General features: G+C 54.8%; 6 protein-coding genes, 2 long non-coding RNA genes and 1 other non-coding gene across 18 annotated transcripts; 2 read left to right on the forward strand and 7 right to left on the reverse strand.

The window, feature by feature from the left end:
- The first annotated feature begins 94,077 nt into the window (after positions 1 to 94,077).
- Positions 94,078 to 238,645, forward strand: CASZ1 (castor zinc finger 1). Of its 8 annotated transcripts, none has more exons than XM_053660495.1 (21): positions 94,078 to 94,162; positions 125,741 to 125,891; positions 172,691 to 172,745; positions 184,327 to 184,365; positions 211,353 to 211,841; positions 215,078 to 215,912; positions 217,193 to 217,261; positions 218,758 to 218,848; positions 219,605 to 219,769; positions 220,706 to 220,878; positions 221,121 to 221,962; positions 224,196 to 224,331; positions 224,568 to 224,631; positions 225,952 to 226,106; positions 226,233 to 226,355; positions 227,250 to 227,588; positions 229,107 to 229,305; positions 229,983 to 230,154; positions 231,861 to 232,012; positions 232,150 to 232,291; positions 235,071 to 238,645. In XM_053660495.1, the coding sequence occupies exons 4-21, from the start codon at positions 184,350 to 184,352 to the stop codon at positions 236,189 to 236,191; spliced, it is 5,283 nt and encodes a 1,760-aa protein (XP_053516470.1). In that variant the 5' UTR covers positions 94,078 to 94,162; positions 125,741 to 125,891; positions 172,691 to 172,745; positions 184,327 to 184,349; the 3' UTR covers positions 236,192 to 238,645. The 8 variants fall into 8 exon arrangements, with proteins under 8 accessions (XP_053516470.1, XP_053516472.1, XP_053516471.1 ...); XM_053660497.1 differs by lacking the exon at positions 94,078 to 94,162 and adding an exon at positions 96,752 to 96,770; XM_053660496.1 differs by lacking the exon at positions 94,078 to 94,162 and adding an exon at positions 108,377 to 108,451.
- On the reverse strand, positions 163,001 to 164,769 carry LOC119064160 (uncharacterized). Its single transcript, XR_005085326.2, has 4 exons — positions 164,227 to 164,769; positions 163,986 to 164,112; positions 163,661 to 163,753; positions 163,001 to 163,251 (listed from the first exon to the last, which is right to left on the reverse strand). It is a non-coding gene; the product is annotated as an uncharacterized LOC119064160 (long non-coding RNA).
- LOC128626664 (uncharacterized) lies at positions 165,539 to 168,330 on the reverse strand. Its single transcript, XR_008390684.1, has 3 exons — positions 167,291 to 168,330; positions 166,986 to 167,210; positions 165,539 to 166,630 (listed from the first exon to the last, which is right to left on the reverse strand). It is a non-coding gene; the product is annotated as an uncharacterized LOC128626664 (long non-coding RNA).
- Positions 238,646 to 243,759: 5,114 nt separating the features above from the next.
- Positions 243,760 to 374,174, reverse strand: PEX14 (peroxisomal biogenesis factor 14). Of its 3 annotated transcripts, none has more exons than XM_053660242.1 (9): positions 374,131 to 374,174; positions 353,517 to 353,564; positions 319,723 to 319,807; positions 267,446 to 267,574; positions 253,630 to 253,715; positions 250,901 to 251,003; positions 249,678 to 249,775; positions 246,412 to 246,503; positions 243,760 to 244,852 (listed from the first exon to the last, which is right to left on the reverse strand). In XM_053660242.1, exons 1-9 carry the CDS (start codon positions 374,164 to 374,166, stop codon positions 244,414 to 244,416), a joined length of 1,116 nt encoding a protein of 371 aa, XP_053516217.1. In that variant the 5' UTR covers positions 374,167 to 374,174; the 3' UTR covers positions 243,760 to 244,413. The 3 variants fall into 3 exon arrangements, with proteins under 3 accessions (XP_053516217.1, XP_053516218.1, XP_053516219.1); XM_053660243.1 differs by lacking the exon at positions 374,131 to 374,174 and adding an exon at positions 373,407 to 373,428; XM_053660244.1 differs by lacking the exon at positions 374,131 to 374,174 and adding an exon at positions 360,305 to 360,617.
- On the reverse strand, positions 291,083 to 291,186 carry LOC119064164 (small nucleolar RNA U13). The gene has a single exon (XR_005085329.1). It is a non-coding gene; the product is annotated as a small nucleolar RNA U13 (small nucleolar RNA).
- A 1,463-nt stretch (positions 374,175 to 375,637) lies between the features above and the next one.
- DFFA (DNA fragmentation factor subunit alpha) lies at positions 375,638 to 387,109 on the forward strand. The gene is made up of 6 exons (XM_037165712.2): positions 375,638 to 375,884; positions 377,498 to 377,659; positions 378,906 to 379,048; positions 382,443 to 382,632; positions 382,831 to 382,982; positions 383,716 to 387,109. The coding sequence occupies exons 1-6, from the start codon at positions 375,749 to 375,751 to the stop codon at positions 383,926 to 383,928; spliced, it is 996 nt and encodes a 331-aa protein (XP_037021607.2). The 5' UTR covers positions 375,638 to 375,748; the 3' UTR covers positions 383,929 to 387,109.
- Positions 387,110 to 390,018: 2,909 nt separating this feature from the next.
- CORT (cortistatin) lies at positions 390,019 to 391,678 on the reverse strand. The gene is made up of 2 exons (XM_037165658.2): positions 391,338 to 391,678; positions 390,019 to 390,299 (listed from the first exon to the last, which is right to left on the reverse strand). Exons 1-2 carry the CDS (start codon positions 391,488 to 391,490, stop codon positions 390,081 to 390,083), a joined length of 372 nt encoding a protein of 123 aa, XP_037021553.2. The 5' UTR covers positions 391,491 to 391,678; the 3' UTR covers positions 390,019 to 390,080.
- A 4,108-nt stretch (positions 391,679 to 395,786) lies between these two features.
- On the reverse strand, positions 395,787 to 406,232 carry CENPS (centromere protein S). The gene is made up of 5 exons (XM_037165657.2): positions 406,110 to 406,232; positions 403,098 to 403,221; positions 402,488 to 402,521; positions 398,021 to 398,087; positions 395,787 to 396,218 (listed from the first exon to the last, which is right to left on the reverse strand). Exons 1-5 carry the CDS (start codon positions 406,152 to 406,154, stop codon positions 396,078 to 396,080), a joined length of 411 nt encoding a protein of 136 aa, XP_037021552.2. The 5' UTR covers positions 406,155 to 406,232; the 3' UTR covers positions 395,787 to 396,077.
- A 7,341-nt stretch (positions 406,233 to 413,573) lies between these two features.
- PGD (phosphogluconate dehydrogenase) lies at positions 413,574 to 428,943 on the reverse strand. Its single transcript, XM_037165656.2, has 13 exons — positions 428,820 to 428,943; positions 428,106 to 428,181; positions 427,115 to 427,294; positions 424,345 to 424,410; positions 423,369 to 423,487; positions 421,516 to 421,585; positions 419,464 to 419,598; positions 417,901 to 418,090; positions 415,710 to 415,840; positions 415,335 to 415,468; positions 414,408 to 414,507; positions 414,162 to 414,284; positions 413,574 to 414,075 (listed from the first exon to the last, which is right to left on the reverse strand). The coding sequence occupies exons 1-13, from the start codon at positions 428,825 to 428,827 to the stop codon at positions 413,956 to 413,958; spliced, it is 1,452 nt and encodes a 483-aa protein (XP_037021551.1). The 5' UTR covers positions 428,828 to 428,943; the 3' UTR covers positions 413,574 to 413,955.
- Between the last annotated feature and the right edge of the window lie 9,371 nt (positions 428,944 to 438,314).

Raw genomic sequence — 438,314 nt, forward strand, 5'->3', positions numbered from 1 at the left:
TCCTAAGCCTCTCCTCATTTTTTTTGAATTTTTGTTTCTTCATTCTGTTCTGGTTGGATGTTTATTTCTTCCTTTTGTTCCAAACCATTGATTTCAGTCCCCATTTTCTTCCCTTTACTGTTGGTTTCTTGTATATATTTTTTTATTTCACTTTGCATAGCCTTCATTTCTTCCTCTATTTTGAGACCATACTCAATCATTTCTGTGAGCATCCCGATTACCTGTGTTTTAAACTCTGCCTCTGATAGGTTGTCTATCTCCTCATCTCTTAGTTTTTTTTTTTTCTGGAGTTTTGATCTATTCTTTTATTTGGGCCATATTTCTTTGTCTCGGTGCACTTGTTATGTAGTAAGGGGTGGAGCCTTAGGTATTCACCTGGGGGTGGGGCAACCCACGTGGCTGCCTTGTGGTGCTGTATGTGGGGGAGGGGTCAGAGAGGGAACAATGCTACTTGTTTCTCAGCTCTCAGCAGCTTTCAGTCATTTCCCCAGCTACCCATAAGCAAATTAAGAACTTCTGGTGCTGATTTGCAGGTAGGTTGGTTTGTGTATGTTCTAGGACCCTGTGGGTCCCTCCAACAAACTCTCCTGTGAGGCTGGGAGTTTCTCCTGCCACAACCCCCACAGGTGTTTTCAGTCAAAGGTTCTGAGGCTTTGTTTCCCTACGCTGGAACCCTGGGTTGTGAGGTCTGTCTCGTTCCCCAGTTGTTCCACCTGGTTTATCTGCACACAAATGTGGGACCGCCTGGTCCACCAGTCATAGCCTTGCCTTGCACCCTCTTCACCCAGCTGCCCATCTTCGCCCCTCCTGAGAGTCTAGATGAATGTTTCTTCTTTAACTCCTTGGTTGTTTGACTTCCATACAGTTTTATTTTCTCGCAATTTTGGTTGTTTTTTGTTTTTAAATGGGTTGTTGTCCTTCATTTGGTTGTATGAGGAAGCGAGGCATATCTACTTATACCTCCATCTTGGCCAGAAGTCTCTTCTTTTATTTTTGAGTTTTGAGAGTTCTCTGTATATCTAGTTACTGGTCCTTTATCAGATATGCATTTTGCAAATATGCTCTCCCTGCCTGTGTAGCTTGTCCTTTTGTTTTCTTGACAGTGTCTTCAAAGAGCAAACACTTTTGCAATTTCTTTTTTCTTTTTTGGTCTGTGCTTTTATTCCAAGAAATCTTTGCCTAACCCAAGGTATTAAATAATTTCTCATATGTTTGTTTTTTCTAGGAGTTCTATAATTTTAGATTGTATAGTTAGGTGTTTGCTTAGTACCTTTTCATGATATCTTTCTGCTGAAGTCAGAGTGGGTTCTGTTTTCTGCACCTGAGAACACAGGCTGATGTGGAAATGATGGTGTCGGTGGTTATGGTGACGATGTCAACAGTCTGGCTGTTGGGTTGTGGGTTGCCAGCAGCCGTGATTTGGTGATAGTATTGATGCTGGTGGTGATAATGGGAACAAGGGTGGGGTTGTTGACCATTTCCTAAGTGCAATGCTACTGTAGAGTAAAACCCATGGCAGCCCTGTCCACCCTGGACAGAGTTACTGTTTGTCAGCAACTTGTCCCTTCTCTTAATGATCCATGCATATTGCAGATTCCAGCTCATCAGTCTCTCAGGATGCCATTCCTGGGAAGGTCCTATGGACCTGCTTACGGAAGTATTCACAGGTACTCATGTAGTGCTGGCCATTGTACCATTGTCTATTGTAGGGAAAAATGGAAACAGCCTAAATGTCCATCAGTAAAATGGCTTAAAACTGGGCTACCCAGACTGTGGAATAGTATGCAGCCTTGACACAGAATAAGCTAGATCTTTACAGGCTTCTACGGAAGGCTGGCCGTGTAATACCGCTAAGTGCGAGAAGCAATCGCAGTAACATTCCAATTTTTAAACAGTGTATTCAGCTATGTGTTTGCACAGGCAAAGGCAATGCCTGGGAGCACACACGAGACACTGTTAACAGTGGTACCTCCAGAAGAGACTTTCCATTTAACGTGCTTCGGATCTGTTTGAATTCATTGCCTTGAGCAGTTACCACTTGAATCTAAAAAATAACACACACACACACTCACACACATAAGATGAGGTGGGGAGAGATTATTCTTTCTATTTTAGAAACACGGGCATGGAGGCTTAGGGTGGGGGTGGCAGTACTGCCCTGACTTGCTCGAGTGGGTGGCCTTGGGAGCCAGAGGGAGGAACTGGCTAGACGGGAGCCCTCCTGTCTGGCTTTCCAGCCTCCATCCCGCCCTGCCTTGCGTGGAAGCCACAGGTCCCACCTCCTGGCCTCCAGGTGAAGCTGCCCTCTGAGCACTGCTCAGCACAGAGATGGGGACAGAAGGCCATGGCCTTGACTCAGGTCTCCCTCATCTCCCCATGTGGGGGCCCTGGTGCTCTAGGGAACAGAGGGCAGGTTGGGGTCTGGGAGCAGGTCCAGCAGCCCCAAGAGTAGTCAGTCCCTGCTGGCTGGGGTGGGGGGTGTTGTTTAGAGAGGTCAACTGAGCAGGGGCTGGGGATGAGGAAGAGGGAGGCGGGTTTCTTGACATGTGGCCCGAGGGCCACCTGCGTCAGCAGCCCCGGTAAGTATTGCATTAAGAACACTGAACTGGGTCCCGGTTCCAGTCCAGAGCTGAGGAACCCGGGCCCCCAAGGAAGAATATCAAAGCCTGCATGTGATAGAGTTTGGCTACAGCAGATGCCACCAATGACGTCCGAGTCTCTGGGCTGGGACCTGGCTGTCAGAATCTGTCAGACTGCACGGAGGACTCCAAGGTGCAGACCAGGTCAGGAGCCGCCGGGCGGCAGGAGCCTCGCTGCTCCAAGCATGGTCCTTGGCTAAGCGGCCACAGCATCACCGAGAGCTTGATGGAAACATGGAGTCTCAGCTCCAATCCGCCGAGACCTGCCACATCAGACCCGCAATCTGTCGGGATCCTGGGTGATTCGTGTGCGTAGCACCGTTGGAGAAGCTTCAAGGCCATTGCTGAGCAGGGCAAGTGAAGGCAGTGGTCCCCAGTGTTAGGGTAATTGGGGACCCAAAACCAACTCCACTGTCCCAGCAGCACCCAGACCAGTGTACCGCTGGGCATGAGTGGTTTGAAGGGTCCCTGATGGGCCCAGTGGGCAGGCCTGAGAACACCGCGTGAAGGGTTGGCTGTGTTGGGGGCACAGGGGGAGGACAGTGTTGAGGAGGTGCCCCCCCCACAGTTAAGGGCTCCTCTGGGGTCAGCCTAGACTTCATTCCGCTTCCCTGTCCTGGCATCTGTGGCAAGGTACTTCCCTCTGAGCCACAGCTTCCTCCTCTGTCCAATGGGGACACACGCCTGTCCCCTGAACCTCTCAGGTATCTGAGCAGGGAAGGGGTCTTGCTCGGGCCCCACAGGGATAGACTGAGACGTAATTAGAGCTTGTTTCACACAGTGCAGGCGTTTGCAATGAATTATTAAGTGCCTACTATGTGCCAAAAGCCAGCGACATGTGGGTGAGCAAACAAGTATGACACGGTTGCTGTGGTCATAGAAAAAGTCCGTAAAATTGTCTGAAGAGAAGAGAAAGAGCCCCTTCCCCGACCAAGAGGGACCAGGCATTGTTTTCAGACCCTCGAAGCCTTTCTGGGGCTGCCTGGCCTGCAGCCAGGCCTCACACTTCCCCACAGTTGGCCCACGGAGTCCAGGGCAGTCAAGCCCCCTTCTCCCGCTGACCCTGGGCGCATCGGGGTTGGTCTCTGGTGACAGAGGAGCAGAGTGGGATCACCTCCCAGCAGGACCTTGGCCCACAGGTGAGCCCCAGTCCCAGCCCGAACCTCTGGCAAGTTCTCAGCCAGGATCTGGGTGCCCCCCTGAGACTACTCCCCTCCCTCTCCCCACTCTTCCCACCTCCCCTCTGCTCAAATGCTGGTAATTGGTAGACAAAGAAGTTTCAGACAGTTGGGGACCTGCGTCCTTTGAGTCCCTGAAAACATGCTATTATTAATTAAAGACTTTGGCTCTGGCGGGGCCCGGGCCTGCCTTCTTCTGGCTGGGCCTCAGACTTACGTCTCCCCAGTAGTCTCTTCTTGCTAAATTTTTCAGTGTTTTTAACATCAGACTGATGTTACGTATAATTACCAACTTTGCACCCAAATTATATTTGACATGGCTTGTGTGGGAAATTAGACCATTTCAGCGCCTACCAATTCACCTGGGGAAGCCAAGGCAGGCACGAGGGCGTGCTCAGGGGAAGTAATTTAAATATTACATGTGCCCTTGTGAAGATGCCAGAAGTCTTTAAACTGCCAAGAAGAATTCTGCATCCCCCTCCACTTGCCCCCCGCCCCCCAGCTCACTGAGAGCGAGAAGGGTCAGGAAGCAGGGCCCTGCGGGCAGGGAGCTGTCCCGGGGCCTTTTCTGTGAGGGGCACTGCCCTGATTGGTGGGGGGTGGGGCTGCCACCCTGTGGGGAGGGCCCATTGCAGTGGTGTCTGGCTATTTGTCTCCCTCTCCTCCTCCTGCCTCAGGCCCATCTGTTCCTGTTCCTGGAGGCACCTCTCCCTCACCCCCTGCTCCACATACAGTGTGGGATGGGGGTAAGAAGATGGTGGCCCCAGCCAGCACCCAGAACCTGGGACACTGGGGCTCCAAGGGCCAGGCTAAGCAATAGCCTAGTATGGAACTCCCCTTTGGACCAGACAGGCCCTCAAGCGCATTGGTTTGTCATTTCAAGTCAACAAGTCCTGCCCTGGATGGTGTGGCTCAGCAGACTGAGTGCTGGCCTGGGAACCAAAGGGTTGCCGGTTCAATTCCAGTCAGGGCACATGCCTGGGTTGCATGCCAGGTCCCCAGTAGGGGGCACATGAGAGGCAACCATATATTGATGTGCCTCTCCCTCTCTTTCTCCCTTCCTTCCCCCCACTAAAAAATAAATAAATAGCCCTGGCTGGTGTAGCTCAGTGGATTGAGTGTGGGTCTGCGAACCACATGATCGCGGTTCGATTCCCAGTCAGAGCACATGCCTGGGTTGCAGGCCAGTTCCTAGTAGGGGACTCATGAAAAGGCAACCACACATCGATGTTTCTCTCCCTCTCTCCTTCCCTTCCCCTCTAAAGATAAATAAATAAAATCTATAAAACAACAACAACAACAAAAGCAAAGCAAACCACTGTGGGGGGGGGGGGGGAGCCAACAAATGAGGGATCCAGAGAAGAATAAAACCCACCCATCCATTCATTCAACAAGTAGGTGCTTATACTTTCACTAGGGTACCAAGCACAGTGATTAAAAAGATGCATCCATTCATTCACTTGTCCATTCAGCACCTACTATAACTAAGCACCTCAGATGTGCCAGGCTCTGTGCTGGGTAAAGCAGGCTGTGCCAACCTTCAATTGCTCAGAGTGACACTGGGGAGACAGACTTCCGGTCAGACAATGAGGTTCTGGGTTTATCGGGCTGGAAGGCCAGCCCCGGCCCCAGTTGCTCCCTTGCTGATGGAGGCTGCCCAAATGGAGGGAGGGAGACCCTCCTGGCTCCTGATACTATCACCTGGACCTGTGAGTCTGACGCCCGGGTCTGGAGGCAGAAGACGCGAGGCCCAGCCTGGAAGGGTGGAGGAGAGAAGGCTCCCATCTCTCGCCTTCCCTGCCCTGATGCCTGTCTTAGACGACGGGGAGCACAGGTGGGGTCCAGCACCTGCTGGGAGGCATCCTGGCCCACTGCAGAGGCAGCAGTGTGGGAGCAAGGAAGGGGGGAGCTGCGATGCCTCCGCCGCTGCTGTCTTCTCGAACCTGTGCCCAGGAGGATGTAGCACCTGAGAGGAGGCAGCCAGGAGGACACCCTCCCAGACCTCAGGGGCACCCAAGGTTGTGGAGGGACCCTGGAATCCCAGTCTTGCATGGGCGCAAGGAGGAGGGCTGGGTAGCACCGTGGTAGGCCACCTGGGAATTCCCAGTCTGGGACGTCAGCTGCTGCCCCTCCCTGGCGGCGGGACCCCCACTGTTCTCTGTTTTCTCTCTATTCCCTGGCCTTCTTTTCTTCCTTCTTGTACTGGGGGTGGTCAGCCCCTTAGGCCCCGGGGGCTCTGGGGAGCAGAGCAATGGGCTCTGGGGAGCCTGGGGAGCAGGCTAGGCAATGGGCTGGATGTGCCCGGGGCTTAGATGCCCTCCAGCCTTGGCCCTTGATGACAGCCGAGGGGCTGTGCTGTCCGTCCATTGACAGGTGGTTTGTACCTGTGCCAGGTGCTGGGGACACCCCAGTGAACAAGACCAACAAGGTCCTTGCCTTCTTGGGCTTATGTTCTAGCTTGGGGGAGATAGGCAACAAGCAAGTCAATGAAAGCAGAGAAATAAGACAAAAAGTGAGGGAGGAGCTGGTATTTTTTAAATTTTACTTATTTATTTTTCGAGAGAGAAGACGGGAAGAAGAGAAAGAGAGAGACACATTGATGCGGGAGAGAAACACCAATAAGCCGCCGCTCACACGCCCCAGCTGGGGACCTGGCCCACTACCCAGGCATGCACCCTGACCGGGAATTGAACCAGTGACCTTTTGCTTTGCGGGACAACGCCCAACAGAGCCACACCGGCCAGGGCGAGGGAGGATCTAGTTTGGATTGGGTGACCCAAGAGAACGTCTCAGAGGTGGCGGTATGTAACATAAAGGGCCAGACACGGTTTTCCAGGCAGAGGAGACAGCAGGATCCACAGTGTGAGGCATCTAGTGGGCGGGCAGGATAAGGTGCCGGTCAGTGGGTCTGGGACAGGTGAGAAAGAGGCAGCAGGCAGAAGAGGGCAGGGCCAGGTGGAGGAGGCCCCTGCTGGGGTGCAGGCTGTCCCCTCGGTGGCAGGGACCCCGTCTGGAGGGTGTTAGCACAGGAGAGACAAGACTGGATTTGCACTTTGGAAGAGTCCCCTCGAGGCTGGAGAATGGATTACAGAGGCCAGGTCCATGAGAGGGAGACCACCCCAAGGGCCCACAGAAGCCCAGGGGCCCAGTCTGAAAACTGTTAGCACCTGGGCGTTGAACAGGGACTCTGGGACTCTGCCCTGGATTCTAGTTCTGACCACGTCGCTCACCGGTTGTGTGGCCTAGAGTCAAAAGCTGTCCCTCTCTGAGCCTCAATGTCTTTGTCTGTGAAAGAGGGGCCAGAACAGCTGCCCAGGGTCTGAACCTGGGGTGCAGAGCAGTCAAGGTTGGGGCAGCACAGAGGACCAGAGGCAGGGGCCGAAGGTGTGGCTGGAAGGTGGCAGGTCCCCGAGCCTGGGGCTACTTTGGGCGACAGATTTCTCCTGGGAGAAGCTGATAAGGAAGTGACACGGTGGTTGAAATCCTCACTGGGGTCAAGCCCCCACCCCTGCTCCAGGCTCCCCGAGTCTCCCCGGGGGCCTGGGGTCCCGGCTCAACTCTCTCATTCCCAGAGGCTGTCCGCACCCCTCCCCCACCTCTGTCCCTCGATCTTTTTTCCTTGTCTTTTCTTTTTAAAATAAAAATGCCGGCCGCTCACGGATTGCTGATGTTTATGCCTCAGTAATACATTATGTATTATTTTGTTTTAAGCACAGCTTTTGCATCCTGACAGTAACAATAAAATGTGGCTATGGGATTGCTAATACAGACAGACTAATGTTCCATCGCCCGCCTCTTTTTTTTGCGTCCTAAGCACTTTTGAAAAGGCTCCTTTTATATTCCTAATAAAATTATAGAAAAATACATCGATTTACTGGAAAAGAGTTTAGGGTCGGGGTGGAGTCTTTTCTCCCCCTCCCCCTGTGTGAGCTTCTTCCCTCCCCAAAGGCTGATGAATATTCCGAATCAAAGCTTCTAAGTGCTGTTTGACCCTTGACCCCAGGTTGCATCCCCACCCCCCCCCACCCCAGGTTGGCCTGGCTGTTCACCGGCTCCCAGCCAGCTTCCAGGTGGGGATGGGCATGTGCCCTGGACTTGGGTGTCGGTAATTGGGGTGTCTCCGTGTCAGGGCGTCTGTATGTGGGGGGCTGTGTCGTGGTGTACATGCTAGCGTGTGTGCGGGGAGCACCTGTCCACATGTTTGCATGCGTGTTGACTGTTTGCATGTGGGGGCTGGAGTGTCAGGATGAGTGTGCCTGTGTGTCCGGCCGGGGGTGCCAAGCCATGACGTGTTTGTGGGTATATGAATGTGGGGGGCGGGAGTCTATTTGGAGGACACCGAGGTCGTCGGCAGTCCGGGTCCGGTTTGTGGGACAGCGTGGGGCGGCTGTCAGCCTGAGTTGGAGACACCCCCTGTGTGTGGGTCTTTCCCTGTGGGGAATATGCATGTTGCCTGTTTCCAAAATGACTACATCTCCAGGGGTCACTTTTCATCTGAAAAGCGGGGTCCCACCCCAGGCGGCCTCTGACCCTGGGTCACGCTAGCTCCGTGTGTGTGCGCGTGTGTGCACGTGTACCCAGGGCTCTGTGAGGCCTGTACATGGATGAGACATGGCAAGCTGGTTCCGTGGGTAGGGGACCACAGCGCTAATGAAGCTGTTCTGGCCTGGGGAGGGGCTGAGCCGCCAGGCGGGCAGCAAGTCTCTGGAAGGGTTGGGAGGGACAGCCTTCCAGTCGCCCGTGGCCTCCTGGACAGGAGTGGCAGGGGGGCAGCAGGCAGGGAAGGGTCCGGGGCCACAGAAAGGAGAAGCCGTGGATGAAGAGAAGGAAAGGGGCCTAGGGAAGGTGAGGACCTGCCTGCACACTGGTCGCCTTTGCTGACATCCCCTGCCAAGGCCTAGGCCACTGGGTCTGGTGGGTGGAGCCGGGGAGGGGCCTAAACTTTTTGCCCTGGGTGCGAATCTGGTGGTAGGACCCAGAGTCTGGGGGGCAGGGGGCAAAGGTTCTCTTTCTAGCAACTTATGCCTTGGTTTCCTGGGGCCCGATTCCCAATTTTCACCCTCTCCCCCAATCAAAAATTTGGGAAATAGAGATCCTCAGTCAGAGCACCAGATCCCCTGGGACCACCCCCTAACCCCCCCCCCCCCCCCCCCCCCCCCCACAAACTTCCTGTCCTACACCCCAATCAGAGGGGCTGCTTCCCAGGTGTGGAGCTCAGGGGAGGGCCCCACAAAGAGCCCCGGATCCCCCGGCCTAGGCTGAGCTCAGGGCCCGCCACTCCAGCTGAGCCTGCCGCCCTCCCCCACCCTCCCCGCCCGCCCTCCCCGGGGTGTGTGAGGATTTGCACGCTTCAGAAATAGGGAAGGAAAAAAAAAAAAGGGATTGGGTTTTGTGTGCTAAGCACTTTTGAGGGCAACCTGGGGCCCCCTAATCCAGAGGTTTATAACCTCCCCAGCTAATGCTCCCTGTCACTGTGTTTTGATATCATTACTACATTATACTCACAATTTTTGAGTGAAAAAATACAGTACTTAGAAAGTCGAAATTCATAAATAAATTCATGTCAAACCGCACTTAATATTGATTTTGTTAGTGTTCAGATTCAATAATAAGGTACTGCGTGCATGAATATTTAAATATAATCATCATTTCTGCATCTCCTAATGGCCCCTGCTCCTCTACACTCAATTTAAACACAATTTAAAAACTATAATGTATTGAAAAATACTAGGATTTAGCAATAAATCATCATCGGGAGATTCCAGGCCTCTTATAGGGTGGCTCAATATGGGTTTCTCCGGGGACCGTACAATTAGATTCATGTTTTTAAACTTCTCAATTATCCATATACCATAATTTTATGTGAAAGTTTGTTTCGCTCCCCCCCAGCCCGCCGCCGCCCCCCACCCCTCACCGGCCCCCCCCCCACCCGGCCTCTCTCTGTAGGAAGCGGTAGAATATCGCTTAAGTGTTCTCTTAGCCAGAGTGGAGTGGGGTCAAAGGTGGCCGTCCTCAAACCGAATTAGAGGCCGGGACTGCCAGAGGCAGCCGGTGCTGAGTCACTTAATCATATTATTTGGGAAAAATATAGGGGGGAAAGAGATAAAATGACTTAAAATGAACTTGCCAAGGAGGAAGTGGAGTTTTTTAGATTTATTTAAAAAGCAATCCTTGGCCTGATGAAATAGACACAGGGCCGGGCAGGATGTGGTAAGAGCCCGGGGAGGCGGGGGGCCCTGCTGTGGGGGCAGAGGGGCTTCCAGCCCGGTTGCTAGGCCCCGGACCTTCGTGAGGAGCCCCTGGGGGGTGCAGAAGGCCCTGGGGTGAGGATAAAGGGGGTGCCCTTGGGACCTGGGGTTGGCTGTTCGAGTCCACTCATCTGGGAGCCTGCAGGCACGCTGGAGCATCTGCGGGGAGCACAGGGCGTGGCAGAGCCCCAGGAGGGGGGCGTGTGGGGCCTTGCAGGATGCCCTGATGGCGGCAGGCGGCAGCTGGTGCTGACAGATGGCCATGCAAGTGGCACAGCAGCACTGATTGATGACAGGAGGGGATAGGACCCAGGGACCTGGAGGGAAGGTGCCCACTGGCTCAGAGTGCGGAACCGCACACCCAGTCTATAGGATGGGTCATGTCATTCTTCCCACTTACCCAGCGCCCGCTGTGTGTCTGGGGCTTTACGTACAACTCATGTGAGTCCCAGCACCACTGCCCGACGCAAGGCATGGTTGTGTCCGTCTTATTGAGGAGGAAGCTGGAGTTCAGGGCCGTGAAGCAGTTTACCCAGGGTCCCACAGCTGGGACAGTGGCAGGATTTGAACCCAGAGCGCTTGCTCAGACTGGTGTCTTTTCTGACTCAGTGCTTCTCCTGGAAGGCGCGGCTGGCGGGTGGGGACAATGTGGGCCTGAGCTCCGGCCTCTGGCCCGCTCCAGAGGTGTGGTGAGCTGTTTACATCCCAGGGAGAGAGGACCAATGTCTGCTCATGTGGGGAAGAGGCGTATCTGGACTCTGGAAGCCTTTCTGGTTGCTGGACCAGGGGAGGATCGCTTGGGTGGATCCGGGGCTGGACACCTGGTAGTGCTGTCCAGGAAAACCGGAAGTAGTGGGATGACAGCGAGGGCACCCCAGGTCAGCGATGTCCTTGAGGCCACCCTGGCCCAGGCAGTTAGGCCACTGATGGGAATGGACACCTGGCATTCTAGGTGAGGCTTTCCACACTGGACACAAATGCCAGGACAGGAACTTGACCGGGGCGGGGGGCCATAACGGGGGGTGCACTGTGCTACTCCACGTGCCCCGGAAGAACGGACTGTCGCTAGGATCCAAGCCACCACCAGGGATATCGTCAGGTGCACAGGTTTCAGTCCCCACCCCCCACCCCCACCCCTGGGTCTTACTTCCTAGCTGTGGAAGTGGGTGGACTACCCCATGGGCTGGCACGGGGAGGCTGTGCCCACTTTGGCATGGCGCCCAGCCACAGAGCTGCAATTACACCTGCATATCTGGGGCCAGGCTCGGGCTCCGCCCCCTGAAGATGCTTTTCCCCTCTTCTGGTCCACACTGCCCCTGTCCCTTTCCATGGGTTTGGTTGCCAAGGGACGTGGCCTCTGATTGGCTAGGAGCCAGGCTCCCACCCCCACCAGCTGGCTTGGCCATGGGAACACCCATAAGGCCGTGTCAGACCTAGGACACAGGGGACAGAGGGAGGTCAGGAGAGGGGGTTAGCAGGGGCCTGAGTTCCTGGCCTTGTGACTCAGTCTCTCCAGCAACTCAAAGCTTCCAGGGTCTCCTGCTGAGGCCGCTGAATCATTCATTCACTCATTTATTCATTCAAGCTTTCAGTAAATGTCTGCTATAATCCAGACACTGGTCTAGGGACAAGGATACATCAGTGAACAAAGCAATTTTCAGAGCCCACTCTCCCTGCAAACCTCAGTTTGCTCATCTGGCAAGTGGGGCTGCTCAAGCAGAGCCCCTCTAGCAGGGTTGTGGGGAGAACCCTGAGGGACAGGGCACACCAAGGGCTTCGTGGCCCCCAAAGGGTGCGGGACCCCTGAGAGCCCTGAGGCTGCTGACAGACCACTGAGGAGGGACTCTGGCCTTGCTTTGGTCCTCAGGCCAGCAAAGGGCCGGGTGCCTCCCTCTGCCCTGTCACTCTGCATCCAAGACCTGTTTTTTTCTGGAAAACAAGCGACATTCATCATGAGTGACAGCCAGGCCCTAATGCAATCTCAGCTGGAGCCATGAATTGCAAATGCGCCACAGTGAGGAGGCTGCTCCATTAGGTCCCCAGGGAGGTCACATGCCAGGGCCCCAGGGGCGCTGGTCAGCGTGAGGACACCTCCGAAGACCCATAGACCCCACAGGGCCCAGAGCTCCCCATCATCACACTGGGCCAGGATCCAGCCACCTCAGGTCCTTGGGTCCTCAGGACAAGGTTCCCGTGTCCCTCTGTGCAATTCACAGGGCAAAATAAATCACCCAGGCAATTAACTGGAGCAAGTCAGGTGAGCAGGGCGGGGTAGGTGGGCGGGGCACCTGCCTGGCAATCCTGAGGACCTCGCCGGGGTTGCTCCTGGCAATCCAGGAGCACTCATGTGACTGGGGGCGTCCTAGTGGCTGCACCCCAGGGACCTGGGCTCCGCCCCTCACCTCAGATGACCCCTGCCTCCAACCCTTTCTCACCTGGTCTCCTTCCAGCTACCCACATGGGAACCCCCCGCCCTCTAGGAGTGAGCTGAGCCCCACTCCCTGCCAGGGGCTGCCACCCCCGCATGTGTGTGCCTGGCACTTCCGGCTTTGCACACCATCTGGTTGCAGCTCTCTACCAACATGCATGTACCCGGGCCACACGTGTGTGCCCAATTTGCTGCCAGCCGGGCACTGAGTCAGGGCGCCCTGGCCTGCCTCTGGCACCCGGCGTAGACAGGTGGGTTTTTTTTCCCTTGTGTGTTTTGGGTTCAGAAAAAAAAAATTCCCCAAATGAGCTCCCCTGGGGCACTTTTCCCTTCATTTTTTTCTGCCCAGGTGTCTCTAAAGGGAACTTCATTGTCTGTTTCAAATTCATTTGCGCTTAACTCATCTAGAAGTTTTGCAAGAGCTGTTTGATGTCCAAGAAGCCTCTGAGCACCCCCACCACTCCCCACCCCTGTAATGAGCCCTTTAACCCTTGGGGGCCCAGAGCTGCCTTGGGGCCTGAGTCAAAGGCTGGGACCTTTCCCACCCCCGGGTGTGCAGGGGGGAAAGATCTTGGGGCATAGATGTCTGAGAACATGGCATGGGTTGGGGGAGGCTCTGTCCAGCTTGCCCCCCACCCTTGCCCGGGCACCTCATAGCACCCTTATCCAATGGCCCCAGCTCCTGCTGGGTGCAGGGCCCAGCTGTTGGGGTTTTGAGACTCCCTCAGTAATTAATGGGTGCCTGTGAGGGCTGACCTAATCAGGCGCCCAAATTAATCTCAATTACAGCGATTTGGTAACTGCGGCCCTAGCCAGCCCGACTGAGCCGGCATTTCATCACCCGAGAATGGGGAGCAGGGATAGCTCAGCCCTGATGTTATCAGTGGGGGTGGAGTGGGGGGTTGCTGGGTGGGGCTCAGGGGCCTCAGGCAACCCAGCCTTTATCAGCACCATCAAATTAGTTCATACCAGCTAATATTCACATTGGCATCCTGGCCTGTCCCCCCCCCCCCATTCTCAGGACATGGAAGGGGCTCCTGGAGAATCTTGGGCTGCCCTCCTCTGTCCCCACTTAAGCCCCCCATGGTCCATCAGCTTGAATCCTGGAGGGTGGGCTGATGGGCCATGTGGGCCCAGACACGTGTGGCTCTGGAACTCCAAGCTGGGCAAAGTTCCAGGTTGGAGAACTCAGGGTCCAGCTGGGTTTCCTCCCTCTGGGCATGAAGGTGCTGGGAGGCAGACGTGGGCTGGCGACTCCTACATGCTGGCGGCTCCCTGAAGTTTCCAAAGCCCTTTCCCATCCGGTAGCGCTGGTTTGCTCCCTGCAGCTTCCCACTGGGCAGGGCAGGGCAGGGTAGGGATTATTCACCCCATTTTACAGAGGGGGAAATAGAGGCCTAGGGAGGAGACGCGGCTTGCTGAGTGAGCCAGGGCTCTACCCAGGCTGCAGGACTCCCGGGCCGGTGCTCTTCCCACCTCCTGTGAGATTGTCCTTCTGCCCCACAGCTCCAGCACCCGCCACCTCTCACCACACATCCAAACACCCAGGCCTCTTTCCCGAGCCCCCGGTTTACTCATTTAATCACTAGTTTTGAGCCTCAGTGTTCTCATCTGTAAAACAGGGGTGAAAAGAGCGGCGTGCGCTCCCCTGTCAACCTCACCTGCTAAAGTTCCATGAGCACGTGGTCTCCTCAGTAGGCACGGTGGGAGCCGCTCATCCCTTCCCCAACCATGGGACATTTCCCTGTGACCACGGAGCTGGGGAGGGCACCCTCCCCAGGGGTGGAAAAATGGCTCTCTATAGGGAATCCAGGCAGCAGAGGCCAACCCAGAAGGTGCCTGGGGCTTTTCATCATCACCCAGCCCACCCCATCCCCTCAGCCGAGACTCCTGTATCGTAACAGTGGGCTCCCCAAGGGTTGAGCTGGCTCCCGGGTCCCCTCCCTGTCTGCCGGGGTGGGGGAAGGCTCCTGAACCCGTGAGTGCATGGATCTGGCCTGACTTCCCGCTCCAGAGGCACTGAACACGGCGTAAATCAATTACGCTTACCCCTGCTCACCTCCCTCCACCCTGGCCTAGGGGATGGAGTGGGCCCCCCCGACTGTGTGCCCCCCTTGGCCGTACCCCTGGGGTGACTCCCACCCACTCCACCCACCTCAGCTCAGGGCCTGGTTTGGCCAGAAGGGAAGGGGCCCGGGGCTGAGGCTGGGGGTCTGAGTAGGAGCTGCAGCAGACCCATCACCGCTCGCATGCCCTGCTCCCCATCCCTGTGGGACCGTCACCCTGCAAGCCCTCGGGCCCACCCCCCACTTCCCGAAAACGCAGTGGCAGGATGATTGATTTTGCGGGAAGAGCGGCCACGAGGGGCGGGGGAAGCCAGGGCACCAGGGGGTCCTCGCTCCATTTGCTTGTGGCTGCAAGTCAAAGCTGGGTCCCTCCAGGCGGGGTGTGAGGTGTCCCCTGCTGCTCAGCCTGGCCCTGGGGGCCAGGGAGTGTCCTTTGGGGCCTCTGTAGCGAGTCCAGGGCCCTGTGGGGACACAGCAATATTGAGGGGGGGGCCTCTGACCCCTCGGGATCCTGGTCAGCCCCCTAGAGGATATAGCTGGCTTGGCCCAAGGACCCCTTAGCCCGAGGGGCATGAATGTGTAGGGAGGGGAGGCCTTCTCAGCCCTCCTTTGCTTGGTCTGAGTTTTGCAGTGTGTCCCCGGGCTGGGCATGGAGGAATGGGAGAGTGAGGTTGTGCCATGCTCTGGAGCAGACCCCGGCCTGGCTGGGACCCCAGCCTGCAGGGCCAGGCCTAGAAGCCCACAGAGCCACATGAGTGCCGGGGGTCCCTGTGCCCAAAGACACACACAAATCCGTGCACACCGACCGCCAAGGTTCACACTCGCCGGCATGAGGTGTGGGGGAACCGATGTTCACGAAGTCAGACGCTGGGCCCCTGCTATCATGCGTGTCCTTCTAACTGCATGTACACCCCCTCCTTGCGTTCTGGGGCACTTGCACGCATGTGCACCCACACCAGGATTCATGGGGCAGAGTCAGGTCCTGAAGGCATCACACCCACGGAAACAAGCGTTTCCCACGGTGCGTATTGTCGCAGGAACGCACCCAGACAGCCCAGGGCCCCCACGGAGACCCATGGCAGCAGTGAGGGCCCCGCTGTAGGCCGGTCCCGGGTTTCCGTGAACAGACCCCCAGGCAGGTCTCCCGTCATCAGAAACGGGGTTCCTCACTGTTTCCGCTGGGAAGATGGGCAAACCGAAACCTCGGAAAGGTGGTGACTCAGCCTCCAGTGAGTCAGCAGGTGGCAAACCCTAGGGAGCTACCTGGATCCGGGGTGCTCCAGAACATCAGGCCAGGCGTCTGCCTCTCCACGAGCCACCTCCGGATCTGCACCTCGGGGCCTGGTGTGGGTGTGGGTGTGTGTGGGGCAGAAGCAGCTCTCCTTGCTGGTGCCTGAGAAGGGGACAACCTCTGTCTGGACTGAGAATCATGGGGGGCTTCTTGGAGGAGGAGATCTCCTTCATAAAGGAGAGGAGCAGGAACTGGGGGGAGGGCCCTGTGAGAGTTTGGGCTAGCTGGGTGTCCTGGCGTGGGTGAGGGCAGCAGGGAGGGGCCTCGGAGCGGCTTCCCCACGGGGCATCGGCAGGGCTCACAGGGTGCCGAGTGAGGCTGGGGAGCCCTCGAAGCCAGACTCACTTGCAGAGACCTTGCGGGTCATCTGGGAGAACACATCACTTCTCTCATCCACACTTAATGTTGAAATCATGGGGGGCACCAATCCCCCCACAATCAGGCATCTCAGTCAGTGCCCCAGAAGCTCAGGGGAGTGGGGCAGCCTCGGGCTTCCATGGGGAGGACGGCCCCAGCGACCAGCTGGGTTGGGGGTCAGTGCAGAGGGAGGGCATCCCAGGTGGACAGAGGCCTGAGGATGGGACCCCCAAAGAGGCAGACCCCGGCCCAGGCTCCACATCCTGTCTAGGGAAGCCATGGCAGGTAAAGGTGGCACCAAGTGCCCCCAGCCCTACTTCATACCCAGGGACTCACGTGAGCTTCTGTGCAGCACGGGGCTCCCTCTAACTGGCGGAGAGCCGGCTGGTGCCCCAGCAAAGGCTCCGAGAAGCCCTGCAGGGCAGGATTGCTGTCCCCCTGCTCCCCCCTGCCCTGCCATTGACAAAATTGCATGGTTCCACGGACTCGCTGTTCTGGAGAGCACCTGTTACCACGTGGTGGAACTAGCTTTTTAGAAGCCGACTTAAATCTTTCGGATCCCCCTCTTCCCGATTACTCAAGCATTTCAGCTTCTATGTTCACTGTAAGAAGTCTGGTAAGTATAAGGAAGAGAAATGGTGGTTTAGATCTTTCAATACCGCATCACCTGGAAAGGACCACTGCTAACATTTTGGTTTATCTCTTTCCAATCATTTTGTTTTCCTATGAATGTGTTAGGGGTGTGGGGAGTGTGTAAAAAGCATGTACATCTAAATTGGGATCATTGAGTTTTGCATCTTGCTTTTTTTCCTGCATTTTTATAAATCACTTAATACACATAAAAGACTCTAAGTACAGCTTAAAGAACAATAATAAAACAGACCGCCACATATTCAGGGCTCAATTTAAGAATTACATTCTGCTTTTTCACCTTTCCCTGCCATTAAATATTTTTTGAGAACTTCAGTGTTAATGGCTGCCTGGTATTTCTTCCAGGAGCGTACCATATTTTATTTAACAAGTCTTATCGCCTTAGAAATTTAGATGGTTTCCAACTTTTTACTGTTAAAAGAACAGGGTGGCGAACACTTCCACATGTAAATCTTCACCCATAATCGGAACACTCATTGTTTAAGTGGATAGAAGTGGTATTATAGGATCAGTGTTTTAAAATAGTAATAGCCAATACATATCGAGCACTGCTTTGTCGAGAAAGCTTTGTATGCATGAATGAGCTCATTGAAATTCACAGCTCCACGTGGTAGGTACTATCCTCATTCCCATTGTACAGATGAGCAAACTGAGGGCGAGAGAAGCTAAGCAACTTGCCCCAAATCACGTGACTGTAAGTGGCCAAGCTGGTCTCTGAACACCAACAGCCTGGGTCCAGAGTCCGAGTGCTTAGCCACTCTGTCATACTTTGGTTGTTCCAAAGATTTACTGAGCCCCTCCTACAGACAAGGCACTATGACAGATGACAGGTGTATGACAGTTAACCAGACAAAAATCTCCACCCTGCGTTCCAGTTGAGGAGACAGATAGTAAACATATTAAATGAACTGTTCCATTGCTGGGGTGCAATTTAAAATTGGGAGGTCAGGCCAGGACTTCCTAAGGAGACAGTGGAGCAGTGTGTTAAGGGAGGTGAGCAAGGAAGCTTTGCTGAGAGCTGAGGAGAGACCACCCTGAACAGAGGGACCTGCAGATGTGAAGGCCCTGAGGCCAGCAGGAGCTGACTGTCGGAGGGACCACAAGGAGGCCGGCAGAGCTGAAGCGGGGCTGAGAATGGAAGTGACGGCAAGGAGGCCCCTGTGACCGTGAGGGCCGAAGCTGGTGGGGGCTCAGACCAGGCTGGTAGCGTGGGGCAGACAGCAGTGCCTTCCTTCTGGACATACGAGGTCTGTCCGGAAAAGGTTCAGCCATTGTGAATACAAGGAGAATGGTTTGCATGACATGGATGTAACCTGGCAGCCAAGGACAGTGGACTGGAATGCGCATGGGTGAACAATGGTGACTTCACTGTACTAGTCGGGGAGGGTGGTAGACATCCATTGAGTGAGCATGTGTATTGGGGGACTGTCACATTCAAAGTGACTGAGCAAGTAGAGCAATGAATCTGATCAGATTCTGCATTAGGCTTAAACATTCCTCCACGGAAACTATTTGGATGATTCAGAAGGCTGCAGCTGTGGGCAGCTGGTGATGGGCAGCTTCATCACGACAACATGTCTGCTCACCCATCATGTCTTGTGCGGAGCTTTTTGGCAAAACATCAAACCACCCAGGTGACTCAGCCCCCCTACAGCCCAGGTTTGATACCCTGCAACTTCTGGCTTTTCCCAAAACAAAAATCACCTTTGAAAGGGAAGAGATTTCAGACTGTCAACAAGATTCAGAAAATATGACAGGGCAGCTGATGGCAACTGGGAGAGCTGTGTGAGGTCCCAAGGTGCCTACTTTGAAGGGGACTGAGGTGTCCTTATCCTGTGTACAATGTTTCTTGTATCTTGTATCTTCTTCAATAAATGTCTCTACTGTTCATATTACCGTGGCTGGATACCTTCTGGACAGACCTTGTATTTTGAAAGTGGAGTTGACGGGATGTACAGATCACTTGGCTGTGGGACATTAAAGGGGAATCAGGATAGCTCTAAAGTTTAGAGCTTGAGCTCCGGAGAAGGGGAGACACATTCAGCACAGCTGAGAATACAGGGGGCGAAGGGGAGGTTGGGAGGGGTACGGTTTGGACGTGTTAGGGTTGGGGTGTTGAGCAGACATGGCTGCTAGCTGACACCCTGCTCTCTTCTGTTGGGGGTGCAGGAGCAGGGTACATGCTACCCCCTCAAAATTAGCGGTGGCCCTGGAAGAGCTGTGGGTGGAAGTGACAGGTGCACCTGCTGGGCTGGGGCATTTAATCACCTCCCGCTCCGTGCGTCCTCACGGACGCTCTCTCCGGGGCCATGCCGACGGGAGCCTCCACCAGCCGGGGCTCCACCAGCCGGGGCTCCGAGTGACACACACAGGAGAGCCCTTTGCCCACCTGCCCTAGACACACAACGTCAGAAACGTTTGTGGTTCGAAGATGCGGACATCTTGCTGTTGTTGGTTATCACAGCATATTTTATCCGGCCCCAAACAACCGGGACACCTGTTGCAGGACTGCCAGGTGTGGCTTCACGGGTCGGGTGCTGCCCAAAAGCGTCGCGCCCACAGCAGGTATCTCATTCCGACCACAGACTCGTCTGCCTCGGCGATTTTCAACCTTTTCACCTCACGCCACACATAAACTAACGACTACAGTTCGGCAAAACACCAAAAAAATACAGTTTTTCCCGTCTGACAAAAAATGCATGATTGTGATTGACTTTCAAACAATAGTAATAGTAATTACCTACCCTTTTTTCTCCAAAGTGACGTTCATTTATTTATTTGGCTATATTGGGGTGACACTGTTTAATAAAATTACATAGGTTTCAGGGGTACCATCTATAACACATCATCCATACGGTATGTTCACCGTTGAAGTCAAGTCTCCCCCCATCACCATTCACCCCCCCTTCTCCCCCCACCCCCTTTCTCTCTGGTCAGCACCGTACTGTTGTCTGTCTATGAGGGGTTTTGTTTTCATTTTTTGCTTAATCGCTTCACCTTTTTCACCCAGCCCCCAACCCCTCCCCTCTGACAGCTGTCAGTCTGATCGCGAGATCTACCAGTCTTTTTCCACTTCGTTAATTTATTTTGTTCCCCTCCAAGTGAAATCATATGGTACAATATTTGTCTTATTCTGTAAGGCCTATTTCCCTTAGCATAATACTCTCCAAGTCCATCCATGCTGTCAAAGCTAAGATCTCCTTTTTTTCTTTTTAACTGCTGAGTAGTATTCCATTGTGTACATATACCACAGCTTTTTTATCCACTCATCTACTGATGGGCACTTGGGCTGCTTCCAAATCTTGGCAATTGTAAATAACGCTGCACTGAACATGGGGGTGCATGTATTCTTTCAAATTAGTGTTTTGGGTGTCTTCAGATATATTCCCAGCCGTGAAAACGTTGGGTCACAAGGCAGATCCATTTTTAATTTATTGAGGAAATTCCGTGCTGCTTCCACAGTGGCCACGCCAGTCTGCACTCCCACCAACAGTGCACGAGGGTCCCCCTTTCTCCGCATCTGCACCAGCACATTTTCATTCATTTATTGACGACAGCCATTCTGACAAGAGTGAGGTGATACCTCATTGTGGTTTTCCAAAGAGAGTTTTTAAAAAAATCAGGTGCCTATATTTGTACATAAGGATTTCAGGTAGCAAGAATTAACCAATCCGATGCAAACTTATTATGAGATGTGACCGGTAAGATACAACTCCATTATATCACCTATATATTTATGGTTCAAGCCAGAGCATTCGCACTGGACGGCTATTGTTGTGTTGGCTGTTGTCATTTTTTTTTAATTTGACAATCTAAGGGGAAAGAGGTAAGGTGTTGCACATTTTAAACATTCTTGCAAAGCAGGGGCTGAATATCACTGGTTTAACTTGTAGCTTCTTCACACGTGTGACGTCAGGCTCACAGAGAGATGGTTCCTCTTGTTTCTCAGAGGCCTGATTCTCACTCCCCACCCCACGCCTGTCTCTAAACCTGCCAGAGTCTCCTGGCAGGGCGGGGTGGTGGGAGGAGTGTTCAGAGCGGGACTCTTGTCTTATCGCCTGGATAGAGTGAGCAAGGGCGGATCTGTGAGTGTGTGCCCAGCCAGGCTGCCAGCCCCGGGAAAGCACCGCCCTGGCCCATCCAGGCTGAGCTGAGGGGTGAGGGACGGGGCCCCTGGCCACAGCCCAGCAGCAGCACCCCTGACGCTTAACGGGCTGCTTATGCTCCGAATGCGGATCCATAGGAAGTCTGATTTATGGAACTGCCATTCAATGGATTTAAGCTGGATGCTACTGATTGAACCCCAGAGCCAGGACTCCCCTCCCCCCTCCTTTCCCCTCCCCCCATACTGCTTTACACACAGCCACTCTGGCATTGCCTGGCAAGGCCTGGAGCAGGCAGGTGTATTCTGCTTTTCCCTGGCCGGCCTGCCTACAGCAGGACAGAGTAATATGTAGTACGTAGTTTAAAAAAGTAGTTATATATATATTTTTTGCCTTAGTGTTTTTTTATTGATTATGCTGTTACAGTTGTTCTATTCCCCCTTTCATTCCCCTCCACCCTACCCCCCATCCCCACCATTACCCCCCCTTTAGTTTATGACCATGTGTCTCAATTCCTTTAGATTCTATATTTCCCATGCTATTCTTGCCCCCCCCATCTATTTTCTATCTACTGTCTGTGTTACTTATTTTCTGTCTCTTCCCCCCCTTCTCCTCCTCCCACTCCCCTGTTGCTAACCCTCCTTGAGATCTTCATTTCTATGTTTCCACTCCTGATCTAGCTGTCCTTTTAGTTTGCTTTCGTTTTAGGTGTGGTTGTTAATAACTGTGAGTTTGTTGTCCTTTCACTGTTCATGTTTCTTTAACTTCTTTTTCTTAGATAAGTCCCTTTAACATTTCATATAATAAGGGCTTGGTGATGATGAACTCCTTGAATTTAACCTTATCTGAGAAGCACTTTATCTGTCCTTCTATTCTAAATGAAAGTTTTGCTGGATAGAGCAATCTTGGTTGTAGGTCTTTGGATTTCATGACTTGGAATACCTCTTTCCAGTCCCTTCTTGCCTGGAAGGTCTCTTTTGAGAAATCCGCTGACAGTCTGATGGGGACTCCTTCGTAGGTGACTGTCCCCTTAGCTCTTGCTGCTTCTAGGATTCTCTCCTTCATTTTAATTTTGGCTAATGTAATTATGATGTGCCTTGGTGTGTTCCTTCTTGGGTCCAACTTCTTTGGGACTCTCTGAGCTTCCTGGATTTCCTGGAAGTCTATTTCCTTTGCCAGATTGGGGAAATTCTCCTTTATTATTTGTTCAAACAAGTGTTCCACTGGTGGCTGTGCCTTTCCCCCTTCTGTTACCCCTATAATTTGGATGTTGGAGCACTTAAAGATGTCCTGGAGGTTCCTAAGACTCTCCTCATTTCTTTGGATTCTTGCTTCTTGACTCTTTTCTGTTTGGCCATTATTTGCTTTCTTCTGGTCCACTCCATTAATTTGAGTCCCCGTTTCCTTTTCATTGCTATTGGAGTCCTGTGCAATTCCATTCATTTCAATTAGTTTCGCCTTCATATATTTGTCTAATTTGTGGGTATAATCAACCAGTTCTGTGAGGATCCTGATGACCAGTGTTTTAAACTGTACATCTGAGAGTTTTGCTATTTCTTCATCGCTTAGATCTATAGGTTCTGGGGCTTTGAGATCTTCCTGCGCCATTTTTGGTCTGTTCCTGCCCTTTAAGTCAAAAGTAGTTATATTTTTAAGGAGTGCACCCTCTTCTAACTTGCATGGGGCTGTCGGAGCGAGAGGCCCAGCCTGCTCTCCAGGTGAAGACATCAAGTAGGCAGATGTATAGACAAGCCTGGAGCTCTGGGGAGAGGTGAGCTGTAGAGATACAAATCGGGGAATTGTCAGCATGTATTGCTGTTGGAAGAGCCACGGCACTAGGGGGACCACGGAGGGAGGAGAGTCGGAATTCCGAGCCTCTGGTGCTGCAGAGGAGACTGGAAGTAGCAGCAGCCAGGGAGAAGGAAGAGGGGCGGCCGAGTAAGGAAAGACTCCGAGGAGCATGGAGACCACCTGCACCCCGTGTGCTGATGGGACTGGTAAACCGACCACTGGGCTTAACTATGTGGCGGCGTTGGTGTCCTGGACTAGAGCTGTTGTGTGCCGGGGGTTCAAGAGAGGATGGGGAGAGAGGCGCCCCTTCCAAGCAATTACTGGGCAAGAGAGCAGAGAAGATGGCAGGAAAGTGGGGTCAGGTGAGACGTGATGCGCAGGGCAAAGAGGAGGCTGGTGAGAAGGAGGGGGAAGAGAGGGCAAGTCCCTGTGTCCTGAAGTGGAGCTGGAATGCTGTCCAGGGGAAGGGGAGGGGCACAGCGTCTGGTTCCCGGGGGGCAGAGGGCAGGAGGAGGAGCCATGTTGCCAAACTGCCCATCAGAAAGCTCCTATCCCAGACTCCCACCAATAGTATTAGGAATTAGGATGCAGATCTTCCTGAAGCTGCAGATGGGGAAACAGGGGCCCAGAGAGGTTAAATAACTTGCCCAAGGTCACACAGCTAGTAAGCAGCAGAACTAGGGTTCGATCTTAGTCCTGCCCAACACTCTCCTCCAAACCCAAGGATAAGAAGCGAGGTCAAGAGGTCCTTGTCAAAAGATCCCTGTGGGCTTCGAGGGCTTTGCCTCCTGACTCACTTCGGTATTTATTCCTTCATCAGAGGTGTCTAGGTGCCCCCCAACTGCCCATACCAGGATCCCCCAAAAGATGTGATTCAGGGAGTAGACCGTTAAGGACTCGCACACCCCCTGGGGAGGTCAATCCATGGTGTCAGTTAGACCCAGTCGGCTTTCCTTGGAGCTGTTGGAGGGATCCGCCCAGGAAGTACAAATGTGGGCACCCAACTAGTTTGAGGGGTCAGGAACAAGGAATCCTCTTCTGAGCTGGGCTAAGCTTTGTGAGAAGTGATGGGGAGACAGATGTCCCTCCAGAGGGCACGGCGCACGCAAAGCTTAGAGGCCGGAGAAACTTCAAGAAATAGGGGAAACCAGCTGTTTGGAGTGGGCCTTCGGGTACAGGTGGGGCTTCCGAGGGGCTGCAGCCTGGCCCATGGGGTCGGATCCTGCATCCCTCTAGGCCCGCAGCCTGCCTTCCCACCACGGGGCCGCCTCGGCGGATCCAGCGTCTCCCCCCCACCCGCGCAGCGGTCGCAAGCCGGCGGGGCATCTAATGGGCTGCCCGGCCCAGTTCCGGGGAGTGGTCCCCGGCCGCGCTAATGTGCGGTCGCCCCGCCCGCCAGCATCTGGTGCCCCCGCGTCGACCCCGGTGACGATCGATACGCATCAGGCGGCGGGCGCCCGGGATCGCCCCCCGCCCCCGGGCGCCTCTGACGGTCGTTTCGGGGCCTCCCGCGCTGCACGAGTGGGGGCCGGCTGAATGCGGGAAGGGGCACCTGCAGGGGGATCTCCAGTCCCGAGCCCACAGGGCTCCTCTCCTACTCTCCATGCTCGCCCCTGGCTCGCTTCAATCTCTCTGCCCTTCCTCTGCCTGCGAGTCCCCCTCCATCCCACCTCTCCGTGGTCAGGGTCCAGACCTCGGTCTCTTTCTATGCGGGTCTTAGGGCGGACAGGTCGGACGCCCCAGGCGGGAGGCTGTTGGAAGGAGGCAGTGACCTTGCAGCTCCTCCAGCCCCCGGACTCCTCTTTCCTGCCCCTCCAGACTCTTGGAGCCTGGGGGTCCCAGGTGACTTTTGGGGGGACAAGACCAAGGTCAAGGGGACCAGTGTGGTGTGAATGAGGCACCTGGGTGCAAAACTAAAGGAGTGCTACCCGCAGTCCCTCAGAAATCAAGATAAATACTACTTCAATGCAATATTTATAAAAAAACAAACTTAAAACATCTGGAGTGAACAAAACATCAACATTTTAAAGATGAGATCAGTAACCGCCAAGCTGAGCCACACGGGAGCTTGCAGGAAAGGCAAAGTCAGGACCACGCATGACCTTGTTTTCTTTAAAACGGCAGTATCTTGTCTGTCGCAACTGTTCTCCGAGGTTTTAAACGCTGGTGCAGAGAGAGACCACCTGGACTGTGGGCGGGTTCCCCAGGCAGGACTGTGATTAGCGAGAAAGCGCCAAACGCAAGCATCTCAATTATCTTCCTTAAAAACAGCTTAATTGGGATATAATTTACACACGATACAATCCACCTGTTTAAAGTGCCCAACACAATGGTTTTTAGTATATTCAGAGTCGTGGAACCAACGCCCCCATCAATTTTGGAGCGTTTTCGTCACCTGTGAAAGGATCCCTGGGCCCACGCGGAGCGGCTCTCCACGCCCCCAATTTCCCCAGCCCTTGGCCCCTGCTAGTCCGTCTGTCCCTGTGGATTTGCCTCCCCTGGATATTTCATATGAATGGGTCCACACCACGTGGGGTCTCTATGTACGGCTCATTCACTCAAGTACAATCTATCCATTCTCGCTGTAGCATGTAGGAGAATTCTGTTCCTTTACGCTGCCGGACACTATTCCATTGCACAGACATCTCACATTTCACTTCTCTGTTCATCAGTTGATGGACAGGGTTGCTGCTGCATCTGGGCTATAAGGACTAATGCTTTTATAAATATTCACGTACAAGTTTTTGTGTGTGTGCATATTTTCATTTCCCCTGGGTATGTAGCTAGGGAAGACTTTCTGGGGCTTGTGGTGACTCCACGTTTCACCTTTTTTAAAAAAGATTTTTATTTATTTATTTATTTATCTTTAGTGGGGAAGGGAAGGAGAGAGGAAGAGAATATCAGTGATGGTTACCTCTCGTGGGTCCCCTGCTGGGAACTGGCCTGCAACCCAGGCATGTGCCCCGACTGGGAATCAAACTGCGATCCTTGGTTTCGCAGGCCAGGGCTCAATCACTGAGCTACTCCAGCCAGGGCCACATTTCATCTTTTGGAGAACTGCCCGCCTGGTTTCCCAAGGGGCTGTGCAAACCCCACCAGCAACGTGTGAAGTCTCCCCTTCCTTCACATCTTCTCCAGCACTTGCTACAACACTCCGTCTTTCTGATTAAAGCGTTCCTGGTGTGGGTGAAGGGCTGTCTCATTGTGGTTTTGATTCGTATTTTCCTGTTTTGATGGCTGATGAAGTTGAACATTTTTTTTCACGTGCTGTTTTGGGGGCATTTCTATACCTTCTCTGGAGAAATGGCTATTCAAACCCTTTGCCCATTTGACACATATCTTAATTATCTTTTAAATAAATGGCATTAGGCCACAGAGCATATTGTTCTGACTTGCTTCTCTACACTTTGTAGAGAGTATGCTTTGGCCATCTTCCCCTGATCTTTATAGATATACCTATTTTTCTGTTGGTACGTAGCTGTCCAGGTTTCATAGTGTGACTGTGCTCTAGCTGTTAATCCAATCTCTGATTGGTGGATGTTTCTGTTTTCTCCTACAAAACAAGGTAACGAACATCCTCACGAACATCCTCCCACACATCCTTGTACACTCAAGTCAGTCTTTTGGGGAAAGAAAGCCCCAGAAGTGGAATTGATGGGTTGGAAAATTTTAATTTCAATAGATATCGATAAGTTGTTCTATAACTCTTACCTTCACCAGCATTGTCGGAGAGTGCCTGTTGAATTGCATCTTTACCAACACCTGATATTATCCCCCGGCCCCGTCGCTCAGTTGGTTAGAGAGTCGTCCTAATAACACCAAGGCTTTGAATCCTGGGTTCAATTCCCAGTCAGGGCTCCCAAAGAAGCAACCAATAAAAGCTTAAATGAGTGGAGTGAAAAATCAATGTTTCTCTCTCTTTCTCTCTTCCTCCCCTTCTCTCCAATTAAAAATAAAAAAACCATTTGAATTACAACCTCCTTAATTTTTGTCAATTTGTCGGGAAAAAAAGTTATTCCAATGTTGTTTAAAGTTTTATTTGCCTAATTACTGCGTGTGAACTTACAAAAATATGCTAATTGGCCATTTTCATTTCATCTTTTGTGAAGTGTTCATTTGTTCATTTTTCTAATGGATTACGCACACATGTTCTGAATGGGGGTCATTTTTCTCCCGGCCTGTTGCTGCTGGCTTTTGGTCACAGAGAAATGTTAAATTTTCATAGTAAAAAGAGCACAACCCTCTTCCTTTTTGGCTGCTGTGGTTTGGGTCTTGTTTTTCCTACCCCACATTTGTGAAAATATTTTCCTATTACAAAATAAATGGTCGGAGAGATAGATCTCGGATGTGATGACAATATCAAAATAAAATAAATTCTTGTTTAATTAATCGATCAAATGCAGTCTCAGTGAAGTTCTCAATGTACCTTTTTATCAAACATAATCGTCTCCTTGTGGAGCTCATATAAAAAAGAAAATGAAAAATAATATTGAAACATTTTCCTCAAAGGTGACAGTCCCAACAGCTGGCAAATATACGGTGGGGTCATGTTCCTTAAAACAGTGTAGTATTGGAACGAGATTTGCTAGATCAATCAATGAAAAGGAACAGGTCCGTTTTTATATGAAAGTTTAGTTTATGATAAGGTGACATTTCAGGTAAACAGAATTTCAGGTAAACAGAATTTTGTTGAACAGAATTCAACAAAATGGTCTAGGCGCAAGTGGCTGTCCATTTGGTAGTGAATGTTTGTGCATTTACCCATCAAATATTCACGCAGGCCTAGTACATGCCAGGCACCATGCGTGCAGGCCCTGGGGTGCAGCAGAGAGCAGAACTGACAAACGGGTGGAAATTCCTGGCTGTGTGGAGCCGACACGCCGATGGCCGAGGTAGTCGATGAGCTGATAGGTAAATCATATGACGTATTAGAAATAAAGGAGGGTGGGGGAATGAGGAGAGAGAGGGCCATTGAAAACAGAAATCTCAGTGAAGATGTCATTAAGAAGGTGACATTTCAGCAAAAACTTGAAGGGGATGAGGACATTGGCCTTGTGATATGTATAGGAAGGGCCACCGGGGCAAGGGGACAAACTGTGCAAAGGCCCTGGGGCAGGAATACGTTGGTCTGTTTTGCTAGATGGACTTGAACTTCCACCCCGAGAGATTTGGGAGGGACTGAGGGATTGTGAACAGAGGTGTCACAGGTGCCAATTTAAGCTGGACCACTCTGAAACCGGGTGGACTCAGACAGTTGCGGTAAAGATAAGAGTGGACCCTGGAAGACCAGGAAGCAGGCGATGGCAGCTATGTAGGCGAGAGGCGTCGGTGGCTTGGACCAGGTGGCAGGCAGCAGGGGAAGAAGGGAGAGGTGGCCAGGTTCTGGATGTATTTTGAAGATAGACCAGATGGAATGTGCAGATGGATTCGACGGGGGTGGAGGTGGGGAGAGGATGTGAAGGGAGACGTTCAAGCTGAGCCCTGGGAGGCTGGAGCTGCCACAGGAAGTCTGCGGGCAGGACGGGTCTGTGGGGAAGGTCTGCAGCTCTGCTTTGGACGCTTGGAGTTTGTGATGCCCATTGGGTGTCCAAGTGGAGTCGCTGAGTGAGGAGGGGAGAGCTGGGTTTGGTGCATGAGTGGGAGGAGAGACCTGCGCTGCCTGACACTGTGGCCTGGAGCCGCTCATGGCTGCTGAGCATATGACAGGCAGCTGGCCTGACGGACATGGGCCCCCAGCGTGGAGGACACTCTAGCTCTCAAGGGCTTAGGATGAAAAAGTAAATAAGCTCATTAATGATTTTTTATATTGTTAAGTCGGAGTGATATTTTGGATATGATATTCAGATAGATAAAATACAGTATTTAAATTAATTTCACTTAAAAATGTGGCTACCAAGAAAAATGTGTGATTGTCTAAGAGGCTTGCATGATATTCGTACCGGACAGCGCCCATCTGGATGGTCACGGAGGATGCGAGATGGTGAGGTGGCCGTGTGGTTGAGGAGAGACCTGAGGCCAGGCTGTGGGTCCTCAAGGGGAGGAGGGTGAGGAGGAGTCAGAGCAGGGGGGAGGCTGCAGGAGAAGCAGGAGCCCAGTGGCTGCCAAGGCAACGGAGAGTGTGTTACAGGGGCAGGCGGTTGGGGGGGGTGTCCCGTGGCAAACATAGCTGATGGGCTGAGGAAAGGCTGAGAATTAACCACTGTAATTAGCATCGTGGCCACCGGATGCTGAGAGCACTTCATTCATACAAGTTGCTGGAGGTACTACAATGAGCAAAGAGGGCTGGTCCCTGCCGGCCTGGGGTTTACAGTGGTGGGGGGAGGGTCCCTGTCACCTGGAGGGAAGGTGAGGGAGAACCATGCAGGGAATAGGAAAGGTTTGGAGGCTGTGTCCTGAAGACCCTAGAGAAATTCCTGCCCACGATTTGGAAACCCCATTCCTGGGTCCAAAGTTCCCCACCTTGACCCCTAGCATAGGCCCTGGGCTATGGTAACATCCAGGGCTTTCTAGAGCCCTCACAACATTCCTATAAGGGGGTCGGGATTTGAACCCAGGGCTCTCTGGCTTTAAAGCCTGTGTCCTCGGTCACTCTGCTCACTGCCCTTGGGGACAAGGGCAGTTATAGTAGTCTCTTCTTTTTGACAGTGGGAAGCTCTTGGGCTGCAGAATCCCTGTCCTGGCTTCGCAGCCAGCGCCCAGCACTGTGCCAGTGCTATATCCGTGTGGTTACTTTAGGTGAGTCCCTTCAGCCTTAGTTTGCTCGTCTGTATAATGGAACCAATGAAATGGAGCAACAGCACATGCGCCACCAACCACACTCCCTGTTAGGGGTAGAGTTAGGCTGGGAGAGGCTGAAGCCAAGGCCACGCAACTGCCAAGTGCTTTGGGAACTGACACCCAGGGAGGGTGGACAGAGGGGCCAGCTGCAAGCTCACCCACAGGGACGGAGGGCACTGGGGCGGGCACAGCATCTGAGTCCTCCCTGGCCTGTGTCCTCCCTCGACAGCTCTGAGCCTTGTTCAGGTGCCCCTGAAGGTCAGGTCCCCACTCTGTCCCCCACGGCCCCCTCCCGCCTCCAACTGTCCCCTCCTCTCTGGATAAACAGCACCTCCGCCTGCCTGCCTCCTCAATCCCTCACGCTTCACCAGAATTAAATTCATCATTCATTTTTTATGGTTTATACATGGTGTAATTTATGTTTTCAAATATATTGAGGTCACACTTTAGCAGAAAAAAAGTATTTCACATTGAAATTGAAGGCATGTGTGTTCCATTAAATAGGGATGTTTGGGATAATTTTAAAAGACTAAAAGTAGTAGAAAGTAACATTAAAATAAAATTTGAGAGATGTAATTACCCCTAATCGCACTATAAAATAATCAATACTGCATTCCATTATTTCTGACTTTCCTAGTTATAGCTTTTTTTGTTAAGCTCTTGAATATTGATGAGGTGAAAGGGTCGTGTCTTCTGGCGGAGGTCTGATGGAGGTGGAATTAAGGTGGTGTCCTCTCCGATTATCCTGTGAAGGCTGTCGGTGTGGCTCCTTCTCCACTTGGACCCCCGAGGGGAGCACCGGGCTCCCAGCCCTTCCCACACAAGGCCCGGGGGCTGGGGGAGGCTGTGCGGGGAGGCCGTGTCCATTCCTTTGGGTTACATTTGTGCAGCACAGATGGTGTGCCAAGCTCTGTGCAAGCCACAGGGATCCAGCGACTCATTTAACTCTTAAGACAACCATCTGCAGCGGGTGTTGGTAAGACTTCCCACTTTACAGGTGGGCACACTGAGGCTCAATGGGGTAAAGTAAAGTAAGTGACCGCCAGTGGAGCCGGGATTTGCACTCACGTCTGCGCACTTGCCACAGTCTGTGCCACGTGCCCAGAAGCCCAGCCTCTGTCTGAGAGTTTGGCTAAGAGATGGAGACACCTGCAGGAGGAGGGTGCTGGGGTGCTGAACCCCGGGGTGAGGACAACTCAGTGTCAACTGAAGGACAACTGCCACTGGCTGCAGAGGCATGGGTTTAGCCAGAACACCTCTGGTTCCTTTTGGGGACACCTCTGTCCCTTTCCTACATTTAGGCCACAGGTTCACGTCTCTGAGGCTTCCTGTTCCCACCTGCAAATGGAAACCGCATTGGAACGCCCCTGGCAAGGCGTGTGCTGGGAGGCACCTCATGCTGGGCCTGTGGGAAGTGCTGGTCAGTGGTAGCTGCGAAAGCATTGGCCATGCCAGTGAAGAGGTCACATCTCTTCCCTGGCCTCAGTTTCCCCATCTCTAAAATCCCCTGGGTGGGGCACTTGAACTGGACCCTCTCTGACATTCTATGTTCTAGGGTCTATGTGCTGAGATTCTGCCCCCCTGGGAGAGAGACTTCTGCCTGCGTAATAGCCCACAAGGAGCCCTGTGAGGGTCATCTCTCTGGCCCCCAGCCTCCCACAGGGTCACGTGTCTGAGGACCGCTTCCCCAGCCCTTCTTCCCCCACTGCAAGGAACCCCCACCCTTTCAGGCTGCAGACAGTTCCCTGGGCTCAGGGCTGGGCCCTTTGGGACCCTGCCTACCTAATGAGAGCACTGGGGGCCCTCAGGTCCCCTGAGCGGGGGCGTGAAATCCGGACACCCTCATGTCCAGCATATGTGGATATCCTTATATCTGCTGTCAGGATGTCTGCTGACCAGACATCTCTCTACCCAGAATCCAGACAACAGCTCAAAATCTGGACACCTCCTAATGCACTGTTCTTAGTAGCTGAAAGGTGGCAACAACCCAGTGCTCATCAATGGGTGGATGGGTAAGCAAAATGTGGTATATCTAGGCAAGGAAATACTATTCTGCCCTAAAACGGAACATACCACACACGGATGGACCTTAAAAACAAGATGCCGAGTGAAAGAAGCCAGACGCAAAAGGCCAGGTGGCGCAAGATTCCGTCTCTGCGAGGTGCCAAGAATAGACAGACTCATTCACAGAGAGGTGGGATCGTGGTTCCCAGGGGCTGTGAGCAGCAGGAAATGGGACGTTAGCGTTGATCGGGCACAGCGGGCACACCTGAAACAGGCACATCTGCAGAGACTGAAGGCAGGTTAGCGGTTGGCAGAGGGACAGGAGAAGGGGGCGTGACCTCTGAATGGGTATGAGGTTTCTTTTCGGGGTGATGGAGAAGTTCTGAAACTCGTTAGCTGAATAATACTGGAAATGTACTCCTGGCCACCGACTTGCACGCTTTCAGACGCTAACGATAGCACATTTCACGTTGCGTGTGTTGTACCACAGTAAGAAGCGTTTGTGTGAGCTGGACACCCCAGGGCCCGGCCCGCGCCCCAAGCCCAGCTCACGCCCTGCGCGAGGCTGCGGGTCCCGGCTGCCCAGCCCCAGCACATTAGAAGCCCGGGACGGTAGGGAGTTGGTAAGCTCCCTCTGTCATTACCATTAATAATAAACAACAATAGAGTGTATTTTTAAAACTTTCCCTAATGGAGATTCCCAAGCAGCAACCAAAACACTCAAATTACCCACTGGTCCCCTAAAGATACCAACACACAAAAGCCGCGTGGGCTGAGGTAATGCTTCCTGACATCTGGGCAGAGCCCTCCCTCTGCCCCCCCCCCCAGCTTTTCCCAGAGGTGCCAAGGACAAAGGCAAGGGAGGGGCTCTTCTGCATCCTTGGCCCCTTGACTCGGTTTCCCCCACAGGGGCCCTTCCTCTACCTGTCTCTCTGGAGGCCATCCTTACCGGTGGAAGGGAGGGAAGTTGTCAGAGTGGCGTGGGCAGTGCTGACCACAGTGGGCACCCTGCTGTCTCAGAATGGCCTGCAGGGACCTTCTGACGCATTTCAGAGGGGACCCAAAGCATCGGTGGCACCATGGAGGAGACGCGCTCCAGTCTCCCAGCAAAGAAGTGGCAGAGCAGGAAGCTGAGCTCCAGGCAGAGGGTCTGCTGTTCGTTTTTTATATTTCACACTGCTCAGCACAGGCAGAGCAGTTACAGCTTAGACTCTGGGGGCAGGGGGGCCTCCCCACGGGAGCCCCAGGCCCGATGACTCACTGACTTTCCCAAGCACCCATTTCCCCATCTGTAAAGGGGGGGCAAGGCAGCACCCCCCTCATCAGCTGGGCAGAATTACAGAGATGATGGGTGCCATGTGGCAGCACTCCGCTCAGTAGCTGGTGACCACTGTCTCAAAGGTGAGGCCAAGCCCAGACCTGTGCGGCCTCACCCTCTCCCAACCTTACGGGGTCCGCCTGGTCACCCGGCCTAGGACCCACGGGGCTCTGATGGGATGAGGCCCACCCCGACGGCAGCCACACGTTACTGAGCACCCACTCACATGCTTTGCGTGGTCCTCCCAGCAGCTCTGGTTGAGAGATACCGCTGTTTCATTTTACAGATGGGAAGACTGAGGTCCAGAGAGACACAGAACCTGCTGGATGTGGGGTTAAAAAGTGGTACCTCCGATTCAAGGACTGTAGCTTTTAAACACTGTGCAGTGACTGACTTGGAGTGGGGGCCCTGGCACAGAGCAGGGACCCTGCAGTCCTGCAGCCTCTGTGCCCATGTTTCTGAAGTGAGGGCATGTGGCTGATCAGTTCTCAAGAGGTCAGAGGCAGCCCCTGGCCTTGGGCAGGTCACTTCCTCCCCTGTGCCTCGGTGTGCGCATTTCTCAAACAGGCTAGAAAGATCTCTAAGATTTCTCCAAGCACTGGCATTCTTGGAGCCTCCCACGGGATTCTGGCCTCTCTCCACCTCCCCCACCCCTCACTCCCCAGGCTAGTCCTGGCCCCTGACACAGCCTTGCAAAGAGCTACAGGCCCAGGCCAGCAACCACCTCATGGGCAAGAGGTGAGCCCCACCTGGACCGGGATACTCCAGGGCGAAGGCAGCGGACACCCCAGAGCTCAGGGCTGGGCCTGCTCTGCCCTCTGCCCCCCTAACATCCCCTCATCCCAGTCTCCTTTGTGGTCAAATAGGGCCCCAGGCAGACCCCATCCAGAGGTCCCAGAGCCCCTCAGTGACCCCCGAGCTGGCCACAGCCTACCCCCTGGTGAGATTTAATTGGTTTCTGTCGACAACCATAACAAGAAGGCTCTTTAAGGAAACTTCGGAAATGGAAGGGAGGCCATTAGGAAATTTACATTTGTGAATATGATGTTTAATTAGCAATACCAATAAATTAATAGGAGAATCTTGCGGCAGTTCTGGGTTCATAAAACACCAGCCTCAGTCGGCAGAAGGAGAATGTGGCAGTCTGAAGCCGCCGAGGGGGGAGCATGGGACCGCGGGCTCATCACCGGCGCCCTGTGCCCCCAGCCCATCCCTTGACAGAGCTGGGGGCACAGTGACGGCCGTGAGGACCATGGAGCCAGAGGCTCTGAGTTCCTATCCTGGCTCAGCCACTTGTTCCTCGGAGGAGTCCCTGCTTCTGAGACTCCGGGACCTCATCTGTCCAATGGGGATGATGACGATTCCTACCTCACGGGGCTGCTGCAAAGATGAAAGGGACTGACGTGGGTGAGAGTGCGTAGGACAGACAGAAGCTGGCGCAAAATAAGTGTTAGTTATTACTGCTGCTGCTCCTACTATTATTGTTATTAATGGGATAACGAATGGGAAGCACCTGGCGTGGAGGAAGGACTGGATAAATACTGGGTGTTATTGGCTTTTAACTTTTCTTTCCTGAGCCTAACCTGCTCTTCTGGGCTCCTGGGATGGTCCCCTGATGGCACTTTCAGCTCCTGATCTGGCCCCCGGACCACTGTCACTGCGGGGGCAGAGGCCGGGTCTTGTTCCTGCCGCGTCCCAGCCAACAGCTGACCTTCACACACGCTCAGGAACAAACGCAGGACAGGTGCCTCCCCAGCTTGCTGACCACCTACGTCTACAGCTCCTGATTGATTTCGGGATTCCGCTCTTGTTTCCCTTCAGTACCGCCCCCACGGCCCTGTGACCAGCCACCTGGCGGCGGCTCACCTCCAGGACCTAGGGCTCCAGGCCTCCCCCCTCCCCCGGTGTGCCAGTTCCTCCTGCCTGCCCTGGGCCCCGCACGTGCAGGGCTTATCTTGGGGAGCCCTTCTCTGCCGATAAACCTCTGCTCCTTCGCCAGGACCTGGCCTACTAAGCCCCCTCTGGCTCCCAGCGAGAACTAGAGTCAGCCTGGGGGGCTGGGAACGGAGGACTGAGTCACCAGACTTCCTCCTGGTCGCACCACAGTGCCCAGTACCTGGAACAAGGACTTGCCAGTCTGTCCCTTCAAAGAAGCTAATGCTCTGTCCTCCAGAGGCTCTGATTTTTTGCCTTCCCTGGGTCCTGGAAGACCTGTTCCATGCTCCGTCCCAAAGAACACCTCCCCACCCCTCCCGGTTCACACCTCCACCGCCATCGCCATCTTTCCACTGCCTCGTAACAGTTTGGCCACCAGCTGCCCCTCCCCCTAGGTCTTGGCTCAAAACTGGGCCTTTCATCTCATGCCTCCCCAGGAACAGAGCCTGCTCTGCTTGAATGCATGAATAAAGAAGTAAGTCAATCGGGGAGTGGGTGTAAGTGGTGCCTCCTCCAGGAAGTCCTCCCTGATCATCCTAGCTCTGTTTGTATTCATGGCATCTATTTGTTGTCTGCCTTCCCCACCAGATTGTCAGCTTTTCAAAGGCAAGGACCTTCTTGTTTTGCCTACTGTGGCCTTCCTGGCACCTTTCCTGGAGCCTACATGGCTACGCTAATAACTATTCACTGGATAAGTGAATGAACGAATGAATGAATGAATAGGTAAATGAATAGCTGAATGACTGAGTGAATGAATCACTGACCGGAGAATGAATGAACAAACGAGTGAAAGAATGAATGGATGTGATCGTGAATGACAGGTGGAAAGAGCGCTTCCCTGGCTGGGGGCAGAGCCCAGCTCCTCCCCAGCCTCGGCCTCCTCCACGATCTTGTTTCCCCAACTGTTTATTAAGTTATGTAAAGTGCATAGAAAACGTGACAATAATTAGAGCAGACACAACAACAAGTAATTGATTATGTTTCCAAAATTTGATCCGTGCATATGAATGAATGGGAGGTCACAGACTCAGGCACAGAGGAGCCCCCCCCGCCCACCCCCCCACGATCTCCAGGGAACAAGAGGTGGGGGAGGCCGTGGCAGGGCGGAGCTCTAAGAGGTCAGGCGGACATCCCTGAGGAGGCCGTCTCCTCTTCCTCAGTCCCTGGGCTTAGGCCTGGCTCCCCGGGTCTGAGCGGAGTGGGGAAGAACAGCCAGTGGAAGCCCACAGTGGGAGGAGGGAGGGCTCTGGTGGCCGATCCCCAAGGTGGGAGGTGACCACTAGCTCAGCAGGGGATGCGTGCCTGACCTTGTCTACTGGCCACATGAAGAGGTTCTGAGGGGCTTGTCCAAAAATGCAGAAGCTCACATCTTGACCTAAATATTGAGTCAAGAGGCCTGAATGGGACCCGCGTCCCTATTTAGAACAAGTACCCCGGGGCATTCTGGGAGGTCTGGGAGCTTCTCGCCCACTGACTGAACTAAGGCAGTCCCTCCGGTCTGAGGCCCAGGACAAGTCTGCGTGAGAGGACAGCTGTTCTGGGGGCGGGACGATGGAGGGGCAGGGGCCCAGCCCCGTGATTCTGCACTGGTCACCACAGCCAGAGGCAGCTCTGCGGAGCAGGGAAGAGCGGGGCTGCGGTCCCTAGCACAGAGAACCAGGCACGTGGCTCTTGCTTCTGCGAAGAAAATGTCCCCTCCTCCAGGAAGCCCTCTCAGCCTCTGGCTGAGTTGAATTCTCTGACTCTGCCCTCCTGAGAAGGCAAGGAGACTGCCTTCTCTCTTCGGGTCTCTGACCAGAGGAGCGAGCTTGGCCCCCGGTGACTCAGCCAATGACAGCTGGTAGACAACTACCCCAGCTCTGCCTCCCTCACCCCACCCACACACCTTGGGGCCGTCCTGCGGTGGGTGGCTCTAGTTTCTGCAGGACGCGTGTGTCCTGGCCGCCCCGAAACAAAAACCTTCACCTGTTCCCTTGCCAGTTCCTGTGGTTCTGCTTAGGGCCCTGTCTCCAACAACACATATCCGGGTCCTTGGTCTGCTTTGGGGGACTCAGCTTGCTAACAGGAACTATCCTGGGAGCCCTGGGTTGCCTACGGAGCCCTGGGTTGCCTACGCAGCCCTGCACACCCTCATTGCTCCTGGCCCATGCAGCCTAGTGACACCACTTCAGCTCTCCTCCCCGTTCATAGACGAGGAAACCGAGGCTCAGAGAGGCCAGGCTTCTCGGCTGAGGTAACAGAGGCAAACACATGTCCGCTGGGGGCTGGAGCCTGGGCCTCATTTGAAGGAGCAAGATCCCAGAGTGAGGGTTGCTAATAGGTTATCAGATACCATTGCCCTGAACTAGTATTTTCTTAAGACCAAGAATTACGGGAGGCCATATAGCTCCCATGTGCGGTGTTGCCAGTCCAGCCCCCAGGGCACTTGAGTTTGCAGACCTTTTGGGGGGACCCAGACCTAGTGCTGCCCCAATGGGAAGGGCCTGTGGTCCCAGTTCAAGGTTCAAGTCAGACCTCCTGGGCGTGGGGTCCCGGACACAAGAGGACCATCTAAGAGAAAGGATGGAGTTCCTGGTCCCGCTCCAAGGCCTCTCGGCTCATCCCAGCCCCAGGGCCCTGGAGACAGGGACACCGAGCTCACATCCAACCTGTGTGACTTTGGGCCATGACGGCCTCTCAGAGTCTCCGTTTCCTGTCTGAACTACAGGCCTCCCCGTCCTAGTTTGCAGGGCGTTGCTGGGACTAGAGATCCCGGCGCATGCCAGTCACTCAGCAGGTGCTCAACAGACGGGCTAGAGACGCTTCCCAGAGGCTCCAGGTCCCAGCCTCTGAGACAGTCGTCCTGTCCCTTCAGGCTTATTAAGAGGGACCGGTGGGTCAGGCGACAGCAGGAGTGACTGGAGGAGCAGGCTGGGGGTGGGGAGCTGTAATAGCTTCTCTTCTAGGTGAGGAGAAGCGGGGACGCAGGCCCAGCTCCCCAGGGACCTGCTCCCGCGGCCACTCCAGCGCAGCCAAGGCCTCTGCTTCCCATCCGTTACCTGCCTGTTAAGAAGAGGCGGTGGCCCGGAGAACAGGTGGTCATGGTGGTGGGCCCCCAGGGATCGCAGCCGTTTTGGGGACACTCCGGGCCTGGTGGGGGCTCGCTCTGCATTACCAGCCTCGACCTGTGTCCTCTGCCACTTGGCTTCTCCAGGGGGCGGGCAGCCAAGGAAGTCCATTCCTCCCAGAAAGGACCCTTACTCTGAAGTGACTGGTGTCCAAGCCAGTAAGCTTCCCTATATTTTACCTTTTTTTGAAAAAAAAAAAAAAAAAAAAAAAAAGCCTCGGTGTTCCACAGAAACTTGGAAACACTTGTGAAATTCTCTGTGTTAAGTTTTTCTAGCATTAACTCAATCAGGTAATTATGTATTTAGATATCTACCGTGAGCTGTAGAGACAAAAATGTCACCAAATAAGTGGCACTCATTTTTACAAATGAAATCAATGCCGTTCTCTGCTCTCCCCTGCCTTCCAGTTGGCCCTTCCCCTGAGGGCGAGGGGGGCGCACTGCTGGCCCAGCCCGGGTCCTGCTGCAGAAGCCCTGGGGTGAGAGGGAGCGGGCTTCCCCGTCCCACCCCCGGATCCCAAGAGGCCACGCAGGCCTGCTCGGCTCTGGGCAGCCTGAGCCACCTCCCCAAGTTTTGGGGTGGGTGGAGACCGCTCCCCAGAGGTGGTGGGAGGTAGGGTGGCCCAGGGAGGACAAGGACCGGGAGCCTGGGTCGGGAGGGAGGACAGGGTCTGGAAGTTTCCTCCTTCAGAGGCTTTGGGCGGGAAAGGACACCTGCCGCGTCCACCTGGTCTGGGCTGGGTCCGGGAGCAAGGCGGCCCGATCCCCGCGGAGCCCGAAGCTGCCGGTAGGGGGCGCCTTGGTCATGCATTATTCATCGCCGAGCAGCCCGCCCACCCGCCCGCGCCGCCGCCTCCCTCGCTTTCCCCGCTCGGGCTGCGGGCTGCGCCGCGGAGCGGGAGCGAGGAGCCTTCACAATATTGTGGCAGCTCCGCGAGTGATGGCTCAGGGGAGGCGGGGGTGCGCAGCCTTGGCGGCAGGCAGCGGGCGCTGCGGCTGGGAGGGGTCGGGGGTGGGGGGCGATGCTGGGTCGCACGGCCCAAAGCGGGCTCGGGCAGGGAGGGGCTGTGGTCTAGCTAAGGGCTTAGTCTTTAACATCCATCTGTCCATCCCTCCGTCCTTCTGCCTATCCATCCATCCATCCATCCATCCATCCATCCATCCATCCATCCATCCTTCCTTCCATCAGTCAGCCAACACCTAGGGATCATGTGCCTGGTGTGAGCTGTAGGGGGCTATAATGGCGAACAAGGTAGGCACAGTCCCTGTCCTTATAAAACTTAATCTCCAAGTGGGGGGAAGACAGATAAATGGCATGTAAACGCATAATTAAGATAATTCCAGATAGTGGCAAGTGTTCTGCATAAAACAGAACACGCGGGTATGATAGGGAGTGTGTACTGGGGGCGGTCTGGGTGGTCAGGAGAGCTTCGGCAACAAGGTAACATTTATGCAGAGACCTGGAGATTGGCAAGCATGAGCCTGACCTTGACTAGTCCCTGGGTGTCTGGGTGTGTTGTGAAGGTCAACTCCCCCAATGCACACCTCAAGAAGAAGCTGGGAGGAGGGTGAGGCCCTCATGTGGGCGGAGGGGATCCCCACCCAGCCCTCCTCCGGGCTGCAGGCCCCGCTGGAGGCCACGGCAGGAGGGCAGGCAGCCGTGCAGCCTGGAATGTGGGCATCCAGGTGCCCCCTCCCCACCCCTGCCCCAGCCCTGGGCTGGGGAGCTTGGGGTCCAGAGCCTCAGCTTCTCAGGCCTCCCTGGGGGCCTTGCCACTCCTCCGCCTCCGGTGGCTTCCCAGATCTTTGCTCTGGGCCGGCAGGGGGCACAGAGGGCGTGGGCTCGGGTCATCACCAGCATCGGATTTCCTTTCACTTGTGCGAAGACTCGTTGACGCCTGAGCACATCAATATCCTTAATGACGGGGAGAGGAGCTGGGACTCCAGACAGCCCGAGGCCCCCCTCCACCTCCCCACCTCCCCTCACCCCCTCTTCTCCTCCCTCACTCTCGCTTCTTGCTTTTCTCCCTCACTCCTTGTCTCCTCTCTCTGTCTTTCTCCTCTCACTCAGGCCTGTCGTGGTCACCTTTCTCCTTTCCTCTTTCTTCTTTTTCTGTCGTACTCTCTTTCCTTGCTTTTCCTTTCTCTCCATTTTCTCTCCCCTCTCCTCCTCTTTTCTTTCTCTCCTAGGACTCCGCAGCTCTTGTGCATTCACCAACTTCCACCCCCGAGGCTGGAGGGGGTGCGGCTGGGCCGATCCCTCTGTTCCTCTGTCTGTCTGTCCATCCCACACAGCGGGGCCCGGAGAGAGGCGGCCGAGCCTGCAGCCACCACCCAGAGGCACCCAATGCGAGCTTTGAGCTTTTGCCTTTTGCCCACACGCTCACGAGCATTTGCCTTCTCCTGCCTTGCACCACGCGGGGAAATTAAAAAGCCAAGTTCGGGTGTGGGGTGCCGCGGGAGAGGGGAGAGTTTTGGGGAGGATTTTCTGTTTTGTATTTTTTATGGCCATCTATAATTTCGCATTTCTCCCCTCAGCCCCTGCCTTCTTGGCTCCCAGATGTGCCCCACATTGAAGAATTATCTCTCCTCCCTAGAGTGAAATAAATGCAATCAATATGAGTATTGCTCTCAGGGCCTTGAAATATTACATTAATGTTCCATGTGGTGACATTTTAGCTGGAATTTTCAAATACATTATGATGGTTCAAATTAATATTTATCAGATCAGCTTTTATATTTTGCAAAAGAGAGAGGGAGAGAGGGAAAAGGAAAGACAGAGAGAGAGAAGCATTATTAAAATACAACATGCAGATCAAGTCTAAAATCGATGGTCCATTTTCCCAGCACTTTCCAAGGGCTGTCTTTTGCTTTCTGGGTTTGTTTTTGAATTTATTGGTGTTTCAGGCAAATCTATGGGGCTTCCCGGGCCCCCTGGCCGGCCTCCCCCCTCTCTCCCTCTCACAGGGTACGGGCCCTTCCTCTTCTGTCTTCTCTCTTTATTATCCTGAAATGTAAATTACGACATTAGCCTGGTCCTTATTTTTTTTTAAACTCTCTGATGATTAAATCTGCTACACGACATCCTTGTCCTTTCTATAAATTAAATCATCTTGGCTTTGCACCTCCAGCTCACAGCGGCCGTCGCCCGGGTGTGGAGGCATCAGGCAGCTGCGGCCGCCGGCTGGGGTCCTCGTCCCCCTCTGGAGCGGACACTGGGGGCCTTTGTGGGGGCAAGGAGGCCGCCTCTCTGGCTCCCGTTTTTCTGTAAATAAGAAACGTGGATTGGAGGGAGAGGGTAGCAGGCAATCATAGAATCCACTTTATTTCAGTCACTTTCAAACTGATTACTCTGTGAAGTGGAAAATCCAGGCAGATTAATGGTTTAATTCTCTTTCTCTTTTCTTTTGCTTTGTTTTTCCCTCTTCTTCTTTTCCCTTTTCAGAGTCGTGTTCATGAAAAGGCTCAGGCGCTGTGGCGAGGTGCCCGCGGAGCTGCAGTGTGGACGGTGAGCTGGAGGTGCCCCCCCAGCCCCCCCAGGCCCCCCCCACTCTGCCCAGGTGCCGCCAGGGTTAACAACTCCCATCAGCCCTGAACTTTTTCTCTTTGATGATTCTGTTTCCCCCTCCTCAAGTTCTGTGTGAGAGTCTGAACTAGAACGAGCGTTCATTGTCATGTGCACAAAGGTACACACACACACACACGTCTGCACCACACACAGCGACGCCCCCACCCAATCGCGGGTCGCACGCGTGCACACACAGACACGCTCGTCAACACAGCTATATGGACACTCTGAGGATCTGCATAAAGGGACCTGCCCGCCCGATTTCTCTCCGCTGCTGATCTGGCCAAAAGAACGACAGGAAACTTAAAAAAGAAAAGGAGGGAGGGATCGATTATTCGACCTGTACTTGAACCCGACTGAAAGAGATAAAGCGGAATTTTCAATAGGTCCCCTGCCCTTTTCACCAGGAGGGAAAGAGGAGAAGAAAAACAAGAGATATTTATATGACAGCAGCTGCTGAAAATAGCATTTCAGAGCCATAAAAAAAAAAAGGCAAAAAGAAATCCAATGGTAGAAAAGGCAAGAAACTCCTCGTCTGCTCCCCAAAAGGCAAAGCACGCAGCGAGCGCGTCGGCTGGAAATGCATGCCTGCCTGCTGTAGATCTGTTTGAAATTATACTTGTCATTGAGGGGGAATTTATGCTTCTATTGATCTGCAAAAGGAAAATATTAAATGGTTTGGTTTTGATCTTTCGGTGACCCCAAGGTCAAGGGTAGTAGCGGATTAGTATTCATAGAATTCATCACGGAATTGCAGCCTGCATCCACTTTATGCAAACACACTCAAAACACGCCTCGGGAAGCAGGCAGCAAATGGCCAATGACAGGGAAAAAGCCACCAGCACCCCCTCCTGTGTGCTGGGGCTTGCCCCCTTCCCACCCCTGGGGCAGAAGAAGGAAGAGCCCGGGAGGGAGGGACTGGATGGCCGCAGTACCCCCGGGCCCTTAGGGGCTGGCACAGAAAGCGGGGTTCACGGATTGGGGCAAGGGCACAAGTTCGGGTCACTGGAAACGGAGATTAAGTGTGGGGCTGAGGGACCCCGGAACACTGAGTTGTGGGGGGGCCCACATGGGAGGGGAGGGGCACCGTACTCAAAGCAGGATGTCCTCAGAAGGACAACCAGACGCACGCATACACATGCACACTCCGCCAGGGGAAACCTGGTCTTTCCTGAAGGGAGGGACGCGGAGCGCTGGCCAGCGGGCTCAGAGGGACACTCCCCTCTACAGGCTGACCCTGTTTCTGGTTCCGCCCTGAGGAGCGTCCTCAGTGTGAGAGGGGGTGAGGGGGTGGGGGTGGGGGAGGGTCCCAGCCGGGAAGGAGAAAGGCCAGGCACGAGTGCCAGCCTAACCCACCCAGTCCCTCCGCTCCCTCTCTGTCCAAATGTGTGTGCACAAGGTTACACGCGTGCAGCCCCTGGGGACAGGCTACGAACACCTCCCCCTACCCTGCCTTCAGCACACAAGTGCCCTCTTAGCAGAGCCTGTCCCCGGTGGTGGGAACATTTGGTCAGTAACAGTCACTTGCCAATGAACTAAAAATAGCCCACCCAGCATATCCCCGCAATGGTAGGAATTCTGGCTGGCTGGCTGAACAGGGGCCAGTGGGGGGCACAGCTCCCAATTCCCATTGAAGGGCCGACGGAGCAGACCTCCCAAGGTGACATAGCAACACTCCCTATCTTTATCGGGGTTCGGGCTGCTCTGTACTTGACCTGCATTATTATCTCACATAACACCTGCAACCAGACACGACTGGGGCCATTAGCATGCCATTGTACAGATGAGAAAACCGAGGCTCAGGGAGGCGAAGTCCCATGTTCTCCAGGTCCAGGTACTGTCCTGACATTCGAGTCCGCTCTCTGAACCGCTGCATTCTATGCCTGGCACAGTTTGGGCTAATTCCAGCATGGGCCCACAGTTCAGGTTTGGGATGAGGACAGGGCCTTGGGGGCCTTGGGGGCCTGGGGACTGTGGGGAAGGAGAGGCAGAGTGACCCCAGCCCTTCCTCCCGGTCCCTACGAAGGAGGACAGCATTCTGCCTATTAATCATGTTTCATTTATATTAGCTCGACTCGATCTACTGTATATTTGAAATGGATTTAATTTTAGATCGTGCACTATGGAAGGGGGCCAGTTTGGTGGAAGGAGCATTATGAATATTTTCCACAAGCTAGATATACATTATCCAGGGACAGATATATGAGCAGTGGCCCTGGGCTCTCTGCTGGGGGAAGGGGCTGCTCTCTCCTTCCTCCCCCTACCCCACCCCAGCCTCAGCCCCATGAAGCCCAGGGTCACAGGGTCTTTGGAGGACCCCTCTCTGCCCCTCTCGCCCTGTGGGCGGGGGTGGGGTGTTTTAGCCCCGTCTTTCCCCACTCCCCTGAACTCAACCCTCTGACCTTGAAGCTGCTGCTTTTCTCTGTGGCTCAGGCCGAGTGTAAGCCTTGGAGGTATGTGCAGAGAGGAAGGAAGTCTGGCGGGCATAGGACCCCAGAGCTACAAGAGGTGGGGTGCCCAGCCTGCGGGGCCCAGCCTGAGGCACAGGGGAGGGGTGGCAGTGGAAGGCAGAAGGTTTCGGGGCTTCTGCCCTCAGGCCGAAGCTCTGGAAGAGAAAACTCGCTTTGGGCCGGTCAGCGGGTGGGTGGTGCCTTCCTGCTCAGCCACATACTCCAACAAGTCAGATCCGACCGTCTCCAGAGCACCCTTGATCCTGGGTCGAGGCACCCCTTTCCTGAGGTTGCCCTCTCCAAGGTCATCAGAGCTCAAAGTCCCCGCTGGGGAGAACTAAAGCTCGTGGTGGTGAGGAACGCACCCCTGGACACGCTGCAGGGCGCCAGGCTGAGTCACAGCCTCTCGTGCTGCAGTTTTGTGTGCGCATGGCGTGGAAGGGGGGAGTCCTGCCCGTCCCCTGCCGGCTGCTTGGCTCCCTCCGTGAGCCCCGCCTGGACAAGTGGAATGAGAATGCCTTGCATCTTCGGGGTGAAGTCTGTCTTCCTTCTGCACCCCCCTCCCAGGACTCCTGCACCATTTGCTCAGCTCCAGCCTCCGCACACTGGGCCAGGCGTCGCTGAGTGTTGTACAGAGTGAGGAAACCGAGGCTAGGAAGGGCGTGACGTTTGTATCCAAACCCGAGCCTCTTCTCTCCCTCTGCCCGCATACCTGCCCCCACCTCGCTTCCCCATCTAGGCTCCCAAACCACATGTGCCCCAAGTCTCACCACCGCCCCTTCCCCTGTCTGCCCCTCCACTCTGTTCTCCCAAGGCGGCCCACCTCTCTGCACCGCTCCCATCCCTCCGGCTCAAGTTGCCACCATCTCGCCTGGAGCACAGCACGGGCCTCCTGGAGGGTCCCCCAGCCCCTGCCAGCTGCAGTCTGCTGTGGGCACTGTGGCTGGACAGCAGCACGGTATGTCGTACATACCCCCCCCCCCCGCCCCCGCCCCGGCATCAAGTCCCAAATCCAGATGCCAGCCAAGAAGGCTCATCAGAGCGGGCTCCTGCCGACGTCCCCAGGGTCGCCCCTTCTCCAGCTCCACCTCCTGCCTCCCCAGCCTTTCAGGCTCAGTCACCTGCCCTGTGCCGTTGTCCCTCCACCACAGGACCTTGGCACAGGCTGGTCCCTCTGCCTGGATCGCTCCCCACTTCACCTGCTAGCTCCTCTTCCACACTCAAGCTCTACTTGCATTCCCCAAAGAGTTCCCTGAGCACACCCTCCCCCCGTCCAGTCTAAATGAAGCCCCGCTTCTGCCTCTGGCAAACCCTCCAGACATCAGGGGATGTTTGGGGTGTGACTATCCACACCCAGCAGGGGAGAGACTGGACATCACCCAGCCCCAGGCAGGAACCCGACTAATCGTCCCCTCCACCATCCGCACATCCATCCTGTCCTCCACTGACACGGAACATAACACTGCCGTCACCCACCCCAGCCCGGCTGGCAGCCTTTCACAAGTGGCATGCCCTGCTTCCCTTATTCACTCTTAATTTAAGGCTTGGTGAATTGTAATAACTCCCCTATCCCCCAAATCACTGGGGATGGGACCTCCATGTCAGCCCGGGGGCCAGGAGAGCTGAAAGGTAATTGCACTGCACGTATGCTAATGGGCGTCTGGAGAAGACAATGGCAACCTGGAAACGGGGCGGGGCCTGCCTACCCAGCTTGCCTGTGGGGCAGAGGAGCCGAGTCTGGGCTGGGGTCTGGGAGCTGTCTGGGGGCATCTGGGGGGCTGTGGGGCCCACAGGCCACAGGGGAGGCATGAGGAGAAGGGCCAGGGGCCCAGTCTTCAGGGCTTGACTGAGGACAGATGCCCTGGAAAGGGGGGAGGGGGTGGAAGCCTCTTCTTCCTCCAACTCCTCCTGCTCCTTCAGGAAACAGGCTGCTCCACTCTTTCCTGGGACCAGGGAGGCGGAGGATCTGGGAGAAGATGGTGGGGGAGGCGGGGAATCTCACCGATCCTGCTCCTGCCCCCACAAACTGTGTGACGGTAAATAAGCCGCTTGACCTCTCTGAGCCTCAGTTTTCTTGTATTTAAAAGTCTGATTTTACTGGCCTTGACCTCTGGGTTGTTCTAGAGATTAGAAGAGATGACACATACAGGTAGATGGTAGGGCGCTGGGCCCCTGTAGGTCTTCAACTCATTAACTTATTTCTGAAGATTTTTAAAACTATCGATCTGCCGTGGGTGCGCTCACAATCTGTGACGAGGGCGAGTGTGGGACCTCGGGCTTCCGACCTGCAGGGGCGGTGCTTGCAGCGTGAAGGAGGGTCTTGAAGCTCCCGTGTCACCTCTCAGAGAGGCCTTCTGCCACCTCGCCTCCCAGCAGGCTCCCTGTTCATCTCCATGGCAGCATGCTCTCACCTTCTTCCCGGAGCATATCTCAGCGGGTAACTAAATATTTGTTTTCTGGTTTATTGTCTGTTCCTCTCCAGACTGGGTGTATCAGGGCACCTGGCACAGTGCCTGGCACATAATAGGTGCTCAGCGAATATTTGCTGAGTGATCTAATGTAACTCACACAGGACAGTGGGCGCTAAAGGGTCTGTGAGTGGTGGGGGATTCAGGCGGGATGGGGGGCAGGGTCCTGGGCCCATCTTCCCTTGGTCCCGAGCCGCAGGAACAGGTTCTGTCCTGCCCAGATTCGTCCCCTTCTGTCACTGGAATGGGTCTTCCCACCTCCATGAAGATTCTGGTAAGAGTGGCCGATACAGAACTGGGTGCCCTCTAAACTTGGGGGGTGTGGCGAAGGGCCCTTTCCAGGCTGGGTGTCCTCAGTGTCCCCTCCCAGATTCTTCTCTCTTGGCCTGCTCTGGGCCATGCAGGGTGTGTGGCATCCCTCACCGCCTGGCAGCTTTGTCCTCCTGTCCCCTGGGGTCGCAGCTTCCCCTGGGCAGCTCAGCTGTCCCCCTGCAGGATGGAGACAGAGGCCCAGCAGCCCTTCCCTGGGAGGCTGCAGCCTGAATGGAAAGCCAGGGCCAGTTTTTTCCAGTGGATTTGTCAGGGTGCTGGGCACTCCTGGGGACCCAGGAGGGTGGCCAAGGACAGCAGTGAAGAAACACTGGCTGCGCCTCTCTTGTGGCCGCAGCCCCACTGCCATGGTCAGCTGGGTGCAGCGTTACTCAACCTCCCCCCTGGGGCCGGCAGCCCACTTCTAGCTCAGGCCAACAGGTGTCTGAGCCAGACCAGCCTGTGCCTGGGGTGGGAGACGTGGGCGAGTCTTCCAAGGGCCCCAGGGACCCTACTGACTCTAGAGAGCTGCCTGCGGCCCACCACGGAGCCCCCAGCAAGGGCCGGGCTGAACTGCGGCTCCTCTGTGAAATTCTGTGACGTAGGGCAGAGGGGAAATAGCTCCGACAATGGCCGCCGCCACAGGAGGTCGGGGCCTCCCGTTTAGGGAGGCTGTGGTTCGGGTGGGCAAGGGTTGCAACCTGGTAACAGCAGGTTACTGTGACAGAGAGACAGCCTGAGGAATGGGGACAGACAGAGAGCCAGACACGGGGACAGACAGACAGAGGGAGAGACACAAAAGGAGACATTTATCTAGAGAAAGGGAGGGAGAGGGAGAGACACAGAGAGCAAGAGTGTGGCAAACGGAGGCAGAGTCTGAGAGATGGCAGAGGAAGGGGGGCAGAAGGAGAGAAGAGAGAGGTTGGGAGTCAACCGGAGACAGAGCCGCCTGTGCCGAGGGTCCTGAGGCAGACCGCCAGAGGGACAGGCGGGCAGCGAGCCCGTGCTGCGTGCGACCCACAGAGGGACGGCCGGTGTCGGGTCCAGCCCCTCAGGGCGCGTCAGCTCTAGCGTGGCCTGGGCACAGCACTTGGCACGACATGGCCACTTGCTGAATTCAGTGGAAAATTGGGAGGCGGTGGGGGCAGGTGTTTTGGGTCCAGGAGAAGGCATGTGCTCCCTGTGTCTGTGATCCTATGTGCCGTGTGTGTGTGAGTGTAAGCGTGTGACGGTGCCCAGGAGGGCAGGGCTCAGTTTGCCCTCAGCTGTCCTCTCGCCCCCTCAGCCAAGACTTAGTGTGCATGCAGATGGCCCCGGCTGGTGGGCTGCAGGGCCGGGGTGGGTGGGCAGCCTGAACCAGGCCCTCGCCCGGGGAGCTGGGGGGAGGCCAGGGAGCTGTCAGCAGCCAAGGGCCGGGCAGGCAGCGAAAGTGAGCCGTAAAAGGGCCACTTCTCCCAGTCGCTGATCACTTGACACTCTCTGCCCCAGAAGCCACCTGTTCAGTCATCAGTCACCCAAGGAAAACACAGCTTTCCTGAAACCGGGAATTGAACAGACAGTTCAGGGGGGTGGGGGTGAGCATGGGGGAAATGCCCGCCCTCTGCCCCCTGCCAGGGTCTGCCAGGCCCACCCCTGGGCAGGACGTGGACAAGTTAGAGGCTTGCATTCGGCCTCCAAGAACCACAAATCCCCCCAAAGCCCCCAAACACTCCCACTTTGGCACCAACACGGCACATTTGGGGGACTCAGGGAGGATGGGGGCCCAGAAGTGCCCACCTTGGGCTGGTGAAAGAACAGCCCGTTCCAGGGTGGCTGAGCAAGTGCGGTGCCCTGGAGCGGCCACGTGGGCCATGTCTCCCTCGGTGGGGATGGCACTAAAGCCAGCTGGGCCTTGGGGGGCGGGCAGGCTGGCTGGGGCGGGGGAGGGACACAGCCGGGAGGCAGGCTTGGGGCCGTGCCCAGCGGTGGCGCCCCGGCCAGCGGAGGCCCTGCGGTGCCCCGCCATGCCCCGCCTCGGGCCGCTTGTTAATTTCGTCGTTTAGCCCGTTTATGGTGTTCCCAGTTGCTGCTGCTTTTATAAACAAGCAGTTTGGTGACCTTCCCCTCCGGACATCAGCTCCGCAAGAATCCCGAGCCCTGAACATTTATAAATAAGCCTTCTCTCAAGTTCCACAACAGGTGTGACCTCCCCCCCGCCCCCCTCCTCTGTCCTGTCCGAAAACTGAACAGTTTCAACAAGCAAAGGGAAGCCGCCCAGGCTTTCTTAAAGGGGTCGAGTGGAGGCCATGGTACGCGTGGCTGCAAGGGGGCTGGCCCTCCTCCTCCTCCACCTCCCCCAGGGCTGCAGGCCCAAGGAGAGGGCCAGGCTGGTGGGCGGCTGGACCCCTGACCCCACTGCCCCAAACCCTGGGCCCGAGGCTCCGGTCTGAGAGGACTCCGCAGCTGACTGACAGAGTACGTCCGAGTCAGGCTCCCCATCTCCAGGGAAGTTTGGCCAACCCCCGCCCCCATTCTCCTCCGCAGCCCGCTCCCCATTCTCTCCCTTCTTTGGCCCCACCCTGAGGTGTATAGAACATTTCCCCCTCTCCTTTCCTGCCAGAAGCTCTCTGATTCATGATTTGCAACATTTCACACATTTATGTAACAAGCACTCATTTATTCAACAAATATTTCCTGAGCTCCTACCCTGAGCCTGGCTCCGGGCCCAGGATAGAAAACTGAAGGACTCAGCCCTGCCCTCGAGGAGCGCACCGTGGAGAGGGGCCCAAGGAAGAGCAGCAAGATGAGCGAGTTCGGAGCCAAGACTCTTCATCCGCGTGAGCGCTACAGGTTCTGGAAGCGAGGAGAGATCTCCCAACCCAAACGTGAGGGTGAAGCAGTTCCTGGAGGGGCTGGTTCGCAGGGGATCACCCTGGAGGCGTCCAGGGGAAAAACAGTCCAGGCAGAGGGAACAGACAGGGCAGGGCGCAGAGGCAAACGGGACCACAGCTCACAGAGCAGCTCCAAGAGTTCGGTCTGGCTGGAGCTCGGGGGTGTCGGCAGGAGCGCCAGGGCAGGCGGGACGACCACCGCACGGTTGTCCCCAACAGCCGGTGTCAGATCAGAAGCCCCAGCGAGCGGGGGTCAGGCCCGTGACCACGGGTCCCCAGGGGGAACAATGGGCTTTAAAAGGCTCCTTGTTTCGGTAACATAGGGTGACAAAGTGGTGGCAGTAATGTAGTCTAAGGATGACGAAGGCGGTGAGGATGACTAAGAAAGGTGAGGAAGAAGGGGAGGGTGATGATGATGATGAAATGAAGCTGGTGTGGTAGGTGGTGGTGTGGATGTTGATGAGGATAATAATGGTGGTGATGGTGACGGTGGTGGCGGTGGTCATGGTGGTCATGGTGATAACAGTGGGGGTTGTGGAGATGCTAATGCTGATGGTGATGGTGGCGGTGGCTGTGCTGGTGGGGACAGCGGTGATGAGTGCAGTGGGCCTGGTGGTGGTGATGGTGGGGGTGGTTGGTACCTGTGACACGGCCAGAGATGGTGGCAATGGTGATGGTGACAGTGGTGATCCCAGTGGGGACTGTCATGGTGCCGGCTGCGTCCCACCAGGAGGAGCATCTCCCGCAGTGTGGCCCAAGGCAGGAAGGCGGCAGATCCTGATCACGCCTGTGAAAAGCCACCAAGGTCACAGTCGGTTGTACAATATCGTGTGAGCATCAGGGTAAGGAGGGAAACAGGGTGGGAAATGATGACCTTGAACCAGGGGGACTGAGTGAAGGACAAAGGCCGGACCTGGTGGCACAGGGCTCTAATCCAAGCCCGTCAATGGGGCGCCTGGGTGAGCGTTTTCTTTCGCCCGTGACCAGCACGCGTCCAGGGTGGGTGGGCTCTGTGACCCGGGGGACTCCTGCAGGGCCTCGGCCCCCAGGGTGGACCCAGCAGGGGCAGTGTGCGCCCTGAGACTAGCCGAGGGACAGAGAAGGCCAGGGGTCTGACGAAGACACCTGGAAGCCTCGGCCCCTCTCTCTGATAAGCGCCTACATAGTACCTCCTCACACATGGCCTGTGATTGACAGTCAAAAAAGAAGAGTCCCCTCCCTTCCCTCTTGTAAGACGCATAGCAGCGCTTTGAGCTGGACCCTTCATTTGCTGTACAGGTGAGGGCAGTGCTTCGCCCGGGGCCCCCCTCTCTTCGCACCTTTGGTGGCTCTGCTTGTCCTCTGGCCAGCATAGCGGGTCACCCCCTCCGGAAGCGTCCCTGACCGGCCTCAGGTGGTCTCCGCACCTTCCCTGCGGCAGCCCAGTCATCCGTCTCCATGCACACGCCGGCCAACCGTGAGCCTGCCGAGGGCAGAGACCTGCTTCTCACCTGCAGCCCCAGGTCACCAAGCACAGGGCCTGGCTCGGAGGGTGCGAAGAAAATGCTGGATTTACTGACCTCAGTCCCAGGCTGACAAAGGCCCCTGTGGCCCCCAGAGCTCCCCAGAGTTGGCACCCCACTCCACTCTCACGTGGCCACTGCCCGAGCCTCAGGAGGGGAGACGGAACGTGGGCAGGCCTGGCCCAGCTGCCAGCCTGGGGCCCGCGAGGGCGGATTTGGGGCTGGGAATGTGACAGCCGCGCGGCTCCTGTGGGCTGAGCCCCTTTTAACGCTCAGCCTGTCTGTCCCGAGGGGCTGGCTAATGGCTGACTGGGCACCGTGACTTTAACAGCATCAGACCCAAACCAGCCGAGTCTGCCCTTGACTTGTCCCTTTCCCCGGGGCGGGGGGCTGTCCAGGGACTTGCCTTGGAAGAGTCCACCAAGCTCTGGGGGCCTCGGGCTGGGTTTTGGCCAGCAGACCCAGGAAGCAGGTGAGGGAGGGCTCCCTGGGCCCTGGGGGTGGCTGTGGCAGATACTGCTAGGCCTCTGGCCATGAGCCCCGGGGGGTGAGTCGCCCGACCTCTCCAGGTCCCGGAAGAACAGATTAGTGTCCTCCCTGCTTCCTAGCCCAGAACCCTTTGTTGGTGAGGATGGATTTTTTCTGTTCTCTTTATACCCTTCGAAAGGAAGTCTATGAAAATACAAGTCTGTAATACCGTTGTTATTGGTGGTAACGATAAAATCAGGCCCCTCACCTTTTGCACTGAGCTGTAGATTCACAGCGAACAAAGCAGTTTCACGCACATTGTCACAGCTGAGCCCCTGAGCAGTCACGAGAGTGGATGGGGCGGTGGTGACAGTGGTAGCACCAGCCCCTGGCTGCAGCCCTGCCCTGAGCCGGGCGCTGTGCCGGGTGCTTTGTCCCGACACATCTGGCCCAGACTCAGTCCCCTTCCCCTTGGCAGGCCACCTGCTCAGCGGCTCTGAGGAAGTCACCCCGCCACCTCCCAGCCTCAGCTCACTGGAGCTGGCTCCTGCGTCCTGGATGAGAACGGATGGAGGACCATCTGCTCCTCGTCCTGCTGTGGAAACTGAGGCTCAGAGGAGTAGTGAGCAGCAGGGGACCAGGACGGGGGTTTAAGCTCTGCTGTGCCTCAAAGTCCCTGTGAGACCCTCAGCAAGCCCCTCTCCTACTGTGGCCATAGGTCCCCCATGTGTTAATGGGGTGCCGGGTGGAGCGATTGTGTGCTCGGTGCTGGGGGCACCATGATGAACCGACCAGAGCAAGCACAGCCTTTGTGGGGGTCACGGTCTGGCAGGAAGGCCGGAGGCAGCGAGGACAGAGAAAGAGGTGGGGATAAGCCCTGTGAGGGGACAAGGAGCAGGAGCAGTAACAGGGACTGAGGAAGAGGACAGGCTGGGCAGAGAATGGGTGCAGAGATGTCATGAGAGATCCCCTCTCATACCAGCCAGAGGGGAAAGACTACCTGGGGCATCAGGCAGAACCCTGGGAAGGTCATTGCCTTAGTACTGGAGCCGACTGAGCCCAGGCTTAAGGCTGCTCTGAGCTAACACTAACAAAACCATGAGCAAGTCATCCCTGATGGTGTCAGAAGCAACTCCATGTCACCTAGCAGCATCTTAGAACAAAGCCAGCGATCTTTAAAGGAATACAACTGAATCCAGTCCTCAACAACGTAAACTTTAAAACGTTGGTTGAACAAGTTAGTACCTGGATGGTGGGTGGTGGGAGCCAGATGTCTTGTGGTTGGAAAGGGAGATTAAAGATCAGCGAGGAGGGGAAGTTGGAATGAACGCTGTGGGTTAGAGTTGGAAACACTCGTGTGAATTCACGCTGAGTGTAATGTGAACACGGGTGGATAGAGGCGGAGACCATTACAGATACGTGTGTGTACATGGTTTGTGTCTGCTGAGAGGGTCTAGAAGCAACAGGCAGATCTTTATTTTTAACACATTGTCCAGTAGAAGGAAAAATAGAAGGTTTTGTGACCAGAGTAGGGACAACATGAGATGAGCCAGACTCCTCTGCAGCACTGGAAAGTGAGGAAATGCTCCGAAAACAACAGTGTGGAGCGTGTCAAAGGGCACAGGAACCGACCTGGAAGAGCTCCCAATAGCCAAAGATGGAAAAATTTGTGCCATAAAATAGTGTAGTCTTGGATTATAATTCAAAGTATAAAATAAATATATGAGTCAATTCTGATAGACATATAAAATTGGATAAACATGTAAAGGGGGGAAGAACAGGTAAGTCTTCCTTATGGAGGAATTCCCAATATTGCACGTAGGTATTCCTATGGGAGGGAAAAGGTCATTCCCATCCCGCAGAGTGTTGACTAGGCTCAGTGACTTGCTTCCCAACGCTGGAGGAGGGAAAGGAAAAAATAGCGAACTTATAGTGGAGAAACCTGACCAACGCCTCCTAAACCGAGTGACAAAGGCTAACACCGCTGGTGATGCCATGCGGACGCGACCTAACCCCCAATACAATGTGATAAGAAGGGCCCTTCGCTGTGGTGGTACGTTTGCCCAAAACCCATAACTCTAATCTTAATGGGAATCTTCCTGGTGAATCACAAAGACAATAAGGAGTTTGGGTGGTAATAATGTACCAACGGCAGTTCCTTAGTTCTGATGCGTGTACACGGTAGTGTAAGATGTTGGTCACAGAGAAACTGAGCACGGAGCGTATGGGGCCCTCCCTACTATCTTTGCAACTCCTCTGTAAATCTAAAATTATTCCAAAATGAAAAGTTTGTTTAAAATGTACAGGGTCCAATAAGAATTACCAGGCAAGGAAAGATGGAGAAAAATAGGACCCGTACCAAGAGAAAAATCAATCAATAGTGATAGACCTAGAAATGTCACAGATGGTAGAGTGTGCAGACAAAGACATTTCTAACCACTGTCATTGATCCAGATGTTCACGTTCAAGAACATAGAGGAAAGCGTGAATAAGGTGAGATGAATTAAAAACTATAAGAAGGATTCGAACTTCTGGAGATGGAAAAGTGCAACATCTAAAATGAAAAATTCACAGCAGGCTAGACACTGTTGAAATAAATATCAGTGACCTTAAAGCCACAGCGATAGAAAATATCAAAAATGAAATAAGGTGAGGAAAAAAAAGGACTAGGGGCGAGAGGACCTAATAGAGTCTTAGTGACCAGTGGGCTCTCAAGGGGTCTAACATACGTATAATTGAGTTCTAGAAGGAGATGGTGGGAAAATATATTTGAAGAAATGTTGGGAAGACTTCCGCCAAGGTGGAAGCGTAGGTAGAAGGACTGCGTCTTCTCGCACAACTAAGTTTAAAAACAACAAAGTTTTAGCAACAAAAATGCAGCCAAACCACAGAAAATTGAACTACACGAAAGTCTGACAACAATGAACCCTTCAGCCAAACCGATAAACCGGTGAAGGAGCTAGCAGTGACATGGACCGCTCAGGCCCCAGTGGCAGGAAGTGGCAGAGGGAGCCGCCATTGTCCCTCTCTGACCCCGCCCCCACATATAGTGTCACAAACCAGCGACCTAGGTGGCCCCTCTCTGACCACGTCCCCACATACAGTATCACAAATCAGCGACCTGGGTGGCCCCGTCCTGGTGAACAACTAAGGCTCGCTCCTCATACTTAAAGGGCGCGAACAGACCAAACATGGCTCAAGAAGAACTCAAAGCCCCAGAGCCCATAACTCTAAGTGATGAAGAAATAGCCAAACTTTCAGATGCACAGTTCAAAACACTGGTGATCAGGATGTTCACAGAACTGGTGATTTGTGATTTTAGACTTCTAGGAAATCCAGGAAGCTCAGAGAGCCCCAAAGAAGTTGGACCCAAGAAGGAACACACCAAGGCACATCATCATTACATTAGCCAAGATTAAAATGAAGGAGAGAATCCTAGAAGCAGCAAGAGATAAGGGGACTGTCACCTACAAAGGAGTTCCTATCAGACTGTCAGCAGATTTCTCAAAAGAGACCTTCCAGGCAAGAAGGGGCTGGAAAGAGGTATTCCAAGTCACGAAATCCAAAGACCTACAACCAAGATTGCTCTATCCAGCAAAACTTTCATTTAGAATGGAAGGACAGATAAAGTGCTTCTCAGATAAGATCAAACTCAAGGAGTTCATCATCACCAAGCCCTTATTATATGAAATGTTAAAGGGACTTATATAAGAAAAAGAAGATAAAGAAACATGAACAGTGAAAGGACAGCAAACTCACAGTTATTAACAACCACACCTAAAACAAAAGCAAACTAAGAGGACAGCTAGATCAGGAGTGGAAACATAGAAATGAAGATCACATGGAGGGTTAGCAACAGGGGAGTGGGAGGAGGAGAAGGGGGGAGAAGGTACAGAAAATAAGTAGCATAGACAGTAGATAGAAAATAGACAGGGGGGCAAGAATAGTATGGGAAATGTAGAATCTAAAGAACTTGAGACACGTGGTCATAAACTAAAGGGGGGAATAGTGGGGGAGGGGTGTGCAGGGTCGGGGGGAAAGAAGGGGGGAAATGGGACAATTGTAAAGGCATAATTAATAAAATATATTTAAAAATAAAAAAAATGTTGGCTGAACATTTTCTAACTTTGTCAAAAACTTTATAGCCACAAATCCAAAAAGTTTCATGAACCCCAAACAGAAGAGACCTGAAGAAAAGCACACCTAGGAATATCACAGTCCAATTGCTGAACACCAGTTTGTGAAGAAGGCCCGTGGCTGGCCCAGAGAGTCTATCAATATTTGCCACGTTTTGAAATGAATGAAATGCACAAATATATGGAATGTCAAATTAAAGCTATGGAGAATAATAGAATAGGATAAGGGGGAAAGGCTGTGCCGGACCTGGAGGAAGGAAGTTTTCCATAGGGCCATTCTAACAGCATGACATGTGAGCAGAGCCCGAAGCAGGTGTCAGCGGAAAGAGAGTCCAGGAAGAGTCCAGGAGAGTCCTCCTGTTTAGAGGCCCTGGAAGGAGGCCACGCCTGGTGGGTTCAAGGGAGCCCAAGCCAGCCTGTGTAACTGCAGTGCGCGGAGAGAGAGTAGGAGGTGAGGGCAGCGAGGCTGGGTTCTGGGGACAAGGTAGAGACCTTGACCTTTACATGGGTGAGGTGGGAGTTACGGGGGGCCTTGAGAAGAGGAGTGGTGTGATCTGACTATGGCTTTAGAAGTCTCACTCTGACCCTCGAGGGGCGAGATTGGAAGTAGGACCACTGCTTAGGAACCCACTGCGATGGCCCGAGGGAGAAACGGCTCGGACTGGGCAGCGTCCATTGGAAGGGTGCGAAGTAGTTAGAGCCTGTGCACCTTCTGAAAGCAGACGTCAGGATTTGCCAAGAGCTTGGTACAGGGTAGAAAGAAAGGGATGCAAAGGAAGACTGGGAAGCGTTTAGCCTGGGTGGTTAGCGCAATTGAGTTACCGTTTATAAGAAGGGGAGGCTTCCTGAGGGGCAGGCTTGGGGTGGGGTGAGGATCAGAGAGAGCAAATATAGAGCCACACACCCTTGTCACAATGGCAGACACCGCTCATGGATGGCCCTGCTCTTTCTCATGGACCTTAGATGAGGCCTCAGAATTCTTCTCGACCTGGAGCTCACAGCAGGCCCCTAGCAGACCACCTAGGAGGGAGCAGACGCAGCGGTTAAGAGTGGGAGCTTGGGGGCCTGATTTTCCGGGTCAAATCCTGGCTCCTTCACTAAGTAGCTTATGACCTGGGCCCAGTTACTTTATCACTGTGAGCCCCAGTTTTCCTACTCGTTAAATGTTTCTGAATTCCCATTCCTGAGTATATACAATGGGTAGCCCTGGGCACTTACTGAGTTTTGCGGAAATTAGACGGAAGGGAACCTGTGAAAAGACCCTCACACGGTGCCTCCCACACAGGGAGGCCCCCACGGTCACCTCGGGGCTCACCAGTACTTTGCCTGAGGAGGGGCCCCAGGCGGAGGGGCGTGGGGGCTAGAGGAGCCCAGACACGAGTGCTCAGGGCTGATCTCTGCCCTGTGAGTCCCTGCTGGGCTTTCTGGAGAGCCCCACCGGGGCCCAGACGAAAACGCCCCCATTTTTGGACAGAGTGAGCAGTCGTTGAAATACAAGAAGTCCCTGTTGAAAAATGTCCCTGCTGTGAGCACTGCTGGGCGGATTAGCTGGCATTCCTTCTCCTCCATTGAGCGGAGCCGCAAGCTAATAAATATTTCAGAATTGGCTGTATTCAATCCAGCCCTTGTCCCGTTTGACGTCTGTTCTCTCAGCTTTCAGAAGGAGACAGGTGCAGAAGGATGAAAAGGGATTTAATTACTAAACATCCCCAACTCCCGATATGCAAACACATGCTGTACTCTACACACACCTACTGCACACGGTCACGCACACCCCGTGCACTCGCACACATGTCCCCACGGGGCCCCCGGCATGCCCAGGCCCTGCGGTCTGCCGGGGTGGTGCTGTGTTCACACATGCTCACCTGGACACCGCGCATGGGCAAACATACGTGTGAACAAGTGTGTGACCCAACATAGACCCGGCACCCATGGGTGTTGACATCCATGTGTATACTTGATATGAGCAGCTGTACGTGTACACACACATTTATAACCTGTGCCCACACATGTGCACACACGAATAATACAGCCATGCAAATGTACATGTTTGCGCACACATGTGTGCCATGCGTTTGTGAGAAAAAGAAACTTCCAAACAGAACTTCCATGATGAAAACTTCTATTTTCCTTGACAGGCGTACAACACACCTATGCACACCTGTGCCTACACACCTGCAGGCGTGCACATGTTCCACACCCAAGACGTGCCTCTTCTTCCCTGTACAGCCACTACCATGCACACCCAAAGTAGTGAGTGTGCCTTTGGCCAGGCATACCCATGGGTGTGCACACCGACACACATGCACACACACTCGCCCCTTTGCTGGGAGTCTGTCTGCTCCTCCTCTCCTCTTGCTGCCTGTCCTCTGAGCACTGGGAGACTCAGAAGCCTGGGTGAACAGAGGGCATCTCCAAACACGCGTGACCAGGTGTCTGGCCCTGAGGTGGAGGGAGGAGGTCGTGCCTCTGGATCCCGTCCTAGTGGTGAGGGCTGGGGGCAGGAAGGGAGGGATACTGGGGAGACAGGAGGCAAAGCTGGTGACAGGATCCTGACTAGCGGCCCTCAGGTTCCCTGACATCTACCCTCAGGGCTGGCCACCATGGCTGAGGGGGCCTGGCCCCACCTCAGACGTTCTGAGGACCCCATTGCTAAGACCCCACCTGAAGATTTGAGAAGTGTGGGGAGCTGGCCCCCACTTTGCCCCATTCACCACTTTGCTCGATTACTGATGGAATAGCCAGTGAGCACATCCTGGGTGTCAGGTCCAGAGGACTGTTATTGCTCCGTGCTGGGGAGCAGTCCCTAAGGGGCCTGTTTTCCAGCGAGCATGCAGTCCTGCCCAGCATGCAGCCTGGGGGCTCGCCTTGGCCCTCAACCAACCAGGACTTTTCCAGGCAGGGTCATTGCAAGCAGACAGGGGTTGGGAGGGATTGGGGGCTTTCAAAGAACCAATCAGTGGGCCTTATGGAAATATATGCAAATAAAAGATGCAAAGCAGCACTGAGTCTTTTTGCATCTGCAACCAGCCCAACTGCCCTAGGTGAGCACTTCCTTCCCCTTGACAGGAAGCTTGGGAGCTCCAGTCCCAGCAGGAAACAGGCCCCTGGCTAGAGGCTCACTCTCCCCGCCTGCTGGTCTGCGTGCTCCCTTCCCGTCCCCTCTCTGCTGCTAGGCCCAGGTTGCACCTCTGCTTGAGAATGGGGGTCCCCCTTCTGCCCCTGCCTCAGATGGCCCTGTCCACACTCAGGCACACTCTCTCACCCTCACTTTTGGCCCAACAGGAACTTACCCAGGTGCAAACACACACCAACGCACACATGTCTGCACTCATCTGTATAGTCGTTTATGCAATTGTTTGTGTCATGGACCTGCGTATATCAAACACACTCAACTTTGCACACTCTCACTCATATGGACATAGTCACATACATATATACCCATTTGTGTCTCTGTGTTTGCACATGCGTATGCACCTGCATTGTAGCACGCTCTTTCACACACCCATACACACCTGTCCCTGACCTTGTGGGAGCCTATGGACCTGGGTCCCCAGGCTCAGAGATCAGGGTCCTGGGGGAGGCAGGTTGGTGGAGCCATGGGGTGGCTGGGTACCCCCTGCAGGCTTCCCTGAGTAGGTGGGGACCCCTACCACAAACACCCCCACAGCCTCTGGGACAGGCAGCGGGGCAGGCGCCCCCAGGGTGACAGCACCTCCCTCAGGAAGCGGTAATTGAGGGGTAGAGAATTGGAAAATCAGCACTGCCAGGAAGTGGGGACGTGCCTGCATTTTCTTTGTTCCTAGAACGAGCAAGTGGGAGATGGGAGGGAAGGAACCGAGCCAAGCCGGGGGGCTCGGAGGTGGCTGGAAGGGGGACTGGGGTGCCCTTGTCCTGATGTGCTACCTGGGGGTGAGGCGGCACCATCGGGCCCTGAGCCCACCGGCAGAGCCTGCTGGGGAGCCAGCTGGGCCTTGCCGGGACCTGGGAGCATCTTACCGCACCCACTCCCCACCCCTGGTTTCCCCTGGGCCTTCCCCTCCTTCTCTGCGCACCAGAGGACCCGGGAACGAGGTGAATCTGCCTCATAATTATTAGCTCTGTAACCTTGGTGCGTCCTAACTCTTCAAGTCGCAGCTGCTTCCCATGACCTGTCCTGCAGGCGCGGGGCTCTTTTCCGGCTCATCGAGCACTAATGACAGTTCCCAGGCCAGGTGCGTGGTGGGGCCATGCGTACAGTCTCACCGAGGCCTCCGAGCAACTCCACGAGGCCAGTTCTTATTTTACAGATGAGGGTACGGAGCACGGGAGGCCAGACGGAGGTCTGGGGTTCTGCCCTAGCAAGCGGCAGAGCCTGGAACACAGCGCTCTCTATACGTGAGGGCCCACGGGTTCTACCTCCAACAGGCCGCTGCCCCTCATCTGCCTGTGGCCCCCTCCTGGTCCAGGGAAGAGGCCCACCGTCTTCTTGATGCCCCTCAGAGGAGACGGTGCTTGAAGAGGGTCACCCAAGGAAACGAGGCAGTCTCAGTGGGGTTCACACCTTTTCCAGCCTCTCCCTGACCCCCCTCTGCATCCCCGCCAGGTGCACCGCCATTGGCCTCCACACCTGCTGCACGCATCGCACACACCTGTGGCTCACCCACGTGTGAGAGGCACGCGTGGCTGGGCAGTCCCCTCGGGAGAGTTTTCCCACTTGATCTCTGAGGCTGCCCTGTCCTGACCTTGGATGAAGGTCACTCCACTCCCACAGTGGCTGCCACTTTATACTCCTTCCAGCCCCAGCCCCATTGCACAGATGCAATCATTGAGGTCAGGGATGGGAGGAGGCTTTTCCAAAGGCCCTCTCTGGGCCTCGGCTTCTCCTTCTGCAGGTGATGAAGGGGTTGGACCCTCTCCCACCCCTTTTCAGATCCTCCCATCTCTACCGCCATGGGTGCCTGGTGCCTCAAAGCCCAGCTGAGCCAGGAGGAAGGTTTTCCAAATTTTGCCTGTCTGGTACCACATGGACAGAGGACCAGAGTGGGCTCCCAGCCTGGCTGCCTTCTGCCTGCACCACTGCTCACCTCTGCCCGGGAGCAGGCAGGCTCTGTCTGTACCCGCACCCGGCACCTGGGACGTGCCTTATCTCCCGCCCTTGCCAAGCCTCAGTGTCCACACTCAAAAAGTGGGGGTGTCGTGGACGCCCTCCAGGAGCTCCGAGGCAACAGGAAGACAAACCCACCCACACCAAGTGCGGTAAGTGCCATCCTCAGCCCCTCCGCCCAGCGCCATTCACAGGACTGTGGGCCGCACCCTGCTCACGGCCCTTCGCCTGCGTTCCCTCCCCTGGCCCCACAGAAATCTCGCAGGCTGGTACCCTCCTCACGCCCCCGCCATGCCCTCTGCCTGGGACGCTTCTCCTCCAGGGCTGCCTGGCTGGTTCCAGGCCCTTTGAGGGGCTGACCTCTTGTCTCAAGTTGTGACCTTGACTCCTGGTCCTGCTAAGAGTTTAATTCCTCTATCCTCATGGCTGTCTGTCTCTCACACCAGGTCGTGGGTTCCAGGGAGCAGGGACTGCTTCTCTTTTGCTCACTGCTACTTCTCCTGTGCTGGCGGCAGTGCCCACAACAGAGCGATGTTCAGTGTGGATTTAGTGATCGGGTGTCCATTTTGTAGGTGAGGAAACTGAGGCCCAGAAGGGTCCTGTGAGCTGCTCCAATGGTGGTAAAGCTGGAGTCCAGCCTTCCCAGGATTCCCCAGCCTATGAGAAGCCCTCAGCAACACCCCCCAGCACCCCTCTCCTCCCCGGCCCCATCAGCTCAGTCTTGGCTTGGGGCCTGTCTCCCCTCCACCCTGCTCTAGGTGGCAGTGGTGGTGGGCAGACGTCCCCCCTCCAACTCTGTCCCTCTCACTGTCCTCAGGGACCAGAGGCTGGGAGGGGCTGCTGGGGGGGAGGAGCCTGACCCCCTCCCCTGGCCCCTCCTGGGCTGTCCCCCTCCCCATCCCAGGCTGGAAATCCGACACCCTCGGCCCATCTGCTGCCCTCCTGTCCTCCCGCCCCTGGGGCCGCTGGGCCTGCGGCTGCAGAGCTGTGATTGTTTGGGGCTGAATGGGCAGGCCTGGCGCCCATGCCAGGTGCACCATTGTGAGGGCCCTGACACCTGCCTGGCGGGGCACAGGCCATGCCTGCACGGACCCTCTTTGGGCTGAGAGGAGCCACCCACTGTCCTCTTGGGATGGGCTGGGGGTCAGGCTCCTGCAGCTCCCCCCAAGGTAGAGCACTTCCAAATACCCAAGTCCCTGCCAGCCCCTCCGTTCCCCCACCTCCCGGTTCCTCTCTTTGCCTCTCAGTCCTCAAGTGTGCACACCCTGGGGGTCAGGGATGCGGCCCCTCACTGGCTATAATGGGCAAGAGACACACGCTCTCTGAGCCTCAGTTTCTCATCTATAGAATGGGGGTAATCATAGCACCCGCCACGGAAGAGCAGTAGAAAGACCATCAGCGATAGTCTCCGTGCCATGCTTGACACAAAGTGGGTGACAGAGAAGAGCGATCATCATTATTAAGACCGAGCAGTGTGCCTACGGGAACCTGGGGGAGCCAGGCCCAGCCCCCAGCAGGCCCGGCCCTGGGAGCCCCCAGCCTGCCTCCCTGCCTGCCTCCCCTTGCCCGGCCTCCCGCCCGCTCTATGAAAATTTAATGCCGGGTAATGACAGTCTGGGCTAATGAAAGAGGCTTCTCTTCTGGCAAAAAGAGAAAAACAAACAAAAATCAACAACCTGCAAGGGGGCATTAAGTTTTCATGAGATGTTCTTCCCCACTGACACCCGCCCCCTGCCCTGGCTCACCCGGGCAGCGCCAGGCCCCTCCTTCCTTCCTTCCCTCCCGGAGCTGGGCTGGGCAGCGTGAGGTGGGGGTGGGGCAAGGTCGTGGGGGCCCGGCTCTTGGAGGAGCATCTTCCTGGGGCTCCCCCGCAAGGCGCCAGCCAGTCCTGGGGAGGGAGGAAAGCCCTTGGAGGGCTCTGGGGTGGGGCTCCAGCCCACAGAGTCACCTCTGGGCAGTGAATGGGGGTGGGGAGAGCAAACCCAGGGTGGGTGGGAGAGGGGAGGAAGGGCTCAGAGGCCCCTCCATCTGCCAGCAGCCTCCTGTGTGGCTCGGCTCGAGGCCTCACCAGCTTGGCTGTCTGCTGCCAGCCAGGCTGGACGCGGTTAGAGAAAAGGGCACAGAGTCTCTCCCGCTCTCTTTCCCTCTCTTTGTGGTATCCTGGAGAGCCATTGGCTGCTGCCTGTGATACCCTGAGAGATGCGACAATTAATTTTCTTTTAATCAAGGTCGGATGAAGTAAATTGGTGCGGTTCTGCAGCCCTTCATTTTCTGTTTTTGCAGTGATGCAAAACAAATATGATCAAATTATGCTCCTTCTCACCTTATTGAATTAGGAAGCATGACTGATCAGAGGGAGTGGAAACGTTCTAGACCACGTAGCACCCCCCCAGCTCCCTCCCTGGGTTCAGAGGAGGGTCCTCTCCCCCAGGGACCCCAGGGTGTTGGCGGACAATACCTGACGCGGTCGGTGCTCAGGAAATGAGGAACTGAATGAAGGAATGAATGAACGGACGAGTCACTGATGCAGCCAATCATCAGAGAGAGGCGGGTGGGGCTGAGAGAAGGACTCCTTTGGTAAAGACTGGAGGCTCACCTGCTCAGGCTCTTTCTAGAACAATCCTCTTGTTTATTTCTCCGTGGGACTTGTCGCCGTCTGAACCTCCCCTGTTCACGTGGCTCTCGGCACGTGCCGTGTCTGTCTGTTCCTCTCCACATGGGCTCTGTGAGCTCAGGGCTGTGTCTGCCTTGTTCACCACAAGTCCTGGCACATAGTAGGTGCTCATTAAATGTCAGTTCACTAGGTGGATGATTCTAATTCATCCCGATCACGTGGCTGGGCTCCTGGTTCAGCAAGGGTGACAGATGTCAACCATCCTATGGCCACGTCGTGAGTGTCCCACGGAGATCTGAACGCAGGGCGGCCAGCACCAACCCTGTGTGGTGGGGCGGGGGACGTGCCTGAGGAGGTTGGAGCCGGGTCTGACTCGGTAAGTAGGAGTCGGACCCAGGGACAAGCCGGGGGAGAGCCTTCAGTTGGAGGAACCACACACACAAAAGTTAGTGGTCAGCAAGGCCAGGGCGGGTGGGGACAGAGGGCGGCTAGCTTGGCTGGCAGGAGAGGCCACCACACGCAGGGCGGTATTGCCTAGGGGTCGGGGATGTGCCCTGGGCTCGGATCCCAGTGTCCTCCTGGGACATTTCAGATTTTTTCCTGCCGTCCTCTCTACAGTGAGGGTAACAATTGCCATCCCACCTCGCAGTCATCTGAGGAATGAATGAGGTGACAGCCACGTCAGGTGTCCTCACAGCAGGCACTCGATGAATGTCAACCACCAGCATCACCACTGGTTTTTATTTCTATTATGAAAGGCAGGTTGGGGCTAGATTGGGAAAGGCCTTGAATGCCACACAGCAGAGGTGGATGGGACAGACAGGTCCGTGGGCTCCTCAGCCCGCCAGGGGACGCAGCCCGCCATGCTCAGGGCAGGCCAGGCAAACAGGACCTCCATAAAGAGACCCGTTTTGCAGCTATGGGGACAGCCGGCTGGTTGAGGAATGGCCCCCAACATCCTTCTTGGAAGAAAGACTTTCTGAGAAGTGAATGCTCCCCACCTGGGCTTCGGGTTAGTAAGGCAACAGAGCAACTGTGGAGTGCAGTGGCTGGAACCCTCTGACCTGCCAACCCAGGAGTGGCTGGAACCCTCCAACCTGCCACGGTGGACAGACCTGTCCTAGGTAGCGGAGGTGGGGCTGTGGGGCAGTGAGGAGGGAGGCCATTGACGGTATGGTGACCGCCCTTGGAGCCCCGCTGGGCCACAAGATACGCATGCGTGGTGGTGAACGCCATCAATTCATAACCAACGGGAAACACACGTACCCACACACTCTGAGGAGAAAGAAAAGTCAGACCGGAGAAATCGCCTTGCTCCCAGCAGCCAGGATGCCGACTCTAGGGCATGAGGACAGAGAGGGCCAGGCGGCCCAGGGAGGCCCTGTGGAGCGGAGGGGCCACCTGGAGGGGGCCAGAGAGCTTTGAACAGGGGGAAATGGGAGCGTGCAGTCCGAGACCAGGCATTCCCAGAGGAAGGAGAGGTGTTTCGGGAGGCTCAGGGGTGGGACAAGTTCCCCCGGACATTCAGACAAGCGGGATTATCCATCTCTCACTCCTGAGGGTGAGGCTGCCGTGAAAACCTCCCACGCAGCTGGTCCTCAGGAGACTCAGGGACAGTCCCCTCTGAGCACCCAGGCCCCCAGAGCAGCTCCTTTAGAACATTGCACAATTTGGGGTTTTCAGGATTTGAAAGTTTGAGGCTCACGCCAGTGCTGTCTTCAGCCAGGCCCTGAGCAGTCTGCTGTTGTGGGCAGACTTTGGGCTTCCTGGCCGTATCATGGCTGAGCTGTGTGACCTTGGGCAAGTGACTTGACCTCTCTGGGTGTGAATGGGATGAACCTCACAGGGCTTGTTGTATAGACCCAGCAAACCCCTTGATCTCAAGGGAGTCCCCTAGCTGCTCTGGGTCCTCAGACTGAGTTGGGGTGTTGAGAGGCAGGGGGTGCCTGAGTCTTGGAGCAGATAGATGGTGGAACATTGAGGCACGGGCCGCCCCAGCGTGTGTCTGCCGTGCCCACGGGCCTGGGCCACAGCCTGTGGGACCAGTCTCTGGGTGGGGACTTCTCATCAGCTGAGTCATCACTCCTGGGGTGCAGCTGGTGACCCAGATAGGGCAAGATCATCACATATCTTTATCTCTGACATCTCTCCAGCGCCTCCCCTTCCCCTTCCTCTTCCTGTCCTCGTCCCCTCGTCCAGTCACTGGGTGGGCCACAGGGACTGTGTGACTCCTCCGGCCCAAACCTCACCTGCGCTAGATAAGGTGTGTGGTCCTCCTAGGCCTTCTGTCTCTTCTCTAAGTTCAACAACAATAACAACAACTGCCGTTCGCTGAGCACTTACCGATTATGCACTGCTTTGCATACACGACACCTAATCTCTCTGCCAGGTGAGGCTGTTACTATTACGATTCCCACTTTACAGATGATGAAAAGGAGGCGCCAAGAAGTTGCCCAAGGTCACAGAGCCGGGCGTGGCAGGGCCAGGAACTTAACTGGGTTGCTCTGGCGCTATAGCTCATGACCATCCCATGATGCTTTGTGCAGCTTGCCTTCCTGGTGCCCTCCTAACTCTCTAGTGGTCTTCCCTCCTGTCAGCGCCCACCCCCATCCCAGACACCTCCCAACGGGTTCCCATCACACGGACTTGTCCCTGGTCCCTGTCCGTCAGGCCACTCTTCCCCCTGCGGCTTATCCATTCATGTCACCCATCCGGTTTATTTGTTTTTTAAATGTTTATTGATTTCAGAGAAAGAGGAAGGGAATGAGAGAGAGAGAGAGAGAGAGAGACATTGATCGGTTGCCTCCCATACGCGCCCCAAGCAGGGATCTAACCCACAACCTTTTGGTGTACAGGATGATGTTCAACCAACTGAGCCACCCAGCCAGGGCTGCCCACCCAGTTCAGTGGGCCACCTCTCTCCAGGAACTTGCTCGCGCTGTCAGAGGAGGCGCCCAGGGATGCAGCCTGACTCCAAAGGCACGACACGAGGCCAGAACAGGTGGCGTCTCCGGCAGGCCCCTCAGTCCACTCTCGGGCAGTGAGTGGAGTGGGGGAGCCCTGGGGTCATGCCCCCACACAGAGCCTAGGATGCAGGTGGGGAGGTGATGAGAGGGAAGGGGCGGTGCCAGGGGTGGGGGGGCGCCCAGCTGGTGAGCGGTGATCCTCCCTTATCCCAGCATCAGCGCCTCGCTGCTTTTCCAGGCTGGAGTTTCAGATCTCGTTTTCACTTTGGCCTTTGATCACACCCAGAGGGGGTGGCGGGTGGGCCAGGGAGCCGGGGTGGGAGGCTTGAGGGGCGTGGGGGAGAGTGGATTGCAAGGAGACATCCCTCCCCCACCAGGTACAGCTATCTGCTGTCAGAAGCGATGCTGTGGGGACAAATGACAAGGGTGGCCTGGGGCCTGTGCTCCAAGGACAAGGCTCCCACCTGGGTGCCGCCTTCACCCGCTCTTTTTTCCCCCAAATGAAAATAGCTCTGCTGTCCTCCACCCCCACCCGATTATTAAAGTCATGTACGTTGGTTGTGCAAGAGTCAGACAGTGAAAAAGAGTCTGAAGCCCCCAGACCTCCCCTCCCGGCTGCTCAGGGGGGGCGGGATGGAGGCGGCTGGTCCTGCTCATTCGCCCACGGAGATCTCTCCCCACAGGGAGAGCAGAGCACTCGGCCTCCGGCTGCTCCGACACCTGATTTTTCACTCACGATGTGTTTTGAACATTCCTCCATGTCGGTACATTAACACTGCTTCCAGCGACCGCCTATGATCCCTAACTCCGCTGCGTTTAACGCATTCCCTCTTGCTGGACGTTGAAACCGTTTCCCGTTTTGGCCCTCCCTGGAAGGGCGGTCAGAGGCTGCCTCCTGCTTTTCTCTCCTGGCTGCTCCCACCGGGATGGCTCCGTGTCCGGCCTCCTGGTCTCCTCCAGCTTTGTCCACGGTCCCTGGGAAGGGTCTCAGCTCACAAGGACTTGAGCCGGTCCAGGGGCTGGGCAGTGCGAGGTCCAGGGCCATGAATTCAAGAGACCTGGACGCAAGCGTCACCTTGCCATATTCGAACCAAGAACACTCAAACACACTCTTCACTTCTAGGAACCTCCGCTCTCCAACCTAAAACTGGGGGAAGTAACCAACTCACTTCCAGGGGCACCTACAAGGCGATGGGGACTTGTGTGTGGGAAGGTGCTCAGCCCTGGGCTTGGCCGCCTCCCCTGGTGGGGGCTCAGGCCGGCTGAGATAAAGAGGCAGGGTGTGGGGGAGGGGATCTGTCCAGGTGAGTCAGGGCGGCCTGAAAAAAGGTGTGGAGGGACCTGACATCCTCCGTTCCCTCACTCTCACACCCACCTACCTTCCCACCGTCCCTTCTCACTGAGAGAAGTGACACGCAGGCTCACTGTGGAGAAGTCAGGAAACACACAGCATTCTAAAAAGCCAGTGTCATTCCCTGGCAAATGGACCCCTGCGAATTAACCCCTGTGTCCATTTGCTGGTCATGGATTTGCAAGGCAGAGCTTTCCATTCCCAGAGGGCCCTCCTCTATACAACCAGGAGGTCTGGACTTGGTCCGCAGTAAGTGGGATTCAGGGTAGATTTGAGAGAGACTGGCCCAGCTGAGAGGGTGGGCATCCCAGGGTCAGGGGCCGGAGGAGCACTGGTGCTTCCCGGCCGGATGCTGGGGAGGGGTCCTTGGCCGGGGTGCTCCAGAGGTGGCAGCCTCCGGGACGCTGAAATGAGAGGCTGGAAGAGTAAGACCAGGTGGCCATTTGGGAGGAGATGGCTCTTAGAGAGGGGGGACTGGGGAGGGGACAGGCAAGGGACAGGGAGGGACCGGACCGTTTGCAGCCAGAAGCCTGCATCTGTGAGGGGCTGGCGGGATGAAGGATGGTGGGCTGGGAAAATGTGTGTGTCAGCAGTGGGCGGGCCACGCCAACAGGCAGCGCTGCCAGGCTGGGAGGTACTTTCAGGGCCAGCGGAGAAAGGGCCAAAGAGCCGGGTCGAGCTATAAATCTCTGGCAGGACCGGCGACCACCCCAAGCACCCCACCTTCTCCGGCCACCTCCAGGGGGCCAGGTGTCTGGGGGGGGTCCCTCCATCATTCTTCGTCATCCCCTTGCCATCGCCATCTCCCCAGGAACGTCCTTCATCTGGCCCGCAGGGTTCATGTCACCCCATGGAGCGCGGGCTCGGTGCCACTGTACACTTCGGAGAATCATTAGCAGAAATCATTAGCTAGAATACAGCCTCCCCCATAAATCTCCCTTGCACCTGGATCGTTTGTCCGTGCCTAATTTCCATCTCCCGAACTTTATGATTTGTCCCTCGTTTGATGAGCGCTTCTCCCATCAATTGTGCCATAAGTGCTCGCAGAGAGAGACCCCCTGCACTGACCCCATCTCAGACGGACCGGCTTGGGCTCTTCGCCCTGCACGCTGGGCGGAGGCCCCCCTCCCCAGCCCCCTCCCCTGCTCGTCCCTCAAAGGGCAGCTTAAAGACGCTGTGCCCGCAGCCTGTCTCAGAGCTGAGCCCGGAGTGTGGCTGGGACAAGGAGGAGAAGCGAAGAGGGGAAGGGCCCAGGGCTGGCTGGGTGGCGTGGTGGGAGCAGGGGGCAGGGGCTTGGGGTTTTGTCTCCACCCTCAACTATCTCTGTGACCTCAGGCGTGTTGCTTTTCCTCTCTGAGCCTTGATTTCCTCCTCACCCGATGCCTCAGAGTAGTGCTGCCCATCCTTCATGGTTATAGTGAGGGTTGAGGTTCATTCATTTGCTGATTCATTCACCCATTAGTGCTCTCACACATTCAAAAACCACTCACTAGGTTCCTTCACTCTGTACCGATTCACTGGACACCTGCTTTCGACCAGGCTGTTGTGGGCTCAGACAGAGTCAGCCAGAGACTCGAATGCTGGCAGAGCTCGAAAGACCCTCAGTGGTCACGAGCCAGGGGACATGGCTCATGCCCAGGGGACATGGGCTTTGACTAGCTGTGTGACCTTGGGCAAGTCATCTAATCTCTCAGGTCTCAGTTCCCTCATCTGCAAAATGGGGGTGACATGAGTGACTATGGAGAGCACCCAACACAACACATGTGCTTGACGCCGAACACCCATTGACCTTGTAGTTTTGCCCCCAAGGGCACGCAGACAGACAGCTGCTTTCCTTAGGCACATAAGGGTTGGAAAATGTGAATGAGAGTATTTAGCAAAATATCAACAGGGGACAGAAAAAAGGGCTTCTGCCCAGGGAGGGAGGGTTTCAAACCTTGCCTCTCCCCAGCTGAAGCATCTGGAAATGTTGAAGAACCCCGGGAAGGTGCCTGAGAGGAAGTTAGGACAGAACTCCCATTTCCGTATTTCTACACCCTACAGAGGAAGGGTGTCCCCAGGGCCTGTCCTCAGGGGGCCTTGGGGCCCCAAGGAGGCGTCACTCCGCAGCTGGTGGGAAGCCCGCGGCAGGCCCTGGACCTCCCCAGAGGCAGACCTTCAGATCTAGAAAGCTCCCTGGCTGTGACCCAAGTACCGCTGGGTTTTGGGACACAGAGTTCAGGCCTATCTGTCCACGGGAAGGTGCTGGGAAGAGCCTGGGAGGAGCTGGGGGCTGGGGGCCGTGGCCGGGGAGGATGCTGTAAGTTCCCTCGGGACTCTGGCAGCCCCGGGGAGGAAGCTGGGGAGGGAACGCCAGGACCGGCCCTCCCCAGAGGGCAGGAGAGGGGCTCAGCCTGCACAGTAGTCATTGTGACCTGCTTTTGCAGAGAGGACATCAATTCCCACCGGGGGTGGCCAGGGAGCCTGGTAGTTGGCTGTATGAGCCTCGTGGCCTCAGGCCAGTTACTTAACCTCTCTGAGCCTCCATTTCCACTTTTTAAAAAGGGGATAATGATCCCACAGACTTCATAAGCTTGTTGGGAGAATTAACCATAAACCTCTTAGTTCGGTGCTGGGCACATAGTAGGCTCTCAATAAATCGGGGTAATTGTCATCGTCCTAAGAACTGGGTTTGCTAGGACGTGGTTTTTTTGCTGTAGTATGCCCATTTTAAAGGTAGAGGAACTGAGGCCTACGGTGGCTCAGAGTGTACACGGTTTTAAGTAGCCCGCTGGTGGTGAAGTAGGAGTTAGAACCCAGGCCTCCTGATTCCCATCTCTCCAGGGAGGCTGCCTCCAGTGTGTGAACTCCCAGGAGCTGAAAACAAAGAGCCGGGACTCAGATTCATCAACATACTCCCACGGGTGACTCACCTGCCAGAGCGAGAGCAGGGATCTGTCCCAGCACATTCCTGCCCCCTGGCCTGGCAGCAGCCGCCCTGCTGACCCGAGGGCCAGGAGAGGGGGGGCAGAGGAGGAGGGAAGGAAGGGGCTGTCTTCCAGGGTCCCTGGGACCGAGGGTCCCTGGTGCCGTAAGGGCCTGAGCCCCCAGGTTGCTCAGGGTAGTGTCCTTGGCCAGGGGGGCAGGAGAGTGAAGCCGGGGGTGGGAGTGGGGCGTGGGGCCCTGGCGGGCGCCACAGACTGGGAAGCAGCTTGCAGATTTTACAGGTCACATTATCTTTTATGGGCATCCTAAAAAGAATGTCAGGCACTAGAGGGTTTTTTTCCTCTTTTCTCTCTCCCTCCCTATCTCTGTCTTTTTTTTTTTTTTTTTTTTTTTAACTCTGATCACTGCAGTGACCACCGCCTGGTCCTGAGGAGCTGGGCGGCCCCTCTGGTACCAGCTGAGCACCAGATCCTGGGGACACTCAGCCATTTCTTCCTGGGGTGGGGTGGAGTGTCGTGGCTGGTGGTGACAGCATGCTCCCTCCCCCTTCAGACAGGAGAGGGCCTGTGTTGCTCCCGCCTGGCTAAGACGGTCTTCCCCCACCTGCCCCTCTGCACGTCTCTGCCCACAGAATTCTGTCCACAGGGGGGATTGATTCGCTCCCCGCTGTGCTCTCTGGCCCTGCTTGTCCCGGACTGGGGGGAGGCCCGTAGGCCCCATGAGGACCCTGACTATCCTCACTCTCCCCCTGGCAGCTCCATTTCCCCTGGGTCCCATCTTCAGCCGATCTCACTCCCAGAAAGAGGCCCGGACCTCGGGGTCCCCACAACCTGGCTTTTGGGTCCAGAAGTCCTGGCTGCGCAGCCTCACCTCTAACATGGGTCAGATCCTTCAGCTCACATCCCAAGGGCACTGTGTCTAGGGCTTCGTCTCCTTAACTTTTAGGAAAACACCATTCTGGAAGGTACAGGGAGAGACCTGGACCACAAGGGTGTGTGTGTGTGTGTGTGTGTGTGTGTGTGTGCACGTGACTATGTCCAAGGAAGGGTGCATTAGCCAGGTGGACACTCAAAGACTCTTTGAGTCCACATGGCACCGTGGTTGGTGGCATTGATTTTGGGTCCCAGCTCCACCACACACCACCTCTGGGCCTCAATTTTCTCGTCTGTAAAATGGGGGTGATGATAATGATCCTTATGTCACAAGGACGTTGGGGGAAGTCACTGAGTTCACAGGGCCTGGCACATAGTAAATGCTCAATAAATGCTAATGATCATAATCACTATAATTATTAATCAAGTCTGGGTATGTCTGAGCTGCTGCTCTCTGCCCCTGGAGACTCCAAGAGAAGGGGATGTGGGCTGACGTGGCAGCAAGAGCCACAGAGATGACACACCAGGAAGAACTCCAGGCCACGATACCAGTGACAAGGGGGACGGGAGTGTGACAGCTCTTTCCTCTGAAATGGTTAAGAAATAGGGGAGACCAGCCAAGAAAGCAAGTGCTGCCCAGGAAAATTAGGCAGCGGGCCTAATGAAAACTAGGCAGCGGGCCAAGTAAGAAATGTGACCTTCCTTCTGCCTCTCTCTTTTCTTCCTGTGAGCCTGAGATGGGTGGGGCAGGGTGTTTGCCTTCAGCGGGGTGTTGGGCAGGAGGTACCAGTAGGATGGAGGTTGGGGGTGGGGGCGGGGAAGGGGGAGAGGGAAGCCCGTGGGAGAGGGTCTGGGAGATGGCGAGGAAGAGGATGAAGCTGGTCAGCCCACTCTGGCCTTGGAGTTAGGCAGGTTTTGGGGGCCGATGGGATTCTAGAGAAGCTCTAATGCAAGCCCGTCATTTCACCGGCAAGATAACAAGGACCCAGAGATGCGAGGTGACTCACCTAGCAGGCAGGACCAGAGTCCCGACTGGATCCCGGGGTGCTGGCCGGGATGCCTCCTGAGCTCCCTGGCTCCGGGCTTAGCCCGAGGAACTTGGCCCCAGTCCTTTGGACACCTGACTTTCTCAGGCTGGGACGGCTCAATCTCTGGGGCCCAAGGTCTCAAACCTTCTCCCCGGAAGTGCCTCTGGGAGCGGCCCGACTGGGGTGCCCTTATGGTGGAGGCCTGAGGGGGCCCCGGCTCAGTCTGTGTTTCTCTTCGGTTTATACAGTGGGACGTGCCATCCCGTACTGGATCCGGGTCGCTCGAATGGAAAATAATGCTAACTGTACTCCTCCCCTGCCCGTTTTCTTCTCCCCAACAGGGTGGCAAGGTGCCGGCCAGGAGGAGAGCTCCGCCCACTAGAGAAGCTCAGGGTTCAAAGGTCCGCTCTGGATGTCAGCCTCCAGAGGACAGAGGCTTCCTCAGTCCGATTCACTGCTGTGTGGCCAGCTCCCAGAGCGGGGCTTGGCCCGAGGGAGGTTCTCGGGAAACGTGGGCTGGATGAATGAATGAATGAACGAATGAATGAACAAATGAATGATAAATAGCGGAAGGTGTCTGGGAAGGTCTGGCGGAGGAAGTGGCGCTCCAGCTGAAGTGTAAAGAATGGGGAGGTGGAGAGGGAAGAGACAAGCTCTCCAGCCGGAGGGACCAGAATGCCAAGGCCTTGGGACAACAGAGCTGAGGGTGTCAGCAGAGCAGAAATGAGGCAAACGTGGCTGCAGTGTTGAGGGGCACGCAGCGAGCTCGAGGCCATTAACCCCAGTTCCTTTCCTTTCTAGCTGTGTGACCTTGGCCAAGTTGTTGGTCCTTTCCGAGCCTCTGTTCCCTGGTCTGTCCAACGGACCAGTAAGAGGACCCACCTTTTTTTGGTGTATCAGGAGCTGGGGGGCACACAGAGCCAGCCCACGGCCAACCCTGAACACCCAGTGGCTCTAATAATAATGATAATAAAATAGTAATAATCGGTAACAATTATCGTCATTCCAACTACCACTTTTTTCACTTCACGCCACACCCTCAGGTCTCCGTGTCCCATTTCCAGTCCAGCCCACGTGCAGCCTCCGGGTGCCCCTTCCTGCCCTGCCCCTCCTGAAGGTCGGGCCTCCCCAAGGTTATCTCTGTTTTTCTCTGGATTCTGTGAAGTCGCACAGGTCACACTCTGGGGCTGAAAAGTGTTGCTTTTTATAGCCTTCCCTGATGGCAAGGAATGCCTGCGGGGCCCGTCCTGGGAATCGTGTCCCCTGGGCAGGGACACCGCAGGGGGCTGGGGGCCCCAAGGCCACGCCGGCCGGACACCCCAGCAGTCTGGGCCCTTCTAGGCCAGGCACCCCCCCCGCCCCCCACGCCAGGTGTCAAAGGGGCCGAGAGGCGGAAGCGCCCTGGACAGAGACCCACGACTCGCCGATTCCAGCTCTCGTTTTGAGTGAGCCACCGTCCCTCTCTAGGCTTCAGTTTTCCCATCTATAAAACGGGACTGTGGGCTCTTGCCTGCCTCCCAAGGGGGTGAAGGGTTGAAAGGCTTTGAGAGAACGAGGCAGAGGCCCAGGCCCCAAGATGGCAGGGAGGAAAGAGAAAGGGGTCCGGGAAAAGGCAGGCAAATGGTGTGGGGAGCCTCAGCTGCCGTGCGAAGGACTGGGCAGGAGGAGGGAGGCGTGAATCCGCGTGGCGGGCAGTCTGCCTCCTTCCCATCATTTAATCCTTGCCCTGAGCCTTAGGGTAGACGCAGTCAGGGCTCACAGATGGGAAAACCAAGCACAGCAGAACTGAAGTCGTTTGCCCAAGGTCACCTGGTCTGTAAGTGTCAGAGCTGGGATTCCGGGACCTCTTTTGGGTCACTTTAACAGGCAGGCTCCCTTCATGGCTGGCGGCAGAGAACATGACATGGGTGGCTGTGTCCCTGGGCAGAAGACCTCAGCCTGCAAAGCCCCTGCCCCACACAATACCCAGCAGGTGCCCGGTGGCTCACTGTCCAGTCTCTGTAGCCCCTGCCTCGCCCAGGGCCCCCCAGGGAAGGGGCTTGACTCCGGGGTCCTGGCGAGGCCTTAGCAGGGGCCTTAGCAGAGGCCTTGCTCAGCAAGACCAGCCCTGCACTTTGCTTCCCCCTCACCTGCTCACCCCAACTCTGCTTCCTCCTTTGAATCTGGTTCTTATCAAGGATGATAACATTCAGCACCAATAAAGCTCGAGTCCACTTTCTAGCAGCTGATTGCCCCCACGCCCTGATTCAGTGATACGGAAGCCTGGGTCCCATGCTGGCTCCAGGAGACCGCCAGGCAGCCACCCCGGGCCCGACCCCGGGGCGGTCATCACCCCCGTCCCTGGCAGATTCCCTGGGGAGCCTCTGGGGAGCAGATGCTCTGCAGGTGTCTGAAAGCTGTTTCCTTTTTGCCAAAGGACCAAGGGAGGGGCAAGGGACAGCGATCAAGACCAACCTGTGGTGTCCATCTGTCCATCCCTCTCTCCAAATAACAGCAAGCAGCAGCTGCCATTTAATGAGCATCTACTTTATGCATTTTTTTCTTAAAGAATCATCAATAACAGGTATTATTCTTAACCCCACTTCATTCAGAGATGAGGCAACTGAAGCCCAGAGAGATCTAGTGACTCACCCAAGGTCACACAGCTAGCTGGGTCAGGATTTGAACTCAAGACTCACGGAGTCCAGGCCCTGTCTCCTGCCTCCTGCCTCCTGCCTGTGTTCTGTCAGGTGGGAAGCACCTGCTCAGCAGCATCTGTCCTCACACCACTCGAGAGGCCCTGACACAAGACGGTCAGATCGGGAGCCCTGCTCCTCCCCTCCTGTGAGAGGTCTAAAGTGGCAGGGCCCAGTGGGGCGCCTACTGCTGTCCAAGCTGAGGCAGGCTGCCAGGGCTCAGCTGGGGTATCTGCACCCCATGAGGACCTTTGTCCCTTTAATAGGTCCTCCTTGGTACAGGATGTCCCAGGGCGGAGGGCACGGCCTGAGTGCCAGACCTGGGCAAGCCCTGCCCAGGGCACTCCCCTTGCTCTGGAGCTGGGGGAGGGGCACCCTGTCTTTGTCTTTGGCTTCCCTGCCAACAGCAACTGGGGCTCCCAGTCACCCCCAGCCAGAGCAGGACTTCAGGGGTCCTAAGATCTTTCCTAAATGTTATTTACCCCATCTGCCTCCGCCCAGTTTTCAACTTCACACTTCTTGCTCCTCCCACCACTGCCCTACCCACTCCCCCATTCCTGGAAAGTATCCACCCCTGTCCCTGCCAACTTTTGAGCCTCTCCAGTCTGCAAGACCCTGCCCCTGGCACCTGCCTTGGAAGCCCACCCTGGCAGCTGCAGCCCACCGCTGTCTTCCTTTCCTGCTGGGAACCCACAGTGCTCTACTGTAGAATACTGCCTCATCCTCCAGTCCAAACTCACTGAGCCCCTCCTGTGTGCCAAGCCCCGTGCTGTGCTCTATGGGGTAGGGAGCGAGGACAAACTACTGATGCGTGGTCCCTGCCTGCTGGGTGCTCTCAGGCCCAAGGGGAGGCATGTCACTTTTACTTTCCCATAGCACTTTTCTAAAGAGCATGAGCCCTTGACCAGCCATGCCCCTAAGGTATCCAGGACTCTAGTTCCCAGTGACACAGGCAACCCAGGCTCAGCGCTGGCAGCAGAGTTATAGTAAGTGCTCAGTAAACATTTGTTGAATGGAGAATGAATTGAACGAACAAATGAATGAATGAGCCAGTACCTGCGGGTGAACCTATGCATTCCTCCATTTCCTCTCCTGGACTCGAAGCTCCTTGGGGACAGGGACAAGGTGGGCTCAGGAAAAGCGGGAGTCTCTGGGAGCTTATAGGAGGGACCTGTAACCAAGAGGAAGGCGGGCGGCCGGGGAAGTGCTGTCTCACTTGAGACCTGGCAAAGGAGGGGCAGGAACAGGAAGCAGGTGGGTAAAGCATTCTGGGAATGCCATGCCATGAACAAAAGGCCGTGAGCACATGGCGCTTCTGGACAGAGAAGAAGGCCGGCGTGGGAGCAGGGAGGGTTGAAGACAGGAGGACAGGGTGGCAGGGCCACACCAGGTGGGACCTTGCGCGTCACGTGAAGGAGTCTGGACCAGATCCCACAGGCTCTGGGGACCCCGGACGGGCTTTGACGGGGGAGCGATGCTCAGACCCGCTGCCGGGGGCCCAGCGGGTGGGCAGAGCCAGCCTGGGGCCACTGCCTTGTTAAGAGGTGCCCGTGGAAATCTGGGGGAGCCTCAGGGTGGCCCGATTTACTGCTTCTTCTTCCTCGGCTCAGATATAGTCTGGGCTCCCAGGTCTTAGCCTCCGGGGGCCCTTGGGTTTATTCTGTCTCGTCCTCTCTTTCCAGATGGGAGCCCAGGGCCCAAAGTGGGGGAGGGCCTCACCCAACAAGCTGGGGTGAGAAGCCAGGCCCCAGGCCTGGAGCAGGGAATGGTGGTGGGCCCCGGTGAGGTCAGGGCTCTCCCAGGAGGCCCCTGTGCAGGCCGCAGGCGGACAGTCCTGCTGGTCCTGGCAAGGCCTGGGCATTTGGAATTCCAGACCTGGAGGCTGAGGACGAAACAGTCCTTCTGATGAGTAGAACCGCAGGGGGACCCGACTCAGGTGTGACAGGGGATCCCAAGCCCACTGCGCCCCCAGCCCTGGGAAACCCCTGCCAGCTGGTTTCTAAGAGGCAGCCTGAGTCATAAAGTGATAATGTTATTACTACAGGTAGTGATGGCAAAGGCCACCCTCTGTCAAGCACCTCCATGCGCCCGACGCCATGTTGCTGAGCCCACACGATGACCCCGCGAGGAGACTGGGTCATCACTGCCCTAGCTCACAGGTGAAGAAATAGAGGCACAGCCCAGTGACAGAATTTATGTCACAGCTGTGAGTGAGAGTCAGGGTTTGCATCCAAGAGGCCTGACCCCAGAGCTATCTCCTGGTGCTTTGGGCTGGCACGGGGGTACCACGTTAACAGTCAGGCAGGTCTGGGTCCCCTCTCTCCTGTGAACAGCCCAACCTGGTGCCTCCGCTCTCTGAGGCTCAGCTCGTTCCCTCCCTTCCCAGACAGGGGGTGAGGATGAATGAGTTGCTGTGAAGACGTGAGAGGGGCTGGTTTTAAAGTCCCTGGAGGGACGCAGAGGGGCCTGCGGGAGCACCCGCCCAGCAGCCCACTCGGCCTTCCCTGGCCTCTGTGCCCCGCTCACCCCCGGCACACTTGGTCTCTGCCCCACACCCCTTTGCATGCCAAGCTGTGGGCATTGGCAAGCGAACCGGCCGCCTCCCACCTTACCCCCTCCTGCCTGTGGTGGGGGAAAGGGCCGGAGCCCCCAGCACCATGGGCTGCCATCCTCTCTGAGGGCCCGAGAGTTCTGGAAAAAGGGGCAAAGCACTCCTCCTCTCATTCCTCCAGCCCACTTCCTCAGCCCTCGATTAAGGTATTTAATGAGCAAACACACGCTTGAAGAGAAGGCCCTGTTCTGGGGGCAACTCTGGCTCTCCTGGGGCGCCAAACAGTGGTTCCCACTCTCATGCCCCCAGTGGGCTTCAGTTTTGACGTTGGCCCCAGAGAGTGCTCTGAGCCTTAGCTTCCTCATCTGGGAAATGGGGGTGAGACTTCCTCCCAGGGCCGCTGGGCAGCTTCCAGGAGAGCGCACAGGGTGAGAGCTATTTGGACTCAACAAATGCTCTCCGGCCTTGCTCAGCTCTCGGTGTGACGCTTCCCCCCTTTGGAGCACCTGGGGAGACTGAGGACCTGCCCCCAAGCTCCTAGGGGTTCAGGTGGGGGACAGAACCTGGGTGTCCCAATCCCTGCCCCTGCCGTCTTTGAGGTGGCGGCGCCAAGATAGCATCGCCCCTCCCAAGAGCCCAGAGGAATTTGGACAGCAAAGAAAAACAAGCCCCAGCTTAGTGTTTCTCATTTTTGTCTTGAACGACGCCGTTTCTGGGCTGATTGTTAAGCAAATATTGCAGGAGGCTGTGACGCAGGCCGGGGATATTATCAGAGCAACAGCCCCGGGGCCTGGGGCTCTGCCACCTCCAGTTCTGCCCAGGACACCAGCTGCCACGCTTGGCCCTTCCCCAGTCTCACACCTTTGGGAAGGGGGGCTTTAGGACCTGGGTTCCAGGACTCCTGGCCTGGGAGAAGCAGTTGGGCCCAACCACAGTAAGCGTCCGCCCACCCCCCCATCCTCTTTGGGACAACAGGGGCTCTGAGGACTGTTCCAGTTTGCTCTGGACTGTGGGGTTTCCAGGGACAGTCTGAGTGACCCAGGATGACGGGTCGGTCACCCTGCAGATTCACAGACTTGAGAGTCCAGTGGGAAGATACTGTAGCCGCTCCTGTTCCTGCAAACAGGGAGCGACCCCGACGTGCTGGGCACCCCCTCTACACCTTGCTTTATGGGAATCACCTCACTTATCCCCCCAATGGGCCTGTGGAGAGACAGGGGTCCTATTTCACAGCTGAGAAGACTGAGGCTCAGACACTGATTTGTCCCAGGTCAGGCCACTGGCAGGTGGCAGAGCAGGGAGTCAGACAGTGGGATTTCAAAGCTCCCACTTTCTCTCATTCTGGGAGATTGACCTTGGCCAGGCACACGTAGTAAAACCAAGGTCAGGAGAGGTGGAGAGAGCTCAGCCCCAAGCTGGGGCTCCCTCAGTGCAGCGGGCTTCAGGTTGCCCCACCTGTCAGGGTTGGGAGGACTGGTTGCATCCCGGCCCAGGCCCTAAAAGACACATTCCAGCTTATTTGGGGGGAGATGCTTTCACATTGTCTCAGGGGCCCCAGGAACTGCCCCAAATATGGGGGGCCAGTATGGCCCCTGGATTCTCGCCTTCCCTGGAGAGCCTATTGCAAAGTCAGACACCCTCATCACCTGAGGGTCACATCCAGAGCCCTGGCTGGGGCAGGTCCTAGAACTCCAGCCCCCACAGGTTTCTGAGGACTGGACGGCAGGGTCAGAGCTGGTCTGGACTCCCCTTCTCACTCCCCTTCTCATGGGGCTGCCCATCCGGCCCCTCCTCACTGTCCCCGAGTGGCTGGTGCCTTGGCCTTCACGGCAGGGCAGGCGCTGGTGCCGGCTCTGGGGGTCTGTTCGAGGTTCCCTCCAGCAGCTGTGGCAGCGGGTACAGCTTACTAATTAATTAGCGCTTAAGTACTTAGCATCCTCCTGCATCGTGTCAAACGAGGATTTCAGTCTTAATTCCCTGTGTAGGTGGCAGTGGGAATGTGTCGGGGAGGACGGTCAGAGCTTGGAGGAGGCTTAGATGGAGGCTAAGGACCCAGGTGCAGCAGAGACCCTCAGGGACAGAGCTCCCGGACCCTCAGACCCTCCTCCATCCTCCTTCCAGTCGCTTCTCCACAGTGGCATATAGGAGGGCAAACGCGGGCTTTGCAGCCAGAGCGTCTGGGGTCAACTCCCAGCTGCACCGCCTGCCACCTCCCCGTGCACCCCCGAGGGAGTCACTTTGTCTCCTGAGTCTTGGTCTCGTGCGTGGAGGTGTTGATGGGGCCCGCCCTTAGCATTGCTGCAGAGATAAAGGCATGGCCGTTCTGTAGAACACACCTGGCAGGTGGCCGGCCCCCCGGTTCATAGGGGCTATCATCATCCATTTAGTCACTCTCTCAGCCATGGCTTTATTTATCCAAAAAACACTTCTCAAGCTTCTGCCATGTACCTGCTGGACACAGGCCCGGGTGCTGGGGCCGCGGAGGTGAGTGAGTCTTTGAACCTCACTAAGCCTCAGTCTGACCATCTGTGACACAAGGTGACAACAGGCTCTATCTGTGAGGCTCAGATGAGATGCCGGAGGTCAAAGCCTGTAGCCTCGGGCCTGCCACAGGCTGGGCCCCACTGAACGCTGGCTGTTGGTGGGAGAAGGAGGAACAGTGGCCCCAGCGGAACTGGGCCGGGGGCTGCAGGGCCAGCAGGATGGCCCTACCCCCATCGCTCCGCTCCCAGCATCGCTCAGGGCCCACCTGGAAAGGTGGCCAAATTCCTTGGTGGCTGGGGTGGAGCCAGGCTGTGGGCAGGGCTACAGGGGACCCCTGGGGAGGGTTCCCCCACTCAGTGCCAGGACTCAAGCACATTGGTAAGTGGTCAAGCCAGCGTTCAAACCCAGGTCAGCTGCACTTGACACTCAGTGCCGAGACTTAGGGCAGCGGGGTGGGGGGTGGGGGTGCTCAGGGCAGGTAAGGCCAAGTCTGACCTTCTTTTCCTAAGACTTTTGACTTGTTCATTCTCCCTCAGCATCCCCCGGAAATTCTGGGTCCCAAGGGTACACAGTTGCCAGCACTGTAACAGAAGTGGCATTGGCGGGGTCCCGAGCATAACCCCCTCCCCAAGGTGGGGGGTCTGCACAGCATCAGCTCAGTCCTGCAGAGAGCCAGCGGGCTGTTCAAGGTGCTTCGCAGGGTTGCAGGCCACACCCGCGCGGGTAAAAGGTACTGTCAAAGGTTGGGGAGTGGGAGTCAGGGCATAAGGCAGAGGAGGGAGGGGGTAGAGGAAGGTGCTAGAACTCGTGTCTGAGGTTCCTAGGTCGGCTCCATGGCCCTGCTCAGTGGCCTGTGGAAGAGTCACACAGCCTCTCTGAGCCTTGATTTCTGTCCTATGACATGAAGACAGCAAGTCTGCAGGAGACAGTGTCTCCCACTGAGTGCTCTGCAAACAGATAACATGTCGTAAAACTTCAGGGACTGTGTTACTCAGGAACCAAAACTGGCCGGTGGTCCGGCAGGGCCCTTAGCCACTACAGGCAGACACTCAAATTCAGCTGCTCCCCCAGGTTCCTAAGACTCAGTTTTGCCCGTAAAGAAAAAAAATATGTGCCACTTAGGCAGGGCCTGCTAAGGGCCGGGCACTATGCTAAGTGCTGGACATTCCTTCCCCGTGAAGCCCAGGGCCCGGCGCTCTCGCTCCCTCTCACGGAGGAGCCAGCCCAGGCTCGGCGTGGCGAAGTCTCTTGCCCAAGTTCTCCCAGCTGCTAAAGGATGGAGCCGAGATTCAAAGCCAGGTCAGCTGCTCTTGACCCTCAGTAAATGTCTGTGAGGGAGCGCACGAACACATGCGTGGGCGTTTACGGGAAAACCATTGGTTTGGGGAGGTGTAGGATCTTCCCTTCTCCGGAAGCTCTGGAGGGAGGGGCAGCAAGCACAGAATGGCCCCTGGCTCTTCTCAGTCTTGGACTATTCTTTATTACGATTTGGGTGTTCACTGGCATCTATGACGCTGCCGCTACCTCCCAGGCACTGGGATGGGAGCTAGGGATACAACCCTGGACAGAACGGACATCCTCCCACCTCGTGGCACCTATGGTGACTGGCAGTGGGTGGGGCTGACCTGGAGGCGGCGGAGGGGGGGGGCGTGTGGAAGGTAATGCATCGGGGGCAGCAGGCCAGGAGCTTGGAGCCACTGAGGTCTTGCCCCCTTTCCACACCTACCCTCCTCTGGGAAACAAAGAGCTCAAGAACTCGAGTGTCGTCTAATCCCATTGCCTTGCTGACGTAGTCAGACCCAGGCCCTGAAAAAGATTAGGTGGAGACAAAAAGGAAAGAAAAGGGCTTTGGAGGAATAAACGCTGTCATAAAGCCCACGGTCCACTCCTTGACTGTGACCACCCACTATGGGCCAGGCACTGAGCTAAGACCTTCAAGTAGTTTATCTCACTGAGCCCTGGCAGCAGTGCCACCTGACAGTTGAAAAATGAGGCTTCCAGAGGTCACCTTGGTCAAGGTCAAACTGCTGGTTATTGGTGGCAGAGCTGAGGTTCAGAGCCCAGGGTGTCTGACAGCAGAGCGGTCAGTGTGCCGTCTGCTGCTCTGGAATCTATTCTTTGGCTTGAAAAAGCTCCCTGCGGTCTCATGTCCCACCGAGCGGCAGCTCGGGGAGAGCGTGGGGACAGTGGGGGACGCCTCCCGGGCTGGTAGCTGGTGTTCTGTCTGCAAGGCTGCCTTCCCACGGGCCCTGGCCCAGCCTGCAGGCAAACAGAAAATCGGAGAACCCTGAAAATGAAAAAGAGCTCGGGAAACTCACCGGGCTCTGAGTTAAGGAGCAGCTTGGAAAACCTCCCTGAAGTTTCCTGGCAATGCCCCTGTGGGAGCCAGCTCATGTGTTTTAAGAAAAAAAAATCATTAAAGAAGTTAGGATTCAGGGGCCATAAATGTAAAATACCGATGGTTCGACGGTGTATCTCTAGCAGCCGCAAGCAGGGTTCATCTTGACAAGCCAGAATCCCGTCCAAGAAATCAATCATTTTGTTTTCCCCAGATGTCCCCCCTGAATCTTCCCAAAATTGCTGCTCCAAAGTTCTCACGTGCCCCGCTAGCCACAAAGACCACGGCTGCCTCTAGCTAGGAAAGGGCAAAGTGCCGGCAGAATTATGGAGGGAGCTGGGCCCTGGTTGGTAGCCACCGCCAGTTCCGGAGTGGGTGCCCATGAACTCCACTTTTCCAGACCATCTCCAAGTCCTCCCTCACGTTGGTCGCAGCAACCACAACCATAAGCGAAAAGCACTCAGCTTACTGGACGTCCCCAGGCTCCCCAGGGAGGGACGTCTGGGCCTCGAGGGTGCTTGTTGGTGGTGGGACCAAATAAAGGGTTTGGTCTATGGACACGGCACCCGCTTGTCCTCTCTGCCTGATGGGTGTCTTGTTCTCGTTCAGGTGTCACAGCAAAGAAGGTGGCAGAGCCCAGCCAGTCTTCCATTCTCCTCCCTCCTTCCTTTGGCAAGCTGCAGAGGGAATCAGGGGTGAGGGGACTGAAAGGTATTGGGGCCCCCCCCCCACCCTGCCAGCGCAGATGAGGTCAAAGTTGGCTGCAGCTCGGACCTGGACTGGGTGCTGAGACAGAGGATTGGAGGCTGGAAGGAGAATTTCCATGGTCCAGCCCTAGCTCCCAGCCCCCATGTCCAGGGTGACTTCCTACAAACTAGCTGGTCCCTCCCCGCCACAGCTGGGAGACAGGGAGGGTGACATTGAGCGCCTGCTCTGGGGCGTCCTAAGGGTTAACTAATTAATGGTCGAAAAGTGCTTTGAAAAAATAAAGTGCTGGATAATGGGAAGGGCAATTATGTTGGGAGAAACTCCTAATTTGGCTGGAATTGATGTTAATGATAAAGTATCTGAAACATGTAGCAAGCAAGCGTGATTGTATTTTATATGACAGAGAGAGAGACACTCACACGCAGGGGACAAGGAGAGCAGTTAATTTGGTTAAATAAAGTGAAAGATAAAAGGAACTCGGGACACCACGGCACTCGCTGTTTATCTGGACTCGGTGTAACACTTTGGAATTGGATCGGGCCTTTCGACTCTTATTTATTTGTCTGTGACTGAAATAAATGGGGAAGTGCTGGGGTTATGGCTCAGAAAGAGACCCAAGGAAGCCAGCTGTGATCAGGACCCCCGAGCAGGGACAGGCTGCGTTCTGGGGACGATGGCAAGATCTCGAGAGAGTCAAGGTGGAGGAGGCTATACCCACTGCACCCCACCCCGGAGGCTGAAGCCACACCTGCCAGACTGCAACTTCCATGGCAACCAGTACAGCTCTCTCACCTTCCAGGGGGAGAAACTGGGACCCAGAATAGGACTGGGGACAGAGGGTATTAGTCACTGTAGGAGCCAATGATTACGGCAAATTCCTGTTTGCCAGGCCCTGTGATAAGAGGTGGTCTTACTCCATCCTCACAGCGACCTTAGGTGGTGGGTAGCATTTTCACCTCCATTTTACAGAGAGGACCCACTGGAAGCTCAGAGAGGTAAAGTAACCTGCTCAAGGTCACACAGCCAGGAAGTAGTAGAGCAAGGAGTGGGGCTCAGGCAGCCTGACTCCAGATAGAAAATGACGATCGTGACTTTTGGACTAACCAAGTGTTCTTGACATTCACGGCTCTGTTCTCCTTGACTAGTTCTGCCAAAGTAGAAAACCAGGACGAGGAAATGGGGAGACTTCTGTCCCTGTCCAGTGACGACTGTCAGGACCCCCTGACCTGAGTCTCTCTCTTGGGAGGATTTGAGCCTTGGTTTGGGGACCAAGGAGACAGAATGAAATTGCCCCCCGGGAAGAACAGGAGCCCTGGTTTCTGGAAGGTCTGGGAGGTCCCCACAGGTCCAGATTAGTATTCAGTATTTATAATATTTCCATAATGGTAAAACAAAAGAAAACAAGCAGAGAGAATGCATTTTTAATCACCAATCATTTCTCTTTGTTTGTTGTGAATGAACAGCGAGGTGAAATAGTATTTCATAATCACCCCATTCGAATTTTCCTCCCCACAAAGCACTGAGAAATCTCTAAATAAAATAAATAAACAAGCCAAGACCTTAAAATAAATTCTGGAGGGCAGAGTGTTACGTGTGGGTTATCACAGCCACAGGAAGGCAGGGGCTGGGAGGTGGGGAACAGAGGACAAAGGGACAGGGGCCTTGCCAGTTAGGAGAATAACCCAGGCCTAGGGCCTCCCCGGGGCAGAAGAGGAAAAATAGAGCAATGGTTTGAAGATCCTGAAAGTAAGGCAGACTCCCTACCCTTCGTTTCCTCTTCTTTATTCTTCCAGAATCTCTGGTTTTCGCCCTTTCACTATAAACCAAGGGAACTCCTGTCCTCTGTCCCCATGGAGCTTCATGACCTCCTGCTCAGAAGGCTACCCATCCAGGGAGGGCTCTCTGTCTAGTGCTCCCTGCCCCCGACGCCGGTCCAACCTCTCAGCTGATGGAGGAAGAAAACACAGCAGAGAATGGAAGGGACATAGATCTAGGACCTTCCAGCAAGTGAGTGACAGAGCGGGACCTAGAACCCCAGGAGCTGGATGCCCTGCAGGGTCACCACCCCTCACCTACCTGCCCTTGTCCGTAGGTATCTTTGAGAAGCCGTCTGTGCCACTGAATTTTCTTCACTGGCTGTTCTTCATATTTTGTTCTGTGCATCTCAGCCCCTCCAGGCCCCTCGGGTGCCTGGTACATGGGGGCGTACACCGGATGTGTGTCCGATATGCGGACGGGTGCATGGGTGGGTAGATGGGTGGAATTTGGGGTGGGGGGTGAATGATTGGATGGATGAATGACTGGATGGGCGGGTGGAAGGAAGGGTGGGTGGATGGATGAGAGGCTACGGCTGATTTGGTTCCCTCGTTCTCATTAGCTCTGACCAGATAATGACAATCACGGTTGACATCTAGTTACCATCTGGGGTCCTGGTGCCTTGAAATGATGTCCCCGACAGTCCCCTGAAGCACTCTGGAAAAGATCACCATCTAGCAAATCAGACCCCTTCCAACTAGAAATTTGAGGCCAAAGCTCTCTGGCCAGGCAGCCCCCCACTTCCGCATGGGTCCCATGGTGGTGACCAGCACTGGCCTGGGGTCAGAGGGCCTGGGCCCCGCTCCCACTGGGCCACCAACGCTCTGGGTGGCCATAGGCGAGCAAGTGGCTTCCTCTCTCTGAGCCTCAGTTTCCCACTTTGAGTGTTCTCTGTTAAATGTCGTAGGCTCTGGGGCCGGCCCCTTCAGTATGAACAAGTCACATCGGAGAGGTGGAAGAACTCACCCCGTGCAGCTCCTGTTCTGCAGCCCCGGCGCGCCCTGCCCCTGCCACGTTCAGGGGCACCGCTCAGCCCTCCCAGCCTCCCCCTGGTTGCACACTTGCAATAGGGGGCGACCTGCAGCATGAGGGTATTATTCTCAGAGCCAGGCTGGACGTCCTGGCCATGGCCAGGGCCCCCACTCTCTCTGAATCCTATTGAAAAAATAATAAAAAGGTAATTACTTTGTCATTACTGAACACTGGTTTGTCTTTTTTTTTTTCTCCTCCTAAGCCATGACCATAAATAACCAGCCCATTACCCTTCAGAGTGGACACACACATCTATGCGGGACCTGCCTCCTCAGGTAGGCTGGCTCGCCCCTCAAGGGCCTGGTATATGCCACGTACCCACTGCCACGTGTACACCAGACACAGAGGCGCTGCCCGTTTATCTGGCCGTTTCTAAGCATTCTGCTGGGTGCTGGAAATAATAATAACAACAGCTATTATTTGTGATTCAGGCTAAGTGCTTTGCATGAATCACCTCAATTAATTCTTCTGACGAGGCTGTGAAGCAGACACTGACTTCGTTGCCATTTGGCCAATGGGAACATTGAGGCCGAGGGAGATCAGGAACTTGCTCAAGGTCATGCTGTGAGTAAGTGGCAGAGCTGGGGTTTGTACCCGTGTGACCCAGTTCAGAAATCCGTGTTCCAATATTCCAATTACATAAACCTAGATTTAAAAGTTGCACCCACGCATAGTCTACTGCGAGGAAATAATTCTAAGACAGCGTGGTAAGTGCTGTAGGAGGCCAGTGGAGGCATCTAAACCAGTTTCTGGCAGGGGGGCATCAGGGAAGTCTCCCTGGAGGAGGTGACACCTGCTTTGGTCTTAATGGGTGAGTGAGAGAAGCACAGGTAAAGAAGGGGAGGAGAGGCCTTCAGGGAAGAGGGCACTGCCTGCACAAAGGCCTGGGGTTGAGACCCCAGAGGATGCTTGGGGAGCTCTCAGCAGCGCCGAGTGGCTAGAGCAGAGGGTGTGTGACTGCATGACAGAGAGAGTGTTGAGAGGTGAGGCTGGAGAGGCTGGTTGTCGCTCACATCCGGGCCAGGCTGGCACAGCAGGACCGCCCTGCCCCACCCACATTCAGCTACCTGGCACTCCCGTCCGTGTGACACGAGGGCACCTCATCGGCGAAACAGCCCTTTCCTGCCTCCCTGGCCAGCCCCGCCCTCTGGGAGACACGGTGCCATGGGCGGCGTCTGGCACCTGCACAGGTGCCCGTCGGGAGGAAGCATGGCTACTTCCGGAGTCTCGCAGTGAGTGCCTCTGGCCCACGTCCCGGCCACGCCAACCCTCTGGCGGGATTGCACCCTTGCACAGAAAGCAGCATGGCCACGACTAGTCCGAATTGCTTCTGCTCTCAGAGGCCTATGCTGATTCCAGATCTGGGAGAGGTAGGGAGGAAGGAGGGCAGGCAGGGCTTGAGATAGGGCCCCACATGCCACGGGTCCTGGGAGTGTGGCCTTGCTCTGAGGACAGCTGGTCCCTTTGACTGCTCCCTCCCTCAGTTTCCCTCGTTCAACAGGATCCTGCTGCCAGGCCTGCCCCTCCCTGGCAGTTGTGGAGGGGGTAGGTGTCGCCCCTGGGTCTTTTCAAAATTGGGGATGTCAGCGGTCAGTCCCACCCCTTACCCGGCTGTAGCTCCCCGCATTCAGGTGTCTGTGGACAGCATGAGTGTAACCCTGTAGTGGACAAGCAGAGAACAGCCACTCCCTCACAGGCCCAAGCCCTCCTTTAAAGGGACACACGGTCTCGATCGTGTGTGCGCACACACTCTCCCACGCAGATAGAATCACACCCCTCACCACTCAGCGTGAAAGACACCCCTACCCACGCACATCCTCAAACTGCATAGGCAGACCGCTGGGCGGGCTCAAAAAGTTGTACCTGGTGGGTCTCACTTCAATTCATTCTTTTAATTTTTGAGTGCAATCCACCCCCATACATGACTCTTAGATTGTGGGTGTTTTTTATTTTTTGCATCATATTTACATTCGTATTTTTCTGTTACTCCCAAACTGTTAGTAGCGCATGTAAACTACCTTTTTTAACGCCCAGAAATTTAAAGCTATTTTTTAAAGAAAAGTTAGATGATGAAGAGGCTATCAAAGCTGGAAGAGGGTTAGAGGGACTCTGGACAAGGGAAGTTTTCTAAAAGGAAAAAATTAGTCACCTGTCATTATTCTCGTTACCAGGCAGGGGTAAACATAAATACCAAAAAAGTAAATTAATGAGGACAAACTAGAAAAGGAGAAGGCTGGGCCGGAGAGCAAAACAGCCCCTTGCCTGGAGCCGAGTGAGCCGAGCTGGGGAGCGTGAAAACAGATGCAAAGCATGGGTCCTGAGCTCAGAAAACAGGTAGTATTTATGGCATAGAAATCCCGAAGGCTTTTCTGTCTAGAGAGGTTTCTGGAAGGCGTGGGTGGAAGGGTAGGAGGAATCAGGAGCTCATCTCTGTTGAGGCTGAAAGACTGCGATAAACCCCACCCTCCGCCCCCAAGGACTGAGCAGCTGCCCGAGAAGCCTGGGCTTAGGTAGAGATTCTGGAAGCCCCGAGACCCTGTGACAGGGCTGTTCTCAGCACCGCTCCTGGCTCCTGGGCGTCTGCCCTGCTCTTCTCTGCCTGCGTCGAGAAGGCCGCTCAAACCTTGACACAGCCCCTGCTTGTGGCCAGCACGGTTCTAATAAGGATTCATTACTAGAATCACAGACTCTTTCACCCATTAAATTAACAGGGGTTAAAAGAGAGAGAGAGAGAACAAACACCAAAGGTTGCAGAGCTATGGAGAGACAGGGTCCAGGTGGGACGGCAAATTCACGAAGCCCTTCTGGGAGGAGCAGTTCGGCATCCGGAATAAAATGTGTGCACGCTCTTTAACTCCACAATTCCACTTTAAGGCACGTGCACGATTATTTGTGGACAAGGATATTCATCTGAGTTATTTATAATAATGAAAAGAATTGGAAACGAGTTCGACGTTCCAAAATTTTCAATAATGAGGACTGGTTAAGTAAATTATGATCCCACTCTACAACACAGCCATTAAAAATCATATTGCAGAAGACGCTTTAATGATGTGAGAAAATGTTCATGCTATGCACACAGGACAGAGGAGGAAGAAAGTTAGGTTCTGTGTGATTCTGATTTTATGAAACAAAACAAAGTGGGGGAAGAAAACAAACAAAAAAATCTAGACCAGCAGGAAATACATACACCAAGGTCAACAGTGATTCTTCATGGCTGGTGGTATTACAGATGATTTAAATTTTCTCCTTCCTGTTAATGTGTATTTTGTGAATTTCCTACAATAAACATGTGCTATGTATCTAGTCAAAAGCAAATAATCATGTATCTTGCAAAAAAGAACGAGGGCATTTGTGTGGCGGAAGGACTGTCCAGGTCGTTAGACTCGAATGGGGCTCGGGAGCCCAGCTTAGCCCTCCCTGGCTCTCGGTTCCCTGGACCCCAGAGAGGGGGACACTTTCGTAAAGGCAAGAAAAGCACTAGGCTTTTTAAAATTTTTAATTACAACTTGCCCAATAATCACCACAATCTCGTATCTCAAGCGTTTGCACGTTTAGGGTCACTAAGCACCTCCTGAGTACCTATCATGATGCTAGGTCCAGGGACCCCCCCCCAAAACACAGGCCTCGCCTGAGAACCTCAAAACCAGGGGTAGCTGAGGAAAGAGGCCAATGAGCGTGCAGTCTGTAATATTTTCATGGAAAGATCATGATTCTTGGTCACCGCTGATGGAATGCTTACTGGGTGCAAAGTCTGGTGGTGGGTCCTGCAATGCCTTTGGCTCCTTCAGTATTTTTAGATTAAAATAGGATTTCCAGGAAAAGGACCGATGTGTTCTGCCTGCTCCCTCCTCCACTCCCAACTCACTCACGGGTTGCATCTCTTTGTGAAACTCAGAGTAAAGGTAAAAAAAAAAAGTTTGTTGCACTGGAGTACAGTCGGGGAGGGAGGTTTTTGTCCCCTAACCCTGCCCTCCCCCCATCCCACCCCAGATCAAGTAGCTGGTTGGGGTGGGGGGGGCGTGAAAAGCATCGGGAACGTCACTTCTCCGTGCCTTGGTCTCCCCATCTGTAGGACAAGTACATTCTTTACAGCAACCACCTCGCGCAGTTGCCGTGAGGGTCTGATAAACAAAGTGCGGAGCAGGATGCCCTGCACAGGACCGCTCCGCCAATGCTGCTGTACGATTGGGTCTTGCTTTCCCTCACTGCAGCGAATTAAAATTCAAAAAACTGCCCTGGCTGGGGTGCTCGGAGTGGACCAAAAGTTCAAGGGCTTGATTCCTGGTCAGGGTAACGGGTCAGGGGAACTGATGTTTCTGTCTCTCTCTAAAAACAATGAAAAAGTATATTTGGGTCAGAATAAAAATTTTTTTTAAGAAAGAAAACTGACCAGGCAGCTGAAATGGGATTACTTTCAGAGCTTTCCCAAATACACAAACAGGGAGATGTAAATTTATCTGTTCAGCCATCGACCTCCGAGAGCCTCCCGGGCGCCCGGCGCTGGGCTTGGCTCCTTGGCCTCTGCCGTAAAGACGCAGGCCCTGCCCGCAGGAAGCTCGCCATCTGTGGAAGAGGGGGGTCCTCCTTGGACACTTAGAAAGAGGAAAGTGCTGGGTCACTTGTACCCACCTGGAGGCAGGGGACTAGATAGGTGACCTCGACAGAGTCCTCAGTGGCCCCCGCCTCCCCGGCTGCCTGTGCAGCCTCCTCTGTTGGGGGACAGCTCACCAGAACCAGGTATTTCCCCACTGTCCACTCTTAGAGGCCAAAGAGTAGAAAACTCGGCAACTCCTGGACTGGACCAGCTCTTCCTCCCTCCCCCAGACTTTGTCCTAGAAGCTTCTGGTTATTCTCCTACAGTACAGGCTCTGCCAGGGCCGGGACCCTGGAGGCTTATCTTGATTCAGTGCCTGACCCACAGATGGTGAGGGCCTACTGTGTGCCAGAAACTCTTTGAGGAGCTGAGGACATGAAGGGACACAGAACCAAGTCCCTGCCTCGGAGGAGCTCCCAACTAGCGGGGGCAGCAGGACAGGAAATGTGGGAACACATAAATAAGCACGGTCACTGTAGACACCCCGACACGGCAAAGCGATGGAGAAAGGCCGAGGGGCAACGTTACGGGGGCAGGACCTCAATGATGCTGAAATACAGGCAGCTGCAAAAAGGTGTGGCAAGCAGAAGGAGCGAGTGCAAAGGTCCAGAGGTAGGGACAAGCTCCATGTTTTCCAGGACAGCAAGAAGCTAGCACACAGGGGGTAAGGGGACCCAGGTGGAGGGAGGTGAGGTCCAGGAGTTCTCCTTATTTCAGGGAAAACTCAGGAAGTGCTAGAATGAAGCAACTGAGGAACAGAACATCTGATTTCAGTCCCTGCGAGGGGAGTGGGAGTGGGGCACAGGCACCAAGAGGCTTGAGAGACCTGCGGCTCCTGTTTGTGGGCGGTGCTCTCTCCTAGCCCCTCGCTCTGGTGTCATTATCATTGTTGGCAGATGGGAGAATTGCAAAGTATCTGAGAAAAATGGAGGGGAGAATAGATGTTTTCATCGAAGTTTGGTGGGTGAGATGTGGCCGTTGGGGAGGCTTGGAGAGGGAGTGTAGGGAGGGGGGTGACTAGCACCCTCCTCCGCCAGCTGCTCAAAGGCCTGGGCTCCCAGCCCTGGGAAGGGTCTGCTCCTCGCCGGGGCTCGGAAGACGCTTGCTGAATGAATGAATGATTGCAAGCTGTTGCTGGAAAGGAGGGGAAAAAAAAAGGACAGAGAAGAAGAAGGAAGGGAGAGAGGACAGGAAGCAATGAGGCGTAGAGGGAGCACTGGGTGTCCCAAGGAGCAATGACAATTACTGGCATTTATCGATCACCGTCTTGGCTCGGGCACTTTCCCTGCATTAACTCATTTTAGCCTCTCAACAATCCCAGGCAGTAAGTACTATTATTACCCCCATTTTACTGTTGAGGCAACTGAGGCACAGAGGGGTCAGATGCCTTTCTCAAGGTCTCTCTGATGGTGGGTCGCTGGGGTGTGACCCCCGAAAGCCCAAGCCGTTAACTCACTTCTTCCTACTGCCCCAGAGTGGAACGAGTCCCGAATCAAAACTTAGAAGACCTTCCTTGCCCCTACTCAACTCACCACCTCTCACTGTGCCTCAGTTTCTCCGTCTGCAGAATGTTAGGATTCGGCCTGAGATCTCAGGGGCTGTGTGTTCCGCTGAGTCACCAGGCACCAGGCACTTAGAGTCCAGCAGCCAACTCCGGGGAACTGAGGGTGCCTTTGACCAGGGTGGGGGTGGTGGTGATGGAGAGTAATGGGTCAGTGGTCAGTGGCGGCTCTTAATTATTAATGTGTTGCTGCTTCCTGTTAATTATGGGGCTAAAGTGGAGAAAGCTAAACGGACTTGAGAGGTGTGTCTCGCCCCCAAACCTGGCCTTCCTGTGCAGACAAACCCTGAACCGATCCTAGACCCCTGCCAGGCGGGGTAAGGAGGTGCACTCTGTTTTCGAGCTGGGTTCACCCCAGCCAGTCTAAAACGAGCCGAGGCCTCTCAGGATCTAAAGGGCACAGGATGGATGAGCCTCCTCCCTCAAATCTGGAGGCTTTTTAGGGGACAAGGCAAATCTTGGCCACCTCAGGGCCAGAGGGCCACAGACCCCCAGTCTCTATCCATTTACCAATTAACTCCCAGCTTAGGCAGGGCATGGAAGGAATCCCAGGAGATGTCTCTCTTGGACAATTACCATACAGGGCTTCTGGTCACTCCCACTCCTGAGAAGCTTGGCTGAAACCTTGCAGATGAGGCCCAAAGCCTAGCAGCAATGGTTATCGGCCTGTGGCATTTTGCTCATATTTAATGCACTCGGTTGAACACTTCTCAAACCTGTAGGTCCTACTTTGAATTTTTATTCATTTATTCTACAGATCGTTTAGCAATGTGGTTTACTATTGTGATCAGTTTCTCACTTATCTCTCCATCTGAGTGTTTCCCCCTTTCTTTCAGAGCTGATGTTATTTGCATCCTGTTCTTGTTCAGAAGGAAAAACGGGTACAGTGACTAGCTCAGTGCCGGGCTGGAGGTGGCCTGGCTAAGAAAGGCAGGACCAGCGCTATTGGGCAGAGGACTGCTGCTGACCTCCAGCCTCAGCCTGGTGTGGCCACCTCAAACCAACTAGAAGGTGACAGGATGGGCCAAGGGGGAGAACAGGTCATTTCTCCAACGCTATGTGAAGGTTCCCCCTCACAGAGGCCCTCCTCTTTCACCTGGAGACGGAGGAAGTTAGTTCTCCCAAGATACTCTTTATCCTATTGCCTTGTTTTATTTTCTTCACGGATCTTTTCACTCTCTGAAATAATATTATTAATGTACTTTAATGTTCATTGTCTGCGCGCGCGCTTACACCTCCCTCCTTCATTCTTCAGGGCCTATCTTCCTCACTTAAGGACTTATTTATTTCTTGCACAACGGAATGAATGAAAAAAACCCTTGCAAAGAATCGGTAAGTGCAAAGCAGATATGGAACAGTGAGAACATCACGTTCCTAACATCTTAACTTGCAGAAAAGAGCTAGTTCTTCAGGAAAAGTGGCAAGCCCACCGGCTCTCTGGGGTTCAGAACAGGTGAAGAGTAACCCGCTCTGATCCCTTCTCTCATCTACGCCAGCCTCAGGTCCACTTAGTTGGGGACTGTGGAAAGCTTCTCCAGGCGCAATAGGTTGCGGTGCGTTCAGATGCTCCTCCGTAGGCCGCGCCTCGAGGCGCGCACAAGACGAGCTCAGTCGGGGCGGTGGGTGGGAAGAAACCAGACGGGGAAGGTCTGGGGGTGCGAGGGCGGAGCGGAGCCCGGCCCCGCAATCCGTCCCGGGTTTTGCATGCCACCCAGTCGCCCGCTCGGCCGCGGAGAATTCCATAATCACAGCGGGCGAGAGCGGAGACTGGGAGCGAAAAATCCGGGATCCGGCAACTTTGGGTAGCGCATGCGCGCCCGCGGCGCTCCATCCCAAACACACACACACATTTTTCCCCCGGACTTGGAAAGTCACCCAAAGCCGCCCCAAGTGCAGGTAAGAGACTCGGCGCTCCCTCCGCCGCGGCCCCCCCCACACCCCTCAGCTTCGCGAGCCTTCCGAGGTGCTTCTGCGTCTCGCCCTCTGTCTGGGTGCAGCCCCCCACCCCCGGGGCTGCCGCTTGCTCGCTGGGAGCGGGCGACCGAGCGAGCGAGAGAGCCAGCCAGCCAGCCAGCGCGCGGCGGCTGCCACCCAACTCCGGCCGTGCGGGAGGCAGGGGGCACGGAGGGCTGGCACCCAGGCGCAGGGCGGCGCGTCGCCCGCCGTGGCCAGGGGAATGCCCAGCGCGCGGCTCCGAGGGAGGGGAGGGCTGCTCCTCCTGGGGGTCACTTACTCCAACTGAGGGGGCGGCGGGGTAGGGGAGAAGAGGAGGAGGTGCTAGGCGCGAGTGCAGGACTTTGCAAATAGGGTGGGGGCGCCCCCCGTGCTGCGGGCTCCGGGCGGGGGGGGGCAGGTGCTCGCCAATAACGTGTAATCATTCCTTTCCCCTATGCTCCCCCACCCCCAGTTGCAGGGGTTCACGCGCTCTCCAGGGCAGAGAAGGAGGCATGGGTGAGGGGCACCCGGGGTGACTTTGCAAGACTTTGCCCAGGGGAAAGGGTGGGTGGGGAAAGCCCTTCAGCCGACTCTTGTGCCCCACTACCAGGGTGTAGGTGCCACCGGCAGAGGTAGGCAGTGTTCACTTAGGTGCAGAGTGTGAAGGGGTGTCTCCGGGTGGGAAAACGCAGGCCATGGGTTGTTTCGATGCGGGGAGCGGCGTCCCCTTTTTCATTTGTGCCTGGGAAGTTTGTCTCAAGTGCGCTGCTTCGGGCGCGGCTAGTGGCTCTCCTAATCCCCCACCCCCACCCCAGTCTCCCCGGGCACAGAGCTGCCAGTGCTGGGCACAGGGAGCCGGGGCACCGGCTCAGAGCCGTGCGGCCGTCGGCCGGAGCTGGCCTGGGTCCGGGGAAAAGTTCGGGGGAGTTGCCGCAGTTGTGTGCGCTGGGAGAGAAGTTGCGCCCCGGGACGTGGGACGCTGGGCGGGCGAGCGGGCAGACGGGTGGAGCGGTGCGCTCCCAGGGGGCTCGGCCGCGGTGGAAGAGGGTCTGGCGAAGTCCGTGCCCGAGAGTGGGCTGAGGATAACCACGGGGCTTAGCATTTGGGGAAGAGGAGCCCGTAATCCAGGGGCCCGCGGCTGAAAGAGGCACCAGGTGGAGGACCAAGATAAGAGTGGCTTCTGGGGCACAGGGGAGCACCAAACGGAAGAGGTCCAGGCCACCTGGTCACTCGGGGTCGAGCTTCAGGGCAAAGGAGCGTGTGGTGGCTGGCAGGGGAGTGGGGCTCCAGGGGGCGCGCGGGAATGGGGGATAGGGCCCAACCAGCAGCCAGGGAGCTCCTGGGGCAGGGGGCCGAGTCTTGCGTCGGGGGTGAGCCGGCCGGGCGGAGCGGCGGCCGGTTTATTTTTACTCGGTGGCATTTGCAGAATGTGCAGCTGATGGCCGTCGGCCGCCAGGAAGTTTTGCTTTCTGTTCTTTCTCTCTTTCCGAAGCCAGCGCGGCCGGGAGCGGGCGGGCGGGGGAACAGGGCCTAGGAGGGGAGGGGGTGACTGCTGGTGTGGCAAGGTGTGGGGCAGGGGCGCACTGGGGTGGCGGGCAGGGGCTGGCGGGCCAAGGGCGGAGGGCTGGCGCTGGGCCGCTGCGGAGTATTTGGGCGAACGTCCGTCCCCAGCTTTGTAAGCTCCTCGGCGAGGGGAACAGGTGTATGCGCCGTCAATCACGGCGGGAGGGACACTGGGGGCGTAGATTAAAATAATAATAATAGATTTTTTTCTAGGGGGTGGGTGCAGATTCTTCTTCCAAATCATCCCCAACCCGGGTCCAGAGTTGGGGGAGGAGAAGAGTGCCGAGGGAGGCAAGGGGCCGCTTCTCCCTACACTCAAGTTCCTCCTGACCCAGCCTCAGCTTGGGAAGCCGGCCCAGGGTGCGGCGAGGACCTCCTTCCAGTCACGCTGGGGAGGATGCCGGTGCGGGTGCGGGTGTGTACGAGTATGATTTGTTCCACAGGGAATCAGCTAAACACCCCTCCAATGAGCCTGGAGCTCCCCCAAACCCGTCCGGATCAAGGAGTGATTGGAGGGATTGTGCGCCGCTGCCCCAGTGGAGTCTGGAGGCACGACCCTCTCAGAATGTGTGGTTGTCCTGCCAACACCCCGTACATTCATAGAGGTGGGGAGCAGCGAGGGGGCAAGGCCAGGGCAGTCGATTGGCAAAGTTGGTAAATTTAGGAGGTCACAAAGCTGGTACAGGCGCGGTGAGAGCTTGAGAAGGGACTGGAAAATAGATCGCTGGGTAAATTGGTGCGCCCACCCTCACCCCCTCCCACCCTTTGGCGCGCGCGCGGACACACACACACACACACACACACGCACACACACACACCACGCACATCGCCTTCCTAAAGGGAGCTGTCCGAGCTGAGCAGGAGCAGCTGCGCGAGGCGTGGTGAGGGGGGTAGCTGGTCCCCCGGGGCTGCGCCCGGGCTGCGCTCCACGTGCCCAGAGGGGGCGCTGGGCTGTTCGGCGCCCGAGCGCAAAGCTCCGGGTTTGCGCCGAGGTGGCGGTGAGGCGGTGAGTCCGGGGCGGGCGGCGCGTCCCGCGCCTTCTTCGGCGACTAGCGCTGCCTCCCCAAACGCCCAGCCGCTTTCCCACTTCCCAAACTTCGCTTTATGATTTGCGTTCCTTCGAGTTCTCAAACCCTTTAAAGCGCAGGGTGGGGAACCTCTCCTTTCGGGCAGCGGCCACCGTTTCTCTACCTCGAACCCGAACCCGGCGAACTGGAGAGATAGCACCCCCCCTTCCCATCTTGTTAGCCACCTTAGAGGCAGTTAACGAGAGTTTATGGGGAATATTGTTGAACTTCAGTAATCAGGTTTCCAGCGATCTTATGCCTCCTGTTTAATTTATTAGACTAGTTATTTATTCTGTTGATGATAATCTGTTGCTGGTTTCTATGGAGATGTTAAACTGATCTCTTTCAGAAATCAAACTCCATATGCACTAAAACGTTTAAAGGGGCAGTGCTTCTCTCTCTCTCTCTCTCTCTCTCTCTCTCTCTTTCTCTCTCTTTAGACTTTGCACCTTGCAGAGACTTCGCGTCTTGCTGAGTCTCAGTGCATTTTATTTCCTTCTTACCAAGCAGAGGAGCCGGGAGACTCACGCTTTGTGGCAAGTACAGCTTATTATGGCTGAAAGAAAGCGAAGGCTTTGATCCCTAAGTTGCATCATCATTTAAAACAGATCACTTCACCACCACCCCCTTCTCCCCCATCATATAAGAGCAAAATTCTTTCAAGATCAAAGAGTCCAATCTAAAAAAAAAAACCCAACTATTGTTTAAAAAAATAGGAAGTCAGTCAAATGTGAACCTCTCCTTTATATCTGCTCCCCTTGTGTTTAAAGAATTTTTGGAATAAGAAAAACAAAACTTGTAGCTCAGCTAATTTTTCATACTTATTAATAGTTTATCTTGCCCCCCCCCTTAATTTAAAAGGAAGTTCAAAGTTAGATTTCTCTGCCTGTGGGGGTTGAGGTATACTTGCTTCTCTTTTAGATCCTGACCATCTGTTTTTGGAAAATTAGCCTCTGGGAAGAGGGAAGAGTTTTTTACTCAAACTTAATAGAGTGCTTTAATTTTTTTTAAATACTCACCCAAGTATTTTAAACTCCCTTCTTCCCTCCTTTTTAGGAGAATATCCGTAAACTCTGGTGTGTGAGAACATACCAACTTTTTCTCCTTCTCTCCCCTCCTCTGTAGTCTTCTGTGGATTTGTGACTTTGCGGGGGTGGGTGGGTGCAGTGAATTAAGAAAGTAAGGAGAAAAAAATTATCTTGGTTTGTGACACTCTGAAAAATTGCAAACCTACTCTGAACGCCAGTGTTTATCAGGCTGCCAGATATGATACAAAGCGATTGCATTTCCTGACTATCCTTTGGGACTAAGTTGTAGGTAAAACCATTCAATACATTTTTAATATTAAAGTAAGCCCTGGGTTCCATTTTCTTTGGGGGGGGGAGTGGATGTTCATCTCTAGAGTGGATGCTTTCTGAGTACAGTTTCCTTTTCCAACTTGAGCCCCCCACCTCCACTCTTGCCCATGTCCATTCACTTTGGGGAGGGGTGAGCCACAGGGCATTTGGTGCTCATAAATAAATTTGTATCTGGCAGAAGGTCCAACGCTAAATAAGAGCACTTATTTAAAAAAAGAAAAGATACAAAACAAGCGTCAGACTCCACCCCTGATAATATAGGAAAGAAAAAAGAGGTAATTCTTGACTTTTTTTTTTTCTTCTGCCAATCTGCTTCTCTTTTATATTATTTTATTTTGGAAGGGGGTGAAATGGGTGTTGCTTCTCAGGTCAAAGGAGAGAGGAGCCATTCCTGTTATTTCCCCCCTTTGCTATATTTTAAAAAATTTGTTTGAATTGGAATTGCAAACAGAACAGAAGCTTATGCGTAGAAAAGAGCACTGTAGCTTTAAACTCAGGAGTTTGCATATTCTCCTTGTATCTTTCCCCTTTGCTAATTATTGTGTTGTTTTCAGAGCAAATATGTCATATCCATGGCGACCGGGCAGGTTTATTGTCTTTCTGAAGCAATAGCTCACATAAGTAATTAATGACTTTCTTTTTTTTCCCCTGGCTTAGGTTAAACAGATCATTCAAGGAAAGTCATCTCTCTCTCTCCCTTCTCTCTCTCTCTTTTTTAGCCCAGTGACATAAGAACATGAGTTAGAACAAGAAAATACTTTAACCAAGAAGTCAACAGCTTATTTTCCTCCATTTCTTTTAAAAGCTGAAGTGTCAGCTTTCAGACATATGAGGCCGTCATTCTTGCAGCTGGGAGCAGCGCGGCCCCTGCCTGGGTTGGAAATCCATTTGAAGGTTGTGCAGCCGGGTGCCGGCGTGGTGGGGGGGTGACCTGGAGGAATTTGCTTTTGAGGTGGGGGGAAGCACTCCAAAATGAGTATTTCTCCTGTATTTAGCAGCATTTAATTAAATCGTTTACAGGAAAGAATTAATGAGTTGGTAGTAAGACTCCCCCCACCCACCACACCCCTTTTCAGTCTAGTTAATTGGAAAGACAAAGTTTTTCTTTTTGATTCAGCTCAAGCTTCAACTTTCTCCAGCCTTTGCCTCAAGTGCTTTTTTTTTTTCCTGGAAAAATACCTTTTGGAATCCCCTCTGGTTAATATTTTCAGAACTACAGTGAGGTTTTGTCTTCGTGTTTTTCCCTCAGACCTACCACTCGAAGCAAATTTCTGCTTCTCAGGAATTAATTCTGCTCTGAGGACTTGGATGTTGTGAACTTCATTTTGGTGGTGGGGGGCAGCTTTCAAAGACATAAAATGATACAGATAGCCTGTCTCTTTTGTGGGTCTTGTGGATAGTCTTGGGGAAGGTCAAAGCAATATTTTCCTTTAAAAAAATCGCCACTTATGTTCCACCCTTTCCAAATGGATCTTCCGCTAATAAGAAGCCTTATGATCTCACCCCGTAACTTTAGCAATATACTCCAGAAATATGTTAGATCTCTAGCTGGTACTCTCCAGCAGCTCCTCTGCCCCCCCCCCCCGCCAACAAACACGCATTAACGAGGCACGTTTGTACTCTGCCCCCCTCTTTTTGAGATTGCACACTAGCCAGCGTTCTGTGTGTGTGTGTCCTTAAGAAGGGGAACGAGATGAAGAGAAAAGCATGTATGTTCTATTTATACTCTAACACAATTAAAAAGGGTATTCCCCCTCTACACCCCATGCGAAGTAAGTTTAAAAGGGCTGCGAGTCGACTGAATGAATCTTCCGGCTTTTGGCTTGAAAAATAAAAATATCAAGCAGAAGAGAGATTTATTCGGTATCTGGTTTCTGAAGAGGAGAAGGCCAGGCAAGTCTGATGCTCCGACTCCAGCGGAGTTGTAATTGAGCCTGTAACCTCTTGATGTCTATATCAGAAAAACAGACATGAGCAGAGGGAGCCGAGGGGAGGCAAACAAGCCTTGTAGAGCAGGGAGCTCAGGCGGAGATTCAGAGAGAGAGAGACAGAGACACAGAGAGAGAGAGAGGGCAAGAGATTTAATTTATAGACATTTTAAGAACCGTAATTTCATTAGGATCTGCTCTTCCCCTTCTCTGAAGGGCAGCGCGGCAGACCGATAAGGCCGGCCCCCCTGCCGGATGCATGGCGTGGCTTGGTGGGCGCGAACTTGGGCATCCTTGCCAGCTCTGAGGGTTTGTTTTCGCTCTGCTCACTTTCTGCTGGCTTCCTTATTTTGAAATTTAAAAGTCCCAAAGAGCTGAAAGTTAGCCGTGGCTTCTGGCTGCCTGACGACCTCCCCTGTGGGTACCACACAGCTCAGCGACCGGGTGTGTCTCCTTGCCTGTCCAGGGGCATCTGTGCATTCTGTCCGTCTGTACACAGGCCGCCGTGGTTCCAGCCACTGGAGGCCTCGGGCTGGGGGGAGGCCCCCTCAAGTTCACCAACTTAAGTGACTGCGGTTCTGAGGCCAGTGTTGGGGCAGGGGGAGCCAAAGTATGTCGTAAATTCTGCAAAAATTAATCAACTGTTTCAGAGCTGCCGCTAATAAGGTTGCGCAGAGAAGCCAGGCCTTTCTCCCGCTCCCCCTGTTCCAAGTCCAGTGGAGTGAGGGGTGGCCTGAGGGTGGGAAAGGGAGGGGGGAATTGTTTCTTTTTTTAAAATCTGAATAATTGAGAACAACTAAGGCGAGGGAAGAAGAGAGAAGGATTTATTGAATATAAATCCTCAAGTGCCCTTGTTCCATATTGTTGGAATTTCTTTTCCCTTCTGGTCTGGATTTGTCCTGTGTGTCTTTGGAGGAAAAGACACGTAGAAAGAGAGCAAAGGAAAGGGGTGGGGGAAAGGGAGGGAAGGATGGGGGGGGGAGAGAGAGAGAGACATGTGGCTCCTTCGGAACTCATTATCATTCTTAATAAGTCTTAAGGAATAAAGAAGAGCATTGAGTGTAAATGCTGGGTAATCCTAACACTTCTCAAGGTGAGAGGAGTCTTGAGGACACAGAGAAAAGAGAGAGCGGAGGAGGGGCTGGGAGGTGGGGGCCCAAGTGGCCCTGGAGGAGCGGCAGGCCTAGGGTTTGGGAGGCTCTGCGGGAGGCCTGGAGGCTGGGGTGGGGGGACCCAGAGGAGCCCAGAGCAAGCGGTTGTCTGAGATGACACTGAGCACCTCCGGGAGGGGGACTTGCTGATGCCGGGAGCAGGGGTGCTGGGAACGCGGGCCCTGGGGCGGCCCTGCCTTGGGTCTCTCCTCCCGGCTCCCCAGCCAGCTCAGCCGGTCCCCTGGCCTCCCGTTGGGTTCCTGTGGGGCTCCCCCGAATTGTCCTCTCCGGGAAGGCGGAGAGACAGGCCTGCGGCCAGAGCTCAGCTCCAGACACTAGGTGGCTTAGAGGGTCTGCGAGGTTTTCCAAGAGGAGCGCCGGTGGCCTCTCTCCTTCCCACTGGTGGGCTCCCCAGTGCCCGCCCTCTGCTGTCTTCAGCCCAGCCAGGGCCACCGGGGCCCAGGGGCATGGCTCAGCTCCCAGGCCTGGGCTCCCAGTGACCAGCTTCCAGGAAAAAAGTAGATGAACTGTATGCAGCTTCCTTGGTGGGCCGGGTCACTTGCAGGAGGGACACTTGTAGGAGGGACAGTTGGAGCCCAGCCCTGTGTTCTCTGACACCTCAGCTCAGGGCATGAGACATTGCCGAGCCCATGGGGGGGTGTCTTTGCTTCTTCCTCCTTTGAGTTCATGTGCCCCCTGTGAGAATCCTCGTAATAAAAAAAAAATATCTCATAAGTGTAAATACTGCTTATACTTTAAGGGGTTTCACATATCTTATAAATGCAGCCAAGGACCCTCTAGGGTCCCTTGCTCTGGTGGGCTTCTTTCCAATTCTCCAGGACCATTGGGGGTGAAGGGTGGAGTGCGAGGAGGCTTGTGGCTGCCACTCCCACCCCTGCCTGCCGCGGTACAGGGAAGGCTGTGTGGAACTGTGTGACAGAGGGCTCCCAGGGGGATCGGGGCCACCTGCGGGCTCCCCTCTGAGGGACTGTACCTGTTCAGGTAGATGCCCCACTCTGAGGCAAGGGCAGCCTCCCCCCCCTCCAGCTGGCATTCTCTAGGACTCCGAGGATGTTTGCGGAAGGGGCTTAGCCAAGGTCATGTCCAAACCACGGATCGTTTCCTCTGGGGACAGGGGGACATGATTCAGGTTCAACTTCCTGCAGTCATGTTCTGCATTTTTTTAACTGTATGTTTCTTTTGGAAAGCAACTTCGGGGAGCATGCAAAAGGGGGTGCGTGGGAGTTAGAGATGAAGGCTGGCGCCTGAGCTGGTGGGAAGCCCAGAGGGAGAGCAGGATGGGTTAATGGCGGGTGGATTGTGCTCTTCTGTTGTTTAAAAGCAGTAATAACCAAATTGCATGCCCTGCATGTGCCTTGCTGACGAGATTTACCGAAAGGAAGCCGTGCTCTCTCTCTGCTGCTGGTCTCTGGGTGGGTGAGCGTGTGTGTGCGCGTGTGTGTAAATGAGAAGAAGGGGTGGGGGATTAGCTCTGCCAGGCTGGCACCCTTCCCCAGCACTAATTGCTGGCAGAGTACCCACAGGGGCTGTGCCAGTGTCTTCAGCTCCGCCCGCACCCCTTGCCCGCGGGGAGCCCAGCTGTGCAGCTTGCTGTATGAGGGCCGTTTCTGGGCCCACTAGTCTCGGAGGCCCCTTGGGGAATTTCAGGGGAATCAGATCCTTCGGAGGAGCTGGTCTGGGAGGCTGAGATGGGGTCAGACTTGGGTGGTCCAGCGCCTCTCTGAGGTCTAGTCACAGGCATCAGGAGACCCCATTCCAGTTCTGGCTCTGCAGCAACTCACTGTGTGGCCTCGGGCAAGTCACTTGACCTCTCTGGGCCTCAGTTTCCTCTCTTATCAAATGGCCTCTGACCCCGCCTCCTTCACAGGGTTGCCCTAATGTCCAGCTGGCCTTGTAGCTTGAAAGGCCTTTGAAATAATGAACCATAATGAAGAATTTGTTGTGGCCACCTTGTGGGGGTGCCCTCAGTGTCAGATACACTGGTTTTATGTAAAACGGTCCCCGTCTCAGAGGGGGCCCCTGTGACCTTCACCCCAGAAAGCCGTGGGCCCGGACAGAGTGTGCGATTTGAGGAGTGCATTTCTGCATCAAGTTGCAGGTTAGTTCTCTTACCACCGGGAGCTTGGGCTAAGTTGGGGGGGCTGTATTTAGGCAATATGGGGGATCCCACTGGGGATGTGGGGTGTGCTGTGACGTTTTGAGCCATGGGTTCCCAAGGAGCTATATATATATATCTCAGATTGTGCATTCTGGAGCCAGTTAGCTGGAGATAAACTTGTGGCCATATGTCAGTTAGTTAATTAGCCTGTGTCTCGGTTTTCTCATCTGTAAGACGGGCAGAGCGGTGCCGACCTTTCGGGGTTAGACGGGCGAAGACATGTGAAGGGTACAGAACCGGCCCAGCACCTGTGTGGGGCTGAGTGTGGGTGCATTTGCTGCCCACCAGGGAGTCCTGTGGGAGGGAGAGTGGAGAGAACTCACCCTCTGTGTATGGGGGGGGCTGGACCCTACTGGGTGTGGGGTGCTGTGGGGTTGGTTAGAAATGGTAAGTTTTGTGTTTTTCTTCTCGGGGCTGCCTTGGGGTCCCCTGGTATTTTTGGTGATTATTCAGAAAAGGACAAGAAGCAAGACAGTACTCAGGTTTGGAGTCAGACCCCAAACGGGCAGGGCCTGTTGGTTTCTCTTCCCCACTGTGGGCGGACTGATGTTCCTGGAGCTTGGGGTGGGACGGAAGGCCAGAGGGTGGGGCGGGGCGGACCCTGGCCACGGGTGCCGCCTCGGCCTGGGCCTGGGTTTGCACTGCCTGAGAGTGTCACGTCACGCTGAGTGCCTTGAGTGCCGGGGCCCCTGAGGCCTGTGCGCCGGCTCCACTCCGACGAACCCCGTGTGGCTGGCAGGGGTCAGGAGCGAGCTTGCGGAGTTGGGCTGAACCCCACGAGAATCACGTTTCTCCCAGTTGGGCTGATGGATCCCTCTTGTCCTCGGTCTCCACATCTGTAAAATGGGGCTTGGAATTCCTGTCTTTCAAGAATTAAGTAGAGGACAGGCATCGCAGTGGAGTGTTATTTCATGGGACGCATTAAATGTGCCCAGTAGGGGCTGTGGGATGAGGGGAACAGGCCAGGCCTGGGCCCAACGCTGGGTCCCTAGGAGCTAATTGCGGAGGCTTATGTGGAGCTGGGGCTCCCCTTGGCCCCCATCTTTTAGTGATCCTGCCCCAGGGTGCACTCCCCAGGCTGGGCGGAGACTGGACAAGAGGGCCAGGAGAGCAGGTGGAGGTGGTCTGGAGGCAGCGACCCAAGGAGGCAAGGGCAGGGGGCCTGTGGAGTGGGGGGCACCGGAGGGGCAAGGGGCACTTATGGAAGATGAGGTGTATGAAACTCCATCGGCCTCTCCCATTTCACCGTGCTGCGCCCAAACACCCCGGTTCCTGTTTCACTATCTGAGATCTGGGAGCAGGTTAATTTCCATGACGAACTCCAGGCCACATGCTCAGAGGATTTATCTAATTAAACTGGTGCTTTTTTTTCTAAGAAAGAGGGGAGAGAAGGAGAGGAAAGGAAGGGAGGAAGGAGAGAGAGAGAAAGAGAGAAAAAGCAAGAGAAAGAGAGAGAGAAAGAAGGAGCAAGAGAAAGAAAGGGAGGAAGGAAGGAGCGAAGGAAGGAAGAGAGAAAGGAAGGAAGAAAGAAAAGGAAGGATGGAGGGAGGGAGATAGACAAGCCGGGAGCAGGCTGGAAGTTTGTGAAGGGCCCCGATGGAGCGGGCGGTGCTGGTGCCGAGGCAAAGGCTTTCCCGGTGGGCCATGCTTCTTCTATCGTCTGATGCCTTCAGTTTATTTCCAAAATACCACTTGGGCTGCGAGGCAAAGGAGGGGGTCCCGGGTGTGTGCAGTCAAATACAGGAGCCATTAGCCCACGTGGCAGTTTAAATGAAATGATATGAAAACTTCAGTTCTTCCACGAACCAGACACAGGTCGAGCGCCCTGTAGCCATGCGTGGCTGGTGTCTCCTGACCTGGGCAGCACAGGTGAGATTGGCAGGTGTCCATCATCACATGCAGTTCCCCTGGGCAGGACGGGTGTCCGAGGGGTGCTTCCGTCAGAGCCCGGGCTAAAGGGGTGGCCCCCCGGGACAGTGACAGAGGTGGGAGCTGGCCAGCAGCAACACACCCACATGTCCAAGAGGGTCCCTACCTGGTGCCAAGGCCTCTGCAGTGCTGGGGCTGCCTTCTCGTATTTATTTATTTGTTTGTTTGTTTGTTTATTTATTTATTTTAAATAGGTTTCCTTCCTTTCTTTTTTAAAAGGATTTTATCTATTTATCGTTAGAGGGGAAGGGAAGGAGAGAGGGAGAGAAATATCAATGTGTGGTTGCCTCTCGTGCATCCCCTGCTGGGAACTGGCCTGCAACCCAGGCATGTGCCCTGACTGGGAATCGAACCGCAATCTTTTGGTTTGCAGGCCTGCGCTCAATCCACTGAGCTACATCAGCCAGGGCTGCCTTCCCTTTAGATTCCACTGCTTCTCTCCTGGGGTAGGGTGATGTGGTATGTCTAGAGTTAAGGCAGAACAAGGTTCAAATCTTTTTCCCACTTATGGTCTTTGTGACCTTGGGCGGGGTTCTGAACTCTCGGGCTAACAGGGAATGGTACCTGCCTCGTTGGGTCCTCGAGGTCAGTGGGCCAGCTGATGAGCACAGACATTTAGTGCAGCGCCGGGCACATACTGAGCGCTCGAAAAGTGGGGGCCGCCGTGATTATAATAATTATTATAATTGTTGATATCATTTCCATAATGATTATTGAAGAGCCTTTGTGGCTGCCAAGTTCGTTAGGGACACTCTTGACCGAATTCTGATTTCTCCATCATCCACGCTTTCCCGAATGAGCTTAAATGAGCCTCCTCCTCCCCGATCCCTTTCTCCTGGGAACTTATTCTGGACCCCTTCTCCCCGTCCGCCCTTTCTTTGGACAAAAGGAAGAGCTGGAACCTCCCTGAAATGAACTCTTGCAGGTCCTTCTACTTGTGAGTTAGAGCCCCTACGGTGCCCACACGCATGTGCACACGCATGTGCACACACACTGGCCAAGCTACATTGGAAAATGCCCCGCCGTGTAGAGAAGGGGAGCCCAGATGTGGCGCTGGCAGGGCTGGCCCGGGTGTTTGGGGTGGGGGTGGAGCCGGGGCCTCTGGGAGGGGGGCGGTGTGCGTGTTCCCGGACATTGCCCAGTGCCCTGTGTGCTAATGTGGAGCTGAAAAGCCCCTTGCATTGTGCAGGCCCCTTTCCCCGTGAAAAGGCAATTGAGTCAGTGAGTTCCGAAGGGATTGGAGCTGACAGTGAATGAGGATTTGGCGGTGGGTAGAAAACAAGCTCCCCCTCCCGCCCCCCACCGAACACAGACTCACTCATCCCTCCCTAAACGGCGGATGGTTGGTTGGATTTTAGAGGGGTTTCCAAGAGAATGATGACTTCTTTTTCTAGGGGTCGACGTTACCAGCCTAGCCCCCCACCCCAGGTATGCCCTCCCCCCTCCCCCAGGTGGCTGCAAACCCCTCCCTGCCGCCTCCGTGGCTCCGCCAGCGATCCCGAACGAGTTAAGGGCTGAATCAACTCTAGACCCAGCTGTGCGTTTTGCTCTGGGTTCCTGAATGAAGCGATGTGCTGTGCTCAGCGAGATTGCAGACTGTCTGCCCCCGTGGCCCACCCAGCCCCCACCCTGCGGGGCTGCACCGGCTTTCTGGGACCTGCTGCTAGCAAACGGGGAGCTGGTGGCCCATGCCGTGGGGACCGTGCCGGGCATCCCCCCCCACCCCGATGACCAGCTTCCCACCAGAGACCTAGTTTAATATTAAAAGAAAGGGCGCACCGTTTCGAGCTGGCATCATCCCTGGTTTGCAAAGACTTGCAGTCCCGAGGGGTTTTGCAGGCAAAGGCCTTGCCCTGCTCCGTAGTTCTCCTCTCTCCCTGTCCAAACCAGTAAATCTGTCACTAGCTATCTACGTGTTCCTGGCCCTTGCCAGTGGCCCCATGGCCCCAGACTTCTCCACTGAAATGTTCCCAGGAGAGCCAGGGAGGGGGGCCCTGGCACCTGGGAGATGCTCCTTGGCCACCCCACACCCGTAAACTGGCATCTCTGCAGCCTGACCATCCGCTCTCTCTGTGGAGGTGTTGAGTCTGTCCTCTCTCTGGTGGCATCGGGGTGGGAGGAGGCAGTAAGAGGAGAGGAGAAGCACTCCCTTTGGCTGAATTACATACAGCTTCCCTTTTGGGGTTCCTGTGTCCCCCATGGCTGGGTGTCTGTCAGGAGCCCCCTCTGGAAAAGGCCTAGTGGAAGGTGGTGGCTTCCGGAGCGAAGCTGGGCGAGTGGCCCCATGTGGAGGCCACCTCGGTGAAGTGGTTCAGTGTGCGGGGCCAAATCCTTGCTTCCACATTTGTTAGTGCCGTGACCTTGGGCACCCTGACCCCTCCAGAGCCTCAGTTTCCTCATCGGTGAAAGGGGAATGACAATAGCATCTTTCACCTTCTGTGAAGATGAAGGGAAATGATGTCGCTAAGGGACCTGGCCCACGGTAGCAGGGGGTACCTATCATTGCTGTCACTGCTCCTCCCCCCCCATCTGCCATGGGGAAGGCTGGAGCGGGGGCGGCTCTGGCCTGTCCCTGTGTTCAGGCTGCAGGGAGGCTGGTCTGGAGCCCCTGCCCAGCGGCTGTGTCCACCAGAATTCCGTAAGCAGAACTGCTGACCCAGCAAAGCAAACATGTTGGTCCAGCGCAAAGCCCTGGAGGGAGCAGGGAGAAGGCTTGGTTGCCCAGGGCTGGGCTTGGGTCCCTGAGGTGGCAGCCCCGGGGCTGGCCCGGCCCGCCCGGCCCAGGGCGGAGTCGGCGCCCAGATGCTGGCGCCATCTTGGTTTTCCTTGGCTTTTCCTCCGCAGTCGGGAGTGGCCCTTAGCCCTCCCCCGGGAGCAGGTGGCCTTTGCAGCCTGGCACCTGTTCCTGAGGGCAGCTGCCAGGAAGGTGCCAACCTGGGGATCGCCCCGTGTGCCCTCCGAGTCTTCGCACAAGGCCTGTTTGCTGCCTGGAGGGGCTCGTCCGGGCCTGTCCTGGCGGAAAACGTCACAGAGGGGCCTGTTTCTCATCCCAGAGCCCCCCTTGTCACCCTCCAGGTGAGTCACAGGAGAGCCAGGACCAGCATCCTGAGGCCTGGGGGGGGATGAGGTGGGGGGTGCGCCTGGGGGTGGGGCAGGAGGAGATGGGGTAAACGGATGTGCATGAAACCAAAGAGGGCACAGGTGATACGTCTTACTTTTGTCCCCGAGGGGCAGCAAGCAAGCCAGCCCAGTTGGCTTCACATTCTCCTTCCAGTGAAAGAGAAAGGAAACAGACATTTACCGAGCACCAGCTACGGATCGGGGGCTGCGCCCTGACTTTCTGTGGGATTGGAGGGCACGAGGCAGGTGGAGGTCCAGTTCCCGCTGTTGCTGCCGGGAACGCGTGCTCAGAGAGGTTCAGTAATTCACCCGAGTTCCCGCGGTAGCAGCGCCGGGGTTTGGAGGCAGGTGGATCTGACCCTGCAACGCGTGCTTCTTTCCACGCACTGGGAAAACAGAGCCGTGTTTGAAAATAGAGATAAGGGGAAAAACCCACCAATAATTAAACCACCCGGTTGAGCATTTAGTATATTTATTTCCCCCTGGTGCCTGTTTCCTTTGGTGACTGGGCGTGTCTTCATATCTATGCGTTTTACACCATTATGATCATAGGAGAATATGGTTTTGGTGGAGGCCCAGGGCGAGGTGGGAGGGTCTCCTGAGTCGCGGCCCCCGGGGAGCGATTGATTCACAGCAAAGTGGGAACCTGGTCTTGGGCCCGAGCCATCTTTTCCGTAATGAGGTTCCTGAAGTTGCGTAGGAAAGAGCAAACTGGGCGAGTGGGGAGGCCGAAAAGACCCTTGCAGCCTCTCCCGGGTTGGTTTTGCGCCGTTAAGTGGTAGAATTTTCCTTTTAACTCACTTCCTTCTGGCTTTTGACAAATGGGAATATTTGTACCATTTTCCCAAATGGCCTCCTCTCCTTGGGGTAATGAGAAAATGAAAGTCTCTGCTAAGTGCTTTGAGATATTCAGATATAAAAAAGGAGAGCAGTGTGTCGTCCTGGGCCTGTGGCTGCCAGGGCGCCGTAGAAAGAGGAGGTGTGGCTGGCGGGGGTGAAGGTCGGCCCGAGGGTCGAGCCAACGTGGTCTTTGGGCACCAGGGCAGGGGCGTTCAGGGCCCACTGCGAGATGGGCAGGGCTGTGGTGGCACCTCCGCCTGTCCTCCAGGGACACACTCCAAGGCCAAGGTGATCCAAATCACTCAGGCAAAGTCCCCACCTTGGCCAGAGTCATGTGCATAATGATTCAGCCCCGGGCAGGGTCTCCCCCATCCCCCTTCTCCCACTCTTACTTCATAGCATCAGCCCCAAAACAGCCCAGCACAAGAAATACTGGGTGACCTCCACGAGTAATAATCCTGAAGATGGTTTCGAAACGTAGAAAAGTGTTTATTATGGGAGTGGAAAAAAAAAACACCCTGAAGGCCAAGTGTTGTGAACACCATGCTAGAAACTATCTGGAAATCACAACCGTGGGGACACAGCTTAAAAGGCAACCCTCCGAAACGAAAATTACAGCGTTCGAGTGATGGCACTGTGGCGATTTGTTTTTTATTTTGCAACGTTTTCTTTGAATTCTCCCCTGTGATTAAAAACCAGCAGTGCCCATGTGTCGGCCCAGTAGGGAGCCCTGAGGAGGGGGAGGTGACGGGGCAGCACCCGGCGAGAGGACGCCTTCGCCCACGGCCCCCGCAGGGCGCTGAGCTCACCGGCTGTGCCAGCCGCAGAGACCTATGAGGTCTCCAGAAGCCGAGGCGTATCGGTGACTCAGACCTCCGTGTTGTGCTGTTCAACAATAGCTTTTGTCCTTTGCCCAAAACCCTAGGCCAGCGTGGTAAAAAAAAATTATAAAATTAAGAGATAGTTTGTACTTTCCTTACCAGTCTGTGCCAGCTTCGGGTGCTTTATTTATTCAAGGTGGAGAGGCGGGGAAGGTGGGGTGGGGGTGAGGGGCAGACAGAAAGGAAAAGAAAAACAAGGTAGAACTCGGACAAGGCCCAAGAAACGTTTGAGTCTCAACAACAAACTTTCTTTTGTTTCTCTAGCGGGGAGGGGAAAATGAGGGGGAAAAATGCAGAGGACCAGCCTGAACCAAATAAAACACCTCGCGTTTGCATGTGGGGTTGCTTCTCGCAGTGGGTTTTGCCTTTTGCTCGTGGAATACGGAAGCTATTTCATGACGTTCGCCTCCGGGCCAGAATGTGATAAGGTGGCGTGGAAGGGCCCAAGGTGGAAGGGCTGGAGCAAGGACAGCCAGGTTGGGCTCCGGTGAACGTGGATGTTTTGAGAGGCGGTTCTGGCCAATGATGCGCAACTGCCTACAGCTTTTGCCCTGACTTCCAGTCGGGTTTAGAGAAGATCCCTGCCTCCCGGCGTCCCACAAGTGACTCCGTTCTTGTGGGAGTCGCAATTCCTTGTGATCAGGTGTGAGGATAACTTGGTCTTGTGCCGGTTTGGACTAGAACATTCCTTCTGGTGTCCACTGGACGACTGCTTCAGAATAAGATTCAGGAAGAAAGACCCTGGGAGAGGAGAGTTGGGGATGGGATGTGTGTGGGGGGGCTGGACATCTGTTTTTTCCTGTCCCGTCTTGTCCCCCTGCCCCAAAGCAGCTCTCCCAGTGAACCCATGAGGCAGCCTGGGCTCTGGCAGGTCCCTGACTCTTTCTTCAAAATTAGTTCAAAAGATTGGGCAGGACTAATTAACCCAGGATCTTGGCAGTGGGAGCTTGTGAGTTAGAGGCCAGGAGAGCCCCAGAGGCCCCAAGTGGCCTGGCCTGTGATTCAGACGCCCACGTCCAAGGCCGGATGAGGATCCCTGTTGCTGGTGCCACCCTGTCCCCGTGCAGAGGCCGTCTCGGTGACGGACCCACTGTCGAGCTGCAGAGCTCTGTGGGCCTTAAGGTGCCTTCTTGATCCTTCAGTCCCGTGACCCTTCCTTCCCAAGAAGGCAGCACAGGGGTTATCGTGCTTGTTTCACAGACAAAGCAACAGGCCCAGCGAGGGGAGGTCACCTGTCCAAGGTCACACAGCTACTCAGTGACAGATTGGGAACTGGGATGGAATCTGTGGGCCACTTGCAAACTGGGTCATCTCCCACTGATGGCTCAGGGTGGGGATGACCTGTCCCGGACAGGGAATTCTTCCCTCTGCTTCCAGGAGACAAAGGGACTCTCCTGGAGGATCAGGTATTTCGTGGCTGTGGCTGGGGGTGGCTGATCCTCGGGGTTTAGGGACACTCCCTGTTGAGGAACGAGCACCCACCTCTGTCACCCACCAACAGCTCCTTCCCGAGCCCTCAGCTTCGCTGTCTGCGGATTGAACAAGGGGCTGCCCCCGGTGGTTCCTTACCCCTCCCCACTTCAGGGTGGCTGAGCTTCCTGCCGTAATCCAGAGTCCCCTGCTGTGCCACACAACAAACCCTCTCCCACAACCTGTCAAACCAGAGATGCCAGTTTCTCAGGGCGCCAGGAGCTCCCTGCCAGGGAGAGCCTTTCCAGGCCGGCCCAGCAAGGCCCCCGGCCTGTGCCCCCTGCACCTGCCTGTTGGTAACTGCATGTCTGAATGAGCCTCACGTCAGAGCCCTTTGGCTTGAACTTGCCGAGCACGGAGAGGCTGAGATGTGGGGAAGTGACGAGCAGGGGAGAGCAGGGGCACCTATGACAAGAGGCAGCTGCAGAGAGAGGGGTAGGCGCCATGCCCGGGGTGCGTGCCGTCTGGGCAGGAGGTCTGGCTTCCAGCTGCGGGGGCTCCGGAAGGGCAGAGCCTGGCAGGAATGAAGCCACTACTATGGAGATTAAGGGGATGAGAATGTAAATCTCAAGTAAAAAGGTAATTGAATGTAATAGCAAACACTGCTCGCTCTATGTTAATTTTAGCTCTTCCCCTGGATACAAGGCGCTGTATTAGTGTTTTATTACCATTTTGTTTGCACTAATAAAATAGTAAAATTTATTTCAAGGAAGTTGAAGGATGGTTTTACAATGCAAATTTGAAGAAATTGGACTTTTCATTTATGCCTCTGCTATTTTAAACCCTGACGGGTGTAAATTAGCTACAGGGACCGAGCAGACCCCACTGATGGGGGCTTGAGAGGCGGGAGCCCTGGCAGAGGTTCCAGACTAGCTCAGGGCAGAAGGCAGAGAAGGCTTCATGGAGAGCTTGGGGTGGGGACACAGGGGGCCTGATCGGGCGGGATGGGGTGACAGGCGAGGACGAGTCAGACACGAGTGACTCTGGTTGCACATCACGCACCGAGCCTGCAGGGAAACATGTGGCCCCGGACCTCAGGGCTGTGCCTTTCCTCTCTGCCCTTTGGTCTCCTCCCTGCCTTGACACTGAGCTTCGATAAACCTGCTGAACCCCTAAGGGGAGCTGAGCAACCTTTCTCCTCTGCTCCTAGAAAGAAGGGGTCCACCAGATGTACTATTCACTCATCCCCTTGTAAAGGAGCTGTAGTAGTTTGAGGGTGGTGATGGGAGACTGGGGGAAAGGCCCTGGGCCCGCAGTGAGCCAGGGAAAGAGACCCAGGCCGGACCAGCCCGGTGGAGGTCCGCAGGCCTGTCCACATTCGCCTTCTCCGTTTTGCCCTCTGCCCAGGGTGTACTTGAGAAACTCGGAGTGGGATGTTTCCAGTGAGCCGCCTCCTCACCCATCACCTCTCCAAGTGGCCCGAATGGTCCCAGGTTTGGTAGTGTCCGTGAGCAAAAAGGCTAGAGGACTGAGTTTTGTAAACCCGGTTGTCGGAATTTAGGGCCCTGGCTGATGGCACAGGAAGGCGGAGGAGGGACCGAAAGGGGTGACTAGAGAGTTTCATTTTGAGTTTTGGGAGAAGATTTCAGGTTGGTTCTTGTTTTATCCAAACCGGTTTGTTTATCTCTGAAAAATTAGCAGCAGCAATGGCCCGAAGCGATGTACTGGGGGCCCAGCTTCCAAAGGTAGGGACCCGAACAAGTGTTCCAATGTCTGGCGAGACCGGTAGCATGTACTGCCCTGGGTTCTCTGGCCGCCTGCCTGGTGCGGGGGAAATGGTGAGCCGGTGACACCGGTTTCCAGCCCCAACCCCGGGTCTTTTGGGGTTTTTCTCAGTGCGTTGTCTCTCCCTGGTTCAGAAGGGGTGTGTGTGTGTGTAATGTAAAGATTCAAAGTGCTGATACTGGCAAGGCCAGAGGTGAGGAACTGGAGGAGAGATTCTGCGAGAGACACCGGCGTGGAAATGGTGGCAGCAGACACTCAGGATTCGGGTGACTGCGGCAGGTAGAGAAGCCCTGGGTATTAGCGCTCTGCTCAGAGGTGGGAGGGAACATGGCACCGAGGCAGAGGAGGGTGGGCACAGGCTCCCTGCCTCCCCCGGTGGCTCCTCGAGTGGCTGCAGGGTCACGGTGGGAGCAGACTTGGGTGGTGAGGAACAAACGAGGGTCAGGCCAGCCCCCAGCTGTAGGGCCAGTGCCCCGTGTGGTTATTGTTGGAGCCGGAAGTTTCTCCATCTGGGCTCCGGGCTTCCTTTTGGATCCAGGGGCTGCAGGTGAGACTTCCTAGGGAATGTGCAGAAGGCAAGGGACTCCAAGCCCAGGCCTGTCACGGGACAGGAACCTCCTTCCAACTGCTGGGAACCCAGGAGACCCTGGTGGCTCTGGGCCCCTAGCTGAGCGGGCAGAGGGGAGGACTTGAGCTGGTGGACGTGGTCAAGTCCAGAGGGCAGCTTTGCGAGGACTGCTGAAGGAATCCCGAGATGAGCCCATCTAAAAGCGGTAGGTCTCGCCTGAGAGGGTCCGCAACTCTCTGAGAGTTTGGATGTGTACTCTGGGCACCCACGGATTTAGAGAGTGCCCCAGACCTGGGGGCTACACTCCCTGAGTGTGTCAGCCCAAAACTGTAATTAGATCAGGGAGCAGATGCACGGAAGTGGGAAAAGAGGATTAGCAGTGTGGCCCGCTCGGGCCTAATGGTGGAGGGGCATCGGGCCTGCCTCTGGGGCTCGACCTCTGTGCTGGGATCACAGCTGAGGGGTCTGCCCCCAAACAACCAGGGCCCTGGGCGCCCCTCTTTCTACCTCTCTGCTCTTAACACCCCCCAAGTCACCTCTGGGGAGTTGCGGCCCCTCTGAGAAGCCGCTCCCCGCCCTGCCTGCTGCTTCTCCATGCTGCTTGTCACGTGTCGACTCCAACCTGGGGTAGAAGGATACTATCCCAGTGATGGATTTGACTTTCTGGCGTGGGGTCTCGGTATATATGGCTTGGGGAGAGGGTGACCCTAAAGGACAACAGCAGATAGCTCTCATAATTGGCCGCAGGAAGCCCTGGAAGCTGGCCACCACACTGCTGCTTTGTCCTGTTTGATTTTTTTTTTGGTGGTAGGGAGGCACATGGCCTAGTCTATAGTGCTTCCACATTTCCCCTTTTAATTAGGAGAAAACGCGTCCAGAACTCCTAGGGCTTTGGCCCATAAGCCTCTGACTCTTCATCCCATCCTACGTGGCCCCGTGGGGTGCGACGGGGCATCCCCAAATATCCAGAGCCCCCTGCTCAGCTTACCTGTCCCTTCCCCCTGCCCCCCTTCCCTGCACCTGTCAGCTGTTTCATTGACTGTCTGGCTCGGCTGCCACCCGCCCTATCCTCCCAGGCCGGCTCCTCCCCCACCCCTCCCCCCAGGCCCACACTCCCTCCCTTCCTGTCTCTGCCCACGTCTGTCTCCACGTCTGTCTCTACCTGCCCGTCGCCGGCACACCTGAGGATCCGAGGCTGCCTAACGGAGCGCAGGGATGGCTCAGGGTGTTTACCAGACAGCAGGATCAGGCATTAAATCCTGTTGCTGTCTTCCCAGGGCCAGCTTCCTCAGATGGTCTTCCAAATTCCTAATCTCAGTGCCCACATCCCTGCCCAGCCCATGCTTGATGGGAGCTTTCCTTTCCGATTGAAGCTGAAACCCAGCAGGATCTGTCGTGGGGCCGGGGCTGGGCTCCCACCGGCGCATGATGATGTGGAGGTCCGGCCCCTTCCTCCCCAGGTCTTCCTTCCTCTCCTCCTTCCTTTCCTGGGGAATCTTAGTGAGTGGGGGGCCAGGAGTCTGCCACCAAGTGTTCCAGAGCCTTCTTGAGTGCCCCCACCCCCTGCTGCCAGTGAGGTCACGAAGCTGCCTGCTGTAATGTAGGGGAGGGGGCCCGAGGTTGCCGTCGGTGTCAGAGGCCAAGGGGGCCCAGCTTGAAGATGGCCTGCGGTGGGAGTGAGCAAGGGAACGAGAGCCCCCCTCCCCCGAGCCCACCGTTATGGTCCTTCCCACTCAGAATAAAAATGGCCGCTGCCGGGTTTTGCTCGAGGTGCCAGATCCCCTGGCCTTGGCCCAGGGGAGCCCATAAAGCAAGCCTGTTCACCTGCAGTGTTCGGCATTGGTTTTAGAGATGACAGCACTCGGGAGGCATGTCCCCGTCCAGTGCCCTGGGTGGACAGCTGTCCTCTTTAAGATGGCCTAGTCTCTGGGGTGACAGGAGGGATTCGGGTGCTCCCCAGCGAACGGGGACATGGAGGTTCCCAGTGGTGTCCACTCTTGACGTGGGGCAGAGGCAGCTCCCGGGGATTTCTCTTTGGAAGGACGTCGGGCCTTGCCTGCCCGTCCTGGACGGCAGGACACAGAGCAGGGAACTCAGCCCCACCCTCAGCCTTCTCTCCCAGAAGCTAGGCTAAAGGAGGCAAATTAGCTTCCTTCCCTGCCCTCCGCCCCCCGAGCTGGGAACTTTCCACCAGGGAAGAACAGGACTCCACCCATGGTGGCAGCTTGGTCGGCCTCGGCACCCTGGACCCACCCCTTTGGGGTGCCTGGGACCGATGGTCGAGTCCTTTCTTGGAGCTGCTGTGTGATCTGGACCGACCCCTCTGATCTCAGCCTCTCTTCGCCTGGCTACAGGCTCCCTCTGCTTTCCTTCTCCAGCCTCTTCTCCTCCTTCCCCCAGGCAACCAGAGGTCTCTAGGGCCTCGCGTCGCCAGAGCTTCCGCCTCTCTCCAGGTCTCCAAACCTCGATCCTCCTGCTCCGGCTCTGGGTGTCCCATGTCTCCACCCTGTCACCGTTGCCTTGGCAGTCAGCGCTGCCCTGGGCTTTCCTCTCTCCCTTCCTGAGCTCAGGGCAACCACAGCGGCAGAGGCCTCTCCGGGACCTAGAGGAGCAGACATGGGCATAGGGCAAAAAGTGCAGCCGCTGGCTTCACGCTGAGCCCTCCGCCGACCCACCCCATCAAGGCTCCTGTAGTGACACACGCCTGTGCTCCTGCAGGAGTCCTGGGGGCCAGGGTTCCCGGTTTTACTTGGGGCGTCTGTTGCCATTGTGTGTTGGGCAAGGGCTACAAGGTGAGAGGGGAAAAGAGGGCATTGAAAATCTGGAAGACAGCAGTTGGGCCGGTGAGGAGGAGGAAGAGGGAAGAGGTGGCATTAATTCATTAGGAAAACTTGTTTACTGGCTTTGCCTAGGCGCCTCCATTTTAAAAGTCTACATTGACAATAAGTCGCTAATTAAAATACAAAATTAAGCAACAGCTATGTTTTTTTTTCCCTTACACTTTAATTGCATGATTTTTTGTGATGTAATTTCTGGAAACACCCAGCGTACCTCACAAGGCTGATTGTTTGATAAACCAGAAGCACCTGAAACCAACTCCAAAAATAAATAATATAAATCCAAGGGGAACTTAAGGTAGATTGGAAATGGCAGAGAACTACAGACAGCAGGGGACCGAAACCCATCATCACCACCACCACCATCAAAAATCTAAGTAAGGACGTTTGTGTGTCCTGCCGACCCCGAGACCAGAATAGTCTGTGCACCCCAAGGGGAAAAAAGCCGAAATGGAAACCAGCCCAAGCAGGGGCGCCGCCCCCTGTCCCTACATCCCAGCTGGCCCTGTGGGTAAAAAGCAGAAACTACTCGAATCTTCCCTGATTCCGCTGCTAGCTGAGCTCTGTATTTGCCAGGTCGTCTGCTCTCCTCACGGACCTTTGAAAAGGGTTCTCCCTGCTTCCTTGCTCTGAACCTCGATGCAGCCCCAAGGGAGAAGGGCAGTGAGCAAGGGGTAGCGACCGCTCTCCTGGGGAAAACCGGCCTCTCCGTGCCCACAGTAGGCAGGCAGCGAGTCCCAGGCTGGAGCAGCTGGCCCAGAGCCCCTGGCTGGCCCTACGAGAAGCTGGTGGGAAAGGGGAGTCGGGAAAGGGGAGTCCACGGTGGGAATGGTGTGTGCTGGCTTTGCCAGCAGCCCCGTGGCCTGCTGCCTTTTTAAAGGTACAGGCCTGGATGATTGCAAAACCGCTGAGAAACCTGTCAGGAACTGACTCCGGGGTGGGGCTGGGAGGCAGCTGGATCCCACTGGCAGCCTGGCTGCTGGGGCATCGTAGGCCCAGCATCGTCTGTGGGCCCGGGCCTTCTGTGTGCTGGGCAGGTGAGCAGGGGGATCTGTGACCACACCACTTTCCCCTCCAAAGGCTGGAGGCCCAGGTGGCCAGGAGCCCCATTAAACTCCCCATATACTCTTCTCCTGGGGGGGAAAAAGATTTGCCTCCTTTTAGATTCTTAAAAAAAAAAAATTTCTCTCTGATTGTAACTTAGGCTTATGGTTCATTGGAAAATACGAAGAAGTGTGAAGGAAATAATTTTAAAGTATGTAGTGTAGTTGTTAAAAGTAGATGTTAGGGGAAGAGAGAGCCCTGGGTGCGCGCCCCAACTTTGCCCACCCAGCGGTGTGACTTCGGGGAAATTACTTACTATTGCTTTATCTCAGTCTCCTCATCTGTAAAGTGGGGCCAGCGATCTTGGGGGGGGCGGGTGGGGATGCAGTGCGATGACCCGTAGAAAATCCCGATCACACGCTGAGCCTGGCACACGGTGCCCCTGCACTTTGGCTGAGTGTGATTCTAGTTAATACTGACCACTCCACTGCCTGGAGACAACAGGCTGGAAGACGTTTATTAAGAGATTTGTTTTATATCACTGAAATCCTCTCTCACCCTGAGCTGTCCAATATAGTAAGGCTTAAGTCACATGTGGCTATTTAAACTTAAAGTAACTAAAATTAAGTAAAATTAAAAATTCGCTTCCACAGTCATACCCGCCACATTTCAAGTGCTCAGTGGCCACATGTGGCCGGTGGCGGCCACACTGGACAACACTGAGAGGTCTGTGGGGTAGCATTCCAAACCGTGGAATCGTCTGGGTTTTTTCCCATCGGTTTCCTGCTTTCCGTAAATGTCTGTCTGTGGCTGCGTAGCAGTCCGTGCTGTGGCCGGACCACACTTCTTCTCATTGGTGTGGCTGGACGGTTGGAGCGTCCTGTGGGCTCTGATTGGACACCGGGGTTACCTGGCACCGAGGTAACCCTGCTTGGTGCCAGGCGGCAAGGGATTCTAAGAGGAGCTGATTGGCTTTGAGCGGCGGTGCTGGGGCAGGGGTGGGGCTCTGCTTCCCGCTACTTGGCCCTGACAGTGCACGACGGGGCTGTCCCCTCAGCCAGCCCCTGGGGCTGGCTCATCCACACGCTTCCCCTCACAGGGAGGAGACTAGGGAGAAGGTGGACAAGCTTAAGGTAGCAAAAAGGAGATACAGTGACCCACCCTCCACTGAGCGCCCCCAGGCGGCCTTTGTTGGGGGGGGTGAATGCCGTGGTGGGGTGCTGGCCGGACTCCCAAGGCCTGTGCAGGCCTCCAGCTCCCAAGGAGGGTCTCCAGGCTTCCAGAAGACCCCTGACCGAAGACAGTTCTGAGACTCCAGGGTGGAGGTGCTGGGGTCCCAAGTCGGGGGGCAGCTCCAGGAAGACTTTGCAACGGCAGGTGACCATCTTGTGACTGGAGTTGGTGGAGCGGAGCGTTCGGGTGCTGGGGCGACGACCGCATGGTGGCCCAAGCCTCCACCCCATCTGGGCAGTCCACACCCTCCTTGCACAGCGAAGGGCAGAGCTCTGGGAGGGGGGCTGTGGGCAGGACCAGCCAGGAGAGCAGTCCCCGGGGCAGTGGGCAAGACAGATCGGGAGAGCCGAAGCTGGCCCTGCTGATGTGGCCCTTTCTGCTTACAGCGGGTCATAAAATATGGCTCAGATTTTCATTACGGGCTCTATCGATTATCTTCTGGGATGGATGAATTATAGAGAACATTAAATTTTTTTTAAAAAGCAAGTGAGAGAGGAAATATCTGAATGAGTTGGGGTGGTCGATGGCAGAAAGGGCTGAGCCACCAGGCCCGCTTGGCCCCCATCTCCTAGCAGGGTGAGGACCAGACCGCCAGGGCAGGCAGCCTCTGGCCCCAGCTCCCAGCCTCGTGGGCCGCCCTGGGCCCCTCCGGGCCTGGCCTTGCGGTAGCAGAGGCCATAGTCCCCTTTGCTGCCCTTGCCCCATCCCCTCCACAGAACTGCCTAGGCTCTGGGGAGGCACACAGTAGGGCTATCTCTGAGCAGGGTTCTGAGCCAGAAGTAGGACCTTTCCAGGCGTCAGACCTCCGGGCCTGGAGGTGGGCCCCCAGCCCAGCCATCTCCTCTCCAGGGACCTCGCGATCCCGGAGATGCTCCCTGGGCAGGGGGAAGGGTCAGAGGGCGTCGTTGGTGTCCTGGGGTCAGGACTGGAACAGGAGCTCCTGAGGAATGGGGCCACCTGGGGCTGTTGGCTGCCTCAGCTTTTCCCGGTTCTGGTTGCTGCCACCCTTTGTCACCGGTGCGGGGATTTCCATTTTCTTTTGTAAGCTCGGGGAAAATGTGCTGGGATCCCACTGCTGGGCATCAAAGTCGGGAAAGAGAACCTCCCCAAAACCCACTTGTCCCTTGCTTTCTCCCCACCCCACCCCACTCACTCCCTCTCCTTGCTAAGCAGTATAAGTGCCCAATACTCACATAGGCCAGGGCTCAAATCACTTCTGAGGGTGTGACCTTGGGTGGGTCGTATCCCTCCCTGAGTCTCAACTGTCCAGCTGAGATGATAACCAACCTCACTGGATCCTTATGATGATTATATGTATTAATGTAATAAAATCCTCAGTACTGGATAAACATTGTTCCCCCCGTGGTCTGGCAGACTCTGGGAACCCTTCCCCCTTCTCTTCATTTAGCCTTCAGGATTGATTAGCATCTCCATTTTGCAGATGAGGAAACTGAGGCACGGAGAGGTGAAAGTCATTTGCCGAGGGTCACCTGGCGTGTGAATGGCAGAGCCAGGATTCAGAGCTGGCGGTCTGGCGACAAAGCTTGTGCCGGGACCCCCTAGGCTCTGCTGTCCCCGGGGTCCTGGTGGGGCGGCGTTTGGGAGTGCGCACCTGTGTGGGTGGTCCTGTGCGTGCTGACAGCCCCACCCTCCGTGAGTCTTTGGCTGACCCCACTTCTGACCCCCAGGGCTGTCTGTGGCTACCTGGGGTTCAGTGACCCCCAGCGTTTTCTGGGCCCCTGTTGTGGGTGGAGCAGACCTCCCACCCCCACGCCATCCCCCTCACCCAGGCTTCACCTAGGCTGCCGCGAAAAGGTGGTGGTTTCCATGGATATCCGGCTCCCTCTGACGACACGCCCTTTTTTGTATAACTCTGTTCCCTCGAGTTGATTGTTTTTGGCTCACAGCTCTGTAAACTCATCCAACAATTAAAAAGGGGGAGGGGTGGAACAAAAGGGAGGCAGATAGTAACTGCGGGGTGAGTGACCCGCAGGAGGGGCTCTGGGCTGTGGGTCCCCTCTCTGTCCCCGGCTGGCAGCAGGACAGCACCTTCTGTACAGAAAGGCCACCTAACCAGCCGGCCCGCAGTTGCACTTGCAGGGTTCTGAGAATTCAGAACTTCCATTTGAGCCGTGTTCTTGCCCTATTTATTTCCCCATCAAAAATCTAAAGGGGCCCATTCACCGAGCCAGCCGGGCCCTCTCCGGAGGCGGCCTGAAGCCAGGAGATGCCAGCGCGGGCCCATCTGCATATCTGCTGCCCTTGTTTTGGTTAATTGTGTGTGTTTGCTCTGTGTGTGTGTACCTACCATCCAACCCTGGCTGCGCTGGGCGTACCCGTCGTAGGCTGTGTGAGATCACAGATGAAAAATGCAGTGAAAAACACTTTCGTGCCACAACACATCATGGAGGATTTTTGTATTAAGATGTGGATTTTTTTATTGGGTTTTTTTTTTCTCCCCTTTTCCATACAGCCCTGGAGTTGGGCAATGCTCACGTCTGTGTTCTGTTTTCACTCCGGGCGGTTTGTGAAATCTGCTCATTAGGGCTCCGTCCTCTCCCCGCCCCCCTCATCCCCCCCCCTGCCCCCCACCGGCTCTCCCACCCCTTTGTCCTCCCCGTGTAGGTCTCTTCCCACCACCTCCTAGTGTCTTCTCTCCTTTGAGGAGGTGACAGGCACTCCCTCAACACACATTCTCACAGGTTCCCGCGGCCCCATTCTCCATCTCCTGTCTCCCAGGCGGATGCTCCTGGCAGCAGGAGGTCCTGCTAGGGGAGGGGGGAGGCGGGAGCATCTCTATCCCCGCCACCCCCACCGCAGGAAAAAACCCCTTAGCCTGCCCCAGGTCTGGAGAGGAGAAGTGGAAGTTGTCAGACCCGCCCCACGGAACCTCCTCCCTCAGGTGGCCCTCTCCCGAGATGGCCTTCTTGTCCCCATCATGTCAGACGACAGGTAGCAATGGGCGGCTCTGCCCTTTCCCCATCCAGAAGGCCGTCCCCACAGCTGGGACCCCGTTTGCCAGGCAGGATTGGGGGCGCTCCTCGCCAGGTGCGTCGCCGCAGGACCCGCCTTCCTGCGCCTGGAGCGCAGCCAGGAGGAAGTACCGAAGCGCAGCCTTTGCCCTCCCTCTGGTTGTGATCCAGGGGCTTTCTGGTGGCTCTGGGGTTTGTGGGGGCTCGTCTGGGGGGCAGAACTGAGATTCGGGAGGGGAAATAGCCTTAGGTGTGGTGGGTGCCGAGGTCCAGGAGGGGCTGAGGTCCAGGAGGGGTTGAAGAGGAGCTTTTAAGGGAGTTGGGCCTCGGAGCCCGCCCGCCCAGAGTCCACGCCTGGCTGCAACACTAGGGAGCGGTGACCTTTGGCAAGTGGCTTTGAATCTCTGTGCCTGCCCTTCCTAATCTGTCCACAGGGACCATGATCCTTGCTGCGTGTTGCTTCGGTGCGACCACTCAGCGTGGCACTTGACAAGTCCGAGGGGTCCAGTGAGTTCATGTGCACAGTTCTCACACAGGCCTGTCGGCCGAGGGCAGAAACCACACCTCCGAGTGGACCCTCCACTCCTGAGGTGCTCCCTGGCACATAGTAGGTGCCCAGTCAGTTCTTACCTGAGTCACATGGAGGAGGATCAAGTAACCAAGCAGTCCCCTTGACCCCGAAAGTTGTTAATCCTGATGCTAATGAAGGAGGGGCAGGGACCAAGGTGCAGGCCCGGACTTAGGCCACCGAAGAGGAAGGAGCGCGAAAATCAAGCCTTGATGACGTACTTGGTCGTCGGAGAGGGGCGGCGCTGAGCAGGCCCCTCCGATTCTGGCGTGAGCTCAGGAGTTCAGTTCCACGGATGCTCCTGCTGCCCACCATGGGGACACTCGGACAGTGGGCATCTGTCTTTGCCTGTGAGGACCTTAAAAACCCAGTGGTGGAGACGGACTCGTGAACAAAGGACTGTAGCTGAGTGTGGGTTTAAGTGCCACCAGGAAGGAGGCAGGAGAAGCAGCGTTGAGGGGCGTGTGGGCTTCGGGTGGACTCTGCAGGGGCACCGTGTAGAGACTTGGAAGAGAGGGCAGGACATTTCCGGAGCGCTGTTCACACCTGCGACCTCTCTCGTTGATCCGCACCCACTCCCCCGCCCCCAGCTTCGAGGTAGCAGGGTAGAAGGCACAGTCTCCCCTGAGCAGTCAGTCAGGAAACTGGGCCCTGGGGTGGGTGGGATGGCTTGTCCAAGAGCCCACAGCGACGTCAGTGGCACAGCTGGGACTCGGAGCCTTGGCTTTAGACTCTCAGCCCAGTGCCATCTCTGCCCCTGCATGTGGCGCCTCCCCCCAGAGCTCTGTCCTCTGGGCTCCGTGTCTCCTGACCGGGCACCCGCTGCTGCCACGGCCCCGGGGCCCGTGCCGTGGGAGGGCTCTGTCCGTGACGGGCCCCGGGGCCTGTGCCCTGGTTTGGTAAGTGGGTCAGGCCACTTGGTTGGGGACAGTCCCTGAGAGAGGCCGCACCCTGGCAGGGCTGGAGGATGGCAGGAATGGGGAAGACTGAGGAGGAGGAGGAGGAGGAGGAGGAGGAGGAGGCGGCCAGGCCACACCCTTTGTTCAGTTGCTCCTGCTGCCCTGGGCATGCCTGTCCCTTAGCTGGAGGAGGCTGGACAGGGGCCTCGCCAGGGCCCGAGAGACCCTTTTCTCTGTCCCTGGAGCCCCCTTCTGAGCCAGGACACAGGACCCTGGTGTCGCTCATGTTCACCGTTCATGTGTGATCGGACCCTGGTCTCTCGAGCCCCTTGCCTAAGGTCAGGGAGGTAGGAGGTAGGGTTTCCCTTGACCCTTTCTCTGGGGAAATGTGTGTGCTCTCCGGGGGTGTTGGCTGTCGGGGGGTGGGGCAGGGGTCATTCTGATGGGTGTTAGGGTAGAGCCCTGCCCCCAGCAGAAGAGCGTTCTGGGCAAGGGGCGCTGTAGGTGGGCTGAGACACCCCTTCCTTTGGCTCAGAGGTGTTTGGCTGGTGGGGGGGGGGCGCCCAGGACTTTGGGGAATCTGGACCAGCAAGCCAGGGAGTGTCACAGGCCAGAGGAATGAGTCTCCCAGTGGCCCTGAAGTTCCCATTAAAGTGTTTTTTCCTCTTTTTTAAAGAAAAAAATATTCCCAAACTGGAAAACAAAGGAAATCCACTTCCCCCAAATCACACGAAACTCACATTAGGGGCCTGGCGGGAATCCATGGAAACCAGGAAACCCGCCGTTAACCCTGTGCGCTGCCGCAGGGTGGGGTGGGAGCCGGCCGATCAGAGCCCCAGACCACTGCTGCCCTCCTCCCCTCGGCTCCCCCCGGGAGCTGGCGGCGCTGCCCTGCAGCAGAGGTGGGGTAGAGCTGGGAGCTCTTGCCTTCAAAGCACCAACTCCGCCTTCCACTTATGGCCCAACCTTGGGAGGCAGAAGAGGAGGGGTTCGTGTACTCCGGGGAGGCCCTGGGGCATCCAAGGGCTGGGCCAAGTTGGAGAACCTGCCGGGCAGCTGCCCACACCATGCCACACTGCGGAGTCAGGGCTGAGCCCACTCACACGCAGCAGGAACACACAGGCGCTATGGATGCTGCAATCCCCGGGCAGAAGGAGGGGGCAGGACCAGGATTTCAGCCCCCCCCCCGACTGCCTGATGCCAGCCCTGTAGGCAGGGTAGGTGTCAGAGTGGACAGAGGGCCCCCTGGGCTCCCACCCCCGGCTCTCGCATCCAGGCGGCCGAGCGCCGAGGTCGGTAGCACCCGTGTGTTTGCGCACACATGGGCTCGTTTTTCTGAAAAGGCTGACAATATTTACAGGTTTAAAGTTGAAACACAAACAGGAAAAGCCCTTAAAAAAGTGAGTGGAGTGGATATTCAAAACAGGAATCGCCATGGAAACACCACAATATTTTCTTACATCGATACAAAGGTTGCTGGGAGCTGGGCACCAAGTCTCCGGGCCACGTTTCTTTGGCCCCATCCCTACAACAAACGCACCTCCACAGGCCCCTTTCCGGTGTGCGCGCGCACCCCGTCTTCTTCCCTGTGAGGGAGAATGGCCCAGAAGAGAGGGGACAGCAACAGAGAAGATACCAAGTGCTCCCTCCGTCCCCGGAGCAGCAGAGACACCTGTCGATGCCATTTTTAGAAGCTCCCATAAGGCCACTGGGGGGTCATGGGAGCCGCAGGGCACTGGCCAGGGGAAGGTCTGGAGGCAGTGGGAGGTCGGGGAGCCCAAGGGTCGGGTCGGTTGCCTGGGTCCAGGTCTGACCTGCTTTCCAGTGTCCGCTGGCTCTACTGCCAGGCTGACCTTTCACCCCCGGTGCCAAGCTTTGGGTGTGGTCACTGTTGTTGCCTGGGGTGACACCTGACCAGTCTATTCTTACTTCTACCTATTTGATTTTTTGTTGTTGTTGTTAGGTGTGACAACTAGCAATCAGCTACTAACTGTGCAAAAGGCGCATTGGCCATGGGGTCAGGCGGGGCACTCACCACGGCTATGCCGTCTGCCGACTGTCCGGCAGATGTGCGAGGCTCCCTTGCCTCGCTGGCCTGTGGCTGCGCAAGGTGGCAGAACTGTACCCTCTGTTGCCCTTCTCTCTGGAGTAGCTTTGTGGGTCCCAACCGTAGCCTAATAGTCCATTTTCCTTTCTTATCTTGGTAGGTGAACGGATCTCCCTGAGTGAAGGGAAAGACCGTCTCCAGCCCACCTGCCTTTCCAGCCACCTCCGCTGTCCCCTCCTGCAGAAGGAGTCCTGCAGTTCGCTGGGGTGCTTTGGAATGGACTTCGGACCCCGGCGCCTTGGGACGCAAAGGTAGCTTCTTCTGACTCCCAACACGTCCCCAGGAACTATGGGCAGGGGCTGTGGCTGGCCAGTTTGGGGGACTTGGGGAGGGGTTGCCCAGGCCTTTCCCAGTGTGTTCTGACCTGGGTGGTGGCATCTCAGGCACCCGAGGTGAAAGCAAGGGAATTCGGGGTTGAGAACGGAGCCCAGGACACCTGTAAGCGGGCCCTGGCTTGGCTGCCCTTCACTGCTGTCCCCTCTCCGAAGCTTGGTCCCCAACCCGTAACATGAAGAGACCGGAAGAACTGACCCTTGAGAATCCTGCCAGTCCCGCCACCATGGGACACTGAGTGGTGCGGGCAGCGGGCAGGGATTCTGGGTGAGGCCGGCGCTCCAGCAGGCAGAGCCCACTCCCAGAGCTAAGCACCTGGCCATTTCTCAGTGTCACCTCTGGGAATGGTAGGTCCAGCCCGTCTGCGTGGCCAGAGGCTACTGCCCTGCTCTGAGCTCAGGTGTGGCTTGTCAGGGCACCATCAGGGGGGCCTCCAGCCCAGGCAGGACCCGCCTTATCGAAGCCACAGGTGTCTTTTTGTACAGGCTTGAAAATCACCCCTTGCCCGAGGAAGGTCATGGTTGCCAGGGATGGGAAGTCCCGGGGCTGACACTGTCAGATACTCACCTGCAGGTACCTGCAGGGCTCAGACCTGGTGTTTGGGACGGTGGGGGGGGGGGTGACACATATCCGTGGTTTATCACATATTGCTCATTGTTTGGTGTTCTCTTCAGATCCTGAGAGAACCAGCCTAGGGGGGCTCTGTGTTGGTAAAATCGAGGGGCACAGCCTTGGGGCGGGGGCTGGGGCAGAGCTCCTAGAGAATAGCTGGGAGGGCGAGGCTGGGGGCCTCCTCTGGTGGGTGCCAGACGGCAGCGGTCAGCAGCCCCGGGTCGCCCTCCCGCACTCACCCTCCCCACGGGCACCGCAGGCAGGCGTGTCCTGCCCCTCCCTCCGTGGCCGGGCTCTGCACCTCTGGACTTTGAAACTGCAAGGAGGAAGCACTCACAGAGATGGAGCCCTGGTGTCCACTGGGTTCCAGAGGTTCCCAAGGCTGTGGGCCAGCTTGATTTCACGCCGCGCCACCTCGGGGACTAACAGCAGCCTTAGCTACAGCCCAGGGATTTGCAAATCAGATGCAAATGCGGCCTTTGGGTACCTCGGTGGAGCAACCCTGTGGCTGATGTCCTGGTGTCCAGCATATGTTGGTCTGTCTGCACTTAGGCTGTGCCACTGCTGTGGTAGGGGGAGGAGGGGAGCTGTGGAGACTCTTGGTTGCCATCCTGCTGGGCGAACCCCAGAACTGCACGCCTCCACTTTCTAGGGCTCTTCTTTCCCGACTCCGCTTCCTCAACAAGCACAGGTCCCGGGACGGCAGTGACTTCAAGCCCCACCCCAGGTGGGCTCCCGACTTGTGCCCTGAATGTAAGCAGGCCACCTGAGTGCCCATGGCCGCCCTTCGAGGGGGCACATTCACCCCTGCTGTTCTCAGCGGCAGGCCTCTTGTTTTCTTTGTTCACTTGGCAAAACATGCCCATTCATTGTTTCCTCTCCAAAGTTTCCACTCCGTGCTGACTCCCGGGGCTGTGCCAGCTGGGATTTGCACCCGGCATAGGGCATGGGCTCCATGAGTCCTAAGGGACTCCCGCACGTTGGGAACTCCGAGGGCTCCAAAGGGACTGTGAGTGGCTCACCCAGCCCTTTCCAGGTACTGGGTTCTCTGTGGCAGGGGGACCGATCCGTGGTCTCAGAGGCATTCTGCCTCACAACACTGGAGTGTGACTGAGTCCGTGCCCGGGCCTGGCCCGTAGGTCTACTCCTCGGATTCTCCCACGTCACGCTGCACGATCGGGGTCTATTTAGTCGTCAGTTACCAAGGGCCTGGGGTCTGCCCATTACTGGGGACGGAGCGGACGAGGCTGCCCTGGCTCTCACGGAGCTCTGGTTGGGCATGTGGGCAATAACCCAGCCCGGAAGAGAAGAAGAAAACTACCAGTGCAGAGTGGGCGTGGGACGAGTGGTGGGAGGTGACTGGGCAGGTGACAGCTGAAATCGAAGGGGAGGAAGTAGACCACCACCTGAAGGGCGGGTGGGAGAATATCCACCAAGAAAGCATGACTAGTCTAGGGGTCCTGAGGTGGATGAGCTCAGTACATTCAGAGAGCAGGAAGGAGGCCCCGGTGCCTCCCCTCCCCAGGTGGTGTACAGGTGGGGGCCGGGGACATAGGGCTTAAGTGCACCAGGGAAATTTGGGGCTTTACTCTGGGTGACAGAAAGCTGCTGGAAGGTTTTTAAACAGGGGGGTAAAGTGATCTGATTTTTATCTTAAAAAGGTGGCTGGACCGGAAGTTGGCAAGGGGAGGAATGGGCGGCCAGAGGGGATGCTGCTGCGGCCACCGGTGTGAGAGACGGTGGCCGAGGCTGGAGGCGGACATGGAGAGAGGGGGCAGAGTCTGCGTGCTCAGAGGGAGCGCTAACAGGGCTTGCTGATGCACTGGGGAGACCCCAGGGCTTCTCCAGCGTCCCAGACGCCCCGGCGGGTGGCCCCTCGTTTCCTCCTCATGTCTGGCAGACACCTGTGGCTCTCAGAGGTTAATGTCCTGTGGATTTAGGGGGAGAAGCACCCTCCTGGGCACTAAGAAAGCTTGTTGCAGTGGGTGAGGCATCTCTGGGCAGCACCACGCGGCCGGAAGGCCAGGGGTCTGGTTGTCTCCAATGCTGTTTTCAGCAGGGTTCCCAAGCTCACTGTCCTTGAGGCCCTGAGACTCTGCACCGAAGCCTGTTTGTGCCTTCGCACCATGGGCTCTGTGCAGAGTCTGAGGCTGGGCCTGGAAGCTCATGTAGTTCCTCTTACCGTGGCTTTGGATGTGACCTTTGTTCTCGAGGGCCGCGGTTCTGCGCCATCTTCTCCCGTGCTCCGGGACACGCAGAACCGAGCAGTGGTTCTGTCTAAGCCCTCCTCGTTTCCACGGGCCCAGCGCAGCCTCCACCCTCAGCAGTCTCTCCACATGGCAGGTCTTTGCACAGTTCTCAGTATGACCATCTGAAATGACCTGGGCCACTATCCCTTCTCCCAGTGTCTCTGCTATGAGGCTCCACTCTCCTGGGTCCTGGTGTCCTCTGCCTGGGCCAGGATGTGGCAGGCAATCCCAGGAATGACGCTGTAGCAGCACAGTGATCCCTGAGCCCCTGGGCAGGCGCAGCGCAGCCCAAACAGCAGGCCAGACGCCCGACCTGGCTAGAGCGAGCATGAGGCTGTCACAGTCAGCTGCGGGGGCCCCCTGTGAGCACTTGCCTGTGCCAGCAACATATTCTCAGCCACATGGGCCAGGTCCGCCCTCCAGGAAAGCTCGGGAGGCCTGACCTCCAGGGGGAGTGACAGGAAGGAGCAGGCCAGTGACGTCTTGTGGGGGGGTGACAGGGATGTCCTACGCAGGTAGCTGGTGCCTCCGCCTGGCTCCAAGGGTGTGTCTGCTGGCATCAAAACAGTGGGCCGAGCCCCGGGGAGGGTGTGTCTGGGGTGGGCGGGCGTGTGCGTGTGTGTGTCTCTGCCTGCGTGGGAGGCTCCTCGTTCGCTGCCTTTGTGGCCTGCACTAGATCCATGCCCTTGACTCGTAACTCGACTGGACAGTTCTGACTCCATCCTCCAGGGCTTTGCTCTGATGTGGGGCTGGCCACTCCAGAGCATGCAGCCGGGCTGGGCGTGCGGAGGGCCGGGATCAGGAGAGGGAGGTGCTGGCTAAGGGGAATGGGAGCCCGGGTCCTCTGCCACCCCCGGGTGACGCTTCACTCGGGATGAGTGGGCCCCAAGCTTGTGGCCCCTTCGGGGTGGGTGGAGACGTGACGGGGGGGGGGGATGCTTTGGGAAGCATTACTGATGCTCCTCTTCTGATCTGTGAGAATTCTGCCTGATGCTTCTGCCACCCCCGCCCTGGGCCTCCCTTCTCAGCTCTCCCCCTGCCTTCTGCCTTCTTAGCAGAGTCAAGAAGCCCCTGGGTTCCACCAGGTACAGACCCAAAGGCACAGGAGCCGGGAGGGGCCAGCAGCCCCTGCCCTGCCTGAAACTACCCAGGGGCCTCTTCTCATTCCGTGACTTAATTGTTCCGAAGGAGACAACGGCCTATGGCTTTGGGAAGATTAACACCTTGTGGATGAGGGGAGAGGCATGTCTGCCCTGCTTCCACCCCCATGACCTTGGACCCTCCACAGGGAGAACTCGGCGGCATGGGCGAGGTCTTGCACACGGGGGCTGCGAATGCATCTTCTCTTGCAGATGTTCAGGCTACTCCTATCCTGTCTTCTTCCGGCTTTCTAGAATCTCCCCAGGTATAGACCACCTCGTCCAGGTGGAAGTCCTTCCTTCAGCCCAGAGGACACCACACTGAGGCATGAGGCCATCGGTGGGGGGGTTCCTTAGAGCCCTGCCTTCAACAGGACCCTGGGATGGCCCCCACCCAGGCCGCCCGACCTGCTCGCTGCCTGCGTGCACTCTGGTAAATCAACCCTGGCCAGGCTCCTCACCTCCCATTCCCCGCCCGGGTTCTCTGCCTGGTTCGGAGTCTTGGCCCTTCAGAATCAGGGCTCTTTCCGACCCAGGCCTCCTTTTGGTAGCCTGGGGTTGTTGGGGCCCCTGTGACCCGGGCAGGTGAGAGGAGGGAAGCTATAATTAATCACTAGTTTCTCCTCCAGAAATGCTAATCGGGAAAAGCAATTAAAAGCAACTTTTTTTCCCTTAGTAATCTGTGTAAAGAGCTGGTAATGAACTTTAGGGCCGTTGTGACTCAATATTTCAGCTTCACCGACTCAAGTCAAAACAATGGAAGCCCAGGAGTTTGCTGGCAGCTGAGCTGGGCCCGGTGGCGGCTGGGAGCCCCTGCGCTGCCTCCGCTTGTCACTGTCCCACCTCTTGCTGCTTCCGGAGAAAGCTGCAGCCCCAGCTGATGGGGGCGGGGGCCTAGGGGGCCCCGAGATGGGTCCCCCAGGACATCTCTCCGGAGACTCCGAGCCTGGAAATGCATCTTAGGGGTGTGCTGGGTAGGACCTGGTGTGGGGGCAGAAATGCACAGAGGTGAGATCTGTAGGGTTAGGGGAGGAGACAGGTTCCTGGGGAGCCCGCTGGGCCGGGCTGGGGTCCAGACCCCTGGGGCTCAGAGCCAGTAGAGGCGGTGGTCCCAGTCCTGACCTCTGACCTTAACCCTTCATGCTTTGTAGTCATTCACTCATGGAGCGTGACTGAGTGGCTCTGAGCACTGGGGCTGTGTGTAGCAGTGAGCAAACACGGCAAGAATTTGTGTCCTTGGGCAGCTCTCATTGGAGGGGGGGTGCTGGCAAAAGGAGAGGTGAGCGTCACGCTCACGTCAGGTGTGGGGGGTGGGGACATGCGCCCCGCAGGAAACTAAAGCAGGTTTTGAAGACTAGCCAAGGGGAGTTCGTGGGGGGGGGGAGGGCGGGCATTGGTGGGTGGCTTGTCATTTTAGGTGTGGCATCTGGGGAAGGCATCGCTGACGTGGTGACATTGGCTGAGGGAGGAGGGGGTGAGGGAGCGGGCCGCCCCGATTCGTATCTGGGAGAAGAGAGTTCCCGTCGGGGGGGGGGGGAGGACCGGCCCGTGTGAACTCCAGAGGCAGGAACCCCCCCCACCTCGCCGCGTGTTGGAAGGCAGCAGCGATGGGAGGGAAGCAATGGTGGGGGAGGGGATGCTGTATGAGGTCAGGGGGTCCAGGTGGCAGGCCCCCGGATCTGGATGGCCTCGGAGCCATTGTGAGAACTCCGGCTTTTACCCCGAGTGGAATAAGAGGCTTTTTGAGGAGTTCTGAGCAACGGCGTGATCTGATTACACACAAGCTCTTTATTAAAAAGCAAGACCCAACTGTCACCGGTTCCTCCTCTGACGGGTCCCAAATCTAGGCCCCTCTGCAGCCACCTCCGTGTCCCACGTGCTCCTGAGCGGGCAAGAGCAGTGCAGGGGGGCTCTGTTGGAAATCGCCCCGCCCAGCCTCTGCCCTCGCCCCCGTTGCCACCTCGGGGAGAGACTCAGAAGCAGGGTCTTGTCACTTTAAACAGCCCCCCGCCCAGCTTCCCTGGCCTGCTTTATCTGAAGTCCAAACGCCTGTTGTTCCAGGACCGATCCGCTTTAGCTAATTAATAATCTGACAGGAGCCACCCAGGGGATTAGCGTCTGAGCTGAGCTCCCCAAGCCCCAGCCAGTGAGCCCTGCACTCCTCAGGGACCTGGAGGTGACTTTGGGGGGTGTGGGGAGAGGGGATCCCCGTAGGTGAGCCATGGCGTTGGGCAGTACAGGAGCGACCGGTGCGGGGAGAGGGCAGGTGGGAAGGAGGCTGCGGTTCTGAGACGGGCGGGGACCCCGCTTTCCCTCACTGCCCGGCGCTGTCCTGCTCACCCACCAGACACCCTCCCCACCTGCCCCTGTTACCTGCCAAGGAGCAGGGTCGGGGTGCCAGGTCAGTAAATAGAAACACGGGACACATGGTAGAATTGGAATTCCAGGTAACCACACCCACAAAAAGATTTTAGTGTAACTATGTTCCACGGAGTACTTGGACATACTTAAATAAAAAAGTACCGGCAGTTCATCCAAAATTCATGTTTCACCAGTTGTCTTTCACTTTCTGACAACCCTGAGCTAGGAGGCCAGAGGCTGTGGGCTCCCTCCTGGAAACAGCATGGAGGCCCCCTTGAGGAGCTGCCTGGGGACTTGACAGGCAGGACAAGGTTGGGGCACTGGGACCTCCACCAGCACAGGACAGGGAGAGGGGGATGGAGCCAAGGTCAGCCACTTGCCAGGGTCTCCAACTTACACTTGGGCCCAGGTGGCCCTTGGATGAATAGAGTCCAAGTCTCCTTTGAAGGGTCTGTGGCTCCTGGGCTGGGAAACAAGCCTCAGGGCCACCACCCCCCCCACCAGGGGAGGCTGGGGTCCAGGAACAGTCGGGGGGCTCTCCCAAGGGTGGGGCTCGAGGTTCCTGGAGAAGTGTGGCTTAGGTGGCCATCCACTTAGACAACTGCTCTGAGCCCAGGCGAGGCGGGCAGGGGCGCCCACTGTGTGGGAGGGGCCGGCCAGGTCAAGCACAAGGTCTGAGGTGGCCTGCTGTACAGGGTCACCTTCCTATTGTAAGACCTCTGGGCTCCGAGCGGAAATACCTGTCTGTCGACCTCTCTGTGCCCATGCCCACGGTCTCCAAATAGTCCCGTGGCGGCTTCTCAGGAAGGGTGGGTCGTCCGGTGGGACAGGGCTGCCCGAAATGTCATTCCAGGGATCTTGAGGATGGTCTTTATTGGGAAACTTGAGGGGGCTCTTACGGCTCCCTCTCGGGACCCCTCTCACCTCAGCTCCATTCCCAGTGGTCAGAGAGCTCAGGGCATTGAGAGAGGGGCCTGCCGCCAGCTGGTGCCGGTCCAGCCTCCTGCAGCCAAGGGGCCCGATGCCAGACGGGCACTGCCCCCGAGCTCTGCTCCCCAGGAGTTAACAGCATCCCGGGCCCTGGCAGGCCTCCTCTCCCCCAACCCAGGCTGCCCTCCACCCAGCCCTTCCCGGCATGGCCAGCTGGGGCGTCTTGTGGTGGAGCAGGGGAGGCTGGGGGTGCCGAGCTGGTGGGAACCTCTTCCGCTTCCCGAGCTCTCAGCCTCTTCCCCAGCGTGCCCGGCGGTTTGGCCCTGTTTCGTGAGCCGTCTGCTGCCCGTACTGCCTCTGACCGACATCGTTAGCGTGGGTATTTATATTTCATTAACGACATTAAGCCCAAATGGCATTAAAAGCAAAGCTGGTGATAAATAGCTTATTAATAAACAGGGAGAGCTCCAGGCTGCCTGGCCTCTCCCAGCCCCGCATTAACCCTTGCTGCCCTGGATAAACATGCTTCACCCCGACTCAGCCCATCCCCCCAAGACGGGCCTGGAAGAGCCAGGCACGTGTCCTCAGTCTCCTGGCCTCTGAGGCCTGTGCCTTTTGGATGACCCAAGGGCCAGTTCTGGGTCACCCAGGCTCACAAAACCTGGCCAGACCCTGCGTAGCTTCTAATCAAGTCTTCACCACCCTCTCCTCACTATTTTTGATTCTGGGCATAAAGAATTTAAGAAATGTGGCTTTTTTTCCCCCAGGCTGGAAGCGCTCAGATCTTCCGCATTACTTTGTAGTTTTGTCTGAAAGGAGGCTCATAGAATGCTTGGAATCAAAAGGAGCGATGCTCCTGGAAATGACAGCAGCGGCTACCACGGCCGGCGCTCCCGGGGCGCTCACATCAGGGGCCTTCCGCGGAGCACTCCGGGCCTGGCCGCTCTGGAATGCTCCGGGCGACCCGCTGCCGGCCGGTGTTTTTAGTGGGAAAACCAATTCCTAGCAAAGGGAGGCAGATCTACCCATAACGCACAGGTGCTGGCCCCATGGCACCGTGCCGTCCCCCTCCACACAGGACCCAGAGCAGAGGGCGCCGTCTTCGGCTCCTGGGCCTCCGGCCTCCCCAGGCTTCTCAGCTGTGGTTCCAGTCCGGCTTGACCCATGCTCCTTGCCTTTGGGACCCTGCTGTTCTCTTACATGATGTCCCTGCCTGGCAACTTTGCCTATACAGGCTGGCCACTCGGAGAGCACAGCCAGGCACCGCGCCTAGGACCCGGAGAGCCACAGGGGTGTCCGTGGTGCTGCCAACGCCCCAGTAAGCTTCTGCTTCCAGTTGGAGCAGCATCTATGTGGTGTCCCTCTGGGACGGGGAAGACCAGCCAGGCCTTGGTTGCTTGCAGTGACAAGTTAGTGTTTTTCGAAGGTAGGGCCTTCTCTTAACACTTCCAAGAAATGGGGGTAGACTCAACCCCACCACTACCTCAACCCCTTCCCCAAATTATCCAAAAGCAAGGAGAGAAAGTGGAGCTTTGCCTAAGCTTTGAGCCTAGATGGAATTCTCCCACTGTCCATTTGGGGCTCGGGCCTGGCCGAGGGGGACAGGGGCTCCGGGGTTTTGTGACACAGAAGCAGAAGCTGGTGCGGCAGCGTTAGGTGACTGTCATGCGGTTCCAAATGGCAGGGAAGAGGGTGCGTCGCTGGGACTGTCTGGTCCTGTCTGGTGAGCACTTGGGGAAGACAGAGAGGTAATTAATTAGCAGGACTCCTGTTGCCTCTTCCAGGGGCTTGGACTCCCTCTCACAATCCATCCCCAAGCCGGGAAGGAAGCTGGGAGAGCGGCCGCAGGGCTCCCGGTGCAAGAGGAGCTCCATGTTCATCCTGCTGCACAGGAAGCCGGGCAGGAGGGGAGCCAGCAGGGCAGGAGGGGCCCCACCTGACCCGAGTGTGGCTGTGGGGATGGCCTTGTTGGTGGGATGCACGCCAGCCTGTCCTCCAGGGAAGCTTGCTGAGACCCTGCAGACCCTGGCCGTCACGGTGGGACATGGTGGGCGGCTGGGAATGGAGTCCTGCTCGTTAGCCGCATTACACTTTGGGTGCACAGGGCACAGGCGTGAAACTAGTGACGGTGACCGGAGAACCCAGTACAGGGGAAGGGCCAGCCAGGCCTGATCCTGCCGGGCTCAGGTGGTCGGAGGGGAGAACTCACTGGGAGAAAGGCCCAGTGGAGAGAGGCAGACTCCAGAGCCAGGCCAGCCTAGCTGCAGCCGGCCCACCCTTTTATGGAGGCGTGGCTGTCACTTGACCTGGCTGGGCCTCAGTGTCCTCATTCGTAAATGGGCACAGTCAGACCTCCCTCGCAGGGACATGGTCTCTGAGTGCCTATGACAGGGCGGGGGCCCTTAGGTTCTGTGTGCGGAGTGGCTGTTGCCCTTTGGATCTGCGCCCGTTCTGCTGGCGCGGGAAGGAAACGGGTGCAGCACGCAGTGTGGACTCAGTGTGCACTCAGTGTGCACGCAGGGTCCGGCCTTCGGCTCTGCGGGGAGAAGTTAGAGCAGCAGGCAAGACGGGCCGGCCATTCCATTGGACGTCAGGAGCACGTCCCCCTGTACTAGGCCCGGAAGAAGCTGGGAGCAGAGCCTTTGGAAGGGGGGCACGGCGCACCCCACTCCCAGCAAGTGCTCGTGCTGGAAGGGGAGCCAGGCGTGGGTGACAGCTCTGGTTGCCGGCGGCTGCAGTGGCCATGGGGAGCGGGACTGGGCTGCCTGTGATGTTGGCTGTGGCGAGGCAGGGTCTTCCTGTCCCTCGCTGGGTTGTAAGCCCACCTCATGTCCCCTCCGTCCCCACGGGCAGGGGTGGGCTGGCAGCCTCTGCTCACAGCTTGACCCGGGCTGGGATGTGTTCTGTCCCCGGGCTCCCCGGACCCCTCACCCCCGACCCGGACGTCTGGATGGATGCCTCTCTTCTGCTGTTGAACCTGGCCGTTGTATAACATTGATTGAGGCCATTGCTTCTGCCAGGGTCTGGCGCACGCTGGTCTTGGCACTTAACAAGACCCCCCGCTATGGGATTTGGTTGGCCAGCAGGGTTGTGTCTATTTATAGGAGAGTATGAAACCCCGCCCTCTCGTCCCCTCTTCTCTGCAGTCCCACCCTTAGTTAAAGTCATAGGTCCCCTGTGCTCTCAAGGACCAGAGGCCGGGCTTGGAAGGGGCTGTGGGGTGACCAGTGCCACCTGGGGTGAGGGGTCTGTGTGTGCTTCCCTTGCTGGGGGGGGAGGGGGCACAGACCGCTGGCAGGCTGCATCACATGCCACTGTCACCCTGGGGACTTTTGCATGTTCACTCCTACTTAAGAGAGACCACACAGGGAGAAGCCTTGGGGCACCTGCTTTGGTTGCAAGGCCTCAGAGCCCCCCAGCGCCATGAGGGTCCCGGAGAGGGGCCTGGAGACATCCCCAGGGAGTGGGAGCGGTGGTGCCCTGGGGGTAGACTGGTCAGTGGCCCAGGAGCAGGTTCACCTCCCTGGACGGGCAGATCTTCCAGCGGATCAGAGGCCACTCGGGACCCAGAGCTCTCGGCTTTCCTGGCTCCCTCGCCTCCAGGGCTAGGAGCAGGTGCCCCCTTCCCCTCGCCCCATGGTTCCCCTACGCCAGGGTGGTCTCCACAGGCCAGGAGGAGGGCCCAGACTAAGGCCCGCCCTCAGGTGAGCCAGCCGGGAAGGGTTGTCTTGGCTCCGCGCCTTCCCCAAGAGGGGCAGTGCCAGTCCGTCAGCAGGCACTCCCGGTACCTGCCAGAGGGAGGGGTCTCCTTCACTGGAAGCCCCCCGACTTGGGAAGGGGGAAGAGACCACATGCATCCTCCCTCCTCAGGGAGTCTTCCCCTGCTTTCATTTTCTTTTTGCCACTATTTTCTCTTGGGGTCTAATTAAAGACTTGGAGCCGTTTACAGCCTGTGGTTGGTTTTTTATTTGGGTCCTTGGCAATTACCTCCGGCCCTAAAATAAGTTTCGATGGAACAGGGTTGGATTTTTCTGTTTCTTTTCGGCCAAGTTCTCAGCCCCGGTTTCACCGTGTGTGTGTGTGTGTGTGTGTGTGTGTGTGTGTGTGTCTGTTCGTATCTTAGTGGGATGAGGCCTTGCCTGCCTCCCTTTTCCAAATCCTGCCTCCTACTCCTCCTCACCGTCCCCATTGCTAGTATCCTGTGGCCAGGGGGGAGCCTGGATAGCAGGAACAGAATGTCCTCAGCCTCACCCTGCCCGGAGGCAGCTCTGTGACAACAGGCAGGTCATTGGCTGACCTGGCCCCAATCTTCACCTGTGAATGAGGCCGGCGGGCTTGGCACGCCACCGCCCCGCCTCCCGCACTGCTTCGGAGCAGACCTCTGGCCACGGCGCAGCAGGGCATCGCTAGGGTGGAGGAAGCCTCCTGTAGCAAGAAGAGGCCCCACTTTTGCCCCTCGGCCAGCACACCTGTGTGTGAATAGCACATGTGATGGTGGTCCCTAAGCTCTTTGCTTCTTTACTCCTCCTCCTGCTTCTCCCGGCCACTCTGAGCTGAGCTGAGCGCAGGTGTGGTCACCCCACTTTACAGACACAGCTCCCTGCAGCCAGAGATCAGTAATGGCTTTTCTGATGCCACTTGGCTTATGGGGGACAGAGCCTTGGCCTTTGAACCCAGGTCCTCTGATCCTCCAAAGCCCACACCCGGGACCACCTACATGATCTGTGGGTCCAGTGCAGAATAAAGGCGTGGGACCCCTTGTTCAAAAAATTAAGAATTTCATACACGTGACGGCAGGCCACCGAACCAAGCGTGTGCCCTTCTGAGCATCCAGCTCTGTGTGACCGTGTGGGCTGCCCGCCCCACCCACACCTCCGTGGGTGCCCTTCTCCTGTTTGCCTCTGTCCCCACCTGCGGGTGAGGGGCAGGTAGGTTAGATAGGGCCACCTGTGCTCTGGGTGCCTGGCTGCTGTGGCCTTCTCCTATAGGTGGAGGGGACTGTGGGTTCTCCTGACTTTTCATCAGTCCTTCCCTACCCCACCTTATGAAGAAGTACACGGGCTTTCTGGTGTTCTCTGAGCCTCTTGGGGTCCTCAGGGCCTTTTGAAGGCCGCCTGGGACTTCAGAGGGGAGGCAGTGAAAAGAAAGGACAGTGAGAGTTTGGGAAGAATTTCATTTCCATGGGGCAGAGGGGGAAGGTTCTGGGGGTCTGGTCCTCCTGGGCCCATGCAGGAGCCCTCCCAGGTCTCTGTCAGGCCAAAGCACACGACGGCCTGCACAAGGACCTGGGTCCGGCTGAGCTCCGACGGCTGTGCTCAGGGCAACCAGTCAGGTGGCCGCTGCTTGGGCCAGTCTGGACACTTCCTGGCTGGTTGTTGGGGACTCAAAATAGCCATGGCAGCTCGTGGTTCTCACAGAGGGATTGATAGAGCACCTGGTCGGGAGTGTGTCCACGTGTCCACTGGTGTCTATCTGTGTCCCGGTGGGGACACAGCTCTCTCTGTGCCAAGGCAGCTACTTAAATAAAAGCCACTGGGATGAGTGGCTCTCGCTGGCCTCCCCCGACGGGTCAGCCTTCGCCTGCCCACCTGGGGCCACATTCCCTTGTCAGCACCTACCTGCCCTCGGAGCCCTTCCTCCCTCTCACTAATGCGCGCTCCCCAAGAAGTCTGGGGACCAAACCCAGGACCCAACCCCGGCTGTCTCTGTTGCACCCCCGGCTCCCTAGAAAACCCTCTACGTTCCTCCCGTGGACGATCTTCAGGTTGAAATGGGCCCTAAAAGCCCCAGCGGCTGTTTTTGTTTTAAATGAAATGGGAACAACTTTATCTCAAAGCGGTGGACAGGGCGAGGGTGGGACTCCCATAGACGTGAGGTCTGGAGCGGTTTGACTTTGGGGGGGAGAGTGCCCGAGTTTGCAAGGACTGATTAGACGGCGTGCCAAGTGTATTAAATTTTGCAGACATTTTAACAGCAATATGCTAGATAGTTGGGTGTCCCCTGAGGCAGCTGGATTTTTTATACCCTTCACAGAAGGTCGGAACCTGCCTCCCCCTCCAGCCCGTGCTGTTCTCTCCCTCTCTCTCTCTCAGGCAATTTTCCTTGCTTCTTGCTCTCTGCTCATAGAAAACCTAAATGACACCTCTGGTCTCTGCCTGGCAGAGGGCATTGTGTCTCTCTGGCCCCCTCATCAGGAGATTGGGGGTCTCCAGGGTGGGGGATGGGTACACATGGGGGGCTGGAGAGCTTTTTTTCCCTGCATTCCCTGCCCCCCCATTTTAGAAACTGTCATAGAACTACTGCTCCCTCCCTCCTTATTTTTGCAGGGGAAAAAAAAGGCAGGAAAAGAATCCATCTGGCACATGAATAATTGAAGCGGCTCAACTCTGTTCCTGTTGCCGCCGTTTGTTCTCGGCTCCCCCGGGCCCCGGCCCACCCCCCTGAGGACGGGTCTCTGTGTGGGCATTCTCAGAAGGCCCTCGGCAGAGGCCCGGGCCCTCCTTAGTCTTGGACCTGCTCTCCCTGTGAATCCGTAGGTCGCTGTGGGGGCCTTTGGGGACGTGGTTGGCCTCCTCTCTGCTGTCCACGCTGGCTAGAGTCTCCCCAAATATCACTCAGACTTGGATGGTTCCTTCGGCTCTTGGGCCTCAAGGGACAGCTTCCCCTGACCCTGATTTCCCCCAGGGTTACCTGGGGTTCTCTGGTTCACGCCCAGTCTCCTCTTTTCCCCAGCCTCTGCCCCTCTGTCCTCAGATTCCAGGGCTCAGGGACTCTCTGTTCGGGGAAGTTTGGCGTTTCCCGTCCTTGACCCTGTGCTTGTTCAGCACTGTCCCGGGGGCTGCTGCCAGCCCCCACCCCAGGGGCCGACCCAGGCCCCTTGCCCAGAGGTCTTCAGTCCTCGCCGCCCCAGCCCTCTTCCTCTCCTCCCCCCCCCCCCCCCACCAGCAGCCAAGGGTGTTCACGGTCTTCACTCCTGAATAGCACAGCCTTTTTGATGGGAGCTGCAGAAGGCAGAGATTTGAAACTTTCTTTCCACCTCTAGAAGTTGGAGGAAAAACGCAGTGGCAGGAGGCTGGGGCTGGGGCTGGGGGAGGGGCTGAGGCTGGGACTGAGGCTGGGGCTGGGGCTGGGGCAGGGGCAGGGGCTGGGGCTGGGGCAGGAACGGGGAGGATAATGGACTCAGGCCTGGCTGGAGTCGGCTGCCTGTTCACTTCCCGGAGCCCGGGCCAGCTGCACCCCGAGCCCTCACGTCCGGGCCGAGAATTCACTGCCTCTTTAAAACCATTTAGAGGAAAAACAAAAGAACTTTAGTGCATTAATTCTAGATGAAGATGGGTCTCCAGATGACAGGCTGATCCACATTATTCCCCACAAGACAACTTCCCCTCTCTCCTTCCCCGCCTTTCTTTCTGCCCCCTCTGCCCGGCAACACGGTTCGTGGAAAGCCGACACGGGGTTGCTATGAGCACAGTCGTGCGCTTTATGCTTGAAAAGTCAATACTTGTGTTTGTCTTTTGGGGACATCATGTTTGTGTCACACGTGAGGCGTTGGCTTGCAGCTGTGGGTCCTGTGGTTGGAAAGCGCTGTGGGCTAGTGTGTGTTTCAGAGCCACAGTGGGGTGGGGACACGTGTCCCTGGAAAAGGGGTCCCTTTACCCAGAGCTTTCTGGGTCAGGCACACGAGGTCCCAGAAAATGCCCCCACAGAAAGAGGGTGTGAGTAGCACCAGAAGAGTCTGTCTCTTTTCCGGGTTTGTCCAAACACTGCCCAGAGCGCTGGCTGAGGAGCTCAGCTGGTCAGAGCGTCGTCCCGATACGCCAGGGTCTCGGGCTCGATCCCCAGTCGGGGCTCGTGCAGGAATCAACCCATGCACGCATAACTTACTGTAGCAATAAATCAGTGTTTCTCTCTCTCTCTCTCTCTCTTCCCTCTCACCTCTCTCTCTCAAATCAGTAAAATAAATAAGTATTTTTGTAAAAACTGCCCGGTGAGCAAAAAAATAATTCAGATTAAATTCAGATCAGGCTTGTTAATATATGACTGTGTATCTGTCGTTTGTAAAGACTCCCACACACGCTGTGAAAGCTGTGAAGTGTCTGGCATCCTGGGGCCTGGTGTGAATAAGTAGATATTTACGTCCAATAAAACTGGTCGGATGGGGAAACCGTCTTTCTCCCCGAGCGCATAGATGCTTGGTGGAGGACGAGTTTCGGCGGTTGGGGCTGTATTTTAACCTGACAATAAAACCAGGGGTTGGCACCCACGGAGGTATTTTGCGTAAATACCTGCTCTCTTTTTTCCACTGTGGGCTCTGCCGGCTGGGCCGTCCTGCCAGCCCAGCGCTGCTCTCCTGTCCTGCCTTTTGGCTGTCTCTGGAGAAATGTATGTGGCAGCCCCTCCCTGCACCCCACTCCCGAGCTCCGGGCTCCAGGGCAGTGTGGGTGCTCCTGCACCCCGTGTCTGCGACAGGTCCCCACCCTCCAGCCTCACCCAGCCTCGGGACCGCTGCCCCTGGGTCGTCTCGTGGCTCTTTTTCGGTTGGACACGTCCCTGGAATGGAGTTTCCTCCCTCACGGTCCCCTAAAGCCCCGTCTAAGTATTTCTCTGATTTCCTTAAGCTCCTCCTACCACCAATTTTCTTTCTTTTTCCTAAATTTATTTTTCACTGCATTTTTTTTCCGTTACCATTTAGCCCCTCCTCCCCCCGCAAGCACCTGTGTCCATGGGTCCTTTTTCTTTTTTCCTTGATCCCTCCACCTCCTACTCCCGCAACTTTCAGTTTCTCTTCCTCTACCTCCCAAGCTCACCTTGACCTTCTGGCCCATAGCCCTCAAGGCCTCTGCCACAGTGGAGAGCGGCCCCGGGGAGCCAGGCTGCCTCCCTTCGCAGCTTGGGGAGACCCCCACCCCCACCCTCGCTTCTCTTCCATCTGTTACACTGTGGGAAACAGATGGAGCCAAGAAGGAGCCAGAGGTGACCGTGACCTCCCTCTCCCATTGTACAGATGGGGAGCTGAAGCCCTGAGTGGGCAGATGGGGTCCCTGACTGGGACGGGGAAGAGCGGTGCCGGAAGTGGGGCCCCTTGCCTTCCCTGGTCCCGGGAGTGTGGGAGATGCCCAGGCCTCACTCTGCCACTTGGCAACAGTTTCTGTGAGACTTGGACAGGTGGCATCACCTCCCTGAGCCTTGCTTTTCCCTGCTGCTGGTTTGCAATTGGTAATTCTTTTTATTTTATTTTATTTATTTATTTTAGAGAGGGGAAGGGAGGAAGAAAGAGAGAGAGAGAAACATCAGTGTGTGGCTGCCTCTCGCATACCCCCTACTGGGGACCTGGACTGGGAAATGAACCGGTGACCCTTTGGCTCACAGGCCAGCACTCAGGCCACTGAGCCACACCAGCCAAGGCTGCAGTTGGTCATTCTTATGCAGCGGGGTCTCTGAGAACAGCAGGAACCAACGCATGACGGTCTCCAGCCTGGGTGGGCGGTGGTCATCAGTGTTCACGCACTGTGACCCGGGACTGAGGCCTTGCCCACCACGAGTGCCAACCACCCAGCAGGACCGCTTCCACCCCTTTCTCCCTGATGGCTGAGAGTCACCCTTTCAGGAGGAACCCGCTAGGATCAGAGCCCCCGAAGCCTCCCAGAGGTCAGGCCCTGGCTCACTTCAGCCAGAAAGAGGAGCCGGGAACAGGAGAGGAGTCAGCTAAACGCATGTGCTGGCGGAATCCTCCGGGCCCGATCAGGGACTGGGCGCCCCAGGAGAGGGACCAGCGACACAGGGAGGCGAGCTGCAGCGGCCACTCAGGTGCTGGCAGCCCATGGTTTTTACACAGGCCTTTCAGGTCAGAGATCTGAAGTCTCCTGGAGGTTCTGTGGGACGATGAGGTGGCCAGAAAGACTGGGAGAAGGCGGAATAAGCCTGGTGGTGGTAAGGTGGGGGTCTGGAAAAGGTCTGTTGGCCCAACCCAGAGAGGCCAGGTTTAATTACAGAGCGGTGAATGGAGTGAAAATAGACAGCCCTTGATGTGTAGCTGGGGCTGTGAGCCATGCACACGCTACAACCCTGGGCCCTTGCCCTGCTCTGGCGCCCCTCCACCCTCACCAAGGGCCCTGCCCGCGCCTCCAGGCATCTGTGGTGGACGACGGCCGGCGGTTTGGGGGGCCTGGGCAGAAGCTCCTGCCCCAAGTGGCACACACTGAGCAGAGCTCCAAGCTCTGTCTGCACCCACCCTGTGGGCGGGGGGGGCAGGACTGGCCCGAAGGCACACAACCACAGCCCACCCGCGCCTTTGGGGGCTGTGGGTGTGATAATGCACTTCGTGCACGGGGTGCTGGGCCCTGGCCTGCAAATAGAAGCTGCCCTTCAAAAGACTCTTGGTTGTCTTGTTTTTAGTTGTTGTTGTTTTCCTTCCTTACTTTTCTCCCACCTCTCCGAATTTAAAAGAAGAAAAATGCAACAAGAAGCAGAGCCCAGTCTTTCTGTGACTGGCTCCCAGAGAAGCCAGTCAAAATCTCCGCTGGTTGAGAACATTTTGACAGCACAAAATTGCTGCCGGAATGTGACTTTAGCGAAAAGTAAAAAAAAAAAAAAAAAAAAAAAAAAAAACCTTCCTTCATGCATATGGAGTTTTTTGGAAAAAAAAATGGTATTTTAATGCTTTCTATTAAATTGGGACTAAAAGTGGTGTCTTAATTTGCATGCATTAGCATATTTGCATATAGATCACTGAAATGGTGGAAGAGAGAAGAGCCTTTAAATGAAAATTCTTTTAAAGACATAGGCCTGCCTCCCGTCTCTCACCCCTCCCACCCCACCCTTTGGTTCATCATTGTGAATGAGCAGGAGGGTCAGGGCTGTGCCGTCTAGGGGCTGGAGACAGCCCTGGCCCTTGGTCACCTCGTGGCCTTGCAGCCTGCTCAGGCCTGCTGGGCTTCCTTCTCTCCTGGTGCCGCCTCTGGAGGAGGGGCCTGTGTTCGCAGCCACCTAGCAGGTGGCCTCACACCCCTGGTCCTCTGCCAGCCACCGTCCTTCCTCTCTGCTCTGCAAGCCTCGGAGAGGCTCCCATCCTGCCAGCCACTAGCCTGAGCCTTCGGCCACCTGGCACCAAAGGAGGGGGTGGGTGAGGTACTTCTGTCACTTTCTGCCCTGGCAGCTCCTTGGGACCGAGTCCTTTCCCTCCCCCCTCACCTGGGAGGCCCAGGTTGCCTCCTGCCCTTTACCCTTTCAGGTCCCTGGTTCAAATGTCGCCTTCTCAGAGGTGGCTGGAGTGGCCCCACCTCTCTCCTCTGTCACTCTCTGTCATGTTCCTTGTTCTGTTGTCCTCTGGAACGCGTTGGCTGTGTGTTTGTGTGATTGTTTGCTTGTTCTCACTCCCCGCCAAGGCCAAGTCCTTTGAAGACAGGGATCTGGGTCTGTCTTGGGCACAGCTGGGACTCCTGGGACAAGGTCCAGCAGGTCCTGGGGTTTAGTAACTATTTATTGAGTGAACGAGAGGGTCCCAGCCCCTGTCCAGGATGAGACTGCCCCAGGAGCCTCAGTGCCCCCAGGAGCCGGGCCCCAGCCTGCCTGGGGTGCCCTCTGTGCCGACTGGCACCCCCACCTCCGCAGAGAGCTCAGTAGCTCACTCTGGTTCCTTGGTGCGGTAGGTTGGCACCAGGCCTGGCCCGGAGGCCAGGAGGCCAGGAGGCCAGGATGGCTGGTGTGCAATGTCCAGCTCAGGAGAATGGAGCCAGGGATCCCCTTGTGGCGGCCCAAGGAGCCCCGACCCCACAGGGACAGAACCCCACCCGGGGCTCCCTGTCTCCAGGAGTGGGCAGTGGAGGGCCTCAGAAGTTTCAGGGAGAGCAAGTGAGAGCCCGGCTTTGTGAACTAGATCATGCTTGCCTGGTGGCAGGGCCCAAGGGAACCCCGCCCCTCAGTGGAGCCCGGAGGCCGGCCAGGGAAGGCAGGTCTGCTGCTGAGCTCGGCACCTCCCAGCTTCATTGCCCTGGTGGGCTGGGCTCCCTGAAAGGCCCCTCCAGGTTGACAGCAGCCTCGGGCTCCACGCCCAGCCTGGGGGGCGGGGAGGGGGGCGGACAGGAGGGTGAGGGGGACGCCCAGGCTTGGAGCAGGCCTGTGCCTCCACCGCTAATGAAAATCGGAAACCAATTGAGCAGGACAAGGTGCCCAGCCAGCAGGTTGTGGGAACGAGGGGCCTAATGGATGTGGCTGGGGGGGAGCGGATGCCTCATCGATCGCCCAGGGGCTATATTTATCCACCTTGGGCCTGTGGCCCCAGCAGCTGGATGGCGCAGGGATAAATAAATGGCCACTGAAATATTCATGAGCTGCACATGCACATCCGTGGTCAGGGGGACCACCAACGGCCTCCTCTTCCTTCCTTCGCCCCATCTCTCTGCAGAAGCCTTTCAGGAAATCCCTCCCACCTGGGCCAGGTGAAGCGTGGCGCGGCCCCCCTGGGTGCTCAGCTCAGCGCAGGGACTGCCAGGGAGCCCCCCCTACCCTGGGCGGGCACCACCTTCCTGTTGCCCCCTCCATTGCCCCTGTGCCCCTGTGGTCCTGTCCTGTCATGAACATTTGGACACATTGGGCTGCGGCTGTTTGCCTGCTGCTCTGTAGCCCCACTAGACCTTGTCACCATCAGGGACAAGCTTGTGGCCCCTGGGTCCTTGTATTCCCATGAGGCCTGGCCTGCTGCCTGATGCAGCCTTGAGAGGGGGCATTACATGGGATGGGGTGGCCATGCATATCGACCCTGCCCTGTCTTCCAAGTCACTTAACCTTGCCAGGACTCAGTTTCCGAATCTGCAAAATGGGATCATTAACGGTGTTGCTGGTGCTTTCCAAGTGTGGGCCTGGGGCCACCTGTACCACAGTGCCTGCTGGAGCGGGTTAAAAACTCTCGGGAGCAAGGGCCTGAGGACTCTGCAGATTTAATGAGCTGCTCTGGTGATTCTCGGCTCATGAAAGTTTGGAACTCCCAGTTTATCGCCTCAAGATCCCTTTGCCCAGGTAGTAAATGAGACTTTCACCTGTGGGCAGAGTGCTGCTTTGTGTCCTCTAGACCCTGAGAAGAGGCGGGAAGGACTGTTCCGCAGCACCTATCAGCAGGGCCTTCTGGAGAGGCCGTCTGGTCAAAGGGTCCCCAGGGGCCAAGTTGAATGGGGTACAGGATTGTTCAGTGCTGCCCATCAGCAGCAGGTGGGCGGGACCCAGACGTGGGCACATGGGGGCACCGTCCACTTCCCAGCAGCACCTCCTTCTGTATTCCCAGGACTCGGATAGAGCATTGCTAGGCAGAGGCCCAGGAGAGATGGACACGGTAGTCTTTGGCGTCCCTTCTGCTTGGCGCTCTCTGCGGTTCTTTGCCCATTTCAGGAAGGCAGGGTCAAACCGGGCGGGGACAGAGGGATGTCATTAGTATAGTTGCCTGACCAGAGCCGGCTGGCAAAACATATTCTGCAGCAGATGCGCCTGCCAGTGCTCGTGGTCAGCAGCTGCAGCCTCTGGGTGCCCCGAGCACCCACGACACACGCTGCCCACTCGGCGTGGTCCCGGCCAAGTGCTCTTAGCCTGTCGGTGGCACAGGGCCTGCCTCCTGGTAGACAGATGCCTGTGATTTGGAAGCCATTTGACCCCATTTAGCTACAGAGAGCGAGGTTAAGCCCACCATCTGTGGCGGGTCCTCTGAGGGCTCAGGCACAGAAACCGGGAAAGCCATTTGGGATGGGCGAGAGGAGAATCTCTGTCCCTGGCGCTCAGCTGAGCGGCATCAGCATTTCTCCTTCTTGCCCGCCCACCCCCTCCCCCAGCCAAAGTTTGATCCAAACAGAAGCAAACTTCGGGGACAGCCCTGGCGCTGCCCGGAGCCGACGGAGCCTGCCTGCGAGTGGCAGCGGGAGCAGAGGGAGGCAGCCCCGGCAGCCCTGGCGCCTGACTCCGCAGGTCCCAGGTCCCCTCCAAGGGCTCCCCATCCGCGCCCGCGTTTGCAGGCGCCTCTCTCGTCAGCTCAGAATGCAGCTTGGGGCCCGTGGCGGCTCAACCTTTCCCTCTCCCAGAGCCCCGGTCTAATCAACCCCTATAATTTATGCAGAAAATATGATTTATATTTAATTTCACCACACTTGCATTGTTAATTTGAGATGTAATTAACCCGTCGCCATGACAACTAATTTTGTGATGCCGTAAATTACCGCCGTCTTTTCATCAAAATTCAGTTACTTTGGCTCCTGTGTGCAATGTACTGATGCAATTAGGTTGCTAAGGGCAACTCAAAAGTGTTCAATTTCTTTTGTGCAACTGCAGTGGGGTAGAAGCTCCCTTGCGTCCTCCCAGGGTTCCGCTGGCCATGGGGCAGGGAGCTGGGGGCCTGTGGCCCGCCCTAGAGGAATGCCGTTGGAAAGCCGGATGGCACCTGCTGCCCCCACTTCTCCTCCTCCCGCCCCCTTCTCTCCGCTAGTTATTTTTAACCAGTGGCCCCCCAGACGCTTCACCCCCTGCCCCTCACAGGAGCCCAGAACAGGCGCAGGGACCCTCTCCCTCCCGCATTCCTGTGCATTTGGGTGCTCCAGTTAGAGAAAGAGGAAAACACCTCGTCTTTCTTTTTTCCTGGTGTCTAACTTGTTTATATAGATCCTCCCTTCTCCCTCTGTCTCTCTCTCTCTCCCTTTTTTTCTTTATTTAAAACAAAAACCCTCTGTGTTGCTTTTGTCACGTTAATTCCCATTTTGCCAACACCAGGGGCCCAGGCAGACGAGTTACCAAGGAACACAAAATTTTAATTAGTGTATTTTAATCATTCAGGCTTTCCGAGCTAATCCACATGCCCTAGAGAATTCCCCGAGATGCGGCTCTGCCCTGCTTTACCATTTATTGTTGAGTCTATTATAATTACTGTTAGCAGGTGGGGACTGGGAGATGTTTATTATGAGTTTTTCATCTTTAGTATAATTACCGAAAAAAAACAAAATAAAAAGATGTCGTTGTATTTTGTTTGCTAGAATTTTTTTTCCAGGGGAGGGCCTGGCCGTGGGAGTCTTCCCCCTGCTCCTTCCTGGCCAGGTGACGTGGAGTTTCCATGCAGGCAGCTGCTCCCCGTCAGGTCCTCCCCGAGTCACACTGAACGCTGCTCAGACCCAGGAGAGGCGGAGAACCGCCACCGCTACCTGTCATCTGCTAGACAGGCCTCGGGACCGTCCCTTCCCACCCCGATGTGCCCGAAGTGTGGAGAGGGTCGGGTCGTCTCCTGATTGGGTCTGGCAGCTCTGCCTGGTGTGGGCCAAGACTGGGGGTCTGGCCAGGCCGCACCGGTCAGAGGTGAGAACAGGACCTTGCATGGTTGTAAATACAGCCGTTGACATTTATTGAGTGCCTAGTGTATGCTGAGCCCTGTGTGGTGCTCTTTACCTGAATATTTCACTGAATCCCTCAGCCACCCTGTGAGGCAGGTGCTAATGTCATCTGTGGTTTATGGGGAGGGGGGTACTGAGGCTTGAGATCACAGAGCTGAACAGTGGGATCCCCACCCAAGCCTGTCCCGGAGCCCACGTGCCTACTGCCTGCACTGTACTGGGTCTTCTCAGCGTGTCCCCCGCCAGACTGTCCGGATCACCTGATGCGGACTTAGGGTTCTAGCTCCGTGTTCCCACGGCACTGCCATCTGAGTGGCAGTGGCCCCACTACTTGTCCGAGAACAGAGACCTGGGAGGGTGCAAGGCTTTCTGCCTTCGTCCCTGGTCGACCCCAGTGCGGGAGAGGCAGCCTGTGGGCTGGATGAGCCCACAGGTGTGTCTGAAAGGGGCTGCCCCCGGAGCCTCTGCCCAGGTATCAGGGGTTCGGGGCGCTGGACATAGACTTTGGCTGGTTGGACGTCCGGAGTCACCACTCAGCTGCTGCTCTTAGCAGAGGCCACAGGGCCTGGGGATTCCTGAACTTCAAATCGCAGGACGCGGTTTGACCTGACGCCCTAGGTCAAGTTTGGGTGCTATCCTGGCGACTTCAGGTGTGAGATGAACACTGGTAGCCTGGGCTTGGACACCCCGGACCCCTGCGTTCCAGGCATCCTGGGAAACCCAGCCTGCCTCTTCTTTTCTTTCTTCTCATCAAGATCAGTTTTCAAATGTCTTCCCCTTTCAGTGGCGATTTTGAAGTTTTCCTGGGAAATTCCGCATCTGTGCGCTAGAGCCGAGCTTGGAGCTGAGAACTGCTGGTTCTCGCAGGCAGAACAGAGCCCGGTGAGCTGGAGCCGGCCTTTGCTCACTTCCAGCCTGGTTGCCCAGGGGGACCCGAGGGGGAAGGCAATTAACTCGTCCCTGCGAAGGGGCCCAGGGCATCTGTGAATTGCACACTGGTACGAGAATCCCTGTTCTGCTCCACATTTCTTGGGCACCCCCTCCACCAGCTCTACCTTCTGGTGGCGCAGTGTTAACTGACACTGCAACCTCGGCGGCCACCCTACCGGGCCAGACCCTGCGCCAGCCACGGGCAGAAGTGACCGCCTCCTCTCCCTCTCCCTCTGCTCACTCAGGGTCCCTGGGGTGGTCCTTTGAATACTTGCCAGCACTGTCTCACCTGTGCCCCACCAGGCCACCATGCTGCCGGGGGTTGCATCTCTCACCACAGATGTGATGTGTGATTTTCCTCAAATGTCCTGGCAGTGCTGGGGGAGGCAGCCCCTTGCCAAGTCCAAGGCCAGCTGTGGAGGTGGAGAATCATCTCTGCCAAGCCTCACTCCACTAACTCCAACAGTAGGTACCCTCTTGCTGGCATAGCCCGGTCGGTTGGAGTACCCTCCCGTAGCCTAAAGGTCATGGGTTCCATCCCCGGTCCCGGCAGTGCACGATTCCCAGCCTGATTGTGTATGGGAGGCAGCCAACTGATGCGTCTCTCTGGCATCAATGTTTCTCTTTCTTCCTCTCTCTCTTAAGAGCAATGAAAAAATGTCCGTGGGTGAGGTTTAAAAAAAAAAAATGTATCCTCTTTCTCTCTGGTCCAGCTGTCCTAAGCCAGTGGTTCTCAAACAGGCTGGTCTCAGCACCCCTCCACCCTCTGAAAGAATATCCGGGACCCCAGAGTGACTTAAGCTTATGTGGTTACATCTCCCAATATGCACCGTATTAGAAATTAAAACAGAATTTTTAAATAAAATGTATGTATTAACGTCTTTAAAAACCAGGATGAACCCATTACATGTGAGCATGAAGAACATATTTTTATGAAACTGCATGTTCCAAAACAAAATTTCAAACAGGGGCACCGCTTTGCATTTTTTGCAAGTTTCTGTAACATCTGCCTGAACCGCCCGGAGTCCCCCGCCCGCCTCTGAGTCCGGAGCTCTCTGGTGGGTTTGCCATGGTTGGTCTCCGGGGGAAACGCTCTGGACGAAACGCCGTGGCCTCCGCGGCCTCCCCCAGACGAGGATCTGGAGAGGGATGGCTTTTTCTAGCCCCGGTGGGTACCTGCCGCCACTGCTCTTTGATACTAGACTAAAACTCAGCAGGTGGAAGTTTCTCCCAGGTCCCCTGGGATGGGGAACCGGAGACCACATCGGCGAGCTCTGCGCACCCTGTCTCACGAAAACCCCTGGGTCTGCCTTGCGCTCTGAGCGAATCACTCCCCAGCGCATAAGTGTGTGACCTCACTCGTGCGTCCCCTGGTTCATGTGGGAAATACTGGTTCACGGAGGAATGCGGGTCTTTCTGACGCTGACACGTTTCACTACGTACGTGGTGTTTGTAAAAACGACATTCATGAGCATCACCGCGGGCCTCGTCAGAAAAGCCGTTAAGTTTCAGGACTCTGCCTAACTCACGGTGGCAGATATTTTTCCAAAAGTCTGATTTTCACTTGAAAGCTCAGATTTTATCACTCGCGACAAATAGCATCAGTTTCTCTTTCCCCCTTGGAGCGACAGTTTTTGTTCGCTTTTGAGTAAATGTCTGCCAAACACTCAAATCTGAAAAAAAAAAAATATCACAGTATGTCTGTCGGTTGCTCTTTCAAGTAAAAATGGCTGGTTTTTCCGTGAAAAGAAAAAAGGGGCTGGTTCGGTCTCGGCTCAGTCCCAAGAGTGCCTTCCCTCGCCACGGGCGCTGGGCTGCGGCCCGCGGCTCAAGTGCTTTTTCCACGTACTTCCTTTTCCATCCCTCAGAATATTAAAGAGATGTGTATTCAAGGGTCAAGATTTCATAAAAACGAACCATTTTTATAGCTTCATCAAGGACGTCCGTAGGCGAACATGGCTTTCTCTAGACTGAAAGCACATGGCAAGGAGGAGGTAGAGGCTACCGGGCAGGGCTGGGGTTCATGCTGGGGCCTGTCCATCCAGGCCTTTGCGCCGTCAATGCCAAGATCACCGCCGCGAAAAGGCAAATGGCATCTTAGTGTTATTTTGAAAGGGCCTCGGTGTCCCCCAACCCCCGAGGCCTGCAGAGCACGCTTGGAGAACCGCTCCCCACCTTCTCTGCCTCCGCGTGCCTGTCCCTTGTCCCTCTCTCTGGTCAGGCCTGGAGAGGGGTGTTAAGCCGTGGCCCTTGCCTTCCGCCCTCTGAAAGGGCTGGGTTCTCAGCCTCATCCAGCGCCTGCCCCTGGCTCCCCTGCCCTCTGCGAGGGGGCGAGGCCAGCTGGGGTGCCCGTGGGGAGAGACAGCAGAGGGTCCCCGTGAGCAGCCTGCGGGGAGGGACGGGAGCACCTGTGGAGGCCTGGCACTTCCTGCAGTCTTGTCCTCCCCCAGGAAACCCACCACAGCGCTCTGGCTGCCTCTCAGGGCGCAGGCCTATCCTGAGCCTGGGCTCTTAGTGTCTGTCCCCCGCCCGAGGTGGCCCAGTTTCCCATCCGCCACCTGCCTTCATGCTGAGGGCCGTGGTGGGGGCAGGAGCCAGAGGCGCCCCTTCTCCCAGCTGCCTCCCAGGCCATGGCAGCCTGTCTGAGACACTGGGTTTTGTCCCCTCCGTGGGGGCGTCCTGAGAGGGAGGGAAAGTAGCTGTCGGTGAGCGGTGGGGGCTGGCCTCCTGTTTTCACCCCTCGGCGGCGGCTGGCTTTCCCAACTTTCCCATCCCAGCTCCCCGGGAACAAAGGGCCAGCGGCCCCGTGTGCCGGCCGGGCCCAGCGAGGGGACTTCCCAGCAAGCCTTTATTGAGTCTTCAGGCGCTGGCCAGGCACTCCATTAAAAAGCCATTCCCCTTTGTGCTGCCCGGCCCCCAGCTGTCCCCCCTCTCATGTGACGGTCGGTCACAGTTGTAAAACAACAACACACAGAGTTGGCAACTAAGGAGGCTTTTTTTCAAGCCAGGGTCTCCATGGCAACCCCCGTCAATCACCCCTCAGGAGCGCTTTAACCTGACCAAGAGGGGGAAATAAAAAATAAAATAATAATAATAATAATAATAAAAAAGAAAGACCAGGAAAGAAAGACTTGGAGAGAGAGTGAGAGGCCAGTAGACAACCGGGGAGGGAAACCATTCAGAAAGTTTCTGGGGTTTGCTCCCTCAGTTGGAACACAAATGAAAATTTAATCAGTTGGATGGGATTGTCCCGGCGATCGTAGGGGAAGAACGCTCGTTTTCCATTTTCACATAGAGTGCGTGTGTCGCAACTCATTTTGCAGAGGCTTCTGGCATTTTCCCGTGTCTGTAAAAACGGTGGGACACGGTCAGAGTGGGAGGGAGGGCAGCCCTGGGTCACCGCAGTGGATGGATGGGAGCATGGGCCCAAACCCAGAGATGCCCAGCGGATGGCCTCCAGCCAGGGGCGAGCGCCATTCGGAGGCTGGCTGGAGTCCAGCCGAGTCGGAGTCCTCCCGTGTGCGGCCTGGTGCCAGTGGGGATGGCCCACGGTGTGTGGTGGGCACAGCGCCAAGGGGACAGTTGAGGTCCCCCATACTCGGTGCCATTTGAGGAAGGAGCAGACCTACCCTGCAACATGCCAGGGGAAGCCCACAGTGACAAGCGGTGGTAGGACCCCTCACTGGTCACACGGTGCGGTGCCAACAGATCCCACTCCCTGGGCACGTGGCCTCCCGCCAGGGGTGAGTTCAGCCTTCCCCGGGTTGGCATGGTGCCGGGGGCACGGAACGCCCAGATCCTCCCCCACCTTGCCCCTGACACTAATACGTGCTGTCTGGCCGCCGGCCAGGGTCTCAATGGCTCCAAGGCCCACACAGCCTGGGCACGGCCTGGGCCTGGGCAGCAGGCAGCCCTGGCAGCGGCCCCCTGGCCCTTCTGAGAACTCTGATCAGCAAGGAGGCAAAGGCCGGCTTCCCGTCCAAGCCTTCACCTCTCGGGGCCTCGGGCACTCTGTCACCGAGAATTCAGGCCGCTGTTCACCGTGGAAGTGGACAGAAGACAGAAGCTCTGTCCCGGTTCCTGGCACACTGTGGGGGGAGTCTCTCACTTGTGGAGTCTAGGAATCTGACGTGGGGCCTGAGGGGAAGCGAGGAAGGAGGCCCTGGAGGACGGAACCTTCCAGAGGGTGGGCCTCGGCTTGGTGTCCCCTTGGACACTGTAGGGTCACAACGAATCCCCAGGCCCCTGGGGACACTGGGGCTGGGATTCTTGAGCGTGAGTGAGTGAGGCTGATCCGTTCTGGAATTCCAAGGCCCTGCACGAACCAGGAACAGTTGTGAATGTGCGGAGGGACGGATGACCTGGGCAGAGTGCGGGGTCCCAGGACCACTTCCTGTACTGAGGGCCTCGTAGCTCTGCCATCGCTACTCCTGACACCCTAGTCGCCAGCCTCACCCAGGCCCGGAACTGCCCGGGGCCCTTCTTACCTGGTGCTCATCGCCGTCTCGCTTCCCCTGTCCACGCTGCCCTTCCTGACCGGCCGTGGGCTTGACCTTGGCTTCCAGGCTCCCTTCTCTGCCTTCACTTCAGTCCTTGGTCCCTCTCACTCACCTGCTCTGGGACTCCACTCACTTCCGATGTGAGCGCACTAAAGCCTTTCTGGGTGCCCTCCCTGCCTGCTCCTGGCCATCAGCTCTCTCTGTGGCCTTAGCTTGGGCGGTGGGAAGCAGGCCCAGGGCCTCATACTATTTACATGACGCCCTGGTGCATCTGGCAGGGGCTGACTCACCCCCGAAACACTTTCAAGTTGAGGGGAAGACGGCCTGGTTTGGGGGCAGCTGCTGTCCGGCCTCTCTCTGGCGTCCCTTCAGAGCCCGGGAAGGGGGTCCCTGCTGGTGTGAGGACCTTCCAGGGACTGGAGCGGCCTTGGCTGGGGCCCCGTCTTTGCATCTCCTTTCTTGGGAGCCCTGGAAGCGCCTACAGGAAAGGAATGCCAACAATCTGCTGGTGTAGTAAGCTGGCACCGCACCCAGGCAGGGGCCATTCAGTGCCAGAGCCTAGTAAAGACGCTGGCGAGGGCTGCGCTCCCGGTGCCCGGAGTTTCCTCTGTCCGGATTGGCGTGCGGCCTTCCGCCGAGCCCCAGGCAGCGCCGGGAAGAAACGCGTCCCAGGCAGGCCCCAGCCTGAGGGCCACACCTGCCCGCCGCCTCTCTCCAGCAGAAGGGCCGGTGATAAAGACCGTGTAGCATTTTGTGCAAGGAGAAACGAGGCGTGGGGTGAGCGAGAGAAAGGTGGGGAGCCAGCCCCCCGTCAGTTGCCACCCAACCGGGGAGACCTGACTTCACCTCTTGGAGCCTCGTTCCTGCCTCGGTAAAATGTGGATGTGACTAGTGTATCTCCCTTTGAGGGTTTCTGTGGCCATTGAGTGAGGCGGTGGGTGCAGGTAAGGGGCTTCGCCCTGTCCAGGAGGACTGGGGACGCCCTCCGTAAATGCCACTAATTAGTAGTAGCGGTGGTGGTGGTGGTGGTGGTAATAGTGACAGTAGCTACCCCATCGGTGGTTGTGAGGAGTCCGGGAGATGACGTATGCAAAGCCTTGAAGACATCGTCTGACACGCAGTCGGCACTCAGCAAATGTTAGCTGTCGTCGTTATTATTACTGTCATCATTATTGTTTCCTGGTGCACCGAGGTGGAGCCTCTGCCGCCCAGGGGCCCTGGGCGTGCTGCCCCCTGCCGAGTCTGGGGGGGTCCTTCTAAAACGTTCCGAGTGCCCCCACATTTACTCTGACACCTGCCTTGCTATAGTACTGGCTCCCTGCCATCCCCTCCTGGCCCGTTGTCACTCTGTCACTCACCGGTCCAGGATTCCCAGGGCAGCACCCCTCTGGGGTTCCCTGACAGAAAGGGCTCCCCAGCACCCTGCTTCTGCCTCCCACCCCAGCTGGGCCTCTCCCGGGCCTGGGATCTGACTGGGTATTGTAACATAGTAGCTGAATGAACTCCGGTTTCAAAGGTTAATATCAAAATCTGGAGTGGATTACCTAAAAATTACTTACAACACCATTAAAATTCTGAACTCTTTTTGTTGTGGCTGTAAATTAATTTAAAATGTCAGGTTTTTTGAGAAATCCAATAAGAAATTGAGCCAACAGAGCAATCTGCAAACTGTCTGGCAAAGAGGAAAGTGTGTCTCTTCAATCGACAAGGAAAAATATGGAGCTTAACTGGAACCATATGGCTTAGTACTTGAGAGAAATCTGCTGGAGAGGGAGGGCGGGAGGGGGAAGGAGGGGGGTGGCGCTCAGCTGACAGCCACACACATGCAGCGGGAGGCCGGAGGGGCGTGGGGCCAGCGCAGTGGTGTGGGCGCGGCCGAGGGGCCTGGCAGGCGCCTGGCACCCAGCCTGCTCGGCTGCCCCGTGTCCACGGTCACCAGGCCGCCCCGGGCGGCGGCTCGGTCAGTCCAAGGTCTTAATATGTTCCCTCGGTGTCCATCCAGGGCTCCCTGGCCAGCGCAGGAGTCCTCCCCTACCCCCAGAGGGGGGCCCGGGCTCCCTCCTTCCAGGGAGTGTGGGCAACCAGAGTGCCCGTCCGGGGCAGCCACCTGCGTGTTTGTGCAGCCTCCGCTCAGCCTCTGTGGGCTTCCTCCCAGCCGACATGTGGTCCCCATTACTCCTGAATTCCCCCAGATTTACAACACATTAAGTAATTTGTAGGTTATTTCAACTTCAATCTGCTAAAGTTGAGAAAATCAAAATTAAATTCAAACCACAAGGGAACTTCAAAGGAAGAGGAAGAAGAAGAAACTTGAGTGTGTTTTCTCCCTCAGGTCCCCGTATGTCCCCCTTATGTCAGCCTCTGGGCCCCCCCCCACCCCACCACTCGCCTTCCTCTGTGCCTCCCCTCTCCCGACCAGGGCCCCCCCGGGGAAAGACACCGTGTGCCCTCCCCACCCCTCCTGTGAGCAAGGAGGCGGAAGCCCAGGGCCGCGTGGGGGCTTGGGCCGTGCACACCCAGTGGTTCGGGCCAGGGGAGAAGTGCCTCTAACTTGGAACGCTCTTTGCCCCCCACTGCCCAGGCCCCCCGCTGCTGGCCGGGCTACCCCAGAGCTCCCAGGCCTGTCTGCCCGCTTTTCCGACCCATTCTGCAGAGTCTTCCCCAGGGTCCTTCCAGAGCCCAGTGTGCCTGCGACAGCTGACAGCTGGGCGGTGCCACCTGGCCCCGTGGTTCTGTAGCTCAGGTTACCTTATTTTGCTTTCTACCCTTTAAAACAGCCTCGTAAATAAGCAAACACTTGGTGCCAAGCACCTTCGGCACTTCGCCAGGCTGGTAAATATTTTAGTAGTGACTTGGTAACAGTTGTGTTCACTTTGATTTCCTCAGAAAGGTTCTTGGTGCCGGGGAGGGGGCCGTGGCTGTGGGAAACGGTCTGCTGGTTACCGACAGTCCGGCCGTGGCCACGTGGCCTGGGCTGTGCCCCGGCGGATTGTACGCCGGGGCATTTTAAAAGTGGGTGCGCTGTTAGCCCTGCACCCCTTTCAGCAAAGACGGCAGGGGACTCTTCCTGCTCTCTGAAAGTGCCCTGGGCTCCGAGGCCTGCATTGGGGGAACTTTCTGGCTTGTCCCCACCAAGAATCTGAATGACCCGGGGGACGTGGGCAGAAGCTGCAGGTTGCGGTGGGTTTGGGGTTGACCTGTGCTGACTCGGCTTGGACTTGGGAAGAACCCTCAGGCCCAGGGCAGGGAGGGCTTTGGGGTTGGGGCCCACACAGCTCTGAGGTGGCGTGGAGTTGGGGCGGCCACCTCCACACCAGAGGGGGCCAGAGGAAGCTGACTACCAGAGTGGCCGGGTTGCAGGCGGCGGGAATAAGGGGGAAACCAACACCTGGACAAGTTGTCTAGACCTCTGCGTCTGGGGAGCAGGCGGCACAGGGAAAAGCAAGGGGGAGACGGGGCCCAGGAAGGCCGAGGGAGAGAGGGGCTGGTAGTTCGGTGCCCAGGGACCTGGCCTTCCCTCTGAGCCATGACACCGGCACCTGCAAGGCGCAGGGCCTCTCCGCCCAGTGCCCAGAGCTGGTCTAGCCTGACCTGACCTTGCTCATCACGTCTTCCACGCCAAGGGCTGCCATATCCGGCAGGGCATGTTCTGCCCCCAGGCTGGACACCGGAGGAAGGGTGGGGTGAGGGGTGGGGGATAGGCATCCCACTTTAATAGACCACTCAGAACCATGGCCACTTACTCCTCTATTTTATGGGAGGTTTTAACCCACAGATGGGTTGGTTTTAAAGGGGCTCAAAGTCACGGCACAGAGGGACTGCACGGACATCCCCTGAACCCCAGCACCCCATGGGCTGTGCCGGGAGCACCTGAGGGTGGGCATAAGCTAAGAGGAGCAAGGCCTCTCCTTCGGCCAGGAATGGCGGGCAGGGCCAGAGGAAAGTGGGTGCTTCGGGGCTAAGACAGGCCCAGTGCTGGATGAGGACGCTTCATCTCATCCCACACAGGTGGGTGGGGCCTCCAGACCTCAGTTTACAGCCGGAGCCCCATTCAGCTGACCAGCCAACCGCTGCCACGCCCCAGCCGCCCACCTTCCCCTTTTGGCTCCTGGCGCCGCGATGCGCCTCCCGTCTGCGCCCACGCTCACCCCATTGGTGCTGGGCCGCCGTGGGCGCGCGTCAGGTGAGCGGCAGACAGAGTGGCAGGCCCAGCTCACCTCCTTCCCGGCGGGACGGGTGCCAGGGCTGCGCTCTTCCCGGAAGGCGTCCAAGCTCCCCCGCATGGCATCCCGTTGAGCCTGTTCCTGGGGTGCGGGGGCAGGCCTCTGGGGGGAGAGTGTCTGCCCCTCGCTCTGTCCCGGCGCCAGCGCTTCCTGAGGCCCCTGGCGGAGTTGCCGGAGGGAGGCAGGCTGCACCAGGGCCGGGGACGGGGATGGCTGAGGTGGGAGTTGTCTGGGATGCGCCCCACTAGGGGCAGCCCCGCAGCCCTGGGCCGACTTAGGTCGGTGCCGCTGACCCTCGGTGTCTGGGGCTCCCCTGGAGGGTGCGGAGCCCTCCCTGTGCCCTGGGCTGGGCCCCGCACCCACAGAGGGGCGTAGGGGCTGAGGCGGCCCTTTGGCATTGCCCACTCTGGCTTGCCAACCCCCAATTTTCAATGTCCTTAGAAACCGGGGGAGTTCTGGGGAGGAGACGGAAAGGTAGAAGAAGCTCTCCTTGAGCAACCTGAATGTTTGCACCCCAGTGGTAAGAGATGAGCCTTCCAGGCTACTGGGGCCCCAGGTCTGTGCCCTGGAGCCTCATCTGCCGACCCCCTGGTGGGAAGGAAGTCTGCTTTAGAACACCTTCTTCCGATCCTTGGCCTTGAAAAGGGGACTGCGTGGCACCCAGCACCCTCTTCTCCTTCACCTCGTGTCTTGAGCAGAACATGTCTCTTGGCCTTTGGGAAGCAGTGTGCCCGTCAGCCCTCAGTTCCCCAGGGAAGCCTTGCGGGCCCCCTGAGGGGCCTGAGTGGCTCAGAGGAGGTGCAACAGCCGACCTGCCCACTTCAGTCTGGTGACTCGGGTGGTGGGTGGACATGCAGGTGTCTGCCTAGACTCCCTGTGTCATCTTAAGGAGAGAACGTCAGGCCGTGCCTCAGTTTCCCCGGGGGGGCTTCTCTCACAGTGCCGGGAGGACCTCACGGTGTAAGATACAGTGTGAAAGGGGAGAGCAGAGAACAGAGTGAAGCGTGGTGAGCGAGCGGACCCAGGGAGGCCCTCCGGCCCCCGAACAGGGACAGGCCTCTGCTTCCTGGGAGGCAGGGACCGGTGACCACAAATCAGTTGTGCTGCTTCGAGGCGCGAGGGTGTGCAGCCCGTCACATCCGAGGAGGCTGAGCCCCCCTCCTCCGGTCTGTGGGCCAGCGCCTGCGTGGTGAACTGCGGCATGGGCAGGCACACGGGCTGGCAAACTTCTGTTGGAGGTCGGTGGCGAACCCCATGGGACTGGGACCAGTGGGACCCTCCAGCCTCCTTGACCCCGACGCCGGTCTGGCGGGGAGGGACCGACAGGTAGCCGGGTGCCCTGTTTCTCCTTGATGCCTACGTGGATGTGTCCTGGTTTGAGCTCCCTGAGAGCCGGGAATGGAGGAGACCCTATGAAAATGATGATATGTGACAATCAGTCACAGCAATTAGTGTTTTGGTTAACAGGCCTTTTTTGTTTTCTCTCACCCAGACAGAATGTCACAAATAAATCCTCTCCTGCATTTGCATATTAATTGGATCGGAGACGTCAAGCATCTTTCATTAAAGAAAATGATCTGCATATTTGGAGACATAAAATAGTTATTTTGATGGGTTTTTTTCCTAAGATCAGGGGGTGGGGGAGGTAGGTGATAGGAGCAAGCAGAAATTGAGGTAGGAGTGAAGGCAGAGCCAGCCCGTCCCTCCCGTCTGGAGTTAACCCTGTGCCGTCTGGCGTTGATGGGCCAAGTCTGGGCAGAAGCTCATTAACACGGAAATAAGTCCAGGAGTCCAGGGGCCCTGGGCAATGAGCAGTTGCCCGAGTCCCAGGAGCCCAGCTTGGCCCTGCGCAAGAGGGATCCCCACCGGAGTATCTGTGGGGGGGGGGGCGGGCTATCCCGCTGGGAGCATTTCCCCAGGGCAGCGGGCAGTGGGCAGCTGGAGCCCTGGCTTGCTCTGTCCTCCCCCCCTCACCTTGGCCCCTGAGTCAGCCCGCCCATCCAGCCTCCCGCCCTTCCCTTCCCCTGGGCCTACCCAGCTGTGCCCACTTACTGCATACTTTCTGACCTTGGGCCTCTCTGTGCCCTTCCCATTCCTTGCCAGTCATCCTCCCCCTCCCCAGATGGAAAGTTTTCTGGAGGCAGCAGAAGCAAAGCCTGGAGTCATTATCACACACACTCGAAATAACCCAGAAAGCTGCTGGGCCCATATTAGGGCATGAGTCCCGGTGCAAAGCCGAGCGAATGTACAGTTTTTGATAGGCGAGTCACCCCGGTTTCCCCTGCTGCCTTACATCCGAGGTCCTGGTTGGCTCTGTCGGCCAGTTCAGTTCCCTGGGCAGGCACCAGGGACCGCCTCCTCCAGACATTTCTGAGCTCCCCCAGCCTCCTGCGGGAGCCTAGGAGGGAGGCTGGTCAGTGACATCCCACTTGGCTTCCCAGTCTCTGTGCCGTCGCCTGCCCCAAAGTCACGATCCCTCTTGCTGTATCCTGGTGAGAGAGGTGCTTAGGTGATGGTGATGGTAGTGGTGATGATTGTGACGAGGACTGCCACCGTGTTTTGCACATGGAAAATGTGTAGTAGACACTTTGCTAAGAGCTGCGCACTCACCGTCTCCCCGAATCCTGACCACAGGCCTCTGAGACAGGCCCTATCACTGCACAGGTTTGGTTGATAAGGAAATGCAACCTCCGAGAGGCCAGATAAGATGCCCAGTGGTGCCCGTTAGGGTCAGAGCTTGCAGCCAGAGCCCAGCTCCTCACGCCGGGCTGCAGGGCCTCCCGGCAGGGTGGTGGGGACCGGGGCGGGGGGGAGTCCAGCTCCCGCTGCTGCAGTGGCCGCTGGCAGTGGTTCTTGTGCAGGAAGTCAGAGGACTGACGTTGGGACTCTGCCTCCCTGTGTCTCTGCATCCTCCGTCCCCAAGAAACCCTGCCCATGTTCACAAGATTTGCCCCCCCGAGGGCTGAAGAGCTGCCCTCACAGGGTAGGGGGCCTTGAACCCTGGGGGTACCCCTTTGGTCCCTACAGGGACCCCCTGTGCTCTTCGTGTGTGGTTTCACTTCGAATTTTGAAGTGCCCAGTACCTCTCTGCCCTGCCGGCTCTGGCCTCACTGTGCCACAGGCTCCTGGACTCCTGGGAACCGGCCGAACGCTAGGGCTGGGCCTGGCAGCCCCGCACACTGCGTCCTTCTGGTGGGGCAGCCTCTCCTCGCACCCTGAGCACCTGTAGAAACCCGTCGGTTTGGTGCTGCCTGCGCCGCCGTGCTGTCTCCCAAGGACCCCTTCTTCCCCGCACCCAGATTCCAGATGTTTGGCATCTGCAGCCTCTGCCCATCACCTCGAACGTCAGACCTCGCTCTTCTCCGCCGTCTCCCGCAGGCGCACTGCTCCTGCCTCGGAGCGGAAGGCAGTGAAGTGTACGCCTCCCTTCTCTGAGTCGCGTTTGCTCCCTGGCCAAAAGGGGGCAGCGGTCCCTCCTCTGGGCAGGGGTCTGAGCGGTAGCTTGGCTCACCTACGTTGAGTGCCCAGTCGCAGGCCTGGGATGGTGTGGGCCCCGAAAATGCCAGCTGGGAGGCAGTGCTGGGGTCAGCTCTCCTCCCCGGGGGTCAGGACTCTGGGCGGGGGGTCTCCCAGGCTGGGGGCCGTGGTGTTGCCTAAGGTGCCTGGCGGTTCCGCCCCAGCTCGTCCCTTTCCCACCGGCTGCCCCTCAGTGACTTCGGCTGTGTGTGCCCCTGGCGGGGCAGGTGGGGCCTGGTGGCCCACAGGTTTGGGGTCCTGGGAGAAAGGGCCTTGGGAGCTCCCCTTGGGGAGCAGGTGGACTGGCCGGGTGTTTTATGGAGTCTGGGGGCGTCCTGCGGCAGCTGTATCTGTTAAATGCCAAGGAACCAAGTGGGTTTAATATGATTGTAGCTGCTGCTTTGATAAATCAAAATAATTAAAAATAATAAATTTGATTCCTCAACCAACAGGCTGTGTGTGGGCACAGGGCCTGGGCTGCCGAGCCAGGCGCTGGGGGGTGGGAGACACCCCGAGACACGGGAAGGCCTGTCTGTGTGGGGTCGTGACCCGGGAGGCGGACGCGCGCTCGGCCCGGGGAGGAGGGTCTTTCTCTCGGCAGGGCACTGGGTCGAACTCAGTTTCCTCATCTGTCAAGTGGGGTGGTAGTTCCGTCCCCTCATAGCCCTGTGTGAGGCACCAAGGCCGTGCTGAGCCCAAGGTCGAGGCTGATGTGAGCCCCAGTCAACCTCTCGGTCCTGCCCTATTACCCCAGCCTGGCCGGCCCCATAGCCGACTGGGGCTCTTCCTCCAGCTGCCGGCTGCCGTCCTAACACAGGATCGTCCTGTGTATGAGGACGTCCCCTGCTGCAGGATGAGTCTACTCATAGCTGTTTTTGGCTCCGGGGAAGTGGGGGCAGGAAGCACTCGGTACTCCCTGCGGACCCCAGTCCCCGGTCAGGGTGCCAGAAGCATGGGTGGGTGGGAGTCGGAGCAGACCGCCAGGCCGAGTCCCTCTCCCCTTGCCCCCTTCCCACTGAGGCGGCCGTATTTGGTGTCAGATCCAGAAGCGCCTGAGTAGCTGGAAATCTGAACTGAGTGGAGGGAGCGGGGCTGGTGGGGAGGGAGGGACAGGGTGTCTGTCTCTTTAAATGCACTTTGTGTCAGTGTGATAAGGAATTTGATGGCTTTATCAGAAATACCAAAGCTTTATTTAGCAGGGTGAGGCTCACACCACTCAGCTCCACACAATCTGCTGATAAATTGCAAAAACGAAAAAAACCAACAACTCACCAACACCCAGCGCAGCAAGGGAGGAAAGGTGAGGTAGACGGAAGGGCAGAGGCGCCAAGTTGGAGGTTTCAGGACCGTGGCGCTGCAGGGAGCGGGAGTGGAGGGTGGGCACGGTGGGAACTGCAGGGGTTTGCTCCAAAAACACTGACACGCAGGCGATTCTTCCTTTCTCCGGGAGGCCTCTGTAGGATTTTCTGGTATTAAGTAAAAAATACTATAATTATTTTTATTCTCCCAGAGAAAGGGCTGGTTGAAGAGCCGTGAAGCCCTCCTCACTGGCTTTTCTCTCCTCTCATGCCTGTCCCTCCCCCAGCCCCCCAAGTCTCCAGGTGAACCCTTCCGGCCACCTGGGCTGTGCGCGCAGGTGCAGGCAGGGCCGGCGGTGGGTGGGGGATGTCAGAAGAATGTAGGGGAGACTATCGGGGAGTGGGGCGTTGCCCATCACAGCAACTCTGAGAAAGGGTGTCCCCACTCCTCACATGTGGCCAAGGGGCCTGGGAAGGGGAGGGCTTGTGCCGACGTGGGATGGGACTTCGTGCCCACAGTGCGGTCTCTGCCCAGGCCACGGGGGGAGCCTGGGAGCGGTGGCATGGCCCTGCCTACCTGTGGCCTTCCAGGACTCGCCAGCTCCCTGCCAGTAAGGCGTCTCTTGGGGACCCCCTGCCGGCCCTGGCCACTCTGAATTTCTCGTGCCTCCTGGAAGGTCAGCAGAAGGACAGAGGGATGTTTCCATCTGTTTCTTCCTCCTGGAGCCTCTTCTTTGCCCCGTATGTGCCTTCCCGCCCCAGTTGCTCAGAAGAGCCCCGGCTCCTCCTCCAGTCTCCTGGTCAGCGCCCCGGCTCTCACAGGTCAGCACCTGATACCCTCTTGACCGTCCCCCCTCCCCCTTGGCCTTCTGCTCCCCGTGAATCTTTCCATGTGAGCAAACCAGATTTAGGCCGTGGTCCCCAGCCACGCCTCTTTGAGCGGTGAAGGTTTGGCCTCTTCCAACCGGCTTGTGCACCCGACTTCCTCTGGAGACCAAGGCAGGTGCCAGTGCTCTGGGTCCTTACTCCCTGTGTAGGTGGGGGTGGGGTGGGTGTTAGGGGTCGTGGAGAAAGAGGTACCCCTGCTCCTCCAGTGTCCTGGGGGGCTGCCCGCCGTCTGGCTACGCAGGGCACTCCTCCTACCCAAGCTGTCCAGCTCCTGGCTCCTCAGCCCTTTGTAGTGGCCACAGTCTGGCAGAGCCAAGGGCTTGGGGCTTGGGGTCCTCACTGTGGGCTCTGCCTGTCCCAGCCAGGTTCAGGGCTGCTTCTGCTGTCCTCCACCCGTGTTCTGCTCGCTGCCTTGAAGGGTTGGCTGAGCAGGGGAGGTCTCTGCCCACAGGTGTGTCCTGAAACATGCCCACGAGCTGACCCCTCGAAGAGGAGGGAGGCTGGACAAGGCTAAAGGGTGCTTCAGGGGCAGTTACGGGGAGCGCAGAGTCAGACCGACCGAAGGCGGGGAGAAGCTCAGTTTGAGAACAACTCCCGCACAGAGCGCCCTCCCCCTGGGACGAGGGAGGGGCTGAGCCTGTGCGCTCGCTCCCTCCCTCGGGGCCGTGAACCAGAGGGAGCCCCGGCCGAGGGGAGGCCCGCAGGCCCAGGGCTGGCCGCAGGTCTGTCTCAGGAATTCGGCCGCTGTAGATAGTGGGGCAACAGGATTAGCACAGCCGTGGAGAGAGGGGAAAGGCTGGGCGGAGAAACAGGGGAGATTGGAGGAGCGGGAGGGCCGGGCTGGCCAGAGGAGGGCAGAGGGGGGAGGAAGCTGCAGAGAGGCTGCCGCCGGGAGACAGACAGGAGGAGTAAGTGGAAGTGACGGGGTCAGGCCAGACCTTTGTCCCGCAGCCTGATTAGAGAGTCTGCCCTGGATTTCTGAAACTTTGGGATGTTGTCGGACAAACTGGAGCTTAATTCTGTCAGAGCGCTGGGGAGATTAGAATTGACATCCTGGGAGCACATTCCTGGCTGGGCAGAGATCCAGACCCTGCTGGGAAAAACCTGTGAGAGCGGGCGGCTCAGCGGCGGTGGCAGGGGGTGGCTGTCCGCCCCAGTGGCCACTTGGGCCTGCAGGTTGGAGCCAGGAGCTTCCGGAAGGCCAGGCTGCATCACCGCGAGGCTCGGGCCTGGCAGAAGGACTGGGGGCACAGCCGAGCCCCTCCGAATGTAAATCCTGGCTCTGTCCCTTTCCCTGGCTGTGTGGCCTCGTGGAGAGACCTTACGTGTGTTGGGCCTCAGTTCTGTCATCTACAAACAGGGGCAGGCCTGCCTTTTGGACCAGCCGGACCCCTTTTCTTTGAAGGCAGAGGCATAGCCCCGGGGAAGCAGAGAGGACCGGGTCAGGCTCTTCTCCACGCTCAGCCGCAACAGGGCCAAAGTTGTCCTTCACTGGGCTCCCAGCGCTGGGCCTCCCTGAGGGAATGCCCCAGCTCAGAGGCACGGAGGGCTCCTGCCCCTGCACCAACTGGGTCCTTTCCAGCAGCCACGAGGAGCTCGCAGTCATCCCTAGAGATGCTCAAACTAAGTGAGCCCTGAGGAGCAAGGTGGGCCTGCCCTCCAGGAGCTCCCGGTCCAGACGGCTCCCCACGGACTGAGAGGCGCGGTGGGAGGACTGGAGTGAAGGCCAGCGCCGTAGCCCCCCCACGCGGGCGTTTCTACAAGAACTGAGTACCCCCGCCCCACTTCGCTCCTGATTCTAATGACTTTTAAATATTGGTAAATATTTTGGCGAACGCAGGCTCTTGTGGCGGAGAGCAAAGCCGTCTGCAGTGCGGGGCCTGCAGATTATTTATTAAAGATCCGAGCTGCGGTGCAATTACGTGGCAAGAACCCCAAAAATGAAATAAATAAGTAACAAAATAAATAAATAACCGCCACACTGGCCCCTGGAAGGCTTGGGGAGCTGCAGAGATGATTGCCGTCTTGATGAAATCCCCCCAGATGTAATGAGCTGATTTTCTGCTGTTAATATTGCATCTGCTGATGAAGGATTCGTTAGGATAATGGAACGAAGCTAAAATATAAATGACTCCCTGTCAAGAAGCAGCTTTTGTTTGTCGATCTCCTGACAGTTCCCGGGCCAAGGCAAGGGTTTCCGTGTGCACAGCATTCAGGAGCAGGCGGGGGTGGGGGCACACTGAGGGGTGGGGCGCTGCCCCCAAGGCCTGGCTCTGGTTATCCTGGGCTTTCCCAGCAAGGTGGGGAGCCCTAGGGTCCTGGGTGTGGAGAGTCACTGGCTCAGACCCTCCTCTTCCATCCGGAGGTCGGCTCATCGCCCAAGCTGCTGGGCTGCTGCAGAAGTTCCCTGGGAGCCTGGCAGAGACACGGATGGGCTGGGCAGCACCTGTTAGGACCCACTCATGGGAGGAGACCTGGTGTGTGCATGTGCAGGGGACCAGCAGCACCGGGGATGGGGAATCGTGGGCATTTGAGTGACGCATGTCCTGGGGGAGGCCCATCACGGGGGCAGCCTCGCCTTCCTCTGCTGCTGTCTTTTCCCTCAAAGGTCTGGCGCGGGCTCAGGCGCACCAGTCGGGCAGTCGTGGTCCACGCCATCCTGGGGAACAAGGGGGCGAGTGGACCCACCTGAGACGGCAGATTCACCCTGCCGCCACCTCGCGTGACTTTTCTAACACTCGCGAGCTGGGCAGCTGCATGGGAGTGCCCTTCTCTCCTCCCGCCACTGCCTCTGCTTCTTCGTTTTACTTACTGTGGTAAAACACACACGACAAAGTGTGCAACTGAGACCATGTGAAAGCGTGCGATTTACTAGCATTAAGTGTGGTTACAGTGCTGTGCAGCCACCGCCGACGCCCCGCTGCAGAACTTTCCTGTCGCCCCCCGGACGGAAACTCGAGGCCCAGCGGCAGTGCCCCCCGAGCCCACTCCCCCAGCCCCTGACAGCCACTCACCTGGCTTCTGCTCGTTCTGGACGTTTCATAGAAATGAAACCACATGGCACGTGGTCTTCCGTGTCTGGCTTCTCTCCCTGAGCGGACATGTTTTCAAGGTCCATCCTTGGCGCAATGTAGAGGAGAGTTTCATTCTTTTCACGGCTGAATCAGAGTCCACTGTGCGGTTGGGCCACGTGTTGTTTATCCACGTGGCTGGGCGGTTGGTGCGTGTCCACCTTTCGGCTAGCGTGAATAGAGCTGCTATAAACAGTAATGCACAGTTTTGGTTTGAGTCCCTCTTCCCCGCTCTCCTGGGTACCTACCTAGGAGCAGAATCGCTGGATCTCTCCTTGGCTTCTTCAGGGCAGGGCCCTGGATGCTAACGACAGGTCATATTTATCGGGCACTTCCTGTGTGCCAGACCGCAGGGCTCCACGGGGACTCTCTCTGCCCGTGGCAGGCTCCATTCTCTGTGTCTAGGACAGTATCCGGCATAAAGTAGGTGCTCGAGGAATAGGCACCGAATGAACTACCTTTGAGGTGGGGACTCTTTATCCCGACTTTTCAGCGGAGAGAAGCGAAGCAGCCTGCCGGCCTCAGGTCGCGTGGCAGTGAGGGGCAGAGGCGGGCGTCCAGCCCGGGGCTCACCGACTCTGCCCTTCCTCTCGCATGCCGTGCGTCCTGCCTTGCTCCCGCCTCGCCTGGTGTCCTGTGCTCAACCGGTTCCCGATGATCCCGGTGGAACAGGGATGGGGAGAGACCTCGAGTCAGTCTACCTGGCAGAGGGCTGGGTGGGGCCCGGAGATGTGTTGTCTGTCTGTGCCTCTGTCTGCAGCGCACGCCTGTCCATCCAGGGAGGCACTGCCTCACCTGAACGGGGCTGACAAAGGCAGACTGGACACTGCTGGGTACCCCTCTCAGCGCCCTGGGGAAACCTTGCTGGCGCCCTTGGCCAGAACCACCGCTAACCTTGATTTTCAAGGCCCTTAGACAGAGGGAGAAGAAACCCGGCCACAGACCTGGACCCTCTTCCTGGGGAGCCGGTCGGAGGCACCGCTCCCTTCTGGGACATGGGGGCGTTTCTTCCCCTTGTGGGGGTCTCAGGAGGGGTGAGGAGGCTGGCTCCTCTCCTGGAGGGAGCCCTGAGAGAGGAAGGCAGGGTCGCCCATCCCAAGTCAGGCCAGGTCTGTCTCAGTTTCTGAGATGGGAGAAGAAAGGAGGCAAGCTGGCGTGGGGACCACGCAGGGCAGCCCCGGGCCGATGAGCTGAGGGCCCCCGGCAGCCAGGTCTGCGATGGGAAGGGAGGAGAGAACGAGGCCCCAGGCTGGTGTGAAACCAGCAGAGGCTCCCTCTGCGGGGTGGGGGCTGGGGGGGGCCCACTGGGCACCTCCCAGCTCACTCACTTACTCATTTGAAATTCTCCCTGAGCCAGGGCCAGAGAGAACATGGTGGGAAAGCCCCGTCCCTGTCCCGAAACAGCCAGGGCCTCCCTCTTGACCCTGGACAGATTTTTTCAGGACTCTGGCCAAATTCTAGCCAGGACTGTGTTTGGAAACTCCCAGAGCTGACCCAGAGACCTGCTCGACTCCGGGGGCTGGCAGCCACCGCCACCTGCCTGCCTGGGGAGGCCCACTGCCTTTCCCCAAGCTGGGGCGGGTGACCCACCCCGGCTGCCGCCCCGTCCAGCTCCGGGAGCGCCTGCTGGGTTGTGCTGGGCCCTCGGCTCCCCACTGCCCCGCTAACCACTGTGTAAAAGTTCCGGGCCCCCTTTGACCTTTCTGTTTTGCCCGGTTATGCCGCGGCCGTCCCACTGACAGGCATCCCCTGGCATCAGTGCCGGGTTAGCTGCTCAGCCCCTGCCGTGGCCCTTCTCCCCTGGTTCCATTCCTATTCTCTCCTTCTTTCCCCCTTTCTTGCTCCCTCCCTCTCTTTCTCTCCCTCTTGTCTTTTTTCACTCTTTTAACATGGTTTTCCTAAAAAGTTTTTTAATCAATCAAATTTGAGGCAGAAAATAGGTTTTGTCACGCCTGGTCCCGGGGTGGTGTGGCTCTCACTCAGACTCCTGACAGCTCCTCAATGCAGGAAGGAGGCCAAACAGAATATTTCTTGGGGAAAGTGCCCGTTTCCATGACACTGCCCCTTGTTGTCTGCGCTGCCCCCCTCCTCAAGCTGCCGGCTGACATGGCCCAGCCCCTGTGAAAGGGCCCGGCCAGGGGGAGGGTGTGTGTGAGGATGGGGGGAGGGGGCAGGGGACAGCGTTGGGGGGTAGATGGGCGGCCGGCAGCTGCCCTGAGCCTCCGTGGCCTGAGGAGCAGGTAGGGGCACGGCAGGGACGAGGGGCCTGGCCTGGTGCTGCATAATCATCTGGGCCTCATAAATATGGAGCCCGGAGCCAGGGGTGAGACTCTCGGAAGCCAAGTCCTGGAGAGTTGGTGGCTGCAGCCAGAGGGGACCGCGGATGGGTGAGACCTCTTCAGGTCCCAGCATGCTGGTCCCAGCAGCTTCTTCACCCTTCCCTCAGGCCCCTTTCCCTTCTCTCCTGGGTTTCCCCTCTCCACCCTCCTTGCCTTCCCTCCTGCCCTCCCTCCTCTCCAGCACCTCTCGTGCAGGGGGAGCCTCTGGCCCCTCCCAGTTCCCAGGCCCACGACCCCCCAGTCCAGCACCCAGCAAGTTCCCTGTGTCTACCCCACTTTCCCTCTTTCTCCTTCCCATCTCCATCTTTAGCCCTCTTCTCTCTCTTCTTGCTCTCTCTTTTATAATTAATGATTAGTTTTAATTGGTTTGCTTAGGCAGCCTAATAGCGAATTAACAGAAGCCAGCCCAGGGCTTCCAGATTCGGGCAAGAGAGAGACCACGGTGCCTCAGGCCTGGCCAGGGGAAGTCTGCCTTGGCCCGTGGGCTGCCTGGGCCGGCTCTCAGTGGGAGGGCCCGGCCACACCTGGGCGGCACAGCAGCCAATGGGAAGAAGGCAACAGGATCTCCACCGGGCTCCTGTTGGTCAGCTCTCTCTGTGCTCCTATTCTCCCCCTTTCCGTGTTCTCGTCCACATGCAGGACGCTTCAGACGAGGGCCAGGCACAAGGAGGGTGGGCGGGGTCCGGCCTTACCCTCAGACAGGGCTGGATTTCCATCCCACCCTGTTCCCTCCCGCCCTGAGCCGAGGGGGTTCGAAGCCTGACACCTGGGGGTGGACATCCTGCTTCTTCTCTTGTTCAGGAGGGAGCGGTCACGGGCTGTTGTTAGCCCAGCTGCCTGCCCACGGTCAGCCGTACAGCCTGGAAGTGCCGGGTACCTCTACAAAGAACTCAACCTCTTGGTTCTCGGTTTTCTGGTCAGAGTACTTAGGATAAAGCAGGTTGGGTGGATGGGCAGTTGGCAGAGAGTGGATACGGCAGTCATGGTTTCTGAGCATGTCACTTCTCTGTCTCAGCCAGTAAGGACAGGCTTAGCCTTCCTGCGTGTAGGGCCTCTGCTGTCCTCTGGTTTCCTGCTCTGTACCTCCCCCTGGCTTCACAGAATCCTTCCTGAACTAGAGCAGCTTTCGGATTCTCCGCTGGGCCCTGGGTACACCCGGTCCCTCACTCACACGGGCCAGAACCAGACGCCAGGGACGGTGAGAGGCAAAGACAGACAGGAGAAGATGCCCGGACAAGAACGCAGAGATGAAGTTGAACTTCCCAGGTCCCCGCTGGGGTTCCGGAACCCACCCAGTGTCCCACGTTCCACCCACCTACAGCCCCTCTGCTCCTACCAGCCAGGCGACCCGCCCCCGGGGGGCAGGTGAGGGGCAGAACCCCAGGTCCGCTCCGGTCCCCACGAGGCGCGCGCGTCTCCGCCCCTCCCTCCCCTCCTCCACCCCGACCAACTCCAGGAAAGTTTCCTCCCCGGTCGTTCTGTGTGATCAGATCTGCAAGTTGCTCTCTAAGCTCCTTGTCACATTTTGACTTAATGAAGTGCAACTGCTGAGGGATTTGGGTTCAGCGCTCCGGTCTCCGCGCTCCCTTGTTGTCAGAAAACAGGGCTGGTTGGGGACGGCAACACTGCACAGCGAGTCGTTATCATTCCGGTCAGTCTGTTTAACACAAAATTAAACAAAGAACTAATTAGTGCCTCATGAATTAATAAATGCACAGTTGCCGGGGAGGATGGAAGGGGAGGAAAAAGGTGGTGGAAGGGAGATACTGGGGTTGTGGAGTTGGGGGCTTTGGGGGTCCAGGGGAGGCTGGCCAGGGTGCCTGGAGAGAGCTCAGGCGGGCCGGTGTGGGATGGACAGGGCCCGGGCGGGTCCCTGGGCCAGCGGACCGGCTGGGACATGAGCTGGGACGTGAGCTGGGACAGTGCAGCCTGCCCAGTGCCTCTCGGCCGAGCCCCAGGGTCTCCATCCCTTGCCCCAAGGCCCAGCCCTGCTTGGCCTCCACGTCCTCCGCTCTCCTCTCCCACCTCTTCCCTTTCCCACTCCTCCAACCTCTGCCCCCGCTTCTGCATGGCTCCCCTTCCTCTCTGCTGCCCCCTGTCTCAGTCCGCCCAGCTCTCTGCCAACTCCCCGCTTCTCACCGCCTGGACCAGATGGGCGGGTGCCAGAGGCCCACGGGGCAGCCCTCCCCAACTACTCAGTGCCCACCAGAGCCCCGTGTCCAGCAAGGTGGGCTCTGCCCGGGTGGGCACCCCTGCTGAGGCAGCCGGGCAAAGGCAGCAAAGGCTGGCGGAGGACCCAGCCCCCCCTGAGGAAGAGGTGTCAAGCACAATTAATACCGTCTGTCTAAATACGTCCTAAGAAGGGCGGGTGGGCGGCAGGATTGGGTGGCATTCTGGGAGCCCCGTACAAGGTCACCTCACCTCTCGCAATCCCTCAATCTGATTTGGGGATTACACAGCCTAAGGAAACTGGTGTTATTCCTCTTGCATTGTTGATAAGCCACAGACGAGGAGTAGGGAAGAAAACACACAATAAAGAGAAACCCTTTTCCCACTGTGGGTAGAGTGCGGAGGCCCGGGGGTGGGGGTGGGGCTGGGAGAGGCGGGGCCTGGCTCGGGCGAGGGCTGGGGGGGCCCAGGTCAACAGGCAGAGGGCTCCTTGGGTTTTTCATCCAAGGGAGTCTGTCCATTTGACCTTGGCTCCCCAAACTCGCTCTGAGCAGGATGGCCGGCCAGTGAGGTGATCAAAGACCTCCACCGTTCACGCTCTCCTTACGTGGGCCCCACCCAGCGTTGAGTGACTTACGGGCAGGGCCCTGGGGTGGAAGGCACCCTCAGCAGCCTGTTCCTGGGAGTTGAGGCCCCTCAGCGCCGTGGCCCTGGTCTGCCCCTGACCCTCAGTCACCCACTTGCTATATAGTGAACAGTTTGGTATCTGGGGTTTTATTTCCAGGGGCTGGGGAAGAGGCTGAAGGAGCCCGGCCCTGATGCTTGGCTTGCAGCTCATGGGGAACCCCCCCCCCCCCGCACAGTCCCACCTGTTGCCTCTGATCTCTGGTTGGGGCGCCCTGAGGGCGGTGTCTCCGTGTGATCAGCCCCTGCTACTTTCTGAATGTTTTCACATTTTGGTCGGCATAGACTTAAATGTTAAGAATCAGTGTCCTTTCAGTGCGTCTAAATTTTTGACCCCCTTGTCTGGCCCTGGAGCATCAGCCTCTGGGCCCAGCGGTGGCAGGGAGCCCCCAGGGACCCCGCAGGGTGGTGGGCGTCCTGGTCCGAAAAACTAACGGGGCCCCTCTCTCTCTTCAGGATGAAGTGACGCCCCCCCCACTGCAAAAGAGGAACCTCTAGGACCTGCTGCAAGGTAAGGCCCGAGCCCCTGCCTGACCCAGTGTCCCCTCCCCCACTGCCGAACCCTGGCCTACTTACTGCAGGTGCCCCCTGGTCCCGCTGAGCATCCAGGAAGGATAGGAAAGCGAGAATGGGGACCACCTTGCCCATCTGAACCCAGTGGGAAAGAGGCCTCAGCAGGAATGTCTCAGATTGGCTCTTAAGCTGGAAACGGCCTGGGGACACCTGGACTGCAGTCTTTGGGCACAGAACGTGTTCGAGGTGGCTCAGGGCAGAGGGGCACTTGTGGTGCCAGGGCTGCCCGCCCACTCGGTGGCAGGACGCACAGCCCTTGACAGCCCCGTGTGCCTGCTGTGGGGGCTGCCTGCTGTAGCTCGCCGGGAACCTCGATGACTTGGGAAGAAGCTGCTGGTCCCCCAGTGGCCTCCCCCTCCCTCCACGTGAGGCTGGCAGGGAGGAGGCCTCAGGCCCAGAGCCCAGAGCAGGCTGCTGTCTTGCCCTTCCCCAGGCCTAGGGCTCCCCAGGCATGGCCTTCACAGGCGCTGTCAGACCCTGAGTGGCTCCAGGAACCTGGGGGCCACCGGGCCTAGGCCCCAGGCAGCTCCGTGTCAGAGGTGACCGGTGGAACGCCAGTGTTATGTAAATAGCGGGGCCTGCCCGGCGGGCGAGCTGACTGGCTGCGGCCATCCATCATCCCTGCTCCGCGGGGCGGGGGACAGACAGGGCACCGTGCGCCTGGCTCCAAACCTGTTTGTTTTCCCTTTGTCTCACGCGTTTTGGGCCGGCTGCGACCGGCTCCGGGTTTTGTCCCGATGGCCCCCTCCTGCCGCAGGACGGGGCGGAGGGAGGAGATTTGAGAGGCTCCCACCGCGGCATCTCTTTCGGACTTCAAAGGCTCCCCCAGCATTGTCTGTGCCGGCGGGCAGTGGCCCTGAAAAACGTGATCAGAGGCGGCCGGTGTAGGGCAGGCCCGGCCCGCGCCCTGCGCTCTCGCTGGGGCCCGTGGATTCCTCCCTTTGCCACCAGCACCACCCTGGTTACAGCTCTGCTCCCCGGGCCTCTCCCCGCGCCTCCCTCTCCCCTGGTGTCCCTGCCGGCCAGCCCAGCCGGCTGCCCCACTCCGGGCCTCCTGTCTCACTTTGCCACGACCTCACATCCCTCTCTGGGCGTGGAGACTGTTGGGAGCTACAAAGGCTCCACCCTTTCACCTCCTCCGAACAGTGAAGGGCGTCTTAGGATGGTGGGATCGGGACAGACGGGTGCTGGACATCTGCTTCCCATGCCAGCCCTGTGCTCCTTCCCTTCTTTTTCTCCATCCTCTGCCCATCCCCGTCCTCTGCTTCTTGGCAAGGTCCAGGCTGAATACTTCCGTCCCCCAGACACTGGGACGGAGCCTGGCGTCCCTGGTCCTGAAAGTCAGCCCTAGACACTTCCATTCTCTGCAGCAAGACTTGGCAAAGTACAGCCAGGGGGCCAAATGTGGCCCACTGCCTGCGTTGTAAATAAAGTTTTATTGGAACACAGCCACGCCCACCCATTTTCGTGTTGGCTATGGCTGCTTTCACCCTACAGTGGCGGAGTCTGGGTAGCTACAGCAGAGGATGTTTGCCTGCAAAGCCTAAAATATTTGCCATCTGGGTCTTGACAGAAAAAAATTTGCTGGCTCCTGCCTTCTGCTTTCTCCCTCTCTTTTTTAAGTGGTAATATACAAAACATGAAATTTAACATTGTAACTGTTTTTGAGAGGACAGCTTCCTCATTCCACCCCGTGCTAATTGCTCTGAGGGGTCCAGGCATCAGGCGCAGAGCCCTGTCCTGGGCTGCTTGCATCCTTGTCTGCGGGGACTGCTTTCTCTCCCTCCTCCCTGTGGGGCCTCAGCCTCTGCTCAGTCCCACGTCCCTAGAAGTCCCTGCGAGAGCCCCTGCTTCCTCAGGCCTCTTGCTCCCGGCATCCCCATCCGTCTTTAGCAAATTCTTAGACCCACCATTTCCTCTTCTGTAAAGTGAACAGTATACATACTTTGCAGGATTCTTAGGACAAGTGAGCGAGTTAATGTAGTCTCAGGTGTCTAGCCTGGGGCCTAACTGGTGCCCCTGTTCCCCCCTTCTCTCCAGCCTCTCCTCTTCCCCCTGGGCAGGTTCCACGGAGTTCCCCACCCCCGTCCCAAAACCTCTGAGTCTGAGTTCTCAAAGAAGGTGAGGCTCGCACCTCCTCCTGGGTAGCGGGCTAGGAGCTGTTGGAGATCTCAGGTCGGTCCTGGGTTCTCCACATCCGCTGCTGGGGCCTGGGACGCTTCGTAACCAGTTTCTCCATGTATGAGACTGTCCTGACCACGACGCGCCCCACGTCACAGGCTTGTTGCAAGTAGGGGGCTAGGGTGCCCGGGGTGTGTGTGGGGGGAAGCTGTGCAGGTTGCACTGGGGCGCTGCCGCCAACAGGGAGGCTGGATGCCTCGTGGTGGGCGTTTGCTGTGCCTGCGCAGGGGCAGGGACCATGGCCACTCTGACCCATTACTGCGCTGTGAGCTAATGTGGGAGCCGGGCTCCAAGCCCCAGAGGAAGGGCTGGCGAGGGGCGGGGGAGGAAATGAAGCTGTACAGCAGTCAGAGGTCTGCGACCGGAGCGGTGTCCTGGCACCGGCCACCGGCCGCCCGCTCCTGCTGCGGCTGCCGCTGGCACCCTCCCTGCCCTCTTTGCATGGGCTCCAGGCCTCGTGGACACCTCTCCTTCCCACGCCCCGCAGGTTTCTCTCTGCGCCCCACCAGTTTCTCCCCTTCCTCTCTTCCCCACCACCCACACTGCTACACCCCAACTCCACACTGGCTCTCTCTCTCTCTCTCCTTTTCATCTACTCCGAAGGCTTTACTTTACTTCCTTGTCACCCTAATTGATTGCATTAACCTTTCAGCGTATTGGATTTCCTCGGCATCGTGCAGAGAGCCCTGCGCAATATGCTTATAATCTGAGCCATAATGGACAGTTTGCAGTCAACAAGCCCCTTCTCCCATCTCTGCCACCAGTCTGTTGACATCTCTTTTGCCCGGGCCATTGTGGCTACTTCCCCCCACTGGCAGGGACAGGGGCTAGGGCTGGAAGGAGGCAGATACAGCTCGACCCATCCTGGATTTCCCTGACTCTCCCCTCCCGGCTTCCCACCTCCTCCTCCTCCTCCTCCTCCCCGCACCCTGCTTCTTCAAACTCCCCCGCCCAGGTCCTCGCCAGGCCTCTGGTCTTCGAGAGTCCTCTGAGCTCAGCACTCTGCTTCTGCCTAATGAGTGGCTGATGGGCCCAACTTGGATTTGGGGAATAAGAGCCCCTAGGGTTTCACCGAATGGCCCTCAGAGCAAACCCTCTCTCCCTCTCGTGCCTGGGAGGCTCTGGGGGGGAACGAGAGGCGGAGGGGGGTGGAGGAGAGGTGTCTGAGCTCCCTGGGCTCGCCCGGCCCCTGAGCCAATGGGAGGCCTCTGTGCCTTCCATTCTGGAAGCCGGACCCGCTCCTGGAAAGGGTGTGAGAGCACAGGGAGGAGAGAGACACTCCGTGGGGGCTGCCCAAGGGCACAGGCTGCCGCTGCCTCTCCAGGGGACAAGAGGGAGGCACTCGGAGGCCCTGCTGGGGCGCCGTGCCCCACACTGGTCCTGGGATTGTGACTGGGGTGTGCAGTGGGGTGTCTCCGGGTCTCTGTTTCCCATCTGACTTGGGAGCAATTTGTTCACACCCACCTGCCTTCATCAAGTGAAGAGAGGCGTGACATCAGCCGCAGAGCCATCGGCTGGAGAGAATTCTTTGCAGGGCGGGATGCTCGGCCTGACAGGAGACTGGCAGGGGGGAGGCAGGGAAGAATGAGAGCTGGCTTCTCGCCTTGGTAGGAAGGAGCCCCCTCCGCTCGGTTCCCTGATGGGCACCCGCCCGTCTAGCAGAAGGCGAAGGAGCCAGCCCAGGCCAGCTGCGTGGTCCTGGGAGTTCGGTGGGTCCTGGCCCGTAGGTCCTGGCTGGGTTGCTGGCCCTGAGACGTGCAGCCCGGCCTGCTGAGTCTTCATTCACAACAGGATAGATGCTGGGTTGAATACATTAGTGTCAGGCCGGAGGAGCAGGACGGAAGGTCCCCTAGCCCCAGCACTTCCTCTCTCCCACACTGGTCTCTACACCCCCACGCCCCTGCCCATCATCTGCTCCTTCTGACCAACCCTCCCACCCTGCCATCAGTCCATCAGTCCAAAGGGCAAGCTTTGGCGAGAGGAGGCCTGACGAGGCCCTTCCTATCCTCTCCCCGGGATTTTGGGGGTGGGCAGAGGGCGCAGCAGGGAGAAGACAGGCGGCGAATTAAAGTTTGGTGATTGTCAGCGTCAGGAGAAGCTAAATAACCCTGTAACTAGTATGAAGGTGAATTCACGGTCTGCTGCACACGGAAAATATGAGCACTCCGTGAGATGGAGGGAGTGAGCGGCCATCCGCCCGCCACGCCGGGCAGCCTCCTCCCCAGGGACCCGGGCAGGGAGGCGGCAGGAGGGCCACGCACTCTCCCATCGCCGCCAGGGAGCGGCTGCCCGGGGCCCCCGAACAAGTGTGGGGGCAGCTCAGCTGCTTGGCAACCTACGGGCTGGGCACCAGGAACCCAGGGAGGCATTTGTAAGCCCGCGGCAATGTGCCAGCATGGACACCAGCCCAGGCCCTCGGCCAGACCGTCCGTCTCCATCCACCTTCGTCACGACCCCTCGTGGAGCACTCACACTCTGTGCCCCGCTCTGTACTGTGCCCTCACGCAACTCTGTGCCATCCGTGCTGCTGCCGTTCCCCCTTTTGTCCTCACTTTGTTGAGATACAATTTACATGCAAGCGTACAATTCACAAGGTCGTGCAACCGTCACCACTGTCCAATTTTAGAACAGTCTCTTCGCTTGCAGAGAAACCCTGGGCTCATTAGCAGTCACTCCCGGTTCCTCTAGACCCCGGTCTTGGGCAGGCACTGATCACCATTCCCTCCAACACTGAGGCTCAGAGAGGGTCAGTGACTTGATTAAGGTTGCACAGCCAGTGAGCAATGGAGCTGGGACTTGAACCAAGGTAGTGGGTCTTCAGGGCCACAGCTCTGCAAGGGACTGCCGATGTCTTGGCTGCTCCCTCCCCTACCCAAGGCACAAGCCATGACACATGTTTCCGACAGCATGGGCTCAGGCGTGTATGAGCACCATCCAAACACGCAGGCCCAGGTGGCAACATGTATCTCTCTCCCCAGGTGCACTTGCGATTCCACACAAAAAACTCTCACAGTCCTCAGAAGGATGGCCAGGCTCCCCTCCTCTTGAGCCTCCTCTTCTGCAGTAGAGCTTCTGGAAGGAAAGGTGGCCACAGGAACCTGTAGCAACAGGGGAGCTAAAGGAGCTGGCGAGACCTGGGTGGTTTCGGAATTTTAAAATGAGAAATCCCCGTATCTGCTGATAGCCGATAATTGTAACTGAAACAAAATGCCAACACGACATTCCAGAACAGGTCCCTGCCCAGGCTGGGGCCACAGGCTGCGCTGTGCCTACAGGGGCGACAGGCTAGTTCAGGCCCCTGCGTCACCGTCTCTCTGTCTTCCCTTCGTCTCCCACTCTCTCCTTCCCTCTGCCTTGCTCCTTCTCGCCCTTTCCTCCCCCGCCCCCGCCTCTTTCTCCCTCACACTCTCCTGTTCCCACCCCAAAACTTTAAGAAAAAAAAAAGGAAGAAAGAAAAGAAAAGAGGCTTCTGACTATACTCTTGCCCTTGCAAAATTTGGGAATTAATGTGAAACTTCCTGCCTCCGATAAGAGAGCAATACAAGGGCGAGAGACAAAGGGAAAGGCAGAGAAGAGCGTCTGTTGGATCTGGTGTGGAGTGTTTTTCCTTCTTCTCTCTCCCTCCAAAGCGGAGGATCCGGCCGGGCCAGTTTGGATATTTATTAAGAAAAAGCCAAAGATAATTAACTTTTTTGTTTTTGTTTTGTTTGTGGTGCCTCCCCTGCTGGCGCTCCTGACTGCCTGGCAAATTAAACCTGCTCTCTGGGTGCCGGGCTGCCGCAGCTCTACTCACTGCTGGCTGCCCCGAGACTGCCGGGCCGGTCAGCTGCCCACCCAGCCACCCAGCTTGGGTTTCAGACCTGGGGGTCACTTTATGCCACCACCGATGTCACCGCCCCAGGCTCTTCTGACTTGTAGAGCAGCCTTTAGAGCAGGGTAAGTGGTCTGGGTGGGGGAGGGGTGAGAGAGGAGGGGCTCTCCTGTGGGGCAGGGGCACATCTTCTGGCCAGTTCAGGGCCACCGGCTTCCCAGAGAGAGTGAGCTGGAAGGGCAGGGAGAGGCCAGTTTGGGACCGTATTGACCTTGAGCCCTTCTCCCGGGAGCTGGGTGCTCTGCCAGGACCCATGCCCTCGGGAATGCTCTGGAGGAGACTTGATGGGGTGGAACCACCTCATGATATCTGTCCACCCTTGACCCCAGGCTCCGTTCCCTCCCACCTCTGACCCAGCCCAGGCCACCTGGGGGCCCGGCAGGATGGTTAGAGAGCTGGCACTTGGGTAGGAAGCTAGCAGCCTCTGGTCTGCTGCCCTAGAATCCTGCGGAACCCCGAGGCCAAGCTGTGACCTGAGCCTGAGCCCTGTGCCAGGGCCAAGAAGGTAGCAGTTATAGACTTCTTGGTCGGGGACAGAGGTGAGAGCTTCTCAGGAGTCAGGACAGCCAGGAAGGAAGGCAGGTTCTCTCCAGGGGCCAGCCCAGCCCCACCCAGAAAGGGTTTGGTGTGGTTTGCCCCCCTGCTAAATTAATAGGCTCCGGCCCCTCCCCTGAACGGCCCGATCCTCTGTCCCACTGGCTCTGTCCCCAGTTGGGCAAGCAGGCAGCCATGTGAGGTCCCTGCAGGTGGGGAACCTGCTTTGGAGCCGGGCACAGAGAGGAGGACATTTTTCAAGGATTTTGCTGGCCCTCTTTTTTTTTCCTATGAAATATAAGGATGTGCAATTTTTTTGGTTTCAATTTAGCATTGGAGAATTTTATAATTTAGTAATTAAAATCTCTGATAGGCTTTAGAAATTGCGGCTAATTGAATTTAATGGGAAGATGATTTTCAATTTTATTTGATTACCGGGACCCCTGGCATCGGTATTTATGGGAAAAAAATGGGGAATGTGCTGTGTGGGCTAAGACGGCATAATTGAATTAGGGATAATCGGATTTCTCCGTCATGAATTTCACTATAATTTTCCTATAATTTTCCATTAGATATCTAGTTTACAAATATTCACAAAGAAATGAAGCTCTTTCGGAATGGAGATTGCTGGCTAACAGGATTATGGGGCCGAGCGTGCGGCCCTGCCAGCCCCTGCACGGCCATAATGCAGTCCCTGTATCTGCCTTGCACCGGGCTCCAGCCCGGCCTCAGCCCCTCGCCCCGCCACCCACTTCGCCAACTCCTCTCCGCCCTTTGTTTCCTCTGCGCCTGCGTACCCACCGCCCGGACACCCACCCTTCTGTGGCCGCCACCTCCTGAGCCCCTGCAGACTGTCCTGTCCCTGGGCCATGGTGTCTGGGCGCCGCCCTATGGCCCCACCACCTTCCCGTCCACAGTCTGCTCGCTCCCTCGCTCGCTCTTTGCTCTCCCTGACACCCTCCCTCCCTCCGCCAGCCTGGGGAGTGCGCTCACACGCAAACACATGGACTCCCTCGCAGGTGCGAACACGCTTGTTCACATGCGCACACAGTCCTTTGGCCAAGGCTTCTGTGCCCTGGCCCAGTCGCCTCGGAGGGAACCAGTTTATTGGGATCCTGGGGTGGGGTGCAGGAACAAAAGGAGCTTTGTTCAAGTTTATGTGAAAGTTACAAATTCAAAATGAGAGCAGATAAAGCATGAGATACCTGGTGTGTAAACATACTGGTGAGTGAGAAGGCCCCAGGCTCGGGAGGGAGAGAAAATGAGTGGGCAAACTGGGGGTGCAGGGGACTGGGAGCCAGCGACTGAAGCTCGCCTGGGGAGAGCAGCCGGTTTCCCCCGGACTCGTGTGGGGGGCCCGGGGGTGGGATTGCTGTGCAGGTCTCCGCTGTTTCTCTTGGAGGTGAGGCCTGTAAGGAGCTGGTTGCTCCAGGCCCAGGGCCCCAAGACCAGGAGGAATTGCGGCATTGGGCTTTCTGTCCCCCAAGTCCCAGGCACAGATGTCCTCACTGTGGCCTTGGCCTCAGGGTCTAAGGAGGTGTCACCACATTAGGATTCTCAAGTCAGAAATGGGTCACAGATGCCAGAGTTCTGGGCCTCTCCCCTTCCTACCAGCACACACCCGAAGAGAGACAGAAAAATGTGGGATCCCTCCATTATATGGTCTCTGACCCACATCCAGGCCCCCAGTGCCTCAGCCTTTTTCTCAGACCCTCTCAAATCAAAACACACCAAGAGGGCCTCACCTTCTGTGCCCCTGGGGCGTGTCCTCCATGGAGGCCCCTCACTCTTGGGCAGAGAAGCTCTTAATCCTATAGCGGCTGATGGTGGCCATCATCTCAGCAGAGCAGAGGCCCAGGGGGGCCCACCTCCCTCCACCAATGCTAGCTGCGCTTGGCAGCTCCCTCTGTCTGGCTCTGCCTTCCTTCCAGCTCACTTAGTTCTGTCCCTTCAGCCATTCCTCTCCAGTCTTCAGCCACCAGAGGCCTCAAAGTTATCATGCAGCCCATCTCATTGGCCTTGCCTCAGTAACTGGAAGGCATGTCCTTCCATGCCCTGACCACCAGCAGCAGCTGCCCACAAGGACTGGCGGGTCACATGTGCAGGGAGCTCCCTGTCCGTGCAGACACCTTCAGATGCACCGGAAAATTGCCCTTCTGCCCCTGTGTCGTCAGGCTTCCTTCTGCATTCCAGATGCCCTGACTGGGCAACAGACACTCGGGAGGCGGGTTTGGGATTGTTACAACCCAAAGCCCCAGACCTTGCTTCGGGGAGTCATGGGTGGTAGGACGAGTGTACCCCAGAGCAGCCCTGGATGCAGAGATGCCCAGTCTGAGATCCTGCATGGGGAACAGGAGCTCATAACCCATCTGCCTGGCTGCCCTGTGCCCGCAGTTGTACCAACCTCTGGGTAGCACGTGGCCTGGTTTGGTTAGGGAGCCTTGCTCCCTTATTCATAGTTTTAGGACCAGGAGACACTCAGTAAGCTTCTGGGTCTCCACCTACTCTTCCCACATCGGGATGGGGCAAGCCTAAAGGGCAGAGGGCTGTGACCACCAAGAACGCCAAGAAGGCATCGGGGAAAGCAGTGAAGTAGGTGAGGGATGCCAACCTCCTGTGAGGCCATTTGAAACTAAAGAGCAATCCAAGAAGAAAGAACAGGAAAGTGGGAGAAAGAGTAGATTGTTAACTCCCTGACTTCTTTGGCCCAAGGCCTCCTTGGGCCCCTCTTTTTGCAAAATAGAAATATTGCAAAAATAGGCCAGTGCCATTTTGCTGAATGCGGCCCAAAGACCAGAGAAAGACCTCCTCCTATTGAAGGCAGTGCGGCATCCCCTGAAACAGGAGAGGGAAGGAAGGCAGCAGGCTAGATCCAGAAGGGGCAGAGAGAGATAGTGAAAGCGAGATCCTGGTACTTCACTCGCACAACTGCCCACATTCCTGCTTGCCTGGCTGCCTCCTTCTTGAAGACCCCGCCAGGCCCAATGAGGAACTTGGGACGCTAAAATTTAAGGAATCTCAACTCATCTGGGCCACAGCAGGGATGTTTGGTGGCCATAGAAGGGTGGCCCACCAAAGTGACTTCTCTGAGAGGAAAGGAGAAGGGGCACCGGGTAGACGGAGGGGCAGGTGGCAGGACACTGGCTCCTGGTTGGGGTGGGGGGGAAGGGTGCCTGTGCCCTGTCTGCCAGGGCCTTTCAAGGGGCACAGCGCCAGAGGCAAGAGGGTGGGAAGGAAGCCCAAGTGATCGAGTTCCGAGAAGAGATAAAAGTTTCTGTCCTGGCAGGGTGAGAGAAGAAGGAGGTGCTGCCCACCTCCCCCCCCCCCCCCCCCCCCCCATTCCTAGCTGCGGAGCTGGATACTCCACTGCGGGGCAGGGGGAGATGGCCGAAGAGCAGGGCCGTGCGGCGGCCCGGGGTTGGCCCGGGTTGAGAGGCAGCCAGGAAACCGAAGCGGCAGAAACCCGGGTTTCCCCGCGCTCCTAGAGCTTGCGAGCTGTGCGAGGCGGACGCGCGTGTTTCCGAACACACCCAGCCCTGCCGCCCCGGAGTCTTCTCTTCTTCGAACTAAAAAAGCAACTCCACCAACAACATGCTGTTCGAGTACCAGGGGTAAACAAAACCCCTGTCACCCTGGCACCCGGAGTCGTGGGAGTGCGCAAAGAGGAGCGCGAGAGCGCGCGGCTCCGCGGCGCGACCCCACGGCGCTCACACCTGCGCACGCCCGCGCGGAAAAGTTTGCGCGGCCGCGCACGCCGCGAGCTCCGGGCCGACCAGCGCCTGCGAGTGAGTCCGCACGCCGCCGCTGCCGCTGCCGCCGTCAGGTCGCGCCTGTGAGGGCAGGAGCGCAGAGGGGGGCGTGCGAGCGCGTGCCCGCCCGCCGGCCCGCGTCCGGCCAGAGTTGGTGCGGGTGCACGAGCCTCCGCCAACGAGCGCCCGCCCCGCTCCTGCCGAGTCCCGCCTCCCTCCCCGCGAAGTCTGAGGTTTAGGGAATCAACTGAGCCAATAAGGCCATAAGGCCGGCCGCCCGAGCCGGTGCGCTGAGGCCTCGCGCGCACGCGAGGGAGTCGGCGCGTGTGAGGGAGGGAGCGAGCGCTGGGCGCGGGTGCGCGTGAGGAAGCGGGCGCGGCGCGGGCGAGCGCGAGCCCATTCACTCCGGCCTCCGGCGGGCGGGTGCGCGCGCGGGCGGGCCGAGCTCTGCTCTTTCACCTGCCGGGGCGGCGCGGGCCGGGCCCAGAGGAGGCGGCGCCCGGTCCTCCCTGCCAATCACCTCGGCGCCTGGCAGCGCCCCCGGCCGCTCCCGCCCACCCGCTCCCTCCTGCCAAACTGTTACCCTGAGTGTTACCGTCAGGAGCAATGACATCAGGGTTTTAAAACAACTTGTTATTCGGGGAGTAATCAGTTGCAATTAGGCATTAATTAAGTATTATGAAAGTTGATTATTTAAGTGAATTCGGCTTTCGACTCTCCGACTATGGTGAGTACCCGAGTGGGGCGGGGGAGGGCCGGGGGCGCGCCGCGGGGCTCCGACCCCCGCGCGGGGTGGGGGGCGCGGGTGGGGCGAGGCGGGGGCGGCGGGAGCCCTGTTGGACAGGCGGGCGGGGGCGCCCCTCGGCCTCGGGGGCCGGCCGGGCCCCCAGACCCGGGCCACGTCTATAAATAGTTTCTCTTTTAGTTTAATAAACTCGAGAGCAGAGCAGAGCTGCTCTGCGTGTGCAATGCGAGAGCGTGAGAGCGAGAGGAGAGGGAGGGAAAGTTTCGCTCTCCCTCCCCAGGCCCCCTTCGCATTTCTCCCCCAGTCCCGGGGACTTGTCGGCCCCTCGATGGGGGGCGCGGCGAGCGGAGGGGGCGGAGGGGGTGTGGAGCGGGGAACACTGCGAGAGACTAAACAGATTTTTTTTCCTTCCCTCTTATTTTTGCGGCGATCTTCGAAGAGTTTGGGACCAAGGAGAGGAGAATGGATCTTGGTACAGGTACCGGCCGGTGGGAACCGGGGGGTGGCTCTTTCACTTTTCTTTCGGTTCTTTTACGGAAGTTATTATTTTTAGCCCAATGAGGTAGCAGCTGGGCGGGGGGCGGGGGCTGGCCAGAAGAGGGTCCGATGCCGCCGCGCTTCTCGCCCTGGTTTCTGGATTGCGAGGCTCCGGATGATATTATTGTTATTATTTGTTACTTGCTTGGTGACTATGACTAATTTAATGCTTGTCATTATGAAAGAACGGAGGGCAGACCGAGCTGGGGGGCACCCAGAGAGAGGATTTAGGGGGTTTTTGTGGGGGTTTTTGTTCTCCATGTTTTTTGAATGGCTCCGTGTGTTTTCTGTGTTTTTTAATCCCTGCAAAGATCTCTGTGTGTCTGGCTGTGGGGTGTGTGTTTTTATTTTTTTAGTGGGGGGTGGTTTAGTTTTTGAAAGCAGCGTCCTGTTGGGAAAGGTGGTTAGTCTGGTTTCGGGGCGACTGTCTCAAGGTAAAGGAATTTAATTTATTTGGGACAAGGCTGTGTCGGATGATCAAACTGCTTATTATGGCTAATGAGTATTTTTCACCTGAGAATCCGTGGGATGAGGCGGCTGTTATCAGTTCAAAGTGCTGGGCCCAGGACTCTCCCCCATCCCCCTTTCTGGCCCCCACCCTTGGACTGTGTACACCAAACAAACTACCACATTTGGTCGTCTGGATTTTGTGGGGGGCTAATATGGCGCCTGGGCCAGGGTTCCAGAGAGCATGGTGCTGGCCTGGGGCAGAGTGTGTCCAGAGATTTGGGTGTTTTACTGGCTTTAATCTAATTTTGCTCCATATTTCTGTTTTCTTACCATCTGGGGTTCCGACCTGAGCCCAGAGTGAGGTTCACTGCAGCTCCTCGGGCTGCTGCACCCCGTTGAAACCAGGTTTGGAGCAGGACCCTTAGACCCTCAGCTGAGAAAAGCAGCTGGCTTCTTCCTAAACGTTTTTAAGAGAAGGTGGCCATAAACAGGCTGATCTCTGAACCCTCCTGTGACACCGATAGGGGGACAAGTGCGATCGGTGGCTGTTCGAGTTGTTGTTTATAATGGGCCCAAGTTCATAGCATTGTCTCTGGGGACCCATGAGCTGACATTCGACCTTCTGAGGTCAAAGGGGATTGGGCAGAGAAGACAGAAAGACAGCACCAAGGGCCCGGGGAGGGCAGCCTGGTGGTTGGCTTTGGGAAGGCTGTGGTGGGAGTGAAGGGGTTGTTTGAGAAGTGTTAAGACTCCACCCAGCCAGATATAGTCCCGGTGTACCTGAAGTGGAGGTCCTAAGGACCTTTGTGCCTAGGAAGGGTGTGACACCCCCTGCTGGGCAAAGTGGTGAAGGTGTCTAAGGCCTCTGCTACCACCCTGCCCCTCCCTGCCCCTCCCTGCCCTCCACTCCCACAGGGGAGCAGCCCGCCCCCACCTCTAATCAGGTGTCTCATCACCTCCCTCTCAGGCCCCACCCCCTTTCTTCGGAAATGGGGCCCCCACCCATCTCTACAAGAAGCACACCTTACAGATGGGCCAGGTAATGCGCCACCCACTACCTGGGGCAGGCCACACCTCTGCTTGTGGGCCGGCACATGGGACCCTGCCATTACTCAGCTGGGAGGCGGGGCCTTCTTTGTGTTCCGCCTTCTAACGTGGGTGCCAACTGGAGCTGGCGTCCATCCTGCCCTGCACCAACCAGTCCCTCCCAGCAGACTCCAGAGCCCTTCTGTAGGGTGTCCCAACTAGGGAGTAGGCCTCCTGGGCTTGCAAGGGGCAGAACCTCTAGTAGCGTCTCTCCCGGGCTGTACGGAGACTCGGTTCTCCCGGTGCGACAGGCACAGCGTTTGGAAGCGGCGGCGTTTGGAAACTTTTCCTAGAAGCTAGAAGGGCCCCTGAGGTCAGCTGGTCCCTCTCGTAGCCGGAGCAGGGCACTCCCAGCACAACCCAGGCCTGGACTCTGGCCACCAGTGAGGGGAGGTCCAGGGTGTCAAAGTTCTGACTGTTTCTGGGAGGAGTCATCTGGTGATACCATCTCAGCCTTTTCTTTGAACTTGAAAGTTTCACTTAATCTCAGAACTTCAGAAGAAAAGCACTTTTTCCCCTCTTCACTAAAAAAGGGAAGCAGGTGGGAACTCTGAGATCCCCTCCGAGCCATCTCTGGCTAACTCTGCGGTCATCTTTCCTCCCCCTCGGGGACATACCCCTGGACACAGCCAGGGCCAGGGGCCTCATTTGTGGGCTGGGCTCATTGCTGGTGTGGTGAGGGGTCGTCTTCTTTTGGGGGACTCTGGGCAGCTGCCACCCAGGGCCTGTCTAGCGCAGCAGGAGGCCGGAGGCACAGGCCCCAGAGGCTGCGAGCCCCAGGGACCCAATAAGCCTTGGATCAGGGCTTAACATCGCCTCCAGCCCGGGACAGCTCTCAGCCCTGCAGCGCTACAGCTACAAGTGATTCAGTGGTCGGAGAACCACGGCTTCTCAGGAGGGGACAGCAGGATCTCAAGACCCTCAGGGGCCATGTGGATCCCTTTTCCCCCACCATAGTTCAGCCAAGGGCTGGATCAATCTGGACGTCTTTAGCAATAAAAAATGCCGATGTCGTCCTAATTCACCAGGCCCCGAGATGACAGCAAATTTACATTTTTTAATTAAACTAGCAGCCAGTTTTTATGAGAGGGGGTTGGGTTATGCAAATCAAATGGTTGTGTACGGAAGATTAGGAGAGTTTGGGAATAAATTCCACAAATGCTAATAAAAAAAAAAGGAAAGAGAAAGAGAGGGAGGGAGGGAAGAGAGAGAGGAAGAGAGGAGGACATGGTTCCATTAGGCCCTTTTAGAGTGATTTCCCGGGGGAGGGAGGCGGGAGGAAGCTTTCAGACGCAGGTAGGTCCGTCCTGCAGTTGGGAAGCTCCTCAGGGGTAGGCCCCACTGGGCCAGTTCCTGGGCAGAACTGGAGGCCAGGCGACAGTGGCTGTGAAGGGGCAGTAAAGCTTTGAAAGGGAACTTTCCCTTGATTTCCTGGGATCTGGTTACAGTTGCTCCACTCTCTCTAAGGGGAACTCGAGAAAAAGGGGAAGGGCTGTTCAGAGTTAGAGCTGCCCATCAGAGGGTTCAAGGCAGGCTCTGCCAGGCAAAGGACCGAACAGGCACGTTCACAGGGATGGCCAGGGACCACTTGGCACCAAGTCTGCAGCAGCCATGTCGCAGAGGCCAGTGGGTGGGACGAAGCAGGGCCGGGACTCCAGGCGGAGTCCCCCTTGCATGCACGCAGACCCCCCAGGGCATCCTGGCCCAGGCCCTGGCTGTGCAGGAGGCCGGGAAGGACAGGGTCCAGGGAGCTGAGCCAGGCTGGCAGGGCAGCCTGGTTCTCGGAGCGGAATTTCCTAGTAGCCACGTGCTTCCAGGGCACAGTCTTGAGGTAGGAGAAGAAAGGCTGCAGGCTTCTTCCAGGTGGTGTCTGATCCCAGGGGGTGAGGAAGTTGGCGTTCGCAGGCCAGCCTCTGTGTGTGCTGCTTAGGCCCCTGCCGCCCAGAGTGTCAGCCCACCTCCAGGCTCATAGGACCTTCTGTGAGCCTCCCATTCAAGGCCGGCACCTGCCAGGAGTGGAGGCTTCTAGGAACCTTGCTGGATCCGATTACACCTTGGACCCGTGTGTGCTGGGGATTGGGAAGGTTCCTGTGCTGATTCTGCAGGAAGAGAGTCCGCGCCGGGCTTGGGGCAGAGCAGGTCGCCCTCGGTCTGCCTTCCTCAGGCCTTTGCTTGGCCAGATACACCCACTCGACCAGTCTAAGCCAGGGCCGATCCCTGCGGTAAGGTTGGGCACCGGTTTTGCCAGTCTGCTGTGGGGGGTAGTGCCATCTTGGCAAGAAGGAGCAGGCAGAGCCAAGGACAGAAGAGGCCCTGTCGGAAGTGGCGAGCTTCCTGGTGCCGTTCAGACGGAGGCTGGCTGTGGTGTTTGGAGGGACTGGAGCATCAGGTGACATGCAGGGTCTCTGGCCCCCCGACTCCCAGCTGGATCTCACTGGGAGGAGTCAACGGGCCCATCTTGTGGGGGGACAGGGTGAGGAGGGTATCGTTTGGACCTTTTCTCTCGAAGGAAGCGCTTGGGACAGGCAGTCGTGGGCCGTGAAGCGGCTTCTTCCCAGCGCTGCCTGTGTCGTATGTGGGACATCAGAGCAAACCCAAGATGAAAGACCCAATGGAGCCATTTCCTTCCAACGGGGGGCGGAAGCCGCGAGGGTGGGTCTGGAAGGATCCCTACCAGACACCCTGCCAGGCGCTTTCCCCCGGTAGGGACCAGCCAGGGAACCCCATCGCCTCTCCTCTCCCAGAAGGGCCCTGGGGCCAGTGTTAGACCTCTCTGCAGGCCTTGCTGTCAACCCTGGGTCCCCTCGCCCGCCATGGCCAGGGAGTCCGGCTGGGTAACAGCTTGGGTTTTTATGATGGAAAAATAAAATAAATGGAGGCACCTTTGGAAGGCTGAGTCACGGCAGCAACATCTCCTCATTAAAGCTGCTGCCCTGGCTCAAGTCCCCTGGCAGGGGATTGGGTGGAGCCCGGGGAGGCTCCAGGCCCTGACTCCTCCCCTTCCTAGACCTTGCCAGGTTCGGGATGCTCCTGCCCCTTCGGTCGGCCTCCTCCGCAGGCTGGCCCACCATTCTTAGAAGGATCGGGCTGTGTCTCCCACCCCACCCTCCACCCTCCACCCCCCACCCCAGGGCACGCCGCCCTCCCTGCCACTAGTTTTAACCCTTGACCACCCTGACTGAGGCCACTCCTCCTCTCCCTCTCCTCCTCCTCTTCCTCTTGATGCTGCTCCCCCTCCTCCTTCTCCTCCTCCTCATCTTCAGGGGGAAGGAAGTTGCTCTGTAGTAATTACAGCCTGTGGGTCCCCAAGGCAAGCAGCAGCTGTTCCGGGATAGCTAGTCCAGGGTACAGCAGGAGGAGGAAGGAGCTAGGGAGGAGGAGGTGGTGGAGGAGGAAGAGGAGGGCTAGTGGCCCCAGTGTGCAGAGGAGAAGGGATGCTTCACTTGGAACGATGGTGAAAGGTGGCACCGCTTAGTGGTCCAGCATTCACCGGCAGCGGAGCATCCTCACACCCCAGATCCGTCAGGACATCATCTCATGCCCTGTGAGGGCAGAGCCCCATTCAGGTGGTGAGGTCTGCGGTTCAGCCAGTGTCCGGGAACACCCTCCACAGGAGCTACAGAAATGAGGACCACCTGGTGGAGGGAGGCAGGTGTGTTCATCTGTCGCGCCAGGCGGAGGAGCACAGGGGCAGCGCACCCGGCGAGCTCTGTGACGGAGTGGCCTTTGGACCTGATAAAAGGATGGGCAGCGTAGAGACAGACAGAGATAGGCAGACGGTTTTCACCTTCCAGACTCCCACCGGGCCTCTCCTCTCCTGAGTCCTGTATCCCTCCCCCGTCCTGAGGGCATAGCTCTGGCTTCCCACTGTGCGGCCCCAGTTTTCTGGTCCTACCGCCCAGGCTGCCCTGCTCCCTAAAACCAGGCACTCCTGCCTGCCTTTCTCCCTCCCTGCCCCTCTTTGGCCTCACACCCAGCTGGCCCTGGGGAGAGATGAGAGGCTGGCTGAGGACCTGCTCTCCAGAGGAGCTGGCCGTGCCAGTGACATCAACATGTAAGGGCGGCACTCAGACTTCCAGACCCCGGCCCCCAGAGGCCAAGGTCAGGGACCCTACGTTCTTCTGTTACCATTGTTCACGGCAGCGACCGTCAGAGTTAACTCCATGCCCGCATCTCCCAGTGCCCAGCACAGAGCTGGTCTGGCTCCTTCCCACGGTTAGCGCCTCTTCTCCACATGCCCCCCGGCTTCTTACGGGGGCAGAAGGAGGCAGGCAGGAACCCTTGGCTGGTCCTCTTGGGACTGGGTTTTAGCTCCTCGAGAGCTTTCCACAGCACGATGCACAGGAAGGGGTGTGGCTGGGATTAGGAATGGCGTGAAGGGGCAAGGGGCGTGAAGAGAAAGACAGACGTTGAGTGGTCAGATGGGGGCCCCGAACCACCTACAAACCATAACCGCAGCTCAGGGCCGGGAGGGTCTGGGGTGTGAGGTCAGGCTTGGCCCCTGCAGTCCGTGGCCTGTGGGAGGCAGGAGGGCGGGAGCAGCGGGTGGTCCGGACTTCCCTCTGCCTCCTCCCTTGTCCACCTGCATCTTCTCCCAGGCAGACTTCACTGCCGCATGCCCAGCCTCTCAAGCCCCTGCGTCCGGTCCCAGGACCCCTCCTGTGAGGTGGACCCAGTGCCAGCCCACGCGGCCGGGGGCAGAGGCCCCTGGCATGGTGTTTTGGCTTCTCCTGAGCTGGCTGTGGGGTCAGCTTTCCAGGCTCCCACAGGCCGCCTCCCAAGGCTTCTGGCCCCACAGTCTCTGAGCGCCACTGGCTCTTGGCCACCTGGACCCTTCCTAATGTCAAGAGGGCTCTCTTGGCAGAGGGCACTGCCTGGCCTTGGGGGAGAGGATGGAGCAGGGGGATGGACATGGCCTGCAGCTCCAGGGACCCGGGATTTACAGAGGAACCCCTCCTGAACTGAGTGTTGGTCGGTGTCCGCCTTTCCTTCCAGGGCTTTCTCCCTGAGCGAAGGGCAGGGAGGGAAGGTGCCATGTGAGCACGGGAGATGCCCTAGGTCCCGAACGCCAGCACAGTGGGAGAGCAGGGCCGTCCGGGAAGCCGGCGGGGAGAGAATTCTGAAACTCCGTGCCCATCTCCTCGCCTGTGATTTTTCAGCTCCTTCTAGTCCAGGGCCTCTCTCTCGGCCTCCACCGTTCCCTCAGCCCAGGAGCCCAAGGCCATGGCCATCCTGGAGGGCTGCCTTGGGGGACGGGGGAGCCTGGGGGAAGGCTTGGCCAGGTGCCCCACGGCCCAGCAGGGGGCGCCCCACTGTATCTGCCCCAATTCTAGGGATAGGGCCGCTGGTCCTGGGTCTGGTCCAAGCCTTCTGGCCAGGGGTGGGGGGAAGGGAAGCCTACCTTCCCCACCCCCAGAGGTTCCTTGGCTGAGTTTGTTTTGCCAGGGTGACCTGTTTAATCATCTCATTTTCTGGTGGCCGTTTACTCCTCGTTTCCACGGTTACGGCCCCATTAAGGGGAGAAGCAATAAGGCAGCGAGTCAAACAGGTAATAAAAACATTAAAGCCCATGTGCACAGAGGGAGGGCGGGCGGTGGGAAGGGGCTCGGCGAGGTGAGACGGCCTGGGGGAGGCCGCCGGCCCCGCCCTGCACAGCCCCGACAGGGCTCCCGGCCGGACGTGGTGCAGGACTGCTCCCCGGGGCCCTGCTTCTGGGCTGGGCCCTTTGGGGGCCCGAGCTTAGAACCAGCTCAGCACCATCCTCAGCCCTTGGTCCCCTGGCAACTGGGTTGGGAAGTAAAACAGGAAGGAGAAAAGTGGGAGCGAGTCACAAAAGCCTCCCCCAGGACGCTGGCCTGCCACCTGGGGGGCCCATGTGCTGGGCCCCCCCTCACTCGCTCTTGGTGGGGGAGGGGAGTGATTTTGGACATTGTTTTGAGCTCTAGAACTTTTTTCTGCCAACTTTATCAGAAAGCATATTTGTGGTGAGTGTTGCTAACAAGACCAGTCTGGTGAGTCAACGTTCCTGGTGTGGACAGCTCTGTGACCTTGAGGGGGAGAGCACGCCAGGGGGCCGGGGACATGGAGGCAGAGGAGGCCAGGCGGCCCCAGGCTGGGGAGGCCTCCCCAGGATGGGGGAAGGAGCTAAGGCGTCGGGTTTGTCCCCAGCAGTCTCTCCCCAGCAGCGGGGTCCGTGGCACGCTTGAGTGACACTTTTCCTGGGCTAGGTTGTGTGACTTTCTCCCTGGTGGCCTGGGCCACAGGCGTTGCTGGCAGGTTCCCCCATGGTCTCCGTAGGGACGCTGCCCTCCTTTCCTCTTGGAAGTGGAAGCCAAAAGGAATGCCAGCCTCTTGCCGGCCCCTCCGTGCCCAGGGGCACGCGCCTCTGTCCCAGGGTCCCCTCTCTAGGGGCCTCCTGAGTGTCCCTCAGAGTTGACAAGGGTTCAGTCAGGGTCAGTGGGGCTGACCAGAGGGGAGAGGGGCAGCTGAGTCACCCGTTAGCCAGGGAAACAAAGCGGGGGCCAAGGCCGAGAGGCAGGGCCCCTCAGTGGCTGGGGGGGGCCCCACTCGGGGGCTCCTCTGAGCGGACTTTCTCCTGCTCTCCAGTGCTCTGATCCTTTGCAAACTCGCGGGGGGTCTATGTCTCCAATTATTCATTTCAAAGTCGATTTCTGACTGGAGAGGGAGAGGGAGAGAGAGAGGAAGGTCTGGGAAATGGGGGAAACCCTTTGGCTGGGAAGTGTGTCTTGGGAATGGGCCTAGATGAGTTAATATTCTGATCAAACAATTAAAAATAGAAAACGCTCCCGCGGCACCAGCTGCTGAGGCTTTTCAACAACTGTCACCAGTAAGTTCATGGGCAGGTGGTGCTCGAAAGGAGTTTTTCCACAAACAGCAAATATCAGAGATTACAGTGTACCCCCCACTTCCCTCCCAGGGCCCAGGACAGGTGTTCGGGGCCCCTGGTTCTGCACTCCCCTCGGGGACCTGGAGCGGGGGTCTGTGCAGCTTCAGGACCGCCCTGCTCCCCCCGCCAGGCCCGGGCCGCCACGGTGAGGTCATCACCAGATGCCTTGGTAATTGCTTTAAGGATCTAACTTAAACTAAGACGAAAACTTAAATTCCTGGGTGAGGAGTAATTTTCCATCCAATAGTAAATTAATGAAAGGATTATACCAGGGGCCTGGCAGGGAGGCTGTGCTCCTCTGATAAGTCCCAGTGAGTCAGACAGACAGTTCTAGACCGGGGGACTCCCCCGGATCTCAGGCCGGGCCCCGCTCCTGGCCCCTTTGGGGCCCCTCCAGGGCCGGCTGAGTCGGTGGGACGTGTTCCAGGTGTGCTTGGGGTCCCTCTCAATGACGGAGACCAGCTTTCCAGAACCCCCAGGTGAGACAGGCTCAAGCAGCACCTGTCTCGGGCACACCTAGGTTCCCCCAGGAAATGGGCGCTGCTCTTGAAAAGCCGAGAAGGACGACGGGCTTCAGGAGCGTTTTCCAATTGTCTCACGGCATAGCCAGCAATATGGTGACCAGCCACCCTGGTTCCCCCAGGACCGAAAGACCCCTGTCCTCTGAGCACCCCCTCCACCCCCCCCCATCTTTGAGGCAGGAGGGCGGCTGACCGGCAAGCCCTCCCTCTGGGTCCTGGGAGCCCAAGCCCCGCACGAGCCACAGCAGGCTCTGTCCAGGAAGGGCTGCCGACACCTGGCTCCACCCAAAACCGTCCAGCACACGCTGCGGGCTGTGGACTGTTGCGTTACATGAGGCGCGTGTGCGCTCAGCTGGGCGTGCACGCACACTGCCCCGGCACGACGGAGCCTTCCTGAAAACCCCTGCCTGGCACAGAACGGACTTGCAGCTGCAACCCCGTCTTCTCCTCATCCCCCAGTGTTGGACCCCTGTCACGTAGAGGACACAGTGTCCGTGCAGAAGTGACCTAGGGCTTCCTCCCGAGAGACTCAGAGCACACCGCATCTCACATCCCAGCCCCCAGCTCCCCCAGAGAAAGATGCAGGGAGTTGTCCCGTTTCGCAGGCAAGGTGACAGGAGGCGCACACACTCCTACGGGCTTGCTCCCGAATGCGGGGAGGCAGGTGTGGAGTAGGGCCCCTTCCCACGGGGACCCTTCCGATGGCAGGCTGCCCCAGGTGTGTCCCATCTGAACTCGCGGGCGCGCCCCTGGGCCTTCCCTGCAAGGTGAAATGCAGTCACTGATGCAAATGCACTCGGAGCTTTTTGGAGGAAGCCCCTCTGAAGGCCTCCATTATTGCCTGCCCCCTGGGGGGGCGGCGCTTCCATCCGTGTGCAGGGAAGGGCAGCGGGCAGTCGGAAGCACTCTAACGTGTCCTTGGTGAAGGAGAAGTGAGCAGGCCAGGCTGGGGCTCTTCAGGAAGAGACCTCAGTGAACAGGTGTTCGAGGACACAGCTCTGCAGACACCCATTTGTGCATATATCTGTGTGTACACGTGGAACGTCTGGAAGGGAAGGTCGGGACGTCGCCCCTGGCTTTCTAGGAGACCCTTGCAACTGAGCTCACCAGCGGCCTTCCACGCTGCTGGTAGGAACAGGGCTGCCTGGGGAGCCGCACAGGGTCCACTTGCTGCTGGGCAGACAGCCGTCCCGACATGGGGGCGGGAGTGGGGGCTGCGAGGAGTCTGCACGGGTGTGATCCGGGTGAGGACCCGGCCCTTCCTGGTGGTGCCCACGCTGCGCCGTCAGAGGTAGGGCAGCCAGGTGTTCTTGGGAAGGCTTGAGCTGCTTCAGGGGCCTATCCCGCCCCAGAGGATGGAATTACGGGGCAGTAGGGCCGAAGATTCCTAGTCTAAACAACCCGGCAAAGCCTGCGTGGAGGGAGAGCCAAGCCAGAACCACAGATGGTGTGATCCGGGGCTGCAACGGGAAGGATGGTGGCTTTGAACGTTACATTATGTGGCAGTTGCTGTTCAGGCAGCCAGATTGGTGAATTCCAGGCCACAGGGATCGGAGTGGGGCCCTCCTTTGTTTATCTTCTCTCACCCCCGGGGTCGTGGACAGGAGCTGGACTAGACAGAAGGACAGGCCTAGAAAGACAGCCAGAAGGAGCAGGGGACAGGCAGTCAGCCAGGGAGCACCTGGCCCCTCCAAGCACATGGTCCCCAGTGGGGGTCACAGCCCCTTGCTACGGTCACCTGGTCCTTTTCCTCGATAGGAAAAGGGTCGCTTTGGGGTTCCTGGGAGGCCTTGGAGTGGATGGTGAATGGAGCTCCCCCTCAAGACGCCAAGGCAGGGCCCAGGGAAGGGCACAGGGATGTTTTCTGTCTCCGGGTCCCTTGGGGGCCCAGGGGCAGATTGAGACAGGCTCCTCGCAGGGAAGGTGTTAACAAACAGCAGGTGATTAAACATGACAAGCGGTGACATTTCTGTGCAGGGTTCTCAGTCCCGGCAATGCCAAGAATGAAGCTATAAACTCTGACATTTTGTGTTACGCACTGAGAGGTTTTTAATAGACCTCTCCCCGTCTTCCCTGGTCAACTTCTCTTCCCTTCTGCAGCTCCCCGCCCCCCTGGCGCCCCCTGCCCCTGGTAAAGCCCTCGCCTCCCCTGTCAGCCTGGCCCCCAGAAGCTCCCCGGTGTCTGCGCAGGTCTCTGGCCTCCCCTGCCCTCCCCCCCAGAGCCTCTCCCCTGTGTGGCCTGGTGTGGGTCCCTCCTCTCCCTTCTCTGTGATCTTTCCTGTGGCCCCTCCTCTTCGTGCCAACACCCGCCCCCCACCACCCTTCACTCCCTCACCTCCTTTTTTTGGGTCCTGATCTCACAGCCTCACCCTCCGCTGCGGCTGTCCCAGTTGTCTGCAGTGGCAGGTGGCTGTCCTGTGCCCTCTTCGCGTTACTAGCATTTTCAGACAGATTTGATAGCGGGTGTAGGAAGATTGTGGGGCTCGGGAGGGCATTTTCCCCATCTTTTTTTTTCCGATTTCCTTTTCTCCTTTTTGGGACGGAGACGGGAGGTGGGGAGAGAGAGTTGTACCACACTGCGAACAGTTGCTGGATTTGTTCAGAAAGGGCCTGGCTGCTCGCAGTTGTTCCCAGAGAAAGGCCGGGGCAACTGGGGCCTCTTTTGTTCTCTTGGCAGAGCCCGGCGAAGGGCGTTTGGAGGTGAGCGTGCAGCTCCGAGGGTCAAAGACCCAGGAGAGGGGGCTTCAGCCAGGGAGTCCCCTGGAGCGCCACAGAAGTCGGGTCACACACCACACCCCTCTTGTCCCCCGCTCCCCGGCCCAGCTCTGTTCTTCTCCCAATGAACTTGAGAAGCACTTAGTTTTCTGTACTCCTTCCGTAAATATTTATTAGGTCGGGCGCTGTGCTAACGCAGTGGGCCCGTCCCACAGATCCCACAGTCTAGTGAGATGGAGGGCTGATTAAACGAGTTGCTGCAGAAGTGCTACCACCCAGAGCCTGGCAGAGCAGGGGCGATGGGTGGGCGGAGGGAGGAAGGGGGCCCTGCAGAGTGTGGTCATCTCAGGGAGCCCCGGAGGAAGCGGAATTTCCGCTGCTGCAGGGACCTCTGAAGGATGCACGGGAGGGAGGGGCAGCCGGCCCTGAGTTGAAGAGGCAGGTGCCCCCCCCCATCCCCACAGGTGCTGGCTGGCAGGCCAGAGATGGGCGGCGAGTTGTGCTGCCTCACTGTGGCCGTGCCCCTCAGAGCTCCGGGTAACTGGCCCAGAACTTGCTCTCCCGGACACCCTTCCACCAACTTCACATGTCTGTGCCCAGCGTGGTGGTCTGAGGCAGGACAGGGTTGCGGGCCGGCCCTGCCCCAGGGGAACGGAGAGTGATCAGGAAGTCAGTACGAGCCACCACGGACTGGGGCTGCTCCTGCCTTTTCTGTCATGTAGTCCCCTCTGCTGATGACTTAATGAGCAGGGGACAGGAGAGAGGATGTGGACCTGCCTGGCAGAGCAGCCCAGCTGGGGTCCGCAGTGTGTCCGGGGGTCTGCTTGCCACCCTCCCCGCCTGGTGCACCAGCCGGGCCTGGAGTCCAGGAAGGCTTCCTGCCACTCACAGCCGGCCTCCCTGCTGGGCCCTCAGTGGCCCACGGGTCGAGTCCAGCCCTCCACCTCGTTTTATCCGGCCCGGCACCTTGTTTCTACCCGGCGGCAGGGCCAAGCCCCTTGCCCCTCGTTAAGGAACAGTTACATGTACACAGTCCTAAATTACATTCGGCCCTCTGAAGGCAACTGCAAGGCTAATGTGGCCCCCGGTGAAAGTGGGTTTGACACCCTTGTTCTAGGACCAGAGGGCCGTGTTAGCTGATGCGTGGGGTGTATCTGAGACAGTCGCCAGCTCAGGAACAGGAGGACTTGCATTACCCTTGGGAGCAGGACCAGCTCGGGGCCTGCAGACAGGCCCTGGGCCCTCATGTCCAGGGAGAGAGGCTCCAGAGGCGCAGGCACAGCCTCCCCGTCCGACCCCAGAGCTGGTCTGCATCCCAGCATCATTCAGCCAGAGCGATGGGGCAGCCTCCAGGCCCAGACGTCACACCCAAGCCACCCTACCTCTATACCAGTTCTCTGGGAAGGGGGACGGGACAGCTTCCTGTCCCCTTAATGGGTCTGGGGCAGGTTTCAGTCTTAACTTCCCTTCCCCACCCCAGCCTTGGTCTTGCCTTTCTGCCAGACTCAGCCTGGGGCCCATTATGCTAGCCCTTGTCATCCACTTCCCAGAGCCCAGTGAAGACCCCTTGAAGGGCCCAGAGCTGAGCCCTCCTAGGCACTTGGCAGCTGGAAGGGAGGGGGCATGCCAAAAGGGGAAGGGAGGGGAGCCCCAGAGACAGGATTTGGCCCTCTGCCCCTGTAGATCCGGAGCCAGGTTTTACTATAATCCCTACATCCTGTTACAGATCCTTTATCAGCTGGTGCCCAGGTTGGGCTGGACCCTGCCGTGACACTCGGGGCTGTAGCGCGGAAAACCTGAAATGGAACTTCCGGAGTTGGGGCTGGGGGCTGTGAGGACCAGGCAGGTGGACGGGGAGGAGAAGGGAGCCAGTTTGATCGAGCACAGGATGTGGACAGAGCCCAGGCCCACCACCCACTGGACCCAGGCCGGGGGTGGAGGGAGCAGCTGTTTCAGGCTGGGAACCAGGGATGTGGTGGGTTCGAGGAGAGGCCCCAGGGAATGCCAGAGTCTGGGGGGGAGCTGCACTGTCTGTCAGCCCCATCGAAACAGCAAGCCCTCACGTCCCTCTGATAGTGAGCAAGGACACCCATTGGGAAACAGCAGAGTGAGGACCCCAGGAGACACTGGTCCTAGGGGTCTATGCTGACGGGTCCAAAGTCCAAAGCCAGAAGGTTGCCTGCCCTGCTGGGAGCTCTGCTGCCTGAGGGGGGACGAGGCAGGGAGCCCAGGGCAACTGTGCGCAATGGGCTGGGCAGCCAGGCTGGGCTCCATCAGGGGCCCCTTAGCCAGGAAGCAGGACCCCGGAAAAGGCCATGCCTTGGGTCAACCCTGCAATCCCCCTGTGCATCATGGGAAGTGTTGGGTTAGGACCCCTCCTGGACCTCCCTCGACTCCTTCGCCCCGAGGAGCAGTGGTGGAGAGAACGGGGAAGTGGGCGGGCCGGGGACCGCCGTGGAGTGGAAGCCAGGAGCGGGCTGGCGGGCGGCGGGCGGGCAGACGGGCGTCTGTCCTGCCAGGGGCCCGGGCTGGCTGTGCAGACAGCCCCTTTTCTATATGGAAATGAAGAATTTAGGCTAATGGAGCTCAACCATCTCTAATTTTGCGATGGCAGGAGGATTTTGATTGAAAGTAATTAAGCAAGCTAGCTGTAAAATTAATTAAAGCAAAAGGGGGGGATTTTTTATTGGATTGGATAGCGATATAGCGTCTGTCAGGCGGGGGACGGATGGGGGTGACCTGAATCCTCTGCCCTCCCCCCTCCCACTCGGGACGTTTATGTCACTTTAATCTCCTTACAGCGGCTGCTGTGCATTTGTTTGAAATAATCAAGGAAATATGGTCAGAAATTGTCAGCTTTCAGATCTAATTTACCTGACGGCCCCTGTGCGAGCCGGCTCGGCCAAGGGAGTGAGCGCGCGCGTGAGTTGGTGGGGGAGCCCGAGTGGGCACAGAGGGCACTGGGCTCTGAGGGCCCCTCCGAGGGCCAGGGAAGGTGCTTCCTGGGCTGGCGGGTGCCTCCCTGAAACAGCCCCCCCTGCCGCCCATCCTGCCCACCTGCTGCCTCTCCTGCATGCTGTAACCAGCTTTGGGTTTAGGGACTACAGGATCAGGGAGGTGACGGTAATTCCTTCCTCCAGATGGCTGACAACTGCTAAACCCTCCACCAGGGCCACAGCTTTAAAAATACTCCTCAGTGAGTCCCCTCGTGTCCTGGTTCTTGGCCTCAGCAAGGGGACTGCGGAGATGGGCTGTGGGGTGGGTGGTTTGGCCGCTCACCCATAACCCCCTCTGCCGCCTGCCCCCCAGCCACACCATCCCCCTGGGGATGGGGGTCCTCGCTCTCTGAGGCCCCTCCCCTGGTCCCAGAGTGCTGCTTGCCCTGCTTCCTCTTCGGGGCACACTTCTCAAGTCCCTGCCAGAGGAAGGTCCCTCCGTGAGCGCAGGCGCCCACTGGGCCCACCCATTCTCGGTGCCAGAGCAGAGTGCAGAGAGCCACACTGCTTGTGCTTTCCTTGGAGAGCTGAGGAGCCCGGGTTCCAGGCCCTGCACCCCAGAGGTGCTGGTTCAGAGCCTGTCGGGGTCCCAGCCCAGGTGGACAAGAGGAGGGCTTGCAGCCCACCTAGCAGAGAGCCCACATGGTGTTCGGGGGCCCTGCAGCAGTCTGCAGGGGCTGCGGAAAGCCCCCTGTGTAACACAGATGCATAGCAGTTGGTCATGGAGGGCCCAGGGTAGGGCTCGGGTCTGTGGGTCTGTCCCACCCTGACGTGGGAATGGGCAGCCCGCGCTTCTGACAGCCTCCCGGGCCTCGGGTCCCTTCCAGTTCTAAGGTTCTGTGCCCATCTTGCACAGCCTTTGCCACCATGGCGGCCACCCTGGGGGGCTCTGCCACAGCTCCTTGTCCTGCCCCCGGGCCAGGGGAGAAGGTTGGGGGCTCTAGAAACAGCAGATCGGGATGGGCCGCCTGCTCCCGGTTGGCCCAGTGTAGCAGGCACCTGTTAGAAGGCGTCCGTCCCTCCCCACCCTCCAAGGAGCCACCAGGCCTCCCACCAGCCCTTCTCCGAACCCTGAGTGTGCCTTCCGTGCCCCGCCCCCAGCCCCCGTCAGCTCTATGCTGGGGGACTCTGTCGGCTTCCACGGCAGCAAGGGGGTTCAGGTGCCTGTGGTTCCTTCCAGCCTGGCCCCCAGGCAAAGCAGCTGGGGCTCGGGCAGCAGTGACTTCCGCTGTGTTGATGCCTCTTCCCCCCGCTCCAGTCTTTCCTCACGAGTCACTCATCCTGGGGCAGGGGGTAGAGCCCCAAACAGCTGTGCCCCGCAGAGAAGGGGAGGGCGGTGCTGGTTTCTGTTCACATCTTCAGGGTGAAGTCCTTCGTCCCCAGAACCCAGGTGGCACTGAGGACCTTGGGGCTCCATACTCCCCACACTGGCTGGGTCTGCCTGGATGAGAGGCCACGGCATGGCCAGGCACCTTGGGGACACAGCCAGGGCCAGAGTCCCTGCCCTTTGTGCCCGCCAGCTGCCCAGGAGCCAGATCTCAGGAGGCACAAGGTTAGAAAGCGTCTCTGGCCTCAGCCCAGCCTCTCACCCCCATGGGGGTGGCTCGCAGCCGCTCACGTCAGCGATGAGCCTGCGATGGGGGAACCAGCCTGCAAGCCGGTGCCAGGGACCCCACAGGGCTGCTTGCCCTGGACCAGGGGCTCATTTTGGGGCTCGATGTTTGTCCAGGCTGCCGAAGACAGGTGCCAGGGTGGACAGAGGCTCCCGGCAGGTCGGCACACTACGGCACAGAGGGAGGTGGAGAAGGCCAGGGAGGTGGAGAGTGTTCCCGTGGTCCTCCTGGTGTCCCCGGCTCAACCCTGTGCTCTGCCTCGTGGGAATAACTTGAGTTGGGGACACTGTACTGAAAAAGCACTTTGGAAATTAGTGCTTTGTGGCGAGGAGAGAACTTTGATTCGATAATGGCTCTCCTTAGAGAAGGGCAGGCATGGACTGTGGGCAGGTGAGGGCGGCAAAGCTGGGCTCTGGGGGTCGTAAGGTCAAAGGACCACCGTGGGACACCACCCTCCCCGCAGCGTAGACGGGCCCGGGGAGAGAGAAGGGGGAGGGCAGCCCAGCAGCACTTGGGTCCGGTGCCCGACTGGCAGGAGATGACACGCACACTCTGTGGCCGCCAAGGACTCCGGCTGCCCCTCTCCCCTCCACGTGGAGCCCTTCCTCTAAGTGACTCCTCCCTGGCCCTCTGCCACCCTCCACCCCCCCCCCCCCCCCCCCAGCCACCCAGCCTGGTACCTGGGCCTCTCGTGGAACCCGGGCAGGGAGAACAGGAGGGGCCAGAGGACGACGGGCTGGGCTGCTGCCCCCAGAGTGTCCTGGCCGTAGGCCACCCCCCAGGCCCATGGCCCTGAGCACCTTTGCAGATGAGGACCCCACCAGCGGGGGCCCACCGGGCTCAGCTAGCCAGATGCTTCCTCCCTCTACATGGGACCCAGCTGGGCCGGCTGGTCTCCCCCTCCCAGAGGGCGGAGAGGGAGGCCTTTCCAGGGTCCTCACAGGCCCACAGGAGCCAGGAGAGGCACCTGGCCGACTGGGAGAGAAGCCCAGAGTGGCTGGGGGCCAGCCCCAGGAGTCATTAACGTGGGGTCTGACGATGCCACCCCGCACCTGACACCTCGCCCAGCCAGGCTCGCACTGGACTTGGCTGGATGAGACCCAGACACTGGGCTCCTGGAAGTGCCTGGGGCCCAGTGGGGCCCTGGCACCGCAGTCCTTCTCGTGGGTGTCAGACCCTCCTGCTCTCCGCACCCTGCCCACCCCGCTCCTCCAGATCCCCGTGGGGCTGGCGGCCTCGCAGAGCCCCCGATGAACCGCCGGACCCCATCCCCTCCCTCCAGTCCGGCCTTGGTTTCTCGCCCTTCAGGCCTGAAGTCTCGCTGGCCCAGCACCGGCCGCGTCCTCCGTCCCCCCTGGCTTCACAGCCGCATTTTGCTGCCAGCACAGGGCACTAGAAAACTGCTGGCACTGCCAAAAACCCCGTGTGCGCTACGACTCCCCAAACATCCCTTTATTTTTATTGTTCTGTTAATTACTGTTTAAACTTTAATAAGTCACTTCGTCAGGAGGGGGGGACCTGCCGTGAGCTTTTCTGTGCAAACATGGGCCTGGGAGTGACTCGGGTGTAATATAACCCTTTATGCGATGTGGGAATGTTTAGGTTGTAACAGAAACTTGTTATTTTAATGACAGTTGGGAGGGGGGTCTGAGCACAGGCGATGAGGAGGGTAGGCACAGTGGAGTCCCCACTGAGGCCTGGGGCGGCCTGGCCACACCGGGTGCCCCCTTCCTGGGCTGTCCACAGCGAGGTTCGGCCCACAGGAGGGTGCCTCCCGAGAGATGCTTGGGGACCCGGGATGAGAGGGTCCTTGGCCTGGATGGACTGGGCAGGCAAGGGCTCGACGAGAGTTTGGGAGTTGGAGGAAGCAGGGGACACAGGGCCGCCGGACTCCTGGGCCAAGGCGGGGCTGTGCAGGCTGGACTCTCCCTGACCGCATGAGCTGGGGGGGCGGGGCGGCAGGGTAGGGGCAGAAACAGCCCTTCCCACTCTGGAGGCAGGGACCCTGCTCACAGCCACCATCCAGTAGAGTGGCAGGCACCATTCGCTGCATGGCTATAGGCCAGATAGGTCACCGGTGTCATCCCTGCAGTGTCCTGCGTCACACGAGAACACTGGGGCCCAGGGCAAAAGCCTGGAAGGGGCTTTAAGAGGGGCTCCTAGCTGTAGTGTCACTGCGTGTCATTGGGGGGCAGCCAGAGTCCAGGTGCCGAGTGTGGTCCCCAAGGCCCGGGCGCTGTCCCCAGTGGCAGCTCCAGGAACCAGGATTCTCCCTCTTGGCCCATGGGCAGGGCCCCCTTCAGGCCCCTCCTCCTGCTCCCCATCAGTGGAGGTGATGGCTGTCCCCAAGACTGGGCACGGGCCACTTGTTCTCTCTCTCACAAGGCCTGGCTCCATCACAGGGACACAGGGGCACGGGGCCAGGACAGGGGTGAGAGTGGCTGGGCCACACCCTCTCGTTCTGGTTACCCCCACCCTTCACACCCAGAGGCCCCCCTGCCCTGACCGGATTCCAGAGTGACAGCTAGAGGGCGTGCCTTTCTGCCGTAGGGGTGGGTCTCCTGAAGGGACCTCAGGACACCTGGGCCTGGTTTCCAACTTTGTCTGCTCTTGGTCCCTCTGTCCATCCACGCATAGAGCCGAGCCCCTGTTCTGTGCCAGCCTGGGTGGCGGAAACGGTGAAGGGGTGTGAGGGGCATGGCCAAGGGTGCCCAGCCCCTGCCCACTGGGGTGCTGCCTTCTGGCCAAGGCAGAGACCCCTGCGCCGGCTTGTCTGCTGCCCCTCTCCCTCTGCGGCTGCCTCTGCTGGGGCTCCTCCTGCCCACCGCCTGCCTGCCGGGGCCCGAGGTTCGGGGCCCAGTGCCCTGGTGCTGGAGGCGAGAGCCCCCCAGATGGCAGCAGCGTGGGCCACGAATCGCTGAGGTTTTCCTTTTCCGAGCAACGCGTTTCCCTAAATTGTCTTTGACTGCGTGCATGGGTAATGAAAGTTTATGCCCTTGTTAGAAGGACAGCCGGCCAGTTCCAGTTAGAACTGGGGCTGCCTCCCTGCCCGCCCCTCGGCCCCCGCCCCAGCAGTGCTCCCGCCCACACACCCCCCCTCCCCAGTGGGCAAGAAGGCTGTTAGGGGGAGGGAGAGGGGACGGAAAAAAAGAAAAAAAAAACTCCATATTTGTGTAAGTTGCTTTAAAAGCATTTTATCATGTCATAAAAAAGGGAAAGTACTCTCAGAAATTGATCCTCTCCACCAGCCCATTGGACAGAAGGACGTTGCCATGCTAATGGCCGTCCTGCTGCAGGGTGGCTTATTAAAAAATTTATACATAAATGCTTAAAATTGCATAAATTATTTAAAAAAAACCAACAAAGTAAGCAATTTGAATTCCCCCTTTTCCTCCCCTTCGCCCGGCCCCGCTTTGGCGTCTCCCCTCTGCCAGCCCCGGGCCTCGGCCCTCGGTCCCAGGTCGTCCCCCCCGGGCTTCCCCCCTTCTCTGCACTTCCCACCGCACCCCGGGCCCCGGCCACCCTGCCGTCTCAGGGTTTCCCTGCCTCACCCACAAATTAACACAACAGCCGGCCCACCACCCAACACTCACATTGCTCTCGCACTAATAAAAACAACCACTAATAATGCCCCAAATCGCGAAATTAAATATTAAGGCCAGAGGAGGCGGGTGTGCAGCGGGGCCGCCGCCGCCGTAGCCGAACTTGGAGCTGATGAGTGTGTCTCTCGCAGGCGTGGAATGTCACCCACGCATCCTGGAGACCGGAGTGGGGAGTTTTATGATGGTTTTTCATTGATTTGTTTCCCCAGCGCAGCTGCCGACCTCTATTGAGGGACAAACATAATCAGCACTGACGCAAATTAGATGGTTATTCGTTTTGAAAATTGACAGAAAAACAATAAAAAAGATGAAATGCTCCCAAATCAATAGATATAATGAAATTCAAATAATCCGAGAGATGAGGTCTCCATGGCAACTGATAATGTGGAAAAGAAAACAATTTAATAAAGGACAGACACACTTTGAAAACAGATTGGGCCCGGGGAGGGGGCGGGCGGGCGGGCGGGGGCTGGAGCTGGGCTGGCGAGTGAAGGATCACTGTCCGTCCCAAGGACACCCGCCATCATTAAGCCAGGCTTTCGGCCCCAGAAAGTGCAGATTCAGGTTTTAATACACAAAATTATTTCAGGAGCAGTGAATCGGAAAGTCGTTTGTAATGACCTTCCTGAGAGGCCCGGGCGCAGGGCATGTTGGAGGCTGGGCGGCCTGGCCGGCTGAGTTATGGCATATTTGTGTTTTTATAGTGCGGAGGGGAGGGGGCGGGGGGAGGGGGAGAGAAGGTTAAACAGTATTTACAGCTCAGTTGTTTTCCGAGAGGAAAGAAAATAGAGTTCACGGGAGATGCAGCGGGCAGGCGGCGGGCGAGCGGGGAGGCCTCTGGGGCCAGGTGGGAGAGGCGGCGGGCATGGGGCTCCTCCACCCTCGGGCCGCCTCGCCTCGCCCCGGGGCCCCAGAAGGGATGCCAGGCGAGGCCGAGGGGTGCCCGGGGGTGGACCCCGGCTCCGACTCCCAGTGGGGTCTGCTAGGTCTGGGGCCCTCCCCGGGGTGAGGTGGGGGCCTGTGTCGGAGCCCTGTGGCGCCCCCCCCCCATTCTCTCCAGTTCTCAGCCCAGCCCAGCCCACTCCTCTCGACGGTGCTGCGCTTGCTGGGTCCTGTGCCGCGTCTGGGGTGCGCCCAGCCTGGGACCACGGCACGTCCTCCTACCCCCCACAGTGGCCTGCAGCTTCCTGCTGCTTTCTGTGACCTCATCTGTCCCCACCGAGTGGTTACTTTGGGCACCCAGAAGGAGAACACTTGGTCCCTTTGGGCTTGGCGGAGGCAGGGGCTACAGAGCGAGAGGGACGGGGCGGAGCAGAGCCCCTCCCTCCGTAGCCCTGTAGCCCTGCAGAGCCACTTGCCGGGACAGCGCGGCTCGGGCACTGAGAGCCAGTCCCCGGGGAGACCCCGGCCCCGGGACTGCAGGACCCTCGCCTGGGCTCTGTAACGGTGCCTGCACGCAGCACGGCCGGTTTCCAGGCAGCTCCGCGTGTGCACGTGTGCCTCCGATGTGACTGCACACACGCAGAGGTGCAGGAGCAAGTGCACGCACGAGTGGCGTTGTGTGTGTGTGTGTTAAATCTCCCCTGGGTGGCAACTCTTTTTCTCTCCCCTTCCTGTTGGGCTGTGACCTGGGGGAGATTGATAGCCAGTCTGCGCGGTGGATGCTAACAGTTCCCCTGATTTATAGAGTTACTTACGCTAAGTGAGGCCACTTAGACGCGTCTGGATAGTAAACCTTTTAACTGGACTAAAAAATCATAATAAATAAATAAACAAAGGGGGCCAAGTAGGGCCCAGCAGCACCCCCTACCCAGCTTGGAGCTGTTGGGGACCAGGGGACCTGACCGAGAGCCCTGGAGGACACTGACCACGCCTCCCACCCGTGGAAATGAGCGGCCCTCCTGTTCCGAGCTGGGGGTGGGATTGGGCCCCCGAGGGAAGGACACCCTCCCTGGCGGGGACAGGTCCTGTCTGGGGGAGGGGCCACCGCTGAAGGAGGCAGGGGAGGGAGCTGTTGGGATGGGGACGGGCTGTGTGCTGGGGGCAGGACAGAGGCCGGCGGGACGGTGGAGCCACCCAGGGAGCTCGTGGGGAAGTGGGGACCAAAGCCGCAGTGGCCAGGAGCCCTTCCTTGCCTTCCACGCCGCTCGCTCCTGCGGCACCTGAACTTGTCACCACGGTGATGGTGATTATCCTGACTTGAACGTCTGCCACTCGTCTCGATGAACGCTCGGTGCTGCAGGGAGAGGACAGGACGGGCTGCCCGGCTCACGTCGCGTGACCCAGGACTCAGCCCAGGGCCTGGCCCGTGGAAGGCGCCCAGAGGGCGTGTTCCGGGAACACAGCCTGACACCCGACAGCAGAGCTGTGGCCTGTCCAGGTCCAGTTCTTAGGGGTAGCAGGGGAGGCTCTGACATTGCTGCCACCTGCATGGGCGGCTGTGGAGGGGCAGGACCTCAGAGGTTTGGGTCCAGCGGCCGTAACCCAGCTCCAGCACCGGCGCTGGGAGACCGTGGGCAGTGACTGACCTCGCTGGACCCTGCCTCTTCACCTGGGCAGGAGGACAGGACAGTGGCCGCGTGGGAACGCTGGGGATCGCTGAGGTGACATGTTCCTGGCACCAGGGTGGTGCCCAGAGGGTGTCGGCCGCTGTATCACTCCAGGTGCTGTGGGCCGGGAGGCCACCAGAGTGACCCCACGGTGCCCGAGCTGCCCGGGCGGCAGGCAGACCCTGGACCACCCGCACCCCAGGGACAAGGGCCCTGCCTCACCACCTCCTGATGTACAGCGGGCATTAGGCTGCCCAAAGGGGACACTGCGTGCTTAGGAAGAAATATGCGCTCGTTTTTCTTAAACACCGTTTCCACTGAGTGAAATGTTTGGAAGGGACGCGCAGGGAGAACTTTATTTCCTACCAGGGAGTTCAGAGCCACCAGGCAGAGCCCATAAAGCACCCGAGCCCGGTGGCTGACAGGCCGCCCAGCCTCGCAACACATTACTCACGGGCGGGGAGGGGCGGCCAGGCCTGCCCAGGCCCTGGGGACTGGCCCCCCAGACTGCCCACCCCCCACTGCCAGGCAGGACAAGCAAATGCGAGACCTGAGCCGTGGGCGCTGCAGCCCTGGTCCCTGAGCCCGGGGCAGGGGAAGGCCTGGCCCTGAGCAGGTGAGGACCGGGAGCTGTTGGAGCGCCCTAACATCTAGTCTCCAGAGACCAGGGGCGAGGGGCCCAGGTGCGGCTGCAGGAGCGCCCGCCCCCCAGAACTGGCAGGAGCCCGGCCTTCCCCAGCCTTTGGAGGGAGAGACGCGATCCCTGCCAGAACAGGCCCTTCTCCTGAGACCCTCCCTTCATTCGATTTCTGAAGCTGGCTGATTTGAATATTTATAAATATCAGTAAATTATTTATTGTAGCAATCTGCTGCACCATTTTACCCATCGCAGTTAACACTTTAGGGGGCTCTGTGTTAGGGGAACCGGGAGTGGGGGCGAAGAGGAGATGGGCGCACAGGCCCGGGGCCTCCTCCAGCCCACCCGGGAGCCTTCATCGCGGGGACGTCGTGGGGCACCCCCCCGGCTCCAGGATCAGTTTCCCCCCCTTTCGGCTGGGACAGTGACAGCACCTGCTGCGCTGGCTCCTGACGACCTGAGACAGGGCCTGAGAAGGGACACGGGGTCCAGCCTCGCCGCCCCTGTCCCCGCCCTCAGCAGGATCCACTCAGAGACCAGAGCTGCCTGCTGAGGGCTTGTTGGGTCAAAGCCCTGGGAGGGAAGGGTCAGACCTAGGGAGCCAGGGAGGGGGCCCTGGCGACTGGGAGAGCGGCCTGCACCCCCCAGCCCAGCCCTCTTTCCTCTCTCCCCTGCCTCCTCCGGCCAGGTGAGGTTTCCTGGCCTCAGGATCCTGTGCCCAGGTGTGGCACCACAATGGCCTATCTGTCTCCTCCTGGGACTCAGCTGCCTTGCCCCAGGTCCTCGCCAGGCCCTGTGCTTGGCGCAAACAGACACCCTCTCTCCTTACAGTCCTGCAGCCCTGTCGTGGGGAGAAGGCTTGCCCAAGGGGCCGAGCCAGGCTGGGAACCCATGACTGCCAGACCCCAGGGCCGGGCCCTAACCACAGTGCCGGGCCCCCCTGCCAGGCTCCCCCAGCCGTCCCAGAGCCGCTGGGCCAGAGCGGGGAGGCCCAGGCCAGCCCCTGTGTGTGGGTACCGGCCCTGCTGCCGTTCCCAGGCCTGGCCAGGCCCCACAGCTGCCTGCCCCTCACCTCAGGGGGGCGCCCATCCCTGGGTAAGTGGCACGGGAGTCCCCCCACAGCCCCGCCTTCCGCTCTCCAGCCCAAGCCGGCCTCCTGGGCAGTATTGTTCCCAGAGGAAGTGTCCAGTGTAAATAGAGCCTCGGGCAGCCTGGTGGTGGGAAGGAGATGAAAGGGGCCGTGACAGGGCCGGGGACGGATGGCTTCCTCCCATTGAGGCCCGGCCACGGCGTTTATATTTTAGGGAAGAAAGTCGGGGAGTGTTTACATGGACCGGAGCCTGGGGTCAGACCACAGGGGGCCAGTCTGCAGGTCCCAGGACCCTGCTGGACAAGGCAGGGGGGAGAGAGGCCCCCCGGGGTGGGTGGGCAGGCAACTTGAACCTCAGATCTGACACCCCCACCCCCGTCGGCTGCCCCTGCCTCTCCTCAGCCTCGCACACGTTCCCACTTACTGAGGAAGGCCACCCTCTGCCTTCTGCCCTGTGCCCACACGCCTCCTCCACCCTCGCCGCTGGGACCCGCAGCAGAGTCAGAGGGAGGGCAACATCTGGGAGGCAGGTGGCCTGGGGCAGAGCCGCAGCTGGAGGGCAGGTGGAGGGGGTGTAGGTGGAGCAAAGGGGCCTGCAGGCTGGGGGTGGGCCCTGGGTGCACAGCTGCTTTGCAGCTGGTGGGGGCCCAGGAGGGACCAAGCCAGGCGCACAGCGGAGATGGAGATCGGAGAGGGTGGGCTGGGCGGGGTGGGCCCAAGAGCCGGGAGGCTCCAGGATGGGTGGGGGCCCAGGGAGGGGGTGTCACCAGCAGCAAGTGCGGCCCTGGGAGCTTCTGCTTCCCTCTTCCCCAGGATAAATATTTATAGATTCACTTGCCGTCTGCCATACACACTTGGCTGCTTACCTCCCAGTAAAAATAGAGCAGGCTTCCCCACGCCCACCCTTCCCTTCCCCACCAGGGCAAAGGGACAAAGGGGACCAGGTGAGGCCTGCTCTGTTCTCCAGAGGCCAGCTGGAGGGGACTCGGTGTCACGGCGCCTGACGGCTGGCCTGGAGGTTGGGTGAGATGTGTGGTCAGGGGCCCGTCACTGAGCTCTGAGAAGGAGCCCACGCCGGCACTCGGAGACCTGGGTGTGGGCCGCGCAGACTTGGCGATGCGGACACACGTGGGCAGAGTGGGTGTCCGGTTTGGGCAAGGGTGGGGCTCCGGAGGCAGGGCCCCAGGACTGGGAGGACCGGAGTGAGCCGAGGCGACCCTTCCCTGACGCTGGGCTAGGCTGGGATCACCGAGCCCCTCTGGGCCAGGTGAGGCCATCCACAGAGCTGGCTTCAAGGGAAGGAGCCGGGGTCGCTGGGCTTTGTGTCGGGGACAACTGTCCGTGTGTATGAACCGAGTCTGCCATGGGCGGGCACGGGTGTGGCCCCCCTGCCTGGCTGTGCCCCTCAGTGGGCGTCCAGGCGCCGGGGGTCTCAGGGTGTGGATTCGTCTCGGTGAACCCTCCTCAAACCATGGACCAGGGAGCAGAGTGCCTCCCCTCATGTAGCCTTTGGACCCATGTGGACACTGGGCCCTGCCCACCCCAGCGGGGGACACGTGAGGGCGTGCTGACGTCAAGAAGCCCTGCGTGGCTCCCATCGCAGGGGTGGTATGAGCCGGGAGTGTGCTTGTGGTGGCCGCCACCCCGCCCCTGCCCTGCCGCAGGGACGCAGGGCACGGCGGGCTCCCTCAGTGGGCGGAGGGGCAGGCAGGCGGGCAGGCAGTGCCCGGGTGAACACTCGAGTGTGCGTGCGTCCTCTTGGCCCGTGTGGCAGGTCCCAGGCTGTATGGTGACCCTGGGCGGCCTGCTCAGCAGCCACAAGAGACGTGGCTGGCCCTCAGGCAGAGCGGCGGGGTGTCTGCGTTGGGCTGTCTCGTTCAGGGATTAGGTGCAACCTCGGCCTCTCAGGGCTGGGAAGTGGGCCTCTCCGGCCGGGCCGGGCCCTCGGGGCTGCAGGCAGAGGGCAGAGCGAGGGCCTCGGGCAACTGGGCAGGGACGCAGTTGCCCTCAGACCGCCCCGCCTGAGGCCTAGACACAGGGAGGTGATGGGGAGTGGCCAGAGGAGACAGGAAAGGGCCAGCGAGAGGTCAAGAGGACCCCGACGAGGAAGGCTGCAGAAGAGGAGGCCTTCGGGCTCTCCAGAGAGCAGAGGTTGGAGTAGGTGGGGCCCAGGGAGGGGGCGGGCCAGGCAGAGCAGCGGCCACCGAGGGCTGGTGGGACTGTGAGGCGGAGGTTGGCACACTGCTGCCTGGCTCCCGGCCGCCCCGTCCGCAGCAGGTCGTGGGTCGATGCCAGGCCGTTTTCACCTGCCAGCTTGGCCCCACCGCCCCTCCTGAGCCCAAGTGCCCCCTTCGCCCTGGCTGGGGCCTGGCCGGGCTGTCTCTCAAAGCAGGCGCCTGGGGCCGCACAAATGTAGGAAGTGCTTCCAGGAACCAGGCGCTGGGCAGAAGGCTGCTCCGTGTGTTTGAAGAGTCATGTGTCCGTCCGTTCACTCATTCACAAGACACTCCTCCAACCAGCAAGTGTGCCCGGCTGGGTGCCAGGCCCTGGGATGGAGCGATGGGGGAGCTCGGCCCCCCGAGCTCCCAGTCCAGTGAGGGGTCCCAGCGTGCGGCTGGGCAGTCTCAGGGCAGTGTGCCGGAACCAGGGCTGGGAAGACCTTGGGCTTCGGGGCTGTGGGGGCACAGCCTCCGCCCCAGCTGTGGGGGTAGGCGGCCACGTACCCCAGATGCAGGCTCTGACCTCTCTCTTCGTCTCCGCAGCTGAAGGCACCCGGTGCACCGACCCGCCCACAGGCAAGCCCGCGATGGCAACCAAGCGCAAAGGCGGCCTGAAGCTCAACGCCATCTGCGCCAAGCTGAGCCGCCAGGTGGTAGTGGAGAAGGGGGCAGAGGCTGGCGCCCACACCGAGGGCAGCCCACGGAGGCCCCAGGACAAGGAGCGCGGTGGCGCTGAGTCGGGGGTGGCCCGGGCCCCCCGCAGCGAAGAAGACAAGAGGCGGGCGGTGATCGAAAAGTGGGTCAACGGGGAGTACAGTGAGGAGCCGGCCCCCACTCCCATGTTGGGGCGGACTGCCCGCGAGGGCCTGGAGCTGCCGCCCGAGGGCGTGTACATGGTGCAGCCGCAGGGCTGCAGCGACGAGGAGGACCACGGCGAGGAGCCCCCCAAGGATGGTGGCCCGGCCGCTGAGAAGGACATGGACAGGGTGGCCTCCAAGGATGACGGTGGCCCCAGCACCAAGCAGGCGTCAGGTGGGTGTCTGAAGCCCCCAATGGGACATACCCTGGTGGGGAGGCCCAGCGGTGAAGGAGTGGTGTGTCCACAGAGCACGCCCGCCTCCTGCACACACTCTTGTGGCAAACACGGGTGCCTCGTTCCGACCCAGGCTGACTCCTGAGGAGGGTGGGCCGGGGCCACGCTGATGCCTAGAATGGGGACACGGGGTGGGCAGGGGTGGGGATGAAGCCCCCAGGGCGAGAAGGGCAGGACCCGAGAAGGCATCTGCCCAAGTGTGAGAGCAGGGCCAGGGGTGGGGGCTGCCTAACACACAGTGGGTCTTCAGGAAGCAACAGATGGGGGAGAGGCCGGTGGGTGGACAGGTGGGCGGAGGGATGGACGGGCAGTGTGTGGGCAGAGGACCACACACTCGTGTGGGAGGAGCCTGTTGGTGCGGGGCGAGCGTCTGGGGTGGAGCGGAAAGAGCGTCACTGACCACTGGAGCTGGCTGTCTGCAGTCCTTCTCCAAGTGCCCGAGGACAGGCCTGGTCTCCCGCTCTCCCCCCATCTCTCTCCCACCGCCTCCTCCACAGGGATCCCAGCTGTCCCTGGCAGGACCTCTCGGGCCAGGCACAGGGCCACAGGGTGGCCCAGCCCAAATATCCCATTACCCCCTCCTGCCCCGGACACGCTCCTCTGGCTGACCTCTTTTCCCCGAGGTGGCCAAGGCCCGGCCTCTCTGGTGTCTGCTCGTCCTTAGAGTGGCCCTAAGCTGCTTCCGCCGGGTGGGGGTGGGGGTGGGGAGGAAGCCTGGGGTCCCAGGTGGGAAGGGGTCACCCCTGGGACTGGAACCCCAGGATTAGGGGTCTTTTCTCAGCTCCCCAGCCTCCTTGCCAGGAGGCTGCCCAGGGCCCCCGTGCCCGCTCCCCTGTCCCCTTCCCCCTGCAGTGAGGGGCGCATCTCCTCCCTGCACAGGGAGCCCTGCACAGCCACATAATTATGCATATAAGATATAAACAGAGCTGTTTAATTATCCTTCGCCACATCAGTGACAGAGTAATTAACAAACATTGCAAGATCAATGAGGAAAAGTGTGACCTTCAGTCTCCTCTGATAGGAAAAGCCCTTGCCAGTCCCAGACACAAGGTGATCGCGCTGGGCCTGAGGACAGGGGCGGGACGGGGGCGAGGGCGGCTGTCCCTTCAGCGTCTGGCCTCTCCCTCGCCCCTCTCCGCCCTGGACTCCTACCTCCAGCCTCCTGCCCTGTGGGGGTGGGGGGCTGAGATGACCGGAGGCAGGGCCGAAAATACCTCGGCCCCTTGGCCCCAGACCTCGCTTCTCTGGCTGGAGGCCCCGGGGGACAGCAGTGTGTCACCTAGGTGGGCTTGCTCAGCGCTGGGCCCTGCAGAGAGCCAGACAGGGCCCTAGCTACCCACCACGGGCTTCGCCCCCAGCCACCTTCCCTGGGCCCTGGGGCTGGGGGATACAGGCCGGTGGGCCGTCCCCGGGACCCCTGCCTGGCCCCCCCCCTGCTCGGAGCCGCCTGCCCTTCAAAGCCTTCTGTTCCCCTGCCATATATAGTGAGGGCTCAGCTGCCTCCAGCTATTTTTAGCCCCTTTTCCTGGTCCCTGAGCCACTGAGTCTAACAGGGAGAGCCCACTCCTCCCAGGTTGGACCTCAACCCCACCCGCCTAAGGTCAGGACAGCAGCCCCCAGGCCACCGCCCTACCCCGACCCCCAGGGAACCGCTGTCCCGTCTGCTCTCTGAGTCGCTCTGCCCACCTCTGGTCACTCCCGGGCCAGGTGCTGCCCAGGACTGTCCTCTCTTCCCCTCCTGGGGCTCCAGCTCTCCCAGGACAGCTCTCCCCGACCCCCAGGACCTCAGAGCCCCTCTTCCCACCACCTGCTGGGTTTCCTCTTTGCCCAAGCCTTGCCTTGCTCTGCAAGACGGACTTCAGGTGTGGTCTGAGAACCCCAGACCTGACAGGTTGGGGTGGGATTAAGAGGAGACCCCCGCACCTGCTCCCCTGCCTGAGTCCTACCCCTCTCCCCGCTTCTTTGGCCACACCTTCCCCAACTGTGCTGTTAGGACCCCAGTGTGGGTGTGCTGGCTCCGGCACAAGGGGAGAGGACGTGCACACCTGCCGTGGCCTGGTGGGGCTCACCCTCCTGTGCACCCCCGTCCCCGATTCGGGGTGGAGCACAGGGTGGGTCCAGCGTCATTGGTGCAGGAAGCGGTGCCTTATACGTGCTGAGGAGTCATTTGCCTGCGGGGTGGACGATTGTGTGTGGAAGGCAGGGCCCCCAGAGAAAAGCCCAGGGAGCATCTGGTTGTCCTGCCTCCTGCCACCCTGAGACAAGTCTTGGGGAGCTGGGTGTGGGGTCTGGGCAGAGTACGTGCATCTGTGAAGTGGGGGTGGAGGCGGGAGGCGAGCTCAGTGGTGAGTGTGAGCACGTGTACCACTTGGGCAAGCAGGAGGCTGGCCACACTCCGGCCGCTGCCCTAGGCTCGCAGGGCTGGCCTCTCCGGCCCTGACTCCACAGGGGGCCCACTGGGCATGAGCACAAGTGACCAGAGGGTGACGGGAGGGTCGAAGGGCCGGTAGATCTTGGCTGCAGTGGGGGTCCCAAGCGAGTCCAGACGAGCACGGTGGCAGTATCTCTGCCCCCTTGGCCTGCTCTCTGGGACCGTTAGTGACCTGGGGCTCTGGGGCCAGAGAACAGGTCCACCCAGATATAAGATGCCAGTGTGTCACTTATGAGGACCTCGGAGGGTCCCCCAGGCAGGTTGGCCAGGCCCCCGGCCCCACCCACAGTGGCTCCCTCACCTGCCGGCCCAGCCACAGGCCCGCGTCCCCACCTGTCCCTGGCCCCAGCGTCACCCCCACCCCCGGAGGCAGGTGGGGGTCTGGCCTTCCTTCCAGTAAAACGACTTCCCTTTCCTATTCGGCCAGAGCGAGAGCGCAGAGACATTTATGAAACTTTGTTTAATGTACTGAAAAGCCATCGGCCAGAACATTTAGGAAATTGATTTTCCTGGCATTGATGAACTCGTTTTATTTTACCCCAGTATTAATTACTTTTTTTTTAAACAAATTAATTTAAGAGTCGTAAAACCTAACAAGTGAGCCAAATGTCCATAGATCATGTCTCACTCCGCCCCCTCCCCACCCAGGCCCCTCCTCCCTCCGTAGTGGGGGCTCGGGGCTCACACACTTGGGGGGCTCCCCCGCGCCCTCCCATAAGTGACCACCCGCCCTCGCTGCCCTAGGAGAGGCCTCCGCCCTGCGGGACTACGCGGCCACCACCATGACCGAGTTCCTCGGCATGTTTGGCTACGACGACCAGAACATGCGGGACGAGCTGGCCAGGAAGATCAGCTTCGAGAAGCTGCGGGCCGGCCCCACACCCGAGGCGGCCACCTCCTCCACGCTGCCCGCCGCGGAGGATGCGCTCAGCAAGCGGGCTCGTTTCTCCAAGTACGAGGAGTACATCCGGAAGCTGAAGGCGGGCGAGCAGCTCTCCTGGCCGGCCCACGGCACGAAGGCGGAGGATCGCGTCGGCAAGGAGGCAGTGGGCCCCCTGCCCGGCCTGCGGCTGCCCAGCAACACCGCGCACCTGGAGACCAAGGCCACCATCCTGCCGCTGCCCTCGCACGGCAGCGTCCCCATGCAGAGCCTGGCGGCCCGGGCCTCCAAGTACGACTTCTTCATCCAGAAGCTGAAGACGGGCGAGCACCTGCGGCCCCAGAACGGGAGCACCTACAAGAAGCCGTCCAAGTACGACCTGGAGAACGTCAAGTACCTGCACCTCTTTAAACCCGGGGAGGGCAGCCCGGACATGGGCGGGGCCATCGCCTTCAAGACCGGCAAGGTGGGCCGCCCCTCCAAGTACGACGTCCGGGCCATCCCAAAGCCGGGCCCTGCCAAGGTGCCGCCTGCTCCCAGCCTGGCGCCTGCGCCCCTCGCCAGCGTGCCCAGCGCCCCCAGTGCCGCCGGCCCAGGGCCCGAGCCGCCCGCCTCCCTGCCCTTCAGCACTCCCGAGTACCTGAAGTCGGCCTTCTCCAAAACGGACTCCATCACCACGGGGACCGTCTCCACTGTCAAGTAAGGCCCGCCCTGCCCCCTTCCCCCCCAGCACAGGCCCTGCCTTCAAAGCTCATGTTTGTGGACACACACTCACACCTTATGCACATCTGCACGCACCCATGCATGCTCACGTTCTCACACGTGGGCTTCCACTCATGTGTGTGCCCACCCACACCCAGCTTTGTGCCTCTGCCTACGTGTCCTCGCACACCCAGTTGATGGCCTCGCACACTATGCATATGCTGCACGCACACGCTCGCACACACTGGGCACGTCCATGCGAGTGCTCACACCTGCCATAGACCGCCGTCACCCTCTGTCTCTACCTGAGACAGGCTTTCCCCGCCTGCAGCCTCCAGGGCCAGGGCCAGGCTGTGGGTGTCTGGGAAAGCCCTGCTCTGGGTTGGGGGTTCAGGGGTCCAAGCCTGTGGCCATGGCTCCCGGGTCCAGCACCTGGGCCATGGGAAAGGCAGCAAGAGAAGGCAGAGTCTGGGGCGGGCCACTCGGCAAGAACGCCCAGGCCAGTGAGTCTCAGTTGGTGTGCCCCAGGGATTCCTAAAACATGCAATGCTTGATACTTAGGGCCACTGACCTCTTTTCCCCTAGAGTGTCAAATAAAAAAATGGCAACAGCCAGCACAGCAATAGCCATCCGGTGTGACTGAATTAAAACGACACCTATGTTTTTCTCAGATCAGCAATATATATATGTGTGTGTGGGTGTGCCACAGAGTTTTAATAGTCAGTTCGTGTGTGCCGAGAGGTGGAAATGGCTGAAAATCGCCACCCTAGGCAGTGGTGAAACGGTTGTGCACAGATCTTACGGGGCTGAAGGAGACCCTCTCTCTCCCCCAACCCAGAGATGGGCCACAGACCTGGGGGCAGACCCAGGGGGCCACCCTTGGCGGAGCAGGGGCCTTTCAGAGCATCCAGCTGCACTTGCCCCTCCCTGACGCGCTTCCCAGTGATGCCCGGTACCCTCTTCAGCCAGCAGCTTCCTGTCTCCCAGTGTGCGAGGGGCGTCAGGCACAGAGGGTCAAGGCCCTCAGGCCAGTGAGACTGGGCCGGGCCCATGCCCCGGTGCCAGGAGCTGTGCCAGCCCTGCCAGCTTGAGATCCTTGCTGGAGCCGAGCTCGTGGGACCCATGCCAGACGACAGCCAGAGGACTTGCCCCCGAACAGCGCTGAGCCAGGGAAAGAAGGGCCAGGGCCCCAGGGCAGGGAGCTGCCCCCAGACGCTCCCGGGGCGTGAGGCCACCCCTGTCCGCTAATCGGCTGTGCCCTGTGTGTCTCTCGCCAGGAACGGATTGCCCACAGATAAACCAGCTGTCACCGAAGATGTAAACATTTACCAGAAATATATTGCCAGGTAGGCCCCAGGGGAGGAGCCTGCCGTGGAGAGAGGCGGGGGGCTCCAGGAATGTCTGGGGGCCGTGGGACCCTACGTCCGTCCGACCACCCATGCCAAGGTGCCTGTTGCCCCCTGTCCCCACACGCTCCTGCCCCAAACTGCCCTCCCCCTGGCCTCCGAGGCCCCAGCCCCTGGCTGTGTCAGGGTTGCCTGTCCTAGGCAGCAGCAGTCCAGGCGGGACAGGGACCTGCAGGGCCCCGTCACGGGCGAGTGCTGGGCCCCCTCCACAGCCCCCTGGGTGGGTGCAGGCCGCTGTGGAACTGGCCAGAATAAGAGCAGGTGGCCTCCCGGGCCCCGGGGCCAGGCCTTGACCCTCTGCACCTGACTCCAGACCTGCCCCTTTGCATCCCTAAGGCAGCAGGATGGGCAGGTGAAGGACCTTCACCTGCACAGACTCCCCCGCATCAGGCCCCCGGCTGCGGGGGTGGAGCCCTGGCAGCCGTCTTTCTGCTGACCCTCCCGGTTCCTCGTCCCTCTCTGTCTCCGCCTCCCCATCCTCCTCTGTCTTTTCAGTTTTGCTCTGCTCTCTTTATTATTATTATTACCATTATTATTAGTGCCTCAGCAGATGGCCTTTTTGGCAGCTTCAGCTTAAATATTTATTTGCAAGTGGCTCTCCCCCTTACGAGGGGGTTTCTTGTAAGGAGGGTTTTCTCACTGTGCCCCCCAGCCCCATGCCTTCCTCGCCAGGAAGGCGGGCTGCACCCAACACCTTCCTCACAGTTGTCATGGCAGGTCCTCCCTGGGGGACCGTCCCGAGGCCCCGAGAACTGCTCCCACAGCATTGGGGCCTGGGGAAGGCAAGGGCTCACGGGAGGTGGGCAGCCGCCAGGCAGCTGGAGCTCCTGGCTGCAGAGTGAACTCCCTGCCTCGGGAAACCAAACAGATGCCATGCTTTAAAAATTCATAACTCTGCACTGTTTCAAGTGTCAGGAAAGCCCAGGACAGAGAGAGCCCTCTGCCATCGCTCGGCAGCAGAGCCCTGGGCCGGCTCAGCCAGGGTCCCGGCACCTGGGCCAGTGCTGGGTGGGGGGGCGGCACCTACACAGAAGGCGGCTGGGCCACCTCGGGGCTCCCGCCCTCACCGTCTCCTCCAGTCCCGTCTCAGTCTCGTCCCCGTCTCTGCTGCGGCTCTTGGCCAGCCCCAGCTTCTCCCTGCCCAGGTCGGGCCGGGCCCTGTGCCTCACCTGGTAGTCAGCCCCAGACCAGCTGCGCTCCCAGGACGGATGCCACGGGTCTGCACCTCGACGGCTCTAGGCTTCCCGACAGGCTCGGTCACTGGTCCTGGCCTTCTCGGGCCTCCACCGTGTCACCCCGGCACGCCACCTCGACCCCCCACACACCCACTCTGCCCTCGCACAGGGCCTGGAGCACTTCTCTGGGGTGTAGGCATAGACTCTTCTCCGCTGCTTGGGCCGGTGCCCAGCGAGGTCTGAGCCTGCCCCTGTCCGCAGGTTCTCCGGCAGCCAGCACTGCGGCCACATCCACTGTGCCTACCAGTACCGCGAGCACTACCACTGCCTGGACCCCGAGTGCAACTACCAGGTAAGGTCTCTCCCGGGCACGGCAGCCGGCGGGGGGCCACCCAGAAGTGGGTCAGGCACTCCGCTCCAGCCACGTGAACGGAACTCAGGGAAGCCGCCCGCCTGTCCGTGCTCCCAGGTTCCTGCCCACAAGGCATCTAGTAGGGACCGGAGCCCCCGCATCCTGGTGGTACTGATTCAAGTTCCCGTCCCTTGAGTCCGCCGTGCACCCAGGGCTGTGCCAGGCGGCCAGGCATCTTGTCCCGTCCATCGTCCCCATGCCCACGGGAGGCTGGCAGCACTGCCCCAGTGTGTAGAGATGATATAACGTGGAAGTGCAGGTGCATTGTCACTCACATACAAAGCTGCCTGCTGGCGAGTTCAGGGCTCAAGGAAGGGATGGGAGTGAGGCAGTCCGCACAGGGGACCCTCCCTGTCTCACCAGGGAGCCCAGCTGGTGTAGCCCACAGGTGGCTTGAGGCTAAAGGAGGGGTCACCGCCAGAGTCCCCCGGAAAGGCTTGGTCCGGTTCATCTGCTCTGCTCCTGGGCAGGGCGGATGGGAGCCCAGGGGGAAGACAGGGAAGAGCCGTGTTTCTGGAACCTTTGGAATCCTTCCCTCCCGGGTCCAGTGTGCTGGCCCGGAGGCAATCCCAGCTGCCCAGACCCCCAGCAGGGTTATTCACAGGGAGACCGGAGGGCCCCGGGGCGGGCAGCTGGCCTGGCGCGCGTGGCCTGGGGGCAGGCCAGGCCGCCGCCAACCTGGCCCCCTCCCGGCAGCGGTTCACGAGCAAGCAGGACGTGATCCGGCACTACAACATGCACAAGAAGCGGGACAACTCGCTGCAGCACGGCTTCATGCGCTTCAGCCCACTGGACGACTGCAGCGTCTACTACCACGGCTGCCACCTCAATGGGAAGAGCACCCACTACCACTGCATGCAGGTGCCTGCCCAGGGCGGGAGGAGGGCAGGCGCGTGCGGAGTGGAGTCCCGGGGGCTCGGACGCCCCCGGACGCGGGCAGTGGCTGGGGGGCTGGGGCAGGGCCCTGCCCATGGCCATACTTGGTGCGGGCGAAGCTCAGCCGGCTGTTTACACAGACCGACATTTTTCAGGCTTTAACACCCAGAGCAGCGTTGCAAATGGTTCCTGAGGAGGTTTTTGTTTAATTCTTTGTTTTAATGCCACGCGGAGTCTGGGCTTTTTCAAGGTGTCAGGTCCAGGGGGAGCGACTTCGGGTTGCAAACAGCAGCCGCCGTGCCTCCCCCGGTATTTGCCGGGGTTGTTATGGGCTCCGGGGGACAACCTGGGCCGGGCGGGGAGGGGGGCTTGCTCGGCGGGCTCTGAGATGGTGCAGATGCTGGCACGGCCTGGCCTGCGCCCACGCTCGGATTCCGCTGGTTTTTACTCAATATGGCCACATTATCTGCCTGGGCCCCACTGGGGTGGGGGGGCCCGATGCCAGGAGCCGTCCACTAAATGAGTCCCTGGGCTAAAGGTGACTGGCAGGCCCCAGGGTCCAGCCCTGCCTACCCCTGGCGGCTTTAGAGGTAGGGTCATAGTTGGGACCCCAAAAGCACTTCCTGGGGGCCGGGGCCGCCATGCATATGCAGCGGGCTGTCCTGGGTCCCTGAGGACGGGCTGACCCTTGGCCCAGGCAGGGCCAGGCCCTGGCTTTGGTTAGAGGTTTTCTCCTATGGCTCCTAGTGAAGCTCTTGGCCTCCCCGGCCGGGTGTGCACAGGTGCGGGAGCTCCCCCGAGCAGGGCGGTCAGTGGTCCGCCGCCCCCAGGCCCCGGCCGCATCCGTCAGGGCGGCCGTGCTGACCTCAGCCCAGGTGGGCCTGGCCGCCGTCCCCCTGACGGCCATCCTGGCCCCTGCAGGTGGGCTGTAACAAGGTGTACACAAGCACGTCAGATGTGATGACCCATGAGAACTTCCACAAGAAGAACACCCAGCTCATCAACGACGGCTTCCAGCGCTTCCGAGCCACCGAGGACTGTGGCACGGCCGACTGCCAGTTCTACGGGCAGAAGACCACCCACTTCCACTGCAGGTAACGGTGGGGAGTGGCCAGGGAGACTCACTGGCCTGGGGGAGGGAGGGACAGGAGGCCGGGAACCAGGCCCAGGGGACAGGGAGCAGGGACAGGAGTAGACGGCGGCTCAGAGGCCCCGTCTCCGTGTCCTGCCGCGTCTTCCATGGGAGGCCCAGGCCTCCTGGGCCCTGGTGGGAGCGGAGCGGGGCCTCCTCCCGGCCCCACGCGACCCCATGACAGGCTCCCGGTGTCCCATCCAGGCGCCCTGGCTGCACATTCACCTTCAAGAACAAGTGTGACATCGAGAAGCACAAGAGCTACCACATCAAGGACGACGCCTACGCCAAGGATGGCTTCAAGAAGTTCTACAAGTACGAGGAGTGCAAGTACGAGGGCTGCGTGTACAGCAAGGCCACCAACCACTTCCACTGCATCCGCGCCGGCTGCGGCTTCACCTTCACCTCCACCAGCCAGATGACCTCGCACAAGCGTAAGCATGAGCGCCGGCACATCCGCTCCTCGGGCGCGCTGGGGCTGCCGCCCGCGCTGCTGGGCGCCAAGGACACCGAGCACGAGGAGTCCAGCAACGACGACCTGGTGGACTTCTCTGCCCTGAGCAGCAAGAATTCCAGCCTCAGCGCCTCCCCCACCAGCCAGCAATCCTCTGCCTCCCTGGCTGCTGCCACGGCCGCCGCCGAGGCCGTGCCCAGCGCCACCAAACCTCCCAACAGCAAGATCTCGGGGCTGCTGTCCCAGGGCCTGCCCGGCTCCATCCCGCTGGCGCTGGCCCTCTCCAACTCAGGCCTGCCCACCACGGCACCATACTTCCCCACTCTCCCCGGCCGCGGGAGCGCCTCCCTGCCTGTGGGCACCCCCGGCCTCATGGCCGCCATGTCATCGGGGGCAGTGGCCTCGGCAACCGCTGACACACCCACTCTGGCCACCTCGGGAGCTGGCGACTCAGCCCCAACCGCTGCCACCTCTGTCTCTGCGCCCCCCGCCTCCATCATGGAGAGGATCTCCGCAAGCAAGGGCCTCATCTCGCCCATGATGGCCAGGCTGGCTGCAGCCGCACTCAAGCCTTCTGCCACCTTTGACCCAGGTGAGCAGGCTGGGCCCTGCCCGGGAAGCAAGCACCTCGCAGACCCCAGGCACTCCCTGGCCTTGCGGTGCAGGGCAGAGGAGGGGGCGTGTTTGGCCGAGGCCTCTTTCTGCCCCCTCACCCCAGCCCTTTGCCCCTCCAGCCCTCCCTGTGCCTCAACCCCGCCTCCCTCCTGTTTGCTTCCTGTTGGGGCTCTCATTCTGACCCGCCCACCCCAGGCAGCTCTTGCTTCTGCCTCCTCATCGGTGAAGCAGGGGCGACCGTCCCTCTGTGCATGCCTGCACCCCGGTCTTCTCACCCTGCTGGGTCAGAGGCACCAGCCCAGCCCTGAGGGGGGCAGTCCCAGAGCCCCAGTTTTCCCTGGAGCTTCCTCCAGGTGACATGGCGAGGTACCAGTCCAGCCCAGGGGCGGCGACACTTCAGGAACACTCAGGGAGATTCGCGCCTGGACGGCCCCTCGGGGCTGGGGACGCCTCCCCGGCTCTGCCTCTCTGCCCGCCCTGTCCAGTAGAGCTCTCTGCAGCAACCGACAGGTTCCGGCCTGCGCTGTCTGCCTGGCAGCCATGAGTCGCACTTGTCTGCAGGGGGTTAAATATGGCGAGTGTAACCAAGGAGCCGGGCGCAATTGGAATTTCTTTCATTTCAGCCGGATCATCGGCTCCCACGTGTCGGGGCTGTGGAGCCGGTCACATCTCTGTCCCCCGCTGGCTTGCCGTGAGGGGCGGTCCTCCGTTTTCTCATGTTTTCTGCTTTTCTAAAATTGTTTCTGCCTTTTCCCTCGGGGTTTTATTGGTTTTGGGGTTTTGGGGGGTTTTTTTTGGCTTCTGGCTCACTTCATTCATTCATACATTCAACACCCACCGGTCTTGCTGAGGGCCAGGTGCCCAGAGGGTGCGGCACGGTGGGCAACAAGACGGACAAAGGTCCCGCCTGGCGGAGCTGATGGAGCAGTCTGGGGACAGTCTGTTTTGGGGCACAGAGCTAGAAGGCGGTGAAGCAGCGACCCGGACCTCAGCAGCCTGGCTTCCCCGCGAGACCGTCTTGAGACTGGCCAAGACTGAGGGTCACGGTGGCCCAGACCTCCCAGAGGGCTGCCAGGGCTTCCCAGGGCGGCTGGGTCCTCTTTCCTTGGGGACCTTGGGCGGTGACTTTGGGGAGCTGCTGGAATGTGGACACTCCGAATTCAGAAGACCGTGGTGTCCCCACTGGGCCGCTCCTATCAGCTGGCAGCTTGGGGAACCGGGGGTGGCCGGGGCCACGCCCCTCTGGCCAGGTGCCTGCAGGCGGGGGTGGGGCCCCTCCAAGGCCACACTGCGCTCCGTGGCCAGACTGCCAAGTACTTCCTTTTCAACAGAAAAATCTCCTTTCCCCAAAAGAAAGGTCAAGCAAAGAGGAAGAGGGCTTGTTTTCCTGTATTTTTTTAATAAAATGCCACTTGCCGTCCATGAAGCAGCGCTCTGTCAGCTGCAGTGCCTGGGGGCAGATTAATATTTCAGTCACTTGGGGATTGTGGAGAAAGGCTGGGTGGACATGTTCCTGTCAGCGACTTCTTTGGCCCGACTCTGCCCGGCCTCCCGAGTCCTTTGCCTGTCCCGCTCCAGCCTCTCCCCCAGGCCCACGGCCCGACGGCTCCCACCTGACCCCCGTCCAGCCCGGCCTCACATCCCTGTCCTGGACAGCTTGACGGGCGAGGTCACATAGTTTGAACCGCTCTGATTGGCTGTCAGCTTCCATAGCCCTGACCCAGCAGATGCCCCTCCTAGGCATGCTCAGTGGAAGGCAGGGCCGTCGCCCCGGCAACAGTGGGATGGGGCCCCGCAGAGGAGGCGCAGCTCCCAGTCCAGATCTGCCACTTTCCCTCAGCGTTAACAGAGTCTTTAATAAAAGCCTAAGCGGCAGCCCCACAAATTGACTGTGACAGTTGGTGGGGAAAATGAAGGGCCCCCACGCCTGGCCCAGCCCCCTCCCCAGCCTCCCGCCCTTCTCATCCAGGAGGCCCTGAGCCTGGACAACTTTGACATAATTTTGCAATAATTATCACTTGAAGAATTGCCACACAGGGTTGAGCGTCACAGGCGATCATGTCAGTGGGGAGGATCGCTGACGAGCGGCCAGGGCTCCCCAGGGGCCCCAGCCCACCCTGCCCGCTGCCCTCCCCCCAGGGGGTTCCGGGCTGTGCCCTACATGAAGCCCTCGGCCCCTCTAACATCATCTTCCCTCCCCTCCCCTGTAGGAAATGGGCAGCAGGCCAGTCCCGCCAGGTTCGCCCCGGCCCCGCTGAAGCAGGAGCCCGGGGAGAGTGCTGGCGTCCCAGGGCCCCTCGAGGGCTCCCACGACCGCAGCCTGGACCTGACAGTGAAGGAGCCCAGGTGAGGCCGGACGGGGCCTCCCTGCCCCGCTCCCCTGCCGGGGCTCCAGGCACAGCACCCTCAGGAGCCAGACCCCACTGGGGACAGGGGCCACGCCCTCCTGGCAAGGGGTCGCCCCCTGCCCGGGCAGGTGCAGCAGGCCGGCCAGAGCCCCAGGGCCGGGTCGGGAGGGACAAGGCTCCGGCTCCGTCCCTCTCACAGGTCTGAGCCAGGGCCCCTTGGTTTGTGTGTTCCAGCAATGAATCAAATGGCCACGCAGTCCCGGCAAATTCATCTCTTTTATCCTCGCTTATGAATAAGGTAAGAATCATCCATCACACGCCTCCCATTCCCCCACCCAGAGAAATTAAAGTCGTGCTGGGGGGTGGGGGGGATGTGTTTGTTTTTTAATGTTTTGCCTCTAATAAGATGAGTTTGTACCATTTAAATTTTGAGGCCATTTTTCATCGGATATAATTTCAGAGCCACTGCTTACAAATTAATTTAATGAACTGGCTGAAGAAATATATCCCAGCCCCTGACACCCTTTCTTCCTTTCAGACGGAGGGCTCCAGAAGCTTTTCGGGAGCCCTCGAACTTCTCCCACTGTTAGTTATTAATGTTATTTACTTACTTATTTTATATATGTATATTTTTGTTTGTTGACGAAGGGATGGGGGAGGGGGCCAAAGTGGGGGCAAAGCATCCATTTCCACTTTTCAGGGTGAATAATGGTCTCGGACGCCTTCCGCAGAGGTCGCTCCGGAATATTTATTTTAAATAATGCAGGGTCTTTGTGAATTATATATCATTTCAAATATATTTCCCCCCTCACATGATCAATTTGACTACAGCAAGATTAATTTGGTTACTGAACACAAGTGACGGTTGAGGAGGGAGCCGGGCCTGGGCCGGACACCGTGGGGCGGGGGCCCTGGGCGGGGAAGGAGCCTCCCACTGCCCTCTGCCCTCTGCCTTCTGCCCTCTGCCCTCTGCCCCACGCCTGCACCTGGCCCCTGTTCCTTCCCTCTCCATCCTGCTGGCTGCGTGCTCTCCTTTCTTCGTTTTAGGTCCTGCCCCTGCGCCCTCTCTCCCCTTCCTGTGGGAGCCTCGGTCTGGCCACTGCCTGGACCCCCGTCCCGCCCCCTCCTCTCGCCCAGAAGCTCCCAGCTGTCTGTCTGACCCCAGGAGCCTGGCTCCCTCCCTCTCTGCTCCTCCTTTGTGTGCCTTCCCTTGTTCTCAAGGAATTCACAGGGGTTCCCCCCACTCCTCCTCCCCCTGCACTTCTTTTGAAAACCTGGCAGGAAAATAACCAGGGAGCCTGGGGAAAGCTGGGCTGGAGGGTGCCCCAAGTCTCAGCCTCAGCCTCAGCCTGAGTGCTGGCTCCTGGCAGCACTGGGTTGGTGAGCAGGAGCCCCGGCCAAGGCAGGGGTCCAGGCACCCTCTGCATGGACGGGGCTCTTCCACAGCCGGAGCCTCACAGGGCCCCGCCTCCTGTCCTCCCTGCCACAGACGGGCACCGCTGTGCTCTAGTCGGTTGGGAGAAGCCCAAGTGGCCCAGAGCCGCAGCTGCTCACCGGGTAGCCTGGTATGGGTCCTGAGCTTCCCCAGCCCTGAGCATGGCCCCTGTCCTCCCCACAGATGTCTCAGGGCAGCCCCAACCATGGCAGCCTGTTGAACATCAAGACGGAAGCAGAGGGGAGCCCCGCCGTGGAGTCCTCGCCCTTCCCGGGCAAGGCCGCGAAGGCGCTGGTGCAGGAGAAGCTGTCGGAGCCCTGGAAGGTGTACCTCCGCAGGTGAGGGGCCAGCTGGGAGCGCGGGCGGGAGGGTGAGGTCGTGCCCCAGTCCTGGTGGCCGCCCCACACCACCCTGGCCTCGCCAGAGCCCGGTGTCTCCTCTGACCAGCTGACCCCTCTGGCCAGGTTTGGTACCAAGGACTTCTGCGACGCCCAGTGTGACTTCCTTCACAAGGCCCACTTCCACTGTGTGGTGGAAGAGTGTGGCGCACTTTTCAGCACCCTGGACGGGGCCATCAAGCATGCCAAGTGAGTCGGGGTCCTCGGAAGGGGCCCATCAAGCCCGGCCTCATTTATCCAGGCTGGGGTCCAGGCTGGGCGGGGCTGGAGCTGCACGGGCCACGCCCTGCCTTCCACCAGAGACCCATGCTCATTGGCCCCCCAGAAACGAACCCAGAAGCTGAGCTGGCTTCTCAGAAGGTGCTGCCCGGTCACAGGCAGGCTTCCGGGTCCCCCCTCCTGCTCAGCCCGCAGCAGGCCTGGTGAGCTCGCCCCACTGGGCAGCCCCGGCCCCTCCACCGTGCTCCCCACAGAGCTGGCCAGGCGGCCACAGAGACCCAGCCCTGGCCCTGCCGGGGACCCCGGTGAAGGCCTTCTCAAGCCAAAACATTGTGTGTATGTAGATTCTCTGTGACCTAAAAATAAGGACATTTGTACACCCCTTGAGCTGAAAAGCAACAGGCCCAGCCCCTGTTGGCACGGAACTCAGACATTAGAAGCATTTGAAGTGGATCTCCACTGCTCCCGAGCCCCGGGTCAGGCTCCCTGCCGGGCAGCCCTGGCTGCTGGTCTGCCGGGGAGCCGGCTTCCAGCACTGAGACCAACCTTTACATTTCAGAGCAGGTTCTGGAAGGATGGCCTTTTTCAGCCAGGGCCTGCTGTCCCCCCAGTCCCCTCTGAGTAGGGAGGAGCTAGGCACAGACACGTCAGGAAGGTCACAAGTAGTAAGGAGTAGTTAGGGCTGAGCCAGGAGCCAAGTTCAGAACCAGAGAACACCGTTCTCAGTCCTTCCCTGCTAGTGGGCATTGGCCCTGGGGGTGAGGCGGGGACACTGGGCCCCTGGGCCTCTGAGGCAGGGCAGGGCCGACCTGTTCAGGGTCCCCTCCACTTCCCACCTGAGACACCCCATTGTGCCTCCTGCAGCTTCCACTTCCGGACGGAGGGAGGAGCCGTGAAAGGAAACTCGGAGGCTTCCTTCGCAGCCTCAGCTGCTGAGACCAAACCTTCCTTGGCCCCCACGTCCCCTCCGGCGCCTCCCATCACCACGGCCACGGTCTCCTCTCTGGAGGGGCCGACCCCCAGCCTGGCCGTGGTGCCCTCCACCCCCACCCTGCTCGCCTGGAAGCAGCTGGCTTCCACCGTCCCGCAGATGCCTCAGATTCCAGCGTCCGTGCCTCGCCTGCCCACTTCGCCCTTGGCAACGACCTCTCTAGAGAATGCCAAGCCCCAGGTCAAACCGGGATTCCTCCAGTTCCAGGAGAAGTGAGTCCCTCGATGAGCCGGGAGTCTCGTGTCCCCCGTGCGTCTCGGGAGTAGGTGCTAGCCGGGAGCGCCGAGGAGTCGCTGCTCCCCAGCCCACGGTTAGCCCTGGCCGTCCTCAGCCTCTGTGGGACCCGGTCATCAGGCCACGGCCTTCTAGCCAAAGATGCTGCTGCTCTGACCTCACTGCCTGTCCCCAGAGCAGGTGGCCCGGGTGGGGGGAGACTGTGGTGGTGGCGGTGGCCACTGTTACAGAAAGTCAGAGGGGAAGCTGCACGGACCGACGCAGGTGGGCTGGGAGTGGGGGGTCTTTGCCCGAAGGCCTGCAAGGAGGGCTGTGCCTCCCCCCAGGCCACCCTGTTGGTCTCCTCCGGGGCCCACGTGCGTGGCTGAGTCTCCGCAGGGCAAGCCAAGTCAGGAGTTGGGGGGCAGAGGGAGGCCCCCCTCCAGGCCCCCATCCACCTGCACAGTGGCCTGAGCTCTCAGGGGTGGAAGGGACCCTCCTCACTTGGTGGTGGTGGCTGCTTGCGGCGAGAACGGTGACTCTGTATCATGATGTGTGCGGCTTCCTGGTCTCAATAAAAGTAATAAATTGTATGTGAACACACACCGCCTGAGTGGCAGCTGTCCTCCCTCTCTGAGCACCTGGGGCGGGGCCCACAGACAGGAGGGGCCGGCACTCCTCCGCCCCTCCCCCGCCGCTGCCCTTCCCCGACCCACCGCCAGAGAGTGGCAGCCCTCTTAGTTTGCCAGACCCTGTCAGAGCTCCCACGGGGCCCCCTGTGGGGGCAGCCTCGTGCAGCCAGGGCAGGCGGTGGAGCGCTGTGCCCTGCATGCCAGTCTGCAGCCCAGGGACCGGGCTCTGGGGCAGGGGCTAGGCCCAGCCTTCCTCCCACCCCGCCAGCCCCTCCACGCCGCTGGTTGTGCAGTTCTGTAAGTGGGTGGGGACCCCAGTCCCTGGGATGGTCCTGGGAGCCCCGGCCGTTTTGCACCTTGGCAGGACCTGACACCAGGCACACATTCCCTCTGGCCCGGGTCCCGGGGTAGCCAGGCTCCCTGGCAGTGAGGGCTTCCCGCCCGCCCGCACCCCATCAGTCAGCCACATCCAGGGCCCTGCCTGCGCCACGCCAGCCGGGCCTCGCTGGCGCCCCGCCAGGGCTGGCAGCGCCATCCATCCCTCATTTTCACATACAAGAAGTTACCGCAGGCATCCTTATCTCTAATCCTGAGGTGTGGCTGTGGAAACTACGTGTCCCAGCATGCAATGCTCTGGGCAGCCCAACTCCAGAGTCCCTTTTGCACCTTCTGAGCTCCAAAAAGAAGGGAGGAATGCATGCTGGGATCTGTAGTCTCCTCGGGCTGAATTATCCTGTTGAGCAGGAGGGCAGCCCAGGGACCATTCCTCTTGATTGCCCCGCCGGGGCCTTGGAGGGCAGAACCCCAACCCGAGCAAATGTCAGGACGTCGGCGGGGAGGGCATCGGGAATGCCAATGACCTTCTGGGCTGTGGTTTCATTGCAGCGATCCTTGCCTGGCGACGGACTGCAAGTATGCCAACAAGTTCCACTTCCACTGCCTCTTTGGGAACTGCAAGTACGTCTGCAAAACTTCCGGCAAGGCCGAGTCCCACTGCCTGGACCACATCAACCCCAACAACAACCTGGTGAATGTGCGCGACCAGTTTGCCTACTACTCCCTGCAGTGTCTCTGTCCCAACCAGGTCAGCGCCCAGTGAGCCAGGGGGGAGGCAGGGGCCGGGGAGGGGTGCAGGGGCAGGGAGGGGAGAAACAGGGTTTCTCCAGACTCTGGGATGGGTGCTGTCTGCCTCTGGAGAACCGGGCAGGGGTTCAAGTCAGTGCGCAGTGGGTGAACTCTGTCATCTTACCCGAACCCTCACTGGTGACTCCAGGCTGAGCGGCCGCTGTGCCCTTGGCATCGTTCTGCCTCCTGGAACTTGTGAGGTTCTCTCTCCCCAAAGGCCTAGATTTTAAAATAGGCACATTGGGTCCATAGAGAGATTGAGCTGTCTGTGCCCTGGACAGGAAGGGCAGCTCGGATTCATCAGGAAGGCCTACCCTGCTTTATGGTGAGCACGCTGAGGGGTCCGGACCTAGGTCTGGGCAGCAGAGAAGAACTAGGATAGATTAGTGATGTCTGCTCTGGGTACCTCTTAGAGGCAAATGGCAATTATACCAGATAGGATGTTGTAATCAAGTGACATAAGGTACATACTGCCTTTGAACATGTGAAAGGTCTTCACCTGATTGTGTTTCCTGGTTCTGAGCATGGAAGAACCCATACACCAGGGGTCCGTCTCAGCCTGGAGACCCGGGGCAGGTGGGAGCTCCCGGAATCTGGGAGTGGTCCTGATGCCCCCCCCCCCCCCCGCCCCTGCAGCACTGCGAGTTCCGGATGCGCGGGCACTACCACTGCCTCCGGGCCGGCTGCTACTTTGTGACCAACATCACCACCAAGCTGCCGTGGCACATAAAGAAGCACGAGAAGGCCGAGCGGCGGGCAGCCAACGGATTTAAGTACTTCACCAAGCGCGAGGAGTGCGGCCGGCTAGGTATTGAAGGCCAGGGAGGGGGCAGGGATTTGCGGCTGGTGGCAGGGCTGTGGCTCTGGCGCCTGAGGCCCTGGTGGCCTGGGTCACTCCACCTCCTGCCCCCACACACCAGGTCCACGTTGGGTTAGAAGTGTCTCAGGCCCTGCACTGTCAAACTGGGAAAACAGTCAAAGCCCGCAAGCCCGTGAAAAGGGGTCTTCGGGACTCGAAGCGGGGCGCCCGCCCCGGGGAGAAGGCTGGGGGCCGCTGCAAGGTGTCCAGGCCTGGACCTGGTTCTCTTTCCTCTTCTTTTCAAGAGGGCTCTCTGGGCAGTGTTAGGGCCCCTGAGCTCCCTGTCCTGGGATCGGTGCTGGGGCCGTGCCGTCTTGTCTGAGGTGCTCCGAGGTTGTCCGCTGGCCTGTTCATGCACTCGGCAGACATTTCCGGAGGGACAGCCGCGTGCAGAGCTTCTGCTACTGCGGGGGGTGGGCGGTGGGGGTGGTAGCAGCGGCAGCTAAGGTTTTTTCTTGTATCTACGGTGGCCAGCACTGTGCTCAGTGCCAGGGACTTGGTGGGACAAGCAGGTTCATGGCGAGCTAAGCCCAGAGCACCTCTGACTTGGGGTGACCCAGAAGGAAGGGGCTGTAGGGCTGGCGGGAACAGGCCACAGCAGCCCGGATGGGCAGCAGGTGCCTCGAGCTGACTGCTGGGGAGAGCTGGGCCCCCTGCAGTGAAGCTGTCCCCCCCACCAAGCCTGCCCTGGGGGTACCTGCAGGGAGGGGCTCCAGGACTTGCGGGCAGAGGGCAGAGGTGCCATCCCGCCTCAGGACGGAGCCTCCTGTTCACAGGCCTGCCAGCGTGGGGCACGAATCTGCCCCAGCAGGGCAGGTGGGTGGAGACCCTGGCGCTGCAGGCGAGCCCCATGGTGGCTTGGGCAGTCACAGCAGCGGGGCCTTAGGGGAGTGGGGCCACTGCCTGCTGCCCACTGGCCCTTCCACCAGGGAAGGCTGAGATACCCAAAGCCAACTGGTAGAAAAGAGAGGGCACAAACCTTCCCTTCAAGTATTATTCAGAAAGAATTCATGACCCGAGAGAGGGTAGGTAACCGTGGCAACAGATGTCAACACACAGTGGCCTGTGCTATTTCTGGGCTCAGTTTACAGGTGTCAGGGTGTTCTGTAGTTGCTGTTATTTATTCAACTTTGGGTGTTCTGGGTGCTAGCTGCGGCCAGACAAAGCTGGGGGATGATACCAGACACCTGGCCAGCTCAGGTGCCATGGCAACAGACAGGCCTTCACCTGCCCTTCACTGATACTGTTTCAGTCCAGCCTATGCTGTTTGTTCGCAGCCAGAGCAAAGCCCAGGGTGGGGGGGGGGGTAGGGCAGAGGGCCAGCTGGCCTGTGGCCCCCCAGGGGAGGTGTGCTGGGAGGTGGCTGACCTAGGAGACAGGTCATTAGGGTCCCCCTCCCTGGATCCCATGGGCCTCTCGGTGTTTGGGGCAGGGGATGGAGGCCAGCCTGCCATTGTCCGGTGCCCTCCGTTAGGCTGGAGGGCTGGGGTATGAGCCCTCCTTGTAGAAATGCCATCACCAGGGAACAGCCCTTTCCCCCAGAGCCATGTGCCCTGCGGCCCCACTCCCCCGCACCCAGGGCAGTGCCTGACACACAGTAGGTGTCCTGAGCCTGGGCCAGCGGGGGGCTGACGGCCGGGCGGGTGTGTCCACAGGCTGCAAGTACAACCAGGTGAACAGCCACTTCCACTGCATCCGAGAGGGCTGCCAGTTCTCCTTCCTGCTCAAGCACCAGATGACCTCCCATGCCCGGAAGCACATGCGGCGGATGCTGGGGAAGAACTTCGACCGGGTGCCCCCCTCCCAGGTGAGAGCCTGGTCCACCCGGGGCCCCACTCCCACTTCCTGACGGTGGGCCGCGCCGCCCAGATCACCAGCCTGCCTGCCCCCATTGGGCAGCACAGCTGCCAGCCCAGCCTCCTCAGGGCCCCCACCTCCTTTCAGGGCCCCCCGAGCCTGATGGACACGGAGACAGACGAGTACATGGATTACACCGGCTGCAGCCCGGGCGCCGTGTCCTCGGAGTCGTCCACCATGGACCGGAGCTGCTCCAGCACCCCTGTGGGCAATGAGAGCACCGCGGCCGGTGAGTGGGCAGCCAGGGGACCGGGTGAGGGGCGGGCCGGGAAGGGGCAGGGGGGCCCGGGAGCTTCCGGCAGGGCCAGGCCCTTCTTCCGAATGCCAGCACTGCTGAGCCCATTTTGGGACAGGAGGTTCATGGTCAAGTGGCCTCAAAGAAAGGCCAGTGTGCAGCAGAGTCAGCTGGTCTGGGGCATGGGTCACTGAGGCCACCTGCTGCACCCTGCCCACGTCCCCGGCGCTCCGCCCTCGGTTTTAGCTTCCGGGAGAGCCCCCAGCCAGCGAGCGGGCCTATGAATGCGCAGGGGCCAAGGCACATGCCTGCCCCATCCAGCCCTGGCAGCTCTTCTGGTCCTCCTGCCGTCATCCCCAGCAGGGTCCTTGGGCCCCAGAGCAGGTCCCGCCCAGGCAGGGCTCTGCCACAGGCCCTCGCTGAGCCCGAGACCTCTCCGCGCACTGCCTCCCCTTCCGTCCTGTGTCCCGCCACCTCCTCCCCTCTCTTCTCTGTGGCACCTTTCTGCTCCTCATCTGTCCGTGTATTTTCATGTCATACTTGCTTCTACCATTGGGTTTCTCATTTTGGTTCTTTTTTGTTTGTTTCCTCTTTGTTTTGTTTTGTTTTGTTTCTGCTTTTTTCCACCCTCTCCAGGCTGCCCGGCTCCTCCTCCTCCTCCTCTTCCTCCTCCTGCTGCCGCCGGTGACCAGGCTGCCCGCGTGGCTCCACCGACCCCCCTGACCCCGCCCTTCTCCCCGGCAGTGCTCCGGGCGCCCCTCCCCGCCCTCCCATGCCTCTTCTCTCCACCCTGTCTCTCATACTCTCTGCTCAGTGCCGCTCTCGGAGCCGCCCGGGGCCTGGCCCACCCCATCAGCAGCCCGCCCAGCTTCCCGCCCATCACTGCCACTCCAACTCCAGTAAAAAGTGACGTCCCCCTAGTTCAGGACGCTGCAGGTAACGCACACGTGCCTTCTCGCCCGTGTCTGTCACCCGAGCCAGCCCCTGAGGCTAGGGTCCAGGACCTGACCCTCTTCTGTGGCCTGCAGGGCCAAGGACGGGGCCGCCCTCTGCGCCTCGAAGGGCAGCCCCCTCAAGCCTGGAGAGCCCGGCCTCTCACCTGGGGTCTGCTCCTCTCCACGGCTGCCCTGCGCCGGGCCGGCCAGAGCATCGCCGCCAGGGGTCCCTGGGCTCTGACCCATCTCAGAAGCTGCCCACAACCCTGAGGTGGGGCTCTGCCAGCCCCACCCCCCTAGATTCCTGCGGCCAGGCAGAGCCTGCCCCTCCAGCTCTTGGGAGTTCACCTGGGACCCGGCACAAGGGAGGCAGACAGTGGTCTCGGGGAGGTTGCTGGTGCCTGGGACTGGCCAGAGTTCGGCGGTTCCTAACACCAGCCTGAAGCGCCAGCCCTGGAGCCAAAGCAGGAAGAGGCAGAGTCTTGACCCGGGGCCCTGCTGTGCTCAGCGGTGGGGGCGCCTCCCAGCCCACCCGGTGTCTGCTGCTCCCTGTGGATGGGATCCGCCCCCCCCCATCCCCTTGTGTGGTCGTTCCCCGGCTCTGCCTCTCCCTCCACTCATGCCCCACAGTCTGCCCGAGTGCCAGGCACTGCGCCAGGCCCAGGGGTGTGGCAGAGAGCAGGGCAGCCCCCCCTTGGAAGAAGCCCATAGAAAGCTCTGTTGCTGGCATAATCAGCTGGAGCCCTGTGACCTCAGGCCCCAAGCAGCCACTCCTCACCTGCCTGTGTCTCCAGGCCCCAGGCCCTCCCTTTCCTCCTGCCTGGGAGCCCCTCCCACCTCATCGCAGTCCCTGGTTCCTCTTCACCTGCTAACGGTGGGTGACAGGCCCCAGATGGACAGGGCAGCAGGGGGTGACCGTGGATGCTGGCCCCCACCCCGGGCAGGGCTGGGCCTGAGAGCTCCTCCATGTTTCTGGGGAGTTGGAGGGGGTGCCAGGCCTGGTGCCCTCTCCCTCCGACTGTGCAGCCCCGGGTGGTGCGCTCCTTCCCCTGCTGCTCCAAGGGTCCCCCCACCCAGGGAGCGAGGGGCAGAAGCACAGCTGCCGTTGAGCGGTTGGCGCTGGCCGCAGGGCATCCTGGGTCCTGGGGAGCAGTTGGGGCAGGAGGGTGGGCACAGATGGGCCCCCACTCACTGCCTGAGCTCCTGCTCCATCCCTGCCCTCTCCCAGCTCAGTGAGGGTAGAGAACCCCAACAAGACCTTAAAGGAACTTCGGTACCAAGGAGAAATCGGTACTCCTCGGGGCAAGGAGTTACAGCCCCAAACAGCCCTGCAGTGCCTGGCACCCCTTCTGCGAGTAGGCTGGTCCCCCGCGCAGTCAGGCGGCCCCGGGAAACTGGTTAGCGGGCGGGAGAAGGAGCCAGCCTGTCCCTCATCAGGGGCCAGCCCCTGACGGCGTCCTGGCCCCCGTCCAACTTGGGTGATTACACTCTGCCCACCGAGATCCCCCTTCAGCTTCAGTCAACACCAGGACGTGTCCTCGCTCCCCAACCAGACTGGCCGGGAAGCGGCAGCCACATCCCCCAGAGCTGCCGACCCCACCAGCAGGGCAGATGCCCACGTGGTCATCCTGCAGACACGGCTCACGCTCGGGGAAGCCCGGGCTCCCTGGCTGCTCTGGGTGGGGGGTGTAGTGGGAGAGACCCCCCCAGCCATGGAAAGAGGAGTCGTCACCCCTAAATGCTGCTCTCTGCCCACTGTGCCCGGTTCGGGGGCCCCGCCTGGGTGGGACCCTGGGAGTGGTGCCCGCAGGAGCGCTGACCTCCACTCCCCTCCCCAGGGAACACCATCTCCATGCCCACAGCCTCCGGGGCCAAAAAGCGTTTCTGGATCATCGAGGACATGTCGCCGTTTGGGAAGCGGCGCAAGACGGCCTCCTCACGCAAGATGCTGGACGAGGGCATGATGCTGGAGGGCTTCCGGCGCTTCGACCTCTACGAGGACTGCAAGGACGCAGCCTGCCAGTTCTCACTCAAGGTCACTCACTACCACTGCACGCGGGAGAACTGCGGCTACAAGTTCTGTGGGCGCACACACATGTACAAGCACGCGCAGCACCACGACCGTGTGGACAACCTCGTGCTGGACGACTTCAAGCGCTTCAAGGCCTCGCTCAGCTGCCACTTCGCGGACTGCCCCTTCTCGGGCACCAGCACGCACTTCCACTGCCTGCGCTGCCGCTTCCGCTGCACCGACAGCACCAAGGTCACGGCGCACCGCAAGCACCACGGCAAGCAGGACGTGATCAGCGCCGCGGGCTTCTGCCAGTTCAGCTCGAGCGCCGACTGCGCCGTGCCTGACTGCAAGTACAAGCTCAAGTGCTCGCACTTCCACTGCACGTACCCAGGCTGCCGCCACACGGTTGTGGGCATGTCACAGATGGACTCGCACAAGCGCAAGCACGAGAAGCAGGAGCGGGGCGAGCCCGGCCCCGAGGGCCCCGCGCCCGGCCCGGCCGGCGGCCTGGACAGCTCGCTGTCTCTGGGCACCGAGCCTGGGGGCTCCCTGCTCTTCTTGCAGACGGCTGCCGCCGGCCTGGGCCTGGGGCTGGGCGATGCGGGCGAGCCCGCACCACCGGAGGGCCCGGTGCCCCGCGAAGGCCCCGCCGCGCCCCCGCCCGGTCCCAGCCCCGCGGCCGGAGAGTCGTCACAGGAGGACGAGGAGGAGATGGAGCTGAACGAGGAGGAGGCGGACGACGACGAGGAGGACGATGAGGAGGATGAGGATGACGAGGAGGAGGATGAGGACGACGACGACGAAGAGGACGACGAGGACCTGCGCACCGACTCGGAGGAGTCGCTGCCCGAGGCCGGGCCGGGTTCGCGGAGCCCGGAGCGGGTGGCCCTCGGAGCGCCCGCAGTCCCCGCGCCCCCCGCGCCCGCCGCTGCCGCCTCGCCCTAGCAGCCGGGCTGAGCGGGGACGGCCACCCGCCCTGAGGGCTCACCCCTTTGTTTATTATTGTTATTATTAATTTTGTAAGAAATGGTATTTATACGTCAAGCTTCCCTCTGTACAGAGCTAGATGTTCGTTGTGGTTCCCGTGTGAGGGGTGGGGCGCTCCGGCTCCGGGCTCGGCCCCCCCGCCGCCCCGCCGGTGCTTCCGGACCCCGAGTCCGTCTCAGGGCAGAGGCGGGGCCCCCTCTGGTGCTCCGGGGCCGCCCCCGCGCCCGCTGCCCGCGCAGCTCCGCGGCTGGAAAGACAGGCTGCCAAGCACACCTTTCTAGCTGCAGCTCGGGGATCTTCTTCAGGGAAATAGAAGGTGCTCTTGTCCCGGGTGGGAGAGGGGAGCAGGGGTCCCCGAGGGTGAGGCGGGCACAGACCCCCGGCAGCTGCCCCCAGCGACCCTCCCCGAGGCCGGACCCCGGGCCCCACGCCCACGCCAGTGGGATTCCTCATTGCTCAGGACGGGGACGGGCGCTGGGGGTCCCAGGGACCCCCGCCCCTAACCACCAGAGGCGGCCGGCACTTGTGGCATCTGGTAGGGCCCGGTCACACAGCTGAGGCCCACCCTCCTTGCTGTGGGGGCGGGCGGGGCAAGGACGGTTGCCCAGGGACACTACAGGGACCGCGGAGGAGACCTCGTGCCAGGAGCAGAGCCAGGAGCCCCGGGGTCACCCTGTCCCCACTGCGCGGCCTGCTCCAGTACCTGCTCCCGAGGGCTGGGGACGGACTGGGCGCCCTGGGCCTGCGTGCCCCCCACACACCGGAGAGCTGGGCTGGGTGCCCACCCACCCAGGTCTCAGCGCCCCAGGTGGTGGGAGCAGGAAAGATGCGACTGGCTGGGGCGTTACTGTTCAAAATGGAAAAAATGCGAGAAAGTTGTACAGTATTTTTCCCCATCAAGGTTATTACTCTACACAGAACAAAGAGGAAGCGAAGCAGGTGGGAGGTGAGGGCGGGGCCGCCTGCCCCTGGCCCTGCGCTGCGGGGCCGCGTGGAGCGCAGCGCCCCGAGTGGGAGGTCTGCACTGGCACTGCTGGGGGCCGCGGGGTTCCAACTCCTAACTTGAATTTTGTAGAGGCAAGATAAGAGGACTTTTACTGTTGAAGCAAGTTCGTAGTTAATTTAACATTTGAGTTTTTCTCTATTGGTTATGCGTGTGGCTTTACAGGGCTGTTCCCCCACCGCCCCTCCCCCACCCCGTGTTTTATTTTGTTTGGGATGCTTCATTGTTGATGCGCCCCACCCAGGTTGGGTTCCCTTTTCAAAACCGCCCCGCTCCCGGAGACGATGAGGTCACAAAGCCCAGAGCGGCCGCCTGACAGGCACACACACCTGGCCGTGGCTATGAGGGTGACAGGGACGCGGGGTGGGCAGCCCAGGGCCCCTCCTGCTCACCTCCTCTGCACTCCAGGCCACCAGCGGATCTCAGTGAGAGGTCCTCGAAGTGGACATCTGGACCCTGAGACTCTGGCCACAGGGAGAGAGCAAGGCCCAGTCTTGGGGAGGGCCTGTCACCCAGAGCCACATCCCTACAGGTCTCTACGGGGAGCCCTGTTCACCTGGGGGGCAGTGGTGTCCTTCCCCTTTTTCTTTCCTTTTTCTTTTTGTTTTGTTTTTGTCTTCTTGGCTGCCCACAGCCAGAGAGCCAGGACCATCGAAACTGGAGAGGGAGCAGGGGGGAGGAGGGGTCGGACGGAGCGTCCCCGGTTCAGCAGGAAGCAGCCTTTCGACACAGCCCCCACCAGGGCCTCCTGAATCCCGCGGGCACCCCACGCTGCTGCTGCTGCGCGCTCGCCCAGACTGTGTGCCCAACCACAGAACCCAGGAGTCTGTGGAAGGAGTTTTGTAAAGGAAAAAATTCAAAAAAACAAAAACATTTTTCAATGTAGCAAAATCAAACAAAAAAAAGAAAGAAAAAAAAGAAGACGCCCACAGTGCGAAGTCTAGCCTTTTGTAACCTTCATATTGCACACTAGGACTATAAGCCATTGCTAGCTCATTTTGAATTTTAATGTGTAATTTTTGTTTTATTTTCTTTCTGTGGGGAAAACAATGCTTGATCCACCAATGCTCTTTTTAATGTTTTATAACTATGTATGTGTATATATATAAATATAAAATAATAACGTATGCACATGTGTGTATATATCTATATGTATATACATATATAGATATAGAGAGATATATAGAGAGGTTTTGAGACGCAAATGCAGAACGTGAGAACCGAACTGAACAGCGTGTGCTCTGATTACTTGAATCTGGTCTCCTCGGCACCTGGTTATTAAGAACTGAATATTTTTCCACTTGAATTTAGTGCTATTAGAAATTTAATATATGTGTTTTATTTATTTGATTTTTTTTTGCATGACTGATGCAAGGTTTGACATTTTCACTCAATAAAAACTGGAAAAAAACCTTTCGAGTTACCTTTTATTTTTGAAATCAGCCCCACGCAGCTGGTGGTGACCCAGCTGTTCAGGGCAGGAGGGCCGACCTCCCCGGAAGAGCTGGGAGGCTCAGGGAGAGAAGTCGGTGACCTTCGACCCTGGCAGGGAAGGGGAAAGGCCAGGTTTGCCCCTGGAATCAGGCCAAGTTCTCCTAGCTGGCTGGGGCCACATGGTGGGGGACTTGGGCCGTGCGCAGCTGAAGGGCGGCCGCCTCCTTCAGACCTGCCGAAGGCCCCACTTGAGACTGAGGAGCTGCCCACAGGCAGAGGCAATCAGCGTGGAAGTGGAAGTCTCGTGCCTCCGGCAGAGGCTCCCCGAGCTCCCTGGGCCCCCTCCCCCGCACCCCACCAGCCTCCTCCTCTGTCAGTCAGGGCGACTGGGCAGGCACTTGGCAGCGTCACACAGATGCCTCCTCCCCTGGCTCCTTCCTCCTTCCTGCAGGGACCTGCCCGGGCCAGGAACGGCGTGTACCCGGATCTGATCCGGATGCTGGCTCGGCTCCTGCCTGGAGCGTGTGGTGGGCAGAGCCAGAGGGGCACTGTGGCTGGGGCTCCCCCAGAGCCCTGGGTGGTGGGGGCACCCCTGGGACTCATGCCTCATTGACCCTGACACTTCTGAACGGTGACCTGCTTCTCATCACATCTCATCACCTGCACCACCCTGCCAGCCTTGCCCTGAGCTGACCCCCTTCCAGGTGGCCAGACGTCCCAGGGCCTCGGAGAGGGGACGTGTGTGGGGGCGGCGCATTCCTGCACTTGGAGGGTATCTCACTGGATGTGGCACCCCTGCCATGGCCACACCACTGTCCCGAGGAGGGGACCAGGGCTGGATGCCACGGGCCCACACCCGCCCAGCCCGGCGTCTTTCCCACCACGAAGCTCATCCTTGCCAGCCGCACACACAGGGCCCTCCCCGTTCTTCTCTCCTCCTGGAACTGGGCCCACAAGCTATTTACATAAATATGTTTGTAACAGACGTGAAAATATATACTTTCTTCTGTCTTATTAAAATGTTCAAGTTGGAACTCGCCTATTGTTTGTGGATATCTTGATTCTGTTAAATAAAACAGTGACTAATTTATGGGATAAAACACAAGTTCAACAAATTAAAACCATTATTGGAGCTTCTTGGGCCCTGGTGGGCCAAGCAGCCCTCCCGTGGGGCCTGAGGGGAGGCAAGGAGCCAAGCGCGGGGCCTCGGCTGGGTGGGTGGTGGGACCGCGGGGCTCACCCTGGGCACTGCAGTGGTGGGGGGTTGGGACCAGCGGGGCGGGGCCCACAGAGGCTTTGGGGACACCTCCCAGGGGGCTCTAACTTCAGCTGCCTCTCAGAACTCCTAGGGACCTGTCAGGGGAGGGGAAGTGGACACTCCAGACGGGCCCCCAGGACTGCCCTCTCTCGAGCTGCCTCCAGGTCTTCTGGGCCCTGGTGGCCCTCAGCAGACCATACACGGTGGACGGACAGGGCCCAGGCCCCCCGATCGTCAGGACCCGCCGTCTGGACTCCCAGACACCACCCCAGACGAAAAGTGCCCACCACACCCACCAGGGGCTCCTGCCCAAAGCCTGTGTCACCCACCACCGGGAGGGGGGGGCGGCAGCTGGGATGGTGCCCCCTCCCGTCCAGGGGCGCCCCACACCGCTCCCTAGGGCTTGCTGCACTCAGTGGGAGATGCGGCAAAGCCAGCTTGCGTTCTGCGATTTAAGTAGCCGTGATGCTTCTACACCCAAACTGGGGCCAATTCAAGACTTTTGAAACCTCTTGGCAAGAGCCAGGCCCAGCTGCACAGGCTCAAGCTGAGACACCCACAGGAGCCTTGCTCCATCCCGCCCACCTGGACCAGTGGCTGGGGAGCCCGCACACCTGGGCCACCTGGGCAAAGGGAGCTCATCCATCCCCCTGCATGAGGGGCTGCCCTGGCCCAAAGGTGCCTTGGCCCAAGACCAGGGTACAGGGGGTGGCAGACGAAGCGCCGCTGCCCCAAGGTCAGTGTTACACCTTCAGGGAGCAGAGTGGGCAGCAGTCCTGGGGACCTTGCTGGGGACAACGAGGGGCCGGGACTGTGCCTCCCTGTAAGAGAGGAGGCACCAGCCCCTCTGGGACAGGCCCGAAGCTGGCACGGGGGGAGGGCGGCAGAGGGCACTGGAGCAAGCAGCCTCACCCACCCGCTTCTCCTGCTGTGCACCCCAAACCCCAGCCACTGTAGGGGGGACCCCCAGCCTGGGGAGGCTTTGGCTCTGTCCATAGCCTCCAAGGCTCAGCAGCCGCGCTGGGGTCTTCCAGGCGCCACAGCACCACTGACGCCCGGGAACTGCTCTCCCGGGGCTGTGGAAAGGGGGAGGGGCGCCTGAGCCTCCAAGGCGCATTGAGAACTGCAGAGAAGAGGCTTTCAGCGCTTGCCAGGGAGAGGCTTCGGGCGTTCTCCATATCGAATTATAAAATCTCTCTCTCCTCCAGAAGGATCACACTTCTAAGTGCTCACTGAAAGTGAACTGTTCATGGTTCAGGTGGACGGTGCCCCACGGTGCTGGAGACTTCAAACCTGCCCTGTGACAGAGCGGGGGGCGGGGGCGGCACGTGTGTGAAGGCCGCGGTCACACCTCAGCGCCACCTGCCTGCTCACTGCCCCTGGCAGGAGGAAGAGCAGGGCCCAGAGTCTCGGCAAGGGCAAGGAGGGGTCAGCCAGGACTCAGGCTGACGCCCAGGTGAGCGGGACATCACAGGCTGGGGTCGCCCCACCTGCAGGGTCTCACTGGCACCTGTGCACTTGCCCTGTCTGGGTCTCCAGACCCGCTCTGGGTGCCTTGGCAGAAACGATTTAAAACAGACAGACCAAGAAACACTAAGGATTAAGTAAACTCCTGAGGATGACTGTCAGGCCTGCAGAAATGTCTCCTGCCTGCCCTTCCTCCTTGGGCTCTGGTGCAGGGGCGGGGGGAGGCAGGGCAGGGGCGGGGCTGGGGCAGGGCAGTCACTGGCGCGGAGGCGGCCCCCAGCCACAGGACCAGCACCACAGTGTCCTGACTGGGCACTCAGGGCCAGCAGGAGCTTCTAGGGAACCTACCACCCCCACCTGAGTCAGCCCCCAAGGACCCAGGACTCACTTCTGTGGAGATGAGCAGATCACAGGACCCTGGAGAGGAGTTTCCCGTCTTTATTTAAACAGAGGCAGAGGGACAGTGAGCTCGCTTGCCCGTGGGCACACCTGTACCCGGGGGTCCGCATGGGCGGTACAAGGGGGGCTTTATTTACTCTGTTCCCTTCCAACACGGCAGAAGAGCACCTGCCCCCAGGCTGGAAGCTCCCCTTCCCAGCTGGGGTCCCAAGACCCCCGTGTGCAGGGAGGCAGGCCCGCAGGGATGCTCCCTGGTGCCCCGCCTGCCGGGGGCCCACAAACCCAGGAGCACCAGGCTGGCGACGGGGACGGGGCCAGGAGGGTGCCCACGGCCGCCAGCTCCCGGTGCGGGGCGCGTGCGTTCCTGAGAGACGCTCCACAAAACTGCGTTGTGACTGAGTCTAATAATCTCCCCCTTCCAGAAAGGGCCTGACAGGCGCTGCCTGCTGCTCACTTCTGCCCCTTTCCAAATATTTTTACCTTATTAGGATGAAATGCATTATTTTTCTAATGAAAGGCTTTTTTTCAGAGGGCTGTTTCCCTCCGTCCAGCGCTGCCTTTATTAGGCAGCACTCACGCCGTTCTGGGGAGGGGTGTCTCCTCCCTGACCGCGGGCCAGGCGCGCCGTCCTCAGAAGCCAACCCTCATGCTTGGGACCTGCAGGGCCAAAGGCCCAGGGCCCAGGCTTCTCCTGCCCACCCCAGCGCCCACAAGCCTGCAGAGCCCCGGCTGCAGCCCTGCCCCCCAGAAGGTGAGGCCCCAGGGCCTCTGGCCTCGGGGGGTGCTCCTGGCTGATGTTTCCACACCAAGCCACCTGCCTCCTGGTCACCCTGTCTGGTTGCCCTGCAGGATGAACCTCTGGAAAATTAGAGATGATGACAAATGGTCATCAAGCCCAAGGGGGAGACCCCACGACCATCCACTCAGGACTAGGGGTCAGAGGGCAGAACCCTGTCACCCTGAGGCCTGGGGGTCCTCGTCCACCACAGGCTACTAGCCCAGGGCCCCGGCATTGAGAACCCCAGCATCTCTGTGGACAGCAGGGAGGTGGCAGTGACTCAACGTGGGCTCTGCTTGTCCCCAGGAAGCACGTGGTGGGAGAGCAGAGTGCGGGGATGTCACGGGAGGTTGTGGGCATCAAAGACAAAGCCGGAGGGACTGGGCCGGGGTGGGGGGATGATGACACTCAGGTCAGAGAGTGGCCCTGGTCACCGAGACCGGGCACGTCTGTGGTAGCCTGGGGCCACGGTCAGGAAGGGGTCTGCTGCCCAGGAGGGGCCCCAGCAGGAGGTGAACTGTTTCTGGGACAAAACAGCCCCAATGCCAAGTCACTCAGCCCCTGGCCCCTGGCTTCCTCCCTCCCCGAGGCTGGGTGGGGGTGGCCAGAGGCTCAGAAGGCCAGCGAGGCCAGCCCGAGAGGGTGTGCGCCCCTGCAGGGCCCCGCCCCCACCGCGGCCAGCGGGTCCCTGACTGTGTGCAAAGCCTCCGCCGCCACATAAGACACCCGGACCTGACCGGGCGTCCCCACACTCGGCCTGCGGGCGGCGGGGCGCGGAGGCTCCCTGGAAGGGGCGTCGCGCTGTCTCTCCAGGAGCAGCCAGACGCCGTGTGAAGGTTAAAGGGAGACAGGGAGGGTGAGAGGGAGAGGAGACGGGGGAGGAAGAGCGAGCGAGACTCTCCTGGGAGCACGTTCATCCATTTAAGGAAGGAGAGCTCATCACACTTCGCAGCAGGTCTATATACAGTAACATGTGGTCCCTTCTCCTCCCGGAGCTGCGTCGCCCTTCGACAGGCACCGGGGCCGGGGATGAAGCCTCCAGGCTCCGGGGAGCAGCCGCAGAACCCCGCCTGGCCCGGCCCTCCGCCCCTCCGGGGCCTCCCCAGAGCTCACCTGGCCTGGCCCCAGCCCAGACCCACCTCCCAGGCACTGGACGCCAGGAGCAGACAGGGAGCCACAGGCAGGGGTTAAATAGTGACAACTCATCTTTATTACAATTATGTACAGCTGCTTCTCACGTTCTGAACCTATACCTGATCACACAGAGGGACATGTGTCCCTGGTTGGGAAGGACAGACAGGAAGGCCCGAGGCCTGGCTCCCATGCGGGAGTGACGGCCATGTCTCGCTGAGGGAGACGGCAGGTGACAGTCACAAGTGCAGTGCGACTTCATTGGTGCAGGAGGATGAAAGGGCCTGGTGGGGCTGGGACAGGCGGAGGGCAGCATTGGGCGGGCAGGGCCTGGCCGCGGGGCCCGGGAGGCCCTCCCCCAGAGAAAGGCGCTGTGGGGGCACAACCAGAGCCTGAGGCCCCTGGAGAGAAGCGAACTGGGAGCCGTGGGGCAGGGGAGGAGGTGGGGCAGCAGACACTGGTCGGCGCAGCTCCTCCTCCTCAGAGGGTCAGGAGTCAGGTCAGAGCTACCTCTGGTCATGCTGGCTGCTGGGTTAGCTAAGATGCTCAGCAGACACACCCGGACGGGACATCAGTCCAGGAGACTGGGCCCTCAGCCTGCGATCAAGGTCAAGGCTGGCTGCCTGGAGCCGAGCTCAGGAAGGAGCAGGTGAGAGTGGCTGGGTGGGCAGAAACACGGCCCCACGCACAGGGGCCGGGAGCCACGGGGCCTAGTCCCGCTCGTGCTCGTTGCTGGCGCCCTCCGGCCGCCGCAGCTTCTCCACCTGCTCGTTGATCTGCCCGTCCCCACCCCGGCGGTCCTCCCTCTGCACCCCCCGGCAGTCCTCTGCGTCCACGCGGCCCACGTCCTCGTCCTCCTCGTCCTCCCGCTCCTCCTCCTCGCCCTGCACCTCCATCCTCACCTGGCCCTTGACATCCACCACCCCCGCGCCCTCCTCCTGGGGCCCCAGCAGGTGGCAGGTGGCGGCGGAGCCCTCGGGGCTGTGCCCCTCCTTCACGGGCGAGGACGCAGCAGACTCGTTGCTGACGGGCGAGATGTCGCTGCTGCTGTGGGGGTTCCCGGTGGCAGGACTGGAGGGCGAGGGCGACTTGACTGGGATCTGCCAGGAGGGGATCTTTGGGGCCGACGGGGAGGGTGGGAACTGCCTCCTGCAAGGAGGGAGAAGAGAGCGGGTTGTGACAGCATCTTGATCCTGGGGATGAGGATCCCCGATCCCAAGTGCTCCGGACAGCACCCCCTGAGCAGGGGACAGGAATGAGCTCCGCTGGCCCCCCTCCTCTCCCCCCACCCTGCCCTCACAGAAACGAGGCCTCTGGGAGGTTAGGGCAGCTGATACACAGGCCAGAAGCACCCTGGGCCGCCTGCAGATCGCCCCGCCCCCTGTGGACGCCCCGCCCCCTCACAGCTGCTGGACAGCCCCGCTGGGGGCCTGCCACGTGCAGGAGCCCCTCCCCCCAGTCCTTGCACTGTCCACCTACAGCACAGGAAAGGGGGGCAGGCAAGGGTGGGGAGCCAGAGAACTGGGGTCCCCAAAGACCTGGGCCTCTGACTCTAACTTATCTACGGCTCTGCAAAAGCGGACATGGTGCTGCTCCAGCTCTGAGACCTCAGCCCCAGAGAGTGGCACTGGGGCACTTCCTTAGAAAGCCGCTACACTCAACACCTACAGGGGAGTCTGTTCCCCACCCCTGTTTTCTGGCCCTGGGCACCAGGGCCAGCAGCCCGACCAAAGCCAAGGCCAGGAGGGACCTGAGAGATCAGGTCTTCTTGGCAACGGCTTAGAAATACAGCTCTGGGACAGGGGACCGTCTCTCTGCCTGAGCCAAGCGGACAAAGGCCCGCTCCCTGCCTACCCTGGCTGCCCAGTGCTCCCCCAGCAGGGTCCGGGGCAGCTCTCCCTGGTCAGACCCACGCTGCGGCGAGCGCATGGTCAAGGCCTAGGCGTCCACCAGCATCATCAGTCAGCGCCTGCTGTCCCCTGCCTCACACCTCCTGCCTCCTCAGCTGGGAAACACGGGGGTCTTCTCATGACCACCCCCAAGCAGAGCCGTGCCTTTCTCAAGGTCAGGTGCATTCCGTCACAGAGGGCCTGGAAGTAGCCTGGAAAGGGGCCCTTTGGCTGGAGCCCCCACCCTTGTCCCCGAGCCACTCTCTGCACTGTCTCAGACGCCCCACCAAACCCCGGGCCCGCAGCCCACCATAAGCCGCACGAAGGCGACACGGGAGCCCTGCAGGTTGGGTGACCAACCAACCCTGTGTCCCTGGATGCAGGGAAGCCGGCCGGCCGTCCCAGGCAGGCCCTGCAGGGCTGCTGGGCGGCAGACCTGGGGCGGGGGAGGGGCTTCCGCCCCTGTCTCAGTTCACGTGGGCATCTTCTCTGGGACCGGGCTGTCGCCGAGTGGTCTGGCTGGGGCTCAGGGTGGAAAGGAGGTGGCCCTGTCTGCCGGAGATGGGATGTTCTCTGCCCAGGGCCTTCCTTGACCAGATCTTGATCGAGCCAGGGCACAATGTGAATTTCGGAAACTGCTGTGGGCGCTGCGGATGGCCACCTGGGACAGGGAAGGAGGGGGCCACTGGGGAGGGAAAGGACAGGCTTGAAAGATTCCCACATGCAATGCCTACACCCCACCCCGAGCTAGACCAGCCACAGGCTCAGCTCAGTCCCAGGCCACGAGAGGAGCAGAAGCACCGCCTTCCCAGCTCCTACCGATTCAACAGCAGCCCTTTCAAGGAGTTGATTTCCGACTTGAGCTCACTGAGGTTCTGGGACTCCAGGATCCAGTTGGTGGATGTGGTGGCCTGAAAGCAGAAACACAGGGGAACAGGGATCAGGGTGGCTTGTCCCCCCTTCCCACCCAAGGAGCCCAGAGGACTGGGGCAGCAGGAGGGCTGGGCTTCAGGGACCCTGGGTGCAGCCAGGGTCACTCCATGTCCTGGGCACCAGCCTGGTGACACCTTGGGAAGACTCTGCCACTGCCCGCGCAGGGTCTGCCTGCATGGGACTCTGTTTAAACGACAAACATCCCCACAACTCTGACAGGTTGGCTTCCTGGAGGACAGACTAAGGACTCGGACGTGTATGCAGTGAGATGACGGCATTCTGATCACGTGAAACAAAAGGACCCAATGACAAGAGAGTCCGAATCACTCGGGGGTACAAACCCAAGTGTGTGCGGATTGTGTCCATGTGGGGAGGGGTGTGGGCAGGGGTGCACAGGACCGGCTGGAGCGGCAGCGGTGGCTGTGAGGGTCGGGGCTCACCGCGCGGCCCCTCTGCTGTGCGCGTTTGAAGTGCTCCGGCAGGACACGTGAACAGTCACCTCTAGCTTAGCCCCTCTCCCTGCAGAGCCGATCACGGCCCACGCAGAAGAGAGCTCAGGGGAGCCGCCTGGGAGGGGCAGGGAGCCCACCGCATCCAGCCCTGCCCGCCCACCCGCTGCTCCACTCAGTCACCAGCAGGCCCAGCAGACGGGCTTCAACCAGGGGCACGTCTCCCGCTGTTCAGAGGCCCTCGGCCCTGGCTCCGCGAGGCCGGGCCCTGAACCCCGCCCTGCTGTCTGCTACACCAGGCCACAGGCCCCCAGCGTGCTTTTGGCATGACCAGCAGGCTCAGCGAGGAAGCCGCCCTGGGACTCCAATTCCTCCCCCCAGCAGGGGCCGTGGAAGAAAGAGCCAAGTGACCCCGCCACACACACCCTCCCCTCTGAGTGGGGCGGCCCCCGTGTGAACTGCCCGCCTTTCTCTGGCAGACCCAGCTGGGATGGATGGAGGACGGGAGGTCTGTGGTCCCTCCCAGGGGCAGCGGGCAGTGGCCAAGCCGCCTATGAAGTATGAAGCGTTTATGGGCCAGATCCAGGTGGAGTGGCCGCAGGTGGGCAGGCCTGTGTCTTCCGGGCTGGAGGCCACTCTGGGGTGGCTTCAAGTGCACACATTAACCGAACAAGGTCCCTGCTTCCCTGGCAATGCTGCCCTGGCCAGATGCAACACCGCAGGAAGTTCAGGAGAAGGTGGGAGGCCTGGGCTGGCAGGTGGAGAGGCCCCCTGCTTCCCGCCCACCACGTGGAGCCCTGCACGCTTTCGCAGGAGGGTCCTCAGGGCTCGGGAAGAAGTAGCCCAGCAGTGTCAGAGCTCACACACCGACACCCACCGCCCGCAGGCAGCCCCCCAGGGCCCCCGCACCAGACCACCAGGCGGCACAGGCCCAGGAGCCGCTGTTCTGGCTGCTCTGAAACCTTGAAAGCCACAGCAGCCCATTAACAAGGGAGCAATTTCCACTCACTGGCCTACAAAGGACTCAAATTTCCAAACGCATACAGTGCCAGATGCCAGGATTTAGAAATAAAATCTGACATCTGGGGCTTTTTAGCCAGTCTCTTTAAAAAACAGTTGTAGAAAACTCCCAGCCTTCAGTTTTATGTAGGTTTTTTTAATTACTTAATGCTCTTCTTTTTAATTTTTTACAGTGCTGCAGTAGGAGCTTGGAAGCCAGATATAAAAACTTACATTACGGCTGAGAAAACACAGCTCCGTGTCTTCGGTTTATGGGGTAACCAGCCTCACACGTGTGGGTTTGGGCACCAAACCAGCGAGCCTCACTCCAGTGTAGGAGACATGGACCAAAGAGGCCGGGCTGGGTGGGGGACCCTCCGAAAAACACACATGACAGACCCGGGGGGGGGGGCTCTCAACCACCAGGCACAATCCCAGCCCCCTCCCTTCTTCAAATGCAACATGTGGTCTTAATCTTAATGGTGAAGGTCTGAGAACAGTTTTCTAATTTCCGGAATGGCTTCTGGCCATTAGCAGGCCACTGCTCCAAAAGATAATAGAGGAGCGTGGGGCAGGGCCTCACTGGCCTCTGGGTGCTTTACGGGCCACCCGTCCGAGGAGCATGGGCAGTGGCTGGAGGGGGCCACCCAGCAACTGCACCATCTGAGGAGGAAGTGCAGGCAGCCCCCCCATCTGGGGGTATCCGAGGAGGGGATGCTCAAGGACCTCTTCACAGGAGGCACCCCAGATTCCATGGGAAATGGAAAGACTCCCATTTTGCTGGGTTTTCGCAAACACAAAAGATGTGAGTGCTGTGCGCTGGGGTCTCTACCCCTGGGAGAGCCAGCAGAGCGGTCCTTTACCGTATCAGATTTAGGGGGGCAGCCCAAAGCCAACAGGAGACAGGGATGCAGCAGGGAGGACAGCAGACACCCCCTGGGCCCGGCTGCCCAAGACCAGGCCTCGGGAACAACCTTGTCACACACCCGCAGAAGCCAGGCCAGAGCCCGCAGTCCCGGGAGCCGACTGCAGCCGTGCATTGTCTTAAGCATGTGAAGACAATGAAGGAAGTGCCATTACGGCTCCATTTTACAGATGAGGAAACTAGGGCCCAGAGAGGCTAAGTAACTTGCCTGTTGTCACACAGCTGGCCTATGGCAGGGGAGGATATTCATCCGGGCAGTCTGACCCCAGGGTCTGACGTGACTAAGACAGCTTTAGGTTTCAGAAGAGAGCCACCACGGCAGCCGCCCCACCAACCCCAGCTGTCGCCAGACTCTGCTGGGGCCACCTGCCCTGGGCTTAGGGCCTCGCAGCAGAGTTCAGCCCAGTGCCTGGCACTCCCTCCACCCCTCCCCCAGGCACTCTTGGCAACTGTGACCTGTGACCTAACTTGCAAGTGGAGGCCGTTGTGTGTCCACGAGGTCCACCCCCAGAGCTAGGGCACGCGCTTCCACCAGAGGGCCAGCACAGAGCTGCTTCTCCTTCCTCCCACAGGCAGGTGACAGGGAGGGGAGAGAGAGAGGATGGCCTCTGTCACTGGAACTTCCTTTCTCTGCAAGAGCAGTGCGAGACGGCCCTGTAACCAACATGCAGGAAACAGCAGCCAGACCCATGGAACGTGGTGAACTGGACCAGAAGGACCAGAGTGAGGAGTCACGCCGGGCCGAGCCAGAGGGGCGGGGCCGGGGTCAGGACCGATACCTTGGCAGTGGCCAGCTCATGGGTGAGCTCCTGGACTTTCTGCTGCTGCTGAACCAGCAGCTCCTGGACGGAGGCTAGCGTCACCTGCAACTGAGTCACTGGGAGAGAAGAGAAGAGGCATCTGTTAAACACGCAGATTCTCCTTCTCACGGTGCCCACACACCTCAAGCTGCAGCATCTAATCTGTCCGCAGCACCTGCAGCCGTGGCCGCAACCGTCTGTCTGCTGGTGGGGCCAGGCACCTGGGTGGCGTCTCCCCTCTGTCTCTCTCCCTCATCTTTCCGCTGTGTCGCTGTCTGTGCTCAACAGCATGTCGTCCCAGAACCTCTCCCTTCTAATGACGCCTGCTGGCGACTCGCTGGGCTCCCCGGCTTCCGGAATGTCCGTGCCCCTCCTCTCCCAGGCCTCCCTGCGTCCTTGCAGAGCCAGTTCGAAGTCTCCGGTCCTGGGGCAGACGTGCCTCCGGTCCCACACCCTTGGTCCCACACCCTTCGGGGGTGGCTGGAACCCGCCCACCTGTGGCCCGCTGCTCCTGCCTGCCCCCCCCAACCCAAGCTTGAGGTGCTGGGGCTCCCGCAGCTCCTGCAGCCGTGTTGGGTGGCCTCGGGCCCACCATTCTGAAGGTGTGAGGGCTGCCGGGGACAGCAGCTCTCTTACTTGCCTGAGTTTTTAGATTCGGAGCCTCCCTCTAGTAAACAAGTTTATCGAGGAGAAAAGCCACCTCTGGCGCGACAGGTCCCAGCTAATCTAGGCCATCATTGGGGCTCTGGGTAATGAATGTGAGCCCCATGGAGTCGATGACAGAAGAGGTGGCCGGGGTCCCGGGAGCCACAGTAATTACAGCCTCTCTTGACCCTGTGTTGGATTCTTTGAGGGAAGGGGGAAAATAACTGAAAACCCCCCTGAAAACCTCATAGAAGCAGAAATTAAAAATGAACTTTACAGCCCTTAGAAAGGCTGTCATTTTATTCCCCTTATTAATATTCTGAGGTTGGGAGCCTTTCCGTAAAAACATAATTAATTGAGGCCGTGCCGACAGTAAACAAGCAATTTCAAATTAAACCGAAATGACGGCGGCTTCATTTGCAAATGTGAACAGATTCTCCGAGCAGATAAATGAAGTCACCACATAAAGTGGAGACGGAGGGGAGCGGGGAGGGGCAGAGAAGGGGCTGCTCCACGAGGGCTTTGAGGGGTGGCTTGATGGAGTCATTAATCTTTACCTGTCTGGGCCACGCTGCCACTCAGCTCCGAGAGACTCGCCTCCATCCGCTCCAGTTGCTTCCTGTCCTCCCGGCCGCCCATGATGAGGGGGAGCAGGTACTTCTGCAAGAAGAAGGGGGGGCAGGACGGATGGGTGCAGGTTCGGGTTACTGTCCGGCAACCTCTCATTCTGCAGACCGACTCTGTCACCCCCAGGTTTTGGAAACTTTCTAAGCAAACACCATAAATGAGCAAGATATTCAACAGTTATGAGGCTGAGTCCAACCACGTAAAAGCTGTCTGGATAAGGATGAGGACGACCAGGGAACAGGGATGAGTAAATTCCGTTTGATTTATTCTTATGAAAAACTTTTTGGTTCTTCTACTTAGTTTTCTTAGTGGTGTTATACATACCATTTCTGTAATGAAAATATTTAAAAGTCTTAAAGTCTGTAAGACACCAATGTACAAGGTCACGCAGGAAAGTGACACTGTTGGTGGCGGCTCCAGGGAGGGTGAGGGGCGCCACTTTGTACACTTTTCTGGAGCTGTCACACTTGGAACCGTGTGAGTGAGTTATCCACTCAGAAAAGGATGAGGAAAGTTAAATAAATAAGAAGTGACTTGAGAAGCTAAATGAGCACCCACAACACAGCTCTGGGGCCTCTGGCTCTTCTACTGGACGGACGGACGTCCTGAGGCCATCGGAGAGGCCGCCTTGGCTTCTTCTAGACTGAGCTCGGCACCCTCGGAACAAATGTCCTTCAGCTCCGACTCAGACGCAGCCAGATGCCCCCAAGGCCCAGGAGCAGAAGGGAGGGGAAGGGGCAGAATCTAAAGAAACTGACAAGGGGGGCAACAGAGCTAGAGCCCCCAAGTGCGGGGAAGCCAAACTGCGAGGACGAGGTCTCGGAACATTCAGGAAGAAGGCAGGTGGGGGCAGGGCTGGGGACCTGGCGTGAGACCAGCTGCCAACAGCAGCATGAGGGAGCGTCGCGCAGCCTGGCGTGACCAAGGGGAACTTGGGTTCTTTTTCCACTTGGGCCCCAGACAGGATGGGGGAGGGGAAGAAGGTTTCTCACAGGGTTTGCGGGACAGCGCGTTCCAAGCGCGGCTCCTCAGTGGCACGCATCACCTAGCATATGCACAGCGCAGAGGCATCTTCTGTTTTGCAAAGTGCTTCCCCACCACTGAGTTATTACTGCAACTGAGCTGAAACTCATCACATGTAGCTCTACACTCCAGGTTGAAAACTTCCTAAGTATAAAAGTCAAGAAATTCTTACACACGTAACAAAGAATTCCATTTCTGAGATCAGGGAAGGGACACACACTGCCCAGCCTAAATTTCCACATATTTATAAAATACGGATGACAGCACACCTCTCCCTCTTCTTGAATTAAACTATCAGCAGATGCTTTAGAAAGTCTCCTTACACCATTCTGCCTGATGTCTCAATGCCTCTTTTTTAAAGCAGAGAGAAGGGATCGCAGCTTCGTGGAAGCAGCGGACCCTGCTCCCCACTCCCGTCGGACCCCGGGCCACCTGCGGGCAGCCGTGCGACGGCTCGGTGTGCGGCGTGCAGCCTGGACGCTCGTTTCCGTGTCTGGTTCTTCCTGGTGACAGCGTGGGTCAGTGAGGGGGAGAGGCCTTCCGCACTCAAGAGAAGGGGAGGCACTGGTCTGGGGGGACAGCCCAGGACACAGAGCATTTTGCTTCTGGACTTCTGACTCGGGAATTTCCAACTCCAAGAATAGATCTTACCTTGGAAAAAATAACTTCTACCATTCGGTCATTAGCTTTGGTACTAAGTCAAAAATTAAGAATCCCAGAGAATGCAATGTTGAAACGCATTTCATGTGCTGAAGGTTACAGCAGTGAGCCTGGATGATCACGAAGAGTCTTTAAAAAAAAAAAAACACCTCCATGCAACAGGTGGGGTAGCAGGTGGCCTCACACAAAAAAAGGCTTCTCTCCCAGACCAGAGGTGAGTAAGTCCTCTGGGGCCCCCCCTGGCTCCGCACCTCCTAGAAAGGCTCATCTGCTTCCATCGAAGTCGGACCTAGTAGTGAGTGCCGCAGGGAGCGAGTGAGTGCTCCCCCAGGCCCCGCGGCTCTGCTGTGCCACTACCTCTGGGTCCTGGGGGCACCCGGGAGTCACCTGGTGCCGGCACAGTGTGCAGGAGACTGGAAAGTAGACCCCACACATAAGGCTCTACGGGGTCGCCCTAAGCTGGTCTCAAACAGCAAGGGAGGAAAACCGGTGCAGGTGAGCACGTCCTACATGCCAGGCCACAGCGCGGCCCCAGGCCGTGCCTCTGAGCTTCACAACAGCCTCATGGGGAAGGTGCCATTGTCCCCATTTCACAGATGAGGCCCCTGAGCCTGTGGTCACATGTCCATCACAAGGCAGAGCCAGGAGCAACACTGGCAGCTGGGCTCCACTGCCCATGCTCGTCACCACCTTGTCGCCCTCATGTCCCTCAAGGGCAGGGCTGCTCGGCACGTGCCGGGCGCTGTTCCAAGAACTTGACATGGCTCCCGGGTCGATGGGCCCAAGTCATCCCGTGGGGACTCCGAGTCCAGTGGGCGAGGAGGGGTCTGTGCCTGGACTGGAGCCTGCAGTGAGTGTTCGTCAGGACAGTCGGCCTCTATGCACAGTCCTGCCCCTGCCACGGTGCCGGGGGCGGGGCTCCGGAGAGGGCAGGCTGGCGCTGGACGCCTGGGGGCCGTGGGGAAGGCAGACTCACCTTGTAGAGCTGGTGGAAGCCGAAAGCAATTCCCGCCATGATGATGGCCAAGGCACTGTAGTCTCTCCACCGGGAACCCACGGGGCCTGGGGGTGAGAGAAAAGGCGCCTCAGGAGGAGAGGCCCGCGCACCCTCGCCCAGGGCTGGGGCAGGCACAGGCTCAGTGTGCTCGTCTCCAAGGACCGAAGCTCCAACCGCAGGACACAGTGTGACCGTGAGGGACACAGGCCAGACGCGTCTCCCCGCCCTCTCCAGGCTCTCGGAACTGCTGCCTCCACGTGCACCGGCTGTGTGGTGCCTACAGTGAGCTGAGTCCTGGCTGCGAGTCAGGTGGCAGGCAGCGTCCACTCGAAGGGCGGAAGGGATCCGCCAGGCTGACATGAACACACCCGGATGCACACACATGCACACCCACGAGCCCTGCTACAGACAGGGCTGCGCTAAGAGCCACTTCAGAGCAGGGTGAGGGGATGGAGACTGTGTGCCCGACAGTGTGGAAGGCCCGGAGGGGTTGGGGCAGTGGTGACGAGGCCCCCTGCCCTGTCTCGCTCTGCTTTCCCGCTGACCGGTGAAGAGGAGACAACCTACAGGTGACAGAACAGGCTAACTCCAGAGTGATGCAGAGGCCAAACAGGGCGACAGGAGAGTGGGGATGGCAGGGTAGGGGCCGGGAGTCTTTGGCAGGGCCTGGGAGGAGGCACATGTGAGACCCTCACGTCCCAGGGAAAGCAGCCCAGGGCACAGGCAACTGCAAAGGCAGCTCAAAGGACAGAAGGCGGCCAGCGCCTGGGCCTGGCCGGGCAGGGAGAGGGGCCACAAAGGCAGAGCTGACCGAGAGCATTCCCCAGGGACCCCAGGGTTACTCACAAGCATGGGGCGGCCCCGAGGGCAGGCTGCAGGCAGGACGGGAGTGGGAGGGGGCTACTGTCTGGGGCCACAAAGGGAAAGAGGGACCGGGCCAGGATGCACCAGTGCCAAAGGGTCCCAGGCGGCTGTTGTGGGGGAGTCCCCCAAACGAGCAGCCACCCTTCATGAAGGAGCAGGCTCCTAGCCAGTGCCCTTCAGAACAGCCCATCTGAAAGCTCCCTACAACTCCAGCTTCACAGGAGGGCAGGTTCCAGAGGGTTCCCTGCTACACATCCGGTCCCCTGCACCAATCTCAAAGGGCTTCCATGCCCGTAACCTTGTATGGTGCCCCAGCGATCCAGACTCCTCCATGGGCTCTGCTGCTGGGGACACGTGGGCCGCTGTCCCCTGAACTGCTGGCGGGGCACTGATCAATGTGTGGGAGCAGACCACAGTGCCCATGGGGAGTGACCCAGAAGGCACCACCTGAGGCAGGCTGCTGTGACAAGGAGCCGGGACGGAGGGGGAGGGAGAGTGGCGACATCCGAGTCTGAGCACCCACCGCACTCAGCTGAGCACGGCCGCGTGGCGGCTCCTTTAGGACAGATACCCATGTGCTTCAGCACCCCACCCCACCCCCTGGCCTGTAAGCTCCTCAGGCACCTGCCACTTCCTGGCATTTCCTGACCCCAGGGGAGTAGGGGCTGCTGGCACGCAGCCCACCAGCTGACCCCAGGGGACCCAAGTGGCACAGACCCCCAAGGGGGCGAAGGAGACGCGCCCTCCTCCCTGAGCCTCAGGATGACAGGAGTCTGGAACAGTCTCTTTTTGGCCCCCACACCCCTCCCCGCTCTGCCAGCCCGGCCTGTGGGCTCCACGTGAGTTTCCCAAGGTAACCCAACCCTGCTGCTCCCGCAAAAAATGCAATCAACAGGTGGCCTCGCCCACAGCCCTGAACTTCGTTTTTGGTTTCACAGTGGCTGACGAGGTGGCACAGGCATCGGTGTGACCCAGAGGCCGCAGTTGGTCCACTGCCGACAGGCCCCCCCCAACCGCTGCAGCCGGTGGCTCCTTATCCACTCAGCGGAGGAGTGTTTAGCACATACGCGGTGACACAGGCCGCACTGGTTTCCTTCTCTCCTCCCCCATCTCTCATTCCTCCTCTTCTTCTCCTACAGCTGCTCAGTATCCCACTGAGTCAATTCCCTTCTGACGGACCTTTGAGGATTCCAGCCTTTGCTGTGTCACACACGGCGTCCTGCCACGCGGGACTGCACATACGTGCAGGCACATTTGCACCACGAATGCCCAGGAGGCTGGGTCAGGGGTGTGTGCCCCACCCCCACGGGCTGGGCCAGGCCGGGTCACGCCCACAAGCCCCGGCTCCCTCCCGGCACCGGGCACGGTGGGTTCACTCAGCTCCAGACTGCAGCCAGCACAGGAGGAGGAGAACAGCGCTTTCTCCAGTTCTCATTTTTTAAAGACTTTATTTATTTATCTTTAGAGGGGAAGGGAAGGAGAGAGGGAGAGAAATATCAATGTATGGTTGCCTCTCATGAGTCCCCTGCTGGGAACTGGCCTGCAACCCAGGCACGTGCCCTGACTGGGAATTGAACCTCGATCCTTTGGTTCGCAGGCCTGCACTCAGTCCACTGAGCTACACCAGCCAGGGCTCATCTGCATTATCTTATTAGGAGTGAGGACAGAGCGTCTTTTCCTTTGTGTTTCCTTTCCAGTGTACTGTAGTTCTACTCCATTTCTTTACTAATTTGTAGAAACTTTTTACATGGCAGGGAAATGAGCCTTCTGTCCATGACAGGCGTTACAACATTCTTTCCATTCATTTTCCTTTTGACTCTGCTTTCTGGTATCTGTGGCTTGCCGCTGTTTTTCACTTTTATATAAATGTATCAACCTATCTTTGCATGGAGCCAGGTTTGGTTTGCAGCGAGCCGGGACTCCCCCCCCCCCCCCAGGCTGTGACGCTCGGTGTCCCGTCTCGGGAGCCCTCTCCCGGAGGCTCTGCTGCTCTGCCTGGCAGTGAGGTCCCACCTGGCAGGAGTCTCCGCAGACCAGCACCGACGACCGCCTGTTCGGTGGAGCCCGGAGGCTCTGAGTCCCTGGCCTTCCGCTCATTCCTGACTTCCTCTGCTGGGGATGCCTTGTTGCAAATTCCAACATCGAGTGCAAGTTCATTTTTACGAGGAAGAGTGAAACCTTTTTACTGGGCGACCTTTGTGCTCTTCCAGACAGCAAACGTTCATGAGAGCTTTCGCCCCTCTCAGAGCATCCGTCTATGCAGCCAAAATCCTCAGAGCAAGCATCTTCAAAACTGGCACATGTCCAGAGTACCTCATCCACCACCGTCCAATAGCTCAAACACCTGTGAAATACCTTACCAAAGAGCAGCTGCAACAAAAAACTGGACCGGAACCCAGAGTGTGCCGGACCCTCCTTTCCTGCAAACATGTCTCACCCTGAGAAGCACAGCCTCTCTCACTCGGTACCGGAGCGACCACGGCTGAACAGAGGCCGGCAGCTCCGGGTCCGAGGACCAGAACCCCCGCTGGAGCTGACCCAGCCTTTCCGGGGCTCCGACCTCCTCGAACACCAAGAAACACCTGTGGCCCCTGCCAGCCCCACCCTTCACCCTGCACGGCGCCACGTTCCTGCCATGCTCGCAGTAAGAACATTTTATTGCGCCCTGGTTTTCATTATTAATGAAAAGGGACCAGAGTGATCTTTCCTAAAGTTCAGAGAGTCTATAAAGACAAGGAGCTGAAATGCCATTTTACTCGTTTTGGAGATGTGTGATACAACTCTGTCTTGTGGCGAAATGAAAAAAGGGAAAAACTAAGTTGCAGACAACTCCTACCCACTGCAAACCTTTTGACAGAGCTGCTGAGGAACCGACTGGCCCGGCCCTCCAGCTACAACCGCCTGGAGTCCGCCCCACCCCCACTGCACCCCCACGAGAGAACAGCCAGAGCGCCTGGGAACAACCTGCAGCTGTAAGCGCCGCTCCTGCCACCACGCTCCCCAACCGTCCAGAGTCGCACAGTCCAGGGCAGACACTGGGGCCAGGCTTCTGCTTGGGCTCGGGAGTGAGGGGAGTGAGGTGCGCTGCTGGGACACTCCGGGCCACCAGTCTGGACGCGGACACCAGTGGACAAGGCGGACGGGGCCCGGAGCCTGCGGTCAGACCCGTCATCACACCCCGCCCAGTGGTTCTCCCCGTCCTCTTCTCGTGGAGTGCGGGCCGCCCAACGGGCGGTGGCAGAGCTTTGCTAGGTTTAAAGAGCCCAGGAACAGGGACGCCTGTCACCCAGATCCACACTCTCCATGGCACTGCCACACGGGACCTCAGCCGAAAAGTCAAGAAGCAATTCCAGAGCACTTCCCAATACGCAGGACTAGCCAACTCGCTGAAGGGCACAGCACTTTGCCACACAGGCCACCAGTGTCTCGGGAAGGACAGAGAGGCGACGGTGGCAGCAATCTTACCCCAAACCACTAGGCATTCCTGGGACTGCCCTCTGCCTTAGGCTGTGGCGAGGTCAGGGGACAAGCTGCCTCGGGGGAGGGGTACACAAGGCCCTTTGAAACGCAACGCCTTCCCTGACGCTCCACAGTGCCTGTCACCAGGCTGGAGCTCTGACAGTGCAGAGGTTCCCGGGTGAATCCGCGGGCGGCAGCCATGCCAGGGGAAAGAGCGCGGCCCCCGTGGCTCCTCACCCTCACCGAACACCAACAAAACCAGCGTCACTCAACTCCTTTCTCTGCGTCTCCCAAGAAATTCTCACCCGACGGGTGAGAACAAGCACCGTGGGGCACAGGAGTGGGGCTGGAAACCACCTAGTCAGGGACTCGCTGACACCACAACCCAGGCAAGAGCTGTCATACAGAGCTGAGCGCTGCCACCGAGCCATCCTGTCGAGACACCTGAGACAGCCCAGTGCCCACTGACGCCGGGAGGCGCAGAGGGCAAGGCGACCAGGGGACCCTCCATTCTCACTCAGGCAGGAGCCCCAATAACCTCACAGTGGGGAGCCTGGCTCCACTGAAAAGCCGCCCTGAGCACTAGCTGGTAAGACTGGCTCGTGCACAGTGAGGCCCTGGAAGAGTGCCAGGCCGCCAGGTCGGTGCTTGTTATAGCAAAATGCACGGCGAGACAGTGACCAGCTGAAGGGCACCACACGCTGAGCGTCGCAAGGCTGGCAGCGGTCAGAAAGGCAACCCAGCCCGGAGCGCAGGGCAAGACCCGAGCAGCCGGGCTCCAAGCAGTAGCAGTCCCCGCAGCCACGTCTGCGGCCGAGGCCTCGCACAGGCCCACCCTGGGAAAGACGATGTCTCCACACCCCGTGAGCTGCGACGCTACCACCAGTGTCCTCGCGAGGCAGGAAGGACGTTGAGGAGTGTCTACGTCCTCACTCTCGGATTCAAAACTATGAGCCCTCATTAAACTGCACGAATTCCGAAGAGCCCAGAAACAGACCCTTGCTTATAAAGTCCACTGGTTTCTGACCAAGAGGCCAAGGTAATTCTATGGACTAGGAATGATCTTTGCAACAATGGTGCCGAGACAGCTGGAGATCAATGCAGGGGAAGATGCACCTCAACCCTCACCATCCACACAAAAATGAACTCAAAATGGATCTCACATCTACACAAAACAGCAAAATCTATACAATTTCTGTAAGAAAACAGAAAAGATCTTTGCAAGCTTGGTGTAAGCAAAGACATCTTAAGATACAAAAAAGCATAAACCACAAAAGGAAAAATATTGACAGAATGAACATCATCAAAATTTTAGACTTTTGCTTTCCAAAGGCACCATCCAGAAAATGAAAAGGGAAGCCATAGGCCGGAAGAAAATATCTGCAAAACATATTTGATAAAGGACTCGTAACCATAACACATACAAGGTATGTCCGGGGAAAGCCCAGCCATTGTTAATATATCAAGAACGGTTTGTGTGACGTCCATGTAACTTGGCAGCCAAGGCGAGTGGACTGGAATGCGCATGTGTGGACAGTGAGGACCTCACTGTACTAGTCAGAGGGTGGTACAAGCCATTGAGTGAGCATGTGCACTGTGTGGCTGTCACATTCAAAGTGACTGAGTGGGTACAGCAATGAATCTGCATCAAATTTTGTGTTAAGCTTCAACATTCCTCTGTGGAAACTGTCAAATGTTTCAGAAGACCGCAGCTATGGGCAGATGGTGACCGGCAGCTTCATCATGACAATTGTACCCACTCAGGCATCATGTCTCATGCCGAGTTTCTTGGTGAAACATCAGGTCACCCAGGTGCCCTGTGACTTCTGGCTTTTCCAAAAACTAAAATCACCTTTGAAAGGTAACAGAGTTCAGACCATCGATGAGATTCAGGAAAACACAACAGGGCAGCTGGTGGCGACTGGGAGAAAGAACTGGGTGAGGTCCCAGGGGGCCTGCTTTCAAGGGGACTGAGGCATCATTGTCCCACGTACGGTATTTCTTGTATCTTGTATCTTCTTCAGTAAGTGTCTCTATTTCTCATATTACATGGCTGGATACCTTCTGGAGAGATCTTATAAATAGTTGTTACAACTCACTAATTTAAAAAACAAGGTGATTTTAAAAATGGGCAAAAGACTGGAAGAGAGGCTTCACAAAAGATATACAAATGGCCAACAGCTCAAGAGAATATGCTTGACGCCATCAGTCGTTAGGGGAACACAAATTAAAAGTACAATGTGACTCTAGAACGTGCACACTGGAGGGTAAGCCCTGAGAACACCAAGTGTTGTCGAGGACTCGGAGCCAACGAAACACTCATACGCAGCCTCGGGAGAGGTCGAATGGTGCAGCCGTTCTGGAAAAATGGCACAACAATTTCTTATGAGGTTAAACACACAGCTAAAGCGTGATGAAAGCGTTCCGCTTCTGGGTATTTACCTGAGGACAGGAGAGCGTGTCTGCAGGTAAGGACTGCATGTGTGTGCACGGCAATGGTGTTCGCAGGGGCCCTGAGATGGGACCCGGCCAATGAACCAACTGTGGGGCATCCACACCAGGGATGGGGCGTGGGGCAGGGGGCTGTGACAGGAGTGTGTGCAGCTCACAAAGTCTAGAGCGCTTACTGCCTGGTCCTGTGTGTGTGTGTATGTGTGTGCGTGTGAGAGAGAGAGATGGCGCAATAACAGACACGAAGACTCCATGCCGTGGGACCCCACTCACAGAGGGTCGGTCTTCTAGGAGGCAGGACTGGGCGACAGGGAGGAGCCCGCTGGGGGCAGGAAGTGGGAGCTGGGGACAGGGCTGACACGAAGGGCAGAGAGGAAGCTTTGGGGGTGCCAGAAATACAACTCATCAAACTGTACAGTTAAAAATAATAGGTTTTATCGTGTGTACATTTTACCTCCAAAAAGCTGACTAGATAGAACTGAGAGGAATCCAGAAACATGAACCTGCCCCGTGGCCCAGCAGCTCAAGAGAAAGAAAAACTCACACCCACACAAGACCTGCACGGGGGCATCCTCGGCAGCACAGTCCCCGGGTTCCCGGGGCCCACGTGCAGACAGCCCCAACGCCCCCTGCTGGGGAACGAGGAGACAGGTACAACCTGAAGGAAACTGAAGGACATCGCGCTCCGTGAAAGGTGCAGGCCACTGGGGTCACGCAGCGTGCAATGCCATCTACGTGCCATGTCCCCAGAAGGCGGTGTGCCAGTGACGGGCTGGTGGCTGTCTGGGGCTGCTGGCGAGAGGGCCTCGCCTGGGGGCAAAAACGCTCTGAGACTGACTGACAGTCGCTCCACCTGGTAAAGTCACCGAAAACCCCTCACTGCACTGCACACTGGAAACGGGCAAGTTCTGTGATTTGTAAAACGCACTTCGACAGCTTTGTTCAAGGAGACGGGTGTTTTAACAAGAAGAGCCTGGACCCGGACCCGCGTGTGCATACACAAACGGCTCTCACCGAAGAGACAGGGACTGGGTGAGGCCACAGTCATCCCTGAGTACACAGTGCAGGCACCGGTGGGGAACCACACAGGGGAACAGCCTGACCTTCCCCTTACACCACACACACCAACCACTGAGACGAAGCACAGACCTCAACTCCATACAGTGAACTCCATAGCAAAGTAAAAGTGAACTCCATAAAACTTCTAGAAGAAAACAGGAGAAAATCTTTCCGACCTTGGCGGAGCAAAGGCTTCTTAGGACACAGAAACCATAAAATCTAAAAGAAAAAAAAAGGTAAAAAGATGCCTCCAAATTTAAAATCTTTTGCTTTTTTCTAAGGGGGGAAAAAGCCCCAGACTGGGAGGAAATACTAACGATACATATATTTCACAAGAACTCGAATCCAGAACACTTAAAGAACTCTTCCAATGAGATAATGAGAAAATTTTAAATGGGCAAAAGACGGCCCTGGTAGCTCAGCTGGTCGGAGTGTTGTCCTGATACACCAAGGTTTCGGGTTCAATCCCAGGTCAGGCCACATACAAGACTCAACCGATGAATACAAAAACAAGTGAAGAACAAATCCATGTTTCTCTCTCTCCAATCAATAAAAAATTTTAAAACGTTTAACCTTACACTTAACATAGGACCCTGCAATTCCAGTCCTAGGCATTTACTGAAGAGAAAAAAACATACAAAGATTTGTGCGCAAATATTCACAAGAGTTTTACTCATAATAGCTCCAAGCTGGAAACAGCCCAGAGCCCCTCAGCTGGTGATCGGCTAAACCAACTGTGGTATGCCCGCCCCCTGGGCACCACTCGGTAACAAGCAGGAAGGAACTTCCGATCCACACCACAGCTTGGATGCATCTCAGAAACATTATGCCGAGTGAAAGAGCCAGGATTCCATTTGTATCAAACTCTAGGAAAGAGAAGTCTCATCAGGAAGCAACAGAAAGCAGCCCCATGGCTGCCCCAGAGTGGGGGCGGGCTGGACTGGCTGGGAACAGGGCGCACGGGGCCTTTCGGGGAACCGGCAATGTTTTACAGCGTGGCGACGGCTACACGAGAGTGCACACTTGTCAAACCTCAAATTGTGGAATTAACATTGGTGCACTTTATTTTATGTGAATCATACTGCAATAAAGCTGATTTAAAATATGTTCAGAATTTTTTAAAAGGGGGCTAAAGGAAGACAGCAATGACCAAGAACGGCAGCAGCAGGAGAGACTGTGAGTTCTCTCCCTGCTCCGTCAGCAGCCGAGACCAGGAAAGACCAGCACCCTGCCCAGTGGCTCCGTTGCCGGCGGGCCACGCCTTGCACTGAACAGAGGCAGCGTCGATCCCCATCAGGGCGCATGCGGGAAGCAACCAATGGATGTTTCCTTCTCACATCAATGTCTCTCTCTCTCCACTTCCCTTTCTCTCTAAAAACCAATCAACATATCCTCAGGTGAAGATTTTAAAAAAGAAAGGGAAAAAAGCAAGATCTATGAATTCTAATTCAACTTTTAAACATTCACCCTATAATACTGGAAACACACAAAAGAATATAACGTTCTATAAGTCATGAAGCACAGTAACAAAATCAGCCATCCTAGACCCATCTGTTTTTCCAGGCAAAACTCCCCAAACACCGCCACGGCTAGCCTCACCAACCAGCTCTCAGGAGCCCGAGCGGACGGGTTTCCAGGCAGCCTTCAATCCTGAAGCACTTTCCCGCCGCCATTTATCCATTCAACAAGCAGCTCTAGAACACCTGCTGAGACAGAGCCTTGGTCAGACTAAAAAAAGAAAAAAGCCTCTGAGCTCAAGGAACTCCCAGTTTATTTCATGGGGAAGCTGGGGACTAAACACTGGAGAGTCCCGTGGTGAGTGTGGGGGCTGACCGAGCCACAGGGGATGGACGTCCAGCCTGCCCGACGGAGGCCTCTGAGAGACCCCCTGCGTGAGCTGCAGCTGCCCCTCCTGGGCACAGCCTGGAGCTGGGCAGGCGGAGCGTCTGGACCAGCCCATCGACACACTCCCAGGATGTCTTCCCTACTCCCCTGCAGCATGTGCTCCGATGGTACAAATAATTTTACTGTTGGCCTAAGAACAGATAATACTGCTCAAAAATAGTCAGATGATGCATCTCAAAGGAAAAAATATGCTTCAGGCTGCAGCAGGGGGATGACCTGGCCGCGCCCTCCCCCTCGGGTTGTCTCTGACACCCCCGCCCTGTGCCCTCGCTGCCCTGACCATCGCCTGGGGCTCCCTGACCGTCCGCATGCCTTTGCCTGGGGCCTTGCCCACCCTGTCTGGTCACTGAACCAATCTTCCCCCAGGTCCAGTGAACACCTCCTGCTGCCCTTCACCTCACCTGTGCCCGTTCTCACCTGGGCCGAGTTCACCTCACCTGCTGCGTCTGCTTAACTGCCTTCCCTGACAGACAGGAGCAGCCGGAGAGCGACCAGCCAGGTCTTACTAACCCTTCCACCCCAGGGGTCTGGCACAGTGCCGGGCACCCAGCAGGCCTTCAACCACACACGCCTGCTCAGTGAATCACGAGAACCACGGGTAAGTGTGTGCCATAAGGCTACATGGGCTACACGAGAAACACAATGAGCAAGAACACGCTTTCTCACTCACGATTTCTTATGGCAGGTCAAAACCTTTTCCCAACCTCGGACATTTATGTCCTATTTTAAGAGGCAACTGAAGCTGCAGGTCAGTCTTTTGAAAGCCTAAGAAAGAACTATCACCCTACAAAATTCACCCTGGCCCGGCCTGCATCTCAAAACTGCTTTGCTTCTTGTCTCTCTGGGAGGGAAGAAGAAGCCACTTGTGCTGAATCAATCAAAAGCCTTTGCCAGGGCTCTCTGTTCAGGGCTGTGCTGGGCGCCACGCACACACGAGGGCGTGGGTTCCCGCTTCAAAGTCGAGCAAGAAGAAACCAGGACGGGAAACACAGAACGTCAGCCTTCCTCTGGACCCCGGCCGGGCCTCTCCCGAGCGCGGCGGGACTTTCCTCTGAGCCCCCATCACGGTGGTTTATCCTCTCTCCAGGGGACGACACACTCCCCCCACGCAACCCCCTGCCGCCTGCACGAAGCCTGCTCCGACTTCTCTCGCCCACATTAATTTTCCCTTTTTCTGTATTCTTGTGGAATTTTCTTGTCTATATAATTAATTTTGGCATTAAGTCACAGTGTCTTGTATTATTATCCTTTTCTTAAGAGTTTATCTTCTCTCTCCCCAAGGACCTGTTAAGATTCTTAAAGACCACATTTCGAATCCTACCACACTGTCCTGAGCATACAGTCGGTGCTTAACACGGATGGGCTGAACATCCCTGTGGGTGTCTGTGCCATCTCTGCCGACATTGGCATTTACTAACATCTCAAGTCCAACCTCATTCACCAAACAGCAGAGATATCAAAAGAGGCACCGAGTGGGACATCTATCACCAGGCAGGGTCCAGAGGTGACAATCCAGGAGCACTGGACTCCCTGCAGCGGTCCCGGAAAAGTGACCCTTCCCCAAAACAGGAGCATTGGCGGGGGGGGGGGGGGGGGAGCCCCAGAGAAGCTCGTTTTCTGGACTTGGGCTCTGAGAGAGGATGTCCTTAAAAAGTCAAGAACCGCACAGGGATGGGCTGCCTGGGCTCCAGATGTGAGCCGGCAGGAACACCCGCGTGCGGAGGCCGTAAATCCGCCCGGGACGCGGGCAATGCCTCTGCGATAAGCATGCAGACTGCACACCTAGTTCAGAAACTCCCCTGAGTTTGCTTGTAATTAAGGGGGTTAGAAAGGTAAAAAAATATATAAACCCAATTAATCATTTAAATATTTAGAGTCAGACTTCCCCTCACCCCAGGATTAGTGTGTTTCAGAACGCCGGCGCCGACAGCCCTGGTTTTACTGGGGTTCGTTGCGGAGCGTGTTTAAACTCGTCAGGTTGAGTGATGCTTCCAGCAACTAATCGCATGTCAAATAAAAGATATTTTATGTAATAAATTACTGCTACAAGTAATTCAAATGTCATTTATCAGTTTTATTATCAGTCAGGCAAAGTCTTCTTTCTCTGTATTAATCAAAATCAAGCCTTTTTTTTTTGGAGCAGTTTTGACACCTCTTGGCAAAAGCACAGAAGTGAAGAGGTGCAGCCGGCCGGGAGCGGCAGGGCGCAGGCAGCCACACAAGGGGAACGGCACTCCCTGGCGACAACCACAAACGGCAGGTGTTCAGAACTGCCATCGCCACTGTCTGCACACCAGCGTCAGAGCCGGGAGGAGTCTGTCTCTCAGAAGATGTATTTTATTTTTAGGGCTGGGAGACTCTTAAAAATACTCCTACCTAAACACCTAAGCGGGCGACGCTTTTTCTCAGGGAGATCTGGACGCAGGATGATTTAAACAACTGGGCAGCCCCTCCCACCACAAGCGCCTGCCTCTTCGGGACAGACCAACAGTCTAACTCTCCACGCCTGCTCAGAGGAGGCAAATGCGTGACGTTTCAGGCCAACGCTGGGACCAGCCAGAACACTCTGTTCTGAGCAAGAAGTTTTCAAGTCGCCGAGGGGCCTGTTTGGTACTAAGCCATAGCGGAAACAGCTGGAACAGAACAGATGTGCGTCTTAGAAACTTCTGCACCCCAGCTGCCACTGCCCGTCCTCAACAAATCCCATGCAACGACTGGGCCAGGGACACAACTAAAGAGAAAGTGTGGAGACGTGGCCTTTGGGTCACAGCACGGCTAGTGACCCACAGCAAGCACAATGGAGGGGTGGGAACGCCCGCTGGCCGGGAGGAAAGAGTCCCAGGCTGACAAGTACCTGTGGTTGACCCAGCAGCCTCCACACAGGGGTCACCACGAAGCACCGTTCCTCTGGTCTCAGGGGTCACGCCACGCCAGTGGCTTGTTAGACAAGGGGACCGAGGAGGAGAGCAACAGGAGTGGGTGCGGCTGGGCCTCACCACCCATCCAGCCTTGCCCAGAGAGCACAGGAGAGCAGGCCTCGTCTAAGTGAGACCTGGGCGCACAGGACAGGTCGGAGCCCCGCCCCAGCACCTGCCAGGCACAGCGACATCGCCTCCCGGCTGTGGCTGAGCCAGGGAGGAGGTCGGCACGGGGAGCCGGAGGGAGCTCCAGGCTGCGAGGTGGGGTCAAAACTAGCATGGCATTTTAAACCGCCCCCTTTAAAATCTGGTATCTAACACAGTTTTAAATCATGTTTTGAAAAAATAAAACTGAGACAGACAATTAAAGGAACGGCATTTTGAAAGACAACAGATCCAAGGTTGAGCTACTTTAAAGACACAAAACAGGTCTATTTTCCACTGCTTTGGAGTTCACTGTAACCTTTTTAGATTCTGTAAAAGTGATTTAAAGAAGGGGCTATATTTTGGAGGTGTACATTTATTACTAGTGTGAAGAACCTTGAGGCCTAAAACAGCTTCTGTTAACTTCCTGAGGGCCGTGGTCTCGTGTCGAATCACGAGACCCACTGCACTCAGGCCCTCACAGGTGGTCTGCAATGCCCCTGCAGACCACCCAACTTACATCATACGGTACAGCCAGGGCAGGGAGGGAGGCAGGGGTAGTCTAAATCTCCTGACATTAACTTAAAAAAAATAAAACTAGGAGGTGAGTTATCTCAGCGAGCAGACGAGAGTGCCCCCATGAATCCGAAGTTCATGGTCGTTCCTCGTAGTGAAGCCGCAGTGACATGCAAAAGCACCACTGTGAGAAAGGGAAAGTGGCACCTTCACAGATTCTTCCTCGTAACTACAGTAACTTGACGCAACACATTAGTAAACTCATTTATTCTGGTGCCTCGACTCTTCTAAAACCTTTGTCACACACTTCAAAGTCTGTCTAGCAGAGGATTTGGGTGTGTCACATGTTTCTGGAAAATCCCAGGGCTGCTCCTCCCAGCGCCGCCCTGCTGGCTGAGTCTGGGAGATGGGAAGCCTGCTCCTGGCCACTGTCCCGAATCCTGATGAGGGGAAAGCTGGAGGGGGAGTGGGCGACTTACTGTATGGCTGAGAAGTGAGGTGAGGGGGCTGGACAGGAAGCACCTGTGTGGCCGGGCCCAGGGACGGAGGCTCCTCGGCGGCCGTGCCCGACTGCTGGAAGGCCACATCGATCTCCTCGTCCGTCAGCCCTGGGGGAGGAGAGCACACGAGCGCAGGTGAGTGCCTTCGCCACTGTCCACCAGGCCGCCGCCGTGGAAGCTTCACGGAGGAAAGCCCACAGAGCCACAGAAGGCCTAGCATCCTGGGAAGCCGCCTCCCGATTTCGGATTCTCTGGAACCTCTCTCAGCTGCAATTTAACCTTAAGCGACAGAATATTAGCCTCCACACTGCTTCCAAATGTGGCTCATTCAATTTCCTTAATTTATCCTTGAGTTTATTGCTGCTTTCGAAGTCGCTCCGTACTGCAATTCCCCATTCTTCCCCCGAAAACAGATACCATCAACTGCAAATGTGGCTCATTTTAATCTGTAATGGTGTTAAAAAAAGAGGGGAAAAAACTAACAATAATGCATGAAAACAGACAGGGAAACAAAAAACTAATTATTGGGTGAGACGACTAATTAGTCTAGATCGTTTCCAAAGACGGGAATAATTTGCTTTATTTTATGACAAATGCAGAAATAAAAAGAAAAATCAGGACTGACTGTGATTAGTATGAATGGGATATGGAATGTAAAGAAGAAAATAAAACAAGAAAACAGATCAAAACAAGGCCAGGCCCGAACTTTCAGATGATTATTACTCTAGCCCATCACAGGCTGCCTAAATCGCCTTTGGCTAGTTTTTCTTCTTCTCTCTTTTTCAATCTTCCCGACACTCCGAACCACACTGCACACGGCACATCCTGAAATAGCAGGGCGCCATCTGCAGTGGCTATGACACGTGGAGAGGACTTGCCCACGGAGGAATACGCGGCACGGGAAGGACCCGTGAAGACCCCATCTCCAGTGGGCACACAGCTGGAAGGCTTTCTGAGGCAGCCCAGGGCCGTGGGCTCTGTGGGAAGAGGCCGAGGGCGCCAACGGCACGGCACAGGTGCCAGAAAAACTTCCCCACGGGGCCCACTCGGAAGTAACGGTGTGCACGTAAGCGTGCTCCGGCCCCCGAGAGTGGGAAAGGCAGGTGGGAGGTCACTGCTGGTCTGCGAAAGACCACTCTGGCCAGCCCGTGCTCTTCCGGGAATCCCAATATCCAGTCCAGCCGCAACACAGAGCTTTTAAACTAGAGCCGGGCGCTTCCCCACATCTGGTCGGCAGCTCTCCATTAGAGGCCCACAGCGCGGTGTATCTGCCCCTGGGGGCAGATGAAGTAAGTACCGGAGGTTCTGAGGATCAGCAGCTTCCCCAGCCCGGTGCCGCATGCTCTGCGCCCAGGGGCTACTACGTGGAGCACATTACTACCGTAAAGCACAGCGTGGCCCTGCATCGCACCGGCGTGAGCAGGCTGCAGCTGTCCTGCAAACTGTTCTAGGAAAATGCCTGGACTGTTCTAAATGGCCCTGGGCCCTGGCCAGCTAGCTCGGTTGGTTAGAGCGTGGTCCTGATATACCAGGGTTGTGGGTTTGATCCCCAGTCAGGGCACAAACAGGAATCAGGCAATGAACGCGTGAATGAGTGGAACAACAAACTGATGTCTATCTCTCTCATTTCCTCTCTCTCTCTCAAATCAATTTAAACAAACAAACAAACAAACAAACAGTGTCCTGAACCCCTTCTCCTCTGTGCCAGGCAGCTGAGATCTGGCCCTGTCTCTGCATACAGAGGAGCTGGCCAGGGGCAGGCCAGGCCACACCTCTGTGAGGTCTGAGTGCTGCAGGGTCAGCTCTGGGTGCACGGGTCCCTCTGCCAACTGATGGGCAGGTGGAAAGGCTGCCAGGCTGCAAAGAGGGTTGTGTGCTGGCACTTAGCCCCTTCAAAGTACAAAGGGTAAATCTGAGTATACGGGACGAGATGGGGAACATCTCTGCTCCAAAGTCGCCCAGTTCACTGCAAAGAGGGTTGCTTTGTCATCTCGCCTCCCAAGAACAGGGGCAGAACAGCCAGGGGAGCCACGGAAAGGGAGGAAACAGGCCTCCCCCTACAGGCAGGGGAACCCCTTTCAGGGTCCAGTAGAAAAACACTGCTTTCCCGGGCCTCGGCCGGCCACCAGAGAAGAAGGCAGCACGTGCGACGTCAGCACAACGGATGGTCACCAGTGCAGTGCGGAATTTTATAAACCCAGCGGTTCGTGTGCCTTGTCAGCCGCTGGCTGCAAATGAGGATAATTTTCCCAAAAGGAGCATTCAGTTGCATTCTCATTTTCCCTTTTGGCTCTTTCAAATATAAACAAGTACGATAATGTTTAACGCTGGGGAAATATGCAGTAAGTTACCGGCTGGGCTGCAGCCCTGAGAGCGGGAGCTGGTTAAAGGGACAGGACTCCCTGCCCACTGCTCTGCCCTCTGGCCCTGAGCTTCACCGAAGCCTATTTTCCTAATAAAACATGCTCCTTGCATTATTGCAGCTGGGCCCACGAGCAAGTCCGCGGTGTAAAGGGCATCAGCACATCCTTCCAGGCTCGTGTTTCTCAGAGACCTTATCACTCGATGCTCTGAATTCACATTGGCTGGAATTCTGATGTCCCTAGTCCTCCGGAGACTCAGGATTTTGATTTAGTTACATGAAGTGAATCATTTTTCTTCTTTTAAAAAAATAAACCCTTTAATGATCTCACTGAATAATATAATTTCAGAGCTGGCCCATTATCCCAGTCATTGCCTTCATTTAACAGACTAAAAAAACTGAGGCCCAAGGAGGGTGGAAAATACCCTCAAGAGCACACTAGTTCAGGGCACGACCCTGGCGAAGACAACCCGAGGCCCTCCGTCTCCAGCCTGCTGACCTCCCTCCACCGCACGGTCGCAAAACATCAGAGGGCGGGTCGCAAAACCAAGCCTTGTATCTTCAACCTTATGGTGGAGGCTTAGAAAAACACTAAACCGCTTTCCCCCATGCCCACGTGGGCACCCCAACCGCAGGTAAGAGCCCGCGGATGCTGTTTTGGGGCCATATCTAAACAGTACAGGAGCTTGACACCTGGCTCCCAACTGCAAATGACTCCTGGACAACTTTTTGAACACCACCAAAGTGACAAGGATAGAGTGACCAGATCTCACGCTAAGATCCTACACCCCCCCCCCCCAATCCAAAGGCCTCTCGCAGACTGTGTCCACAGGGCTTCACTCTGGCCTGTCCCCAGCTTGGGAAGAACCTGAACCTGTCCTGGCTGGGTTTAGGACTCTACAGGTGAGTCTCTCAGCTGGGACTTTTGGAGACCGAGGGGGGTGGGCGGGTCCTCTCTCTCAGAACACAGCCGTCACCTACGCAGTCCTAGGCTCCTGGTGCCAAAATGTCCTGACCTTTGGGGATGAGGTCCTGCCACAGAACCACACATGGCAGGTCCCACCCCGCCCGGCTGAGAGAAACTCTGGAGAGCTCAGACCGAGACCTTGCAGAATCCAAAAGGTTAAAAGGAATAATACAGGCAACTGCCAATTGGAAGTGAATTATATTTGGCTCTGAAAGCTGAGGCACAGGCTATATTATAAAAGGCATCTCTGCACGTTGTTTACCATCACCCTGACTAATGCAGACCTTTTTTTTTTTGTTTTAAATAATCTCATGCAAATTAGACACACACACTTCCTTCCAGTTGATTGCTATCTGCGAGGAATCATCTAACCGCCCAGGGACTGAGCAAGGGCTGAGCCTGGCGGAGACAGGAGCAGAGGGTGTTGCAGTCTGGCAGACAGAACTCCTCCCCCACCGGCCTCAAGTCTTCCTTCAGCTGCTGCCTTTGCGAGAATTAGCCGATTTTAATAAAACCAAAAATGTTTTCAGTTGGGGCGCCACTGCAGTATCTGGTGTCACTAGCACTGGGCATCCAGGGTCTTGTTCAGTAACCTCCCTGCTGCTGCCTGACAATTCCAAGAGCCACCATCCTCCGTCAGTGACACTGACAACTCAAATATGTGACTGAGACGGAACACAGCTGAGGAGGTCCTGCCCAGCCATTCCCTCCACTCTGAGAGGCAGAATCATTTTGCATCTAAGGCCACAGCTACCCGATCTGCAGAGCTGAGAGCTCTCAACTGCAGCTCTCTCCAGACCCCGCTGCAAATGCAGTCCCAGCCCCGACTGGCGCGGACCTCTGACCTCTCCGTTCTCTGGAATTCGCTTCCAACACCAGCTCCCTTTACCGGGAGCCTTCCACTGCCCCTGTGCAGAAGCCAACAGACTTCTTTTCCTACACTTTCTCCGGGGTGAGGTCCTTTCAAAAGGGCAGACAAGTGAGCTACTCGTACTGACCCCTGGAGTGAACGGCCTCACGGCTGCCACACCTGCTTATTTTTATCCATTAGAAGACAAATAAACTTGCCTTCGTTTTCTCAAGGTTTTGTTGAAATGCAAACAAACCCAGCCGGTGACCTGGTGAGCTGCAGCGCTGCAGGGCCCTCTCCCCGGACTGACTCAGACCGCAGGAGGTACTACTGGAGAGGGCAGGCTCTCTTCTGTGGGGCTGGCCTGGGAGGGCTTCCGAGAATAAGCAACCTCCACACTGTTCCCAGTGACCGCACCGCACTGCCACAGGGCCCGGCCCCGTGCAGGTGAAACAGAAAGGCAGATAACAGCGGACAGCAATGTTCTGCGCATCTTTCAGGTCACACAACAACCAGGACAGCAGGGTCAGAGATGGCTGGGAAATAAGATAATGAACCCCTGGCCCAGCCTGAGGTTTATTAGAGAACAAGGCCAGAGGGCCAGCAGCAAAGGGCAGCAGCCCCGGGCTGGCCCTGCGGGGCCCCCTCCCCATCACAGTCCCTCTGCTCACAGGACTCAGGCGATTCATCCAGGACCACAGAGATGGAGCGGGGTCACCTCTCCGGGAACGACGAGTTATCTCCCCATGCACACGTGGAAGGAGATGAGGCAGAGACGACAGCTGGCTAAAAAGATTCCCCAAATTAAAAGAAAAATCAACTCTCCCAGAAAAGGTTAGGGGAGGGGAAAGGGAAAAAGTATTTTTATTTTATTTTATTAACATTTTGTCGGAACAGTGGAGTACAATGAGGACTCTCAGAGCCTCTAAAAGTCGTCGGATGACCTGTAGACCCCTATTTCCCAGTGCCTTGTATAAAATTGAATTTTTTAAACATAAATTACACGTAATGACGACACTGTAAAAACTAACAGTAATGGAAAGCTATGCTGTATTTCATTAGCCTGTATTATTCCGTGCCACCTGATCCAGCCGGGCCTTGTTTATGAGTCAGTGTGTTAGCAGATGCCGATGGAAGCATTTGCTTCGACCTTGCTCTTCTCATTGGGGCATGAAATTACGACGGCAGCACCTTGATATTACAGCCATAAATACAGTAAACTGCAAATTTAAGCCAACGGCTCCTATTGTCTCTGAACATAAAGCTGATCGGTATTTATTTAAAAGGAGAACAAAAAAAATATTATATATCACCTTGTTTATGGGGCCTCCCCCACCCACTTTCTAATCCCCTCCCCCAGTCCGCCAACCCTTCTAATTCACTTGGTTAAAATATTAAACAAATAAGCCAAATGCTTTCTTTTCTGCGGATTAACTATTCCCAAGCAGCAGAAACAGTTTTTGAGAAAGCTAGTCCCAAATATCATCAGCCTGAATGAAAGCATTTTTATAAAAATCGATCTGAGGACCAGGCTGGCTCCCACCACCCCAGTATTGACATGTAAATTCAAGAACAAGAGGTGAGACCGTCCCCTCTCCTCGGTGAGGAAGTGCAAACAAACGGGAGGAAAAGTTGCTGATGACACCCTGAAAGTGAATGCCCTCTCAGTATCCTTCCAAAAACCGTTTGGTAAAAAGGCTGTTTCAAAAAGAAGCAAAACACTGCCTCCTGCCATCTAAGGAAAGAAAGAAAAATACCTAACCAAGGAAATAACTCTCATCACGGGGAGCCGAGGCCTCTCATGACAACTTGCACCAATCCCCTCCTTATCCCAGTGAACCATAAAGACAATATATCCTTTAAAGACATTAAACGTGCAAGAAAAATAAACACAAAGACAAAAGGACACTGGATATCACCCAGCCACGTCTCCTGGTATAAATCACCGAGTAAAAAGCCAGCGCCAAACGCACTGCGCTGCTCGCCTGAAGACAGGGTGCCGGGCGGGCTCGCACATCCCTGTAGACTAAACAGGAGCCGGTGGGAAGTGACCCCTCTGACTCTGAGGCACGAGAGAGATGCACACATGTGGCCACGTCCCAGTTCGGAGTTTTCACAGGCGAGCTCTGCGGCCACTGCCAGTGAAGCATGCAGAAGGACCATTTGTGCAGGAAACGAAATGCAAGTTTTGGGGAGCAGTTTCATTCCAAATCAGACAGGCTGGGGTCCGAGGATGCAGGGCCCAGTGGTACCGATGATGTGCCCAGCTCAACCAAGATGGAAACTTTTTGGACATTTATTTTTTGATGCATTATTCCATGAGACAGACACATTCCCTGGAGCCCTAAATTATTTTTAGCCACACCAGTCACTGAGCTTCGCTCCTTCCGCACAAGGAGGAAATTTCCCTATCAAATTTATTGAGCTTCTCTGGGGAGTAGTATAACTGGTGGACAAGACAGAAGTGAGCTGCCCCTCTGTGCAGCGCAAATTGAGATCTCTCTTACGAAAGGCTGGGAGGGTTTCCAACCAGCATCATGATGTCTATTTTTAGATCTATAGTCTAAAGAGGTTTTTTCTTTTAATCCCTCTCTGCTAAATTAAAGACAAAAATAAAGGGGAGTGACTTTGATATCTGATCACCAATTCCAAAGGATTAACAGCACAGCAAACCCCGGTGCCGCGGTCACGGAAGGCAGTGAGGAACTTGCGGGTCTTTGGCACAGGTTGGGGAGTTGGCCCTGCTCACCCTGCACCGTGAGTCCTGGGGAAGGGGCCGTCCTTAAAGACCAAGGGGAACCATAACCGGGGATCACTGCTACCCAAAGGCCAAAGGCCAGGAAAGCCAGAGGGGTGCTGTGCAACGTAGAGAGCAAATCAATGAACGCTTTCAACCACACCTGAATCTTCCTCCTGCTTCAGAAGAAGTTTGTTTTTAAAAAAATCACCTCTGACAACCAAACAAAGAAATGCAGATCTGGACGGAAAGCTGGAGCTCACCTGGGTTCTCTCCTGTTCTTCTTCTCTCTTCCTTCCGTTTCACAGACCACGGAGCCCCACGGCCACCCAGAGGCAGACCCCAATCCCCAACACCGTGCTCTTTGTCCTGTGTGTGTGTGTATTTGGGGGGACAGGGGTTCAACATAAGCAGCCTGTTATGCCACACCCCTCTGCTCTCTGACGGGCAACACATGTTTAAATAAGCAAAGTCTTGGGATCAATCACTTCAAACACAGACAGACAAACAAAAACACAGCCCTGGCTGGTGTGGCTCAGTTGGTTGGAGCATCGTCCTGTAAACCAAAGGGTTGCTGGTTTGATTACCGGTCAGGCACAAGCCTGGGATGCAGTTCCGTCCCAGTTGGGGCGTGTGCAAGAAGCAACCAATTGATGTTTCTCTCCCTCTCTCTAAAATCAACAACTATGTCCTTGGGTAAAGATTAAAAAAAAAAAAGAATATATGGAACATGGGGGAAACTAGGTGAAGGGTACGTGGGACACTTATGATAAGAAAACTGATATGTATGCACACAGAATCACATCTATTTAGATGTGTGTGCATCATAAAATGTAGATAAGAAAAGGGTGAACTGGTTATGGATAAAGAGGGGACTGGTGGTCAGGGAGAGAGACCAAAGGCAGATTTTCAGTGTATATTCTGATAAACTGTGTTCCATGGAAATATATTTCTAATGTGAAAGGATAAGTGAAATATATTTTTAAGAACAAAAACAATATTTGGAGGGAAAAGAATCTTCAATCCTACACAAAAATCACTTAGCGTGGTTATCCCCATTTTCTGGAAGAGAAAAACCGAGGCAGAAAAAGGTGTGGGGACGTGCCCGGGAGCTGGGATCAGAACACAAACACAATTTCTAATTTCTCACTTAACCCACTGTGGCTGGAACCACGGCAGCCAAGGACAGGGTGGCTTTTTTAAAATGTGATTTAAAAGGTAGGCATCTGCTCTATTTTGACACATCCTGGCTTCCCAAATATTTCCTCCGGCTCTAAATATTTGCTTCACCAGTGGAAATGTTTCCATCACTGCAGCGGAGCAAACACTTGCCCTGGGGACAGCGGGGACGGCCACACGCTGGCTCACATGTTATTCGAAACAGCCCAATTCAGGAAACACGACTCCCAGACACAAATCAAGGTGGGGATTTTGCTCCTTAAAGAAAATCCTGCCACCGGGCCCTGACCGGCGTGGCTCAGTGGGTTGTGTCCTCCCACAAAGCGAGAGGTCGCCAGTTTGATTCCCGGTTGGGGCACATGCCTGGGCTGCCGACCAGTTCCCCGGGGTTGGGGCGTTGGAGAGGCAGCTAATCAATGCCTCTCTCTCCCCCACTTCCCTCTCTCTAAAAATAAAAAATAAAATATTTTTTAAAGAAAGAAAACCCTGTCACCATCATGCAGTGCACCAAGGCACACTCTTTGGTCACTTAGCCAAATGATATGGATGTCTGAGGTTCGTCTTAGGTTTTCTTTTACATCTTGAATCTTAAATATGCTATCGGAAGGTTTACTATTTGGTGTTCAACTTCCTTCCTAAAGGTTTAAAGTACCACGTTCTAAAGTCCCTCATATTAATCTGATATTAACTCATTAACATGTGCTGTGTTCTAATAGGTCAATACACACATTATCTTGTCACCTGTGAAGCTCAAAGGACTCTGGTATCGGTCGCCATGGTCAGCCGTGTGAATGGAGAGGTACACGTTCAGCATTTAACCAAACGCAGAAGCATCTCGGTGCTTCTCCTGCCAGGCCACGTGAAGGAGCTGAGACCTTGGCTTCCCCACCTGTTAGACGGCAGCTTTCCTAAGACCTCTCCCCCGATTTCTGATGCTGGCTGAGATTTTGTCTATTTTCTACTACAGCACATGTAATCTCATGTAATATACAGATATATGATCTGTCATAGAAGAGATGACATTATTGATAAGAAAATCGGCACAACAGCAAAGAACATGGGATGTAAAGAAAAGCACAGAGGAAATAAAAATTTCGTGTCTCCACTCTCCGCCTGGAAACAGCAGCCAAAGTGGGGAAACACAGCATCACCGAAGGCACGAGGAGCTTTTCACATGTTCACACGTTTGATTCTCTGGATCCCAACAGGCACCCTGCGCAGCCCGCTGAGGTGCACGGCTCCAGGCCCCACGGCGCTGCATCTGCAGTGCCCTGTGCGGCTGCGCAGTGCCTAACCCGCGTGCGTGGCTGGAGCTGGCAGCAGGGCAGAGAAGCAGTAATTTGTCCCCCCGTGCAAAGGTGAGGAAGCCGCAGCCCGTCTAAGGCCCCAGTGTCTATGGGATGGGGTGGGGTGGGGTGGGGGACACGGAGAGGGGCGTGAACCCAGCCAGGTGGGCTTTGAAGCCCAGGCCCGTCCCCACGATGCCACACAACATGAGAGGAAGCAGTCCAGACCCTGTTCCACCGGACAGGGTCTTCTAGCACCGCATTTGGTCCTGCTGGTGAAGTTACCGAGACTGAAGGTTTTCAAATTAAAAGTGACAGCCACAAAGGTGTGCAGAGGTGCCAAGGGAGTACAGGCAGAGAAAGTTCTGGAAGACGAGGCACCACTCCATCTCTAGAGTATTTAAAAATGTTCACGCCCTTTGACTCAACAATTCTACTTTAAAGAAATAATAAAATAATGTACTATAATGTACAGAGATGGTTCATCTCTATATTTTTAACAATAGCAAAAATTTAAATAACATAAAATGTCCAAAGAGGTACGATCAGGCAAGTTATGACATATTTCAATAATGTAATAACACTCAAACATTCACATTCATAATGAACAATTTCTGATGACATGGGAAATGCTTTTGATATATTAAGACACAAAAAGCAGATGTTATATTCATAGCATGATCTCAATTACATTTTTAAAAAGAACAAAAGGAGGCAGTAGGGTTGCATCACTTTTAACCTAATCTGGATTCCACTTAGAACACTCGGAAGGGAAGAGAAGGGAGCAGCCGGGGAGGGCCCGCCATCTCATTCACGGGGCACGGGGTCTTCCAGTGAGCCCCGGGAGGGAGGCTGGCTTCGCTGCCTGCTCGTCAGCGCATTCATTCCCACACACCCGTGCAGCACAAGCACCCTGCCACAGGGCACCTTCCCCCACACACCCTGGCACCCGTACGTAAAGCCAACCACACCATCGCGTTAAACCAAAGATCTGGCCCTGGCTGTGTGACTCAGTGGACTGAGCCCTGGCCAGCAGACTGAAAGGCTGGTGGTTTGATTCTTGGTTGGGATGCATCCTGTGTTGCCGGCCAGGTCCCCAGTCGGGGGTGCAAAAAGAGGCAACCAATCTTTCTCTTGCACATTGATGTTTCTCTTCCTCTCTTTCTCCCTCCTTTCCCCTCTCTACAAAAATAAATAAATAAAGCATTTAAAGCAAAAATCTGTTTTTGTGCAAAGGAAATGTGGCCGTACTGGACTTATTTGCGGGGCAAAACGCCAGTCTCCAGCATAACACCTTTCTAAGGGATTTTTAGCGATTATTTCAAAAATTAGTATTTGACAGATACCGCCCCATATTACATGCTGCGTTGTAAAGATACAAAAGGACAGACAGTGAAACATTACGTGCCTTCCCACTCTTGCCACCTGGCCACTAGTTACATCTTCCAGAGGCGACCAAGGCTCCTAGCTTCTCATATACCTTCTAGAGACAGACTATGGAACGTGAAAGTGCTTTTACATACCCATATGTGTCCATATATTATATATGTGGGTATGTGTATGTGCATTTATACAAATAACAGCAGTGTGTGAACACTATTCTACACCTTGCTACTTTTAATTAACACAACTTGGCATTCCATATTAGTGTCTATAGAGGTCTTGCGCTCTATTTAATGGCTATAGAGCACGCCATTTAAATGGATGTAGCATCGCTTATTCCACTCGTTCGCTACTGAACAGTTGCTGCTCAGCACAGACAAATCTCAAGCTACAAGTCCTCGTCTGTGCCGTCTGCACACGCAGCAGCACATCCCTGCACGTGGGCTCAGAGAGAGGCGGCTCTCATGTAAGCACGGGCAAACCGCCCTCTTCGGGAGGTGGTCTCCGGCTCTTTCCCACCAGTGTGCGTGCCTCTCTCCCACAGCCGTGCCTACACAAGGCTGTGGTGCTATCCAGCCTTGTGTATCTGTTGTTCTGAAAGGTAAAGAAGTGTCGCTGTAGTTTTCAGTAAACTTGTGTTAGTGCTCAATATACCGAGAAGCACACACATCTTTTATGTATGGCTTAATGAATTTTCACACAGTGAAAACATCCATGTAACTACCGCCAGATAATAAAAAAACAGACAGACGGACGGCCTCCAGGGGCATCCCTCGTGTCTCCTCCAGTCACCATTTAACTTCCGGCACCACGAGAATTTTGCTGAGTTTCCGTCTTTATGTAAAAGGAACGACACCGAGAGCATTCTTTTACAACAGCTTCTGTGGCTCGGAGTGTGCTGCGGCCACGGTTCATGAGCTCCAACTGCTGCACGAGATTCCTACAGATGACAAGACCGAACCACGGCTGATCTGCTTCCAGTTTGGGACATGCCACGAACGGCGACATGCTCACAGATATGGCTGGAGGGGAGCTCCTGGATCATCTGGAGTGTGCATATTCTCAGCTTTAACAGACACTGTCAACAGTTTCCAGTGTTAACACCAGCGAGAACAAGCGCTCCAGCTGCTCTCCGTCCCACACGAAAGCCCTGCTTTCCGGTTTTAGCCGTTCCGATGGCACGGAGTGATGGCTCATTCTGGCCCGAATGGGCATTTCTCCGACGGCTGATGAGGCTGAACAGCCCGTCTGCACACTGGCCTTCTCTGCTGGGTACACGGTCATATCTGTGTATGTGTGTATACAGTACACTAACTTTTAAAATTTGAACAATTTTTCAATTACCGTCGGCATACAGTATCGGACTAGTTTGAGGTGTGCGACACAGTGACCACTTTAGGATCACCCCATATGATATCTATGTCCATCTAAAAATAGGGTAAGTTTGTTAACTGTGCTGCTAGAATGTTATTTGTACCACCAATTATTGAGAAAGGTATTTTAAAACTTTCCATTATGATAGATTTGTCTAGTTCTCCTTTCAGTTCTGTACAATTTTGCTTTGTGTATATGGAAGGTCTGTACTTAGAAATGTCAAAACTTCCTCGTGGCGGGCCACTCTGAGGTTTATTTCCACTCCGCTTCTAAGTCTGCCTTGCCTGACACTGGAACCAGGTTTCTCCCGGTTAATGTTTGCCAGGTAGGTACCTTTTCCGTCACTTTACTTTTAGTCCTGTGTCTTTTCATTAAAGGTGTGCTTGGTGTAAGCAGTAGTGAATTGGGTTTAGTTTCTTGTTTTTGCTTTTTATTTAATGTTTTTTTAAATATTTTTTTAAAAATTTTATTTATTTATCTTTAAAGGGGAAGGGGAGCGGGAAAGAAATTTCAATGTTGCCTCTCGTGCGTCCCCTGCTGGGAACTGGCCTGCAACCCAGGCATGTGCCCTGACTGGGAATCAAACCGTGATCCTTGGGTTCGCAGGCCCGCACTCAAGCCACTGAGCCACACCAGCCAGGGCTTTATTTAATCTTAACAAACTTGCTTTTGATGAAGTTATCTATTTACACTTATTGTAAATACTGAAGCTTTGGGTTTGACAGCCGTCATCTGACAATCTGTCCTCCTGCTGACCTCTTTCACTCTCTCCTCGCAGACGTTTTTGCTCAGGGCTTCTCTGTTAGCTTGTAGTCAGGTGGTTTCCGATGGGCTTCTCCACCATAAAGTCACGAACGCTCCCTCTGCAGTTAGGAAAGAGCTGGGAGGGGCACTTGGCCGACCCCACCCCACTTCAGCGCCCACCAAAGGATCCCATCCCCAGTGGCCCTGCGGTAGTGGGGGATCTCCAGCTTCTGACAGGGAAGCCCTGAGACTGAAATGTCTGAGAACCAGTATCCGGTCACAGCCCATCCCTGCGTTCTGGTTTTGTACAGCTGGGAAATGTTACCACTTTACCCACAATTCTAGCACCCAGAACACCTTCACTCCATCCTCCCACCCTTGTGTTACGGTCACAAATGTTTCAACCCACAACGAAGGCACTGCGTTGTCATGTACAGCTAGCGGTCACCGCTGCTTGCCCTTTCCCGGGCTCCTCACTCCCTCCTGCACTTCTGTGTGTTCACGCAGGATCGCTCTCCTTCTGCCTGAAAACTCCACGAGTGTTTCTGCAGTCCACCCTGACTACTCACTGGCCTCCTTTCTGTTCCCAGAATTTGCCAGACAGGGCCCCTCTTCAGGCCTGGGCACGGGTGGTTCCCTTTTCCTGGAACTCTTTCTCCCCAGAAACCTGCATGGCTTGCTTACTCATTTTCTTCAACTTTTTGCTTAAATGTCACCTAGTGGGGTTAACAATGGTCTTTCCAGACCATTCCGTTAAAATGACAACCTACTGTCATTTTAAGAACTCTATTGCTGGTATTCTGCTTACAGATGCTTCCGTTCTGTTCCCGGTCCTGCCCCTCCCTCCTCCCCACCACCAGAAGGCAAGCTCCAGGAAGGCAGGACGTGGGGCTGCCGCGTTCACGGCCGCATTCACAGCACCTGGAACACTACTCGGTTTCTGCTGATACCTGGTACGTGTTCAACAAATCTGTGCAGAAAAAAAAGGGGAACCCAACAGGTTTTCGGAGTCAGCTGGAGCATGGAAAAACCCAGAGTCCCACCTGCTTGTCCCCTCTTTGCCCCTGAACATCGCTCTGGAACCTCCAAGGAGCCTTGATATAATTGTACAAACTGCTGCCAGGCATTCACCCTGCACTAAGGCAAACTCGTCTGTCCCTCAGCCCCTGACACACCTTCATCCTTGTCTTCCGCCCAATACGCCACCCACCACCGAGGGTTTCTCCCAGTCCGACTCAGAGCCCGCCATTTGCACTGGGTCACCTCCCCCAGCAACACAGCTTCCTCTGCTCAGCCGGCTGGGAACATGTTCCTGCTACTTGTAGCAATTACTAGCTACATAATACTGCTCTGGCTGTCAAACACACATACCTTTGTAACCTTTCTAATGTTACAAATATGCTATTGTTGAACAATGCTGTCTGCTTTATTCACTGCTGTATCCCCAAAGCCTAAAACACTGACCGACTTATAGTGGACATTCACTGAATGTTTAGATATTTGACATGATTTTTGAAGTTCCATCCCAAGCAATAAAGCAGGAAATAAAATTAAAATGTCTTAAGAGTTGGAAAGGTCACAAAATAATTGACTGTCAACAATATGGTTATATATTTAGAAAAATCAGTATAATCATAAGAAAATTTAATGAGGTGGCTAGATATATTACATATATATATATTTTAAAATTCAGTAGCACTCTTATGCACTAGCAATAAGCAATTAAAAATAAAATGAAGAGAAATTCCTTTCATAGTAGCTACAAGAATATGAAATTACTGTGTCTGTCTTCACACAGAGAAAGACAAATACTGTATGATTTCGCTTATATGTGGAATCTAAAGAACACAAAATAAACACACCAGAAACAGACTCATAAATACAGAGAGCAGACTGACAGTTGTCAGATGGGGGGGGGGGGTTCGGAAGGCTGGGTATAAAAGGATTGACAAGGGACTAAAAGGTAAAGATTGGTAGTTACAAAATAGTCAAGGGAATGTAAAGCACAGCATAGGGAATATAGTCAACAATATCACAGTAACTGTGCACGGGGCCAAGTAGGGACTTGAAACAGCCGGGGACCACTCTGTAAAGTACATGGTTGTCTAACCGCTATGCTGTGCATCTGAAACTAATACAGGATAATACTGAACCATAACTGGAAAAATTTAAAAAACAAACAAAATTAGTATGAATAATCTTAAAGTATGTTAGAGCTATATAAAGAAAACCTTACAGAAAAGGAACAAAAGGGTAATGAAATAAAAGGAAAGACTTTTCAAATTAATTTAAAAGGTCTGACACAACTCCAATAAAGATCCCAATTATTTTCTCAAAAGTTCTGAAAGCTTATCTCGCATAACAACAGAGACTGCACAAGTAAGAATAATAAGGAATGTCTGGTAGTTCATTGTCTCCTCTACTAGACATTTAGATATACTTCCTTGTATTTTTTAAAAACTGGTTCCTCTAGGGAGTATAATACGAGGTCTGTCCAGAAAGTTTCCAGCTATGTTATATGGAAAATAGAGACATTTACTGAAGAACATACACGATACAATACTGTACAATGACACCTCAGTCCCCTTCCAAGTGGGCACCTTGGGATCACACAGTTCTCCCGATCACCATCAGCTACCCCATTGTATTTTCCTGAATCTTGTGGATTGTCTGAAATCTCTCCCCTTTCAAGGGTGATATTAGTTTTGGGAAAAGCCTGAAGTCCCAGGGCACCAAATCTGGGCTGTTGGGAAACTGAGTCACCTGGGTGACTTGATGTTTTGCCAAAAAACTGCACGAAATGTGTTGTGTGAGCAGGCGCGTTGTTGTGATGGAGCTGCCCATCACCAGTTGCCCACAGTGTGGCCTTCTGAGTCGTCCCAACAGTTTCCGTGGAGGAGTGTTCAGGCTTAATGCAAAATCGGATGCAGATTTGTTGCTCTACTCACTCAGTCAATTTGAACGCGACGGCCACACAGTGCACATGCTCACTCAACAGTATCTACGACCCCCACTGACTAGTACAGTGAAGTTGTCGTTGTTCACGCATGCACATTCCAGTCCACTCTCCTTGGCTTTCTGGTTACATTGATGTTGTGCAAAGTATTCTCGTTGTATTAATAACAGTTGGGCTCTTCCAGACAGAGCTCATATGTATCTCCAATTTATCAGATTCTACTCTAAGTTAATATTATAGCACTTCACATATTAAGAATCTTAATATGATGCATATTATTACATGTGCCATACTGTACATATTAATGTATTTCAGTAAGAAGCAATAATAATTTCATTTATACCCCTTCTGATCTTTTTCTGTGTTCTAACATCCATCATATACATATGTATGTATGTATATATGTACGTGTTATAAATCCAACAAAATCTTACTGTTGCTATAGACGAGTGACTTTTACAAAATATAAGACTGAAAATTAAAATAGTATTTTACATTTACCCGTATATTTTATATTTACCCACATATTTAACATTCCCTGTGCTCTTCTGGGGATTCAAACTTCTGATATTATTTCTCTTCAATGTCAAGATCTTCCATTGATATTTATTACAATGCACATCTGCTGACAGCACTTCTCTGAGCTTTTATGTAAAAACACCTTTACTTGTTGATGACTGATGAATATTTCCACTGTGTACAGAATTAGAGGCTCATGGTTTTTTCTTTCAGCATTTTGAGGACATCATTCCATTGCCTGGTGGACTACATGGCTTTTGACAGTAAGTCAGGCAACCTTCTCATCATCACTCTCCTTTTCTTTGTCTTCAGAATCCAGCAGTTTTACTACAATACTAACAAGATGTACTTTTCTTTGTACTGATCCTGCTCAGAGCTGGCTGTGGTTCCTGGGTTGTTATGGGCAGGGGTGTTTTAATCAAAACTGAAAAAATTTCAGCTGGCCTTTCTTGGAGTGTTTGTTTTCGACCCCACTCTTCTCGACTTTTGGGACTACAATCACCCATATGTTAAGCAACTTGATTTGTATCACACGTCATTGGGGTTCTGGTCCTATTTTTAAATCTTTTTTCTTCTAGGATCTGCAATTTGGATTTCTATCAATTTGTATTCAAGATCCCTGATCCTTTCTTCTCTTGTGCCCAATCTGCTATTGTTCCCATCTAGTGAAATTTCAGTGACAGATTTGTGTTTTTCAACTTTCACGTGGTTCTTTTTGACAACTTCCTTATCTCTACTGCAACTGCCCATTCATCCTCTCAGCCATGGTTTTTAAAACCCTCATCCAGGATATTTAGAGAAAGGAAAGGAGGAAGGAAGGGAGAAAGAGAGGGAGAGAGGCAGGGAGAAAGGGGGAGGGAGGGAGAGAGGAGAGAGAAAGACAGAGAAAGAGAAACATTTATTGGTTGCCTCCTGTATGCACCTCTACTGGGGGTTGAACCCACAACCTGGGTGTGTGTCCTGACCAGAAATCAAACCTGCAATCTTTTGGTGTGTGGGACAACACTCAACCACTGAGCTACCCAGCCAAGGTTCGGCCATTTTTCCTATACATTCTTCTCAGATAATTTTTCATATTAAAGTTCTTATTTTGTCAGTGAGTCTATTTCTATTGATTGACTTTTCACTTCACCATGAGTCACAGGTCCCTGTTTCTTTATTTCCATGTGTCCAGTAAGTTTTGATTTTATACTGGATATTGTGGACAGGCTAGGGAAGTTCTGGGTTATATTTTCTCCTTCCAAAGAATTGAGTTTCATTAAATTAGTAGCATATCACCTTGATCTATGGCAGGCTCAGCTTTATGCTTTACTTATTTCTTTTTTTGTGCTTAGTCCTAGGGAAAAATGCCACAGTCCTGGGATATAACGTTTGCTTCTGCGGGGTGTTCCTTCTGGGGTGTCAGAGGTAAGTCCAAAGTGTTTACCAAAATCCTTATGACTTGGTAAGACTCAAACTAAATTCTGCCTTTTCTACAGAAAGCAGCTGCCAGTCTCTGCTGGACTCAGTGGCACCTGCTGTGTGCGTGGGCAGCTCAGGGGTTAGCCCAGAATGTGAGGGGGCCGCTTATGTGCAAAGTTTAAGGGTACCCCCTTCAAGGTTACCCTCCTGGAATAACCATCTTCAAGTCCCAGTCACTCTGGCATCCTTGAAATCTAGCCCGTAATTCCTGAAACCAATATGCTGGCAGCTTTAGCTTGAGTTCTATTTGCTAGAACCTGATGAACTGGAGAAGGTCTCAAGCAAAATGGAGTATGTATCATTAGTTGGCTCTCAGCCAGAGTGGTTCCTTCTCCCAAGAACCAAATCCATTCAATTTCTGCTTACCTCTGGTCACTCTCTTGTGCCGTCAAACACTGTTTCTAAAATATTTTGTCCAAAACTTCTATTGTTATTGGTGGGAATATTATGCTGATACAGGATAGTCAGTCATTACCGAAGCCAGACTCTAACTCAAAATGTTTTTAAAAGAATGAAGAAGTAAGCCTTGTTATTGCACATATTAAAACTGATAATAAAGATACAGCAATTAGCCCTGGCTGGTGTGGCTCAGTGGATTGAGCACCAGCCTGCGAACAGTGCGATTGACCAGTTGCTGGTTCAATTCCCAGTCAGCACGCATGCCTGGGTTGTGAGTAAGGTCTCCAGTAGGAAGTATGTGAGAGGCAACCACACACTGATGTTTCTCTCCCTCTCCTTCTCCCTCCCTTCCCCTCTCTCTAAAAGTAAATAAAATCTTTAAAAAAAGATACAGCATTAAAACACTAAGGCACTTCTGTAAGTGTACAGGTCAATAGATATTCCTGAAAAAGACTAACACACTGACATTTAATACATAATGAAGTACAACACACAAATGGGGAAAATTACTTGTCTGTTTGAAGGGAAGTTTCAGAAAAAGTGATGTTTGAAAAGTTCCCTTTCATATTACTCTATTAATTTCATATTAAAGGGCTAAATATCAAAACAAACCATAAAAACTGAAATAAAGTATGGAGAGGATCCAAGATGGCAGAAGAGTGAATGAAAACTACACTAATCTCCTCCCAAGATCAATCTGGAGTTACAACTAAACTGTAGAGAAACCATCCAGAATGACCAACTGACCACTAGCTAGAGAGGAAGACTTACACCCATGGACAGACAGAAGAAACACTTCAGCACAATTTGGTCAACTAATATTCGACAGAGGAAACAGACACATACAATGGGCTAAACGCTGTTTATTTAAAAAATGGCGTTGGGAAAAATTGGACAGACACATGCAGAAAAATGGAATTAGACCACCTTCTTACACCACACACAAGAATGAATTCAAAACGGATCAAAGATTTCAATGTTCGACTTGAAGCCACTGAAATCCTAGAAGCCACTGAAATCCAGCAACGTCTCAAACACTGCTCCTAAAAAGTTTTTATCAGATATATCTCCCCAGGCAAGAGAAACAGAATGAAAAATAAACAAGTGGGCCTACTTCAAACTAAAAAGGTTCGTTCGGCATAGTAAAAGAAATCATCCACAAAATAAAAAGACAACCCATAGAATGGGAAAACATATCGGCCAACACATCTGGTAAGGAGTTAATATTCAAAATTTATAAAGAACTTACCAAACTCTAGCCCTGGCTGGTGTAGCTCAGTGGATTGAGCACGGGTCTGCAAACCAAAAGATCGCGGTTCGATTCCCAGTCAGGGCACATGCCTGGGTTGCAGGCCAGTTCCCAGCAGGGGTCGCATGAGAAGCAACCATACAGTGATTTTTCTTTCCCTCTCTCCTTCCCTTCCCCTCTAAAGATAAATAAATAAAATCTAAAATTAAAAAAAAAAGAACTTACCAAACTCAACACACACACACACACACACACACACACACACACACACACACGCCACCACCACCGCCAACAACAACAACCCAATTAAAAAATGAGCAAACGACCTGAATAGACACTTATCCAAAGAGGACATATAGGTGGCCAACAGACATATGAAAATATGCTCGCTGTCACTAATCATCAGAGAAATGCAAATTAAAACCACGATGAGATACCATCTCACACTTGTCAGAATGGCTGTCATCAATAAATCAACCACCAAGTGCTGGTGAGGATATGGAGAAAGGGGAGCCCTTTTGCACTGTTGGTGGGAATGCAGACTGGTGCAGCCACTGTGGAAAGCAGTATGGAGAGAGCTACCTCGGAAAATTAAAAGTGGAACTACCCTTTAACCAGCGATCCCACTTCTGGGAATATATCTGAAGGAACCCAAAACACTAATGGGAAAGAACATAAGCACCCCTATGTTCAGTGCAGCATTATTTACACTCGTCCAGACATGGAAGCGGCCCAAGTGTCCATTAACAGGTAAGCGGATGAAACAACTATGGAATATTTACACAATGGAATTCTACTTGGCCATAAAAAAGAAGAAAATTTTACTCTTTGCAACAGTATGAATGGGCCTGAAGAACATTATGCTAAGAGAAATAAGCCAAAGAAAGACAAGTACCGTATGATTTTACTCGTATGTGGAATCTGATGAATGAACTGAACAAGCAAAACAGAGACAGACTCATAGACAGCAGATAACTTAGCACGGGGGCAGGTTCGGGGTGGAGGGGCTGAACAAAAAGGAGAAAGAACTCACGGACATGGTGTGGTGACTGCTGAGGGGAGGGGGTATAATGGGACTAAATAATAATGGAAAAATGCAATGAAGATTAAATTTTAAAAAATGAAAATAAAATATGGATGAATATTTGTCACACTGGTTTGGTGTTTGTGGACAAACTACTAAACCTCTTTCCCTCATTTTTTTCTCAAAGGCAAAAGGATAACAAAGACATACCTACCTCATAGGGTTTTGTGCTTAATTAAAATAAGGGCACCCAGCTCATTGCCTGACACATAATCAGCTCTCAATAAATGTTAGCTGTTGCTATTGTTGTTACTCTAATTATTATTACTTAAAATTATGAGAAAGAAATCTCTTTCATAAAAATAATAGAGAAAATATCATAAGATTGATAGATTTGATTATGTGAAAATAATCACTTTTATATATTAAAAAACATAAAAGGCAAGGAAATAAAGGGGAAAACGTTTGCAAACATGACGAAGAATTAATATTCTTAATATATAAAGGGCATTTACAGATCAATAAGTGAAGCACTAATATCCCAGTAGAACATAAAGAATTGAATAAACATTTCTGAGAAGAAATTAACGTATTTTAAAAGTCTGACTGTGTTATTCGTCAAATAAATGCAAATTTAAACCCCCGAGAGCGGTCCTGCTGCTGTCTGGGTGTTTGTGGTGACCAGGCACATGAGGCACAGTGCAGCGGGTACCCACGACCCCCGGTAAGGACACTGGTGTGACTATTTGGAAAACTACTGCTCTGCATAAAAAGATCGTGCCCTGTGATTCAGTGCTTCCTCGTTTCAGGAATCTATTTTGAGAGAGTATCAGACAGTGCTTGCTATTTGCCATATTTTTTATTGTAATTCCTACATGTAAAAAATAAGAAAGAAAATTCAAGAAGCTCAAAGAACAGCATAAACAGCCAAACAATCTACATGAAAGGAATTGTGGAGAAGTGTTTTAAATTTTCCAAATGCTCCAATTTTGCTTACAGGGTTTACTGTAAACTTTAATTTGATTGCTTTATGGAGAAAGGGGGCTTCCTCATGGTCTCTGCTCTTTGGACTTTGAGATATTTCTTGATGGCCAATTTATATAATGTTTTATAAATGTACCCTAAGTACTAAAAAAACTGAATATTCCCTCTTTATGTGCACAAAATTCTATATATTTATATACCAAACAAGTTTACTAATTATGTTGGCCAGTTATTTCATTTTATTTATTTTTTGCCTTTTGGTTTATTAAATTCTGAAGCATGTTAATAGCTTCAACTAAATGGTTTTAAATTTATTTTTAATAGCTTTTGCTTTGTGTACTTTGACAAAATATTGTTAACTGTGTAAAGTTTCATAATTTTTGCCTCCTATGTGGAGTGAACTCTGTAATGGCATGAACCGACCGTTCCTTTAATTATTTTCTAATCTGCCTAATGTGAGCGCTGCCAATTCTGTTTCTTTTGGTTCGTGTTCGCTCTCAACATCTCACCCATCCCATGCCTTCAAGTTTCCAACGCTGTTCTGTTCTTGGTGTGTCTCCTGCAATCAGCACGGACCTGGCCTTTGCTTTTTCCTCAGATCGTACTGAGTCTGGGGTCCAACTTTAACACAGGATTTCAAAAAAATTCTGTGAATATTTACTGTTGCTCACTACCTCTAGTTTTATAGGGTTTCTGCCCCCAGTTCCTAACTTTGCTGATCTGATTAGCTTTTTTCTTCCCTTGGATTGCGGCGTAAAAGTTCTAGACCTTATATTCTTCTAGTCTGACAAAGATGAGCCACAACTATTTAAACTGAGACATAATATACATAGTTCATTCCAAGTACACAGCCCGGAGAACATGCACGTGCGCACATGCTGCCATCAGCACTCAGACGAGACCCAGGGCGCTGCCCAGACTGCACACGGCAGCCCTGCCCATCCAGACCCTCCTCCAGGTAACCAGCACGACTCGGATCATCAATACCAGCGTCATCTACTCTTGAACTTTATAAAATTGTATGTATTCTTTTACATCTGGATTCTTTGAAAGAATTATTTAAATTCATGCATGAAGCTAGAGATGAGTAGTTTATCCGTTTTCTTTCTATGTAATATTCCTTATGTGTCTATTCCATGAATTACCCATTCTTCTGCTGATGCCACCTGCCCCCCTCCCAGGTTTTGGCTATTTTAAGTAAACCTGCTACATACATTCTTGTACATGTCTTTTCATGCATATATGCACTCATTTCTTTAGGGTCTATACCTAGTAATGGAATTGCTGGATCACAAAATAAGTATATATTTAACTTGAGTGGAAAATAACAGTTTTTTCAAACTGGCTTCACTCCCACCAGTAATGTATGGGTACTATCACTGTTCCACAATTTTGCAAACACTTGGTATTCTCAGCCCTTAATTTTAGCCATTCTGCTGGGTATGTAGTCACGACTTACTGTGATCTCACATTATATTACCCTAATGAGTAGTAATCCAGGCATCTTTTTATATGCTCATTAACCATTTGGAAATGCTTTTTATTAAAATACCTGTTCAAGCCTTTCATACACTTTTTAACAATGAGGTTATTTGACTTTTTTCTTACTGATTTGTAGTTCTTTATGTATTCTAGATACAAGACCTCTGTCAGATATTCATATATCATAACATCTTCTGGTGAATGGCTTGTCCTTTCTTACTGTTAACTTTCCATGAACAGAAGTTTTTAGTTTTGATATAGTCTCTTTTCTTTTATGATAGTGGGTTTTATAGCCTAATTAAGAAATATTTTCCTACCCTAAGCTCAAGAAGATAGTCTGTGTTTTTCTAAAAGCTTTATAGATTTACCATTCTGGTTTATGTATGTTGTGAGCTAAGGGTCAAAGTTGATTTTTCTCTCATGAGTATCTGATTACCCCCCCATACCATTTTTTTTTTGGAGCAGTAGCCAATTCTGTTAAATTGATTTACTCATCAACATATACTTACAGAGAGCCTACTAAGTCAGACATTGTACTGGAGTTGTAGATAAATCAGTGAACAAAAAAAGGTATTCTCGCCCTGGTGAAATCTAGGGAGCAGTTTATTAACAAGTTGGGTATGTCAGCCCTTAACTTCAGAAAATTCTTTTTTTTTTCCATATCAGACAGGTAATGTGCCGATGTCATAACAAGGTTTGTGGGAGGCACATGTCACACAAGAGCGTGAATACCCAATCATCACACTTATGAACTACAAAAGGATCAACTTCAGAAAATTCTTGATCTGAGGAAACAGCTAAGTAAAATCCCTTTAACTGGTGTCCAGTATCTAGCCACCTGATTGCACTAAATTAACTGAAAACTCCAGGTCCTGCTTCAATTTCTTCCATACCCTGATGGTCACTGAAGAAAGAAGAATGAAGAAAACTCACTCCTTTTGATTTTTTCTGATTATGAAGGCAATGTTCCAAATTTGAAAACAACCGTTTCAGTAGAGAAAAGCAGAAGGAGCCAGATGAGTAGACCGACCCACAGGCCCCCCCACCCGGAAGCAACACTGTTAACGGCTTTAACGTGAAATGGAGCTTCATCTTAGCCAAGGATTCTAAAGCAACATATACAGAGAAGGTGTCGTAGAGGCAAAATCGCTCTTGAAAGTCCTTCTGAGGCGACTTCCAGCCAGACATGGAGCCTGAACACACAGCTCTGGTTCTGATTCTAACTCCTTCTACATTAAGGAACATGTTAGGAAGAATTTGTGCCCAGAGACCTTGCAGTAGGTTTTTAAGGTCACGTCCTTGACTAACAGAGAGCCATGCTCACCAGAAGTTTGAGAAACCTCAAAAATAAAAATCAGAGTCCCAAAACCTAATTTAAAAAAACCCTAAGAGAAAACAAACTATTTAGGGAAGAACAAAAATAATATCTTAGAAAAGAAAGAGATGTTTTATCCAAGAAACAAGAAGAGACTGCTGGGGGAAAGAAAAGAATACCCAGGAAAAAATAACTATTTATTGTAAATTAAAGATCTGAACAGAAAAAACTTTTCAAGAGAAACACACGTGCAGCTGTCACCTCCTGGAGCAGCGCCTTCCTCTGGAATCTCCCCCCCAAGGCCCCGCAGGGGGCTCTTCCCGAGGAGGCAGAAGGCGTCTGCTCGGCCTGCCCCTCCCATCGCAGGCTTCCTGTGCGCAGGTGCTGCACCGTGAACATTCCTCTCTGTTCATGGACAGAGTTCACTGTTGGGTGGTGTGGGTTCAAACCCTTAGGGAGCTTGTTGAGATCTGCGAAAGCTTCTTCCCACCCCCTGCCTGCGAATTTTCCTGGGGGTTCTCCTTCTTTTTCTTCTCCTGCGGCCTCCTTTTCTCTTCCACTTTTTCAGCTACACATTTCTTCTGTCCCAGTTCCAACAACTTGGCCAGTTCCTCGGGAACCTCCTCCAGGAACTCCTCGCTGGCGCCCTCGCCCAGGTGGAAGTCGTCCACCTTCTCAACCACAGCCTTGCTGGTCCTGCCACCACCTCACCCAAGGCCAAGTCACGGGCTACGAGACTAGGCGACAAGAATTCTTCAGCTCCGTTACAACACTACTGTACCCCCATCACACACATGGTCTGGCACAGGCTGAAGCGCAGCTACGTCGTAGCTCATGACTGTGTTTCCAAAGTCAGAGGTTTAGAAACTCACCATTCAGAAATGCTCACAGTAACTGATACGAGGCAACAATTAATGAGGATTCTGCAATCCTCATAGTAACTGATTAAGAGTCATTGATGGATGCTAAATACCGAGGGTAAAAGTTGATGAAAATAAGGTACTTACAAAGTCTCAAAGCATCTCCTCAAAAGACATTTATTAATTGCTAAGAGGAAATACGACTTTACAGTGGAGACACAGGGGAGATACCACCTCAACCGACAGAACCAATGAAGTCACTGCCGTGGAGCAAGTCCGTGGCGTGTGCCTGCCGACACGAGGCGCTGAGAAAGACACAAAAGCCCTTGGTGGTGTTCCTACCAGAGATGCAGGGACTAAATCTGACCATGAGGGGGAAACAGACAAACCCAAGTTCAGATGCAGGGTATGACACTGGCCTATATATCAAGGTCAAAAAAGACAAAGAAAGCCTGGGGAACACTGTTCCAAAGCAATACAGTCAAAACTTGTGGTCATGGACTGAATTGGAGATGAGAAAAAAATTAACTGACTAAATCTGAGCAAGGTCCACAGATTACATAATAGGATTCTGTCAAATTACTTTCTTGACAGAGGGACGGGGGATGGGGGAGGTAGGAAAGGGTATGGAGGAGATAAATGGTGATGGAAGGAGACTTGACTTGGGGTGGTGAACACACAACATATGGATGATGTATCATAAAGAAATTATTTTCTTGGTTTCCCTCCCTACACACGCCTGTGTGTATACGTGCATGTATACGAGGAAGGGAGAAAAGGGGCAAAAGAGGGAGGAGGAGAGAGGGAAAAAGTGGGAGAGGGAGAAAAAACTGGGAAGAAAAAGAATACACATGATGAAGTAACTGTTCACATTACAGGAATCTGGGTGAAAGGCATAAGGGACTACTGCAATGGATTTTAAAATATATTATTTATTACACAACATTATTATGAAAAAAAAAGAGTAACTTCAAAATTTTAAAAAGCCTTAGATAAAGTGAAGAAAAATGAAGTCGTTTTCCAGCGAACAAAATCGGAGGGCTCGTCACTGGCACGTCGCCCCACGGGAAACACTAACGGCAGACAGAAGGGGACGGTCCAGACAGAAGCGCGGGAACGCAGGGAGGCACAAGGAGCAAAGGAAAGAACGAGTGTAAATCCACACTGACTGCAAAAGAAATAATGATGGCTTATGGGGTCTGGAATCTACGTAGCACTAAACGGAAGGGAAAAAAAAGAAAGAAACCCACAGTAACACAAAGGCAGGAAGAGAGCGGCAGCACCGAGCGCTCGGTGCCGGCACGCGGGGACGCGGCGAAGACCCCTGTTCGTGCAAGGCTGCGGTTCTCAGTCATTTGGCTCCCAGGCCCCTTCACACTCTTAGAAAGTATGAAGGATCCCAAAGAACTTTCGTTGGTGAGGATCACATACACTGATACTTAAATTAAAATCAAAACTGAGAAATTTTAAAACACCGATTCACTAAAAGTAATATTAATATGAATAACATTTTTATAAAAACTAGCTTCCAAAAGAAAAAAATAATTAGTGAGAAGACGAGCATGATTTAACTTTCCTGAAAATCTCTTTTTCTGTCTAGCTTAATAGAAGACAGCTGGACGCTCGTATCTGCTCTGCATCCAATCTGTTGTGCGGAGTTGGTTTGGTTAAAGCAAATGGAGAAAACACAGCCGGACACAAACACAGAGTGGGAGAAGGAAGGAGTCTTTTGACGCCTTTCTCATTCAGTTGTGGACCTTCTCCTGTGATGCTACACCCAAACTGGGCAATGGCAGGCTCCTAAGAATCAGTGGCAACGTATGTAAATCTGAAACCATACCAAGAAACTTTCGTATTTTGTTCCACTAAAATCTATTGGTCTAGGCTGCACTTTGAATGGGTATTTTATTCATGCATAATGTTGTAAAACCATGCACCGATAATTTAGAAAATATCAGTTCAGTAAGGGATACAGAGCTTCAAATGATGACTGACTCTTACCCACTATCAAAACAGCACACTCGATATCAACACCATCTCACCAGAATTCTTTTAAGTATCAGGAAACTGCCTAGCTCACAACAGTGGACTCACGTTTTCCAAAATTCTGACTTCATCTGAAAGTTAATGACAACAAATACTGTATGTTTTCCTTGATACGAGAGGCTCACTTTGCTTGTTTTTTGAGAAAATGCCTCCCCAATTCTGAAGTCTGACTTATCACAGCTTCTCTGTCATTCATTCGTGCAGACATGACACCCAAAAAGACAGCAGCGAGGTCAGCTCAGACCTCTCGGGCAGGCTCGCGAGAACTGGTCCTGGGACACCCGCTGCCTCAGTGCACAGCACAGGCACTCCAGGCACATTTCCTGCTGCGCCTCACAGATGTTACAAAGATGCGTCCTCAAGTGGCATCATTTTTACAAGGACACTCTTCAGTGAAACAGGCTTTCTGAAAACTGCAAGTGCACACAGTAAAAAGACGGTGAGAGGCCAGCAGTTCTAACTACAAAGGCTTCTGCACTATCGCTGCAAATGTCAACACGGTGAAAAAGGCGAATGATGTCTTACCACGGGCTGTGAAAACTGTGCTGCTCTCCCCAGAAGGGTTTTGGGGAGTCCCAGAGCCCCAGACCACACCGGGCACTACTGATCTAATCTAGGGACGAAGAGAACGCAGAGGAATTTTAAGCTTTACAAAGAAATGTTGATGGTTATAATTAGTTCGTAATTTAAAAACCACTTTATTTATATTATGGGACACAGTAAATGATAATCTATCAAACTTAAGAACCCAGTTTTTCACTGTGAGAGAAATGTAAACGTAAATAAGAGATATAAGAAAATCCTGTAATTCAGTCTGCACTGTATGTATATGGGTCCACACATGTATCACATAAATACAAAGCCACGTGTGTGCGCCTGTGTGCGAGAGTGCATGTGTGTGTGACTCTATGCACTAAAGAAGACGCGGAAGCAGTGACAGCCCAGAGGCATCGCGTGTCACTAGTGTCCAGACCTGGCTTCTAAGGAGTGTCATTCTCACTGCAAGAAATCTCGGGCATATGTGTGACCCCAGGCTTGGGGCGCAGACAGTGCAAGGTATGCCTGAGTCATTTGTGCCAAAAAGCAAGGGACCCAGGAGCCCACCCGAATAGGCGCCAGCTGACCAAACTTGGAACAGCGCGAGCACTGAAAAGAAATGTGATGGTGACAGTTGGTCACACTCAGAACTAAACGGTGAATGGTGACACTCAAAAGCCAATGAGAGCAAAGGGGGGAGGGGCAGGTGAGAAAGTTCGTCTTCATAAAATACTAGGTAATTTATAAAAAAATAAAATTAGCAAATTACAATTTTTTAAATCCCAAAGAAATAGTTGGTTCAAACAAGGATCTTAAATAAATGCTACAACTGCTGAATGAAAGGTTGTTGAGCAACAAGATAACGTGATGTGAAAGAAGCACCTCTCAGGTTACTTAATTACAAAGGGGAAAACGCACCTTTACAATGGAGCGATCTGCTGGGCAGTCACCCCATTACCCAAAGGATCAACTCAGCCTCACCGGCAGAGAGAATCTGATGCTGCCTTCTGATGCAGTAACAGGTGCACAATATTGCTTATGAAGTATTCTTGCCAAAAACATTCTAACTTACTCTTACCAAGAGGAAGAAGCAATGAGACAAATTCAGTGTGACAGCCCATGAACTGACCTGGCCACTTCGAAAAAGTCAATGACAAGTAAAACGAGAAAAGGCAAGAGGGTAAGTTCTCGACAAGGGGAGACAGCAGTGAAATGCCCTGGTTAGAGACAACAAAAGAAATTTAGGGGCAACTGGAAAACTTAAATATGGAACCGATGTTGGGTAATTTTATGGAATTGGCTGATTTTCTTAGGTGTGATGATGTGCTGTTACACAGGAGTGTCCTATTTCAGGAGATGCCTGCTGAAGTCATGAGGTTGAAGGGCCGTGATATCTGCAACTTACTTTTAAATAGTCAGAAAAAAGGGTGTGTGTACAAACAATAATTAAAAGGTGTGTTTGTGTGTGTGTAGAAAGAGAGACACAAAGAGAGATGCAGCAAATGTGGCAAAGTGTTAACTAAGAAAACTGGATAAAAGGTCTGGTGTTTACTGCCCCGTTCAACTTTTCTGTAAATTTTAAATTGTTCTAAGTTTAAAAACCGAAAAAGTCAGGCTGGAAAGAGTATAAGCAAACAGGATTTGATCCTGGAAGATATGAAGAACTACCCAAAGTGTCCGTGTAGGGAAGAGGCTGCTGGAAGCGGAGTCTGAGTCGGCCCATCTGGGGGCAGTGCTCGGAGGGACCAGAAGTGGTGTGGCTCGAAGCACAGCGCCCACCCGAGCTCCCGGCCCCGAGTTAATAAAATGACCCGCCGCTCCATCCATTACCATAATCTGTCTCAGGGTGAGAGCAGTAGCAGCCTGATGACACAGAGGCTGCCATTAGTACGCTCGTCCTTGAAACGAGAAAGGTCTCTCTGCTTGGGTAGAATAAACAGTCACTTCTGACGGTCCGTGGTGCTCATGTTCTTATGTGCTCTTCCAGAGTTTCCCGTCTGGGAGGAGGGCGCAGTGGTGCGGGCAAGCTGTAGCAGCTCTGACCATTACCTCCCGCCAGCCCCACCCCGTGCCTCCCCAAACTGCTTCACATCGGCTGCGACAACTGTGGTCTGGTCACCCATCTACTGGCCAAGTGACTTTGGAAGTCATGTCCACTGTCTTTCAGCTTTTCTGTCTGAAAAAACAGAAATAATGTTGACTTTCTCTTCTAATGCAAGGCTGTTATGAGCACGTCAAATAATTTTGGCCACAGGATAAACAATAGCCCAAAGAGGTGAAAAACTGAGTCTCTTAGCAAGAGTCTAGGGATCATTACGATGATTTCTTTCATATTCCTATGCCCTTCACTGCTAAATTAATGCTTTGAAGAAAAGGACATAGTGAGATCATGAGCATTCTAACTCCTTGAGCACTTGGATTTAATTAATCCTGTTCTGGAAGGCCCAGGAAAAATAATAATCCAGTCACAGAACACTGGAAGGGGAAAATATTGTTTTCACATGATATGCTAGCAAGAAAACCTAAGAGAACCAATTAGAACAATTAAAAAGAATACAGTAAGATAATTTTAAACACACAAAAATCAACTTTCCTAAAGATTAGCACAGATCAATTAGAAAATATTATAAAGGCCCTAGAGCAATACAATACATAAAAAATACTTAGAATTTAAGGCAATGTGTAGGAACTACGTAAGAACTCTGTAAAACTTCATCAATGAAAAACATATTTTGCTTGAAAGACACACCCATTCATGGATGGAAGACGACATATTGCAAAGATGCCAATTCTTTCCAAAGTAATTTCTATGTTAAATGTAATGATAACCAAAAGTCCAAAAGGATATTATTTTTGTATTTTTAAAAGATATTATTTATTTTTAGAGATGGGGAAGCGAGAGAAAGAGAGGGAGAACAATATCCACATGCAAGAGAAATATGGACGGGCTGCCTCTCGTAAGCCCGCCACCAGGAACCTGGCCCGCAACCCAGGCATGTGCCCTGACTGGGAACTGAACTGACAACCTTCCAGTTTTAGAGACAATGCTCAAACCACTGAGCCATACCAGTCAGGGGAGGATTTTATTTTTGATTGGCCACGGGTAGGGGTGAGGTGGGGTCACGGAGGAGACATAAAGTAATTCTAACCTGCGTTTAGAAGTATACAAGGACCAGAAAAGCCAGGAACATCCTAAAAGAAAAGCAGAAGAGTACAACTTACACTAACAGGTAAGATGTGCAACAAGTCTACGACAATAAAGACAGTACTGGCATAAAAACCAGTAAGTATATCAAGAATGAGAACAGACACCCCAGATCACAGAGCAGTGTGTGGAAGAACGTCACGTGCACTCAAGGTGGTGCATGGAACGAGTGGAGGAAGAAATAAACTGCTGGATAAATGGTGCTGATACAGGGTGGTCACAAGAAAAAAATAAAGTTATATATATCGCCTGTTGCTCTACTACCTACAAAACAAATCCATAAAAGAAAACCAAGACTATGAAAGAAAAAAAAGGAGGTAAATATTTCTATGCTCTTGAGTTGGGGAGATTTCTATGCCTAAAAAGAGGAAATCATAAAAGACGACAGACTGAATGACCTGGACATGAAACCTGGGGTCAAGAGCACTGACCCCTGCTGCTGAGACTGGCAGCTGGCGGGGCCTGCTTCCAGGGCAGGTTAGCAGTGCAGGTTAGAACGAAAACAACCCCCTTTTCTTTTGAAATCTATTTTGCTGATCGTGCTATTACAGTTGTCCCAAATTTCCCCGTGCCTTGCTCCACCTGCAGCAACTCCCCCCTTAGTTCACGTCCATGGATGGTGCATATGGGCTCTTTGGCTTTTCCATTTCCCATACTGTTCTTAACCTCCCCGTCTGTTTTGTTCCTACCATTTACACTTCTTAGTCCCTGAACCTTTTCCCCCTACTCTCCTCTCTCGCCCTCCAAGTGATCTCCATTTCTGTGATTCTGTTCCTATTCTGGTTGTCTCCTTAGATTCAGTTGTTGATAGTTGTGAATTTGTTATGCTTTTAATGTTCATAGTTTTGATCTTCACCTTATCTTAAGTAAGTCCCTTTAACGTTTCATGTATTAATGATTTGGTGGCGATGAACTCCTTTAGCTTTACCTTGTCTGGGAAGCACTTTATCTGCCCTTCCATTCTCATTGACAGCTTTGCTGGATAGAGTAATCTTGAATGTAGGTCCCTGCCTTTCATCACTTTGAATACTTCTTGCCAGCCCCTTCTAGCCTGCAAAGTTTCTTTTTTGAGAAATCAGATGACAGTCTTATGGGCACACCTTGTAAATAACTCTTACTCCGCTTTTCTCTTACTGCTTTTAAGATTCTCTCTTTATCTTTAACCTTTGGCATTTTAATTTATGAGGTGTCTTGGTGTGGTCCTCTTTGGCTCCAACTTGTTTGGGACTTTCTGTGCTTCCTGGACTTGTATGTCTATTTCCTTCACCAAACTAGGGTAGTTTTCTATTATTTTTTCAAAGAGGTTTTCAATTTCTTGCTCTTCCCCTTCTCCTTCTGGAATTCCTATGATTTAGATGTTGGTATGTTTGGAGAAGATGTCCCAGAGGATTCTTACATTACCCTTATTTTTTTTTATTGTTTCTTCTTGCTGAATGTTTATTCCTTCCTTATGTTCCGAATCATTGATTTGAATCCTGGCTTCCTCCCCTTCACTGTTGGTTCCCTGTAGATTTTTATTTCACTTGGTATAATTTTCATTTCTTCCTTCATGTTGTTGCCACATGCAGTGAGTTCTTTGAGCAACCTGATCACTGGCATTTTAAACTTTGCACCTGATAGGTTGGTTATCTCCATTTCATTTTGTCCTTTTTCTGGAGTTTTGTTCTGTTCCTTTATTTGGGCCACATTTCTTTGTCTCCTCAATTTAGCAGCTTCCCTATATTTGTTTTTGTGTACTAGGTAGAGCTGCTTTGACTCCCTGCCATGGCCTGTTGTACATTATGTGTGGGGGCGGCGGGGAATTAGACAATCGCCAGGGTGGGGCAACCCTTTTCACAGCTTTGTGGCTCTGTGGGGGGCTCAGAGAAGGAACAGTGCCACTGCCTGGCTTCTGGGGCTTCTGGGGATTTGCCCAGCACTTGCCCTGTTTCCAGGAACTTCAACCACTCATGTGACTGATGCCCTTCCAGCTGTTGCCTTGGTGCTGAATTCCAGAGTGGGTGGTTTACACACGTTCTAAGATAGTGTCGGCCCTTTAAGCGGAGTCTCCTGAATATCCAGCAGTTTATTCCACTGGTTACAGCCAGGAGTCATGAGGATTTCTCTTCCCCGCGCTGGAACCCTGGACTGTGCGATCTGGCATCACTCACTCCCATGGTGTCCATCCCAATTTTTATCCACCCCACGTGAATGTGGGACCGCCGGTTCCGCCACCACTGCCTCTCTGCGCCACACGGCATTTCCTCCCATCTCCACATCTCTGACCTTTCTACCCATCTGGATGAACGTGGCTTCTTTAAATCCCTCATTGTTGGACTTCCATACAGTCTGTTTTTCTGGGTGTTATCTATTTTTAGATTTAGTAGCAATTCTTTCTCTGCTTGAACAAGGAGGCAAAGTATGTCTACCTATACCTCCATCTTGATTGGAAATCCTAAAATGAAAACAACCCCATTTTCTTAACCCAGGGTTCCAACTCTAAGAATCTTACCCTGAAAAGCTAATCACAAAAGAAAATACCTTTATCAAGGATATTAAAGAGGAGTTGTTATAATGGTAAAACACAAAAATAATCTAGATGTCCATCAAGGGGACCAGTTAAAGTAAATTATTGTATATACTCTCAGCAGGGTACTGGGCACTAATTAAAACTGATGACAGGGATCTGTATTTCTGGACATGACCTATGCCCAAGATGCAGTATCGGTGGAAAGAGAGAAAAAAAAGGATGGGCAGAGAAGCAAAACCCAGGGTGATGTTCTTAACGACTTGAAGGTAGTATCCAACTGTTCCAACAGAAGCTGAGAGAGCTCAGACCTCAGCTTCCAGATTTGTGTCCCCTCTGGCCCCCAATCCCCCAGCCAAATCACAGGCTCTTCCAGGTGCCTCAGTCTCCCAGTCTCTAAAAGGGGGATAAAAAAATGCAAGTGCCACTATCATCCCCTCTGCTTTCCCCAAGGTGCCCTGAGGATTAATTAGCCAGTATTTGTGAAGTGTGTTGCTGTACTGAGTTATTACAGGAAATTTTCCATCGGGCTCATCAGCCGTTTAAAGTTCTTAAGCAAAACTGAAGAAGTTTTGATGAAATGCCCCAAAGGCAAGCAAGCCTGGTATAATGAAGCAGGAGAAGAACACCAGCAAACCCCCCCCCCCCGCCCCATCGGGGGTGAGGCAGGGCCCGGGTTTCATCAGCACTCCCCCAGGATGAAGTCAGCGCACACCACCTGCATCTGGCCTCCTCGGGGACGATTATCACACTGCAACCCACATCCCCGGGGCCACCTATTAGTATAATAGAAACCCTTCATGCTCACAGACACTGACAGAGACTGAGCCTGAAAGGAAGACTCGTGTATCAGCACCACCCTCCCCAGTCACTAAAGAGCCCATCCTCTAATGAGGGGTACAGGGACAGATGTGCACGGCTACCTTCTGCCACATGTCAGCCAGTCCTATGGAATTCTGGCGGCAGCTGCCAAGCTCCAGGAATATCTAGGGAGATACAGAGCAGCTTCCAGACGGTCAGAGCACTGACAGTATCACCCACCGCAGTCAAGGGGACAGACAAAGGCTGAGCCACTATAGGGCAGACAGGACACAGCTGCGAATCCCCGGCCATTCCCATTAACCCCAACACCGTGTCACGGCGCAGTGGAGCCCTGCCAATAGCACTGAATGCTGGCAGGGGACACTTGTATGGGGAAGGGTGCCTGTAAGCTGTCCCTCTGACCAGTGCTCTGCGGAATGTCCACCCTGGCTCGTGAATACCAGCCCCGGAAGTTGGAATGCTTTGTCCCGGAGAGTCTGGGCCATGCACTCTCCTCCAAATTATTCTACTTTCTTCCTTCCCCTAATGCCTGTGTCTCTCTTTCCCTGCTTATGTCACCCTGTCCCTCAAATCTATTCCTGTGTGTCTCAGGGGCCAGGATGAAGCAAGTTCTATTATGATGCAACTCCTGGCCACAGGTGAGTCTCTTCTGGAAACCTAATGAACGGGCAACAGCAGCTCGTGCGCTTCTTGACAGCACACAGGTGCTGGGAAACGTTCACCTCCAGGGTGTTCTCGGTAAACACGGCCCGTTCGCCTCGCCTTCACTGACGCACACGCGTGCGCACACACATACACACACACACATGCACACTTGTACACTTTGCCACTCCACTCTTCCACCTCAAAGACAAATTATTTAACTGTTCTCTTCCCTGAGGATTAGAGCTCTAATTTCAAACACACGGCTCCCCGGCTTGTCTCTCACACATGCAGAACATCCTGATAGGTTAAATGCAGCCATTTAATTGCTGTAATGAGAGGTGCTTTTTTTGGGTTTCCTTAAACACTGATTTTCTTCCCTTCTTGTTTTACACTGAAAGCCATTTTTGACATGTTTTTCTCTATGATTTTCCCCATCCTCCCCACTGCTACTTATACAGAGAAGAAGAAAGGCTCTTTAAGTCAGTGTCTTCAGCAGTTAGTACAGAAGTAAATGGATAATAATACCAAACATCCAAACCACTCAGCAACATTTTTTTTCACTTAATATTTAAAATTTTTAACTAAAAACAAACAGGCCTGGCTGGTGTGGCTCAGTGGATTGAGTGCGGGCTGCAAACCAAAGGGTCGTGGGTTCGATTCCCAGTCCAGGCACATGCCTGGGTTGTAGGCCAGGTCCCCAGTAGGGGGCGTGTGAGAGGCAACCACACACTGATGTTTCTCTTCCTCTCTTTCTCCCTCCTTTCCCCTTTCTAAAAATAAATACAATCTAAAAATAAAATGAAGTAAATAAAACAAACGAAGAAGCCAGAAGGAAGAGGTGACAGCCACCCACACCAGTGCCAGTCTGGGACGGAAGTGGAGACCAAGGGACCACGCAGGTGCGCCAGGTGCCCTGGGTGGCCCTGGGGTGAGTTCGTGGAGGTCGCTGGTTTTGCTGAGGGGCCAGGAGCAGAGGGACCCTGACTGTGCTTCAAAGCCACCGCAGTCAAACTTGGAAAGCTGTTTTATTTTCTTTTTTAAAGATTTTATTTATTCATCTTTAGAGGGAAAGGGAAGGAGAGAGAGAGAGAGACAAATATCAATGTGTGGTTGCCTCTCCTACGTCCCCTGCCGGGAACTGGCCTGCAACCCAGGCATGTGCCCTGACTGGGAATCGAACTGCGATCCTTTGGTTCGCAGACCCGGGCTCAATCCACTGAGCCACACCAGCCACGGCAGAAAGCTGTTTCCTATGGAAAGGCTGGACAAAAGCCGACTGAGCAAGATACCCACAGAGGAGAAATTTGCTTGCAGATATAATTTTAAAAACTACACACTGTCTATGCTTTTTCAAAGCTGCAGATCATAATTCACTAAGCAAGCCCACTCCTGGCTGGGGCACGGGAGGGGACTGGGTGTCAGAGGCTGCAGTCAGGGGAGAGGCTGGCCAAAGCCATGCCGAGGCCCTGGGCCAGTGCGGGGCCGAGGAAGCACTCCAAGAGGGACAGGGCTCTTCTCCAGGGTGCACAGGGACCCAGAAACCTGCGTCAGGACAGTCCCCACTCCAGACAGCGCCAGGACCTCCCAGGAAGCCCCCCAGTCACAGCCCTCCTGGGAGGTCCCGGTGCTGCCCCTCCCAGCCGTGGGAGCTTTGGGCCCAGGCCAAGGCTCCATGATGGTCGGGACCCCTCAAGCTCCCGGATTTGTGGGAGACAGCCCTCCACCAGCAGAGGAGCAAGGCTCAGCAGGGTCAGGCCACTGTGCCTGTCATGTCATTCCGCGTGCAGGGTGCCCCAGGGCCAGTGAGGCTCCCGCAGCACAGCCATCCGTCAGGAGAAGGTGATAGACAGACGGACAGACCCATGCATGCACACACGCAACTTACACACTCAACCAGAGGGAAGAGCAAGTGTGGGGTCAGGGCCAGGGCCAGGGAGCTTCCTGGAGGACGAGCTTTCAGAGGCAGTGAGAAGCCATTTCTAGACAAAACCGCATGTGCTTCACAAATGCCACCTTCCCTTTCCTCAGGGAGCCTCCGATCCCAGTGGACCACCTGCCAGGGTCTGCGTGACGAGCAGGCCAGCATTCGGCCTGGGGGGAGGGGTGCTCCAAGAACCGGGAGACCCGCACCGTGTTCCCCAGCGTCAGGGTCTGAGAGGCGGCCTGGCGGGGCCTCCCTCCCAGGCCATGTCTGCAGACTCTTCCCTCTTCCCCTGCATCCTTGCAGCCGTCACTCCCGACTCCACGACCTCGCTCTCCCTCATCCATTCCCGCCACTACCCTTGCTTGTCCGCCACTTCTCGGCTGAGTCACTGCATGGGACCCCTAACTGGCCCCCTGACTTAGGAGAGAGCTTTCCGAAACACAAGGACAGTGCCTTCCGGTCCCTCACAAACGTCTCCAGTGGCCTCCCCACCGCCCACACAGCACCACCCCACCCTCGGCCCGCCCATCCCTCCAACTTGTCAGCCTGTCTCCCAACTCTCTCTGGACCACTCCTTGCCTTGGACACGCTGTTCCCACTCCGTCCCTGCATAGAATAAAGTCACCACCGCTTCCCAAACCCCAAACACAGCTAACACTCATGGGGACTCCTAGAATGGTCACCTCCTCTACAAAGACTCCTTTAAAATGGCCCTTCCGCACGAGTCCTCCGCACGCACCTCGCCCCGGGTCCTTCCCTCCTCCAGGCTCCACCCCCACACCCTCAGAGCACCTGCCCCTCTCAGCACCACTACCCACTCTGCCTGCGTGTGACTCTCACTGGGTCACTGCCATCAGATCTCACCTCTGTGCTGTTAGTGCTCAGCACAAACACTGGGACGTGGAGGACACGATTAATAACCGATCAGCAGGGAACCGGCAGCCTACACCGACACGTGCGCAGGTCCACGGAACACAGACGTGGGAAAAGGGGCAACACGCTCAAGAGCAAATGACTCCAAAAAGCAGGTAACTTCAAAACTTTTATGTTTCACTTAAATACACACATAACTTCCTGACTGTTTCTGTCTGCCTGACACTGAACTTACATCGCATCCCTGCGCCTACACGGGTTGGAAAGGGAGCAGAGCTGCAAAGACCAAAGGAAGACAAGTCTGCGCTCCACCTCAGTGGGGAATACGCACAAGTGAACGGCTGAGAACCAGCTGTTCTCCCAGTTCACTGCGAAGCCCTTTTAAACAACAAAAGCCCGCCGCTGCCTCAGAACAAACGGCAACGATGGCCACACTGTCGTTCAGCAGTACACGACGCATGTCGGGCCCTGGGGCCACGGAGAAATACTCTCAGAGCCGATCTGCAGGGCCGCACGCTTCCTGCCGCTCCAGACCCCGTGCTCCGTGCGCTGGCGCCTCTGCCGACAGGGTGCGCTCTGCTCCGCGGAGGTTCGACTCCTGGGAGCGGATCTTAAAGGTGAAGCACTGCAGCTCAGGAGAGTCGATTTAATTTGTTTAACATAAAAGGGACATTTCCACATGGACAGCAAGGACACGAATATCACGTGTGTGTGGCAGAATTATAAACGCATTTTTGGCGAAATTCAATAAAGCTGATTCTACTGCATAAGGTCAGCAATTTACTGTAAAAAATGATATGATTGCAATTTTTAATATAACCCATGTATTTGCTGCAAGATGCTCTAGAAGACTGTGCAATGTAACCATTCGACCTCTCCACCGGAGCAGAGATCACCCGGTTCACCCTTTCTCGTCCTGATACAACGCTCCGCGCAGAACCACAAAGTCCACAGCGTTTCCCAGCAGAGCCGCCCTCTGCAGGTGCACACCTTCCTCTTCCTCCACCTGGGAACAGCCTCTCTGGGCTACAGCCCTCACAGGGGGCGGCTGGAAAATCTCCAGAACGAAACAGAACTCAAATGAAGTCCAGCCTGTATTTCTGAGCACAGAAGTGCACGGGGAGAGGCCTGGGGAAGACGCCCTCCGCGGCCACACTTCATTGCTAGTAACGCGCTTCGCCAAGGACAGGGCCCTGGCCCGCGGGAGCAGGCCATGTGTTGAGAGTCAACGACTCAGCGATGACAAGGACCTGGTCCTCGACTTCGGTGGCCTGCTGCAATTCTCCACGCTCACACACACATTCTTTGAGGAAATAACTGGGGTTACCAAGAAGATTAAGCAAATGTATATAGAATGCTTTTAAACTATAAAGCAAAATACATGTGCCAGTGGCTATCACGCCTGTATGGAATCATCTTGGCCCTGCTTATGAAACACAGTAACTGTACTCCTGTAGTTTCCACCGTGTCATCGCCAAGTTCTCGGGGGGCACGGGCATCGGTGTGCCCACTGCACTTAGTGCTCAGTGGACAGCTGGCAAGGAGTGCTTGGTGCATAGAGCTGAACTCGGCCACCAGTGATAGAAAAGTTCTAAATCGGGGGATATAAAACCCAACAGAACTTTTATTTTCAACGGTGTCTCCAGATGGAAGCCGGTAAGATGTCACTCTCATTTTCACCGACAACTACCGTCCCAGCATGGGACCCTGGACTGAGTCCAGCTCCTCACAGTGTCTGTGCTGGTGGTCCCTCTGCCACCGCCGCCGCCACTGCCACCCCAGGTCTTCACATTCCGCTTTCACAACCCTCCCAAGGCACACCCTCCCCACCCTCCGGCCCCCAGCCCCCAGCCCCCTTGCCTCCCAGTATTCTCCATCAGAGCACTTTCTTTGCTTAACTGTAACAATTCTGCACATTCCACGCTTCTGGGGGAGCCTGGACCCACGCCTGAACAGCGTCTGTCTTAGCGACCATTATATACATGCCCGGGCCCAGGGCCTTGTAAACAACATGCACATAATAAATACTTAGGGCCTGATGAAAGAATAGTAGAAATCTCCCAAAACCAAATATACGAAGGTCTTCCAAACGACAGTACTGTTTTCTATTATTTCTAACTTAGCACCTCCTCTCCTCTTTTCAGGACTGCTTAAAGGAGAGTCTTCGGGGAAAAAAAAAGTAAGTAAATATCAGAAATGGACTCACAAGAGGTCATCACAACTCTGTATTTATTCTCTTCCAATTACACTCTGTACAAATTAGCTCTGTTGGTAAGTTAAACCGATTTTCTAACTGCCTCTTCTTCAAACTCCACCTGTGTACTTTGGGCCAAGACCCCCAATTTTGCAATTAGAACAATTTAATTGACAATTCTGTTTGTGCCTCACCAAGCAGGAGAGGGTACGGCTTTGTTCCCCAGCTTCACAGGCCCACCACAGTCAGCGGTAAAAACACCCCTCTTGTTGGCCCAGGGCACAGACGCAGCGCGATGCCAAAACAAAGTGGGAGCGAATCCCCTTCCTATGCACTTCAGGTCTCACTGAAAAGATGACATTTCTGTGGTTGTGATATTTAATTTATCACAGAGTCATGATTTTTCCCCCTGAAATGCCATGAGAGGTAAACTTAACTTTACGAATGAAGCCTTTGCAATCATCTGACAAACAGAAAATCTACACGAAATGTAAAGACCTCCATTACTACTTACTAGAGACAATCTCCCAACAACCTAGTTACAGAAAGATCACTGGAAAGGGCTTTAAAACTGAAGAGAGTGATTAACAGTGAGAGACTCCAGCATCCCCCCCATCTCCTGTCTGATGAAAGGGGTGAGATGGGAGAAGATTAGCTCCTACCAGAATGCTTTAGAAAGCAAACACAGGCCCGTTGAAAGTCGGAAGGGGAACAGTCAGTAGTGCTGAGGACATTTAGTGAGTCACCTCAACCTGCCTCAAGAAGCACAGAAAGCTGCTGACAGACCGACCTCGCAAGCCTGCAGTGAAAAGTCGATTTAAAATAAAAGCACACTAACTTATGTTTTCTAAACCGATACTCCAATACACACACACAGTAGCAGCAGATAAATTCATTTTTATAAGGCACAGGCTCAAAAAATGTTAATGTGACAATGGATTGGTAAATGAATACTACCCAGTATTTTAAAGTCTTTCTAATTACAGGCCAATCAACAAAAACTATTGTTCGGTAGAGGCTGCCTTATGCTGTGCCGTATGGTAAGTTTCCGAAGCCGCCACCTCCCCGTTTCCCGACAGTTCCGATCAGCCCCCGCGTGTGGGGGTCCTGTGGTGAGAAACCTCCTGCCCTTCACAGGTAAGTCCCCTTCAAAGAGCTCCCAGGCCTACGTGAGGTCAGAAAGGAGTGACAGTTATTCTTAAAATCATCTCAAAAAGCCCCTGGCGAGAGAGAACACATCAATATTTATCTCTTAGACAAACCGGGGACATATCGCTACAGCTTTTTAACAATTTAAGGCCCAGCTCTTCTCAAAAACAACAAAAACAGGAGACTAAGAAGGTCTCCTTCCCTCATATATGTACACACACAATTTGCTGTGTTGAATGAAATCCTTTCAACTGACAAACTTTGCAGACTGAAAACACAAACTCTCGTACGGCTGACATTTTTTATTAGCACGTTTTGGAGCAAAACAAACGCTCCCCTCAGCTTGTGAGATGTTTATTTAAAAGGCTTAAAAATACCCAAGTCAAGTCTTCAGTAAGAAAGAGGCTTGTGGTACAGACAAACCCGTCCCCTGGTTGGGGGCAATCCCTCCGCTGCACTCAGCACCCATCCCGCCTCTTCCCAGGGTGCCTTCCTGTACCCAAGAGGCGGGAGCGCTGAAAGCTGCACTTCCCAGACTCCCTGGCAGCTGGAGCTCGGGATGGAACTGGTGCACTCACAGGGGACCTGGAAAGTGGAAGGAGGCAGAAGACCTGGAGCCGCTGGCTGCAAACATCAGCAGACACTGCTCGCCAGAGCGAGAGGGGAACACCGAGGTTTCCCATGGCCGCATGCAGTCTCCAGCCTCCGGCTCCCGACAGAGGGAGAAGCCGAGGTCCCAGGCCTATGCCCTATCACCGTTCTTTCCCAGGACAGAACGCACTGCAGTGGGAGCAGTGGTGACTCCCAGATCCCAGGACCCCAGCCACAAGGGTGTGCTCTTGAACTCAGCAGTTCCGGGGGGAGCCTCCTGACCCCCCACTTTCCCAGGTCGGGTAAAGAGAGGCGGCAGTTCCAGGGAAGTTACTCCTTCGATGTCCTGGAGCCATTCCTGCAGGGCTGACTGCGAGTGCACCTTCAACAGTAAGCTCCTCACCGCGCATTAAATCCCTCTCTGCCCGAAACTCTTCCTTAGAGACTCCTGTTTTGTGAATTTCTGACCAACAAGTGTATCTTTCTAACACAATGTTACAGCAAACTGAGTAAAGCCCACTGAGAATATACCTTCAGAGAAGAAACATACAACAGTCGAGTCACTGTCAATGAAGCCCTCATTTTAGCCAGGCACTCTGCTACGCACCTATCACCTTATTTTCACTTAATTCTTACAAGAACCGTTTGCAGTCAGTACTATCATGAAGCCTGTTTCACAGATAAAGAAACCATGGCACAGCAAGGGTAAGTATTTTACCCAGAGCCAGGCAGTGGACGCGCTATTCCCGCCCGAGCCGAAGTGTTCCAAATACGGCCCACCGTCCAGTCACTCTTCAGAACACCTGTGAAGCCACATGGTCTTACTACTGCAAACAACGCTCTCCAGGCCCAGCGCCCCAGTCCACGCACACGCCGCTGCGGAAAACGTGAACGAGTGCACCGACTCTCAAAGGCAGTCACACACACACCGACCACACGTATGTGGTCCACCAGACACTCCGCCCCTGTATCTGCCCAAGGGAACAGGAATTATGTGTCCCTGCAAAGATTTATTCACAAATATTCAGAGCAGCTTTATTTTTAATAGCTAAACACTGGAAACAACTGAAATGACTCTCACAGGTGAACGGGTAAATAACTACTGTGTCCCAGTAACAGAACGCCGTGCAGCAATACCAAGGAAGGAACCACTGATACATGCGACAATGTGGATGAACCTCAAAATAATTATGCTGAGTGCAAAACGCCAGGACAAGTAAAGAACGCACGCCATACAATTCCCTTTATGTAAAATTCTAGAAAGTGCAAACTAATCCACAGCGAAAGCAAGCAGGTCAGCGCTCGTCTGGGCCTTGGGGGTGTGGGCAGACTCGGGACAGAGAGAACCCCACAAGCAGGAGCAAACACTTGGGGGTGGTCAGTGAGTTCATTCTCATGGGTATTTTTAAAAATTCACAAAATTTTCTACTTTGTACAAATAAATACAGTTTATTGTGTGCCAATCACATAACACCTCAAGTGTCCAGCACCACAAGTGTCCAGCACCTCAAGTGTCCGCACTGCATCCAGTCTACCACTGAGCGCGCGTCCCCCTTCCTTCCGCAACGTCCGGGGTTCTGTCCTTCTTTCGAGAAGTATGTGAGACAGTTCAAAGGACTCCAGTCAGAAGACTGGGTCCTAGTTCTGATTCTGCCATTTACTGGCACTACTTAACCCTTCTGAGCCTGCTTCCTCATCTGTAAAACAGGAGATTCACCAAATCACACATTTATTCAACACATATTTAATAACCTGACTACTACAAAGATTATAGTGAAGAAAACTTTAACTAAACATGTTTTATACACCATGAAAGTCTCTACATAAACAGCTATCGTTTCTACTTCCAGTTCTACTGCCACTTGCCCGGTTTAGCCCCTTCACACCCGACAAGGGACTCGGCTGGGCTTTCCTGGAGCCTCGTTTGTTAGCGCCAAGCCAGTTAAGATTAAATACGCGGCCCAGAGTGAACTTCCTCAGGCGGAGTTTTCGCAGTACCGCCTGGTTCAAAAAGCACCTGGACTGTCACGGATAGTGCTGAGTCCCACCACTGGCTGCTCCCCCACTGCCCGCCTGGCTCCCTGACCTCAGCCATCTCTGGGTGCACAGACCCGCCAGCCCCGGGGCCTGCAGAGGCACCTGTGTGCGAGCCTCCCTGGCTAGCAGCACCCTTCCCACTCTTCTCTGACCAGCTACGCCCACTGCCGCCCTCAAGGTCTAGGTCAACACTGAGCTGTGCTGATGCAGGCAACTTTGGGAAAGAGTGCTTTCACTGGATACTAAAGACTAAAGACAGAAAGGACCGCATGTGAACACTGTACTCTAGTTGGTAAAGGCACAGAGGCGAGCAGTCCTGAAACTGCTTGGCCCGTGTACACTAGAGCTGAACGAACCCACAAACTGTAGACGAGAACAGCCGAGCTCTTTTTGGAAGCTGTTCCCAGTGTCCTCTAATTCCAGGCTCGTTCACACCCCCTCATCAGTCTCTGGCTGAGGCTGGCTGAGCCGGGCATTAAGGATGCTGGAAGGCATGCAGCGTGGTCGCTGCCCTTGAGGGGCTCACAGTGAGTGAGCGTCAGACTCTGGCCTCTCCCAAGTCCGACTGTGCTGACTGCTGACGGAGACAGCGCGCTGTGTCAGGGAAACGCACAGCGGGCCGCTGAGCACTCAGTCCCCCCTCCTTCTGATGGGCCTCTTCTAAACGACTGGCACTTCGGGTCCTTTCACGAAGGGCCCAATGGGAGGAAGCTCTCTGCACATGACAGGCACTAAATAAAGACTGGCCGCCTGGCCAGTGGCCTAGGACCCATCGAATGTCCAACAACGACAAAAGAAAACTAAACTTCATCTGGAAAAAGCCTGAAAGTTTCTGAAGCTTTCCACTTATTTAAATGTCTGTTTTGAATCAAAAATTAAATGTATAAGCCCACGTCCTGTAAAAAAAACATACTAAAAGGATTCTTTTAGGAAGAACAGATTTTTCATGTAACTAATGACCAGAATGTCCTCTCAGAATCCAAACCTGTGATATGAATAATTTGCAATGCTGTCTTTTTATCTTATTAATTTATTTCTACTTATTGTCATGTTTACATTAGAACAGTTTTACATTCTCTTTGAGGGAATGGATCTCATGAAATTTTAAGCAAGAAAAACATGCCCTAGCCTACTCACTGTGTACAAAAACCTTTATGTTAGCACGGTGCCAAACTGACACGTGTCCGACAGTGTCCACACGAGAACCTTCGCTGCCGCGTCGTGTGACAGAGCAAACCCCAGAGCCAGCCTGTGTCACTCGTTCGGGACTGGTTACACAGAACTATGAGTCCTGGCCAGGTGGCTCAGTTGGCTGAGCATCGCCCCACGCACCAAAAGGTTGCGGGTTTGATCCCGGATCAGGGCACATGTCTAGGTTTCAGGGTCAATCCCCAGTTGGGGCATGTATGAGAGGCAACTGATCCATGTTTCTCTCTCTCTCTCAAATCAACAAGCATGTCCTCAGGTGAGGATAAAATAAAATTTATGAGACAGGCATATAATGGAATACTACGCAGCCACTTTGAAAAGAACGAAGCAAACCTGTCTGTACTGACACAGACAGAATGACTGCCGAGATACAAGGTCAGTAGTAAAGGTCAAGTGTAAAACCCGCTACCGCTGTATTTGAAAAGTGTTTCCACGGGGGGAAGTAATAAATATCAACATGCTTTTATACTGATGCATTATCTTTGGCGGAAATAGCACAGTCCAGGGGGAAAAGAATGGGGGGGGGGGACAGGAACAAGAGACAGGAGGAAAACTTAGTTGTCACGGTATGTCCTTCTTTACCATTTTGAATTTTTGAAGCCATGTATGTATCTCCTTACTCTTTCAAAGAATTTAAAAAGAAAACTTTAATACAGTAGTCCCCTACCACATCCACAGTTTTGATTTCTGCAGTTTCAGTTAACCCCAGTCCGAAAATATCAAATAGAAAATTCCAGAAATAAACACTTCATAAGTTTTGAATTACACACCCATCTGAGCAGCAAGGTGAGATCCTGAGCCTGCCCACGGCATCCGGCCTGGGACACGGTCACCCTCCTGCCCACCGCACTGCGCCGTGTGCGCTCGTCCCTCAGCCACCGAGGAAGCCTCTCACCGCCTGTCTCAGGATCTCCCGGCTGGTGTCCCAGCAGCCCCTACCGTGCCTGAGAGCAAAGGCACAGGAACAGCGAGGCCGGCAACTCAGACACACAAGAGGGAGGCCGTGATGTGCTTCCTGTAGTGAAAAGGTATGTCTGCACAGGAAAAACATAGTATACCAGGGGACTCCCCCCAAGAGGGAATTTATTTATATTGTGTACTTATTCTTACATGTTTAAACTTCAGTCACCTCCAACGTGCTCTCCATTGGATGCAATTCACCTATCGAGACGTTTCTACTACTCAAAACAGTGTTTGAACTATTTCAAACTGTCTAGTGTTTGAACAGTGTTTGTCTATTTTGATGCCTTTTAGTGCTTCTGCCGTTACTTGTTTCATCTCTTCCACATCGGCAACATTTTTCCCTTTAACATGTTTCCTGGCAAACTTTTTTCATGCAGGGAAACAAAAACAACTCGCTTGGGGTGAGATCAGGTGAAGAGGGAGGCACCAGGGTCACGTCGCTTTTGGTCAAAAACTGCTCAACACTCACAGCGCTGTGGACAGGTGCGCTCATAAGCACTCATCGTGCGACAGGCAAATGCGTTGAAATAGTCTTCAAAAAAAAGTTCACTGAAGACAAACACAGCCTCTCACAACACCACCAGCTGGTGCGCTGATACAGTGGGTTCCTAGAACACTCACCTAGTGGAGGAAGCCTGTCCTACAAGGGGCCTGCCCTCCAGAAGATAACTGCCATTTGTTTTGGGTCTCCCCTCGTATATAAGGTTCTGTACTCCAAAGTTTCCGGCATCCAGTGGGGGTCTTGAGGTGTATCCACCGCGGATAAGAGGGGATACTGTACATGACAATATCACTCTGCTTTTCTTTGTAATACTGTTGCAGAAACAAATGAAAGAAGACTCATTCTTCACTTCCAGGGGAAAATCTCAAGGCCACTGGGTAGTTCCAGAGAGCATTGTTATTTTCCCCCCAAGCTATGCCACTATTTTCCCCCACCCCCACCATAAGGTGAAGTGTAGGGTCCTACTTGACTCAGCCTGCTTGGGGGACAAGTGCTATCAGTGCCCCCTCTGAATGGGGAAGCCACGGCGCCCCTCTTTCCCCAGCATTCAGCTGGGCTAGCTGCTACAGCGCTCATCCTGGATGCTGAGAAAAATCTGTGGAGTTCAAGTTTGGATAAGAAGGGGAGCAGGAAAATTGATGGGGGGAACACGAGTCAGTGTGATGAATGGGCTGGTCCAGAACAGCAGGTGACAGATATGCAGATGCAAGACTGGCAGGGAAGGAAGACGGTCCGTTCACAACAGATGGATGGAGATGCTCAATCATCTCCGGAACTCGCACGTGGCTGCCACACACAGCCCTGCCTGCGCGGCATCAGCGGCTCCCCACTCTCCTGCAGGGCACAGCCCCCCGCCTCCGCCTCTGGAGGCCCTCTGCACTGGGCCCCCACAGGGCGGGGCCGGGGCAGCAGCAGGCGTGTGTGCGGGAGGAAGATGTCACTCAACTGCAAGCTGGGCTCTCGGGGACTGATGGCTATTGGTCTTCCTCCAGCTTCCAAAAACATGCCCATTTTGTCTCTCCGGTAGCTCTCACTGCTAAGTAAGGCTTCTCCTGCTGGGGAGACGTGTCTGCCCAGGCCTGAGGGGCTGCCCAGGACATAAGAATTCCAGTGTCCAGACAGGGACAGTCCTGGGCAAACCGGAACCAATGGTTACCCTACTTATGGGCCACTGTCCTCTCTTTGTTTTCTCCTTCCTCCCGGTCAGTGAGAGCGCGCGACGCATTCAGCTCAAGCTCCCGGCCGCGTAGAAGGCCTCACGGGGGGCACTTGTTTCTTCCAGTCACCGGAGACGAACAGAGAAGTAAGACACGACAAGAAAAATCACCCAGCCTGTCTTTTCTCGGAACGAGAACATCTTTCTAAAACGTCCATGATAAAAAGGCTCGATTACTCCAGCAGCGTGGGTAGGAATTTAAGTCTTGATGCCTCGATCCAGGTCTCGTTAACAAAGCATCAGAAGGCCCTGGCCACCCCTCGCAGGGCCAGTGCTGTTCCTTCCAGCTCAGCCACAGGGGTTTCCAAGGACAAGGAAGTGGGCCACGGCCGAGCGCGGGGCGGTAGCTGGCACGATCGCCGTCCTCCTCCACCCCCTCCGCACTGTCCGCTGGACCCCAGCTCTAGGAAAAACCGTGTTATAACAAGACTTCTGGTTTCTCTAAGACACATTAAAAAATTAATTGCTGAAGGAGAAAATTAATTTTAGAAACACATGAGGTTACAATTTTTTTCCTGGAGGTGGGGGAGGAAATGCAGTTATTTTCGTTTTCGTCCTGGGGGCACAAGCTGGGAGCTGTCCAGTCGATAACCTGGCCATCAGAACAAGGTTTGTAATTAAAAGGTCAGTGACCTGGAAAGCCAGGGCCCCACTCCCGGAGCTTCTCAGTAATGACGGCACTATTAAATTAAGACTGTTATGAAATCAATGCTAAAAAAGCTTTCATGGTAACGAGATTCCACTCAAGGACATGCAAACTACCTCATGAAATGGACGTAAATGATAAAAAAGAAAAGTAATAAAAGAGAGTTAAATTGGAATCTGTGTAAGAATTTACTCCCCCTTAAAATACTCCAGCAAAAGAAGCCCTTCACTTCTCCCCCACTCCCAAGGTTGAGACCATCAGGTTTCTTCCTCAAGTTCACTTCCAGCAAGGAGGCAGTTTTGCTACTGGGGGTTCCGCTTCCAGGAACAGAGAAAGATGAGATCTTGTTTCACCTTTCAGAATGAGAAAGCACAGCAGTGTGTCGTCTTTGTTCAGTTGTCCTCCCCACCCCAGACTTTTTACCAGACAAGGGAGAACACAGCCCTCAACTTGTACACTTCAGAGGGCACAGCAAGCAGAAGTGTCGGCCACGGCCAACACCACCCTGGCCCCGCTGCGCAAGGAGAGACAGGAAAGCGGACCGTCTTGCCCCTAGAAGCCTGCTCTACGACAGACAGACCTACCCGAGTGAGCCGACAGACAGCTCTGTGTCCCTCCCGCCTCACCCACCCCCGCGGCCCCCTGGAACCAGCATGCCTTCTCCCCGCCTTGCACGCAGCCTGCCAAGTATGTTTGGAAGCACACTGCCTCCTATATTTTGTGGTTGGACAGGGTGTCAGATCAACATAAGCCTATCGACAACGATGACCAAGCCTCTGACTCTCTGGGCTGATTCAACTGCTGCCTGTGAGCTACTCTCACTGCCTGGAGTGCAGCCTGCTTAACGCCCAGATACGATGCCTGCCGGGTGAGGACTGCGGCTGCACAGAGACCAGTTCTGTGTGAGCCTGAACCCCGCACGGCCTGCTCCCCTTCACGTCGGGCTGCCTCTGCCACTGATGTGCCATCTGCCAAGTCGAGTGGCGGCCGGGGGCGGGGGGGGGGGGGCAAAAACATCGATTCTAGTCCTCTGAAGGTGAGCAGCTGCTATTCCCTTCTCCCAAAAAAAATCCCAATAAAAGAAATGTTGTAAATTACACAAAATGGCAGTACAAACTTCAAAGAAAATGATAAATGATTCTAATAACTTCACGTTTCTCATTAATGACTCCATATTCAGACTTTAAAGCATCCAAAAGAGATCTCTGAAAAACAAAAATAAAATTTAAAAAAATCACAAACACAAAAGACCTCTGCAAACCCACGTCCTTCTGTCCCTGTGTCACTCTCCACTGCCACTGCCCCCGCCCCCCGCCCCCCAATCAGAGAGCACACCTCGGACCTGTCAGTCAGCAACAGAGGCAGCACGGCCCTGCTCCCGGCTGCGGCTCCACAATAAAACAAACCCAGCTGACGCGCCTCAAGTCACCCTCATTTCCCACTGAACTGACATGCACTACGGGGACCTCAATTTCTATATTAAATATTAAATAATATTAAAAGAAAAACAAAATTGGATTTGCCTTTTCAGGAAAGAGATGTTTATTAAAAAAAAAGAAAGTCAAGATTATAATTCAAGGCAGTGCTCCGCTGCAATCCCCCGAAGGGACGCTTGCCGGGAAAGCCACAACTACAGCAGCGCGAGCGCCCCACCCACTGCTGCGAGGAGCCCCTCGGGACACCCACGACCAGGGCACCCGAGCCCTGGTCCCCACCCCAGGACACCTTCTCCGTCCCCGAAGACAAGTCTCTTGCCTTCCCAGCTTCTGTTCGGGACCAGGGACATGCGTGCTCCTTTGCAAAAGCTTCTCCTCCCACTCCCACCAGCGACAGTGCCAAGCTACGCTGATCACATCCACCTGACCCCCGGGACACACGGAAATGTAAGAGCGAAGTTCATATCCACACAGGGGCTCTTCTTTCCTGGTCGCCAACCAAACCTCAGATTCTCCGCCCACAAAAGGTCCGCTAGAACCGGCCCTACCGGGATTCACCTCGGAAACAAGAATTTCTGACCAAAGGAGTGTTTTTGAAGAGAAGGGAGATGGGGGACTCAGTCCGGCGATTCTGGGTTTCAACACCATTAAACGCCGGAGGAAGCAGGGCAGGAAGAAGGGCGGGACACCTCGCAAGGTCCCGCTGCCTCAGACTCCCAACAAGGCCAACCCGCATGCGGGGCCAAGAAGGGACGAAGCCCACTCTGCCAACGGACACTCGTCTCCTTCGGGTCTTCACTCACAGGCCACCCTCGGGCGATGCGGGCCCCAGTCGCCTGGCTCAGAGGTGCCGTCCTCGCCGCCCACCCCCCAGCACTGCGACCCTCCCCCACTGCCAGGCACTCCCCCCGCCCCCCAGGCAGGCGGCTGGTTTGTCCTGTCCTTTCCTCGTCTGCCTTCCCTGCGAGAACTGAAGCGCCGGGAGGGCAGGAGTGTGTCCCCAAACTGGGTGTTGTGCGGGGTAAGCACTCATGCTCTGGTGACTTAATCCGTCAGCTGTGTTTCCTTCAAAAGGGGCAACAAATAGTAATTGCACAAACAGTTTCCTCTCTACAGTAATTATTAGCCAACTAACTCCAAAGAAGCATTATTTGGTCCAGAGTTTCTCTCTCTCTCTCTCTCTCTTTTCTCTCTCTCTCCCAGTCAGGGATTTATTAAAATTAAACAGATTAGATGGAGCTCCTGATACTAAAACTGCTCAGCAAAGCCTGCGGTGGGGAAGTGCCGGGCAAACACCAGAGACATTTGTCTCTAAATTGCTCTAAATACCTTCTGCAAATGAAATTCTAACCCAGCTGCGTTTGAGAGAAAATGAGGAATAACTGGTCATTGTCAGTGGAAGAGAAGATCAGGCAGTTATAATACTGCACAATGTACGGGGCGAAGGATCTCTCGGCAACCATAGATTTTGTCTCAGGTTACCCCGGGTAATCAACACAGCTTTTAGGCTCAGCTTTCCCCGGCCTCGATGCTTTGATGAGAGAGCTGAAATCCCCAAGCTTTTATGATTAATTACTCCCCATAGGTACACATATTTCAAAGAAAAACTCTTTTATGGCATGATGGTTGCGGAGTGGAGAGGCCAGCCCACGCACTCCAAATTTTAATAATCTCCTGCTGACGGGGGCGAGCAGGGTGCCACCAGCACCCGCACAGCACCCCTCCCCAGCTCGGTCCCAGGGAGCTGCCCGAGGAGGAAAGGCCTGGGCTCCTCCCGCCGAGATTGTGCGCACAGCCTGCAACGCGGGCCTGCAGGGCGACCCCCGTGGGGCAGCGGCAGCAAACCTAGGGCACACCACCCCACCGCTCCCTCTGCTTTTCCAGCCCCAAATGACTTAAAGCTCAAAACCCAGAATTTTGAGGCTGGCATTCCAGCTCTCAAAGGAAAGAGAGTTCTGTTTTGGGGGGAAAGAAAACCCTTTCTTCCCTCTTGGCATATGAGCTTTCTAGAAAAAAATGAGAAGTTTGATTTCTTTTCTTCGTTTATTATTTTTTTTTACAAAAAAAAATATCCTCAATTTCAACAGAACTGGAATAGATTCTGTCTGCTGCAGACAATGCTCAACTTGTCAAGATCCATTTAATCATGCCTACAGAAATAGCATGAAACCCATAATTTACCACTTCAATCCGTAAATCAGACTGACCCCAGGCTTGACCTTAACCTGACCTTGTTTAGTCATCTCATTTCCCTTTTCCTTCATTTCTTTCTTCCTCATGCTTTACTAAGGCAGCTGACCTAAAGCCAGTCATCCAGCAGTCAGGGTCATTATCAGAAGAAAGGAGCAGAAGGCAGAAGTCTTATCCGACAAGCCTCTTCTGCTGCTGAAGCTGCTTGCGCCCACCTGTCCCGGGCTGAGCTGTAGGCCTTACATCTGGAGCTCGATTACCCGCATTAGAAGAAAGAGCCCGCACTCCCACTGGGGGGCACCCCTCACACCCACCCCACACAAGTGGGACAGATGGAGGAGACCCTTTCACCAGCACCGTGGCTTCCACCTTCCCCGTCCCCAGTCTCCAGTCGCTTTATGGAGAACACCATGCATGGCCACGGGAACCTGTACCTTTCTTCTTAAGGAATGCTCTCCTGGTCGCAAGCGGGCTCTGGCGGACACGGGAATTCTGTAGAAACTTCACCGCTGTGGCAATCTGGTGGGGAAGATAAAACAGGAAAGAAGAATAAACTTCAACAGCATGAATGTCAAGATTAAAAATTCTGTAAGTTTATCCCACGTCCACAGAAATAACACACCACTGTGGTCACATTTATTACCGGTTGTTTCTCACACTTACCATCTACCTGAACAGAAGACTGTGTCGGTTCCCTCCCTTTGCCAGTTTCCTGTGTCTGACTCTGTCAAACCGAATCCCCCCAGCCCAGCTTTTGAGACTGCAGCAATCTTCTCCTGCCCTCCCTGTTCAAGCCCACTCTCCACACTCCTAGGCAGGCAGCCCTCTCCTGGCCATGCTCTTCCATGGCACAACACACGTGTCCATGCTATGCCCTTTTTCTAGAAGGCTGCCTCCCTGTCTTGCCTCTACCTGTCTAAACATTTCACGCACACACATCCCCCAGCACCGCCCTTTTACAGCCTGTTCTAACTCCTCAAAGCCCTCCCTAAATCAAGCCATCTCTGATCTGCCTGTTCTCTCAGCTTCCTCGATGCCTGTAGTGTGTCCCGTGTGACCGAAGACATCATCACACTGCCTTCTAACGTTCCGGCGGCCTCCCCAAGCACACTGCACAGTCCCGAAGGGAAGAGACCGTGCCGCCCCCGCAGAGCCTGGCCCAGCGCAGAGCACCCACCACGGGGCTGCCGGTCACGCTGGTCCCTCTCGCACAGCGGCACTGGACAAAGTTTGGGGTCTCGTGGCTAAACGCCGACTGGCTGACAGGTCATCTACCTGCCCTGGCACGACAGTTAAGGAAATCTTTGCATCTGTGAATGAGCCTGGGAGAGGACGAAAGGAGAAGAGTTGAAGGTGTCACCTTCTCGTCGCTCACCACACGCCGAGCGCGTTTGCACGCTGCCTGCCTGCTCTCCACCCCAGACACCAGCACCAGGGGAGCCTGCCCCAGGTAGGAAAGGGGCCGTTTTCCATGACTGCCACCGCTCATCTCATCACGACCAAAAGAATAATACAGTCTCGTGTTACAAGGGAACTCAACAGGCCCTGCAGTCCACTCACAAGCTGGTGAAAGAAAAAATTTTCTAAGGAGCTAAACATAAGGAAGTTCTCTAAGACCCTTCACACTAAGGGCAGCAGTTATATAGAGATTCAAACAGAAAGCACTGTGACTACAAGTGAAATACAAGTTTAAAATATTTTCTTTGTCTTTTATATGAATTTAATCTTGAGATCAGACTTCTCTGATAGTAAAAGCTGTGAGGATAAATCAAAAAGGAAAAGGAAAAGCCAGGGCAATGCCTTACGTGTTCTCCTCGCGGCCCTTCTGTGGGAAGGGTGCCTAACACGGTCCCCCTCGGGGCGAGCTCAGGGACCCCAGCTGTTAAGATTCGGGCCCGTAGGTGACAGGAAAGCTGGTACCCCTGAGACCGGCTAGAATCTGCAGACATAGCAGCTCCCACCGGGAACTGCAGTGACCACCAACCGGTTCTGGGCTAGAAAAGATGGGTGCTCGAGAGCCTGGAACCCCAAAACTAAATACCCACCCCCAGCCTGGGCCCTCAGCCACATCACCTCGGGTTGCAACAAAATCAAGAAAAATCAGGCAAACATCCCCCGAGTGGGTACATTTTAATACAGAGATAGGAGAGGGGAAGGAAAGGAGAGGAAAAAGCCAAAGGAAAGGGCAGAAGGAGGGAAAGAAGGGGAGAAGGAGGCGGCGGCAAGTGGACAAGAGGAGGAGGCAGAGAAGCTGGGGCAGAAGGCGAGGCAAAAGAACAGAGGAGGGGAGAAGGGCAGGCTGGGCGGCCGAGGAGGAAGGAGGGAACGAAAGGGAGAGAGGCCCCTGCCCTGCGCAGAGAACGGACAGTCAGTCACACGGTCACCGGCCCACAGGGTCAATGCCAATGTGCACAGCTCAGAGGGCTCGGGGATAATTGTTCTTCACCTGGAGAAAAAAAAATACACCTCGACACACAAGACAACTGGAGCGTCCGCATCCTGCGGCAGTCCCCGCACACAGGGGCAGGGGCGCCGGTGTCGGTGGAAACGGGGCGAGCACGGTCCGGGCAGGAGATGCTGAGAGCACAGCTTGGCTCATTTACCCACAAGCGCACACCTTTCCCTCATCCTTCCCAAATTTCCCATGACAGAGAAAGAAAACAGGACCCCACCACTGAAACGCATGGGTTTCACCTCGCTTTTTTAATACAGTCCTTGGTATATGCATTTCTGGTCAGAGAGCAAAGTTCTGATGGGTTTAATGGTGCACTCAATGCAGTGCTTGGCGCATTCCATCAATTTTTTTTTAAAAATTGCATCTCTTATTTCTTTAAATACATTAATCAGCCTAGTGTAGGCAAAACGGATCCATCGGACAATGCAATAAACATGAATTATCATCTATCCAACACGCATAATGGCTTAAAAATACATAATAGCAGGTGTAGTTTAAATGATTAGTTATTACACCTGTGGTGGGTCTGATTCAATTGGGAAAAATCATCTTTAATAGGTTAAAAGGTTTAGATCACCAGGCTTTCCTTAAAGTGGCTGTAGAGCGGGGATGATGGAGTGCTCTGTCATTAGTAATTCATTTAAGAAAAACGTAGGGATATAGCAAAGAACAGCATAAACGAGCGAATCCAATTTAAACATCAGGTAAAGTAGAAAACACCTTTTAAAAAAGCAAGATAAATGAATTTGGAAGGGAGATGAAATTGATGTATTTATTTTAACGGGAATTTGACAAAGTCCCGGCACACTTCAAACTTGCAAAAATATGAACAATTTCTTTTAAAGTTTCCATTCACTAATTTCAAGCCATATAAAATAATACTGCCAAACACCTACATAAAGTATATTTGGGGCTTGTTTATGTTCCTCTTGATCTTTGTCTGAAAATGCAGGCGACAGGCAAATCACATATTTAACAGCATCGATATCACTACACCAGATGCAAAAATATAAAGCATCCAAACTAAGAGCCTCAACATAATGTGTTGAATAAGAAGGAGACCCAGCTAAGCAGCTACATGTAAGTGTGAACATATGAAAACCTCTCTCCTCCTGCCACTAATTTCTTCGGCTACTTTCTACTCTCCTCCGTCCGCCCAAGGGACTGGCACTGCAGTAAGGGGACAAGGGCCTGTCCAATCTAGACTTTCATAAGCCCCACACACATACACAAATTCCCCCCAAACCTTTACCCTCAATGCAAAGATTTCAGCACAGTAAACACTGACAGCGCAGTTGGTCTGCATCTTGCATTGCCCTGTTGTTGGCCCCTTTTCACGAACTTCATGAAGCAATTCTGCTGGCTTTGTCCTCTGCAGAGGGCCAGCACACACAGCACGCTTTTGCTGGAGGAAATGATGGGGTGCTTGCAGCCTGTCTTGTATCATCATTTGATTTTCTAATTAGGAGATGAATGTGACCATTCATGAGTTGTATTTGCGCCCAACAAAATTACATGAATTCAGACCAACTCTTCCACCTCCATGTCAACAATGTAAAACGGAAACCAGAACTTCATCACACAGGTTTCGGGGGTGCACCAGGCCAGGGAAAACCGTGGCACAGAGCACCTGGTGTGCAGTTGCAGCCACTTGCCGCTGCGACCACGACACCAAGGCGCTGGCTCCCCTTCTCGCAGTAAGCGCATCTCCAGTTAGCAGGGGCCGCTGCACAAAAACAGGAACGACAAACTCTGAGGAAAACAGAAGCAAAGTTTCTCACCGCCCAACTGCTGTGACCCTATCTTCTGCCTCCCTCTCCCAAAAAGCAAAGTGAGACAACCCTGCTACCATCAACTCCATGATTTTATAGAAATCTGGTGATTTTCACTGTTTATCACTTAAAGCTAGAGGAGAAATGGAGTACAAAGGGGAGTCCATTCTTGCCTTTGCAGTGTCTCTGCAGGAGTGACTGTCAGCAACCCGGGGGAAAACAAGGGGCTTCAGGTTGAAAACACCTTTGCCTCCAAGATGATTGGCCAACTGAGAGAGATTTGTGTTTGAGAGACCAGGGTTTGTAACTGTATAAATCAATGGAATACAGTATACTCAGGGGCTAGCTACGATGAAGTATGTGCTGTTAAATGCACTGTGCGGGGTAAGTAATCCCCAGTGAGAAGAATCCAGGTTCCTGCCGGTCCTCACGGGAGAGCTGCTTCCTGAGTGTTCTCCGCTCTCCTACAGAGACCTGCTCCCTGTCATCTCCAGAGCACACACTTTATTTCCCGCACAAGGGGGACGAGAGAGCAGAGCTCGCCTAATAACGAACCTGGGGTTTGAGGGAGCCTTCGCACTTTGCACCTGACATGTAAACCTGATGCATTGTCTCCAGTGACACTTACTTGGAATGTCACCAACTCCAGCACTGCTGCGTGCTACATACACATCTATCTCCTAAAATGTGAGCATTCATTAGCCATTTTTAAATATTAAAAGTATTCAAAAATTAATGACACGAAAAACCAAAGCCAGTCCCTTCTGACCCAGACAGATCACAACTAGATCACAACTAGAGGGCAAAAGAAAAGGACCAGGGTGCAGGTGAAACCCCACCACCACTACGGCCCCACCACACCCCTGCCACTCAGGATGTTAAATCGCTCGTGAGAAGTCCTCCACTCACACTCGGAGGGAGAGAGGTGCCCAGAACCCTGCTAACAAGCTGTAAACCAAGGCCACGCGAGTTTTAACAAGGACTGACTTTTTACAAGCTGGGCATTGCAGAGAATGAGAACCTCTTCAAAGGGAAAAGCTGCACTTTAGTAAGAAATCAGTACTCTGTCAGGAGTTCCTTGACAAATATGGTCATCGGTGGCACAAGGAAATAGTTGCAAAGCAGCTGTTAATCAGAGAAACACACCGCAGAACGCTGATGCCAGCACTCACGGCGAAAAGGCAGCGGGCTAATTATGAAGCCATAGATCTCACTAAAGAGGCCGTGTTCCCCGAGATTCCGCCGGCAAAGCGCTCTCGGCGCCAGGGTCCTAGGACAACATAACTCTGGTTTTCTGTATCAGTCCTCCCTGCCCTGCGGCTCCCGACCCCAGGCTCTCTTGCTGGTTTGCGCTGAGGAGAGTAGCCACGGGGACGCAGGGCCACCCACAGCCACATCCCAAGATGCTCCACAAACACATCCAAAAGGTGTCAGCCCCCAAACCGGAGTGAAAGACAATGTATGGCAGTGCAAAGGAAATGTGGGAATCACCACTGTAAGTGCGGCAGTGGAGCAAGTGGGTGTAAGCTTCCCTTGAGGACCGCTGCCCCGACCCACCAAAATGAAAAGAAAGAAGAAAAAGAAGAGGCAGTAAACAGAAAATAGAGACCATGGTGTTCGACAACCACATCAGAGGGAGGAAGGGAGACCAGCAGAAAGCTGCTCTCAGGGTGTGAAACGCGACTCGGTGAAGCCGAGGGTCTAGCAGGCAGGTGAGAGGGGAAAGTTAATATGCAGAAGCAGCCTCGGTCAGCCAAAATTCAATACGCTCCTCCGCAAGGACAAGGAGGAACGAGGCTCCCCGAAACCAGATGAGCGGGAGTGGGGGAGGGGCGCCACCGACCGCTCAGAGCAAAACCACTGGAATGGCAAGAGGGGAATAACCTTGAGGTGGACGCGTGTGAGCCCGCAGCCCCAGTGCGGAGCCAAAGTGCCCCCTAGCCGGAAGCCTCGGCCGTGCACCCGGGGTGGCCGCTCCGCTAAGTCACACACCCCAAATGAAGTGTTTTCACTCAGGGAAAATGAAATGTTTTGCAAGATGAAACAGAATAAAAATTGAGGTTTTAGGTAATTACTAGTTGGCATTTACATATCACGGGCTGGTTCAACACCTATTCATTTTCCTCTTTTATTTTCAATTTTTTAAAATGGCTCATTAAAAACGAACAGATGACAGTGACAGAAATTTTTTTTTTTTTTTTTGCTCTTTCTCCTTCTCTGAGGGTCGCAAAATCAAGAGGTACTTTTAGCCTGGTTATCTACGATCCACACACAGGAAGATACGTTTTATTTGCATCGAGGCGCGGAAAAAAGAATGGAAGTCAACAAAAGCTAGGAAGTTCAAAAATAAAGCCGGTGACTTGTACTTGGGGCAGCCTCCCGCACCGGACCAGGCGCCTGCCAGCCAGAGCCCCAGCACTCAGGGAGTTAAAGGAAAGAGGCTCTCTTTCAACTTGGAATTTCCTGGTTTTTGTCATTGTGTCCTTCCCATTGTTGGTCTGGGTTGCAACCCTACACTAATTAAGCTGTGGGCCCTAATTTCCTTTGTTTTACTTTCCTCTGTCCTTTTGTTTTTTGAATTAAAGAAATAATATATCTTTGGTACAAGTGCACAGGAGTTGACAAAACAACACAGTATTTTTAAGGTCTATTGTGTAAATCTGTATTTAGGGTATCCCAAAGCGCACATTATTGACCCTAGTCTCTCTTAAAACACATTGGTATGTGTCGTAAAAGCATTTATGAAAATGGCAACATTGCATGTATAAAAACTGCCTTTCCAAGTGAAATGTCTCTGCATTTAAATTTTTCTTGGCCCCAGTTAAAAATATTGCATGAACTGCTTGTCAGACAGAATTTCATTGTTTGGTTATTAAACTAGCTTTTCCAGAAGTGTATGTGGGAATAAAAAGCATTTAAACCAGCATGTACTAACATCAAGTGACGTGATGTTAGGGACGTAAGGGTGACTCCGGAGAAGACGCTGGGTGCCATCCTGCGCCCCAGGGGAGCTGGCCGGTGCGCCTGCGCCCGGAAGGCAGCGCTCTGCTGGGCACCAAGCCCCAGGAGGGCTGCAGGGCTCACACTGGCCCCGCAGAGGAAATGAAAACCCTTGCTTCTGGGTTGAGAAGATCAAAGCTCCTTTTTAGGAAAGGTTGAGAAGGAAAAGCATTTTCCCCTTCACAGAGAGAGTAAAGCAAATTTCAATGCCCTGTCCCCATGCACCCCCACCTGAATTTGGATAGCAGCCCCTCTAATTCTTGATGCAACCAACAAAGCGGTAACCCAAAGAGGGGAGAAAAAAGGGATGACATTTGCCTCTCCCTGGCTTTGAAATCCAACTGACAGCAAATTGTTTGAAGTCCTGTTTAGATAAGAAACTGTAAAAGCCTCCATTCTGAAAAGAGGAGGAAAATGCCATTATACATGGATCACGGTGGCAGTGACCTCAGCAGAGAAGGTAAACAAGCTGGCTGCGAGTCGGCAGTTCGGCCTGCGTGCCAGGAGCGGTAACAAAGCATTTATGTGCCAGCGCTGTGTGGCAAGAGCTGGGTGCTCAGCCCCAGGAGATACCAAGGAAAGGCGAGGAGTTTAATTTCTTAACACAATGTCTTTCAACAGCTCCTTGACTTCTCCTTCCAGTTGCCCCTGGTTTTATATTCTCTCTGTCCCTCTAATCCCCCTGCACTGTTAAAGAAGCAGCAGAGAACACCCAGGCTTCGTCGTGTAAAATTAACGAAGGTGTCGAGCTGTTAGGGTGAATCACTCCCGAGGAATGTGATGACTCAGTGTCCAAGAGGCTCCCTGGGAGAACCGTGAGCTCACTCAGTGACGGTGGCTCCAATTCTGTAGCACACAGTCCCCAGGACTGTCCAAACGATACCTCGGCCCCTACTTCCGAGTCCCTTTCTCTCCACCACAGGAGGTTTCTGAAGGTTACTTTTGTTACCCTCCAGATCCTTCAGATGCTCGGAAGATGAAACGCTGCTTCAGTTCCCCTTTCTTTTGAAGATGGGGCTGTCAACTCTAGCATGCACTATTGGGGGGGGGGGGTGACAACAGAGGGGAGGTGACCAGGAAGGGGATGAAGAAAGGCTACGTCACAGATAGTGAACCTCCAAGCATGAGACCATCACTAGGGGCCAGACACTGACCAGATGACCACCGGGCAGGGCAGGGCAGGGCAGGGCAGGGGCCCTTCACAGCGGCACGGCGCCTTCTGCTCTTAGGGTGATGAGATGGCTCCAGAGTCCGGGGAAGATAAATCCTGGGCCAAGAAACTCCGTCTGCCATCACCCCACATACAGAACTAAAACCTTGGAGCAGTCAATAAATGGTGCTCCTACCCGACAACCTACCAAAAAAATGGAGGACCAAAAAGTAGATTAAAAATAGATTTTATTCCAAAAAATAAGTAGTAGTCATGGTCTGGAAATAGTATAAATCCAAAAGACAGCAATAAAAGAATTTAAAACGACAAAAGTGCCATTATTTACAGTGGCCAAGATACGAAAACCACCCACGCGCTCTTTGATGGACGGACAGAGAAAGAAACCGTGGCATGTACACAGTGGAATCATCCTCAGCCACAAAAAAGAATGAAATCTTCCTATTTGCTACATCATGGATGGCTCTCAAGGGCATATGCTAAGTGAAATAAGTTGGATAAAGACAAATACTGTAGGATCTCGAATATGTTGACTATGAAACAAACAAACAACAGAAACAAAAAACAAGCTCGTAGACACAGGGAACAGAACAGTAGCTGCCAGAGGTGGGGTGGGGGCAGGATGGATAAAGGGAGCATACAATTATTTTCCTTTAGGGACCGACCCTGTGTTACGGCCGTATGACACAACCTCAGTGAAGGGGGGTTTGCACTTAAGTAGCTTAGGAAATGAGTGGGGACCGCAAGACTGATGACGGAAGGAACGCCACGTGAGCCCTGTCCGAGTCAGCAAAGCCATCTGACACGGGAGTGCAGCCAACCACTCCGACGCCACTCTACCTGTGCACCACGACCGACCAAGCAGATGATGGGTAGTGGTGTAAAAGAAGAGACAGGTTTTTTAAAAATAGAAATAAGGGTACTGTGAGCCCTTCCTTTGTACTGTGCCAAAGACAAATATGGAAGCAAGGCCTAGCTCTTTCCATAGGGTCACATTCTGCTTACTTTTTGCTTCTATACTCGATCTTCCCTCCCTCATGTAGTTCCCCCTACTTAATGTACTGGACTAATTTCTATTCCTCCCTCCCCATTAAAAAGAGAAATTTTCAGCCAGCCCCACCTGGACTCCTTTGCCGTTAACCTGACACTGCCTTGGCCCTGGATAGTACATTATTTAAAATATCGTACATACAAATTTCTTTTAAGATTTTATTTATTTATTTTTAGAGAAGGGAGGGAGAAAGAGAGGGAGAGAAACATCAGTGTGTGGTTGCCTCTCATGTGGCCCCCACTGGGGACCTAGCCCACAACCCAGGCACGTGCCCTGACTGGGAATAGAACTGGTGACCCTTTGGTTGAAAGCCCGCACTCAATCCACCGAGCTACGCCAGCCAGGGCTGCACACAAAAACTTTAAAAATAAAATGGCAAATGTGGGTAGCTTTGAAATCACTTTTAGACTCACTGTAAAGAAAAAAAAGTAAACAATTGATATCTGCTACGAACAGAAGACCCCCAAATCCTAGCTCCTGCTACTATTTTAGATTCTTCCCTGGCTTAAGAAAAAAACTAGCAGCATGAGTTCCAAAAGTATGATTCACAATACAGCAAGCTGGCAGGCTCAAAAATTTTCGAATTTACAGTAAGATGACAGGGATTACAAACTCTTCCTATTCAAACGCTCGGATGAAATCAGCTCCTCTGGCAGGAAAGGTCCCCTCCTCGCTGAGCACACGAGTCCCCAGGAGAGGACAGAAGAGCTCATCTCCCCAGGCTGGAAAGTCAGGGAACCACCTCTGGCAGTAACTGGGCTTCCTGGCGTCAGGTGCACCCCACGGCCACATGAAACAGGTTGGTGCCAGGTACTACGATCTGAGAAAGCCTTAACTAACAAAGGCCGCCCCGCTGCACGTGACTTCAGAAGTAACTTAGCCACACGGGGAGTGCGGCGGATGGGGCTCTGCCTGACACAGGCGATGCGAGAGCCGTGGCTCTCTGACGACCGTGGCACTGACCCTCACACCCACTGTCAGATCTGTACCTCCGACACCAAGGTGCGATTCGGAAGAGAGACCTAATCAAGAGCTATCGCTCTAGCTGCCTTCTCTAGTAAACCCCACTTTAGAAATTTTTTAGCTCAACAAGGAAATCCACTGCACGCAAGAAGAATCAAATGGTAATCATCATGGCTTTGGACCATTCGGTAACCTTTCACTAAACATCATAAGCATCCCTATTCACAAAAACAGCTACCAATGAGCAACGCACTTTTAAAAAGAAATGATTCAACAAACACCTACAAGGCACCAGAGCCATCTTGACCACGAGGCTCTCAGGACAGGTCCACTACCTCAAACCGGAAGTTAAAAGGGAGAGTCTTCATGCCCCACATCTGCTGTTCTTACCAATCATGGTAATCTAGCACGAGCATGTCATTTACTTAACAGTTAACGCAAAATTTTAACAATTCTCACCACTAAGCAAATCAGTTCTATGGAGCACCTGCCTCCTCCTCCTCCTCCTCCTCCTCCTCCTCCTCCTCTTAAACCAATGCCTTCCTCTCAACTAATTCCTTCCAGCTCTGTCTGGGATACAGAGAAGTTCAGTGTTTGTTACCCGAAGGATTATGAATTACCATTTGCTCTGCAACCCTGATTCTCCACACCCGCCTCATGGGGTAAGCTACTTGGAAATGACAAAAACCCCCACGCTTCCTCAACCTGGCAAAAGCTTCCCGAGACATCACTCATTGTTTTCTGCTCCTTGTCCTTTCTCCCCCTCTTCTTGCCTGTTTAAACACATGGACACAGAGTTATTAACTTTTACAGGAAAACCAAATAAAATAATGTCGAAGCAAAACTGCGGTGATGTCAGGCTGCAGCTTGCACCATTCATCTAGGGGAATCTGATTAGCGCTCGAGTGGCAGAGCTACCTGGAAAAGTGCTCACAATCAAATAAAAAAATGATACCAAAACATTAACCTGATGGCTAAAAACTCCACATTTAAACAGTTAAAGTAATAAAGGAGCTTTTATTGAGTATTTTTTATATTTCATTATGCCCCAAATTGACGAGGACTCCCGGATACATTTTCTAGACTTTTGGTTCCTCAAATCAAATGCACTCTTCGACTTTTTTTTTTTTTAACTAAAAGGAAACAGCATTTCTTGTCAATTTGAATGAAAGGATTAAAGCTTCTCCTACAATAGTGATATCGTCCTTAAGTGCAGACAGAGCTGAACACTGCAACAAACAGGCTTTCTGGTTTACCTGCTTTAGTTCTGAACCTGCTCATAGCCAGCAGAGTTTTCTACACGACTTTACCTAAACAAACCCTTTATTTCCTCATTCACACAGGTTTTGCTCAAAGCTGCCAGGGAAGGAAACTCAGCAGAGTGGCCAGGCAGAAAGACAGCGGCTGGGTCTCAGGAAACCCACACACCCAGTCCCACCCTGCCACTAACGGGTCCTGAACCCCAGCCTCTCAGATCCCTGCTGGGCCTCAGTTCCCTTCTGCAAAATAAAAGCTTAAGCAGATGACCTCCTGGATGCTCCATCCAGCCGTGTCACTTTATAACTTCTAAGTTAAGTCCATGAGGGAGCCTGGGATTCCTGGGCCAGGGATACGGACTTAGGTCAAGAACAAGACCCAGCTGCCCTGGAGCCCTCTCATCTCATCCAATTAAAAAAGGAGAAAACCACCACAGAGGAGGAGGGAGCGAGAATGGGAGAAGAAATCACTGCTGCCGGAGAGGGTGTTACGAATTCCACACTTTACACACACAGCAAAGCTCTACTCACACTACTTCCTATTTATTTTGAATACAAGTTTAGGTAGCTGGTATCCCAATCACAGAAGACCAGAAACTGCAAATGAAAAAGGAGAAACAAGCCAGCTTCTAAAGAGACACTTGCAGAACAAACACCACAGAGGGGAAAAAATGAGCCAAGCAACAAATGTCAAAAGAAACGTTTATGAAAAGCAAACAAAACCTCAAAAATTCACTCATGTGGGGTCATTCAGCATAGGTGGAGTCGTTTGGAGTGTGGGAGGAGGAGACGACAGGTTTTGAAAACAGAGCTACGCTTACAACACAACACAAACATTTAGATATAACAGAACAACACTGAGTCATCAGGACTAAACTATATTCTAGATAGTCTGCCTAATGAGGCAAGAAAGTATATAAACCATTTCCACATAATCCCCAGCCAACAGTTTTAAAGTATTTTGCCTTTTTTTCATATGGATCTCAATGGCCATCTAGAAAATGTGGCTATCCAGAATGACTCCTTCCACAAAGGGGCCAGAGATGGTGGTTTTCCTAAACCAAACAAGAATACTTTTTATCCAAGTTAGATTAAAAAGCAGGAAGCCAGCAATTAAATAATGAATAGTTACTAAGCATTCACTGGGTCGGCACAGTATACCTGGCACTTAACAAAGTCAAGAAGAACAAGCAAAGATGCTGCTTTTGCATTACAATCTAAGACAAGGAAAGAAGCCAAAGAGATTGTAGGCCCTCGGGTCCCTAGATGATCTAGGACCCCTCTCTTCAATAACCTTGACAAAGGATCAGTGAGCCTCCAGCTGAACTCTGATGATGAACAGAGAAACATCCTAGAGACTGTCAGTTCACCTTCAGGAGTCCTTCTTTAAACTAAGCTGAAATCTGCTCTCCTGAACCTTCTACCCACAGCCCTAGTTCTCTGTAAAACAACAGGACTACCTGATCCACTTTCTGAAACAATGCTGGGTGAAGAACTGCTACAGGCTCCTGTCACTGGGCTGTCTTTTCTATAAAAGCATTTCCCTTACTCTGCTTATTAACTAAATGCGAACACCAGCACCACTGCAGAACAGCTTCACGAATCCTGCTCTTAAGCCTGGTAAGAGCAGCTTTGCCCTTTCTGGGAGAGCCAAGGCTACACCTGTAATGTCAGGATGCATTAGCAGTAATAAAGGCCACAGTAATGCAAGAGACGACTTCATACACACGTCACTGCAGAATGGCTCAATTCAATCAAACATGGCAGCACTTCCTACAGTGCTGTGATCACGGGGGCCAGCGCGTGTGACGTGGGCCCACTTACTGGAAGCTGCTGGAATCAGAGTGAGCGCTCTGCTCTGAGACTGTAATGGACAAGGGTTCACCAGCCCATAAGTGGTTTGGCATCCTTCTTTCCCAGGAATTACCTAGAAATTCATTTAACATCTGAAGACTACAAATGGCAGTCCAGAAGGCTAAAAGTACATGAAGAGAAGTATATGAACATCATCTTAAAGATGCACAATTCCTACAGGGAGGGAAGTAAACTGCCAGGAGGTGGTGGTCAAAGATTCTAAGCCAAAGATGACCTGTCCGTATTCTCACTCAGCCGCCCACTTCTCCAGTGGCTTCCAGGGTGAGTTACCCCCCTGTCCTGTTGCTGCTCCCTCATCTGTGAAATGGAACTACTACTGCCCAGAGACTCGCCAAACTGCTACAAGGAGTAATTAGTTAGCATTTATGTAACACTTTTGATCTTCAAAGTAGGGTTATTAGGCTATAAAGTGGAGTAGATGTGGTTTGAAAAATCTCTTAAACACCTAAAATCAAGCACGCAAGCAAATTCAGAGGAGCAAGCAGGCTGATGTCACTTTCCAACAGCCAGATCCCTGCACCGCCTGGGCACCCACTGGCTGCCCTAGTCTGCATTTACACGAGGAGACACAGGTGTAAGAACATGTTATAGGAAAATGGGAAGACGGGGAAAAGAGAGAGGGAAGGAGGAAGTCAGAGGAACAGCACTGAAGAAAATGTAAAAGGGAGGAGAGTTAAGGAGAGAGAGAACTATGGGGACAGAAGGGAACAGAAAACAGCAATAAAGGGAAAGGCAAAGCCTATCCTTAGAAGAAGAGCAAAAATAGAAACAGCAAGAGAAGAAAAAAGAAAAACAAAAAAAAAAGGGAAAGAAGTCTTCATGAGGGAGGAAACAAATAAAACGTGCATCCTGTTTCCAAAGATAACAGGGCAAAGGTTAGAGAAGAAAAAGAGCAGGACAAAGAGTAGAGAATGGAAAAGGAGAACATAAAGCTTTCAAGAATGTGTCTGGAAACCAGAAAGCTGGAAGAGGAATCATTAGCAAGTCCGCAGTGCGTCTCCAGTGCTACTGCGTGGATCAATTCATTTAGCGCTGCCCTGTACATTTACAGAAAAGTACCTCTGATGTAATAAAGACTCATAAACACGCAGAAATTGGGTTAGGCCCGTTTCGAATTCCTGCCAAACAATGGTTCAGAAAAATGAAGCTCTATTTTAATTAGCTGGATTCACGAGTGATTTGATAACAGCAGATGCTGTCTGGATGCTTTCAGCTTGATGGGCTCCACATACATGAACTTAGAGTGGTTTTGATGCAATTAGGTATTTCTGCTCCAACATGCCAGGCCCAAGGACCCGAGCCTCTGTGTAGCCCCTGCGTGTTGCTATATTTATCTGCACGTTAATATTTCAAATCATGAAGATGAGAAGAGTGACCACATGAGAGAAGAACAAAAGTACCTTTTAAAAGTCACTGGTCAGTAGAGGAGAACGCTCTCACAATGAGCTTCTCTTTCCACTGGGGAAAGAGAAGGTGGGCAGCTGAGCACAAGCCACACAGGGCGGCACCAGTATAGAAATATTTAATGCCAAGGCTGGAATAGAACAGACCCTGTACTTCCAATTGTGCAATTCCAGTCCTCTGTTACAGCAGAGGATTAGCCTAATGCACAGCCCGAACTGAGACTAAGTGGCCTTCAAAATGTTCTTTGTAATCAGGCATCCTGTTATAACTCAGATCACCGGTCGCCGAGATGGGCAGGGTGTTCAGGACAGCAACCCTGGAAGCCCAAGTATTTTCACCAGGCGCTTTCAAGCTGGGCACCTTAGGCCCCCCTCTCCCTTTTCAGCACTCTCCTCCAAAGAGCATTCCACTCCCTTTTCCCAAAGCACTCTGCCTTCTGCTAGGACCACTCAGAACACCTCCACCCCCGTGCAGAGCTGCTGAAGGCATAAGCAAGAGTGGCTTCCAGCATTGGGGACTCGGGACTCTGGGCCTCCCCCCACAGGAGGACCTGATCTGTTAATTATCTGTCGGTTTGTCTCGGCTGGGCTGAGCAGGAGGGCTACAGGAAAGGGGTGTCCCGAGCTCAGCTCTCAAACCCACCCACCCTTTTGGAGGACACTAGTACAGAGAGGGTGGAAAAAGAGATTCGAGCGACTGACTGACTCATTCAGATGGGGGGGCACTTGGACCCCACCAAGACCAGCAGCACACAGGGAGAAACACACACACACACACACACACACACACACACGCAGCCTCACGCTGAGAGGACAGGACGGACATCGTAACCTTCACACCGCCTCCCCTCCATGGCGCTAACAAGCCGAGCCCTGTAAATCAAGGATGAAGTCCCTGCACCAGGAGAGCGAAGGAGAAGCGCTGCTTCTGTGAAGAGCCCAGAGGTGCCGCCTGCTTCTGAATCAGCACTTCAGGGCAAGTGTCTGGAAGGCAGGACGCTCCGGGCCAGCCGCTGAAGGGAAAGTGTGTATTTATTACATACAGTAGGCCTTCTTCAAAAGTTATTTATTTCACAAAACCACTCTGCTAAATAGAGGTTTCAATCTAATTGGAACTGCAATCTGCATATTGTAAATGCACGCAGTGACAGTCTTCCTCCAGCTTATGGTAAGTTCCCAATACACACGCACAACGCAAGAACGTAAGGAAAGAGCACTGAGAGCTATCCTAAAATACAGACTTACTTCTATTTACATACAATTTTTTCTCAGCCCCTTGCAATCCCCAAGGGAGGGGCAGGAGGTCCAGGCTGTGCAACGGGATAAAGCTTGTGACGCTCGGACAAGACAAAGCCAACGAGGAAGAAGGAGGTTCACGGCGGCCTCTGGTTTGCACTCGGCCTGTTCAGCCGTGTGTTGGGTCACACCAGCCTTGGTGACCCCACTCACCACTAACCTCTTCTTTCCTTCCTGGGGGATGCAGGGAAGGGCCCCCATTCCCCCCATCTTAACTCCCCCCATCCACGATTAATTAACAGAGATGGAGGGAGTCACAGACCGAGTTAAACATTTTTGACAAGGAGTAAAAAGAAATCTTATAAATCAAACAAAAATTTTTAAAAGGAGAGAGAGAGAAGGCACCCAAAGCGAAAGGTCAACCTACAAATAACTGAAGAAATGAGAGAGAAAAGGGACAGGTCAGGACTTCTCGGGAGAGCCTGGAAGGCCCAGTTTGCACTCCGGGTTCACGCCACATGGTGAGTCACGAGGCGGAGACACTTCTGGGGAGGAGAGGAGGGCGCAAGATCCGCGCACGCCCGGGACCAATCTTCCTACGTGACGTCCAAATTTACTTTCTGCTTCCTGTTTCAAAAAATACATTAATTTTTTTTTTCAAAACTGCATCCCGAGGGCCCAGAGCCACCCTGGCTTCCTTCAGAACAGAGCATCTGCTTCCCAGCTGCTCCTTCCCGCCCTCGAACCAACACCACCCGTCTCCCTGCCACGGGCGGTGACCTCCAATAACAACAGAACAAATTAATTCAAAGCTTCAGCTTCCCCATGAAAAAAAAGAAAAACAGAAAGAATAAATATGAATTTGAAGAGGAATTCTGCCAAAACCTAAACCTCCCAAATCCGGTTCAGCCACATTCTTGCCCACAGCCTGTACTTCTTGGTGCCTCCCTACATTTTTCAAAATGCAGCTGCACAGACCTCTTAAAATTCAGATTTCTAGCACCTATAATTACAGGGCGCTTGAGCCAGGCTCCTTTAATTAATGAACCTGACTCCTCTGTCTTCAAAGGGAATCTGCGCAGGGAGAGACCACAGGGGTGAACTGACCCCTGATCGGCGCTCTCTGCTCACTCCGCCCTCCACTGGACGTGTGGCCACCCAGCACCCCACGCCCACCTCCACTCGCGTCCCCGTCAGGAACAAGCCTGTTACCCAGTCAGGCCATAAGACATGTCTCAGAATTGATGGGAAGAGAAGGAAGCTGTCCTGGGTGTGACCAGCAAAACCCAGAGAATCTGACTCTCCCCGGTTCGAGGGCTCCCCTGTTTCACTGTTCCCCCACTGCTGGGATGAAGCAGGAAGTGAGGGCAGGAGAGACACGCCACTGCTTCAGGCCAGACAAGCCACAGAGGGAGCGGCTGGGGCTTGGAAAACTCTGGAGAAGAAATGAGCACAACGGACTTGGGACTAACACTCATCCCAGTGCTGAAATAAAATTGGTAAGAAAGGCCCTGCATCTTTAAAGAAAAGCGAGTGGAACAGGGTCATGACATGAAGACCTTGTTCTCTGGTCTGCTGAAAAATGTGAGCACGTCCCACAGACGATCAACCAACCCCGAGGTCCACTCCCAGGTGGTCCGTGCCCGTTCTTGGTATGACTGCTCTCTAAACCGATACCAGTTTCCAAAGAGCTGGTTTTCCTTCTGACCACTCCGGGCAACACGGCCGAGCACTATCTGTAGCTGCTGCGCATGCCAGGATGGCCTGTAGCCACTCTCACCTACAGGTGGCTCTGGGCTGGCTTGCGACCGCGTCTGCTGGAGAGCAGGCTGCTTGTGGTGGCAGCAAAGGCCGGGAATGGTTGCGAACAAAGCCACAGATGCCAGAACAGACCAGGCCTGGGCCAAGTCCAGGCGACCCACGTACAGTTCCGGGTAGGAGATCTGAGACCCAGTAAAAGACCCCAACGGATCTGGCAACGATGAGGATGGCTTTTGTTCAGTTACTACCACTGACAATCCTTTCTCAAGGGTCCCTCAGTCCCACAGCAAACCCAGGGGCGTGACATTTGCGTTGCTGACCGAACAAATACGGATCCTCCACATGCAGAGAACAAGTTCTCACACTCTGTCCCCAGGACCAAATTTCCTGCGGTTTTCCCAGCTCCACGCTGTCATGCAGGCTATAAAATAAGGCTGCAGAACCACCAGAGAACAGCACTGGGGTTAATGAATGAGAACTTGAGGCCCACTGTCCTGGCTTCATAGTTCTGCCCAGGGCACTTTACGGGGCCCATGTCGAAAATGGAACTCGGACCTCAGTCCAGTTGGTGGAGCGCCATCCTGTAACCAAAGGGTTGTGGTTCAATTCCCAGTCAAGGCACATGCCTAGGCTACAGGTCCGCTCCCCAGGCTGGGCACGCACAATCCCCGGTCCAGGTGTCTGTGATCCACAGTGTGAGTGCATACGGGAGGCAACCCATCACTGTTTCTCTCTCTTCCCTCCTCTCTCTCTAAAAAAGCAATGAAACAAAATGTCCTTGGGCGAAGGAAAAAAATTAAAGTCAGTCATTCATATTCTGCCAAAAAAGGGGGCTTTAACATTCCAGTGAGTTTCTGCTGCTATAAATACAATTTTGAAAGAAAGGGGAAAAACAGTAATATTAGTCTATCCAATGGCTAAATGCTCAAATAAAAGCAAGGCGCGATCGCTGACCAGTGAGTCTAACCCCCCAGCAGGCCATTCCTGGCCTGTGACCTGCCACCTCTGCACGCAGCACTCAGAGGCTAACAGCCCATCATCCTGCTCTCCCGCTACCCCCATCTCCAAGCCCATCAGCACACTGCACCCTGGACCCACTGGCCACAGAGCCACAGAGCTCCAGGCTGAGGGCCCAACTGACTGATACAAGGACCCACCACTGCCGTGGCCTGCAGTCACTGACAGCCAGAGCGGGGTGACGGATTTCTTAATTTGGTTTGGTTTTCCAACTAAGACATTCCCAAAGTTCATCCTCCTTTGAAGTGGAAGCATTTAATTCTCTAACAAACAAATAATTAGAAGCATAGGCTTGGAGAGAACATGGAATTGAGGACGAAGGTCAGGATATACGAAAACAGGGGCTGGGAGGCAGCTGTGACCCAGAATGTCCAGGGATTCTTGGCACGGGAGCTGCTGCCGGCCGGGCTCTCTCTTTCCAGGGCGCCTCGAGGGGAAATCACCCACCATCGATCCTGGGGCACACGCGTTCTAGGACCAATCCCTTACCTCAGAACAGCCTCTGCCTCAAATTCCTGCTTGCGCTTTAATGTTTAAATTATTAAATGCATTAATGTATTTACATTATTCAAGTCTTATGTGCATTTTTCTAAGATAATTTATGTATAAGAGTTTGAATGTCCATGACTGTTAATGTCTACAACCCTTCCTGTTCAGTATTGATTCTGGAAGAAAAAAAAAACTCAGAGTTTTAATGCCTTATTTTTAATGTATTAAGAGTCTGAATAAGTGCATTCTCTTTTTTCTTTTGTAATTTCATAATTTAAGTAGTGCATTTATTAAACTGACACAGTATGAATTGTGGTGAAGCCTGGCGCGGCTCCACACTGCCGGAGCAGCCAGCTGGAGGAGCAGGCCCGCACCTCCGCGACGGGCAGCTGGCTCAGCTCTCAGCCCTCAGCCCACCTCCGGGAGGCGGGGAGGCGGGAGGCGGGGCGGGCGGCAGAGGGGCTGCAGGCGCTCACCGGGTTTAGGCTGTGCAAGGAGATTTTCTTCCTCTTTCAAGTTCTTCCCCAAACCCTCTGTCCCTGTTAAGTGTGTTTCCAGAACGCTGCTGTGCTGCCCCTTTTTCTGGGTGGAGCTTTCTGTCTGCTGTGCTCCAGGTGATCCCGAAGCAGAGCTCAAAGTCAGGACACAATTTCCAAGAACAATTAAAATTCCAGGGCTCAGCATAGCAAAGAGCAAACAACACAACTACCTTTAAAAGGGGATCTCAAAATGCAGACAAACATCTCTAACAGTCCGCACCTCGAACTTCGCACCTCGAACTTGAGCAGAAAAACTTTCTTTTGAAATCCAGCCTCCCAGCAGAAAAGCCCTCTTTCGACTACAGCCAGCAGAGCGACAGTGACACCCAATGGCCTACTGGTTCAATCCCAGCTGAGCACGGCCCCTGGCGTTCGAGATGGGTCTCAGGCCCAGGCTTCTGGGCAGGAACACGGAAGCTCGAAGAAAAATCAGGCATCAACTACTCATCAAGAAGCTGAGTCGCTAATGGATAGATTTCCTGTCACTACACGGAACACACACACTCTGTACAGAACCGCACACAGGTGTGCGGACTACTCAGCAGAGCACACGCAGTGTGGTCTTTCTGGAAGGTGACGTGGGCACGTTTGCACTCGCAGATGCACGCTCCATGGACCAGGCAACACTGCACAGATCCACGTGGAGTGGGTGAGAGGAAGATGTTCACCGCCGCTTCAGAACCAGACTCTAGCATTTCTCGTGTCACATACACACACGTTTATGAACACAGTATGTGTAGTTTTTATGTGCTTTCATCTATTTTCTCCCTTTAAAAAAATTTTTTTCCTGTTTATTTCTTTTCTATTTTCTTTTTCGGCTACTCATTACCATTCTTTAACTGTTACAATTTATATCAGCATATAATGTTAAATAATTACAGGGAGCAGAGCTCACTCTAGTGAGAATATAAACGCGCTGTGGGAATCTACAGATTTAAACAAATAACACTCACAGCAGGGGGTGAGCGGATGAATTAGCATTAATATCCTGCCTGGGAGATCCCAGGGCACTGGTACTGCTTAAATACAGATCTTTTCTGTAACAGTCAGTATGACAGCTCCCGGCAATACGGCCCCTTTCCCTTTCCCAGTCAATACAGCAGCCAGTGAAAATAGAAACGTTCCCTATAGCAATCAATATAGCAGCCAGCTAAAATAAACCCTTCCCTTTTAAGGGCTATATAATAGTCAGCTAAATGGAAGAATTGGCACCCCTGCTGGATAGCTCAGCAGAGAGGCCAGGGAGTGAGCAGGCTGCAGGCACTAGCCGGTCTTATGCTCAAACAGGTCCTGCCCAGGAAGAGAGAAGACATCACAGGCAGGGAGTCTGCGGGGGACACCTGGCAGGCTGCTCCGGGTCCCGAGGAGTGAATGTCCAGGAGACAAGCAGGCCAGAGGGCACCCTCTCTGAGGTTTAATTAGAGTGGCCCGAGACTCTAGAATCTTGTTCAGACTGCCAGCACACAGGGAACATCTGTCTCCTGTGGGTGGGGAGTGAGAGTCTCTTGATGTGCACCCCCCCACTCCCGCCCAGCCCCAGAGGGAAGAGTACTGAGTTAACAGCCTATAGTTCTCTGTTCTCCAGCAGCAGGGACAGCGGTCGTGTCTGAATCAGACGTCCAGCCAGGTGGGAGAAAACTCAGCATTCCACGTTGAATGCCACCCAGCTGATACACAGAACCCATTTTAAAACTCACTGCTGAGACTCTATTAAACTCTGCGATGGCACCGTGTTTCCCCCTACCCACAACATGGAAACACTCTCCTTCCTTGGACATACACAGGAAAGAAGTTGTATTACAAGAGAATTCAGAGGATGGCTCACTCTGGAGGCCAAAAAATACCCAAAGGCCTTTAAAAAAGAAGAAAAAGGAAACAAGGAGCACTGGTGTAAAAGAAGCTGCTATGCATTTAAAGTCGCTATTCTTTTTCGTTATAACCAGCTACTTCTAAAATTAGTTCTGTGGGATTACGAACTTGACAAATGTGGAATACAACCCCCGACACCGTGCCAGCTTCCCACCGGCACGCCCGAGGTGCATGCTGGGACTGTTATGCTCCAAAGCAGATGAGCATCAGGGACGCGCCCCCTTCATTACGACTCCACAATCTGTCTGCCATCCTGTGGGTGAGCCCACAGAGGGTACCCGCTTCCCCGGCCAGGTGTTTAACACCCAGTGATGCTCATGTCATCAATCAGGAGACTCAGGCAAGTGCCACAGTGTCAGAAATGGCAGGAAAAATGATCCTGAAAGTTCGGGAGCTCGAGTCTTAGAAATGTTGGATCCCGACACCCCACCTGAGGTAGAAGACTGAGCAGGCACCCTTTACTTCCGGAAGTCCCATGAGAAAACATCTTAGCAGAGAAAAAGAAAACAGGACCCAGGCCCTCTGCTGGCAAACGACGTTCTGATGAGGGATAGGTACTCCTGGGCGTCCTGGAGGCCACCCCACAACCCTAGTGCTCTTGATTTCACTGTGACTTGGGCAGCCACTCAAGGAAGCAGACAGATGTCGGGGGGGGGGGGCTGAGACACACCCACGACTTTACAAAACACAGCAGCACAACAGGCGAGACACTGATGACCCCATGTGCACTTCCTGCCGGAGCTGAAGCCCGCAGACACTCCCTAAATGCTGCGGAGCGCGGCTGCTCCCACCTGCACACCACGCTGACGCTGGGGGCGCACACGCTCGGTCAGACAGCGGTGCAGCTGGGAAGAACATACCATGGTGTCAGCAGGGACTGCCTCGACTACAGACACCATGACAGCCACCGAAAGTGGGGTGCAGGGGACGCAGGCATGAAGGGAAAGAGAAAGACTAATAAAAGTGAAAATAATTACAAAAGGGAAGGAGCAAAGAGAAACATAAAAGGAAGTAAAATAGAAAAGGACGAAAACCTCACTTTGGCATTTACAGTTTAAAGCTCTCAGGGCACTTTATGAAATGACAGTTGCAATAAAACAAATAGAACGGTGAGTCATCTAGTTTCCAACTTCTGAGTCAAAAGGGGCTGTTTCTAGACGAAGTGCGCCGCAGCTCTGCGGCCTGCACGCTTGCCGTCGCCGGTCACGGACGCAGAACAGGATGTGGAGAGGGGACAGGAGGTGGGAGTGCGCACAGTCTTGCTGGTCCCTGTGTCACTGCGCATAAAGACTGTCAAGATTTAAACCATAATAATGGAAAGGCTATAAAGGTCTCAGCTGTAATGTTTCCTCTGATTCTCCCTTTCATAAAATACCCGCTTTGTGTGGCCTCCGTGGCAGAGACACACTGCACACCCAGAGAAGAGTGCACGGCAGTGGGGACGTGGCAGCCTGAGTCCTAGCGGGCAGCCAGGCAACAACTGCGCACTCCAGCCCCTTGGCTCCTCACCACCGTCCACACGAGTGAGGACACACACACACACACACACACACACACACACACAGAGTCTACAAATATGTACTGAGGGCCCACTTCCTGCCAGGAGCTGAGCAATAAGGACTTGTGCCCATTCCACAGAGGGTTTAACTAAGTGCCCAGGTGCCAAATACCTAGGAAACAAACAAACAAAAAAATGTACTCTACTTGGATATACGACCGCACAACATAGGAACCGCTTTGCTACTTCAGCACCTAACAGCCTTACACAAGAGCTTGGCAGCCCAACAGAGAGGTGCAACTTTCAACCCCACCTCCTCCCACCCCCCAAGCCAGGGCAAAGGAGATAAGCTGGAACATAAATCAGATAAATGCTCAAAAAGAGGCAAAACTGACACCCACAGAGACTTGCCTTTACTTGGCCACAGCAGACAAAACTGCACAGAAAACCCCTGGGCTCAAGACGACCTTGTGCCTGGAGCCTGCCACCTGACTGTCCCAGGCTCCAGGCACCGCAAGAAAAACCAAAACAGGACCCCCCCCACACTAATGCCTGATGGATGCTGTGCAGAGGCAGAACTAGGGACCGACAGGTGCCGGGGCCGTGAGAACCACACTAAGGATAAAACGAGGTTGGAGTCTGTGAATCAGGGAGACCGTGGGGCTCAATGAGCGACACCAAGGCACAAAACAGGAAAGGACCCCACTTGGTGGCGGACACCGAGCAACTCGCACTTGCTAGGTGGCAGCCAGTGCCAACCACGAACCATCCCCCGGCTGCTTCCCTGTTGGTCTATAATTGGCGAGTCTGTGAGAGAGCTACCAATTATCCTCAGGCCCCTGTACTTAGTTTACAGACAAAGGGAAGCAGGAGAGACCAGTTAGTAATGAGTAAGTAATGGCCACTAAAATACATTGTATTTTACAGAGCTGCTTCGGCAGGAAAAGCCATTCGGAAAATAAAAAGTGAAAGAATAAAATAAGCTGGAGAAACTCAATTTTCTTCTCCCTTCCTCCCAAAGCCACACTTAGGATAAAATGAGGTTTGTGCAGGTTAATCCTTATGAGGTAAGAAAAAAAATGATTAAATACATTTTAAAAATCAATTGTACATTAAACCAAATCCAGGAAGTGCAAAAACGAACGCCACAGCATCCTCCCGCTGTACGAGTCCTGCAGCCCAGTCAGTAGGGGATGCCCCACCTGATGGAGCCAACGAGGTGCCGGGAGAGAAGCGGGAAGGAAGGGGAGACGGAGCTGGGGGGGGTGGGGGTTGGTGTGGGGAGGAAGGCAGACCTGGACTTCTCTGAAATAAAGGTATTTCTATGGCATCACAAAGGAAGAAATAAAATGTCTCATAAATGGGGCTCTGGAGACCAGGCTGAATTCTTCAAAACTCCAACAGAAAGAATAATAATGATAGTAATCATCTGATAAACAGAAGTTATAAACCACTTCACTGTCAAATGATCTGCCACTATTTCCAGTTACTTCTTCTGTTCATTAGCAAATCTATTAGCTGCCATTATTCAACAAGACAACAGAGGGGGAGCGTGGAGAGGTGGGGCTGAGAGGCACGCCTTTGTCCTTGAGAAAAGCCACTCTTGGAGCCAGAGGGAAGCTGCAGCCCTGCCCCAGCGCTCTGGGGTCCTGGGTAAAGGCCCGGGAGAGTGCGCAGCCCAAAGGGCCCGTCGGTCACCAGCTCCTCCCCAGTGGCATCAGGCCTGCGAATTCTTAGCTAATCCCAAACAAACCTCCCAGGGCTGACGTGTCGCGGCCAATTTGCTTCTCAGGGTGAACTGCAACCAACCCTACTTTTCGTGACTTGCTCCAGCCACTCAAGAGAAGATCTGAGTCAGGACCAACATCTGTGCTTCGGGAGGACCGGGAGCTGGTCACTCGCTTCAATGAGGCACAAGTTGGCCACGTGTCAGCCTTGGGCCCAAAGTCTAAAAAATGACAAATCTGAAGTTCCTCCCCTTCGTGTGCTTGTGAAATGAGTCACTGAGAACCAAAGACAAAGCTCCCTAAGCTGGCTGGGGGTGAGGGGTGCGGGGGCTTAGAGGGGCGTGCAGACAGGAAAAACAAGTAGCCAACCATGTGACAGCAGTGTTCCCAACAGGATACAGACACGCACCCACAGGGTAAAGTCTCACAACATCTGAACACTGTTACCGTGGTTATCGACGGCAACAAGATCTGACAAAAAGATTTTACTCGCTAGAAGACATCTCTATTCTCTTAATTCCAAAGCAAGTGACTCTGCTGCCTCCACTCGGACGGTGGGGGCCTGTGGGTGCGGACGGCGATGCAGACGAAGGGTCCAGCGGAGGGGCCCAGAAACCAGTGCTGGAAGACACTGCAGGTTTTTATGGGGCCCCAGGGGACTCCCTGAAAACCTGCACCCCTTCAGGAATGAAAGTCAAAAGCAAACCACTCAACTGTGGAACATTCCCTGGGCCAGCAGGAAATGAAAAACAAGTGGCTGCTGCCCCCTAGAAGCGACCAGGGACATCACACCTTGCTCTGCAGACAGAAGATGAAAAGATCCTATTATCTCACCTCGATCCCGTAACCTGTCATTAGTGAGGTACATGGGTGCAGACGCCTCCTCCAAGAATGAGGAGGCCCACATCACCTGTGAAAAATTAATAGGTGTCTTTTCAACAGCTAAGACGTGTACAAAAGACTCCACGCAGGCAGCAGCTTCAGAGGAAGCACGGATCACCAGGCAGCCCCGAAGCCAGAAGCCAGAGGCCCTCTCCGGCACGCTGCGAGGTCCCGAGAAGAGCTGGGCCGTGCAGGCCCCTGCCCAGCCTAGGAACCTGCCGGCCCCAGGCTTGCTTCCTCACTGTAAACTGAGAGGAAGAGGGATTCCCATCACCTTGTTCAAACAAAACCAGATGACAAAAACACAGAGACCAGTTCCAGGCCAGGGTGTCGCACAGCACAGGCCCCCCTGGCCTCTGCGATCAGAGCTTGAAACTGGCCACTTAATGGAAAAATCAGTTAGAATGGGCAATCATTAAAGAGGGAGCCTCCTCTGTATACCATAAACATTTTACATTAACTTAAAACCTTTAAACGAACAGTCATTTGCTAATCTTTTGATGTACAGCCAAGACCTTTTCTTTGAGTGCGGGCCCACAGACGAAGTTCCCAGATGTCTCTCTTGCACGAGCCCCACCCATGACACACCCTGAACCATTTCTACAGCGAAGCAAGATCTGAAACAAATTAGTAAAGCAAATCAAAAGACCCAGCACTTCTAGATTCTTATGATGGTCCCCTAGCTTAACTGTCATCTTGCTTACACCTCAGAAGACAGCAATCTTTTCAGCAGCTCACGTTTATGTTCATAAAACCCAGTATTTGCAGATCTCTCTGCTCACATTCATTTCTATTCTACCTGTTTACAGCATATTCAGTACAACTGCCTAAACTGTTAACAAGCACAATCAGCACACACAGGTTTGGGAAGAGCTAACCACCTCCTGGTCTGCAGACCAGGCCTGACTGGCCAGAGAGCAGCCCATGCAGGGCTCCCCTGGCCTGAGCAAGCAGGTTCCTGGTGCCACGACAGCTGGTCAGTTGCTTCGAGAACTGTATCTAACACAAGCTCTTCGCACTTTCTTCACACCCTGGCTGGTGTGGCTCAGTGGACTGAGTGCTGGCCTGTGAACCAAAAACTGGCTGGTTCAATTCCCAGTCAGGGCACGTGCCTGAGTTGTGGGCCAGGTCCCCATTAGGGGGCGCTCAAGAGGCAACCACACATTGATGTTTCCTCTCCCTCTCTCTAGAAATAAATAAAATCTTTTTTTTAATTAAAAGTATGTTTTATTGATGTCACCACTTCATTGCATAAGAGATTTGAAATGACTCTTAAAAGTATAAAAAAGAAAAAAGTACATGCAAAAGAAAGGGGGAAAAGATGTTTAACAAACATTACTTTTTCCCCTTCTCCATCAAAATCCATTTTTGGTGAACTGTGGAAAAACGAACCCATTCACACCAATGACCACCTAAGCTGCCTGACTCTACTAGTGGCTCCTCCCCACCCGGCTGGAAAAAGTAGCCCTGTCCTAATAAAGACCCTCTTGCAGTGACCTGTTTGGGTCACAGGGGACACAGAGAGAGGGAAAGCCCCCTTGGTGGACATTACTGGGTGAAAGGGGTGACAACTGACCCAGAGTGTCACCCCACAGACTCAGTAAGCAGCACCCACAGGGGAGCTGTGCCACCAGGGTCAATGCTAGGGCAAGATCACCAAGGGGACCACGTGTCTTCTTCTTGACAAGGGCCACACCCCCAGACCCCCAGTCCACGGGGCTGTGAGTAGGCGCCTGCCCGACTCTGAGTGTAGGTTCCCCTCAAGGGTCACCAGCTGCCGGCCCATCTCTAGACCGTGCGGACAAACTAACAGAGGCCGAGAGAAGGTCTGCGGAGCAGCAAGCGTAAGTCTGGGTCATAACTATGAACCCTAAAAGAGAGGAGAGCCGGGAGGGAAGGCGGGAGGGTGGGCGGCAAAGGTGTCCCTTCATCGTCCTGCGGCTTCTCGCGGCACGGGCGTGGGACTGACTACAAAACTGTATTTTCAAGCCCAAGTTGGCCTATGTGGTTTGACAATGGGCTAAAATGTTTTAGAGTGAAATTACCCTGCAAATCCCAGAGCATGGGGTCGTCCAAAGTACATGACATTCAGTGGCCCTCCAACTGGGGGCTCATCGGGATTCGCTGAGTTTGCCACAGGGAGCACCTGTCCTTTAGGTCACAATTAAAAAGACGCTTTTGCCCTGGCTGGTGTGCTCAGTGGACTGAGCGCTGGCTTGCAAACCAGAAGGTCACTGGTTCGATTCCCAGTAAGGGCACATGCCTGGGTTGCGGGCCAGGCTCCCAGTTGGGGCCGTGTGAGAGGCAACCAATCAATGTTTCTCTCTCAAACATTGATGTGTCTCTCCCTCTCTTTCTCCCTCCCCTCTTCTCTCTCTAAAAAGTAAAATAAATAAAATCTATAAAAAGACACTTTAAAGTAAAACTTATTTCAAACGAGATTAATAATTGACTTTAAACAGAAGAAGGGCCTTTCAGAATGCCCCTCTGCCCGAATAAGAGCTCTGTACTGCGCTTCTTCAGCAGCCGTGGGGCGGGGCTCCTGGAGGAACTCTAGGCCCAGATCGCCAGGAGCCAAGGTGGGAAACGAATCCACTTCTTCCGAAAGAGTGGTGCTGGTGACAAGATTAAAGACTGAACCCCCCCAGAACCGAGTGGCTCTGAAGAAAGGCCCCGGAGCGCTCAGTTCCTCGGGGCCCACCTCTCCCAAACGAGGGCGCTGTGTGGTCACCCAACAGACGGCCTCTGATTACAGGGACCACCGCAAACAGCAAGCGTTCCCAGGAAAGCCAGGACCCAAAGCATAAACAAAGCTGAGTAACTATTTCAAATTCCACTTCTCTAATTATTACTCCTAAGAGTTTCAATTCGTCTAATAATTATTTGTAAAAGGATACCTGAAAACTGAAAAAACCACCTCTTCATTTACCTGAAAGGGCAAAGAACTTGAAAGGCACCGCCTGGTCTATTCAATAAACCCTCCCAGTCCATAATGGGGAGGACAAGTAGGAAGAGGCAGTCGTTTCAAAATCAGTAAGTGGCCTAGAGATTACAGGGAAGCCACCCAGAGACAGAAAGAGGTTTTCTCAAGTTCATCCTTCTCGGCCTTTAGTTCCCAGCAGCCCCCCCTCACCCAGCCAGAGCTGGGCGGCAATCTCAGGCACCCCCCCCCCCAACAAGGGGCATCAGTGCTAAAAAGGCGACCTTTGCTTCCCTAGAGGTTTGGCGCTGTTGATGAGGGGGGTGGAGAAGGAAGAAAGTGAACATTTTTCCCAACTGAAAGGTGCCCTGGCGGCAGGCCCAGTGCCCAGGGCGAGGGCGCACAGCAGCATCACTGGCCAGGAGCTGTACCAGGAGCCCCACCCTCTGGCTGCCCACACTGTACCCCCGCATGCTGAGGTGCCCCCAGCATGCGTTGCTGGTAACAGTGTAAGTACCAAAGCCTACACAGAACTCACTTTTTAAAAATGAGTAGCTAGAGCAAAGTTAGGGTTATCTCCATAATGTTGTCCCCCGTCACCCTGTACCCAGACAGATGTCCCTGAGTGGAAAAAGGTGGGAATTACAGCTCAGATGAGCAAACCTAACTCTGCTACAGCCCACAGGAATCAGCCACTACAAAATAACCGTGCTTAATACTTCAGATTTACCATAGTTATTGTTTTTCCTGGGGAAAAAAAATGACAATTTCCTAAAATCTCTAAAGGGTTAGCTTCCTTGCCCCTGTGCCTGAAAACACTTCATGAATACAATATTAAAATCAACTTTATTTCCCCACCAAGTGCTTTGACTGTTATAAAATGAATGTGTTACATGGTCTACACAGGCATCTATATACACACATCCATAATGCACGAGTGTACACACACAGAAACGCAGTGAGCGTGTGAATGTCATCCTTTAAAAACGTCCTGGCGGGAGAAACAGGGGACCACCTGGCCGCGCTGAGCCGCCAGCAAGTTCACCGAAGTAGTCCAACCACAAAAGACACAAACACAGGGCGGTCCCTGCTGGGAATGCGTGACAGGTCCCCGGAAGACAGGCAACCGGCCACAGCCTTTCCTCAAGAGAAGCTCACAGACTAGCTCCCTGATTTCATCAGGATATTAATGGCCCTTCGACTACCAGGCCTTTCGGCTTAAAACGCGAACAGAAAGCCCGTGGGTGTCCAGGTGTAAGGTGGGCGAGCTCCCTGGGAAGGCCTGAGACCGACAGAACGTGAGCCGCAGAGCCCTGGGCACGGGATGCTTCTGAACGTGCAGGGCAGAGCTGCCGACGCGCAGCCTGGGCCTGCAAGTGCAGGGCACCCTTATTTTCAGGAATTGGGCGTACCAAAAAAGTGTTAATCCTAGGGAAGGTGATAAAGAACACCTGCATCGTTTATAAAAACCCATTCACGTACCTCGGCCTTCTTTTGGTGGATGGATGCGGGGAAAGGCTGGAAACAAAAAACACAACAAAACAAAACGGAAACCCGCGCACCTTCCAGTCGGAGGGAGAGAGACAGCAGAAGATTCACCCACTAGAAAGCGCCAGGTGTCGAAGAGCAGAGAGCCGACGTGCCGGTTTGGCCGAGCCCTGTGCGCCACGCTGTGTGCCACGGGGCTGAGGGGCTTGCTGCGTCAGAACAGGCAAGCAGACACGCAAACGAAACTTACTTATTGCTTACTTCAAATAACCTAAGATCATAGGACTAAAAGGACTCTCAGAGGGTTCCTTCAGCCCAGTTTCTGTATCCAAGCAAGACCGGCACTGAGTCACTTCATGCAGACGACGTCCGCCCGTTCTAAAGACCAATCGGCCAGGCGGGACTCAGTCCTGCCCCGGCAAACCCAACCCAAAGCGTGAGCCTGAGCCTGTGTCCACACAGGTGCCAACAAAACTCAGGTCTACAGGGCATTTTTTAAAAAGACTTTATTCACTGACTTTTAGAGAGAGGGGAAGGAAGGGAGAAAGAGAGAGAGAGAAACATCAATGTGTGGTTACCTCTCCCATGGCCCCAACTGGGGACCTGGCCCACAACCCAGGCCTGTGCCCTGACTGGGGATCAAACTGGAGACCTTTTGGTTCGCAGGCTGGCGCTCAGTCCACTGAGCCACACCAGCCAGAGCTACAGGGAATTTACAGAAGGGCTTGAACAGGTCTGGGAGAGGCTGGAGGTCAGTACTCCGGGGGGCTGTCAAAACTCTTTGCCCAAGGAGAAAATCCAAAGAAGAAAAATAATCAGCCATTTTAACTTTAAAGTGTTCCGTCATTAACAATCAGAATTTCAACTGGGAGTTTACAGAATTTATCAAGACCGGTCTGTTCACCGATCTCCAGCCAGAGGACATTCCGACATTACAGAGCAATGACCCCAGTACTACCGTCGGAGCTGCCGGGTGGGTTTCTGGGAGGGGCAAGCGGACTGAAGGGGCACGAGAACAGGCAGCGTCACTACCTGGGCAGAATCAAGGGGATGGATGGCTACGGACACCAACGTCATTTAGAAACGACAAGACCATAGTTCTCCGCACCAAATCACAAGCCTGTTTTTGTGGCCAGGGGAGGGCAGGAAGGAAAATTGGGCCCTCCTTCCCAATCAAGTAAAGCCACACGGGGACCCGCCTCCTGTCAACGTCAACAGAGGCTCTTCTACGGCAACTCGCTGTTTAACAGGGAGGAAGTATTCCAAAGTGGTCATCTAGTTCTAGACACAAAGAATAAGAGCATTTCCCTCTAGCATCTCATGCTTAGCCCTTTACTGTAGGGAGCGGGCAGCTCCCATTGAGTTTTGCACTCAGCTAAACACAAAAACAGAAACAGCCTAGCAGGGTGCTCCCTCGGCACCGACATATCCCGTTCTTCAAGGCCTGGCTCTGCGCTCCACAAAAACCACCCCCAAACACTCCTCACCCCACTCTTCCGTCTCTGAACACCAAGGGTTGCGTCAGGCTCCAAGCCAGGCAATTCTGCACCAAATTATATATGATTTTGTACCATTTGCTAAAATTATATACAGCCTTGTGCTGTTTGCTAATTGTTTCAGGTATACAAATGCCTTTCTCCCCCAAATAAAATATATCAATTATTTGAGAAGGCTTACAGTTTTATTCTTCAATCGTCTGTCCCGTCAGGAAACAGCTAACACACTTGGCAGGAGAGACCCTCTGGAAGGGTGACGGGGGCTGAGTGCCTCGAGGCTCCAGTGGGCGTGGGGGGAGGGGCCTGCTACCCATGCTTCTCCAGCACCTGGTGACTCCCACAGGCCTGCTGCCAGCGCAGAGCAGCTTGTCCTGCACCCACAACTTGCCCCACGAGCCCCTGCTAGCCCCTTGGCGGCTCCTCTGCCTGGCACCTTCCCACCGCCACTCCCAAGGGGCAGAAGCAGCTCACACAAGACCATGCAGCTCGGCTGGTGCCCTCATTTAATCAGGCTGCTGCGAACGGCTGGCCAAAAGCAATAAGGGCATGACTGAGAGACTGTGGGAGTTTAATATAAAAAAATTAATAAAAAAAGGGGTCTACCTTTTAATAGGGCCCTAATTACCCAACTCATAGGATCAGCCCAAATGAGATGGGAGTTTATTTCGGGGTTTTTTTTAATTATTGTTTTTTATATATATATAAATTGCTGCTATGTGTTTTCTTTCCTCTGAGCAATTATGCAGCAAGTACGTAAAGAGGGGAAAAAATATTAATTAAATATAAGGTAATTGTAGCGTTGGCCTGGAGAGAATGAGTCTGAACTCTGGACAATCGCAGGCTACTAGGGCTTGAAGACCGCTCAGGGCCTCCCAGAAAAGAAAGAAATAAAAACACAGCCGCCGACCAGCAGACGCGGCAGGAAGAGAGCAGCGCAGAGGACCAGCAGCGGAGCAAACAGGCTGCAGGGCTCCGAACACCAGACATCAGCGAGGCCGCCCACGGCGGGGGCTCTGCTAGAAAGAACCTGCCGGAGTTCGTCCCGTCGTGCCCCCAAAATGGCCCGGCCACTCTTCTGGTGACCAACAGTTGAATCAAATCAAAATTTAAAGGAGACCGAGGAAATAAAGGACTGGAGAGGCCTGTCATGTTCAGTTTGGACATCAGTCCAAAACCAACCACAGCCTCAGCCCGAGGGGCACTGGGGCCAGCCGCGTGGGGAGCCCCGAGCTGCCTGTCTGCGAGACTGGCAGAGCGCAGTCTCCTCCAGCTTTCATGCCGCTGCCGCCTCCAGGGAGAACTCAGGCAAAACCAAAAGAGTAACCCGAAGCCACTACAGGGGGTGCGGGTGGGGGAAGTGAGCCGTGTGTGCCAACCGGTGACACGGACACAGCAGCACTCTCCTGAGACAGTCTGGCATGGCTCCCACCCCCTGATCTCACTGCAGCTCAGACACACCCACCTCCCCTTCCGCCCTGGAAAGCCTTGGAATGGGCAAGACTTCAGACTTGCTCACGCCAGCTCCCAGCCCCACATCACCCCCTCCCACTACTGCTGCCGGGGGGGGGGGGGGGGGGGGGGGACAGGCCCAAGGCAGGCTCCGCGGAAGCAAGAGCTCGGCAGCACGTCCCTGAGCTTGCTGTCAATATTCAAGGAGAGAAAAATCTCTGAAACCTAAAGCTGCCTCCTCCATAAAACGTGTCTGGTCTGTACAGAACAGGGCCCTCTCCCCGGAGAACAGGCCTGATGACAGGCCCAGAAATGCAAAATAGGATAAAAATGGGACAGGCAGGCAGGCAGGCAGGCCCCCTGGCTCAGACCCCCAGAGCAAGAGCACTTGGTCAACAAAATTACCCTCAGCACTCAGCAGGCCTCTCCCCACCAACAGTGTAGCGGGTACTGTTGGGAAACGACCATCACAAACCAAACCACTGACCAGGCGAAACAGGGCTCCCTCCCTGACCTGTCCCTCAAAGGCCACCTGAGGGGCTCTCACCCTTTGGGGAGGAGGACGGCCATTCCAGACCACCGAGCAGCAACTTGGTGAGACCGAGCAACCTCACCCCAACTCAGCCCCCGAAGGTTTCGGGCACCTCACTGATCAATAAACAATAAACCAGGTGGTGCATCACCACCTGCAGTGGGGCCTTCAGTTCCGGGAGAGCCGGGCTTTCCCGAAGAGACCTCACTGGTCCACTCTGGTCCTTAAGGCCAGAGAGTTGGAAGGCAGAGGTCACTGCTGTGGGCAGCCCCCACACAACCCCTCCTTTTAAAGGGACGTGACTGATGTAAAACTGTGGGTGTCCTGGAACTTACACTGCCTTTGAACCAGAAAGTGATCCACGTGTAACCTAGGTGCTTACCAGTGGCTCTCGGGGCATCGCATTCTCACTTCCCGGAGGAGAGCTGGGCTGCAAAGAAAAACAGAAACAAAAATAAGATCACAGTGCCACCCGATGGACATCAACACCTGAAGACATCCTACTCTCGAGCAACACACACGAAGCTCGTTTTCATGTTTCTCGCCGTTTTTCCTCACTGCAGAGTGTGCTGGGGGGGCTACCTGTAAGAAGCCCGGAGAGTCTAAAGCTGCGGGCGAACATGAAGAGACGCCTGGGTTCAATCCACTGTCAGCCCCTCAGGAAGGCTGGGATTCGCAGCGCCCAAGACCAGCCGCTGAGCAGCAAGCAGGGGCTGAGGGCCGTCACAAAATCCATGGAAATAGCAACATCCAGAGGAAAGGCTTGAAGCAAGAGCAAAACCTCCTTTTTGCCACCTCCCAGGTGTTGCCCAGAAAAAGCCGAGCTAAAGCGGAGAACCAGATCCAGCCACGAGAGGGCCCCACTTGCTCACACTCAGGATTTTCTCCAGGCAACGAACTACCTGCAGCCTGGAAGCAAGAACCATCTACCCTGGCTCCTACACTGGTCCCTGGGGACACTGACCCGCAGGGAAAAGAAAGCCCAGCTTAAATCCTTTTTTGAAAAACAAGCTAGTGATAGGCAGACAGATAAACAGACCCATCGGCAGGCAGGCCACACTGGGAGCCTCACCCGGGTCTAACCTGGTCTGCTTCCTTCTCCTCTGATCCCTCCCTCACCCCCACATCTGCCTTCAAGCCCTGGCTGCTCTTCCCAAAATTAAGAGAGAGGGAGAGACGGACAAAGACAGACAGCGACAGAAAGGCGTGGAGGAAATTTACAAATCTCCAAAAGGATAAGACAAGCAGTTTGAGAGAGTTATGTCTGGTTTACTGTTACTGATGTTCAAGCCAATTTCCAATTATCTACAGATAATATCCAGACAAGTGCAGCTCACGTGTGGGCCTCAGGAGCCAGTCCCTCCTCCACACTCCTTCCAGCCAGTTCAGATGGCCAGGCCTCCTAGGAAACCGAACAGGAGGCAGGGAAGGAAAGAGTCCAGAACACAGAGAGTCCCCAAGGTTTCCTTATGCCCAACTGTCACCACACAGCTGGCACACAGCACAGTGGCAAGGGCTTTTCCAGAATACGGACTCTATCTCCTCATCCACAGTCTTGTCTCAAGAGCCCCTTCCTGTCCTGGAACAAGACGGCCGGCATGGAACAAGACGGCCGGCATGGAACTCACCGGCAAGTCTCGGGGAACGTGTGCGTGCCTTCCCTCCTTCCCCGGACGTGGGCCCCCATAAGCTCCCTGCATCCAGATCTCCAGCCCAGACTCCCCTGAGTCCCATACCCAGCCACCTGCCTGCCCCTCTCGGACTTCAGTCCACAGGAGATTCACAATCCTCTCCCGCTGAGGGAACAGGACCACTTCCCACTGAAATATTCAAACGAGAACCCACAGGCCATGCCTGACGGTTCCTTCTGCCTCCCTCGCCAGAGCTGACACACTATCAAGGCCCGCCAGCGTTCCCTCCTAAATACCCACTCAATCAGCCCACCCACTTCTCTCCACAGCCAGTGCCAGCAGCACGGTCCACGCTTCCAAATCTCCTGCCCGGGCCACTCTGCAGTAGCTTCCTCCTCCGTTCGCCCACGCCCAGGCCGGCTCTCTCCCGGCTCATTTCCCCGCACCGCAGACGGACTACCATTTCAAATGAACGACTCTCTCACAGAAAAACTCCTGGACCAGGCCTGCACGGCCCTGCACCTGCTCTGACAACACCGCAGCCCCGCGTGGGGCCACACTCGCCAGCTCTGCCCACAGCAGACACGCTGGCCTTGGCCTCCTCTGTCAACTGGCCCTTTGCACATGCTGTTCCTTCCTTTCCCTCTGACAATCTAACTCGTCCTTCAGATCCCAACTCAGTCACTTCCTCCATGACAGGCACCCTACCGTCCAGACAGCCTAGACCTCTCCCTCTCCTGAAAACTGCAGTTTCACAGGGGGGATCAGGGCGCTGCCATGGCCCTCACTAGACTATAAACTTGAGAACAGTGCTTGCTCTTCACTGTACCCACGGGCAAGGATGGCTGCAGGCCCACACGAGGTCTTCCAGGGACACCTGGGGAAGGAACGAGGGGCGGTGAAGAGGACAGCAACGGTCCCAGCTCAACGGAAGGGACTACACACTAAAGCTGACCATCCTTCTGAGGCTTCCTTCACTCCAAATGGTAAATACTAAGTGCTAACATTTACTCAGCTCTTCCTTCACTTAATTCTTTTTTTTAATGATTTTTTAATTTTATTGATTATGCTGTTACAGTTGTTCTATTCCCCCTTTCATTCCCCTCCACCCTACCCCCCATCCCCACCATTACCCCCCCTTTAGTTTATGACCAAGTGTCTCAAGTCCTTTAGATTCTATATTTCCCATGCTATTCTTGCCCCCCCCCCTTCTATTTTCTATCTACTGTCTATGCTACTTATTTTCTGTACCTTCTCCCCCTTTCTCCTCCTCCCACTCCCCTGTTGCTAACCCTCCTTGAGATCTTCATTTCTATGTTTCCACTCCTGATCTAGCTGTCCTTTTAGTTTGCTTTCGTTTTAGGTGTGGTTGTTAATAACTGTGAGTTTGTTGTCCTTTCACTGTTCATGTTTCTTTAACTTCTTTTTCTTAGATAAGTCCCTTTAACATTTCATATAATAAGGGCTTGGTGATGATGAACTCCCTTGAATTTGATCTTATCTGAGAAGCACCTTATCTGTCCTTCCATTCTAAATGAAAGTTTTGCTGGATAGAGCAATCTTGGTTGTAGGTCTTTAGATTTCATGACTTGGAATACCTCTTTCCAGCCCCTTCTTGCCTGTAAGGTCTCTTTTGAGAAATCCGCTGACAGTCTGATGGGGACTCCTTTGTAGGTGACTGTCCCCTTAGCTCTTGCTGCTTCTAGGATTCTCTCCTTCACTTTAATTTTGGCTAATGTAATTATGATGTGCCTTGGTGTGTTCCTTCTTGGGTCCAACTTCTTTGGGACTCTCTGAGCTTCCTGGATTTCCTGGAAGTCTATTTCCTTTGCCAGATTGGGGAAATTCTCCTTTATTATTTGTTCATATAAGTTTTCCACTGGTGGCTGTGCCTTTCCCCTTTCTGGTACCCCTATAATTCGGATGTTGGAGCGTTTAAAGATGTCCTGGAGGTTCCTAAGACTCTCCTCATTTCTTTGAATTCTTGCTTCTTGACTCTTTTCTGTTTGGCCATTATTTCCTTTCTTCTGGTCCACTCTATTGATTTGAGTCCCAGTTTCCTTTTCATTGCTATTGGTGTCCTGTGCAATTCCATTCATTTCAATTAGTTTCGCCTTCATATGTTTGTCTAATTTGTACATAATCAACCAGTTCTGTGAGGATCCTGATGACCAGTGTTTTAAACTGTGCGTCTGAGAGTTTTGCTATTTCTTCATCGCTTAGATCTATAGGTTCTGGGGCTTTGAGATCTTCTTGCGACATTTTTGGTCTGTTCACGCCCTTTAAGTGTGAGAAGCAGCGCCTTGGACTCCCAGGTCGCTGGGTTGTGACACTGTATGTGGGGGCGTGGTCAGAGCGGGGAAATGGCGACCCCCTCTGCTGTTTCTCACAGCTGGGTGAGGATCAGCGCCTTACGTGGTTCACCTGGGCCGGGCCACTCAGAGTCGCTGGGTTATGACGCTATATGTGGAGGTGGGGTCAGAGCAGGGAAATGGTGGCACCCTCCACTGCCGCTCGCCACGGGGACCCGCCAGACCCGGTACAACCACCCACTCCCTTGCCTGTCCACCCACACACAAATGCGCGACCACAGTCAACACGCAGCACTGCTCCCCCACTGTCTCCCCCGAGGTCGCTCGCCTGGTCACTCGCTCAGTCGCTCACTAGGTCCAACCCTGCGCCTGGGTTCCGCGCGCCTGAGTCCCAAGCGCCTGAGTCCGTCTGACCCAGTTTTCCTGTGCAACCCTGCTCCACCAGCCGCTGGTTTCGCCCCTTACCGGTCAGGCTGAAGAATTTGTTAACGGACTTCCGAAAAGTTCAATTTTCCGTGTTCTGGCTGTGTTTTCTGTTGCTAATATTTAGTTGTCTCTAAACTTGGTTGTGTGAGAAGGCAAGGCATATCCACCTATGCCTCCATCTTGGCGGAAGTCCACCTTCACTTAATTCTTGTAACAGATTCATGAAATGGTTGCTAATGAGGAAATCAAGGCAAGATCTGAACCTGTCTAATTAATCAAAATAATCAAGTTTTGTTTAGACCACATTTCATTAAGCAACAACCTTAATACTGTCCCACAAATAATAATGTACGTTTTTGACTACATGAAACAATCTAATGCAAATGGCTTTAATATTCAGGAGGCCTCATTCTGACTTAACCCAAAACTTCCTTTCTGAGAGACCACCAAGGAACTTACCTGAAATTAATTTATCCCTTGAATTGCTAATATTTTCCAGAAGAAAAACTTTAAATAGTCTGCAGTACCATCATATACATTTTTGCACCTTCTAAACTGTGAGCCATGTAGGTGTATTCTGCTTATTTCTTTAATTTAAATATTAAAAACAATATAAAATAGAGCCCTGGCTGGTGTAGCTCAGTGGATTGAGCACCGGCCTGCGAACCAGACAACCGCGGTTTGATTCCCAGTCAGGGCACATGCCTGGGTTGCAAGCCGGTTCCCTACAGGCCAGTTCCCAGCAGGGGACGCACAAAGGCAACCATACATTGATGTTTCTCTCCCTCTCTCCTTCCCTTCCCCTCTAAAGATAAATAAATCAAATCTTAAGAAAATAAAAATAATTTTAAAAGTCATTAAAAAAAACAAAATAAAATAAATTTGAATATTACAATTTCTTCAGCCCTGGCTGGTGTGGCTCAGTTGGTTGGAATGTCATCCCATAAACCGAAAGGTAGTGGGTTCCGTCCCGGTCAGGGCACACACAAGAGGCACCGATCGATGTTTCCCTCCCTCTCACCCCCTTGACCTCTCTTTAAAATCAATCAGCGCATCCTCCGGCAATCCCCCCCAGCAGTGCTAGCTCCTTATATATTCTTCCAAGGATAGTCAGAGTCTTCGGGGGACCAGCACACAAAGGCCAGATCTCCGAGCCCCATCTCAAGGTCACTAAGGGAGGAGCGACTCACCGCTGCCTGAGGCCAGTCAGCCCTGCTCAGTGAACACACAGAGGGCTTCTCGCCAGGGACTGCCCAATACTGATTATATTCTACATCATTCTCTCCCATGTGTTGACGTATCTGCAATCTAAAATGGCCCATCACCCATTTCCTGACTCATTGTCCTGTAGGAATTTTTCTTGATGACCAAAATGACCTTCATCCTCACTACCCAACATACTGATTTCCCTGGTAATACCACCTGAAATGCTTCACCGGGTAACTAGCTTGTTAGCTCTCCCTCCCCACGGATTTTAAGCTCCTTGAAGGCAGGCGCTTCACTTCACTGAAGGCTGATCTTCAGCACGTCCGGTATCGCTGGTGCTTAATAAACATGTGCCTAATTTTTTTTAATCTTAAAAAAAAAAAAACAAAGGAGCCCTGACCGGTGTGGCTCAGTGGATTGAGCGCTGGCCTGCAAACTGAAAGGTCGCCAATTTGATTCCCGGTCAGGGCACATGCCTGGGTTGTGGGCCAGGTGCCTGGTTGGGGGCGTGTGAGAGGCAACCAACTAAAGTTTCTCTCACATATGGATGTTTCTCTCCCTCTTTCACCCTCTTTTCCCCTTTCTCTTCTCTAAAAATAAATAAAGTCTTAAAAACACAAAGAAACCACTCTGCACTTGTAATCCCAAAGGAAGCAAGCAGAGGACGACAACTGTCTTGTCTGTCCCTGGGGCATTTCCAGCCTAACAGACCCGGCCTCCTCTCCCCGAAATGCTGTGGCCCGATGGTGCTCAGCCCCAGGCGGAATCACCCCCGAGGGGCATTTGAAAATGCATGGCGGTGTTTCTGGTTGTCACAATGACCAAGGAGTCCCCATTTAGAGGGTAGGGGCCTGGGAGGCTAAATATCCAGCAAAGCAAGGAAGCACTGCCCACCCAGACCACCCACAGGCCACATCGGGTGCCCTGCCCCTCCTGCCTCCTGACACTGTCGAGGAGGGCAGACCCCACCTTTCCCACGCAGTTCCTCTGTGTGCCGCTGCAAAGGAGGCCGAGGTCTGGGCAGCCAGCTGCTTGTCAGCGCTGAGTCCCCAACTCACGCAGGCCCATCGGTCTCACCAGCCCGGCTTTCATGAAGCCAGGCACTTCTCTCACAGCTGCCCCCACATCGACCCCCTCTGAGTGGTCGTCTATTTTCTGGCTTGAGACAAAGCCCTGCAAATGAAATTCCAGCCTGGCCCTGGAAATCTTGACAGAGTGGTCCATGATTTTAAAGACAGCAATAACAATACTAAGGCTTAAGAACCCCAGCTGAGGTCTACTGGGCAGGCGTAAGAAGCAGGCTCTAGGGAACTGTAGTCAGGGTCCTTGGGGGCCAGACTGCAGAGAGCAGGAAGGGGAAAAGGGCAAAAGAAAGAGCTTGCTTTAAAAAACAGATGGACAGACAACAAGACAGTGGCAGAGAGAGAAATGCTTTCAGTTTGAGAAACAAAAATGCTCTCCGTCTCCAGCCAGGTGTGCCCATGTGCTGACCCTGCTGCACAGCGAGGACCCCTGCCCCCAGCTCCCCCAGGTCCACACAGCTCGGGTTGGAGCAACCAGCAGTCCATCCAGGTCCAAGGTCTAGGTGTACTCACACAGCAGCTGCCAAGTGACCGCGTAACTGCAGGAATGTCCTAAGCCGGACTGGCCTATGTCCTTTTCGAGGAAGAATATGATTCGATTCAGCAAGTACTTTTTTGAGAAGCACTTTTTCAGAGCAGCAAGTGTGTGGACTCCGGCATTAACCACCGAGTGGCTGTGGCTACGCTGTCCCACCCCTCTGAGCCTCAGCTTCTCATCCACGGGCAAAATGGGAATAACGCCAGCCCCTGCCATTCAGGATGAGATGCGGTGAGAGAATTCACAGTGTCACTGCTCTGCTCCAAAGCCACCGACAGACTGCTGCTCTGTGGTGGAGTAAAAGGGACCAGACCCCCCCGTCCCGCTGCAGACAACTAGAGGACCCAATAAAGTGAATGGCACCACTCTCTGCAGACCCCGGGCAGCGGGCAGCACAGGGCTGTGATTCCTGGTAGGACGTAAACAAATAACTGGAGCCCCAAGGTCACTGGCGTCTGCCAGGAGGCACATTTCAGGTGGGGGCAGAGGGTTGTCCCATCAGCACAGCAGTCTCGCTGGGCCGAGGAAACAGGCTGGAGCTCGAACAGGACATGAAAGAATGGAAATGACGAGAAGTGAACACCCACCAAAGCACAGCTCAACACTCTGCACGGACTGCAAAACCCAGATGCTCAACCACACGCAGAATTCATAGCCTCCAGCCAAAAATCTCAACGTAGGTCAAGAATCGGGAAGGTGTGACCCATAATAATAATGAGAAAAATCAGAAAAAATAATTAGCAGACAAAAACATTAAGACGGGTGTTATAACTATTCAAGAATTTACCTCAGAAACAAATATCAAATCATTATATTGTATACCTGAAACTAATATAATGTTGGATGTCAATTATAGCTCAATTTTTAAAAAAATATTTTAGCCCCGGCCAGGTGGCTCAGTGGGGGTTAGAGCCACGGGCCGTGCATCAGACGGTTGTGGGTGTGACCCCCCATCAGGGCACCGGCCTGGGCTGTGGCTGGATCCCCGGTTGGGGCGTGTGGGGGAGACAACCGGTGGACATCTGTCTGTCTGTCTCTCCTCTGCCCCCCTAACCCCTTCCCCTCTAAAAAGCAATAAACATACGCTTGGGTGAAGATAAAAATAAAATAAAATAAACACTGTTTAAAACAAAAAAGAATTTAGAAGAAAACATGATCACAGTAAGGAAAAACACGTACGGTACAGAAAGAAAGAACACACTCGGCAGCAGCCCCGGAGCTGAGCGACTCCTCGCCAAGGCGCCCAGCGCCCGCTTCCTCTGCACGCGCACCCGCATCCGACAAACCTGCCTCGGCGGGCCTCAGAAATTCAGTGACTCGGCCGGAAGACAGAAACGCAGAGAAAATTCCACTGCCTTCCAAAGCAATGCCCGTCCTGGAGAAGCGGGCAGGCGTGCTCCAACGCGTGCTGCACCTGCCGTGAGCCTCGCCTGCGCGCTTTACTCCATTTGGCTGTTCAACTTTGGAAGACGCAGAGAGGCCGGAGGAGTTTGAACGACTGTGCTGCCCCTTCTCACATCGGAGGGCCGACGGCGGAGGCCGCCCCCGCCTCTCCCATCTGCCGGTCCGGCCCGGCTGGCAGGGAGGGAAGAGAACGCGCCTGCTGGTGAAGGAAGAAGCTGGGTGGGCCGGCACCGAACCCTGGAGTAGAAACCAGGCTGGTCCACGGGGGCCTGCGGGCTTTAACCTGCGTGGTTTAACCAGCGTGCCATTTCTTTTTTGTTCATGTTATTTTAATGAATTGGAATGTTTGATTTTTAGTAGGTAAATAAAAAGTTTTCAAACCAAAAAAAATTGGAACTTCCAGTGATGAAAAACATAATATCTGAAATAAAAATTTCACTGATGAAGGGCAACAGACTAGATACCTCACAAGAAAACGTTAAGTGCATCTGAAGACGTGGCCGCAACAACAGACCGACGTGGAGACCAGTGGAGGAAAAAGAGGCTAAAAGGACTTTTTTTGGAAGAAATAATAACTGAAAAATGTCCAAGTTTGATGAAAATTACAAACTCACAGATCCAAGAAGTTCAACAAACTCCCAGCAGGGCAAACAAAAGCATGCTAAAGCACATCATAATCAAATAGCTAAAAACCCATGAAAAAGAGGAAAAAAATATTGACAGCCAGGAAACAAAGAAAAACATTACCTACAGATATCAAGATTAAAAGTTACTTCACACTTCTGATCGCAAACTATGCAAGCCAAAAAATAAAATGGAATAGTATCATTAAAATGCCAGAAGAAAAAAATGTCAACTTAGAATTCTATATCCAGTGACAATGTCTTTCAAAAATAAATACAAAATTAATATGTTTTCAGAAAGGAAAAAAAAGGTCTGACTGGCGTGGCTCAGTGAGTTGGGCACCAGCCTGTGAAACAAAAGGTCACCAGTTCGATTCCCTATCAGGGCACATGTGTGAGTTGTGGGCCGGGTCCCCAGTACGGGGTGTGCGAGAAGCAACTAATCCATGTCTCTCATGTACATTGATGTTTCTCTCCCTCTCTCCCTCTCTTGCCCTCTCTACAATAAATAATTCTTCTAAAAGAAAGGAAAAAAAAGCTGGAAGAATTTGTCAACGGTACGCTTATACCACAAAAAAAAATGTGAAAAGAAATTCTTAAAGCAGAAGGAGAAAGGAAAATACCAGATGGAAAACTGGTCTACACAAAAGAATAATGTCACAGATTGTAAACGTGCTGGTAAATATAAAGATACTTTAGATATATATTTCTATCTTAAAAAGATAACTTTACAATGTACAAAGATAACTTTACAAGGTTTATGACGTATGTGGAAGTAAAATCAGTAGTGCTAATAATGTGGTGGGGGGAGGGGGGCTAGAAGCAATACTATTATCAGGTTCTTACACGTTATTGGCAGAGGGTCATTTGAAAGTAGTCTGTGGTAACTCAAAGTAACATGTTATAAACCGTAGAGCAATTACTATCACTAATAAACAAAAAAACAACCAAAAAAGTAGAGGTACAGCTAAACCAACAGTAGAGATCAAATAAAATCCTAAAAACATTCTATCCAAAAGACAAAAATAGGGAACAAAAATCAAATTTAAAAAACTGCCAGATGCCCTGGCTGGTAGCTCAGTGGATAGAGCGCAGGCCTGTGAACCAAACAACCGTGGTTCGATTCCCAGTCAGGGCACATGCCTGCACCTGGGTTGCAGGCCAGTTCCCAGTGGGGGACCCACAAGAGGCAACCACACATTGATTATTTCTCTCCCTCTCTCCTTCCCTTCCCCTCTAAAGATAAATAAATAAATAGAATCTTAAAAAAAAAAAAACTGCAAGATGGCGGGCTTAAATCCATCCATAAATGAAACACTCTAATTAGAAGGCAGAGATGATCGGATTGGATGGGGGAGGGGGGAGCAAGACCTAGCTGCATGCTGTCTGGGAAAAACCCACTTTAAAGAAAAAGACACACAGGTGAAAAGCCAAAGCTCAAGAAATGTCGTCCCACGCAGACACGAATCGCAGACACGAATCGTAAGAAAGCGGGAGTGGCAGCATGAACCTCAGACTACTTCAAAGTCACAGTCAGTGCCAGTGCTAAACAAGGACATTTCAAAAACAAGGGAGTCGATCGGGAAGACAGAACAATCCTTGTAAGTATGCACACGATAACAGAGTTTCAAAATACAGGGAGTTTAGACAAATCCACAGTTACAGCTGGAGACATTGATGATATCCTCTCTCCTTAGTCAGAAAGTCAGTAAGTGTCCGGAAGGGTTAGATAACACCATCTCCCAACATAGCCTGACGTTTCCAGAGCGCTCCGACAACAGCAGAATAAATATACTTCATGTTCGAGTTCGTAAGGAAAACTCACCGAGACAGACCACAAAACAAATTTCAAAAGGGAAAGATGTGAAAAAGTCAGAGTATGACCTCTGACCACAACGGAATTAAACTAGAAATCAGTAACACAAAAAAACCTGGAAAACTCCCAAATATTTGGTAATTAAACAACAGACTTCTGAATAAGTTATGGGCCAAAGAAGAAAATACTGGGGAACTGAGAAAATATTCTGAACTACATGAAAATGAAAACTGTATCTAAATTGCGGATTGCAACTAAAGCAGTACTTAGAGGAAACTTTACTGTTTTCAGTACTAACCTTAATTTTTTTCAAATTTGTTTATTTTTAAAGATTTTACGTATTTACAATTAGAGAGGGGAAAGGAGGGAGAAAGAGCAGGAGATAAGCATCCATGTAACAGAGATGAGGGACCGGGCCTGCAACCCAGGCATGTGCACTGACTGGGAATCGAACCAGTGACCCTTTGGTTCTCAGGCCGGCACTCAATCCAGTGAGCCACACCAGCCAGGGCTCAGTACTAACTTTAGAGACCAGGATAGAAAAATAAGGGCAAAAGAAACCCAAAGTAAATAGAAGGAAAGAAAGAAATAATATAAAAATTACAAATAGAGAAAAATCAAATAAGAGCTGGTTTTTCAAAGACACTAATTTCCAACATTAGAAATGAAAAAGGGGAAATCACTGTATTTCTACAGATTTAAAAGATTAGTAAATGACTAATTACTGAACCTTTAAAACAAACTTGACAACTAAAATAATATGAACAAATTCTGTGAGACACAACATACCAAACCAATATTAGAAAACAGAAATTTAATACCCTTATATCTACTTTAAAATATAAATTAGCCCTGACTGGTGTGGTTCAGTGAATTGAGCACCAGCCTACAAACCAAAGGATCGATTCCCAGTCAAGGCACAAACCTGGGTTGCAGACCAGGTCCCCAGTAGGAGACACATGAGAGGCAACCACACATCAATGTTTCTCCCCCTCTCTTTCTCCCTCCTTTCCCCTCTCTGTAAAAGTAAATAAATAAAGTCTTTTTTAAAAAAAGAAAATACATAATTAAGTAACTTAAAATAAAAAGACTATAAATCAATATCCCTCATAAACGTAAACATAAATATAAAAATCCTTAACAAAATATCGACAAACCAAATCCAGCAATATATAAAAAGGATAATACATTATGACCAAGTGGAACTTTCCCAATAAATACAAGATTGGTTTAACATTTGACAAATCAATCAACATAAATCACCCAGATTAACAGAATAGCAGAGGAAACAGTAAGATCAACGCAACAGAAAGCACAAAGAAAACCTGACGACACTCAGCCAATTACAAATAGAAGTTGAGCCCTGGCGGTGTGGCTCAGTTGTTTGTAGCGTAGTCCCACAGACCAAGAGATCACAAGTTCGATTCTCAGTCAGGGCACATACATGGCCTCGGGGTTCAACCATCAGTGTTTCTCCCTCTCTTCCCCTCTCTGCAGAAACAGTTCTCATGCCCTCAGGTAAGGATAAAAAAATAAAGAGAAATTTATAGAAATAAATGAATAAAAGTTGAATTTCCTCCACTTGACAGAGGGCACCTACAAAAAGGCTGTAAGCTAACGGCATATTTAAATGTGAAAGAGTATGAATTTCCCCCAAGATGAGCAACAAGGCAGGACTGTCTACTCTCGTTACTCCTTTTAACATTGTACTAGACATCCTGGACTACACGATACTGCACGAAAAATAAAGGACATATAAATCGGAAAGCAAGAAGTAAAGCTGTCTTCATCTGCAGATAACACTATTTATTATCTACAGAGAAATCATAAGCAATCTACAAAAAAAGCTATTAGAATGATGGGTTCAACAAGACTGCAGAAATAAAACCAACATATAAAATTCAATTTTATTTTTATATACTAGTACTGAACAATGAAAAATGAGATTTAAGACCTGGCTGGTGTGGCTCAGTGGATTGAGCGCGGGCCTGTGAACCAAAGGATCTCGGTTTGATTCCCAACCAGGGATCATGCCTGGGTTGCAGGCCAGTTCCCAGCAGGGGACGCACGAGAGGCAACCACACATGGATATTTCTCTCCCTCTCTCCTTCCCTTCCCCTCTAAAGATGAATAAATAAAACCTTTTTTAAAAAAGAGAAGCAATAATTACAGTCTTTAATCACTAGTATTTCCCATAGCAGTCATTCTTTGAAGAAATTTAAAAAAAAACAAAGAGATTTAAGAAGTAAAATCCATAAATACAATAACCTACACAAATATGAAATATTTATGCAGAAATATAATAGAATGTGTACATGACCTACACACTTAAAACTAAAAAACACTAGGAGGAAATTGAAAGAAGGCCTAAAGGGAGAAATTTACCATGTCAATGAATTAGAATCCAATCAATATTGTCAAGATGTCAATTCTCCCACAAACTGATCTGTAGATTCCACAGAATCCCAATAAAAATTCCACAAAGCTATTTTGTAGGAATTGATGAACTGATTCTAAGATTTATATACAGCTGTAATAGACTGAAGCTAAAACAATTCGGAAAATGGATATAGTAAGAAAACTTTATCTCATTTCAAGATGATTTAATTTGCATTAGGACAGACACCTGTATAGACAAACAGAACAAAATAAAGTCCAAATATTGATCTATGTATTTAATCCACTGAGATACTTGACAAAGGTGGCAAGATAATTCGATGCAGAAAAGGCAATCTGTCCCACAAGCGATGGTGGAATTGATATCCACGTGCTGAAAACACGGACCTCAGCCTTTTCCAGTGACACGCAGGGAAAGATGCTCCCATCGCAGTCATCACGGAAACACGAACTGAAACCACAGAAGAACACCAGTCCACACTCCCCAGAACGGCACCGTCCAGGAGGCAGACGACGCCAGGCATCCTTGTGAGCAGGGGGCAATGGGACTCTCACGCACTGCAGGTGGGGCCGAAAACTAGCACAACTGCGCACTCAGGCAATTTGTTATAAAGCTAGACATGCAACTACAGGACCCGGCGATTACACTCATAGGCATTTACTGACAAAAATGAGCCCTGGCTGATGTGGCTCAGTGGACTGAGTGCCAGCCTGCAGACCAAAAGGTTGCCGGTTCGATTCCCGGTCAGGGCACATGCCTGGGCTGTGGGCTAGGTTCCTGGTTGGGTGCATGCAAGAGGTAACTGATTGAAGTCTCTCTCAGACATCGATGTTTCTCTCCCTTTTTCTCCCTCCCTTCCCCCCTCTCTAAAAATAAATAAATAAAATCTTTAACAAAAATACGAAAATGAAAACAAGCCTTGGCTGGGTAGCTCAGTTGGTTGAGTGTCATCCCATAAACCGAAACCGAACCGTTCAATTCCCAGTCAGATCACACGCCTGGGTTGCAGGTTCAGTCCCAGTGGGGACGCATGTGAGCAGCAACCAACAGATGTTTCCCTCCCTCACTTTCTCCCTCCCTTCCCCTCACTCAAAAAAAATTTTTTAAGAAACATTAAAACTTATGTCGTCACACTTATACACGACCATTTGCGGTAGTCCCAAACCAGAAACACCATGTGGGGCACGGTCTCACGTGACTCTGATGACCCCCACCTCCTGGTATGCGTGCCCTGGTTTTGTCCCTTTAAGTGTGGCTGGCACTGGTGACTTGCTTCTGGCAAAGGTGACAGAATGCACCTAATTACACATGCGTGTTACAACACCTAAGACTGTGATGTCCAATCTGCTGAAACTCTCTCCCTCGCTGGGTGCCAGGCAGCAAGCGGCCACGTTAAGAGCCACGAGGCAGCAAACCGAGGCCCGCAGTCTGCAGGCCGTACGGAGCTGAACGCTGCCCACAGCACAGGGGCTGGAAGCAGATTCTTCCCCCGCCCCCAGGCTCAGGTCACTGCCCCAGCGGACACCCTGGCTGCTGCCGGGAGACTCAGTCAGCCGCCCTGCGTCCTGACCCTGACCCACGGGAACTGAGACAATAAAGGCAGGTTGTTTTCGGCTGCTAAGTTTGTGCTAACACTGTTATGCGGCAATGGATAATTAATATACTCCAAATACCCACCAACTGGTGAATAAATCAACACATGTTGATCTATCTGCACAATGGAATAGAACTCACTAATAAGACGCAATGAATTACCGGCACACAGTGACATAAATTTCACAAACGTCACTTGGAACCAAAGTGAGCCACGAAAGAGCACATACATCACGAACTCACTCTCACGGAGTCCTAGGGAAGACATTACAACCCACAGTGAGGGAAAGTGCAACAGCCTTTCTTTTTGGCCGATCTCCCAAGGCCAGAGGCCAGAAACTTCTTGGGAGGCAGCATGAGGGAGCATTCAGGAATCCTGGAACTGTTCTGATTTAACTGTGGTGGCGGTTACACAGGTACATACAATACAGTTGTCAACAGCCATTAAACTGACCACAACCCACCTACTGCAAAGCTTATGGCCACAAAACCTTTGTGCCTCGGTAAGATATTAAATCTAAGATATCACAAATATTTGCAAAGCTGCAAAGCAAGCAACTAGTTTAGAAAAAGTGACCTTCACAGTGGAGAAATCTGACAGATACCACCTTCCAAGCAATCCCACTATCCTCAATAACGGGACACACTCGGGTCACAGGCCCTGATGTGATTCGCCTAGAAGGACACAATGACCCCTTCACAATAAATACTCTCACAAAGAATGTTCAACCCGGATCTAAACGAGAGTAAGCACACCAGACAAACCCAAATAGTGGGGCGCTGCAGAACAAGTGGTCTGGACGCTCCTACATGTCAACATCGTGAAAAGCAAAAAGGCATCCAGGCCAGGCAGCCCAGTTGGTCGGAGCGTCGTCCTGATGTGCGGAGGTTTCGGGTCTGATCCCTGGTCAGGGCACATGCAGGAATCAACCAATGAACACATGAATAAGTGGACCGGCACATCAATGTTTCTCTCTCTCTCTTCCCCCATTTCTCTCTCCCCCTCCTTCCTTCTCTCTTCCTCTCTCTCTAAAAATCAACAAATCGATCAACCAATAAAAAACAAAAAGAGGCAGGCAAGATCACCAGAAATGCACGTATTTAAGTTCACAAAAAGGGCAAGTGTTTTCACAGCAGCGCTGATTGTAATAACCCCAAAAGATGAAACAGCTAAACGTCCATCTAGGGCGGAATGGTTAACAAACAAATGAATGGCCAACTACCTTCACACAGTGTAACGACAGGCAGCAGTGATAATGAACCCCTGCTGTTCACACCACAGACAATCTCATAAACATAAAGATGAGTGAAAGAAGCCAGAAACATTTTATGATTCTGTTTATATAAAGCTCAAAAACAGGCCAAACTAATCTATGGATTTTAAGTCGACATGGGGCAAGCCTGGGGATTGGACAGTGATGGGAAGCATGGTAGGGCGACTTCTGGGCTCCCAGTAACGTCTGACCTGTCGATCTGGGTACTGATGTGTTTTCTGGGTATGTGTTAAACTTCAGTAAAAGTTCTTTTTAACTTGAAAGTCTAGTGAATGATTCTACTACACTAAAGCAGACTAAAGTGATAAATCAATACAATCTGTTTCTTGACTGGATCTTCTTTTTTTTTTTAAACTGGGAAAATTTGAATGTGGACTGTATTAATATTTTATCAATTAACTAAACTTTTTCATTATTATTACTGCTATTATTATTTATGCTCACCCGAGGACATGCTTATCAATTTTTTAAAGATTTTATTTATTAATTTTTTTAGACAGAGGGGAAGGGAGAGAGGGAAACATCAATGTGTGGTTTAGTGCCCCCCTCCTAGGTGCCCCCTACTGGGTACCTGGCCCACAACCCAGGCATGTGCCTGGACTGGAAATCAAACCAGTGACCCTTTGGTTTGCAGGCCAACACTCAATCCACTAAGCCACACAAGCCAGGGCATGCTTATTAGTTTTTTTAAGAGAGAAGGGAGGGAGCGAGAGGGAGAGAAACATCAGTGTGAGAAACACTGACCAGCCTCCCACATGGACCCCAACTCAGAACTGAATCCACAACCTGAGATGTGCCCTGACTAGGGATTGAGCCCATGACTTTCATTTTGTGGAATAACGCCCAGCCAACTGAGCCACACTGGCCAGAGCAACAATAAATTTCTTAGGTGATGAGGACATTGTGGTTATGTAAGAGAATAACCTTACTCTTACGAAAAACAAGGTGAAGTATTACAGGATGAAACAGTAAGACGTCTGAAACTTACTATCAAATTCTTTAAAAAAGACATAAGGAGACTGAGATAAAAGAAACTCAGCAAAATACAAACTGTATCTTGGTGAAGCTTTTATGGGAGTTCTACAGGAACTCTCTGTATTATTCTTTCAACTTTTCTAAAAGTTGGACAATTTTCAAAATAAAAAGCTTAGAGGAAAAGCTCATTTGCATCGCTGAACTCCTGAACTCATTCAGGAGTTCTTAGCTTTCCAGCCCTGGGTGGGCAGCTCACTTGGCTGGAGTGTCATGCCAATAAGGAAAGGTTGCAGGTTCAATCCCCCGGGGCACCTACAGGAGTCAACCAATGAATGCAAAAATGGGTGAACATCTCAATGTTTTCTTTTTTTCTCATTCTCCCTTCCTCTCTCTAAAAATCAATATATTTTTTTAATTTTTAAAAGAGTTCTTGGCCTTCCAAAACTTCACTGGGAGACATGGAGAAGAAAACTAACTCTTACTGAGCACTTAGTTTACACGACACACTCTTCACAGCCGTGATTTCAGCTGACCCTCAGAGCTACCCTCCAGGATAACAATTATCGCTCCAGTTTTATAGAGGAGAAAACTGGTGCTCAAAGAGCTGCAGGGACAAGCCCAGTAGTTTAGAGAATGCCGGGGTTCAGACTGAAGTCTGTCAGGCACGAGGCCCTGCTATTCTGCTCCCTACGTGGTCCCTGGGCACGTCTCTTTTCTGCTTCCAGTTTCCTCAATCCGAAATTTACTATGTCCAGTAAGCCTCCGCAGACGTGAAATCGAGGTCCTGCGATAATACTCCATACTCCACAAGCATCAAACAATCAGATCGGTCTATGCCCCTACTCTCCACTGGAGGCAAACTATCTTGTGGGGAAACATGGAACCAGGGCTAACATTTCCTCTTCCCGTGGGCCACAACAGGTATAGCCCGGATGGGACTCTGATTAAAGATTAGCCAGTAATGTGGAGAAAGACAGCAAGGACAGGAAGCAACAAGGGCAATGCCAGCAGACTCCCTTGAAGACAGACTGAAACCACTTACCGCTGTGAAAACAGCAGCTCTGGCCCTGAAATCTGACCAGCCTTTGGGGTGTTCCTTTAAATTTCAAGGAAATTACTTTAGAACAAAAGAACTTCAGTGGACAACATGAGAAATCATACCCCAAAAGACATTGTAATAGGACTCGAGAGGGAAGGCTGAGATCCCTTGTGAATGAAAACACAGAGTTCACTGAATGGAATAATAGGTAAAAGACACTGTGTCGGGCACTATTCTAACATAACTCATTTCATCCTCAAGGGCAGCCCCATAAGGCAGGCACTAGTTTCATTCCTGTTTTACAGGTAGAGGACCTAAGGCCGGAGGAGTTGAGTAAGTTACCCTAGATCACTCCGCTGGTAATAGAGGGGCTGGAGTCCAAGCCAGTGGAGATGACGTCAGAGCCCGTACTCTTAACCACCGCTCTGCATCACCTGTTAAAGGGAGAAAGGGTTGGCCATTCACCCTTGACCTTTCAAAACGAGGTACCGGTGCCACGTGGCCAGCCAACAAACTCTGACAGGACACTGGCTCGGCCCCACAGGGGGACTCAGCTCTGCTCACATACAAACCAGGTTTGGGAGGTTCTCCAAACAGTCCTTCCAGTTCCACTCCACTCTGACTAGAGAAATGGGGAACCAGGTGGATCAGGACCTAAATATCAAACAGCAAGGAACTGGTAAAAGGAGCTGGTTCACTGAAAAAGTGGGCTTTTGGTCCCGGCCAGCAGCTCGGCACATTAGAGCAGTTGTCCCTACACCAAAAGGTTGCAGGTTTGAGTCCAGGTCAGGGCACAAACCTAGGTTGCGACTTCCAGCCCCAGTCAGTCAGGGTGTGTACAGGAGGCAACCCACCGACCGATGTTTCCTTCTCTCCCTCTCTTCCCATCTCCCTTCCTCTCTCTTTAAAAAATCAGTAAAAACATATCCTCAGGTGAGGACTGAACAAGTGTGCTTTTGCTGGTCATTGTTAGAAAGTAAGAGAATTTGGCATGAAGAGTTCGAGTTTTTCTCCTGGCTGCTGGCGTATTCTGATGCAATCCCATCCCTCCCAGGCTTGGAAAGGAGGGCAAAGGAGAAGCAGAGCTGAAAACCAAATAAGTACTGGCCAAGCTTCTTAAAGGAACTTGGGTCTTTTCCACACATACGAAGAGGGCAATTTCCAGAACCAAAGAAATTCGTGGACACTACAATGGCTCCAAGGGGCAAGGTTTATAGTAATGTTCACAGCAATGGCAAAGAGATGTTCTAGAAGAATCGAGGACTGAAGGCAACCTTTAATCCAGCCTGTGGGCCCTCCCAACACAGAACAGTACGGAGAAGCCTCGGCATCCCAGCAAGCTGCAGGGGGCAAGGTGAGAAAAGAGGGGCTCTTCCCTCAGAACACGCCTCACGCTCCAGAATCCCCGACAGTGAGGCGGCCAGAACCAGCCCCCATTACTTCCCATGTCTCACAACCCAGACATCATCCTTCCCAATCGTCCACTCTGCTAACGGAAGCTGGTCTGGGAAACACGCGATCCTCTTTAAGTGCCGACCCTCCAATAAACTCATCCCGAAGAGAGAAACAGTGGGAACCTCTAAGTGGTGGTGTTCTGCTTGGGAAGGAAGTGAAATGCCCAAAGGCAGCGGAAAAGTCCACAGGTGTTTCAAGCAGGAAGCAAGATGAGTGATGAGGTCCAGGCTGAATCATTTTCGCCTTCCTCTGATTCCAACTAAATTTAAACGATGCGTGTGGCTGACCAGTGGAGTCGCACACACCTGGCTTTAAATCCAGGCTCAGTCGGGCACACGATTAAGGGCAGGTTGCAGGCCCTTAGGCTCCACTTCTGCAAAATGGTGCTTAAGGATTGCCTGGGCTTCCTAAAGGTTTTCTAGTGAGCATTAAACGAGACAATAAACGTAATTCGTCCTCGACATGACGCACATACTCAGTAAATGTAAGGTGCCGCTTACCCCCATCCCAACCCAGCCCCGCAGAGGCCTCCCCATCCACTGCTCCCCGACAGCAGCCTACAGGCGCGAGCACTGGTCCTCAAGGTCCCCTTCACGGGGTGAGGTTTGGCAGAACCTGTGGCTGAAAAGCTACAGCGGAGATCTCGGCCGAGACAGCCCAACTCTGGGAAGCAAGGACGGCTCCTCGGCAGAAAGCTTGGTGGCATCTGTTGTTTACAGTGAGTCCCCTTCCTACCAACGCACTGAGAGGGGACGACCCACCAACTTGGCAAAGGAAACGCGAAGGTGACAAACGACAAAGAGGCCGGCGGTGGGGTGGGGGAAAGCCTGATGGAGTCAGGCACCTCCCCGGAAGGACAGCCCAGAAGCACCGAGCCTCTCTCACTCCTCTCCTCAAGCAGAAGCCCTCGCAGCGCAAGGCTGGGGGCTTCTCAAGGGTCCCGCCACCGACCCGGCCAAGCTCAAGTGAGAGCCCAGGGTCCGGCTGACCGGTCGTGGGACCTGCGGGCGCCCCGAGCCCGGGCTTGGGAATGCGGTCAAAGAGGGGTCAGCGGGGAGGGGCCGGGCGGCGCGGACCTGGAGAGGGGCGGGGCACGGGAGGGGGCAAGAGGTCCGGGCCCGGGTTTCGGAGGCGCAGGGTCCCCATCCGACTTCCACTCGCACCCGAGCGCCCCCTCCAGCCGGGGTCTCCGCCACCCGGGCAGGGCAGTTCCACTCCCCTCACCTGGCTCGGTTGCTCTGCCTGCTCCGAGGACGCCATCTTTCTGAGGCCTGACTAATCTATCTCCGCGGGGCGAGGCTTCTCCCGAACGCCCCGGCTCGCGCCCTCCCGCCCAGACTAAAGTAGCCGGAACCGAGCCTGTCGATGGGGGGCATCAGAGAGGTGGGGGGAATTCCCATGTCCCAGTCATCTCGCAGAGTTTTCATTAGGTCTCTGCTCTCCAAAAAGATCCGAGGTCTGTCCTTTTTGTATTGTTATATGTACATTATTATTATTGAATTAAATCTCTGCCCATCCCCACATGCCCACACTGCATTGGGCACACGTAAGGGACTCGCTAAGTACTGAATGAATGAATGGATGGATGGATGGATGGATGGATGGATGGATGGATGGATGGATGAATGAATGAATGAATGAATGAATGAATGAATGAATGAATGAATGAAAATTGATTAATGGTTCAATTCAGTACCCCTTATTGAGCGCCTACCATTTTCCAGGCACTTTGGTAGGCGCTAGAAGTGAAAAGATCCAAGACAACCCCTGCTCCCAAGTCCAGGCCAAAGACACACACACAGCCCGTTGGAGGCGAGTCTGATAAGAGTGTGAAGTCCGTTAAAACACAGAACGGGGGGTTTCTGGGCGAGGAGAGTGTAAACGTGAACTTTACGCAGAAGGGTTGCGTACACTGGAACCCCCAGTTCTTGTCATAGTTGCGATTTGATCGGTTGTGGGACACTCAAAAAGTGTTGCAGCTACCTTTTTCTTACAAGAGCTCATTTCCTTTCACAAGCAAAATATGAGACTGACCCCGGATAAATGTGGGCTGACAATTATTTGTTTACACAAACGAACCTCTTTTAAGCGAAGAAATACTTTTTGATTATTATTTTTACCTTAAATATTGGGTTTTCGTGGGGGGGGGGCAGACTTTTCCATAAGTAGCAGTATTAGAACGAGAACGAATAGATTGTTAAACAGCATCTGGACAAGCTCAGTAATGATGTTCGCATTTCCACTTTCCTCTCTGATTTCTTTTAGACCACAGTCCTGAATCTGTTTGTTTAAGCATTCTGTTGAGTCCAACCCAGTTGGCACAGGGAAGCAGGGATACGTGCGAGTATACTAGCCTTCTCTGTTACGTTTTTCAGCAAGATTGAAAAACACACTCATCAATTTTTTAAATTGACTTCCTTCAGATCAGCCCGAAAGCGGGACATCTGGCAGATCTTTTCAGGTTAGAAAGGGAAAGCAAATTAACACAGGACAATGAAAGACAGCATTTATATAGGCTGATAGGAGTTCTCTAAAAAGTCAACGGAGTACACACGTGCGTCCATGAATCTCTACAAACTAAATAAATCCCTACAACTCCTAGGTAGAATTGCGCAAGTAACCAGGTCAGCTTTGCATCCAGAAACTACAGCTCCCAGCATGGCCCGAGGGGACGCACGTGATTAGTATCCATTAGAACTACATCTCCCAGCGTGCCTTGGTCCCACGCGCGATTTGCTAGAGAGAGAACTCCATCTCCCGGCAGGACCCGGGTCGGGCAGGGGGACACCGGCAGCTGGCTTCCCCGACTTCCCAGAGTCAATCAGGTGGCCCTCTGAAGAGGATGGAGGGGGTCCGGGACACTGGGGCTCCGGAACCCGGAGAGAATCAGACCTTAAAGCCGTGTCTGCTGCGCCGCAACCACAGCCGCGAACAGCACGGCGTGGCGGCCTCCTGCCTGGACGATCTGAAGAGCAAGGGTTGGCACGGGACCCGGGCGAGGGCTTGGGGGGCCGGGTCGCGGGCTGAGGGGATCCGGGACCGGGCAAGGATTTCGGGCGGGCGGGCAAGGGGGTGGCGAGGAGAGGCGATTTGGGGTTCTTGAAGCTTCTGTAGCCTTGAGTGAGAAATGACTCAACGTGGGCATAGCTATTTAAAGTTTTCAAAGCGTTTACAAGCGCTTTAACTTAGCTCGTGTGAGACTCATCATGGTGGAAGGTAGACAGGAAGCACTGAAAATTAAGACGCGACTTGGGTACCTTGACTAAAACCACTTAGATTTTGGATCAGTCCAGCGTGGTGTCGGACTGGTGTTATTGGCGCCTGGAGCTGAGCCCATGCAGGGTGGGGCAGGTGTCCACCCTCAGCTCTGACAGGGATCTACCTGCGCAGTAAAGAGGGAGCTGCTACCGAGCATGCAGGGGGTCCAGACAAGAATCGATGTTGTGAGCGACCGAGGTGACAGAGGTTATGAGTCCCAGTTCCATATTGTTACTGTATAGCTGCTTGACCTTGCACTTAATTATCTCTCTACCCTCAGTTTTCTCATTGGCAAAGGGGGTGGGTATAATGCCTTTTACAGCCCTGCTTCCCAGGATTGTTGGGACTGTCAAAGGAGATGATACATACATGTAATTTACAAGTGTTATTAGTCCATAGCAGTAAACTGTTCAATCAGACTGTTTAACCAAAGTTCTACCTGCTAAACGAGTGAGTAGTCCCCGGACATGTAGTCACAGTGTGTACCCGTGTTCAGTGCTTCCCCTCAGAGTCATCACCCCCCAGGGGACAGACGTCTCTCAGAGACCCAGGAGCAGCCAAAGTAGTGTAAATGCTTTAGTGACATGGCATTTGCCACATAAGCGGTTATGCATTTTTTTCTTGGCATCGGGGTAGTTTTGGTTCCCTTCAGTGCTCTGCCTGCTGTACTCTGTACAGATTTGGTGGCAGACGACACTGCCTGAGGATATTTATAGGTTTTGCCATCACTAAATGGGATGGTACCAACCTGCCCTGGACAAGGCCTCTTGCCCCGTGATGAGATGAAAAGCTACTGATCCAAGCTTCTGCTTCTTTGTTCTTTCCCAAGTTTATAAAGCCTATAAAGAAAGGTACTACAAAGAATAAAAGCATTACCTTTTTCCTTTTCTTTTTTCTTTGCATTTGACACAAGAACTTAAGATAACCACTGGATAAATGAGTGAAAGAAAGACTGCTCGTTTACAAGGAATCGAGCCAGACTCTGGGTGTAAATCCCAGTTCTATTGCTTACTGTGTCATCTTGGGAAGGTTACTTACTGAGTAACTTAAAGTTACTCTCTGAGCCTTGGGTGTGATATTTGTGAAATGGGAATAACAATAGTACCTACCGTATAGGATTGTTACCAGATGAACACTCCCTAGGAAAAGCACTGAGAACGGGACCAGACATGTGACAGTGTTGTATCAGTGCTACTAAAAGTTGCGACTGTTACTGTAGTTACTGCCTACGGGAATTCTGCTGGGCCTCGGGGCCATACACACTGAGAGCGACAGGACAGACGTAGTTTCCTTATGGATACTTCTCAATTGCCAAATATTTTACTTCTCTCAGCCTATGACATCCTGGCCATCGATAAGTCCCTGGCACCAATTACCCTGGTCCTGGCAGAGGACGGCACCATAGTGGACGATGACGATTACTTCCTGTGTCTGCCTTCTAATACGAAGTTCGTGGCATTGGCCGGTAATGAAAAGTGGGCATACAGCAACTCAGGTAAGGAGGGCAGCCGCGTGCCAAGTGGCCTGTGCAACACGACAGCCATCACGAGTCACTTGATTGGGTGGGAACATGGCTATTGTTTATCTGGCTGGCTAAGCACTTACTCGACCCAGGTTTACTGAGCGCCTTCTGTATGCCAGGTATGCACTGAGTCTTGGGGTGAGGCTCAGGTCTGGTTCTCAAGTGACTCGACTCTTGGGGTGAGGCTCAGGTCTGGTTCTCAAGTGACTCACAGGCCGACAGAAACAAACGCAGCCGGGAAGAGGCAGGCTGCCCGCTCTGCACCCTGGCTCTGCCACTTACTGGCCATGTGACCTTGGCCAGATGACCTGACTTCTCGGCACTCTCTTGAGAGAATAATCACGGTACCTGTGTCCCAGGGGTGCCGTGAGGACACTGGAACACAGTGCCCATCAAACCAGGGTTTCTCAACAATGCTCCTGACGTTTTGGGCTGGAGAACTTTGTGGCGGGCTGTCCTGTGCAGGAAGTGTAGCAGCACCTGCGGCCTTTGCCTTCTAGACGTCAGCACCTCTCCTCACCCCAACCGAGACAGCCAGAGGTGCCTCCGGTCATTGTCACATGTTCCCTGGCAGGCCGACTCATTGTCGGTTGAGAACCACTGATAGAAAGCATTTGGATCTTACCTGTCACTCCGTAAGGGCCCAAGAAATGAGATACAAAGGGAACTAATACTGATGAGCCAGGGTCACGGCACTAAGGAAGTGCCTAAGGGAAGTCCTCGCGCCTCTAAACGGAGGAATGAACCTCCAGCAGTGGCTCTACCACCCCCTTTGCACTCGGCCCCACACACAGCCACGGCCGCAGCTCCTCTGGTCGAGGATGAGACCGACCCTCAAGCACAGGCGAGCTCCTGAGAATCACATTTTGTGTACAAAATCAGCACATGCCCGGGGACAAGAACTAACTTAAAGGGAAGTGTGGGCAGAGCCTGGCTAGGCGTGACCACCCAGGGGGGTTAAGTGGCTTCTTTCCCTAAAAGAATAAAGAGTAGTTACCTACAGAACTAAAGTGAAGATGGAATTAGAGGGAAAATTAAGGTCCTGCTTGTGGCGTGGCTTTCACATGCACCCTTGAGAAAAGGAGCTCCTCCGTTGAGCTACTCCCCACGGCCAGTCAGAAGGACGTGCAGACATCCTGGAGGGCCGCGGGTGTGCGGGGAGGAGGGGAAACCGCGTGTCAGTGCGTCCGACTGACTGGCCTTTCCCCCCACTTACCAGACGGCGGCACCGCCTGGATTTCCCAGGAGTCCATGGACATAGACGAGACGGACAGCGGAGCGGGGCTCAGGTGGAAGAACGTGGCCAGGCAGCTGAAAGAAGACCTGTCCAGCATCGTCCTCCTCTCAGAGGGGGACCTCCAAGTAAGCCTCCGCCCCAGCCCACGGCCGCGCACCTGGCCTCCGCCGCCCCCAGTGTCGTCTGAGTCTCCATACGTCTTGCCATGACATTTTTATTATTTATTCATTTTTAAATGTTTCTTAGATGATAACCAAGATTCTTCATTTTCTAATTCTCTCACCTGGAGTAGGAATTTTTTTCAACCCTCAGCTTGGATCAGAATCACCTGTGAAGCTTTTTAAAAATGCAGATGCCCAGCCCTGGCTGGTGTGGCTCAGTGGATTGAACACTGGCCTGTAAAGCAAAAGGTTGCCGGTTCGATTCCCAGTCAGGGAACATGCCTGGGTTGCGGGGCAGGTCCCCAGCTGCGGGGGCAGGGCACGTGTGAGGCAACCCATCAATGTGTCTGTCAAACACTGATGCGTCTCTCCTTCTCTTTCTCGCTCCTTTCCTCTCTCTCTCTAGGAAAAAAGAGGAAATAAAATCATTAAAAATACAGATTCCCAGGCCCCACCTAGGCCCACTTTGGGGGGAGGACGTTCTTACCAGAGAGTGTGGAGTGGGCGTGGCTCGGCCAAATTTCAGACCCGTCACTATGACTCTGAGCCAGTAACTTAGCGTCTCTGCCAGTGTTACCTCTAGTACCATTGGGATAAAATAACGTGTTAATTCAAAGAACTACTTATCGAGCCCTGCTGTGTGTGTGGCGTGCCTCTGCACACTGGGGGTCCGGTGGTGAACGAGGCGGCCCCGTCCGCTCTGGCAGAACTCGGATTCTGATGAGGGGAGGCAGGCAAACCAAGAAACCTGCGGCGCAGGGCGGTGTGCAGACAGTGATGGGGACACTCAAGATCCGGGAGCTCAGGGAAGTCCCGTTTTGACAAAAGAGAGGAAGGCCCCCCTTCAAGGAGGTGACCTTTAGCATATTTTGTAAACTTACGTACTGATTGTGAATAAATAATATGGATGCAGTCACATGTTTAAAAATCCAAGAGGTATAGAAGGATATCCTGTAGCCAAAAAGTAAAAATAGCCCAGATGCCCATCAGCTGATGAATAAATAAAATGTGCTATATCCATCTAATGCAATATTCAGCTGTAAAAAGGAATGAAGTATTAATGCGCACCGCAGTGTGGGTAAGCTTTGGAAACCTAACGCTAAGGGGAAGAAGCCAGACGTGAAAGGCCACGGATTTCACAACTGTCTTTGTAGTGGAAAGGCCGGAGCCCACGATCCTACAGCGACAGAAAATGTTCTAGAATGACCGTGCGGCTGATTGCAGAGCTCTGTGAATGTGCCCAAACTCACCAAGCCGTACACTTCACATGGGGCAAGTGCGCGGGGTGGGAATTCCACCCCAGTGAGATCGGGGCGGGGAAGGGTGTGCCGGGAGGTCTGACTCCTGTCCCCCAGGCTCCCTTCCTGGCGACAGCCCATCCGCCGGCTCCCTCCTGCCTCAGAGCTCTCCTGTGCACAGCACACACATGCTGCCCGTCCCCCTTTCACACACGTGGAAGTGCACCCACTCCATGTTCAAAGAAGTGTCAGAGTGTGTCTGGATCAGTGCACAGAAGACATGCCGGGCCTTCCTGACCTCTGCACAGTGTTATTCTGTGCGTGCTGTGTCCACGCTCCATTTATTGAGGTTTCCCCGCTTGGGGGCGCTGGGCCGGCCTCAGTCTCGCTATCCCAGACGGTGCTCACTTTTGTACACGTGTTTACGAACAGGATAAGAATCAGAGGTCGAGTTGATACACACCAGCAGGTTTCCGAGAGGTGACCGGTAAACTGAGCCGCAGGACCAGATGGAGCCTGCCTGGGAAAGGCTGGGGCCAGAGCGCCGCAGGCAGGGGGAAGGCAGGAGCAAGCTTGGTTTTTTGGTTTGTTTTTTGTTTCTTTGTTTTTAAGAAAGGGAAGGGGGTCGTGAGATCCCCCCAGCCCAGCAGACTTGAGTACTTGGTGTCCCCTCAGATGAAGGAGCACTATGGGCCTTACAAAATAGGGACGTCGGGACGTGAGTGAGCACTCGCCCTGACGCTGGGCTCTGCAGGGACGTTGAGGGCGTGTAAAGGGGACTTAGGGAGGCTGGCCCAGGGGATGGAGAAAAGGCGCCACCATAGCGGGGACCTGGGGCAGTGAGAACAGGTGGGAGGGAAGGACAGACACTCGGGAGGAAGGCACTTGATGACGCAGGTGCCAGTACTGCCCCATTTTACAGATGACAAAAATCAGTCAGGAGACTTCAGTGACTTCAGAGTTTCAACAGTCAGATCTTCTTTATGAAGACTGTCTTTAATTTAGTATGTGCCAAAGGAATGAGCCGCCTTCAAAATGATTCTTATAGCAGATTCAGGGTATAGTATGTGAGTTCTCTCTCATTTCAGACTGAACATGTTATTTCACAGCTTGGTGCACTTTAGTCCTGACCGGTGTGGCTCAGCGGCTTGGTCATCATCCTGCAAGCGAAGGGTCGCCAACTCGATGGGGCGCGTACAGGAGGCATCCAGTCATTTCTCTGTTTCCTTCCCTTCCCCTCCAAAGGGCCAAAATCTTTTTTAAAAAGAAATCTTAGTATAGTTTATATTTTAAAAGGAGTCTTTTTTCAGTCCTGGCTGGTATGGCTCAGTGGATTGAGCTCCAGCCTGTGAACCAAGGGGTTGCTGGTTTGATTCCCAGTCAGGGCACGTGCCTGGGTTGTGAGCCAGGTCCCCACTTAGGGGCGCATGTGAGAGGCCACCACACAATGATGTTTCTCTCTCTCTCTTTCCTCTCTCTCTAGAAATAAGTAAATAAAGTCTTCAAAAACAACAACAAAAACCTCCACAAATAGAGGCTTTTAAAGCTAAGAACCTGTATAATAAAAATGTTTAAGGTTAAAATTATTAGAAAAAGTTTTTGCTTGAAATAACCTCTTATCAATTCAGTTTATAAATAACCATATACTTCCTTTATATTCCTTACAACTGGGGGGGTTAGATTTTATTTATCTTTAGAGAGAGGGGAAGGAGGGGGAAAGAGGGAGAGATACATCACTGTGTGGTTGTCTCGCACGTGCCCCTAACTGGGGACCCGACCCGCAACCCAGGCATGTGCCCCAACTGGGAATTGAACCATCGGTCCTTTGGTTCACAGGCCGGCACTCAGTCCACTGAGCCACACCAGCCAGGGAACAACTGGATTTTCTAATATCAGGATTTTGTTTAGTTTTTAATGAGGCACTAGGGCATCATTTTCTCAATTTTTTCACCAGCGCAAAACTGAAAAAACTGTGTCTCTCTCTCGTGATTCTTAGGCAGCCATGTTAAGTAACGTAGGAAAGTAGGTTAAATGTGCCTCAGGAACTGATGAGTTTGAGAGAGGGGGCACCAGGCTCGGAAAACGGTTTTCGGTTTCTTAGAGTCTGTGCTGTTTGGCAGGTGCTCATCGACGTGCCCTGCTCAGACCTGGCCCAGGAGCTTGGCCAGAGCCGCGTCACAGTCCAGGGGCTGCAGAACGCCCTCCAGCAGGTGCTTGACCAGAGGGAGGAAGCCCGTCAGTCCAGGCAGCTCTTGGAACTCTACCTCCAGGCTTTGGAGAAGGAGGGCAGCGTCCTGTCAAAGCAGCAAGGTAGGGTGCGTTGGCTGGGGACCGCCACCGAGCAGTCGGTGCCGTGGCAACAAACCACGTGGAACGAGCATGGTAACCTGGTCGACAACAGTGAGGCCACAGTTGCCTGGCGTCTTGAGATGCCAGGTTCCTGTCTTGGCCTCCCGATTGTTCTGGCTGGCTGGTGTGGCTGATGTCCATGTCACGTCTGCTTTGCAGAGCCCGAAGCTGGCTTCAGTGACGAGAGGGACGCCGTGGACGCAGGTGTGAGCAGAGCGAGCTCCTCGGAAACTGCCCTCTCAAGCCAGATCCTTACTGCACTGAAGGAGAAGCCTGTCCCAGCGCTGAGTTTGTCTAGTCAGGATCTGGAGGTGGGCGAGAGCCAGGGGCCCTGAAGCACAGAGCACAGCTCCCCCAAAGGTGTGGGAGAGCCCTGCAGAGGCTTGCGTGGGACTTTTTTCACTGCTGCAAACCCCAAATCTTAGCTGCCCATTTGCCTAGTATCATATGCCAAAGCATTTGCAAACATCTCGTGTACTCTAAATCAGAATGGCCGAAAGAAAGTGGAGGTGCCCCCGCAGATCACCAGACGTGACTTTCTGATGCGAGCGGGCGATGCCATCCACGACCGACCCGGACAGGGAGGAGCAGCGGGGCTCCAGCCTGTGACGCGGCTCAGGTTCTGGCAGCGGCTGAGGGAGAGTCGTAGGCAGTCGAGGCACAGACACTGGCACAGGGCAGGCGTCCGGAGGGGCTCGCACACCGAGGGCTGGAAGCCACCGCAGCAGGGGCTCTCCCTCCTTCCCGGCCCCTGGCCCTGTCCCAGCCGCCTCCCCAGTGTAGCTGGAAGGAAACCGTGTGGCCTTCCCTTGGCTACATTTCCTGTCAGTGAAGGACGTGTGGTTACTCCAAATACACTTCCTTCCGAGGAGGCTTTCCTGGTGTTGTGTGGTAAGGCCCATAACAGTTTAACATGAAGGACACCTGGCATTTCGGCGGGGACATAACAGTGTCACCTAACCTCACGGCTCTAAAGACACCGTGGGAGCGGCAGGCGAGGCGGGCGGAGGCAGTGGTTCTCAGTGGTTCTTATTCTTGCCGCAGTTGGTTACCAAGGAAGACCCCAAAGCACTGGCTGTTGCTTTGAACTGGGACACAAAGAAGACGGAAGCTGTCCAGCAGGCCTGTCGCGAGGAGCTGAGCCTGCGCCTCCAGCAGATCCAGAGTTTGCGGGCTCTCCGGGGTGTTTCAGTCGGGAGGAGTTCGCCGCCCGGAGAACCGCAGGCTCCCAAACGGGCCAGACTGGACCCCACGTAGCTGGGGCTGCAAACCTGCCAAAGAGAACCCGTGACCTTGGTTCTTGTCATCAGTAAATGCTTCCAACCGTTTCAGCCGCCTGTGTAACTGTTCCCCCCTCTTCCGCTTTTGAGTGCGTTCTCCTGGAAGTGCCTGGAAGACGGGCTCCGTGCCGCCTCCAGAAAAACTGTTCCAGATCTCGGCACCCGCCCTTCTGCCCCTTGTGAACCCTGCAGCAGCACCAGCAGGATCAAACCTCCTCTAGTCATTGCATGTTCTCTGTTTTAAAGCCAAGGCGAAGGGCAGCGGAAAGAAGCTGTCATATTTCAGACTCACCGCTATGCGCTAAAGATGGAAATGCAGAACTCAGACACATTATGGCAGAGAAGGTGACGTAACAGTGTTGATTACGGCCACACACACACACTTGTTCTCAAGGTAATGGACCTTTTCATCTGTCTGTCTGAAGGCACATACTAAGTTGGCAGGCCATAGGGACATACGGAGACCTCACCATTTCTAGTACTAACTCAGTATTATGAAATCAGATCTGAAACTCTTTCCGCTTTCCAATGTGTTTTATCAGCAGGGGGCATAAAAGGCCAGTAAGTCTATTTCCACGCGATGCGACTCCAAGTCTCTGGGAGCAAAGCAGCGACTTCTGTTTATGCACCTCCTGTTTCTGCACGAATGTCTGGTTCAGGCTTCGTATCTGCAGCGCAGTCTCCTTGCAGGGAAAAGGTCATGGGTTATCAGGGATTTATTTTTTTAAGCATGCTTAGAGGAAAATAGAATGCTATTAAGCGATACATTGGCTAGTTATTAAATAGAGAAATAAAACTAAGTCCTGAGGCCAGGATGGGCACAGAAACCAAAAACGGAACAGAAAGAACTCGTTCCTCCGCCTGGGGTCTTCCAGGAGGGCTCAGCTGTACTCATCCCCCTTTCCCTGACGCCCTCCCCGTGCGGTTCCGCCTTCCTGGCCCCGGCATTCGCTCTTTTGACAGCATATTTTGTTCTGCCTCCTTAATTATCCTTAAGTGAGGGCCAGGGCTGACGACTTACCTACGCACGTGCTCTGAGAAGCACCGACAGAACCCCCCGAACGTGGTGTTTCAGAAGAAACGAGGGAAGTGATTTCCAATAAAATGGCTCATCAGTGCGTCTCTGTGTCTGACCGTGCCGACCGCGCAGGGAGCGGCACTGCCCTTTGTAATGGGGTTTCCCTATCACTGACGTTCTGAACAAAATAACTTTTTTTTTTACAAGGTAGCTGCATTCTTGGAAAACCCGGGGAACATTAAAACTGGAAAAAATACTTTCTATGTCAAACGGAAGTCAGTTTCAGGCTGGGCTAACTTGGAACATGTTTTTATCCATATGAATACCCATTGGGACGTTCAAAAGCCACACCCTAACCAGCATGATTCAGTCGGGCATTGTCCTGAAAAGCCAAAGGTGGCTGAAAATTTCCAGTTAGGGCACATGCCTGGGTTGCAGGTTTGGTCACTGGAAGGGGGCGCACAAGGAGAGGCAACCGATTGACGTCTCTCTCTCTCTCACATCCATGTTTCTCTTCCTTTCTTTCTCCTTCCCTTCCCCTCTCTAATAATAAATAAAATCTTAAAAAGTCAGGTGGGACATGGGACAATTCTTCACTGTGAGGAATTGTCCTATAAGTCGCTGGAAGACACTTATCCCCCCTCCCTTCCCCACTGGCCAAACACCGCCAGCAACCTTCAGGTGCTGAGACAGCTGAAAGCTTCCTCGCACATTTCCAAAGGGCCCGCGGGACAGTCACGCCAGCAGACGGTTCCCACAGTTTTGCAGTCTGCCCCTCGCTGGCGCCTGTCGTGTGAGGGCCTCGCGAAGCTGAGCGAGCTGGGCAGGGGGTGTGCAGCCTCCCGCCTCCCACTCTGTACCCGAGTGACGTACTCAGCGAGGTTCGGTGACTTGCCTCGTGTCACGGCCCGGGGCCGGGACTCAAAGACAAGTCTGGTTCTGATCCCTGCACTCCTTCCACTTGTGTTTTCTCTTAGGTCCGCACACTCTTCATTTCTACAGCCCGAACACTGACTTTGTTACACTGATGTAATCGATTCGGAGCCGACTCCCACTGGAAAAGGCCTCTTATGTCTACAACATAACTGCCCAAAGAATTCTTTTTTTTTTTTTAAGATTTTACTTATTTTTCAAGAGAGAGGAAGGGATGGAGAAAGAGGGAGAAAAACATCAATGTGTGGTTGCCTCTCATGTGTCCCCTACTGGGGACCCGGCCCACAACCCAGGCATGTGCCCTGACTGGGAATCGAACCAGCCACCCTTTGGTTCACAGGCCTGCACTCAGTCCACTGAGCCACGCCAGCCAGGGCCCCAAAGATCTCTAATTGTAGTCAGCATGCTGGCGGGGCATGAGAAGCAAGCAAGCTGCGAGAACACCGTTCAGTCAGCACAACAGCAAAGGAAGCTACAGAACAGAATTTCTACTCGCCAGTTCCAGCAGCATCTCCAGCTTTGCTCCACTGAACTAAAAACCTTTTCTCGAATTATTTTTGTCAAATACGCAGTGGAGCTTTGGTTGCCTGGCCTGGCGGTTGGTATTCTGTACTTGGAACAAACTCACCAAGCATCTCAGCTGCCCGGATAGGGTCATGGGAAAAGTACTGTGGCTTTGCAGTAAGACAAACCCAGGTGGAGTCCAGCCTTTCAAGACCTTAGTTTCCAAAAATGTAAAGTTAGCGTGAGGCCCTGAGATGGGAAGGGTTAAATGACGTGTGAGAAGGCCCACTGTGCCTGGCCTAGTACCCTACAGAGTGGTTCCCTTTCACTTCCCCAGGGACAGGAGATGGGGATGCATCTTCAGGAGGTGCCTGCCTGTGTGTGGGTGTCTAGGGCAAGACCCTGGTCTGCAAGCTCTAGCCCCAAGGTGTGGTGAGAGCCGGTGCACACCCGTGGCCCTGCCCCTGGTGACCCGCGCCCCCTCCACCCGAGCCTCCGGTCCTGACACAGACAAGTGGCCTTGCAGCAATCTGTCTAGAAACAGGAGCATTTTACGGTAGAAGGAGTGTCAAAGAAAGCAGCCGGGACTGATGAACTCGACGTCAGCCAGGTCCCATTCTTCCACCGCAAGTCAAATGTCAGCCCCCATTAGGCAATTGGCTTTGACAGGAGCTGTGCTAATTACCACTTACCAACCTTTAATTTCTGGGTAAAAGCAAAAGGAAAAAAACTAATGGATTTTTCATTTTCCAGAGAGAAAGGAATAAAATAATTGTCTGAAAAATGCCCTGCATTAATACAAGAATTATTAAGGTGACTTTGCTAACCAGAGTGGTGTTTAGCTGTTTAATTTCCTAATTCTCCTTTTTTTTTTTTTTTTTGCTTTCAGGGTTTTTCAACATTTTATTTGTAGGGTTTTGCCATAAATTGTTTTGGTTGTGCCTTTTATTACTTGAGGTTTTTAAGGACCTTGAAATGATCTAGTCTGAACATGTTTAGTCTGAACACGCTGCCGACCAGGGGGGGCTCCCCCCATCCCGTTTGAAGGCCGCCAGTGAGGGGACTAGACTCACCCCCCAGGAGGGGCATTCAACTTTGCGACTGCAGACCCCCAACGCTGGGTATTCGCCCGAACTAGATCAGGTACCACTCGCGCAATTCCAAGGAAGCAAACCAACGGGTTAGTGCAGACACTGGAATTTCTTCAGTGTTCAACACTGTGTTACAAGAACTATAACCAAGCAACTCGAGCTTTATTCAGTCTATAATTATTTTAATAAGGCAAACACATGTATTTTTGACCACTAACTACTTAATTATAAAGGAAAGGGTAAATGAGTATTCACATGAGGATCACGAGAAACCAAATAGTGGGTTGCTCAGCTACCCTTTGCCTCTCCCCTTTCTAATCTAGAAACAGAAAATTTTCTTGTTTTTAGCACCGGAATGACATTTCCTCTTCTCATGTGTTCCAAATGCAATCCATGTCCAAAGCAACGGCTACTTAGAAGATGTGGGTTATCCCTTCAGCAGGTGCTGTTACCAAACCAAGTGGTTTAAGCAAGTATCTCCCATGAGCCTCCTGGCCTGAGTTTCCAAAAGCCCGGGTCAGTTTGCTGTCAGCCCTGAGAGATGAGCAGTAGGAAGGGATTTTTGTCACAAGCTTACGTCACGGCTCTTCCTCAGCAGTTAAGGATCTGTTCTGGTGATAAATGCTGGGAATAAGTGAAAGAGAATGAATGAATCAGAAGCTGTCCTGGCTGATGATTGCCACATTTGACTAGACCGAACTACGGAAAGGTAGACTAAGAACAGTCTACCGAAAACCTGATGGTGGGAAATTACCCTAGTGACCCATTTTACGCTAATTCATTAATCACCAGCGCATTAATCTGGTCTAACATGCAGTTGACGCCAGCTCACACTTTGCTAATTCCCCTGAACTAAGGCAGGCTGAGACTTGATGGATCGCCTGGCGGTATCATTAGTTGAGCCTCATTAGCCTTCCGATGTTCCCAAGTTCAAAGTTAAAGTCCCAGTCTGAAGGACTGTGTGTGCATGACCTCCATTGAAACTGAAAAACAACGGCCATGCTTTTCTTCTGGAAAAACCCTGGAAGACCAAGTCCTGCAGGTCAGCTGGTCTTTCAGGCCACCTCCCCCAGTGCGCTGACCCAGCTCCCGGTCCCTGAAAGCTGCCCTTTGGAAAGGCAGGCAGATGCTCTCAGGCTCTTAGATCACATTACACGCTTACTCAGCTACTGAGCAGGAAGACGAGCTCGGCTCTACGGAAACAGGACGGAGCGGCCTGCAGTCAGGCTCCGTGTCTGTCCCCCTGGCGTCAGAGAGGACGTCACAGTGTCCCCCAGCCAGCCTGCGCCTGATTCCAGGTAAGAAGCTAAGCTTTGAAGTTCAGCATCTGAAAACATGACCCTGGAAGTTTGCTTCAGAATCTGTGATTCACGAGTTGTAATCCTGTATAACCGAGCAAGGACTCTGGTGCTATGGGGGAGAATTAAAAGTTTCATGAGGGTTTTGAAACGGAGTAACTGGGCTGCTCCTAACCTCCTTTGGGAAGGGGGAGGCCCCGGCCCACACAGGGCCCAACAGCTGCTCTGAAGGACATCACAGAAACGGAAGCCCCTCCCGTGACCGTCATTCACTGTCACTTCTGTGACAGTCCCTGAGGACTGTGGGAACACAACAGTCACACACGTAATCCACACCCGTCCGTGTGCACCTGTCTCTGGACACGGCCCGGATCCCGTGACTCCGCAGGTCCTCGCCCTGGACCGTGAGGCGAGTTGGCCGACAGACGCACTGCTCGGCTTTTGGTTTGAAAGAACCGTGCGGCACTCGTCCACGGAAAGAATTCTAACAAGTTGCTGATGCACTAATTAAAAGCAGCTTGTGTGTAACGGCTGGTTCGCATGTAGCTTTTATAAACATGTCAGAATGATGCCTGTTTAATAGGATGGCATTTGTTTTTAAGTGAAAGTCTTTGCTAAATAATGAAAAATATACCATTTTGCCCTGGCTGGCGTACGTCAGTGGATTGAGTGTGGGCTGCGAATCAGAGGGTCACCGGTTCAATTCCCAGTCAGGGCACATGGCTGGGTTGCGGGCCAGGTCCCCAGTGGGGGCCACATGAGAAGCAACCACACACTGATGTTTCTCTCCCTCTCCTTTTCCCTCCATTCCCCTCTCTCTAAAAATAAAAATCTTAAAAAAAAAGAATATACCACTTCGCTCTTTGAGCAGTATTAAAAATTTGCTTTTAAAATGAGGGAAGTATTTTCACTTAGTTTACATCAATATAAACTGAAATAAGATGTGATTCTGACTTTGAAATACGTGGCCTTTAGCTCTTCTGAGTCAAAGGAAGGGAGACAGGACAGGCAGCTGCCAGGCCCACAGCGAAGGCGGAGGGAAGCCCCGCGGCTGCACCGGGCGCAATGCAGCCAAACCCACGAGGGTCTTTCAGAAGCACCCACTCTGGGTTCCAGATCACTCAGGATACTCAGCACGGGGCGTTGCTGGAGCTGAAATTAGAAACACTTCTCAAGTCACACAGAAACAAGGCGACAACTGCATAGAGAAGAAAGATCACGGCTGTTCAACACGTTTTATTTGGGTCCATCGTCACAGTCCCTTGCAGGAGTGACACAGTGGGGCTCACTTGCAGGAGGAGAAGGTCTTCCAGAAGAAGTTCCTGCAGGGCACTCTGTCCGGGCGTGGGGACTGCTGGGGGCGCGGGCCGTCCTGCCGTTTGGAGGCCTCCCTGGCTTCCCGGCCCACGGAGGGGGCCGCCCTGGCCTGGGAGGTCCACTCGTGCCACCGAGCAAGGAACGTCCACAGGCTGTTTTTCTTTATTTCTGCCGCTTCCTGCTGAAGCTTTGGAAAAGGAGAGGACAAAGACAAATCAACCGTCTGGCTCAGCCCGCATTGAAAGATAAATAATTCCTTCCTTCCTTCCTTCAAAAAAAAAAATGCTCCAGAATAATAAATCACGTACCTGTTCAAAGGATGAGAAAATTAAGAGTACAGTTTAACTGCATTGCGCTAATCAGAGAAAAGGGGAAGTTGAGACTTTTCAATCAGAAAAGAGAAAGACTGCTTAGCTGGCACCCATCTGCGCTGAGGCCCTCCATTCGAAGAGGTCTGGGGCCTGCAGTTCTCCCCGAGGGGTGACTGGCTGGCAGAGCATGGCTTTCTGGTCTCTGCCCTCGCCCATGGCTGGCCACAAATCGCCCCTCCAGACAGATCAGACTGGGACACAATCCCCTGGTCTTCCAAACTCCGTAGAAAGCTTCTAGGAGTAATCTGATGACAAATGACTTGTCTGAAACTCATCTGGTAATTTCAGAGAAAAATCCATGTTTAATGGTCAACTTTATGTACTCTTCTTGGAACTCTTTCAAAACGGGAAGAAGAGAAGAATCAATCACCTCGTGAAGTTACGAGTTCTCACAATGAAAAACGCAATGGTGTCAATTCATCTGAGCCGGTGAGAACAGGCGCTGGGTACATTAATTAAGATTCTAGATATGTGTGTGTGTGTGTGTGTGTGCGCGCGCACGCGTGTGCCTGTGTGTGCACGCGCCTGTGTGTGCGCGCGCGCACCCGCCAGTGGCTGACCCTGCAGTGAACTCCACCATCGCTGTGTAACAGACTGGTACGAATACTTAACATGGGCAAAGAGGAGCAGACTGAGGCCCGGAGTCTCGGAACTTTCCAATGGGAGGTAAGGAAGACTCGGCAGTCTGTGTGCACGTCCCAGGCCCGGGGGCGGCCCTGAGAAGTGCAGCCCTGCGGCTGGTGCTGCACACTCGGCCCTGTGGGTGCTGGGAGTCCACAGGCATGGCCAGGTAGGCCAGGCAGCAAGACGGCCAGAAAGGGGGCTAGCCTGTGACCAAGATAGGGACTACTCACCCCACTGTGGCTGTCGTGGCCTGCGAGGCCGTCCCCCAGGGGAAGGGCAGCGCTGGCCCCTGAGAGCGGTGGCAGCAGCAGCAGCAGCAGCAGGCAGAGGGGCGGCATTCTGCGGGCTGACAGGCTCTCCTCTCCGGCTCTGCCACGGCTCATCTTCCCTGACAGCCCCGAAATCAGGGTTTTGTGGATGTGGGTCCTTTCTTTGAAGACCGGGGATGGGGGTATTTTTAGCTCAACCTGCAGCTGGTTTTTTGTATACGTACCTGTGTAAGGCCCGCACCCCCCTTGCCCCCCACACTCAAGTGATGACGCACATGCCACAGCAATCAGCGCCCACAAAGGCGCTTTGGGATGGGGCTCAACCCTCCATTAAAGCCACAGGTCTCTGCCTGTGATTCGCTCTGCCTTTGCAATTCATGTGCACTTGTTTCTGAAGTTCCGCTTCCTCGCAATCATGCCTATAGCAGGCAGGAAGCCGTGAGAACAAACCCAAGTGATTTAACGTGGTTTAAATTTAGCCTTGTATAAGGAGCTTACCATCTGAAATTTTGCCCGTGGAAGAGCGTGACTGAATCTGCTGTGGGGAGAAGGGGGTCGCAATGAGGGCTCAGGCAGCTGCTTAAAGCGTCCCCCAGTTTCACCAGATCGCAGGCAAGGATGACCCCAGTGACCGCTCCCCAGCCCAGCAGGTCAGACACTGTCCTCCGGCCCAGGCCATCTCAAACTGAGCCGTGAACCCAAGTCGCCTTACTGAAATTCAGACGAAAATGCCAGTTCTGCTGTGGCGCAAGGAGGAGCCACGGTCCTGCAGTTCTAACAGGCGCCCAGGTGAGGCCGACCCCAGAGTAGCCAGGCTCACATCCAGTGTTTTTCAAAGTGCTACTGACCACGCACTAGTGGATCATAAATCAGTACTTCGTTTTTAATCCTCACGCAAGAACGTTTCTTTCATCGCTTTTAGAGAGACAGGAAGGGAAAGGGAGAAACATCAATGTGAGAAACAGTGATCAGCTGCCTCCAGGACGCACCGGACTGGGGCTTGAACCTGCAACCCGGGCATGCGCCCTTGACCAGGGATCAAACCTGCAACCTGCTGGTGTACAGGACGAGGCTCCGACCCACTGCGCCACCCCCGTCAGGGCTACACTAGCACTTTTTTTTAATAAAAGAGAAACTAAGAGTGTGTCACCGGGAGTAAGAACAAATTAGTTTTGTGTGTCCTACTGAAGGACCCGCGCTGACCCGCTCACAGGCTGACCCTTCCTCGGACGGGGCCCCTGCTGAGAAGCGCCATCGGGGATGCCCTCCGTGCCCCTCCTGGCCGTTCCTCACAGGGCCCACTCTCAGAAGCACAGACACAAATGCGCAGCCCGTGTCCCCAGCTGAGACCACCCTGAAATCCGAAACGTCCACCACGAATCCACTACAGATGACCGATATCCATGGCAAGGCTCCAGGTGGAAGTAAAGCAACCGAGGAGCCGACAGCTCTTTCCAGAAGTGAACACAGTGAACACAGGAAGGACAGCGCTTCTCAGGGCGTGTGGGCTGAGGAGGGTCCCCTGGGGCGGTTTCCCGGCCTCTCGTTACCGTCTGTCTTCAGGGTGCGGCAGCACAGCTCCACTTTTCAGGGTGAGTGCTCTAGACTAAGGTCCTGGCTTCACCACTGAATGAACCTCTCCATGGCCTCGGTTTCCTCACCTACAAAATGGGGACAAGAGGACCGGGCCTACTGCCTACCTCACAGAATTGCCAGGACCAGTTAGGGTAATGCACAGCCCCTAGTGCAAGTGGAACACGCATGCACACGAGGCACTCACGTCGAAACCGTCGTGGGGAAGGTGTGCTCACTGCGCACCCCGCACAGGGGAAAGGGCCCCCCGCTACGGAAACCCCGGTTAGAGCCGAGCGACCTCCGCCAGGGCTCCTGCTCCCCCCCGAGCCCCCCCGTGGAGTCCAGGGTGCCAGTCCCCACAGGTCGCCTACCGTGGTGGGCGCTGCGCAGGCACCGAGGGGCCGAGGTTCAGCGGCCCAAGTGCGCCCGCGGGGAGCCCACCGTCTAATGTCCAGTGCGAGAATGTGTGTCTGAAAAGAGGTGCAACGGGAACTTTGAGGAAAAGGAAGCCGGTTTGGGATTATTTTGAAAAACAGACTGTTCTTTCCAAAGGACAGAACAAGACCCCGGCAGACGTTAAAAGGTGGAGACGCTTCCTGAGGAGGGAAGAAACCTGCGATCTTTCGGGTCCAGGAACAGAGGGGCTGCTCGTCCCCGAGGAGCTCGGCAGGGCCGGGGACCAGCTGGTGGAAGGGCCGCGCAGGCTCTGGGGGCTCCTCCCGGGCTCCTCCCAGACTCCACCGCTCAGTGCAGGGCACGGCACCCGACCCCCTCTCCGGGCCGCTGTGCTCCGCAGGCAGACCCTCCCCGGCGCACCCAGGTGGCGGCTGTGGGCAGAGAGGGAGGCTAGGCTTGCCTGGCTCCTGATCTAACAAACATGAACACGGGGCCTTCATGTCAAGCTCTTCGAGGAACTGGCGTGCGCGGAAGACAACAAATACTGAAAACGTAAACTGCCCCCCGCTCTGTTACCACATTTATTTCAAAACCTCTGCTTCTGTGTGGCTGATCGTCGGTTATACGGACAGCAGGTCTAGGTAAAGCTCAGATGAGCTTCCAGAGCTCGGAGGAAGTGAGCCCATGAAAAAGGGCCCTCTAGCGCTCCTTTCTGCCACTGTCACCAAAGACAGACGGGTGAAGGCTGACTGACACGGGCTTGGATGTCCAGAGTAAACGCGCCCCTGACTGGGCGTGTGGCGGGGAAGGCACAGGGCGTGAAGCCAGCCGTTCTGACAAAGTCCGACCACTCGTGTCACACCCCCCGAAAAACTGTAAGGCCACACACCTGAAACAGAGACAGGCCGCACGTAAACATGCTGATTAAACCAAAAGACTCCGTGAACACCAAGCCAACATTCTCCCGTGGCTCGGGGACCTCACATCAGAGCCCTTATGCCAGCAGGGCGGGGCCCTCTACACCCCTCCAACCAGATGGAACACCCATGACGCACACGGGTTCCCCACTTTGAGCCACGCATGCACCGAGTTTTGGGGCCACGGAAACCATAAGAGTAAGATGCATTATGGTGGTGGATCCTGTCCCCAATAACCTCGCTGCAAGAAGAACGCCACGGTCCAAATGGCGTTCCACGCAGCCATACGGCAACGATGGCGGTCACACCAACCTCTGCAAAGCCCAGTCTCCAGTCGCTGAGCTCCCCTCGACTCAGAGTTCAAGGAGAGCTCATCTGCAAATGAAAGCAGCACACAGGGTGGGTGCGTGGCAGGGGCCGAACAGGTGACGGAGGGCGGCCTGACCGCAGGGGTGGGCACACGGGGCAACACGTGAACCACAGGAAAGCACACTTGAAGCCAATACGGCCTCATTAACTGATGTCACCCCCGTATGTTTAATTAAAATAGTAAAATTTAAAAAAGAAACCAACACACAGATCTCTGGCTGGAAGGCACTGCAAGGGGGGAAGGCTTCGTGACTCCCTTTTCCTTCACTGATGTGACCCTCATCACAACTAACCCGAGATCATGTGATCCATTATTGCGGAGGCTGAAACTGAAGTTTAAATTCAAAGCTTTATGGGTTGGGAGTGGAGGTGGAAGAGGGTATGTGGGGGATAAATGGTAATGGAAAAATACAATAAAAAATTAACTTTTAAAAAAATCACAATGAAAAAAAATTTTAAATACACTGCCCTCCCCCACGAAAAAGGCTTTACTAGGACCACAGCTCAGCACCTCCTCCCGACAGTCAGACTCTGAGCTGTCTTGTGATAACCACGTTTGGGCACCGATGGTAAGAATTCTACCCGATACGCACGCCCTCTTCTCTCCTGCCCCTCGCCAGTCAGGACCTCGAGTGCGCAGTCTCCACTGGGCGGCAGACCCCGGGCAGGCGGTTACCCTCTTCGAGCTTCGGCTTGCTCATCAGGACCGTGGGGACAGCCACTCACCCCCGAACGAGCCGTGCAGACCCAGCGAGGCGCCGTAGGTGGCGCCTGGGGCAGAGCCGGGCAGGCAGACCGGGCTCTGTGAGCGCCAGGCCCTTCTCTGTGCCCCCGCCCCCGCCCCCCCCAGCAGGGAACGGCCCACCCTGCCCGCTAAGAAACCCCAAGAAGATGACAGCAGGATGGAGCTCCTGGAAGGACCCCCAAAACCGCACGAGGAAAAGTCCCGCACACTGTGTTTCGGGAGAAAATCTCCTTTACACAGTAAAAAGGACCATTTCCCAGCATCAGCCCTTTCACCTGTGACCCCAAGTGACATGAGTTTAAAACAAAGGTAATCACAAGAACTAAATGAACACAGCTTTATCATCTTGCAGGGACTGTCAGCCTGGAAACTTAAGTAAAAGAATAAAGAAATAACCCGGATTTTTGCTTGAACCACATTTTACTGCTAACACAGCTTTATTAACTGCAACCGATATAATTTCCGACATGTACTCAAACACAACCCTCCCTTACGAGTCTCAGTAAGATAAGGGACAGGAGTGTTTTGCTTAAGAGCTCTCAGTTCTCGTTTGCACTGGCTTCTGCAGCTGATCACATGGAGAATACCTCACCTTTTTTTTTTAAATCTCCACTTATTCCTTCAAAATTCCCTTGGTGGAAATACGTGTTCTGGTGGCTCTACCTGCTGAGGGCTGCTTTTCCCAAATCGTGACAGAGTTTAATTGTCACTTTCCACTCCTTCAGCCCCTGCAGGCTCCACCGAATTTTTGTTTTCAGTCTCTAACGTCTTTTTCTTCTTTGTCTTTCGTTCTGTGTTAAACTGAGCGATCTCTTCATTTTTCTCTGTGATGTATTTTAGCTACAAAAAAAATTTATTTTTAGAGATGGGAAGAGAGAGAGAAAGGGAAAGAGAGAAACATCAATGTGTGGTTGCCTCTCACACACCCCCCTACTGGGGACCTGGCTTACAACCCAGGCATGTGCCTTGACTGGGAATAGAACCAGCAACCCTTTGGTTCACAGGCCAGCACTCAGTCCACTGACCCATACCAGCCAGGGCACAGAAAAGAAGTTTTAATTATATTTTTATCTGGTTGTAAAGCCATTTTATAAGTCTAGGGGGAAAAAAACTACACCCTCTCCCAACCAAAAAATTTGGGTGGACAAGCCTGGGTCACATTCCTCACAGTTAAACAGAGTTTCGAATTCTTGCTCAGAGCAGTAATCAACTGCAAACACCAGCTCCCTGCTGCTGACAGATGCCACCAAGCAGGAGGGAGTTCCCAGAGTGACCAGTGAGTTAACACTTGGGGCATGCAGAAGGTGTGCCAACCACAGATACACGTTCCAAAGCACGGATATGGTTAATAGCCGCCTAAATTTATCCAACTGAAATTGTTGAGCAACTACTATGTACCACATATTAGGGATACAAGATAAACAAGACAAGGTCCCTGCCTTAAGGGAGAATTTAGCCAAATGTGCAGATTTAGCTTGTCTTCATTAATACCAGCTTCTGTCAGATGAAAAAAATTAAGAGTCCAAAATAAAAAGTGAGGTAAACAAATCTGCGTCAGCAGACAACTTTGCAGTTCATTCTCTAAGATGACTGGCATCGGCTATTCCTCTGCCAAAGATAGAAACTGCTCACTGCAGCTGACCAACAAAAAGAAAAATCTCTTTTCCACCAGGACGCGGCACCGCCAGGCGCCTCAGCTGTCACTTAGCTCTCATCCCTAACCTCCACTTAAACTTTAGGAAAGGATACTAGAAGAGCAAAGGCCAAAAAGAGCCTAGTAGAAACAGCACTAATTCAGGGTTAAAAGGTTAAGGTTCAGGGGTCAACCAGAGAGCTTCATGTTTGACTTTGGGAAGTTACCAACTCCAGGGGTCTGGCCCGTAAAATAGGCTAATAAGTCATGTCATTACAAACCTTCGCCGGGTGGCTGTGAGGCTTAGATAACACACATCAAGTCCCTAAAAAAGCCCCTGTGAACCGTCGGCTGCTATAGGAATTGATTCAACAACTCCTCATTCAGCACCTACTGTGTGCCAGGCCCTATTCTAGGCACAGCAGGTGGAGCAGAGGAAAAAGAGATAAAATCCCCCCTCGTGCAGCTCACATTACGGGGAGGAACACAAAGCGCCTCCACGGCCGGGCCTCACAGGGGCCCCAGATCTGCCGCCGGCCCAGCCGCCAGGCTGGGAAGGTCACAGCGTCACCTGTGACATGAGGGCCTGGTCGGGATGACCTCCAGACTTCACTGAAAAGACAGAAAACCGTCTGCCCACCTGAGCTATGCAAACACGCCTCACGCCTGCCCCGGACAACTGGGCGCCACAAGGAACTGCTCCCACACCCCTGCCCGTGACCGTCTCCGACATCACCCTGCGAGTGAAACATGGGGCCCGAGTCTGGAGATGTTACGGAAAGGCGCACTACGAAGTCCGGAGAGTGCTGATTAGAAAATTTCAAATTGGCTTGGCGAGATCCATCTTAATGAAAGAAAGACTATAAATTACAGGCAGGTCTGAATGGTTCAACCATCTCTCGTTTTTAATGCAAGGTGCCCTGGGGAATCGTTTCATGCTAAAAGTGATTAATTGGGAATAATGTATTCTGATGGGAAAGGGGAGTGAGGAAAGAAATTCATCTCTCACCAGTGAATTACTCCTCCTGGCTAAGAGCTTCACATCTTCCGTGTTAATTGTGCTTCGTTTCGCATGCCTGTGGAAAGGGCAGAAACAATTCGCCAAAACGTTTGGTAGTATTTAAAGTTTTGATGAAACACAAAAGTTCACGGTCAGACTTCAGGCTAGCAAGAACCTCGAAGCAGCCCATCTTTTCAGATCACAGTCTTTAAGCAACAGAGACACAGAAATGAATAAAGTGACCAGCGCATCTGTCCGCCTCCGCCGAGCACAAGGAGGGAGAAGCGTCGAGGCACTGAGCCTCCCCCAGGGCCTTGCTGGGTCACAGCAAACACAACAGAAACAGCCAGGTCACTGCACAGCTTCAGGGAAAAGAGAACACGGCCCAGTCTCACAACGCGTGAAAGAAACACGGAAGCCGGCCAGGGGGCTCGGTCAGCCAGGCAGCGTCCCGACACGCCACGCTGCGGGCTCGATCCCCAGTCGGGCACAGGCGAGAACCAACCAGCATGCGAAAATGAGTGAATAATAAATCGATGCCTCTCTCTCTCTCTCTCAAATAATTTTTTTAGATATTATTTATTTATTTTCAGAGAAAGGGGAAGGAGAGAAAAAAGAGAGGGACAGAAACATCGATGTGCAAGAGAAACAGCAATCAGTTGCCTGTTGCACACCCCCAACTAGGGACCCTGCCCACAGCCCAGGCATGTGCCCTGACAGGGACTCAAACCAGCAACCTTGTGGTTCACAGGCCAGTGCTCAATCCACTGCGCCACACTGGCCAGGGCAATAAATAAAGCTTTAAAAGAGACATTAAAGCCTGGCTGGTACAGCTTAGTTGGTTGGCTGTGGACCAAAAGGTCATGGGTTCAGTTCCTGGCTGGGGCACATACCCAGGCTGCAGATTCCATCCCCATTCAGGACGCATGAGAGAGAGCAACCAATCGATGCTTCTCTCCCTCTCCCTCCCCGTCTCTCTAAAGAGCAATGACCAAATATCCTTGGGTAAGGATTAAAAAAGAGAGAGAGAGAATTTGCTGAGGCATGGCTTCCCTTAGACCAAGACCCCAAGCTCCTCTCTGAGGGCCCAACTGCAGGACGCGCCGGCCCGGATGCCCCCGAGGTGCTACCGCCCGGCATGAAGGCGACGCCGCCCCGACCATGGCCTTGTGGGAGCAGAGAACACCCTTCACGCTGGAGTCTGCTGCTTGATCACAAGTTGGACTCAAATTTTCATTCCAATCCCCTCATCTTTGCTTTAAAAGGTAATTTGAAATAATAAGCTCTATTCATAATTTATTATTCTAAGTATACCTTTTCTTGCCATTTCTAACTTCCTCCAAAAATAAGAACTTTGTATGTAGAAATAGGTAGGAATCTTTGTATCCTTAGTAACTAGCAAAGTGGCCAGTGGCCAGCACACAGTAGGTCAACACTGAATATTGGCTGAATTAAAGACAAAGTCACACAAAAATTATACCCCATAATTTGGCCAAATTATTCCTTCACATCCTGCTAAATGTCCAAATACCACTTGTCACCTTATCGTGACAACAGTATCTGCCTGTCGTGGGATGATACCCATTTCAGGAGATGACTTCCCATCGGCTGCCTGCAAGGACCAAGGTGAAGAGGGAGAAAAGGCAGAGGTGGTACAACAGCAGCCACAAAGTGTGAGGCCAGCCACAGATGCCCTGGGAAGAGGGCAGCGGTGCCACCGAGGACCAGTGTGGCCCCGCCTCGGCCACCGGCTCCGGCTGCCGCGTCAGTCCTCTATTCCCGTGGAGCACAGCGGACGGCAGGAGAGAATGGGCGCCGGCGGCTGAACCAGGTGCGGAGTGAGGCGGCTTGTCTGTCACAAAGCGTGGACAGGGAGGATGGGACTGAGCCCACCCTCCCTGGCCCCCAGCTTGTCCCTGGTCTCTGGGCGGGGCCGCCACACATCAGACTCTCCTGAGGCAAACCTCTGCCTCCAGAACGTCACTCCAGGGAACTTGACAAAGCGGCCTTTTTTTTAGTTTATTTTTAGAGAGAGGGGACGGGTGGGGCAAGGGAGGAAGAGAAACGTCAGTGTGTGGCTGCCTCTCGTGCCTGCTCACTGGGAACCTGGCCTGCAACCCAGGAACGTGCCCTGACCGGGAATCGAACCAGTGACCCGTTGGTTTGCAGGCCGGCACTCAAGTCACTGAGCCACACCAGCCAGGGCCAAAACAACTTTTTTACATAATGCTTTTAGCAACACTGGTTTTAAAGGTTATTCCCAAAATGTTCCTAGAATTTACTTAGCGTAGAATATCTATTTTCTTCAAAACACTCCATCTTTACCACATTAGCAATACTAGGTGACTAGAGATTTCAAAACTAAATAAAGGAAACCCGTAACTTAAACTGAGATGATTTCTCCCAAGTTTATAGGTGAATTGAATGTATTTTCAGAATTCAGAATTAAATGTATTTTCTTGGCCTGGCTGGTGTAGCTAAATGGATTGAGTGTAGGCTGTGAACCAAAGGGTTGCTGGTTCGATTCCCAATCAGGGCACATGCCTGGGTTGTGGGCCAGGTCCCTGGTGGGGGCACATGAGAGGCAACCACACATTGGTGTCTCTCTCCCTTCCTCCCTCCCCCTCTCTCTAAAAGTAAATAAAATCTTATTAAAAAAGAAATGCGTTTCCTCACAGGAACGACATCACAGGCAGCCCACAGAGACTACTTAATGCTTCTGGAACCCTGATTCCCGTGAGAAGCCCAGCCTGTGTGCATCTGGACCCCCCCACCCCACCCCCACCCCGGCGACCATGGTTCTAGAAGCAGAGACTGGATGGCAGGGGAAGCCCAGAGCCACAGGATAAATGGAGGTGACTTTCTGGGAATATTGGTTTTATTCAGCGATAAACTTCAAAGCAGGATTTTTAAAACATGAGAACAAACTGGAATATCATGAAAACCAATGTAAAACTAAGACAAAGGATGGGTGTTCAAAGAAAACCTGCTCCTGCGTTGCCTCGGGGCTCTCGGAGGAGGCTGCAGTCGCCCCCCCCCGCACCCCCCCCACGGCAGCTGCCAGCCTTCACCCAGACCCCCCTTTAGAAGACGCCGCCCTGCCTCGTGGACTTCCGGCCTCGGGGACACACACACCACCCTGACGCCGGTGCCCAGGAAACGTTACAAAAACGCAGGGGAACTGGAAGCTTGATGACCACAATGCTAAATATTTCTAATTTCATTATTTCTAGTATTTTGCAGAAGCCTTTAGAAATGTTCACTGTCTTTTCCCATAGCTAACACAGAAATGGCAAAAACACACGTCCCAACCGGGGCATACTCCAGCGGGCAGGGGCCACAGACACTAACGACCGCCTGCGCCGCACACATGCGGCCCCGCAACAGCCTGCCCTCCAGCGGCAGCCCTGCTCAGGTGGGGGACCCTGCTCTGCCCTGACAGGGCTTCACATTCAAGTCAAGCCATCACTTGTCCACTCAGTCACACTTGCGTGCCTCCCTCTGTCATGAAAGAGTTGTATTTTCAAAAAAGAAAAGAAATGGCAAGTAAAGCGACCAAGGCATCTCACAGGAGACATGGGGTGAGGGGCAGCTGCTGAACCGGCAGAGAATAAGCCACGTGAGCCAACGGTAACCCAGGACAGCACCTAATCCCCTCTGGCCAAGTTGAAGCCGCTGCGCGGTTTTAGGGGCTCGTGCACACAGGAGGAGGGCAGATTTAGAGCCCGGCCTCAGGGACCCCCGCTGCCGTAACTCACTCAGCCATTCGCCCGAGAACCAAAGAGCTCCTGGGGGCAAGGTGAAGAGTGCGGTGCGGGAGAGGCTGGCACCAAACCAGAAGTGGCAGCAAACTAGAAAGCACCAGCCCTTTCCGGCTCTGCTCATTCAAATTGCTTCATAAAAGCAATTCGTAGCAATTGTTTTCAATTACCTGAGGCGCTAATTGAAGAGATGAGCGTAAATCACCTGTAAAAGCTAAAGCTTTACCAGCTGAAAGCAAGTCGCCCACTTTGCGTGGAGCGAGTGTGTCACCGGGAACAAGCGTGGCAAATGCAGACGGGGGCTGTGCTGCCACTACCCAGCCACCTGCCGGCAATCGCCGCCCGCAGCACCCCGCTCCCCCGTGGGGACCAGACCCCCGCTCGGCTCCACCCCACAGAGTTTGTCTGCAAAGCACTGCAAGCCCTGCACATTCAGTCCTAGAGACGTCATTCGGGCCTTTTTAACCTGGAGCTGAGTGATTTCAGTTCTCTCAACAAAAAATACTGGAGAAACTTCACAAAATGCCAAATCAAGTCTGAATGGACGTGATTACAGCAGATGTTTCGTTCTTGTGGAATCCTGATGAGAGATGAGCCTCCACAAAACGCAGAAAAAAACCCCGAATAGCTAAGGCTCCCCTGAAATATCCCACCAGATGGAGAGTGTCAGCAGGATGTAAACACACAGCAGCACGCAATCTAGCTCTTCACCCACCTTGCAAACATCTCAAGGTCTCTGGCAAAATTTTCTGAAAGAGAGAAAGAGACAAACTTCAGCTCCCTCGTCACAGCCTTACGCTCGAGGTCCCCACCCCACAGCCAGCACAGCCCCTCCATGCAGCCCCTCCACGCAGCCCCATCTGGGTCAGGCGCCTGCGGCCCTTTAACTCGGCAGGACTGCCTCTCCTCTGGCCCCCGACCCTTTACTCCAGGCTCCCTGGTAATTGGGGCAACACCTTTCACTCTGAACTGCCCCTGAACTCTACGTTCTATGGCGAGCTAGGGCTTGCGAGGACATTAATTTCCTGTGAAGTCAAGCAAATACCTCTGCCACAAGTTCCTCTGTCAAATAAACTATGGGCGATACAAAAACGTTATAAAGCAAGGAAATAAAAAGTTTAATGCCTAATGTTCCAGGCAGTTTAAAACAATAAAATCAAGGTGCTAATGCCCCAGTGTTAGTGTAATAGAAACTGTTCTTCCATAAACTCTCCAAACCCGACAGCCAAGAAAAAGACTGTTTGGTGTGAACAGTGTGAGGTGCCGGTGCTCCCACGGGAGGGGACCCCCTTCGGCACCCGCCCACCGCTCCTCCGGCCTCCTACCGCACTGCCGGAAGGTCACCTCCGCGATGGCCGCGACGGTCTGCTTGCTGAGCTGCACCCCCGAGTCCTGGGTGGCCTCTGCGCAGAGACGGCCCACAGTGTAGTGCACGGCAGCCTTCAGCCTCTGCAGCAAAAACCAAAATGCCTCGGAGGGGGGTGCAAATAAGAGCTTTTCACACCTTAACAAAAGAAGACCAAGGGGAGGCTCTGCTTGGCCTAACTCCTGCAGCCCTTCCCATGACAGCTCGGTGACCTTCCCAGTGTACTGACAAATTAATGAGGCCCTCTGGAGTGGGACCTGTAGAAACTCCACTTCCTGGCTAGTGGCTAGGATTTAGGTGGAGTGAGAGCAAGGAACTATGGGGAGAGGTCAACGGGAAGAGAATCCGATGGCACCTGCGAAGTATCTGCGTGACCGGACTCAGTCCCCAAACGTGCGCCAGGTTCCCGAGGAAAGGTGCACGCTGGGTGCGTGGGGAGCACAGTGAGATGCCAGGCGGGCATGTCTGCCTGGGTGGGGGCTCATCAAGTAAATGCAAAAGGACCTCGTCCCTCTGCTGCAAGTCCCTGCAGCCCCTGCACGTGACAGAGGTTGGGTGACCAGGACGAAGCTGGGAAGGCTCCAAGGGCGGGTCTGGCCTTCCTTTGAGTGCTGGTTAGCAAGCTGGCCTCAGCAGGACCCTCCCAGCTCCTCAGCAAGCCGACAAGATCCTGGAAAACCTCTCTCTTCACCGCACAGAGGAGTGGAGAAGCCAAAGCGGCTAAGCCAAGGTGTCAACACACTTGTGTGTTCCGACTCTGTGCTGGAGACAGCCGAGCGGGGCATGGTGACGGCTGAACCTAAGCCCGCACTGTTCACAGTGGGGGCGAGATGAGGAGGAACTGCAGGAACACAGGCCCGGACCCTGGAGTAAGGGACAGGCCGAGGAGGCAGCCGCCTCCCTTAGACTAGGTCCGCTGAGGCTTTGTCAGGGGAAACAAGAGGACCACCACCCTGGGGGGATAAAGACCTCCAAGGTCATCTTTTTTAGGTATGTGTGGGGGTGTGGTCAGGAGTGAGAGAAAGGGAGAGCACTCCCGCCAGTTTTCTCTGCCCCCCTCCTTCTGAGCGTCCTGGACTGCGCTGGAAGCCTTCTTCAGTGTCACGGACACGGGAGCTCAAGGGCAGGACCTCACCAGCTTTGCTCGCGGCTGTCCACCAAGTGCCAAGGACGGCCGCCTCAGTGAATGACCCTCGACCTGCTCACCCCTGAGGAAGAGGTTCACATTTCTCCGCCCAGAAGCTGGTAAAGGGGGTCAAATACATGGCGACAGACCTGACTCTGGGTGCTGGGCACACAAAGCAATATAGAGATGATGTGTCATAGAAGTGTACACTTGAAGCCTACAGAAATTTATTTATTTTTAAATTTTTTTATTTATTTATCTTTAGAGGGGAAGGGAAGGAGAGAGGGAGAGAAATATCACTGTATGGTTGCCTCTCGTGCGTCCCCTGCTGGAAACTGGCCTGCAACCCAGGCATGTGCCCTGACTGGGAATCGAACCGTGATCCTTTTGTTCACAGGTCTGCACTCAATCCACTGAGCTACATCAGCCAGGGTGAACCCTACATAAATTTAATTGGCAAGTTTAAAAAATGCTCTCAGCCCATCTTTGCAGGCTTACTCATTCAATCAGTAAGAATTCACTGTTTGCGGATGGCCAGGCTCAGTGCCAGGGCGAAGAACAAAGAAGTGAGAAGGCCAGGCCCTGATCCCCAACAGTCTGTCTCCCGCTGCACCTCTGCCATGAGCGGACCTTTTCGACCGCCAGCGTCATAAAAGACACAGCTGCAGGATAATTCCAGGGAGGACCAAAGAGACAGGACTCCTACCGCAACACGTGGTCCTCGATGGGCCCTGGATGAGGGAAGACCACTAACAGGAACATCTTTGGGACAATTGGAGAAATGTGAATTGGGACTGAGCGACATCTAATAATAGAATTTCATCAATATTGAACTCCCTGAGTGTAATAATTGAGATTATGTCAGAGAAAGGGAGACGCATACCAAAGTATTAAAATGTAAAGGTGAAGTGCTAAGATATTTGCAATGAAATATTAAGTAATTCGGGAGGAGGAGCAAAAACTGCAAGAAGTTAACAACTGGTGAATGGAGGTGAGGGGTGTATGTATGGGTATTGAGTGCAGTAGTCCCACAACTTTTTCTGAAGGCTTCTCAAAATAAAAGGGATGGGTAAACAGCTTCCAAAATGTGACACTTCATGGGCAGGAAACTCCCAGGTACCGAGCTCATTCACGTGTCCCTGCAGTTAATCCTCTTTGAGGGTGCCACCAGGTTCTTGCTTTCCACCTCTTGACTGCGCACTGGCCACGCCGCACTCATGCTCGGGCTGATTAAAGTAAGGGCTGAAGACGCACAACTACCCTGACCGGTGGTTGTTACCACTACTTTTCTTGTAAGAAAACTGAGTTTGGAAAAGTCAATGCCACCCTCACGTTGCGGGGCTGACAGGCGAACGTACAACCGCAGAGGGGACTCCGGGCCGGAACAAGACGGAGCGGTGTGCACGCAGCTCCAAGAGCCATCTGCAGGACGGAGACGGCACCCTTGCGGTGGCCAAGCCAACACCACCTTAGGGCTCCTGCCGCGCACCGGGCACCGCGCTAAGTGCTTTGCCTGATTTTCCTGTACTGTTCACGTCCCATCCTCACGAGGACTCTATCAGAGAACGGAGGCTGAGCCCGTGGCAAAGCTACACGGCCAGCACAGCTGGCAGACGCCGGGCGCGCAGCACTTTGCTGGAAAGCCACCGCCCAAGCGCGTTACCTTGGAAACCGCACCTTACGCGCCCCGCCCCTCGCGCGGCAACTAAACAGGCGCATGCGCAGGCGCTGGAGCAGGCCGGGGCGCACCCCTAGCCGAGGGAGGCGGCCCTCGAAACAAGAACTCGCGACGCCCTTGGGTCTTTTCCTCTCCGAAAACTCGACCGGGATGCGGGTCTCCTGTACCTGTTGATAAGAGAATCGCTGCTGCTCCTCGGCCTCCTCCTCCATCACAGCGAAGACCTAGGTGGGCACGCGACCGCGTAAAGAAGCCGACTGTTGGCTGCAGTCAGATTTTCCCGCCGCGGCGCCCGGCGACGGGCCGCGCGGAGGGACAAAGGGCGAAGCTCCACGCTGCCTCGAGCGTGCCCCCTGGCGGTCACTCTGGAAAGGGCCTTCGCCATTCGTCAGCTCCGGCCCCTCCTGTGCCTCACTGGGCCGGGTAGCTGGACCTCTCAGGCCAAGCTCCCTGTTGACCCAGCACCCAGCTCAGTGTCTGGCACAGTGGTTCACCAGCGCTGGGAAAGAATGCGTGTGCGCGTGTGTGTGTGTGTGTGTGTGTGTAGGGACAGCAGTGTCCTGCACCATTTCTTATTGTACCTTCCATATAGCTCTACAGCTTTTAACTTACATGTGCCTTGCAAAATGAGTTTTTATCCAGCTGCCATCAACAATAGTTTCAACAAATCAGACCATGGATAAACGTTTGGTTACTGTCCCATTCGGCGAATATGTCTCTCAGCTCACCTCGTTGCCATTGACAAAGGAGCATAGTTTTGACACAAACGTTGACTGATTTTCCTTTTCCTGAAAGCAAACCTTGGGTTTTCACTGCTTCCAAACTTTCTTCAGTTATTTCCCACTTTCCCGGCATCACTTTTTAGAGTTTCACTCCTATCCCAATGGCATCCACAAGGGACTTCTTTGCTGAACCAAATAACAGTGTTCAAGTACGGGAAACATCTTTCCTCAGTGTTTTGTGCTATTCACAATGTAAAGTAGGGGTGTCAAACTCATTTTCACCAGAGGGGGCGCCCATCAGCCTCGTGGTTGCCTTCAAAGGGCCGAATGTAATTTTAGAACTGTGTAAAAATGTGAACTACTCCTTCACAGGCAAGCGAGAGCTTGGCGCTGCCGCCAGGTAGAAACAAGGTTCCTGGGCAGATAAAATCGGGCAGAGGGCCTGACCTCGGGCCTGTGTTTGCACCTTGGATAAAAAGGCTCCTGAAGAGGCACACGTTCAGGTCTAATCTGCATAGTTAACCTTTCCCCCATCACTTAAGTAGACAGTCAACAACAAATCAAACCCTGGTTTGGAGCGCTTGCCCATTTCCGTGGTGTAAATATTCCCATCACTGCCCTTTCAAATGACCGCAGTGGAGTCTGGGAACTCAGAACAGGGAAGAGGTGCTGCCCCCCACCATGTAGATACCACAGATGTGAATAAGGTCAAGCACATAGAAGAAAAACGTGCAACGTGGTAGCGTAAGTGATGAGTTTTGACTTTTCACCACGTCTGTTTGCTTTTTTGTTTAAATTCTCACCTGAAAATATGTTTATTGGTTTTTAGGGGGGAGAAATGTGAGAGAGAAACATCTATTGGTTGCCTCCCTTATAGACGGTTCCAGGTTCACCCCAACTGGAGATCAAACTCACAGCCTTTTGATGTGTAGGATGACAGTCCAACCAACTGAGCTACCAGGCCAGGGGGTCAGTGTTTATGTTTATTTGTGTTTAATTGGAAGAATATACAGCCAACCTCCCTCTTACTCAGTCCATGGAGAAAGTCAGGGCAAGACGAAAAAGAGTGAGGAATCCTACAGGGTTTTTTTGATGCGTCAGCCGACAGCCACCCACCTCTCAACTGAATCCCAAGCGGAGCAGCTGAGGAGGCAGAGATTGAATACACAAAGGTATTGGGGTTGATTATTCACATAAGGATTTTATTCTTCAAAATGAGGGTTCTTGGAAACACAAACCCCTAAAGTATTTAAATTGCCAGTTCATAGAATGTTGTTCTCCTTGATATTGAATAAGAGAAAACAACCTGCAGACCAGGACGAACCGAACAATCCTTTGTTTAAGGAAAAAAAGCATTTGGCCCTGGCTGGTGTGGCTCAGTGGACTGAGCACCAGCCTGAGAACCGAAAGGTCGCTGGTTCGATTCCCAATCGGCACATGCCTGGGTTGGGCACCAAGTCCCCAGTTGGGGGTGTGTGAGAGGCAGGTCGGTGGATGTATCTCTCATCTATTGATGTTTTTCTCCCTCTCCTCCTCCCCTTTCCCTCTAAAAGTAAATAAATAAAATATTTCTAAAAAGAAAAAAACCATACATATCTCCTGTGGCGGTGTGGGATATATGAAAGGACCAGAAAAGCCGCCGGAAGAATACATAACCGTTGATTTCTGAGACCGGGTCACAGCGAAAGCAGATAAGGGCTCTCAAATTTTTCACTTTATAAATTTCTGTAGTCTGCATTTTTACACAAGCACGTATTTCTTTTAGAATTAAAGATAAGCACATAAGCTACTCCTCATCCTCCTCGTCCTCTTAAGTCCCCCCAAGCTCCCAAAGCGTGCAGTGGTCTGGGGCAGAGGACCTCTTTTTGGAGGAATCAGTCTTCCAGCCAATTTCCACTGCATCTGAGAGATGGCGCCTCTGGTCCCCACTGCTCCCAGTGGGTGAATCCCAGCCCCCGGTCTCCCGGGATGGTCCTCAGTGCCACGCAGGACAGACCTCTGGTGGAATTGCCCTCCTCTGCTGCTCCCGCCTTAGCAGGGCCACTCTAGCATTGCCCTCCTGTGGTTGCCCTGCCCCCTGACCCCGGCAGCTGTCTGATGGTTAACGTGGGGCGGGCAGTGGGTGGAGAAGGTGGGCTGGGAGCGGTGGAATGGGGTGAGGAGTTCCAGCCCTAGGGCCAGACCTCGGCTTCAGAGCCCAGCCTCTCTCACTAGCCTCGTGACCCTGAGCAAGTCACAGAACCTCTCCAAGCCTCAGTCCCCTCATTCATACAGCGGGGACCACAGTACCAGCCTCACAGCGTACCTGTGAGGTTTAAATGCAAGGTTTAGCCCTGGCCAGGTGTCTGAGTTGGAGTGTTGTCCAAAAAAGGACACCAAAAAAAGTCGTGGGTTTGATCCCCAGTCAGGGAGCATATGTGAGGCAACTGATCAATGTTTCTCTTTCTCTCTCTCAAATCAATAAACATATTTTCCAGTGGGGGTTAATAAATGTGAGGTTTAAATTGCTCACATAAGTGCTCAAGAAAATAGTAGCAATTATTTCCCAGGCTGTTTCTATGCTCTGTGCCTTGCATATTATCTCATTTTTAAGTAGTTTCTTCCCAGGGCAACAGAACATTATTCTAGCGAGACTTGTGAAATATCCAGGTACTTTAGAATCTGAAGAAAAAGGCCCAGGACTGAGATATTGCGTTCCAGAAAAGGGAGTGTATGTGCTTGGAAATATTTTTCCTGGATGAAGGGCGAGGTATACTCGGTGACCACTAGAGGTCAGCACTGAGCCACACCGTGAAAGGAGGTGGTCCTGGCTGGTGATTACTTGCTCTCACTTTGTTCTAGGGTCCCCATTCTGTACCTCGACTGCTCTCAGAAGAAGGTACCATCACCCCATTTATAGATGAGGAAGCAGGATCACAGAGGTGAAACTGCTCCAAGTGGTGGAGCCCAGATCTGATCCTGTGCAGCCTCGCCTCTGAGTCTCGGCTCTCGCTATAAATAAGGACATTCGCGGGTTTCCTGAATCCTCTTCGACTGTATTCAGTGAGGCACCAGCAACAGCTAGTTCGATAGTGGTCATCATTTATGTCCCCTAAAACTGCACTGTAAAAATGCTGATTCAGAAATCAGTCTCCATCAGCTGTTGGAGCTGGCATTTTATAAGCTCCCGGGGGCAGGGCGTTCTGACTTCTCTCACCGCCGAACGAATGGTTTCTGACCCAGTGCTTGACACGTGGTAGGTGCACAATAAAGATGGCGACGCGTCGATGAACTGTACACATTGCACAGTAAGATGGTCCTAGCGATGGAGTGCGTGGACTCCGGCGCCAGACTGCCAGGGTTCAAATTCCAGTTCTTCAAAGAGGAGCTCTGTGACCCTGGACAACTTACTGAACAGCCGTATGCGTCATCTGTAAACTCAGGAGAGTGACAGTCCCTCCTTCAGAGGGTGTTGCATTAAAGGAGTTAACCTAGCACAGCGTCTGGCACCCCTGACCAGTGTGGCTCCAGTGGTTGGACATCACCCTGCAGAGCGAAGGGTCGTGGGTTTGATTCCCGGTCGGGGCACATGCCTGGATTGCTGGTTTGGTTCCTGATTGAGAGGCAACCGTTCGATGTTTCTCTCCCTCTCTTTCTCCCTCCCTTCCTCTCTCTAAAAATAAACACATAAATCTAAAAAGAAAATCGTGCCTGGCCTACACTCTGAGGGCTACTGTATTCGTATACATGCTGTTTATACTGTAGAAGATGCTCGGGAAAACCCCTCAATTGGTCCAGGGTCCCCAACTTCCCCATGCGACAAATTGTCCTTTTCCAGGGAAGCACATGTGGCAGGTCATCTTTAAAACAAAAACAAAAACCAAACAGACAAAAACCAGTATCTCCTGACCCTTCTCCCCAGAGCCTTCCCATCCCACCACCAGAGGCAGAGTCTGATCCTCCTCCCCTTAAATTTGGGGGCTACCACCCTCTGCTGATACGATGCAGCGGAAGCAGTGCTGTGTGACGCCCGCGGCTGGGCTGTCACAGGCAACGCTGTGTCCACTTTGTTGGCTGGACACCCCCTTCCGAGCCCTGAACCACCAGGTAAGAAGTTTGCTGAGCCCAAGGCCACTGTGTGCCGAGGTAGCCCAGTGCCACATGGTGCGGCCAGTTGTACCTTGTCCCGCCGATAGTCCCAGCTGAGGTCCCAGTCGACAGCCAGCATGACCCACTGGGTGAATTAAGAAGATGGACACCCCCAAGTGATCCGAGCCACGGGGTCACCCCCCAGTTTTCAAGTCTTCCTCACCCAGGCCCCAAACACTGGGAAACAGAGACACGCTGACCCCACGCCCAGCCCCCGCATTCCAAATTCCTAACCCACAGAATCGGGAGAATAAAACGTTTGGTGGTTAGATCACACCACTGAGTTTGGTTATATGCTGCACGGTAGGAAATGGAACAGCAAATAAGATTACCAGGTGGTAAACATGTGTGTACTAACATGTATGTACATATACACTGAACACAGAACACAACTACGTGCCACTTAGTGACGGGGATACATTCTGAGGAACGCGTCGTCGGGTGATTTCGTTGTGCGAACATCACAGGCCCGTCCACAAAGCTGGACGGCACCGCCCGCTGCACATCCGGCTGCCACCGACCTAGACGTCGGCCTTGTGTGGTGTGAGCGGATTCACAAGTCTCCCTACTTCTCTCAACACGATGGACTCCCCACCTGCCTCGGAGAACGTGCACCGGCTCCTGCAAGTCCCCTGCCCAAAGTCTCTGCAGAGAATCCTGCCTGGTCTCTTGTCCGACCCGCGTCTTTCTAACTAACCCTTTTGTGTCCCGCAAAAGTAGAAAGAAGCGGCCGAAGTCACGAGGCCTATGATTCCTGCTGAGGGAGGCCTTTGCTGGAAGAGCCTCGGGTGGTCCCTGTGCGGTCGGGCTGGGCAAGGCCGACTGGGCAGGGGCAGGACGACTCTCCGTCCACCTCCATCCACTTCCAGAATCGTCCGACTGCCTCACCGTCAGCAGAAGGTAGTGAGAAACCACACACCCTAAACGGGACTCACTGTGTGCTGGGCACTAGTTTAACCCTCCAAACAGCTCTGTGAGCTGGACGTGGCCATGAGGGGAAGTTACACGTGAAGGGACAGTGAACGTGTGGGGGGCTCGGCCGCAAGCCCAGGTGGAACGGCCACAGATCCCAGGCTTCTAACCGGGAGGCCTGGCTGACGTTACAGAGCTAACAAGGAGCTTCCTATTGATGTGTTTTCCAAGTAAGTCCTGCAGGCAAAGTTCAAATGCAAGCAAGCACATGTAGGAAAAAAGGGGGCCCTGCCAAGGACCTAGTTAAACTCACATTAACAATAAAAGTAGCTTCCACTTGAGACAGGAAGAGGAACATCAATTTGTCGTTCCACCTAATTGATGCATTGGTGGATTCTCGTATGTGCCCTGACCAGGGACAGAACCCACAATCTTGGCGTGTCAGAATGACGCTCTACGCAACTGAGCTGCCCGGCCAGGGGTTAGCTTCCGCTTATGCTCTGTCGTGCACCAGACACTGTGCAAAGCACTTCATAAAGCTTCCTATGTCGTCGCTATGGAAGCCGTTACTAACCGGGTGTTGCTGACGAAGAAACAGAAACTCTTAACTCGCTGGCCCCAGGGGACAGCACCAGGAGACAGGAGGGCGAGGAACCGAACTCGGCCGTCTCCAGGCTGGAACAACCATCCCGGGCTCCTCACCTCCCCGCGGTGGCACAGCCAGCAGCCTGGAGCCACCGCGAGCCTGTTGGAAATGCAGGGGGTGTGGCCAGCCCCAGACCTACTGGGTCAGAATAAAGCGGCAGACAAACCTTTGAGAAAAACTTTGAGAACGTGCTTTGGAGCTCTTTCTCAAAGCCGCGACTCAGTGCCTCTTCCGCCTGCAGGTGGACGTTGGGGTGGGAGGCAGCGGCTGGGGCAGGTTAAAGTATTTTCACCCAAGTGGAGCTTAAAAAGCTGATCGCGAGTACTGAGAATGACGGTCTCCGGGGTTGGGGTCTCCGGGGTTGGATGCCCCAGCCCCTGCCTTCTTCTGAGAGGTCAGAGGTCAGATCAGAGACCTGGCCGTTGAAACATGGACGCTGTGGGCTGTATTCTCAGGCCCCTGTAGGATCTCCTGACACCTTCAGGGAGGCCTCCCAGAGTTAAGCTGCCGGAGGAGAAAGCCACCCCGTGGGCACCCAGACCGCACAACAGGTCGGTAAGCAGCCTGCCTTCTAAGCACGATGCAAGAAAGCCCGATTCCAGGGGCGTGCCTAGGCCGCTAAAAGTCCCGCACCAGGCCCATGGGCCTGGTTGAGAGGCACACGGAGAAAGCCAGGCATGGGCGAGAGAATTTATGTGTAATTTTCTCAAATGTTTCTTATAAAACAGCTGATGTAAAAAAAATGGCACAAAGAATGACACCATAGCCCTGGTTGGTGTGACTGTGGGCCGAGCACTGGACTGCGAACTGAAAGGTTACCAGTTCGATTCCCAGTCAGGGCACATGCCTGGGTTGCGGGCCAGGTTCCGGTTGGGAGAAAGCAAGAGGCAATGACACTCTGTTTCTCTTTCTCCCTCCCTTCCCTTCTCTCTAAAGATAAATAAAATCTTAAAAAAAAAAAAGAATGACACCATGAGCACTCATATACCTACTGTCCAAGGGAAAAAAATTACCAACACCTTCCGGTCCCTGTCCCTGCCACCTCCCGCCCTTTCCTGCAAAGTTAATCATTACCCCAACTTCCAAGGTTCTTGCCTTACTCTGGGATCTTTTTTTTTTTAACACAGAGGAAAAGACAAGGCTGGAAAGAAGCAAACTTGACTGAAATGTCTCGTGCCAGGGGCGTCAGCTCGGAGTGGGGAAGGAGAGAGGACTCGAGAGTCTGGAGAAATACAAGGTGGCTTTTATTACGTGGAGGAAAAGGGGACTCAGCTGCATGATAAAAAGGACCCAATCCCTCCTCTGTGGTCTCCATCGAGGCAAGCTCGGGGTCTCCCTGATCCACAGGGACGCACGGACGGGGGGCTGCTTCAGGGGGCACACGGCGATGCCCCGTTGGTCCCGGGCAGCAAGGGCAGGGGGCGGGACGGCTCTCACAGAACCGCTGCCCCCCAGGTGAGCTCGGGGTGACTTTTCAGGAGTCTCTTACAACACTATTAAAGATCTGCGCAGAAAGTGGGGCAGAGGGCCGTGTGAGCGGAGCTGTGTGGCGGACAGAAGGCCCCGACGGTGGAACTGCGTGGGTGGGTAGGCGGGCGGCCCGGCCTAGGCGTTGTAGGAGGACGAGGACACGCTGCCCCCGTGGCCGGTCCAGTTAGTGTGGATGAACTTCCCTGGTTTGGCTAAGAGTTCGTAGGTGTGCGCCCCGAAGTAATCCCGCTGAGCCTAGAAAACAAGAAGTGGGTTGGTCAGGATGATACGCAGGCAGGCGCACGGCCGCCCTCGGGTCGCCGCCGCCTCCCGAAGCTCACCTGGATCAGGTTGGCTGGCAGCATCTCGTGCCTGTAGCCGTCATAGAAGGCGAGAGCCGTGGTGAAGCAGGGCATGGGGATGCCCGCCTGGACGCCCGTGCTGACCGCCCGCCGCCAGGAGTCCTGCGCGGGAAGCAAGAGGCCCACAGCCCAGGTGAGTGTCTCCCCCGAGGGCCGCAGACCCTCCCATCAGATGCCCCTATCGGAGCCCAGAGAGAGTCCCGCACCCAGCTCTGGGCCACCCACCTGGCAGTCTTCGACAGCTGACTTGAAGAAGTCGTCCAGCAGCAGGTTCTGAAGTCCTGGGTTGCGGTCAAAGGCATCTTTGATCTTTCCTAGGAATACGCTGAAATAATCCGAGGGAAGAAGTCAATGAACCCTAACTACGGCAGGCTGGCTGCTGGGCGGAAAGCAGGGGAAGGAAGCCGGAAGCTGATACACACCCGGAGGGGAACAGAGTTACACTCGTCAGCCCTGAGAGCGGGCTGTGTGGAGCCCAAGTCCAGGAGGCGGGCCAAGGGCAGGAGCCCACTCACAGAAGCGCTTTGGAAAGCGCAGTGTGGACAATCTGCTGCGTTGGCCAATAGCACTTAGTGGACTTTAACTTCCTTGGAAACAATTTTGTTAGACTGTACTGTGACAGCTGTTGTATCAGCTGTGCACTTTAAAAAACCTACCAAAACTGGCGAATTTTTGTGCAGCCATTTTAATAATCCGGATAGAAGAATATATGTATCACTTTTGGCGCATTAAGCTCTATTATTTCAACAAAGGTAAAAACGTAACTGAAACACAAGAAAAGATTTGTGCGGTGATGGCAAAGGTGCTGTGGCTGAGCACACGTGTCCCACGTGGTCTGCTGCAGGGCTGTCCGATGCACGGCAAGACGTTTAGCAGCAGCCTTGACCTCCACCCCGTAAAACCGAACAGTGGGCAACAGCCAACATACTCAAAATATCCACATCGATCAAGTTATTGGTGAAAATGAAAATGTCTTATTTTACAGAAAAAGCTAAATGGACTTTCTGGCCAGTGGGACATGACCATCGACATGGGTCCTGTGGCCGTGTCGTGTACCCGTGAGAGGACGAGGGGCACCACTTACAGGGACACGTCGGCAATGCCCTCGGACCCCCACCCTCCAGCCCGGCAGGCCCCGCCCCTGCCACGGACCTTCTGATGATGCAGCCCCCTCTCCACATCAAGGCAATGCCACCGTAGTTGAGGGTCCAGCCAAATTCAGTGGCTGCCTGTCGCAGGAGCATGAAGCCTTGGGCGTAAGAGATGATCTTGGACGCGTAGAGGGCCTGAAGGACAGTGCGCGGACCGGTCAGCGCTGCGATCAGCAAAGCGACCCTGTGCCTACTAGCACCACCCCGCACCCTAGCAGCGCAGACCCCACAAGGACAAGGGGTGGGAGAGGCTGTGAACGAGACCAGGGAAGCTGCCCTTGACTCGACCTCCACCCTGTGGCCTATCTGTTCTCCTGAAACAGCCCCACCCCACCCCCACCCCAAACCACGGCGACTGCCAGGGACGGCGCCCCACCTTGCGGATGTCCTCCAGGAACGACTTCTTATCGCCTTTAAACTGGGTCTTCCGAGGCCCCCCGAGCTTTTTGCTGGCTTGAATCCTCTCGTCCTTCAGAGACGACAAGCATCGGGCGAAGACCGCTTCTCCTGCACCGGGCGGGCGGGGAGACAACATGTGACCAAAGTTGGCACAGAAGTGCGTGACACAGAGGACACACAGCAAGAAGACTTCCGGTTGTTCCGAGGCCTGAAAGTCTCAACCTCAGGCCACAGAATTTCACCCGGATCAGAAAAAAGTTTTATAAAAAGCTCTACACGGTTGACTTGGTAACCAAACCTTCAAGTCATTTCTCCAACTGAAACACAGGGATCCAACCATGAATGTCAACATGAAATCCAGAGAAGACTTTTCGGGGATAAAACAAAGAAAGTTGGTAAAACCACTGTTATCCAGAGTTACTCAGTGTTGGCCCATGAGTAAAATTTCTATTTCAGTTACAAGGACTTTAATTTTTAAACGCTCACCAAAGACGCAGTTTATTTTCCTCTGCAGCACCTGTCAATGGGCAGTGACTTCGGGGAAGCAGCCCCCCGTGCCCCAACCCCTGCCCAGGCAGGCCGCAGCTGCGGGGGTGCGTGCGGTCCCAGACCCCCGAGACAAGGCGAGCGTCTCAGTAAAGCGAGCCGTCCCCTCTCTGCGGGTGGAAGGCTCGCCCCCCGTGTGTAAAACGGGGGCGCCGTGAGATGAGGCCTGCCCCCAGTTTAGTGTTCCGTGCGTCCACGGTCACCCCCCCAGTTTCGCAGTGTGACTTCACTGGAATGAGAAACATTTCACACCAGCACTTCAGTGTCAGACACTCGGCGTCCTCCAGCTCCAGCCCCTCGGAAAAGGCTGCCTGCCACGGGACGACTCACACTGCGATCGGATGGAGGCGGTGCCGGTGCCCCTGCTGTGGCTCCTGCTGCGCACGCGCCATGACCGAGCATTCGTGGACAGGAGCTTTGTAAGAAGTGGCGCAAGGAGGTGGTTGTGGCGCAACCGGGTTGCCCGGAGGGCTGGCTTCCCCTTAGTCCTGCAGACAATGGGCAACCACCCAGGCAGCAGCCCGAGTCTGCCTTCAACTGGTGGAAAGGGCACAGTCTCTGGCGAGGGCAGAATTCTCTTCGAGACTAATATTCTCATACTTGAGTCAGCAATGAATAAACTGCTCCGAGCTATTATCTCCTTGGTCCCCACCTATGGTGTCACTCAAATCAGCTAAAAAGCAGCCACTTCCCTTCCACAGAGTGGGACCAAGCAACCTCCTTCCCTCCTGAACTGGGGGCCTTCCCACCACCCGGGTCACTGGGTCCACTAGGAAATCGAAAGGAGGCAGGAGCCCAGCCCGGGAAGGCAACCGTCTCTGGGAGAACAAGATCTTCTGCTTTGTTACAGGGAAGCCATTCAGCCGGGAGCAGAGGTTCACCAAACACACTAGGCACCTTTCTTCACTCTCCCTTTCAATCTGCCAGAAGTGTAGCTGTTCTGTTTTAAAGCATCTACTGGTAGCTTTGTTAGCCCTCTTATTATCTGTCATTTACTTGTTTCATTATTTCCTTCCCAGTACGTTGTTCTGAGTTTGAGCTTTGCTGTGAATATAAGATAAAAAACAGGGACCAGGATGCACAGTCACTTCGAGTTTTCTCCCAAAAGAAGGGAAGCAACTTAGGAAAAGAATATTAAGGGGCTTGAGATGTACAGGTAACATTTTTTTATTTTGGGGAGGAAAACCTCAGCCCAAAACAATAAATGCCAAGTATATAAAATGATGTTACCTTGTGAACTTTTGTATGAAAAACTAGTTCCTTTGCCCATTAAAAAGATTTAGGTCACTGACTAGGATTAAATCACTAACCTATCCCTAAACCACTAAAACTATCCCAAAGACCCAACTGGGTCTGGGTAAGACAGGAAGGTCTAAAGTTGCCACACAGCTCCCACGACTGAGAAGAGGGTCACAGAGAAGAGACTCAAAGCCACTCGAGGCTCCTGGCCACGGTGGATTCACAGGCCAAGAGCGGGAGGCCCCCTGGAGGCCGCCTGGGGCAGAACGCTTGCTCTCTCAGGACAGGCCCGGGTCTCGGGGCCTGTCTGCACCACTCCTCCCAGGACGGCAAGTCGTTCGAACGGGGCGGCACAGACCCAGAGAAAAGTCGCCGCACATTACCGATGAGGGTGACGGGCACGCCATACTCCAAGGCCGAGATGGCGGTCCATTTTCCCGTGCCCTTCTGCCCGGCGCTGTCCCTGATCTTGGGCAGCAGGGGAGTGCCGTCGCTGTCTTGGAACTTGAGGATATTGGCCGTGATCTCGATCAGGAACGAGTCTAGCTCCGTCTTATTCCAGTCCTCAAATGCCTAAGTGCAGGACGTGAGAGACAAGGATCAGGCAGGGCTTTCCCTCCGCCAGCGCCGGCCCACGCTCAGTCTGCTCGGCATTTCCGGGCCAACAGGCCGCCTCTCTGACCAGTGCGGCCGATGCGCCTGCGCCCACCTGCTGGGGCTGCCGCTGGCCAAGGGTCAACGGCGCTTTCTGACCCCACTGCTCTCCCCTCCCCTCTCGTGGGTGCCTGTGCCTGTCACCTCCTCAGGCGCCTTCCTTGACTGCCTGATCCAGGTGGACCTCTTCCGCCGGGGTCCTATCCTTTACGATAGCGCTAGTTTCATGTTCTGCACCGAACCAGCTGTCTCCCCGCCTCCGTGAGGACAGGGACTCCATTTTTGTTTTTTAACTATTATCCCTCCAGCATTCAGAACGGTGCCCAGCACGTATTAAAGCCCTCCTCTACATACACTAAATGAATACACTAAGTAGTATGTTAATCAATTAAACATGAACCTGCACCACAAAGGCACTGTTTCTATAAAAACTACATTAGCCCTGGCCCGGGAGCTCGCCAAGGTTGCAGGTTTGATCCCCGGTCAGGGCATAGGAATGCATAAATAAGTGGAATAACAAATCACTGTTTCTCTCTTTAAAATACATTTTTAAATAATAAATAAATAAGAAAACTAAGTCAGACTGTTCCGGAAAGAACAGTAAGGGCACGCCAGTGAAACGGAGTGAGTGGGGATGGCACCAGCGTAGAAAAGAGGAAACTGCGTCTCTGGAAAAAAGACATGGGGACACTGAGCGGCGGGACTCAGGAACGGAGTTTGCTGGCGAACGAAGGTGGTTACCTCCCTGCGGTGTCAATTAAGATATGGGTTTACCTAATCAATGCTGAAGCCTTTAGAGAAAAGACTCCTGATGCCCGCGGCTTACTCTGAAACATGCTGAACAAAGATTAAACCGAGAGAGGAGGGGGCAGAGCGTGACGCAGCAAGTGCAGTCAGTCCAACATCAGTGGCAGAACCCCCGTAGTCTGCTGCGGGGGTGCAGACTCTCACCTCCGCCGTGTGCGAGCATTTTTGTCACAACATGTTGAGGGAAAGGCTGTCAAAAGCCAGCCCCAGTCTGATCAGAAAAGCAAGCTTTGCTGCAGCCCCCCCCACGGGCCATGGCGGGGTCCCATGAGACAAGCCTGGGAAGGATGGCGCTCCACACACAGGCAGGGTCACACAGTGGTGGGAGCTGCTGGCTCAGGGACTAGCTCGTACTTGACCGTCTTGTAACACAAGGCCTGCTTCCCTTACATCAGGCTGAGTCCTTCTGGGCCGCCAGAGCCACCAAAGGAGAAAGAACAAGGCAGGCTTCGCCGTCACTGCGGGCGGCGCCGGGGCGCACCCACCTGCGCCATCTCGCTGTGCCCCATGCCCAGGACGTCCTTCATCAGGTGGTAGGCCTCGCAGATCAGCTGCATGTCCCCATACTCGATGCCGTTGTGCACCATCTTCACGAAGTGTCCCGCTCCCTCCTCGCCCACCTGTCGGAGACACAAGCACCGTCAGAGAGCAGAGGCCAGGAAAGCCCACGCCCAAGTCCTCAGCGAGACTCTGGCCCCAAACGGGACACGTGTGAGGCAAACAGTATTTTGCAGTATTTTAAAAGTGAGACTCAATATATAAAAATGCAACGCAAGCTTCGATCCGGTGTTATTTTAAACTGACTCCAAATTCTTTCCTCTAAGATTTCAACACCCCCAAATTCACTGCAAGTGCCTATAGTTCTTTAGCCGACATTTCTGTTTTTTCTCATTGTTATTAAAAGTGACTCCCCACCTCCAGCCCCCATTCCCTGCTGGGGGGTTCCCACTCTTCTAGCCACTGGAGGTGACAAGTTGGCTAATTAAATTGCTTGTACTTTTAGGCTACTGAGATATACAAAGGCCCCTCGACCGCAGGTCTGGCTCACAACCTTGTAAAAACGCAGAACCGTGTTCTTGCCAGGGTCTCAGCGTCATCAAGATAATGACTTTCTAACAGAGCTGGGAAGATGTATAAAACCGCAGTGCAGTTTACGAACATCTGATGAGAATTTTAACTGTGGGTCTCGGGGTCAGTCCGGTCAGCACATTCCCTCCCTGCAGACTAGCTACGTGGGAAGCCCCATTATCTGAAAACTGTTGAGCGGGCGAGGAACCAGAACAAGGGGAGTGACAGGGGTCAAACTTTTAATGCGCCCTCCTTCCACGACGGGGACACCTGCCCGGCGGACTGGCCATGTGGGCCCGTGTCCTGCAGTCACTGTCCGCATCGCCACCAGGGACATTTACGTCAGAGACTTCCTCTGTCTGTCCCCACTGCTGGTCTATCCCCCTCTGGTTTTGACACTTTGTGGCCATGAAGCAACTTGGCTAAAAACATCTTACTTCACTTCATCCTTCCTCTAACTTCAAAAATGAACTAAAAGATAAAAATAAAAAAAAGGAACTGGAGTCCGTGCTCTCTGGGTGGACACCAGTGTTTTCAATGCCCTGACATTAAGCCGTAAGACTGTGGAAGCCTGAATTGAGCACGGTACACGTAAGGGCAACAAGTGTTTTTTCTTCCTGATTTCATCCTACGTGTATCTAACAAGCAGGTACTGGGCTTTTATTGTAAGTTCTCTACTGTCGGGGATGAGCGCTCCCTTCCCAACCCTCCACGTCACAGGGAAAATGAGCCGACGCTCCGAGTCCCAGCCCTGGCCTCCCTCCACCCACAAGCAGACACGATTCGCTTGTAAGAGGAATACAACAGGACAAGGTGGCACACCCGGTGCCGATCTACAATGACAGGCGCCTGGGAGCTAGATCTGGGAGCCCGTCCTCTCCCACCCGTGTTTACAGGTGAGAAAACTGAAGTCCACGCGGGGCAGGTGCCTCGCCTCCCTCCACCTGGTTAGTTCACAGAGCGCCAGGACCACAACCTGGGTCTCCCGAGCCCAGTGAGGCTGCAACAGGGACACGACTTATTTTAGTAGCAACACAAAGCACAGGAAGGACAAGTGCATGTGGCAAGCCCAGGGCCAGAGGCCGCAGCCTCCTCTGTTCAAGCACAGAGCTGCTAAGGTGAGCAAACCCTGCTTTTGATTTTGACATTCTTTCCTCCGTCATGAAGAAATATGGCTAAAAGAGCTGACTTCCCCCACCTCGTTCCTCTTTAAGGAAGCCATCTTGCAAGGGATTTGCAGAGGGCCGCTTTGAGAACCAGCCCGAGGCTGCGAATACCACATTCAGATACACGGACATGGCTGTAACAGGCACGTGTTTCAGGACCCAGCTGTGCTAGCGACTTAAAGATTCAGCAGCTTTATGCCACAAGGCCACCCTCTGGGACCCAGGCGGGGCCCAGATGGCCCTGTGCACTTGGTCATGACCATGCCATGTCGCGCCTGGCTGGAAGGGGAGCCCGGCACTTGCCCAGTCACAGCAGGGCTCTCCGGTCCCCACTTTGGCGGCAACACCCTGGAAGATCGTCTTGATGTGGGGCCTGCGGAAAGAAAGCACACAGGTTAGTGGGCCGAGACCGGAAGACGTGCTCCGGGACGCCGCCACCCCCCCAATCTTCTCTCTTTCTCATAGGTGATGGCCGTGCTCAGGAAAAAGTAACAAAGCACCCAAACCTCAAGGTAAACCAGTAGGAGGCTGCACACTGTCTGATTGGAGAAGACAAAAAGTGGGGGCTGCCTCTGCAAGACCCCCTTTCATCAGCCAGGCAGTTGCTACCGCGCCTTGCACAGCGCCCCCAGGAGGACGTAACAACCCCGCCTTGCCTTCCTGTCCTCCCACTGGTGACCAAGCCTTCCACACAAAGTTTTTGGTGAAGACACAAAAATCTGCCAGGGCTGCAAAGTTGGCGCTCAGGGTGAGGGAGCTAAGACAGCCCCACACCTTAGAACTCCACTCATCCGTTGCCCAGCGTTTCAGGTAAAAGTGCCACTTCCACGTCCACCAGACCACGCGAGAAAGTGTGTAACTAGCAACCGGAGCCCCCCTGCCGGTCAAATATTTTCACGTGCACTGCCTGCACTTCTGACAGCCCACTGGGCAAGGACCCCCAGATGAGTACCTTCAAGCTTTTGAGGAGCCGGAAGGCCTCTGTTTCTAGATTTATCACCTGGAAGCGAACCCCCAGAAGAGCTCATTGGAGAGGGCAAGTAGGGAACAGTGAACCCCAAAAAGGCCTCCACCTTTGGGGATCGTTAGATCGCTCCTTCCTTCAAGGCCTGATGTAATTCTAGAGTGCTTGGAAATCACACTCATCTAGAAAAGAATACGACCTTTCCACGTCTCCCTCAAAAGGAGCCCTCCTTTTCTCCTCGCTGCTCCTGCCCCGTGCCCCCATCTGGCCTTCCCTTTTCCTGCAGGCCCAGCGGCGGGCACCCCCAGGCCAAGTCCTGCAGGGTCGGCTCCTCCCACCTTTCCACCTGGACTCCATCCGCTGCTGCTGCTGCTGCTGCTGCTGCTGTCCGCCCCACCCCACGCCCACGTGCCCTTCTCTTCCTTCCCCAGACCACCTCCCCTCCCACGGCAGACCCCTCCTCTCATGTACCACACAGGGAACAGCGGGAACCCTGTTTTTTCCAAGTCAAATAAAAAATCTCTACCTCAGCCCTGGCTGGTATTGCTCAGTGGATTGAGCATGGGCCTGCGAACCAGAGGATCGCAGTTCCATTCCCAGTCAGGGCACATGCCTGGGTTGCAGGCCAGGTCCCAGCAGGGGATGCATGAGAGGCAACCACACATTGATGTTTCTCTCCCAGTCTTTCTCCTTCCCTCCCCCTCTCTCTAAAAATAAATACATAAATAAAATATTTTAAAAATACAAAAAAACGTCTCCGCCTCATTCCTAGGGACAGAAGAGGCCCCAGAGGCCCCGTCAGGTTTGTCTACCCCTCACCACGACTGAGTCAAGTTAGTTCGGGACCACACATCAGTTAGAGAGGCGGACCGCGCTCCTGGGCCAGGCAGGTCACGGGACGTCCTCGGAACTGCCTCCTCTGAGCCTCTGCCCCTCCGGCCCGGTAAGAACTTCCAGGACCAGTCTCGGCAGGAGTAACGGGGAGAAAAGGCACAGGAGGGACGTGCGCGTGTACTGGGCCACAGCAACAAGACACACGGACGGAAGAGGCGTCTCCGGCACCTCCGACCTCCACCACGCAGCCACCACAGCGCCGCCTCTGGCTGTCAGCCTCTGGCTGTCAGCGGCAGAAGGGCCCAGGGCTCACCCCCCGTCAAAGGTCCGGCCTCCTGTGCTGAAGCCCCGCACTCACCAGGCCGCTTTGTTCCCTCCGGGCATAAGCGACGGGCCGTAGCGAGCCCCTTCCTCGCCACCACTGACGCCGCTCCCCACAAACAAGATTCCCTTGGCCTTCAGGTCTCGGCATCGTCTCTAAATGGGGGAAAATAACCCGTTACGCTTCCGTAAAGTAAGTTTCCCCCAGGGAATGACAGGAGGTGCGACAGCTGGGGGGTCCACTATCTGACCGGGGTGACCCGAGGACCCAAGAACAGCCCGCCCATTAGAGAAGTGGGATCCCCTCAGTTCCGGACGTAAAGGAAATATCCGCCCTGACCGGTGTGGCTCAGATGGCTGGGGGTCAGGCCACAAAGTGACAGGTCGCCAGTTCGATTCCCAGTCACATGCCTGGTCCCTGGTCAAGACGCATGCGAGAGGCAACTGATCAATGTTCCTCTCACACGACACTGATGTTTCTCTCACTCTTTCTCCCTCCCTTTCCCTCTCTCTACAAATAAATAAAATCTTTAAAAAAAGAAAAAGAAAAATCCACCAAGTTTAAGAAAGCTACCCCGTCCCCAAAGGCAGTAATGAGGCCAAACACACATTCTCATCTTCCTGGAAGAGACCCTGTTCGCCAAGACTCGGCGAGGAGTCGGTTTAGGGCGAGGGCAACATGCCGCGCTCTGCCCTGGGGGTCCTGCCGGCCCCTCCCTGCATGCATGAGCTGTCCCTCGACGCTGCCCGGCCCCGCCTCGGTGGGAGAGGGCGAGAGAAGGAGGCTCACGTCAATGCTCCGCCTGCTGCGGCTACGTCGCAGTCACGTGAGTTCTGTGCGTGGTGGGCGAGAAGCTCCTCCGTCACGTGGGAAACAAAGGCTGGGCACGGCCGCACGGGGCCCCACAGCCAGCCCCACTGAAGGCCAGGCCACTCTTCTGCCACAGGCGCAATGCTGACCCTTTGCTAGAATGTTCTCAGAGCCGGGGAGAACTGGACTGGAGGGTACTCACCGTGGTATCCCTGTATTCAGAATTTCCTCCATCGATGATGATGTCACCGGCGTCCAGCAATGGCACCTATAACCAGACGCCAGCATTAAGGTGGCCCAAGGACATGCAAGAGAAAAATGGCAAAACATACCAGACCAGACCAGCAAACCCAGTCAGAACTCGCCCCAGCTGAGACATTTCTCTGAAGCACCCTAAGATTCTACAGCAAACAGAACCCACTCGGACAGTTCTGTAACCCAACGTCACCACCCGCCTGCGCTCTGCGCCCACCAGGCCTGGACAGGACCGCCTCCTAGAGCACGCCTGCCAGGCTGGCGTTCTGATTCGCCACTGGTCTCCCCCTTCACGGCTCAGCTAACGTCATGGAACATCTTGCTCTGCTGAAGAACAGTCTAGCATGTTCCAGTCCATTCTGTCTATAGCTAATCAAGAGCAGCTCGGCAGCTTGCTACACAAGAGCTCACTGTGCCCTTATCACAAGGCTGTCCTTCCTAGATCAGCTTTTCTTAAACATGGTAACACAGTGGCCACAAACTCCTCCCCCTGCAGCAAGGGCGCAGTGTTCACGCCGCTCCTCCAGAGAAGGAAGGTTGGCCCCTGCCCGTTTATTATCGCCACGCTTCCCGCAAGACACTCCTTCCGGGTGGCCAGTGCCTTGGTTCTCCCAGGGCTCTTACTGCAGAATGGTTTTTCACTATCTAAGAAAATAATTTCCACTAGTTCCCCTCCATCCATGTACTCCCCCCGTCCCCAGGGAAAAGCACCCCGAGGCTGCAGGGCACTGGCAATGAGGTCTCCGTTCACCATGGGAGAGGAAAATCCTCCCAGTTAATGCGGGGTGCTCTTTTCCCAGGGGTATGCTGAGGGAAGGGCCTTACAGGCACCCCAGAAACAGCTTACAGTAGCAGTGCTTCCACCAGGACCTGCTCCTGTCCCCAGCAGCGGCGCCTCTGCCACAACCACCCCAGGGAAAGAGTGGCCAGCAGGGCTTCGGTGGGAACAAGTTGGGACAAGAACGGACAACCCACAAGCGAGAGGTGGTGATGACCACCCACGGGAATGGGCCCGCCATCCCCCAGCCCTGAAAGTGGGGCTGTGGGGGAGGAAAGCCTCAGTGGGGCACCAGACCACCACGTGGTCCTACAGAACCAGGCGCAGCACCTCCGTGATGCCCACTTCGCCACGGCTGAGGACCGGGGACCAGACTACGGGTGAGGCCTGCCTCTCAGACCTCTGGGGGACTCGGCACCAGGCACCCACCCACCTGCCCTGGCAAGGCCACCACAGCCCAGATTCGTATTTGTCTTCCTCCAAAAAAGATACACTTCCTAAAGCCAACAAATTGTGAGATGCAAAGATAAGTACCCAGGGTGCAGTTGCTAGGACTGCCGAAGGGGATCTCTTGTCTATTACACTAAATTTTCCAATGATTTGAGAACTGTTGCTTTATAGGAACACGGAGAAAAATAAAATCAGTTTCGGAATTTGGACACAAAGGTTTACTAGTGAACAGCACTAAATATTCACAACACACAACAACAGAACAAAGTTCTTCTGAATGTCCACGACATGGCCCACTAAGGCACCGCATAACGACGGACCACATGTACTACGATAGGCCCACAAGTTCACCACGGAGGCCTGGCCACCTAGTTCGGTTGGTCAGAGCATCGCCCCGATGCACCAAGGCTGCAGGGATCAGCCAATGAGAGTATAAATGGGGGGAACGAAACGTCAATGTCCCTCTCCTTCTCCTTTCCTCTCTAAAATTACAAGTAAAAAATTTTTTAAGGAAATAATGGAGCTGAAAAATTCCTGTCACCTTTTAATGTCCCAGTCATTTTAGCAGAAATCATACTCCCACATTTGTGCCGATGCTGGTGTAAACAAATTTGCACTGCCAGTCCTATAAAAGTATAGCGTGTACAATCGTGCACAGTATATAACTCCTGGATGGCAAATGACTAGGTTACCGGTCTGTGCATTCACTAGACTATACTTTTATTGTTATTTTAGAGTGTGGTCAGTCTACTTATTAAAAAAATGCTTGCCATGGAAAAGCACGCTGTGCCGCGGCAGCAGCCTCACACTTCACACGTCCCACGATTGTATCATTTTCTCTTGCGCTTGATTCGGTCACACACTGTTTTGCAGAGGAACGTGCTGTAGAGACTGGCGGCCTCGGAGTGACAGGTCAGACCGAACCACCCAGGTCCGCGTAAGCGTGCTCTGTGACATTCCCGCAGCGAAGAAGCTGCCTCACAGTGCGTTTCTCAGGACGCAGCCCGGTCACTCAGTGGCCCGGGGCTGTGTCGTGTCTACTCCTGTTAATGAATTCTTAGTGAAATGTCTCTTGAGTCCTGGGCCAAACAGCTCAGTTGGTTAGAGCATCGTCCCAACACACCAAGGTTGTGGGTTCACTCCCTGGTCAGGGCCCACACAAGAATCAACCAAATGTATGTATAAACAAGCAAATCGATGTTTTTCTTTCTCTCTCTAAAAATTTTTAAAAAAGGGAATGTTTCTTGATGTCCTCAGAATTTTATATATATGTAATTATTACCACCTGAGGATGTGCTGTTACTTAATTAGGGCCAATCAAGTGAACCAACACTGAGCCATTTAAGCAATTATTTTGTCGGAGTGGAGCAGTTCATATCCAGAAACTGAAGGGGAGAAAATGTCTTAAGTAAAAAGAAGTGAAATGGCTAAAGGAAAGAATGGGACAAGCTGCCACACAGGTAGCAGCTGGGAGCAGAGCTGGCCTCACCAATTTTTCAATGAAGTCATCGACAGCTTGACCGGCCTTCACCAGTAGTATGATCCGCCGAGGCTTCTTCAGCTTGGAGACCATCTCCTCCAGCGAGTGAGCACCGACCACTTTGGTTCCTTTGGCCTCATTGGCCAAGAAATCATCAACTTTGGAGACTGTCCTATTGAAAGCACAGACCTAAAAGGGCAAAAAGCCGATCAGGAGGTCGAGGGCATACAAGACCCTCAGACCGTGGACCAAGGGACAGTGAAATTTCTACTCAGCCCAAGGTTTTCAGGAGGGTGGACTCTGCCTTGGCCTTGCCCTGATGGATACTGTAAAGTTACTTTCAGGGGACAAAACGGCAGAGAAGGGAAGACAGGGTGGGGCAAGAGTAGGTTCACAGTTGTTCACATGGAAAATAATACAAGAATGACACAAGCATACCCTGTTTCACTCCTTCACTACAGCAGCAACCGACTTCTGCCCCGCCTTGTCTGTGTAGGCGAAGGTCAACTACCCTGTGGCATATCAGCCCAGTGTCTGTCACTCTCTGGGTAGCAGACAAATCTGGAACCAGCTGGTTCCAGACTGACAAATTTTGTCACTGATAATCTGTGTATCTAGCCCAGCCAGTCTCATATTCACAACTAAACTTTTCCCTCTCCCCAGATCTCCCAAGGTGACAAACTTAGAGCTCTGCGCACCCAGTAAGATTCCTCCTCTGGAACTGACAGGCTTATCTGGCTGCAAACCTTACAGAACTGAAAGGTACATTTAGTGGGACTCTCCTTCCTCAGAGAACTGCAGGACTGGCCCTCCCACACCCACGTGTAAAGTGGTCCTTCTCCTTCTTTTGCAAAATCGTCACAAGCAGCAACAGGCAGGGAATACATAAAGAGAAACACGCTCCAGGCTCTTCAGGATCTTTGACAACTGCCGGTCACCAGCACTCAGGCTAATGCACACCAAGAACCAGCAAGAGAAGAGCGTGTCCCTTGTGACTTACCACAAAGCCGTGGTCATTCATGTTCAAAATTAAGTTCTGGCCCATGACAGCCAGTCCAATCAGTGCAATATCAGCTCTGAAAGACCAGGAAAAGGAACAAAGAGAAATGTGTAAGTTCCACTTAATCCATTCCACCTCGGGGAACCAGAGTTTTCCGGCTTTGCCTGAGTAATAACTTGTCTTAACTTCTCGGGGCCCCTACTCCCTTTTACACTCTACAGCCTTCCGGGAAACTGCAGGCAGACCGCCCTCCACTCTGCCACTTCGGGGACCTCCGATTCCCTTGGGAAGCACTGAACTCGCACGTAGGAGAGTGTTCACAGCACGGAGGCTCTAGTCTTATCTGGCAAGGACTGTCCCATGTGTCCCGGTCTCCCACAGAGGGAACAAGCCCCAGCCGGCAGAGCCACCGACCGTCCAGCCCGCCCTCCCCCGCAATCGTGCCCTGGTTCCCTCAGCCAAGCCTGCCCCCCACCCCCGCCCTTTCTAGCAACGAGGATCCTCCCGCGCAGCCGCGGGAGGCAGAGGGCTGTTTCCGAGGAAAAAGCGAGGCTTCGGGGCTGGCTCGGCATCCGGGGAGTTCTGGGACCAGAGCCAGAGGGGGCTGAAACCCCGGAGATCCGGAGCTCTGGGCACCACGATGCCGAGGCGACGTCCGGGACGGTTCGACCCTTCGAGCCGACTCCCGGAAAGTTCCCGCGGGCGGTCACTCACTGGGCCATGGCGGTGGCGGGGGCAGCGGCGGACCCGGCAGGAGTGGAGAAGCGGAGAAGCGGCGAGCACCGAACGCACAGCGCCGACGACCAAGGCTGAGTTCCACTGTAGCTCGCCTGCCGAGGCTACAGCCGCGGCTTTCCAGAACTGGCCAATCGGAGAGAAGGGGTGGAACTATGCCGACAAGCCATTGGCTCTCCCTGGCGCCTGTTACACCACCTGAGGCAACGGACCCGCCCACTTCCCCGGAGCCGACTCAGGAGAGCGCCGAGCACATCGATGACATCTCCCAGGGTGCGCCCGGACTGGCATAGAGGGTTAGGGGCGTCCGGACCCACGGAGGGGCGGGTCGTGGGTCGGGGTAGGGCGTCCCGGACAGATGGAGGGGGCTGAGTCGAGCCACCCAAGGCAGAGCACACGCAGGGCCGGGCTCTGCTCTGCGGTGCCCTGCGGGACGGTGGGTCAGAGTGGGCCACATTTTCCCGTGTTCCAGGCGCTTGGACGCCTGTTGTCCGAGTGTCCATCACTTCTTCCTCCCATCGCTGCCGTGCACGTGGGGCTTATGCGTCGTATCTGTCAACTCCGGGCAGGGACCGAGGTTTACTCTTCCGGTACTTGGGCAAGTGTAGTGGGTGCCAGGAAATGCTGGTCCTCACACGCTCCTGTGTGGGAAACATAGCCCCTTATTGAAGGGGCCGAAGGGGTGAAGACACTGGCGCAGAGACAGCCGAGGGGACCGGTACTCGTAGGAGCGTGATGGGCCAGGCTCGGAGGTCGTGTCATTGAGCACGTTCCCCTTCAGCTCTGGAACTAGAAGCCAAGTGAGGGCGAACCGTCGGTCCAGGGCATTGCAAATGCCACGTCCCGCACGCCTTCTCAAAATTCTCCCCGGTGCCCGGGCATCTTGACATCAGCACTGAACCCTGCCGCGTTTTACAACAGATGCTTGGGGAGGAGGCTTAGCTCTACCAGGACTTTTTAGGACTTGTTGTTGTTGCCTCATGTCACCTAACAGTTGCTTGCACATAAAGTGTTCATCAGATATTTAATGACAACAGTCACACAACTAGTTCGTGCCAAATTAGGGGTCCCGTGGTGACTGATTCAGGTAACCTGTGCAGTTGGTGCTATTCCCATCACACCCGTTGCACAGGTTACCTCATAATACAGGTTTTAACAGATACTTCGATGGTAGCAAACGTCCCACTATAGTGGTTTTGTCCTATTGGAAGTTGTGTGTTTAATCATTACAACAGTATTTTTCAATGCAATAATGGGATCTTACTCTGACATTTTAAATGATATCACAATCTACTTTTTTCTTGTATGTAAATATCTTCCTATCAGACTTTCTTCACTATAGATTCTTTATATGTACTTTTCTCTCCTTGCATTGCTTCCATAATTACCTGTTTTGTACCAGCCAGGCCTACACTTCTTTCCTTTTTATACCCTCCCATATTCCAGAAAGGGGTCCTGGACTGAGGTTGACTCACGGCACACACACCCAGGTGGCGCCAAGGTTAGAACAGAGCTTCCTCCTTCGGGAAAGAGAGGTCCCTGTCTTTTCGGTCCTCTCTTCATTTCTTCTTGCTTTTGCTGGTTGCAGAAATAGAGAGAGGTAAGCAAGCCCAGAATGTCTTTTTAAAGCTATAGGCAAGGTTGTCTGGCTGCCCTTGGTGCTTCCCTGGATGGTGAAAGGCGTGAGTACGAAGATGGTGAACAGGTGAGCCCGGCAAACCGGAGAGAGGGAAGCAGCTTCCGTGTCACTGCCAGGCAAAAGCCCTGCACTGGGATATAGGTCTTAATCCCAGCTCTGCCACAACAGGCGACAGGTGTCAGGATAAGAAAGTCATGCAGCTCTGATGACTGACGGGAACCTTAGAGGTCTCCTGACCAAGTGCCCACAGACCCCGGTGTGTAAGGAAGCTACTTAAACGTGAGTTCCGAGACCACGGGTGTGGGATTGGCAGGGAAATGTACATTGCATGAGGACTCCAGGTGATTCTGATTGTGGGTGGGCTATGGACCACCTTTCAAAACAATTCTCCAAGGGTGGTCTGGGGCCCCTGGAGGTCCCTGAGACCCTTTCAGGGAGAAGTGGGGACAAAACTATTTCCCCAGTTTTTATTTGTCTTTGTGTTTTTCACTCTCATTTCCTCATAATTTAGTGTTTTCCACAGGCTCCGTGACATGATGTCAGAGAGATTACATGTAGGAGCAGGTATGAGAGCCCAACCTACTGATGCTGCCTTACGCCAGACATTAGATTTGCAAAATTGTCAAAAATGCCACTTATGTCACTGAATTTTCCTTTTGTTTTGGGCAACTGTCATTTGAGTTTCTGTTTTGATTTTTAAGTGGTAAATGTAGACAGAGAGAATCACACAAACAAAGCTCTTTGGGTCCTCAGTGACTTGGAAGCGCGTGAAGGTCTGAAGCCGACTGGTTTGTGTGCCACCGTCCTAGCGTAGGGCTGAGACTTTGCTGAGTCACATGAGACACCAGAACCGCCCCTCTGGGGACCGACGGCACACGCTCCAAAGTCCCCTCAGTAAAACACGGACTCGGACACCGCCTCAGTGACGGGATGGCAGCTGTTCGCAGTCAGATCAAATAGCTTCATAAATGGTCTGGAATGTCCCTCATGGAAGCTGCCTGGTGGAGACGGCAAGGAATGGGTTTCGGTGCCGCACTGACCTTAGCTGGTGGCTCCGTTTCATTCCTTGCTAACTGTGCAATGTGGGACAAGTACTGAATCTCGGAGTCCCCTCGGGTGTCACAGAGGAATGACAGCACCTCACAGGGTAGCTCTGGCGTTCAGTGAAACCAATGAATACTTGTGTCAGGTGCGCAGCACCCACATACTAGTGTCTGTCCCTTTAGTGGGGAGGACTCAGAAAGAAGAGCCGCCGACTGGAGGGAAATAGGACGGAAGCAGACAACTCTCCTAGGCTTCCTCGTGAGCCGCAGGAGAGCGGGGATGCGCCCTTCCGCAGCTTCCTGCAGAGCTGGAGTGCTTCCCCGGGTTCCCACGAAGGCTGGTGAGAAAACGGTCTGTTCATTAACTGGGTTGTTTGCTAGAGACAACACTTCCACCCGACAGTGACATAGCCATGAATTCTGCAATATCTTCCCAATCCAAACACGTATCATCCCAGGTGTCTTAACCTCTTCCCCATGGCCATCACGTCTGTTCTGTACCCTTCAGGGCACCCTTGGTAGCGGGCACCAGCACATCCTATTACAAATCCTCCCCCCAGAGCACAGGCTAATACAATGCCTGGGGCCATGCACCTCAATGTGAGCTTGGGTTCCTGGGGGTCAACTAGGGTGACTTGTTGTATTTCTTGCAGGGCAGGTCTGCTAGTGCTTTCTCTCAATGGTTGTATTTTTGTTTTAAATATGAGAATGTCTTTATTTTGCACTTATCTTTTTAAAGATTTTATTTATCTTGAGAGGGAGGGGAAGGGAAGGAGAGAGGGAGAGAAACATCAATGTGTGGTTGCCTTACATCCGACCCCTGCTGGAATCTGGCCTGCAACCCAGGCATGTGCCCTGAATGGGAATCAAACCGGGGTTGTTTGGTTCGCAGGCCCGCGCTCAATCCATTGAGCTACACCAGACAAGGCTATTTTGCACTTATTTTTGAAGTATGGTTTTGCAGGATAAAAAAAATCTTGGTTAACAGTTTTTTGCTTTCGGCACCTTGAGTAGCTCATTTCAGTGGCCACAGCTTTCACCGTTTCTGAAGAGCTGTCAGCTGCTAGTCACACCGCCCTCTGGTACACGGTGTATCCTTTCTCTCTTGCTCTTTTGAAAACTTTCCCTTCAGTTCCAGCAGTTCCTGATGTGTCTAGGTGTGGATCTCTTGGTGGTTACCCTCCTGGGGTTCGCAGAGTTAGAACTATACATGAATGTCCTTCAGCACATTTATAAGTTTCTAGCCATTAAGTCTTCAAATCATTTTTTCTGGCCCCTCTTCTCTCCTGTCTTCTAGAACCCCCATTTCGCCTCTTGGTACTCTGTTCAGATTTGTTTAATGTTTGTCTTTGGCTTGACTTCCTGAGAATTGCCCTGTGTCTCCTTAACTTAGCTGCCAGCCGATGACTTGGGTGGACACTGGGTGCAGACCCCCAGCCACGTGTCTGTGTGCGTGTTGGGAACTGCACTCACAGCGCACCCACTTCCCTGGGTTTCCCGGACTTTCACTTCCGGCTGGGCTTTCTGGAGCCTCTGCTGCACAGGTAGTTTCCCAGGCAGCCAGGGATGTGTTGAGAGCCCCTCTGGTCCTTGTGTGAGGGGCACTCTCACTTCCAGAGCCTCCCTGGGAGATTTCTGGCTAGTCTGCTGCTTCCCTAATGGAGACCTCAGGCTAGTGAGCCCCAACTTTCCCCCATTCGTTTCTTACCATTGCTTGTCTCAGCTGACAGAAGAGGTACAGGTCTCCTCCCCTCCCAGCTCCCCCAAACAAACATGATCAGTTTTCACCCTTTGGAGCCAAGTCCCAGGCTGGTCAAACACCTTTCCTTACCAGCAGAGAGATAGTGGGATGGGAGGAGAGGGGGCAGTCCCGGCAAGAAGGCCACGGGCTTCCACTGCTCTTACCTGAAGCTCTAGTCACTTTTTCCCAAGAATAAATGGCTTTTAATTTGTTTTGGGTTGATTTCAAGAGCCTTAAAATGTTTTTAGTCATCTTTACCAATTTTATGCTTTCTTATTGATTCATATCACCATAGCCAGTACACCCTCCATGGCCCAGTCCTTCTGTCTGCGACAAAGGCCTTCCTCGAGTCCCCAGGGAGTGGTCAGGGGCTGGGGACTCCTGCTGAAGGCACTGAGCGTGGGGCCCCTGAAACAGAGCCCAAGCCTCCGGCCGCCTCCCTGGCATTCCTCTTCCACAGGCCGATCCGCACGGCCTCACAGCAGGTGAGAAATCCAGAAGCAGAAAATGCAGGGAGAAGCTTCAGAAGGGACACGCAGAGGGAGCAGCCCCAAGCCCCTGCCATTCTCTAGGTGCTGAGTCTGCAGGCGCCTTGAGTGCAAGGATTCCACCTGCTGCTGGTCCTGCCGCCTCCTTCCCCGTGTCAACACAAGCTAATGCATATAAACTTCAAATGGTCACTTCAAATAGTGACAGCTCTAAGCTGCCACTATGAATGTTACCTAATAAGACAAAAAAATCTCAGCACATGGAGGTTGACTTCCTCAGCCAATGAATGGCAGAACTGAACTTTGCCCCGGGTCCACAAGGGCCGGGTCCATAAGGGCCAGCCCTGCACGCCCTCCTGCCCCGAGGAGCCCGCCATCATCACACAGATGCACAGAGGTGCCTTCCCAGTGAAGTTGGGGGTAGCAGTGCATGAGACTGTTCAGCTGACTTTAAGTGGAAAGCTAAACTGAAATTAACTTTCAAAGACTAGTTTTGGAAGGCACTTGTAGCCATTTTTACAAATACAACTTTACACAGTAGCTCCCTTCCCGAGAGCCTAGGACCTCCCACACTTTTCAGCTTGTTGCAACTACTTCCTCTTTCTGTGGGTTGGGTTTACAAGGAAGCGGCTATCAGATTTGTTGCAGAAACAAATTGATTGCTCTAGTCTGAGATTTGTCAAGGGAGAAGTTATGCTGAGTCAAGGTGACTAAACATCTGGACGCACTCAAGTTATGGTGAAGTAGGCTCCTTTTAAGGAAAACATTTAAATATCTAATCAACAGCTGTTTTTTTTTTCTTCTATTACTAATGTTACAGGCTACCAGCCTTTTAATTTCTTTGTTAAGGTGCTAACAACCAGCAAAAAATACTGCCTCCCAGGTCCCAGGATTGTTGGAAAACGACAGCCAACTGGGTTCGGGAGACCAGGTCTAGGACAAAGGTCAGTAACCCCCCATGCCACCTGCCACTCAGAGATGGACACAGCAAAGCCATGGCTTACTTGAGTTAGAGCTTCATGCTGACCTTTAGTTTTTAGAAAATCCTCAAATGCTTGGCCTCTAATACTTAAGAAAGTAACTCACATTCCTATTTATCTTAACAACCTTTGGCCTTTACCTTAACTCCCCAGTCCCAGCCCAGAGCATGGGCAGGAATTCTGCAAAAACAGCCCTTCTGTGCAAACATCCCAGGGCCAAGTCCTTTGTTTGACTTACATAAGAGGGTGTATAACATGCTAGTTGGGGCAGACTTGAAAATCCCAACTCAGCCACTCACTTTGGTGTATAATTCCTGCAGCTGAACTCCAGTGACTGTTCACATGCTAGGTAGAAAGAGTGATTTTGTGAAAACCCAGAGACCAAATATTCTAAAGCCAGTAAGTGTGCCAGGTGCAAACATTTATGACTGTGCAGAGACAAGGAGTGCCTAAGGGAAAGTGGGAAAATCTCTTCACCCAAGCAGATGTGGAATGACGGAGAAAATCAGACAGAAAAGTAATGCAGGGAACATGCACCGTTCCCTGGGACCTGCTGACGTTCCATGGTGTCAACTTTGCGAGAGACGTGGAGACTCACAGAGAGTGACCCGAAGCGAGGGACCGAAACTTTATGACCCTGGATGGGGTCTAGTTACAGGGGACAACCAGCTTTATCAAAAGTAATGCAGTTCAAACAAAAAGCCCAGAGGAGTTCAGGAGGACACGGCCTGACAGAACCCCTAGAGCTGACGAACTTCCAAGACCAGGGGGTCAGAGTCCTGGAGAAGACGGTGCCCAGAAGACGCCTTGCCCACACTCCCGTCACGGGGGTGGGTATGGGGGCTGTCTGCCCACACACAGCGCTGCTTCCTGGGGTTCTGGGGGAACCGCAGCTGCTCTGGGAGGGCTGAGGACCCCTGGTGTGTCTCCACCCCACTGGCCTGCTCAAGGGGATCACTCCCTTCCCCGCTTCCAGCTTCCCCTCCAGTTCATTCACTCCACCGGCATCCACACACGTGGGCCAGCTCCTTCTTTAACCAAAACCTCTCCTGGACCCCATGTCCCCTCCCTCCACTTCTCCCCTTGACAGTAAAAACCTCTGGAAGAATGATCTGGACTCATTCCTTCCACTTCCTCTCCTGTTTTCCCTGGAACCTGCTCTGGTTAGGCTTCCTTCAGCACCGCTCAACGAAAAGGGCCTGCCTACCAAAGACCCTGCTGGGGCAGCGGCACGGCTGACATCTCCCACGGAAAGTGAGCTCCCTTACTGGAACACTCCTGACTGGCCAGCCCCTCACGATCCCAGGAGAGAAGGGATGGTCCTGTGAGTGCGGAAGGAGGCCCTGGGCAGGGACAGCTGCCACCTCCCCCACGTCCCTCCTCTCCAAGGACCTCGGCTGCCTCGGGGCCACATGGCACTCTGCTGCTCCTCTGTACTTCTGCTACTCGGCGTGGGCCCCGCGGCCACAGCAGCAGCAGCATCAGTCCAGGGAGTGAGAGATGCAGACTCTCGGCCCTACCCCAGGCCTCCCGGGCCAGAACCCATGTTCCACTGCAACCCCCTGAGTCCGCTGCACACGGAAGTTCAGGGAGCCCTGCTCCTAACCCTCTGGTTGTGAGGTCCAGTGCCAGGAAGTCCATTTGTCACCAACGCAAGTCCCCTTTGCCGACTGCACCTTCAGCAACAGGTACGGGTGGTGTTTTGATCTGCCATCTTGGCCAATTCTTTCCTTGGTCGGCTCTGCGTTTGGGAGGTGAGGGTGGCCACTGGCTCCCTCACACTTCTGCACCTCCCTGTTCTCACGGCCTGTGGCCACGGCTCAGCACTCACTGTGACCTACCAGCTGCACTGGACGGCTGCCGCTCCCGACATCTTCAGACAGGCCCTCGGCTGGGCTGCCCGGTCTCACCACCTCTTCACAGGCCACTGGTCCTCGCCAACTGTCCCCTCTCCCCGACCTCTACCGGCTGCAGTGCGCCCAGACACAGGCCCTGGTTCTCTCCAGCCACTCACCTGCCGGGTCCACTCACCTGCTACCCCCACGCCGACAACTCCCAGATGTTTGTCTCCAGCCCCAACCTCTCCCTCCGAATTCAATTAGTATAGCCAGCTGCCTGGCTGACCCACATCCAGTGGGAATGTTGGTATCTCGAAGTGAACTCGACCAAATGCAGGCTCTTCACCCAGCACTAGTCTGGAAGGGTCCCCTTCCCTCTTCACCCCAGGGTGCTGCCGCACCGTCCCTTCTGCTCAGGAACACATCCTGTGAGTCATCTTCCTCCTTCCTCTCCGACGCCCACGCGGTTCTTCAGCCCACTGTTAGCTCTAATTTAACCCCCCTCCGAATCTGACCACCTCTCCCCACCTCTGCTGCTCCCACTCAGTCCAGGCTGCCATCTTCTTCCCTGGGATATCAGGGTAACAACGTCCCAATTGTCTCCTTTCTTCCCACTTGCCCCCCCCCCCCAGCTAGTGTCCACTCTAGAGTCAGAATGGTTTTTTAAAACACACATGCAGGTTCCCTGGTCAGGCAGCTCAGTGGGTCACAGGGTTGTCCTGACACACCAAGGTTGCAGTTTGGATCTCTGTCCAGGGCACATAGAAGAATCGAGCATGAATAAGTGGACAAACCTATTTTTTTCTCTCTCTCCCCTCCTGGCTCAGTCTAAAATCAATAAAAAACAGAAGCAGATACACGCGGCCATACGCCACCTAACAATGTTAAGGTCAATGACAAATTGCATATACAGCAGCAGTGGGCCCCGCAGCCTAGGTGTGCCGTAGACGACACCTTCCGGGTTGGTGGAAGGACACCCCGTGATGTTCGCACAGCGATGATCCTGCTAAAGAAGCATTTCATGGACCTGTCCCCACGGTTAGGCAATACGTGACTGTCAGATGACGTGACTCATCTTCTCAAAACCCTTCACTGGCTTCCCACTCCTCTCTAGTGAAATGAGTTACCTGAGCCCTGGCCCTTTTCTGATGTCACAACTCCAGTGCTCAATCCAAGTCAGCCCCCTTGCTATTTTTGAAACCTTCAGCGAACACTGTTGCCTGAAGGGCTTAAATCCTCTGCTTGGAGACCTCTTTGCCAGGGACTTTGCATGGCTTGGCTTACCCATTCCTTCATTCCACGCTCTGTGCAAATGCCATCTCCCAGGAGGGGTCTTCCCAGACCACTCGAAGGATGCCCCCTTCCCACCCCTTTAACCCTGCATATTAAGCTTTCCTTCGCTATATGTACCACTTGACATACACTTGTGTGCCGAATGTCCGCCCCACTGGGATGGGAGGGCCACGGTGCAGGGACAGCACCCACACAGCATGGGGACAGGAGGGTACTCCGGTGTGTGTTGAGCACACCACTGCTTTCTGCCCGAGTGCTGCTTCTCCCTCCCTTCCCATTCTTCTCCAAACTCCCAAGACACTGGTCACTGTGCGTGCTCTGCTTACAACGGGAACTTGTTAACTTCAGCTGATACAGTGAAATTTTCAACACCCCCCCCCCCAACGCCACCCACCACTACAGACTCATTGGTAGGTGTTTAAAGAGAGGTGTTGGGGCGGGTATGGAAACAA

This window comes from Artibeus jamaicensis, unplaced genomic scaffold (assembly GCF_021234435.1).
Source record: "Artibeus jamaicensis isolate MK-2021 breed Jamaican fruit bat unplaced genomic scaffold, CSHL_Jam_final scaffold_847, whole genome shotgun sequence".
Classification (NCBI taxonomy): Eukaryota; Metazoa; Chordata; class Mammalia; order Chiroptera; family Phyllostomidae; genus Artibeus; species Artibeus jamaicensis.

Excerpts from the sequence above, each read along its gene's own strand:
- CASZ1 (XM_037165700.2), top strand. The coding sequence starts at position 183,821 with ATGAAAGTTGATTATTTAAGTGAATTCGGCTTTCGACTCTCCGACTAT. Across the intron at positions 184,366-211,352 it reads GAGAATGGATCTTGGTACAG|CTGAAGGCACCCGGTGCACC; the intron begins GTACCGGCCGGT and ends TCGTCTCCGCAG. Across the intron at positions 219,770-220,705 it reads CCCACTACCACTGCATGCAG|GTGGGCTGTAACAAGGTGTA; the intron begins GTGCCTGCCCAG and ends TGGCCCCTGCAG.
- CORT (XM_037165658.2), bottom strand. The coding sequence starts at position 391,490 with ATGAGCCGTGGCAGAGCCGGAGAGGAGAGCCTGTCAGCCCGCAGAATG. Across the intron at positions 390,300-391,337 it reads GCCACGACAGCCACAGTGGG|CTTCAGCAGGAAGCGGCAGA; the intron begins GTGAGTAGTCCC and ends CCTTTTCCAAAG.
- CENPS (XM_037165657.2), bottom strand. The coding sequence starts at position 406,154 with ATGGAGGAGGAGGCCGAGGAGCAGCAGCGATTCTCTTATCAACAG. Across the intron at positions 398,088-402,487 it reads GACCTTGAGATGTTTGCAAG|GCATGCGAAACGAAGCACAA; the intron begins GTGGGTGAAGAG and ends CCCTTTCCACAG. Across the intron at positions 396,219-398,020 it reads CCAGGAGGAGTAATTCACTG|CTAAAATACATCACAGAGAA; the intron begins GTGAGAGATGAA and ends TTTTTTTTGTAG.
- DFFA (XM_037165712.2), top strand. The coding sequence starts at position 375,749 with ATGGAGGGGGTCCGGGACACTGGGGCTCCGGAACCCGGAGAGAATCAG. Across the intron at positions 379,049-382,442 it reads TCTCAGAGGGGGACCTCCAA|GTGCTCATCGACGTGCCCTG; the intron begins GTAAGCCTCCGC and ends GCTGTTTGGCAG. Across the intron at positions 382,633-382,830 it reads CGTCCTGTCAAAGCAGCAAG|AGCCCGAAGCTGGCTTCAGT; the intron begins GTAGGGTGCGTT and ends TCTGCTTTGCAG.
- PGD (XM_037165656.2), bottom strand. Across the intron at positions 427,295-428,105 it reads TGAATGACCACGGCTTTGTG|GTCTGTGCTTTCAATAGGAC; the intron begins GTAAGTCACAAG and ends TTGCCCTTTTAG. Across the intron at positions 418,091-419,463 it reads GGCACAGCGAGATGGCGCAG|GCATTTGAGGACTGGAATAA; the intron begins GTGGGTGCGCCC and ends TCCTGCACTTAG.
- PEX14 (XM_053660242.1), bottom strand. The coding sequence starts at position 374,166 with ATGGCGTCCTCGGAGCAGGCAGAGCAACCGAGCCAG. Across the intron at positions 251,004-253,629 it reads GCTTCCACCAGCTCTACAAG|AAGTACCTGCTCCCCCTCAT; the intron begins GTGAGTCTGCCT and ends TTCTTCTTGCAG. Across the intron at positions 246,504-249,677 it reads ATGAGCTGGCCACTGCCAAG|GCCACCACATCCACCAACTG; the intron begins GTATCGGTCCTG and ends TTCTGCTTTCAG.